Source organism: Bos mutus, chromosome 24 (genome assembly GCF_027580195.1).
Source record: "Bos mutus isolate GX-2022 chromosome 24, NWIPB_WYAK_1.1, whole genome shotgun sequence".
In the NCBI taxonomy this organism is placed as follows: domain Eukaryota; kingdom Metazoa; phylum Chordata; class Mammalia; order Artiodactyla; family Bovidae; genus Bos; species Bos mutus.
Window position 1 is genome coordinate 43,308,351 of NC_091640.1, and position 576,716 is coordinate 43,885,066.

General features: G+C 42.8%; 7 protein-coding genes and 1 long non-coding RNA gene across 33 annotated transcripts; 6 read left to right on the plus strand and 2 right to left on the minus strand.

Moving 5' to 3' along the window:
• Window positions 1-200: 200 nt before the first annotated feature.
• Window positions 201-20,167, plus strand: SEH1L (SEH1 like nucleoporin). Of its 2 annotated transcripts, none has more exons than XM_070361840.1 (9): window positions 201-438; window positions 3,188-3,238; window positions 6,187-6,333; window positions 8,395-8,606; window positions 12,440-12,538; window positions 14,394-14,534; window positions 15,240-15,397; window positions 16,659-16,809; window positions 19,379-20,167. In XM_070361840.1, exons 1-9 carry the CDS (start codon window positions 328-330, stop codon window positions 19,572-19,574), a joined length of 1,266 nt encoding a protein of 421 aa, XP_070217941.1. In that variant the 5' UTR covers window positions 201-327; the 3' UTR covers window positions 19,575-20,167. The 2 variants fall into 2 exon arrangements, with proteins under 2 accessions (XP_070217941.1, XP_005892433.2); XM_005892371.3 differs by having other exon boundaries at window positions 17,785-19,522.
• A 2,894-nt stretch (window positions 20,168-23,061) lies between these two features.
• Window positions 23,062-96,987, plus strand: CEP192 (centrosomal protein 192). Of its 4 annotated transcripts, none has more exons than XM_070361837.1 (44): window positions 23,062-23,149; window positions 23,423-23,593; window positions 27,603-27,770; window positions 28,857-28,982; window positions 31,002-31,177; window positions 33,132-33,181; window positions 33,977-34,097; window positions 35,536-35,684; window positions 38,660-39,020; window positions 39,449-39,592; window positions 40,705-40,769; window positions 41,340-41,549; window positions 43,419-43,545; window positions 44,669-44,787; window positions 47,344-48,175; window positions 48,277-48,403; window positions 53,651-53,822; window positions 54,630-55,545; window positions 56,168-56,316; window positions 57,905-58,135; window positions 62,540-62,665; window positions 62,857-63,000; window positions 63,101-63,164; window positions 63,583-63,722; window positions 63,820-63,912; window positions 64,359-64,477; window positions 65,109-65,285; window positions 66,545-66,635; window positions 66,783-66,959; window positions 69,368-69,628; window positions 69,860-69,975; window positions 71,505-71,614; window positions 74,352-74,502; window positions 76,791-76,966; window positions 77,491-77,614; window positions 78,972-79,077; window positions 79,482-79,686; window positions 80,650-80,729; window positions 81,561-81,656; window positions 86,647-86,766; window positions 87,139-87,260; window positions 88,681-88,810; window positions 89,253-89,311; window positions 96,537-96,987. In XM_070361837.1, exons 2-44 carry the CDS (start codon window positions 23,484-23,486, stop codon window positions 96,676-96,678), a joined length of 7,482 nt encoding a protein of 2,493 aa, XP_070217938.1. In that variant the 5' UTR covers window positions 23,062-23,149; window positions 23,423-23,483; the 3' UTR covers window positions 96,679-96,987. The 4 variants fall into 4 exon arrangements, with proteins under 4 accessions (XP_070217938.1, XP_005892432.2, XP_070217940.1 ...); XM_005892370.3 differs by having other exon boundaries at window positions 88,684-88,810; XM_070361839.1 differs by lacking the exon at window positions 27,603-27,770.
• A 15,815-nt stretch (window positions 96,988-112,802) lies between these two features.
• Window positions 112,803-282,886, plus strand: LDLRAD4 (low density lipoprotein receptor class A domain containing 4). Of its 18 annotated transcripts, XM_070361762.1 has the most exons (10): window positions 112,809-113,299; window positions 121,732-121,951; window positions 126,274-126,806; window positions 148,299-148,396; window positions 223,568-224,018; window positions 233,121-233,261; window positions 270,112-270,266; window positions 271,653-271,724; window positions 280,220-280,270; window positions 281,596-282,886. In XM_070361762.1, exons 5-10 carry the CDS (start codon window positions 223,979-223,981, stop codon window positions 282,130-282,132), a joined length of 996 nt encoding a protein of 331 aa, XP_070217863.1. In that variant the 5' UTR covers window positions 112,809-113,299; window positions 121,732-121,951; window positions 126,274-126,806; window positions 148,299-148,396; window positions 223,568-223,978; the 3' UTR covers window positions 282,133-282,886. The 18 variants fall into 18 exon arrangements, with proteins under 18 accessions (XP_070217870.1, XP_070217876.1, XP_070217873.1 ...); XM_070361760.1 differs by lacking the exon at window positions 126,274-126,806; XM_070361761.1 differs by lacking the exons at window positions 112,809-113,299; window positions 126,274-126,806 and adding an exon at window positions 113,491-113,827.
• Window positions 282,887-291,271: 8,385 nt separating this feature from the next.
• FAM210A (family with sequence similarity 210 member A) lies at window positions 291,272-304,820 on the minus strand. Of its 2 annotated transcripts, none has more exons than XM_070361776.1 (4): window positions 304,681-304,820; window positions 298,501-299,017; window positions 294,541-294,652; window positions 291,272-292,456 (listed from the first exon to the last, which is right to left on the minus strand). In XM_070361776.1, the coding sequence occupies exons 2-4, from the start codon at window positions 298,974-298,976 to the stop codon at window positions 292,223-292,225; spliced, it is 822 nt and encodes a 273-aa protein (XP_070217877.1). In that variant the 5' UTR covers window positions 298,977-299,017; window positions 304,681-304,820; the 3' UTR covers window positions 291,272-292,222. The 2 variants fall into 2 exon arrangements, with proteins under 2 accessions (XP_070217877.1, XP_005892421.1); XM_005892359.3 differs by lacking the exon at window positions 304,681-304,820 and adding an exon at window positions 304,041-304,319.
• Window positions 304,821-304,852: 32 nt separating this feature from the next.
• RNMT (RNA guanine-7 methyltransferase) lies at window positions 304,853-336,626 on the plus strand. 4 transcript variants are annotated; one of them, XM_070361756.1, is made up of 11 exons: window positions 304,853-304,981; window positions 310,432-310,889; window positions 313,011-313,146; window positions 315,942-316,067; window positions 319,358-319,473; window positions 320,528-320,709; window positions 321,189-321,353; window positions 324,224-324,341; window positions 325,351-325,452; window positions 326,545-326,578; window positions 329,655-336,626. In XM_070361756.1, exons 2-11 carry the CDS (start codon window positions 310,473-310,475, stop codon window positions 329,690-329,692), a joined length of 1,434 nt encoding a protein of 477 aa, XP_070217857.1. In that variant the 5' UTR covers window positions 304,853-304,981; window positions 310,432-310,472; the 3' UTR covers window positions 329,693-336,626. The 4 variants fall into 4 exon arrangements, with proteins under 4 accessions (XP_070217857.1, XP_005892419.1, XP_014332660.1 ...); XM_005892357.2 differs by having other exon boundaries at window positions 304,855-304,985; XM_014477174.2 differs by lacking the exon at window positions 304,853-304,981 and adding an exon at window positions 305,027-305,365.
• A 10,196-nt stretch (window positions 336,627-346,822) lies between these two features.
• MC5R (melanocortin 5 receptor) lies at window positions 346,823-347,800 on the plus strand. The gene has a single exon (XM_005892356.2). The coding sequence runs from the start codon at window positions 346,823-346,825 to the stop codon at window positions 347,798-347,800; it is 978 nt and encodes a 325-aa protein (XP_005892418.1).
• A 23,247-nt stretch (window positions 347,801-371,047) lies between these two features.
• On the minus strand, window positions 371,048-371,941 carry MC2R (melanocortin 2 receptor). The gene has a single exon (XM_070361630.1). It carries the CDS (start codon window positions 371,939-371,941, stop codon window positions 371,048-371,050), a length of 894 nt encoding a protein of 297 aa, XP_070217731.1.
• Window positions 371,942-434,472: 62,531 nt separating this feature from the next.
• LOC138985338 (uncharacterized) lies at window positions 434,473-443,997 on the plus strand. Its single transcript, XR_011462425.1, has 3 exons — window positions 434,473-434,786; window positions 435,583-435,712; window positions 440,597-443,997. It is a non-coding gene; the product is annotated as an uncharacterized lncRNA (long non-coding RNA).
• The last annotated feature ends 132,719 nt before the right edge of the window (window positions 443,998-576,716 follow it).

A 576,716-nucleotide genomic window follows, 5' to 3' on the forward strand; every position in this document is an offset into this window, starting at 1 on the left:
CTGCGCCGCAGCCAGGCGACAGAGTAACTACCGCGGCCTTTGCCGCGCCGTGTTTGACAGGCAGCCCGGCCTTGACAGGTATGGCGGACCGGGAGCGGAGCCTTACGGGGTTTGACGGGCAGGGGGCGGGGTCCCGCGGGGTATGACGGGCCGGGGGCGGGGCCCCGCGGGGTATGACGGGCCAGGGGGCGGGGCGAGCGCAGCCCGGGGCGCCCGAGCAGCACGCGGGAAGCACCGCCGTGCGCGCCCCGGCGCCGGGTCCCGGTGGGCTGCGGTCCGCGAGCCGCCGCGCCGCCGTGTCGGAGGCGGGAGGGGCCCGGCGCAGCCATGTTCGTGGCGCGCAGTATCGCGGCGGACCACAAGGATCTCATCCATGATGTGTCTTTCGACTTCCATGGGCGGCGGATGGCCACCTGCTCCAGCGACCAGAGCGTCAAGGTGCGGGCCGAGCCTGGAAGCAAGCGGGACCTTGCGCGGCCCGCTGTCCGAGCGAGGGGCGCGTGGAGAGGGGACTGCTCCGGACTTGAGGCGCCTTGCCGGGCACGAGGCCCGGCGGCCTGGCAGGCGGGCGCCCTCCTCCCCGGTATTGTGGGGTCACTGCCGCCCGGGCCTCTCAGCGGTTGTCTGCGTGCGTGCGTGCGTCACGGCGGCGGGCGCGCTCCCGCTGCGGGGGAAGCAGGGGGAGCCGGTCGGCCAGGCTTGCCCTGGGCTCCAGGCTGGGTCCGGAGCGCCTTTTGGGTAGGGGAGGTCTCGCTCGGCGGTGGTCGGCGGGACTCAGGACCGGGGGTGCTGGCCCTCCGAGCTCCGCGGGCGCCCGTCGGATTGGACTCTCTCCCTCCATGTTCTCACAGCCGGGCCGCGACGGCGCGGCCCTCGCTGACGGGTCTGTGGCGAGGCCCGGGTTTTCTCTCCGCCCTCCGCGGCCACGTGACCGTCGCGATAATTGGCGTCCGTTAACCGAGTAGGTTTCTTTATCCGCTTAGAGCTGTGTTCTAGAGGATTGTCCCGTGTGCGGAGTTTTTGTCTGTCGGAGTGTTGCAGTGAAAAGTCGTCGTTAATGCCGTTTTTTATGTTTTTGGAAGTTTTCCTTAGGCTCATTCCAGTAGAGAAATTAATGAGTATTTTAAAAGCTCTTGAGAGTACTTGGTAGATTGTCTTTTTGAAGATTGTACTGTTTTACAGCTGCCGTTGAAGAGTATCAGTGTGATAGTTGTCGGTGTCGGGCATTATCATTGCGGTTTTTTCTTTAGTGTTTTCGTTATTGCAGGGAACTACAGGTAACAAAATTTACCACCTTAACCGTTTTCATTAAGTATGTATTTTTGCATCGGTCACCGCCATCCTCACTTTGCCCTGTCCGCATTAAGCATGACTCACCGATCCCTGAAGCGTCCAACCCTGGTCCCCGCCCTTGTACTTTCTGTCTCTGAATTTGGCTACTCCCGTGGCCTCATACAAGTGGGATCGTACAGAATTTGTCGTTTTTGTTGACTGGCTGATTTCACTTAACTTAATGTTTTGAAGTTCATACGTGTTGTAGCATTTGTCATAATTTCCTTCCTGAGAAAGGAAGCGTTTAAATAATCTAAAAACTTTTAAAGAGGCTAAGTATATGTATCTGCATATACCACATTTTACATATCACTCATCTGTTGGTGGAGTTTGGTTCCTTCTACATTTTAGTTGTGAACAATGCTGCTGTGAATGTGGGTAAACAAGTATAGCTTTGAGACCCTGCATTCAACTGGGTGCAGACCCAGAAGTGGAATTGCTGAATCACATGGAAATTCTATTTTTATTTGAAAAAATTTTAATAATTTTTATCTATGTGTTGCTGTTCTTGGGCTTTCTCTAGTTTAGGAGAGCTGGGGCTACTCTTCCTTGCGGTGCTGGAGGCTTCTCATTAGCGGCGTTTCTCCTTGTGGAGGATGAGCTCTAGGTCACGCAGGCTTCAGTAGTTGTGGGTCATCAACTCTGTGGGCTTGGCGTTGGCAGGCAAATTCTATCCACCGGAGAAGTCCTGTTTGAAGGTTTTTGAGGAGCCACAATACTGTTTTATCATTACATTTTTAAAAATTGATTTATTTGGGGGACATATTACATTTAAAAAAACTGGTTAAAATGTCATGTTATTGTAATGTCTATTTTTTGTTGGTATGAAGGTTCAGTGTTTTGTCTTTGACTTATATATACAGTTAAGTATCGTTATTTGCAAGTTTTGTATTTGTGAATTTGCTTATTCTATAAAGTTTATTTGTAACCCCCAAAGCAACGCTCATGGTTATTTGTAGACATGACCAGGTGGCAGAAAAATTGGAGTTGTCCAGGTTGTGTTCCCAGCTGAGGTTGGACAGGTGACACTCTGCCTTTCATTCCGGCTTTCATAGTGTAAACAAGCGTCCTTCTGAGTGTTTGGTGCTACATTTTCCACATTTTCATTCTTTTTGTTGGTGAATTTCACTGGCTGAAGTGGTCCTCAAGTGTTGTGCTGCATGTCCCACAGCAAGAAGTCTGTGAGTGCCTTCCCAAAAATGTGTGTGTTAGGGGAGCTTCATTCAGATGTGAGTTACAGTGTTGGTGTGATTTCAGTTCAGTCACTCAGTTGCATCCGACTCTTTGTGACCTCATGGACTGCAGTGCGCCAGACTTCCCTGTCCTTCACCAACTCCTGGGGCTTGCTAAAACTCAGGTCCATTGAGTTGGTGATGCCATCCAACCATCTCGTCCCCTGTCCTCCCCTTCTCCTGCCTTCAGTCTTTTCCCACCATCAGGATCTTTTCAGTGTTCAGTGATAGTGAATCAATAATGTATACAAAATAAGGTGTTTGCAAACATACACAGGTGAAACAAGGTTATTGATAGGTTGGTTGATAAATACATTGTGACCAGAGGCTCCTGTGAATTGCACCTGTTTCCCCTGGGGGGAGTGGTCAATATTGGCCCAGTGACTTTCTAGGGCAGCAGCACCGGAAGTGCCCGACTTGAGTGGCACTCTTATCATCTCCATTAACTATTGGAGCGAAGGTTCCTTGACTGACATGTCCTCAGTCCTCAGTAAATATTTGGTTGAATGAATGAATGTTTACTTACTGATTTTATCTTTTGTGAATTTATGTTTCCCTCCTTTGTCCTCACTGATTCAATTAATTTTAGAAATTCTTGGTATAAAATATCTTTTTTCTTACAGGTCTGGGATAAAAGTGAAAGTGGGGAATGGCATTGCACTGCTAGCTGGAAGGTTAGTATTTATTTTTATGGTGATTTAAAAAAATTGAAACATTTACTGTAGGGTAGCATTAGTGACTTTGTGTTCAGTTTTGAGAATTATAAAATTTATACCTTTTACTTTTTTTCACTATTAAAGTAGCAAATGTGCTTCAGAAAATTTGAAAGTATGAGTTTGAAATTCTGTAGCATTTTAACCTAATTGTTTTTAGCATCTCAGTATGTCTTTCTTTTTCCTTTACATATTTTTTAATAGTTGTGATGTTTTGTATATAGCTTTATTTTTAGCTTTAAAAAATTGCTGTACTCAGGTAGAGTTTTACATATCTTAAGAATTGTCGATTTTAAATGTACAGTTCAATGAGTGTTAGTAAGTTTACACAGTTGGCAGCTCTGCCACAATCTAGTTTTAGAACACTTTTATCATCAACCCTGAAATTTCCCTTGTGGCAGCTTGGGAGTTAATCATCTTTCCCTTCTTATGCCCCAGGTAACCACTGAACTGTTTTCTGTTTATAAAGTTTTACTTTCTCTAGACATTTCATATAAATGGAATTCTACAGTATGTAGTTACTTGTTTCTACTTGCTTTCCTTAGCTTGTTTTTGAGGTTCGTCCATGTTGTGGTATGAATCAGTGGTTTGATCCTTTGTAAAGCTGAGTAGTAGTCCATTGTATAGATAAAGCCACATTTTACTTACTCATTGACTATTTGATGGACATTTGTTTGTTTTTAGTTTTTGACGATTATGAATGCTGTTATGAACATGCCAGACAAGTCTTTGTGTGGACATTTTTGATTCTTTTACATATCTAGGAGTAGAATTGCTGGACTGTGTAAGGTAAGGGAGTTAGAGAAGGCGAGGTTCAGAAAAAGAACGAGAGCGGCACTTCACAGGAACAGATCACCTTTAATAAGGCAAGAAGGGGCAGCAGTCAGATTAGCAAGCTGCTGCACTTAAGAGAGTAAGTATATATAGGCATTTTGGAGATTGGCCAGAGGCTGGACCAGCTGGGAGCTGGGCCTAATCAACCTTAAATTCCATTTTTTTCCTTTAGGTGAGAGAGTTCTTTGTTTTGCATAGAATGGTGGGGAGGACCTGGAGGGGAGTTTTTAACTCCAGGCTATTTTGAGCCACATAACTTTCCTTCAGACTGTGTATAGTTTTAACTTTTTTGAAAACTGCCAGACCATTTTCCAAAGTGCCTAAACCATTGTATGTTCCCAACAGCAATGTATGAGGGTTCCAGTCTGTCGTTTTGATGATGTTAGTAGCCATCTTGGTGGGTGTACAGTGTGTCTCATTGGATCTCGGTTTGTATGCCTTTAATAACTAACCTGGTGTTGATAGCATTTTCATGTGCGTGTTTGTCACTTATTTACCATCTATGATGAAGTGTCTATGGAAATCTTTTGTCCTCCCCTCCCATTTCTTAAATTGTGGTGAGAGTCAACACAAAGTTCACCATTTCAAGTAAACAAATAAATGTAAATGCATTTATTGCATTCACAATATTGTACAATTGCTTCCTGTATCTAGTTGTAAAACTTATTTTTATCACTTCAAAAGGAGGCTTGTATTTTTGCTTTATAATTAACAGGTTTCATTAGTAACTTAGGTATGTTTTAAAACATAAATACAGCAACAAAACAAATATGACAACAGATATACCCTATTTTGCTTACTAATTGATATTTGTTTGCTTTTTATTGTGATGAATCCTTTGTGCAGTCCTTCTTCTTTAGTTAGATCATGCTTTACCTGGAAGCTAATATTTAGCAGAATCTCACTGCGCTAGTACATCTTTGACTTAATAGCCTATATAAGTAAGAAAAGTGAAATAAAAAGGTTGGACAGAACAGAGGATAAAAATAAGGGTGCAGGGACTTCCCTGGCGGTCCAGTGGTTAAGACTCTGTTTCCACTGCAGGGGGCACAGTTTCAGTCCCTGGTCAGGGAATGAAAATCCCACATGCCAGCAGCCAAAAAAAAAGATGCAGAGTTTACCGTTGGATGATGACATTGTTACCATGTAGAAATTATTTAATTATGAAAGTGTTCTGAGATTGAGTGTACAAAAAGTGTTAGATACAGGGAAGCCTGAAACAGATTTTGTGAGCATCATGGGTGGACTGGTGCTTGTGGTCATATAGTATTTTTATTGGAAAGCACAGACAATTCTATTGATGTGAAATGCTTTAAGACTTTTCTGCCTTTTTTTTCCTTGGTCAACATAAAGAGTTGAATAATAGTAATTTGATGTTTTTTATATATAAAGATAGTGCTATTGAGCTTTAAATTATTCCCTCACAATATGGAGATTTAGGCTTCTCTGTATTTGTCCTCTCATTGCTTCTTTTCCTAGCCAGACATCAGAATCATTTTAAGCATTTTGTTGCTATGGTTTCTTATACTGTCAGGCTTTTGAAGCATATAATTTTGATTAATCTTACTTATTAGGTGGATGTTCCCTATAGAAGCAATTTGCAAGTGAAAAAAAATAATGGACTGATAGAATCTCTGTTTAAAAGCTTTGTTAGGTTAAACTCTGAACCAGGTCTCTGTTAGTAGCACTGGAAAAGGTCAACTTTATCCAGAAGGGTTTTTTTTTTTAATTCATAAAATGTTAGAAGAACTTGACTCCAGAAGAGCTGTAATCCTAAAGATGAAGTATCTTCTAAGTTAAAAGTTCTAGAATTTATCTTGTTTTATTTTGGCCATGCTGCATGCCATGCAGCGTCTTAGTTTCCCAACCAGAGATTGAACCCGTGCCCCCTGTGGTGGAGTGTGGCATTCTAATCACTGGACCACCAGGAAATTCCCTAGAAGTTAAATTTTTAAATGTTAAATTGAGCAGCTTTTTCCATTTGTTGAGGTAAAAATATCTGTATTCTATTTCTTCAAGTGACATATGTGTGAAAAATGAGTAAACTCGTCTTTTTTCTTTTTTTGATTCGTCAGACACACAGTGGATCTGTGTGGCGTGTGACATGGGCCCATCCTGAGTTTGGACAGGTTTTGGCTTCCTGTTCTTTTGACCGAACAGCTGCTGTCTGGGAAGAAATAGTAGGAGAATCAAATGATAAACTGCGCGGACAGAGCCACTGGGTGAGACATTTATTAGCTGTGGGTGGGCGGATGGAAGCCAGAGCATCGGAAGAGCAGTGATCTTTCTAAGGACACTTTGGGGAAGTGAGACTTTCAGTCCCACCCCTCTGACCTACAGGGTCGGGAGAGGGCTGTGGATTGACTGATCACCATTAGCCAGTGAGTTAGTCATTCATGCCTATGTAATGAGGCCTCCATAAAAACCCTAAAGGATGGGGTTTGGAGGCTCCTGGGCTGGTGGAGATCTGGGGACCTGGCGCTGGCAGGAGCGTGGGGGCTCTGTGCCTGTCCCTGACTGTACCCTTGGGTCTCTTCCATGTGACTGTTCCTGAGTTACAGCAGGCAATGAGAAGCACAGGTAACACCCGGGTTTTGGATTGGTACCTGAAGAATGACGGTCTTGTGGGACTGAACTCTGTGCTCCAAAATCTGATGCTATCTACAGGTAGTTAGTGTCAAAACTGAGTTAAATTCTCCTTGGACACCCTTCTGGTGTCAGAATTGTCTGTGGGTGTGAGGATTAGCCCCCAACCCCTCTCCAGAATTGAAATTGTTAGCAGAACCCTTTTACTTCTTTAGGGAAATGTCTAATCAAGTCCTTTGTCCATTTTTTGTTGTTGAGTTGTAGGTCGGAATTCTTTATGTACTTTATTTCCTTAACGGATATGTGATTTCCAAATCTACTTTCTCATTCTGTTAAGTTGCCTCTCCAGTCTCTTCATAGAGTGTGCAAGGGTTATGTGCAAGGATTTCATGAAGTAGAGTTTAGTTTTTCTTTTGTTTCCTTGTGTTTCTCGTATCATAAGTCATTGCCAAATCCATTGTCATGGAGACTCTGGCCAGAATTTTCTTTTAAGAGTTTTATAGTTCAGTGCTTATGTTTAGGCCTTTGACTCATAAAGTTAATGTTTGTATGTGACATAAGGCAGGTATCTATCGTAACTCTTTTGCACTTCAGTGTCCAGTTCTCTGAGCACCTTTCATTGAGAAGATTGTCTTTTCCCTATAGAATGGTCTTTGGCATCCTTGTCGAAAATCAAGTGACCGTATTTGGAGAGTGGTGGCAATATGAAGGATTTTTTTCTTCAAACTTAATGATTTGTATTTAGTGTTTCAGCATTTGTGTTATATTAATTATTTATATTATAATCCTGTAATTGCTACCATTCCTGAACCCAACTTATAGGAGTTGGGTCCCAAAACTATAGACAGTAAGCTGTTGATTTCTAAATTTTTGTTGACAGTTTCAGTCAAAAGTCAGCTCATGTAGGAGCCGGGCAGTAGCTGGTTGGTATCTGCCTTGCTGGGGTTCCCTAATTTCCAGAACACCAGCTTCCTACCATTCTCTTGGTCTCTGCTGCATGCCTTCTTTTAAAAGTGGATACTCTTGATCCGAGCAGGGTTAACCAGCACTTAGACTTGACAGGAGAAGTTGTACTCCCTCCTTTTTGCTGTTAAAGGATCTTAAGGCAGTTTGCAGCCTGCTTTGCATGGCAAAACTGCCCGTATGAAAATTCTAACATTTTCTGCTCTTCTCCTATCCGCCTAAGGGCTTCCCAGGGGGTGCTAGTAGTAAAGAACCCACCTGCCAATGCAGGAGACGTAAGAGACTTGGGTTCAGTCCAAAGTTGGGAAGATCCCTTGGAAGAGGACATGGCAAACCCATTCCAGTATCCTTGCCTAGAGAATCCCATGGACAGAGGAGTCTGGTGGGCTACAATTCATAGGATTGCAAAGAGTCAGACACAACTGATGTAGTGCACACACACTGCTTAAGAAGAAAGAATTTATCTAATTTAATAAAGTTAGGCTTCACAAGGTCTTCTTTCTTCTGCATTAAAGGAGCAGCTGATTATAGGTCACTGATTGTGAGCTTATGTTACATGGTGTTTTGACAAGTCCTTTGGAGGAAATCGAGGCCTCCCCAGGTTTTGAGTGTCTTTTCAAGGTTGTACAGTTTTCTGAGGAAGTAGCAATGGATCTCTGTGATTCAGAGCCTGTGTTCTTTCACTCTGACATCCTTTCTTTTTGTGTGTAATTTACATTTTTTTTTTTTTTCAGGTCAAGAGGACAACACTGGTGGACAGCAGAACGTCCGTTACCGATGTGAAATTTGCTCCTAAGCATATGGGTCTCATGTTAGCAACATGTTCAGCAGATGGGATAGTTAGAATCTACGAGGCTCCAGACGTCATGAATCTCAGCCAATGGTCTCTGCAGCATGAGATATCATGCAAACTCAGCTGTAGTTGTATTTCTTGGAACCCTTCAAGGTAGGTGATAGAAGCCTAGTAATCATTACACTTAGCATCAGATGCTTTATTTTTTTGAATATGCTTTTCTTAAGTGGTCTTGTTTATCTATTTTTAAAAATATATATTATGTAGAGTAATAATTCTCTTTTCTCCACCCTGTCATGTCTCTTATCCCTCTATTTCTACTCCATAGAAGAAGCTAGCCACTGTAAACATTCTGGTGCACTTTCTGAACTTTTCCCATGTATATACAAGTAAATATTTACTGCCTTTGTAAACACACAGATATATATACACAAACACACCCAGGTATATGCTATCCTGTACAAGTGGACCCAAAACACACAGACGTGTATAGGTCTAACATTTTGCTTTTTTGCAGTTTGCTTCTTAAACTTACAAATACATTGTGGGCTTTTAAAAAAAAATTCTAGTTTAAAATTCTTTTTGATTACGTCGGATCTTAGTTGCAGCACGAGAGAGCTTTCGTTGCAGTGCAGGGGCTTCTTTCTAGTTGTGACATGTAGGCTCCAGAGGACAGGGGCTCTGTAGTTGAGGTGTGTGGGCTCAGTACTTGTGGTACCCAGGCTTAGTTGCCACGTGGCTTGTGAGATCTTTGTTTCCCGACTGGGGATCAAACCCACGTCACCTGCTTTTGACGGTAGATTCTTAACCACTTGACCAGCAAGGAGGTCCCCCCATCGTGTGTGTTTTCCTTTGTCTTAGTGCATCTAGTCCTATCTTACTCCTTTCCTTGCTGCACAGAGTGTGATTCTAAGACTGTCACTATTTTAAGTGGTTTCCTTGTGTCTCTGATTCTTGCCATGTTATCTTTAAACAATTTATACTCCGTCTGTGAAAGATGACTTTAGCACATTAAGAAAGCTTTCTATTTGTGAAGATGTGACAAGATATTTTATTTGTTGTTCTTCAGTTGTATGTAATTGTCATAATTCGAATACTTCTCCACTTAGTGATTTATCAATTTTCAGACTGTATGTTGACTCACCTCTCTTTTAAAAAAGAGGAAATTAGCTCTTTTTTGCCTCTGTCACACACTCACTCTCTCATTTCCTAATGTTTTGTTACACTGCTTGTATAGTGACAAGATTTATAGTATTTGTCTTTATGTTTTGTAAACATTTAGTACACGTAAAAGTACTTTTATCTTTTTTCACACAATTTTAGCAGATACGTTGTTCCAACAACATCATTTTTGGTAAGACGGTCCCAGTCATATATTGTCAGTTTTATTTTTTACTTTTATCTTTTGATTATAAGTTGATTCAAAATACTAAGTAGCAACTGAATTTGTAAGACTAGATAGTATTCATTCTAGACACAGATTAATCTGTTTTCATAGCTGTAGTTCACAGAATAATGTGAGATTGACTTTGACAGGTGCTCTTTTCTCGTTATTGATTCCTTTACTTCGAGTTATATTTAGGTGTCACAGTTCTAATATCATGAGTTGTCTTTGGATTTTTTGTTTTCCTTTGGTCACGCAGCTCTTAAAGTAACTTTTTTTTTTTCCTCCATAGGGGTTGATGGCAAACTATAAACTCTAGAACACCTAAAAATGTCTTAGTTTTACTCCATGCTTAATTGTAGTTTGTCTAGCTCTAGAACTTTGGTTAAGTTCAAAATGTAAGAATTTCAGAGATTTTAAAGGATTCTTGAATCTTTTAAATTTTAGTTGGTGGGAAGTGTGTGGTCAGTCTGATACTGGATCTTTTGTAGGGAGCCTATTCTTTCTGGAAAGTTTTAGGATTTTATCTTACTACTACTTTGAGAAGCAAGTATATTCTGTGAGTTTGTGGTTTGTCCATTTTGACAATATAATGACTTTTGATTGCAGAAAGTTCTGAATTTTAATATGGCCACATTTAAGTCTTTTATGTTGTTGTGCTTTTATTTTTTTTTGAGAAATTCTTTTCCACCTTGATGTTATCAAGTGTAATCTGAAAGGTTTTTGGGTTTGCCTTCCCTTCTGGCTCAGCTGGTAAAGAATCTGCCTTGCAATGCAGGAGACCTGGGTTCGAGCCCTGGGTTGGAAATATCCCCTGGAGAAGGGAAAGGCTACCCACTCCAGTATTCTGGCCTGGAGAATTCCATGAACTGTATAGTCCATGAGGGTCGCAAAGAGTCGGACACAACTGAGCCCCTTATACTTTCACTCTTAAATCATTAAACCTCCTGGAATTGCTTTGTATGGTTTAAGATAATGGATTTCTAAAATTTAACCAGGATGTTTCCAGGTATTTTTTCTTTATTAGAAAAGATTTCAAATATAGTAATAATACAATAGACTCTTATATATCCATCACCCTGCTACAATAATACAGAGCCACTCTTGTTTTTGTTCATGAGTGCCCCATGACTCATTACAATTGGTTGGTTGGTTGATTGATTTGCTGTTTGTTTATTGATTAGAGGTTGTAGCTTCTAGAATTTCCTCTTTAGTGGTAGTGGTTGAGCTCTTTTTCCCTTAGCTTTTTTTTTGCTGTCTTATGTCCTTCTGCTTCCTGGAATTCCTCCAGATTTCTTGATTTCTGATGGCATATTCTGATTTCTGCACTCTTACGGTGTATTCTTTCATCTTTTCATGGAGGTATAGAAAGGAGTTGCAGATGATCAGTCTCCTGTATTCAGAGAATTGGATGGTTTTGCTCACTGTTTAGTTATGAGCCATGTTTGGAAGATGGTTTAAGTGTGATCTTTTTTTTTCTAAATATACAAATGAGATAATCCTCAATTCAGGTTGTTATCTGGATGTTTTAGAATTTATTTTTTAGAATATTTAACAAACGATTTATATTTTCAGTGATTTTAGAATATATTATTGTAAATGTACTTGTCCTTGCTCAGATATTTAACATTGTGAAAGAATAATCTGTGGAACACTGAAAGAAGAAAATCTTGTGAGAAACTACTGTAATTTACACCCCTTCAAATAGCCAAGAATTATAGTATATAACTTGTAATTTTATTTTGTCACTATAGCACTTTACAGTTTACTTGGTATTTTCCTTATATTAGGTGATTTGATCTGGTTATCAGAAGCTTTAGTAATAAAGACCTAAATTTTTTTTTAATTACATTTTGTTTTCAGCTTTATGAGACTGGCAGATCACAACGTCAAGACTAAACAATCTTTAAACATCAAGGTTAAATAGTACCTCTATGTCACTTTCATAGAGGTATTACTTAATCTGAATGTGGGAGGCAAGGGAAATCAATATCTAAGTAATTAGACATAGAAATGGGAAAAAAAAATTAACCTAGAGTTCACCTCAGAGTTCATTCTCTTATTGCTTATCTTTTGCCTTTTAAAAATGTAGTTGGCTACAAATGAGTGTGGAGACTTAAAGAATGATAGGCATGCCTTCCTAGGGATGGTCTTTTCTGCTTTCCTCCTCCATTGGGATGGGATTCTTTTTGTGCAAAGCATGTAAAAAATTTTTTTGCCATGAATTTGGTCACCATAAAGTTACTTTTCATGTAATAGTTAATGACCAGATATTTTTAGGAAGAAAAATTCTAAGATCTCTTAAGTGTTTTTTTTTTTTTTTTTTTAATCGAATGCTTGAAGCCTTTTCTTTGGGGAAAAGGAGTACTTTCTATCTCAGCCATAAGAAAATGTGGTAGAAATATGGTGAAAGGCTGGTGTCCTTGGTCCCCAGATGAGACCTCTGGGGTACCCTTCCTGGGAGTGCAGCACTGGGCATAGCAGGGGTCTAGTCCACAGCTGACCAGTGGGTTGCACAGCTGCTGGATGAGTTTTTAATTCTCTGAACTATATGTGTGTTGATGTTATAATTGAGAAAACACATTTTTTTATTCCTTTCCAGCTCTCGTGCTCATGCTCCCATGATTGCTGTAGGAAGTGATGACAGTAGTCCAAATGCAATGGCCAAGGTTCAGATTTTCGAATATAATGAAAACACCAGGTCAGTACTACTTTGGTTTAGTTATTGTTATGAATTGCATTTAATTTTTAAAAATGTTATTTCTTTATTCATTAATTCAGTTATGCATTATTTGTCATATTTACTGATTTCCTATGATATACTAAGTTCTCTGTTCTGGTAATAACTAAATTGAGTGATGTAGCTGCTGCTGCTAAGTCACTTCAGTCGTGTCCGAATCTGTGCGACCCCATAGATGGCAGCCCACCAGGCTCCTCTGTCCCTGGGATTCTCCAGGCAAAAATACTGGAGTGGGTTGCCATTTCTTTCTCCAAGGCAGGAAAATGAAAAGTGAAAGTGAAGTCGCTCAATCGTGTCCTACTCTTAGCGACCCCATGGACCGTAGCCTACCAGGCTCCTCCGCCCATGGGATTTTCCAGGCCAGAGTACTGGAGTGGGGTGCCATTTCCCTTTTCCAGAGTGATGTAGAGGAAAAGGTAAAATTGGTCTCCCAGTATGTACCATCATGCATGGAAAACAAAAAAATGCAAAATGGTGATGAATTTTATAAACTGGAAGATTGATTCAAGAAAGATGGTAGAATGAGTAGAAGTTGGCCAGACAGAGACAGTGCAACTTTCTAGGTGGAGAGAGTGAGCCAGTGTAATCTCACTGTGGTTGGAACATAATGGGTCAAAGGGAGACCATATGGTGGGAAACCCGCAGTGCTTATGTCTTCAAGACCTCCTGCTTGGTGTCCAGTCTTTATCTTAAGGGTATTCTGAAGCTGTTAAAAGACTTCCGAATTGAAGGGTAACAGGATCAGATGGTCGTTTAACTCTTCCTGAAATGTGGAAATAGACTTTGGTATAGCTTCCCTTTTTTCAGAGATTTTTTTTTCCTTAATTTTATTTATTTATTTATTGCTTTTGGTTGTGCTGGGTCTCTGTTGCTGCTCAAGCTTTTCTCTAGTTGCAACAAGTGGGGGGTACTGTCTAGTTGCAGTGGGTGGACTTCTCATTGCAGTAGCTTTTCTCTTTTTGCAGAGTCCCGAGCTGAAGGGTAAGCAGGCTTCTGTAGTTGCGGCTCTCAGGCTCTAGAGCACAGGCTCAGTAGTTGTGATGCATGGGCCTCAGTTGTTCCGTGGCATGTGAGACTTTTCCTGATCAGAGGTTCAACCCCTGTATCCTGCATTGGCATGCGGATTTTTTAAGACTTAGCCACCAGGGTAGCTCTGGTATAGTTTTCTTTATCATCACTTAAAAAAATTCAGTTCTTCCTGTTATTGGCTCAACTTTTTTCTTTACACTCAAATCTTAGGAAATTCAGGTATCCTTTATCTTAAAAAAGACATTAATAGCTAACAAAGCAAGATCTCATTCTAATTTTTCGTAAACTCTGTTTGAAGCTAAACTTAAGAAAATTGAAGGAAGAAACCTGGGAGGTTATATTACTTTCCTAGGGCTCCCGAAACAAATTACTACAAATTGGTGGCTTAAATCAGAAGTTTATTCTCATACTTCTGGAGGCTGGAAATCTGAGATCAAGGTATTGTCAAGGCTTGCTGCCTTCATACTCTTTCCTTGTCTCTTCCAGCTTTTGGAGGCTCCAGGAGTTCCTTGGCTGAGCAGCATAACTATAGTCTCTGCCTGGTCTTAACATGGCTTCTCCTCTAATGTCTGTTCTCTGTCACCCTGAGATCCTTAATCATATCTGCAAACGCCCCTTTCCTTAGGTCACAGTCTCAGTTCCTGGAGGTTGGTGCTGTGACATACTGCATACAGCAGAGGTGAATACTACTACATATGAGCAAGATGGAATAATGGAGATACCTAGACATGTGGCTTTTAAAAATTTTCATTTATGATAATTTTAAGGTGAATTGTTTTTTCATTAGGAAATATGCAAAAGCTGAAACTCTCCTGACTGTCACAGACCCTGTCCATGATATCGCTTTTGCTCCAAACTTGGGACGATCTTTCCACATTCTTGCCATAGCAACCAAAGATGTGAGAATTTTTACATTAAAGCCTGTGAGGTGAGTTTTTGAAACAACTACTTTGAAAATTCTCTTACCTTTTGCTTATATGCATTTGTGGAGGAAAGTGTAGACGCAAGAATGATCTGAATAATAGATTCTTAATGAACATTTTATCTATAAATATATGACTTTAGGGAATGGGGAATTGAGTAAAGAGAGAGATATGTTTTCTTAGTTGTGTTTTATTTAGGCAGATACTAAAAATGAATTAGATCCTCTGAATATAATTGGACGCTATACATGTTTGAAGGAATGAGAGGTGGCAGTCTACTTAGGGAAAATTAGCGCTGAGACATTCTTGTGAATAACCTATTTAGCTTTAATTTTGGAATTCTGAACCTCAGTTTTTTTTCTTTTTTTCCCTTCTTTCTTCCCTTTTCTTATTCTTCCTACTACTTTTCTTTCTAAAAAGTAATCATTTTCATCTCTCTTATTCTTCAGCATTTTGTGGGGAATAAAATCCTCTTTAGTCGCTGAGTATCTTTTATGCGGTAGGATCATGCCAGGTACTGGGGAGTCAAATGAAAGTGACTTGGCCCAGCTCTCAGTAAGCTGTTACAGAGGTCGGGGGTGGATATGGATATGACCTTCTGGTGGCATGTATGTGAGACCATTGTTATTATTTAGAACAATGAGAGTGTATGAGTGTATGTGTGTGTCCATACTCAGAATTCCTTAGGAATTTTTTTTTTTTATTAACAGGAAAGAACTTACTTCCTCTGGTGGGCCAACAAAATTTGAAATCCATATCGTGGCTCAGTTTGATAATCATAATTCTCAGGTCTGGCGAGTGAGTTGGAATATAACAGGAACAGTGCTGGCATCTTCAGGAGACGATGGCTGTGTGAGGTTGTGGAAAGGTAATAGTTCAGTGGAAGAATTGTTGCTGTATGTTGATACTTTAGAATTTTCCCTTAGAAATGTAAACTCTGAAATATTTTGAAAAAAATGTCTATGGTTACTTTTAAATTAATGTTTCATATTGTTTTGAATCTCTATCATTTTACCTAGTTCATAGCAGTGATTGACTAATTAAATTACATTTCCATGTGGAATAAAGTAGAACTAATTGTGACAGAATATACATTACCTCCAAAGATACCATTTGCTATGGGTATAACTTGTATGAGTTCTCTACAGACTCAGGATACAGTCACCTCTTGATTGAACAACTGCTTTAGCCAATTAGCACTTCGAAGAAAATTTAGGGTCTTCCTCACTTCTCTACAGCTCCCAAAAGTTAGAGAATCTTGAGGCCACTGATTCTAAAAGTTTTACAAATGCCAAGCAGAGAGAAGGCGCTGTGGACATTTGACACTGTGGGTGTTGTGGTCTGCTCTTCTCCATGGATATTTATCCACTGGGCAAGGGTGCCATGGTCTGTGCACCACTCTAGTTGGCAGCATCCCTTTCTGAGGATGTGATTACAGCCCAGTTCCCTTCCCCTGAGAAGTGGCCGTTCCCAAAATGCAGTTTGACTGAGTCTCCCGGGGTCAGCTTTTGGCTGTGGTAGAACCAGCCAGGCCTCAGGGTCTCTGTTGCCCTGTCTACCTCTGGACTTTAGTCAGGACAGCCCCACTCCACCCAGCAGGCTCCCTACTTGGATTTCCTGGGCTCGGTGTCTTTAGTGACCAGTTTTACATCCAAACCATTTGGCCAAGCTGGATAAGCCACTCAGACCCCAGAGGTTCTGTTACCTACATCCATGGGGACATTAGATACTCGCGTGACTTACACCTGCTTAACTGAGAATGTGACTTTGTTACCCACACATCATACCTGGAATTCATTGTAATGAAGACAGAATTTATTTTGGTGATAATGTAGTAGCTTACATCTGTCAATATGTATCTTGTAAGGAAAGGAGTGGTGAAAGTTTTGTTTTTTAAATTAGTAATTCTTTAAAAAACTTCAAAAAATAATAGTTAAAATTGAGATATTTTATTAAATATCTAATATTTAATGTTTCATTAAATATTTAATGTTTCATTTAAAAAATGTCTTTGCCATTAATCCTAAGAGATGCATAGCCCATAGGTCTCTCTTATTTCTTTAATTGTAGATTTGTGCACTGAAACATAGTTGTTAGTCATGTTGATGTGTTGACCACTTTCCTTCCAGCTAACTATATGGACAACTGGAAGTGTACTGGCATTCTGAAAGGTAATGGGAGCCCTGTCAATGGGAGTTCTCAGCAGGGAAACTCAAATCCGTCCGTAGGTTCAAATATCCCAAGTCTTCAGAATTCACTAAATGGATCTTCTGCTGGCAGGTAGGCTGTTTTGTGAGAAAACTAGCAATTATCTTCTTTTTAAATCATTCAGGTAGCTGTACTGAAGGTGTGTTATTTTGTGGGTTTTTAGATTGAATCAAGAAATTCGCACATAATTGTGACACTAGAAGAGAAAGCACTTTAGTATCTCTGTGTTTGGTTTATTACTTGGTCATAATATTTACAGGTAGGTTATGATATTGTGATCCTTAGTGGTCTACCAGGGACATCTGTAACTGGGAAGTAGCGAGATGAAGAGGAAGTGTGGGACAGCGCTGGGGCTTGTAATCCAGAGGAGTCAGTGTCATTAGTGCTGGGAGGGTAGCCTTTGAGTCAGGTTAAACTAAAATTGTATATAAAACACATAAACTAATGCTTTGTAGAAGAGTGAGTTAAGTGTTTTTTTGTGTGTGTGTTTAAAACTTTCATGTAGATTGTAAGAGGAAATGGTAAATTGAATTGATTTTTAGAATTTTTAGTATATTTTAGCTTCGCAAAGCATGTTTGATGTCATTAGAGTCATCCTTTGTTTTCATATTCAAATTTCAAATATGAATTTGTAAGGTAAAATTATTTTAACATGTCTTTGTGAATAATTTGGAATATTATTAAGGAAAATTTAAAGCACAGCCTTAACAAACTATACTGTAATGGTTCTTTTGTCAATTTAAGAGAATTGTATTTTAAATTTCCTATTTTATATTATTATATTTTTATAAAGAAGTCCTGCTTTTTGATTTTTAAGTATTTGTATAAAAACAACTTCAGGTACCAAAGATTATTTCATGAAGCAGAAGATACTAGTGTTAATTCTTTTTTTAAAAAAAAATCTAGTGTTTGGTTGCTGCCTGTACTGCATATTTTTTTTGTAAAGAGCTTTGAAGTTTTGATCTGTGTTCTTATTGTGCCAATAACCATGTGTGTTAGATCTGTGATGCATTTTCCCTTCTCCATTTGTATTATGTCCTTTAACAGAAAGCACAGCTGAGTACCAGCTAACTGGAGTAACTTTGCTGTTTTGCTGCTTGTTGCATGCACACAGGAATGGAAAGCGAGCTCCTTTTCCCCTTCCCCAGCGCCGTTTGACCTCTCCCAAGATACACCAGCAGCCTGCTTACTACTAAACGCAATCCAAAAGGCCTTTAAAAATACAGTGTATATCATTTTTTTTGTACTAGCCAGTTTATTGACACTTATTTAAAATTTTTGAAATATAAATGGAGAGGCTTTTTGTTGAGACACTGTCACCAAAACAATTTTTTGAAATGTTTCTGAAACTCACGGGTTTTAAAATTTAAGATTGTTACCATCCTCAGTAGTTGGGAGGAGGGAAAATATCACTATTCCATCTGGAGAATGTATATAGACTTCTGTCTTTTATTTTCTAAAACAGTAGGCTAAAATGAATTTTTATAATTTCAATTTGAGGATTGAATAAGTATTTTTCATAAAGATTGTTTTGAGTGCTAATTTGTTTACTTTTTGTAGAATTGGTTTATACATGATACTATTCAGTATAACTCTGTTATTTCTTTGAAATGTTTAAAGTATTATTAGTGAAAGAGTGAGAGAAGTAGTAGTGACAGTAACTTGACTGTACAGTTTGTAGCCAGACAACATTTGGTATTGCTTCATTTATATTTTGGTAGTAAAATGAAAACATTGTTGTAAGTTTTCAGTTTATATTCACTAAAGAGGTAAATATTTCTAATATGTGCTTGTATATTTTTATGGTGTGATTTCATGGCTTAAGGTTTCCTTCAAGTCAAAATTTGGAAATATATTATAAGAAGCAGATAAAGCTTTGCTGAAATTGTGCATGCATGTTAAACCTCCAGGTTCCATGTCCCAGGATTTTCTTAATTTTGTTGGCTGCTTCATTTAGTTCATATCCTCTGATGACAGAGCTATAAATCTTTTTTTGAGAAAATGCTAAAGTATTACGGGTAAGTTATAGTAGGCTAACAGTAGAACATATTTTTGAGCCCTTTTATTTATCAACATTTTGTACTAATCAAAGGTTTTTGCAGAAAAACATCTAAGTGTGTTCAAAGACTGTGTTTCTTGGAAAGTATGTTGCAGTAGCTGGGCATACCATGTGAACGTCTCCCTGAATTGGTCCTGAGAGTCATGTGTGCACTAAAACTGCTGTTGCTACAGGGGAAGCCTTGCTTAAAGAAAAGCTTATGTGATATGTAAATTTCAGGATAGCATCAGTTTGTTTCTGAGAGATTAGAAAATGTTTTAAATTATATAATCAATGTCTTCTTTTGTAACATTCATACGGAAGATTTTTTTTGAACATTTTAAGTTAAACAGATTCTGTTTCTTTTTTCAAGTTTCTATACTTGGCTTAAGCAAGCCTGATTTGAGTAAGGGTCTTGATTTTGCTGTTATGTTCTGTTAGTTTTGGCATGAATATACTAAAGCTTTTTTTTCTAGCATGTGTTTTCCCCTCTTTGGTTCTCTTTGTATTTACTACTTTTCTCTTTTTCTTCTGTTTTTTTTTTTTTTCTCTCTGTTGTTTTTGTTCTGTTTTGGTGTTTTGTTCCTGTCTTCATTGTTTCAGGTATTTCTTTCCCCCTCTGGATTCCCCACGGGCTGGATCGAGATGGTCCAGTTATGCCCAGCTCCTTCCTCCTCCTCCTCCTCCTCTGGTAGAGCACTCTTGCGATGCTGACACTGCCAGTCTCCAGTATCCTCACCCTCGCAGACGATCTCTCTCTCGGCCTCTTAATCCCTTACCTGAGAATGAAGGGGTTTAAAAAACACTGATATAACACTTAAAGGCCTTATTCAAGTGCTTGTAAATGCTTTCATTCCTGGCTTTTTGTTTTTCTTTCAGAAGATGTTTCTAATTTAGGGTGTGTCTTGCATGTATTACAACCAAAACATGGTGTTTGGAACCTAAATGTGTTTGTGCTTTTGCATCAAAGGAATATTTGTTTCATTGGTTGATAACCTTTGATGAAATAATGAGACGTGTACACACAACATTAACTGTGAGTTACACACAAATGGTTGACTTCAAAGTGCCTGTTCTGTACATTTTATTTTGAACTGTTATGGTGTTAAGTTTCTTATGGTTTGTCATACTGGTTAATGTGAAAGCATATCATAAAGTTCATCTTGCCTTTGAGACATATTAAAAACTGTTTTTGATTTTTTAGGCTAATGTTGCAACTGACTAGTTTGTAAAATAAATCATTCCTGTGTATAAAGCAGCAAAACATAATAAGACTGGTCTTTTTTTTCTTTTAAAGAAAACTGCCTTTCACTACTTGGAATTACTGTTTAAAGCTTTTGTAATTATTCTCCAAGTAGATTATTTAATAAAATATATTTTTAAATATATGAATCTGTTGCCTTATAAAAATAGAATGTATTCTATTTGATGGTTTGTAAAGCTTATATCTCCTAAAATATCACATTGCTAAAAAAAATCCCAACAATCAGAAACTGAGGGATGATCATGGCATTAATTTAGAAGGTAGAAAGTTAGTATGTAAACTAACATCTAGATCCAACAGATGTCTACTTAGACTATTTGAACAGCATTTCATGTGCCTGTCAGCTAATCACACATTGATGGTAGAGCTGTTATAAATGTATAACTTAAAATCTAATTTTCTAAGACACTTTCCTATCAATAGACACTCTCCTCTTAAACCCCAAGAGCTTTTTCACATGCAAGGATAAATAAGGTCCATTATGCTTTAATTTAAGGTGAAGTCTTCCTTCTGTTAAAGGACTTACTTTAGACTAATCGACTTACTTAGTTTCAAAGCAAGAGGTCTCACTTTAAGTCTGGATCTAACTCAGAATTAAGAATTCAAGTTAGATTTCAATCATTATAGAGGTATCTGGGGTGAAATATTAAAAGTGTTAGTCGCTCAGTCGTGTCCTACTCTTTGCGACCCATGGACTGGGCCTCCTAGGCTCCTCTCTCCAAGTGATTCTCTAGGCATGAATGCTGGAGTGGGTTGCCATTCCCTTCTCCAGGGGCTCTTCCTGACCCTGGGATTGAACCCAGGTTTCCTGCATTGAAGGTGGATTCTTTACCATCTGAGCCACCAGGGAAGCAGTCTGGGGTAATTTAGTGAATATCGGGCATCTTCTGTGTGCAAGACACTGTGCCAACACTTTGGGATATGTAAAAAAAGAGGTAGTCTGTACACATTCATTCTAGTGGGAGAAGGCATTTACAGAATTTACAAACTAATAAAGATTTAGCTTCACAGTAAAGGTTGAATGGTACAGGAGGCATTAAAGAAAGGGATTTATGTGAGTCAGCAGGATTTGGAAGGGATGTGGGATTTTGACAGGTTGGAATACTTAAAGTGGAGGAGGGTGGAGTCCAGGGTGATGGCCCAAATAGAAGAGGCAAGAGGATTAAGTGTTAATCCACTGAAAGAATAAGGTGCATTTGGGGAGCTAGTGGGAGATGAATCTGCACACATACCTTGTGTTCACACTCTAGAAGGTGCTGGATCTTGGTGTTGAGGTGCAGTTGGTAAAGGGGGTGTGAGACATCCACCTTAACTGAATCCCTGCCGTGGGGCTGCTTCAAGCTCTACCTGGAATTACAGCTTTGAAATTCAATGGGGGGTCTACTCTTCCCTTTCAGCTGGTCAGATAACAGCTAATGTTGCCTGAGTGCTTTCCATGTGCCAGTGCTCTTCTGGGTGCACGTTAAGTGACTTGATCCTCACAGCAGTCCTCTGAGGCAAGTGCACTGATGATCCCCATTTTACAGATGAGGCCACATGCAGGCTGCACAGCTAGGAAGTGAGAGCACTGAGATTTAGGCCGTTTGGCATCAGAGTCTGGGCTCTTTTCCTGTACATACTTTGAGTATAGTTCTTTGTTATGGTCAGGTTGCTCGGTGGCATGGGGGAGAGCTCTGGTCACTTAATCTTTATGATGGAAGGACAGTGAGTTGGGTCTGAGGGATTCAGGGTGGGTGACAGTCTGTCACATGGACACAGTCCAGCAGTTCACTGCTAGTGTGTGGTGTAGACAAAGGGTTGCTTTTTACTCTCAGGTAGCATCTTTTCAGCTCTTAGAGCTAAGTCTTTGGTTTATTTTTCCAAGATTGAGAAACTCTTGAGATTTTTCTCCATTTAAACTTTGTTCATTGTGGACACAGGTAGAATTAGGGGTAGTTGAATGCCGAGGATAGGTTTCAAGGAGATGGCAAGAGAACTGTGGAGACGTCGCTGAATTTGACAGGCCAGTCCTGATTAATTAAAACAAGTGTGCAAGTAGTGTTCAGGGCCAAGCCAGAAAACATGGGATGAGTGACAAATAAGGTGTGCAAGGAGGCAATTAAGTATAGGAGAGAGAGTGGTCTTTGTGTGATAAACAGAAGGAAGGGTGGGTGTTTTATTCTCTGCACAGAGAGATACAGCGTTTCCAAAGGTAGAGACAAAAAAGTGAAAAGGGCATCCATGGAGGGTCACTGAGCAGTACTTTAGAGGAGGTAGAAGGTCAAGTTGTAAGAGGATGTCTTTTTCCCACCAGGCTAAAATTAGGAGTAGAGCCTGTTAAAGTCCGAAGTGTGCTGTGCCTGTCAGCATTCAACAACCGTTGAATGGATAAAGTTAAGGAGTTAAATTTGTTAGAGGAACTGTATGCAATAAATCCTGGGATAAAGGAAAGTGAAAGGAGTGGTTTCTGTAAAATAGGGCCTTATGCTGAGCAGGCTTTGGTGATGGGATTCGTGACCTAAGGAGGACGGAGACGGAGGAAGGCAATTAAGGACCGACCGTCTCATCTTGTCCCTCTCCACCTGGGACCAACCTTACTGCCCCACACAGGAGACTCAGTGTAGCGCGCGCCCATGATAAGACTTCTAACGGGAGCGCTCTAGGTGTAAACGTGAGGCAAGTGGCCACACACGTCAGTGTCTGCTCCCGTAGGGACAATGCCAACACTTCCGACCCGAACTCGGGGGTGTGTCAGTTGTCCTGTCCACCCGAAGTAGGTCTTTGCGCACAGTGCCGCCTCTGGCTACAGGTAAAGCAGGCGCCGCGCCCTTGCGCCGGCCGCGGCTTCCCGCTTCAAATCCGGACGCTCACCCTCAGCGAATCAGCGGGCTCGCCCCTTCGCGCCACCCAATCCAAAGCCGGCTCGGAGTCCCCGCCCCTCGGCCCGTGCCGCGAACCGACGTAAATCGGAGGGGCGCGCGGTACGGCCGGGAAACCGTGAGGGGACGCGCGCACGCGCGCTGTCGGGACCCCCCCCCCCGCCCCCCGCCCCAACCCCACCACGGACGCCTGACCGGTTCCTCAGCGGACCTTCAGCCGGCTGGGCTGCAGCGTCTGGCGTCGCGCGCTTGGTGAGGGGTAGTTGGTCGGGGAGGGCGATTCGGGCTGCCGTAAGAGTGGGGCCTCCGGAACGAGGTTATCTTGTTCGGGGCCTGGTCCCGCCCCCTTCTCCCCACACGACGGCCCCCGCTCACTGGCCGGGCCAGGCGCGGGTGACGCGCTGCGGTCCAGCGGGTGAGGCCGTGTCCCAGTGGCTCCCGGCTTCGTGCGAGTCGTTTCACGGAAAAAACGGGAAGAGAGACAGTGTTTGAGGTAGCTCTACTTTTGTTTTCTCCCGACGGCAGACTTTGTTCCCCGAAGCATGAGGTCCCTTTCGAGGCAGTCGCCTGGAGGACAGCTCTTTTTATGACTGTGTTTTCACTCGCTGTTAGCATTTTGAGGTCACTTGACTGGAGCTTTTCCTGTTCCAAGATCAACTTTTTCTCCGGACTTCAGTTTTTAGGGCAAACTTTAAGGTAAGCTTTGAAAACTGCTATGCTAAAGTACCTATCTAATGATAAAGAGTATCTTAGAACTTTGGGGAAGTTTGACGTTGCTTTTTCCCCACAGCTGATATTTTTTTGCCCGTAGATTTCTGGTCCACAGCTGCAGGCCATGATATTGTATGTATCTAGGCTTGAAAGCAATTAAGTATTAGTAAACTCGAGCAAGAAGTTTTGAAGTTATTGCTTTAGGGAAATATCCAGAGAAATCTCCAAGGTGGCTGGTTAGTTCAAATGTAGTGAAAGGAAAGACAACATCCTACTGATTTGGTTTAAGGTGAGACGGAGGCTTGGTAATGCAGTACAGATGGAAATTAGGAGATCTTCTCTTCTAGGAAAGCTTTAGGATGGGTTAGAATAAGTGTAATCCTGTTCTGGAAAAGAGAGACTGGGCATTAGATTACATCTGGAGGAATCTTCCCTTGGATGGTGTTACTCTTGCACCTGCAGCAAAGCTCTTCTACACTTAACACTGTATCCGAGTGGATTGTTAGCTTCCTGAGGGCAACCACCTTATTTACTGTTGTTTTGCTTCATGCAGCCAAACAAAGTTGTCTTTCACGGTTTCTGTTTAATAGTGATTGTTGTATGAATGACCTTTGCTTAATATCTCAATTTTCTTGGATTTGTTTCCTTCTAAGCTGAGATCACTCTTAAAGAGTTAATGTATATTTTGAAGTGTTAAATATGTTTGTAAATGCGTAACTTAGTAGCTACAAGACTAGATTTGAGGAGCCTACCTGGATGACTTGGTCAGGATTTTAAAGTGTGATGGATGGATAGGTAAGGCTTCTGCTCTTAGTAGAAAGAAATCTTTTTAGTGGAAGAAGACATACAAATACAAAAAGGCAGTCATCAGTCTAGCAGAAAATAAAATGACTGTGATGGACTATGGGGCTAGGTTTCACTTAATGATAAGGGATCGCCTCTTTTATAAAGTGACATTTGAATTGAGGTGAATGTTGGGAAGGAGCTAGCTGTGCAGACATCTCAAGGAATATTCTAGGCTCCAGGGCAGGGATGTGCTTGGGTGTTACAGTAACAGGTGCAGGAGGCTGGGACATGTGGAAGATGAGGTGGTTCATTGAAGTTTTCAGGAAGGGTATGGTACCTGGCTTATGTTTGATGGTCCCTTTGATTGCCGTGCAGAAGATTAATTGTAGGGTGGTGAGAACTGAAGCGTTGAGACTGGTCAGGAGGCCTTTCTGTTGGGTAGAGTGGTTGTAGCAGAGTCAGAAAGATGGAGAGTGATTCTGGGTTTGTTTTAGACAAGCCCTGTGTTTTCCTCAAAAATAAGATTCACAAGTGTGTTTTGATTGCCTGTGGTGTTTTCACTGCATTTAAATTGGTTCAAGTGGAGTCTGGTTTCTAGTTGATCTCTGTTCTTAGAGGCCTGTCGTCTGACAGTGTGTGTCATTGAAGGCATTTGAGTTTGAGATTCGTCTGTATAAGGTGTGCACTGCATTATGTAGCTGAGGTCAGGGTCCTGGGTGTCCCTAACATGGAAGGAGAGGCTGTCAGATGAGATGTTTGGCTGTGTGTGGGGTGGGGTGGGGATGGGTAACGTGCAGAGGAAGGATGGGACAGGTTTTCCACTTCCTGCATCCTAATGTGGGAGAGTTTGAACGTCTTTATAGGAATCAAGAAGAGGAATTAGACCTGTCAAAGAGAGGAAAACACTGGGGCATGATCTGAGATGTGGTGGGTGCTTACGCGATAGGTGGTGATGAATTTGCTTGTATTAACTCAGTTTGAAAACCTTCCTTTCTTCAGCAGATTTATTGAGGGTCTACTTTGTAGGGGACTGCTTTAGATAGGAATTCACTGTGACACAGGCCCAGTCTCTGCCCTCATGGCGCTCACATTCTGGTGTGGGAGAGGGTAGTTAAACGGGTGAACTGTAAACAGAAGAGTAAGCAGTGCCAGGAAACAGGCATGCCGTGCCTGACTGTACTGGCTGGTGGGGACATGGGCCCTGAAGGTTTGGTCTGAGCAGTGGGAGAACGGAGTTGTCATTTTCTCTGTGGGGAGGATTGAAGAGCGGTTTTTCTTGAGGGGGTTGCCATGAAGTGGAGTCAAGGTTGAAGTTTCAGGTGCCTGTTGGATATCCATGTGAAAATGTCAGGTAGGTAGTTGAATATCTGAGGCTCAAGGGAGGGGCCCAGGCTGGTATATAAAACTTCCAAAGTGAGGGCAGTCATCTAGTGAGGCTGGATAGATAGGGGAACCTGGAGCCAGCCCTGGAGCCTTGCTGTGTGCAGGTCCAGGAGAGGAAGAGGGCCCCAGCAAGGAGGTGAAGCAGCCCCTGGTGAATGTGGGGGTCAGACAGAGGTGCTTTGGAAGCCAGGTGAAAAAAGTATTTCTGTGAGGAAGGAGCGTGAATTTCATTCTGTCAGTTCCAAGACTAGGACTGAAACTTGACCGTGGGATCATGGGGTAGGCAACAGAGAGGTTATTGGTGATGACAAGTGTTTGGTGAGGCCCTGGGATGAAAGCCAACTGGGAGTGGGCTCCAGTGACGACTGGAGCCGGGTGGACAATAGTGACTCCTGCTGGAGGTGTGAGAGGCAGAGGGAGCATGGACAGAGGTGGTGGTAGCTCCAGGGGATAGCTGGGCTGAGGTTGAGGAAGGCTTCTTTGTGTGGGGGCACTGCACCAAGAGATGGGACAGTGTTGAGGAGGAGGGACTGGTGTTGGAGTGGGAGGGGTGGGCTTCTGCCAGGAGTGTGGATAACTTCATCTATGCTCAGGTAAGTTTAGTAGGTTTCTACTGATCTTAAGACTTTTCCTACTTTGTTGAGTAATTGGATTAGTCTGTAATACCTAAACTCACAGATGAGTGATTTGTCACTGAACCTAGCACAGTCCTGCATTTTATCCATCTTACCAGTAGTGGCAGTGCTTAGAATATCCTTCCAGGCTCTAAGCCCTCTTTCTTCCTCTCCTTTCAGCTGATGGGATTAGGCCAGACTTCCTAATACACCATTTAAGACTTATGGAACCTGCTCCATGGTTTTGCTTACCTGTTGCCTGAATACAGTGGAGCATCTCTTATGGTCACCATACACTTAGTGTTTAGAACAGTTTGGAATTAGTCCTGGGCATGAATCTTACTAATTGCACAACCTTAGATAAATTTAGCTAGTTTAGTCTCTGAGTTTGTTTTTTTAGTAAATTGAGGATAAGTGAGTTAAGGTAGTGGGTATGCAATAAATCTTAAATCTCTCCCACCACTGCTTATGTTTGTCTTTTTTAAAAGCTCCCTTATTTCATACTTTGCCTATGAAAGTCCTTCTCATTCCTCAAAGTATAAGGCCAGTATCCTCTCATTTTGTTTTTCCTGATTTAATTATTTTCTTCACAACCCTTACATGAGAAGCACTCTGAAATATTTTTGAAATTAAGTGACATTTCCTGAGTACTGCGGTCAAGATCCATGGAGCCCGTGGCCAGCGTGCAGTGGAGGTTCTCCATCAGTACAGGGTGTGCCAGGGTTCCCCAGACCTAGCCTTTGTGTGCCACTTTTACCGTTTCTGTCTTGTCCATGTGCCAGATATACTTTATAAACTTGAACATTTTTCTTTGGAGAGACTCACTTTTTAAACCGTTTACTCATCCTTAATCTCTGAATTCAGGGGCTAGATTTTGCTAGTTCTGTTTTTTCTGTTCCGTGTTAGGATATGTATTCAACTGGTATACTTTTAAGTAATGTCCTGAAATCATCTGTATGTGCCATTGATGTCATGTCTTCTTTGATTCTTTATTAGTAAATTCAAAATTCAAGAGTAATTAAGCTGTTGTATCTCATTGTTTTGTTAATTGTAAGAACATAGTTTGAGGTTTATATTCTCAGCTATAGTATCCCCTTAGTGCTGTTCCAAAAAAAGAATTTTATCAGTTTTCTAAGATTTATGAGACTTCTTAATCATTTGAAAACTTTTATAGTAATATTTGATATATAAGAATACTTTTATTGTTGCAGTGAGATGGAAGATTTTCGAGGTATAGCCGAGGAGTCATTTCCAAGCTTTTTAACCAGTTCATTACTTGGTAATAGTGGGATTCTGGAAAATGTCACTCTTTCTTCAAATCTTGGCTTGCCTGTTGCTGTTTCCACACTTGCTAGAAATAGATCCAGCTCTGAAAACAGGTACGAATTGTTTTAACAGATGATTTTTTTTTACAGGTCCTTAAAGTCTTTGATATATTGATAGTTCTGTGAAATTTCTCAGCCAAGCTTGAGCTTTTGCTTTATCTGAGGGAGATGACCATTTATGTAAAGTCAACATAGAAGATAAAACCCTCTTTCCTGTTCCTTCACCTTATCAGTGGTGGATGGGTAGGTTTGGAATTGAGGACTGGTGACTGTTTGACCTACCGGTGGTTTTTCTGTTCATGGTGTTTTGGCTTTGTATTAGTTCAGCCCCTTGGTAGCTGGTGATTTGAGTTACATCCCCAAATGTGATGTGTATAGTTCACCCATTTTGTGTAATGTGTGACTTTGTCTGGGCTTAAAAATCTAACTTCTGGGTATTCCTGGTGGCTCAGTGATAAAGAATCTGCCTGCCAATGCAGGAGACACAGGTTCAATCCCTGATCTAGGAAGATCTGGCATGCCACGGAGTAGCTAAGCCTGTGTACCACAACTATTGAGCCTGTGCTCAGAGCCTGAGATCTGCAACTACTGAGTCCACACACTTCAGTTGCTGAAGCCTGCATGCCCTTAGAGCCTGTGCTCCACAAGAGAAGCCACCTCAGTGAGAAGCTGGTGCACCACAACGAGAGAGTAGTTCCTGCTTGCTGCAACTAGAGCAAAGCCCCTGTAGCAGCAAAGACCCAGTACAACTAAAATAAATATTTTTTTTTTTTAAAAAGGCTTTGCATGCTACAGAGAAATCTTTAATTAAAAAAAAAAACCTCTAGCCTCTTTCCCATCTTCTGCCCAACCTAAACATTCTGTATGGAGCATTATCTTTACCTTTGGAATGGAGGGGTTGGATTAACTCTCTAAAAACTTTTAGCTTTACGATTTCCATGAGTTTCTTGTTGAAAATATATGTTCTGCTGCTGCTACACAGGTTTTCAGTGCTTTTCAGGTATGGTGATGGTTTTCAACCCTGTGGGACCTGTTTTTACCCCTGGCGATTGATTTTATAGTCACACAGTCCTATGTCGTGTGAATTTTAAATATGTGTAATTTAATTATTAACAATTGCAACAAAATTTTTGTGTGCAGGTATTCTGATGTCCAGACCTCTTACTTAGTGGAAGGGAAGTTTTCAGTTCCATCGGAGACATCGCCCAGTAGCCAGAGTGAAGATGAGCCGAGAGAGAGGTTACGGCTTGTCTTCTCGGATGATGAGTGAGTTCTTACTTCATCTTGCTTTCACTGTGTTAAGAGCGAGTCTCACTCAGTCTGATGGAAGATGGTCATTGTGTCTCTAATCAATTCTAAGAATCTTTAGCCGTTTTCTTTATATGATATTAATAACATATTTAGTCTTTCAAAATTTTTTTCTAAGAGTAATACATGCTCATTGGGAAAAAATCATAAAATACAGGCAGTTGTAAGAAAGACAGCAAATACCTGTCAACCTACTAATTAGAAAATAGATGTTGATTATCTTTTTATTTAATCTGGACGATTTTCTATGCACATATACATGTACAAGGGGCTTTCCCGGTGACTCAGCGGCAAAGAATCCACCTGCAGTGCAGGAGCTGCAGGAGACATGGGTTCGATACCTGGGTCGAGAAGATCCCTTGGAGGAAAGGCGTGGCAACCCACTCCAGTATTCTTGCCTGGAGAATCCCCATGGACAGAGGAAGGAGCCTGGTGGGTTAAAGTCCATAGAGTCGCAGAGAGTTGGGCACAACTGAAATGACTTAGCACACATGCATAAATACTTTATAAAAATTGTTAACTCTGTATATTCATTCTAGATTTGCTTTATCAAAAGATTTCATTTTTATGGCCGAGTACTACACACAACTACATTTTCTTTGTCCATTTATCTGTCGATGGGCACTTAGGTTGCTTTCATATCTTGGATATTGTAAATAGTGCTGTAGTGAACATAGGGGTGCATGTATTTTTCCAGTTAGTGTTTTTATTTTCTGTGCATAAATACCCAAGAGTGAAATTTCTGGATCATATAGTAATTTTTTAAAATCGATTAATTTAAATTGAAGGATAATTACTTCACAATACCGTGATGGTTTTTGCCATACATCAACATGAATCAGCCACAGGTATACATGTGTTCCCCACCCATCCTAAACACCCTCCCACCTACCTCCCCTCCCTGGGTTGTCCAGGAGCACTGGCCTCGGGTGCCCGGCTTCATGCATTGAACTTGGACTGGTCATCTCTTTGAGGAGCCTTCATGCTGTTCTCCACAGTGGCTGTACCAGTTTACAGTCCCACAGCAGTGTAGGAGGGTTCTCTTTTCTCCACATTCTCTTCACTTGCTGTTTGTTGTCTTTTTTGAAGCTAGCTGTTCTGACACGTTTAAGGGCCTTACCACTTTGTGGTTTTGAGTTGCATTTCCCTGGTGATGATCATCAGTGTTGAGCATCTTTCATGTACCTGTTGGCCATCTGTATGTCTTTGGGACAATGTCTATTCAGTTCTTCTGCCCATTTTTTAATCAGGTTGTTTGTTTTTTGATTCAGCTATCTACTGCAGCTGTAATAAAAAGGTGGAGAAACTAGGATAGAGGGTTAGAACTTGGAGTTGATGAAAAAACTATTTTATTTTCATTCATCATGGCCTGGCCCTGGGTACCCATTTGTCACATGATGAATTTGTTATAGTAGCAACTTTTTCCTGAAGTTCCATTCCTCCCCTCCTTTTGCTGGTGAAATGGCCATGGGGAATGGTGAGAGAACCAGGAACTTTTTTAGTAGGTTGGGTGAAAATTGCCTTTAAGGAAGAACCTTTTCATCCGTATAGGAAACAACAGAGGCAGAAGGAAGACAGGGATAAGAACAGTGGCAGGGACAGAAGTATGACTTAAAAGCATTTGTAATTCAGAGAAGTAGCTATTTGGCAAATACCCCAATATCCTTTAAGTCTGTCTTGTTTTTTAAAAAGCTGAGCTTTCCTCTAGATGTGATAGATTCACAGATCTGGGAAAGAAGGAAAAAAAAAAAACAACCCCTCACTTTATCACTTGAGAGGCAGAGTAACAGTGTATTTGGTTTTGGTAGATGTGCATTATTGGGCCAAAATGATGGTGTAGTCCCTCAGACATGGCTGGGTCCAGAAATGTTTTTTTTCCACTGTGTCTACTTTTTGCGAAATAACTGATTAATGGGTATTATAGATATATGCAAGGTAACTAATATTTCATTATTATTTTGTTCCCTAATTTAAAAGTTCTCTCGCTAAGAAAAAGAACCAGACAGAAAATCAGTGTTTGTCAGATGCTGTCCTCAGAGAGTCCGCTTTTCCGAGTGATGGAGCAAGAGCAGAAGAGGAGCAGGCCAGAGCTGCAGAGCCCTTCCTGAATCAGGGTCCTTCCAACAGAGCCTCACCCCTGGGGCAAGAGCAAGGTATGCCACTGGGAGAAATTATTTCTTAATGTGTGTGTTTTAATTTCCTTTTTAAAAATATCTTTTTAAATTGAAATGTAGTTGATGTACAGTTACATAAGTTAGAGGTGTATAATATAGTGATCCATTATTTTTAAAGCTTATACTTCATTTATAATTATTATAAAATGTTGGCTATATTCCCCATGATGTACAGTATGTTTTTGTAGTTTATTTTAGACCTACTAATTTGTTCCTTTTAATCCCCTGCTCCTATAGTTCCCCTCCCCCTTCTCTCTCCTTACTGGTAACCACTAGATTATTTTCTGTTTCTGTGAATCTGCTTCTATTTTGTTATATTCATTGGTTTGTTGTATTTTTTTAGATTCCACATATAAGTGATATCACACAGTTTTAATTTCCTTTCTTGTTTTTCTGGCTTTGGACCAATATTTATCTTAAATTATGATACTATAAAAATGCTTTGATTTGGCATTTACTTATTAATGTAATACTTTTGTAAGAGAAGATCTCTTAATCAGTGTCTTCTTCATTGTCCTTTTTGATTAAGCTGAAGTCTCCTTTCTTGTGGAAACCACATTGCTCATTAGGAAGTAAAGTGGTGTGGCTGTGGAAGATAGTTTTGACAGTTCCTCAAAACATGAAACATAGCATCACCACACAACCCAGCGAGTCTAGTCCTAGACATACACCCAAAAGAAGTGACAGTGTGTATCTACAAAAAACTCATATACCTGAGTGTCCATAACTTGACTAGTCACTGTAGCTAAAAAGTGGAGACAATGCAGATAACCATCAGCTAATGTATGGATAAATAAGATGTAGTGTGTCTGTTCAGTAAAGTAGTATTCAGCTTTAAAACTGAGTGAAGTACTGGTATGTGCTATAATAGGAAGACCCTTGAAAGCATCTGAGTGAAAGAGAACAGACTCAGAAGGCCATATACTACAAGTCAGTTTATCTGTTGGTACAGATAGGCAGATCCACTAGACAGAGAAATTAGTGGTTGCTAGAGTCTGGGGGACAGGGAGAAGGAGGAGTGACTGTTAGTGGGCACAGCATTTCTTTCTGATGTGATGAAAACATTGTGCAGTTAGTGATAACGGTTGTGCAACTTTGTAAATGTGTTAAAAATCATTGAATTATATACTTTAAAAGGGTTAAAGTTTTATATCTTTAAAAAAAAAAAAAAAAAAAAAACCTCCCCATGTACCTCTCTCACAGTTTGATAGTATAAAGTTTTGTCACACTTGCTTCATCTTTTCTGTTTTTTATTACCTTTTCCTCTGATACTTAAGAAGTCCAGACATCATTTTATTCCTATGTATACTAGTTTGCGTCTCTAAAATATGAACATTTTCCTGGATAACCACCGTGCTATTATTGATGCATATGGTACCCTGGTCCATATTTTACTGATTATCTCGGTTGAGTTGCTTGAATTGGGGTCCGTGGAAGGGTCCATTGTGTTTTGCTTCATTTGCTGTGGTGTCTTTAGGCCTGTCCTCTTGGAGCTGTCCTACTGTTTGCTCACTCACGGTGTCATTCTCCTTGATTCTGTCTTTCCCACGTCCTCTGTAAAGCAGAAGTTAGCTTTAAAGACTTAATCAGATTCCTATTCAGGTGTTTTTGGTATGTGTATAATTTTTTAAGCTTTTCTAACATTTTTTTTAATTTAATTTTATTTAACTTTACAATATTGTATTGGTTTTGCCATATATCAAAATGAATCTGCCACAGGTGTACATGTGTTTCCCTTTTCTACCATTTTTAATATAACGTTTTAAAATTTAACTGCCAGTAATGGGCTTCTATACTATCATTTAAAAGTGCTCTATTCTATTTAAAGGGAAAAATTGTTTAGTTTGTTAATTTGCTATTAATATTTTTGAGAGTTGTTAGGTATTGATAAAATACCTTGGTATGTCAGTTTTTGTTTTTGTTTTCTTAACAGACTCACCTATTGATTTTTGTTCACAATCCTGGATGAATAAAGAGAATAAGGTAATCTTTTATATGCTACCAGTTTCTATTGTTAGGAGAGTAAAAGTTCCTGTTTCACAAGTATGAATGCTGAGTACCGTTAATATTAGGTAGAAGTCTTCTACTTGTGAACTGCTATAAATAACCAGGAAGTGGGGAATAGGGCTGGCCTGGGACTCCCTGAGTCTCCAGGGCTGTCTGCACCGCTGCTCTGCCTGGTTCCATGCCGGATCCTCTGGAGTACTGGCTCTATGGGGTGAGGGTTCTGCTTTGTTTGGTTTATTGCATTCTGAGTCCCCAGCACAGAGCTGGCACTCTATCATCTGTTGAATGGTAGGGAGGATGAATTTGTTTGTAGGCAACCTGAGTGTACACTTTTAACATTTCATGACCAAAAAGAAGAGCGTCATCTTTCTTTCAGTGTAGAGTTAAAAAACTAACAAAAAATCTCAGTTTTAATGAGCTCACTTGGGTCCGTCCTCCCCTCTGTAAATCACTGTACCAGGTGGTGGGTTGGGGTAAAACTTCATTCCGTGAGCCTCTGGACCTTACATCTGCTTCTTTGTGTGCATGCCTCTGGGCATCAGTGTGTGTATGTATACAGATATAGAGATGTGACTGAACCATATCACGTGCCCCCCTGAATTGAAAAGAGACCGACTCCTTGAAGGACAGATGCTTATAAATGTAAACAAAATACTTCAAAATCTTACAAAAAGGAAATGCAATTTTTATTTTACTTTTGTAAGAATTTTTTTAACATTATTTTTGTAAAATAATTGAATTTTATTTCTCACTTTGTTTTATTTCTTACAGATTGGTATTCCTGACGTGGGAAAACGTTTTGAAAAGAGGAATCCAAACAGTGACTTAAGCCTTACTAGTTTCCTAGAAAACGAGAAACTGATATCACTTGCCAGCTTGGAAGATTCTTCTGGTAGCGTCACGAAACTTGGCTCATCTTTTCCTCGTCCTGAGCTTGTCGCTCCGTTTGTTTCTGCCGCCTCGTTGCCGTAGTGATTGTGCAGCTGTTTCTCTGCCTTCTTTACCGCTTATCCACCAGCACTCAAATGGCCACTTCCATTAAGCGATGGGAGTTAACTTTTTTTTTCTTTATAGCACTCCTGATAGGCTTACTCTCTCATCTCTCTGTTGAGAATCATTACCGTATAAACAGATGAAGCACTATGCTAAGACATTGGGGTTCAATGAAATATTTTGCCCCTGCACTCTGAAGGTCCTGCCAAGTGGGCAAAGAGATGCATGGCTCCCCTCTGTGTGAAGTGTGTCTCAATGATACAAACTGTGTGGGGGTCATAGGAGGGTGACAAGTTAATTCTGACTGAGGAATGTGTCTGTGAGGCTTCAGTGAAAGGAAAGGTCATTTTTCCTCTTTGAGAAAGGAGGCCTCTGATAGGCCTTAACATAGACACTGGAATAAATGTACATTTAATAGGAAGGAACGGCTTTAGCAGAGACCCTAAGGTGGGGGCATAGAGACATTTGGAGAGTAGCCAGTGCTTTTGTGTGGCAGGTTTATAGCACCTATGTGAAGATGAACTTGGGAATAAACCCAGAAAGTAGGCAGAGACCAAATTATCCATGGCTTTGGAGGCCATGCTGGTGGGCTAAGTGGGATAAATTGAGACTGTAAAATCAAAATGGGTTTTGCTGCTAAAATTTTAAAAATACTTTTAGATTATGAAATTGTAGATGAGGAATTGTTGACCTGAATTTATACAGGTTCTTATTTTAGTATGCTAGATTCTCAGAGGCAGTAGGAAAATTACCCTCTTGAAAAGGCTCACAATACTGTTACAGGTGGTTGACAGTTGTAGTTTTATCCTGCCCTTGCCAGGCTGTGTGTAGAACATTGAGAAGCAGTGCCACTGTTGTTTTATTTGTCTGTTTGTAACTTTCTGGGTTTAATGGAAGTTAATTGTTTATCATATCAGTACTCAGCTTTGTTACATCTTTTTTTTGTTGTTCATTTTTAAGATCAGATACTGTTTGAGGTTTCATATTAGCATTAACCATTAATTCACTGGGATTTAGTTTTATTTCTCCTGTGGCAGGCTCATCTGTCCTTTGTTGATAGTTGCTCATTTGCCACACTGCTTTCTGAATAAACGGCGCTTTTCCCATGGCCACACTTGCCGTATCCTAACTTCCGATGTTTGGTGGTGGCTGCTTCTGTGTTGTCTTCTCAATGAAGGTTAAGTATTTAGTTTGGTTAAATATTAGAGTGCTTTTAGTGATTTATAGATGAAAACTATGGTTTTTTTCATGTCAGATGTTTAGACAGAATCACATGGACTGTTGATGTAAATGATTTATCAACCTTATTGATTACTTTTCCTCCATTTTACTGATAGATGATGATATTGATGATGAAGAGTTTTATGATGATCATTTGGAGGCTTATTTTGAGCAACTGGCGATTCCAGGAATGATGTATGAAGACCTAGAAGGACAGGAACCTCCAGAAAATTATTTTAAGTTACCTACAAGTGATCCTAGTCAGGTATTTTCCAGTCTTTATGGTTTTTCAGAAATTTGACATTAGAAAATTATTACTGGACTCATTAGAAAATTAACATAAAAATTCTGTTGGATTTCCTTGGGCTTTATTTTCCCAGATACAAACTGATGAGAAATGCCCTTCCTGTTCTTTCCTGCTGCTTCTTACCTTTCCCTCACCTGCAGAAAAATTAAAAGAGTGATGCACTGAATGTCTGTATACTCCTGTCCAGGTCAACCAGTTGTGAACATTTTTGCCATCTTTGTGTTTTCTTTGTCCTTCCAAAAAGTAGTTTTTTTACTGAGTCATTTGAAAGGTGCAGATATTTTACCCTAACACTTCAGTGTTTACTTCCTGTGAATGAGGACATTTTCCTACATAATCCCAATTTTTATTTGCCTAATGTAACTTTGATGTGATTTAAATGAATACATAGTCTATGTTCACATTTATCCACTGTCTACAGATGTCCTTTTATTTCTTTGGTTTTAGATCCAGGCTTTGATCGGGGGTCACACTTGTATTTGGTTGCCGTGACATGGATGTCTTTCATGTCATTAAACTTTTTGTAAAGTTTAGTTCTGTTGTTTTGTAAAATGATCCATATGCTAGATATATGTGACTGCTTTCCCCTCCTGATTAAACATACCCGCTGTGTGAACAATTGAAACATAGAGGGCAGTGCTGTGTACTTGGATTACATCCTCAGGAAAGGCCTGTCGTTCCATTTGTTTCCTGTTGGTGGTGCTCTTTGACCATCTTGATGAATGTGGTGTTCGATTCCTCCTCCTCCTTTGTTATCAGGAGGTGGTCTGTGGGATTTCGTGTTCTTTCTTTGCATCCTCCTGAAACCCTGTCTCCTGAGAGACCTTTGGATTGCTTTTATTTTTTTTCCTGTCTCACATTTCCTTACTCTCAAGTTTTCCTGGGTTACAGTGTCCAAGTACAGAGACCTCTGTTTTTGTGTTTAGGTGTACAAGCTGTCAGAGGAGCTGTAATGACCCCCTGCCTTTGTTGTTGTTTTTTTTTAACTAGTGACTTTCAGTTGCAATGAGGGGTTGCTCTGCTCCATTAGAAGCCCTGACCTGGAATGGGTTGCCAACCAGTGGCTTTGCTCCAGGTTTCCTCCCTGTGCCGTCCTGTCCTCCTCTGCATGCCACTGTCAGTCACAGTCCCATAGGTGGTAACTTTGCCCTGTTAGCCTGAAGAGCATTCTTTCTTCAGCATTGTTTTCAGGTGCTTTGTGGAGGAGACAGCTGGTTTCCTGCATTCTGGTTCTTTTTCATCTTTGCTAGTATTCTATATGAAAAATAGTTTTAAATGTCAGTTCTTTGTCTCCTTTGTCTCTCCGCCCTCCCCCCATTGGAATATTCATATTTTAACTTGCTTTTTTAAACTTCCTATGTTGAGATACTTTGATCATTGTGCACTTTTTTTTTTTTTTTTGACGTGAACAACAGATGCATATCTCCTCACAGTTCTGGAGGTGGGGAGTCCGGATCCAGGTGTGAGCAGGGTGGGCTCCTGTGGCTTCTCTCCTTGGAGATGGCAGCTTCTCCTATGACCTCACTGGGTCTCCCTTTCTTGGTCCTCTTGTATTTCAGGCTTTTGGTAGTTTTTCAGGTGTTTATGATAGTTTCCTAGGGCTGCCAGAACAGATTACCAAAGTTTTGTAACTTCAAACAACAGAAATTTACTTGCTCACAGTTCTAAAATGTTGACAGGGCCAAGTGCCCCCCAGTCTCCTTCCTGCCTCTTGCAGCCTCTGTGGGCCTGGTGTCCTTAGTTCATGGCCACATCGCTCCACTGCCTGCTCCATCTTCACATGGCCTGTCCCTGTCTTTCTGTTCCCTCTGAGGTCTCCTCCTCCTTTCTCTTGTAAGGACACCGCTTGTGGGGTTTAAGGCCCACCCCAAATTCAGGATGTTCTCGTCTCAAGATCTTCAGCTTAGTTGCATTTGCAAAGACCCTATTTCTGAATAAGGCCACAGTTTGCAGGTACCACCTGGGCATAAGACTTGGACACATCTTTTCAAAGAGACAGAGTTTAACCCACAAAAGTGTTCCACTAAGAAGTTATTATTCACTGAAGAATATAAAACTGTCTATCTGTATTTTCTCCTATTGCTTTTACATCTAAATCTTTAAGTCATTTGGAGTTTATTTTGAGATAAAGTGGAGATTGTTTATTTTTTGTATAAAAATTTGTTGGAAAATCACCAAGTTAATAAGTGATTTCACTAGAATTTAAATGTATGACCATATTTCAAAGTCAGTATCTTATCTTTTATATAGAACTATCTCTGTGTAGTATTCTGACTTTGAAAAGCCTTATCTGTGAAGCTGTTTTTATTGTTAAACATCTCATAGCAGAGAAGCCTATTAAAGGCTTCGCTGGCACTTGATAGTTAGCAGTGGCTGAATATCTGAGAAGAGTGTTGTGGGCACACAATTCCCTTTCAGCAGCTATTATTCTAGGAAAGAGTGTGGAGTGCCATTTGGGAAGGACTGTTGGAGAGTGTGTTTTCGAGGCCATGGCTTAATCTGCTGTGTCTAATGCAATTGTTCTTGGACTCCTGATGGTCATTTGTTGTTTTTGCTATTTTACTCCTATTAAATGTGATTCATTTATGTTTTCAATGTCTGTTAATCATATTAATTATTTGAGTCTAGCCACACTGATGGGCTTCCTATCCTTTTAGATAGGGTAGGAAGGTAGTTACAAGAGTTACACTTCTAAAAATCCTGAACTATAGTGAGCACCTTGGCCATACTTTTGGTATCCAAGTCTGTTGGTGTATATTTGCCATTGATTTGGTAAATTCTTTACGATTGGTTCACATACAGTCTAGAAGAATACTGTGTAGTCCGTTCCTTTCTAGAATAAATATTTCATGTCATCTGCGTGACTTTTTTTTTTTTTGAAAGAAGTTATGAAAAACAAAACTTATTTCTGGTCTATTATTTACTTTTTAAAGGAAAGTGGAAGAGCAGAAGTTCTGGTGAAGTCTCTTAGGACTCCTAATACAAAACTTAACCCCGTTGACTTTAATGACACAAATGCCAGTAAAGATGATTTTGATTTGATGGATTCTCTAAAGCTAGAGGAAGTGTCTCCTCATCAAAATAAGCATTTGACGTCAGACTCAGAAACTGTTTTGCCTGTGGATAGATTTTTAGACACTGAAACGCCTCAAGTGTCCATTCAAACAAATGTGGATGTAGCATCTTTGAAGCCTGTTAGTGACAATGCATTTAATTCCACTGATGCTCCGTGGTCACCCACCAGTGAAAGGCAAACCTGTGAATGTTACGAGTTGGTTGGAAAGACCAAGGACCGTGAGTGGGCCTTTGTTTCTTTTTTCTTTTTAAATAAAAATAAGAAATATATAAAATACTTATACACATTTTGAATATACTGTATTTCCAAGTGGAACTTGTGTAATCTTTCGTATTAAAGTATATACATGTTCTGTGGATTTAAAAATGGTGTACTTATTCACAGATCTGGTGGAACAGTGCCTTTGTCAGTGTTTGTCATCTTCTCCTTCCTCCCTCATCCTCTGTGATGGAGTTTACTGGGACTAAGGCTGGCGATTTCACCATCAGAGAGAGGCTTTCCTTTTGGGGAAATGGGTTTCCTAATTTTGGGCAGATTTCAATACCATTGATAACTAAGATAAGTCAGCTAAATGAAATTATATAAGAATATCATATCATTTTGCTTGTTGTGTGTCATTGGATGTGTTTGGAATTCTCTTTTCTAGAAGCGGACCCACCACAGAGTGTGGTCTATCAGGATGAGGAGGGCAGATGGGTCACTGATCTCGCCTATTACACACCTTTTGATAAAGAACAAGATTTCAATGTGTCTCTCAGTAATGAACTGAGTGAAGACTTCCGATCTGGCTGTAAGTGTTCTGATAGCCTCTGCTTTTAACTGTTTTCATTGTTTCTGACGGTCTTCTGAGGTTAGTCTGTCATCCTGGTGGGCCACATCAAATCCCTTTTGGAGGATGTGCTTAGCTCCTCGTTTGTTTCTTTAGGAACAGGGGCTCACGTCCATCATTGCTTATCACTGGGACTGAGCCAAGCCTTCCCTAATCGAGGACAGCAAGTCACTTTAGCACCTGTGCGTTGCAGTTAGTACACCTTAGGCTTTACTTTCTCACTTTATAAATTGTCTTGAACAAAAGAACTACTCTGATAGAAGTTACAAAAGCGAATCCATTTTAGAATAAAAGTTCATAATGTAGAAATGAGAGAAAAGTGACGAGAAAGATAAATGAGATCTCAGAGGATGAGAGCATTAGGAACCTCGGTCAGGTTTGTTAATTCTAATGCCTTAGGCAGGGTCATTTACTGTCCAGTCTGTCTGTCCCCTTCCCCATCGTGTTACACCTGGCCCTCTGCTCACTCACCTGGCCTTGTGGCCTTGGCCTAGAGATGGAGGGCTGTGTGCCCATTGGTTTCCTAAGGTGAATTGAGTTGCTCAGTTGAAACGTTGAGGAACAGACACTGGTCCCTGTTTGCCCAGGCTGTGGGGTTTACTGGGATGTGGGATTTTGCCTTTCAAAAACTGGGGCAATCCTGGGTGTTGGGACGAATAGGTAGTTCATACTGTGATGAATTTATAGAGGGGCTTTGCAGTCTGATGGTTCCAGATGAAATTCCATGCATATCACGGGCAGCTGCTATAAGTCTCGTGTGCCAGATCTGCAAGGCTGAAATTAATGTGAATCTTATAAAAAGCTTACATTGTAGAGCCCTGTTAGTAAGTTAGGGCAAGTTAGTACCTGATGAAATCAGTTGCAGTAGGGGGTTCATTACGAAAAGTTGCAGAACCATGTACTCTTAGGTGCTTAAGGCAGATGTGTCATCAGTTCATTGATGGAAGCTTTCACATACTTCTTTCAGTTTTATTTCTTTACTATTTCATTTTCCTAATTAGCTAAGTTTTATTTATATGCTAATATTTAATTGCACATTAGTATAATATAATTATGTAAACTTCTTTTTTAAGCTGATGCATTGGATTTGATTGCACAAGATGAAGAAGAATTTAATAAAGAGCATCAGTTTATGCAGGTTTGTATTTTATTGACATTAACAACAGTTCAGAATTTTTCTTGTATTTAAATGTAGGTAAAATGTTCATTTCTTTCTGAGAATACATAGTGAGAATACATAGATACATACTATAGAATTACATCTTGATATTCCTTATATTTAGATAGTTTCTGCCTTTTCCTTCATATACTTAATTATTAATTGAAAAATAAATGGCCTACTGAAATAATGGTTATTAATTCACTTAAAACTGCCTTAATAGGTTTCAAAGATAATTCCAGTTTTTAATCATGTTTTAAACTGAGGTAGTGCTATTTGTTTTTATTTGAAGATACATTCCTTTCTAAAGATTTGTATCAATGACAATCAGTATTTGATTAAGCAGTATATTAAAGCAATGTGTATTGTATGTTACTCAAGTATTAAAAATTTCTTCTGGACTTCATTACATTTCTTAGCTGCTTAAGCTTGAATTTGTCCAAACTTTTAAAAAATTTAAGTGCTTAAATTTCCTTAGTTAAATTAGTATTTTATGTGTTAGAAAAACAGAAGGCTTGCTGTAGAAATGAAATGATAACTTCTTCCTAGGAAGAAAATATAGATGCCCAGAACATGTCTGTTGCCCTTGGAGATACATCATGGGGAACTTCGGTCAACTGTGGTCTACTGAGGAGATCACTGAGTGCGTCAGATGTGGACAGAGATGATGCCAGTTACTTACGTCTGTCTTTAGGGGAGTTCTTTGCTCAAAGGTCTGAAGCTCTCGGTTGCCTTGGTGGTGGTTACAATGTGAAAAGAGTAAGTACCATGTATATTGGGAGTGGTAAATGCACCAGCCCTTATGTACTGAATGCAGTGACAGTGTAGCCAAATCATAGTGTCTTTAAAGCAGAGACAATAGGGGTGTGGTGGGATGGTGGGAAAAGGTTTCGATTTTTGGTGGTCGTACCCTTGCTCCAGTCCTACCTCTGTCTTTTAACTAGTTCTGTGTCATGGAACAATGTATGTAACTCCTCTGTGCCTTAATTTTCCGATTTCTGGGATGGAATACTGTCTTACAGGGTTTGTGGGTTACTGTGCTGGTGCACTACGGTGTTCAGCACAGCTTCACATGTGTCAAGTACTTGATGTTTGTTGCTGTTATGTCTTTGGTTGTGGGAAGAATTCAGAGATTCATTAATTTTTAAACCTCTGGTCTAAAAACATGTTTTGAAATATAGTAGTGTTTTGGTTTAGTAAGATGTATGTGTAAAAAGTTTTAAATGCCAGTGGTAGTGGTAAGTTGTATGAGGCAGGAGGGGAAGCTGTGTGCGTCTCTAGGGTCAGGGTGGTGTCTGAGGAGGGGCGCTGTGCTGGTGCCTGACAGTTTGGGGAGTAGGCGGTGTGTTCTCAGTGAAGGTCTGGAGGTGCCAAGTGGAGCTTGAGCGGCACATTTGAGGAGCAGAGAGCAGGCAAACAGCTCCTGTGAGTGGGGCAGCAGGCGGATGGCTGGTGGAAGTAGACAAGGGCCAGGTCATGAGGGGCCCTCGCAGGGGTTGGGGGCATCTCACGGGGACAGGGAGGCAGGGAGTAGTTTTCAGGCCCAGATGTGAGATGAGCTGGAGGCAGGAGTCTCCTAAGCCCCAGAGGAGGATCAGTGGGCAGAGACTGAGCCACATAGGAGGTGCCACGAAGGTCGGGGAATAGGATGGCAGTAGGAAACAGAAGAGTCTAGGGCGTGGGAGTGCCTCTGGAGAATTCCGTGTTGGGACTTGGTGCTGCCATAGTGAGTGTATGCTAAACCTGAGCTTCATTGAGAGTGTAACAGCGAGTTAGAACACTGCTGATTTACAGAAAAATTTGAACTATCTGTGCAGTGAATTAAAAAATGAGAGTAAATACTTAGGCAGATATTTCTTCCTGGATCGATTGGTTTTGACATTATGAGAGAAATTGAAGAGTAACTCAGTTCCTCTCTGAACAGCTGGACAAAACACCAGGTACTAGAAAGATGTAGCTATCACTTTGTGTTAGTTGTGAAATGTTGCTTGGTTCAAGTTGCTGGATCAAAGGAAGGTATCCCCAAGTGAAGATCAGTTGAAAATTGAGTGCCTTTAGTGAATTTGCATTTCAGGTCTGTTCTGTGAGAGCTCTGGAAAGAAGCTGGATGGGGAATTCCCTGCCCCTGAGCAAGGTCCTTGAACGCAGACCTTCTGAGTGCTCATCCAAGGCAGTAGGAACATGCCTAATCTTAATACAGGTTTTCAGGGACCTATTTATTGTGTAAAATAAAATACCCTTCTAAGTACTATAAGTTCCAGGAAGGCAGAAAATTTTATCTTTTTTCTTACTGATATGTCACTGATGATTACTAACAGTGCCTAACAGATAGTAGGTGCTCAATAATAATTGCCAAGGGAACAGTGTCGTTTCTGGGTTGTTTTCATTTGGATTTCTTAGTAAGGGCAAATTATTTGGCAGTATTCATTCTGATAATTACAGATAGCTAGCAGTAAGGAAATGTCCTGTCTAGACTTGTAATGTTCATTTCTAGCAACTTACATTTAAATGGAAAATCAGAATTACTTTGTTGAAATCCATTTAACTAGGTTACAAGTATTAGGATAAAATAGTCTAGGATTTCTCAGAGGAGTTGAACATAAAATAATTCACATATTTATTTTGTAGCCATCGTTTGGTTATTTTATTAGATCACCAGAGAAAAGAGAACCTATTGCCCTAATAAGAAAATCAGACCTATCAAGAAGTAATTTGGGAAAAGAAGTGGCTGATCTTAACCATGGTCTTTTTTCAGGTAATGGATTAAATGAAATTTTTAGTAAACTTTTCATTTAACCTGTAAATTATTGGTTGTGTGATCATGTTCTTATGAGGAAGAAAGTATTTGAATTTTTTGAGTATTAGTTACCGATTTGATTTTTATACAACTTCACATTGCCTTTTCAGTTTAAAGCTGAAACAACTCAGCCAAAATTCACCTAAATCCTTCTGTTAAAAACGAAAGTGAATGGAATATAATTTGTGCAGGTGATCGACTGGCTTAATTTTGGCATGTTAAACTACTGAGTTAATGAATTATAACTTACTATATGTATTATTTAGGTAGACTTTAAAAGAAGAGTTTTCAGATTTGGGCCGTCGTAGTATAAATATGATAAATATCTCTGAGAATTAAAAGCCAGACTTCCATGATTAATATACAATTATCATACAGCTGCTTTTTGCTAATATAATGCCTAGTGTATTATATTATGAAATGGTATAAAATGTGCTTTAGTCCTTAAAGAGCTTATATTCCAGAGGCTGGGGAGTGGGGTGGGGTGGTGGGATAAAGAGGCTGTATATAGTATTGACTTTCTGTTATTATAAAGAGTTACTCATTTTTAAATTCAACTTGCATATTCATGAAATGTTTCAAAGTGGAAAGTATTAAATGAAGTTGTCAGTATTTTGCAAGGAAGAGATTAAAATCCACAATCTTCTTCAAAATTTAGACTTTGAAGAATCCAGCTAAATGAACAATGATATGGTTCTTTGTCCTAGTGACTGTAGGACAAAGAAAATTTAAACAGTTTTTATGAGGCTGACTGATATTTGGTATATAAAGATTTCTTCCTTGTCAATTACATTTAGTGGTCATTACCCATGGATTGGGCTTCCCTTGTGGCTCAGCTGGTAAAGAATCTGCTTGCAATGTGGGAGACCTGGGTTCCATCTATTGGTTGGGAGGATCCCCTGGAGAAGGGAAAAGCAACCCACTCCAGTATTCTGGTCTGGAGAATTCCATGGACTGTATAGTCCACGGGGTTGCAAAGAGTCGGACATGACTGGGCGACTTTCACCTCACACTTCATTGCATGGATTGTCTCTGTGACATAGTTTATGGATGTAAATTGAGTATTATATATTTTCTACAGGAGATTTAAAGGCACAGCTAAGTGAAGGATCAGTTACACTTCAGGCTGAAGAACTGGAGAGTATTTCACAAGTGGATGAAAATGATGTGACATTAACTGCCAATAAAGGAAAAGCAGAGGTATTTTAAGCTTTTCATGAGGGAGAGCTAAAACCCATGTTCTCATAATTCTTTACAAGATCAAGATAAGGTCACATGTAAAAATGCATAACTTTTTTTTTTTACTCAATTTTATTACAAGTATCATTTAAAAATTATCAGTGTATAGTAAATGTACAAAAGAGTTTATAAAACATAAACTTAGTGAGTTATCAAAACTTATATACCCATGTACACCCAAGGTCAAGAAAGAGAACATTGTCAGCAGCCCAGGAGCCATGTTTTTGTCTCTTCTGAAGACTGCTTCCTCCTGTCTGACCTCTAACACTGTCACCTGTTCATCTCTTTTTGAACTTTATATGTAAGAAATCATGTATGTAGCATATATTTTTTCTTTTTTTTTTTCACTTACGTTTGTAAGATTCAACTATAATAAGTATAGTAGATAATTTTCATTGCTGTATAGTATTTTACCATGAATATTTTGCCATCGATATATCTACTCTACTGTTGATGGATATTTGAAATCTTTCTTATATCAGTATGACACTGTTAAATAGTGTAGTTTTATAATAAAAGTATGTTGGCTATTTTCTTATTGTTTTGTTCAAGTCACTAAGTCATGTCCAACTCTTTGTGACCCCATGGACTGTAGCACATGAGGCTTCCCTATCCACTGTCTCCCAGAGTTTGCTCAAATTCATGTCCATGTTGGGGTTTTTTGGTTTTCCCTATCTCTTCCTTAACATTAAAAGTATCATAAAACATTCAGTTTACTTTATTCCAGTCTTATAATTGCCTGTTGTTTATATTTATTTCTCTTTGTAAACCCCATAAGAGGTTATGATGATGTTGATGGTGATTACTATTATTACATACAACCAATGTGTATCTCTGACCTTCCATTTAAGATTAATTTTCTTTTGCCTGAAGAATACCCTTACAATTTTGTTTTGTGAGGGACTACTGGTAATGAATACTCTGTTTTGTCAGTCTGAAGATATCTTTACCTTTATGTTTGTTAACAAGTATGTTAAACTTTGAGTATTTTTTTCTTTTATATTTTTTCTGTTCTGTTGTGTTTTCTGTTACTTTCTCTTGCATTCTGAATTATTTTTTTCAGACTTCTCTTCCAAGTCTGATTCTTTTTTCAGTTGTGTCTAAGTTGTGAAACCTGTCCTTTGGGTTCTTGATTTGTTATTGTGTTTTTTAATTATAGAATTTACATTTAGTTCTTTCTTGATAATTTCTCGTCTTCTGTTGAGTTGTCAGTGTCATTGTTGTTTTTCTTAAATATGTATGTATGTATTTGGTTATGGCACATGGGATCTTTTTAGTTGCAGCACACAGGATCTAGTTCCCCAACCAGGGATCAAGCATGGGCCCCCTGCCCTGGGAATGTAGCCACTGGACCACAGGGAAGTCCCTTAATGTTACTTTTTATTTCCTTAAGTATGTTTTAGGTTTTGTTAGATTTGATGTTTTAGATGTGTTTTAGACTCAGAGTCCATTGTCTGCATTCTGCAGTTCTCTTTTTCTGGAATGTGGGACGCATTACCTTGGAGCACTGTGAGTAGATTTTTAAAGGAAAAGTTGGTGAAATATTTGAGTCCATGGGAGATACCTTCCAGACAGGATTTTTACTTGCTTCTGAGTGAGGAACCCCAGCAGTTTTAGGTTGCTTTAATTTGGTTCCTGGGATCGAGCTGTTCAGAGCTAAGCCACCTTTACTCCTCGAGTGTAGCCCTCTGTGGTCTTGTCCTAAAGTGTGGATGTTCACTGTGATCACCACCTCTCCCTTATCATTGTCAGACTCTGAACCTGATTTTTGTACTCTTACTCCCTTAAGAGCCACTTTTCTGAGCTTCTTTTTTAAAAATTATTTTCTTAGCTTCATAAGCTTCCTGACGTAGACCCCTCTTGAAGCAGCAGAGACCCTGAGTAATAGCATCCCCAGGACTGGGCTCACCCCTCTGGGATTCTCTCTTCTCTTGGATTTTGGCCCCATAATTTTTCATTCCATTTTTTTAGCTGTCTAGTACCTTCTCAGAATTGTTTTTGAACATGCTGTGTTGTTCTGATTACTCTCAGCCAGAGTTGGTTTGCATTACTATTCCTGGAGGCTGAAGTCTTAATTAGTATTTAAAAAAATATTAAATAGGTTTATATTGCTTTGTTGTTGGTTCCATTTCATTGTTTTACCCATGGCTTCTGTTTCTGTCTTGCTTATAAATAATTCCAATAGTTGACTGAAATTACCAAGAATATACTTGGAATCACTGTGACTCAATGGCTTCTCAGTTTCAGTAGTTTAATTTTTTTGGTTTACAGTTACTCTCTGATTCAGATTTAGCGTTTAACTCCAGAAGATGTTTTTTGAACAGCTGATGATCGGACCTTGTAAGTAAACTAGTACTCTGCAGTTAAAGTTGATAGCAGCTGTTTTTTTTCATTGGGAGATTCAACTGGTATACTATTAATTTCTTGCTGCTGTTAGATCTTATGTAGCACTTACAAATAAAGATTAAACTAATATGTGCATGTGCATGGAACTGATGTGAACTTTCTGATCTCTAGGACACTTTCCTTGTCAGCAGCAAACCTCAGAGACATACAGACGAGCTGCCCAGCGAGAGTGACTCTGTGCTGAGGATAAGCACCATTGCTTCTGCCATCGCGGAAGCGTCAGTGAGCGCTGACCCTCTCCAGCTTGCCACCATGATCAAAGCACTTTCAAATAAAACCCGAGAGAAGACTTGTCAGGAGGATGGTAAACAAAGGCACTATTCTGCTGTGTCTCATTTCTTACCTAATGATCTGGAAAAAAGTAATGGATCCAGCACATTTGATATGGAGAGATACCTTAAGAAAACAGACATTAGTCAGTATGAAGGTGGGCTGGACAACTTTTCAAGAGCTGGTGTGTCTGGTATTTGGGATTTATCTTTGTCCAAAGAGCGGACTACACACGACATCCATGTGGTGGACCTGGGTGCTACTAGCATAAGCGTAAGGGAGCCAGAGGTAGGCACTGCAGCCGGTTTTTATGGTGAAAGTGGAGACAGCGTGGATCAGGCATCGTTGAGAACAATTAGCTCTTCAAATTCAGTTCTTACAAATGTGGGCGAGAGAGAGGGTACAGCAGTTGATGTGAAGACACATTCCATTGACCATAAATCCCCAGATTCTGGTGATGGTGAAAAAGCTGCCTCCGTACCCATTCCAGCCCCTGATAGTTGCTCCGTCATTGGGAACCCCAGAGTAGCATCTCTCTGGCTGTCAGAAGAGTGTAAAGGCCTACAGGAGAGTAGAGACTACCAGAGGCAAAATGAGTGCATTGGTGAGACAAGTAACAGTGAAAAGCACGTGGCTTTTGAAAACCATTCAATAATCTCACCTAAACGTGTTGGTAAGTGTCACAGTAATTGGTCACACTCAAGAAATTGCATGGAATGTTTTGTTTTGTTTTTTTTTTCTGTGTCCTCATTGGAAAATACATCTTTCTGATAGATTTGAAAAGTCCCTCTCCTGAGCACGGTGGACAAGGCTCGGAGAACGGCGAGGACAGCTTCAGACCTTCCACTTCTCCACTGAGTCATTCTTCTCCTAGTGAAATTTCAGGAACTAGTTTATCAGGGTAGGTGCTTAATTTTTTTTTTTGTAATAAAAATACATGCTCAGTATAGGAAAATTGGAATGAAATGTAAAGAAAGCTAGTCACTGTAGGTTCATCATTCAGACCTAACAATTATATTTTGTGAGTTTCTTTCAAGCCATATTTCTTTGCAAATTTTCATACTCTGCTGTTTTCACTTACAATAATTTAAAAGAAAATTAATGTTATAAACTGCATAATGGATCTGTCATGGTTTATTTGGTGCTTTTGGTAGATATTGGGGATGCTGGATTTTTTTTTTTTTTGCCATTTTAATGATATTGAGATAACAACTTTCCTCATAAAATTTTTCTCTGTGTTGTAACTGATTTCCTCAGAAGTAAAATTACCAAGTCAGGAATAAGAGTATTTTCAGGCTTTCCAGATTGGCAACCTGTTTTCTAAAAGGATCTTACTGACTTGCTCTTATATCTGTGTGTGATGAAGGTATGCAATTCACTGTTTCTTATCAGCATTTTAAATAACTTAATTTTGGATTTATTTTTTTATCTTAACAGTGTTTGTGCTCTTAATACTAATGAGTTTGGTAGGTGCTTTTTCAAAGGTTAGGATAAGAATGCTAATATTTTACATGTTTGAACACAGTCTATAGATTAACTTAATCTTCAAGTTATAGACACTTTTTAATTTTTCAAAAATGATATAAGTCAACATTGCTTCAAAAGTTTACACATATATATGTATGTGTGTGTTTCCATGGAACTTTGAACAGTTTAAATATAGTGCTTTATCAGATGTGTCTATGTGTATTTATGTATAGGTGTGTAGGTAGATGTGTTACAGGATAAATTCTTAGAAATGATTGTTGGGACAAAGAGTATATTGGTTTATGTTCCTATTTAAATCAGTGCAACCCCTCCCTAGAGGTTGTGTTGGTTTAGTTTTCCACCAGCAATTTAGGGAAGAGCCTGCTTTTCTACAACCTCACCAACAGAACGCTTATTGAACTTTTTATTGTCAACAGTCTGATAGATGAAAAAAATACTATTTCAGTGTAACTTTAAATGATGAGCATTTTTTGTGTTTTATGTCAAATACTTATTTGTGTTTGTTGCCTTCATGGACTATTAGTCTTTCTTGTCTCCATTTCTTGGATCCCTGGATGTATTAAAGAGAGTGAATAGCCCTTTGTGACATGAATTGTACAGTTTCTAGTCTTTAGAAAGTTTTTCCTCTCTTGTACTTTTTGCTCTTGTGAATTCTTAGCTCCAGCTTACCCAGACTGTTTCCCAAGATATATAAAATCCAGGAACAGCTTGGGCAGCATTTAGTAGGTAAAACTTGGATATCAAATGTAATTTCAGTTTGTTTGAAAATACCAAATATTCATGATAATTTCACTGCTTAGGTAAAATTTCCAGCTTACTAAAATCTTTCCTTAAAGAAACATATAAAAGATCTTTTATAAAGCCATCAAAGAAAGAATTCTTACATTTAATAAAGTGAACTTTCTATATGGCAGTAGTTTTTGCCTCACAATTGACATGATTTTTTTGTAAGCTTTATGCTAAAGATGCTTTCGAGCCTAATGAGATCTTTTGAGTCTAGTAACTTCGTTGGGCTGTGTCTCTGTGTTGACTTCACAGCCACCTTGCAGCGCCTTGTCATGCAGTGCCCCTTTAGTATTTGGAGTCGAGCTTCCTTTTATCAGGAAGGTTTATTATTATTATTATTATTTTAGTTGTTAAAATATTGGTCCTGACCAAATTTTGCTCAACTTCTGCATTTATTTTCTCTTTAATCCTTTTTTTTTTTTTTTTTTCATTTTTTTCCCCCTTTTTTGAGGAACTTGTTAGAGCCAAAGGAAGTTGCAAAGCTAGTATAGAGAGAGCCTGTGTCCTTCCCCAGCTTCCCTAGTTCTTGCACGGAATCACCACCAGGAACTTGTACTGGGCATGATGTGTGGCTAGAATTGTGCCATTTTATCACAGGTGTGAATGTGTGTAACCACCTCCACAGTTCGAGACACAGAGCTTTTCCATCACAATAGTAACGCTTCTTTCTTAATTTCTTTTTCATTTTGTTTGCATTTCACATTTCTGCTTTCTAGATTCCTTTCAGTATTCTCTTTATTGTTTCTTAACTCCTGTGTATTTTCCAATATTATCTTATTTTCTATGGTTTTTATATTTTTAAATTGTATATACAGGCATTTAATAAAAACTAAGTGCCATATAAAGACTTATTATGATTTTTTTCCCTTCACCGTGCCCTTTACTGCATGATCAGAGACAAAATGCCGGGCTGGCTGCTCTTACACTTGGACCCACCTGTTTTTATCTTGTGTGCCTAAGAAAATACACTCATTCTTTAAGTGTAGGAAACATACCTTAGGGAGATGCTAAATTTTCTCATGAACTTGGCATGTGGTCAGATACTTTGACAACAGCATTGTTGCCCTTTCTAAAGTGGCCATGGGTTTGGTGAGCTTCCTCCTCTCTGAGGGTCAGCCACCTGCATCCCCACCGCTCATCCAGGGCCAGATGGCAGGCTTGGTGGGAAAGAAGGTGGTCACAGCAGGTTCTGAGGTTCATTCTGCTGTCACTTGTCCTCCTTGCTGCTGCCATGCTCTGCGGGTGGGCATGCCACGTCCTCCTGTCCTTTCTGCTGCAGGACAGCCCTTCCTGCCAAGGCCGAACTTCTGGCTCCAGTTTATCTGCCTGCTGTTGCGCCTGTGCTTTTCCTGTCATCAGTGTAAGTGTACATGTCTGTGTCTTGTAGTTGCTTTTCTTGGATGGTGCTCCCTGTGCATGGTGGTCTCTCCCTTTGTTCAGTTCAGTTCCATTGCTCAGTTGTTGTGTGACTCTTTGCGACCCCATGGACTGCCACATGCCAGGCTTCCCTGTCCATCATCAACTCCTGCAGCTTGCTCAAACTCATGTCCCATCGAGTCAGTGATACCATCCAACCATCTCATCCTCTGTCCCCTTCTCCTGCCCTCAATCTTTCCCAGCATCAGGGTCTTTTCCAGTGAGTCAGTTCTTCTCATCTGGTGGCCAAAGTATTGGAGCTTCAGCTTCAACATCAGTCCTTCCAATGAATATTCAGGATTGATTTCCTTTAGGATGGACTGATTTGATCTCCTTGCAGGCCAAGGGACTCTCAGGAATCTTCAACACCACGGTTCAAAAACATCAGTTCTTCGGCGCTCAGCTTTCTTTATGGACCAACTCTCACATCTATACATGACTGCTGGAAAAACTATAGTGACTAGGCAGAACTTTGTTGGCAAAGTAATGTCTCTGCTTTTTAATATGCTGTCTAGATTGGTCATAGCTTTTCTTCCAAGGAGCAGACGTCTTTTAATTTCATGGCTGCATTTACTCTTCTCCCCTGAGGAGAGTTCATTTCCTGTTTCCTGTGACCTGTTCCTCCTGAGATGCCCAGAGCTGGGACTGCCTTTCGGGGCATCCCCACCTGTTTCTTTCTCCTCATCTTCATATCTCTGCCTTCTCCTTGTATCATGGAGTAGCCTAGCCGTTCAAGTGTTTACTCAGCGTTACTGATTTTCTGCTGTACCAACTATGCTTTTCATGGCTGCCAGTATGAACATTCATTTTGTATTCATTTCTTTTTATTGAAATCCTGCTTGTACTTTTTTACTGTAAAATGGCTTTCGTGTTTTTAGTCTTTTTTTTCTTGTTCTTCCAACTCATATTCATTAAGTTTCTTAACATTCACGGTGAAATGTCGGTCAGAACATTGATCTGTTGAGCAGCCACATCTTTCTGGTGAGAGTGCGTTGTCTGCTGACCATGCTGCTTGCCAGCACTTCTGCTGCTGGTCTTTAGTGTCCACTCACCTTCTGGCAGGAACATTGCTGCCTTGAGTCTCTGTGTGGCTGGCACCAGTCTGGCATCCTGAATTGCTCTCCTTTTGTTTCTGTGTGTTCTTACAGTTCAGTTCTCATTGCTTGAGGTAATAAAAGCCTCAGTGCTTCTGTTCCTTTTGACCAGAGGAGCTAGATTCAGCATGCGCTACAGTACCCAGAACTCTTCTTCCTGCCACCCCATGTTGTCTGTGTGAGTATGACTGTGTGTGCGTTTGTGCACATGTGTGTGCATGTGCATATAGAACCCACGCAGGTGCGTGTGATTCAGTGCTAAAGTGGGCCTGAAGCAAGTTGATTAGTATTTTGTTTGCATTGGTTAGAGATTCACTAGTGTTGGGTCAGTACTGTCTTGATTTGGTCCTTGTAAAAATCCAGAATTCAAAATAGGGTTTTCTCTCTGTATCCATTGCCCACCTGAGTATTCAGACTTTGTGGGGGAAAAAGAAGAGGGGGGAGTAAAATTCAGTCCAATTAATTACGGACTTGAAGCTAAGTGGAGGAGTTTGCAGGGGTGCAGCAGCTGTTTGCAAAGATAGCTTTGATGGTGTTTCCCACCCAGTGTGTCTCCTACCCCTCCTCAAGAGGAAGCCTGGTCCCTCCTCTGTCAGGCTGGCCTGGCTCTGTGCTGGGGATTGATGGAATGTGGAACGTGTATGTGGGATCTTACTATTTATTGCTTACTTTTTTTTTTAAACTTAATATATCCTGAACATCTTTCTGAGCCAGTTGGTAGTATTCAGCTGCATGATTTTAAACAGTTGCCCAGTGTTTTATTGTATGTCTGTACCCTAACTGCCATAGCCTCCTTCTCCTATAAGATGCCCTGCTTTAGTAGTGATAGTGATGTTCCTCAGGACTCATCTCTTGATGTATAGCCCCTGAGTACAGGGGTTTGGTTGTGCCTGCTTGATGATCAGCCAGGAGCTGGGCCCTTTATCTCCCCACCATGGTGCAGCTCTGCCCATTTCTGTGTACTCATCCACGAGATTCTTGTTTTTGCTTTGCTCTTTGGGGCAGGAGTTGCCGAGTTCTCTGTTTATTGGTCTATATCAGGTCTTCATTAACTGTTGAATGAAAAGCTAACACTGTTAAGGGATTTTATATGGAATTTATTAATGAAACTGCCACGGCTTTTTTTTTTAGTAGCTTACCAGATACTTCATTCAATGGGACTATACTTCACAGATTTAGATAAGGGTAAGAAGGTGTAATCAAGGGTAAGAAGAATGAATCCAGGGTTGAGTTGTATATGGCAACTAGGACAGACGGAAGTGAAGGTTGATGGGGTTGTAGGCAAGCAGGAAGGGCTTTCTGCCATGTAGATGATGTTAAGTGAAGGGGTGGACAAGTCCAGACACAGGTATTCTCTCTCCCAGGTGTGCCCTGGAGTCTTTTGGTTCAGCAGCTCAGCCACAGAAGGGCCCCTGTGAGAGGGAGTTGTCCCAGCTGACGTGTCCAGAGGCCAGTGTCAGCAGGCTGACGTACGTTTCTGAGCAGGAGAGCATTAGTCCCTCCATGGCCTCACGTCGTGTCCTTGATGACCGCAAGGTAAGCACTTCTGTCACTTCTTTACTCACACTTACCTCTGAAGTCTTACTGCTATAAGACTCAGACTTGAATTCAGGGCTGACTAATTTTGGTTTCTCTTTTTCCTTTAAAGTAAGTGCGCGTGCGTGCATGCCCACATATTTTGCTCAGACAGCTACTTGTGCTGGGTTGGCACTGCAGGTACACATATTTAGTGTCTGCCCTCAAAAAGCTCTCAGTCTGGTGGAGCACACGAAGACACGCTGTGCAGTGAAGTGCAGTGTGGGAGCTTCAGGAGGTAACGGACAGCCTCAGCTGGTAGCGTGTCCAGCAGAGCTCGATGAGGCCTACCTGGAGTCAGGTGTGGGGAAGAGGGAATCACAGAACACACCTGCATTTGATTCATGGCCACACTGAATTGTATATGTGGTGAGAGGAAGGCAGGCCAGGCCACGATGTCGTAGATGTAAAATTTGGGCGTTTGAGACATTTAATTACTAAACAAAACTACTTGTTTCTGGTTCTGTAATTGGTAAAAACAGGGAATGTGGTGGTGGTGGTTTAGTAGACTGCCAGGCTCCTCTGTCCATGGGATTCTCCAGGCAAGAATACTGGAGCGGGTTGCCAAAAAACAATGAATGCAGATTTTCTAACTCTTAACCCTGCTTTTCACGGCTACAGAAACTACTACCCTTATAGCCTGTTGTTTTTTTTTTAAGAGTCGTGATGTCATGTAGATCTCTGCTCTTTGAGAGTATATCAGCATGGTTTGCATTTGTAATATTCATTTTATCTGTGGGTAATTTCTGAACATTTTCTGTCACGTAGAGTGATATCACCAGTGAGTTGAGCACCACAATTATCCGGGCCAGTCCAGTTCCAGCTCAGGAGCCAGCTGCGGATAAGTTAGGAGAAAAAAGTCCATTTCAAAGTAGAGGAAAAGGAGCATTATCGTATATTATCCAGAAGAACTTGGACACAGAAAAAGTGACTGAAACGACTTCTCTGAGCAGCAGACCTGAAGATGTAAAACTGGACTTTAGCTCCAGTAGACTGCCTTCCTCCAAGAGTGAAGATCGGTCACAGACCAGTGCGACGGGTTTGACCTCAGACCGTGGTGACCTGGAGCAGGTCAGCCTAGCTCTGCGGAGTGAATCCAGCCTCCACCCAGCCACACTGGCCATACCGTGCCTCCCCGTGTCCCGCCAGGCACCTGTGCTCGACGGTGGGCACGTGACTCCTAGAGACACATCAGCTACTGACAGTGAATTCAGTGGCCAGGGTCCTTACCGGACGTCTGTCCCTTCTGTCCCCAGCACCGAGGGCTGCGGCCCTGCACCCATGAGGCAGCACATGCCCCTCACAGGTCCTGCAGTCTCAGTGCACTATCCCCTCCCCGTGGCTCCGTGTGCCCAGCCGCACTCTGGGGCACTGCCTGCAGCCAGCAGTGCCACCCTGCCTCGCTGCCGGGCCTGTGGTGCCACCGCCTGTGGGCTTTCCTGTGGGCTCCCAGGAAGCTGTCACCCTGCCATTGTGGGAGAGCATGTCCAGCACTCAGTGACTGCAGGCCTCTGCCTGGGACAGGATATCGGCTCAGGGTTGATGGCCTCCTCTTCCCTTTGTAACCTGTACTCTGACACCCTCAGTCAGAACCTTCTGAATGCAGCCAAAGTGCTTCCTGTGCAGTCTCTCCATCCAGACTGTGGAATTGAGCCATGGGATTCAGCAGTGGTGTCAGGACTTGGTAAGACCCTTTTACTCTGATGCTGCTTATTGTTGGTTGCTGTTATTTAAAGGTTGAATTATTTTCTCAATTAGGACCTTGAAACTGATTTGTTTCAAGGAAGTAATGATTAGAGTGAATTTCATGTGAGCTTTTTTCTTTATCCTGAATTTGGAACACGACCATATTTCTGTGCAAGGGTCCCTGAGTAGCCCTGCTGCTGCTAAGTCGCTTCAGTCGTATCCGACTCTGTGGGACCCCATAGACGGCAGCCCACTAGGCTCCTCTGTCCCTGGGATTCTCCAGGCAAGATCACTGGAGTGGGTTGCCATTTCCTTCTCCAATGCGTGAAAGTGAAGTCGCTCAGTCGTGCCCGACTCTTAGCGACCGCATGGATGCAGCCTACCAGGCTCCTCCATCCATGGGATTTTCCAGGCAAGAGTACTGGAGTGGGGTGCGATTGCCTTCTCCTGAGTAGCCCTAGAAAAATGTAAAAACTCAGGTAAATCTACTGTCTTTGTCTCTCTGGTTCTGTCTCAGGCTCTGAGCTTGGAGTTCTTTTATTATTTTAATTAAGTTGGGTGTGGTTTTGACTCTGCTTTTTCTCTTTCCTGGGTTTTGACTCTGCTTTTTCTCTTTCCAGGGAGAGTAAGTGTGCCCGAGGAATTAAAGTTTCCTCATGCTTGCTGTGTTGGCATTGCTTCACAAACTTACCTCAGTGTCCTGAACCCCGCTGACCGCTGGCTGCAGGTCAGCATCGGGGTTCTCAGTGTCAGTGTTGACGGTGAAAAGGTGAGCTCCCTGTGTCTTTCTCCTGATTGAGTGGTCACCTTAAGGTTGATCTGGACTTCTTTCCCTACCTCTCCCTTGATGAAGGGAGCTTGTCCCCACCCTGCACTTGACACAGAGGTGTTGTAAGGTGTCTTTATCTTGGTTCTTTTGTTGTAGTACTTCTGATGAAAGTGAAACCTGAGTTTGTTTCTGATATTACCAGGTGTTCCTGTTTATTTATTAACCATGATACTTCATTGTCACTTGTTTATAAAATCATGTAAATGTGCTTTTTGTGCTATCCTTTAAATCCCTGACTGGAGCTCTGAGTTCTGGTCTCTGCTGGTTTTGTTCAATGTGATTGAATATAAATTGCTGCATTTATCCAAAAAACCAAAACAAAACCCCTAAAAGAAACAAGTTACTGTTGGGACCCTATACCTGCTTTTGTTAAGTGAATTTATCTGAATGTGTTCTTACATGATCTTCTTTTTTTTTTTTAATATCTGTTTATTTACTTGGCTGTGTCAGGTCTCCTAACTTGGAATCTTCATTGCATCATGTGGACTCAGTTTCAACACATGAGTTTAGTTGCTTTGAGGCATGTGGGAGCCTAGTTCCTTGACCAGGGATCAAACCCACATGCCTCATATTGCAAGGCAGGCACTCAACCAGTGAACCACCAGGGAGGTCCTTAACATGACCATTTGAAATGCCTGGAAACACAGTTTCAACATGAGAATAGGAGTCTCTCACATGATCCATCACAGCCACTGACTTCTAGACTCTAGACCCTGTGGGCTTCAGCAAGTGGGGAGGATGGGAAGCACTGTCAGCAGCTCCTCACAGACAGATGTTGGTGGGCGGGTTTACTCTTTCCTCTTAGCTCCTAGTGATGACCTTGATTTACCTAATTAATAAGACTGTACTCTCTCTCTTTTTTCCCCGACTCTTCCCCTCTGATCCTGAGGGCAGAGGAAAACAAGTGGCTGGAGAAAGGGTTGAGGGTGAGAGGTGGTGAGAATGGAGGAGCATGTAGGAGGGAATGTTGTCTCTGGAAGTGGGAGTAAAGAAGATTCTCATTTAGGGTGAGGAGGGAGGGGTTTGAATGAGTCAGAATCGTAAACTTGGAGGCCTGACAAGGAACCTTGGAAATGAGTCTGCACACAGCTGCAGAGACCAGGTACCAGGTAACGTCCAGGGTGAGAGGTGGGTCCTAGGGTGATGTCCAGGGCTGAAAGTGCTGCCATTTCCAGCACCCTTTCAAAGAAAGTGGAGGTAAAAATAACTTGAAGTCCTTATGGGAGTTCCCTGGCGGTCCTGTAGTTAGTATTTCGCATTTTCATTGCCTCAGCCTGGGTTTAGTCCTTGGTTGGAAAAGGTCCCACGAGCCATGTGACATAGCCAAAAAAAGAAAAAAAACGTCCTGATAAATTTGACTGGTTTTATTTTTCCAGATATCGAATTGTGAGACATAGGTGTTTTTGTAGAGCTAACGTGTAGATTTGGTAGTTTGACTCTGAAAACAGATCTTAAGCTCATTGTTTTTTCCTCCTGATTTTCAGTGTGAAGTTGTTTCTTAACAGACCACATGTCTCTTCTTTTTAAGGTGGATTTTTCAGCTTATCCTTGTTTAGTTTTCAAGAATAGAGTCATCATAAGACCTCATGCCACAGAAGAGATTAAAGTGCTCTTCATACCGTCTGATCCTGGGATCTTCCGATGTATATTCAGTGTTGCTTCTTGGCCATTCTCAGCCGACGCAGAGACCGTGGCACAGGCGGAAGCCCTGGCCAGCAGGGTTGTCCTCACTGCCATTGCTGAGACTCCCATGATCGAGGTGACTCTCTGTGAGCGGGTCTTTGTCACACCTGGGATTTTAATGAGGCTGTGTAAACTTTAGAAGTAATATTTGGGTAAAATGAATTTGTGGATGACTGCCAGAAAGTTACAATCAAGCTAAACATTGGCTCTTAATATCTTCTTATTCCAAAATTTAAAATTATTTCTGGGAATTCCCTGGTGGTCCAGTGGTCAGGACTCTGTGCTACCGCTGTCAAGGGCATGGGTTCAGTCCCTGGTCAGTGAACTCAGGTCCCACAAGCTGCAGAGCACTGCCAAAAACAAGACACTTGAAATTATTTCTGTTGTTTTATAGAAGCACAGGTATACTTGGTAAGAAGTGTGTAAACAAAGTACAACATTAAACCCAGTTTTCCGGCTGGTTTCCATTCTGTAGTTTGATGTGTGGAGATAAAGCACCACATTCAGATTCTTTCCTCCAGTTTTTTTTCCATACCTGAAAACGTTCCTATTCTACAATCTCCCCTTTTCTGGAAGTGAAAGAAATTAGGTCTAGCCCAGTTGGGACAATGAAGTGCCTTCTGGATAGGAGGCTCCTTAGAACAGTGGCTCTTTACCCTGGACATTGAAATAACTGGGGGTTTTAGGTGCACCCCAATACCTGGTCCCACCCACATCAGCTAATCAGAATCATGGGAGGGGGAGGACGTGGCCAAGTAGCAGTGATTTCTAAACCTCACCGGATGATTACAGACTGTAGCATTAGTTAACACGTGTGGCTGCACATGCAGTGTCTTATTGGTTGTGAGTAGAATCAGAACTAGCACCCTGAACACGATTTGGGAACCAGCGAGGGGGTGGGCTGGGTGCAGAGCAGGATGAGCAGAACATACTTCCCGGTGATAGAGACTGAAGGGCCTGCGGTGGAACCTGACGTGAGTTTAGCCACCCTCACTGGGTCTCTGAACTGCTCCCACTGCACCCATTTTATTCTTTGACTCAGAGAAGCTCTAACTGTGCTTCTGTTTCAAGGTGAGGTATGGGTGGGATTCCCCGAGGAGACTGATGAGGACCTTGTGGGCCTCCTTTCTTGCATGCACATGCTTTTCTTTGTCCTCCCTGGGGCTGTGCTTACTGCCTGGGCTTAGCAGTTTACTTGTCCATGGTGTGGAGAAGGAAGTAGAGTTTGTGGAAGTTCTGTTATTACAACTCTTAGTGATCTTTATATTATGCTTAAGTGGCATTGTATGAATTTTTCAATCAGCTGTGCCATGCTTGTTCCAGGGTAGGGACTCTCAGCTTTGGCACCATTGCCATGTCTGACTGGGTGGTGGTTATGTGGTGGAGGCTGTCATGTACAGTGTGGGGATCTTAGCAGAGCCCTGGTCTCTGCTCACTGGGTGTCAGTAGCATCTGCTTTCCCTCAGTTGTGATGACTTTACCAAATTACCCCTATTTGAGACAGTGTCATTGACTTTCTGTGTTTCAGTACATTCCACTGACCAGGCTTTTGAACCTGTCCTTAAACAGACTACATTTTTAAAAATTTTTATTTAAAAAACTTTATTTTTTATTGAAGGATAATTGCTTTACAGAATTTTGTTGTTTTCTATCGAATCTCAACATGAATCAGCCATAGGTATACATAAATCCCTTCCCTTTTGAACCTCCCTCCCATCTCCCTCCTCACCTCATCCCTCTAGGTTGATACAGAGCTCCTGTTTGAGTTTCCTGAGCCACAGCAAATTCCTGTTGGCTATCTATTTTACGTATGGTAATGTGAGTTTCCATGTTACTCTTTCCATACATCTTACCCTCTCGTCCCCTCTCCACATGTCCATAAGTCTGTTCTCCATCTGTTTCTCTATTGCTGCCCTGTAAATAAATTCTTCAGTACCGTTTTTCTAGATTCCATATATATGTGTTAGGATACGATATTTATCTTTCTTTTACTTACTTCACTCTGTATAATAGGTTCTAGTTTCATCCACCTCATCAGAACTGAGTCAAATGTGTTCCTTTTTATGGCTGAGTATTATTCCATTGTGTATATGTACCACTTCTTTATCCTTTCATCTGTCGATGGACATCTAGGTTGCTTCCATGTTCTAGCTATTATAAATAGTGCTGCAATGAACAATGATATACATGTGTCCTTTTAAGTTTTGGTTTCCTCAGGGTATATGCCTGGGAGTGGGATTGCTGAGTCATATGGTGGTTTTATTCCTAGCTTTTTAAGGAATCTTCATACCATCTTCCATTAGTGGCTGTATCAATTTACATTCCCACCAACAGTTCAAGAGCTTTTCTCCACACCCTCTCCAGCATTTAGTGTTGGTAGACGTTTTGATGATGGCCATTCTGACCAGTGTGAGGTGATATCTCACTGTAGTTTTGATTTGCATTTCTCTATTAATGAGTGATGTTGAGCATCTTTTCATGTGTTTGTTAGCCATCTGTATGTCTTCTTTGGAGAAATGCCCGTTTAGGTCTTTTTCCCACTTTTTGATTGGGTTGTTTGTTTTTCTGGTATTGAGTTGCATGAGTTGCTTGTATATTTTGGAAATTAATCCTTTGTCAGTTGTTTCATTTACTATTATTTTCTCGCATTCTGAGGGTTGTCTCTTCACCTTGATTAAAGTTTCCTTTGCTGTGCAAAAGCTTTTAAGTTTCATTAGGTCCCACTTGTTTACTTTTGTTTTTATTTCCATTACTCTAGGATGTGGGTCATAGAGGATCTTGCTTTGATTTATGTCACTGAGTGTTCTGCCTATGTTTTTATGTAAGAGTTTTAAATTCTGGTTTTACATTCAGGCTACATTTTTGTAGCAGAAACAAAAACTAAGTAGTATTTGAGGCTGTCATGTTTTGACAGGCTCGTGTAAGTCACACTTAGTGGCGTGGTCTGCTCCTTGGAGTCACATGACTCACTTGAAGAAACAGTGATGGCTGTGTCCCAGCCCTAGAGACTGCGATTTCACTGGTCTGGGGTGTCATTTGAGCTCTGAGTCCAGCGCACAGACAAGCCTGGGGACTTCAGTGTAAGGGGTGGTTCAGCCTTAGCCCAGTGGAGCAGAGCCTTCCAGGAGGAGTAGTTGGACCTGAAGGTGCAGGAGGATATGATGGGGGAGCAATGTCCCCACGAGAGATGGTTCAGGGACTTCACACAGAGGCTGCATCTGTGAGACTGCTCAGTAACCTTCCTGACTTGTTAGAGGCTGTCCCAGGTGGCTGTAGCGAACATGACATTTTATGTGTACGTGCTTTTATTCTGGCTCTTTGTGGCCGCTTGCTGACATGTGTTCCCTGAGGAAACATGTGAGTGCCTGTTGTTGCTGACGTGCTGTCATTAGATTGTGAACTGTTTGCTTCCTTCGTGGATGTAAAGTTCCAGTTTTGACTCCTGTTTGTGTTGACTGTGGTGTTGAGCGTCGTTTCTTATGTCTGTTAGCTGTCCTGGCCTCCTCTTCTCTGAACTGCCTATTCATATTTCTTGCCCATTTTTATTTATTTTTGAATGTCTTTATAAATTTTTGTAGATGTTCTTTGTATTCTGGAGTATAAATCCCTGCCAGTAGTTATGCTTTGTGATTATTTTCTCCCATTTCTTGGTTCTTCAACACTATGGACTTTATCCCCCGTTTCGTTGTGCTGAAATTTTCAGTATAACCTAGTTAGCCAAGAACCTATCTCCCACACATAAAACAAGGCTTGATTTTTGTTTCCCCCAGAAAAGTAACCCTTGGAAAATTGCTTCAAATTCACTTCTTGAGGGTCAGGGTTAGCTTTCCTGTGACCATGTGAATGGATGTCTGTGTGGAATGCTCAATAAAGTCACTTGATAGAACTAGTTTTTAAAAAAAGTGGGGGAGACTGAGAAATTGAAGCAGATCCAGGGATTATTCCTGGTGCTTTGTAAATGTTGGATGTTATATATTTACCTTTTAGATTCCACTCTTAAGAAGCAGTGTGGTTAAGTGGTCAGGTTAGAGGTCTGGAGTATCACATGCAGAATCAGCCAGGGCAGCCTCCTGTGTTCTGTGAAGGAGGACTTCTCTTGGAACCGTGTCCAGTGATGGCATCGCTCAGAGATTTGAGGAGTGCCGTGGGTTCAGTGTGGATGCACATGGAGACTTGGCTTTGTGGGCACGTGAAGGCAGCACTACATCCATGGTAGTGAAGAGCCTAAGGGCTTGACTAGCAGTCTTCTCAAAGCAGCCTCAGCTTACCTGTAACTTTGTTCTGTGTAGTATATTTGGGTACATGGACTACATTAAAAAAATTTTTTTTTTGGTAGAAAATAGCAATTGTAAAGTAGCCCTTGGAATTTCAGGTAAGCTTACTGTTAACACTGACTATTTGTGGCTAGAAGGGCAGTGATATAAACTGTCATATTTAGTAATATATTGTTTCTATAAATCCCTTTTCCCCCCATAATTAGGTAGAAACAGAAAAGAAAGGTGTTCTTGATTTTGGCGACTTGACTTACGGAAGCTGGAAAGCTCTACCTCTAAAACTGGTGAACAAGACACATGCCAACATCCCCATCAGACTCATTATCAGTGCTGTAAGTACGCTGCTCATGAGGGATCTTTCACAGAGTTTCGTGGACAAGTGTTGTAGGTACAGCTGGTAGCATCCTTGGCTGACTTCTGTCAAGAATGTCAGTGTTTTTGTTAAGGCTCTGTGAACAGATGTAGCCTCCCACCAGCACGACACCATTGGCTCTGCTGAAGTAGCCCCTCCCGTTTCTGACAGAATGCTGTGGCCTGGCGCTGCTTCACCTTTTCCAAGGAGCCCATCCACGCAGCTCTGAGAGCATTGCCTTATGCCCATGCAATCGCGCAGCTGGCTGCCCCATCAGTGATCAACCACATGATGCCTGCCAGTGACGACGGACAGGTAACTGGGAGGTGGAGGGACTGGTTTAGAATTAAGAAGGAAGTCAAGTTCCAAACTACTTTTCTTTCACTATATATGCAAAAGTTTTTTTATTTTACAGGATCCAGAATTTCTGGTAATTTGGGTTCTTTTCCATAGTCCAAAGAAACAGATCACTTCTTCAGGTATCATGTTTACGTTTTATGGTATTTGCTTTACTCTGTAGTTAAATAAACTAGCAAGTTGAGGCTTATTTCTTCCATCAGTGAATGTGTCAGATGTTCCCTGTAATTTGTCAGTATTTTATGATGTTTTAAAATTGGGCAGACAGCATGCTATTTTGGGTCAAACCCATCCAAATATGGGTAACCTAAGCATGTACCACTGAAGACCTTTTGGGATCTTTTCTCTTAACTGATGTTATCTCATCTGTCAGATATTTTCTTCCTTTTTCTCCTCCACTCATTTCCGTTTCTTTCTGAGTTCATTAAAAAGTCATTTCACTTAAGATTTTTTTGTACCCCCAAGGGCATAGTGTTGGACCATGTGTGGCATTTAGGATTAAATAACTGTTGTCTGAACTAAAAGAATGACCTTTTATAGAGATTCTAGACTCAGCAGAAGAATTTTTGGCAAGAGTCGATATAGAAGTTGATAGTCCAAACCCGACACCAGTCATTAAAAGCATCAGTCTTCGAGCAAGAACAGGAATTGCCCGCATCCATGCCCCAAAAGACCTCCAGGTACCCTGGGCTCCTCCCTTTGCTGTTATCATATGTCCACGTTGATTCCATGCTAAGTATGATATTTAAAAAATGCCTGCTTTATTCCGTCCCCTAGACTCTGCACTTGTTTGCCAGTGTGGCTTCCTCAGCAAGGCAGTACTTACCTCTGAAAAATGCTGGGAATATTGATGTCCACCTGGATATCAAGGTAAGAATTTGCATTGGAGATGGTAGCTTATTCTCTTGGACTGAGATGATCAGTGACCCCCTCGGGTTCTGAAGGTTGCTGTCTGCCAACCTTGTCTGGGGCTGGGGAGGTGGCGGGATCAGGAGGAAGAATCAGAGCTAGTGTTGCCCGAGCATAAGGCAGATGACAAAGAACTTCAGCTGGGGTGCTTCACATTGTACCACAAGAACTAAGCCCCAGATTAGTTCCCTGAAGACATGTTACGCTGTAGCTGGTGGGGTGGAGGACAGGATCCACGTGTGTAGATGTCACTTATGATATGTTTGGGTGTGTGAGGGGGTGTTCGCAGTCAGGAAGTAAGGATGGGCGGGGCTCTGGTGGACAAGGAGGAGGGAAGATGTATGGTCATCAGTGGGAGACAAGGGCATGGATGCGTGAAACCTGTGACTTATTACATCAACATTTAGATCCCAGATCAAGGAAGTCACTTTTCAGTGGACCCAGAGAAACTATTCCTTAAACCTGGAGAAGAGCATGAAGTTATAGTTTCATTTTCTCCAAAGGATCCCGTGGGCTGTGAGGAAAGGTAATGTAAAGCTGTTCACCATGGCGAGTTTGTGCTCTAGTCTGTGGCTAGGAGGACAGAGAACATGCTTCACTTCCTGTGGCAGACAGCATAGCTCTTTCCTTTTGCCACAGACCTTCTTTCTCTTCACTGAAAATCTTGTAAACCAACTGACTAGAAATCACTATTTTCAAATATATTTGAAAGTATTACCGTGTTTCTCACTAACCTCTCCTCTCCAAGGACACCATCCGTTGACCTTGTCAGTTGTTAGAGATATTTCCCCACTCCTCCTCCAAATCCTGAGTGAACATCACCATACACTGGTCAGAGCATCCTTGTCTCCGGCTTGTGAACTTGCCTGGTACATATAGCTTAGCCCAGCCCCCTCCTGCCTGGGTAGAATCTCCACCCAGAGGCTTTCCTCAGCCCTACCCGGATTCCTCGCCTGTGAACTCCTTTCCTCTGCACTCAGGCACGTGCCTGTCTCCTTCCCCACTGGCTTCCTCCTCTGGGACATCAGCTCTGAGGAAGGGCGTGCATTGTGTCCTCAGCATCCAGCTCAGGCTCTTGGATAAAGGAAGCGGGTAGGACAGTAGTTGCTGAAAGAATTGAGTTCTGAACACTGAACTTAGATGGTTTTCTTTGCTAGGATCTTGAAAATATTCGTGCAGCCATTTGGCCCTCAGTATGAAGTGATGTTAAAAGGTGAAATAGTTTCTTCGGGAAATAGGCCTCTGGCACCTGAATCTCTCACCTCAGATATTCCTTCGATTTTATCCAACAAGCAGTTTCTGGCCTGGGGAGGTGTCCCCCTCGGTAGAACACAGTGAGTATGCACAGCAGCTGTCATCACCGACTGCTATTCTTCGCTGTCTCCATGACGACCATGTTCACGTTCTTAGAACTGAAATAAAACTATCATATTCAGTATTCATCCTACCATGAATTCATATCATTTTTCATGTTCTTAAAATACAAGCCAAAAAAATTAGGTTTCAGTTTTCTTAAGCTCTTTGGTGAATTCTCTGCTGATGACCAAACTTAGGCAGCTACAAGTATCTTGGTTCCTTCTCTGGAAAGCACTGGGGGCCAGTGGGAAGAAGGAACAGCGACGTTGCCTCTTAGAGGCCTTTACGGTCCAGCTGGTGAAGGGTGGTTTTCCGTGGGCAGCTCTAGTGAAAGCACTCTCAGCTAGACTCCTGCATTGTCCTGCATGGCCCTGGGTTTTAGGACCGTCCTCCCCAGCGGCTCCTGTGCCCATGCAGCCAGTCCATCTCTGAACATTGCACTTGGTTTTAATTGGCTTTGTTTTCATGAAAAAAATTTTTTTCTGCAAGTCTTTTCCAGGCAGAGTACCTGTGGAAGGCTTTTCTTGGGTGTGCTAATAACCAAAGGTCTTTGATTTTACTCTGAGGTTAATTAAACTCAGCATTTCCTTTTTAATACAAGGTACACAAGGCATAGACCACAGCTTAGATAATTTAACTGTTAATTTTCAAAATTTGTGTAAAATAGAGGTTTATTCACATATTTTCTCTTCTCCAGTGAAGAGAGAATGCATGTATTTGCAGAGGCTGGAGGATTTTCATATTGCCAGCCAGCTGCAGTGCTACTTGCATTGTAAGTTTTTTAAAAGTTAGGTTAATTGCAGTATGCTGTTTAAAAGACTACTTTATGCAGATGAACCTTTTAAAGTAAAAAATCTGTACAACGTGCTTAGGACCCTTGTTTGCATGCAAGGTAGGTTTTGGAGCTAAGCATGGTCTTGACTAAATGAAATAGTTCATCTGTATTTTCTGATGACTATTGTGTAAAACAGATAATTCCTACACATAGAGTGTGGATAATAAGGACAGCTAAGGAGCTGTAACAGGAGAGATGAAACTGAAAGTCCTCTCCAATGTGGTGAGTCTTGAGTGCACATTCTCAGAAATGCGGAGTTCCAGGACTGTGGACCGCCACTCACGTGGCTTAGGCAGTCCGTCTGCCTCAATGCATTGCAGTCGGTTTTAACTGGTTTTGCTTTTATGATTGTAGCAGCATCCATGGAAGAAAACCACATTTTAAATGTGCCATTGTTTCTAGGCTTCAGAAACTAGCTTTAAGAAACAATTCTGCGTCTACAGCCCAGCATTTACGCCTGCTTGTCAGAGGACAAGACCAGGACTGCTTTCAGGTTTGTGGAGTACACGGCTCTGTTCTGTGTCACATCCTTTTATGTTCAGGCTGTCTTGCGTTGTTCGTCCTTGAAGAGTCTGTGTTACTGGCATGTTTTGTTTGTGCTGCTGCTCTGTCTTATGCAGAGGTTGTTTTTGAATTGTAGCTGCAGCACACTTTTGGCTCAGAAGAGCGATTGACCAGTAACTGTGAGGTCAGGATTCGTCCAAAAGAAGACATTTATATCTCCGTGTTATTTGCACCTACTCGCCTGTCTTGTATGTTGGCCAAACTCGAAATTAAACAACTTGGAGTTCGATCACAACCAGGTGTTAAGTTCACGGTAAGATAATTCTAACTGCTATTTTTTCTCCCATGGAGTTTATGATGTAACTATTGGTTAAATATTGGTAAATAATATGTACTCTTTTTTAAGTCAAAATATGTGATTGGTTACCTAGATTTACAGACAGATTAGAGAGTAATTATATACCTTGTAGAATTGTCCATTTTAAAAGCAGCCACCATAGTAATCCTGTAAAATAGGTCTTGTCTATTTCATTTCAATTTGAACTTCTCAGGAACCCATTGTTTGGTTAAGTCCAGATTGAACTATTTTAAGTTGTTGATTTTTCAAGTAACATTTCTTCTTTCAGTTCAGCAGGGTGTCTCCTGACATTACTTGTTAGACTCTGTTCTGTACACTAGGGATACACAGACAGGACTTTTCTGTGTTGTTTCTTCCCAGCATAATTTCAGAAGATTTCAAGTCATTTCTTTAGCTAGATTCAGGGCGTTAAGAGAGAAAAGTGATAAACCCTGGAGGGGAGGAAAGAGGAACAAGGGAGTCGGATGAAATCTAAGCTCTGTGAAAGCAGCTCAGAACTGAGCAGCTACTTGGCAGTGGAGCTGGGACTGCAAAGCTGGTCTTTGCCCTGGTGTCACAGAGGAAATGTGGAAAAGTCACAAGATTAACACCACCTAAAGGTTTTTTTTAAAAAGAATAGATACTTTTGGCAAATCTAACTATATTGGATGCTGGAGGTGGACACATGCTCTGTGGAGTTCTTCATGTGGCCTCATGAGCTGTGATGTGCTGAACAGCCTGCAGAGTGGTGGTTCTCAGCCACCAGGGCACACTTGGTGGTTTCTGGAGACATTTGTGGTTTTCACAGTTAGACTTTTGGTACCTGATGAGTGGAGGCCAGGGGTGTGGCCAGACACTCCCACAGTGCACAGGGCACCCCACATCAGATGGCCCAGCCCAGGGACCACTGTGCCAAGGTTGAGGAGTCTGCTCTAGTTGGGTTTTTAGTTTAGTTTAGTTTTGGCTGTGTAGGCTTGAGGGATCTTAGTTCCCTCAGTGATCGAACCCGGTCCCCCAGCAGTGGCAGCACAGAGTCCTAACCACGGGACCACCAGGGAAGTCCCTGAGAAGCCTGCTCTAGAGCAGATTTCTGGTTGAATCTTTGGGTCTGTGAGCATTACTCAGATTTCATTTTATTTAATCTTTCTTCATCTTTTAACCTTTTAGTCAATAGTCATTTGTGACTTCTTAGACTTTGAAAATACAGGAAGAATACTCATATTGAGTGTTTTCAAAAGCTGATTCTCCTTGTTGTTTTCTAGCTTCTTATGTAAGATTTACTGGCAAGTTTCTATGGGAAAAGAAAAATTAGAAATATTTTTGGCTCTTGGAACCAACAGAGCTCACCGTGGATGAGGTGGACTTTGCAGGAGTTCAGATCTGAAGCCCTTTAAATGCTGTTAATTTTTACTACAAGGCAGGCAATACTGAGTTTTCATCAGCCTGAGTTTAATTTTTCAAAATGTTATTGTATTTAATACATAACAACTTGAAATAAGCTACTGATGTTTTCAAGTTTGCAAAGGATTCTTTGGAATTTATTTTAATAATAAGGAATGAAAGAGCATATTTAATGGAGTGCATTTAAAGAGTTTGAAAAGTTTGTATCCTTGCAGGGTACCTGTTTCCTGCACTCCTCTTTATAGAGTCTGTTCTGTGACTCCTGTTTCCTGGTGGTGCTACACCCCTGGGAGCCCCATGGCTCAGAGTGCTTGGTCTACCCTGGAGCCTCCACTCTGCACCCCCATGGCCAGGCTGGTTGTCCCCTGAGGCCCATTTGAGTTCTGGCTTCTCTTTGGCACACTCCTGATTCTGCTGGACCAAAAGTTAATAAGAGTATATGCTCATAGATTTTTCTCCCCCCAAAACTTTTCATGTTGGAAATTTAAAATTACTGGAAATGTGAAAGAATTACTTGGCAAACATTCACATACACTTTCCCTTAGATTCTGCACTTAACATTGTGCTGTATTTCTTCTATCACATATTTAACCATCTTATCAATTTATCTTTTTTATGCATTTCAAGATAAATTTAAATATCAGTGTCTTTCATGCTGAACACTTCTTAAGCAAGCATATCAATACTAATCTTATTTTTCCTTTGTCATCTAAGCTTGGTTTCTGTAACAGTGAGAAATAATTATTCTTGGCATATGGGAAGGTAAATAATTTTGCACCTCTTTGGTTTGTTTTTCTCTTAAAGCAGAGTCTTTACTATAGATAAGGGCTTGATTGGCAGTGAGGTAACTATTAGCCAAAGTACACAAAGATGAATAATTTTAATTTCAGTAAATCCGTCTCATTGTCTTCTCTGACTATAATTTGATCTTCTGTTTTCTGCTTACATAAAAATAATTCTAGATGTTTGTATTCTGTTTTTAGATACCTTTGTCTGGATATGGAGGCACAAGTAACCTCATTTTGGAAGATGTTAAAAAATTATCTGACAGTTACATGGTAACAGTGAATGACTTAGTGCCTGGCCAGGAAAGTAGAATTGTTATTTCTGTCCGTAACACTGGCTCTCGAGCAGCTTTTGTTAAAGCTGTAGGTTTTAAGGATTCTCAGAAAAAAGTTTTGCTGGATCCTAAAGTATTAAGGATTTTTCCAGACAAATTTGTGCTGAAGGAAAGAACACAGGAAGTAAGTATGAAAGTATCTGCACTAAAAATACGAGCTCATTTTTAGGTTAAAGTAAAAATTATATATTTTATGGCTAAAGCTAACACCTTTTTGAAAGGAATATAGGATCTTATCTGATCTTGGAGGTGCTGTTTATGTGCATCAGTGTCTGCAGCCACTGTTTGTGTTCCTGTGACATTTATTCAGAGTGAAATATTTAATATTCACTCCTGATTTTTTTCTTGGCATCAGGATGTTACTATAATATATAATCCATCAGACAGAGAAAGCAGTTGTAAAACCACCACAGAACTGTCAACTATATACTTTTTTGGTGGAGATGAAATTTCACGTCAGCAGTATCGAAGGTGGGTTACTTACCTTACACCATGACGGGGAGCATTCATGGAAGTATTGAAGGCTTAACACTGGTTGGGATTTGTAATTTATGGAAGATGTTTTACTACTTATTAGTGAACTGGCAGATGAACAGTTTTGGTAAAATTTGTGTGACCGATAAGCTACCTGTAGGAGAGATACAGGTAGAAATAGCTCGTCTCCAGGTTTCCTTGCACTGAGTGTCCTTTTCTAAACATATATAGTGGCTTCTGCTCCTTTGTTCAGATAGGACCTTGGACTTCATCCTTGGACCATCTTGGTAATGATGGCAGATCAGTTTCTGAAAAGATTTAAAAACTACTGGAAGAAAGTATATTGTGTAAACACACCTGACGTGGAACATTTCTGAGAGTGTTGAGAATTATTTGAATGGATCAAGCTGTATTTTAGACATTGTAGGGTGTTTAATTACTTAAAACTTGTGCTTCTAAAAAAATTTAGTACACCAATTTAAATGTAGTTTTATATGCTGGCATGTTGTCAAATTTATATTTAGGTCTAAGTATGATTTAGACTTACTTATGAGTTGAAATCAGAGTTCTTATGTCACAAAATCTTTTTCCTTGCCTAAAGCTGAGTATGCGTTGAGTGGATGGAGGTCATGCCAATTCATGGTTCACGGGAAGTTACTGCCTCCCGGGAGGGTGGTGTGTGTGGGGGCCAGTCTCGCTTTCTTCCAGTGTGTTGTGTTGTGCTGTGTTTTCTGCTGATACACAGTTCAGGAAACTGTACTGTCAGTCTGTGGAGGACTATTAGAATGTTTAAACAAGCATTTAGTATTGAGTTAGTACGTAATAATAACACAGACCAAATGTGAAGGGTTCAACTTGGAATGTGGTTTTGTCTCTCAGTTGAGTATTTTAGATATAGAAACTGACATTTGGAGAAATTAGATCACAGTTTTTTTGTTTTTTCCCTTTCTCCCTATTGAAGTATAGAAATCAGTGTACTGCTCTATAAATCCTTTTTGCCATTAATTTATGGTAATGAGATTTCTTTTGTTTGTGAACTCAGTTTTGTAGAGAAATTCACTTTTCAGTTCTGTCACCTCAAAAGTCTCTAGAACAAGTCAGACAGACTGACAGAATTACATGGCAATTTAAATGTTTTCTTTTGATGCATTATTTGTATCATATTCTTGGTGTGTTTTTTCCTGAGACAAATTTCTAACTGACCAAATTATCACAAATATTATAAATGCATGACTTGAAAAGAATCTAATTTTTCTTCTTTCTGCTCTTCTGTCAGAGAGTTGTTGTTTTAATGTGTTTACCTGAAAATGATGATGTATATATGCCACCATGTATAGCTTTTAAGGGAATGTCCAAAACAAGTTTTCAGTTTAAAATTACGTATATTGTGAACTAAGGCATAATATCTATTTTTCTAATGCACCATGATGTCAGTGGGATTTGCCAGTCATTGCCAGATGCATGGATAAAATCTAATGAAGGTTTTTTGTCTGTAAAACGCCTTTGAATAAAATCTCTACTGACAGAGCTGTGCTGCACATGCCGGAGGTGAGAGAGCGGATCCTGCCCAGTCTGAGTGTGCTGCACAGCATCGACTTTGCAGAAGCATTTCAGGACGAGCTGCTTGTAACTGAAGGTGGGAATTTTCGTGTATTTTATTTTATTTTAAATTTATTTTCTTATTTGGCTATGTTGGGTCTTAGTTGCAGTGTGTATGATCTTTTGTTGCAGTGTACGGGTTCTCTAGTTATGGCTCCAGGGCATGCGGGCTTAGTTGCTCTACAGCATGTGGAATCTTCATTTCCTAACCAGGGATCGAACCTGCATCCCCTGCATTGCAAGGTGGATTCTTAACCATCAGACCATCGGGGGAGTCCCTCAATATATTTTAGATCTTCTGGGTCCAGTGATATGATATAAGGAAGAAGTGTGTTGGTTTAGGTGTGATGTCAGGCTGAATTAGTCACAGCTCTGCTGTATGACTTCGGACAGATTACATCACTGAAATTCAGTTTCCTTAGCTATAAAATGAGAGGAATAATATTTGTATTGTCTGCACAGAGTTCTTGTGAACTCTTGTGAGTTCAGATAAGAGAGCTTTGCCTTGTAAATGTTAGATATTAATATGTTATTGCACTTAGTGTTTGGGTGGACTTGTGGGCAGAGAATGGTCATGATTAAACTCAAGTTATTACTGCTTAAGGTTTCATGATTTCACACTTATGCTCATTTTGAGATTTCTCTGCTCTTGTGCTGGGTGTGCAGTTTTTGGAGGATGTGATTGTGGTTGAGTGACTCTAATCTAGATATTTAGACCTGTTTGAGCTGAACAGTTCAAGTGTTTAGTGGTATTTATTCCTCATACAAAATATAAGAAAGGAGACATGTAAATTATGTAAAAATACATGTACAGATTTTCATCACAGTGTTCATTATAGGAAGAAGTTAGAAGTAACCTAAATGTCCAAGAATAGAGGATTGTTTAATCTTGCAAAAGAATATTTTTAAGCCATTCTGACAATATGATTCTATATTAAGTGACATGAAAAGCTCCTCATTTATTAAGAAAAACGTTATTTTTAAATTTTGCATGTAAGATCTCCATATGGTAAAAATAATATTTTATTTATAGTTAAGTGGGTAAAATTGCAGGAGTATACACACCAAAATACTAAGAATGGTTATAATCTGGTGGTAGAATTTCAGGCAGTATTGTCTTTTCCCCCAACTTCTATTTTCTAGTTTTTTAATGATAACACTTTATCATACTCTTTCTGAAGTGGGAAATGATAAGGAAAAAGGGTATTTATTCCTGTGTAGAGGTGACAGAGAGTAGTGTATGACCTTTCGGGCAGATTGGGAGTCTAGATATCTGCTTCAAGGGTGGGTTAGTTACAAAGAGTGGAAAGATTGAAAACAGCTGGAAAGAGTCTCAGATTTGGAGCTGAACCTCACTTCATAGCCCCACCTCTGCCAAGTCGGCTCCTCCAAGCTTCACCTTGCGTGTCCCTCCTCAGAGGAAGGAAGAAGCCATGTGGCAGGGCTAATCTGACTGTGCCCTGGACGCCATGGTGTAGCAGTAGTGAGTCCCGATGAGAACAGGGTCACGTGTACAGCTCTCGGCTCAGCCACAGGACTGATTGGGTGGACTTGGTGGGTGGGGAGTACAGGGCATGGTTACAGGGGTGGAACATGCATGCAGCCTGGCCTCTGGGGTCTAAAAGACCAAGGAGGACAGGTGGAGAAGTGCGGCAGGAAAGTTCTAACAGACCCTTTGTAGGGCTCAGGGGCCTGAAGAAGGGTGCCCTGCTGAGAGAGCAGGGAGGGGTTGTGAGGAAGAGAGGATGTGCACCATGGTGCCTGGGGAGGTGTGTTCTGGCAGAGGGAGCTGGTGTGCAAGCATTTGGAAGGGGATGTGTTAAAGGTCATGCTGACAAGCCCAGCCAAGCGCTCAGGTAACCTGCTGAGCCCCCCTGCATTGGGGCTGAGTGGGGGCTTCAGGTGGGTGGGTTCTCAGGCACCAGGCTGTACCCCAGGGTGTACTGGCCTCCTGGAGGTGCTGTGCGCGCTGCCCAGGTGGAGGGGGAAGGCAGCCCAATTGGTTTTGTGTTAATTGGTATAGTGGATCCCCATGAGAATGTTGCAGTTGAACTTTTTACATGATTATTTTGAAAAACATTTGTTTGAGCATATTACTGTGACAAGCATTCATAGTGGTCTTTTGCAAAATGTGTAATGATTGTGGCAAATAATTTCACAATTAAGCTTTTATAGTCAAGATATCTTAATATAAATCTCAATTTATACTTCTGTGTTCTTTCTGAAGTTTCATTTTAAAAATATATAATTCTTAATATTTAATTTCTATGTAAAATTCAGGCATGTTCTCTGAAAATTTCTCATTATGTGTGCATTCATTCAGGCGGGTTTATCTCTAGATAAACTGTCTGATCAGTCTAAATACATGCAGTTACCGCCTGGTTTCTGGATTTGCTGAGGTTAAGTGTCTGTGAGGTGGTCTCTCAGATCCATGCTTCAGATGCTGCATTCTGGAGTTGAGGTGATGCTGCCTCTGAGCACTGCAGAAACCTAGCAGGGTAATTTATGTCAGGGGTCAGGACGCTTGTTGTTATGTTACAGTAGGGGAAGACTGCAGTTCAGGGTGGGAAAGGAAGTGACCACAGTTCACCGCTAAGCACTGGTGCCGCTGTCACTCAAGTCCAGGGCAGAACCTGGGCTGCAAGTCATTGATGCTGATCTGTAGGGTCAAAATCGGAATGTCACCTGACCCCAACTAAGAAAGTACAAGAATATATGTAAATGGTGTGATTGTGTGAAGATTCATGTATTTCACACATTATTTTCTGTTTCAGTGTATGACCTTCCCCAGCAGCCCAATGATGTCCAGCTCTTTTATGGAAACATGCGTAAAATCATACTTTCAGTAATTGGAGAATTTAGAGATTCCATTTCCAGCAGAGAATTTCTTCCACCTTCTGCCAAACCTAGCTTGGAATTCAAAAGGTAAAACTAACAAAACATCTTTCGCCAGATTTCAAGATTATTTAATTCATAGTAGAGCTGATCCTTTCCCTTATACTTTGTGCTTTTTGTCTTGAAATGTTTATTTCAGCTTTATTTTTAAATTGAAATAATTCCAAACTTACAGAAAAGTTTAAAAATAGTATAGAGAACTTCCATACGCTGTCTGTACAGAAATTCCTGGTTGATGACATTTTATTATTTTCCATTATGTATAAGTGGCTTTCTCTGAACAAGGTATTTAGGAGTGAGTAGCAGGCATGATGACCAGTCAGCCCTGAATTTGCTGCAAATTAACCCCCTCATAGCCATGGCAGACCTGTCAAGGTTAGGATACTGACGTGATCCAGGACCACCATCTGGTCCGTGGATTCCCCATGTACCTGCCAGTTCCCCAGTGGTGCCCTGTGTAGCTAAGGCAAACAACAGAAAGGACACTGCCTCTTTCCACTTCCTCTTTGGTCAAGAATCTGAGATTACATGTGTGTTTGGTTATCTTGTCCCTTTATTCCCTTTCAATAAAGAGAGTTCTTTGGTCTTCTTTTCACGCCTGAGAAAACACAGGGTTGTTTAGCAAGTAAGATCTACAGAGTCAAAGGCGTTATCCAGAGTGAATCTTTGGTGCTGACTTGGGATGAAACAAGGAGAACCTGGGACTGCCCACGGTCCCCTTGGCAGTATCAGCTCTCCCCTCTAGCTTAGGTTTAACACCACATCCATAAGTTCTGGATTGATATGTGACACAGGAGGGAACTATTTTGATCATGAAAAGTATCTCATACTTTGATAATTATGTAACCTGTGTGAAGCTTTTCAAACAGCTGTGCCACATAAATTAGTAAGTTTCATATTTCTTTACCACGGACAATGGGAGACAGACCAGGTGCTGCCTGTGTCAGGCCTATTGTAGGTAAGGACCTGAGTCCATTTGCTATGGGATCTGGCGTTTGCAAGATGACAGGTGATTTGACCAAGCCATCTTTCTTTATTTCTCCTGGGCTTTCCTGGTAAAAGGGGAAAAGTAGGCTATTGGCCAGGGACCTTGCTTTTCTTACAGAGTGCAGGCCAATTACTTAATGAAATAGTCTTTAATTTCAGTGTCAACTTCAGGACACGCAGAGTGATGCTATTTGTTTCTCAGCGTAGTGTCTCTGGTGCTGAGCAGTGCTGGTTGTCCCATTACTGGGAAGATTCTTGCCAAGTTTCTTTACTGTAAGGTTAGTTAATAAATATCTTGAAGGAGTGTTGGAGTAAGTGACTTAAAAATGGTAGATGATCTTGTACCTTGCCAGACTTAGTGTGCCCAGTGAGGATGGATGGCTTCCTGACCCATGTTATATTCCTATCTCGGCTGCTGACTGGCGATTTTCTGATCTCACCTTTCTTTCTCCATTCTGCAGTTATCTTTCCATTCTGAGGAAGGAGTGTCCTTTTCCCTCTTATTCACGTGCTTCAGGGTGGACTTAGATTCAGGACCAGTCCCCTTGTCACTATTTGGTTCCCTGAGCTGCTCCCTGGTCCTGTGCCCATAGCACCTGTGGGCACCTCCTTATCCACAGACTCATCCTTCACTTCCTCTACAACCTGGAAACCTGCGTTGTGCCTGGATGCGGGCAGCAATGTGCTCATAGTTGTTAGTATTATTAGCATTGTGAAGCCAGTTATCATTATTCACTTAAAGATACACGAAGAGTTTTGTTGTTTTTCTTAAATTCTTAATATTGGGCATTTTTGTAGTAAATCTTATAAGATACTTCAGATTGCATGCAGAAGTTAAAGCAGGGAAGAAATTGTTGTGTATTCTAATTAAAGATTAGTAATATTTAACCTGGCTTCCCTGGTGACTCAGTGGTAAAGAATCTGCCTGCCAATTCAGGAGACCCCAGAGATGGGGGTTTGATCCCTAGGTCTGGAAGATTCTCTGGAGAAGGAAAGAGCAGCCCACTCCAGTATTCTTGCCTGGGAAGTCCAACTGACAGAGGAGCCTGGTGGTCTACAGTTACAGTCCATGGCATTGCAAAAAGTTGGACATGACAGAGTGACTAAGCACTTACACACACGCAATATTTAACCTATACTGTACTTTATGTTTTATACATTACTTTAAGAATACCCAATGGTAAGGATTTTTATTTGCTGAAAAATATACAGTATATAATGCACTTGTAGTTTTATCTGTTTTCAGATTTATGGGTAATTAATACAAAAATATGACACAATCTGCTTTTTATCGTTTTTAATCTCCTCTCTCTCTCTCTCTCTCTCTCTAGTGAATCTGGCAGTTGTGGGGCACATGGTGGTAACATTTCTTTGGATGTTTTGCCAGTGAAGGGTCCTCAGGGTTCTCCCCTTCTTTCACAAGCTGTTCCCCCACCTCAGGATAACTCGGCCTCAGAGGAAGTGTGGGCTGTCCACCCTGAGCACCTGGTCTTGGTTGCTCCTTCATGTGAGTGTGTCCCCAACGCCAGGACAAAAATCTGTCTGGGGCCCTGGCTGTCCCTGCTCTGTGCACACAGCTCTTGTAGGGAAGACCAGAATATTGTCCTAACGTGAGGCCACGGATCCCAGGCCAAGCTCCCATGAACAGACTCTTCCTCCTGCCACCCCTCCCCCCCACCCTGAGAATTCAATTGACACTTGGCCTCTTACCCTTAGCATTGGTACCGTTGGTCCAGAGGAGGAAGAAGTTCTAGTACCTATGTCTGTGCCCAAGATAACACAAGGGTAACAATTTCCAGGTTTCGTTTTTTGTCTTTGCTCAGTATTGATCTTATTCAGTATCTTTGTAGTTCCCAAGATTGAATGAAGATCTTGCTTTACCAGGAATTTGAAATTTCTGTCAGGGGCAGTTGAGAAAGCAAAATAAGTTGGTATTATAGTATATTTATGTAGGATTTGTTTTTGCTATTTATTAATCTTGGTCTTTATTATTAATGCTAAATGTGAGTAATGTTTTATCTGCTGTCATAGGTGATATGGCAAAAACTGGACGTTTCCAGATTTTAAATAATTCTATTAGGTTGCTGAAATTTGAGCTGTACTGGCCAGCACACTGCCTTACAGTGACTCCACAACATGGGTTTATCGCACCTGAGTAAGTATGACCTTGTCCACTGGATGTTATTCACATGCTTCATAGGCCATTTAAACTTAGTAGGATTTTGCCGTGTGCTGACTCTACAGAGCACCATGCGTGGTTCTGTGGGAACACACTGAGTTCAAGACTTATACCTCTTAGCGGTGGGGCCTGTCCACAGCCAGTTATAGTATCAACCTAAGAGGGTCAAGAGCTGAGTGAGATGGGAGAGAATTCCTAGAGTGGAATCTCCTGACACAGCTATGCCTCCAGAGTTACAGCATGGGATACATCTGTGCCTGGGGTGAGGGTGGTGGTCCCCAAAGCCCAGTGGTCCTGGCTTGTCACCTTGGGCCTGGCACCTTACTCTGCTGGTTTTGTCTAAGGACATTTTACAGACATGGCTTCCTGACTTCTGCTGTGTCTGAGCTATAGTCTAGCTTACTGTTTTCCACAAAGGATTAAACAGAAGTCTTTGGGGGTCAAGTGGTGATGAGCAGCTGCCCTGTCTGTGCAGCATGGTTATTGGTGGGGTAAGCCTCAGCTCTCCACTTCCTGGGAACAGTCCCAACTGGCACAAAACACACACACCTGAAAGTTGCTTCACATTTGGCAATAGCAGCTTTGCATGAGAGCAACTTGGAATCTGTTTTCTTTGCTTTTGCAAAATGATGGCGTATGGACTTAAAGAGAGTTTATTTGACCAAGACTGGGTTGAGGTAAGGTTAGGGACACTCCAGAGAAAGCCTGGAACCAAATCAGTCAGTTAAATACTTACTTGTTAATGGGTGAAAAACTGGAGGTGACAGGGCAGGTTGTCCACAGCAACTTGTGCATGGCCCTTCGTGTCGTGCTATTAGCTCGGCTATATTGGATGTGGGTATAGATCTCTCTTGTAACTGGTAGTGTCTCTTAAGTGACAGATCTGGTCACACTCCACATTTCAGTCTTTGTCATCCCATAGCTCTTGAGCACAGTGAGCACAGAAACCTGACCCATGGCGGGAGCGAAGAAGCACTCTTCTCCCCACCCGCATTCCAGTTACTCTCTGTGACAGTGACAGCTCAGAGTATTCATGGTAGTGGTCTTTCTCTAAAAATATTTAGTTTGAATTACTGTATGGACGCATTTCTGTGGTGTGGTCCATTTTCACATGAGCTTTGCCCTCAGGTTCTTGGCTTTACACCACTCAGCTTTTTGTCAGTCACCAAGTTGGGACTGAGGTAAAATCAGATGCACATGGGAGCTCACCGCTGTTCTCTGCTCTTTCTGAACAGTGGGGAAACTCGTGGTGGTCATTGATGGTGCAGTGTTACTTTATTGCTGTTACGGTCTACACTATTCTTGGTTCTCAGTATTCAATTCTTCTTTTAAGGAGTAAGATGCAAATTCTTGTGAGTCCCAATTCCTCCTTATCCACAAAACATTCAATGTTCCCGTGGAGCGGCTTGATCTATATACACTGTGACAATGGACAGAAGGTACTTAAAAAAAAATTTTTTTTTAATCAATATTTTTTTTGCAGTTTAAATGTTATAATCCTGTTGATGGCACTTACATTTCAGAAATCAAATTGAGGTCCTTTCAGCCCAAACAGCTTATGTAACTAGAGCACTTAGTACAGATTTTTCCACCAGTGAGCTGAGTAAGTTTCCTGGTGCAGCAGTGGGGAGTAGGGCCTGGAAGCCACCATTAACTTGAAAGTTCTGCTTTGAAAAAGAGGGGAGTAGGGAAAAAAGATCAAGTCAATAGCTACTTTGGGATCTGAATAGACTTTACTTTCTAAATTCATCAGTGTTTCAGTTGTTTGGCATTACTTTTGTCTACCATGATTAAAAAATAGGAATTAAAAAAAAAACATTAACTTCACTTTGTCTCATTTCAGAAAATTGTGAAGGTTCAAATTCGAGAAGACTTGACCCAAGAAGAACTTTTCACTCATTTGACCTCCGGCCCACTTGGAATCCTTTCCCAAGAAACTGAGCATGTAGTTAATCTGGTAAAACCAGCAGCAAAACCACCTTCCACAAAAGTTGAGCTAAGAAACAAGACAGTTACTTTTCCTCCAACAGAACCTGGTGAGACCTCAGGTATTGTATCACAAGGTTACGTCTTCAAATGTTGATAGGTGGGATCTAACAGCTCCTAGTTAACCGTAGTTCGAGACAGTGTTAACTTCAGGAGAAAATCAGCAGTTCTCGGAAATTGCTTCAGTGACAAATTATTTCAGCTCAATTCAAGGAAGCTAAAACTAGGCCTTCAGTTCAGTTCAGTTCAGTTGCTCAGTCGTGTCCAACTCTTTGCAGCCCCATGAATCGCAGCATACCAGGCCTCCCTGTCCATCACCAACTCCCAGAGTTTACCCAAACTCACGTCCATTGAGTCGATGATGCCATCCAGCCATCTCATCCTCTGTCGTCCCCTTCTCCTCCTGCCCCCAATCCCTCCCAGGCCTTTAGTAACTCTGTCTGTTCCAGGAGGCTTAGACTGTTTGTCAGAGCCATCCTTTCCCAACTCTCACTAGATCTTTGACCAGAGCTGCTGCTAAGTTAGTGGCCAGAGAGGAGAGGAAGGTGATGGAGCCAGGCCTCATCCCTTAGGCTGTGACTGCAGGTTCTGGGCCTGTCCTGCCTGCTCCACCTCCACCCCAACCCGGCCCTCCATCCAGGGCCTGAGAATAGTGAAGTGCTATGTGAAGCTCCTCCAAGCTTCCTCAGGGGCCTGGAATGGTGCTCTGTGCTTCCTCAGTACCTGATGAAGAACATGCTTTAGACCCTCGGTAACTTTTCCCTTTGGTTAAATACAAGATAGGGCATCTGTCAAATAGGACTTAAAAAATAATGTCGAAATACAAGACAGAGCATCTGAACCTAGAAAGTTAGGTTCACCTAACAGAACGGTTAGAGAATAGTGTGCTTGTTGGACTCAAAGGGATCTGATTGTATTTCTTCTCTGTGGTAAGGTAATCACAGTATTTATCACATATTATCATAGGGATCTGCTTGTTTACTTACCCCTCAAACAGTTTGAGTTGTGAAATGTGTTCCTTATAGGAAATTACCTAGAACTGGAGAATCATGGTGACACGGAAGTGAGGTGGCACCTATCATCTTTAGCTCCACCTTATGTCAAGGTCAGTGATAATTACCTCGAATACTCATTTTAATGTTTATGTAGGATGTTTAAAAATCTGGATTAGGACCATAAATTGAGATTACTGGGTTTTTGTTAATCTGCTTCATTTACTTGATTATTTCTGTCAGTGGAACTAACCTGCCCAGTCTTGTTCACATGGTGGTTTTAAGAGTCAGGCTAGAGAATGTAATGTGAAAATATCTGCTTGCTCTGTTTAGTGCTGTCTCCTGCAGTGCAGTTTTTTATCTGAAATAATTTTATTCTGAAAAATATATACAGATTTTATCCCAGACGTTTCTTTCTCCTGGTTCTGAGTGCTGCTGTGTGTTGGAGGCAGGGCTGAACTTTACTTGCCAGGGAGTCTTAGCCTGTGTGCCCACATGTGGTGTCTGCCAGTGGGCACCGCACAAGCTGTGTGCATCGTCACATGTTGTCACATGTGATACGGCCTTTCTGCTCTCTTCTTGGTGTGACCATCAAGGTTCTGAGCCATAATGTTAACATGATGTGTGCAAAAGATAGTGCTGGGCCCTCTGACAGGAAATGAAGTGCTGATATTGCGTGGGGGTGTTGGAACGCACACTCAGCAAGGTTCTTAAGGAAGCAGCAGTCCTCCAACAAGGGAGCAGCCTCCTGTAGAGCACTGCGGCTGGGGGTGGGAGGAGGGTCTGTGTCCAGTGAGGCCTGGTGTTAGCGGAGCCTGGGTGCTCCCGGTCTCCAGGAAACGGGTTTGTCCTCGATGCCTGTGAAGGCAGTGGTGTCACTGTGGAACCTGATCTGTTGACTTTTTGTTTTTTTAAATTTGATTGTTTAAATGGTGTCTTTGTAGGGAGTTGATGAGAGTGGAGATGTTTTTAGAGCTACCTATGCAGCATTCAGATGTTCTCCTATTTCTGGTGTACTGGAAGGCCATAGTGTCCAAAAGGTGAGTTCTGACATCTTTTCACAGCTGTCTGGTGGGAACATAGTGTCAACTGGCCAGGAGTGCCTCATTTCCACCCAGAAGAGTTCACTCCACCTGGATGGTGCTGCTCATAGCCAGGCTCCTGCGAAAGTGGCAGCAGCACACTGTGCTCCTGCAGCAGGACGTCTTGCTAGGTAACAACACCATGGTTGGTGTGTGATTGGTGCTCACTCATTCTGGTGTGAGCTTGTCACCTGGCTAGCCTGTGCTGGGAACATACTTCCAGGGGACTGATCCAGACAGTGGTTTTGTCAACCAGCCAGTCAAAAAGCTCTACCAGTGCTGATCTTGCACTCTAAAATAACTTTTTTTTAAAGGATTTGTACTATTTTAACATTGTATTTCTATTTCTTTTATTTGGATTATGATATAATATTATGTAAGTTATAGGTGCGTAATATAATGCCTCTTGAGAAATTTGTATGCAGGTCAGGAAGCAACAGTTAGAACTGGACATGGAACAACAGACTGGTTCCAAATAGGAAAGGGAGTATGTCAAGGCTGTATATTGTCACCCTGTTTATTTAACTTATATGCAGAGTACATCATGAGAAACGCTGGGCTGGAAGAAATACAAGCTGGAATCAAGATTGCCGGGAGAAATATCAATAACCTCAGATATGCAGATGACACCACCCTTATGGCAGAAAGTGAAGAGGAACTCAAAAGCCTCTTGATGAAGGTGAAAGTGGAGAGTGAAAAAGTTGGCTTAAAGCTCAACATTCAGAAAACGAAGATCATGGCATCCGGTCCCATCACTTCATGGGAAATAGATGGGGAAACAGTGGAAACAGTGTCAGACTTTATTTTTCTGGGCTCCAAAATCACTGCAGATGGTGACTGCAGCCATGAAATTAAAAGACGCTTACTCCTTGGAAGGAAAGTTATGACCAATCTAGATAGCATCTTCAAAAGCAGAGACATTACTTTGCCAACAAAGGTCCGTCTAGTCAAGGCTATGGTTTTTCCTGTGGTCATGTATGGATGTGAGAGTTGGACTGTGAAGAAGGCTGAATGCCGAAGAATTGATGCTTTTGAACTGTGGTGTTGGAGAAGACTCTTGAGAGTCCCTTGGACTGCAAGGAGATCCAACCAGTCCATTCTGAAGGAGATCAGCCCTGGGATTTCTTTGGAAGGAATGATGCTAAAGCTGAAATTCCAGTACTTTGGCCACCTCATGTGAAGAGTTGACTCATTGGAAAAGACTCTGATGCTGGGAGGGATTGGGGGCAAGAGGAGAAGGGGACGACAGAGGATGAGATGGCTGGATGGCATCACTGACTCGATGGACATGAGTCTGAGTGAACTCCGGGAGTTGGTGATGGACAGGGATGCCTGGCATGCTGCGATTCATGGGGTCGAAAAGAGTCAGACATGACTGAGTGACTGATCTGATCTGATTTTTAAAGATAATAATCCATTTGTAATTTTTATACAGTATTGGCTATATTCCTCATGTTGTATAATACATCCTCTTATCAATACCTTATTTTATGCCTAAATAGTTAGTACCTCTTAATCCTCTACTCCTATATTGCCCCTCCTCCATCCCCACCAGTGACTGCTAGTTTGTTCCATACATCTGTGAGTCTGCTTATTTTTTACTTGTATTTCTTAGAGTCTGTATATATAAGTGATATCATATAGTATTTGTCTTTCTCTCTCTGACTTTTTTCACTGGGCACAGTGCCCCCCAAATCCACCCATGTTGCTGCAAATGGCATGGTTTTATTCTTTTTCCTAATATTATATTGTGTGTGTGTACATGTACACACATACCATACCTTCTTTATACATTCATTTGTTGATGGACACTTAGGTTGCTTTCATATCTGCTACTGCTGCTAAGTCACTTCAGTCGTGTCCGACTCTGTGTGACCCCATAGACAACAGCCCACTGAACCACCTGGGAAGCCCTGCTGGGTCATATAGTAGTTCAGTTTTGTTTTTTGAGAAACTTCTGCACTGTTTTCCACAGTGGCTGCCCCAACTTACATTCCCACCAACAGTGTACAAGGGTTCTGTTTTCTCCACATTCTCGCCAACATTTGTTATTTGTATTCTTCTTGGTGATGGCCATCCTGACAGTTGTGAGGTGATAGCTCTTTGTGGTTTTGATTTTCATTTCCCTGGTGGTTTGCAATGTTGTGCATGTTTTCACGTACCTGTTGGCCATTTGCATTTCCTCTTTGGACAAATGTGTATTTAGTTCTTCTCCTCATTTTTTAATTGGCCTGATTTTTTGTCTGTGAGCTATTTATATATGTTGGATATTAACTCCTTACTGGTCATATCATTTGCAAATATTTTCCTCTATTCAGCAGGTTGTCATTTCATTTTGTTGATTGTTTCCTTTGCTGTGTAAAAGCTTAGGAGTTTAGTTAGGTCCCATTTGTTTATTTTTGCTTTTATTTCCTTTACTTTAGGAGACAGATTAAAAAAAAAATACTGCTACAATCAATGTCAGAGAGTCTTCTGCCTGTGTCTAGGAGTTTTATGGTTTCTGGTCTTTAATCCATTTTGAGTTTGTTTTTTATATGATGTTAGAGAATGTCCCAATTGTATTCTTTTCCATGTATTAATAGCTGTCCAGTTTTCCCAGAACGACTTATTGAAGAGACTTTTTTCCTCCATTTTATATTCTTACCTCTCTTGTTGCAGAGTAATTGGCCATAAATGGGGGTTTATTTCTGGTCTCTTTGTCCTATTCCTGAATGTGAAAGAGGAGAGTGAAAAAGTTGGCTTAAAGCTCAACATTCAGAAAACTAAGATCATGGCATCCTGTCCCATCACTTCATGGCAGATAGATGGGGAAACAGTGGAAACAGTGGCAGACTTTATTTTTCTGGGCTCCAAAATCACTGCAGATGGTGAATGCAGCCATGAAATTAAAAGACGCTTCCTCCTTGGAAGGAAAGTTACTACCAACCTACACAGCATATTAAAAAGCACAGACATTACCTTGCCAACAAAGGTCCATCTCGTCAAGGCTATGGTTTTTCCAGTGGTCATGTATGGATGTGAGAGTTGGACTGTAAAGAAAGCTGAGCGCCGAAGAATTGATGCTTTTGAACTGTGGTGTTGGAGAAGACTCTTGAGAGTCCCTTGGACTGCAAGGAGATCCAACCAGTCCATTCTGAAGGAGATCAGCCCTGGGATTTCTTTGGAAGGAACGATGCTAAAGCTGAAACTCCAATACTTTGGCCACCTGAGGTGAAGAGCTGACTCATTTGAAAAGACCCTAATGCTGGGAAAGTTGAGGGCAGGAGGAGAAGGGGACGACAGAGGATGAGATAGTTGGATGGCATCATCGACCCGAAGGACGTGGGTTTGGGTGGACTCTGGGAGTCAGTGATGGACAGGGAGGCCTGGCGTGCTGCGGTTCATGGGGTCGCAAAGAGTCAGACATGACTGAGCAACTGAACTGAACTGTCCTGTTCCATTGATCTATGTATCTGTTTTGAAACCAGTACCATGCTATTTTGATTACTGTAGCTTTGTAGTATAGTGAATTCTACCAAACATTTAAAGAAGAGTTAGCACCTATCCTTATAAAACTGTTCCAAAATATACAGAGGAAGAAACACTTTCTAACTCATGCTATGAGGCCACCATCACTCTGTTACCAAACCAGGCAAAGATAATCACACACAAAAAGCAAAAATTACAGACCAGTATCTCTGAATGTAGGTGTAAAAACTGTCAAAAAAAAAAAACAAAAAACAAAACACTAGCAAACTGAATCCAACAATACATTGGAAGGATCAAACACCATCATCAAGTGGGATTTTTCCCAGGGATGCAAGGATTTTTCAATGACTGCAAATAATAATTTGTTGATGTGATGTACCACATTAACAAGTTGAAGAATAAAAGCCTTATGATTATCTCAATTGATGCAGAAAAAGCTTTTAACAAAATTCAACATCCATTTATAATTAACTCTTCAGAAAGTGGGCATAAAGGGAACATACCTCAACCTAATAAAGGTCACATATGACAAACTCACAGGTAACATCATACTCAACACTGAAAAGCTGAAAGCATTCTTTCTTAGGTCGGGAACAAGACAAGGATGACCACTCTCTACTTTTATTCAGCATAGTTTTGGAAGTCTTAGTGATGGGAATCAGCGAAGAAAAAGAAAGAAAAGAGATCCAAATTGGAAAAGAAGTAAAACTCACTGTTTCTGTTTGACAGGATATTGGGTTGGCCAAAAAGTTCGTTTGGGTTTCACTGGAATATCTTGCTATACATAAAAAATCCTAAAGACGCCACCAGAAAACCAGAGCTTACTAATGAATTTGGTAAAGTTGTAGAATACCAAATTAACATACAGAAATCTGTTGCATTTCTATACACTGAGAACAAACTATCAGAAAGGAAAACTGAGAAAATAATCCCATTTACCAATGAATCAAAAACAATAAAATACTTAGGAATAAACCTACTTAAGAGGCAAAAGACCTATTCTCTGAAAAGAATGAGATGCTGATGAAAGAAATTGAAGTGGATGCAAACAGAAAGACATACTGTGTTCTTGGATTGAAAGGATCAGTATTGTTAAAACAACTGTACTACCCAAGGCAATCTATAGATGAGGTGCAATCCCTGTCAAAATCTCAATGGCATTTTTCAGAAAACTAGAAAAAAATTTTTAAATTTGTATGGAAACACTTAAAGGCTCCAGATAGCCAAAGCAGTCTTGAGAAAGAAAGATAAGGCTGGAGGAATCTGGCTCCCTGACTTGAAAAATATACTTGGATCTGGTACAGGTACAGTAACAAACCCACTAAAAATGTTCAAATTCTTTTTCCATTAGTGCAAAATTAATCAATACAAAGACAGTTTTCCCCTTTAATTTCTTCATACCACACTTTGAATTGGTAACCTCAGTGCATGTGTGTAAGGTTCAGAGTCTAAATTTCTCTCCTGGATGTGTTGTTTGTAGGTCTCCATCATGTTTTTGCCCAGAGATAGAGGAGACTATGCCCAGTTTTGGGATGTTGAGTGTCACCCTCTTAAAGAGCCTCACCTGAAGCACACCTTAAGATTCCAGCTCTCTGGACATGTGAGTGTTTCCCTGAATTTAAGTACATTACTGGGTGTGTTTTGGAGATACCAGGTGAAACTGGCCTGAAAAAGCTAAGTATGTTCCTGGTTTTATTATAATCCCATTAATTCTACTGTAGCTGCTTATCATCTTAGTTTTCTTATGTGTCTTTATTTATTGGCTCTGTGAAATCTATGTTTGCCTTAATTAGGTAAGGTTTTTGTGTGTGTGTGAGACACAGAGAGAAACAGTACAAGATAAAGCATTTGTAATTAAAGGAATTTAAAAATCTGAAGTGTCCTTTTTAAGAATTAGGAAGTAGTAAAATTCAGTTAGGTAAATGTCCATGTATTTATTTCTCCTCCTCCACCCTGTGATTTTTTTCTACAGAGTGTCAGAGCAGAAAGTGAGCCTGGAATTTCACGCATTTCTGCAAATAGCCTCATTAAAATAGATAATTTACTTAAGCTTCGAAGACAGGCTGTATCTGAGGCTTCTGCCCTCATACCTGGGTATGTTATTTCTCTCATTCTCATGAGTTTTTCCCAGTACTTTATTGAGGTATAATCTCATTCGACAAAATGCCCAGTGGCTTACCTGTGATTGACATGTGTCACCCCACTGCAGTCAAGGTAGAGACTTGACTCCCAGTTCCTCTCATCTGGGAGTTCTCACGCGGCTTCTCCAGCCACCCCCACCCTCGCCTGGGGTTTATTCTGTTCTGTATGTTGCCTTAGTTCTGTGGATCTCATGTACACCTGCACTCAGGTTTTGCCTGGCTTCTTTCACTTAGGTGGTGATGTTGGGATCTTTGGTGTTGGTGAGTCCACCTGTGGTGGGTACCTTTGCATGTGGAATTCACATGACCCGTCACAGGGGCACGTCACCATTGTTTCTTTATCCTTTGGCATTTGGTGTCTTCCACCTTGGAGCCCTTGTGAATGAAGATGCAGTGAACATTGTTATATGTGTGTTTTTGTGGACATATTCTTTCATTTCTTTTGGGTAAAAATGTCTTAGAGTAGAATTACTGAGTCATGTGGTAGGAATTTTTTTAACCTTAACCTTAAATCGAAGAATGTTCCCAAAGTAGCCTTTCCATTTTACATTCCCAAAAAGAGTATATGAAAGTAGATTCTTAAAAACTTTATAAAATGTATGTTATATCAGTGGCTTGCAGAGCTTTAATGATAATATGTAAATGTTTAACCTAATGAAAAATTTTTTTTCAGGAATGTGCTTTTTTAATAACTTTTTATTGAAGTATAGTTGATGTATAGCATTGTGTTTATTTCTGCTGTACAGCAAAGCAATGTTACATACATTCTTATCCATATGGTTTACACAGGATATTGAATATAATTCTCTGTGCTATACAGTAGGACCTTGTTGTCTATCCATTCTATATATAAAAGCTTACATGTGCTAACCCCAACCTCCCAGTCCGTCTCTCCCCCAAACCCCTCCCCCTTGGCAACCACAAGTCTCTTCTCTGTGTCTGTGGGTCTGTTTCTTTTTCGTAGGTATGTTCATTTGTGTCATATTTTAGATTTCACGTATAAGTGATATTGTATAGTATTCATCTTTCTCTTTCTAACTTACATGAAAATGTTTCTTATAGTTCTTAGTTAACTCATACTTAGGTTTGACTTAGTTCTAGAGGAAGATGCTTTTAAGAAAAGCATGTTAAGTACCTCTCCAAGAGAGGAGGTTCTGCTGCCCATATCAGCTGCTGCCAGGCATGCCTGGATGCTTCCTGGCACCAGCAGTGTTAGTACTGATCAGACAGTCACCTTCACAAAACTACTTTAACTGAAATGTGGGAGAAAACACAAGTTAAAGCCATATACACAAGTTATATAATTTATTATATACAAATAGTTTAAGTTTCTGTAGATTGTAAATAGTTAATTTTCAACCCTGTCTCCATAGCAGGCAACTTGACTTGACCCACCGTGGAGTTTATGCCCCAGAAGACGTGTATCAATTTCTGCCAACGAAAGTTGGGGAGTCAAGGACATTGAAAGTCAATTTGCGAAATAATTCTTTTATTACACACTCAGTAAGTTGGAAATATTGCTGTGGGTTGTGGAAAAATAAATGTATTCTACTATTTGATAAACATTTTCCTAAGAATTAGAAGATTGTTTTATAGATGATATTTAAGGTAAAATAGTTAATTTTTAAAATATCTTAATACTGTGTTTGAAGAGAAACTCATGGGAAGTTTATGATCCTTTGTCTGAAAATTATCCAGTATTTTCATATTTTCATTTTTTAGTTTCTGCTCTTGTTTTCTTCTGTATGATCCTATGAGCATATTTCTGGATAACATTTACTCCAGTCAGAACTATAGTAAATTCATTAAAATTCCCTTCCATGAGCATTTATTGTCTTAACTTCATCTTGTGGGTATACATAAGCAAATGCACGGTGTGTTGATTTAAATATGCACAGATATCTAACTTGTGTAACTTCATAAAGTGTTTCATATTAAATTCCAGCTCAAGTTTTTAAGTCCCAGAGAGCCTTTCTACGTCAAACATTCAAAATATTCTTTGAGGTGAGTTTATCATAAATCAAAGTGTTCTCATCCTGGTGCAGCTCTTTGTGTTCAGGACCCTGAGATTGCTCTTGGGGGCTAGGACTGTGATGTCTCCCTCAGTTACAGCCCCTCATCTTCATCACTAACACCCAGAGCACTAAGTGCATGGTGAAGGGGATAAGGAGCCTGCAGGGGAAACAGTCTGACTGTGGGTTTACGTGGCGAGTATCAACTCAGATTTGCACAGTGTTTGGGCTTAGGGTGTGACTCCTGTTACCCAGTATTTTGACAGCCATATACTTAACTAGAACCTTTGTTGTCTTATGATTAACTTTAGAGTAATTTCTGTATCAGGTGTTACTTTCATCACACTGAGAATCAAGGATTTAAATTTTTACTAATTTGGACAAAAATCTTCCCAGATTAATTGGAAAAACTTTTATTATCCTGTTTTCCAGTGTAATTCTTGAAATAATCCTATATTGTTCTTTCATCAGGGCCTCATTTTCTTGCCATCCTTGCTTATTTTATTTTTTTAGTGTTTTTATTCATTTTTAAGGTATTTATATATATTCTTCCAGTTTTATTGATGTAATTGACACACAGCACTGTGTAAATTTGAGGTGTGTAGCATAATGATTTGACTTACATACATCATGAAATGATTATCACAGTAAATTTTGTGAACACTTTCATCTCATATATATACAAAATTAAACAGAATAAAATGTTTTTTTTTCCTGCAACATGAACTATTAGGATTTATTCTGTCAACAACTTTCATATATATAACACAACATGTTCAGTATATTTTCCATGTTGTATATCACATGGCCTGGTGCATATTTATCCTACAAGTGGAAGTTTTTGCTTTCTGACTTTTGATGTACTTTTTATCAGTCCCACCCACCACCTTCTCCAACCACAAATCTGATCTTTTCTATGCATTTTTTTTTTTTAATGTCTGAAAATATTTTTATCTTACCATCATTTTTTAAAAATCTTTATTGAATTTGTTACAATATTGCTTCTGTTTTATGTTTTGGCTTTTTGGCTACAAGGCATGTGGGATCTTAACTTCCTAACCAGGAATCTAACCTGCACCCCCTGTGTTAAAAGGTGAAGTCTTAATCACTGGACTGCCAGGGAAATCCCTTGCCTTCATTTCTGAGAGACAGTCTTGCTTAGCACATAATTCTGACAGTATTATCCCCTGTTCCCATCTTATAAATCTGCTACACTACTGTCTGGCTTACATTGTTTCTAACAAGAAGTCTACTGTCATCCTCCTGTTCATTCCTCTGCCTGATGTGTCTTTTTTTCTGGCTGCTTTTAATTTTTTTTTTTTACCTTTTTTTTTCTTTTTTTTTTTGAGGGGGAAGTGTAATTGACCTCCAACACTCTTAGTTACTGTATTTCTGTTTTTATTTCTGTACATTTCAAACTGATTTCACCACACTAAGTCTAGGATGGTACATTACCAACACAAAGACATTACATAGTTACTATGTTCCCTAGCTGTACATCTCATACCTGCTGTTCATTTATTTTGGAACTGGATGTTTGTGCCTTGTCACCTTCCTCACCTATTTCTTTCCTCCTGTACCCCCATCCCCTCTGGCGGCCACCTGTTAGTTCTTTTTCTCCATGACTCTTTCTGTTTTGTTATGTTTATTCATTTGTTTTCTAGATTCCACATGTAAGTGAGGTCATTTGATGTTTTGTCTCTCGGACTTATTTCAGTTTAGCATAATACTCCCTCAGTCCATTCATGTTATTGCAGATGGTAAGATTTCATTCTCTTTTATGGCTGGGTGTATCCCACTGTGTCTGTAGGTATCTTCATCTGTTCAGGCACTTGGGTTACTTCTGTGTAACATTGTTTCCAGTCGTCTCACTTTCAGGCTGTGTAAGTCTTTAGATCTAAAGTGAGTCTCCTGTAGCCAGCATATATGCTGGTTTTGTGTTTGTATCCATTGAGCCACTCTTTTGATTGGAGCATTTAATCCATTTACATGTAAAGTAATTATTGATAGGTATGTACTATCAATTTTGCTAATTGTTTTGGGGTCTTGCTAATTTTATTTTTCCATATGACACCTGTAAAGGCTGAAATTTCAAACTGGGTTGTCACTGATATTTACAATTTTAACATTAGGGTTGCATTGCACTTAATACTAAAAATAATTTTATCTTCATGTTTGAATCTTTAATTAAACTTTATTTATTATAAGCTCTTTCACTTTAGCATCAGGAAGCGGTCCTAGAAGCATGTTCTATTCTGTGAAAACTAGGCCCCTTGTAGGCAATCGAGGGCTGACTGAGTTACTAGCCCAGCAGCACTGACTCAGAAGCTTACGCTTCCTCTTGTTGTTGGAAGATAAGTCATTCCCTCTACCCCTCATACTTTCTTCCCCTTCTTGACCCCATTCACCCATCCTCTGTGGTTGGAAACCTACCTCTTAGGAGCCCAGGCCAAAGGTACAAGTTGTATGGAGTCAGCAGTGAATACACCTAGACCTCTCTCAGCCTCAGTGTCCTAATTTGTAAAGGTGCCGGCAGCCTGGACTTGTTACAGGATATGTGAGAGGCAGTCCTGGGGGTCCTGAAAAGCCCCAGCAGGACCCACAGGTGTTGACAGCATCACAGTTCTGTCAGCGCTTTCCCAGCCAGTCTCTTCATCGAGAACGTGGACGATGGCAGCCTTAAACACTCCCAGTCCAAACTTTCCCACTTCTCTGCCCTGAGCTCTCCTCTCCCATTGGTCTGTGGGTCCCTCCCCTGGGGCCTGAGACTGGTGACGTTCCAGGGTGCTTAGAGCAGGCTGGCTCTGCCGAGCTGAGGCTGACCTGCAGGAGCAGTTCGCTGTTCACAGATAGTCATTTGAATTCCCAGTTGGGGCCCTTTTTAGTGACTGAAGACAAATTGATCCTGAGTGAGTGATTAGTCCTGAACACTGCTGTTATCTGAATTTGAACCTTATCGTAATGGCCGTAGTAAATAACTCTGCTTCCTGTTTGCTGTCTGCTTGGTTTACGTCCCTGAGCTTGATCAGTGTTTCGCAGGCATTGTGTCTTTAAGCATGAAGCATAGGAGTCTGGGAACACTTTTGTGTAAACCAGCATACACCTGGGGCTTCAGATCTTTGTTTCAAGGAGCATTTATCTTTAAAAAAATAAACTTGTTTTTTAAAAAGTTAAGACACCTTCAGATTTTTAAAAAATTTGTTTGAAGAGCTAACAGCTTTTTAAGAAACAATATTTGCATTCACTTCATCTACAGTTTTGATAAAGACTCAGGAACAGTAACTTGTTAAATTGTTTGGCCGTATGTCAGTGTGTTAGTCGCTCAGTCGTGTCTGACTCTCTGCGATCCTGTGGGCTGTAGCTCACCAGGCTCCTCTGTCCATGGGATTCTCCAGGCAAGAACACTGGAGTGGGTTGCCATTTCTTTCTCCAGTGCATGAAAGTGAAAAGGGAAAGTGAAGTCGCTCAGTCGTGTCTGACCCTCAGTGATCCCATGGACTGCAGCCTTCCAAGCCCCTCTGTCCATGGGATTTTCCAGGCAAGAGTACTGGAGTGGGGTGCCATTGCCTTCTCTGAATACTGCAGAAGGTTGCTGTTTCCTTCTCCAGGGGATCTTCCTGACCCAGGGATTGAACATGGGTCTCCTGCATTGCAGGCAGATTCTTTACCAGCTGAGCTACCAGGGAAAAGGCCTTATGTCACTGTTGCCTGTTTTATGACTGAAGGATGATGCAGTCAACGTACCTGGAGATGAATGTTCCTTTTCCAACTTTCGTTCCTGAATACACTATAGTTTCACATTTTTCACTTAATTTGCTTTCACAGACTTTTTAAAAATTTAAACTATTATAGCTGAAATTTGTAAATCAGCTCCGTCTTGGTCCTTTGCAGAGAAAAGACCTGTTTCTGTTTGATACTAGTAGCATCACACGCAGCAGTCTCTGTTCCCAGCCAGGCTGTGAGAAGGTTAGCTGAAGGAGGTCCACGGGCAGTTTGTGGTTACCTGGGAGCTGGGAGGCCTTACAGGAGACCACACGACCTAAATGCAAATGTAGTTTTGGCAGTGAACAGGTCAAAAGTATTTTCACATTGCCACCGTCAGCTTCCTCATCTGACCCTGTGGCCAGCTGGTAGCATCCTTCTTCTGGTTGCCTGGCTGGCCGTCCTCCTATCCCTGAGGTCTTCCTCCTCCTCACACACAGCTGCCTGTAGTGCTGTAGATACGACGGGTGTGATGCTTAAAGCATTCTTAACATGGAACTTTTTATCAGTGAGATGGCATTTTGCTTAGTTTCAATTTGTCTAAAAAACAGTTTTAAAATCTAAGATGTGTTCATTCTTGCCATCTCAAAGTAGACATTTTTATACAGTTGAACATGATGACTTGCCATTCCAGTGCTAGAACATTTTTAGCTGTCCTAAATTAAATACTCACTGCTTTTCTGTGCTGGAGAAGGCAATGGCACCCCACTCCAGTACTCTTGCCTGGAAAATCCCATGGACCAAGGAGCCTGGTGGGCTGCAGTCCATGGGGTCGCTAAGAGTCGGACACGACTGAGTGACTTCACTTTCACTTTTCACTTTCATGCATTGGAGAAGAAAATGGCAACCCACTGCAGTGTTCTTGCCTGGAGAATCCCAGGGACGGAGGAGCCTGGTGGGCTGCCGTCTATGGGGTCGCACAGAGTCGGACACGACTGAAGTGACTTAGCAGCAGCAGCAGCTTTTCTGTGCAGCCTAGGTCATGTCACAGCATCTAAGAGAGTTTAGAAACATGAGAAAATATTTTTTAATGAAGCAAAATTTGGACAGTGTACATAAGGTAGCATTTCAAATTGCCTCATAAGATACTTATGTTTGCTTTATATTCTTAAACATGTTATTACTTTAAAATATCTTTAACTTTTTATACTTTGAAAAGAGATTTAAATAAGGTAATTTTATACTTTATTGGTGGCAGGTACTGAAGTTATTCTGATACATTTCATTATTCTGAACTTAGGATAAATATGTAATGTTACAAATTCCAGCATCAAAAAAACTTTAATAATTAGCAACTCAGTATAAACTTGGTGAAATATGAATAAGAAGACCATAAGTGCAAAGCAGTAACTCTGATCTGTTCAACCAGGTGAAGTAAACTCTACGTCGTAGAAAACTTCCCTCGTGACACGTGCATAGGCTTAGATCTTACATAGAGGAAGGCGGGAAGCTGGCCTCTTCATACGTAAGAATGGCTTCTTTCCACTTTGGAGAAGTAGAGCCTTGCTCCCTGAGAATCCTCTCAAACAGGGGTGGGGCTACTCCCCGTGTGAGCGTAGGGGCTTGTACTCCTCCTAGGGGTGAGGCCACTGAACGGTCTCGTGAGCTGTAGAGGCTGGTGCAGTGACAGTGCTGGACTCGGCAGGTGGACAGGCTGTGTGAGGCTCCAGGGGAGCCCCTCCCAGTCCCTGTTGGTCACCTTGTTTTTCTCAGGGGGCTGCCTGCCCTGGGGCTAGCAAGCCCCAGTCCTCGAGTGGGAGCTCTGCTCCATACCAGGAGGTTCACTGTCCTGGCAGTCCTGCAACAGGGCTGTTAGCTGACAGTAGGTTCTGGGGATTTGCCTGGGGCGAGGGCGTGTACTGGGCACATCCTGTTGCCCACAGAAGGTGGGTGATGGTGGAAGGTGATGGAAGAGGGGCACTGACGGGTGGGGTTTTGGTCAGGGTTCTGCTGTGGGCTCTAGGTGGTCCCCTCTCTCTCATGACTTTTTAAGAAGAATCTGTTGTGTTCCCACTTAGCCCCTAGAGCGTCCTCTGCTGACTGTTTATTCAAGTCTAGTCTGCTGAGACTTTGCAGATGATGCCCCGTCTGCCGGGCTCATACCCACATGCATTCTGCGAGCTGGCCTTGTGGCCGAGCAGCCAGAGGGACGCTTCTAAGTTACAGAGAAAGAAGGATTCGGATTGCTGACGTTTATAGGTTATGGCTGTGGGGGGCTGAGGTGTTTCGGGCACTCCGCCAGCCCTGCCTCTGCACCATCAGGCACTGGTTCTCATGCCTCTGCTGCAAAAGTTGTCCTCAGCTGAGGATTTCCACGTTGTGTCAGCATGCTTTCCTGTTACATGTTCCCGTGTGTGTTTGTGTGTATGTATGTATGGGTGTAAAGCCCCCTTGGTCACCACACTGCTGGGTGCTGGAGCTGTGTGGACCCTGGTTCTTCCTAGGTTGCATCCCAGTTTATTCAGTGTGTGAATCTAAAGCAGGTGATACATATTTGTCATAGTATGTTTTTCAAAATTCTTTCTCTGTTAAATATAGAGTTCTGCATTCCATGTTGAACTTTGCTAATAATGGAATCATCTAAAGATTTATTTTTGGATATTTTAATGTGTTTTAGTAATTCATAAGTTACGAAGCCTCTTAGGTTGGCAGATTGTACTACATTATTCTGAGGATTAAGATGCTAACATGAAAGAGAAAGTTGTCATTTGTCAGTGCCATCAATAGGTACCAGTTTCTTTAAAAGCAGCTTTGCTTTGATGTGGAAAAATGAGGTAAATGCATTGGTGAAAAATGACCCAGACTTTGAATATGTATATTTTGTTACCTCCAGGAAAAGGGCTTTGAAATACTTGGCCTGTTTTCTGAATTTCTAACCCACTGTGCTGGGTCAGGAAACATGCTGGAAACAGAAGCGCAGTCCGGTCCCTCTACTGAGCCCACACACGTGTGGCTGAGCTCAGAGGGATCTGCCCTCTGAGGAGAGTCTGAAAGCTGTGAGGTTTCACTTAAAAACCATTAAGACAGAAGGTCGGTGGCATCAAACGGGCTGTGGGAAGGGCCTGCATCTTGTTCCCCTCAGGAGTAAAGATGTATTTTTGAAGCTTTTGGAACCTCGTTTTGTGAGCAGAAACAAACCCGCCAACATAATACTTGTCTGTGCCTCAAGTAGAATACGATCATAAATTTTCAAGGAAACTCTTGGTAGGTTTCCTAAGAATTTTGGAGCAAACCTGCCAGCCCCAGTAAAGTTGGTTGCAGCCATGGGGTGGCTGCTGGCAAGTACGCCCTGAGCCTTCCTGGGCTTGGCTGCCTCCTGCTCCTGCAGACGCGGCACCAGGCTCCAAGCCTTGCAGCTCCTGTTTCCTTGACCAGGCTCACTCTCCACCAGGCGTCGTGTGACTGGGGGGCTCTGACTGCCCTGATGCCGTGTTGACACCCCTTTTTCTCTACAGAGCCCAGCACTACATCAACATGCCCGTGCAGTTCAAGCCCAAGTCCGTGGGCAAGTTTGAAGCTTTGCTCGTCGTTCAAACAGACGAAGGCAAGAGTGTCGCTGTCCGACTCATTGGGGAAGCTCTTGGAAACATCAGCTAGAATCCAGTGTGTGTAAAGTAAATGACCTAAGTTACATTTTGGTAATTTCATTTTTTCTACACTACAGTTATGCATTTGTGTATATTTTGTATGATAAATTGGATGTCTATAACTGTAGATTTGTTGCTTTGAGAAGCTAATACCTGACTAAAATAATCATGTATCTAGCCTACAGTCTTGTATTTAACTTTTACAGAGAAGAGAGTTCTATTTTTGCATTGATGATGATACTCTGAATAAATTTGACATATGTTTTAGTTGGTATATCCAGAAATAAACTTAATTTCCACTGAACTTGTCTTTTTTATATGATGTCATACAGAAATTAGAATATCACTTTATTCTGCTAATTATTTCCAAGCTCCTGCGTTTCTGTTCTGTGAATTTTCTTTTCCATCACAAAGTTTTGTTTGCCTTAAGCAATTCCTTCTTGGTTCCTTTGTCTTTTAGCTGCTGCTGCTGCTAAGTCGCTTCAGTCGTGTCCAACTCTGTGCGACCCCATAGACCGCAGCCTACCAGGCTCCTCCATCCATGGGATTTCCCAGTCAAGAGTACTGGAGTGGGGTGCCATTGCCTTCTCCAGTCTTTTAGCTAGTTGCCCAGAATAGAAAGGAAAGCTTCCTTCCAAAGAAGCTGTCTTTCTCCAGAATGGGGCAGTGTCCTTAAGTGTGCAGACACTTGGGAGAGGTTGATGGTGTATTTTAGGAGAGCGTTTATTGAAGTTAAAGGTGAACAGGATGACTTCAGAACCTGGTGTAGAAGGGCACAGCCATCAGGTACCACTGGGACCCAGGGGCGGGGACAGAGCCCCCGTGCTGTGACTTCCCTGGTTCCACTAGTTGTGGCCATTGCTGGTAGGTGTTGTGCAGCAGCGTGGGGGTCGTGGCTGATGTTGCCGACAGAGCAGGAGGATCATGGAACATGTGCAGAGCTGCCACTGGGAGGGCTCTGACCCCAACGTTTACACCTGAGACAGGGAAGTGCACTCCTTCCTGTGCGCAAGCTCAGGACATCTTACCTGCCAGCCATGTGGGTTGTCCACAGGTGAGAGCAGAGGTGGTCCAGCAACTGCCCATCCTCTTGGTTAAAACGTTCCCTTCAGTCTTAACAGAGATACTTCCTGGTTTTGTTTCTTCTTTAGGTTTTTAATTTCATCCCCAGGAAGTGGCCTGGGACCAAGGGAGCCTGTGAGTTTTCACCTGTGCTCTGAGCCCTTTGAGCAGTGGTGGACTCGGAGCAGCAGGGCTCTGACAGCAGGTGGAGGAGGAGCCGGCTGTGTCTCATAGACGTCCTGTCTTGTGTGTCTGGTGTTGCCCCCAGAATATGTCCATGGGCACGTGGAGGTGCTCGTGTGCCCATTCTGAGCAGGGTTGGCCCAGGCCTCCTCCTCAGTGCCCCTGCAGGTCAGCAGGCAGCCCCACGCCCCTCACTCAGGAAGTTCTCTCTGCACTTGGGTTGACCAAAGAAATCACTTTGAGGAGTTGACCTGGGGACAGGCCATGTTGTGGATTCAGCCGCATGTGAGACCTGCTTCCTGAGGCCTTGAATCCGGGCAGGGACTCCCATCATCTGAGCTGACTCACAGCACCACAGACCCGCCATGCCAAACCCCAGGGCTGCCACAGCTGTCCGAGTCACCCTGGTCCTTTGGGTCCTGGAGGCTGATTCTGCAGCAGCTTCCTAAACTCTCAGAGGCCCGCATGCATTGAGGCTAGGCCTGATCTCCCACACTTGTTCTTCCACAGGCTGTTCTTGGGGGTCGGGGCGGCGCTCCCAGGCCCTCCCCTCCCACAGGGAACCTTCTCTTTCTGCCTTCCAGGTGCTCGGGTGAGGTGGCCCATCTGACTGACAGGCACCTGTACTGAAGGCTGGTTCTTTGAAGCCTCAGTGCCTGAAGTGCAGGCGGGGAGAGGGGGAGAGGAGGGTTCGTGGTCTGAACAAATGGATGAGTGTCTGTATCTTATCTTTCCATAGACATATCAAGAGTCCATGGTAAATGTATACAATAATTACTTGCATCTCCAGTCAGAAGCAGGCCGTGCTAATGGAGAAGTGCTGGAAGGGCTGAGTCAGGAGCAGGCAGGGACCTTTAGCCCCCGTCTGTGCTAGGCATGACCCTGGCAGGTGGAGGGGGAGGAGATGAGACAGGACAGTGATGTAGTTGTCCACCTCAGATTCCAAGAAAGTTTCCTTTAAAAATCATAAAGCGAATTTGGTAATGTAACTGGATATACAACTGATACACAAAATCAGTAGTCTTTCTATATAAGAAAATAGTAATGGAAGAAAAGATCCATGAGGAATCCCCCAGGAATAAACATATGAAGAACTGTGTCTAATATTTACATGTAGCCTGCTAGGCTCCTCTGTCCATGGAATTTCCCAGGCAAGAATACTGGAGTGGGTTGCCATTCCAGGGGATCTTCCTGACCCAGGGATCAAACCTACATCTCCCACACTGGAGAAAGCATAACCAAAGTCCAAAGACAAAGGACAACCTGGAAGTTTCTTGTTGATGGACACGTTGGCCATTGCAGTCTTTTCCTACTACACCTATGTAGCTGTTAAGTTGGGTTGGGTAGAGCGTGGCAGCACGGTCAGTGGGGGGACGTTCCCAACTGCTGTCCTACCAGACTTCTGTGAACAGCGCCTGTTTCTTTACATTTTTGCCAAAACAATATCTGTGCACACACTTTTCCCACTCCACTAGGTGGGTCTGACAGGTACCCTGGCTCTGACTCAGGGAGCAGAGCACACCCAGGCAGGCACATCCTGGAGTCACTCCTTCCTCTCCCCGCTTCCTCCAGGTGCCTCCAGTGAGGAGGATGGACCTGCCTCAGGCGCTTCCCGCCTGGACCACTTGGGCGCTACTGTTGGGCAGTGGTACCTGTGAGGCCCCTCCTCTCCTTACGACCCTGTCCCAAGGTGGGGAGGGGGAGCTGCCTTTCAAGGGACTGTCTGAACTTTCTACCATTTTCAACTATTAACTATTTTTGTAATAAATGTTTTAAGGAGGTTAACATAACTTTCCTGGTGGTCCAGGGGTTGAGAATCTGCCTGCTAACGCAGGTGATGTGGGTTCGATTCTTGGTCAGGGAGGATCCCACATGCTGTGGGAGCAACTAAGCCCATATGCCACATCCACTGAACCCCCACATCTAGAGCCTGTGCTCTGTAACAGAAGTCACCACAAAGAGAAGCCCATGCTCACTGCAACTGGACAAAGCCCACTTGAGTGCAGCAACAAAGACCTAGCACAGCCAAAAATAAGTAAATAATTTTTTAAAAAGAAATTGTTTTAATAAGATAGAGATCTAAACATCACTTTTTCTGCCAATGCTAGTTAACTTAAGGGAATGTATCACTTATTAATGTAGGTATTGGGTAGCCAAATGCTGCCTGTTGACCGTCTTTCTCAGAAGGTTCTGAAATGATATCTTAGTAAAGTTCTAGATGGACTTCCCTTCTGGAGAAGCTCATGGGTGGCAGCATTTGAGATCCTCCCAGCAGATGCTCCTCCTTGACTTTTCTGTGAGGTGTGTTACAGTCTGTGTCCAGGAGGAGAAAGCAGGGCAGCCCCTGGAGAGGCTTTTTGGGGAGGATCCCTTGTGGGTGGGATCCCATCGGGGCTGAGGTTAGAAGGTTTCCCATCAGCCTTGCCTGTAGGGCTGCATCACACCTGCTTGCCTTGGAGGAGAAGGGTCAGCGAGCCCATTGCCTTCTGGGCAGTCGGTCACTTGTTTCCACTATGAATTTGCTTTCCCCTTTGTTATTTAATATTGATGTTAAAGCCACTAAGAAGGTTGCCTGTTTCTATCTGGACATGAAGACAGCCTATTTTTATATTTTACACAAAATATAGAACATAAATGTATGTTTCTGTATTGCATAGGTTTATTAAATATAATTTAAAATATTTATATATACACATAGGTATCAGAATAAAGCAAATAGATTGAGGCTGTTAGCAACCAGGGGTTTTCGTAGAAGACAAAAGTGATGATATCATTCAAAGATAATATGTCTACAATGCTTGATATTTCTAGCGCCCCAAATGCTGGAAATCCTATAAATTGGAAGGGGAAGATAATCCAATAGGAATGTGGATAAGAGAACATAAACTTCAACATTTCACAGAATGATAATTTTAGATGGCTAGTAGACAAGCAAAATGGCTGTCTGAGGAGGCTGTAAAATAGCATAGAAAAGAGACGCAAAAGGCGAAGGAGGAAAGGAAAGATACCTGTTGAATGCAGAGTTCCAAAAAATAGCAAGGAGAAATAAGAAACCTTCCTAAGTGAACAATGCAAAGAAATAGAGGAAAACAATAGAATGGGAGACTAGAGATCTCTAAGAAAATTAGAGATACCAAGGGAATATTTCATGCAAAGATGGGCACAATAAAGGACAGAAACAGTATGGACATAACAGAAGCAGAAGATATTAAGAAAAGGTGGCAAGTATACAAATAACTATACAAAAAAGATCTTCATGACCCAGATAACCACAATGATGTGACCACTCACCTAGAGCCAGACATCCTGGAGTCCAAGTCAAGTGGGCCTTAGGAAGCATCATTACGAACAAAGTTAGTGGAGATGATGGAATTCCAGGTGAGCTATTTCATATCCTAGAAGATGCTGTGAAAGTTTTGCACTCAATATGCCAGCAAATATGGGAAACTCAGCAGTGGCCACAGGACTGGAAAAGGTCAGTTTTCATTCCAGTCCCAAAGATGGGCAAGGCCAAAGAATGTTCAAACTACCGCACAATTGCATTCATTTCACACACTAGCAAAGTAATGCTCAAAATTCTCCAAGCTAGGCTTCAATAGTACATGAACTGAGAACTTCCAGATGTTCAAGCTGGATTTAGAAAAGGCAGAGGAACCAGAGATCAAATTGCCAACATCCGTTGGATCATAGAGAGAATTCCAGCAAAGAGAATTCCAGCAAGAGAATTCCAGAAAAGAGAAGCAAGAGAATTCCAGAAAACCATCTACTTCTGTTTCATTGACTATGCTAAAGCCTTTGACTGTGTGCATCGCAACAAACTGTGGAAAATTCTTAAAGAGACAAAAATACCCTACCACCTTACCTGCCTCCTCAGAAACCTGTGTGCAGGTCAAGAAGCAACAGTTAGAACCAGACATGGAACAATGGACTGGTTCCCAATTGGGAAAGGAGTACATTGTCACTCTGCTTGTTTAGCTTATATGCAGAGTACATCATGTAAAACGCCAGGCTGGATGACTCACAAACTGGAATCAAGGTTTCCAGGAGAATTATCAATAACCTCAGATATGGAGATGATACCACCCTTACAGCAGAAAGCAAAGAGGAACTAAAGAGCCTCTTGATGAAGGTTAAAGAGGAGAGTGAAAAAGCTGGCTTAAAATTCAACATTAAAAAAACAAAGATCATAGCATCTGGTCCCATCACTTCATGGCAAATAAGTGAGGAAAAACAGTGGAAACAGTGACAGACTTTATTTTCTTAGGCTCCAGAATCACTGCAGATCTGCAGCCATGAAATTAAAAGACGCTTGCTCCTTGGAAGAAAAGCTATGACAAACTTAGCATATTAAAAATCAGAGACATTACTTTGCTGACAAAGGTCCGTCTAGTCAAAGCTATGGTTTTTCCAGTAGTCATGTACAGATGTGAGAGTTGGACCATAAAGATGGCTGAATGTTGAAGAATTGATGCTTTTGAACTGTGGTGTTGGAGAAGACTTTTGAGAGTCCCTGGGGCTGCAAGATCAAGGCAGTCAATTCTAAATGAAATCAATCCTGAATATTCATTGGAAGGACTGACTCTGAAGCTGAAGCTCCAATACTATGGCCACCTGATGGGAAGAGCCGACTCATTGGAAAAGATGCTGGGAAAGATTGAAGGCAGGAAGAGAAGGTGATGACAGAGAACTAGATGGTTGGATGCCATCACTGACTCAATGGACATGAATTTGAGCAAGCTCCTGGAGATGGTGGACAGGGAAGCTTGATGCGCTGTAGTCCATGGGGTTGCAAAGAGCTGGACACAACTGAGTGACTGAACAACAACAAAGTAGATATCTGAAAATTGGTTGAGAAAATGCAAATGAAAGCAAGAATGAAATACTGTTTTTTTAACCCATGAGATTGAAAATTAAAATGCATCCCTACATCACTGGTGAGTGTGAATTGCTGGAAATTGGTGTGAGAAATGCAAATTGTAGCAATAGAAGGATACTTTTTTAAATTAAAGCTCATCAAATTGACAAAAGGGAAATGAGAAATGTCCTTACTTTGCTGGTAGGAGTGCAACTGCTTAAACGTTGTGGGGATGTAAAATAATGGCTAAAAATTAAAGTACTTTGACCCAGAAATCAAACTTTGTGAGTCTATTTTTAATCTTATTTGGGAGTCTAAAAAAGAAAACACCATTTTGTATAGCTATATGTATGTATAAATATACATGTATGTATGTATGTTAATACCATGTAAGAGATGCAAATACAGTATCCTGAAAACATCATACTGTGAGATGCTCTGGAGGTTAAGAGCTGTGTTGGGAGAGGCTGCAGAGCGTGTGGGGCCAGCCGGCGAGCAGGAAACCTCCATACAACTGGGTCATCCTGGCTGAGCGCTCCCCAGAGTCCTGGCCCATGCTAATGTGCACAAAACAGTGTTTTAGGTCCTTTGTTATACAGTAATGTTGGTTTCTATAGGGAAAAAAGCCTCATTCCACTATTCCCTCACATCATTGAGTTCCTTTGTATAGAACACATTAAGGTACTTTACTTTTAGGGTGTTTTTTTAACCAAAAATCTATCTACTAATGGAGTCAAGCAATTTATATGGATACAAAGGGAAAAGGTATTACTTTTTATGTAAAAAGTATTATAGTATTGATATTTGTTTGGGGGGAAAAACTCATAACTGAAGCAACAATCTTCTTTTTGCAAAATAGAGCTACATTGTGTAGAATTTGGTAGGCAGTGCATTGTAATTGCTTGGTTTTTAATGTCCTTTTGTATGTTTTAAAACTTTGACAGCAAAGCTTTACTAATAGTGCTGAAGAGACCTTTTTCCTGCTTACTTGGCAACGTTTGTCTCTGAATAAAAAAAATGGCAAAAGTTGCAGTTGCATTTGTTCTCCTCTCTCCTCTGATCCTCACTCTGTTTCCTATTTCCTCCTTCCCTCTCTTCATGCCCAAGAACGAGGATGTCTCGGGCACCCTTGTCCCCCTGCAGGTATTCGGGTATTGCACATCTTCAAGTTCTCCAGGCACTCACAGGGCTTGTGGATTCTGGACTACACACTCAAGAACTATGCCTCTGAGTTGCGCTTTATCCTCTTTTCCCTTACCATGGCCATCATCATCTTTGCCACTGTTAGGTTTTATGCCAAGAAGGGCACAAACAAGACCAACTTTACTAGCATCCCTGCAGCCTTCTGGTATACCATTGTCACCATGACCACACTTGAGTGAGTGCAGACCCTGTGTGGGGAGCTGGCCAGTCAGTCAATTACACTCATCTTTTCTGTAAAATTAAAAAACGTTAGATCAATGATCTTTCTCTATTTGAGCTCCAGTCTGTCATCTATGGGCTTCCCTGGTGGCTCAGATGGTAAAGAATTTGCCTGCAATGCAGCAGACCTGGGTTCAATCCCTGGGTCAGGAAGATTCCCTGGAGGAGGGAATGGCAACCCACTTTAGTATTCTTGCCTAGAGAATCCCATGGACAGAGGAGCCTGGTGGACTACAGTCCATGGGGTCACAAAGAGTCGTACACGACTGATTAACACTTTCACACTTCCTCTGTCATCTGTAAAAAGTGAGGGAGGTGGATTAATCTCCAAATCCCTTCCACCTCTGACAATGCCTTGATTTTCCCTGTCAGGATACTTGGGTTCCAGGATGGTCTTAGCTGCACTGTTTCTGTTGAAATTTTTTCGCTCTGGGCCAGTTTTTCCCTCTGCAAAATGAGAAATGATGACCCCTTCAGCATGCAGATGGGCTTCCCTGGTGGCTCAGTTGGTAAAGCGTCTGCCTGCAACACAGGAGACCTGGGTTCGATCCCTGGGTCAGGAAGATCCCCTGGAGAAGGAAATGGAAACCCACTCCAGTATTCTTGCCTGGAAAATCCCATGGACAGAGGAGCCTAGTGGGCTATAGTCCATGGGGTCGCAAAGAGTCGGACATGACTGAACGACTTCACTTTCTTTCTTTCTTTTCTCCACTTCCTTATAATCCATCAACCAGCATTCTTATCTGCCAGCAGCAGGACTTGAAGCCCCCCGCTCAGCGTGAGGGGATTTTTCCACATGTTCTCAGTGGCAGAGAAAGAAATAGGCTTGGACACAGATGGGGGGCCAACAGACATGCCCCTTCTGTGGACTGGACGTCCAGTTGTGTCCACATCCTTCAACTCACACATAAGCCCTGTGGGAGTAAGTGTCGCCCCTTTGGTGAGTGGGGTGGGAGGGGAAGGTCTTCAGCAAGCAGGCATGATGAAAGATTGTCTAAAGAGCAGATGAGGTTGCCAGTAGCAGGGCACACAGACAGCCACTAAAAATCCAATTCCATCAAGTTTCTGCTTAGAAAAGAAGCAACCTAAAATTGAAGATGAACAAACCTTAAGATCCAGCAGTCCCATTCTAAGTGTGTGTACTGAGCATCTAAACACTGAGAAAAAGTCTTACACCTCTGTACAGAGATGTAACAAGGATGGTCATGTTGCAATGGAGCAAGAGTGGGGAAGATGGGAACTCTACATGTCCTCAAGAAGAGAAGGAGATCTAGTCACATAGTGCAACACTATTACCAGTTAAATGAACTAAAACTACATGTCAACTTGAATAAATTTTGACTGTGTAATGAGTGAAAAGGTCAAATGTACCATATAATAGCATTTATATAAAGTTTAGAAACACACAGAGCGGTATAAGTAGGTATATGGTCTCAGAATATGTTTATATGCAGCATAGATATAAAAACCCAGGAGGAATGTTCTCATGTGCAGAGACAATTCTCTGTTTACACATCAGTCGTCTTGCAAGAGAGGCCCTGCCTGCCTTATGCTCTGCTCTGTCTTTAGAAGAATGTTCCTGCAGGCCAGGCTTGGGAGATGATCAAGACTAAGTGTACATAGGTGGCTTCAGCAGCAATTCAGTTATTTTATTGGTTTTAACTGCTTTTTCATCTAGTAACATGATGCTACGTGTGTGTGTGAGGAGAAAGTGATGCCCCTGTGTTAGAGAAGCCAGCATGGGCGGCCACTGTGAGCAGCTGATGTTTAGCCATGGCATGGCAGGAGGACCTGCTTTGGGCCCCCAAACATGCTGGTTGTGTGGTTTGACACACTACATATATGTGAGACTGAGGTTTGCTTTTAAGGATGAAATTAGTATTACCATGTAACTTCTGGTAGGGGTGTCTCTGTGGTCAGTAGCTGGCAGCCCACACAGAATTATTTTAACATAATTGACCTATTTCTTCCTCTTGTACATCAGAGACTTTCACCAGAATTCCCAACTTCTACTTTGGTTTCCCACTGATAACTTGGATATCCTATAAATAATATGTCATCAGCCACTGAAATGTCAGCCTTAGCCTACCAGTCACTCTGTCCTGGGTGCTCACAGGACTGAGGCCTCATAAGGGCAGCTGCTCACACTCAGTGATGACCAGAACACAGGGAAGTTAGCGCAAGAATCTTTCAAAGCAGTTTACTGATGCCTGAGAGGTCAGAAGGAGGGCTTAGCTTAGTTAAACTTGTTTCCCATTAATTTCTCTCCTTGGATTAAACTTTGCAGTCATTTAAAACCTTTCATTATGGCTTTAATATACATTTCCCTAAGGAGCAGAGACATCACTTTGCCACCAAAGGTCTGTACGGTCAAAGCTATGGTTTTTCCAGTAGTCATGTACAGATGTGAGAGTTGGACCATAAAGAAGGCTGAGCACCAAATAATTGATGCTTTTGAATTGTGGTGCTGGAGAAGATGGTTGAAAGTCCCTTGGACAGCAAGGAGATCAAACCAATCAAACCTAAAGGAAATCAATTGTGACTATTCATTGGAAGGACTGATGCTAAAGCTGAAGCTCCAATACTTTGGGCACCTGATGGGAAGAGGTGACTCATTGGAAAAGACCCTGATGCTGGAAAATATTGAAGGCTGGAGAAGGTGGTGACAGAGGATGAGATGGTTGGATGGCATCACTGACTCAATGGACATGAATCTGAGCTCTGGAAGCTAGTGAAGAACAGGGAATCTTGGTGTGCTACAGTCCATGGAGTCACAGAGTCAGACACTACTGAGAGACAACAACAATAATGAGGGAGTACCTTTTCATGTGTTTGCTGGCTATTTCGTATCTTCTTTTGTAAAGGACCTTTTCAAGCAGTTTGATTGTTTTGGGGGAACAGCTTTCCTAACAAAGAAGCTAGATTGGGAGGGTATTGTTCTCCAAAAACAGTTGATCTCTGGCTGGGGGGCAGAGATACCCTGGCCCATGGCTCTGTTATCAGGGTTGGATCACAAAAGCAGAACCTTAGAAAGGGATATGGAGTTGAGATTTACTACAGGCAGTAGTGAGCAGCGTACTGAATGGCACTGATGTGGGTCCAGGCAGTATGACTGGATGTGAAGGGGTGGGTGGGGGGCAGACTGGTACTCACAGGCCCCCTGGGCCCACAGAGCAAACAAACCCTGTTTATCTTTTGTCCCTTCAGCCTAAACGACCCAGGTGACCGGCAGAAGATGCTGGCATCCTTCTCCATGGGGCTGTGCATGCACCCCCGACCCAAGACAAGGGGACAGGATGAGGGGAGAGCAGGTCAGGGGTATGAAGCTGCTCTGTACCTGGACCCCACATCCTCGGGAAGTCCCGCCACTTAAGCAGAGGCGTTAAGCACGCCTCCTTCCACGTCACCCACAACTCTCTCTCTGGCATTTCTAACTTGCGTCTGAGAAAGACTAAAGAAAACAATTCAGGTGATAAACATGTCTCATGAAGCGGACCTTTCAAACTGCAAAGTAGGGCAGAAGGCAAGAAGCTTTCTCAGGATAAAGAGTAGAGAACGAAGATGAGACAGAGATGAAGATGAGACAGAGAGGAAGCATGCGAGGGCCTGGGCCCAGGTAGCCTGCTTATAGAGCGAGAAGGCCCAGAGCTGGCTATGGTCTGAGGACTGCTGGCTGGATGCCCTGCGTTTCTGGTCAAACGAGTGCTGACAGGACATGAGAGTCATCTATGTTTCGGTGTGCTGATGGGAACCCCACGAGCAGCTCTATCTTGGGGCCAGAAAGTTATTTCAACACCTGGAACCCGAGGAAGGGAATTCTAGGGAGCCCAGACCCCACCCACTATGGCTAAGCTGACCCAGTACAAAGTCACCAGAGAACCTGTCCCTGCGGGCAAGGATGAGAAAGGGTGAAGGAAGCTGACATTTACTGAGGATATTTTGGGCCAGGTTCTGTTTTGAACACAACTTACTAACCGTTTGTACACAGCTGACTGACCATGTGTTGGAAAGCAGTGGGTGAGGGTGGGGCTGCAGTGGCCACTTTTAACCCAGCTGCTGGTCACTGCAGCAGAGAGCAGGCCCCAAACTGGGGGGAGTCATCCTGTCCTGAGGGGCTCTGCTGGGCGTGGGGAAGTTGGTGGGGGCCACTTGGGCACCAAAGGAGGCAGAGATGTGAAGAGCTCTGGTCTCAACAGACAGACGAGACTGAACTTTACCATTGGCAGGAGTTGCATCCTTTTGATAACTGATGTACAGAAACCATACACCTAAGTGTGTCTGGATGGACAGTCTTTGAGGTGACCATTTACATCTTTTTCTTGCCACATTTTTCTTTTTCTTCTCCCCGCTTCCCTTCAAGGTGAGAGAGCAGATGTTTTTCATTTGGCCCAAGAAAGTATTGCACAAGGCTAGAAACAGAGGTTGCCTGCAGAATATTTTCCTTCCTGTCTTTGGTGATTTTGAATCTGTACCCCTAGAGCAAGGAGTGAAGTTTGCAGGTCCTGGAACAGTGAGGGGCAGCCAGATCCCAGAGGAGCTGTTAGTATGGAGGTGGTATTGTGTGGCCAACCCACCACAGATCACATGAGGTGGGAATTGTCTCCATTTTACAGACCAGACACAGACAGTTTGATGGTGCAGATGGCACAATGAAGCGTGCCTATGACACTGCCAAGACACACGGGGCAGAGGCCTCCCTCCTGGCACTGAGTTCATCCTTGTCCTGTCCGTGTAACCTGTCCGAATGGGGGTGCTTAGTTCCCAGCAGAGCTGCCCTCCATCACACTTCTCTTGCTCCTTTTCCATTTGGGGTGGATCTTTTTGGATGGCTTAAGTTTCATTCAAATATTATAAATGACAGCTAAATAACTGAATTGTTTCACATTCAGCTTGTGGTTCGTTCGGGCCCTCAGAATCGTTTTTTTTTTTTTTTTAATCATTTGTTCATGTTTATACTTCTGTCTTTGTCTCCTCAGATGACTGACCTTCTTCTGTGGACTAAGTATGGTTGAGATTTAATGGACACCAGGTAAACTGCAGTGGATTTATACTGAGAAAGACTGTTTCCTACATGCAATTCCTCGAAATCATTTTCAGTTGATTTCTACCCAGTTTAGTGATGTTTTACCTCTATATTATTTACTCGTCCGTCATGAGACTCCATTCTTTCCTTCGATCTCTCCGGAGCCCTTTGTGAGTGTCAGGTAGACTTACACGCTCCACTGTTTGGAACAGAATGAAGTCCTGCTCTCTTGGCCTCTGCCTGGGCCCTCCAAATGAAGGTGAGGGGTCACTGACTGCCAGGTGAGCTGATGGATGGTCTGCTCATGCTAGGTTTACAGAAAACAAACATATGTCTGATGCCTCTAGTTCTGCCCTTGCTGTGCCCTTGCTGCCCTTGTATGTGTGTGCAGGGCTGTGGGAGGAAGCAGCTAAAATGCAGAACAAGTACAAGGACAGAGCTCCTCCCCTAGCTACTCTTTAGAAACAGAAATAGAGATCTGCAGTTTCTAGTGATAACTGAGGGAAGACAGCAAGAAAAGGGAAAGCAAGATGAGCTAAGATTCTCATAAAAGGTAAAGCTGAGGGCAAGATTTAAAATTCAGGTCTCAAGAGGGTGAAATCATATACATGGAAATGATCCACAAGTGAAATATTGCACAATAGGAGAACAAACTGTTTCCTGTTCTTGGAAAAAACATTTTCCTCACTGCCATGGGCAGTGTCAGGTTTAGAAGGAAAATGCCATTCTTCTGTTGACCTCAGAAGGGCAAGACCAGTTTCTCCAACCCCACAGCTGTTGTTAGCATGGAACATTAAATAACAAGCTAGCAAATAAATGCTTGTCAAATTCAGATTACCTCTATTAAGCACTTCTCAGCTCAATGGCATTTAAAGAGGTTTCCCCCGGCAACCAGAGTCTAAACTGTCCCACAGGTGTAGAGGTCCTCCATCGGGACTTGCTGGGAGCTGGGCTGAGGGATGTCAGCCCGCCAGCAGGTGGCAGTGTGGTTCAGCTCCTGAACTGTGCCTACCAGGATTTTCACTCACCTTTTTGCAGTCTCATCCTCTACTGGCAGAGGATGTGATGGTTGGATGGCATCACTGATTCAATGGACATGAACTTGGGTGAACTCCAGGGGATGGTGAGGGACAGGGAGGCTGGTATGCTGCAGTCCATGGGGTCGCAAAGTGTTGGACACAACTCGTAACAACTTTGAACAACTTTGTGGTCTGGAGACGTTAATCATTTATAGCTTCAACTTTCTTATCTGTAAAATGGGGATGTTCAAGCTGCCACAGTTACCCTGAAGATTAAATTAGATAATCTATGTGAAGTTCCTAGTACAGAGCTTGGCACATGGCTTCCAATAACTGACAGTTAATATTAAATGGTATCACCTATGAACACCGATCAGCTTCTACCCGGAAGTTACCATCTTGGTTGAGGACTGCTGAGGACTTTTTAAAGCAAGTTGAATTAAGCTAACATTTCACTAACTATAAAGTTACTGGTCAATTATTGTAGATTTCAAAAGATTCCTTTCTCTGATATTATGAAAGTAGAGCTGGTCAACTTTTGGCAAGGGGTGGAGACATTGAAAATGAGCTGTTCTAATTGGCTACCCCAGGTTGGCATATTTTGCTATGTCCACAGGGGGTTAACTTTGGCAGTTGTTGTTCAGTCACTAAGTCATGTCTAACTTTTTGTGACACCATGGACTGCAGCATGCCAGGATTCTTTATCCTTCACTGTCTCCACGGAGTTTGCTCAGACTCATGTCCCTTGAGTCAGTGATGCCATCCAACCATCTCATCCTCTGTTGGTCCCCTTCTCCTTCTGCCCTCAGTCTTTCCCAGCATCAGGTCTTTTCCAATGAGTCAGTCCTTTGTATCAGGTGGCCAAAAGACTGGAGCTTCAGCTTCAGCATCAGTCCTTCCAATGAATATTCAGGGTTGATTTCTTTAAGGATCGACTAGTTTGATCTCCTTGCTGTCCAAGGGATTCTCAAGCGTTTTCTGTAGTACAGTTCGAAAGCCTCAATTCTTCAGGGCTCAGCCTTCTTTAAGGTCCAACTCTCACATCTGTACATGACTACCGGAAAAACCATAGCTTTGACTACATGGACCTTTGTTGGTAAAGTGATGTCTCTGCTTTTTAATATGCTGTCTAGGTTTGTCACAGCTTTTCTTCCAAGGAGCACGCATCTTTTAATTTTATGGTTGCAGTCACCATACACAGTGATTTTGTAACCCAAGAAAATAAATTCTGCCATAGTTTCCATTGTTTCCCCATCTATCTGCCATTAAGTGATGGAACCAGATGCCATGATCTTAGTTTTCTGAATGTTGAGTTTTAAGCCAGCTTTTTCACTCTCCTCTTTAACCTTCATCAAGAGGCTCTTTAGTTCCTCTTTGCTTTCTGCCATAAGGGTGATATCATCTGCGCATCTGAAGTTATTGGTAATTCTCCTGGCAATCTTGATTCCAGCTTGTGTTTCATCCAGCCCGGCATTTCGCATGATGTACTCTGCATAGAAGTTAAATAAGCAGAGTGACAATATACAGCCTTGACGTACTCCTTTCCCAATTTGGAACCAGTCTGTTGTTCCATGTCCAGTTCTAACTGTTGCTTCTTGACCTGCACACAGGTTTCTGAGGAGGCAGGTAAGGTGGTTTGGTATTCCTATCCCTTTAAGAACTGTCCACAGTTTGTTGTGATCCACACAGTCAAAGGCTTTCGTGTAGGTCAATGAAGCAGAAGTAGATGTTTTTCTGGAATTCCCTTGCTTTTACTATGATCCAGCGGATGTTGGCAATTTGATCTCTGGTTTCTCTGCCTTTTCTAAATCTAGCTTGAACATCTGAAAGTTCTTACTTCATGTACTGTTGAAGCCTAACTTGGACAATTTTGAGCATTACTTTGCTAGCATGTGAAATGAATGCAATTGTGCGGTAGTTTGAACATTCTTTGGCATTACCCATCTTTGGGACTGGAATGAAAACTGACCTTTTCCAGTCCTGTGGCCACTGTTGAGTTTTCTAAATTTGCCAGTATATTGATTGCGGCTCTTTCACAGCATCATCTTTTAGGATTTGAAACAGCTCAGCTGGAATTCCATCACCTCCACTAGTTTAGTTCCTAATACTGTTTCCTAAGGCCCACTTGACTTCACCGTCCAGAATGTCTGACTCTAGGTGAGTGGCTAATTTTCGTGGCTGTAATAAAGCTGGGTTAAAATGCCTAAGTGCTGTGGCAATAACCAAATCTCGGTCAAACACGGGTCAGGTTAGTGGGTGTGAAAGCTCATACTTCTGAAAACAACACCTATGCTGTCCACACTCAGGTGGAGTTCAAGTTCCAAAGGGCTTCAGAGGAGGAGAAATGTAGGCCCTCCAAGGAGAAAGGGATGCCGTGGGAAGAATCCATCTGACCTTCCTGTCTGCGAAGGGGTTGACCGGGCGAATAGGAGGATTTATCAGCCCTACTAAGGGTCCTGCAGCCCTACTGTGCGCCTGGGCCTGTGTGGGAAGACAGGTTACCAGGGGCGTGCGCGGCTCCCGCCGCCGTCTCCCGTTCCGGGATGGAGTTCCCAGTCCGGCCGGCGGTGGGCGCGCGCCCCGCCTGGCCGAGCCGAGCCTTGTGCGCAGCCGGGGGTCCCGCGGCCTGGCCGCGGGCTCTCCCTGCTCTGTGGCTGCAGTCCGCGGAGGTCGGCGCTGCCCGCTCGGGGTCCGGACGGCCCACCCCTCTCCCGCCCCGCCCGGCCGCCGCCGGTCCCGCTAGGAGGGGGATGGGGAGGGTGGAGAGGCCGGCGGACCGCGAGGCAGACGAGGCCGCGGCGAGCGGGCCGGCGGGAGACAGACGGCGCGGAGGCGGAGACGGTACTGTCTCCCGCTTCCCCGCCCGGCGCTGCGGACCCGCCAGCGAGGCCGGGGATCCCCTGCGGGCCGGGGAGGAGCCGCCGCCGCCAGGCCGACTGCGCGTCCCGGGAGCGTGGAAGGGGGCGGGGAGCGCGGGGAGCCCGGGCCGATCCGGGCCCTTAAAGCATCCCGCCCTACCCCGCCGACCCCGGGCGCCCGCCGCCTCAGTCCAGAGCCGCGGCCGCAGGTAAAGGCTGACCCGGTGCTGCGGCGTCCGGCGAAGTTCGGGGCGGAGGCGCGGGCGGGAGGACGGGACTCTGGAACGGGATGTCCTCGATCCCCGCCGTCGGCGCCCTCTCCAGGGTCGCGCTGGGCACGGCGGCCCCCACCGAGCCGTCGGCTTCCTGGTGCCCCGAGCGGTTGTGCGCCGCCGCGGCGGGGTGGGGGAGGCGGGGTCCGCGGGCAGGTTGTGCGGGACCTGCCCGAGTTTGCGGGGCGGGAGGACCCTGGACCCTGCGCTTCCGGGTGTTGAGCGCGCTGCGCTGGGCGCGGGCTGCAGGGGCTCCCGCTGGTCCGGGCGCCGCTGGCCCTTAGGCTGTGCCCCGAGCCCGCAGGAAGCGGGCGTGGGCAGGATTTCTGTGACCCTCGCGGCGGAATAAACAGGAAGCGACGAGCACCCAGCCCGGCCGTCCCGCTTTGTCGTGCGGTCTGCGGGGCACAGCGCGCGGGACGCTTCCCGGGACCTCGCCCGCTGCCCGGGGGCTGGGCGCGCCGGGTAAGCTGGGTGCTGGGCCGCTCGCCGTGCTGACCCCCAGAGCATCAGCTTGGTTTTAAACTTTTTTCCTAATTGGAAAAGGAAGAGGCTTCCGATGAGGCGGGGGGCGAGGGGTTTAGGAAGACAACGAGGACCGCGACAGGTGGGGGGCACCTGGAGAAGGTAGGGGTTCGGGGCCCCTTGCCGAGTGAACCCAGGCGGGTTTTTGCACAGGAAACTCAACCAGGCGCAGGAGTGTCCGTGAATGCGGTGGATTCAGTAGCTTAAGTTTTGTTTTCCCCGTAGATTCTTTTAATTAGCTGAAGTTGGATATTTTTGATTTGCTTATTTCTCTTTCTCTGTGTCCCATCTATTTTCTTCTCTTTTTCTCTTATTACTTTGGTAGCTTCACATCTCTGGACCCCTGGCTTGTAGTTCGGTGCTGCGTTCTAAATGTGGGTTATGACTGTGATGAGTATTTTTGGATGCCCTACTGTGTGTGGGCGTTGTGGGATGAGGGAAGTGAGCTGCACAGAGTTGGTCCTGGAGCTGGTGTTAGTAGGCTTCTTGCAGTGGAGGTGGCTGCCCTCAAGATTGGTGCATCTCTTCCTTTAAAAGGAAGATTCCTTTGAAAATGGCCCTTTTGCCTGTTGGGCTGACCCTAAGGGTGATCTCCAGTCCGGGTCCCCTGGAGTGGCCCGGGTCACCAGAACCCTGCACAGAGAAACTGCCAGGGTGTCCAGTCAGGTCTGCATCTTCATAGGAGGGTTTAGTCTTTCCAGGGCTTATACTGTGTGTGCTGTGTCCTCTGCACATGATGCCCTTGGAGTCTGCACAGTAATCTTGGAACATGTTCTTTATGTTCAGTGAAGGGTCGTAATGTCAAATTTGAGTCATTCCATGAACTCAGGAGTGGATCTTATCCATGTACATGTACTGAATTATAATATTTGGTTTCCTGTCAACCCTTGGATGGGTGCCCTTTAATGGTCCTTGCAAAGAAGTGCTTTTTGAAACACGGGGTATATTCCTCATGATCTTTTAGAGCTTAATTCTTTTAAGAGCTTCCCTTTGCTATTGACATTGAACACATTGTTAGGAAATAGGGCTGAGACTGTAAATGCCAGTGAGGGATTTGCTGCTGCAGACATGGAGCTGCCTTCTTCCCTTGTTTTAAAAGCCACCCCCCACCACTGCCCCCAATATCTTCATATTTTGCTGTTACCCGGAAAGAGTCTTGGCTGTTGGTGGAGTCTTCTAGTTGGTGGAGGCTTGTATTTACGATGGAGAAAACTGTCCCCAGCAGGCTTTTAGGGCTTTTAGGGCTGTCCTCTCTGGGGCTGTTTGCATGACCACAGTCTTGCAGAGGAACCTGGCCTGGGGCACCTGCTTACTAAAGGATTTTGTGCCAATTTGGTGGCCTATCATTTGAAAGTCAGAGTCTCCGCCCCCACTTGCCAGAGTATATACATACACAGACAAATTTTGTTACCCTCCCCAACTCCCCCGGACTGCTGACAGTGCTCTAAGAATAGTTTTCTTGCCTGGCACTGAGAGCAGTATCCACCCGCCTGCAGAGGTGTTTACAGTCCTGGGCTGCAGTCATGGTTGACTTAGTGGCCTGGCAGAGTGACCAGTGGCTCGTGGGATGAGATCGACTGTTCCTTGGGGCTGCTGGAGGGGTACCTCCCAGCCAGACAGGGGAGCCTAGGGAAATGACAGTGAGTTAGCATCTTGGGCACTGTGGTTCCTGGCCTGTGGTCCAGCAGAGACCCCTGAGCTTGTCTGGATCCCTGTGCAGTCACCCTCATGGTCTGGGCAGGAGGTACTCAGGGCGTGGGCATTGTCAGTGGCACCCATGACTGGTTGAGTCTTCCTGGTGGCCCTTGCAAGTTTATTTTCATCTTTCTTCTGAGTCTGGGCTTATGATGTTTCTGTGAGGTATCTGTTCTTTGAGGTGAGAGTTAATACAGAAGAAAGAAATGAAATGATCTTTCCATGTTAACCTGCAAAATTTTTAGAAACATTTGATGTACTTCATATGGATTATGGTGAGCAGTGCAGAATGGTGTGGAGTGCCCCCCAGTGGCCCTCTCTTCTTGCTTCCACTCCCTACTTTTAGGGGTCTCAGGACATTCTCCGGAAAGCCAGTCTTCTGATGTCAGAGTGACTTTCTGCCTTCATGGTATGTGTTAGTCTGGAGTTATACCGTGACCTTGTACCCTGGGTGTGAAGGAAGGTGAAGCTTCAGTTTTTAATAGCAATGTATAGCTTCTGCCTCCGTCTGAAACTTTAGGCCACGAGACTTGTCACATCTTAGGGAAATTTTGGTGACATTATTAGTTTCATTTTTAGGCAAGTAGGGGACACAAGTGAGCACCTGTATTAATTGCTGTAGAAATAATTGGGTTTGTAATTCAAAGTAATACTGTTTTTCTCGCTACCATAGGAGGATGTGAAAATAATGCTTGTGTTGTGTCCTATCCATGTGATTTGAGTATGGATTGCTTTCCTTTGAATTTCCACTAAAAATGGTACTTTGGCCTTTTAAGCTGTTTTTGTAAGGACTTTTCTTTCCCCCAAGCTTGTTTTCCAGATAAGTCTTGGAAATTACGAAGAACACAGCTATAATTTCTCCCTTGATTGGCAGCAGAGAGCTTTCCCGGACAAAAATAAGGCTGTTTTGTGCCAAGTGGTTGACTTTTCTAGAATAAAAACTCTAAAGGGTTTGCAAAGAGTCCTCTGGTTAATATATTGGCATTCCCAGAACCCACTAAAACCCGGCAGCCTGCCAGATACCACTTAATGAGGACGCGGAGTGTCTGGCTCAGATCCCCAAGAGCAGAAGCGGGTGGGGGCTGCTGTCCACACCCTTTATTCATTTTTAATGACCGTACTTTTGTTTTGCAGATTTTGTTCTGCACCCGTCAAGACCCACAGCCGTGGTGCCGCCCCTCCCCTATTCATTTATCTACTCATTCACTTGGCATTGGAAAAGTGTGGAGACTTTCAAGGTTAAGGATCCTGGTGAGGGATCCTTTCTGTTTGCGGGAGTTCTTTTGTGGTTGGCTTTCTGTTTTCTCATTCTTCTTCCTACCCGCAAAACCCAGCCTTTATTTTGGAAGAGGAAGAGAGAAAAGGAACAGAAAAGGAGATGACAACTTTTTTTTTAAAATGATGCTTTATTGTCTCCTGGAAAAGCGAAGCGTTTATGAAACTTAAAGTTTGTCAGACAGTTTATATGACAGTGCAAGTTGGTGCTTGCCAAGCTCCAGACAGATTGCTAACGTTACATGACAGGGAAAAAGAAATTACCGCTGTCTGCGAGCGGTGGGTGGGGCCGGGCACCCGGCAGCCTGCAGGCTGTGCAGTGCGTGGGGTGCGTGGGGGTGCGTGAACAGCCTCCGCCCGCTGCCTGGAATTCTTCGACTCGCTTTGGAAGCAAGAAGGGTGTGTCTCTTGATTTTATTTTCGGCAGGGCTGCAGGGCGACAGGATCCAGGGAGCAGCTCTGTATTTTTTCTGACACGGTGACGCTTTGCCTCGCGGGCGCCTCCGGCCCGCACGACTCTCCTTCGCATCAGGGGACATGGTTCCTCATCTTCCTCCCGGGGTCCAGCTTTTGATGGCACTGAACTGTGTTCTTAGCCCCTCAGGTCCTCAGGTGTCTCGAAGCCAAGTTTACGGCTGCGTTGTTTCTGAAGCTGCAGACGTTGAGAATCGGTTGCCTGAGATAAGGGTGCCAGCTGCCCCGGGGAGGGGGCTGGTGGCACTCCTTGGGCACAGTGTACTTTCATCCCTGGCATGTGGAGAGTCAGCTGGCAGCGTGACAGGTGTAATGAACTTAATGGACTTGCTCTAGTTGTTGGTGGGGACACTGCTCATATTACAAAGTTAGCTCCTAAGTGGGGGCTCTGCCAGAGGACTTGCAGGACCTCTGTGCAGACAGGATCCAAGGCCTGGCCTGGCCGAGAACTGGGTGTGTGTGAGCCACACGGTCCCTAAGTGGACCCAGACTTTCTCTTCAAAGGAAGGCTGCTCTGTCTAATCTCCCCACCCATATCCTTCCATCCATATGGTGGGGTGTGGCCCTGCCCCTGGGATTGCAGAGTGCAGGCTCCCAGTGCTGCTTCCTTGGTTCCCCAGCAGTGGCTGGACCCCTGGTGGCCAGTCAGTGGCCTTGGGGCCAGCAGCCTCCGCACAGAGTTGAGAGGGAATTTCCAGAGTGAAATCCCCTGTTCTGAAGGTGGGAGGCCAGGCTGTGCTTGGAAGGGCTCCTGTGGCCAGGGGTCAAAGTGGTGGGGGAGGTAGCAGCGCCTTGGTGCCAGGCCATCCTTAGTGTTCTGAGAGCTCTTGTTAGCTGATTTCATCCCTTAGCAGCCCTAGGATGTGGGCACTGCCACCCGTCAACTCCCCCACAGGCACACAGACAGCAAGAAGCCTGAGATGCTGGCATGAAGAAATGCTGTGCCTTCTTTGGGGACCGCTCTCAGCAGTCGGAATGGAGCAGGACCAAATCTCTCTGTGGCCCAGCGCAGGGCCCAGCGCTCCTCCTTCCTGCCTGCCTTCCTCCATGGATCCAACTCACGCCTCTCCTCCCGGCCTCACTCTTCTTTCTTTTTTTAAAAAATATTTATTTATTTGGCTGCACCAGGTCTTAGTTGCGGCAGGTGGGATCTGGTTCCCTGATCGATTGCATTGGAGTGTGGAGTCCTAGCTACTGGACCAATGGGGAAGTCCCTCCCCACCCCTCATTTGTAACCCCAGCTCCTGTGCCTGTCCTGCCTGTGGTCACAGCCTCAGCTTTGAGAGTTGGGATTGGGCGGGGCTCCATGGGACTGCCTCGCTGATGTTATCTGGCTGGGTTTGTTGGGGGCCGGTCCTATTTTCCTGGCCCCCAAAGCCTTTGGGCTGGGCTGAGGTGGCCCAGGCCCTACCTGTGCAGCAGAACTCAGCTAGTCCCCAAACGTGGGGTGAAGCGAAAAGATAATCACAGCTCTCAGATTCTCTGTCGTGCCTTGTGCGGGGTTGGGTTAATCAACCACATGTGTCTGCATGCAGTTCTTGTGTCCATCCTGGATAGACCAAAGTGTTTGAGCTTATGGGGCCTGAAGTGAGGCCCCAGGAGGTGCGGATGTCCGGAGCCTGCAGGATGACCCCCAGCCCTTGGTAGACTTCCGAGGCTGCAGGCAGGACTAGACCTTTCTAGACCTTTCATACCCCCTAGTGGCTGGGTGGTATTGTTCCCCACGAAGGTACTGTGGTGCCCACAGCAGGCTGTGGGCACTGTTGGGCCTCAGTCTAGTGAGGTCCCTGCAATGGGGGTGGATGGGCATCCATTTGTGGTGGAGGCCACGCCTATCTGGAGGAGTTCCTGTCTATTCCTCCTGTCAGGTGGTGGGGGCTCAAGGGCCCTAGACCAGACTCCACACTCTGTTTGAACCTGACTTTTTATTCCAGAGATTCTTTCAGGCCCGACTGAAATCAGCATCACAGACCTAGTCTCTGAAATCCTTTTTTTTTCCCCCCTGATTTAAAAAAACAAGAAGAAAATAAAAATGACTAAAATTACCTATAATTCCACTTTAGAGATGACCTCTATTAACAGTTTTGTAGATTCTTTCCAGGCTTATTTATTGATTATAAAATCATGCTTCGAACTTACATACTTTTTATAAACTTTAACATTCCATCTTGAATATATTTTCATGTAATTTAAATATTCTCCAAAAATACCACTGCTGATGAGTATTAAATTCCACCCTGTGGTTATATTGTTATTTTCTTAAGCCTGTTCTGGGACACTGAGTCTGCTGGCAGTTTTCCCTATTATAAATAATTCTGCACCAGACATTCCGTTTACATTCCGGTTACATCCTCTGGACAGATTCCTCAAGGAGGAGTTGGTGGGTGTGAGAACTTTCAGAGGGGCCCCCAGAAAGGATGGTGCACTACACACAGACATGGGTGACTGCAGTCTTGCCAGTGCTGAATATTATAAAAAAAAATCTTTGCAAGTTTGGCAATGAAATTGTATGTTTAAATTCTCCATCCCTCCTTCAGTGTAGCATCCGGTGACCCACAGGTGAAGAGAGTTTGCTGTCACCAGGGCTTTGCTGTGGGCAGATGCAGTGATGTTAGTGGGTGCTCCCCACGAGGGGGATAAGACTTTTGTACTATTTTAAATTTGAATTAAACTTAGGCAGACAGGTTAAGGGCAGTAAACAGTCTAATAATACATTTTAAAGAGAAAATTAGGGATTTTATGGCCAAAGACTGTGTCTAATCTTTCCCTGCTCCTCTCACCCTAACTGGGGCAGGGAGGGCAGTGTGGACTCCGGGGTGGAGCGAGGAGGCCAGGGCAGTTCCATTAGCAGGTGCCTGAGGACCTGAGTGACACCCCCCTCAGTCATCCTATTCACTCTCAGCCCTCGCTTTCTTAGATCAGACTCTTCCTTGGCCTCTCCCCCAAGGATGCCAACATGAAACTCTCATCTTCTTACTGTTGCACTTGATGGCTGATGCTAGATCTCTGGCCTGGTGGTCCTCTGTGGGGTTGGGGGCTTTGCCGTGGCCCCTTTTGCTACACTTCTGCAGATTTCTGCTTCCAGTCAAGGCTGGAGCCCATCCTGAGTGCAGACTCCAGAGGGTGTTTGTGCCGGCTGCTCTGGAAGCCCCAGACAAGGGAAACCATCTCAGTACATAGCAGTTAACTGAAGTCTGTTTTGTTTTCCTCAAAAGGCAGCCTGACTGGTTGAAACGTGGGGACCAGCTGGAGGGAGCAAGACATGACACCTGCGTCTTGGGGTAATTGGGCCCCAACGAGCTTGTTTTGGTCACAGGCACCTTCGTGCAGTGGTGTGGGGCAGGTGTGGATGCTTGGGAGCGCTGGCAGGTGAACCCAGTGAGCAGAAAGCAAAGGCCATGGGCCCCTTCGGCGCTGATGCTCGAGTGGGTGACCGCGGCACTCTGGGCGCAGCCTGTGGGAGCCCCCTTGGCTGTTGTCTTGCCTGCTTGGCACCCCCCACCCCCACCCTGCTGGCCACGCAGGCAGCCACACCCCACTTTCCAGGTGCAAACGCACCCTGGACAAGGCCTGGGGAAGGGGGCAGACGGGGCCTTGGAGATGTAGTGAGCCAGAGGACCCCAGGAACTGAGAGGGCTAGCTGGTGGCCACCCAGCTCTCTGACCGTGGGGGGCGGGGGTGGCTGGGGGAGCAGCCATATGGGGTCTTGAGGAGTTAGTATCAGTGGTTCGCGGACCAGGCTGCTGGTCCCTGTGTGCGGGGCTGGCCGCTCCTCAGTCAGAAAGGAGGGCTTTCTGGATAGAATTCAGCATGATTTCAAGGTGGCTAAGGTTATAGTTGGGTGGCTTGGTTGGACGATTGTATTTCTGTGACTTGGGCTCTTAAGATAAACACTGACGCCTTCGGAACTTAGCTTCCATCCTACTGGTATTTAAATATGAGCGCCGGTCTTTTACTTCCAAACCAGAGGTCCTGGAATTTATTTATTTATTTTCATCTGAAGAGTAATGTAAAAATAGTGTATACACACAGTCTTCACTGTGTAAGTTAGGTAGTAAATTTAGTCCAGAGAAATGATAGCCTTTGTAGAAACAAAGTTGGCCCCTCTGTGGCTTGGAGCTTTTGTTATTTGATGGATTCCCTTGTGCTGAGCGCGCAGCTTGAAAGTTCACCCTTTTCCTGTTTTGACTTGGCTCACTTTCTGGAGTTTAGGAATCGGGACTCACTTATGTGCCTGAGGCACCGGCTTCCGCGGAGGCCCCAGGGCTCCAGTGTGGGCCGGAGCCGCTCGGGTGGACGCATCACCGCATAGTATGGAGGGAAGTTTTGCGGTGAGGAGGTTGCTTTTCTCTGCTGACGGCCGCGCCCTTCCCTAAAACAGCCATCTGCCTGCTTCTTAGGTTCGAAGAGGATCAGACGAGGTATAAATATAAAGCTCACGCAGACCAGCTGGGAGAGTCCAGCCTCGATGAGCCTCGATGAAGTGCGGCTGCTTCCAGTGAACCGAGTATTTGGGGCGTGCGCACACATGTGCGGTGAGGACCCGGCTCCTGCCCCGGGACTGGAGACCCAGAAGCCTGAGTGTGGGCACCAGAAGCGGCCGCTGTGACCACGCTCCAGGTCTGAGCCGTTAGTCTGGGAGAAGCGTGTACCGGGGGCGCGGGGGCGAGGCTGCTGGCTTGCAGCTATGAGCGCTGGCCACCGCACGCGGCCTCCCTCCTCCTCTGCTCCGTGGGCCCCGTGACGTCCGAGCGCTTGGTCTGCTACGGACAACCGGGGGGAGACTTCAGGGAGAGGCTGGCTTTGGGCTGAGAGGTGGCCGGACAGTGGTTTGCAGGGCGAATGGCAGGGAGAGGGGTCTCTGTCCTGGGCCCCCGGAACCCTGTGCGCTGAGTCCGGACGGCGCAGACCTGAGCGTGACCTTCGTGCGCTGTGAGCACGGGCTCCGCTCGCATGGTCATGTGTGTGGATTATAGGTCACTTCGTTTGTGCAGTGTGTGTGCTGCCCACTCTTGCTCACAGCGGGATCTGTGTGAACAGTCGGGGGCCACTGTTTGCCGTGGGACCACGTGTCCGGGCAGCTGTGGCAGGAGGGCGGGTCCACAGTGACTGCATGGCTCCTGCGTTTCCGGCTCTACCGCGCCTGGCGGGGAAGGGCACAGGGAAACACTAGCAGAGCAAGCCTGGGTCGGGTCCTGCTAGCGCAGAGTGTGCCTGGTGGTCGCGCTTCAAGGGTCAGATCCCGTCTGTGCACGTGGCTGGTGGTGGATGGCGTTGCTGGGGAGGGGACACAGGTGCTGGGAGGAAGTGGGAGTTGATCCCTGACTGTGACCTGCATGGTAGAGGGAGGAGGGGGGCTCAGGGGACAAGTATGAGTGGAGGTGGGACTCGGAGGCGGGAGGCATGGTCCTTGTTGGAGGTGGAGAGTTCGGTGGTTCTAACTTCGTGGTGCTGGTTGGAGGTCTGCAGACTGAGTCTCTTATGGAGCTTCTGCCCATCTTTGCTGAAAACCGAATCAGCCAGCAGTGATAGTAAAACGGGGCTGTGGGGACACCTGCCTTCCACCTGTTTTCACAGCTGGTTCTTTGCCCTGGAGGCTCTGTCCCCAGCTCAGGGCCGTACGACTTGGAACTTGTTCACATTTCACAAAATGCTTAAACGTTCGTCCTCTAAAGAGCTCATACCAGGGAGTTAGGCTTGTCACTTTCACATGGTGACAATAGTGGCTTCTGTTTGCAAAACACTTGAACTTTTCCAGGCTCTTCAAAGACAGTGTTTAATCTCATGATCCTTGGCTTTAAGGAACAATTAATGAGATGTATGTGGAAATGTAATTAATTTCTAATGCGGCTGTTAGCTGAATATGGGATTCAGATCACAGTTTATTTTAACGTACAAAACCTGATGGAGAGAGGTGCCCTGCAGTCATCCAGGCCTCACGGTGGGTGGTTTTCTGAAGGAACCCAGGCTTTGCAGCTTGCTGGCTGGACAGGCATAATTTTGGGACGTTAGGGCAAATGCTAGTCAAATTTAGAAGTACAAGGCAACTTGAGGGCTTGAATAGTCATTTCCCCGTGGTTGTCAGAAAGAGACGTGGGTGCGGTGAGGTACGTGGGACAGTGCTCTCACCTCCCTTGTTAGAGGATGCTGTGCTGGCGGCCCTTTGTGGCACTTAAATCACAGCAGGTCCTGGCACACCTGGAGTGTCACCTGGTGGTCACGATGGAGCCGATGTCCCCCTGTTTGTCCTGTGTCCTTCAGACCAGCTGGTTTTCCCCTTGTGGCTTGGATGCTGTCTTGGTGTCTGTCTGTTCAGCTGTGGGTGTGGGTTACTGCTGGTCTGCCTCCCCTTTTAACAGAGGAGTGTTTGAGCCATGACATCAGGCTGCCCCAGCCCTTGCGGTGCCTGGCCACCCCTGCGCCTCGACCTCGGCAGCTTTCCTCCTCGGGTTCTCCTCTTCTGTGGCCACCATGTGTCTGTCCCTTCACCTTCTTGGACTGCAAGCAGAGTCAGGCTTGCTCTGCGGCTTCCTGCTCTCTCCTTTGCAGGCCCCAGAGGTGCTGTTTCTCCCCGAGTCCAGGTGCGTCCTGAGCTGGTGATGGGGGCAGAGGCCAAAGGGTCCCTGCCTGGACATCCACTAAACCGCCAGTGTGGGCCAGGTGTCCCTTGGAGCTTTTGGTGCAAAGGAAGTGCTTTCTGCCCTCTTGGGCTGTGGATCAGTAACTGTCTTGGAGGGTCAGTGGCATTTGGGGGTGGCCCGACCCTGAAGGACAGTGTGGGGAAATGGCCCCTCCTTGCTGAGCAGAATTCTTGTCTTCTGTGTTGCTGGGATGTTCTCTGCTGTTGGTGGAGTGGGGACTGTGGCGAGGAGGGGCAGGTGGTCAGTGAGCAGAGCCTGGCGAGCTGGTGGGGTTACTGAGCGCCCCTTAGCTGAGCTTCCTTCCTGTGGTTCTTTGTCACTGATTCTGGTGAGGTTTTATTGACAACCTCTTCATGATGAGATGTGGTTGGGTGCTTGGTGACATGGCCTGGGGATCTGGCCATGTCTGAGGGGTCTGACCTTCAGTCAGTGGGGAAAGTTTCTGACTACTGAGCCTCCCACCCATGCCTGGAAAGCATAGAATTCCGTTGCGTGGATTGAAATGGGCTCTGTATTTACGTGGAGGCCTTTGCCCCTGGCTCGGCACTCAGGCCTGACTGACCAGTGGTCCTTCCCAAGCCTGTGACTAGAGCCGTGTCCTTATCCCCTCTCTCCCCACAGTGATTCAGACGCACAACCAGGAGCCCTCCTGGACTCCCCCTCCCCACGCAGGGGCTTGTTCTGCCTTCAAAATCTGCCCTAAATCTGGTCACTTGTCTCTGTCACCAGTAGCTCAGTATGTGTCCCTCCCCTGGGCTCATGCAGGGCTCTCTGACCAGCTACTCACCTCCCTTCCACATAGTCTGGTTTCAGCCCAGTGGCTGAGTGAACCGGGCCTGGTGATTGGGCTGCTGTGCCCGGCCTGGGGGCATGACTGCTGTCCCCTGGGGCTCCCCACTGTCCAGCTCCACCCCCAGGGCTTTGTGGTTGCTACTGAGACCCCTCTCCCCAGGGCTGTGCGTCCATCACTCACTTCACTCAGGCCTCGTTTGGGTGTCCTGCCTGTCCAGATTTCCTCCACGGCCCAGGACAGCGAGCATAGGACCCAGGGAGCACAGGCCAGAGCCAGGACACAGCAGGACAGCCAGTCCTGGGGTGGGGGAGGGGTGGGCACTGGGGGTCCACCATAGTCACCAGGGGTCAGGCCAGGCCTCTACTACCTATCAGAAAGGCTGAAGCACAGCCCATGCTGGGGGCCGAGCGGGCCCCGGCACAGCTCAACTCTACACCGCCCCCCCACCCCCAGGTGTTTCCTCATCTACATTAACTTTCATTTGACTGTTTTCCCCAAAATGACCTGCTCTCACCCTCCCTCCCCCTCTCCCAGTTTAACCCACTTGCCAAATAAACTGCTGGTGAATGAAAAATTCTCTGTTTCAAACAAATGAATCAAACTGTGGAAGATCATCAGATTTGTTAGTGTTCTTGAATCATCATAGGCAGAGATTTTTCCCTTTCGACCAAGTGTCTGTCATAACCTCGGTTCTTCTCAGCTGTTTTCTTCTGTCCTTGGGATCAGGAAAAGTTCAAAGTAGAGAAAGTTACAATCTGTGAGTCATTTTCTCATCTTGTCAAAGAAGCCTAAACCCTGAACAGGTCCCTGGGAGCTTGACTCATCCTCCAGACACCTGACTGTGCTTTTATTCTGGTGTTAGATTCATCTTCTTGAGTTGTGTGGTCTCCCAGGCGGCACTAGCAGTAAAGAACCCACCTGTCAACGCAGGAGACACAAGAGACCCTGGTTTGATCTCTGAGTTGGGAAGATCCCCTGGAGGAGGGCATGGCAACCCACTCCAGTATACTTGCCTGGAGAATCCCATGGACAGAGGAGTGTGGTGGGTTATAGTCCATGGGATCACAAAGAGACACATCTGAAGTGACTTAGCACACACAGCAAACCTTAGATTTCAAATTCACGAGGATATGAAAATTATTTAGGTGGAACAAGTTAAAAACCTGGATAAGACAAATTCCAGTTAATGGCAAGTTATACAGCGATTCATTTCCAGTGATGGATTTCAGCCCGTGTGATGTGTCAAAGACACTAGGGGTGCTTGCCGGTAAGGTGGGAGTCTCCCCACGTCCGGGGGACACATCTGTGGTCCTGCCCCCTCTAGCGGTGGCGGGCTGTCTCAGGGCCGAGTTCCACTGTGCCTCCATCAGGAGTCTGTTGGAACGAGGCAGGCACTGCACTTCCCTGAAGAACACCTGCAGGGGATGGGCCAGGACCTTAAGAATGGACGCATCGCCCAAGGATGATTTTGAAATCTTGTCTTTTTACCCTTTCCTTGTTTGCTACAGTGATCACTTTTATAACAAGAAAATCACCAGTGAACTTGATTTCTTCAGGCCATGGAACAAAAAGTCAGTTTCTGAAAAACTGTGGAAAACAACATGATGTCTGTCTTTTTTAAGCATCGTGGAAGCAGGAACGAGTTGCTATGGTGAGGTTCACTCTACATGGAGAGCGGTGTCCGGAGCGCCCATGTACACAGACTTTCTCAGATGTGGAAACAGTCACACGCAGGATCACGGTTCCATCTTTTCCCCTCAAATCGCCATTTGGCTTTGATCTAAAAGCATGAACAATCCTGCATGCTCTCTGCAGCCTCTGCCTCTCAGCCTGAGGTCACCTGAGGTCATCTGGGGTTGCCTGTGAGCCCACCTTGCATGTCGTCTGAGGCTACATCCTTGCCCACTGAGAGCAGACTGTTCAGAAAGCTGGCCCAGGGACCTTCAATTTCCACATCCATGTGTTTCTGCAGCCTTGTACTGGAACACATGTGGGTTCTCCGACGCCCTCCTCTGAACCACTTGCAGAAATCCATGGCCACGTAAGGTTTTTCCTTCAGTCTGTCCATAGTGCAGAACACAGACACTGCAGCCCCTCTGTGTGACTGGCTGCTGTTGACCCGCTGGTGTAGGTACAGGAGTGGGCGCGGTTCTGTGAAGAAACGTGGCCCATCTAGATGGAATCCCTGTTTCTGTTGGCGTCTCTGGAGCTGGGCTGGAGGGCCACCGTGCTGGGGGCCGTCCTCTCCCAGTGTGGCGTTAGGCTAGTTTGTTTGGAGGCGCTGGTACTCTGCACCTCTGACATCCTGTTAGTCACACTTGGAAATGAGAACATTTCCACTTAACCTTGGGGCTTCCCAGGTGGCACGAGTAGTAAAGAACCTGCTTGCCAATGCAGGAGATATAAGAGATGTGGGTTCAATCCCTGGGTCAGGAAGATCCCCTGGAGAAAGTGGCAACCCACTCCCATATTCTTGCCTGGAGAATCCTGTGGACAGAGGAACCTAGCAGGCTACAGTCCATGGGGTTGAAAAGAGTCAGACGTGACTGAAGCGACTTAGCACACATGCACTTAGCCTTAGGGTTGAACATTCCTGCAGGTAGGTCACAAATGATGTCAAGATTTTAAAAGTTAGGTTACCTTTGTTCCTGAAAGTCTACAATGTCTTTTTATCTACAGGCTCTTAATGATTTTTCCTAACAGCAAGTGCTTATTCATTGATGGTAAACCAAGGAAGAGGAAGACCCAGGCAAACCCCAGGTCTCCAAACATTGTAACTAGAAACACATCCATTCTCACCACACAGACTTTCAGGTTCCAACCTGGGCAGCTTTTTAGTTGCCAGGAGGTAGTGAGAATTATGGGTTGTTTTCAGGGTGTCTGCAGGGTTTTAAAATCCACATCCCCGCTCCTTTCTACCATTATGCCTCAGCTTTTTTAAACAAACTTTCTATTAGTGACATTGCAGTGACTGTGTTTACACAGAGTCCTCCTGCCCTTCACCCAGCTTCCCTGACTTTGGTGCCTGATGCCGCATCAGCTCACGGTGACTTGCATCACAGGCGCAATGCACACAGAATGCTTGGTCTCATCACTGCTCCTACTAAACCCTCTGTTACCAGCGCTTAGTCATTCAGTCGTGTCCCACTCTTTGTGACGCCATGGACTGTAGCCCGCCAGGGTCCTCTGTCCATGGGATTTCTCCAGGCAAGAATACTGGAGTGGGTTGCGATTTCCTCCTCCAGAGGATCTTCCCAACCCAGAGGTCTAACCAGGGTCTCCTGCATTGCAGCCAGATTCTTTACCATCTGAGTCACCAGGGAAGCCTAGACCGAATGCCATATTTGTGTTGTGTTCAGCCACTGCTATGTTTATTCCTCCAGCTTATCTTCATCCTCTTAGTACGGTAAAATTTCAAACGATGAATGTAGAGAAGAGCAGAGCGTCTGAACTGGTTACCCCTCTCGACTGTGACCAGCCTGTGGCTCATTCACTTTTGTCCCCTCCGGAACTCATGTTCTGCTCGATGAACTGACCTTGAGCAGTGCCTGCAGCCTCAGTAGTGCCCTTCCCATGTGTGCCTGGGGGCCCTGTGAGGTCACTAAGGACCTGGTGCTCTGCAGTTGCTCCTGTAACACCCTGAAGTGAGAACCGGGTTGGGTCCTTTCCTGCCTTCTTCCAGTTTCCAGGAAAAGTGGGAAGTCAAGCAGAAGGGTTTACAGGCAGATGCCCTCACTCCAGAGCCCTTGCCACACTCATCAAAATGCCAGTTCACGTTTCTTATTCAGCCTGAGCTCCTCCAGCTCCGCCTGACCTCTGCACAGAGCCTGACTTCTGTGACCACCTTCTCCAGATGCTCAGATGCCCCTGATCTGACATGTTCCTCTCCCCACAAGAGCTGTCTGTGGGTGCTTTTCCCCAGTCATGGCTGGTACCTAACACAGACATCCCCCCAGGGCGTTATCTGGTACTTGTTAGTTGAGTGAATGAATGAACCACCAGCCTATGCTAGTAAGCTGCTTCGCCCCCAGGTGGGGATAGCTAGAGAGGTCTCAGTGTTGGTCCCTTGGGGTTATTACATTATAAGATGTTACAGTTGCTTCACTGAGTTGTGGAGTTTCAGGCTGTGGAGGAGGTGGGGTGCTTTTCTTACTAGTCTTCAAGTTAAGTTAGTGTTTGTATGAAAACTTAACCCTGGTGACCAAAGAAGGGAAATCGAAAAGAATGCTTCCTTTGGGCTTCCCTGGAAATGGCACCGTCTGAGGGAACGTGGGTCTTGCAGCGGGAACTGTGTGTGTGGATGGAGTAAGTCTGCTCCCCGTGAATGAAGCTTGACGAAACCTGATATGATTGCTGAAGCTCAGCTGCAGATGTGCGTTCGTCTCCCTGTGGACGTTTACTGTGCTGGGGACCCTGGCAGCACCCCAGCCCTGCGCTGGCCAGAGGACTGGCCTCGGGAGGCCTTTGGTGCCCACCTTGCACTTATGCAGACCCTGGTGGTGTTGCAGCCATGGGTCCCAGTGATGAGGCCTGGCCTTTTCCCTCAGTCATCTGAAGCATCAGGAGTTCCTCATGGTGGATGTGGAACCTGTGTGTGCGCTCCTGTCACACTGTCCTCAGGGGACTCAGTCCACACCCCACAGGGCAGAGCCTGGGGTGATGGTGAGGCATGTGGCAACCACTGAGTCATGTGGAAACAGAAGCTGCGATGCAGGGGCTGGTGTGTGAATCAGCCTGGGGGTGCTCTGGAGGGAAGGGTCTGCGGGGGGCCGTCCTTGCTCCTTGCACCCTCTCCGTGCAGTTGCATCAGGCTCTTCTGTTGATTTTGTGTCTTGGCATTTTGCTCACTTTCTAAACTGCTTCCTGGGCTGTCAGAACTTGCCCCTTAATGGGGTCCTGGGGATGGAGGGACCAGCCGGCATCTCCCTGGCAGCCCTGAACTTGAACCCTTGGACAGCAGGAAGTCTGTGGGGCTGCTGTGAGCAAGGTCCCACCTGCCTCAAGCATCTCCGGTGGCCTGGCACCTGCAGGTACCTCTCTAGGGAGCTGGGTGAGCTGGGGTGTGCCCTGGCACACAGCAGGGAGGCTCTCTTCTCTATGGAAAGGGTCAGGAGAGGGGCTGCCTCGGTGGGGAGCCGGGTGTCACGCCTGTGGCGCAGTGCACCTGCCAGGGTGAGGAAGTCGCTGAGACACACAGCTGTTTGCCATGTGCACTTACTTGGAAACATCGCCCATAGATCTCAGAGCTGTTTGTTGTTTTCCTTAAACATTTCTCTTGTCAGAATGATGAGAAAATTGCCTGTGTGGGAACTCAGAAGTGCAAATTTGTTAATACCTCCTTTGACAACGGAGGTCAAACTGCTGCTTTGTGTTCAGAGCAGTTTATGAGCTGTCACAAGTCACTTCCCGTTACAAGTGCTGCCGCCAAGTGGAGGGGGTGGGGGTGGTGGGGGGACCTGCTGAGCAGGCCCAGAAGCCCAGTGGGCACACGCTGCTAAGGGTCTTCAGCCGGTGAGTTAAATGGTAAAAGGTGAGGTGGCTGGGTTCCTGTGGAAAAGCTGTTTGGAAAGTCTTTTCCCTTTTAGCAATCCCCAGAGGCTTGGTGCGAAGGTGCTAGCTGACGTAGCCCTTCTTTTGATGGCCAGAGAGGGTCCCTCGCCGGCCTTTGCTCCTTTATGGCCCCCTTCGTCAGCCTGGCCTCCTGGTGGTGGACTTGCCCTGACCCACCCACCCAACTGTTCATGGCAGGCAACTGCAGGATGGTGTTCTGGGGTCCAGAGTGTAGCCCGGGCCCTCTATTTGTGAGAAACCAGCCACTGCATGGGGTGTTTTCCAGCACGGGTTCTCCATGGAGGTGCTCTTCCCCGCAGGGCACACTGACGGTGTGGGGAAGACATCTTTGGTTGTCATAACTGGGAGGCAGGGGTGGGGCTGGCGTTGGGTGGGTAGAGACCAGGGAGCCTGCAGCTGTCCTCCAGGGCGGGGACGGTCACCCAGCCCCAGGTGTCAGCACTGCCGAGGCCAGGAGCCCTGTCGCAGATGACAGGTGACAACAGTGGGTCACGGCTAGCGCACACATGCCGGCCGGGCAGCAGCTGGCAAGACTGAAAGCTTGCTGGCAAGAGGGAAAGCTCCAGCGTCTGCTGTTACTCCTTGTTGTTCACTTAATATCCAGAAAAGAGACTCCATTGTCCCAAACCATCTTTTGTTTTTATTTTAAAATGTCTTATGTAATTTTTAAAGGGTACACTCCATTTATAGTTATTATAAAATACTGGCTACGTTCCTTGTGCTATAAATACATCCTTGTAGCCAGTAGTTTTTACCCCCCACCCCCACCCCTATGTTGCCCCTGATAACAGACCACTAGTTTGTTTTCTGTATTGGTGATCCTGCTTTTTTTTCTGTTATATTCACTCGTTTGTTGTATTTTTTAGATTTCACATGTAAGTGAGGTCATATAGTGTTTGTCTTCCTCTGTCTGACTTCAAACTGACGTTTAAACATGGAGCGGGATGTTGAGGATATGGACTCATCCGTTGTGCCCTGAAGGTTAAATTCTTTCTCACGGTTGCCTTTCCTTTCTTTCACTAGGTCTCTAAAAAGCATTTGTGATCTAATTACACCTTGTAGAAGTCTGCAGTTGATACATTAGTTGTTCATTAATTCAGTGTTTAGGTCAATCGTCTTTCCTTCTGGACTTTTTCTGAGGCCCAGATTTGGTCTCTCGAGAGAAGTATTCCTCTTTTCTTAGCTGGCTGGGCACAGTGGTGTTCCAAGGCGGGCAGAGAAAGGACTGGGCCAGAACAGTGGCTTTTTGACCTCTGTAACACAAGGTCCCAGAAAATGCCCTCTGAAGGAGACTCATAATTTGTGCAGAAAGGGCAGGTCTGTGGTGTTCACCCCCAGACAGACCCACGACCCCGGAGGGGCAGCAGTTCCTCATTTTATCCTCAGATCAGGATGACCACGTGTTCCTGAAACTTGCTGTTGTTTTCCTGGAGTGCTGGTGTTACACAATCCCATAACATCTCCTTCAACGAAAGAGTTTGCATAGTCTATGGCAACTTCCTAATTTCTGACTGTTGGGTAAAATGAAGTTTAGTTGTGAATGTCCCACGGTTGTAGCTCTGAGTCAGGGCCTTGGTAAAAGGAGCTGCAAGCCTTAGTGTGTTCTGTGTCCTGCGTTGTTACATGCTTTTCATTCATTTTTTCCCCAGTGTTTCTTGTTTACTGACTTTATATCCACATCATCTTTATTCTCTATTTATATCAACCTTCTGTCTATCTATCAATCATCTCTGTCATCTTTATCTGTCATTTATTTCTGTCCACATATCCTGCCTGTGTGCCGCTCACACAACTCAAGGGGTGTTCATTCTGTCTTCCCCTCTAAGAGAAAAGGCTGTACTTTATTTTCAGATACCTTCTAAGAGCACACGCTGATTTTGATCAAAGGTCCCTGGTTGGCTGTTGAGTGGCCCCTGCACCACAGCTAGTAAATCTGCCCTCTGCTGCCTCAGCTTCTTTCAAGCCCAACAGCAGACAGGTCCTCCTAGCTGGCGGCCCCTGATACCTTGATACAGGCATGTTCTCAGCTCTTCTTTGCTCAGGCCTCTGGCTGGGTCATAAAGTTTTACATCAACTTGACCACATTTGTTCACAGCTGGGGTGTAGGGGTGCATGACAGTAGCGGCAGATGCGAGGTTCTCCGTGTAGCATCTTGGACTCAGCTGAGTATTTGCTGCTGCTGTTCTTTCTCCCATGATTTCCTTCCCTCTGCAAAGATGTCTTTCTCTCCAGGACTTGCTCTGTTTTTTTTTTTGACCTTCTTTCTCAGTGGACAGGAGTGGTCACCTGCCCATTGGCGTGAAGTCCCTCTGTCTTGTCCCTTGACTGAGGAGAGCCCTTCATCCATGGATGGAATCTCCCTGGGGACCAGGAGCTCATCACCTTGATAGCAGCCCCTTCAAAGCCCATGTGGATGGGGTGAAACGTGCCTGTGATTCCGAGCAGGCTGGCCTTCCTTCCACGTGGGCCGTTTGCAGGTACCACTGAGGCCACAATGGGCCTCCTCTTCCAGGCCAGACAGCTGGTCCTCCCCAGAGCTGTGAGGGAAGGACCCAGGCTGAAGACTGGACAGCTTCCTCACTCCCTGGAGCCCCATCCTCAGAGTGAGCCTTGCTGCTCTTTAAAGAGAGAATATGCAGAACATGAGACACACATGAATTTAATGAGTATAAAAACATTCTGTAAAGACAGAAATGAATACGTATTTGTCATTGTTCAATTATACAATGTCTTTCATGAGTGTAGTTAATTAAGAATGGACCTTTCCGTACATATCCTGAATTTCCCAAGTTATTGAAACTTGGGAAAATGACATTCTTAGGCAGAGAAGCCTTTAACATGTATTTTGTATTAGACCCTGTACTGTTTCCTTTCTATTCAGAATTGGGGTGAGCATTAAGCATTGTTTCATACTTTTCTCTGCAGATGGCTACATTTGGATTGTGTCGAGTAATTTCTTTCTAGCCTTTCTCTTCTTCCAAGACTGAATCTGGATTGATTCCTGTTTATAAAGCTTCCCAAGATCCTTGCTGGAGACTGTAGCTGGAGAAGGCACCGGAGTGCCTTTCACACCTGGGCTGTTGTAGAAAAGCATTTAAAGTAAAATCTTTCCGAATCAGGAGCATCTCAAGGTAGCTTCTAACAGAATTTGAGGCAGACGTTGGCAGAGTTGTCTGTACAGTGATGTAGAAGCTCTCTCTTCCTAACCTAAAGCTGGGTCCCGAAGCCAGAAACCCAGACTTCTCCTGGCTCTGCCTCCTTCTCCCTGGTCATCTGATCCATCTTGGGGCCATCAAGTCCTGTGGTTGTAGTTCAGAGTATTCCCTCCTAGCCATTTCCATTCTTACTCGTAGGTAATACTTTGGCCACCTAATGCGAAGAGCTGACTCACTTGAAAAGACCCTGATGCTGGGAAAGATTGAGGGCAGGAGGAGAAGGGGACAACAGAGGATGAGATGGTTGGATGACATCACTGACTCAATGGACATGGGTTTGGGTGGACTGCAGCAGTTGGTGATGGACAGGGAGGCCTGGCATGCTGCGGTTCATGGGGTCGCAAAGAGTCGGATACGACTGAGTGACTGAACTGAACTGCGTTTGATTCCGGTGTTTCTTGCTTGGATTCTGCAGCGGCGTGGGGACAGACTGCTGTGCCTTTGACCTTTGGTTTTTCCTCCCCTCCCCATGTGTCTTTTATGTGCTTTAGAGAGAGGATCTCAGACTTCAGTGTGTAAGAGTCACTGGGAGGGCTCCTTAAAATGCAGTTTACGAGCTGTCAGATGTTCTCATGTTCCCTGGTCTGGGACCCCAGAACAACTTGCAGCTGGTCACGCGATCCCAGTGACCTGGCCTGAGACTCTGTCTCCTGGCTCCCTCCCACTGCTCCCCGTGGTACCCTGTTTCTCTGGCACCATCCAACAGACCTCGCCCTCCCTGGCCCCTCTGCCTGGAGGCTGCCCTCGTCGTCTGCTACACGGCTGGGTGTCTCCTGGAGAGGAAGGTGCTCCCCTGGGCACATCTTCAGCTGCTGGAAGGTGTGGCAGGAATGAGCTTCTTGGGAAATGACACACTTGGGGCAGGGCAGGCCTCTGCTCTCCTTCTTCAGAGCAGTTGCATCTTCGGGAAAGGTAAGAGGGCCTCCATCAGTCTTTTGGGGGATGGCGTGTGTCCCTGCTCAGTTGTGGGTTCTGTGACAGCCCCCAGGGCAGGGTGGCCTGGTGTCAGCCTCACTCAGCTGCCCCAGGGCCCCCATCTCCTCCAGCTTCTGACCTCCAGGCTGCCTGCCTCCCTCCTTCACATAGGTCAGTTTCATTTGGGTTTTAATTTTGGTTTCCAAATGTTGGTAATGTTTAAGAATTACTTAGGGGGCTTGTTGAAATGCAGATTTCTAGATCCCACCCCCAGATGGTCTGACCTGGGGAGCTGAGACCTGCCTGGTGCCGAGGAGGCCAGATCTAGGCCCGAGCGAGTGGCCCTTGCACAGACCTGCCCTTTTCTCCCTTAGGATCCAGAAGCACAAAAGGCTGGTTTACTACAAAGAGACTGGAGAGGCTCTCTGAGGGCAGGACGTTTGTTCCATTCTTCTGCTCAGATAGTCTTGGGGACAAGTGCCTGCCGCAAACTGAGAAGGGAATCTGGTTTTCGCCTTTGTTGTGTCCAGAGGCCGAGAGAGGTGAGGTGGAGTCACCTCATCTTCCATGTCCCTGCCAAGGTCTTGATGAGAATCTGCAGGGTGTCCATGGTAAGGGGGAGGCAAATAGCAGCTCCTCAGGCTGCAGTTCTCAGTCACAGAAGTGGCTTCTGGAGTGGCAGTCTTCAGTTATACCTGTACTTGCAGAAAGCCCCAACAATTAAATGTGTTTGAAACATTTTCTGCGTGTGATTATGTAGAGTCATGCACTTTCATTAATTTGATTTTTTTTTTTGCTGAGGTGTGTCTTTGTTGCTGCTCATTAGCTTTTTCTAGTTGGTGAGTGGGGGCTACTCTCTAGTTGCTGTGGGTGGGCTTCTCAGCACAGTGGCTTTTCTTGTTGCAGAGCACGAGCTCTGGGTGCATGAGCTTCAGTAGTTGTACATGGGCTTAGTTGTCCCATGGTATGTGGGATCTTCCCAAACCAGGGATCAAACCCATGTCCCCTGTATTGGCAGGTGGATTCTTATACAGTGAACCACCAGGGAAGTCCATGCACTTTTAAATCATCAAGGAATGCTTGTTACTTTTGAAAACTGTACTTGCAGCCCCGGGAAGCATATATATGTGTGTGCATGTGCGCACACGTGGCCTTGTTGCACGGCTGTCACCAAGAGGTGCTCTGTCTCTCTTGTTTGCAGGCAGCAGCACTGGGTCTCCTCCATCACACAGGATGGGGTTTGAGAGGAACAAGGACAGTTTTCTCAGGATCGTAAGAGTTTCCAAGGGCGGCCTACGCATGATAATTCACTTTCTAAAAACAACCTGTGCAGCTCGCGTGCCTCTGATGCTGCCTCTCTGCTCAGACCTGGCTCCTGCTGTCTGCAGCTCGAGAAGAGCACCCTCCCTTCACACTCGGTGCCCCTCAGCCTCAGCCCCTTCTTCCTTGGGGTCGGCTCTGGGGAGGTTGGGGTCGGGTGCCCCCAACCCCTTGTGAGTGGCAGTGTCCTGCGGCTGTGCTGGGGCCCTGGGAGCGGCTTGCCTTGGACTGTGAGTCACTCTCCCTTTTAAAGTGTTAAAGTATAGTCGATTTACAATATTGTGTTAGTTTCAGATGTACAGCATAGTCTTTTGGTTTTTTTGTTTGTTTTTGCAGATTCTATTCCGTTATAGGTTCTTACAAGACTGTGTCTTTAATTCCCCTTGCTATACAGTAAATCCTCGTTGCCTACCTATTTTTTGTATAGTATGTAACAAATTTACGGTTATCAAAGGGAAAGGGGAAGTGCAGAAGGAACAGATTAGGAGTATGGGATATAAACTAACTGTCCTTTCTGAGCTTGGGTTTAGGTCACCTGCAGATCAGGGCATTCTTTCCTCAGACTTTGTATTCTTGTACTTTTCAGGCTGAGTCCACTGCCACAGTGATTTCTGTTATTTTCTTTGTCAATTGCGGGTGTTCTGTGGCTTTGTGAACGGACTGCAGACGGGGATGTCTCCCCACCCTTCCACTCAGTCTGTTCTCCCTGTGCCCCAGTCTCCTCCAGGTGGGGGCATCTGGTCCCTTCCTCTGGCTTTCAGCTCTTGGCTTGACTCTTCCCTTCCTCTCCCCTCTCCCTTCTGGTCCTGGCAGCCACTGGAACCGGGAAGGTGGCTGATTGTTTTTTGTATTATGTCTTTTGGTTGTAATAATTTTCCTTCTCACAAAAATTTCAGTTATTTGAATTTCCCAACTGTTCGGGCTCTGGCTAAGTGGGGCTTAATTTCACCTGAGGATCTGAAAACTTGGTGCTTATTGACTATACTGTTGAAGATGCTGAGGAAGGGAGATATTTTGATAAGTCAGTAGATGCAAAATGTTATGCTTTCCAAATGACTCTTCCTTCTGGTCCTTGGGGGCTGAAGCATCCCTCCCACATTGCATTCTGCCCTGGGCTTCATTGTCTGTGACTAGCCTTGTGGGCTGAAGTCACTTCCTGATCTGTCTCCCCCTCTCCTTATCTGTATCATTCATCTTAGCTTTTACTGCTTTGTTAAAGGCAAAAGTAATGCACAGAGTGTAACTCTAAAATGTTTGGAAGCTATGCAGTATTATATTGTAAACCTGTATAAATTCTTAACAAAGTTAGTGGTTTGGAAGGATTTTCAGGAGAACTCTGTCTAAAAGGTAGTAAATTCCTTAAAATAACTGAACTTTGGCTTAAAACAAGGTCATTGTTTGGCAGCATTCATGTTTTTAAAGCTTTCCAGAACTCAGAGGAGGAAATGATTCTGAGACAGTGTAGTGATTAAAAAATAAAACTATAAATTAACATTTTCATTGTTTGCCAATGATCGATTTTCTTTCTTCCAACGTTTTACCCCACATTCTGAATAAATTAAACCATGTGAAGAACTAGAAGATTAGCTTTACTTTTTTTTCTGGTTGAAATTGGTTTTGCAGAAGTGGAAATTTGGCAGCAAGTATGGAAACTAGCAAATCAGTTTACAGTGTTCTTTGCTTTCTTTAATGAAACCTGAAAGACTGAGGAAAGACTCCATGGCATCAAACAAGAGAAGACTAAATTGTGTATGTTTTCTGAAATTTTATTTTTACCCTTAATTATTCAGTAGCATGTAGAACAATATGTCCAGATTCTAGTTGGCTAGTAGTTGCCTCTAAGTGGGTAGAATTTCAACTTCAGTAGTTATTTTTTGCTGATTTCATGGAGATGTTGGGAAATATTTTCTAAGAATAGTCTGAAATGACAAGGAATGTGGTAATTTAAGAAAAAACTGTGACCAAATGGAATATAAGCAGTTGGCTGAAAACCAACCACGTTGACCTCTAATGAACTTGACCTCTAATGAGGTGGTGGAACCATGGATGTATTTTCAGTTAAAATGATTAATTAACATGGGATTGTTGAGAGCATCTGTATTTCTTTCACATGAAATGGGGTAGATGGATGTTTCTTTGAACAATGGTTTCCTCATCAATATACGTTTTCCAGCCTGCTGCAGCTCTCGTGAGCGCGTCTCATGGAACGTGGCTTTCGTATAGTGTATCTGAGTTGCAGTGTCAGATAAACAACATGTTTGATTGACTTCTAAATAAAATGTCTCTCTTCATCCTTGGGCAGTTGATAGGTTTCTACACTGGGCCTGGCCCTGCCTTCGAGTTGATCTCCCTGTATTCTTTCACTTCCTCACTTGGGTGCTGACTTTCACTTTGCCCAGGTGGCCCTTCCATTACGCCAGCGGTGGCTCCTGTCACCTGAAGCCAACGTGAACATGCTGCAGTGTCACCTGAATACCTGCTGTCAAGCAGGTGCTCTCTGCTGAGGAGTCTGCTGATAGACTTAAATGTTGAGAATTACATGAGGCATTGTCAAGACTCAAATGATCTTGAATTTAGTTTGCTTCTTCATGCTGGTTTGGACAACTTTAGGACTTCCTGTTGGAGAAGGAAATGGCAACCAACTCCAGTATTCTTGCCTGGGGAATCCCATGGACAGAGGATCCTAGTGGGCTACAGTCCACGGGGTTGCGAAGAGTCGGACACGACTGAGCGACTTCACTTTTCAGGACTTCTGTATCTCTAGTTGCTATGGCAGAGGCTCAGCATCTGTGTGAATAAAGGTGGAGAGAAGCCCGCAAGACGATGGCTCCCAGGCCCCCACTACTTAGTCTACTGATGGAGACTGTGGCCACCACTGAGGGTGGAAGAGTCTGGTTTTGCCTATTTCCATGGCTTCAGCATTTGGCACAGGGCCCGGGTGTTGGAGCCTAGAAGCCCATGTGGAATGAAGGCTCTTCCTTCTGCTTGAGTCAAAGCCAGTCACTATGAATGTGCAGGAGCCCTGGGCCCACCACCCCTCTGACCTTGTCTCTGGGTCCCTTGTCCATGTTCACTGTCTAGCACCTGTCCTTGTTCGGGAACCTACCCCCAAGAAACTTGTGTCAAATCCTGGCCTACTTCCAGCCTCAGGGGGATGCGCCGGCTCATCCTGTCTGCTGGCACAGGCACCTCCATGGCACCTGCGGGCTGGATGCTGGTCCAAGGGTTAGGAATTTGGGTGGGCTTGGCTGCTCTTGGGTTGCTGCTGCCTCCTGCCTCCAGTCTCTTCCCAGTGTTGAATGTTCACTTCCTCTCAGGACCAGGCGCTTGGCTAGTAGGAACAGCTCTCTACCAAGAACTGGGTCTCTATTGGATGTTAACTATTAATATAGGTTGGTAAAAAACTGAGGACATTTTCATCTTTGGCTTCTGAAAACAGGTCTTGACATTGACATTGATGGGCTTGCTCATGTCTGTCCTGTTTCCCTTGTTACATTTTGGGTTTTCAGGGAACTAACAACCTAGGTCCTCCTCATTTTCTGAGAGTACATGGCAGGAAGTTTGGGATGTTATAACGGGTCTTCTAAATGCCACTGCTTCTCCAGCCTGCGTTGAACCTGCTGTGCGCTTGCCCGCCCTCCCCCAGCCTTCGAGGGTCCGGACTTTGGCACCTACACGGCCCATAGCATCTGCATTTGGATGTGAGTGAGGCTGCTGCACGGAGGACACTGGATGAGAGGCCCTTCCAGGAGGCACTGCAGGCCGACAGGGAGGCTCCAAGGCAGAGAAGGGCCTGATATTCTGCAGTCCTCATTACGCTTGGTGATCTTTTCTGGAAGCATTGGGCTTTGCCTTTTTTTCTTCCCTTGAGTTTGGAAATCAAGCTGCTGGCTGGGATGACAACTACCCCCAGAACAAGGGGACTGATGGGTGAAGGGCCAAAGGCAGGAAGATGAACAGTTTTGGTGGAAACAGGACTCAGACCCTTCTCTTTTCAATTTCTTATGCTGTGACCTCTACTCCAGCACACTTTGTGACCTTAAAGATATGTAAAGTGAAAGTTGGAAAAAGTCTGCATTCTGAGGGGGTCTGCTGCTCAGTCATGTTCAAGGGTCAGGTCAGTTGTAGCAGTAAACTCCCCATCTTGGACCAGAACATCATTTAAAGGAAGCCCGTGTCTTTTTTGATGTTTCCTTAAGGTGCTTTTACTAGTTTTGCCGAAAACTCGTGTTCTCCTCAGTTCAGTTGCTCAGTTGTGTCTGACTCTATGCGACCCAATGGACTGTAGTATGCCAGGCTTCCCTGTCCATCACCAGTTCCTGGAGCTTGCTCAAACTCAAGTCCATCGAGTCGGTGATGCCATCCAACCATCTCATCCTCTGTCCCTGTCTCCTCCTGCCTTCAATTTTTCCCAGCATCAGGGTCTTTTCTAATGAGTCGGCTCTTTGCATGAGGAGGCCAAAGTATTGGAGTTTCAGCTTCAGCTTCAGTCCTTCCAATGAATATTCAGGACTGATTTCCTTTAGAATTGACTGGTTTGATCCTGCAGTCCAAGGGACTCTGAGAGTCTTCTCCAGCACCATAGTTCAAAAGTATCCATTCTTCTGCGCTTAACTTTCTTTATAGTCCAACTCTCACGTCCATACATGACTATTGGGAAAACCATAGCTTTAACTATACGGACCTTTGTCAGTAATGTCTCTGCTTTTTAATAGACTGTCTAGGTTTCTGTTCTCCTAAGGCAATGGCACCCCACTCCAGTACTCTTGCCTGGAAAATCCCATGGACAGAGGAGCCTGGTAGGCTGCAGTCCATGGGGTCGCTAAGAGTCGGACATGACAGAACGACTTCACTTTCACTTTTCACTTTCATGCATTGGAGAAGGAAATGGCAACCCACTCCAGTATTCTTGCCTGGAGAATCCCAGGGATGGGAGAGCCCGGTGGGCTGCCATCTCTGGGGTCACACAGAGTCGGACATGACTGAGGCGACTTAGCAGTAGCAGCAGCAACTGGCTTTGAAACATTACATCTCTGTCTAGGCCCCGCAAGCTTCCATCTTAATGGCCTTTAAGCCTTGGCTGCACGTAAGCAAATAAGTGAGCACCTACATGTGCGTCATATGCGTGCGCGCGCCCTTGTGCGTGCGTGCCTCCTTGAGTCCCTGCGTACTGTGTGCGTCCCCTGTGTGCACGTCTCAGAAGCTCCGCCTGGCCGCCACTTTGGCTGTTCCGCGACTTCGCAGTACAGCGTTGCCCAGGTGGCTCTTTGGCCTGGTTCCCTCACAGGTAGTTCTGGCCTGTGTGAAGTTGAGCGATGGGGCTTTTGAATGTTGCGGCCTGAGGCAGTCGGGCCAGAACAGAGCAGAAAACTGTCCGGTTTCCTGTCAGGCCGTAGGCCGTTCTCTCGGAGAGGCCCGACCTTCCTCAGGAGTTGGCGTTGGCTGTGGGCCCGGCCTGTGCACGGGCCACCTTGGCTGGACTTGGTGGTGGTGGTGGCGGTGGGCAGTGAGTGGCACCATCCCGGGCCGTTTGCACTGGAACAGCTCAGCCCCGGGGAGAAGGCGAACATGACGGGGGTCCGGGGACCAGAAACCTGGTCCTGCGTCCGTTCGTCCAGCTGCCCATGGGCTCCTCTAGGGCCCGAGCAGTTGGGAAAGGAGTGGTCTTCTGCTTTCCTAGTCACTCAGTAACTGGAGCCTGCAGCTACTGCTGATGTCTGAGACCCTGACCACGAACGGGGGTCGTCCTGTACTCAGGGGCCCCTGTTCCAGAGGACCCACTGCCAGGCCTCATACCAGCCTCAGTCTTCCACTACGTTAAAGAGAATTCACCGAGGTTGTGCAAGTTAAGAATGGCTGTGGCTCTGCGTTCGCCGGTGGCCCAGTGGTTAAAAATCCACCTTCAACGCAGAGGATGCCTGTTCAATCCCTGATGGGGGGCTGGTACGAGGATCCCATGTGCGGGAGGTCAGCTAATCCCGTGTGCCGCAATGAATGGTAGCCGCACAGAGCAGTGAAGATCCCATGTGCTGCAACTAACGCCTGACCCAGTGAAAGTGAAAAGTGAAGTCGCTCAGTCGTGTCCAGCTCTTTGTGACCCCGTGGACTGTAGCCCACCAGGCTTCTCCGTCCATGGGATTCTCCAGGCAAGAATACTGGAGTGGGTTGCCATTTCGACCCAGCCAAACAGATATTAAAAAGGACGTGGCCCGTTCCTTGGTTTCTCCCGTCACTTGAACCTTGTACCCTTCTGTGCCCCCTTCATGTACGAGGGGCCTGGCGGCCTGCTCCTCTGCAGGGGTGCCTAGGCCCTGCTTTGCACCGGCTCTTCAGCGCCGCCCCGCCCCCAGCCGCAGCCTCTGCTTGCTGAGGTGGACCCATCCTCAGGTGCTCAAGCATCGGGGGTGGTTCAGGAGGACCGCTGCCAGACCTTGTGTGAGCACCTGTGCTTATTAATTCTCTTAAGTGAACCGCCCTCGCGAGGCTGTTTCATGGGCGGGGGCATGTTATTCATTCTCAGCCTTCTTTCTCTGAAGCATTGAGCTTTGTGTGGAGCTGTGCTTTGTGGGAAGAAGGAAAAGACCTGCACTAACTAGAGTTCAGGGTGCAGGGAGCTGGGTGTGTTCTGTCCTCTGGGCCTAGTACTTCTGCCTAAGCGGGGAGGATGGCTCCGTAACCCCTCGAGTTCCCTGCTGTGGGTCACTGGCTATTTTTACGTGTAGAGATAGGCCCAAGAGAGTTAGTTATGCTGAGAAGTGATGAGTTTATTGAAATTCTCTGCCTTGTTTGTCATGGAATTGGTGTTTTGAGTTTTTCTTGGCTTTAGTGTGCTCATTCTGCTGCCTAAGGGGTTGAGCACCAGGGATTAATCTTGGAAATAATGTTCAGATTTATTGAGTGATTTATGAGGGAGTAAGAATATATAATAAGATCCTGAATATAGATTTCGAAAGAGTATGGTGTGTTTCTGTGATGAAAGAAGTTTTAATTTTGTACTTTCTTTAGTAATTTAATGGACTTGAATGTTTTAAAATCTCCCGTTTTTTTTTTTTTTTTTTTTGCACTTTTTAAAATTTATTGGAAGGGCACGGGAAAATCTATACATATATGGGTTATTCACACTGATCTTCATTGCATTATTATTTATAAAGTTAAAAATAATTAACAGAACTGAGTGAGTGAAGTCGCTCAGTCGTGTCCGACTCTTTGCGACCCCATGGACTGTATAGCCCACCAGGTTCCTCCATCCTTGGAATTTTCTAGGCAAGAGTACTGGAGTGGGTTGTCATTTCCTTCTCCAAAATCGCCCGTTTTTATACTAGTCCTTTCAACATTTAAAATAGATACAACTTGAGTAACAATATTCTTTGTAATAAAAAAACTAATTTTAATCTCAAGGATAGCAAAAACTGGATGATTTATGCATTCAACTTTTAAACAGCTTAATGTCTTGCTTAAAAAAATTACAGATCATCAGTTAAAACGATGATCTTAAAATCAGTTAAAAAACGATCTTAAAGAACCTTTGAAATAGGCTGTCATGAAGTTGACAGTAGCGTTTTGTTTCAGATTTAGAGTCAGGGCATTTGACCTACACAGGTTTTTCCATTTTGGTTGGGAATGAATACATATACAAATGGAAAATTAAGAATGATTCTGACTGGAAATTTTCTTAGGGATTTTTTTTTTTTTCATTTAACATTCAGCTAATAGCTACATGCCCAAGAATTGGGAGGGATATCTGGCAAAAGTGGTAACTATGGAGCAGAACTACTAAGTAGTGACTCAGGTTCACAAGTAGAATGACATAACCAGTCCCAAAGAAACTGTCTATTCATGGTTTGGAGATAAGACATGATGCTCAGTGTCTTCCACCTATTTTGAAATTAATTTTGAGGCTCTGAGTTCTGCTTTGAAGGATTGCACAAACTCTATTGCTTTAGCCTTATTGTAGTAACCAGAGATGAACAAATCATAACTCTTTTAATTTGGCTTTCAGTTCTGTTCAGTCGCTCAGTCGTGTCTGACTCTTTGCAACCCCATGAATCACAGCACACCAGGCTTCCCTGTCCATCACCAACTCCCGGAGTTCACTGAAACTCATGTCCATCGAGTTGGTGATGCCATCCAGCCATCTCATCCTCTGTTGTCCCCTTCTCCTCCTGCCTCCAATCCCTCCTAGCATCAGAGTCTTTTCCACTGAGTCAACTCTTCGCGTGAGGTGGCCAAAATATTGGAGTTTCAGCTTTAGCATCGTTCCTTTCAAAGAACACCCAGGACTCATCTCCTTTAGAATGGACTGGTTGGATCTCCTTGCAGTCCAAGGGACTCTCAAGAGTCTTCTCCAACACCACAGTTCAAAAGCATCAATTCTTCGGTGCTCAGCTTTCTTCACAGTCCAACTCTCACATCCATACATGACCACTGGAAAAACCATAGCCTTGACTAGATGGACCTTTGTTGGCAAAGTAATGTCTCTGCTTTTGAATACGCTATCTATTGGTCATAACTTTCCTTCCAAGGAGTAAGCGTCTTTTAATTTCATGGCTGCACTCACCATCTGCAGTGATTTTGGAGCCCCCCAAAATAAAGTCTGACATTGTTTCTACTGTTTCCCCATCTATTTCCCATGAAGTGATGGGACCAGATGCCATGATCTTTATTTTCTGAATATTGAGCTTTAAGCCATTTTCACTCTTATCAAGAGGCTTTTTAGTTCCTCTTCACTGTCTGCCATAAGGGTGGTGTCATCTGCATATCTGAGGTTATTGATATTTCTCCTGGCAGTCTTGATTCCAGCTTGTGCTTCTTCCAGCCCAGCGTTTCTCATGATGTACTCTGCATATAAGTTAAATAAGCAGGGTGATAATATACACCCTTGGTGTACTCTTTTTCCTATTTGGAACCAGTCTGTTCTATGTCTAGTTCTAACTGTTGCTTCCTGACCTGCATATAGGTTTCTCAAGAGGCAGGTCAGGTGGTCTGGTATTCCCATCTCTTTCAGAACTTTCCACAGTTTATTGTGATCCACACAGTCAAAGGCTTTGGCATAGTCAATAAAGCAGAAATAGATGTTTTTCTGGAACTCTCTTGCTTTTTCCATGATCTAGTGGATGTTGGCAATTTGATCTCTGGTTCTTCTGCCTTTTCTAAAACCAGCTTGAACATCTGGAAGTTCACGGTTCACGTATTGCTGAAGCCTGGCTTGGAAAATTTTGAGCATTACTTTACTAGTGTGTGAGTATGGTTTCAGTGTGTCTGCCCTCTGATGCCCTCTTGCGACGCCTACCGTCTTACTTGGGGATGAGTGCAATTGTGCAGTAGTTTGAGCATTCTTTGACATTGCCTTTCTTTGGGATTGAAATGAAAACTGACCTTTTCCAGTCCTGTGGCCACTGCTGAGTTTTCCAAATTTTCTGGCATATTGAGTGCAGCACTTTCACAGCATCATCTTCCCTTATATAAAAATGAGTTTCATTCTGAGAGCATTCTCGTAAGTCCCATTTGTTTGTAAGTGCAGTGAAGTTAGCTTAGGTACCCACCAATTAGCTATGTAGAACTGTACTGTAATAGGTTTACAATACTTTTCACACAAGTAATATACAAAAAACAAGCACAAAAACAAAACATTTTTAATCTTACAGTACAGTACCTTGAAGAGTACAGTAGTACAATACAATAGCTAGCATACAGAGGCTGGTATCGAGTAAAAGGGCAACAGGAGTTACTGGTTGGAGGAGGTGGGAGATGGTAGAGCTGAAGGATCAGTGGCAATGGGAGATGGAGGGCAACCTGCAGTTTCACACCTGACGTTGCTGGAATGCATGTTTGCGTCTTTGAAAGTTCACACCTTGAAGGTTTTTATGTAGGGACTTAACTCTGTTTTAAAAAAATGTTAAAGACCTCCCATGTGCCACATATTCTTCACAAGCATGATGATACCAGGGTGATGGTGATTTGCATTCTTGCCCGCAAAAAGCTCATACTCAAATAGGAGAAATGAGTTTTTGCTTATGGACAGATGAGGCAGGTATGGAGAGCTGTTTTGATTTGGTAGTTGTATGTGCATTTAACATATGCATATATTATAAACTCCTATGTTTAATTAGTAAATATATTTACTGTTGCTATAAAACAAATGACTGTAAACTTAATAACTTAAACTGACACCCGCATGTTATTTCATGATTTCCATGGGTTGGGAGTCTGGGAATGTCTTAGCTGGTTTTCTACTCAGGATCTCAGAGATTGCCAACAAGCTTCAGCCCAGCTGTGTTCTCTTCTGGAGGCGTGAGTGGGGCAAGAATCCACTTCTAAGCTCATTTAAGTGAGCAGGTTAAATTGTAGCTGTAGGTCCTTGTAGCTGTAGATCTGATGTCCCTGTTTCTTTGCTGGTTGTCAGCTGGCGACCATCCTCAGTGCCTAGAGGCCCCTGTGGTTCCTTGCTGTGTGGCCCCTCACAGGCCCTTCAGAGATGATTGCGCATTTCTTGCGAGCTGCAAAGGGAGTCCTTCACTTTCTATTAATAGTAGGCTGACATGGAGTCTTAAATAGTGAAACCAGATCAAGGGAATGACATCTCATTGCTTTTGTCATGTTCTGACAAAAGCAAGTCACGGATTCTGCCAACACTTATGAGGAGGGAATTATGCAAAGGTGTGTCCCCAGTGGCAGTCACCTTAGAATTCTATCCACCACATACATTTCTGGTTATTCCACTGACTTCTGTTCCCAGGAAATCAGCATTTGAATCCCAGGAAGACTGACAGGAGCAGTCTCAGTTGAGGAATAAAACCATCATCAAAGTCAGAAGTGGGTTGTTTTCTTCTCTCAGTGAGTAGAAGGCAGGAGAGAGTGTAGGTTCACAGTATTGGTAGGAAGGAGTTACATAAAAATAGAGGGGTATTTGGCTTGTGTGTTCAGGGTGAATGTCCACAGGAATCTCACAGGGTACTTTGGCTGGATACAGTCATTTTTTATTTGAATGTCTTAGTCTTGACTGATCACTCAGGAGTGACATATGGCAGGAACATGCTTCAGGCAGCAGGTTTCCTGCTGCGGCACACAAGCTAGACAGATGGTGGCTTATTCACCCTTGGACAGGAATGTAATCCCACACGTTGGCAGGCTGGGTGCTGAGAGGTGCCTGTGCCATTTGAGACAGAGCTGACTGAGTTGACCTGGAACTGCTTTGTCAGGCATTAGGTGGTCACCTGATGTGACCTGGAGTGATGTGAAGGACAGTGTGCTCATCAAACTGGGAGGAGGATGCTGGTGACAGATCGTGTGAACTGGAACTAGACAGTCGGGAGTCTGTCCTGCCAGCAGGGTGGAGGGCAGAGGTGAAGACAGCCTTGAAGACACAAATCTTGGAAGTGAGCACTTCAGCAAGGTCTAAGCATAGGTCATTGTTGCTTCCACAAAATTAGACGTGTTTCAGCGGAGGAAAAAGGTGTGGTCTGTTTCCTTTATAATTAAGGATCAGTGATCCATGTGGTTGACAGATACTTTGGGTTCATAAACTACAGCCATATTTAGGATCTCTGTAGTTAAAACCTAGTCCAATAAAGATGTTGTCCAGTATATATGTTTGCGACCCGTCATTGAAGAAAAGGCCTGTGACTTTGAAGAAACAAGTCTGTGTCCTTTGATTGGAGACTGAGAACCTGATGGTCCTGTGGCTGCTGAAGAGCTGTTTGGGGGAGTTTATCCCCAGTTCATGCCATGTACCCCAGACTGTGTGCTGAGGGCTTCTCTCTTCCTTCTCTCTATTATTTGATGCTTGTTTTATTCATTTTGGTGTTTGTACCTTTTATTGTGACAGTCCTCTAGTATTTAAAAAATTTTTTTTCATTTACTTCTAGCTGAGCTGGGTCTTTGTTGCTGTGCAGGCTTTTGTCTAGTTTCAGCGAGCAAGGGCTGTTCTCTAGTTGCCTTGTGCGGGCTTCTCATCCAGGGGGGTTTCTCTTGTTGTGGATCACAGGCTCTAGGGCGCACGGGCTTCAGTAGTTGTGGCATGCGGGCCAGTAGTTGTGGCTCCCAGGCTTTAGAGCACGGGCTCAATAGTTGTGGCGGGTGCATGGCCTTAGTTGGTCCATGGTATGTGGGATCTTCCTGGGTCAGGGATTGAACCCATGTCTCCTGCATTGGCGGGCGGATTCTTTACCAGTTAGTCACCAGGGAAGCCCCTAAATGGGCATCTTTTAAAAAAAAATTTATTTGACTGCCTTGAGTCTCAGGTGCGGCACGTGGGATCTTGGTTGCAGTGTGTAGACTCTAGCTGTGGCAGGCAGGCTCCAGAGTATGGGAGCTCAGTAGTTGCATTGTGCAGGCTTAGTTGCCCTGCAGCATGTGGGATCTTAGTTCCCCGACCAGAGATTGAGCCCGTGGCTGCTTAACCACTGGACCACCAAGGAAGTCCTTTCCAGTATTTTTTGGAATTTGGGGAAGGGGATGGTTCACTAAGGGAAGCCAAGAAATGATTCACTGAAATTCTTTATTTTTCCTTTCAGCAATTCAAGCTCCACGTTGGTAACATCAAAGTGCTCTCTCCTCATTGGACCGTTTTCAGGAACTGACATCAGTTTTCATATAGCTTAAGCTTAAAAAGGTGAGTAGAGCTTGAGACTCTTCTCTTTGATAATGTTTGTGAAGCAGAGCTTGTCACACCACTGACTGTTACGAGATGGTGTCTCTCTCAAGAATGTGGTCCCAACTCCGAGGTGCAAAAACTATTAATATCTTCCCAGTGTAACTGGGATTGAAGGAAAGTTGCATGGTATCAGATTAAATGGGACTTTTTCTTTTTTGTTTAATACCCAAGTATTACCAAATATTATTCACAGTGGGCTGTTAATGTATATAAAATATTTCTAGATTTACTAGAATATCTGAAGAAAAATAATAATCTTGCTATTCAATTTGTCTTTATTGCTGTGCTTGAGCATTTAATACCCAGATGTTTAAACACCTTTAAGATTGGTGAGAAGTGGGATTCTTTCTTTCTCATTCTAAATTTTTTGTTTTGCTTGGTTTCCAACTTTGTAAAATGGAAATAATACTGGAGTTGCCGTGGGACGTGAGGAGCCACCGTGCTTCCTACAGTACCTGGCGGGTAGTGCACTCAAAACGGCTACTGTAGCAGCCAGTGGGCAGGTTTTCCTTTCTCTGTGTTGGCGTGATCTGTACTGTAAGGGGATGTTGACCTCCTAATCTGCTGTGTTTGTTCCTGTGTTACTTCTTAAGGGCGGGGTATGAGTGGCCTGACCTTGGTGTATCTGGAAGTAGGAGCTTAGGTGACACATGTGTTTTGATCACCTCTGGACCTCCTCAGACCCAAAGCTCAATTCAGAGCCAACCCCCATGGGGGACAGTCAGTGAAGGTGCCTGGAAGAGGGGACTGTGGTGCCAGGAGCAGCCTACCTGCCTCAGTCTGCCTCTTCACCTTTGTGTGCCTCTGTTTCATCGACTCTTAAGTATTTTAATGATTCGTCTTCTCCCTAGTTCTCAAGCTGTGGAGAACTTCAAATGAAGATATGAGACTCTTTAGGAAAGTAAAAAAATTCTATAAAACATAAGATTCTTTTCCCCCTAAATTTTTATGTGCCAGGCATGACTCATTGTTTATGCCATATTCCTTGCTAGAATGTAAGCTTTATAAGGGCAAGAATCTCCCTCCCTCCCACTTGTTTTTTCCTCTAGGACTGGAAGTGGTGCCTGCTAGCTTGGAGTAGTTCAGTGAGCCTTTTGTTAGATGGAATGATTGATGGAGAGTCTCTCAGAGCTTATGCAAACCTTCTTATTCATAGTGGTTGTTGGAAACAGATGAGGCAGTTGGAGAATCAGGAAGGATTTAATGTGCTTCCTTACTGAGGCACACAGACCCTTGGATTTACATGGACTTTTCACAAGTTGGAAGCTTCCCGAAACTGAAGGTGCTCAGAAGCATGCTGTACTTAACAGACACTCTGAGTCAGTGTGGCTTGCAGTTCCTATGTAGTTCTTTGCTGAGTGGATTTCACCATCAGGGATCTGCAAACATGGAGCCCATTTGGTAGTCTCCCAGGGCGGGGTACGCTTGCATAGGTGCACTCAGGCCGAGGGCCTTGTGGGTGGTCAGTGACCGATGGAGTACTTCTTGTTCTCGAAGTTCTCATTACCTGCCAGGCAGTGTGATGTTGGCAAATCCCTTACCTTCCCTGACATGGGGAGAGTTGCTGAGGTGCACTGTTTTTCTTCTACAATTTGGCACACTGACCACCAGCTTGAGGTGGAACGTAGCTCGTTTCCAGCAGAGCTGTAGAGAGTGTGGGCACAGTGTGGTTTCTCATTGTCATCTCAGATGTAGACCTCTTTGACTTCACCCACCAAAACCTGGAACAGTTTTTAAGTAGAATTTTGCTGGGTAACCAAACACACCACTGGACTAATTCCCTGTGGAGTGTGATTCTGTGATTGATTTACAGAATTTTGACAGAAGTAGAAATTCTTGCAAACTACATAAGTACCCAGTTTTCTCCCATATATGGAGTTACCTCATTCTGTCAGCTATTTTAAGCAACTTTCAGAATTGGTAATGGAAAACTTTTTCTTGACTACATTACTATATATGGATTTTAATTAAAAGTAAAGCTGTATTGCTCCTTCTGACTACGACAGGAGTTAAGAGCAAATTCCCATCTGCAGAACTGCATGTTGCCTGGTGCAGTGTGGCAGCAGGTCGGTGCAGTACAGGTCATTTCTAGGCACATACTTGGATTCTGAGGTGTTGTAAGAGCTTTTATCTCTAAGATAGGTTCTCACAGCTGACTGTCCTGGAGTTTATTCTTGATCTGTCACTTGTAAAATTGTGTCCCTTGAAGCTCACAGCTGGACTGGGACACATTCCTGCATGCTGATGGAATGGACTGGTGGCATTACCACAGTGCTCTATCTGCTGGGCTGGGACAGCCCAGGGAGGTCTGGGCTTTTCATTAACTACAAAATGTGCTTGTTTTACTGTACAGTGCAATTTTTTGGACTTGGTTTTAAAATCAGGTCGAGTCCCCATGTCTGGGTTGTTATTAAACGTGTTTTAAAATTTAGACCTCCTTAATAAATCTGAACACAGGTGCCTCTTTGCCATATCACGTCTATAAGGTATAGCTGGAAACACGACCTTTGGCCCAAATTCTGTGCTTGCTGCTTTCACTCACTTTATTTTTTATACTCTCCTCCGCACCCCCCACCTTTAGGAAACCCTAACCCCTCTGAGACTAAGGTCTTCTTTTCTTAATGTAGGATAATAATTGTTTTGTGGAATTACTGTGAAGATTCTTAATTTAGCATTCAGTGCATGGTCAGAGCTTGATGAAATGTCAGCTGTTGTTTTTCATCCAAATGCTAGCTTTTACCCAAGGACCGTGGCTGTCTGGGTCAGAGAAAGAGAGCGGAGGTGGATCTTCCCATCCGATTTCAGGAGTAAGAGGTGTGCTGAAGAGTTCCATGAGGTGTCTTTCTGGAGCCAGGAGGGTGAAGTGCTGGAGCCCTGGCTGAGCACAGAGCTGCTGGGATGGGGGTGAACAGGTCATGAATTGCAGTTTCTTGTACCTTCTCCTGTCCTCTTCATGAGACGTAGACATGGTCAGCTTTCAGCACTGAGAAGAAAGGTTCAGACGGGGACGTCCCACTTCTTATTTTGGTTTCCTTCAAGGTCCCTAAGGTATGTGAAGTGGATGATGAGGACCAGGGAGCCAAGTGGAAGTTCCAGTGTGAGACGTGTGGTTGCAGTGGGGACGTGCTCTAGTAGTCAAAACATGACTGTAGATATGGATGATGCAGCCTGACCTGAGCTTCTGTCTTTGTGTTACATTTAAACTTTCAGGCTACATCAGAGAAGATCAGTAGTGTTGGGAGAAGCATCACCTCCGAGTACAGGTTTCTGCTGTTCACACTGTCTGAAGGAATGCTTACTTTCTCCAGATGTGTTTTTGCCAATGTCCAGTAAAACATATTAAACTGTGGAAGGTTTATGCTGGGGGTTCCCTAACTTGAAGGAGGATTTAAACTCTGCCTCACAGTTAGGTTGGGGTCATTCAGAAGCTGCACCAAGACATCCTGGCTCTGTGAGGAGCCAGGCAATCTTGGCTGTTAGGTTGGGGTCATTTGGTGCCTCTCTGGCCTTTGAGGTTGTCATCAGGGGAGGTGACACCAAGATTCCCAGTCGGGGGCGGGTGTCCTAGGACAGATCCTAGGTAGACTAGGTCCAGGGTCCCTCTTGGCTTGTGAGAGTTTCTGGGTTCTCCAGGTCTCATTCAGGCTCTCCCACCTTCCGTGTTCTTCCTTCCTTCCCTCCCTGCCCTCTCCCCGCCGAGCCGTGTGTGCAGCATCAGGGGACTCGGGACTCAGGTTTGAGTCCCATCTCACTGCTTTCCCCTCATTCTTCCACTTGAAGGTGAAGAGTGGCGTGGAGGAAAACTACTAGAGTTCAGCAAGGGCACCAGGGATGCTTTATGGTAAGAGGAAGACCCAGCAAGGCAGAGGGGAAGGCCAGCAGGCAGACACCACTTCTAGAAGCTGGGAGGAGAGTCCTGTTGCCTTGGCCATCTCTGCCTGTGGCCTGGGAAATTGAGCATTTGCTCTGCCTGGGCAGTGGGTGCTGTCCTTGTGTTGTTAAGACTAGACTATTTTCTCATCAAGTAGACATTCAGAAAAACACCTTTATGTTTTGTGTTAAACCAAAACACACAACAACTTCGTCAGTTGATGCCTAGCACAGTGTCAAACTGCTAAAAAGCTAGCAAATGTTACACCTAAAATTTTTCTGGGGAGGTAAAGGTGGGGGGTGTGGAGGAGAGTATAAAAATAAATCTTTTAGAGAATCTGGGTTGCTTAGTGGTGTGTGTATTTTTCCATGGTGGAGGAGGTTAGAAATAGCATTACTTTTTATGGGTTTCTCAGCAGCAGCTCAAAGATTTGGCTTTGTGGGCTTGGTCTGTGTGTGTGGGTGAGGCGGCTCCGGCAGCCTGCGGGGTAGAGGCAGTGCCTGTCTGTCTGCACCCCTCTGCCTGCCCGCCCGCCCCCCCCACCCCCACCCCCGCAGCTATCACCCAGATGAACAGTGCTCATGTGTGAATGTGATCTCCAAGGTTAGGCTACTGTGGGGACCTGTCTGTGGCAGCAGATGCTGCTGGAGCAGATGGAGCCTCAGCGGTCCCACAGAGTCACATGGGTGCATGTGTGAGGGCAGGTGCCAGGCGTGGGTGCTGTGATCTGGGAGACATCCTCTGGGGGTGCTGTGTGTCTGCTGGCTGGACCTCCTAGTCCCTGTGAGCTGGCCTCTCCTTTGAGCCTTAATCTCAGCACGGTGCGCAGGCCACTCCTTCAGAAGGGGCCCTCAGGGATTCTTGAAATTTGTTAGAGTTACGTAATTCTTACAGATGGAGGTGGGTCTCCCAGTGTTTCTCAGATTCAAAGCAGGAAGGAAATGGAAGGAGGTAGCCACTGGGACCGAGATTTTTAACCCCCAGGGGACCCAGGAATATGTGAATTCTTTGAAATTGTGCCTGTTACTGTAGAGACGGCCAGGGCTTTGATGGGATTCTCAGTAAGATTTTGATCTCCGTAAAGGTGAGGTAAAGTTCAGTTAACTTGGAAAAGTCATTTTGGAAACGTAGTGAGTGTGGGGAGAGGAGGTGTTGGCAGGATGTCCGCTTATACGTTGTGTGGCAACACAAGAGGGGACCCCCATCTGCTGGGGTTTTTCTTTGTGGGCATTTTTCTTGAATTTTCCATAACATTGTACTGGGAGTGGTTCCTGCCAAAGTCCAGTTGCCAGTGCTTGGTTACCTTTGCAAGCTTGGCGCTTGGGAGGGAGCCTGGCTACTTGCTCATCATTTGGGGTCTCTGTGGATTCATCCTGACATTAAAAAAAAAGGCAAAAAACTTTTACTAATTTTTTTTTTTTTCCTTTCTTGGCTGTGCTGGGTCTTTGTTGCTTCCCGTGGGCTTTCTCTAGCTGCAGTGAGCAGGGACTACTCTCTAGTTGCAGTGTGTAGGCTTTTCATTGTGCTGGCTTCTCTTGTTGTGGAGCACATGCAGGCTTCAGTAGGTGTGCCTCCGGGGCTCTGGAGCATGGGCTCAGTAGTTGTGGCACACAGGCTTAGTTGCCCCTTGGTATCTGGGATCTTCCAGGACCAGGGATTGAACCTGTGTTCCCTGCATTGCAAGGTGGATTCTTAACCACTGGACCACCAGGGAAGCCCCTTGGTCCGATGTTTAATCAGCAGTTTTCCCCTCTTTCGCTGGGTCTGTAGTACCATGTTCTCTACAGTTTTTCTGGAGACTCTCGGGGGTGATTATGATAGGCCAGCAGCTGTCAGCGGACATGGAGGAAACCTTAGATGACAAGTACTTCACCTGTACTTCCACAGGTTGCTGTAGCTTTGGCACTGCTCAGTGGTGCCTGCTTCTGCACGTTCTGTCTGAGTGGCCGGTCACCTTGAGGGGACAGGATCAATGGGGAAGCATGCCGATGACTTGCAAACACAAAGTGTTACAGCCGCCCCAGGACTATGTGGGCGAGAGTGCCTCAGCCAGGATGGGAGTGGTACCCATGTTGACTGGGCCGCACGGTCCACTGGGAGCAAAAGTGTTTGTGTGGAGTCTGTGAGTGGAGCTGGAGAAGTCAGGAACATTACTCGGGCACCTCTCTTCCGGAGCAGAATGTCGGGGTGCCCTGGAACCAGGGCGAATTAGAGCAGGCAGGACTTGTCCCGAACATGACCTGCGTCTGTGCTTGCTTTTTAAAAGTTCCACAGCTGCTACCTGAGATGGAAGTTCTGTTCTGTTGTAATATTTTACCTGAGCAGTTACATTCTGAGAATAATAATGCTGTGGGCTCTCTTGAGTTGTCTGCTTGAGTCGATTCCCGATTGCCCAGGGCAGTGATTGGGCGGGCATTTCTGCTTGCTGGGTGCCAGTCAGGCAGCTGCCATGTCCTGTCACCTCATTCTTCATCTCTGTGTATCCCTGTGGACTTTGTAAAGATAAGAGAATCTGCTCAGGTTCTTAAGTCATTTGAGAAAAGTTTTACGGGTCCAGGTGGGTCTGGGAAGTATTTTTTAGTGCTTTGCAAGATATGAGAGTGCTTTCCAGTTGTCATTAAGAACTTGTTGTCACTAATGAGTCTGAGTGAACTCCGGGAGTTGGTGATGGACAGGGAGGCCTGGCGTGCTGCAATTCATGGGGTCGCAAAGAGTCGGACATGACTGAGCAACTGAATTGAACTGAACCACTTAGTATTGTGGTATTTAAGTCAGTTACCTAATTTTTAATCTTTAACTGGTTCTCAAACATTCTGCTGCTCCCTTTTTTCAAAAAATGTGGTAGAAAATATGTAACAATTTGAAACACTGTGCACTGCTAGTGGTAATGAAAAATGGTCATGCTGCTGGGGAAAACAGTATGTTTTAACCATTTTATTTATTTATATTTTTTTGTTTTAACCATTTTAAAGTGTACAGTTGAGTGGTATTAACACATTCACATTGATGTGCAGTTCCATCCCCAGAATTGGCTTCATCTTGAAAGCCTCAAGCTCTGTTTCCATCAACCACTGACTGCTATCCCCACCCCAGCCCCTAGCATCCAGTGTTCTGCCCTTTGGCTCTTGGAACTTGATTGCTGTAGACCTGGCACTGGTGCGATCATGGAGTATTTGTCATTTGGTGACTGGCTCACTTCACTTAGCATAGTGTTCTCAAGGCTCATGTTATTGCAAGTGTCGGAATTTCATTCCTTTTTAAACTGAATAATATTCCATGGTCTGTATAGAGCACATTTTGTTTATCCATTTGTTTGTCGATGGACACTTGGGTAGCTTCCATCTTTTGGCTGTTGGAAATAGTGCTTCTGTGAACATAAACACCTCTTCAAATCCTTGCTTTCAGTTCTTTGGATATCCTCACTTAAAAATAAAGTCTTAAAATTTATTTATTTTTTCCAAAATATATTTTTAAAAGCACACTGTCAATTAGACGCTATTGTTATGGAGTTGCTAAGTTGTGTCAGACTTTGCGATCCCATGGACTGCAGCACTCCAGGCTTCCCTGTCCTTCACTGTCTCCTGGAGTTTACTCAAACTCATGTCCATTGAGTCAGTGATGCTGTCCAACCATCTCATCCTCTGTCACCTCCTCTCTTCCTGCCCTGAATCTTTCCCAGCATCTTTTCCCAGATCCAAAGAATCAGCTCTTTGCAGCACGTGGCCAAAGTATTAGAGCTTTGACTTCAGCATCAGTCCTTCCATTGAATATTCGGGGTTGATTTCCTTTAGGATTGACTGGTTTGATCTCTTTGCTGTCCAAGGGACTCTCAGGTGTCTTCTCCAGCACATAGTTTGAAGGGAATGGCAAACCACTCTAGTATTCTTGCCTCAAGAATCCCATGAACAGTATGAAAAGGCAAAAAAGACACCATTAGGAATCCAAAAGAAAGATATACTTAAGTATGGAGGTGATCTGCTTACAGTCAGCTTCCCAGGTGGCACTAGTGGTAAAGAACTCATCTGCCATTGCAGGAGACATAATAGACTCAGGTTTGGCCCCTGGGTTGAAAAGATCCCTTAGAGGAGGGCACAGCAACCCACTCCAGCATTCTTGCCTGGAGAATCCCATGGCTAGAGAAGCCTGGCAGGCCACAGTCCATAGGTTGCACAGAGTTGGATGTGACTGAAGTGACTTAACACGCACAAACAGAGTTGGGAGCTATCCTTTGTTATCCTATAATATTTTACAGGTAATATCATTTAATAATGATAATTATACCAACAAATCTCTTGTAAATGTTCTGCTGCTGCTAAGTCGCTCAGTCGTGTCCAACTCTTTGCAACCCCATAGATGGCAGCCCACCAGGCTCCCCGGTCCCTGGGATTCTCCAGGCAAGAACACTGGAGTGGGTTACCTTGAGTGAAGCATTATTCTTTAGACAAAACTCCAGGTAGGGCCATCTTCCAGGAAAAACCCACCTGGCCTACAAGTTGCTCTTGTGTTGTCAGGGCTGCTGCTAAGGGAAACTGACAAAAAATATGAAAAAAAAAAAATGGAAAAATTGCAGAATTTCTGGTCTGACTCTCTGTTTTTCCTGAAGATTGGAAACGTAAAATTGTGGACTTTTGTGGATAATAGTGCATTAAGAATTCCACAAACTCTTTACCATAATGATTTACAGTGATCTTGTGCAGTAGGAAGGCTTTCGTGTGGCAGTAGCAGCTCCCGCCCTCAGGAGCCTGTCTTCAGGGCAGGGGACACCTGGGCAGATCAAAGGTGATGTTCGTGGTGAAGTACAGGGAGTTGTCTCAGTCTTGGCAGACCTGGGCTTCACAAGGGTGTGAAGATGCTCTGTCACCAAGACAGAAAGCTGCTGTTGGAAGAGGAGCAGGGGGACATGAGCAGGGTCACGACCAGCTGTTGGTGATAAAGTTCATCTTGTGCCCACCTCAGAGCTCCAGCTGTGTGTTGGGCCCTCTGAGGGGCTTGGGCTCAGAGATGGCTGGGAAACAGGCCCTGCAGCACAGGGGGTCTGATGGAAGAGACCTGCAATCATGTCCCTGGTTGCAGTCCACGTTGCTGTGTGCTCAGCATGTGCTGCCGAGGGGACCCAGGCACAGAAGCCTGTGTACACCCCTCATGGAGATCGTGACACGTGAAGTGGGGCCTACAGCACGCTGTGTGTCTGCAGGTGGACACGTGCAAGGAGAGAGCGTTCTGGGCAAAGGCGGAGGCTCAGCGAGAGGCACAGCCATGAGAAGGTGAATATGGCTGGGGCTGAGGTGGCTTGGGAAGGAAGGTGAGAAACAGAAGGCTGGGCAAGAAAGTGGGGGCCAGACCCCAAGTATCTAAATGTGTGTAGGTTGTTATGTGGTAGGGGAGACCTTTTGGGGAAGAAGGTGTCATTAGTTAAGGAAGTTGGGTCTGGGAGCTGTGGGAGGGGTGAGTGGAGGGAGAGGCAGAGGCTGAGAAGAGCAGCCCAGAGAAGGGCGAGGAAGCTTCTTAAGGCAGAGGTGAGACGGCCTGAGCAGGCTGTGGTGACAGGAGAAGGCCTTGTGGCAAGAGGCCATGAGTGTCCAGTGAGAGACACAGAATGACTTCGAGGCTTGGGTAAGTGGGAGACAAGTGAGCAGAGACAGATGGGCTAGGAGGTGGGGATGGCTCAGCATGAGACCCCTCACTGACAGGCGGTGCGAGAGGCTGGAGGTCAGTCAGGCCACAGGCTGAGGCTGGGTTGGAAGAGGGATCCGGGGTTGTCAGCATGAGACACACTCACCCCAGAGACACCAGACAAATCCAAGGATAGGCCTCCTGGAACGGGTATAAAGACAACAGATACGTAACTTGCTTTGTATTGTTACAGTGATGAAGGTCGATTCTGTTGTCAGGTTTTTGTCTGTTTCTCATGAACTGTCAGAAAACAGACATCGAGCTTTAACATTTAGTGCTGTGTATTATTTTAGCTAGTCATAGTCACACAGCCTTAGAGACTGTCCCCTTGGCATTCCCATTATTCCTAGTATTTCCTGTCTATACCTGGATGCCTTAGGCCTGTTCCAACTCACAGTTACTCTTGTATACATCATCTCAGAAATCACCCGAGACAGTGCACAGTATCATCAGCCTTCAATTTGGATGATTTTGGCCAGTGAACTCCTAATTTCAAAATCCCCTAAAACTACTCAGAAGTACTTTTAAGAATTTCACCCCATTTGTCAATGAGAACTCAGTAAAGCTGGAGGAAGAAGAAACTCACCTCATCTCTAAATGTAATTGGAAAGACTTCACTGATGATGTTCTAACATTAGAAATTGAGAATACTCAGAAACTTTGCAGTAACTCTTCTTTCACAAATGCGTTTTAACGAACATACTTTATTAACGTGCTACCAAAGGTAAGGATAAAATGGGGCTTGTGTTCTGTATCTCCTGGGTTGGCTCTGATAAACAAAGATGTGAGAAAGGAACCCTTGCTTATCTTTGGAAGGTGGGTGAGGGAGTGGGGATGTCTTTTGAATAAAGAAGAATGCTTGTTACTTGCTTGTCTCATGTCCCGGCTATGAAGACTTGACTTTATTGAGTGAGCTCTTAAATTTTCTGCACCATCTGCCATCACACTGTGGAAGGGGCACCCAAATTCTTATTACTGTTTTCATTTTGATCTCATGTGAAACTGAGAAATGTGTATTATGAGGAGTGGACTTAACTCCGGGTTAAAATCAGATGATTGAATATTTATTTCAGAGAAAATGCTAGTAATTAATATAAACCTCTTGCAGTTAAGAAAAATTCAAAGAAGATCAATTAAGTAATACCGATGTCATTGATTCAATGCAGAGAAAATGGTAAAAACCTGTATCAAAGGAGGCAGAGAGATTAAGAAAAAATGTACCTGTATAGCTAATATCAGTTTAATCAGTTGAGTTTTTAGAAAATCTAATACAGACCAAGAAACCATCAGATAAATGACTAGTTACTATCACTGTAATCTCCAAAATGTTTACTCTGTTCCATGAAGGGAGTAGAAAGGGAATAATGATCAGTTTATATTTCTCTCACATTTTGAAGTGAAGATTTACTTCTGTAGCAATTCGAATTTTTTATAGATGAAACATACTGAGTTTTACAATTCCTCAATTGTATGTAAGTAGAATATAGCGCAGAATAAAATGGACAAGTACCCTGACCTCAATTTCCGATGACTAAAAAGATTTTTTTTAAACCATCTCTGTCATTAGCCGAAATCACATCAATAAAGGTCTACTCCATATCTGTTTAAAGGACAAGGGTTTGTTGAAATGGAAAGATTTATGTGGCCATCCATATTAGCATTGTTTACACTAAAACTGTCTTGAGTTTACAGCAGAGGAAAGTTTAATTGATGCTAGTAGGATCCATTATACAACTTTGTCTATTTCACACTAAAATATTGCAGAAATAGTAACAGTTTTAATAATCTAAAAAAAGGATCCATAAAGGAATCAGTCAGTACTGTGACTGCACATGAAAAATGCTTTAGAAACCATTGCTACAAGGTGAATTGAAGGTCATAATAACACTTCTGGCAACCATGGTGACAGTAACAAAGCACTAAGACTCACTGACATAACTGTCCTGCTTAGAAGCATTTAAGACACCAGCTAGGAAAAAGTGAACAAGTATGGAGATTTGGCAGAAGAACTGAAACGCTGGAAAACAGCAGCCACCACTTCGGCATTTTGGCAGGTGGGGGCTTCTAGAAACACAATCAGCCCTCATGAGGAACTTGGACTCTGTTCTGCTTTGCGACAGTTCAGGATGCTGTGCTGCCTGGTATTTTCTGCATTATGGTGAGGGTCCCATCACCTGAACTGTTTAGCAGTTCCTTTAAATATACTCTGAGCTTGCACTATAATATATATTGTATATATAAAGAAAGTCCATTCCAGAGTGCATATTGATAACTTCTCATAGGGACTTAAATTATATCCTGTTGGGACTTCCCTGGAAGCAGGGGATACAGTTGGATCCCTGGTTGGGGAACTAAGATCCCCATACTGAGGGGCAATTGGAGAGCCCACTCACCACAATGAAGACACAGCACAGCCACAAAAAATCACATTCTGTTCACTTTCTCCTTTGTCCCTGTCATATGATGGGTAAACTGAGGATGGGAGAGGACCTGAGATGTGCCCTGGTGTCTGTGAGGACTCTTACAGTGTTAGAGGGATCATAGGTTGCAGCACATCGAACTGTTCAAGGATTCATAAATGTGTAAGTGTATGTAAGACTTAGTTCTGTTATTTGTCTAGTTCCCTAATCACTTACTTCAAACCCTCTTCAGGAATGTTATCTTTGATTTACAGTTGAATGAAAAACATTGACTCCGTCTTTTGGGAACTTGAGTTGTCAGTGGAGAAAGCATAAGTAGACCAGGATTGAGAGTTGTTAGTCGTCCACTGTAACACTTTGCAAAGGGAAAGACAGATGAGGTGAAACCATCTGGGCTCCATCTGTCTCTGTCCTGGAGAGTGCTGTTCACCTGCAGACCTACCCAGTCCTGAGCCACTGGAATGGCTGCAGAGATAGTTACAGAAAGAACGGATGGCTTTCAACCACAAGATGAAAACTCTTCCTTATGAAGTTGGGTGCTTGAGCTTCTCAGGGTGAAGAATCGTGCTCAAGAACAGGCTTCATGTCACCTCAGGAAGAAACACCCTCTGTCTAACCTTTTATGAGAGTGTTGGGGTCATGGTGGAGGTCCAGCCTCTTCTGGGCGAGCCACTGCGACATTCTGTGTGTTCAGTTTAGGACCACAAGATTGGCTTTTGGCCCTGTGTGTGTCCAGTCGTGTGGTTCTTATGCACTGGTGGACGTGATGGGCTCATGCACTGGGTGGGACTGTGCCCCAGGGGAGTCCTCGTCACTGCGTGTGGCTGTAGGAGTGAGTGAGGTCCTGACAGTTAGGATGGAGGCGTCCATTTCTTCCACCGATCATCAAACCGCATGAGTTTGTTTCCTCATGATTCTCAGCAGCCTTAGTCCCATGATCCTCACAGTTAGAGGAGCTGGGGTCCTTTCTTCTTCTTTTATGGAGAACTCCATAGAAAAGTGTTAATACTTGAAGTGCTTAACGTGTTTAGCTTGTAGTCAGTGTGACTGGGCCAAGGGGTGCCCACGTTAAATATTTCTGGATGTGTCTGTGAGAGTGTTTCCAGATGAGTCAGACTTAGTAGATGGCCTCCCTGCTGTGGGTGGATGTCGTCCAGTCCATTGAAGGCCTGCAGAGAGCAGAAGGGAGAAGAAGGGGGAATCTTGCCCCTTTGCTTCCTGCCTGCCTGCTTCAGGTGTGATATCCTGCTCTGGGCTGGTGTTGACATTAATGGTTCTCAGGTCTTCGACTCTGCCTCTTCTCAAGCCTTTGACAATCCTAGCTTCCCTGGGTCTGCAGTTTGCAGACGGCAGATCGAGGGACTTCTTCATAATTGTGGAACCAGTTCCTCATAATAAATCTTTCTCCTTTCTCTGTGTGTGTCCTATGGGTCCCGTTTCCCTAGAGAATTTATAGCAGCAACCTCTTCATTAACCTGATTGTGTTTATAGTCTGTGTTCTCCTATCTCAGCATCTGCTTATTCATGGGCAGCAGCAAAACACTTAGTGAGATAGAAAACGAAGTTGAAGTCAAATGGTGTATATATTTTAAGAAGTTACAAAAAAAAAAAAAAAAGAAGTTACAGTAGACCACAAAAATCAAATGATCTGCATAAGGACTGTCACTGCCAGCACCAGTGGGCACATCAGAGGCCTTGCTTGTACCTCGGCCCCTGAGAGTCCATCCACACAGGGATTTTAGTTTCCTGAGGCTAACTAAACTCTGAGGTATTTTCTCAGTTTCTAGGCAGTGGACTGTGTATCAAGCCTGGATGGACTTTGGATTCCTCCAGAGAGTGTGTGTGAGCAGTGGCGTGAGCACTCGTTCTCCTCCTCCTCCCCCAGCCAGTTTGTGTTCACAGGTGTCCTCACACCTCTCGACTCAGGCTCAGTCTCACGTGCTCCAGGAAACAGAACGATGAACAGTACTGTCAGCAGCAAAGCACCTCTGCCACCAGGAGGGGCATTCAAAAGCAAAATTAGTTGTTGGTTTTTTCATTTTTTTAATTCGTTCACTCGTTCATTCACTCAACAAATATTCCTGAGAACTTGATTAGTCATGGCAAAGGCCTTTACAGATGGAGCAAAGTGGTTGGATAGGCTGTGACTCGGGCAGGTGTGGACTTGCTTGGGCGCGTGAGTGGAGGGAGCTGTAGGGACCTGGCTCATATCTGTGGGGCCTTGGCACCTGTCACCTCACCTTAGGTCCAGCCTTTGTTCTCCCAGGGCAGACCTGGCAGACTGGCCTAGTCTCAGTCACAGCTGCTCTGTTCCAGACCTCAGTAGCTCATATCTTAGGATTCCTGGGAGCAGTGAGCACCACGTTCAGTGTAAATGTGGTTTAAGAATCCTGAATTTTAACAAAGCAGTGTTTCTGAGGAATAAAAATGTGTCATCTCATGACCAATGTAATTTTCTCTTCCATTCTTTTTTTAAAAAGTTTATTTTGATTATCTGGCCATGCCATGTCTTAATGGTGGCATGTGGGATCTTTGATCTTCATTGCAGTGCACAAAATCTTCAGCTGTGGCGTGTGGGATCTAGTTCCCTGACCAGGGATGGAACCTGGCCCAGTGCATTGGGAGGACAGACTCTTAGCCCTTGTACCACCAGGGAAGTCCCTCTCTTGCATCCTTAAGTTTACAGTTTTATTTTTGAACACTGTGTTTGTTAGGCTTGAGGTGGACGCGGTGTCCCAAGGAGAGGCAATGTCATAGGGTATTTCCTGTTTACCAGGGAAATATTGCCCCAAAGTCTGTTGGCCTAACTGATTAGGGTACTTAGCCAGTGAGATAAAATTTTGGAAAATGTTCAGTAAAACAAAATTTTCCCTTCTAGGCTACCACAAAAGAAGTGCTCGACGTTGGGTGTTTTAGTTCCGACAGTCCTCATGTATTTGTTGTGTTCCATTAAGGGCTCAACTAGAGACAAGGAAGTGCGGTGAAGTTCAGAAGTTTCCTGGCCTCAGGGCACTGGATGATGGAGTGGATGGAGAGAATAATAAGGCATTTCTGAAGCCTAATGTTTTGCTTGGCTTGCGTCTTAGGCATTTCACAAGATATGGCAAACGGTAACAGCAATGTTGGGTGTGAACAAAGTGACCTGGGGGTTGACTGCTGACATTATCCCTGGATGTGTTCTCTGTGTGTATGAGATTCTGTGACGCATAGTCTTTTCCTGTTGCTTTTGCCAACCCCTCAGGGGATCATATGGCTTGAGATGAGTATAGATGATGGAAACTTGAGTTATAAAACATGTTTAGCATCTAGAAATGTCTAGGTTGCTGCTGGGAGGCTCTTGCCACGTGGACAAACCGTAGCTGATCCTGTGTGTTGGTGCGTGTGCGTATTATGTCTCAATCAGCAGTAGTTTGAGTGTGGTGGTCTATGGCTTATGTTTCCTCTCCTCCATCTCCGAAGAGATATAGAAATTAAATACATTTAGATATGTGAAGAGAACTACTCATGCAGAAGTTGTGCAAATGCTCAGCATGATTGGAATACTGTTTCACACCAGTCCCTCATTGTGTTACAGAAGAAGAAATGGGAGTACAATTATCTTTTGGTTCACTTTCAGATTAAATCATAACTTTAGGATATTTCTTCTTTTAAAAAGTGACTGCTTCACTAAGAAGTTTTAGATGAATGTCACCTTCCTTCTTCATTTTTTTCACATTGCAAGTGAATTTTCAGGTGTCAGTATTACCTCATTCAGTTCAGTCAATCAGTCGTGACTGACTTTTTTTGACCCCATGAACTGCAGCACGCCAGGCCTCCCTGTCCATCGCCAACTCCTGGAGTTTACTCAAACTCATGTCCATTGAGTCAGTGATGCTGTCCAACCATCTCATCCTCTGTCATCCCCTTCTCCTCCTGCCTTCATTCTTTCCCAGCATCATGGTCTTTTCCAATGAGTCAGCTCTTTGCATCAGGTGGCCAAAGTATTGGAGTTTCAGCTTCAATATCAGTCCTTCCAATGAATATTCAGGACTGATTTCCTTTAGGATGGACTGGTTGGATTTCCTTGCAGTCCAAGGGACTCTCAAGAGTCTTCTCCAACACCACAGTTCAAAAGCATCAATTCTTCAGCACTCAGCTTTCTTTATGGTCCAACTCTCACATCCATACATGACTACTGAAAAAACCATAGCTTTGACTAGATGGACCTTTACTTTGTCAGCAAAGTAATGTCTCTGCTTTTTAATATGCTGTCTAGATTGGTCATAGCTTGCCTTCCAAGAAGAAAGCATCTTTTAATTTCATGGCTGCAGTCACCATTTGCAGAGGTTTTGGAGCCCAAGAAAATCAAGTCTGTCACTGTTTCCATTGCTTCTCCATCTGTTTGCCATGAAGTAATGGGATTGAATGCCATGATCTCAGTTTTTTGAATGTTGAGCTTTAAGCCAGCTTTTTCACTCTCCTCTTTTACCTTCATCAAGAGGCTCTTTAGTTCCTCTTCACTTTCTTCCATAAGGGTGGTGTCATCTGCTTATCTGAGGTTATTGATATTTCTCTCAGCAATCTTGATTCCAGCTGTGCTTCATAATCCCCCACCCCAGCGTTTCTCATGATGTACTCTACATATAAGTAATACTCTGTATAATAAGCAAGATGACAATGTACAGCCTTGACGTACTCCTTTTCCTATTTGGAAGCAGTCTGTTGTTCCATGTCCAGTTCTAACTGTTGCTTCCTGACCTGCAAACAGATTTCTCAAGAGGCAGGTCAGGTGGTCTGGTATTCCCATCTCTTTCAGAATTTTCCACAGTTTGTTGTGGTTCACACAGTCAAAGGCTTTGGCATAGTCAATAAAGCAGAAGTAGATATTTTATTGGTCATTGTCATTTGTCCTGATCACCCTTTGAAGCCATTTTTAAAATTTGCTTTTAAACTTTTTAAAAATATTGCATTTTACCTTGCTTTCAGTCCCGGAAAATCATATGTAAATGGCACTGTTTGAAGCTTGTTCCATCCTCCTTAGGGATCTTGGAGGAGTCAGGCCCACAGACTGGGGGCTGGCAGAGTCCTTTAGTACAAGTTCAGTGCTAGCTCTTTCTCAGTTCATGCTGAATTATTTCTGAGGTTTTAATGACAGATTTGTCCTAGTGGCTCTCCTTTTAACCTCTGGCTATTTCATTTTGTATAGTAAGCTGAGGAATATACATGTTAAACGCTAGTTTCGGCCCATCCTGAAAGGGCTGATGTTGGTCAAGGTGACTGTCATTTTGAGGCTGTCAGCTGGGAGCACATCAGGACTGGACCAGAAATGGCTTAAATAGGAAATAATTATGACAAATGGTCTCCTCTTAAAAAAATAATCACTCAATCTGAATACTTAGCAAGAGATTTTTGTCATCAGAAGGATGTCTGTGGTAGTGTTATTAACTCGAGAGGAAGTTAAGTCTTTTTCTTTAGAAATGAGTGACCACAGCAATTGCATATATTCAAAAACTTCCATTACAAATAAGGAAATGGAAGTCAGAGACCTTAGTGACTTGCCTAAGGTCAGAACCTTATGAAGTGGTGGAGTGAACTGGAAACGAGCGCCGTCACTGCAGCCTGTGCCCTTGCAGACCTTGTCCGGCACTGGAAGATGTGGATGAAGCGTGTTACTGGGCCAGGTGAAAATGCTATTTTCAATGACTGCTAGGAAAATTCTGGTTGCACACTTTTTACCATAATTGATATAAGAACAGCCTGCCTTCTTATTTGCCTGCCAGCCCGTTGTTCAGTAAAAATATGTGTAATCTTTTTAGTTTGGTCTTATGAAATAGCCGTGAGATAGTCAGTACTCTCAACAGGGTATAGAAGTGAATTCTGGGGCTTTCCTCGTGGCTCAGTGGTAAAGAATCTGCCTTCCGATTCAGGAGACATGGGTTTGATCCCTGATCTGGGAAGATCCCACATGCCTTGGAGCAGCTGAGCTTGTGTGCCACAGCTGCTGAGCCTGCTTTCTAGAGCCTGGGAGCTGCAACTACCGTAGCCGGGCACCCTAGAGCCCATGTTCAGAAACGGGAGAAGCCGCCACGGTGAGAAGCCCACGTACCACAATTGGAGAGTAGCCGCCACTCACCGCAACTAGAGGAAAGCCTACGGAGCAATGAAGACCCAGCACAACCAAATAAATTAATTTTTTAAAAAAAGTGAATTCTGTCAGATTTGTTGATTAGTTAGTAGAAAATGCTTAAGAACAAAGAGCATTTTGGTAACTAGAGGGTCAGATTTTAGGGACGTGCATAAAAACACTATATATTGTAGTAATCAAGCACAGTAAAAATCAAGCATTTGACTCATAGGTGAACCCTTTTTCCCTTAAATGAGCTGTGCCATCTTGGTCTGCAACTGACGAATCCAACACCAGCGCTTTTTAGGGGAATGGCTCTAGCAGACACATCAGGAGTAGTAAAGCCCCCTGGCATCTGGACTGTGTAGGAGCTCAACACGTTTACTCTCCCTGCCCTCAGGACACATGACCTTGTGTGGTATGCCCAACATCCTGGAAAGCTGTGGTGGACCTGGTGGCTGGGGAAATCTGGAGTTTGACCCTCTGTAGACTCATCTCCACCAAGGTGCCCAAGCCCGACCCAGGAAAACCAGCCCCTCCTGTGAATCCCGGGTGTGGGTACAGGGCCGCCTGTAACTGGATTTTACTTAACCTGAAACACAGCTTCCCCTGTCCAGATGGCCTGTATGTGAGCTTATACCTGTAGACGTAGAATGAATTTAAAGGATCAGCTGGCACCTGGAAGGGGTTGGCCCTGTCTGCTTAGTGCATTGGGAGCGGGCTGTGCTGACTTCCAGGTGTGTTAAGAGTCTTTGTGTTGTGTTTCAGGTGATACCTGTTCTTGAATATCGGAAACAAAGGGCATAGCCACTGTTGTTGTTTTTTTTTGTTTTTGTTTTCTAATATGTGAATTTCTATGAGGCTGAAAGATGTACCCAGTAGGAGTGAACTCTAATATATACTTTGGTATGTGTGCTTCTCATGATTGTACAGAAAGAGTTTAATTTATGTTTGTGTGAAAGACTGAGCACTACACACACTGACAAAGGCAGAAATAATAAAGTCAGTTTTAGAACTTCAAGTAACTGTGAAGGCCACTGATTTCACTTTTTACATTGTATAAAGAAGAAAACCTGAATCCTAGAGAGGCTGAGTGACTGCAGGGTCTTGTAGCCACCAGTCTTGAGGGAGGAGCAGACACAGCTCTCTCCTTCCAGTCCAGGGCTCCTGGTGTCCCTGAGGGGCTGTCCCCCCCCCCACACCGCACTGCACCTTGCCAACCCTGCGATTCAGCTCACAGTGGGGGGAGCGGGAGGAGGGGCGTTGTGCTGTGGTGAAGGTGGCCTGCCCCAGTTCATTATGGCAGTAATAGGATGCAGTCAGTTACTTTCACTTAGCAGGATGGTCTCAAAACGAAACTTTGGAATTCTTAAAGCTCAGCTTGCATGAAACAGGGAGTGGGAGCTCTGGAAAGTCTTGTCCCAGCAAGTCCAGGCTCTGGTCCAGAAGTGACCTGTAAGCATAGAGGCTAGAGTTTTTGCCTCCATGTGTCTGTCTGGGAGTGGCGCTGACTAGTGACAGGTCCTGCTTTGTTTTCTTAGGAAATCATAATATAATTAATGGAAAATACCCTTTCACTCATAAACACATAGTTTTTATTTGTAAACAGCATTTTATCTTTTTAACATTTAAAATAATAAAAGCAAGAAAATTTAGATACAAAGGAAAGGGCGGATTTCATTATTGGGCCATTATTCATATAAGGGCCATTATTTCATTATTGTCACATAACCACTATTTTCATTTTTGCACATTTCAGTTTTTTAATATTTCAGAGTCTATAATACATGCTTTCTACAAGGTCATAATCATGGCCTTGAGAAGAGTTCATGGTCTTTGGAGGCAGAAGTATCTGGGTTGGATTATGTGGCCTGTCAGTTCCTAGTTCCGTGACCTTGGGCAGGTCCCTTCATTTTGCATTTCAGTTTCTCCATCTGCAGAATGAGGCAAACCTTGAACTCACAGAGGATTCTTGTAAAGTGGAGAGGAGTTGTACAGGAAGTGCCTGGCCTTTGTGGCCTGTCAGGGTGTGCCTTTCACTGCTTAATGTCCTCCCTTTGCATGTGTTTTTTGCTGCCTGATGAGAAAGGAAATGACCACCTTCTTTATGAGTCCCTACTTCCTGTGGCTGGCCATAGAGAATGTTCACACAGGGAGTTGGGACTGAGTGACTTGGGGCCCTGAGGATCTCTGCATTTTGGAGGGGCCTTTGCTTTGCTGACCTGTGTTGAGGAGCAGGGGGTGCTATGTCCTTTGGTGTTTTATAGCCTGTGGAAGTCATCCAGCTTTTTCTCTAGCATCCTGTGGAGGACTGAGATGAGTCAGCCCCGGTAAACACGGAGGCCAGATTGAAAGGAAGTACGTGTTCTAGTTACTGACACGTAGTTTCCTGAGCTCCTGAGCCACATGTTGGTGCCTGAACTTCAAGTCTGGTGTCAGGTCTTTACCAGGCCTGTCTGCTGTGTCCAAAGTGATGGACAAGCTTTTCCTTGATTGCTCAGATAAGAAGATGTATGGTGTGGGGTCAGGATTTGGAACCTGGAACTAGAGTGGGACCTATCCTATTTATAGATGCTGACCAGGAGGGCTCCCTGGAGCAGGCATGCAATGGGCCGCACAGGGCACTGTGGTGCCAGAGGCCTGGCATAGCCATGGGGAGCCTGGTCACTGTGGAGGGGCACCTCCTGCTCCTGTTTGGGAGGAGGGGCCTCTGGTCCCCGGATGAGGTAGTGCAGGAGTGGCTTAGCTTTTACAGACAAGACTTGCAGTATTTGTTAACAGGAAGCTGGCATCATGTAAACTCTGGGAGAAGTTCTGGGGAGCTTAGACAAAACCGTGTGATGTTCAGAGCAGTGCCAGTCCCCTCCTGGGGACTCGCTGCTGAGCTGTGGGTCCCTCTTGCTGCTGCCAAACACTGTGTTGAGGCCTGGCTGGGGCACACGCTGGCCAGTCACATGTGATGTGAACATGTGTTGTCCCAAATTACACTGTTCTTGAAATTCTGGGGGGAATTTCCTTCTCAAATTCTAGGATGGAATGCTTAGAGTGATGATTTTATATAGCATGTTGGCATTTTAAGTGGTTTGTAGCTTAAAAAAAGGTGGAGCCTGATTTCCTTAGAAAAGTGAAATTAGTTTTCCAAACCCACTGCAGTGAGTGTGAGAACATCCAAGTCGCCCTCATCACGTACTGTACTCCTGCCGTGGGTGTGGAGGGGTGTGTGTGTGGCTGTGGGAGAGGAATGCTGGGCCAGATCCTCTTGCTGGAAGTTAAACACATTTCAGTAGAAGTTGTGGAGCTTTCATGATTAGGGTGTGCCTGTTTGATATCTTAAGGCAAAAACATTAAAATTTTTTTCTTCAGAATTTTGGTTTTAGAACACCTGTTTCTTTCATCATCAAGTTAAGTGGCAGCTGTCCCTCAAAACCTCCATGCTTCAGAGGAAGAGAAAGGCCCCATAACTGACTTCATGGTCCGAGGTGTGTAGGACAGGGACTAGAGCACTCTTGTATCAGACCTGGATTTGAGACTAAAGCCCTCTGTGGTACCACTTTCAGTTTTTACTCCAGAGGCCAGGCTGATGTGATAATTACAAGTGAATTCCAATGAGACATTACAACTTACGGACTCCGGTGGATGCTGTCGGTGATGTCTCTATGTTTTAGGGTCCCAGTGAATGGTGTAGAAACAAAGGAAAGTCCGGTGCCTCTGGGTCCTAGGGGGTGGTGTTCCCCTGGGAGGGGTGGGTTGAAAGACTGCCTGCCTATGTTCACCTGGTGCCTCCATGCTCAAGTGGCTGGCTATGTCTGGAGAGAGGCGCCCGCCTTGCCGGAGTGCATGGAAACAGGAACAGCTGGTGGCAGCCTGTCTGGCTGCTCTGGAGGAATTCTGCCCTCCCAAGGCCTGGCTTCAGGCCCTGGCTTGTCTCACGAGAGCCAGCAGGTGCCTTCTTCCGGGTGGGGCTTTTTGGGGTGTAGAAGGCAGACTGGTGCTTCTCTTGCCATGCTGGCACCCTTCCTTGCCTGCCCAGCTTTTCGAGGTGGGGCTCGTGGTTTTGGTGGGGACCTGGGAGCCAGAGGGGCAGCTCTGCTCCGATGGCTTTTTGTCCTGAGGACTTGTCTCTGGAGTCAGCCACTAGCACCATCTAGAGACAGGGCCGTGATGCAGGGGCCGGGCCCTGTCCTGGGTGGCTGCTGCCTGCTGTGGTCAGCTCCCTCCAGACCTGTCCCAGTGAAGGTGCCTAGGACCATCTCTGCTTAGTTTTGGTGCACGTATTTGAGAACTGGCCAGGAGGTGAAAGCTCAAGTGATAGCAGGTTTGAATTTGGTACCATGATTTAATCTTTTTGTTATCAACCACTGTACCCTAGGATTCTCTTGTCGTAGTGACGCTAAGCAGGGTTGTTCAAATAAGTGAAGCAGATGCCGTGTGTCCTGTTTTAACGGAGGATCTTGGCTGCTGGAGTCTCTCTGGAGAACTCCATCTGATCACACCACAGCTGAACACCTCTTCCAGTCAGAGCTGGGTGTGCATGGGTGTGGTGAACTAGGAGCTGGCCGCTAGTTGGAGCTCGGAGACCATCCAGTAATTAGCCGCATGGCTTTGAGCAGCTCACTCCCCAGAGTCTCACAGCGAGCACCTGGAGGCCTCCATATCTTCTCCATTTTTGTGTCCTCAGCAGCCAGACTGTGTGCCTGACTGGAGTGGGTACTCAGCCAGACGTTTGCCAGACAGTAGAGAAGGTGGCAGAGCCCAGAGTGTGGCACTCAGAGGAGTCTGGTCTCAGGAGGGGGCAGGAGAAAAGATTTCTAGTCCATCAGATTTGTAAGTGTTGCCTGTCAAACCCCCTTCTTGGAGATTCTTAATGTACCTTTAGCATACTAGAAACTCTGAGAAGTTTGGCAGCCGAGAAAACAGTAGTGTTGTTTAACCCAGAATCTCCTTAAACGCGTTTGACCCAAGAACTGTCTCCATTCAACTCCGCTAAGCCTGGGGGAGCTTTTGCTAGACCAGGTGACCTTGAGGGAGACTTCCTTCTGGAACATTCTGGAATTTGAGAGCAGGGGTGGGAGGATGGGACGTATTTAGAGGGGTAATGAGGTGGCAGAAGGTTTGGGGCATGGGTAGGGGGTGGTGGGTTAGTCTCTACACAGGGCTCAGACCCCAAATTCTGCAGTTAAACCTGGTAGGCTCTGCATCCACAGCACAAACGGGGATCTGGGGTGAGGTGTGTATCCCTGGAGCTGAACTCGTGTTGGGGAGGTGTGTGTTTTGTCCTTAGTGAACCAAAGGGCGGTGGACAGAATGACCATGTTTCTGTTGTACTCGTGCCCTTTCTCCTCTTTTCAACAGATTGTGAGTTTCTTGAAGGAAGGAGTCTAAACTCTAAAACTTGCCAGGCACAGTTGCTGCTTATCCACCTGCCGTGGAGTAAATGGTGAAGGTGCTGAGATGCTGTGTGGAAACTTGGCCTCCCTGGCCCCTCCTTTATCCACTAGAGGGCAAATGGGAGGGTCCCCCTCCATCAGCCACACTGGCAGTGGGCTTGGTGATCCCCCACCGCTGTCTCTGGGGATCCATGCCCCCAGATCCCAAGGTTTGTCTCCACCTACTCCCCCTTTCAGATAAGAACATATAAATGTGATTATGTTGAGAAGCTGAAGCATTTGACTAAATCAGATGCTTTTGCCCAGCCCTAGAATAAAGGCTGTAGTTATTTTAACAACAACAGCAAAAATCCTGCAGTCTTCAGCTATTTCTGGAAGTAACTGGTAATTAGCATGCCATTTGTAATTCATTGCCGTCTCCGGCTGTTTGTTTCCTTGTTCCAAAGCAGCCCAGTTTGGGAGACTGGGTTTATTTCATTTGGAAATATGATTTTGTGGCGATCTCCAGAATGGCATCGCGAAATTAATGGTTTTCTGGAGCTGTAGTTTGCCAAACCTGGGGACTCATTTCCAGCAGCCCTGTGGAGGGAAGTGACGGCTTGCTGGGGTGGTGTTGACTTTCCAAGAAAAGCGCTAGAAGCAACTGCTTCAGGATGGTTTGATGCTACCTGATTTTCCAGGAGGAGAACAGGTAATTGGGGGCAGATTTAAGAGGCTTCATCATTGAACTTGTTGCAGATTATTCTCTTGTGAAAGGAATGCACATGTATTGTTCTGTGCATCTCTTAATAAAAGGGTTTAGTTATATGGGCGCTGGACTCTAATAGTAAAAGAATTAAAATGGTCCTAGTTCTGTAAGATACGGTGGTAAGAAGAGCTAACTTAGATTGTACAGAGGCCAGGTAGTTGTGCAAAAACTATGGCCTGAACGTGTTGTCAGCAGTAAGAGTTGTTTCTGGGTTTTTAGGTGAAGGTGAACAGTTGAAAGGGTTTGGGTGCAGTTCTGTACTATGGGAGTGGAAATGTAGGCACCTGTATCCAGATGCTCATTGTGGACCGCAATGCAGAGGTTCTCCCACCAGGGCTGTGGGCAGCTTCCACAGCACCTGGTCTGAGATATCCCGGAGGTCTGGCACAGTGCAGGCTGTGGGCTGGAGCACTAGGGAGAGTGATGGGGAGGGGTTGGGAAGTGGGTGTCTCCCAGAGCCCCTTGGTATAAGGAGGTCAGTAACCCAAGAGGGTTCCGCCCTTTCAGGTTTGCCTGGTGCACACTTAGGAAAAAGTATTCCGTCTTAGTTTCAAAGTATGATATCCAAGAATAATTTATGTTTTCTGAAACTTCTTGTCATGGAAACAGACTTGAGGGTAGAGGACTGGCAAACCAACTGTGAGGGGATATTAAGGGTCCCCTGAAGAAGAGGGGTGTAAACGATGTGGGAGACAGGGTCGTCTAAGCTGCAGCTGATACGGAGGTTAAAAACTATTATTATTATTATAGTTTTCATTAGACAGTATCATCCCATGGTTCAAAAATAAAATGAGGTATCAAAAAGTATTGACTCAGAAGCCTACCCTGTCCACTCTGTGCCTGTCCCGTCTTAAAATCACGGTCATTAATTTATTGTGTGTCTTTCTAGAATCATTTCATTCACTTGAAGGACTTGAAAATGTGTTAACCACCACCACCTCTGTGTGTCTAGAAGGTGTCACCCCCATTTTCTGCTTTTTATATTTGACGTGGTTTGGAGATCCTTCACATGAGCACACAAAAACCTCCTTCTCTCCCCTCCTCTCCTGTTTACAGCTGTCTCGTGTCCCATTTAATAGGTGCTCTGTCATTTATTGATTCATTTCTCTATTGATGAACATGTGGCTTAATTTCATTGTATTGAATTGCGTGCAAAGTGTGCCTTCAGGATAAGTCCCCAGAACTGGAGTTGTCAAGTCAAAGAGCACGTGCATTTGTGGTTTTGGCTGACACTGCCTGTCGCCCTCCGTGGGGGTGGCACCAGCCCTAGGTTAGGGTGCCTGTTCCCCACATCCTCAGGAATAGACCGTGTCGCCACGCGGTTTTGGAGCTTACCAAGCTGGTAGGTGGAAAATGGTATCTAAATGTAGTTTTAATTTATATTTCTATTGTTATGAGTGAGATTGTGTATCTTTCATATGAGTTTTAGTGCTCTCTGTGTATGTAGACTGTTGCACTTTTTTTTTTCTCTCTTGAATTTCTAGGAGCATTTTACATGTTTGAGAAGTAGATTTTGTGATAAAGCTTGTACCTACTGTTTCCAAATTTTTGTCATTTGTCTTTAAACTTTGATTTTTACCAGGCTGAAGGTTTTAATGTTTATGTGATTATATTATCAGTCTTTTCTTTTGTGGCTTCTGGATTTTGTGTTCTTGTTTGGAAGGAATTGACACCACGGCTGTAGAACCACTCTATTGTTTAGAATTAACTGGTTTTAGAGAGTCTATTAGTTTCCCCCAAGTAACACAGGTTATTCGAGTTGTATTTGCCTTTTGTTTCCTGTATACTTTGCTTTTGTCCGCTCTGCTTCACTTTATTTAATATAATAAGAGATCCTTACTGCATTTTTCCACCTCCCATAATTGGAAAGATACTATAGTTGCCACCCTTGTGGTGTACTGACCTGGAGCCCTCTGAGTGACTGGCCTTGCCCTGCCATGTGTCCTGGTGTGCACGGGCCATATCAATGGGCAGACACCGAGCTCTGCTGGGAAGTGGGCTCTGAATGTGGCTCCAGGGCCTCAGAATGCTGGGAGAGGCTGCCTTGTCCATGATAATCCAATTCCTAGTAGGTTATTATATGTGCATTCTGGTTTCAGTTTTCTTGCCCTTAATTTTTAGATGTGCCAAGTCTTTTGTATTTGTTACTTATAATTTTATTTTTCTCTGTGTGAGTTTACTGAGGACTTGGAAGCTGGTTTGTGGGGATGAGGCCCATAGGACATAGCACCCCATCTCCAGCAGGCTCTCAGCACTCTTACTTTGATGATGTTGTTGTTATTGTTCAGTTGCTAAGTTGTGTCTGACTCTCTGTGACCCCATGGACTGTAGCGTGCCAGGCTCCTATGTCCTCCACTATCTCCTGGAGTTTGCTCAAACTCATGTCCATTGAGTGGGTGATGCTGTCTAACCATCTCATTCTCTATCGTCCCCTTCTCCTTTTGCCCTCAGTCTTTCCTACCATCAGGGTCTTTTCCAGTGAGTCAGCTCTTCTCATCAGGTGGCCAAAGTATTGCAGCTACAGCTTCAGCAACAGTCCTTCCAATGAATATTCAGGACTGATTTCCTTTAGGATTGACTGGTTGGATCTCTTTGCAATCCAAGGGACTCTCAAGAGTCTTCTCTAGTAGCACAATTCAAAAGCATCAGTTCTTCAGCACTCAGACTTATTTATGGTCCAGCTCTCACATCCATACATGAGTGCTGAAAAAACTATGACTTTGACTATATGGACCTTTGTTGGCAAAGTGATGCCTCTGCTTTTTAATACGTTGTCTAGGTTTGTCACAGCTTTTCTTCCAAGGAGCAAGTGTCTTTTAATTTCCTGGCTGTCATCATCGTTCTCAGTGATTTTGGAGCCCAAGGAAATAAAGTCTGTCTCTGTTTCCATTTTTTCCCCATCTGTTTGCCCTGAAGTGATGGGACCGGATGCTTAGTTTTTGAATGTTGAGTTTTAAGTGAGCTTTTTCACTCTCCTGTTTCACCTTCATCAAGAGGCTCTTTAGTTCCTCTTCACTTTCTGTCATTAGTGGTCTCATCTGCATATTTGAGGTATTTGGTGTTTCTCCCTGCAATCTTGATTCCAGCCTGTGAGTAATTCAGCCCAGCATTTCACATAATATACTCTGCATAGAAGTTAAACAAGCAGGGTGAGAGTATATAGCTTTGACGTACTGCTTTCCTAATTTTGAACCAGGCCGTTGTTTAGGGTCCAATTCTAACTATTGCTTCTTCACCCACGTACAGGTTTTTCAGGAGACAGGTAAGGTGGTCTGGTACTCCCATCTCTTTAAGAATTTTCCACAATTTGTTGTGATCCAAGAGCTTCCTTGGTGGCTCTGATGGTAAAGAATCTGCCTGCAGTGCATGATACCTGGGTTTGATCCCTGGGTTGGGAAGATCACCTGGAGAAGGAAATGGCAACCCATTCCAGTATTCTCGCCTGAAGAATCCTTGGCGGGATACAGTCCATGGGATTATGAAGAGCCAGACATGACTGAGCGACCAACACACAGTTGAAAGCTTTAGCTTAGGCAATGAATCAGAAGTAGATATTTTTCTGGAATTCCCTTGCTTTCTCCATGATTCAACAAATATTGGCAGTTTTGATCTTTAGTTTACCTCTGCCTTTTCTAAACCCAACTTGTACATCTAGAAGTTCTCAGTTCACATACTACTGAAGACTAGCTTGAAGGATTTTGAGCATGACCTTGCAAACATGTGAAATGAGGCCAATTGTACTGTAGTTTGAACATTTTTTTGACACTGCTCTTCTTGGGGATTGGAATGAAAACTGACCTTTTCCAGTCCTTTGGCCACTGCTGAGTTTTCCAAATTTGCTGGCATATTGAGTGCAGTACTTTCACAGCATCATCTTTTAGGATTTGAAATAGCTCAGCTGGAATTCTGTCACCTCTCCTAGCTTTGTTTGTAGTAATGCCTCACAAGGCCCACTTGACTTCATACTCCGGGATGTCTGGCTCTCGTTGAGTGACTACACTATGGTTGTCATCCGGGTCATTAAGACCTTTTTTAATTTAGTTCTGTGTATTATTGACATGTTTTCTTAATCTCTTCTGCTTCTGTTAGGTCCTTACTATTTCTCTTCTTTATTGTGTCCATCCTTGCATGAAATGTTCCCTCGATATCTTCAATTTTCTTGAAGAGATCTCTAGTCTTTCCCACTCTATTGTTTTCCTCTGTTTCTTTGGTCTGTTCTTTTTGGGAAGGCCTTCTTATCTCTCCTTGCGATTCCCTGGAACCCTGTGTTCATTTGGGTATATTTTTTCCAGTCTTCCTCGTCTTTCACTTCTCTTCTTTCCTTAGCTATAGGGTCAGTCAGAAAACTGTTTAGATCTTGACCAGTTATACGGTCTTATGTGGGATCCGTCTTTGTGGAGTAAGCATTTTCTGGGACTTGGAAGATGGGATGAGAGTAGGTCTGAGGGACTCAGGGAGTGATGTGGGAGAGGTGGATTTTGAGATGATTATATTTTAAGAGTGACAAACACCGGTTGGTCTGGTGCCCGCCTTTCTGAAGAATGATCTGTTGAGGACTCAGCCTATACTCCTGGCTTCCTGCCGGCCTGTCCTGGACGCTGTCGTGTCAGTTGTAGTGAGGCTCTTGTTGTAGTTGTCTGTTAGCCTGCAGCTGTTTTAACTGGGTATCATTTAAGCAGATACAGTGATAAAGGTTGTTTCTCATTGTTGGGCCCTGAATTCTACCATAGGACAGTCAAAAGGAAATCTGTACACGGTTGAATGTGTGGTGCAGTTATCGGGGTGTAGCGAGTGAACCCATGGTCCATCTTCTCCTGCTTCCTCCTCCTTGCACTCCCTTCTTCCCTCTCTCCAGGTAGCATTTCTCCAGTGGAAGAAGAGGTGCTGGTGAGGGTGTCAGAGCCGTGGATGGTCAGAGGGAGATGGGACATGGAGGGCCGGGCAGTGGTATTAGCACATAACATACTTTCTGAGAGGGCACATGGTGGGGACCTGATGAGACTTGTCCTGTTTGGAACTTAGGAGGGTGCTGAGAGCTTTGCCAGAGCACTTCCAGAAGCCTGGCTGTGGGTTGCAGGCAAAGTTCCTGCCTCACAGACACTGTTGGAAGGAAAGGCTGACCTGTGGAGGCTGTTCTTGGAAGAGTGCCCGTGCTTTGAACTGCTCTATAAATGCTCACAGAGCTGTCCTTGGACCTTCTGGTGAGATGTACAATTCCCATGTGACCCACCTCCAACTGACTGCCAAACATCGAGTTTAAAAAAAATAGTTTCTACTTGAGATTAATGAGGACACCCAGGAGTAAATTTGAGGGGATCATTGCCCTTTGTCGTGGCCTTCACTCCAAGGGTACACCTACTTCAAAGCATCCCATTACCAAACTTCAGACAATCATTGGAGGGACGAAAGGATCACCAAATAATGCGTCAGCACTCGTCACTGGATGAATGGCCAAGATGCCTGGCCTTGTGGTTTGCGTTGCTGGCCTTACCTATTTCTTTTCTGTCAGAACCAAGAGGAGTTGCTGGCATGTCTGCTTGGGCTTGCAGGCAGAGCAGAGGGAGGCACAGGACTGTGTTTGCTCCCAATAACCCCAGAGAAGCATAACGCTTTCTGTTACCAAGGAGCACCTCAGTTCTTTCTTGCTTTTACTTTATTCAGTTTGCTTACAGAGTTCACTATTTGTTTATTTACTTGCTAATTCTAATCCAGCTGTTTTTGAACCTTTATGGTATGTACAGTGCGGTGATAGATCTGGTCAGAAAAAATATATAAGTAGAAGACACAGTTCCTTCAGAGAGGCCCTGGCATGACATGGAACAGTGGTAAACCCTTCCTTGGGGGGAGGGCTGTGTGCTTTTCCTCCTCACCCGCCAACACCTCCTCTTCATTCACCTGGACCTGAGCCCTTCCTCAGGGGGCCAGAGTTTCGGGGCTTCAGTCACTGTTTGAATCCATTTAGTTTTGTCTTTTGACGTTTTTTGGTTTGTATTATTTATAGTGGACAGTATGAGAAATATTTTTAAATTCTGAACTTAGCATATTTACTTTTGCTTATTCTTTTGATTTACTTGGGAAGCTTTAGAGAGGCAAACTTTTATTAAGAAGATGATTTGGTATGTTGGAAAGGTTTTGGAACTAGAAATACATAAATTCACATTTGTGCTCTACTGGTAGCATTACTGAGGCCTTAGATAATTTATTTAACTCACTAAATCTGGGTCCCTGCTCCACAAAATGTGGAGAACAGTGCCTACTGGAGGGCTGTTGTAAAGATGAGAACAGATGAAAAGCTAGGACTATATTTTTGGGGTAAGCCAGGGGTCCACATGACCTTTTCTATTTACATTTCAGAATCTTTCCTTCATCTGTTCAGTTTACTGTTGAGTCAGTTTATGAGGTGCCTCCTCTATGCCAGGACCTGTGATGGGTGGGATTCAGACACAGATAAGATTCTGTCCCCCTGACAAGGGGCTGCCCAGGGGCCCACTCCAGTCTTGTCAGCGTGGGGCAGTGGGTGATAACTTGGCCTGCAGAGGCATCCTTCATGGGAGAGGTGCCTGTGTGTCCTGGTGGCAGCGCTGGGCAGAGTGGCGGTGGTGGCAGGACCATCTGATGTCCCTCAGATCTTGTTGCTCTTCCTGGTTATAGGGGCACCCCTTGCTTTGGCCAGCAGAGGCGACTTTGACTCCAGTGTCATCCTCAAAAATGCAAACCATGCTGAACGGAATGCTGTTTTCAGTTGGTAATTACAGTTTTCTCAGGGAGGATTTCAAAATCACCTTTCTGGAGGTCAAAAGCTGACCCTGTTGGCACAGTGACCACTTGGCAGTGCCTCTGGTTTCCTTGTCACCCTCTTAGGGAAGGTGGTGGGTTAACCTGGTGGTGAAGGAAGTGCTCCAGGCCTGCCCAGAGGGAGTCATTCAGGCTACCCTGGCTGACCTGAAGATAAAAGTCCATAGGAATAGCTGTGTACCTAGAGGAACTGTAGGACAGCATTGTTAAGAAAGTGATTTCAAGGTTAAAATAACACTGGATAATTTTCCTCTTATGTTTATACGAATGACAGATCTCAAATAATCATAATCATAAAACCACTGGCGAAACGCTTAAGCCTCCATTGCTTTGTGTGTGTCTTAAAAGACCTGTTTTAGACTATTTAATCCTGGAGCTTGAAAAACATGGTAATAATATAACACAAAATTCTGTTTGTGTGTTTTTAGTTCTTTGTCTGTGATCTTTTTACTAACTTGGTTAAGAATAGGAGGGAGGTGGTCTGCTTTGCATTCAGCTGTGGGACTTGATCTACATATGGAAGGAGTTTTGAGGACCGAGGGCTAAAGAGGGCTGCATGCTTTATAGAATTTTGGGGCTACTGGAAGGGATCTGTTATTTGGTTCATTTCACACTACCTCTGGTCTTTGGAAGGACAAGCTTACAAAACTTTGTGTGTCCTTATTTGCACAGAGGCCCATGTGAGTCAGTGAGTGAGATCTGGCCAGTCTGTTGGGGTTAGGATGCTCTGCTAGCCTGGCAGCAGACGCTGGAGTCAGTTATTCCTGATTCTGACTGTGCCACAAAGAGCCAGCTAGCAGACAGCATGCTGATTTCCCCGGGCCTCAGCTGAGCAGTGAAAAGGGGATGGACGTGGGCTGCCAGGACCACTCAGACTTGACCTTGAGCTGTTTTTTTCCTGTGTCAAGAGTGCAAGTTTGGGGTGTTTGCATAGCTGAGTGACACCGATTTCCCTGAGGTAAATAGCTGTTTAAAGGACTGCCTTCCAAAAAAAAAAAATAAAGGACTGCCTTCCTCCCTGTTGGGGAACATGACGTTAGTCTCCTTGGCACTCCTGTGTACATTTCATTTGAACAGGAACATTTTGCACCTGTTGATGTGCTGCTTTTTAATTGTTCACAGTTGTTTTCTTTGAAATGTTTCCTCTTGTAAACCACAAGGATGTTGAGGACAGTGACAGTTTGTGACGGTTTCATGCCAGTCTGCATGGCCGTGTTCTCAACCCAGCTGCATGCTGGGGTGGCGTGCTCTTCTCCTTCCTCCATATTTGAGTGTGTTGGTTCAGGAGAGTTTTTTTTCCCCCAGTTTTTATATCGTAGAAATCAGAAAGCATGAGAAATCATTGTTTTATTATGAACTAAATGCAACAAAAAATGTCTTTCCATTGATCTCCACCTATACCTTAGCACCTGACCTGCCTCTTGAGAAATCTGTATGCAGGTCAGGAAGCAACAGTTAGAACTGGACATGGAACAACAGACTGGTTCCAAATAGGAAAAGGAGTATGTCAAGGCTGTATATTGTCACTCTGCTTATTTAACTTCTATGCAGAGTACGTCATGAGAAACGCTGGACTGGAAGAAACACAAGCTGGAATCAAGATTGTCGGGAGAAATATCAGTAACCTCAGATATGCAGATGACACCACCCTTATGGCAGAGAGTGAAGAGGAACTAAAAAGCCTCTTGATGAAAGTGAAAGTGGAGAGTGAAAAAGTTGGCTTAAAGCTCAACATTCAGAAAACGAAGATCATGGCATCCGGTCCCATCACTTCATGGGAAATAGATGGGGAAACAGTGGAAACAGTGGCAGACTCTATTTTTGGGGGCTCCAAAATCACTGCAGATGGTGACTGCAGCCATGAAATTAAAAGATGCTTACTCCTTGGAAGGAAAGTTATGACCAACCTAGATAGCATATTCAAAAGCAGAGACATTAGTTTGCCAACAAAGGTTCATCTAGTCAAGGCTATGGTTTTTCCTGTGGTCATGTATGGATGTGAGAGTTGGACTGTGAAGAAGGCTGAGTGCCGAAGAATTGATGCTTTTGAACTGTGGTGTTGGAGAAGACTCTTGAGAGTCCCTTGGACTGCAAGGAGATCCAACCAGTCCATTCTGAAGGAGATCAGCCCTGGGATTTCTTTGGAAGGAATGATGCTAAAGCTGAAACTCCAGTACTTTGGCCACCTTATGCGAAGAGTTGACTGATTGGAAAAGACTCTGATGCTGGGAGGGACTGGGGGCAGGAGGAGAAGGGGACGACAGAGGATGAGATGGCTGGATGACATCACTGACTTGATGGACGTGAGTCTGGGTGAACTCTGGGAGTTGGTGATGGACAGGGAGGCCTGGCGTGCTGCGATTCATGGGGTTGCAAAGAGTCAGACACGACTGAGCGACTGAACTGAACTGAACTAAACTGATATCTTAGTAATGTGGCCAGAAGAAATTCAGCCCAAAGTCAGTGTTTAGACGTCTGTTTTCAGGTGAAGAAGCAATACCTTCTTGTCTTCTTGGTAATGAGTTTGAGAGGTGGGGCTGGAGGGAAAATGTCTTGGTATGATTTATGGTGGTTTTGTTGCATTTTCCAATGGCTTGGGATTTCTCCATTGCCAAGTGATTTGTCTAAAGAGACATTTTAAAGGAGACTGTTTTGACCTGAGTCAGTGAAATGTTCTAGGAGAAGGCAATGGCAACCCACTCCAGTATTCTTGCCTGGAAAATCCCATAGATGGAGGAGCCTGGTAGGCTTCAGTCCATGGGGTTGCTAAGAGTCGGACATGACTGGGCGACTTCACTTTCACTTTTCACTTTCATGCATTGGAGGAGGAAATGGCAACCCACTCCAGTGTTCTTGCCTGGAGAATCCCAGGGACAGTGAGGCCTGGTGGGCTGCCGTCTGTGGGGTTGCACAGAGTCGGACACGACTGAAATGACTTAGCAGTAGCAGCAGCAGTGAAATGTTCTATGTATTAGAGTTAGCAAGGGACTGTGAGTTGTGTTTTTGTAAGTTTTAAGTAGTTGTTTTTATAGTTATATCATGCCGAATAATTTAGTTTAAAACTTTAACAGTTTGGTGATATGGCTGTTAACCTTAGAATAATATGCATGTGTGTATGAGAAATAAAAATGACTTAACTGTTTTTTAAAAATTAACATGAAAAGTCACACATTTGTTGGGAAGGTGTCATCAGCTAGAGTTCTCTAGTAGTCCTGTAGGCTCAGCGCACCTCAGAACTGCCTGGGCTGTAGCTCAGTATGTTGGCTGCATGTTACGGGGATGACCGTGAAACCAGCTGTTTGACTTCCTGTCAGAAGCCTGTGACTCTGCATCCAGTCAGCAGACCTCTGCCAGGTCGGGCACAGATTGGCTCTGTGTGACCCGCAGAGCTGATCCCTTTGCTAGATGCGCTTCATGGCGTCTTGGGTCACTGGCTTGAGAAAGCACGCTCCACTGACTTTTCTTTGTGTATTTCCATCAGGCCATAAGAGATAGTAATGAGTCAACAAGCCTTCAGAACACCAGATTGCTGACTGCCCAGGTCCCTTGGAACTCCCCTTTTTTTTTTATGTGTAAGGCAGGCTTTGCAGCCAGTGGTGTGTGCTAGCGTATGTAGTACAGTGGGTTTACTAGCAGAAAACATGGTGATTGGAGCAGTGAATCATGGGCATGTGTGCCATGGAGTCTGTGGGGAAGAAGAGACCTGCTTAAGGGACGTAAGTAGGTAGCTGCCACCACCCCCACCCCCCACCCTGGCCAAGAATAAATTCACTGAACCCATTCCTGAGGCTTCAGAGGTGGGTAGCCAGAGTCTGGAGTGGCAAGGAGGCCCTTGGGGTGGCTGTGGACCCTGGAGTCCCCAAGCTCTGAGATATTTCTCTTGCTGGAAGCTTTCTTACCTAGACAGAATGGACTTGGATTTGTATTCAGTTTTCGTTCGTCCCCGTCTTATTCCACCTGTGAGTGTGGACCAGGAAATGCATTAAATAATTCTCACCATTGTCTTGTGTCTCACCACTCCCCCACATCTTTCCTTGGAATTCCGTCTCTTTCACTTTTTGAGCAACTTCAGAACTAGGCATATCGAGCTGGTGGTTAAACTTTGATTTGGGATTGATGTAGCTTTAATGATACGGCTGTCAGGAGGTTCTGAATGATGTTCAGATGGTGTTTTGCTGTTTGTCCAGCCAGCTTGGCCTTCAGCCATCTGGACCTTCAAATAATCCACTGGCTTTCATCTTCCAGATCCCCTGCATTTTGACCCTCTCAATGGGTAATGTTCATTTTCTTTTGGAATTATCTTGGTACATACATCTTTTAAGTGGGGGGTATTGATTCACCTACCACATAAATGGTGACTTGGGTACCATAGGTGTCAGGGCAGCAGTTGTGTGTACTGATTTATAGAAAGTAAACACTGTCAAAGCCTTAAGCAGAGTGTCCTCAGGAACAGTTCATAGATGAATAGACAGCGATGTGCTCAAAGTGATAAGAACAGTGATAACTGCTGAGCACACCTTGGTAATCAGAAAGATCTCTACTGGAGTCAGAATTCAGAGGAGGTTCTTATCTCTGACTAAATCTTTTCAGCCTGTAGCTGACCAACCAGTGCCATTGTGTTGGGAGGTGAAGTAGGACGTGTCTTAGTGCATTGTCTGTCATGAGCCTTGTTAAATTTGAATTATGGTCTTTGGAGAAATAGGAAAGTGTTTTATTTTACCCAAACCTCAATTCACAGGACCTGGTAAAATAATGATATACTGTGATTCCATTTTTAAAGGTGTTTACACTGACTGCAGAGCTAAGTCAACCACAAACAAATCACTCATCTTGTAATAGGGTCACCTTGTTCATGTTATGCAATGAGTACCTTTGAGTATATGCACCTTACTGCAAGGGATTTCTATGCACCCAGAAGGAACCTTTGTGTGTCAGACTAAGATGCAGATTGTGAGTGAGGGGTACACTCTCTTTTGCCTGTGGCCATCTGCATTTTTAGGCATGGAGCTTTGATTCATGGTGGATCTTAAGTGTGTCCTCAAAAATTAGAATAAGTGTCCATCAATAAGACTAAAAGTTCTTGTTTTTCCTTCATCTGTCTGTTAAATGGGCCTGGATGACAATGGGAAGCTTCATGCAACTTTTAATATGGTATTAGGTGTTGGAGCAGTTACAAACCAGTGTGTTGGTGTGGTGCCACAAAGGCCACAGACCCACGGAGGATGCCGGAGCTGTTGATGGAGTTGTGTCCCTTGGGCTTGTGGGTGAATGTGTACATTGCATATACACCAGGTTAGAAAAGCCCTCTTGCTTTAGACTAAATCGTGTCTCCTTCCCATCAAGGATAGCCGTCCCCTCTTTTCTCTTGACTCAGTGTCCACTTTTTTTTTCTGAGGGGCCTCAGAATCTTGTTTTTCCTGGTTCTGGTTACTGGCTAGGGGCACAGCTCTCCTGCAGTTACATCTCTTGGGGCAGTTCCTACTGTCTTCTGTGAAGCTCACTTTTCATGGAGATAGGATGGCTGCAGGCACATCACTTCATTTGCAAATTGACGACTTCATTGATTCCCTAGCTTGGCCCTGCTCTGGCCCTAATACGCACTCATCTTGGCTTGGAAGTGGAGGAGGACTTGACTATTGCAGAAACAACTCAGGGTTTAAATGAGGAAAGCCCAGAGCTAAAAGGGAGAAATCAGTGCTAGCAGGAATTGTTGGTGAACTCAGGTCCCATTGCATCTGTAATGCATCCAGCTGGTTAGTATGTGAGGTCATTCACTGAATTTTTAGAAATGCTCTTATTCTTCATAAAGTCCTTTGTATTGGTTTAATACTTTACATGTATCGATTAATTTACTGCAGTTCCTCTCGGGCTTCCCTGGTGGCTCAGCTGGTAAAGAATCCGTCTGCAATGCGGGAGACCAGGGTTTGATCCCTGGGTTGGGAACGTCACCTGGAGAAGGAAACGGCTACCTACTCCAGTATTCTGACCTGGAGAATTCCATGAACTGTATAGTCCATGGGGTTGCAAAGAGTCAGACATGACTGAGTGACTTTCACTTCACTTCCTCTCTGTAGTACCACATTTTTTGGTGTGGGCTTAACAGTCTATAAAAGCATGAATTGATCCTCATAGTGAACAGTCCTGTGAAGTAGCCACAGAAGGTGGTGTTAGTCCCAGTTCACTGGCAAGAATCAGGTGCGTGGAGGAAGAGTGGCCTGCCCAGGGCCCTGCGGCTTCTGAGAAGGAGTTGAGGGAGTGCTGAGTTTTCTTGCTTTGACCTGGTGGTACTTTGTGGCTACACCTCTGGACGTCTGGTAGATTGAGGGAGCTGGAGTTTCAGAGGCTGATGGCAGCAAGAATCGAACGCTCTCCCTGCAGAGAAGCCAAGTGCATTGTTCATTTGAGACACTTGTTAATAGTTTAAATGTTTCTTCCTAAAAGTTATTATTGGATTATTTTTTTTCATTGTTATCTCTCTTTTTAGGTTTGCTTTTAATTTGATTGGTATACTAGAATTCTACTTATGTACAGATAAACATCTCCTTTTTTTTTTGGTACTGTAGTCAAGATCTTTAACAGAAACTAAATGAGGGAAATGTCTCCCCATTCGTACCGTGCCCTCCCTGGGTTTAGTGGTTGGTGAGGCTTGTTTTGAGCAATCATCACGTCACGCATAAACCCAGAGGTCACTGCTTCTCTGCTTCTGGCACGGGAAGCTCTTGGGGTTTGGCTGGAAGAGCTTTCCTTCCTGTGTGGGCTCAAAGCTGTACTTCTTCAGGAGCTCAGCATCAGAAGTCCTCTGCTTGATGTCCTTCTCAGAGCAGATGCAGTTGCTTTTGAAAGATGTTCAGCCTTCATGGTTGCATCTGTGCTTACTGGGGCAGTAATTCACACAGAGCTTGATCCTGAAACCAAACAGCTAGGGCACCTCTAGCTCTGGGACCAACTCTCCTTTTACATAATCTTATTTTCAGCCTCAAAGCAATCAGATTGATAGTAACTAGTACAGTTGGTCTGTAACTATTGTTAGAAACAGAAAAAAAGGGCACCCAAGTGACTGAAATGTTTGGAACTCTGAATGAAATGATCTCTAAATATGTGTATTTCAAGACATGGTTGACTTCTGGTTCTAAAACTGATTGATTTGATGCTCAGATCAGGAGACATTAGGATCACTATGTTGAATTGTTTTTAATAATGCTTTTACAAATAAAAGAATTCTTGACTTATATTCCCAAATGAAAGAAGGGATGAAGAAGAAAATAAGACCAAAACAACCTGTTTATGGCTAGTTCACAGGCCATAATTAGGCTGTGCTGTGTCGTTTGCAGGATCTTAGTTCCCTGACCAAGGATTGAACTCATGCCCTCAGCAGTAGAAGTGCAGAGTCCTAGCTATTGGACCACTAGCTAAGTCTTGAAATATTTTTGTTTTGACTCAGAACAGTGTTGTCCACATTGTTCAGAATCAGAGTTACTTCTTATGCTCTTCGGGGATTTCCTGTCAGTGACCCGTAATTCTTAACTAAAGTCCTTAGTTTACATTGTGGTCCACTCTTGGTTTTTTTGCATTCTGTGGGCTTTGATAAATATATCCACCATATAGTACCTCACAGAACAGTTTTACTTCCCTAAAAGTGCTCTGTGCTCTGCCTGTTCATTCATTCCTCCCTTAACCCTTGGTAACCACTCTCACTGTCACCATAATTTTGTCTTTTCCAGAAAGTCATAAAATTAGAATCATACAGTATTTTTTTTTTTAGAATCATACAGTATTGATGTTTAGTTGTTCCAGCACCATTTATTGAAAAGAGTATTTTTTCCCCCCTTATTGTATTGCATTTGCTCCATTGTCAAAGATCAGCTAACCGTGTTTTTGTGGATCTTTCTGGGCTCTTTATTCTGTCCTGTTTGTCTGTCCTTCCATCAGTATCATACTGTCTTGAATACTGTAGCTTTATAATAAATCTTGAAGTCAGGTAGTGTCTAATTCTCTTTGTTTTTCTCCTTTAGTATTGTGTTGATTAGGAACTTTTACTTCTGTACTTTGGGTTTTTTTTAAAAATTTATTTATTTTTTAATTGAAGGATAACTGCTTTGCAGAATTTTGTTGTTTTCTGTCAAACATCAACCTGAATCATCCATAGGTGTCCATATGTCCCCTCCCTCTTGAATCTCCCTTCCATCTCCTTCCCCATCCCACCCCTCTAGGTTTGATACAGAGCCCTATTTGAGTTCCCTGAGACATTAGGATTTAATTGAATCCATAAATTGAGTTGGAAAGAACTGACATCTTGACAATATTGAGTCTTTCTTTCCAGGAATATGGACTTCTCTCCTGTCTTCAATCTTTCCCAGCATCAGGGTCTTTTCCAGTGAATCAGTTCTTCCCATTAGGTGGCCAGAGTGTTGGAACTTAAGCTGCAGCATTAGTCCTTCCAATGAATATTCAGAGTTGATTTCCCTTAGGATGGACTCGTTGGATCTCCTTACAGTCCAAGGGACTCTCAAGAGTCTTCTCCAACACCACAGTTCAAAAGCATCAATTCTTTGGTGCTCAGCTTTCTTTATGGTCCAACTCTCACATCCATACATGACTACTGGAAAAACCATAGCTTTGACTAGATGGACCATTACTTTGTCAGCAAAGTAATGTCTCTGCTTTTTAAGGTGCTGTCTAGCTTGGTCATAGCTTTTCTTCCAAGGAGCAAGTATCTTTTAATTTCATGGCTGCAGTCACCATTTGCAGAGATTTTGGAGCCCAAGAAAATCAAGTCTGTCACTGTTTCCCCATCTGTTTGCCATGAAGTGATGGGATTGAATGCCATGATCTCAGTTTTCTGAATGTTGAGTGTTAAGCCAGCTTTTTCACTCTCCTCTTTTACCTTCATCAAGAGGCTCTTTAGTTCCTCTTCACTTTCTTCCATAAGGGTGGTGTCATCTGCTTATCTGAGGTTATTGATATTTCTCTCGGCAATCTTGATTCCAGTTTGTGCTTCATCCACCCCAGCTTTTCTCATGATGTACTCTGCATATAAGTTAAATAAGCAAGGTGACAATATACAGCCTTGATGTACTCTAAAGATATTGATAATGATATTGTTAATCTAAATGATATTGTTTTTAATTTCAAATTCTACTTGCTTATTGCTGGTACTGGGAAAGTGACTGACTTTTTTTATTAACCTTATGTCCTGCCACCTTGCTGTAATCGCTTGTTTCAAGAGTTTTTCGTTTTTCTTAAAATTTTCTACATAGACAATGTCCTCTGCAAAGACAGTTTTATTTCTTCTGTCCCAGTCTGTTTACCTTCCCCGGCCCCCTTTTTTTGGGTCTTGCTAAATTAGCTAGAACTTCCAGTACAGTTTTAGAAGGGAGCGTTGAGAGAAGACACCCTTGCCTTGTTTCTGATGTTAGCAGGAAAGGCAGTTTATCACCATTAAGTATGATGTTAGCTGCAGATTTCCTGTAGGTGTTCTGTATTAAATTGAGGAAGTTCCCCTCTATACCTAGTATGGTGACAATGAGTTGAATTTTGCTTCATGGCCTCATCTGAAAATATTATAAATTGGTGAATTAAGTTTACTTAACTTTGTATTTAAGTTCATTATTGATTTGATAGATATATTTTGTCTAAATCTGTTCTGTTATATGTTTTTATGTTTTCTTTAAGTCTTTTTCATTATATGACATGTTTATTTATGCTCATATGTTTGGCCTAAGTTCTGTCATGCTGTTTTATGTTTTCTGTTAAAAAATTTTAAGACTCTTATTATGGGGTCTTTTAAAAAATTGGATTGTTTTTTTGATACTCTGAATTGTACCTTTTTTGATACAGTTGATCTTTTGATTCTCAGCCACTAGGCAGTAGCATTACCCTGTCCCCTGCCATCTTTTTCTGCTCTCCTGCATAGTCGTCATTTTTGTCAGTTGTATCATTTTTACATTATCACACATGATAAAATTTACATTTGGCTTATCACTTTCATCTTTATATTTGTTGTAATCTTAGTTCTACAGTGAAATTAATTCAGTTGCCAGTTCTTTTGGCTTTGCTTCTCCAGTTGTCTTTTGGATTCAAGGGAACCATAGTTTCTGAGTCCCAATGTGTTCAGAACTATTAGTCTGTGGTCATTATACTTGAAGGAATGCCAGACTGGATATGAAATCCTTTACTCACACTTTGCTTAAATATTGTAAGAATTTTGAAGTTCTATTCCACTGATATATGGCTTTGCATATTACTGTGAAGAAATACGAGGCCAGATTAATGCTTTTACCTCTGATATGTGACTTGATTTCTTTCTTTTTGTCCAGCTCAAGGAGTTGTTTATTATTTTGAAAGTCCAAACTTAGTAAGTCCAATTTTACTAGATTTTAGTGCATGCTGAGCATTCTGGATCAGTTTCCTTGTATGGGGTGCCCTGTGTGGCCTTTCATTACATAGATTTAAGTCTCCTCGTTCCATTGAAAATGGAGTTTGAAATTCCATACAACTTGTTTTCATTGTCTTTTTGATATCCAGATGAGATAGGAAGTCATTCTGTTGTTTATTTGATTCTGGATAAGGAAAGTAGTTTCCCAGAGGTTAAGTAACTTCATCCTTGTCAGCCAGCAAAATGCAGAGTGAGGATTCAAAACTGAGTTTAAAAGCTTATGTTCTGTTACTTATACATACCGTGGTGTTTCTTCAGGGCTGGGAGTACAGTCACAGGAGAGCGTAGTTGTATGATCAAAGGAACCTTGGTCTCACTGGATATTTGTCACAGAGGTGGGTACATCTTAAGCAGCAAGTGATGTCCTGAAACATTTTTCAAATTCCGCTTGATGGACCACTAGGAACTTCATGATCTTTTACAGCTTCCAAGTTTCCTCACTTCTTACTGCCCCCAACCCTCTTCTTTCATTTTTTCCTTTCTTCTGTGTGATCCAAAATGGAGACTGTAGGTAGATAAAGTTTCTATTCTCATTTTTTATTTTCTTTTGATTTTTCCTTTTTAGAACTGGACTCATTAATGTAATATGTGTTCTCCTTTTGTTTTGTTAAAGGGGACCTCTAGTCAGATTTTCTGTGAAGCTGAGGGTTAAGTGGGTAAAATCAAGTTTCTTTTCTTATCTGTTTTCACAAGTTTAGAGTGATTGAGTTTCCTGAAACAGAAAGATCTAAAACCAGTAATTGCTGCTGTTGACTCTGACAGCCTCCTCAGCCCTGAACATTGCTGTGCCCTTCTTGAATACAGTGTTGGTGGATTTGTTTGTGAATGTTTCTGAGAGTGTAAAGGTTACTCTCACACATATGTTTACTCTGTGAAGATAAGATTCTGGTGAAAATAGAATTGAACTGTGCCATGTTCTCCATCTTAGTATTTCTGTGTAGACCAGTCTAGTTTTCAGAGATTGTTGGTAGTTGTTACTCTATTAAAAAAAAAAAAAAAGAAGGCTTGATTGCTAACAGTTAAGGTTCTTGTGGGTCAGATTTAGTTGCTTATACATACAGGTCTTGTATATAAATTCTGACTTGTGTGTTTTTCTGGTTTTACCTGGGAAGATTTGTGAGAGACTCAGGGTGGAGAGTAGACAGGGAAAATGATGGTGCTTCAAAATGATGTATCCCATTGACTATTTCCTCTGAAGAGGACAACGGTGAGTCTAAGGGATTATTATTAGTATTATTTTTGTGAATATGTGTTTGGGATTGGACGAGGGAGAAGACACATTTTTTAAAAGAATTCATAAGATAATTTAAATTTTTGTTTATGCTTAATTTATAATACCTGTGGCATAGGTGTGACATAGCTCCGTGTATCCGTAGGCAAGAGGGAGGCATTTGAAATTTTTATTTCCCATGTTTCAGGGACTATTTTCTATTGCAAGTGAGAATAGCATTCACTGATCAAAATGATGGCTTTTAAAAAATTAATGGCATTATATAGTGAACATTCCATCTCTTTGAATCTGATTTCCTTTTATGTATCTATTTCTTAAGTTTTGTGCCCTTTTCATATGTAAAGGTAAAAAGTTAGCATTAAAAACACAAGTAAAACTATATATGGCTAGAATAGAGTGCCAAAGTGTAATGCTGATACTCTCTTTTGAAAAGTAATGAAACAAGAAGGTTTTTTATTACTAAGGTGATAGTAAAAGTTTATGAAAACACTTTGAAAATAAAGTTTTAAAAAGGAAATAAAGATCACTCAATCTTAATGTGTTTTAAATTGTTAATTTTTAACATTATGATTACATATACATAACAGAATTTACCATTTTAACTAATTTTGATTGTATAACTTCATTACATTAAGTACATCCACAGAGTTGTGCAACTGTCCCTCTGCAGAACTTTTCTTCTTCCCATGAGACACAGTTTCCATTCAACATTAAGTCCTCCTTCCCTCCTCCACTAACCTCTTGGCAACCACCATTCTGCTTTTGTTTTTTGAATTTGACTACTCATCTGAGTGGAATCATAGTATTTGTCGTGTGTTTGGTTTGTTTTACTTAGTGTAATGTCTTCAAGGTTTATCCGTGTTGTACCAAATGTTAGAATTTCCTTCTTTTTTTAGGCTGAATAATACTCTGTTGTGTGTGTATCCTGTTTTGTTTATCCATTCATCCTTTGAGGGGCACTTGAGTTGTTTCTACCTTTTGGTTACTGTGAATAATGCTGCTGTGAACATTGCTGTAAATATATTTGTTCAAGTTACTGCTTATACCCAGAAGTCAAATTGCTGGAGGATATGATAATTCTGTTTAATTTTTTGAAGAAAAAAAATCTGTTTTCCAAAGCAGCTATACCATTATTTATTCCTACCAGCCTATTTCTACATGTCCTTGCTAACACTTGTTACTTCCTATTTCATTGTTTTCTTTTTGATGATAACCAGTGCATGGATGGTGCATTAGTGTCTCCTCGTGGTTTTGATTTGCATTTTCTGAATGATTTGTGACATTGAACATCTTTTTATGTGCTTATTTGCCCCCTCCTTTGAAGAAATGTCCTTCAAGTGCTTTGTTCATATTTTAATCAGGTTGTTTGCTTTTTAAATTTTTGAGTTGTAGGTGTTCTTTTTAAATATATATTTTGAATATTGTTAAAAAAGAAACAACAGGGCTAAAGTGGAGTCACTTGTGCTAAGTTCACATCACCAAACCAAGACCTAATACCTAACTTTATTACAGTTTCAGCCTCTCCCACCTGTGGAGTCTAGTCAGTTCGGAATTACTTGAGGTAATCTGACCAATAGACCCCTGCACCCCTAAAGGAAGGTAACCTTGTCACAGACAATCCACTCTGCTGTAGCTTCCTTGCTCCATCCCATTCTGCATGTAAATGTCTTTCATGCTGTGTAGCTTGTCTGAGCTCCTTTCTGTCTTCTTAGATGGGGTGTTTCCCAATTCATGAGTTCTTGAATAGAGCCTGTAAGACATTTTAAAGTTTACTCTGTTGAATTTTGTTCTTACTATAAATCTCTTATCAGATACATTATTTGCAGTGTTTTTGCCCCTTCTGTGGGGTGCCTTTTCATTTGTTTGATAAGTGTATTTTGATGCACTCTTTCGTCATTGAGTGTGATAGTATCTGTTTTTCATAAATGGCCTTTATAATGTGATATTTTCCTTCTATTCCTAGGTTTGTTGATTGTTTTTTTTTTTAATCATAGATGAGTGTTGGATTTTGTTAAATTCTTTTTCCTGCATTTAGTTGAAATGATCATGTGTTTTTTTTTCCCCTTCATTTCGTTAATCTGTTATATCACATTGATTTTTTTAATCAACTATGTGAATAGTCGTTACATTCAGGGAATAATCCTACTTTGTCATGTTGTACAGTTTTTTAAATATGCTGTTGAATTTGTGTTTGCTAGTATTTTGCAAAGGCACCCCACTCCAGTATTCTTGCCTGGAAAATCCCATGGATGGAGGAGCCTGGTGCAGTCTGTGGGGTCGCTGAGGTTCAGACATGACTGAGCGACTTCACTTTCACTTTTCACTTTTATGCATTGAAGAAGGAAATGGCAACCCACTCCAGTGTTCTTGCCTGGAGAATCCCAGGGACGGGGGAGCCTGGTGGGCTGCCGTCTATGGGGTCACACAGTCGGACACGACTGAAGTGACTTAGCAGCAGCAGTATTTTGTTGAGGATTTTTGCATCAATGTTCATAATGGATATTAGTCTGTAGTTTCCTCCCCCTCCCTTTATAGTGTCTTTATCTGGCTTTGGTATCAGTAATTCTGGTATCGCAGAATGAGTTAAGAAAATATTCTTTCATCTTCAATATTTTAGAAGGATTTGAGAGAGGCTGGTATTAATTCTTTAAATGTTTGGTAGAACTCACCAGTGTAGCCATCTAATTTGGGGCTTTTATTAATGGAAGTTTTTTTGGATTGCTGATTCAGTTGCCTTACTGGTTAAATGTCTATTTAGATTCTTCATTTCTTCCATGATTCAGTCTTGGTAGGTTGTGTGTTTCTAGGAGTTTGTGCATTTCTTCTTTGTATCCAATATGTGGCATTTAATTGTTCATAGGTGGTGCTAGTGGTAGAGAGCCCGCCTGCCAATGCAGGAGACATAGGAGACACTGGTTCAATCCTGGGTTGGGAAGATCCCCTGGAGGAGGGCATGGCAACCCACTCCAGTATTCTTGCCTGAAGAATCTCACGGACAGAGGAGCCTGGAGGGCTATAGTCCATACGGTTGCAAAGAGTTGAACATGACTGAAGGGACTTAGCATGCACACACGCACTCTCCTATGATCCTTATTTTTACTTTACTTTCAGTTCAGTTCAGTTCAGTCGCTCAGTCACGTCTGACTCTTTGCGACCCCATGAATCGCAGCACTCCAGGCCTCCCTGTCCATCACCAACTCCCGGAGTTCACCCAAACTCACGTCCATCGAGTCGGTGATGCCATCCAGCCATCTCATCCTCTGTCGTCCCCTTTTCCTCCTGCCCCCAACCCCTCCCAGCATCAGAGTCTTTTCCAATGAGTCAACTCTTCACATGAGATGGCCAAAGTACTGGAGTTTCAGCTTTAGCATCATTCCTCCCAAAGAACACCCAGGACTGATCTCCTTTAGAATAGACTGGTTGGATCTCCTTGCAGTCCATGGGACTCTCAAGAGTCTTCTCCAAGACCACATGTCAAAAGCATCAATTCTTCGGCGCTCAGCTTTCTTCACAGTCCAAATCTCACATCCATACATGACCACTGGAAAAACCATAGCCTTGACTAGATGGACCTTTGTTGGCAAAGTAATGTCTCTGCTTTTGAATATGCTATCTAGGTTGGTCATAACTTTCCTTCCAAGGAGTAAGCGTCTTTTAATTTCATGGCTGCAATCACCATCTGCAGTGATTTTGTAGCCCAAAAACATAAAGTCTGCCACTGTTTCCACTGTTTCCCCATCTATTTCCCATGAAGTGATAGGACCAGATGCCATGATCTTCGTTTTCTGAATGTTGAGCTTTAAGCCAACTTTTTCACTCTCCTCTTTCACTTTCATCAAGAGGCTTTTTAGTTCCTCTTCACTTTCTGCCATAAGGGTGGCGTCGTCTGCATATCTGAGGTTATTGATATTTCTCCCGACAATCTTGATTCCAGCTTGTGCCTCTTCCAGCCCAGCATTTCTCATGATGTTCTCTGCGTATAAGTTAAATAAGCAAGGTGACAATATACAGCCTTGATGTACTCTGTACTGTGAGTACGTACTGAGGTACTGTGAAAAGAAGAAAAGCACAGAGCAAAGGAGAAAAGGAAAGATACAAACATCTGAATGCAGAGTTCCAAAGGATAGCAAGGAGAGATAAGAAAGCCTTCTTCAGCGATCAATGCAAAGAAATAGAGGAAAACAACAGAATGGGAAAGACTAGAGGTCTCTTCAAGAAAATTAGAGATACCAAGGGAACATTTCATGCAAAGATGGGCTCGATAAAGGACAGAAATGGTATGGACCTAACAGAAGCAGGAGATACTAAGAAGAGGTGGCAAGAATGCACAGAACTGTACAAAAAAGATCTTCATGACAGATAATCACGATGGTGTGATCACGCACCTTACTTTACTTTACTTATCCTTTATCCTACTTATCTTTACTTATCCTTTATTTTACTAAAATTGGTGGTAATGTTTCCACTTTCACTTTTTAGTTTATTATTTTGAATCTTTTTTTTCTTGGGTAGTCTAGCTAAAGGTTCGACAATCTTCTTGATCTTTTTAAAGAACCCAGTTTCACTGAATTTTTTTTTCCTGTTTTTCTATTCTCTATTTCATTTATCTCTACTTTAATGTTTGTTTGTAGATTTCTCTTTTAGCACTGCTTTGCTGCATTTCACAAGTTTTGATATGTTGCTTTTTTATTGTCATTTGTCTCAAGTTGTTTTCTAATTCCCCTATGATTTCTTCTTTGACCCATTGGTTGTCTAATAGCATGCTATTTAGATTTCTTAGGTTTGTGAATTTTTCACTTCTGCTATTGATTTCTAGTGTTTTCCCATTGTGATCAGAAAAATAACTTGCATGATTTCAATCTTTTAAAATTCATTACCTTGTTTTGTGGCCCAACAAATATTCTGTCCTGAAGAATATTCCATGTGCATTTGGAAAGATGTGTATTATGCTGTTGTTGGGTGGCGTGTTTGTTCTGTATGTGTTTGCTAGGGTACAGTTGGTGTGTAGGGTTGTTTAAATCCTCTATTTCCTTATTGACTTCCTTGTAGCCATTATTGAAAGTGGGGTATTGAAGTCTTCTATTATTGATAGAGCTAATTCTTTAATTCTGTCAATATAGATACATATTTTAAACCTCTGAGTGGTCCATATATGTTTATAATTGTTACATCTTCTTAGCTTATCAACCTTTTTATCATATGTAATATTCTTTGTCTCTTGTAATTGTTTTTGACTTAATGTCTATTTTGTCTGATATAGCCACTTCTGTTCTCTTTTCATTTGTATTTGTGTGGAATGTCTTTTTCTGTAGTTTCATTTTCAACCTGTGTGTGTCCTTATATTTGAAGTAAGTCTCCTATAGAAAGAATATAGTTGGATTTTATTATTATTATTTTTTTACATTCCAAACTCTGCTAATCTATGTCTTTTTACTGGGGATTTTAATCCATTTGCAGTAAGGAAGGACTATTTTTTTTGTTTGTTTGTTTTCTTTATGTCTTATAGCATTTTTGTCCATTATTTCCCTTTGTATAAATATTCTATGAATTTTTTTTTCAGTATGGAGATTATAGAAGATATCCTACAGTTATAGTGATTCATTTTAAATTGATACTAATTTAACATCAATTTCATATAAATACTATTGTTCCCCACTTAGTTGTGTTTATTTTTTTATATTTATTTATTTAGTTGGCTGCACTGGGTCTTAGTTGTGGCATGTGGAATCTAGTTCCCTCACCAGAGATTGAACCTGGGCCCCCTGCAGTGAGAGCATGAAGTCTTAGCTACTGGACCACACCTTTTATGTTGTATCCATTCACATAGAATTAGAAGTATTTTTTATGCGTTTATTTTTTAAGAACCTGGGTGTCCTGTGTTGCAGACAGATTCTTTACTGTCTGAGCCACCAGGGGCCCTTTAAAATCCTGTAGAAATATTAAAGGTGGAATTAAAAACCAAAATTAGAGTGTTACTGATATTTATATTTGTTCATGTATTTGCCTATTTGCCTTTCCTGGAAGACTTCCTGTTTTTCAGCAGCTTTGTGTTGTCTAGTGTCCTTTCTTTCATTTCTACTTTAAGTACTCCCTTTAGCATTTCTTGTATGGTGGGTCTAGTGATAATAAACTCCCTTAGCTGTTTATCAAGGAATGTCTTAATTTTCCCTCCCTTAAAAACAAGGCTGTTTTGCCTGATACAGTTTCTTAGTTCACACTTTTTCTCTCCTTTCAGCATTTTCAGTTTATCTTTGTACTCTTGGCCTTCTAGGTTTCTGTTGACAAATTCACGCACACACTGATTGAGTATCTGTTGCATGTGATAGGATGCTTTTCCCTTGCTCCTTTCACAGTTCTCTTTGTCTTTCAGCAGTTTGATTATAATGTGTCTTGGTGTGGGTCTCTGTGTTTATCCTGCTTGTAGTTTGTTGAACTGCTTGGAGTTGTAGATCTATGTCTTTCCTCAGATTTGGGGATTTTTTTGGCTTTTATTTCTTCAAGTAGTATCTGTCCTTTATCTCTTCATCTTCTCGGACTCCTGTGTGTATACATTGGTCCATTTGATGGTACACCATAAGTTCTTCTCAGATTCCATAATTTCAGATAACCTATCATCAGGTTCTCTGATTTATTTTTCTACCTGTTGTAGTCTACTGTTAAGCCACTCTAGTGAGCTTTTCATTTCAGTTAATGTGTTTTTCTGCTCTAGAATTTATTTTTAAAATGTCTTTTTATAGTTGCCATTTTACAATGTCTATCTCTCTGTTTGATATTCTCATTTTGTTGCTTTTTAATTTTTCTGATTACCTTTGTGAGTGAAAGTTGCTCAGTCCTGTCCAACTCTTTGCAACCCCAAGGACTGTATAGTACCTGGAATTCTCCAGGCCAGAATACTGGAGTGGGTAGCCTTTCCCTTCTCCAGGGGATCTTGCCAACCCAGGGGTCGAACCCAGGTCTCCCGTATCGCAGGCGGATTCTTTACCAGCTGAGCCACAAGGGAAACCCAAGAATTTTGGAGTGGGTAGCCTATCCCTTCTCCAGCTGATCTTCCCGACCCAGGAATTGAACCGGCGTCTCCTGCATCGCAGGCAGATTCTTTACCAACTGAGCTATGAGGATTACCTTTAGGTCTTTTTTTAGTGTTTTTCTTTAGCTGTTTGAGCATATTTAAGACAATTTATGTTAAATTCTTTGTCTAGTATGTCTTATACCTTTGTTTCTTTGGCAAGTCTGCCATTTTTTTTCTTTCCTTGAATGAACCATGTTTTCCTGGGGTTTTTTGTTGTTTGCTTGTAGTTTTATTGTGTTATTATTGACATACATCACTGTAGGCTCTGTTTTTTTTGTATGCCTTATTTTTTTTGTTGAAAATGATGCATTTGGAAAAAACATAGTCACTCTCCCTTTCTTTTCAGAGCTGCTACTTCGTAGGGAAGACCCTCATGTGTTGTGGGATCAGCCATTTGTGAAGGCTTAGTGAAATGGCAACCCACTCCAGTATTCTTGCCTGGAGAATCCCACAGACAAAGGAGTCTGGTGGGCTACAGTCCATGGGGTCACAAAGAGTTGAACACGACTAGGCGACTATCACACAATGTCTTCTTAGGCCTTTTCTGGATGTGTGTCTTCTGGCCATGTGTATGTGTTCTTTTGATGTCCCCGTGTCTTGCTGGCCGTGTGTATGTGTTCTTTTGATGTCCCCTTATACATGGCTGCTTATACATGTCTTAATTCCCTAAGAGTGTCACATTGATTTTTTTCTCTGGGCCTCACATAGTCTGTTGTATTCCTCTCTCTTGTAATCTCTTGCCACAGGCATCTGGGGGTCTTGTAGTTTCCCTGCAGCTTTTACTGTTCTTCCTGTTTGCTTGGGCTTGTCCTCACGTTAGCTTTGAGCTGTGTTGCTCTTTTGCTGTGTGAGCTCTCAGTTAGGTGACACTGAGACCAGTCCCTCAGGCAGCCCTGAAGATTGCTCTACTCCCTCTGGTTCAAGGGAAGGAACTGGGAACTGGGTTCCCATTTCTTCCAGGTCAGGGCTGTACTTGGCTGGGAATGGCTTGGCAAGGGTGAATTTAAAAAACCAGGAAATTCCTGCTGTTCTCAATGTGGTTTCTTGATTGGACATTTGCTTGGTTTTTGTAGACCCTTGTTTCCATAGTGCCTGTGAAGTTCATGTAGCCAATATGAACTTGCTTTTTAAATGTTTCTGTGGCCGAACGAGGGCCTGGAGCCTCTTGGTCTGCTGTACTGCTGACATTGCTTCTCCAGACAATATTCGTTTTTGCTCAATTAATATATGAGTGATGAAGAAAGATCAGATCAGATCAGATCAGTCGCTCAGTCATGTCTGACTCTTTGCAACCCCATGAATCGAAGCACGCCAGGCCTCCCTGTCCATCATCAACTCCTGGAGTTCACTCAGACTCACATCCATCGAGTCAGTGATGCCATCCAGCCATCTCATCCTCTGTCGTCCCCTTCTCCTCCTGCCCCCAATCCCTCCCAGCATCAGAGTCTTTTCCAATGAGTCAACTCTTTGCATGAGGTGGCCAAAGTACTGGAGTTTCAGCTTTAGCATCATTCCCTCCAAAGAAATCCCAGGGCTGATCTCCTTCAGAATGGACTGGTTGGATCTCCTTGCAGTCCAAGGGACTCTCAAGAGTCTTCTCCAACACCACAGTTCAAAAGCATCAATTCTTCGGCACTCAGCCTTCTTCACAGTCCAACTCTCACATCCATACATGACCACAGGAAAAACCATAGCCTTGACTAGACGAACCTTTGTTGGCAAAGTAATGTCTCTGCTTTTGAAGATGCTATCTAGGTTGGTCATAACCTTGCTTCCAAGGAGTAAGCGTCTTTTAATTTCATGGCTGCAGTCACCATCTGTAGTGATTTTGGAGCCCAGAAAAATAAAGTCTGCCACTGTTCCCACTGTTTCCCCATCTATTTCCCATGTAGTGGTGGGACTGGATGCCATGATCTTCGTTTTCTGAATGTTGAGCTTTAAGCCAACTTTTTCACTCTCCACTTTCACTTTCATCAAGAGGCTTTTGAGTTCCTCTTCACTTTCTGCCATAAGGGTGGTGTCATCTGCATATCTGAGGTGATTGATATTTCTCCCGGCAGTCTTGATTCCAGCTTGTGTTTCTTCCAGCCCAGCGTTTCTCATGATGTACTCTGCATAGAAGTTAAATAAGCAGGGTGACAACATACAGCCTCGACGTACTCCTTTTCCTATTTGGAACCAGTCTGTTGTTCCATGTCCAGTTCTAACTGTTGCTTCCTGACCTGCATACAAATTTCTCAAGAGGCAGATCAGGTGGTCTGGTATTCCCATCTCTTTCAGAATTTTCCACAGTTTATTGTGATCCACACAGTCAAAGGCTTTGGCATAGTCAATAAAGCAGAAATAGATGTTTTTCTGGAACTCTCTTGCTTTTTCGATGATCCAGCGGATGTTGGCAATTTGATCTCTGGTTCCTCTGCCTTTTCTAAAACCAGCTTGAACATCAGGAAGTTCATGGTTCACGTATTGCTGAAGCCTGGCTTGGAGAATTTTGAGCATTACTTTACTAGCGTGTGAGATGAGTGCAATTGTGCGGTAGGTAGTTTGAGCGTTCTTTGGCATTGCCTTTCTTTGGGATTGGAATGAAAACTGACCTTTTCCAGTCCTGTGGCCACTGCTGAGTTTTCCAAATTTGCTGGCATATTGAGTGTAGCACTTTCACAGCATCATCTTTCAGGATTTGGAATAGCTCAACTGGAATTCCATCACCTCCACTAGCTTTGTTCGTAGTGATGCTTTCTAAGGCCCACTTGACTTCACATTCCAGGATGTCTGGCTCTAGGTCAGTGATCACACATCGTGATTATCTGGGTCATGAAGATCTTTTTTGTACAGTTCTTCTGTGTATTCTTGCCATCTCTTCTTAATATCTTCTGCTTCTGTTAGGTCCATACCATTTCTGTCCTTTATCGAGATCATCTTTGCATGAAATGTTCCCTTGGTATCTCTGATTTTCTTGAAGAGATCCCTAGTCTTTCCCATTCTGTTGTTTTCCTCTATTTCTTTGCATTGATCGCTGAAGAAGGCTTTCTTATCTCTTCTTGCTATTCTTTGGAACTCTGTATTCAGATGTTTATATCTTTCCTTTTCTCCTTTGCTTTTCGCTTCTCTTCTTTTCACAACAATTTTAAGGCCTCCCCAGACAGCCATTTTGCTTTTTTGCATTTCTTTTCTATAGGAATGGTCTTGATCCCTGTCTCTTGTACAATGTCACGAACCTCATTCCATAGTTCATCAGGCACTCTATCTATCATATCTAGGCCCTTAAATCTATTTCTCACTTCCACTATATAATCATAAGGGATTTGATTTAGGTCATACCTGAATGGGCTAGTGGTTTTCCCTACTTTCTTCAGTTTAAGTCTGAATTTGGCAATAAGGAGTTCATTGTCTGAGCCACAGTCAGCTCCTGGTCTTGTTTTTGCTGACTGTATAGAGCTTCTCCATGTTTGGCTGCAAAGAATATAATCAATCTGATTTCGGTGTTGACCATCTGGTGATGTCCATGTATAGTCTTCTCTTGTGTTGTTGGAAGAGTGATGAAGAAAGCTGAGTGCCAAAGAATTGATGCTTTTGAACTGTGGTGTAGGAGAAGACTCTTGAGAGTCCCTTGGCCTGCAAGGAGATCCAACCAGTCCATTCTGAAGGAGATTAGCCCTGGGATTCCTTTGGAAGGAATGGTGCTAAAGCTGAAACTGCAGTACTTTGGCCACCTCATGCAAAGAGTTGACTCATTGGAAAAGACTGATGCTGGGAGGGATTGGGGGCAAGAGGAGAAGGGGACGACAGAGGATGAGATGGCTGGATGGCATCACTGACTCGATGGATGTGAGTCTGGGTGAACTCCGGGAGTTGATGATGGACAGGGAGGCCTGGCGTGCTGCGATTCATGGGGTCGCAAAGAGTCGGAGACGACTGAGAGACTGAACTGAACTGACTAAACTCAAAGGACTAAAAGCATTTAAAGTTAGATTTACTCAACTATCAATACTTTGGGAAATGCAGTATGAAGTTGTCAGTTTTTTACACTAAAATTTCTCATACTGAAATCTTCATTCTGCTGATTTAGCTGCAACATTTCTTTTTATTCAAGAAAAGGGAATTGTTCTTAGAAGTGGTATGAATTTCTGTCTGATTTGGGGGACAAACAGCATGGAATGGACGTAAGTCAGGACTATTCTTTCACTGCTGTTGGATGCTATGATTTAGGACTTACATTTTTTTGTGTTATGGAAGATGAGGAGAACTTAGGGTAGTCCAAACTACTTTGTGGCTCCAGTAAATCAAGGTGCAGGCAGAACTGGGTGCTGACTTCATACTGTCTTGGAGGAAGGGGAATGTGGAAATAACCATTGAAGTCTCTGGTTGTGTGATTCAGAGATTATTCAGCTGGTGTTCTGAACCCAGAATCTGTTAATGGATTTAATGGATCTAAAGCAGACTTTCTTGTAAAATAGATTCCGTAGTCCTTTTGTGGAGGGTTTGCTAAAGTCTTCCTCAGTGTGCATCTCGTCAGTGTTGAGAGATAGGGAATTATCATGTGGTTAGAGAATGATCGTTTAAAATTAAAAATAAGTTCTCTTCTAATGAAAAAAATTGCCTTTTTATTATAAAATAAACAGGTAGACATGTAAAACAAGCAAATAATTAATAAAATGTTCTCTGGTGAATATGCCTGTGACCACCTCTGAAGTCAGTGGTAGAGCTTTGCCCTCTCCCCAAGAGTTCCCATCACATCCCATTCCTCCCTTTTTCCTTCAGAAAGCAGCCGCTAGTGACTTTAATAAGTGTAATCTTCCCTGATTAAAAAAAGCCTCTGATGTCTTTTAAATTTCTTTTAGTATACAGGTCCTCTATCCTTTTGTTTTCCTTGAAGATTATTTGTTAAAAATCTGGGGCCTGTTCACCCATAGTTTCCTTCACTCAGAGTTGTCCCTGCATGTTTGTCCTTTCTGTAATTCCTGTAAGTTGCAGCTGTGTCCAGAAGCTTGATCAGAACTTGGCTCTCTTTGGCAAGATTAGAAGCTATGCTGTGATAGGATCTCATTGCAGCCGTGTTGAATTAAGTGTATATTTTTATGAGGAAAGATTTGTTATAGGATTCCTTAAGACAGCAGGAATTTCTATACAGGCATACCTTGGAGATATTGCAAGTTTGGTTCTCAGTTCATTTCAGTTCAGTCGCTCAGTCGTGTTCAACTCTTTGCGACTCCGTGAATCACAGCACGCCAGGCCTCCCTGTCCATCATCAACTCCTGGAGTTCACCCAAACTCACGTCCATCGAGTCAGTGATGCCTTCCTGCCATCTCATCCTCTGTCGTCCCCTTCTCTTCCTGCCCCCAGTCCCTCTCAGCATCAGAGTCTTTTCCAATGAGTCAACTGTTCGCATCAGGTGGCCAAAGTATTGGAGTTTGAGCTTTAGCATCAGTCCTTCCAAAGAACACCCAGGACTGATCTCCTTCAGAATGGACTGGTTGGATCTCCTTGCAGTCCAAGGGACTCTCAAGAGTCTTCTCCAACACCACAGTTCAAAAGCATCAATTCTTCGGCGCTCAGCTTTCTTCACAGTCCAACTCTCACATCCATACATGACCACTGGAAAAACCATAGCCTTGACTAGACGGACCTTTGTTGGCGAAGTAATGTCTGTGCTTTTAATATGCTGTTTAGGTTGGTCATAACTTTCCTTCCAAGGAGTAAGCGTCTTTTAATTTCATGGCTACAAACACCATCTGCAATGATTTTGGAGCCCCCCAAAATAAAGTCAGCCACTGTTTCCACTGTTTCCCCATCTATTTCCCATGAAGTGATGGGACTAGGCCACCATAATAAAGCAAATATCATAATAAAGTAAGTTGCATGAATATTTTGGTTTCACATATAAAAGTTATGTTTATACTAAACTGTAGTCTATTAGTATGCAATAGCATTATGTCTAAAGGAAAAAGTTATATAACTTAATTTAAAAATACTTTATTCCTAAAAAATGCTAACCATTATCTGAGCCTTCAGTGAGTCCCAATTTTTTTGCTGGTGGAGGGTCTTATCTCAGTGTTACTGGATGCTGACTGATAAGGGCAGTGGTGGTTGGAGAGTTGGGTGACTCCGGTAGATTCTTAAAACAAGACAGTGAGGATTGTTGCATTGATTGACTCTTCCTTTCAGGAATTACTTTTCTGTAGCATGCAATGCTGTTTGACAGTGTTTCCAGTTCAGTTCAGTTCAGTTCAGTCACTCAGTCGTGTCCGACTCTTTGCGACCCCATGCAGAGGAACCAGAGATCAAATTGCCAGCATCTGCTGGATCATGGAAAAAGCAAGAGAGTTCCAGAAGAACATCTATTTCTGCTTTATTGCCTATGCCAAAGCCTTTGACTGTGTGGATCACAATAAACTGTGGAAAATTCTGAAAGAGATGGGAATACCAGACCATCTGACCTGCCTCTTGAGAAACCTGTATGCATGTCAGGAGGCAACAGTTAGAACTGGACATGGAATAACAGACTGGTTCCAAATAGGAAAAGGAGTACGTCAAGGCTGTATATTGTTACCCTGCTTATTTAACTTATGTGCAGAGTACATCATGAGAAACACTGGGCTGGAGGAAGCACAAGCTGGAATCAAGATTGCCAGGAGAAATATCAATAACCTCAGAGATACAGATGACAGTGTTTTACCCACAGTCAAGTTTCTTTCAGAATTGGAGTCAGTTGTCTCAAACCCTGCTTCTCCTGTATCAACTTATGGAATATTCTAAATGCTGTGTTGTCATGGCAACAGTCTTCATAGCATCTTCACCAGGAGTAGAGTCTATTTTAAGAAACCACTTTCTTTGCTTATCCATAAGAAGGAACTCCTCATCTGTTCAAGTTTTATCATGAGATTGAAGCAATTCAGTCACATTTGTCAGGCTACCCTTCTACTATTTTGATCTTTCTACCACATCTATAGTTACTTCCTCCACCAAAGTTTTGAACCCCTCAAAGTAGTCTGCAAGGGTTGGAATCCACTTCTTCCAAACTCTTGTTACTGTTGGTATTTGGATCTCTTCCCATGAGTCATGTGTGTTCTTAATGGCTTCTAGAAGGATGGATCCTTTCCAGAAGACTCAGTTGACTGTGATCAGATTAATCAGAGGAGTTACTGTCAGTGGCAGTGTTGGCTTATGAAAGTGGATATGATTGCTTGACCCATAGGCTGCAGAGTGCATGTTGTGTGTGGGCTTGGAGACATGAATCCCATTGTCCATCTCCCCCAGAGCTCTCAGGTGACTAGGTTCATTGTTGATGAGCAGTCATATTTTGAAAGGAACCTTTTTTTCAACGGAGGGCTTAAAACTAGGTAAATCATGTTGTAAACAGATTCGCTGTCATCCTGGCTGGCAGACTTAGCATCCTTCTTAGGGGCCTAGGATTTTCAGGTGGCGAATAAACACTAGCTTCACCTTAGTCACCAGCTGTATTGCCTGCTAATGAGAGAGTCAACACTGGCCCTTTGAAGCCAGTGACTTTTCCTCTCTAGTTGTGAAAGATCTATCTTCTTCCAGTAGAGGCCTGTTTCATCTGCACTGAAAATCTATTGTTTAATGTAGCATCTTCATTAATGATCTGAGGTGGATCTTCTGAATAACTTATGATGGCTTCTCCATCAGCACTTACTGCTTCTCTCCTTGCACTTACATGTCATGGAGACAGTTTCTTTCCTTCCACCTCATGGACCAGCCTCCGCTAACTTCACATTTATCTTCTGCAGCGTGCTCACCTATCAGCCTTCACAGGATTGAAGAGAGTTAGGATCTTACTCTGGAATATGTTTGGCCGAAGGGAATATATGGCTGGTTTGGTCTTTTATCTAGACCTCTAACACTTTCTCTGTATCAGCAGTAAGGCTGTTTTGCTTTCTTATCATTCCTGTGTTCTCTGGAGCAGCACTTTCAATTTCCTTCAAGAGCTTTACTTTGCATTCACAACATGGCTGGCTGTTTGGTGCAGGAGGCCTAGCTTTTGGGCTGTCTTGGCTTTCTCACTGAGCTTAATCATGTCGAGCTTTTGATTTAAAGTGAGAGATGTGTGACTCTTCCTTTTACTTGAATGCTTCATGGCCATTGCAGGGTTTCTCATCAACCTAATTCTAATCCTGTTGTGTCTCAGGAATTAGACCAGACTGAGGAGGGGGGTGGGGGAGCAGTCAGAACACATCCAGCATTTACCAGTTAAGCTTGGCGTCTTACATGGCTATGGTTCATGGCACCCCAAAATTATTGTAGTAATAATATAAAAGGTCACAGAAACAAACATAATAGCAATGAGAAAATTGAAATGTTTCAAGAATTATCAAAATGTAACACAGAGACACAAAATAAGCAGTTGCTGTTGGAAAAATGGTGCTGATAGACTTACCAGAAGCAGAATTGCCACAAACCTTCGATTTATTTAAAAAATATATATAGTATCTGCAAAATCTCAGTACAGCAGCATACCATAAAATGAGATATGCCTGTGTCGTGCCTAAAAGGGCGTTGGATTTAGCCCATTTTATACTCTGTTCTCGGCCCAGCTCGGTATGACTTGTGATAACTGAGCCGTCATTTCTACTTACTGGGGAGGATGAGTTGAAATGGATGATAGCTTGGAGCATTTCCTGTTCCCAAACCCCACATTAGTTCACCAGGCAGTTCCTCATCTGTGGGCGTGTTGTTGAGCTCAAGGTGTTTTCCATGAGCAGGAGCCTTGCCATTGTCCTCTCTGCTGCAGGTATGTGGGGTCACAGTCAAAGGCGGTGGTTTTCTGTTTAGCCACATTTTTACCTGCCTTTTGAGAAGGATGGAGAATTTCACTTCTGCTGTGTCTTGCTGAACACTGTTAAATTCAGAGGGAAAAGGCAAGTAAAATGGTCTTGTCCTTGGAACTGTTAGAATTTGTGAAGGAGATGTGGTGAATGGAGCACAGGACACAGCAGACTGTCGAAGGTTTGTCAGTAGTGGCTGCTCAGGGCTGGGGTGCAGGTGCCGGGAAGCACCAGGTCACTGGGTTCCTGAGAGCCCAGGGCTCCTGGGGCTATAGGACCAGATCTGGGATAGATCCAGCGGCCTGCCCACCCTCCCCATCCCTGAAGCTGTGGGGAGAGGCTGAGTGAGACACTCTTCTAGGCTTGTGGTGCTAAGTCAGGGCTCGGAGGCCACTGTCATCTGTGTGAAGTGAAGTCCTTGTGACATGTCATGCTTGGCCATGTGGTCTGTACTGTGAGGACAGCGTGGGGCATGGGGACAGAACTTCAGGCTCCGCGGAGCCACCTGCCATCCAGCCCTTCACAGGAAGAATTGCTTCTTCATGTCAACCCGGAGTGGACCCATGGACACAGTGAACAACCCCCTGTGGACCCTCCAGCAGGACCGCAGACCCTGGGTTCTTGTTGCTACTTGTGTGCCGACTAATCACAGAGCGGATTTCTTTCCCTTTTTTGTGTTTAGAATTAGAAGATTATCTTTCAAATAAGCTACAGCATAATTCGGTGATTTATAGTTGGATTCTCTGTTCATATTTTAATTTTCAAAGATTGATATATGTTAGGCTTTTTTTAAGAGAGATGTAAAGTATATGTAATGAAAGACTGAAATAGCTCCCTTTTTATACATAAGCAAAATGGAGGTTTCTTAAAATAGAAGATCAGTAACTTGCTTTTGAGTAACACACTGGCATTTTACGTGTTTTAAACTATTTTGCGGGTTCAATATTGAAATAAATAGCTTTTAGCTGAAATGTGAAGGCTGTCTTATTTACTCTGAGTTTTTTTTATTTTTATTTTTTTTTAAGAACAGGGATTTTAAGGCTAGCTGAGCTACTTCCATACAATAATTGTAGAGTTTTTCAAAAATTTTATATCTTTTACAATGATACATGAACAGTTCAATTCTTCTTTAATAATACATCTGTATTAATAAATATTCTGGATAGATCAACTAAACAGAAAATTAACAAGGAAACACAAACTTTAAATGATACAATAGACCAGTTAGACCTAATTGATATCTATAGAACATTTCATCCCAAAACAATGAATTTCACCTTTTTCTCAAGCGCACATGGAACCTTCTCCAGGATAGATCACATCCTGGGCCATAAAGCTAGCCTTGGTAAATTCAAAAAAATAGAAATCATTCCAAGCATCTTTTCTGACCACAATGCAGTAAGATTAGATCTCAACTACAGGAGAAAAACTGTGAAAAATTCCAACATATGGAGGCTGAACAACACACTGCTGAATAACCAACAAATCACAGAAGAAATCAAGAAAGAAATCAAAATTTGCATAGAAACCAATGAAAATGAAAACACAACAACCCAAAACCTGTGGGACACGGTAAAAGCAGTCCTAAGGGGAAAGTTCATAGCAATACAGGCACACCCCAAGAAACAAGAAAAAAGTCAAATAAATAACCTAACTCTATACCTAAAGCAACTAGAAAAGGAAGAAATGAAGAACCCCAGGGTTAGTAGAAGGAAAGAAATCTTAAAAATTAGAGCAGAAATAAATGCAAAAGAAACAAAAGAGACCATAGCAAAAATCAACAAAACCAAAAGCTGGTTCTTTGAAAGGATAAATAAAATTGACAAACCATTAGCCAGACTCATCAAGAAACAAAGGGAGAAAAATCAAATCAATAAAATTAGAAACGAAAATGGAGAGATCACAACAGACAACACAGAAATACAAAGGATCATAAGAGACTACTATCAACAATTAGATGCCAATAAAATGGACAACGTGGAAGAAATGGACAAATTCTTAGAAAAGTACAACTTTCCAAAACTCGACCAGGAAGAAATAGAAAATCTTAACAGACCCATCACAAGCACGGAAATTGAAACTGTAATCAAAAATCTTCCAGCAAACAAAAGCCCAGGTCCAGACGGCTTCACAGCTGAATTCTACCAAAAATTTAGAGAAGAGCTAACACCTATCCTGCTCAAACTCTTCCAGAAAATTGCAGAGGAAGGTAAACTTCCAAACTCATTCTATGAGGCCACCATCGCCCCTAATACCAAAACCTGACAAAGATCCCACAAAAAAAGAAAACTACAGGCCAATTATCACTGATGAACATAGATGCAAAAATCCTTAACAAAATTCTAGCAATCAGAATCCAACAACACATTAAAAAGATCATACACCATGACCAAGTGGGCTTTATCCCAGGGATGCAAGGATTCTTCAATATCCGCAAATCAATCAATGTAATACACCACATTAACAAATTGAAAAATAAAAACCATATGATTATCTCAATAGATGCAGAGAAAGCCTTTGACAAAATTCAACACCCATTTATGATAAAAACTCTCCAGAAAGCAGGAATAGAAGGAACATACCTCAACATAATAAAAGCTATATATGACAAATCCACAGCAAACATTATCCTCAATGGTGAAAAATTGAAAGCATTTCCTCTAAAGTCAGGAACAAGACAAGGGTGCCCACTTTCACCATTACTATTCAACATAGTTTTGGAACTTTTGGCCACAGCAATCAGAGCAGAAAAAGAAATAAAAGGAATCCAAATTGGAAAAGAAAAAGTAAAACTCTCACTATTTGCAGATGACATGATCCTCTACATAGAAAACCCTAAAGACTCCACTAGAAAATTACTAGAACTAATCAATGACTATAGTAAAGTTGCAGGATATAAAATCAACACACAGAAATCCCTTGCATTCCTATACACTAATAATGAGAAAACAGAGAAATTAAGGAAACAATTCCATTCACCATTGCAACGGAAAGAATAAAATACTTAGGAATATATCTACCTAAAGAAACTAAAGACCTATATATAGAAAACTATAAAACACTGGTGAAAGAACTCAAAGAGGACACTAATAGATGGAGAAATATACCATGTTCATGGATTGGAAGAATCAATATAGTGAAAATGAGTATACTACCCAAAGCAATTTATAGATTCAATGCAATCCCTATCAAGCTACCAACAGTATTCTTCACAGAGCTAGAACAAATAATTTCACAATTTGTATGGAAATACAAAAAACCTCGAATAGCCAAAGTGATCTTGAGAAAGAAGAATGGAACTGGAGGAATCAACCTACCTGACTTCAGGCTCTACTACAAAGCCACAGTTATCAAGACAGTATGGTACTGGCACAAAGACAGAAATATAGATCAATGGAACAAAATAGAAAGCCCAGAGATAAATCCACGCACCTCTGGACACCTTATCTTTGACAAAGGAGGCAAGAATATACAATGGATTATAGACAATCTCTTTAACAAGTGGTGCTGGGAAATCTGGTCAACCACTTGTAAAAGAATGAAACTAGACCACTTTCTAATACCATACACAAAAATAAACTCAAAATGGATTAAAGATATAAACGTAAGACCAGAAACTATAAAACTCCTAGAGGAGAACATAGGCAAAACACTCTCTGACATACATCACAGCAGGATCCTCTATGACCCACCTCCCAGAATATTGGAAATAAAAGCAAAAATAAACAAATGGGACCTAATTAACCTTAAAAGCTTCTGCACATCAAAGGAAACTATTAGCAAGGTGAAAAGACAGCCTTCAGAATGGGAGAAAATAATAGCAAATGAAGCAACTGACAAACAACTAATCTCAAAAATATACAAGCAACTCCTCCAGCTCAACTCCAGAAAAATAAATGACCCAATCAAAAAATGGGCCAAAGATCTAAATAGACATTTCTCCAAAGAAGACATACAGATGGCTAACAAACACATGAAAAGATGCTCAACATCACTCATTATCAGAGAAATGCAAATCAAAACCACTATGAGGTACCATTTTACACCAGTCAGAATGACTGCGATCCAAAGTCTACAAGTAGTAAATGCTGGAGAGGGTGTGGAGAAAAGGGAACCCTCTTCCACTGTTGGTGGGAATGCAAACTAGTACAGCCACTATGGAGAACAGTGTGGAGATTCCTTAAAAAACTGGAAATAGAACTGCCTTATGATCCAGCAATCCCACTGCTGGGCATACACACTGAGGAAACCAGAATTGAAAGAGACACGTGTACCCCAGTGTTCATCGCAGCACTGTTTATAATAGCCAGGACATGGAAGCAACCTAGATGTCCATCAGCAGATGAATGGATAAGAAAGCTGTGGTACATATACACAATGGAGTATTACTCAGCCATTAAAAAGAAAACATTTGAATCAGTTCTAATGAGGTGGATGAAACTGGAGCCTATTATACAGAGTGAAGTAAGCCAGAAGGAAAAACACCAATACAGTATACTAACGCATATATATGGAATTTAGAAAGATGGTAACCATAACCCTGTGTACGAGACAGCAAAAGAGACACTGATGTATAGAACAGTCTTATGGACTCTATGGGAGAAGGAGAGGGTGGGAAGATTTGGGAGAATGGCATTGAAACATGTAAAATATAATGTATGAAATGAGATGCCAGTCCAGGTTCGATGCATGATACTGGATGCTTGGGGCTAGTGCACTGGGACGACCCAGAGGGATGGTATGGGGAGGGAGGAGGGTTCAGGATGGGGAACACATGTATACCTGTGGCGGATTCATTTTGATATTTGGCAAAACTAATACAATTATGTAAAGTTTAAAAATAAAATTAAAAAAAATAAATAAAGAAATATTCTAACTTTCTAAACATTTCCACCACTAGTTTAATGCTCAACTATGCAGAATTTACTTTTATTTTTCTTAGAGTAATCAGAATTGGAAGAGGCAGTCATGTTTTCCCTGATGATTATATGTAGAATCCGACTATCCATTAACCTTATCCAGACAGGATTGTCTCCAGAGGCTGAGAAAACAGGCCAAGGGGGTAATGTGAACCATGACTCCAGCCTCTGCAGGCATTGACCCCAGAGCCTTTGTGACCCACCCTGGAGTGGACTGCTGGCTGAAGATGGAGTAGGCTGCCCCGTGGGATGGTTAGAGTCTCTGGGTGTCTGGAAAGGTTCTAGGGCCAAACTCATTGGAGTCTGCTGCTGCTACTGCTAAGTCGCTTCAGTCGTGTCCGACTCTGTGCGACCCCATAGAAGGCAGCCCACCAGGCTCCCCCGTCCCTGGGATTCTCCAGGCAAGAACACTGGAGTGGGTTGCCATTTCCTTCTCCAATGCATGAAAGTGAAAAGTGAAAGTGAAGTCGCTCAGTCGTGCCAGACTCTTAGCGACCCCGTGGACTGCAGCCCACCAGGCTTCTCCATTCATGGGATTTTCCAGGCAAGAGTACTGGAGTGGGGTGCCATTGCCTTCTCCACATTGGAGTCTAGATCTTAGTATTCACATGTGGTCCAGGGACCATCAGCAACAGTATGGTCTGGGAGCTGGTTAGAAATGCAGGGTTTCAGGCCTCCCAGACCTGCTAGTCTAAAACCTGTGTCCCACTAGGCTCCTCAGGGTGCACAAGCACCTTCAACTTCAGAGAGTTCAGGTCCAGGTCATTGGTTTCCCAGATGGCTGAGCATCACAGTCATCTGTGGAGCTCGTTAAAACCGTAGAATCCTGACCCAGTTTCCTGACAGACCGATGACTAGATCTGGGGTTACCTGGCCAGATGTGTAACTGCTGGTCTGAAGTGAGTCACCCCTGGCTTGTGGGGCCTTTTAGAGAGGGGATGTCACCTGCCGAATGTGTTGAGAGGACCTACGTCTAGCCTTCTGTGAATATCCTTGTCTCTGGGCCTCCATCCCTGAGTGGACGTGGCACTCCTGAGGAGGCCTACAGACCACTGGCCCAGGGTGCCAGCCTGTCTGGGGCTCCAGCTGACGGAGATGCACGTCTCAGGCAGTCCCGCTGCCAGCCTCCATCCCTTCTCTTCTAGTTCCCATGGAAACAGATTGCAGGGAAACTGGGCACGGTGCTGTCTTTACTCTGTTCTGGGATCTGAGGTCTCTGTTACCATGGGAACCGGGAGGAAAACGGATGGTAGTGGAGCAGCTAGACTGCTTTCCAGTCTCAGTGGCACCCCCATCCTCACACCCAACCCTCTTCTGCCCAGTGTACCTCTGAGCTCAGGATGCAAGCCGCTGAGTGTGGCTGGGACTCGTCCTGGAGACAGTGTGTGTGGCAGGGAGAAAGTGGGGCTCCTAGAGCACCCTTGAAGGTGCCAGTCACTGCCTTTTCCCCCAGGCCACTGTTTCTGGGTATTGGTTTAAGTTATTGAGATGTCACCCTTTGTTATTATTTCTTTTATGATTTTGTTGAATGTAATAACATTTTTATTCATAGGAGGTGAAGATATGAATCATTTTAATAGGAGTGATTCTCTGATATAGGGATTACCTATGGCTGGCGGGTGAGCTGTGAGCCTGGCTCATGTGTTGGGATGGACAAGGGCCTTGTGGGGTGAACAGCAGGGCTGAGGGGTGGTGCCAAGTCAGGTGGACATTTGGCCTGTGGTAAGGAAAAAGAAGTGTACCTGATGGTGACCCATTTAAGTAATTGTTTGAAGATGAGAATATTAAATTCCAGTCTAGGAGGCCCTGGATTGGAACTGAGTGTTTATTCATCCACACAGTGATGTTCAGTGAACCCCACCCACTCACAGCCCAGTCGACTTACCACACCATCCTCATTGCACCCAAGGATCTATTGTCTGTGCCCTTTTTCCCTACTCCCCATTCCTGCCTTGGCTGTGTTTTGAGGGCCTCTTGGGTGTTCTGAGGCTAAATGCATGCCATCATATATATTCTCAGCAATGCTGCCTTACGGTTACATTAACGGCCCCCTTAATAGATGAGGAAACTGAGGCTCAGAGAGATTGTGTGGCCTGACGTGTGGAGTGGTGGATGTTCAGCAGAATGCTTATTCTGAGCCCCGTCTGGTTGACCCCAGAGCCATGCTTACTCCTCTGAACACAGCACCTCCATGCGTGAGTGGCTGTGTCAAAGCCAAAGCCAGGTGAACTCCACCTTCATCCTCTGTCGTGGCCTCTGACCCTGACCCAAATGAACAGGCAGCTCCTTGCTCTTTGACATTAGTCTTGCATATTTACTTACAGTTATTTTCGTATTTCCAGTGTATTTATCGGTATATTCAATTTTTCAGTCAAAACAGACAAAATTTAGTTTTAATGATTTCATGCTTCCTCTTGGGATATTTGGGGGAACACCAGCCTAGAAGCTGTTTGGGTAAAAAGCAGTAGACTTGCCCTCCTGTGAGGAACGCGATCAAGCCGCCTCCTTTTCGCTGCCAGAGCACGCGGAGTGGGTGGGGGGATGACGATGCTGCTGTGACCCTCCTGTCCCCTCAGGAGGGCTGCCATCTGGAGGAAGAGGCTCTGGAGAAGAAGGGAATAGAAAAGGGCTGGTTTTAGAGGGAAAGAAGACACTTTTTTCAGTGTGGAGAAGGTCGCCCTTCAGTGTCAGTGCAATGGGGGGCCCTCAGTCCTGGGGGCCTGAGTGGCCCGCTGTGGCAAGTGGTGGGAGCAGGGGCAGTGACGTCAGGCTCCAGACTCAGTGCTTACAGTTTCCTCCTGCTGCCAGAGCCCTGTGGTTTTCTTGGTTGGATTCCTAGAATTCTCTTGTCCAGATCTGACGGGGGCCACATAAGACAGGCAGCTTCACTCAGTGCCGTGAGCACCGAAGCGGGCTGAGTGCACTGTTGTGGACGCAGTGGTTTCTGTGGTGTGGTGCATGCTCTGAAGCCGTGGAAACTCAGCAACGGTAGGCACACCGGTCCAGCTGCTGCAGGACAGCACTGCCCACCGCTGGGTGGTGGGAAGGCTGGTACTGTGTTACAAGAGGTCTGTCTCCCCTGCTGGGGACGCTTGAAGGGATTCACTGTACCTGCAGTGGTGCGTCCCTTGTGGATAACACTCATTTGCTTCTGGTGTGATGGCACACACGCTGGCCTTTGTTACCAAGGCAGGGGAAACTGGGTCTGATGAGCCCTGTTTGCTTGGCCAGAGGCCTCTAGGTGCACGACAATGGGTTGTGTAGTCCCATTAGTCAGATACCACGCAGCCTTTCCCTGAATTCTCTGCCCCTTCAGCAGCTGCTCTTCAGGACAGGTGCACTGTCCCATCCAGCCTTCCAGGGAGCCAGGAAACTCTCTCAGTGTTTCCGTAATGGCTGGCTCTGCCTTTTAAAGGCAAGTTTCCTTTTTGTCATTAAAAAAAAAAAGTCTTTGGCTGTCCAGGTCTTAGTTTTGGCACCTGGGATCTTTGTTCTTTGTTGTGGCGTGCGAGATCTTTTAGTTGCAGCCTGTGGGATCTGGTTCCCTGACCAGGGATCGAACCTGGGCCCCCTGTGTTGGGAGCATGGAGTCAAAGGCACTGGGCCACCAGAGAAGTCCTGCGCTGTTTCTTTAGCATTGACTGGTGGTGTGTTTTATACGTGGCTTCTTATTAAATAAGAAATCAGCAGTTCTCTGAGGGTGGTGCCATCTACTGGACAGATGAGGAAGCTGAGGCTCAGGGTTAAGTAACGGCAGAGCTACAGGAGGCCTAGACCGGGGTAAATCCCGGGCCGGCTGCCTCAGAGCCTGGCCTTTTGACCTCTGGCCTGTCTGTAGGGACAGCTCTCCTTCCAGCATGTTTTGAGTGGAGGTTGGCCCTGCCTGTGCTCCAGATGTCCAGACTGACCCTCCACAGGGAGCACCCTCTTGGTGTGCATACCACAAGGCCAGAGCCTCCTTGGGTCCTAGGCTCTTGGCGCTTTGTGCAGCTGAGGCAGGGCAGAGGGATTAGAGTGACAAGTGGGTGACTGACCGAAGACCCAATGTGATCAGTGCAGTAGAACCAGCATTTATTGGGTACCTGCTATATGCTAGTCCACATAGTCAGTGCTGTGACTACAAAGATTAGCAAGAAAAGTTTCCATTAGAAACACCTCCACAGAGATAGGTACAGGTGCCATGGGGACAGGAACTGGGTTTCTTTTGCTCACTGCTGTCTCCCCTGCACCTAAAACAATGCCGTGCAAGTCAGGACCCTACAAGTTACTGAACGAGAAGATGCAGCCTGTGAGGTGTTCTGTAGGCCAGAGTGTGAGGAGGTCATGGGGGAGGCACGGGCGTGCAGGCGTTGGCCCAGTGGCTGTGACGGGTGACAGGGGTGTGGGAGTATGTGTGGGGGGTGGGCTCCGTGACCCATTGTTCTCTTCTGCTCCCAGCTGCCTTCCCTTGCGTCTCATACTTGTTACTCCTGCGGGGCCCCCTTTTCGTGGCCTACCATGCCCATTGTAAGCTGATTGTATCTGTGGAAAAGGAGTGAGGGAGAGTGCTAGCTGAGGAGCTGGCCTGCCCCTTCACTCCAGGCTGGGAGAGGTGACTTTGGCTGGCATCTACTCTTGAGGTGACCTGACATGCTCAGCCTAGATCAGGGGCCCTTCGGTCAGAGTATGTGCACCTAAGGACTCTGGCTCTGCACCAAGGCCCTGGCCCTTCTGCACCTTCCCCTTTGGGCATGTTGGTGTCGTGGGCATGGCCTGAGCTGGGCCTGGGACAGTGGCGATTGTCTCAGGATCCCTTGACCCCCCAGGCGGGAAGTTCATGTGTGCACTGTGCCCCTCCTCAACCTCTTCCTTTGGCTGGTTTGTGTCTATGGGAGAACTTGGAGCTCAAGTTGAGACTGACACCCAGTTCTGGTCTGGCTTTGTCCTCATCCCGCATCCCCTGAGTATGTGCTGTCCTCCTGGGCCTCCTTGTCCTCCTCCCTGGAATGAAGGGAAGATGGAAACATGGGCCCCCCCCGCTCCCCGCTCTAAGATGATATGAGCAGATGGTGATATCTGTGCTGACTTATTAAGGACAGTTTTCCTGCTTAAGTATCTGGGAAGTGTTCTCCAGCTTGGTTTGTGTAGAGCTCAGGCTGTAGGTCCTTTCAGTTCAGCTGCTCAGCCGTGTCCGACTCTTTGCGACCTCATGAACTGCAGCACACCAGGCTGCCCTGTCCATCACCAACTGCTGGAGTCTACCCAAACCCATATCCATTGAGTTGGTGATGCCATCCAGCCATCTCATCCTCTGTCGTCCCCTTCTCCTCATGCCTTCAATCTTTCTCAGCATCAGGGTCTTTTCCGATGAGTCAGGTCTTCACATCAGGTGGCCAAAGTATTGGAGTTTCAGTTTCAACATCAGTCCTTCCAATGAACACCCAGGATTGATCTCCTTTAGAATGGACTGGTTGGATCTCCTTGCAGTCCAAGGGACTCTCAAGAATCTTCTCCAGCACCACAGTTCAAAAGCATCAATTCTTCAGTGCTCAGCTTTCTTCACAGTCCAACTCTCACATTCATACATGACCACTGGAAAAACCATAGCCTTGACTAGACGGACCTTTGTTGGCAAAGTAATGTCTGTGCTTTTTAATATGTCGTCTAGGTTGGTCATAACTTTCCTTCCAAGGAGTAAGCGTCTTTTAATTGCATGGCTGCAATCACCATCTGCAGTAATTTTAGAGTCCAAAAAAATAAAGTCAGCCACTGTTTCCACTGTTTCCCCATCTATTTGCCATGAAGTGATGGGACCAGATGCCATGATCTTCGTTTTCTGAATGTTGAGCTTTAAGCCAACTTTTTCACTCTCCACTTTCACTTTCATCAAGAGGCTTTTGAGTTCCTCTTCACTTTCTGCCATAAGAGTGGTGTCATCTGCATATCTGAGGTTATTGATATTTCTCCCGGCAGTCTTGATTCCAGCTTGTGCTTCTTCCAGCCCAGCGTTTCTCATGATGTACTCTGCATAGAAGTTAAATAAGCAGAGTGACAATATACAGCCTCGACGTACTCCTTTTCCTATTTGGAACCAGTCTGTTGTTCCATGTCCAGTTCTAACTGTTGCTTCCTGACCTGCATACAGGTTTCTCAAGAGGCAGGTCAGGTGGTCTGGTATTCCCATCTCTTTCAGAATTTTCCACAGTTTATTGTGATCCACACAGTCAAAGGCTTTGGCATAGTCAGTAAAGCAGAAATAGATGTTTTTCTGGAACTCTTTTGCTTTTTTGATGATCCAGCAGATGTTGGCAATTTGATCTCTGGCTCCTCTGCCTTTTCTAAAACCAACATGAACATCTGGAAGTTCACGGTTCATGTATTGTTGAAGCCTGGCTTGGAGAATTTTGAGCATTACTTTACTAGCGTGTGAGATGAGTGCAATTGTGCAGTAGTTTGAGCATTCTTTGGCATTGCCTTTCTTTGGGATTGGAATGAAAACTGACCTTTTCCAGTCCTGTGGCCACTGCTGAGTTTTCCAAATTTGCTGGCATATTGAGTGTAGCACTTGCACAGCATCATTTTTCAGGATTTGGAATAGCTCAACTGGAATTCCATCACCTCCACTAGCTTTGTTTGTAGTGATGCTTTCTAAGGCCTCCTTGACTTCACATTCCAGGATGTCTGGCTCTAGGTCAGTGACCACACCATCGTGATTATCTGGGTCGTGAAGATCTTTTTTGTACAGTTCTTCTGTGTATTCTTGCCACGTCTTCTTAATATCTTGGGCTTCTGTTAGGTCCATACCATTTCTGTCCTTTATCGAGCCCATCTTTGCATGAAATGTTCCCTTGGTAGCTCTAATTTTCTTGAAGAGATCCCTAGTCTTTCCCATTCTGTTGTTTTCCTCTATTTCTTTGCATTGATCACTGAGGAAGGCTTTCTTATCTCTCCTTGCTATTCTTTGGAACTCTGCATTCAGATGCTTATATCTTTCCTTTTCTCCTTTGCTTTTCATTTCTCTTCTTTTCACAGCTATTTGTAAGGCCTCCCCAGACAGCCATTTTGCTTTTTTACATTTCTTTTTCTTGGGGATGGTCTTGATTCCTGTGTCCTATACAATGTCATGAACCTCGGTCCATAGTTCATCAGGCACTCTGTGTCTATCAGATCTAGTCCCTTAAATCTATTTCTCACTTCCACTGTATAGTCATAAGGGATTTGATTGAGGTCATACCTGAATGGTCTAGTGGTTTTCCCCACTTTCTTCAATTTAAGTCTGAATTTGGCAATAAGGAGGTCCTTTAGGTTTTATCAAGTGTTTGGATTTGCTGAGGTGACATTTTAAAGGATGGTCTAATGGAATTGCCTCCTTCCCTGTTTGCATCTTGTGTACATATTTGAAGCGTGTTTTACCTCTGATTACCTGGAGCCCATTGAGCTGCCCAGAGCTCGACGGCTTTGAGGTTGTGTTATAACAGCTGCAGATTGTCGTACACTCAAATTCCAGAGATGAAGAACAGTGAGAAAGAGCTGTACTGTCATGCAGACAGCCCTTTGTCTCAGACTTGGTTTCCATGCAGATTTTCTGGGCCCGTTTGCTGTGTCCTTTTTGTGCACATATGTCCTATCTCCCTTGACCAGAGACATGGCTGCTGGGGCCTGCTTGGATTAGAAGGGACCTTTAGCTCTGCCGCTTCCGGTGTGCAAGGATGCTGTAGCCTGGCTGAGCCTGACCCAGGGCAGGATGGTGGCTCCTGTGAGCAAGTCCTAGATGGACCGGCACTGCCCAGGTCTGCATGTCTGTCCATGGGGTGGAGGGCTTTAGGCTTGGGCCAGAAGCAGACACTCAGGTTTCTTGTCCCTCTTTTTCTCACCTCTGTCTCGCTCAGAGTCCTTTGCCATTTTGACCTTCGATGAACAAGCCAGTGAGTGAAGTGAAAGTTGCGTCCGACTTTGCAACCCTTTGCAGAGAGCCCTTTGTCTCAGACTTGGTTTCTGTGCAGATTTTCTGGGCCTGTTTGCTGTGTCCTTTTTGTGTACATCTGTCCTATCTCCCTTGACCAGAGACATGGCCGCAACTCTTTGCAACTGTACGGTCCATGGAATTCTCCAGGCCAAAATACTGGAGTGGGTAGCCTTTCCCTTCTCCAGGGCATCTTCCCAACCCAGGGATCGATCCCAGGTCTCCTGCATTGCAGGTGCATTTTTTATCAGCTGAGCCAGTAGGGAAGCCCAACCAGTCGGTAGTTGAGTTTTTTTTCCCTCTGGTAAGCAGTGTGGCGCACTGCTACAGTGCTTTACTTTGTCAAGGGTGGGACCATCCCTTCACCCCTTGGTGCTCCTTACTGTGAGGGTCAAGCAGTGTGGGGCCTCAGGCGGGGCCTCTTCGACCCAGAGCCTGGGGCTGGTCTGTCTGGTCTGTCTGGCCGTCACCCAGGTAACCGGCACGCCAAAGAGGCCAGCAGTCCATGGTGTGTGGAAATCAGAAACGAAACTGAGGTGCTGATCCTTGATGCACTGTGCTTGCACTTGTGTTGCTAGGTTTTTAGAAAAGGAGATTTGACTTCTCTATTGACTTTGGCCTCTGTGCCCAGTGTGTGACCTTGTGTTGCCTAAACCTCGTGTCTCTGCAATTGAGCTTTCATGATAGGGTTTGTCTGTGGAATGCAGTTCTTTTCTCTCCTCAGTGATTCTAGGGACACTACATTTCATATGAATTTTTGTGAACAAGTGGTAAACATATTCTGCAGCTTAGTTAGGTTTTGTGGGTGTTCACGTTTTAAAAAATGTCTCTTCCTGTGGGAGTGTTTTTCCATCTTGCATGCTCTATTTCCTTAGTAACTGTTGCTCTGTTATGGGAGGGACTTAACCATATATTTCAAGTGTAATGTTGAATTGATTTATTTCCTGGTTAGTCCTGCCCATGTTCTTGGTGTAAACAGCACATGTGTATGTGTGTCCATGACAGGGTGATGGTATTGTGCTTGTGTAGAGGGGGCTCTTGAATGAGTCCAGGTTACTCTGTGACCTTGCATCCTGGGTAAGTTGCCTCTTTCTCTCTTTATTCTTCCTCTTCCCTCCAGGTTTTCCTGATTTGAGTGTTACCAGGGTGTTGGAGTGACCTGAGACTCAGAAGTAATATGGGAAAAACAGTGGTTGGAAGGGTCAGAGACCAGGTTCTGATCCCAACTCCTGAGCACTCATTTCCGGGCAGAGTCTGTGGCCTCTGTGGGGTTAGAGTCGTCCCCGCGGTTCAAGAAGTTTCAGAGCAGTGAGCTCCATGGGCCTGTGTGGGTGCTTTGCTGTGTAGTGACCGTGGGGTGGTCACACAGGCCCTGCCCCTTCAGAGATCAGAGCCAGAGGAGAACAGCCTCTCAGCCTGGATGCTGTCAGCTCCGCTCGGGGCGGCAGACTGGTTTGTAGGGTCAGCCGAGCCTCTCTACTCCTCCTCCCAGCACCAGTAGCCTTGGTCCACTCACCCATCCAGTAGACCAGCGGCCTTGGCCCGCTCCTCCGTTGTTAATAGGCTCATCCTACTGATGCCTGGCAGGCAGCGCCTTAGGTGCCCAAGGGAAACACCCCTATGCAGCTTGCTGCCCCACGGAGGGATGGCTGAACTGTGAGCACCCTGCAGCTCTTCTAGGGCCCTGAGCCAGATCACCTGGCTCTGTCTGCATGTAGCCCCAGGGGTGGGCGAGGGGCCACCTCTGAGACCAGAAAGTAAGTAGGGCCTGTAATGGTGGGAGGCAGGCAGGACTGAGACGTGTTTGGCTTCTGCAGCTTTTTCCTGATTTTTGACTGGTTACTGAATTGTGAAAATGAACATGTGGTGCCTCTGCTGACTCTGGGTCCCAGTCACCCCCGCCTTGTTTCTCAGCCCAGTGGAGACCCACCCCTCTTTCTGTGTGTTTTTAGAAAGGGCATCTTTTCTGTGTTGTTAGTGGTTAGGAAGAAAACTGTTATGGCACTTAACAGTTCAATTTTTGCTTGAAAATGCTTGTAAGGAGACTTCAAATGTATGTAGGAATATGCTTGTCATCAGTCAGTCAAGATAATCGAAATAAATGCTGTCCCTTCAGCCTGTGTTGGGAATCACACATGTCATTCCCTAAACATCCAGGCCAAGACCATCTATGCCCAAGACCTCAGGGAGTTGTACACACCTGTCTCCATCTCTCTTTTCTGAAGAAGCAAAGTTAAGCATTAGTGATTGTGACAGACAGGAAGAGAAAAGAAAGGAAGAGTGTGTTGTTTCTTCTGTTTCAGTCCACACCAGCCTCAGTCTTTCCTATAGCCAAAAAAACCTTTGGTTGTTGTTGTGTTGTTTTTTTTTTTAATTGAGGTAGCATGCCTTTTGTAACAAAACAAGATAATTAAACAAAACTCCTCAATAAAACAGCAAAAGCCTTACTGCACTTGTGTTTCTCTTTGAGATCAGGGAAAGAGAACAAATACAGTCTGGTATTCCTGTGCATTGAAAGCATCCTAGACCAGAGAAAAGGTTATCAGGGTTGTAGGGCAGGTGGACTTTTCTGTTTATCTGGCAGTTCTGTTCCCTGAGGTGGATGGCTCCAGGGCACATGGCACTTCAGATGCTGGTGTTGGCCTGCGGGATGCTGATAACTGTGGGTATTAGTCATTCGGTATGGAATGTTTAAATTCAGAGAAAGAACATTTTCTCACATTTTTCAAGCACTTCAGACCCACCAATTACATAAATGATTTTGAATTAAATTTTTTACCTATTCATTAAATTTAAGGACTCCTACTGGGCTGCACTTCATTAACTGAGATTATTACTGCAAGTACATGAGGGCAATGCAGTTGAATTTCTTTTGTAATATAATTAAGGTGCTTCGTTAATACATAAGGCCTTCCTTCGGTTCGTCTGTATGTTTATTACCTTATGTTTATAGCAGGAGGGTTTTAACAGAGGGCTTCTTTCTGTTATGTGCTGTTTTCTTAAATATTTTCTTTTCTCTAGTTTGAAAAAGAGGAATAAAGTGATATTTTCTAAAAATTGACTATAAATTGATTAGCATGAAGTGATAATAATGGAAAAAAAGATTCCTTTTCTCCAATACCAGAGATTCATATTTGGGATTCTGTTTTAAAAGTCTGATCCTTTGGGCTTCTAACATTCTTGTTGTTGTTGTTGCTTCTTATATAGTTTAACAGCATTAAAATAGCTGATAAGTACCTATAAAGTACTTTTATTATCATGTTCTATGTAATATATATGAAACAGTTTATAGGTTAAATTTGCTTTTCCTTCATATTCTTTCAAGAAATTTATCACTGGCCTTTGTTCCCCCCCAACCCCCGCCCTTCGGGGGTCACTTTTTGAAGCAGCTCAAGCCCCGTCCCTCCTGGTGTGCCGGCAGCATGGGTGTGGACCTCAGATCCACTTCCAAGACCTCGGGAAGCTGCTGAGGACATGGCTTTCTTCTCCAGGTGTCTGTGTTGGATGCATGTGACCTTTGTCACTGTTCTTGGAGCTGCTCGGAGCCTCTGGCAGCGTCTTGTTCCAGGGACAGGACACCCTCATCCGGCCCCTCACAGAGCAGCAGGAGAGGTTGCCCCACCGTCCCAACAGTGTGGTTTCAGGCATAGCTCTGGGGGTGTCTTCGTTTTCTTTCTTGGCCTCTGTGGTCTACTGAATTCAGGCTTTACAGATCATCAGGAAGGTGATCTCTTTCTTTTTAATTTCAGCAAGGGGAGAGGCAAAGCACAGAGAGCTGCAGATCAGACCTTCCTGACCCTCCCTGCCTGGAGCAGCTGAGACCTCTGGAGAATGCTGGCTGTCAGGCCCTTCCTCTGAGGTGGGAAGGCTGTTGTCCATGGGACAGCTTCCTGGCTCCTGGGTCCACCATGGCCTCCATTCTTTGACTGGACAGCTGACGTGACCAGTGCCCCCAGCGTGTGTGCTGCTGGACTGGGTGCCGTGTCAGGTACCACCTGCTCTCGGGCTGGGGGCCAGGCTGGTCAGCGTCAGATGCTCCCAGAAGCCAGACAGCAGCAGATGGCCTCAAGCAAGCTGAGATGGAGGTGACCTGAGGCCTCCTGGACGTTCCTGGGGACAGGACAGCTGAGGAGCTGGAGCCAGGCCTGCTGGGGAGCAGTATGCAGGAAGCTGGCTCTCAGGCCACGAATGCTTTCACAGGTGAGAATCCTCCATGCTGAGCTGAGCATGTTATTTCACTCTTAGTAGGTAACGAGACGCTGAGCAGTTCTAGGAGCTGAATGTGTGTCTGCATTTAGGAGCTGAAGCCCTACAGTGTCTTGGGGCTCAGGCTGCCACGGGAAATAATTTTGGCAAAACTATGGTGTTTTATCCTTTTCTGTAGCAAGGAATTTGAAACAGCATCAGACATTTTGTGATTCTGCTTTGTTGAGTCATAGGGCACACAGTGTCCCACGAGCCACTGCCCCTGAAAAAAATCCATCCCTTGCGGTGCATATGTCAGGGGGTCTGTCTGCCCAGAGCTGGGGGACTCGGAGGGAACAATCACGGCCGATGTGTACGTTCTCCCTCTGAGCCTCACCCGCATGCAGGCGGTAGTGGGTGGCAACTGTGAACGCTGACCCGTTCCTGTAAGGACTTTTGGACGTGCCCCTCTCTGCCCCGTCTGGTCTGCACCCCTTGAAGGGAACCGCTCTGTCTGGATGGTACACAGAGCCAGGGCATGATCAGGGGCTTTTGAGTTGGGTCTTGGTTCTTTGTCTGAATCACTTAACATCCCAGGAAGCCACTAATTCTTATGGGCCTTTGACTCCTCATTTATAAAATGGGGAACTTGAAGCTGAAGAACGTCATGGAATCCAGGGAAAACAGTTTTACATAAAAGAGGTTTTTTCCTATTAAGGGAGGGATGGTGGGAAAATTATAAGAAATGACTGTGTTTCTCACTCTGAGAGCCCCACGAGTTTGTTGGTTTCCCGGTTGTGTATAGCAGGCAGGTTGGGGTGTCAGGTGCCTGGAGAGAGCTTGAGGCTCGGCCCCCGCTGCCCGCCCTGCTTGTGGACGCTCACCAGGGCCAGCCCTGCTCCCTTTGCTGGTTTGACAGCCAACAAGGCCACGTGCAGCTCTCACAGAAGCACGGCTGGAGCAGCTGAGCATGTGAAACACAGGAGCCCCCTCCTGGAGGCCCAGGTTGGGGAGGGCCCCTGGCTGATCAGGGTCCAGGAAGACGAGTGTGGTGGCTGCTTCAGAGGAGCATGTGGAGCTCAGCTCGCCAGAACCCTCCTCAGCCGCCAAGCCTGGCACGGAAACCCGTCCTCCAATTGATCGCTGGGTAGTCAGAAGCACAGGTGACCACCTGGACTTGGGACTTGTGTCTGAAGGGGCAGTGTCGCGGGTCCAGGCCACTCCAGGCAGACAAGGTCAGAACCGACAAGCTACTGCCCTGGTTCCAGGACTTGCTGCTGTGGCATGAATTCATGCTTTCATGTGAACATCTGTTTCCAGAAGCTCATGGCTTGGCAGTGGAAGTTGCCCAGTAGCTAAATCTTGAATTAAAAGATTTTTATCTCTAGTGACTTAAACAATTTTAACCATTTCAATGTGTTTCCCTAACAGTTTCTGGCATTGCAGGGATTTTTTTTCTAATTAAAAAGAAATTTATGAAATATTTTAAAGTCTTTTTGATTTTTAAGTGAAAAACACAATTTTTGGAATGCCAAATCTAGGTACTTTTTTGTGAACAGGAGTCATAAAAGTTCTCATTTATGTAAGTATTCCTAACTCTTTGCAGACATTTTTATAGCTCTTTGTCAGTGCTGCTTATAATACGTTTAGTATATATAGTGAATGAAGGAAACACTGAATATTTGTCATGACTGGAAGACTCTTGAATAACTAAAGTTTCTATTTGGTGATCCCAAAGCATGTCAATGAATGAATAGCATCAGCCAGGTAGGGACTCTAATGGCTATGTCCCCAGGCTTTCTTGTCAAGCACTTGGGGAAAAGTGATTAAAAAAACATGCTTATCAAATTTGCAGATGACTGGAGACTAAAGGGAATTGCTGACCCTGGTGGCAGAATTTAAGTTTAGAAATAAAGCAATATTAAAATATGAGGAGGAAGTCTCTGGCAGTTCCAGTGGTTAGGACTCCATGATGTCACTGCCAAAGGCCTGGGTTCAATCACTGGTTGGGGAGATAATATCTCACAAGCCTTGTGGCATGGCAAAAAGAAGAAAAAAGATAGAGTAAACCAGTCCCAGAATAACACATGGTTAAGTAACTATGATATATCATTGTGATGAAATTCCCCATAGCTACTACAAAGGATGTTTTAGTGTTTCACGTTCTGGAGAAATGCTTATATTTTTAACTGAAAAAAGTAGGTCATAAAGCAATAGGAAGAAGGCGATCCTTTAATTTTTATACTCAAAGAACAAAGACAGTATAGGTGGATGTGCACCAAAATGTTACTGGTGGCTACCTCCGGGTGATAGCAATACATAATGAGGTTTCCTTTCTTAGATTTACTTATCCATATCTTACAATTTTTCTTTTTTTTTAAGTAAAAACGAAAATATCAAGATAATGAACCCAAAATAACTGTTCCTTTGTGATAAAAAGGAATAATTATTTGTATGTGTCCAGTATAGTTTAATTTTACTGCTTTATAATATTAAAAGAGTGCATCTGAGAACAGATACTAAACCCCTGGCCATTTGCTTTGATACCAGAGGTCGATGAGGGGGTATGTTACTATTTCTTTCCTCATTTAGTTGTGTGACCTTGGGTGAGTTTCCTAACTTCTCTGGGCCTCAGTTTCTATGTGAAGTCAGGAATTAATATGATGGTCACCTGTGTGATTTGATGACTCTGTACCTCTGGGTCCCAAAGTTCAGTAGTTGTCTTTGGCTGGAGGGTGTCTTTGTAGAAATCTCATGGTTATGTCTTTGTAGGACCTGAAGTGTAAACAACAGACTTCAGACTGGTCCTCACAGGTTTCATTTCTACAAGAAAGGCATGGGAAGTCTGTGGCCTTAAGATGGGTTTTTCCTGTTGTGTATAGGTCCCAGGATGAAGGGAGAATGGCAGGGGCTGGGAGAAGGACTGGGACCATCTTGGTGAAAGAGACTGGCCAGCTTCAGAGCCACATGCAGGCTACGTGCCAGGGTTTTTGTTAGTAAAGCAAAAAACTCTTCTGTGTCTACACACAGCACTCACAGTGCTGGCCACCAGCCATGTGGGTGTTTCCTGCACCAGGCAACTGCGACAGCTTGATGTCCTACAGCTTTGTCGGGTTTGACCCTTTCTGCCGGAAGTGGCCCAGACCCGGAGGCACTGCCCTCTTCAGACACGAGTCCCAAGTCCAGGTGGTCACCCCTGTGCTTCTGACCAACTGGCTGATCAATTGGAGGTTCTTGTGGTCCCTCCTGAGATTTGGTAGACTTGCTGGAGCGGCTCACAGAACTCAGGAAGGCAGTTGAATAATAATGTTACTGGTCAAGAAAGGCCAGGGCACAGTGGTGTAAGGAAAGGGTGTGGAGCCTGACATCCTCTCAGGCACCACCTTCCCCAGACCTCCCATGATTACCAGCCTGGAAGCCCTCTGACTCTGTACTCTGGGGTGTTATGGAGGTCTCATCATCCTGGCAGGAGTGGTGAGCTCACTGGCCATTGGGATGGGCTCAGTCTCCAGCCCTTCTCCTCCAACAGAGGCCTGAGGGTGGGGCTGAAAGTGCCAGCCTTCTGATCCTGTGGGTGGTTCCCCTGGCAACCAGTCCTATCCTTAGGGGCTTCCCAAAGTCACCTCATTAACCAGGGCCTTGGCACGAATAACAAAAGACACCTTCATGGCTCTTACCATTTAGGAAATTCCAAGGGTTTTAGGAGCCCTGAATCAGAGCTTTTGTGATTTGTGATTTATGACTGAGACCAAATATATATTTCTTATGATAAATCTCAATGTCATGGTCCCAGCCCCCACCCCCATGGTTAGTGTGGCCTGGGAAATGACTTTTACTTCCTCTTTTAAGTATATTTTACTAAAAAGCCAGAGATTTCAGATTCTGTTATTTCTTGATCAATATGCTGTAGGGCCAAGACACGCTTTGGAAACTAGAATCCTTTCTTGAACATTTCAGATGTGTGATTTTGCACTGTGAACTTGACCCTTCTTGTCAGAGGTGCATGCTGTGTCTCAAGCAGCTTTGCTGTCAGTTTACATCTGTGCCATTTGCTGTGCTCCTAATGCTGTGTCTAGAAGTCTGAGGGCATGGGGTGCAGTGACCTGTGACCTCGGATCTGGGCTCAGCCTTGGAACCCTCTCTGGCCTGGACTGCTCACCTCGAGCGTCCACTGTGCCAGGTGTGGAGATGTTCACAGTGTGAGTCAGCTGTCAGAGCATGGTCCACAGGAACTATTGCTCTATAAAACTTTCTTCCCCAAAACTATGTTTAGTTGTTATTTTAAATTTGCATTTAGATTTTTTAAAAGTAATTATACAAATTCAGGCCTGGAGAAGGGCATGACAACCCACTCTAGTATTCTTGCCTGGGAATCCCATGGACAGAGGAGCCTGGCAGGCTACAGTCCATTGGGTTGCAAAGAGTTGGACTTGACTGTAGCGACTAAGCCTGCATGTATACAAATTCAGGAACTGTTTTAATGTGCATTTCAATTGTAATATTTTAGAAATGCATGCAAAGAATGGAAATCATTAATATGTGGGTTATAAAAGTAATGAAAGAAAAATATAGTTTTGAGAGAAACCTGGTGAAGACATACTTTTGTTTGATATAAAAGTAGCTGTGACATGGCACCCTCATTTATGAGGGACAGACGTGCCAGTCCTGATGCAGAGGGGCCCCTGCGGAGATCATGTGGACATTATAACTGTGGCTCCCAGTCTGTCTGTTTTTTTGTGATTGTTACCTGTTACCTATTTAGCTTTGGAAAAGTTTTAAAGTTCACATCTGCTCTGGTCAAATCCAGAAGTTACTTCCATGATCCCCAGTCTGTTTTTTGAGGTGCTGATAATGATTATAATATCAGATATGTTGTTAGCTTCCATTTGTTTGTACGTGTGCCACGAGTCAGACACTGTATTGAGCACTGCATGTACGGCATCTGTTGAGTCTTCACAGCAGGTATTTTATATGTGAAGAAACTGAGCCTGAAGGAGACTGTGCAGTGCAGCTGGTTGACAGCAGAGCTGGAGTTTGTGACCAGGCCGGTAGCCTTGGTGAGAATGTGCGATCTGAGAATGGAGGCCGTGAGCTCACAAGAGGGTATCACCACTTCTCTGAAGACAGCGCTGGCATGATAACTCAATCTCAGCCACAAGTCTTGTTCTCCATCTCATACGTCAGTACCACAGGCATGGAGGTTATGTCGAGTGAGAGGGTGTCGGTATGCAGGTGTGTGGGTGTCTCACTGGGGACCTTTTGGCCTTGGCCCACCTGGTAGGGTGAGTGTGAGGACCCTGTGCTCCTGGACCCTGTACCACTGACACCCCTGTCCTCTGTAGTGGATGGTTCGCTTAGTGTGAGAGACGGCTCCTCCCTTATTAATCCTTTCCCCTGGACGGAGTGAAGTTTTGTGATGATCTTTATATAGCTTTCAAGACACCAATTTTCTGTTTCTTTATGGCAGCTGGTAAAGTTGTGTCTGGTTGTGCAGCATGTTTCATGCTGTGGTGTGATTGGGACTCAGACCGCCCACCTGACTGCTGACACCTGTTGAGTCCCCAGCCCTCAGGTGACCTTGAGACCCCAGTTGATGAGGATCAGGTGTCTTGACTGGGAAGTGGTGCTGAGGTCTTGTGGCTTTCTGAGATGATGGTGGCCTGTAAACCATCTTGATTAAGTGGTGACATGAGTGATGTGACCAATCCCAGCGAGGCATTTTCTCTGTCTTGGAGACGACGGAGGCTCTGGCATCTGTAGGACCCAGACAGGACAGGATGTTGAGGGACTAGTCTGTTGTCTGTCCCAGCCATGCCAGGGAGCCTGCCCTCGGTAGTGCTGGACTGGCCCATTCTAGAGTCCCAGCGTATTCGGCCTTCCTGCCTGCCCTTGACTGGGAGCCTGGTATGGGCTGGGGCAGAGCGTAACCCTAACTCTCCCCAGCGCTCAGACCCGCCCCTGCTCACTGTGGGACCTCAGTGTGTGGCCCCCTGGTGCACTGGTAGGGGACATGCAGGGTGGCTCACAGGGTGAAGTGCGTGTACTCCAGGCGGACGGTCCATGAGGTGAGTTATGATGATGACAGTGCTCAGATTAGTGTGTGATGATTGAAGGCGGATTTGAGTCCTTGACCTTTGGAGCCCAGACACTGATTCAGCAATAAAAGACAATGACTGTTTGTTAATGGCAGTTTTAGGCCAGGACTGTTGGCCTCTTCTCTTTCATGTGTCCCATAAATTTAATGTGGTCTGATGTACTACGGAGGATAATAAAGCACATGGTGCTGGGGATTTTAAGACTTTTCTCTGGGAGTTTGCCTTCAGTTTTCCCTCTGAAGAGTGTTTGGGAGAGAGCTCTGTGGACAGCACCCGGATTTGTTTCAGATGCATGTGCTACTGTGCATCAATGCTTACCATGGAGGCGACCTGAGTGTGCTTCTATGGCTGCTGCACTTCCACATTTATCAGAAGCATACATGCAGTCTTGTTCAGTCACTGTGTCTCATCTGACTCTGTGACCCTGTGGACGAGACACAGCCTAGGTGCTGCCCTGGAGTTGACATGGAGGGCGTCCATGGCCTGGAGTGCAGTGATGGGGCCAAAGCCTGACCAGATTTGCTGAGAAGAAACAGGCCTGAGCCCTGGGAGTGGAAACATGCGAGTGCGGCCCAGAGCATTGTATTTTAAAGACGCGGAGGTTACAGCATGTTTGTGATGCTGCTTCGAAGGATCCCATGGAGGTGGTATTGATGATCAGTGTGTCCAGAATGATCAATGTGTCCAGTCAGTGTATTGATCACTGTGTCCACTGGTGATCAGTGTGATCCCTGTCCAGAGTTCAGCACCTGTCATTAGGATAATCATTAGAATAATGAAGAGTGAGCACCGGAAGTACCAAAGGGCTCAAGTAGAGTGTCATTCTTTAACATTTCTTTTTTAAAACTGTTGAATTGTGGTTTCTAAGAATTGAAAGGACTTTTAGAATGTAAGGCAATAGGTAGCTTTCAGATTTTTCAGCTGGAGGATGCTGTCTTACAGAGGAATCTCCAGGGAGTCTACCTGCGCACAGACTTAGCAATCCTGTGGGGACACTCACTGACCCCAAACCCCATATCCTCTGGGCCCTAGGCTATCAGAGGAGGATGCAGAGTCACTGCTTTAATCCCAACACCACGTTGACCAGGAAGCAGTTGAGAGGCTAAGAGTCTTGTTCTTGCCTGAGGAAAACAAAGTGTTTAGTTTAAGAGCTGAAGGAGAAACTCTTAGACGGAACTGTCTGTTTCATCCTTGGCACCTGTGGCCATGCTCCTTGCCAGAGTAGTGAGGACTCTTGAATGAATGACTGAAAGAGTGGCTTGAGGGAAAGAGTCCTGAGGCTCAGTGGTCACAATACCTGAGGGTCACCGCTGTACTTTCACCCCTGTTTCCCCTGTTGGGGCCCAGGTTTATGCCGTGAATGCCTATGTAGCCATCTAGTGGGTCCTGCAGGTTGGGTGTGGTCCTCAGGGACGTGCGCACATGTCAGTGGGCAGTTCAGAACTCTTATTGCTCCTCTGTGGAGCTGTTGTGAGTGGGGTGTGCAGGGTTAGTCTTGATGGATGTGCGTTAAATGCTCAGGGCTGTGCAGTTAGATCCTTTTTAGAGGCCCTAGACTGAGCGACTTCACTTTCACCTTTCACTTTCATGCACTGGAGAAGGAAATGGCAACCCACTCTGGTGTTCTTGCCTGGAGAATCCCAGGGATGGCTGAGCCTGGTGGGCTGCCATCTGTGGGGTCACACGGAGTCGGACACGACTGAAGCGACTTAGCAGAGGCCCTAGATCCCTGGGTCGGGAAGATCCCCTGGAGAAGGAAAAGGCAACCCACTCCAGTATCCTTGCCTGGAAAATCTCATGGACGGAGGAGCCTGGTGGGCTGCAGTCCATGGGGTCGCAAAGAGTTGGGCACGACTGAGTGACTAACACTTACTTATTAAAGCCTGTAGATACAGTACCAGCCTGGTCATCAGCACACCGTCTGGCCCTCAACATTACTCGCACTGCAGGCCGTGGCTCTGCGGGATCTGCGCTCCTCTCCACCCCAGCGCTCTGCAGCGGGTCCTCAGGCAGGAACTGCCAGCTGGTGTCTGTGCTTTTACTGCTGCTCTTCCTGGGGGTGCCCCCGTGAGCTCCGTGCCTCAGAGTGTGACTGAGACGGTGGGGCTGGAACCGTGTGTCTGGATTTCTGTTGGTATGATGTTATAGGTACTTCATTATTGTGGGTTTAGAATTCTATGAACATTTGGTTTCAGAGATTTTTCTCACTTTAAAATAGGCTTTATATTTTTCTGATTATAAAATGGTACACACAAGTCAGAAGGAACTACAGATTACCAATGATCCCAGCACCCAGAAGTGTCACTGTTTGTGTTTTGGCGAGCATCCTTTCAGACTGCTTCCCATGTATTTGATACCTTGCATGTACTGATGTGCCTTTTGTTTGCAGAGAATGTTAAGGCATTCTTACCTGCTTCCATGGGTGCTTCTATGATAGTTCTAAGAAGCTAATGAGAACACTTCTGCACATTCTGTACACAGGAAAACACAGAAAAGCATTCATACATTCTTTCATTCAGTGCTTTTGAACGTAGAAGAGAAATAGTGCTATTTGCCAGTTCCAGTTCTGAAGGACTTTTAAAATACCCGATGGTGTTCTGATGACGGCTGGGTAATTTTTTCAGGCTGCTCTGAAGGGTACTTGGACTGGAAGTCTGAGGCAGAGTACCTTGGACTGTTCAGAGCACATTTTTCACTGCTGCTGCACTGGCTCCTTCTTCCTTGGTGGCAGTGAAGACTGACAAGGATTTTTTTCAAGCAAAGAGCTCCATAACTGTGACTCTTGCTGGGCATGTTGTGTAAAGAAAGCACCTGTGCTATTATTATGTGGGTCCGAGGTAGGGGGTGAGTGAGGTCCGGCAGGCTTGAGTGCTCCTGGGCCCTGTCTGAGCTCGGTTCTCTGGGTTCTCTAGGTAGATGGGTTCCCAGACCGTCACAGCATACAGACGGGGGAGGAGAAGTGGCAGCTGAGGAGCCTCAGGCTGGCATTGACAACTCCATGCTTTGTGTTGTGCTTTTTCAGAGTGCAAATTCACCTGCACCAGCGGGCAGTGCTTGTATCTGGGTTCCCTGGTCTGTAACCAGCAGAACGACTGTGGGGACAACAGTGACGAAGAAAACTGCCTCCTGGTGACAGAGCACCCCCCTCCGGGCATCTTCAGCTGTAAGTCCTTCCTGCCCACCTCGCGCCATTCAGCTGTGGTGTGTTTGCAAACGGTAGGCGGCCCTGACCCTGGGATGTGGGAAAGATGTTGTTTTTGGTTAAGAGAAGAGGTTTGTGTTGTCACAAAGGCAATGTTTTCTTTTAGGATAGAAAGAGGGTATGTCTGAGAGTCAGAAGTTCCTTCCACTTTGAGCAGCCTGTGTTTTGTTTGGGAGAGGCTTTCTGCTGCATATCTGAGAAGCACTGACTGATCCCAAGAAATAATTATTGACTTAGTATTCTTCATACTGGTTTTAGAGAATTTTTGGAAGTAATTTTAAGCCACTATTTTAAAATAATTTTAAATAAAGAAGGATATATAGAGTCTGTGTTCAAGCATGTAATTAAAACAAGAAAATAGAAAAAAAAAGTTTGTTGGGGGTTTAAAAAGGTTGTAATTGTGTATTTTTTCTATTTGGTACTGGAGTGGGTTGTTTCTCAGGTAAAGTCCCAGGTTGAGGCTGTGAGCATTTCTTGAGCTGGAAGAAGGTGAAGTCCAAGTACGAAGTTCATTGACTGATCTGGTGGCTTTTGTGAAGAGGAAGGAGAGAGAAGGCACCTGGAGACATGGCTGGGCGACTCTGAGAGTGGCTTGTTGCGTCCTGTGTTTCGTTGTGTCCTGTTTCCTGGGCCTAAGGAAGTGTGTCGAGGTCAAGGATGCTTCACAGCACTGACCCTCGCTAGGGGTCTTTTTCCCTGCCTCAGGTCCCTTCCTCCCTGCCTCTCTTCCTTTCTCCTCAGTATTTCCTGGTGTTTAAAGCCAATTTCCAAATATCTTTTCATTTTAAAAATGTGAACTCTTTAGTTTTGTTTAGAAGCCAAGTGAAGCTTCTCCATCTATAAATGGCTCAGCATTGCCCAAAGACCTCTGAGAGTCTGTCCTAAGAGAAGAATCTCTTTTTTAAATTGAAGTATAGTTGGAAGTATAGATGAAGTATAAATTGAAGTATAGATGGCATCATGGACGTGAGTCTGCGTGAACTCCGGGAGTTGGTGATGGACAGGGAGGCCTGGCGTGCTGCGATTCATGAGGTTGCAAAGAGTCGGACATGACTGAGCAACTGAACTGAACCTGATAGTTGATTTACAGTGTTGTCTTAATTTCTGCTGTACAATAGTGATTCAGTTATGTATATATTTTTTTCCTCCTCTTCTCCATGTTGGTTTATCACAGGATATTGAATACAGGTCTCTATGTTCTATAGGAGGACCTTGTTGTCTGTCTTACATATGCTGTAGTAGTTTGTATCCTAACAGAGGAACCTTAAGATCCTGTTGGCAAACTGTTGGTCCCTACTGTTCAGGTGTAACTAGGCTTGTTCCCTTGTAGCCAAAATGTGAGGTTGTTGACAACATGCTGTCTTTTAAGAAGATGGGAGAGTCTGGAGACAGAACGACAAAGGGCAGGATGAGGGCTCTGGCTTCACGTGAACCTGGGTTCAAGCTCTTGCTTAAGAAAGGCGGCTGAACTCCTTAAGGCTTAGTGTCTCTGTCCATGAAATGGGAATGATTCCTGCCGTGTACAGCTGCTCTGGGGGTTCACATGAAGAGTGCGGTCTGCATCATCATCTTGCTGCTTGCTGTGTGCCTACTGCTGTCTGCACGGCCGGACCTCCTTCACATGAAGCATGGGCTCAGGTGTCCAAAGGCGAGTTTATCCTCAGAGGTGCTGGGTGTTTCCCGCCTCCTCTGTCCCCTGGGGAAGGGCTGAAGGGGGCTTGCTGGGCCTGGCCTCTCTGCCAGCTCACAGGCAGCTGGCCTGCTTGTCACATTTGGGTTTGCCATGGCTGGTCTGTTCTTTGTGGTACTGAGGGTGATCTGGTATCAGATCAGTGCACTTTCCTCCCCTTGGTCTGTAGCCAAGAGCAGAGAGTGTCTGCTTCCACCCTCAGCTGCACAGTGAGGCTTGGGGGAGTCTGCAGGCCCCACCAGCCTGCGTCTGCAGCAGGTGGACAGCGTCTCTAGGGGGATTGCTTGTGGGGGTGCCACTTCCTCTCTGCCTTCAGAACTTGGAATGTCACAGGACTTCTTGTCTCTAAGTCAGTGTAGTGCAGGAGAACAAAGCACGCTTTCTCCTTACTCCTGCATAGGAGTCAACTTACTCAGTCTGCTCTGTGTCTACATAGAGGAAACTCCCTGTGTTGTACTCTTTGATTGCACTTAGGGTCAAGCACAGTGGAATCGGTTTTTTGCCTGTGTTGTTGGCTGTGGGCATGCTCCCTGACTCAGGTGTCTTGATTATCTCTCTCATTTTGTATTTGCTAAAATTTAGCATGAATTAAGGTTAGAAAGAAAATGTCACTGTCATTTGTGAGGCAGCAGTGCTAATGATAGTAGAAACCCTTACAGTAACAGCTCTAAGAAACTTTTCCTTCTGAAAACAATTTTGGAACCTAGACTGTGTGTCTCACCTGCTCCTCTGCCTCGTTGAGGCACATCCCTGGGTCTGAGCCCCACGCTCTGCAAATGTGAGTGTGGGCTGTTGTGAGTATCTTGCAGGGAGAGTGGTTGGTGTATCTTTTCAAGGAAGAGGGCTATACTGTCAGCCTCACTGTCAGCTTTTCCATGTCTTCCTCTATCAAAACATTGTATTCCTGAGCACTGAAAATACAAATCAGATAAAATTATTATTTATAAAAATAAGATTTTACAATACAAATTATTATATTTACAGGTATATGTATTAAGTGCCTTCTTTGGTCATTGTACCCAGCGTTCTAGGGAATGAAGGACAACAGATTTCATTATCAAGGTGCCGACAGGCAGATTGGGGAACTAAAACACACTTGTGCAAAGATGACTCAGCATGGACACAGGGTACTGGGCCGAGCGGTCCCAGGGACTGTGGTTCCGGAGTCTACAGAGAACCATTTTGCCAGGACGTGGTCATGGTGGCTTCACGGAGGAGGCAAGTGGGGTGTCAGGGTCAAGGATGGCAGGGTGACTGAGGGGGAAGGCAAGCTGGTCATGCCACTTTCCTTCTGTCCTTGTTGCTGAAGAGATGGCCCGCGGGTCCCCAGCTGCACGGCCTGCCTATTGCCCTCAATGCTGGCCCTGTGCACTGGGCTCTGGCTCCGTGAACCTGCCCTTTGAAGCCCCTGTACTCCACAGCTCTGGCTTCTGAGAAACAGGATTTGAGGAGCGTGGAAAGAGCTGTGTGCTTTGACGGCGTTGGCGAAGGCAGGCCTTCCTCAGTCCCCCACAGACCTCAGAGTGGGGGACTGAGGGTCCCTGCGACAGCTTTGCCTCTAGTGAGTGATGGGGTCCTGATTAAGGGCGTGGCACTTCTGCCCATACTGGGGTCTTGACTGGTGGCCTCGGAAATCTCAAAGTGAAATGAGCCGAAGTTGATTAGGTTCCTGGATTCAGCCAGGATGTTAAGCCAGGACTTTTCAGAAGGAAACATTTTTTTGAGCCCAGTGTCATTTAGGGTAATAACAAACAAATGAGATAAATTCAGCACATTAAATTCTGAGCTAGATGTCTTTCTTTCCACCTTTCTCAGTTTTTTTCCAAAGGGACTAGCTCCCTCCCTGTCACCAGGCTGTGCCCCCCTGTGCCCTTGTCTGGGAGACAAGTCCTGTGGGGCTCAGGAAGGGCTGACTCCTGCGGGCCCCAGAGGAAACATGACTAAATGAAGCAGACGCGCTGCCTGTCACATCAGTGACCTGGTCAGTCTCCCAGCACAGGTTCCACCTCCTACCAGAGTGTCCCTGGCACCACCTTCATACTGTTGCTGGCTTCTGGGGACAACCCGCAGTTTGTTCCAACTATAGAGTCCAGGGTGAGGTCTTGAGTTGGCAGGCTTCAGTCTCCCCTCACTAGCTGTGGCTTTTGGCAAGTTGCTCATCCTCTTCATGCCTTGATTTTCTCCTCTGAAATGAAGACAGTGCTAGTTTTGGCATCTGCCTCAGAGGATTGCTCTGAGGATTTACTAAAATAGTTCAGGTAAAGCAGTTAGAATAATGCCTGGCACATAGGAAGTTGCACCCACCACGTCTCTTTACCTGACAGTACTTCAATGTGTATTTCCTAAGAAAAAGACATTCTGATCCATAACCATAGTATAGTTACCAGGGACCAGAAAACGTAATGTAGATACAGCCCTACTTTCTGACAGGCGGCCCCCTTAAACTCTTGCTGGTGGCCCGTCTTGTCTTTCCAAGTAGTTGTTCGTGTTTTCAGCAGAGGGCCTAGGATGAGTAGCGGAACAGGGCTGCGGAGGGCATGGTGCTGGGAGAGCCCTCCTTCCACTCTCTCCTCTTCTTAAATGTTGATGGCCGGGGTGGAGCCTTCCCTCACTGCTGCTTCCCCTGAGTCTCATCCTCGCTTACCAGAGGCGACGCAGCTCCATTTCTCTGGCGATTAGTCTTTCGAGTTTATCTGAAGGCCTGTGTCCAGGCTTCCTTAGGCTGGGGATGAGGTGGGCAGAGAACTGCCATTTGCTGAGTGTTGGCTGTTTACATGCATCTTGTCATTTATCTCAAAACCTGCAAGTCTAGAAAGGTTGCCTAGGAAACATTGCTCAGATAGGTTAAATAATTTTTTCAGGGTCACATAGCTCTTGCATATTGGATCAAGGAACTGAACTCAGGCTGTGGGTTTTTTGGTTTTAGCTTCTAGGTGTTTGTTTTTTTCATGATTTTTTTTAATAAGTTAAGAATTTACACTTCAGTTTTTAAAGGTTTGTAGGGTGAAGATCAAACAATGCATTATTATGAAAGACCATATAAATGAGTGCCCCACAATCGTTAGTTTGTGTGTGTGTATGTGTGTGTGTTAGTTGCTCAATTGCGTCCGACTCTTTGCAAACCTATGGACAGTAGCCCTCCAGGCGCCTCTGTCCATGGGATTCTCTAGGCAAGAATACTGGAGTGGATTCCCATTCCCTTCTCCAGGGGCTCTTTGCCACCCACTGAATAAACCCTATCTCCCACATTGCAGGTGAATTCTTAACTGTCTGAGTCACCAGGGAAGACAGTTGTTTATATGGCAGTTTTTGATCGATACATAGACAATGGTATTCTTGGATTAATCCTGGATTTTCAAATAGATTCTGAAACGTGAACCCAGGAGCCCTCAGATATCAAGTGTCATTGGTTTTGTTGAGATGGAGTGCTGAATCTGTCCTTCAGTTCTGCCCGGCTGTGTCCTGTTTATGTGTCCTGCAGGAAGTCCATTCCCCTTTCCGCTCTCCTTTCCTGCCAAGAGGTGAGAATGTGAACACCCACCTGGTGGGATCCAGTGAGCAGAGCGTGTGCATTTCTGCCACCGTTCACCCCTCTTGGCTGCGTGCACAGGGCCCCTTAGTCGGACGTGGGCTGTTAGCTCTCGTCCCCTGAGGCCCCTCCAGATGCCCTGTGATCAGACTGGTGCGGCCTCCATGGGGAGGGTGGGAGGTCTCCCAGAGTGCTGTGTTGCCCCAGGCAGGGAGGCTGGGGTGGTCTTGCCTCAGTCAAGGCCAGTAGGAGAAGCCTCTGGCCTTGAGCCATGCTGTCCTCGCAGCACTGTGTGTTCTTTTCACAGGGCTGCCCACCCCAGTGTCAAGTTAAAAAAAGGAAAAAGAATCCATGGCAAAACCCTTACCTGGATTGTGTAAATGACCCAAGATGGCATTTAAAGAAGATTGGGTCGGGAAGGGCAGGCTTATCCCCCTTCCCAGCCAAGAGGGCCCCTTCACCTGCCCCTTTGGTTTGTGCCTCTGTTTCTCCAGATGGATTTCTGATCAATTAAAATCTTGTAAAGTCTTGAAAGGCAGCTCAGCGTTTACAAGTAAACAAAGGCAGAGAGCAAAGGAAGGGGTTTCAGTAAACCCAGGCACCCTTTCTTCCTGCTGTGACACTAAATTTACTGGATGAAAACAACCTCTTAAGATTCACGTTTTGATTCTGTTACTGCTTTCCTGTGTGCGGGCTGTCCCACTTCAGATAAGATTTATCCACTTCTTTAAATATTTAGTAGTCTAGCGTGGATGTTAATGACAGTCTGGCAGTGCTATTTTGAGAACTGCAACAATGATAGTAATTTTCAGTGTCAGATTCCTGCTTTGCAAGGGGAGAGCAGGCAGGGGAGGGGCGGAGGCGGAGACGCGGCTGCAGTCCTAATGGAGTTGCCGGCCAGCCGCAGGCCTGCCAGACAGATGGGTCATGAATACTGTCTAGACGCCCTGCCTGCGGAGCCTGGTCTCTGAGGACACGCACTGAGACGCCGGCTCGACTAACGGGAAAGTCAGGGCAGGCTCTATGTAATCAGACAGAAATCAGTGCGCGCCGGCTTCCTGCGGGAGGGGGATGCCGGCGTTCGGTGGGGGAGAAAAAATGCCCTCTTTTTCAGGTCAGTTTTGTGCAAACTCGGCTAGTATGGGCGTTAGGGGTGCGAGCTGGGAGAGGTGCAGAGGATGGTGCTGTGGACTTGGGCCGTCCTCTACTGCCGGTTGCGAGGTGACCGCCCCAAGACAGACCCAGTCCTGGACAGCAGGCCGCAGGTGCGGGACCAGTGAGTCGTGTGTATTGCTGAGCCCCATGCTGCTCCAGTTGACACTGTCTGCCCTGACTATTGGTTTCTAGAGTTTAGTCTCTTAATTATAGAAGGTTTTAGAGACTCACCTGGCTGGCTTTCTTTTCTGCTGAATCTCTGAGCACCTTTCAGAGCTAGATTTTGTCAGGGCAGCTCTAGCTAGTGGTACTAGAGGCAGGGAGCCCGCTTGGCCTCGCAGGGACGTGGGCACCTTCTGAGGGTCACTTTACACATGTGTGGGGCTTACAGGATGGAAGTAGTGCATTTCTACCCATTGAGTGTGGTTGAATGGGGCAGGACATCCACAGCGGGAGCCCACTCTGCTCCACTGGGAGAGAGAGGCCTGGTTGCTGGACTTTAAGTCTATAGTCATGCATTAATATTTACCTCAAAAAAATTACCCAGAAGGGTCTACCGTAAACCTTGGAAGGGGCCCTCTTTGAGGAGTTGCAGAAATTCAGTCATCATAGCATGTGTCCTGTCCTGCAGAGGTGCAGTGACCGCATGGGCCTGACCCCAGAGTCAGCCACCTGGGCTCTTTCATTAATAGTTACGTCTCAGTGCAGACACCCGGGAAGGCTTTTAATTTGGAAAAAATCTTCCAGCAACCTAAATTTAGCAATAATTGTTTTTTCGCTCCTTCATCCATTCTTCTTGTGTCCTGAGAGTGAACAACAAAGGGGGAACTAGATGGTTTTTGCATCTTCCTGCCTGGAAAGGAAAAGATCAGAGATTAAAACATCTTGTAGCACAGGATCCCTGGAGAAGGAGGAATCAGAGCTCCAGGCAGTGAGCGGGCCGGCCTCCCAGGGCTGCTCTCAGATCTTTCCAGGCATCCCCAAGGCACAGCTGTCTTTCAGAAAGTCTTGTCTTTCCCTGAACTTCTTGCCTGCATCCTGTCAGCTCCATAGAGAGTGTGAATCTCCTCACTTTGGACAAGCTGAAGGGAGCAATGCCAGCTGACCACAGCCTGGGCGTCTGGAGGGTGAACCCCAACACACTGGTTCTGTCCACATCAGCAGACGTGGTGTACCTGAGTCAGCTCTCCTGGGCTTTCCTGGGGGAATGGGCTGGGACGGGGGTGTGGCCCCCTTCCTGGGGAGAGGCCCTGCCTCAGGTAGGCAGCACCTGTTCTGAAGGGGTGCCAGGGCATTTTGCTTCCTTTCTTCATCTCTCCATCTTCACTGTAGTTTCTGTGCTTCCTTTACTAACTTATTCTAAAAATGGGAGAAAAAGGAACTTGAACTAAACCTCTGACCCTTTTCTCCTTAGATCCCAAAGCGGGGAGGCACACGTTGCGGGGAGGTGGGGGAGACACAGGTACTGTTCCTGGGAAGGCGCCCAGACTGGCAGGCTCTCCCGCCGTCTGGGCTGGAAGCAAGCGGCTCTCCATGTGGCCGGAGGCGGGTGTGGCTGAGCGAGGCAGAGACAGTGATGTCCCTTCTTGAATTTGACATAGTTTCCACAGGACAACCAAGAAAATGCAACCCCTTCCTGTTACATGTGCTTGGGAGATAGAAATGCCAAGTCTGCTCCTTGGGGAGGCGACTGACCTGGATCTAAGTTCTTAAAAGCCGGTCTGACCTTAGAAGATGTCCTGGGGCATCTTCAACCCCATGAGGCTGCAGAAGCCATGGTGGCTGCCTCCTTAGGCTCTTGTGGTTTGGTGTTTGCTCTCATGTCAGGACCTTTAAGCTGGAGTGCAGGGACCGTGGACAGTGCAGGTAGCATCTCCCAGAAAAACCAGGTGCCAGAAATGATTCATGTTCAGATTGTTGAAAAGAACAGGACAGGGAGCTGGAGAGTGCTCTAGAGAAAATGTGTTTGGGTGGTTACCTGTAGAAAATGGTGTCCAGCACATCCTTTGGGACTGTCTTGTGGAGAGTGTTTCTGTGAGTGTTGGGTTTGTGAGGAGTATAGGGTGCAGGGTATGCAGGGAAGGTGGTGTGGGTGCAGGCATGCTGTATGGTCTCCATCTAATGCTAACCCACTGGCCTTGAGAAGATCCTCAAGGTTTTGGCAGTTTCTCCAGTGCTGGGTGTGGGACAGCACTGGTGGGTGGTGCCCAGGCAGACCCTGTTGTTGGGGTTGGGGTGTCTTGTAGAACTGTCTTTCCCAAGCAGCCTGACAGGTGGGGGAATTGGGAATTGGTCACGAAAAGCCAGCTTACTTGGAGATAAAGGCTGAGTTTAAGGAGCATTACTGGAGAGGTAAATTGGAGTCAGATTCTAGAAAATCAGGATATGAGGCTAAGCAGTTTTTATTCTCTTTTCTGAAGGAACTCATTGAAGATTTAAAAAAAAGATTTATTTATTAATTTGATTTTTGGCTGCACCAGGTCTTCTTTGCGGCAAGGTCTTTCTCTAGTTGTGATGCGTGGGCTTCTTGCTGCAGTGGCTTCTCTTGTTGTGGAGCACGGGCTCAGTAGTTGTGGCTCCCAGGCTCTCGAGTGCAGGTTCAGTAATTGAGGAACATGGTCTTAGTTGCCCAAAGACGTGTGGAATCTTCCCAGACCAGGGATCGAACTGGTGTCCCCTGCACTGGCAGGCAGACTCTTAACCACCGGCCCACCAGGAAGCCCTGTTGAAGATTTTTGAGGAGGCAAGTGAGGCTGTGAGACGAGGCAGTTAACGTGGGCAAGTGCTAAGGAGCACCAGCTCTGAGCCCGTTTTACAGGCAGGGGAACATTACGGAGGGAGAGCCCCTGGAAGGACTAGCCTTGCCCATGGAGCAGGTTGGCTTTAGGTGAACTTGCAGTTGCCTAAGGAGACATAGCAGTGGAGGGGAGGGATTGGCTTTTCAACAGATTTTGAAAAGAGTCTTATTGCTGTGATGATTATCACAATAAAATTTTGAAAGGAATGTGTGAAAGCACATCAGAAGATGGGTAGATGGGTAGTGAGAGCTGCCCCAGCTGGGGGGAGCCCCCTGCCTGCCCACCCCCGGCAGTGTACAAGGCTTCCACATACTGCAGCTACCAAGGCAGCATGAAGTGGGCTTCATGGTTCCTTCCTGTTCTTGCTGAGAGGGGCATGGAGGAAACCCCAGCAGTTTACAGATTTACAGCCACCAGGACAGGCTGATGGAGGAAGGTCTGTGTGTGACCTGGGGTGTGTGAAGGGATGCAGGAGGCCAGTGCTGCCGCCCTCATGGGTCAGGGAGACTGGGGATGGGGAGCAGGATGAGAGATGGGCTCTTTTTCTCCCAAACCTGGTAACATGGTTTCAGCGAAACCCTGATTTTCCCATCTCCAGCCTTAACCAGGTATGATGGACTAAGTGTAAATATTAATGAGCACAACAACAATACAACTGGCAGCAGCGCGAATGAATGTGGTCTCCTGCAGTAGAAATATTTACCCGATATGTCCTGCCAGTGAGAGAGATTTTGGCATTAAACCTAGACATTACCTCACTCTCCTGGGCAGACAGCCGACTTCAGTGCTAAGCAAGTCTGCAGAGTGAAGAGCTGCGTGTACCTGCCTGATTGGCTGCACAGCCCAGACTCTGGTGGGAAGTGATTTCTTTGAGTGTATCTGTCTGTCTGTCTGTCTGGGTCTTGCCCTTAGTTCCTTTCTTTGTTTCTCTAGCCCTCCATAGGGTTGTCATTGTCTATTTTCAGATTGCTGGGTTTTGTGTTTGTTTTTGTTAATCTTGAAGGGCACATTGTGAAAAGGTCTGCCAGCCAGGTGGGCAGGTATTAATACACACGGAAACCTGAAAGGTCAGAATTATCAGGAGGAAAAGTGAGGTACCTGTGTGTGTGTGTGTGCATGTGTGTGTGCAAATGTCCCCATACACAGGCACGCATGCCCTTCTTACTTATTAAGAGCCAGGAACTGGTAAATGAAACAGGGTTCTTGTTTTGTTGTGGTTTGTTTTAATTCATGATTAGTACAAGGGGATGTTCCGCAGTAGAGGATGTTTTAGTTCAAGATTAATGGCAACTAAAATAATATTTTGAAACATTTGAAGTTATACTAAAAATGTGGTTTTTGATGCTTCTAAGAAAACATACTTGAAACCATCTATTCCACTGGCCTCAGATCTCTTTGAAATTAGTACTACATATAGTATAGAAGTTCTGGGTCAGCACAGGAGACAGATCTGGGCTGGAAAGTAAAGTCTTTGAGTTGAAAGTACTGGGAAGGCTTTGAGTTGTCACTAAAGTACCAAATATTCTTCCATAAGTTTCCATACAGGTTGTAGAGAACCACGCTGTCCGTCTACTGCTGAGACCAAGTCACCCTTTATTTTCCTTAAATCTTGACTCTCAGTTTCATGTCGTTTAGGTTTTGTGCTGTTACTACTGAGTGACTTAGTTTTATCAGTTGGCTTAAAGTAGAAGTGCTTCCGTTTTCCTGTCTAATCTGTTCTTGAGCACTGGCTGTACCAGGCTAGTCCTTGCTCCCAGGATCAGCTTATTTGGTAACCTTGCTGTGATGCAGAATAAATGGGCCTCTGGTGCCACCACCAGGCAGCCCCTCAAGATGGATTATCCACAAAAGGTAGAAAGTCTCAACACCAGACCAGTTTCATACTGTGTAAATGATACTGTGCTTAGCAGCATGTCTGCACTTGATGGCCCTGAGGACTGAATTCCACCTAAGAAATCACCGTGTGTGTGAAGTGGTACTGGGGGCTGGGCACCAGCTAGAAGTCCTTGCCCGTCCTTGTCGACATCATTCAGGGGAGGCTTACCCACAGTGGAAAGGGGTGGTGATGTGACGTCAGCCCAAAGCCATAGCCAGCTTCTTTATCGGGGGCAAAGATAACTTTACTTCTTTGAATGAGCCCAAGTTCATAAAAACCCAGCATTGAATCCTAGGGTGCTTTTGGTTTTAGTTTTGGAGTTTCAGTAATTTCAGGGTCCCCAGGAAAACATATTCCCATAAACTTCACTGGTCATAGAGAAACGTTACCAATGCCACTGAATGTTAACGTTCAGGGCTGAAGAAGTGTGAAGGAGGCAGGTGGATGGGAGTGGAATAAGGACATTTGTTCAAGGAGTGCAGTGGTCAAGCAGCCAGATGACCTTGTAAACTGGGCTGATCTCACCCCAGATTTTGATGCTTATCACTTGGAGAGTGGTTTTATATTCATGGAGAAGACTTGGCTGCTGGCAGGCTTGGCAGAAGCAGGGCAGAGGCGTGTTCATCAGTGTAACAACTTTAATAGCAGGAGTGCTTGTGAACATCCTGGCTTCCTAGTCACTCAGTGAAGCCCTCTTTGCTCCTGAGTTCTTACCAGGCAGGGCGCGCTTGGCCCCAGGCCAGGGCCAGTGGATCCCATCCAGTGTGGGGACAGCAGAAGGAGCCCTTGATCAGGAGCTCTGAGACCCCCTGTCAAGTCTGTTGGCTGGAAGGCAGAACAGTGAAATAGAAGTGAGCTTCACTTTGCCAAATTAGTGTGCATCATGTTTGTCTTGGTTTTGGTCAATAACAGCTACTAATTCATCCATCATATTTTCTGAGCACCTGCTATGTGTTGGGGGTTCAGGGATAAACTGGTGAACAGGTCCTCTCTGACACTCTGTTCTAGTTACAGGCTTAAGTTTGGTGTCAGCCTGAAGAGCCTCTGACTGAATTGTGTACATTAATCAGAGAGGGATATTTTTCTTAGCAGAGTTGATATTTCAGACTGATAATCCATCAGTCCACTTGGATATATTTTTGGTCTCCAACTATTGTCAAACATTTGATTGCTTAACTTTCCATGATTTCTTTGAAAGAGTAAGAAGGGAGGATAAAACAACATTGAAACTAGTAGATTGGGGATTGCAGAACATCTCAAGGAGAAAGGCGTAATGGGAAAGAAAGTAGAAAGAATTAAGGATTTACATTTAGCTTATCTTAATTTTTCATGTTTTTTTTTTTGGCGGGGAGCGGCATGGGGCACACACTGACTGAAACCACCCACCCTGGCCAGGCACCACAGTAACTATTTGCATGAGTTACTTTCTGACAGGAGGTCCTGGTAAGGAACTTGGAACTAATAAACCACCACCAACCAGAAGAGTTCGGGAAATGTCAAAAGGAGACACCACATGTCTGACCACCCCTCAGAATCCTTCTCACCGGCATCCATCTTGGCTGAGCAGTGTGTGCGCCACCAGGAAGGACCCTGAGTCAGAACGATTGGCCAAAGACAACCTGGAAACTAATCCCATCACCACAAAATCCAAGAGTGCAAGCCACATGGCAGAGCAGTCCTCCTGGATTTCCTTACCCTACTGCTCTCCTCCTGGTTGCCCCTTCCCAATAAAATCTCTTGCTTTGTCAGCACATGTCTCCTTGGACAGTTCATTTCCAATGTTAGACAAGAGCCCACTTTCAGGCCCTGGAAGGGGTTCCCCTTCCTGCAACAAAACCAGAGCATTTTCCCTTTATGCCTAGCAAGGTTTTACGAATCTGGGTTTAGTTCAAATATTGATTTTATTTATGAGTGGTACCCCAGTTGCCTGGGACTGTTGATGATTTGTTATTGTGCTATAATCCTTACCATGAAGTAGCATTCAATATGTCTGAATTTATGTGATAAAGGCTTGAAGGTGTCTGTCTATAGCTGGAAGGAAGGAGAAAGAAGTGGGCTTTTTTTTGAATTGAGTTTAATGACTAACCTCAGTAGGTGAGTGAGGTTCCACATTGGGAATTAAAAGGACTTCTCCATTTTTCTCTTGAACATCTTGTGTCTTTCCCTGAAGTGAGGGAGGCCCAAGGAAATGTGCTCATCTCTCTTAACTTGACTCTTAAGAGGCAAAGTACAATGATGCTGTGAAAACTATGAAACAGTTATTTAAAATGCAAGATTATTTAAAATTCATTTGATTTGAATGGTGCATGGGGTTGCTGCATCCTGTTTGTGTTTAGTTCACTGGAAGAGCTTCAGGTGCACCTCCTGACTCTCCTGTGGCCGGCCTTCCTTGCTTCCTGTGGGTTGTCAGAACTAGTCATTTCCTTCTGGTTTCTGCCACTGAAACACCTCATGGTTTTACACTTTGCTGCCTTCTTCACATTTTACGGATGCTTATTTCAAGGCAGTTCTTACCTGCGCTTTCCTATAACTCTCTTCCTAATGTAGCGTCCGCATGAATATATCAGTGCTTTTTAAAATCAAAGGGTGATTGCCTCACTGCAGGTCTGGGGATGTTTGGTAATTGGGCTTCCTGATGATGCTCCACATGTGTCAAACTTATTTTCAGAAAGCTGGTTAAATTTTTAATGCAGCCCATAGTTAAATCATCCTGTAAACAGAAATTTTATCTTTTTTTTATAAAGAAGAATGTTATTTACTTTTTTAATCTAAATAAATGAGAAGGTTTGCTTATTTTCCCTTGTAGTTTGGAGGAAAATACCTTGAAATAAGGAGGACTTGAAGAAAGAGGCCTAGAGGTTTTATAATCTTTCTTGAAGAAGAGCAGAAATGCTCTAGCTGCACCTCCAATGGTGGAGGCTGGAGTCAGATCCCTTCCCACGGGTCTGTCGAGCCACACTGCTCACACTGTCCATGGAGGGGTCCGGCATCTGGGTCCTCATCCTTTTTAGTTACATGTCACTTGGCTCCTTTAAAGGGAGGAACGGTAGGCAGAGAGACAAACATAGAAGTCTCTCTGATGAGTGTTGAGAAGCCACCCTGTCCACTGAACACTCTGGAGACTTCTCCAGAAGATTACTGCCTTTGCCCTTGACCATGGAGACTGTCACTGAGCAAATGAGTTTTAACCCTAACCTTGGCCCAGGAACAAGGAAATAAAATGAAACGACCAGTTGCCAGTGGAGGTTATGTAAAACAGGGTTGGTTTTTGGTTTGGTTTGACTTTTTTGAGTTTTTGCACCAGATCTTTTTGATTGATTTGTATTTGCTTTTGGTTTTTTGTGTGTTTTTTTGTAAAAGATGTAAGTTCAAGAAAAACTGGTAAGAGACCTGGGCCAAGAAGCTGAGGATTCTGTAATTCTTTGTTTAGTTTGTGACCCCCACAGACTGCCAGGCTCCTCTGTCCATGGAATTTTCCAGGCAAGAAATATTGGAGTGGGTTGCCGTTCTTCTCCGGGGTTCGTCCCAATCTAGGGATCAAACCCTTGTCTCTTGTATCTCCTGCATTGGCAGGCGGATTCTTTGCCACTTGCAGCACCTAGGAAGCAAAGTGAATCTGTATATAAAATTGAGTCGATGTTAAGTAAACTCAGGCTTCCCTGGTAGCTCAGTTGGTAAAGAATCTGCCTGTTAATGCAGGAGACATAGGTTCAGTCATTGGATTGGTAAAATCCCCTGGAGAATGAAATGGCAGTCCACTCCAGAATTCTTGCCTGGAGATTTCCATGGACAGAGGAGCCTGTCATGCTACAAACCAAGGAATCCTCCAGGCCAGAATACTAGAGTGGGTAGTCTTTTCCTTCTCTAGGGGATCTTCCCAACCTAGGGACTGAACCCAGGTCTCCCGCATTGCGAGCGGATTCCTTACCAGCTAATCTACAAGGGTTAGATTAAAGCGACTAAACAACAAATTGGCGTCTGGAGCAAAAATGCTAACCCTCTATGCCACCGGTAGGGGGCGTGTGTGCGCTGTGGGTACAGGACTGGCCTGGTCTGCTGCTGTCGAGGGCTGGCCCAACCCACTACTCATTTGACCTGCAGAGGTGCAGAGGGGGTGCAGGGCTGCGTGCTGGTGGGTCCCTGGATTAGAAACCCCAGGAAAGGAGCATTGAAGGAGCTGGGACTCCATTTCTCTTGACGCGGGCATCCCCTTCTCTTGAATTTACGCCACTTTGAATGGTTTCATTTGAAATTCTGGTTGGTGAGTATAGCTGTGCACTCTTGTGACTGTTTTTGTTATCTTGAAATGTGCTGGTGCTGGTAAGATTGCAAGATGATGACAGCACGCACAGACGTCTCTCAGCTACTGTGTCTCCCTTGATTAATCTCCTTTCTGTACTGACTTAGCTTCAGTTAAATCGTCCTCTGAGGTAAAAGGAAGGAAGCGTGTAGGATTTTATTTACTTGACTGACATCCATTTAAAACACAGTGTGCTTTATACCTTAAAGTTGGAATTGCAGATTCTGGTCTTCTTTGAAAACTAGAACTGTTTGAAAAATTAACTTCCTGCACAAGCTGCTTGAGTGTAAGAGCAGGGTCTTAGGCTTGTTGGAAAACCCATCACTGTCCAGCAGTGGGTCCATGCTGAGTCCTGGGTGGCATCCTGGACAGAATACTGAGTGCTGCCTCTGCTGCAGTCAACCCCGCCCCCCCCCACCCCCGCCCCCCCCACCCCCGCCCCCCCCCACCCACCACAACCCCTCAACCCCCCCGCCCCGCCCCCAACTAGAGCAACTTCCTGCATTTCCCCAGAGCAGGCAGCCACCTAGTTGAATTTGACTGTCATTGTAATGGGCTCCTGAGGCCGTCACCTTTGGGAGATGCCTGGTTGGGACAGCACAGTGGTGCCTCAGAAAAGCCGAGTTGAGAGGGAAAACGTTTGCCTTGAGGTGTAAAGGGAGGCACCATGCAAGCATTTAAAGACTAAGTTCCCTGCTGGCAGTTTTTAATGACCTGCTGATTTTATTAAACATTATAATAAGTTGGAGTTTTGGGCACTGAAGGGCAGGAGGTTTTGTGAGTAAGATTCAGAAAGACCAATATTTCTGTTAAATTTATTTTAGTCACAGAGGTATTTGCGTTGAATAGCAAATATTGGTACCTAATTGTGTTTTTATGTGTCTGAGCAAAGAAAACTGAATTGCTGATGGGTCCATGGCGTGTGGGATCTCAGTTCCCCATTCAGGCATCGAACTCATGTCCCCTGCATTGCAAGGCAGATTCTTAATCACTGGACCATCGTGAAAGTCTTTTTTTTATTTACTTTATCATGTGGGTCAGTTAGGACTTACCCCATTTTAAAAATATTCTTAGGACAGGATGGAAAAATGATAAAAGGTTAGTATTTTGTTATTACGTATTTTTAGTAAATGTGCTGTTCTAGTTGAGTCTAAATATTTGTAGACCTGAAACAGTGTTAAAATTGTTTATGAATGGGAAACAGATGGAAGTAAAGATTCATAGTTGGTGATTTGTTCAGTATCACTTAGCAGCATCAATATTTTTGTCCACAAATTAAGGTTTCCTGTGTTGTGCACATTGAAAATATTTGTCCACTGAAGCGTTTATGACCTTGTGTAAACACAAAGGCACTAGAACGTTTTGGTCGTTGCCAGGTTTGCAGTCCTTAATTTGGGGGTCTGGTGACAGAAAAGCGTCTGAAGATGTGAGAAAAAGTGAATGTCGCTCAGTTGTGTCCAACTCTGCAACCCTATGGGCTATATCCAGGCCAGAACACTGAAGTGGGTAGCCTTTCCCTTCTCTAGTGGATCTTCCCGACCTAGGAATCAAACTGGGGTCTCCTGCATTGCAGGTGGCTTCTTCACCAACTGAGCTATCAGGGAAGCCCTGAAGATGTGAGACAAGAATTTAAAGGTCAGATCATGCAAATAATTACTTTCTAAGAAAGAACTCCTTTTAAGATCTAACTCAGTAGTTTATTTCTGTGTTAAGAGGCAGTTTGCAGACATACTTGAAGAGTATCATTCTTTAAAGTCTTTGAAGATGTGAGACAAGACTTGCTTCTCTGGCAGTAGGGAGCCCTGCAAAGAGCACTCCTGATACGTGACAGACATGATGCTGGGCCTTTGTGGTCTTCCTCCCCGAGACCCAGACCTGCAGTCTCATCACATGGGGGAAAATCAGACAAATCTCAGTCAAGAGGAATTCAACAAAATGCCTGACCATCACTCCGCAAGACCGCCAAGGTCATGAAAAACAAGGAAGTCTGAGAAACTCTCACAGCAGGGAACCTAAGGAGATGCGTGACTGCATGTAATGTGGTGTCCTGGGTGGGGTCCTAGAGCAGAAAGAGGACATTATGTAAGAAAGCAAATACAAATACACTGTGGACTGCAGGGGATTTTTCTTTGAGTTACAATCCATAAGAGGAAGGTTGACATCAGTCTTGCTGCCTTTCTGAGCTCATCATAGCATCCAGAGCAGCTGTGATGGGATCCACTGTGACCCACCACCTCCGCCTCATCTCCTCCTCCTCCTCACCTCCTCTTCTCCTTCTCCTCCATATCATCTTCATGTCCTCCTCTTCATCTCCTCTTCCTCATCTCTTCTACTCCTCTTCTGTGTTTTTAAACTGTTCTGCTAGATTACTTGTGATAAAATGTCTTGGTCTTTTCTTACCTGTGAGATGAAATATTAGATAAATAGATGATTTGGGGATTGCTATTTTCATTTGAAGTGGGCTGGAAGATAGCAGCCTTTAAGTATCTAAACTTTGTTGTATGTCTCAGGTGAATAGCAGTTGTTACCTTAGGACACAAAGAAATGTAAATAAGTTGTATTTGAGTTGAAAAATTACTTGGTCTGTCCTAATAAGCAAGCCAGGCATGCCTCAGAAAAACTAACTGTTTTCATACAAAGACACAGAATTACAAGTTGAGAGAGAAGCTTATAGGGTGTATATATATAGGGTGTGTGTGTGTGTGTGTGTGTATATATATATATGTGTATATATATATAATCTTACTTTATAGATGGAGTGAATCAAGACTTAGATGATGACTCAGAGCTCGTTTGACAGTTGTATTGTTTACTAAGAAGGTGGGTAAGTAGTTTTTTGTGTGTGGATTAGTCTCTTCCATTTTAGTAGCTTCATCAGTGTCTTCCTCGTGACTTTGTAATTTTAGAGAGAACGTAAGTCTGTGTTGAGCATTAGATTTATTACTCATCTGGCCTGAGGCTGATGGTCATTTTGGAAAGCATTCCTGCCCTACCTGGCCAGTCGCTGAGAGTGACAACTTGCATAAATTACCACAAATTGGGTAAAAACACCTGTTTTCTTTAGCATTAATGGATGTTGTTTTTCATCATTCATCATGTCCAGAAACTTGATTTAAGTATGAGTTATTTATTGTCACTTTGAATTTCTGAGACTACTGGCTATCATTTCTGGGCAGTCGGGGAACATTTTTAGTGAGCAGCATTTTCCTTCTTATGATGGGTCCTCATTCTTTTTACATGTTCCAAGAGGCCACAGGGCCTCACTGGAGTGAGTGTGTCTGAATTGGCAGAAATGAGATAAGTATAAACTCTGCTCTCAAGAACTTTGCTGTCCAGATAAGTATGTGGTTACTTGTACTGTATATCTCTTGAATTGTGTGAAATACAGAGGACAGGGGTAACGAGGATGCTCTGGGAGAGTTGGGCATGGTGCTTGGCTTTGCCTGAACAGATGGGCTTTTCACAAGAGGAGTTACAGGCCCAGATCAGATGGCCACGTAGGGTCTTGTAGCTGAGAGCAAGGATGGCTCCATGGAGCAGGTGGCCTAGAGGCTGGGTCTTCAGTGTCTGGAGGTTTCCAGAGGTGTGAGATGCCTTTGTGGAGAAAGGAATTTCAGCTGTTAAAGAAAGACATGCCAGTAGGAAAAGTTGAAATATATTTGGAAAATTCCATGATGGGGGATTGATTGTTGCTGAATCCTAGTCTTTGTAATAGATGAAGGGTGATACTGTTGATGTGATTTATGACTGTTATGGGGCCCTCACCCTGGCTGAGGTCGTGTATGTCAGTCAGCTCTCTTCACTGTAAAGTTACTCTCTTCCCGTTATTCAAAGAGAGCCACCCTTTAAGGGGTGACTGATGCTGTATAAAACATAGGTATTATTAACATATTGTGATAAAAACCAATCCATGAAAATCATGGATATTCCAGACCAGTTATCAGGCCTAGGAAAATGGCAAACAAATGCTAGACTTTACCTGCATTTTGAAAAAGATCCTCGTCTAAAGTTCACCTTCTCCGAAACTGGTACCTAAAGGTGGTTTCCTTTAGATGAGGTTTTAATAGGGAGACAAGAAGTAGTTAAGAGAGTTAAGAGGTTAACACTTGTCTTAGTGTCTGGTGTGAAGTCCTCACTCTGTAAATGTCAGGCAACACTTCCATCGTCACCATCTTCCTTGTCCTTGAATCACTGAAGATCCTGTACACTGGACACCAGTGCATCCAGATTCTTAACAACCAGTCTCATTATTTCCATGTTGAATTTGAATTTCTAAAAAAGTTTTAAGACAAAAAATTTAATCATTTTTCAAGGTATAACAAATTTCATTATTGAAATATAATGAATGGTTTTTGCGAACTTTGATTGTCTCTTTAAGAGGTGTTGGTGTGGGCTGCTCTGGGAGATCGCCTCTTGATTGCACTGTTGTCAGTTCCTAAGCAACCACTGCCAAATTTGTCTGCACGTCACACAATTTGTTTGTTATCCAAGCTGTTTGGAATTCTTACCCTTGTACCAAAATAGACCAGGGAGGATGGAGCAGGACTGTACCGTGGCAGTGGGGTGCATTCAAGCATCCCTTCCGGAGGCGTCTCTCTGGCAGGAGAAAACAAGAAGCAGTGAGTCCTCACGAGGAGGAAGACTCCTGAAAGACCACCCAGGATGGGGCCTATCTGTGGCCCTGCTTCTCCGTTCTCCCTGGCTGCTCTGGCCAGCAGGGCAGGCAGTTGAAGCAGGTCAGAGGTGCTACTGCTGGAGAATGTGATCACCTCCATGGTTGCCAAGGCCACTGAGGGTTATTACTGTGGATGAAAGGAACACTTGAGTCCTGATGGTGATCCCCAGTCATTAATGACTGTAAAGGTCTCTTGAAAGAAAGAGAGAATCCCTACTTTGAATTTTCCTCAATAAATAATTGTTGACTAATTAATAACAAACTGTTTCTCCAGCCCAATTAGAACAACATCTGCTTTGTAACAGGACTCTGAAGCATTGCCGCTTGCTTCTGGGACTCACCTCCTGACCTGTGAAGGAATGAAGGAACAGCAGGGACCTGGGAATGGCACTTGCCTTGAAACAGCATTCATGGAGAATGTCTGGATGCTCCAGCCGAGTAATTTTTATGAACTGTTAATTACATGTGCGGCCCAGTCCATTAAAACTGCAATGAGCATGTTAGCCTCTTTAGAATTTCTAAATATATGTGTGTGCATATCATGTTTGTGTGTAAATATACACATATGTATAAACACATCTATGTATATATGTGCATATATGTATATATGTACAAAGTCTGGATTTCTTCAGAGTCTGGATTATTTCTTCAAAGTCTGGATACCAAGGTCACACTACTTGAGAGTGGGGAAGCTGAGTTCTCGTAGAAGCTACACAAATTACTTCTTCAGTGACCTTGGCCAAATCATGCCTTTTCCTGGCTTCAAATTCCTTGTCTCAGGAGCTGGTTAGTTAGGCCTCTTCGAGCTCCAAGATATCACGTGGTTTTTGAGATTACTGCTGCATCTGGTCAGAGCCCTAGCGCCCTCTAACCAGGGCAGGGCATCAGCTTCTGCCTGTGAAATGCCCAGTCTGTCATTTAGAATAGACTGGGTTGGGTGTTAGAACCAAGGATCCCCTTGATTGGTCTCTCCATCTGCTTGGATTTTAAATTAAGTGTTAGCAGAAAGAATGAAAGTGTTGTGTTAGTTGCTCAGTCATGTCCGACTCTTTGTGACCCCATGGACTGTAGTCCGACAGGCTCCTTCGTTCATGGGATTCTCCAGACAACAATACTGGAGTGGGTTGCCATTTCCTTTTCCAGATGATCTTCCAGACCCAGGGATCAAACCCCGGTCTCCCACGTTGCAGACAGACCCTTTACCATCTGAGCTACCAGGGAAGCAGAAAGAGTAGAACTCCTCAGTTCCTGGTTTGCTTTTATTTTTTCTTTCCAAAATTATGTTGTTGAAATAGAGGAGTCAGGGAATGATTTTCAAGGATTTGAAGCCCTCAGTGGGTGAGGTGATGGCAAGAGTGCCCTTTTGCTTCATAGGCAAGGCAACTGTAGGAAGAACTCAGATCACTGGCTTTCCCTCTGTGGCTTCTGCGCAGGTGTTTGGAGTGATAGGTAACTCGGCACCATCTCAGACCCAAAAGAGTCAGGCTCTTGCTTCCTGGGCCAGGACTCTGCTTCGCTAGCCCCAACAGGCTGGCAGGAAGACATGGAGCTCACTCCTTTTCCAGGGACCCCTGAGAAGGCGCATTTCACATGACCCAGCAGTCTGAGTAGGTCACTGAAGTGACAGGATTTTGAAAACAGAAAAATTTTCTCCTCGTCCATGAGTTTTGAATTTAATCTTTTTTCCACAAGACGAGAAATCAGACAGTTTATCTTAGTTTGTCTGTGAAAGGGTCTTCATGCGATCAAGCCTCCTTTTTCATTCTTGACCTTTTATCTTGAGAATAATTTTTAAAAACTCCAATCTCAGCATCAGTGTTCAGGATGCAGCAGCTCCTATTTATGTGGTTGATGAGACGTAGGACCTGGAATGCAGAGCTGGAGTCGAAATTACCACCAAGAGTGTGCAGGTGAGCTGTGAGCTGTTTGGTGCTGTGACTGGCTGTTTTGTCAGATCATTCAAGTATGTGTGGAATAAAGGAAAACCATGATCCTAGTCCTTTGTTTCCACATTACTACTGTGACTTTAGGAGAATGTCTGTGATTCTGTTTTTGCACTTGTAAACTGGCCTTGATTGTGTCCCTGGGCCACTGGCCTTGATTGTGTCAGGGGTGTGTAAAACCTCCCAGTTTGCAGATCTTACATCTCAGGGGACAACCCAATTTGGTAGTAGAGGCCCTATCCTGTAGCTGTTCTTCAGGTTCTGTGTTTGAAAAGCTGAAAGATTTGGGGGCTTTTAACTGGACATGAACTGTTACAGTTATTTGGGTGACAGGATGCAGATAATGAGTCTTGTTGGTCCTTTCGAAATGGACCTCGGTCAGTGTAGCTGTTGCAGTTTACCCTTTCTTTAGGGCACCACCCACTTATATTTCCTCAGGTCATAGAATTTGGAATTTTGAAAATTTCTCAGTGAGAAATAGATGCACACTTTACAGCTCCTTAAGATCTTGTTGCTGCTGCTGCTAAGTCACTTCAGTTGTGTCCGACTCTGTGCGACCCCATAGATGGCAGCTCAACAGGCTCCCCCATCCCTGGGATTCTCCAGTCAAGAACACTGGAGTGGGTTGCCATTTCCTTCTCCAATGCATGAAAGTGAAAAGTGAAAGTGAAGTCACTCAGTTGTATCCGACTCTTAGCGACCCCATGGACCGCAACCTACCAGGCTCCTCCATCCATGGGATTTTCCAGGCAAGAATACTGGAGTGGGGTGCCATTGCTTGTAGTTAAATTGTTGAGCACTATTTCTGAGTAAATGAGATAATTAAGATTTTTAAAGAAATACATGAGAGGATAAACCATTTCTGCCAGTGATTAAACACCGCAGCTGAGGAACCTGATGAGTGGAGGAGGTGTTTGTGGGAGTGCTCTTCATGGTCCCAAGGACTGTCCTGACTGCAGTGCAGGAAGACTATCCAGAGGCACGTAGCGTGGTGACACTCATTCAGAGCTCATGCACTGAACCTTACCTGTTGCTGTTTCTACCACATCTGCAGTTAACTTCCTCCATTGAAATCTTGAACCTGTCAAAAGTCATCCATGAAGGCTGGAATCAACTTCTTTCAAACTCCTATTAATGTTGGTCTTTTGAGCTCTTTTCATGATTCATGAGTATTCTTAATGGCATCTGGAGTGTGAATCTCTTCAAGAAGGCTTTCAGTTTTCTGTGGCTAGATCCATCAGAGGAATCACTATGGTAGCTATCATCTTATGAAATGTATTTCTTAAATGTTGAGACTTGAAATCAAAACTTATTCCTTGACCCATGGGCTGCAGAATGTATGCTGTGTTAGCAGGCATGAAAGCAATACTGCAGAGCTGAGCGGTCACCTCTGAGTGAGGCCAGTGAGACTCAACAGCACTCGGTATTGTCTGCCACTTACTATGCACGCGTGGCTTTGTTGGACCTTTGACACTCTTAGGGCATCAGGGGGTGATGAGGAAGAAGGTGGTGTGACTGATGCAAGTCAGACCTTCATCAGTGTGTTTCTAGTATGTTCCCATGACGATGGAGCTTTGGGGAAGAAGATGACTTACCTTGTTTAATTGGGAAAAATGAAATACTTGAATAGTCAGTTACTTTTTCAGTGGGTGTCTTTCTGACTTTTTAAACTCTGACCTAGAGGGAGAAATACATCTCTTATCCCAGCCCAGTACAAACACAGACCCTTACGTGCAGAGCCCAAGCATACCTTCACTATTGCACTGCCTGCCTTGTGGATTGTGAGTTGGCTTAAAATCACTGTTTAGTTTCCTTTCTCTCTGAAGGCCAGACGGGTAACCCCACGGTTAGGGAAGGTAATGAGCTGTCTTCCACAGTCACGTGGAGATGTGCCGTGGGCCGAAGCATGAGTAGTGTTTGGTAGAGTGGATAAGACATATTGTCACTTGTGTGCTTGATGGGCTTGGCACTGGGTAGTCAGCCTGGCTTTTAACCCTTTTAAGAAAATTCTTACACAGTAAAGAGTGTAGGTATGATTTTTCCATGGTGGGGTGATTAGTGGTGTGCTCCCTTCAGTTTTTAATGTTGTATTTCACTCTTGGAATTCCGAGATGAGAAACAAGGCCATGAAAAAGAAAATTTGTCATCTACGAATAGTTTAACAGGAAGTCATGGTTCCCAGTTGGAGTATAGAAGGAAACCAGTACTTGGTGAAGTGGTCCAAGTTCGAGGTGTTTCTTAGGAGTTTATTATCTGAGTTGCATAGGTAAAACTTGGTTTTATGAATCAGCATTTACATGTAGAGGTGTTTTTAAACTTATGAAGTGCTATTTGCCGAATACTTTCATTTCATAGTTCTTTTTATTATATCGCTATTATTGAGATATTTCACATATGCAGTATAATTCCCCTATTTAAAGTATAGAATTCAGTAGTTTTTAGTATATTCACAGAATTGCAAAACCATCACCGTGATCTAAATTTAGAACATTTCTGTCAGTCTGAACAGAAACTTGAAGCCCATTACTAGCCACCCACCTTTTCTCCCAAGCTCCCAGCTTTAGCCCCACTCATCTCCTACTAGTCTCTGAATCTGCCTGCTTGGGATATTTCATATCAGTGTCTTTTGTGACAGCCTTCTTTCACGTAGCATGATATCTTCAAGGTTTTCTCATGTGGTAGCATGTATTAGTGCTTCATTTTGATCTAGTTTCAAAGCCAGCTTTTCACCACAAGTATGATAATTAGCTGTGAGCTTTGGTTGATGCCCTTCTGTTCCTGGTTTGTTGAGTGTTTTTATGATAAAAAGGTGTTGCATTTTTGCCAAATACTTTCTCCATTTTTTTTTTTCCTAAGCTTTAAGCCAGCTTTTTTTCATTTGTTTACTTATAATAATATATCACTTTAAATGATTTTTAGATGTTAAGCTAACCTTTCAGTCCTGGAAAAAATCCCAATTGGTCATGATAGATTATTGTTGTTCAGTTGCTAAGTCATGTCTGACTCTTTGTGACCCCATGGACTGCAGCTCGGCAGCCTGTCCTTCATTATCTCCTGGGGTTTGCTCAGACTCATGTCCATTGAGGTATCAATAGCCTCAGATATGCAGATGACACCACCCATCTGGCAGAAAGCAAAGAGGAACTAAAGAGCCTCTTGATGAAGGTAAGAGAGTGAAAAAGCTGGCTTAAAACTCAACATTCAAAAAACTGAGATCATGGCATCCGGTCCCATTCATGGCAAATAGATGGGGAAACAATGGAAACAGTGACAGACTTTATTTTCTTGGGCTCCAAAATCACTGCAGATGGTGACTGCAGCCATGAAATTAAAAGACGCTTGCTCCTTGGAAGAAAAGCTCTGACCAACCTAGCTGCTGCTGCTAAGTCGCTTCAGTCATGTCTGACCCTGTGCGACCCATAGACGGCAGCCCACCAGGCTCCCCCGTCCCTGGGATTCTCAAGGCAGGAACACTGGAGTGGGTTGCCATTTCCTTCTCCAATGCATGAAAGGGAAAAGTGAAAGTGAAGTCGCTCAGTCGTGTCCAACCGACCCCTTGGACTGCAGCCTACCAGGCTCCTGCATCCATGGGATTTTCCAGGCAAGAGTACTGGAGTGGGGTGCCATTGCCTTCTCTGGACCCACCTAGACAGCATATTAAAAAGCAGAGACATTACTGGCAAAGGTCCATCTAGTCAAAGCTATGGTTTTTCCAGTAGTCATGTATGGATGTGAGAGTTGGACCATAAAGAAAGCTGAGCACCGAAGAATTGATGCTTTTGAACTGTGGTGTTAGAGAAGACTCTTGAGAGTCCCTTGGACTGCAAGGAGATCCAACCAGTCAGTCCTAAGGGAAGTCAACCCTGAATATTCATTAGAAGGACTGATGCTGAAACGGAAGCTTCAATACTTTGGCCACCTAATACGAAGAGCCAGTTCATTAGAAAAGCCCCTGATGTTGGGAAAGATGGAAGTCAGGAGGAGAAGTGGATGACAGAGGATAAGATGGTTGGATGGCATCACCGACTCAATGGACATGAGTTTTAGCAAGCTCTAGGAGATGGTGAAGGACAGGGAAGCCTGGTATGCTGCAGTCCATGGGGTCTCAAAGAGTCAGAGATGACTGAACGACTGAAAAAGCAACATGTCCATTGAGTTAGTGATGCCATCCAGCCATCTCATTCTCTGTCTCCCCCTTCTCCTCCTGCCCCCAATCTTTCCCAGCCTCAGAGTCTTTTGTGATGAGTCAGCTTTTCGCATCAGTTGGCCAAAGTTATTGGAGCTTCAGCAACAGTCCTCCCAGTGAATATTCAGGGTTGATTTCTTTACAATTGACTGGTTTGATTTCCATGCTTTCTATGGGATTCTCAAGAGTCTTTTCCAGCACCACAATTTGAAAGCATCAGTTCTTTGGTGCTCAGCCTTCTTTATGGTCCAACTCTTAGTTCATTCATGAGTACTGGAAAAACCATAGCTTTGAATATATGGCCTTTGTCAGCAAAGTCATGTTTCTCCTTTTTAATATGCTGTCTAGGTTAGTCATAGCTTTCCTTCCAAGGAGTAAGTATATTTTAATTTCATGGCTGCAGTCACCATCCACAGTGATTTTGGAGCCCACGAAAATAAAATCTGTCACTGCTTCCACTTTTCCCCTTTCTATTTGCCATGAAGTGTTGGGACCAGCTGCTTTGATCTTAGTTTTTTTTTTTTTTTTTAATTTATTTTTAAAAGAAAATCCATCCTGAACCCTCCTCCCTCCTCCCTCCCCATACCATCCCTCTGGGTCGTCCCAGTGCACCAGTCCCAACCATCCAGCATCGTGCATTGAACCTGGACTGGCATCTCGTTTCATACATGACATTTCACATGTTTCAATGCCATTCTCCCAAATCTTGCCACCCTCTCCCTCTCCCACAGAGTCCATAAGCCTGTTCTATACATCAGTGTCTCTTTTGCTGTCTCGTATACAGGGTTATGGTTACCATCTTTCTAAATTCCATATATATGCGTTAGTATACTGTATTGGTGTTTGTCCTTCCGGCTTACTTCACTCTGTATAATAGGCTCCAGTTTCATCCACCTCATTAGAACTGATTCAAATGTATTCTTTTTAATGGCTGAGTAATACTCCATTGTGTATATGTACCACAGCTTTCTTATCCATTCATCTGCTGACGGACATCTAGGTTGCTTCCATGTCCTGGCTATTATAAACAGTGCTGTGATGAACATTGGGGTACACGTGTCTCTTTCCCTTCTGGTTTCCTCAGTGTGTATGCCCAGCAGTGGGATTGCTGGATCATAAGGCAGTTCTATTTCCAGTTTTTAAGGAATCTCCACACTGTTCTCCATAGTGGCTGTACTAGTTTGCATTCCCACCAACAGTGGAAGAGGGTTCCCTTTTCTCCACACCCTCTCCAGCATTTATTACTTGTAGACTTTTGGATCGCAGCCATTCTGACTGGTGTGAAATGGTATCTCATAGTGGTTTTGATTTGCATTTCTCTGATAATGAGTGATGTTGAGCATCTTTTCATGTGTTTGTTAGCCATCTGTATGTCTTCTTTGGAGAAATGTCTATTTAGATCTTTGGCCCATTTTTTGATTGGGTCATTTATTTTTCTGGAGTTGAGCTGGAGGAGTTGCTTGTATATTTTTGAGATTAGTTGTTTGTCGGTTGCTTCATTTGCTATTATTTTCTCCCATTCTGAAGGCTGTCTTTTCACCTTGCTAATAGTTTCCTTTGATGTGCAGAAGCTTTTAAGTTTAATTAGGTCCCATTTGTTTATTTTTGCTTTTATTTCCAATATTCTTGGAGGTGGGTCATAGAGGATCCTGCTGTGATGTATGTCAGAGAGTGTTTTGCCTATGTTCTCCTCTAGGAGTTTTATAGTTTCTGGTCTTACGTTGAGATCTTTAATCCATTTTGAGTTTATTTTTGTATATGGTGTTAGGAAGTGTTCTAGTTTCATTCTTTTACAAGTGGTTGACCAGATTTCCCAGCACCACTTGTTAAAGAGATTGTCTTTAATCCACTGTATATTCTTGCCTCCTTTGTCAAAGATAAGGTGTCCATATGTGCATGGATTTATCTCTGGGCTTTCTATTTTGTTCCATTGATCTATATTTCTGTCTTTGTGCCAGTACCATACTGTCTTGATAACTGTGGCTTTGTAGTAGAGCCTGAAGTCAGGTAGGTTGATTCCTCCAGTTCCATTTTTCTTTCTCAAGATCGCTTTGGCTATTCGAGGTTTTTTGTATTTCCATACAAATTGTGAAATTATTTGTTCTAGCTCTGTGAAGAATACTGTTGGTAGCTTGATAGGGATTGCATTGAATCTGTACATTGCTTTGGGTAGTATACTCATTTTCACTATATTGATTCTTCCAATCCATGAACATGGTATATTTCTCCATCTATTAGTGTCCTCTTTGATTTCTTTCACCAGTGTTTTATAGTTTTCTATATATAGGTCTTTAGTTTCTTTAGGTAGATATATTCCTAAGTATTTTATTCTTTTCGTTGCAATGGTGAATGGAATTGTTTCCTTAATTTCTCTTTCTGTTTTCTCATTATTAGTGTATAGGAATGCAAGGGATTTCTGTGTGTTGATTTTATATCCTGCAACTTTACTATAATCATTGATTAATTCTAGTAATTTTCTGGTGGAGTCTTTAGGGTTTTCTATGTAGAGGATCATGTCATCTGCAAATAGTGAGAGTTTTAGTTTTTCTTTTCCAATTTGGATTCCTTTTATTTCTTTTTCTGCTCTGATTGCTGTGGCCAAAACTTCCAAAACTATGTACTGGAAAAACCATAGCTTTGAATATATGGCCTTTGTCAGCAAAGTCATGTTTCTCCTTTTTAATATGCTGTCTAGGTTAGTCATAGCTTTCCTTCCAAGGAGTAAGTATATTTTAATTTCATGGCTGCAGTCACCATCCACAGTGATTTTGGAGCCCACGAAAATAAAATCTGTCACTGCTTCCACTTTTCCCCTTTCTATTTGCCATGAAGTGTTGGGACCAGCTGCTTTGATCTTAGTTTTTTGAATGCTGGGTTTTAGCCAGCTTTTTCATTCTCCTCTTTCACCCTCATCAAGAGACTCTTTAGTTCCTCGTCAGTTTCTGCCATTAGAGTGGTGTCATCTGCGTACCTGAGGTTGTTGATTTTTCTCCCGACAATCTTGATTCCAGCTTATGATTGATCTAACCTGGTATTTTGCGTGATGTACTCTGCATATAAGTTAAATAAGCAGGGTGACAGTATACAGCTTTGATGTACTCCTTTCCCAATTTCAGGGCTTCCCTCATAGCTCAGTTGGTAAAAAAATCTGCCTGTGATGCAGGAGATCCCAGTTCGATTTCTGGGTCGGGAAGATCCCCTGGAGAAGGGAAAGTCTACCCACTCCAGTATTCTGGCCTGGAGAACTCCAGGCCATAGGATTACACTCCATGGGGTCGCAAAGAGTTGGACGTGACTGAGGGACTTTCACTTTCACTTTCCTAATTTCTAACCAGTCAGTGGTTCCATGTCCAACTCTAAATGTTGCTTCTTGACCCACATGCAGGTTTCTTAGGAGAAGGTAAGGTAGTCTGGTTCCCATCTCTTTAAGAATTTTCCACAGTGTATTGTGATCCACACTGTCATAAGTTTTAGTGTAGTAAATGAAGGCAAAGTAGATATTTTTCTGGAATTCCCTTGCTTTCTCTGTGATCCAGTGGCTGCTGGCAATTTGATCTCTGGTTCCTCTGCTTTTTCTAAATCCATCTTGTACATTTGGAAATTCTCGGTTCATATACTGCCAAAGCCTAGCTTGAAGGATTTTGAGCATAACTTGCTAGCATGTGAAATGAGTACAATTTTACGGAAGTTTGAACATTCTTTGGCATTGCTCTTCTTTAGGATTGAAAACTGACCTTTTGCAGTCCTGAACACACTGCTGAGTTTTCCAAATTTGCTGATATATTGAGTACAGCATCATCTTTTAGGATTTGAAATAGCTCAGCTAGAATTCCATCACCTCTGCTAGCTTTTGTTGATAGTAATGCTTCCTAAGGCCCACTTGATCTCATACTCCAGGATATCAAGCTCTAGGTACATGATCACACTATCATGGTTATGCAAGTCATTAAGACCTTTTTTTTTGTATGGTTCTCCTGTGTATTCTTGTCACCTCTTTAATCTCTTATGCTTCTGTTAGGTCCTTATTGATTCTGTCTTTTATTGTGCCCATTCTTTCATAAAATGTTCCCTTGATACTTGAAATCTTAAGAGAGCTCCACTCTTGAAAGTCGTGTTGAGTAGCAGTCATGGGCCCTGGTTCCACCTTGTTTCTTCTGTATGGCGCACAGGTCACAGGTTTTCTGAACTCCAGTTTGCTTGTTTAATCCAGATGAGGACTCTGGATTAGTCCAAAGTTTCAGAAGCCACCTAGGGGTTTGTTAAAATGCAGGCTCTGGTTGAGCCAGTGTGGGATGGCACCCAATTTCCTGTGTTTCTAACCATCACTCTGGACCACACTTTGAGTACACAGTTTCAAGGGGTTATTTTATTTCATGCTCCCACTGGCTATACAGTGGAGGACTCGGCTTTATTTTACACATGAGAAAACAGCTTTTGCAGCTGATGGAGTCAGATGGCAGGACTGGAACCAGACTGGGGTCTAACTGGCCCTGAATTTATCCATGTGAAGTATAAACTTCATACTGCTTTCCATTTTCTCCTGGGTTTGCAAGAGTAACTGTGGTTCTCTAAGTAAAAGCCACTTAGTAGGGAGAAGCTTAACTGTTGTGAAAATAAATATTGAGACAAACACAGAATAATAATAATTCTTTTTTTCAATAGAGGGAAAAAGTATTGTCATGGTATCAATAGTGTGCAGGTCAACTCCATAGTGCATTAATACAGGGACTTCATTGCTGTTTTGCAGCTATTTTAGGGTTATTTAACTTAGACTGATTTATTTAAGAAATGTTTAATCTGCTGTCAGCTTGGTAGCTGAGTCAAACCATGTAACATTTTTACAAAATGATGGGGCGTGAGGCACTGTGGTTGGAACACATGTAGGGCATTGAACATTTCTAGATAAATAGCTCTCTGTGTTAGTTTTTTTTTTTTAATTTTAATAATATATTTAACCCAGTGTATCCAAAATATTTTTTCAACCAACAAACAATCGACAAAAACATTACTGAGATTTCTTCATTCTTTTTCTTTTTTTCCATTCTAAGTCTTCAAAAATGGCACAGCCATTTTATACTCTCTCCAGTTTGGGAATCCCTTGCTGTCCTTTGGGAATCCCTTGCTGTACTAAACTTCTATATCTCCTTTTAAGAGCTCTTTGTCTTATAAGGTTAAACATAATTGTCTAATCAGACATTACTGCCAAAATATCTGAAACAAGCCAAAAGCTTGTTAGAAATGTGAACTTTCATCTCTTCTTAGCCTTTTGGCTAAGATCAAGTGAATTAAGAGCTTTCATTTACTACTATTATGCTGCAGTGCATCCCCAGTAGCTAATGTGCCTTTAAGTAGTGATGGTATGGAACTATTGTGATGAGCAAGGTATTTAAAATTGTTTTCTTTTTTTATATTATTCTTTAAAAATCTCTATTTTTATATATGAATTATAAACTGCTGCTGCTGCTAAGTCACTTCAGTCGTGTCCGACTCTGTGCGACCCCATAGACGGCAGCCCACCAGGCTCCTCTGTCCATGGGATTCTCCAGGCAAGAACACTGGAGTGGGTTGCCATTTCCTCCTCCATGTGTTACAGTTTTTAAACACTAAAAATACATTAGTGAATTATTCTTTGCTATAGGCTGATGTCCACAAATGTCAAATAAACTACTACTGTGTTTTGAGTCTGTAGGAATGTAAAGTTCGTGTTCTTTTAAAATCCTCATCCATGACTTTAAGTGTAGCAAACTTACTAAAATGTACTATTTTGTGTTTTAAAGGCCAAATTCCAGGGTGTAAGTTTTATGTGGAAAATTTCATCTCAGGGCAGAATTTTATAGCATAGTCATAAACCTCAAAGAATGGGAATCTGTAATGGACAGAGCCATCACCTCTGACCAGAGTCGCCCTAACAGGCACACAAGACACATAAATGTCTCCCAGGGCCTCTGGCTCATGTAGAGACACAGAATCTTTACAGATTTTGAGAGTTAGTGCCTCAGTGGAATGTACATAGGTCCCCCGGAAACCACTGACCTGCTTTGATTAGTTTCAGGGCCCTTTGTCTGCAGACAGAACCCAGGATGAATCCCACCCAACTGTGAATGCTTGCAGGTCAGTCATGCTCAAGGTCTGTGCGTTTTCTCCAGGACTGTGTGTGTCACACAGGTCAGTGAATGGAGGGCCTTCACAGAGGGAATCTTGGGGCTGGAGGTGGGGCCTCAGCCCTGGTGGCCGCCACAGCCCCCGTGAAAGGACAAGCAGACAAGAACCACTCATCTGTCATGGTTAGCCACACATCCTGTGGGTGCAGGTGAAGCCGTTGGGTGGCATGTAGGGGTAGAGATGTGCATGGTGTTAAGTGACATGGTACCGGGAAGTTATTTTGTTACTTGTATTAACATGTGGTGAGTTTATTTTTAATTAAAAAATATTTAACATCTTCAGTTTTAATTTCAAATATGGTAAATGCTGGTAGATGTCATCCACATAGAGCTCTTTGGGGTAATGAGTCATGTTTAAGGGTACAGCGGGACCATGCCCCTGGAGGGCCGCCGGCCTCAGCAGTGCAGGAGGGAGGGCCCGGGAGGGTCCCAGGAGGATCCCGGGAGGGAGCACACTGACCAGAGAGCTGGCTCAGCACAGCCTGAGAGCAGGTGTTGTTTAAATAGTTCTTTCCCTCTGAAAGAAAGGCGAAGGCTTCTGTGCAGTCCCCATAGCTGAAGACTATCTCCCCTTGCTTGTACTGAACTTTTTAGTGTGATATTAGGTCAGATGAGTCATGTTTGTCAGATAAAACATAAGGTTCTAGGTGCTGTTGTCCTGTTCAGACCAAAAGAAATAAAGATCCAGAGCAAATAAAAAACAAGCTATAAAAATCTTAGAAGAAAAATATGTATAGAGTATTGGAGAGAAGACCTTCCTAATCAATGAGAAGCTTTGAAGCCATAAAGGAAAAAGATTATAACAATATATGATGGCATAAAAATTTATATTATCTCTAAACCCACGGAAAAGTTTCAAGAAGTGACAGACCAGGAGAAAATATTTGTAACACGTGTTGCAGATAAGATGTATAGCCATAATATGTAAAGACTGCTTACAAATGAGAAAGCTACAAATAAAGTAATATGAACTAATATGAAGAAAAATACAAATTACCACTAATCATAGGGAAAGATCACAATCACTAGTAACCAGGGAAATACAAATGACAACAAGATACATGTTTTTGCCCTCCGCCCCCACGCCCCATGCAAATTAGTATAAATGGAAAGGGCCCAGCGTCTGGAGCCACGAGGCAGGAGATTCCCTTCCCTCTCTCTGACAAGAGCAAGTGTAGAAGGTCGTGTCAGTGTGTGGAATCTCTGCTTAGGGATGCTCACAAGTGTGGGTCCCACACAAATCTTTTTGATCATGGTAGAAAAAAGAAATCTAGCGGCATAAAGAGCAGTTGCTTAGAGAATGCAAGGTCCAGTGTTTCGTGTTTAGGAACTGGGGAATGAGATCTTGTTTAAAGATGTTTGTGAAGTATTGAGTGGAAAAAAAGAACAATATATTTGTACAGCAATTCCATTCATTGAAAAGAAGAAAGCCCTTATTCAAGACGTGAAAGACAGATACACAGAATGGCTGAGTTGTGCCCTGGATGACATGGGCATCACGGTGAGAGCTGCTGGCTCGTGCGGGAAACTTGTATATTGTACACTATTTCCATGTATGTTCTTTACATTTTAAAGGCATCTTCATTATTTTTTTATAATAAAAATACTTTTCAAGTGAAACAAATATATATCCACAAATGTCCATAGAAGTATGACAATGTAATTTGATTGATTTGCTGCAAATGGTCATCTGCATAGCCTTCCATATTCAGAACAAGATGACATGGGCTGACAGCTTCCAAGTGAAGCCTTAACGCGTGTAGAGGCGTGTAAGGCCCCTCACTGAAGTCATCATCCAAAAAGCAGTACAGTTTTCTTGAGAAGAGAAAACATTTATCAATTCCAGGGCACAAGGCAGCCTGAAAGGCAAGTTTTGAATACTCTGCTGTGCCGGGGTCCAGCCCCGGTGGAGTCAGGGGTTTCAAAGAGGAGACGGCATCGGCGATCAGGAAACAACAGCTTATTTAAACGTTAATTAAGGATATAAAGAGTAATAGAATAAGGATAGCTCAGTGAGGAAATTCAGTGGAGAAAATAGGCTGAAATAAGGATAGCTCAGTGAGGAAATTCAGTGGAGAAAAGAGGCTGAATAATTCAGCCAGAAGGTGAGAGAAAGAACGACATGGGGAGACCAAGTTTCGGTGAACAAGGCCTGCACTTTATTTTCCAAAGTAGTTTTTATACCTTAAGTTATGCATAGAGAATAATGGGGGAAGGGGTAGAGTCATGCAGTAAGCCAGGCTTTCTTCCTGAAAACTTATCATACGCAAAAGTTTAGGTGATTTGCATCATCTTCTGGCCCAGAGGCCTGTTAACATTTTAAGACTCTTTCTTCAGAAAGTTTATTTTTCTCTAAAGGTGATTGGTCAGGAGCCACCCTCCAAAAGCATTAGATAAAGTTGCATTCCTATAGGGCAAAGGTGTGGTGGGCTATAACAAGTAAAAGAATTAACTCAAGGGTCCAAGGTTACAAACACTGCCAGGGACACAGCAGGTAAGGGATATGGAGACTTAGCAGCAAACATTGGCCCAACAAGTGAAAAACCCTTCACCAATACAATTTCTAATCAATCTTTTAACTGCTCAGAGGAATCTGTATTTAGACAGTTTAGAACATCTCATGCCTCTCACAAATGGGGGGCTCTGAGCAATCACATGTGGCCGGAAAAACCTATTCAGGCAGGCTAGAGGACTTCCAAAGGAGATTTTAGGTTGAAACACTATCAGACCCAGGAACTTTATTAACTGGAGCTGTAAGTTAACTCTTTTTCAGAGAGAGGTAGTGGGGGACAGCCCCCTGTAAAGTCAGAGGTGTAGATGAGAGCACAAAGCAGTAAAGTAGGCAGACTCTGGTTTTGGGGGTAGGTGCTCGAGAATTTCCAGGGGGACTCCTGAGGCTCGATCCCGCCTTTGCGTATGCCGAGCCTCCTTCCTCATGACCTTTGCCACGGGCTGAGTTCCTCACGCTGGCTCACGGCAGTGATAGAATTCCAGTTGAGCTATTCCAGATCCTGAAAGATTATGCTGTGAAAGTGCTGCACTCAATATGCAATATGCTGGGAGATGGCTCCCGGCACTGCTGTTCATTCACAAAATAGAAATAAAAGTCGGTAAAACAAGGCATTTTCTTAGGTTCAGTCTCGGTGCCACATTGGCAGCCCTTGATTCCATGCTTCCTGTCTGCTTGTTCCCAGAACTGTGGTCCCCTCCTAAGATGCCCACCTTGTGCTTGGCGGCCAGGGTGGGCCTCAATCTGCCTGCAGGAGTGATCCTCCAGGTGGGCACCTATGCAGTGGGTGCCCCAGAACCCAGCTTGGGCTCTGGAGTCTGTCCTCAGTCCACCACTTTGCCTGCCGTCAGGAGCACAAGATGATGGAGGTGGGCTCCTCATTGCTCATGCAGCCTCATCTGTGTCCTCGGGGATGGGCTTTGGGGTCCAGTCACACAGGCACCACTGAGTCCTAGACACAGACAGTTGTGTGCAGGCAGAGCGTTGTGAAGAAGTGTTTCTGCCTCACACGTGTGTCATGCCCACAGCGTGTGAGGATAGACGAGGTCACACTGGTGTCTGCAGCCCAGCTGCAGAGTCTCAGCCCTGGCCCTCAGACAGGCAGTGATTTCAGTTTCCCGGAGGTGCTGCCATTTTGATCCTGGTAGTGCTTTGTAGCTTCTGGGGGCTTCCTCCCCGAGGATGTACAAGTGCAGGCAAGCCCCTGCCCACCAGCCACGAGGCCTTGGGTGTCCAGAGCACAACAGAGCAGAGCGGACAGCTACCGTAGGGAGCCCAGTCATGGGCCAGGGGTGCATCCAGCCCACCCACCTGGGCCCTGCCGCCGCCCCATCCCCTGCCTGGCCTGGCAGGCCCATTTGTCAGTCTCTGTCCCTCAGGTGTGAAGCAGGGGCCAAGGTTGGGGTGGAGGATGGTGCCACAGGATGGGATTCATGGGTTCAGGAAGACCCTCCTTCTAACCCCACAGGATGATGCAGGGCTGGCCCTGGGCTCCGCTTCCCACAGAAGCACTGGCACCCACGCCCCCACACACTGCTGGTGAATGCATGGGTGGGGAGTGTGTGGTTTAGACAGACTTCTGTAATGGTGCAGTGGGAACCCAGTGGAGACGTGTCCTGTCCTTTCTCTGGGTGGTGCCTCTTCCCTCCAGGGTGCTGCGCGGCCATGGGGAGATGCTTTGGGAATCATAGTTTCAACATCTAGGGGCGGGAGGTCTGCCAGGGACCGGGCCCTGAGCCTCTCGTGTCGCGGGAGATGGAACCCAGGAGCTGCCTGCCCTGGGAAAGGTGCCTGAGTGGTGGCTGCCTGTCCCGTGTGACATGGGTCCGTCTCAGGACAGAACCTGTCTAAGCAGCTGGGGCCTTCCTCCCTCACCTGTTAGCCACACGGCGATACCCTCAGGCAGCAGGCCTGGAGAAGTTTCTGTCCCTGGAGGGTCTGGGAGGGGGTGACCCCATGCCTGGCTGACGACTCTCCTCTTCGTCGCAGCGGAGCTGGAGTTCGCTCAGGTGGTTGTGGTGGTGGTGGTGGTCACAGTGATGGTCGTGGTCATCTTCTGCCTGCTGAACCACTACAGAGTATCCACCCGGTCCTTCATCCACCGCCCGGGGCAGGGCCAGAGGCAGGAGGACAGGCCGCAGCTGGTAAGTGTGGGCTGGGTCTGGGTCTCCCCGGGGGTGAGGCTGGGGCTGGGACCACGGGCACAGGATGGCACTGGGCTCAGCTCATAAATCCACCGCACGGAATGCCCAGGTCAGGGTGCGATGGTCACCGATGCATCCTGCGTCCCTGCCTACACCATGAGACGGTGGCTCAGCAGGGCAGGGCTGTGAGGGTGCCAGCCGTCGGGGCATGAGGGCTGGCGGGTTGTGTGGGCTTCAGATCTGTTGTCCCCGTGAGTGGAGCTGAGGTTTCTCCAGTGTCCTGTGTCCCTGGCAGCCAGAGTCTGGGAAAGAGTGGGACTGCTGGGTGCTGCCCCCAGACCTACAGGGACAGTGTCTGTGCCTCCAGACCCACAGGGACAGGGGCCTGCAGGTCAGCCCTGAGGGACTCCTCCTCCGCCTTCCCTCGCCCTCTACATCCCCTTCCTGCCGCATTTCCTCCCTGAGTCCCTGTGCCGGGCAGGTGCATCCCAGGGCTTGGATTTTTCTTCTGATAAAACCAGGGAGGTGTGAATACCACTCCCAGAGGTTTCACAAACTCATGATGCACGTTTACACAGTGACCAGAAACCATTCAGTCCAGGCCAGGGCTCTGTTTCATGTCTAGTTGGGACACGACACAGATGGGATCCTGGAGTGCTGGGGGTCGCTGCCCAGGAACGTGTCCCCCAACTGGCAGCACTTCTTCCCCCTAATTACTGCCTCTTCCCTTAGGGCTCCTGAGAGGTACCACCGCCTTTCATGTGGCTCTGGGAGAACAGTGTGACCCGCTCACAGTCAGGGTCCCACCGGGGACCATCTGTGGCTGTCACGGTGCAGGGACGCTGCTGTAGTGATGCTCTGAGCCTGAGCGCACCCCCTCCACTCCGCCCCATCCTCCCTAGGGGCCCTTCGGTAGTCGCACTGATGCTGCTGCACACGTGGGTCTCGTGGCTGCCTCGGGGACGACAGCAGTGACGAGAGCCTTTGCCCGCAGTTCCCCAAGCTAGGCGTGTCCACAGGGAACCTGCCTCATCAGAGGGTCTTGGTGTGGGCTCTGCCTGCCTTCGTTCCCTGGGTCATTGAGTGGACGTGGGCCTGGTACCCACCAGTCGAAGAAACGTCACAGCGAACCCCAGCCTCCCCCCATCAGCAGTGCTGTGGCTATTTTTGGTGGTATTTTCTGTCTTGGGGGAGGCTGGGGGTCTCCAGAGGCCATTTGTGTGTGGGGAGGGTTGCAGAGCAGGAGGCTGAAAACTGTAGGAGGGTGTGGGGTAAGGCAGCTTCAAGGTGCCCTTCTGGATGCCCCAACATGCAGCCAGCCTCCCCACAAGGGGCCTAGAGGGTCCGGGCTACCCATGGCCTCATGTGGTTTGTGCTTCTTTGGAGGTGGCCAGGGTTTGGAGGTGCGGTGTCTGCTGTCTGCATCCCAGAAGCCACCGTGCCTGCTGTTGGCAGCTGGTAGGTGTGGCGCGCCCCCTGCCGGCCTCCCCGTGTGTGAGCATCCAGGGGTCTGAGCCAGTGCATTGCTGGGACTCCCGCACTTCTGTGGGCCTTTTGGCCCATTTGTTCTGGAACCGTGTGAGGTCTCCACAACCATGTTAGTAAAGAGTGTGTTTATTTTAAAGGGGTGTGAGAAGGGCTGGGCATATAATTTATCATCTTCTATAAAGTTTGGTTTAACACTATTGGTTAATGTTATTTTTATATATTTCTTGGGGGAAGAGCTGATAGTCAAGGTGGAACAATGAAGCCCAATAGTCCGCTTTTGTTTTTGAGGAGAGGCTGAACATGTAGATGTTCTGATGTGGTTGAGGAAACTTGACTCCTTTTCTGCACTAATGGGCTTTCCCTTTATCCAGAAGGGAAAGACAAGCTGGGGCCTCAGTAGCCGTGACAGCCCGGGTTCTCACAGAGAGCCCTCTGGGAAAAGGTGGGTTGGATCAGTGGCCCCTTTGGGCCCAGCTTGCTCAGTTTTAGAGGATTTGCTTTGTGCAGTCATAGCCCTTTCCTCATGTGGCCCCTTGCTGCCCCCAAGACCTGTGGAAGGACACACTTCTTTGCCAAGAGAGGGACAGATGGAGGCTGTTTTGGCAAGGCTAGTGAGCCTGCATCACCACAGTGTCCCTGAAATGCCTTTCCAGGGGGCCAGGGCAGTAGGAGGGACCAGCGCTAAATTTGGTGGAAGCAGCCATTTCTGGATGAAAATGAAAAAGAGCTATCAGTCAATTGGCTGCAGTTAAGTTACAAGAAAAGGAAATGCTTCAGTAGTGGTAGCAGCAGTTAAGTGGGTTTGTGATAAAAAGCTTTGTGTTCTTTCTGAGGGAGTCTGCTCTTAGTTTGTAGAACCATTTTTTTTAAACTTAGTTATTTTGGCTGTGACACTGGGTCTTCGTTGCTGTGCAGTGGGCTTTCTCTAGTCGTGGTGCGTGGCTTCCTCACTGCAGCGGCTCCTCCTGTTGTGAAGCACTGGCTTTATTTGCTCCAGCTTCAGCAGTTGCAGCTTGTGGGCTCTAGAGAGGCTGAATAGCTGTGGCACGTGGCTTAGTTGCTTCATGGCATGTGGAATTTTCCTGGACCAGGGATCGAACCCATGTCCCCTGCTTTGGCAGGCAGATTATTATCCACTGCTCCATCAGGGAATCCCTATAGAGCCTGGTTTATGTGAGTTTGGAATTTTCTTATTTGTTCTCTGAGGATAGATTTGATTTTTGGTACCCGCCAAAATCCATTTAGAGTTAAATCTCAAGAGTTGATGATGCAGTTGATGCAGTTGATCAAGTTACTGATATGATTTTGGTATAAAGTCAAGTGTGACCAATAGTAAGCCTGATGTTGTTCGGGCTACAAACTAATGCTGCAGAGGAAGGCCAGGAAGGACCCAGGAGGGGGTGGTGGACAGAAGCTTGGTCTCCGTTGTTAAGGCTCTTGTGATAAGGCTATGTTCATGTGTTACTTCTGTTCATCTGCTGGTAAAGTTTGCTTTTACTTAGTCCTTAAAAATTGATGTGGTTTGTTCTGGGGGGAAAAAAGTGTCCTCTGAATTATCTTGATTCTGAGTGGTCCCTGTTGGGGAGGCTGACCTGGGCATCTAAGGGAGGTGGCTAGGATGGCTCTGCTCCTCCCCCACCAGCTCCACGGCGAGAAGGCACGTGGCCTGAAAGGAGGCTCACAGTGTTTGGCCCTGAGCTCTCTGGTTCCCAGGCTACTTCCTCTGGAAGCCTGACTGCTCACTGGCCCTGCCCCCAGCCCAGGAGGCATCACAGTCCTCCTCTTGGATTTGGTTCTGGGCCTGTAGGCTTTCTCTAGCTGTTGATTGTTCTGGACAGTAAAGGAGTCCCTTTGTTTTCCTCCCAGGAGAACTTCCTTCATGGTTTGTCTTTCCCTTAGGGGATGTGGTCTACACTGAATCAAGTTGGGAGGGAAGAAGTCTTGAGAAGTCTGATGATGGCTGCCCAAGGTGGACAGTCACCAGCGCCTAAGCTGTTAGTGTCGCCTGGGTGGAAAAGTCAGTACGACTGAGGAATCTGTCTGGGAATAGGGAAGAAACAAGAGAAAATGGACTTTTGTTGTTGTTTGGTCGCTAAGTTGTGTCTGACTCTTTGCAACCCCATGAATGGCATGCCATGCCTCTCTGTTCATCTCCCTGAGTTTGCTCAAACTCATGTCCGTTGAGTCAGTGATGCCATCCAACCATCTCATCCTCTGTCGTCCTTCTTCTCCTGCCCTCTTTCTCAGCATCAGAGTCTTTTTCAATGAGTCAGCTCTTTGCATCAGATGGCCAAAGTATTGGAGCTTCAGCTTCAGCATCAATCCTTCCAATATAATATTCAGGGTTGATTTCCTTTACGTTTGACTGGTTTGATCTCCTTGCTGTCCAAGGGACTCTCAAGAGTCTTCTCCAGCACCACAGTTCGAAAGCATCAGTTCTTTGGCACTCAGCCTTCTTTATCAGATGGCAAAGTTGTTGCTAAATACCCAAACATCAGTTTTAGCTATGCTTTTCATCCTGGAACAGGGAGTAAAATAAAATTTCAAATATTTGAGGCCATATGATAATGTTCATTTGCTGTGAGGAACACTTGGGTAGAAACTGAAATATCCAGCAGTGATCTTGCTTTATACAAACTGGCTGTGTCACCTCCAGCGAGTCATGTACCCTCCTTGGGCCTCAGTTTCCTCCCATCCAAAATGAGTGAGAATTGGCTCAGATTAGAGACCTTCAGATTGTCTGACCACTTTAACCAAATGTGTAGGAAAGACATAGCACTTAAATTGATACCACTTAGCTCTCGAAGAGGCTGCAGTTCACAGTATGGAAAACTCTGTACTGGGTGTTTCCAGTGCCCAAATCTGATGATCCCTGTGGTCCTCTGTGTATTGAAAGGAGAGTTTAGTTGAGAGCTACACCAAGAACTTTGGGGGCATGGGGTGGTCTCATGTGGTCACAGTGCCCATGGTCCTACGGCAGCAAGTGGGCTTCAGCTGCAGCTCACAGCACCAGCCAGTGAATCCTGGTCACAGATGACTCTCTTTCAGTGCTATAAGGATGGTATCCTTTGGATGGGAAAAAAATCTAAGAGATACAGACAAAAAAAAGAGTATTAGTACTCTGAGCACTTATATATCAACACATTGAATAAAAATAATAACCCAGATGAAATGGACAGATTCCTAGAAACTCCCTCCTAAGACTGAGTCCTGAAGAAAGAGAAAATATGAATTGATCTATAACTAGTAAGGAGATTGAATCAATAATCAAAGACCTTCCAACAAAGAAATTTCCTAGACTAAATGGCTTAACTGGTGAATTCTACAAAACATTCAAAGAATTGACACCAGTCCTCAGACTCCTCCCCCAAAATTGAAAAGGATGGAACACTTTTGAACTCATTTTATAGGCCAGCATTGCCCCAGTACCAAAACCAGACCAAGACACAACAGGAAAAGAAACCAATGGCCAACATCCCAGATAAACATTGATGCAAGAATCCTCAATGGCACTAACAAATGAGAATTCAGCAGCATAATAAAAGGATTATATCACCATGACCAAGTGGGGTTTATTTCTGGAATGCATGGAGGGTTCCACATTATGAAATCAATCTATGTAATTCACCTAACAGAGTGAAAGGAAAAAAAACTACATGATCGTCTCATTGATACAAAAAAGGTATCTAACATAATTCAACACCCTTTCATAATAAAAACATTCAACAAACTAAGATACAGGGAAGCTGCCTCAGCATAGTGAAGTCATCTGTGAAAAGCCCACAGTGAACATGATACACAGCAGTGAATGACTGAGAGCTTCCCTGCCAGACCTGGACAAGGAAGGAGGATGCGTGCTTTCACCACTTCTGTCCAACACAGCTGGAGCAGCAAGGCAAGAAAGAAATGTATCTGAGTACGAAAGGGAGAAGTAAACTTACCTCTCTTTGTAGATGACATGATATGTAAGAAAACCCTAAGCGTTCCAATTAACTAATAAACAAAAACTCCACTAGAACTAATAAGTTCAGCAAAGTTGCAGGACACACAATCAGCCCCCTCCCCCCCGCCAAAATCAGTTGTGTTTGTTTACACTAACAACGAACAATCCAAAAAGAAATTAAAACAGTTCAGTTTACAATAACATCAAACAGAATAAAATACTTAGGAGTAAACTTAACCATGAATATGAATGGTTTGTAGTGTTGCTGAAAGAAAATCATCCTCAAGTAAATGGAAAGGTATCTTGGGTTCATGGACAGAAAGACTTGATACTGTTAAGATGTGGGAACTACCGAGAGCAATCCACAGAGCCAGTAAAAGCCCTGTCAAAATCACAGCAATGTTTTTCTGCAGAAATCGAAAAGCCCATCCTGAAATTCATGGGACTCCACTCCGCCTATAGCCAAAATAATGTTGAAAAAGAATAACGAAGTTGGAAATTACATACTTCTTGATTTCAAAAATTACCAGAATGCAATAAAGACAAACATTTAGACCGATAGGATAGAATAGAGAGCCTGGAAATAAACTCCCCCATGTATGGTCAGAGGGGCTTCCCTTGTAGCTCAGTCAGTAAAAGAATCTGCCGGTAATGCAGGAATCCACCTGCAATGCAGGAGACCTGGGTTCGATTCCTGGGTCCGGAAGATCCCCTGGAGAAGGAAATTGCAACCCGCTCCAGTATTCTTGCCTGGAAAATTCCATGAACAGAGGAACCTGGTGGGCTACAGTCCATGGAGTCGCAGATTTGTCAGACATTACTTAGCGACTCAACTACCATATATGGTCAGGTGATTTCCAACAGGGGTTCCAAAGACCATTCAAGGAGAAAGGACACTCTTAAAAAATGTGTTGGGAAAACTGGGTGTTCATTGCAAAATAACGACATTGAACCCTTATCTACTAGCATATACAAAAAGTTAATTCAAAACGTATCAAAACCTAAATGTACAAGTTAAAACTATTAAACTCTTAAAACAATAGGGAAAAAGCTTCATGACATTGGATTTGGCAATGGTATCTTGGATCTGACACCAAAAGCACAGGCAACCAAAGAAATTGGTAAAGTGGACTTCAAAAATTAAAATCTTAACCTTATCACAGGACACTATTAAGAGATTGAAAGGCAACTCACAGAATGGGAGAAAATATTTGCAAATCACATATCGATATTCAAAAAGTATAAAGAACTTTTATAACAACAAAGTAAGTCAACATAATTTTAATTTAGGCAGATTTGAAATAGGCAAAGAACCTGAGTAGATACTTCTCCAAGGAAGATTATACAAATAGCCAACAAGCACATGAGAAGAGCTCAGGATCACTAATTGTGATGGTTAATTTTATGTGTCAGCCTGACTGAGCTAAACAATGCCTGGATAAAGCATTACTTTTGGGTGTGTCTGTCAGAGTCATTCCAGAAGAGATAGCCATTCAACTCAGTGGACGGAGTGAAGAAAATCTGCCTTCACCAGTGTGGGTGAGCATCATCCAATCCCTGAGGGCCTGGGTAAAACAAGAAGGTGGAGGATGGACATGTTCTTTCTTCCTCTCTTTTCTTGGGCTGGGATGTTGATTTTCTCCTGCCCTTGGGCATCAGAGCTCCTGGTGTGGGGGCCTTGGAAATCCACAACATATATCAGTGGCCTCCCCGGTTCTCAGTTCTTCATTATTTGGACTGAATTATACCACTGGCTTTCCTGGTTTTCCATCTTACACATTGCAAATATGGGACCTCTCTGCCTCCATGAACACGTGGTCGATGCCTATAATCAATCTGTCTCCTGTTTCTCTGGAGAACCCTGACTTAACATACTAACCATACACAGGCCAAAACCAGAGTGAGATGCCACATCACACCCACTTGGACTGGTTATCAAGAAACTAGAAGATCAGGATTGGCAAGAAATTGGAACCCTGTGCTCATTGGTGAGAATGTGAAATGGTACCACCACTATGGGAAACAGTAGTGGTTCCCACCACCCCTCCACATTAAACATGGAGTTACCACATGACCCAAAAGTTCTCCTCCATGAAAAGCAGAGATTCAGAGAGAGATTTGTACACCCCCGTTTACAGTAGCATTATTCATGATGGCCAAAAGGTGGACCCAACCAAGATACCTATGAGTAACAAAATACAGTATGTCCCTGCAGTGGATTATTACTCATCCTTAAAAAGGAAGGAAATGCTGACACTGGCTGCACCATGGATAAGCCATAAAGTCATTATGCTCAGTGAAGTAAGGACAGTATTGTATGATTCCACTTGGATGAGGTCCTTAGAACAGTCAGATTCATAGAGACAGAGGGTAGAGTGCTGGTCACCAGGGCCTTGGGTGGAAGGAATACAGAGTTGGTGTTTAGTAGGTGTGGTGTCTCAGTTTGGGAAGAAGACAAATTCTGGAGATGGATGCGGCGATCAGTGCATGGCAAGTGGATGGATTTAATGCCACAGAACCATATGCTTTCAAATGATTAAAATAGTAAATGTTACATATAACTTACCACAACTTTAAAAAAGACAATTTTGATTTTCCACTCATCATCCAGCCCGAAAAAAGTGCCAGATTTAAAAGGAAAAAATGCAGTCATTGTGTTCTGGGTCTGCAGCCGGCATATCTGGATCATTGGGATGGTAAAGACAATCACTTGGAAGAGCACATGATTTTTTAATCTTTAATACAGATGTTTTAGTGTCAGGTTCAACTTAGGGGAAAGTTTCCTGCCAGTGTGGCTGGAGGAGTAAAATACAAAGCAGATTCCTCGAGGATAAAGGAGTCTGAAAACATGCATCTTCAGCCTGTGAGATCCAGAGCTGTCCTGTTCCTTCTCCACAACATGCAGATTCCCTGGAGCCCCTCGTGGTGGCCCAAGGCCATTGTGGGCCTGGGTCCTGGTGGCCCTGCTCCCCGCGGCACCCATGGGGGCATCTTTAGGTCACCAAGAGGTGCTCTGTGGACACAGCTTGAGTGAACAGTTCTCACAAGCACACAGCTAGGAGAGATGCAGTGCATATGGGCCTGGGTAGTGGTGCTGGCTTGATTTCATTCCTGTTGCTGTAAATTCTATAAACTGCTAACTTATTTCTCAGCTTACTCTGCCATGGTCAGAGGACCTGGCTCCCCGGGGCATTTGCTGTGGTCGCTGTGGCGGTGGTGATGTAGACGTGTCCCCAGGGGGAACAGGCTGAGTGGCCAGAGAAGCAGGGGGAGGGGAGGTCTGGAGGGGTGGGGTTGACAGGAGGGACTGTGAGAAGCAGGGCTGGGAAGCATGTGGATTTAGAAACAGAGAGGTTGATGTGAATTTGGTGAAATACAGGACTGAGTGTGTACAGGACTTGGTGTGAATCTTTTCCAGGCATTTTTTCAGTTTTGCTAATTTCTAGGGAAATAAAACCATTGAGAATGGTTACTGCCATTTTCAGAAAATGCGCCACCCTTCTGGGTCCTTCCTCACCTGCTTCATCTGGCGTTGTGAGTTCTGGCCATCAGGCTGTTCCCTGTGCTTTAATCTTCTGCTGTTGTCACCAAGAGTAGAATTCTGAGTCCTGGAAACAGTGGAGGGTGTTCTGTGCTGTTCTCAACGCTTGGGGCTTGGACACCTGGTTAGTCACTCTGTGGCCTATTGCCGTTACATGGTTGTATAGTCAGACCTAAGGATGCCACCTGCTTGCAGTGAGGGGGGCTGTGCTGGACGCTGGCCTGCAGGGAGCAGGGAAGGTCACCTTTGCCTCTGAAGGTCACCTTCGCCTCCTAGGTCTGCCTCTGGTCACTTTCAGGTCACAGGAGGCTACGATGGCAGATCATGTGTACTTATTCTTTTGGAATCCAAAAATGTGGGCACTACCCTCACTCTGATGCAGTTCTTATCAATCACAACAGCCCAGCAGACCCTGCTGTAGTCAACAATGAGTTCAGAAGGGATACCACATGGAAATACTCGGTTGACAGGTTCATGGTCTTAGAAGTGATCCTTAGTCATGCCTACTGTTTGCTTGTCAGCCTGGCCAAACATTTGTGAAACAAGATACTACAACTCAATCTCAGGTTCCACTTACCTTGTGAATGTTTGTACTGAAGAATCAGTTCATTGGAAGATGCCCAGAAGGCTCTTAGGTTTGGGAAACTCAGTTTTCAGTTTGAAAGCCCACTGGTGTAGATGGGCAGTGCTTTCCTTCTGCTGCTGTTAACGGGCAGCCCCAGCTCGGAAGGCTTGATACCAGAGTTGCACACACACATGTGTAGATTGAGAGATTCCAGACCTTTCTCAATGCTACTGTGGGGAGATTTGTTGTACTTGTGGCCACAGGTTTCCTCGAGGTGCAGATTAAGGGCTGGGCTTTGTGGTCCTGGGTGTTAAACAGTCTGTGTTCAGCAGAGTGTGTGTGATGCCTTGGTTTTGGGTGCTGCTACGTGAAACTAATTATCTTCCTGTGATGTCCACTCCCTGCTCCCCACCCAGGAAGGGTGCCTGTGGCCTTCAGACGGCTCTGAACCTCGGCCCACCTCAGAGGTAAGGGATTGGAGACTGGCGAGGTGTGGGTGGCAGGAAATGAACAAAATTGGTGGAAGGGTTGAATGTGTCAGCACAAAGACTAGGATGTGTGCTAATAACCTGGTTTAAGAGGTGGGGGAGGAACTTCCCTGGTGGTCCAGTGGTATTAAGACTTCACCTTCCAATGCAAGGGGTTCAGTCCCTGGCCAGGGAGCTAGGATCCCACATACCTGGAGGCCAATATAACCAAAACATAAAAGTGTTGTAACAGATTCAATAAAGACTTAGTATGATCGGGAAGGGGCTTTCTAGGTGGTGCAGTGGTAAAGAATCTGCCTGCCAATGCAGGTTCGTTCTCTGGGTGGGGAAGATCCCCTAGAGTAGGAAATGCCAACCCACTCCAGTATTCCTCCCTGAAAAATTCCATGGACAGAGGATCCTGGTGGACCACAGTCCATGAGGTTGCAAAGAGTTGGACACGACTGAGCATGCACACACATACAATTGGGAAAATAAGTTTTTTGCTTTTAAGTTAAAAATATGGTATGAGAGAAGTTGATGGATGAATATATATCTTTATATATGTATGTCTTTCCTCTAGAAGAAAGTTGAATGGTGAATAAGTTATGTTAAATAAAATGTCTGGATTCTTTTGGGGGAAAAAAATCTATAATCATCTTTACTTTGGAATATAAAACATTTTTCATGTTGTTTGCTAAAAATTACAGGAAATTTTATCCAAAATAACTGGATAAGTCTAGAAGCCAGAAAGAAAAAGTCACTTGTTTCATATTTTAAAGTAACTGATAGGGCAACAGGTTCCTATAAATAAGTCATAAGTTGTCCCAGCCTTGTATCTGCTCCAAGTACAGGCCCGTGAAGTTGCAACTTGCAATTACAAAGGAAATTCTGTCCCTTTCCCCACTCCTCTGAATCACAGGTCTAAGAGCTGGAAGGGGCTTGAGAAAGCAGAGGGGCTGTCCTTACTTTCTATAAAAAAGAGCATGTCATGTGGGGGGCTGGCCTGGGGGTGGGGGCTCCTGTATTCTTCTTAACCCAGTGGGAAATGTACACATAGCACATACAATAACTCCATTAAACCTACATTTTCAGGTAACTGCAATTATCCGTTGCTGAACCATCCTGGGTTTGGCAAGGTGAGTGATGTAAGTCATTAGGAATGAGAAAACTTTTTTTCCTGGAATAGTCTTTACTTGTTTTTTTGGTGGGGGAAGTTGTCAGATGGGTGAGAACAGACCAGGCGTGAATTTCCCTGCGGCCGTCACGTCCGTGGTCATCACTGTGCTGAGAACATCTCGCAGCCGTTCCTCTCTTCCCTGCAGACCATGTATGCCCCGCGGTGCAGGGATGGGGTGACTGCCCCACCTTTTCTCCAGAGGGATCGGTTCAGCCGCTTCCAGCCCACCTACCCCTACGTGCAGCACGAGATTGACCTTCCCCCCACCATCTCCCTGTCGGACGGGGAGGAGCCGCCTCCTTACCAGGGGCCCTGCACCCTGCAGCTCCGGGACCCTGAACAGCAGATGGAACTCAACCGAGAGTCGGTGCGGGCACCGCCCAACCGAACTGTATTTGACAGCGACTTGATAGGCGTATCCGTGTACAGTGGGGGCCCATGCCCACCCAGCAGCAATTCAGGCATCAGTGCCAGCACCTGCAGTAGTACTGGGAGGATGGCGGGGCCGCCCCCGGCCTACAGTGAGGCGATGGGCCACTACCCGGCCGCCACTCCCTCCCACCCCCAGCACAGCAGCGCACACAGGGGGAGCAGACTGCTGCTCCAGCGGGAAGGCCCTGGAGCACGGAGCTGCCCGACCAGGGCACGGACAGGAAGCCCAGGGAGTGCGTCTGACCTGTGAGCACACCTGATGTGAGAAAAGAAATGGGGGCGTCGCAGCACAGCAGAACTCAGTAAAACAGAACAGTTCTTTTCAGGGGAACCACACGCAGAAAGGAATAGCGTAAACCTCCAGTCTGGCCACAACAGTATTCACCTGCGGCAGAGACGGGACAGGGCTGGTTTTGGCGAAGTGTGGGCATGAGAACACAAAAGGGTGCTTTGAAGACACCATGAAATAAAACCCACGAGGTATTTGACTTTAATGTGAAAGCAGAGGCCAGAATGCCTGTTTTACAATTAACCGAATACAGAGGAAAATGTTATACATTATGGGGAAGATTCGCTAGTTTGCTTTCCCCCCGAACTGTGGAACTTTTGTTTTAAAAAAATATGATTTGAAGTTTCTGCTTTGTGTGCCAAGGTATAAAGTGAAGTCAGATGAATGCAAGGAGTTAAATCTGTGTTGTGATGCTGTGTTTTTAAAAATTGCACTATCTTCATTGTTTAACATGAGGAAGCTTTATGTGAAGTCCTGTATGTTGTTTTCTCACCTATGCATCATTAGGCCCCATAATAATGTTCCCCCCATAATTGTGCAGGAAAGGGTGTTTGGGGAGGTAGCCTAACATACTGCTAACTTACACTTGTGAAGAGAGTCATCACAGGGCATGCATCACCAAGGCACCTGCAGACTGGATGGAGCAGAGGAAACTCCCACATCCCTGGTGGGTTGAGTCCCTCCAGCCTCAGGCTGTGTGTTTTACGCCTTCATTCACACATCACACAGTGCTGCCCTAGTGCTCCAGCAGGGCACTTTCTGCAGTAATTGATTTTTTTTTCACTGTAGCATGAAATATACTCAGATAATATACTATTTTATGCAATAAATTGTTTAAAATGCAAGGTGGTTATTTTTATACTGTTGAAATATGTGATTTCAGTGTTTCCTGTGGTCTGTTTTTCCCTGGATAGTTGAGTTCAGGCCTGGATGGCTGATCAGTGAGACTCAGCAGTGGCTCCGATGTGCTTGCTGCCCTTGTGTTGCCCGACACTGGCTGGGGGTTCTGTGTGTGTAGAAACTCCTGAGTTGAGGAAGGGAACCAGCCCCATATGGGAACCAGCGCCTGGGAGAGACGCAGGGCTCAGAACCAGCCATGCTGCTGGGCCACTCAGCCTCTCCTGGAGAGCAGAGCTGGGCAGGGAGTGACTCAGAGCCTTGGGTGAAAATGAAAAGCACAACCTGCAGCTAAACTCGGCCAGAAGACTTCAATCTTGTAACGTCCATTCTCCCCTAACAGTAACTTCCTTCTGCAGAGTATCTGCCTTTCCTTCACCCAGGTGGGGGCTTCTGTGCAGTCCCTACCTGGTCTTGCAGGGTCTCTGACCTGCAGGTCCAAGTGTCCACTCAGTTCTTAGTGTTGTCGTCTTGGGTGTGGTTGTCTGGTGAGGTGCCCTTGTGCTGCTGGCAGAGCACTGTCAACCTCAGGTCCTGTCTGCTGCCCTTTCTGAGGCCCTTCTTGGCCGGTAAGTCCCGGGTTTTGTCTGGAGGATTGGAATCTTCATCCATTTCACAGTGACATCCACACAAGTAGTTGGTCTACCTTAGGAGAAAATGGTCAGCGGTTGTCACTCATGCTTCAGATCCTGTTGGGCAGTGTGCCTCCTGAGGGCCACAGTGGGAGCCCTAGGACAGGCAGAGCTCCGGGGGACCTGACCAGAGGACCCCTTCATCCCCCAACGAGGTCAGACGGCCTTGACCACGAGCCTATGGTTGCTTGATGGAGGCTTCACCTTGAGTTGGTGGTGAATATGGGGAAGTGCCTGTCCTCATCTGCGGCAGATTCAGTCAGGCATCCTCCCAGGTGCAGGACGAGGTTGGCTGATGGTGTCGTCATTCCAAACTTCGCCAGCACTTTTGGGAGAGTGGGTGAGCCCAGTCTATGGTTCTAGCCCACAATGGTGAGTTATGCTCCGAAAGTGGTAAATTTCTGCAAGTACCTGAACATCTGGCCTCTGTCCATGGTACTGGCAAAACAATAATTCAAATAACTTTAATTGTCCTTTAAAACAGAGGTTGCTCCCTTTCAGCCACCCTATTAGATAACTGCCTCTAATGTAAATAGTTAAAGATGTCCGCATCTCTAACTATTCAAAGCATGACTTGGATGGTCTCTGAGGCTGGGCCTCTGTAATGAATTAGTTTAAAAGCTGAGGTCCTAAATTCAATTAGGTCAGTCTCCCTTCCATACAGGGATAAGGTGATTTAGGTCTCTACTCTCTCGAAAGTTGTGTGGCCTGGCATGGAAAGGAGACATGGCTCTGAAGCTGCAGCCTAGTCAGTGGCATCCAGGTTAGATGCCAGAGTCAGGTGACCAGGGAGCAGTGGGTGGAAGCTGGGCTCCACAGTCTCACCAACACCCTGGGTGTGAGCCTTGAGCAGGCCCACCTACAGGAAGATTCATGCATCTGTTGACTTTTTCAGGAAGCCTGTTGTTCCTCACTGAGGTTGTCCTTTCCTACAAAAGAGATTTTGCTAAACAAGCCACGCATTTAGAGTTCTTCTGTGACCAAAATTCAGTGTTTAAAAAGCTTGACAGCCCTACTCTCTGTCCTCCACACCACAAATACACTTGGATACACAGCCCAATCAGCACAGGGAAACATGCAAAACACAGGCAGGTTTGTCCTGAGAATGACACTTAAATCCACTAACTGCAGCTGGGAGAGGAGGACAGGGGCTAGTAGGAAGGGGCCAGCAGGAAACTGCAGGCCTTTCACCCCAGCACAGGGATCTGTGCTTAGATAAGCATGTCTCTAACTTCGAGTTACTGCTCTTTACGTGTATTTTGTCATCTTAAGAAGGGCTCAAAGGCCAGCACTTTGCAGAAGTGCTCAGACCTGGCAGAATCCATTCCAGTCTCTGCCTTCCTCAGAGCCAGAGGCTGCATCCTGACAGGTAGTCCCGGGCCTTACATCCGCCTGCTCTCTGGAGGGGGTGTCCCTGCAGACACTGGCTGGGGCCATATGCCCCTCCAAAGCAGCTTCCATCCGCTGCTGGCCACATGGCTTATGTGTGGGTCAGCCTGGCTGAGACATGGCAGCTGGGGGCTGCTCCCCAAGCATTGTGTTTGTGGTGCTGAGGCTGCTGCTTGAGGTCTGCTGTTTCCAATGACAACACGTTGGTGTACCCTGCATTTTTCTTAAAATTTCCAAAGCTCAGCAGTGTCTATGAGGAAAAAACTGGGAAGGATACTGGTGCTGGGTGTGTGGCCTCGCAGTGACAGACACCTGCTCCCCACTTCTTGGTGGAAGACCAGGGACCAGGCTCCCCCTTTGCATGGTCGCCTTGGTTACCATGGCTTTGGTGAAGTGGAGATGCACTGGCAAGTCCCCCCAGTGTGAGGACACTGTGTCTAAAGGGGCCCAACAAAGGCAGATGAAACACCTACTCTCACCCCAACCATGAAAGGGTCCTAGCGGCTCACCTGCCTTGTGTGGATTCCCTAGAAATCAGGATCTCAGCTTAGGTTATTTTACTCCCCAAGTGCTGCATCTTGGGTCTGTATTCACAGCCAGGGTTAGACGGTCATTTGCTGCTACTGCCTTCAGGTTGGCTCAGGAAGGGAGGCCTTGTGAGCGGTGCTGTCCTCAGTGTGCACGGTGCTGGGTGAGAACTGTCCAGAGATGCAGGTGATGAGGATCCACATCCTTCCACAGAGCTCAGAGTGCAGCAGTTTCAGAGTGACTGAAGTGCCACATGTTCTAACTTCAGCTGACGAGGTCATGCCTCACTCGTGGCGGTGCTTTCAGTGTCTGTCACATATTCATTTTGTAAGGTGCTGTATATATAACTTGACTAGATTATGCACATATCCTACCCAATGGGGGGAACAAAAATGGTACTGCAATATAATGTATTGGAACCAGATTTAACAGAAATGGCATAGAATTTGTGAATGCCTATGTGTTTTGTCCTCTTTTGTAAGGAAATCTGAGTGAATGCATACAGATAAAGTCTATGTCATTTATTTTCTTATTAAATATCAATATTATAACACAAGGGAAATAAGTGTGAACAAGCAAGCGCAGCCTATATACAGCAATCAGAGTTGCATCTTTGCTGTGAAAACACTTTTTAAGAAATAAGTTTTTAAAATTCTGTAGCCTTCTGGGGCCACCAGATGCTTATTTTTAATCCCTTCAAGTTCAGCTGGACCAGTATTAGAGTCAGGAAAAATGCTGGTTTTTTCAACTTGCTTTATGAAAACATATTCTATCTTACGTTGTAGAATGAAGAGGGCAGACCCAGTGAAGAATGCACTTTTCATTAAAACTGTAAAACTTTGCAGAACTTAGGTCAGAGTGAGCACAGTGGCCTGCAGCAAGGATTGTGCAGTCTAGATGCATTTATGACCATCTGTCTCTCTGTGCCTTTCTGACAAATGGAAGCTGTGAACCATTGAATGAGCAGTAGTGTTTGGAGAAAAATAACTCTGAACAAACCAGTCCACTTGAGAAGACCCCATTCTCAGAAAAATGTCTGTTACGGGTTATAATGAACAGACTGGCAGTCAGCTAGCCGAGTGAAGGCTTAATCCCTTCCCTTTGATATATCCTGGTGAAAACTACCCCAGAACCAAACTAGGCTTTGCCATTGACCAGGGATCACGCCATTCCCCGACAAAGCATCTACTTCCAGCTCTCGCGATTCTGATAGTGACCTTTGTGTTTATCTTCAAATATTCTAATAGTCAAAAAAGAAAGAAGTGACAACATTCACTAAAACCACTGATGAAACAAACTCTGGGTGTGGGCCTCCTTCCAAGTTCTGTCCATGGAGGTCATTGGTGAAATACTGCCCAGCTGATCCATACTTCCAGTTTATTCTGTCATCAGAGGATGTTAATTCTAGTTAATTGTTTTTTATTTGTTCTGCAGTATGTGTTCTGATTTGAAAATCACGACAGAATTACTCTCATCCACAAAATAAGTACTGCAAGTGCCTCTGCAGCTCTTGATGCTAACAGACCAGAGGTCAGTCCTCCAGCTGTGCTTTTCAGGGGCCACAAGATGATTAGGGTCTGTGTTTTGCACTCAGAGCCCCTGCTGTCTGCTCTCTGCTAGCAGCAGGGTCCTGGTGGCTCAAGTCAAGGGTGGAGGCTCCTCCCTGTCAGAACCCCTCCCCTGCACAGGACGCTGAGCAGGTTGTTGTCTGAAGCACTAAAGCTGGTACACAGCATGGCTGCCTTTCTACAGGACTAATAGAGGCTTAAACTTTACTGTTACTGATGCAGGTTCATTTTAATGTGCTTGCCTCCTGTATTACTATTCTTCATTTCATAGCTTTCAAAAATCACATTTTCTGATATAAAAGCTATTTTTAAATATGCGTAATACTATTAATAGCATTTAGTTCACTTTCACTAGGCTGCTTTATAATGACACATACAGCTGTATCTGAACTTTTCAATAGTCATTAGGTTCAGTATCACAGGTTCACATGACCTATGATAATCCAAAGTCATGGTCTTTTTTTAAACCGCCATTTGTGCTTACTGTTCAATGTAATTCCCAGTTATACACAGAGAAGGATTTCCAGCTGTTTTGTACCTGCCTGTCTGAGTGATGATACAGTTCCTAGACCCAAGGTCTGTAATCGCAATCCTTAAAGGACGATGATGCTCTAGTGCTGTGTATTATGAAATCAGCCCTTCCTGACTGTTTTTAATGCTGTGGTTGAACTGCAGCTTAAAATCATTAAAAATAATCAGTGATACATGTGTCTCTTGTTTTTTTTTTTTTTTAACAAAAAATCTTTTCACAATATATATTGGCTGGGGGTGGTGGGGACTGTAAGTACTTAAAAAATCGTCTCAGAAATGTTTCTGATGCTTATTTGGTTCTTATTCTGACTTTTCAGAAATCGCTATATTCTGCTATAAACAACACTGGTAGATCACATCATACAGTTCTGGTTTCTACACAGGACATTCAGGGATTGTCACCTGACAGGTGTCACTTCAGGCTTCTGGACGCTGTCACAAACTGGAGTCAACTCAGAAGAAAACGTGAATGAAACTAATAGGAACTGTTCAGCAGGTGCCCTCAGAGGCTGAGGTCGTTTGTATCAGTTTTCAGTTTGTGATGGTGGAGCAAAAGGAATTCAAGATTCCTTCACTGAGAGATGAGCTCCAAATAAGTACATAGATTCACAGATTACATGATTGAGAATGTACAAAACCTCATACAGTCCACCAAAAGTGAAGTGTAAATGTTAGTTGTTCAGTCGTGTCCAACTTTTTCCAATACGTGGACTGTGGCCCACCAGACTCCTCTGTCCATAGACTTCTCCAAGCAAGAATACTGAAATGCGTATAACTGAGTTTAGCTTGATTGCAGGAAAAAAATTAATATAAAAAATTAATGTATTTTTGCATTTCTATACATTAGTAAATGAACTTTGGAAACTGAAATCTTAAAGTACCATTTAAATAAATGCCTGGGCCTAAAACTCTAGTTATAAACCCATTTTTGTTTTGGTCACACCACGTGGGTCGCAGGATCTTCGTTTCCTGAGCAGGGCTTAAAACGGCCACGGCAGTGAAAGCACGGAGTCTTAATCACTAGACTGCCAAGGAGCTCCTATAACACTCATTTCAGATTCTGAATTATTTTTTAGATTATTTTGGAAAGGGGATTAGAAAACTGTAAGGAGGAAATTAGCTGTAAGAAAAGGATTTCTTTCTCTTAAAATAGCAGTCACTGACAAACCACATTATGCTATTGAATACATTTTATAATTTCTTACTCAGCAGTTAAGAAAATTTAAAGACTTTTCCCCAAACTTATATCCCTCAGTCAAGTAAGACCAGTATATAAACTTTCCTCACAGTTGGGCTTGATTCTTACTGGACTGGGTTCAGTAAACCCATTTCTATGTGTGGTTGCCTGGGTCTAAGGTCCGGGTGCAGGGAGGTTACCTTGAGCTGCTCCGGGGGTGGCAGGAGACAGTCAGTGTGGGTCCCTGGTGTCCATTTAGGCAGCAGGGCTCTGTGTAGCCCTGAGGAACAAGAGGCTGTGCTGGAGGGCAGCAGGCGGGACTGCTGATCTCCATCGTCAGGGGCCTGTGGGACCTTTCCTGCAGCCCTGGCTGGCTATGCATTGCAAGACCCTGAAGATGACAGAAGCCCCAGGCCTAAAGCAGACAAGAGGCTGGGAAGCTGCTGGGGTCCAGGAGCTGTCTGTCGGGCTGGAGCTGAAGCACTGGAGGCCAAGGAACCCCACGTGGGTTCTCCAAAGCCCAGGTACTGCTTGCTGCCCGGCCAGGGACAGAAATGCCAAGGTCTGGACCTGCCATTTTCCACTTGGGCTACACTCGGCACAAGATGTGACAGAGCCCAACACCTCCCTCCTTGGTGGGGAATGGGCTCCTTCCCCGCCCTCGCCCCCACATGTGGGAGCTCCCACTGCACTTTGGGGGCAGCACTGGACCCCAGACCCACCCCCACTCCCCAGTCTCTGGCTTTCTTGGACTGACTTCTGTGCATTGGATCGTTTGTGAAACAGCAGAGCTGCCAACTGCTAAGCAAATGGACTAGCAATTCAGGCAGCCCTCTCACTGAACCTTTGGGAGACATCTTTGAAAAAGAACCTTCAGCGATCCACTCACAGTGGCCTTGGAACAGATACTTTATCACTGAAATGAGACAGCCAATAGCTCCATATCTTACTGGAGCATAAAGGACTACAGTAACATCTTCTGTCCGTAAATAAATAGAAGGTAGATTCTAAAACAAACTAAAGACTGTATTTGAAGGCATAGTCATTATTTTCACTAGTGGCAGGAAGGTGACCTTAATACATGTACTCTTTTCCCTTTGTTGGGAGCTGCAAACAGCACCCTGCTACATGCAGAATGTTGATTCAGTAAAAAAAAAAAAAAAAAAAAAAACTGTTTTGATACTTTAAAAGGTTGTTTCACTATTTTCCTTGAATGGTCTCTCTCTCTTTTTAACCTAATCTGTTTTTCATTTCAATTGTTAATTTTTTGAGCACTTTTTTCCATTTTGTAGATGTTAAGTCTCAGCTATGACTCCCTCTTTACCTTGTTAGCAATCCTATTTAAAAACAGATGCACACACCAGACACAGCAAGTTTAAGGCTTATTGTAAATGAAATGGGTCGTGATACTTACCACACATACACACTCTGGATAATTTAACTCAGTGCCCACTATGTGCTACTGGCCTGCTACAAACACTCCACATAGACACTCCAGGGGTCCCCCTTTAGGCTCTCTGTAGCTTTCCTTAAGGACTAGGTTGGCAAGATGAGAGCAGCAGTGTTTGACAAGATCAAGTATTCCTGATACCAAATATGATAAAAGAACTTCTTACACCTTCAGAGAACATTTTACTAGAGAATTTCAAAGCATTCCCCAGTGTCTCACTTTCTGCAATTGAATAAACACAACAGAGTTATGAGACTGGATGGCAGCAGATCTCCACTGGACTGAACCAAAGGTGGAAATGCAGCTTCTTAGACCCACGATTTATCCTCATTGGAAAACATGCCCTATGCAACGTGAAAAGTAAAAAAAAAGTTTCATTTAACACATGATTTTAAACCAGGCAGTCTCAGTGACTAAAAATAAACAAGAAATTTGTTAATATCTATCTCAGCATTTAACATTCAGAAGATGTGAATTATTTAATAAGTTAAAACAGGTTCACTGTGTCTGGATTTGAAAAAGGGCTGTCAATTTGGAATCACACATTTGATCTGCATTAGCAGATAAACCATCCTGCCTGATGAACCCTGCATATGGCAGAGTGAGTTCTGCCCCTTCATACTCTGCCCTCCCCCACCAAGAAGAGTCACCACAGCATATCCAACACAAGAGACATATCAAATGTAAACATTTTTTCCCTTCAAAATATTCTCTAAATTTGGCCACTCTGGCACACGAAGTGACGGTGATGCCTGTGGGACTATTTCTGGCAATCCCTCTGGCATCCTCTCACTGAATCAGATCACTCACAACAGACAAGCTAGAAAGAGGCCGTTCCCACTTTCAATTCTAAGGTTAGAACTGGAGTAAAGGCAGTCAGAGCAAAAGGAATCACACTCACTCTGTCACATCTGACCATGACTGAATTTCATTTCAAGCTGGTTTTAATGATAGCTTTGCTATTTAAAAAAAATTAATTAAAATATTCAAGTAAGAATGTTTCAATGCAAGGAGCAAACAGCATTTATAATCTTAAATGGTACTCCATGATGGAATCAAGCCCGACTCTGGCAGGTGGAGACCAGATGGCAGGGACATGAAGGCCCCACCCTCCCAGAACTGCACTGCTAAGAACACAAGCTCCAGGCACTGCTGTGGGAATTTGATCCCCACTATAAACTTCAGGTATAATGATTCCTCTTTTCCTCTGAGAGATCGGCTGGAGAGGACATGATGTAGGAATAACAAGAGTTTTATGTGCTGGGTGACAAAGTGCTATGGCCACACAGATTTGCTTAAAAATTTGATTATGACAAGCTTCAGGTAAAAGTCATTTTTAAAGGGTCGATTTTTCATTTACATGTAACCATACATCTTATTTACATATATATGACTCAACTTTCATTCAGTTTTCTTCATTTGAAGTCTACATTTTAACTGGTATGTAACCATTATATAGTCTTCACAGAAGGACTACATATCCTCTTATTCACAGGCAGTTCTGATGATAATCCTTTGTCTCCACATTGAGAACTGAACACAGTTAAAGCCTCAGTGAATAATAAAGATGAAGATCCAGTGTTAAATCTGCTTACAGCCACACACCAGCTATTCAAGGAGTCAGCAGCTGCAACTAAGTCCAAAGCAAGGATGACTGAAGACATGGACCACTGCTTAATGCTGCTACTGCCATGAAATTCTTATACTGGGTTCATTTTTTCTCTAGTAATGTTTAAAGTTATCTCAGTTCTTTAACTCAAGAGAACTGCTATATTTAGGCTGCTAACAAAAAAAAAAAAAATCAAGAGCATGTACCTTTGTCCATAGTCTCCAAAGGTTCAAGTGCAAGAACTGTCTAAAACCTGGTATATAAGGCACCCTATTCCACTTTTTTCTTAAGAGAAACCTTTCCTTTGGTTTCTTGCAGTTTTTCAGTGAGTCTGTCCTTTGTCTCTTCCATCTTCTCTGTGAGGAGCTCCTTTGTTTCCTCCATCTTGTCTTGCAGGTACTCCTTCACGGGGGGTGGTGTCGACATATAGCCCCGGCTACGCAGATACTTCACAGTGAAGGAGGTCCCCCCCAGAGTTACAGTGTACCGCGCAGGCGTTGCAATCTGCAGGAAAACGAGACAGTTTAGTACTGATTATAACTACCATCTTAAGCAAAAACTGGCTGGCTCAGTGGTAAAGACTCCGCCTGCAATGCAGGTGACGCCGGTTCCACATCTCTGTGTCAGGAAGATCCCCTGGAGGAGGAAATGGCAACCCACTCCAGTATTCTTGCTGAGACAATCCCATGGACAGAGGTGCCTGGCAGGCCACACAGTCCATGGGGTCGCAAAGAGTCGGACACTACTGAGCACACATAAGCAAAAATAGTGTAAAATTAAAACTCTTGGTAATAACTATCAATTACTTTATTGCTTCACAAGGGTAAAACAGTTACATGCTATATGGTTTTCCCTCCTAACATTCCATAAGTATCTGTCACCTAGACACTGACCTAGGATCAGAGAACATACACAGTAGCAGCACCACAGTTTGTACCCCACATGCTAATGAACCTGGGGGCAGAAGCCCGGAAATCAGTGAGAGCTCAGGACCCTCCGACAACAAAGGCATATGCATTTCCGTTCTCAGAAACCCTATCAACCTGCACATACTATACCAAACTGAGGGGCAAACACGAGCCAAATGTTTGTTCTTCATGGAGTTTAGTTTCACTTGTAAATCTCTTTTCTTTAACTTCTCCAGGCTTTATGATACTTTATCATTACAGTCCACACTGAGTCTGGAATCCCAACCAGGAACTTTGTGAGGCAAACAAATGGTAAAATGGCACACATGCAGGAGACAAGTACAGGTCAACTGACCAGAGGTTAGTCCCGAACTAACTAGTAGACTAATTGGTTCAAAGGGAGAACTGTAACAGCAGAGGCTGCATCACATTCTGAGGCAAGGATCCTCCCTATCTGCTGTTCTACCTGAGAAGTCAGGTTACAGGAAACCCCAAGTGGACAATTCACACCTCCCTCCTCCCAGAGGAACGTTGAGTAGAGCCACTGCTGACATCAGCCCACCTGCGTGCCAGCCTCGTGTTTCAATTCTAAGCAGACCAGCAGGCACTGAGCACTGATGCTCCTTCAGAGCACAGCACCAGCACGGGAAACGCAGCACAAGAAGACAGAACTCTGAACCCCTAGGCACTCATGAGCAAAGACAACAGACATTCAGAAAAGAAGACACACACAGACTGTGATATGAGAGTATGGGATAAGAAACAGTTATAATTAGGGACATGGTTTAAACCATCAGGACAGCTAGATTTATTAAGGTTAAACTACACAAACTGCAAATTCATAAATTGATAATTTATGAATTCAATAAGTTTTAATGTTGAAAAACTCAGCAATTAAGCTTTAGGCCTATAGTCAAAATTATCATATAAGAAATCCAGTATTTCAGAGGACTTTAATGAGGATTAAAGTACTACTATAAACCTATAATTCTATGTATTTTTATAACAAAGATAAATTAACATCTAGTTTCCCAATGTTTTCTACCTGGTTTCTTAGAATAAAGCTACAAAGAACCTCATAATTTTTTGTCAGTTGAGAAAAACTACATTAATATAGCTAAACTCCACAATTTACAATGAGTCTTCCAAAATAACCACAAGTATAAAAACTATTTACAAAGATGTCATTGTCTGAATCTAGACAACAGTTGTAAAAACAATGAACAAATGAAATATATGTAACATCAACAACTAAGTCTAAGGTTTATCACAGAAATCAGTTTGATTTAAACTTTACTATTTTACTTTCTAGGAAGATGAACTATTATAAACAGTAAAATAAATGCTAAATTTCACTAATATGTCAGATGGCATATGGATCTCTGATTAAGGAAAATTAATGTACTATCAGTAGGAGAAATGTCAGAGATGACCTGCTTGCTAGGAATTCATTAGTCTCACATGTGTCTCAGCACAGAAGGCTGTGAACAACCTACGTATTCTTAGGGCTCTTCTTCCTTAGCCATCATTTTATTTACCCTTAAAAAATGTATATTTTACTTTTAGTCAATAGACATATAAGAGATGAAATACACTAAGTTATAAAGGTAAGCCTGGGAACAGGCAGGTAGTGTTATGAAGGTTCAGTGTGAGGCGCCATCCACCCACAGCAGTACCTACCTTAAACAGGGCATATGCTGTTAGTGCATTTCCACTCTGGGAATTTTTCAGAATGTTCACTATACTGTCAGGTAACCCAATAAGTTCTAGAAAAGGAACGACATTCACTCCTCTAAGAAAGAAACAGAAAGTAATTTATATGTATATAAACTTTTGGGGGTAATTATTTTCAAAAGATTACCTGAAAACATCAAAACCAAATTTTTGTTTAAAAGTCAGTTCTGCATCACCAAGCACACTCTAACTTCACTCTAAAGGAACAACGTGCATGAACACCAGCATCCCACTGTTCACAGCTCCTGCTCATGGACATCCCTCATTAGCACACTGAAAAAATAGAATCATTTATCAGAGCAAAATTAATAGCACTAGGTAACCTGAGAAAAAAGGATCAGAATCATTCACCTGATCTTGGAATCTTTAGTTACTTAGAATGATCCAACTCAAACTTTTAAGACCTAATTTTCATCTCTAAAATTACATGTCAAACTACACTATTACCATAAAAGCAAGGGATATTAATAACATCACTTACTGTGTTATTATGCAAAGAATAAATGATTCTATGGGTTTGATAAAACTTCAATGATTCTAAAAAGATGCTTCTACTATCAGGCTCAGAAGGCACCTGAAGAAGCAATTACCATAAACTACAAGAAATTTTTGAAGGGAGGGAGAGAAGGCAGATATAGTTTCTAATCTAGCTGCAGCTGCTGCTGCTGCTAAGTCGCTTCAGTCGTGTCCAACTCTGTGCGACCCCATAGACGGCAGCCCACCAGGCTCCCCCGTCCCTGGGATTCTCCAGGCAAGAACACTGGAGTGGGTTGCCATGTCCTTCTCCAATGCATGAAAGTGAAAAGTGAAAGTGAAGTTGCTCAGTCGTGTCTGACTCTTAGTGACCCCGTGGACTGCAGCCCACCAGGCTCCTCCGTCCAAGGGATTTTCCAGGCAAGAGTACTGGAGTGGGGTATCATTGCCTTCTCTGCTAATCTAGCTGGTAAACCCTAATTGCTTTTTAGTTTCCCTGAGTGTTGAGTTTGCCACGCTGACATATTTGTGCTCTCCTGCTCTCTCCCTCATTATCCGTACTGGGTTAGCCAAATGTTTCCAAAACATTGCAGAAAACCCAAACTTTCTGATCAACCCAGTAGTTTTGCAGCTGTTCTGCTTTCACCCTTAAATGACAAGGTTCTCATTCTGTGCTTCTCCTTCATAAGCACAATCATCACAGGAAACTTAACATATAGGATAGTATATAGTTAATACAACAGTACATTATTTAATGTTAAAATTCCCTGTATTGTCCCATGTCCCTTATCACTATCTTCTCCGTGTTTTCCAGTTTTTCTCCAGAAGTGCTACCCAGCATATTCTGTTGAGGAGGAAGGCAGGGTGTCTTTTTTTGACGCTGAGACTTTTGAAGCTCCTGGGCCATTCATGTGGTAGAACAGCCCCCCAACTTGAATTTGTCTGATTGTTTGCTCATGATTAGATTTGGGGTAAATGTTTCCTGACAAGAAAGCTGCAGAGCTGATTCTGTGCCGTCAGAGCATCAAAGCAGGAGCCCCAGGATCAGTCAGTCCCATCCCTGATGTGAGTCTGACTTGTGGTTAAGGTCTGGTCTACAGGTTACTCCTCTGTACAAGTATTCTTGCTCTTTATAATAAAGAAAGGGAACAGCCTGGATTCATTATTATTATACTGGTTGTAATCTCCTAGTTTATTTTTAACATTAAAAATTAATTTGTTTAACTGGGAAAAGTTGTCCCTCTCTGATCTCACAATATAATACTAGGAGATCAGAGAACTTTTTGATCAGCTAAAATCAAATCAGATAAACCCAGCATCTAGTTGGCTGAATCGAAAACCTGTATTTAACACAACTCCAACATTACAATAAAATCATCTCAAAGATTACACAGTTAAGATTTACTGCCATTCAAACATACACTAATATTTTCTAAGTATGACTTCCCTTAGAACAAACTGACTTAATTTCTCAAGTGTTAAGGATCTAACAAAAACATTAAGGGCTGTTCTGGAAAGCAACACATCCTACCTAATGTAACTGAGCTATGTGATGCTGTAACAGAACTGGACCAGCAGTCATGGCTGGGCAATAGAGCTGGGTCTGGCAAACAAATTTCCATGCTGACAGAAAGCCAAAGGTAGGTGGTGGTGGATGAGGGATAGGACTTTAAAGCCTAATAAATTAACATCACTAGATTATTTCAGGGTCTAATTTTTTGGTTATAGAACTTCTTTACTGAAAGCAAGGAAAAATAAATGGGAAAAAAGTACTCTTAATAGTCCAAATAAGAATCTCATATTCAATTAATTAAATTTCTCCCCCTCAGGTCAGGAGGCTGAATGCTTATTAAAAGCAACGTAGGGAAGGCAAAAGAAACAAGGAAGAAACTCATCATCAGTCACAAAACCAAATCAGAAAAATTCTCAATGGCTCCAAAAAGAAAATTTGGTATGTAGAAAGCCATTCATTAAATAGAAGAAATGAATGCCTATGAAATTTTTATGTAAAATGGTACACAATTTTAGGCTCCATTAAAAAACTACATGCAGTTCTGAAGATTTCTATATTACACATGTCCAGAAAATGTCATTAATAAACAAAAAGGTAACTCCATAAAATGCACATACAAAATCTCTGCAAAGAAAGGAACAACTGTTAAAGAAAATGATACACAATGAAGAAGGAAGTAACTGAGTAACAAGAACAGAAACGCACAGAAAGATACTAAAAGAAACAAAATAGCATCACACAGATTAAAAATAATCCTTTTTAGAACACTGGCAAAGAAACATTTCTAGACTTGTGTTTCCTAAGAAGAGTCTCCATTCCATCATCTTTTAATTTAGTAAAGGATAAGCTCTTTCCAACAAGTGAGCTTTATAATACTTAATACCTATCAAACATTAAATATAACCCCAAACTGAAAATCAGCAGTCTTTTGGAAAGTATAGAATAATTCTAAACCCACTAGGGGAGTTCCCGAAAACATCAAAATGGTCTTCACTGTGCATCTCGTCGCCTGCAGATGATGAGCACGCTGCCCGCTTGGTCACACCCAGGCCACAGCAAGAAAAGCCACACAGCACTCAGGGAACAGGCACACGCTGGCACACCCAGTTCTGCTGGTGGCAGAAACAAACTGGAAATCATAGGGAATCTGGCTTGTACATGAAACTCCTGCTCCTAAAACAATGTGAATAACACAACTCACTTTAAAAGAAAGTAACAATATTTATCAAGAAAGGTATATTTAGAAATTCTATGTTTTAAGTGCACAACAAATCAACTTCCGATCAGAACAAAAGACTTTACCTTGACATTCATCAGATGTAACATTAAGGTATAAGTCTATAACTTGTTCATTTTTGTGTCTACAACAGATACAAGTCAGGCTTTGTAAAAATCTTACTAATTTCCAACCAAAATCATACATGTGGCAAAATAAGTTCTTTTCACAGTGATTAGCACTTTTAGCAATATCTTATTTAAATACAAAGCTAACTTATGGTGCTGTCAAATTTTTGGAATCGGTTATTTTATTTCTGTGCTATCCTAGATGCTGATGGGACACGAGCACAGTGATTAAGATTTGAAATCAGACTGAGTTATTCTGGGGAAAAACTAAGTTATTTTGACTTATTCTTGTTTAATCTGCTCTCTACTTAATAAGATGTGTATAATTACATTACCTATTTCATATGGTTGCTCTGAGAATTAAATAAGATGATACAGTTAACAAAAATTTTAGTATAATATCTGCTGTACATAGTAAGCAAATGTTAGCTATTGTTATTAAAATGTGGAAAACAGCTATGAAAAAGTCATCCTCTATCAGTTAAAGACATTAAAGCATTTAAAAAACTATTTAAAGGCTTTCATTAGTATAATTAACATTCTGATAAAACAGGCTCAATCAAGCAGAAACTTACTTCATGGCTGCATAGTAAAATGTTCCAAACCAAACAGCAGAAGTTATTAGATGCACTGGAATCAAAACTTTTCCATACTGTCTAAATGTTTTCTTAAACCGTTGATAAAGACTAATAGATCTGTCTTGTAACGGATCAGGGTCTTCTTTTTTTTCGGAGGGAGGTCCTGAGGACGTGGCACTGGATGACAGAACTCTCTTGGATAAGATATCCTGCTCCCACTGTTTATGGTGAAAGACCCCTGGTTGGGATTGAACAGCAGTGAATGGCTTCCTTTCCTTTGCAACACACTGGGCAGTGGGTAAGTGCAGCCACCGTTTCTGAGGGCCTTGTACCACAACCACTCTGGATTCCAAGGTATACAAAAGTAATGGTCCCTTCATGTTTTGACAGTGTCCCAAAAGACCGGCTTTATGTGGTTCCATGCACGTCCTATGTGCCAGTCGGAATACAGTCTTTGGTACATTCCATTGCATTTTGAAGAATGGAGATTGATGGACCTCAGCTTCTATAGACACTAGATTAAAAAAAAAAAATTAGATTGTACATAGATTTCCATTGTAAACCAATCCACTTAAACACAAATTGTTAACTATTAGGAAGTTAAAAGACAGACACTGTTACCAAATCCACAGAAATTAATGTTAAGGTATATAGTTCTAATATACCACAATTTTAAAATTTCATTAAAACACATCATTTAAATATGATACAGTAAACCACGGCAGCAGACATCATGAAGGGTAAGGTTTCAGGGCTGTTTTATTGCTACAAAAGGGATACCTGCAGGGCTTCTCTCATTCTACAAACAAGTAGTGTAATATAACAGGAAAATCAGATCTGGAAGTAAAAGAGTTGGGCTGTAATGTTTTGGGGTCATAATTCTGTGCAATTATCTCTTAGACTGGACTTGAGATGGGAATTTCAAGACCTGAATTCATCACTCTCCACATCCCCCTTCTCTGAAAACAGAATAACCAATCAGTCTCATTATACTTGTTTATTTGGCAAAAATGCTTTAAATCTTCTAATACATGGTCATCCAGAACCTGGTCTTTTGTTAAGTATCTGAGTAGTGGTATCCAGTGGTGATATCTTGCATATCTCTATTGTCACATCACATCATGGGCTACAGTGCCTTCTTTACCACTGAAAATAGTGAAGAGTGCTTTTAAGTCTATAATCAGATTAGAGCACCAATTCCAGGAACACCATAACCAATTCAGAAAATTCATCCTTACAATTCTGTTCCTTTAGAATCACTCTTAGTACCAAAATATGAATCAGAAGGGTTCTCCAGAGATATTGAAACAACAGGAAAAAACAGATGTTTATCTACCTATCTCTATAGGGCTTCCCAGGTGGCGCTAGTGGTAAAGAACCTGCCTGCCAATGCAGGAGACACAGAGATGCAGGTTCGATTCCTGGGTTGGGAAGGTCCCCTAAAGGAGGAAATGGCAACCCAGTCCAATATTCTTGCCTGGAGAATCCCATGGGCAGAGAAACCTGGTAGGCTACAGTCCATAGGGTCACACAGAGTCAGACATGACTGAAGCGACTTAACAGGCACGCACCTATTTTTTGGCTTATCTCTATCTAGATAGATATTTCTATCTATTGGGTATCTATTATAAGGTTGTTTAAATAGATACATGTTTATGTTAAGGAACTAGCTCACACAACTGTGGGGGCTACACATTTGATATGTGTAGGGTAGATTTGCAGGCTGGAAACTCAGACAAGAACTGATGCCACAGTCTTGAGAATTTTTTTTTCTTCTTGAGATGCCTCAGTTTGAAATTTAGACTGAACTGTGAGTCCCTTGGACTGCAAGGAGATCCAACCAGTCCATCCTAAAGGAAATCAGTCCTGAATATTCATTGGAAGGACTGATGCTGAAGCTGAAACTCCAATACTCTGGACACCTGATGCAAAGAACTGACTCATTGGAAAAGACCCTGATGCTGGGAAAGATTGAAGGCAGGAGAAGGGGATGACAGAGGATGAGATGGCTGGATGGCATTACTGACTCTATGGACATGAGTCTGAGTAAGCTCCAGGAGTAGGTAATGGACAGGGAGGCCTGGTGTGCTGCTGTCCGTGGAGTTGCAAAGAGTCGGACACGACTGAGTGACTGAACTGAACTGATAGCCAGATCTCTTGTTAAGTTGCTCAGTCTTGTCCAACTCTCTGCGACCACCAGGCTTCTCTGTTCACGGGATTTTTCCCGGCAAGAATATTGGCTTGCCATTTTCTTCTCCAGGGGATCTTCTGACCCAGGGATCAAAGCCACGTCTACCTGCCTTAGCAGGCAGATTCTTTATTAATGAACTACCAGGGAAGCCATCCATAGCCAGGTTTAGTTGACGAAGCTACTCACCACACATACAAGCTTATAGATTTCTCAACCAAATCTTTACTTTCTACTACAGTAAAAACCTTTTAAACAATGATATCTTATGTGCTCAAAAAAAGGCAATACAATTTCAATAGGGACACTTTGGTTGAGTGAACTGGAGGAATGAACAGTTCTTCCAAAACTGTTTAGAGAAACATACCTTCTACAACCACCTCTTTTTCCTACCTCCAAGAATAGTATCTATCATTCCAGGGAAACTGTAACATTGTATCTACATTTTAAAAACAATTTTTATGTTTCAAAAAATGTGATATTCAACCCTACAATAGAAATGACACCTTAAAATTACACACCTCTGAGTGCTCTCACTTTAAGGGATTGTATCTATGGAATTTGTTGCTTGCCTTTGACCAGAAAGATTACAAGTTACCACTTCATTTTTCTCTCAAAGGACGAAAGTCTAATACAAAACAGGAGAATTCCAAACCAGTCTGGGTGAGTGGACCAAATAATCAAAACAGCATATAAAGAAATCTTATAAATGGGTTGAAATAAATCCTGTATGTCCTTTCAAAAAAAATGAGATTTTGAAAAATCTTTCTAGGTGATTCATTCATCCATAACCATCCCACTATGTTCAAGGCACCTGGGTTAAATCACTGAACAAAATGATGATCACTGTCTTGCTAGAGTTCACATGCTAGCAAGACATTTATCCAGCTGTTTTCTCTCTGAACATAATAACCCAAGCAGTAAGAAATATCAAAACATTTTCTGAAAATCTACTATGTGCCAGGTAACTTCCAGTTCTCAGTCTGGCCTTAAATAGGCACTGTTTCATTAGCACAGTACAGTCTCTGGGCTTTCCACGTGGCTCAGTGATAAAAGAATCTGCCTGCTAAGGCAGGAGTTGCAAGAGACCCTGGTTCCATCCCTGTGTCTGGAAGATCCCCTGGAGAAGGAAAGGGCAATCCACTCCAGTATTCTTGCCTGGAAAATCCCATGAACAGAGGAGCCTGTCGGGTTTCAGTCCATAGGGTCGCAAAGAGTGGAACATGACTGAGCATGCACAAACCATGGTCTTTGGAGTCAGGCTGCTTGGATCCAAAACCTAGCCCACTACTACTTCCCAGCTGCATGACCTTGGGCAAGTTACTTACCACTCATCTATAAAACAAAATAATAACAACAATCCCACTGTATCATGTACAAGTTAAAAATGAATTCGAATATATAAAGGTAGTAAAAGGTACTACTAGACTATTAGCTATTACTCTTTTAACTCAATTTCCAGAAAAGCAGTTATTACTCAGGCAATAGTGGGGAAAAATAACATCAATGGTTTTATTTAGCTCATTTACTCCCTCCCTGGAGTAGGAAATTGCAGCCCATTCCAGTATTCTTGCCTGGGAAATCCCATGGATAGAGAAGCCTGGTGGGCTGCAATCCACGGGGTCACAAGAGTCAGACATGACTTAGTGACTAAACAATAATTTACTCCCTCCATCTCTACTATCCTCGAGTTCTTCCTGTTCTTGAAACCAATGAGTAATCGTTAAATTCATTTCACCTATATCCTGCCTTACACCACTTTCCAGTCACCTTTCTCTACACTCCTCCTGCCATCTCAGAGTGCCCTACTTCTTTATTCTTTATCCCATAAATACCCAGAGCCCTTCACCTTAGGGTGAAACGTGAGTCGCTCAGTTGTGTTTGACTTTGTGACCCCATGAACTGTATCCTGCCAGGCTCCTCTGTCCATGGAATTCTCCAGGCAGGAATACTAGAGTGGGTAGCCATTGCATTCTCCACGGGGATCTTCCCAACCCAGGAATTTAACCCAGGTCTCCTGCATTGCAGGCAGATTCTCTGTCATCTGAGCCACCAGGTAGGCCCCTATATATCTTATGCACAACAATTCATGGTGGAGTCTGGATAATATAGTTGCTGCTGCTGCTAAGTCGCTTCAGTCGTGTCCAACTCCGTGCGGCCCCACAGAGGGCAGCCCACCAGGCTTCCCCATCCCTGGGATTCTCCAGGCAAGAACACTGGAGTGGGTTGCCATTTCCTTCTCCAATGCATGAAAGGGAAAAGTGAAAGTGAAGTTGCTGAGTCGTGTCCAACTCTTAGCAACCCCATGGACTGCAGCCCACTAGGCTCCTCTGTCCATGGGATTTTCCAGGCAAGAGTACTGGAGTGGGGTGCCATTGCCTTCTCCAGGATAATACAGTTAGGAGGCTTTTAATCTTATGAGAAAATTTCTTAAGTCAAAATTAGACTCATTTTCTGTAAAATTACAGTAGCAACTCTCTTAAGAAACTTAAGCATCAGAACCAGCAAATATGGATACATAATTACCCAGTTCTAAATGCATGAATATGTAGATAGCACAATCTCCAGCACTATACCTTTGCTTTACCTGGAGAGCAAATGAACTTTAGGTGGAGGGCAAAAAATCTACTATAAAATAAGGATCAAAATAAGAATATGCCATGTGGAAAAACCTATTTCCCCAATGTGTTGTGCAAAGTAACAAGTACTTTTAAATCACAGTTTAAGTGAAAAAGTGAAAGTGTTAGTTGCTCAGTCGTGTCAGATTCTTTGTGACTCCTTTGAGTGTAGGCCAGGCTCCTCTGTCCATGGAGTTCTCCAGGCAAGAAAAGACACATTTTGTTTGTCATAGTGATTTTTTACAGATGTCAGCGGTGGCAGGCCACTAATTTATGTGTAGAAAAATAAACAAGATGTTTAGTTGAATTTTTAGGTTTGATGCTTAAACTTTCTTGGAAGGATCACTGTCTATTTTTTATGCATGGAGTATTTTCAAACATACTCAAAGTAACCTTGTGATATGAGGATAGTAATGATCTAAAAGATGCATGCATCAGTACAATAATAAAAACAACTTCGAAAAAAAATGAACTGAAGTTAATTCTCAACTTAGCTCACTGCATATAATAAAATACAGTCATCTGAAATTGATGGCTCATCCTCATTTGTTAAAAACAGGCTTCGTTCTTGGGCCAAAGTTTATAGTCAACAACCTCAGAAAGGTTAAAGCCCACAGTTTAGAAGTGACTGGATTCTAAAGTACATGCTGCAGACACTGCTTGCTTTCCCCCAAGCGAAGTCTACCGGCTGCTGTAACTGCGCCTACTGACAGGTATGCAGGCCAGCACACCTGTTTCCACAGCTGCTTTTAAAGGGCTCAAGTTTGGTAACGAAGAATCGAAGACATATTTCTGATCACGTCTTTACACCATCTCGGTGGGAAGTGCTGAGGCGCAACGCGTCAACCATCTTAGTCCACAGGCACAGTTTTGACCCTAGCGTAGAGGGTGGAAAGCAGGAACGAGAGACACGGGTGGAAATCGGGGGGGAGAAGGATGAACCAAATGAGTTGACTCCCCAACCACCCCATACCAAAGTCCAGCCAACAGACACTATCACTGAAGCGTTTCTCAAAAACATGTATGGGCTGTCGCGCTCCTCCAGAGGCTGACCGAGCACAGCCCTCTCGAGGGAGGTCTGGCCGAACTTCCAAGTGCGGCGGAATGGAGCGACCCGCGAGGCAGCGAGAAGCAGGACGCCGCGCGCTTCCGAGGCAAGTCCGAGCTCGGGGGCTCCCGGCCCCTCCCGACCGGCGTCCTAGGAAGGGCAAGCCAAAGGCTGGAAAACCGCCCCACGGACAGGGTTAGCAGGACACCGGCCCACTGCGAAGGGCGGGGTGACCTCTGTCCGCCCAGGGGCGCTCGCGCCGCGCACCACGCTAAGGAGGCCCCGCCGACCGCCCCTCCCCCAGAGGCCTCGACCCCTGTTACCTCAGGACCTGAGCCCGGAGGAGCCGCTCGGAGACACCTCCGCGTCACTCCTCAGAGCGACCAGCAGAACGTGAGTCTGGCCGCCGGAAGCCGTGGGCTCAGGCGACCAGCCTTCCACCCGCCCGCCACGCCGTCCCTCCAACCAGGCTCTTGCGTCCCTTCGAGCCGTCGCCCTCCGCACGCCGCGCGCGGCACGCCGGGACTCGGGATTCCGGGCCAAGCGACCCGCGCTCTCCGGAAGTGGCGTCATAGCGCGCGCGTGGCGTGGCGCCGCTTCCGCAAACAGAGTCGCGGATGGCTGGTAGGTAAGTGTGGGGTCGCAGCGCTGGGCTACGTCTTTGTGTGTAGCGGTGGCCGCCGGGGTGGAAGGGGCATTCCAACCACTGGCTGTGCCACTTCGGCGGCTGCTGACGCCCCTCAGCTTGGACCCAGCCCGGGTTCGAGAGGTCCGAGAGCCGTTTCAGGCCCGGCCGTCTGCCGGAGCGGCCGGCCGCCTGCCCTGCGTGGTGGGCCGGAACCTGAGCCGTGCGGTGCTGGGGCGGCTCGGTGCGTCCTCGAGTCCGAGGAATCCATCGGCCCACCTGTCGGTCCGGCGTAGCGCTCACCTGCTTGAGCTCCAGCCCTCAACCCGGTGGAGGGCTCACACCTGAACCTCGGGTGTGACTGCTGCGCAGATCACCGAGAGGCAAGTTTGGTCGTTTATGCGCCTTCTTGTACCTGTCGACTCGGTCCTTCCCTGAGGGTTCCCGAGAGGCAAACCTTTTGTGTCGGGACCTAACTCATTACTCAGCTTGGACTCTCACAGTCTTACCCATCTGTTGGGTCGTTTGGAAATCTGTGTCGCTTATTCTGATTGAATTGTCTGTGGAACGTTTCGTTGGTGGAAATGTCACAGATAAATATAAATTAACTTTTATTCTCAATAGTGAGTTTAGATACTACATTTCCAGAGAGAATTAATTATAGCCAGGGAGAAGTTACATCGTTTTATTTGAAATTAAAGCCAGTTTTATTTCCTTATTAGGAAAATGATTACTAGATAATCATTTTAAACAGTTATTTAGAAAATTACGTTTCTGGGTAATTTTTTTCCTCTTTGATTCAATTCTTGTTTTGTCACTTACTAATATCTTGTTACCTCAAACCTTGGACAATGAAAGTTAATAGCCCTTGAAACCCTTCCTGATTTAGAGTCTCTTGTTTTTACCCATTCCATTAAACAAATTTATTTCTTATTCTGTTGGAACACTTCGTAACTTTCAGGTTCTGAATTTGCGGAATCTCACTAATTTTCCGACTTTTGCTTTTTCTTCTCTGGTTTGAATAATACAGCCCAACATTTTAAGTCGTGTATCAGTTGTAAACTTCTTGAAGACTGGCCTTCCCTGGTGGCTCAGTGGTAAAGAATTCGCTTGCCAACGCAGGAGACATGAGTTCCATCCCTGATCTGGGAATATCCATCATGCCATGAAGTGGCTAAGCTCTTGTGCCACAACTTTTGAGACTGTACTCTGGAGCCAGGGAACCATAACTACTGAGCCCATGTGCCTCAGCTACTGAAGCCTGGGCACCCTGAAGCCTATGCTCCACAACAAGAGAAGCCACTGCAATGAGAAGCGGGTATACCACAACTAGAGAGTAGCCCCCACTCCCTGCGGAAAAAAAAAAGAAGCCTGGGGTGGGGGGGAATCAACTTCTTGAGGACTAATTCACACAGTCCCTTATTGAGCTTCTCTGTAGTACTTCACTGAACTTGTTGAGTGGCTTAATAAATTCTTGTCCATTTATTTTTTTACCCTCCCATTTCATCTGAAGCCTGAGAACATTTGAAAGAGACTAAACAGAGGCCTTACAAATAGCTGAAAAAAGAAGAGAAGCGAAAAGCAAAGGAGAAAAGGAAAGATGTACTTAACTGAATACAGTGTCCAAACAATACTAAGGAGAGATAAGAAAACCTTCGTAAGTGAACAAAGAAATAGAGGAAGACAATAGAATAGGAAAGACTAGAGATCTCTTCAAGGAAATTAGAGATTCCAAGGGAACACTTCATGGAAAGATGGGCGCAATAAAGGACAGAAACAGTAAGGACCTAGGAGAGGCACCTAATTAAAAAGAAGTGGCAAGAATACACAGAACTGTACAAAAAAGGTTAATGACTCAGATAATCACAATAATATGGTTACTAACCTAGAGCCAGACATCCTGGAACATGAAGTCAAGTGGGCCTCAGGGAAGCATTACTAGGGGCAAAGCTAGTGGAGGTAATGGAATTCCAGCTGAGCTCTTTAAAATCCTAAAAGCTGATGTTGTTAAAGTGTTGCACTCAATATGTCAGCAAATTTGGAACACTCAGCAGTGGCCACAGGACTGAAAAAGGTCAGTTTTCATTCCAGTCCCAAAGAATGGCAATGTGAAAGAATGTTCAAAGTACTGCTCAGTTGCTACTCACATGCTAGCAAAGTAATACTCAAAATCCTTCAAGCTAGGCTTCAACAGTATGTGAACCGAGAACTTCCAGATGTACAAGCTGAATTGAAAAGGCAAAGGACCCAGAGATGAAATTGCCAGCATCCGTTGGATCATAGAAAAAAGCAAGAGAATTCCGGAAAAATACCTACTACTGCTTTATTGACTAGGCTGAAGCCTTTGACTGTGAGGATCAAAACAAACTGTGAGAAATTCTTAAAGAGATGGGAATACCAGGCCACCTTACCTGCCTTCTGAGAAACCTGTGTGCAGGTCAAGAAGCAACAATTAGAACCAGATATGAACAATGGACTGGTTCAAAATTGGAAAATTAGTATGTCAAGGCTGTATATCGTCACCCTAATTTAACTTCTGTGCAGTGTACATAAGGCAAAATGCCAGACTAGATGACTCACAAGCTGGAATCAAGATTGCCAGGAGAAATATCAACAACCTCAGATATGCAGATGATACCCTGCTAATGGCAGAAAGGAAAGAGGAGCTAAAGAGCCTCTTGATGAAGGTGAAAGAGGAGAATGAAAAGCTGGCTTAAAACTCAACATTAAGAAAACCAAGATCATGGCATCTGGTCCCGTCACTTCATGGCAAATGAGGAAAAAATGGAAACAGTGACACACTTTATTTTCTTGGGCCCCCAAATCATTGCAGATGGTGTCTGCAGCTATGAAATTAAAAGACACTTGCTCCTTGGAAGAAAAGCTATAACAAACCTAGACAGAATATTAAAAAGCAGAGACATCACTCTGCTGACAAAGGTCCGTCTAGTCAAAGCTATGGTTTTTCCAGTAGTCATGTATAGATGTGAGAGCTGGACCATAAAGAAGGCTGAGTGGCGAAGAATTGATGCTTTCGAACTGTGGTGCTGCAGAAGACCCTGTAGAGTTCCTTGGACAGCAAGGAGATCAAACCAGTCAATCCTAAAGGAAATCAACCCTGAATATTCATTAAAAGGACTGACGCTAAAGCTCTGATACTTTGACCACCTAATGTGAAGAGCCCACTCATTGGAAAAGACCCTGATGCTGGGAAAGATGCAGGAGGAGAAGGGAATGACAGAGAATGAGATGGTTGGATGGCATCATCTACTCAATGAACATGAATTTGAACTCTGGAAGATGGTGAAGGATAGGGAAGCCTGTCCATGGGGTCGCAGAGTTGGACATGACTTAGTGACTCAACAACAACAATGGTCATTAAGTAGCAGGCTGGGTCTTGAAACATCTTTCTACTTTCTTCACTCTGTACCTGATTCTGACATCCGTTGCAAACTAAGGATTTTACTAGTCCCATGCTGTTCCTGCTCTTGGTTTTCAGTGTCCCTAGGCCAAAAGAAATACCTAACAGTTTCCCTAAGTGGTTTAGTCCAAACAATTTAAGTGTGTCCTAACAACTTTATTTTAAAAAATAAATACACAGATTGAAAGGAATAGTTTCTAGTTCTTAAGTTCAGTTCAGTCGCTCAGTCGTGTCCCAACTCTTTGCGACCCCATGAATTGCAGCATGCCAGGCCTCCCTGTCCATCACCAGCTCCCAGAGATCACTCAGACTCACGTCCATCAAGTCGGTGATGCCATCCAGCCATCTCATCCTCTGTCGTCCCCGTCGCCTCCTGCCCTCAATCCCTCCCAGCATCAGAGTCTTTTCCAACGAGTCAACTCTTCGCATGAGGTGGCCAAAGTATTGGAGTTTCAGCTTTAGCATCATTCCTTCCAAAGAGCACCCAGGACTGATCTCCTTTAAAATGGACTGGTTGGATCTCCTTGCAGTCCAAGGTGCTCTCAAGAGTCTTCTCCAACACCACAGTTCAAAAGCATCAATTCTTCGACGCTCAGCCTTCTTCACAGTCCAACTGTCACATCCATACATGACCACTGGAAAAACCATAGCCTTGACTAGACAGACCTTTGTTGGCAAAGTAATGTCTCTGCTTTTGAATATGCTATCTAGGTTGGTCATAACTTTCCTTCCAGGGAGTAAGCGTCTTTTAATTTCATGACTGCAGTCACCATCTGCAGTGATTTTGGAGCCCAAAAAAATAAAGTCTGCCACTGTTTCCACTGTTGCCCCATCTATTTGCCATGAAGTGATGGGACCAGATGCCATGATCTTAGTTTTCTGGATGTTGAGCTTTAAGCCAACTTTTTCACTCTCCACTTTCACTTTCATCAAGAGACTTTAGTTCCTCTTCACTTTCTGCCATAAGGGTGGTGTCATCTGCATGTCTGAGGTTATTGATATTTCTCCCAGCAGTCTTGATTCCAGCTTGTGCTTCTTCCAGCCCAGCATTTCTCATAATGTACTCTGCATGTAAGTTAAATAAGCAGGGTGACAATATACAGCCCTGACGTACTCCTTTTCCTATTTGGAACCAGTCTGTTGTTCCATGTCCAGTTCTAACTGTTGCTTCCTGACCTGCATACAGGTTTCTCAAGAGGCAGATCAGGTGGTCTGGTATTCCTGTCTCTTTCAGAATTTTCCACAGTTTATTGTGATCCACACAGTCAAAGGCTTTGGCATAGTCAGTAAAGCAGAAATAGATGTTTTTCTGGAACTCTTGTTTTTCTCATGATCCAGTGGATATTGGTAATTTGATCTCTGGTTCTTCTGTCTTTTAGTTCTTAGTTGCCACAAGTGCATAGTAATGGAATGTTACTATGCACAACAACATCTGTTGAGTACTAGACTTCTCAAGCCTTGAGATGAGATCTGACACCAACTGCACTTCTTGTTTTACATTTATTTTCTGTGGTACCACCAAAGTCTTAGCTTCACAAGGTTCTGTTGTCAATTAAAGAAAAATATAATGCAAGCTACTCAGTTAAAACTGAGCTCTACTTGATGGTGTATCTGTGATATCTTCCAGGTGTCAGATATCAATAAGTTTTCATTAAACTTTAAAATACCCTGCTGTGCACATATGCATTTGTTACAGTGTCCAGCACACATTTTGGGAGCCAAGGCTGTAGAGTAAGGGTCAGGACAGAAATGGAACTAACTTCATTTACTGTGACGACTTTTGTCAGTTTTAATGTCAGTGGTGACTTTTATGGATTAGATTGTGGAAGTATATGGGGATTATAATTAGTACTTCATTAGCATTTTTAGAAATTCATGTGCAATATGTATCAGTATTGTTTTCAGTATTCTCTAATAAGTTTTAAAAAATTCTTGATCACTGAAATTAAATGGCCAACTTCTGATTTAAATTGCTTTTAAAGTCTCAGCATTATGTTTACAAGTAATATCAAATTTTTACCATTTCAGTATCAGTTCATGAAGTTTGACCATCATTTAAGTAATCAAAAATGGAAAATTCTGCAAAAGCAGAAGAACATGAAAAAATCTTTCATAAAGAAGTGAAAACATCATTAGATTCAGAAACAGAGTCATCATTCATTATTAATGAAAATACAGCCTTTCCTGAGACTGGTCTTTCTGCAGAGGCTCCTACTTGTGGGCAAGTAAACACACCAAAAAAGAGAAAAATGGAGTTTGAGGATGATCTTGTAAAGGAAAGTTCTAGTTGTGGGGAAGACACTCCACCCAAAAAAAGAAAACTTGATGCTGAAATTGCCCCAGAGGAAAAAGGTTCTGGTGATGATGAAGGCATTTCAAGGAGAAGAAGAATAGAAACTGATGGTTTTCCAAAAGATGAACCTGCTGGAGATGGCACTCAGAAAAGGAGAAAAATAGAACTTGAAGATGTTGCTGAAAAGCAAAAGGTATTTTGAATACATTTTTTAAAATGCATAATGGAATATGTCAGATTGAAATGTGGAGCAGTTATGAAATACCTTTTTTTAAAAACATAATTTTAATAACTTAAGGGTTCTGTTTTTTTAACTTAATTTTTATTTTATATTGAAGTATTATTGATTTGCAATATTGTGTTAGTTTCAGGTATACAACAGCATGATTTAGTTATACATATATCCATTCTTTTGCAGATACTTTTCCCATATAGGTTATTGCAGAATATTGAGTGGAGTTCCCTGTATAGCAGGGAACTTGCAAAGTCCTTGTTGATTGACTATTTTATATATAGTAGTGTGTATATGTTAATCCCAAAGTCCTAATTTACCACTTTCCCCTGCTTTTCCCCTTTGGTAACCATAAGTTTGTTTTCAAAGTCTATGAGTTTGTGTCTGTGTTGTAAATGAGTTCAGTTGTATCATTTTTTTAGATTCCACCTGTAAGTGATGTTATATGTTTGTCTTTCTCTGATTTCTCTTAGTATAATAATCTCTAGCTCCATCCACATTACTGCAGATGGCATTATTTCAGTCTTTTTGTGGCTGCATAATATTCCATTGTGTACATCTTCTTTATCCATTCATTTGTCAGTAGACATTTAGGTTGCTTCCCCATCTTTACTATTGTAAAGAGTGCTGCAGTGAACAATGGAGATCATGTATCTTTTCAAATTCTGGTTTTCTTCTCATACATGCCCAGGAGTGGAATTGCTGGATCATATACGAGTTCTATTTTTAGTTTTTTAAGGAACCTCCATACTGTTCTCCATAGGGGTTGTACCAGTTTACATTCCCACCAGCAGTGTACAGGGTTCCCTTTTCTCCACACCCTCTCAGGCATTTATATTTGTAGACTTTTTGATAATGGCCATTTTGACCTGTGTGAGGTGATACCTCATTGTAGTTTTGATTTTCATTTCTCTTGTGTTTAGATAAAACTTCTGCTAATGAGATAATTTTAATCTTACTTGGAAATCTTGACTAAACACTTGAAAAGGAGTTTTTATAGTTTGCTTTTTTCTTAGTGTTTTTAAAAAGACATCAGTGTAAGTTTCAAGTGATTTACCTTTTTTCCTTTTTAATTAGGTGTTTATCTCTTTTTTGTGTTTGAAGTGTTTGAGATTATCTCTTAAAATGATAAATTTCTAGATGATACCCACTTTTACATTTCTTTCTTAATGTAATTCCTTAAACTATGTTATTTTCGCTTCTTATGTGAGGGTAGTTACTTGAAGCCTGATATCTAACAAGAGTATTGTAAAGCAAGGGATAGCAAATCATTTTCATCTGGGAATACTATTTTGTGATGGGACCTGAAGTGGAGTCTGCATTATGCAATGAATGAGTAAAATTCTGTTATCACTCCTCAGGAAGAAAGTGGCAGATAAGCCAGGTGTTTGTCATTGGTGAATTGCAAACCTTTTTAATAGAGAGAAGCTTGTATTGTAAACATAGTTTTCAAATTTTTACTAGCAGTGGAACCCTTTTTTCAAGGGAAAATCTTCAACCTTTTACCTATTTTACATACCAGTTGAAACACTTTGGTTGAGCAGAAAGTGGGGGAATCTGAGGCCCTTTACTTATCTGGCATTTTTGTAGAATGCTTAAGGTCTTAGAGAGTACAAATTGAAATTTGAGTTAGGTTAGTAGCAAATAATAGAAATCATTGACACCAAACGTAGACTGTTGTGTTCTCATCTTTTCGTGAATATTAGCTCATGTAATGCCCACAATAATTTTATAATAATATAGTTAGTATATTATTTCCATTTTATTTTCTTGTAGGAACTTCATTCACTACTGACATTTACTGAACTGAATAAATCAGAACTCTGGAAATATACTGGTTTTATTAACACATTTACACCAAAATTCTATAGATGAAAATTTCTTAGGAGATGTTTTTAAAAATAGGGAGCAGGGGAAAATCTTTCATGTGATTATAATTAGTGGGATTTCTGAGATTCTACTACAGCTTCGTGAAGTATACCAATCTCAGTAGTATTTTATCCATATATAGGCCAGATGCTCTTTTAGACTTGTTTATTTCATGTTCAGCTTCTTAATTTTGTGCCATTCTTCTGTTTTCAGAACTTGGAAGAAGGACACAGCTCAGCAGTGGCCGCTCACTACAATGAACTCCAGGAAGTTGGTTTGGAGAAGCGTAGCCAAAGCAGAATTTTTTACCTAAGAAATTTTAATAATTGGATGAAAAGTGTCCTCATTGGTATGTTTGTTTTTTGATTTACAGTTTTGAATTTTTAATTTCAGCTTATGTTTCCTTTTTTTCTCCCTAAGTGGTTAATCATATACAAAGTGACTAGGTCTTTAGTTACTGTTCATTTAATCATCAAACCTTGGCTTTATAAAACTGGAGCCAAAACTGAAATTAGGCCTTTGAGATAAATTCTTTTCTTTTTTTTTTTTTTTGGTTAATTATTTTCATATTTACTAATGGCTGACTGCATAGATATTAATATGGAGTTATTTAGGTTTTCAGAAGGCAGTGTGCTTTTATATTTAGAATTAAGGTTACCTAGTGCATTGGAGAAGGAAATGGCAACCCAGTCCAGTGTTTTTGCCTGGAGAATCCCAGGGACAGGGGAGCCTGGTGGGCTGCCGTCCATGGGGTCGCACAGAGTCGGACACGACTAAAGCGACTTAGCAGCAGCAGTGCTATTAAATAATCTGTTTTACTCTAGTAGTTTTGGAGCAATCTTATATTATTGAATGAAACATTTGGGTTCCATTAAGTTAAGAAAATGGGCAGTGGCATGATTTTTTTATCTCTGGGCCTTTAATGAGTTGGTAAAGGTCATCATTTGTATTGATTGTCCATTGAACTTGTTCTTTTCTTCTGGGGAAAAATAAAGTTTACTTTGAGGATTGATGGAGAAATTCAGCTTTTTGAACATCATTTTTGTCTATGAAAACTCATTTTTGAATTTAAAATGGAAGTCAGTGGAGGAAATTTAATTCTGAAAATATTTATTGCTTTCTTTATCAAATATATTAGTCAGCCACTTACCTGAGATTAGAGAATTTATAAAAGCCAGTAAATGTTGAAGTTTTTCACAAAAAGTTTATTTAGTTTTGGTTTCTGTTTTGTTTTTTTAAAAAGCCAGCCTCAGAAAAAGTGAGAATGCTTTCATAGTTAAACTAAAAAAAGTAATGTGCCATTTATGACTACTTTCTATCGTTTTGACAATATTTTAGTAATTTTATAAAAAATAAATTATCCATCCTGAAAAGTGTTAGTAATGGGAACTAGACTCATTTCAGATACATTTTAATATTTTTCTTTCTCACTTTTGTTTTTAATATTTATGTTTTATTACAAAAACAAGGCTTATTTGATTCTGCTACTTGTCATCTAGGATAAATGAATAAACTTTAAAAAAAGGGTTTTTTAGGGTTACTATTATGGCATTTTAAAATCTATACTCATAAAATAATCTTTGGACCCTATTGCTAATTTCTCAATTTTTTTCTTCCTTTCTTCATCATCCTTAGTAATGTAGATGACTTATCATTGAATATTTTTCCTTAGTCACTTATTCATGTATTTATTCATTGAATAAATATTTTTAAGTTCAGTCGTATTTTTCACATTGTTAATTGTATTATTTTTATAAACAGGAAAATAGGTAGTTTTTATTATAAAAACACTATGTCAGGCAAAAATGTCAGGCAAAAACGTATCTCTCAGCATATTCCTGATGGTGGTTTCTCCTTCAGCTGTTCCAGCAGCTCTCTTAACGGGTGCTTTGCTGTCTGCACCTGTCTTTCCTGTCTTGCTGTAATCGATGTGCTCTGTGCCAGATTCCTTTGCTGTCTTTTTTTGTGTGTGTCTTCTCAACACCCATTCTTTGCCATTCATTTTCTCTTCCTTGCTGTTTATAGCTAGTGATAGTTGAGTGTGATGCTTGAATGTGATAAAGGTAACTTGAATAATGTTTCATGAAGATTTCCCCTCTCATTAATCTTATTTTGTGGAAATAAAGAGGTTTTATCACTCATGCTGCTTTTTACTCTTTGCATATTACACTGTTTTTTAAAGATTTATAGCAGAAAGTTAAATATTGAACCCTTGTACATCTGTTGAAATCAGTTAAAAATCCTATGAACGGTGAAAGCAGAAGTATTTATACTGAATATTCTAGCAGTCAAAATATTACATAGGAAATAAAAAGCATTAAGCTCAGAATGATAAAGGTAGAATAGATCTAGGATTCAGTATTTTATCCAGTGTTAGAATTGCTGAATATTTCATTGTCTAAGAATATTAATATGCCTTTAACTGATATTTGAACCATTTGGCTATTGATGTAGGGAGCCTACTAATACCATCCATTAATTATTAATGTGATTTGGTAGATTGAGATAAAAGATTCCATTTTTACTTCAGAGTTTTAAGAATTCTGATGACAGTAAAGAGGTTTATATAGTTTTTTGACTAGTTCTTGTGTTTCTTTTGGAGGTAAGCCTTGAATCTTTTATCAAAACCAAGCTCTTATGATCCCATAATTATTTTCATCTTATTAAGTGTATAAAAAGCCAAACACGTAGCTTTGGAAAGAGAACTACAACAAATTATGAATTAATTTTTCTCTTATCAGGAACAAGTGTTGAGTATTCTTGTATTAATTAGAATTTAAAATGTTTGCTATTGACCTGCCAAGATCGTGCAGCTTTTCTATACTGTTAAACTTCTGTTTAATCAAATAAGAGAAAATGTTTGCTATATAATGTTGAATCAAATTCTGAAAATAACCTTCAAAAACCTGTCTTAGTTTCTGAAATACCAGAGACATACTCTTTCTTTTTTAATGCTGAAGAAGAGTCAAGTTAATTAACTCTTAGTCAAATTTGAAATATTTCCCAAAAGTTATGAATTAATTACATAAATGAATATGTTTATATTACACGTCATGCAGAAGTTACTAGATTATTAAGGATAACAGTTTATGCTTTAGTAAAAATGGAGAAGAGCATTTATTATAACTTATTTCTCTCTTTTAGGGGAATTTTTAGAAAAGGTGAGACAGAAAAAGAAACGTAATATCACTGTTTTGGACCTAGGATGTGGTAAAGGTGGAGATTTGCTCAAGTGGAAAAAAGGAAGAATTGACAAGCTAGTTTGTACTGGTAAGAGAGATAATGACATGGGAAGGAATGCTTTGTGGTCAGCCAGGTAAATGGAAATAAGAAGGATATATTATGGGCATAATACTGAAATACTGTACCACAAGATGTCTGGGAGCTGCTCATGAGACAGGTGTTTTTTAAATGAGGATTGAGAATTCACTGATGGTGTTAAGACCACAAATTATAGAAGTCATGTCAGACTCCATGTTTGAAGCACAAACTTGGAAAGGCTTTCACTGGTCCCAGATAGGACAGCTTCATGAATTAAAAAAAACAGTAATTATAGTGGATTGAAACACATGAAATAAGGGGAAAATCTCATTGTTCAGACTTGGAGGGAGCAAGGAAACTTACTCATTACTCTGTAATGTATAAACAAAGGTAGAGGGTATTTATCTTTTCTAACCCTATATGAACCATATTTCAGCATAACCAAGTGGTATTGAAAAATCACAATGAATAAATTTTTCCACCCTTGATGAAATAATGGCTCTAGTTGCAGTCATTAAAAGATGCTGAAGCTATTAGGAGAAAAGTTGAAAGGAACTTAACTGGATTAATTAAGCACCTGAACCTCCCAGTCATTCTTAACCCAGAAGAGGGGCAGGCAGACAACATGTTCCTTCCTGTCTGAGGAGTCATGGAAGCGCACAGCACTGCCTGTGGAGTCATGTTGCCTAAATCGGCACTTCTCACAGTTTCTGGTTTATGACCTCAGTTCAGTTCAGTTCAGTTCAGTTCAGCTCAGTCGTGTCCGACTCTATGCAGATGACAGCACCCTTATGTCAGAAAGTGAAGAGGAACTAAAAAGCCTCTTGATGAAAGTAAAAGAGGAGAGTGAAAAAGTTGGCTTAAAGCTCAACATTCAGAAAACGAAGATCATGGCATCTGGTCCCATCACTTCATGGCAAATAGATGGGGAAACAGTGGAAACAATGGCAGACTTTATTTTTGGGGGCTCCAAAATCACTGCAGATGGTAAGTGCAGCCATGAAATTAAGAGATGGTTACTCCTTGGAAGGAAAGTTATGACCAACCTAGACAGCATATTCAAAAGCAGAGACATTACTTTGCCAACAAAGGTCTGTCTAGTCAAGGCTATGGTTTTTCCAGTGGTCATGTATGGATGTGAAAGTTGGACTGTGAAGAAAGCTGAGCACTGAAGAATTGATGCTTTTGAACTGTGGTGTTAGAGAAGACTCTTGAGAAGAGTCCTTTGGACTGCAAGGAGATCCAACCAGTCCATTCTAAAGGAGATCAGTCCTGGATTTTCTTTGGAAGGACTGATGCTAAAGCTGAAACTCCAATACTTTGGCCACCTGATGCAAAGAGTTGACTCATTGGAAAAGACTCTGATGCTGGGAGGGATTGAGGGCAGGAGAAGGGAACGACAGAGGATGAGAGGCTGGATGGCATCACTGACTCGATGGACATAAATTTGGGTGAACTCCAGGAGTTGGTGTGCTGCAATTCATGGGGTCAGTACACTCTTAAAAATGATTAAGGACCCCGGGAAGCTTTTGTGTATGTAGTTACATCTATTGATTATGGAAATTAAAACTGACAATTTTAAAAATAGCTTTAATTTATTACAAGTAAAATTTAGTGAGAAGACTAGCATTTTAAAAGTATTTTTGCAGATTCTTAAGTCTGTAATAATAAAAGACAGCTGAATTTGCACCCCTGTTTCTGCATCAGTATGTTGTGATGTGTTATTTGATGAGCAGTGAAATGGAATTATTTGTTGTGAAACTCCATTAAATCTATCTTGCACTTTGCCCTGTGAGATTTTGTTCACTAAAATTATGCAAATCTTCTAAACGTTGGCATCAAGAAATCACATTGGTTTAATATCATCATAATCAGAAAAGTCTTTAGTATTGGGACAATGCCCAGCCCATCGTGATAGAAACAGTTTTTTCGGAGTTGTAGTTTTCACTTGAAAGCTCAGGTTTATCATTGGTAACAAATACCATCTGTAGTTTTCACCTTTTTCATTTTGAAGAAAAGGTCTGCCAGATTACCAGGTCTGAATAACCAGTTTGTCTGTCTGTTGTTCTTCAAGTGAAAACAATTTTTGTATAAAAAATTGGCCAGTACAGCTCACAGACAGTCACACCAGTCCTATTCAGATAGACTTCATTATATAACAGAAATGTTTTGAAGATTTTATAAAATTAATGTTTACTGCTTTATCAAGGACATTCCTAAATGAAATTGGCTTCCCTCCTTCCCCTTTTTTTCTTTCTGAGCTGGTTTATAGCAGTGAAAAATATATCAAGAATTACCAGTATCATTGGTGCTCCTACCTGATATTCATGACACAGTATCAACTGTTATTTCTTTGTGTTAGTCACTCAGTCATGTCTGACTCTGCAACTCCATGGATTGTAGCCCATCAGGCCCCTCTGTTCATGGAATTCTCCAGACAAGAATATGGGAGTGGGTAGCTCTTCTCTTCTCCAGGGGATCTTCCTGACCCAGGGATTGAATCTGGGTCTCCTGCATTGCCGCCAGATTCTTTACCACTGAGCCACCAGGCAAGTCCTTAGACTGCAAGGAGATCAAACCAGTGAATCCTAAAGGAAATCAACCCTGAATATTCATTGGAAGGACTGATGCTGAAGCTGAAGCTCCAACACTTTGGCCCCTGATTCAAAGAACTGACTCATTGGAAAGACCCTGATGCTGGGAAAGATTGAGGGCAAGAGGAGAAGGGGGCGACAGAGGATGAGATGGTTGGGTGGCATCATCAACTTGATGGACGTGAGTTTGAATAAACTCCGGGAGTTGGTGATGGACAGGGAAGCCTGGTGTGCTGCAGTCCATGTGGTCGCAAAAAGTCAGACACGACTGAGGCACTGAACAACAACATCCACTGGTGCTTCTGTACCTGCAGTGCAAGTCTCAACACTGGGAAAAAACAAATAACATTTTATTAAGAAAATATAAAAGCTGAGTGTACAGAGTTAGGTTTTATAATTCAAATTGGAATCTAAACTTTCTGCTTTAAACTTTGAATAAGCATTTAAAAATCATGATAGAATTTCTCTGTTGTCAGTACTTATTGAGAAAGTGTTTAATTCATTCTGAAAAATACGGGTCATTTGCATTGGTACAGAAGACTTTATTCTCCCTTGTTTTGAAGGAAATAGAACCTTTTTGCTTTTCTAAGGCTAGATTCCTTGCTAGAGTTTAACAGTTGAGATGAAATCTAGATTGTGCCATTTTTGTGTTTCTGATGTAATGTGGGCCTCTGCTGACATCACTGATGCCCTTTCCCCCTCCAGATATCGCTGATGTTTCTGTCAGACAGTGTCAGCAGCGGTATGAGGACATGAAAAACCGTTGTCGTGATAATGAGTATATTTTCAGTGCTGAGTTTATAACTGCTGATTGTTCAAAGGTATGTGTTTTTTTAGAAGTATGTCTTTATATTTTTAGTTTGAATAAGTGATTTGTTTTAAAAATCAGCTCATTTTTAAAAAATGTGCTTTGAAACATTAAAAATCTTAAGATATGGCATTTTTAATTTCAGCTAGAAATTCCATTAATGATACATTTCCTTAAATGACCCACCAAATACTTCTGGTAATTTTTAGCTTTTAATACTTTTACTTTGGAAATCGTTTGTTGCTTTTCTGTTTGGACACTTTTTTCTATTATTTTGGAATAGATCTGCACTTAGGTTTTGTTTACTTTGTAATTTCTTTGACCGGCTTCCCAACATATCACAGTCTGGTGACACCTGTTTCCGAATCTCTTTGACAGCTGAAGTTCAAGACTATAGAGGCATTTGAAATGCTGAAAATCTCCCCCTTAACCTTTATCTCTCTTTTCTGACTTGTTAGCTCGTTAAATTATTATAGATACCTTTAACTACATGTTTTGTTTGCAGTTGTGAAGGTGGAAAGGAGTGGTAGTATACTGCTAGAAAGTTAGAAACCTTTAAAAAACATTTTGCATTTTTCAAAATTTCCCAGGGACTCTCTGGCAGTCTGGTGATTAGTATTTGGCACTTTCACTGCTGTAGCCCAGGTTCAATCCCTGATTGGGGAATTAAGAGCCTGTTAGCTGCATAGCACAGCCTAAAAAATAAAAAATGTCTCAAAGGCTGGCTTTGTGTTTTTCATAAACCCAAGTATATAGGTCAACATCATTTTACTTTTTTTTCCAGTAAAACCAATTAAAGAATCAGTTCCTTTAAATGTCATATGTTTGTTTGATGTATTTTTAGTATGATTCCAGAATCTCTAGTTTTTAATATTACTATGAAAGTGGGAATCAAATTATATTGAACCAGAAAGAACATTTTTATTATGATCCTTAAGATGCATAATGATAGAGGATAGGTTGGTTGGAGGGCATGTCAACTTTTATTTTCAGGATCCTAATATTAGAAATTCACTAATTATGTTGCAGCCAATTTCAAAATCTTGACCCATTATAATTTGTTTCAGGAACTCCTGACTGATAAGTTTCATGACCGAGAAATGTGCTTTGACATCTGCAGTTGTCAGTTTGTCTGCCATTACTCATTCGAGTCCTATGAGCAAGCTGACATCATGCTCAGAAATGCGTGTGAGAGACTGAGCCCTGGAGGCTATTTTATTGGTACCACTCCCAATAGCTTTGAATTGATGTAAGTACTTTCATATATTGTGGTTTATAAAATATTGAAAATTAAGCTTATCTTAGAGCAGCAGATATTTATCAGAAATAGAGTTTATAGAAGGGCTGAGTGCTTTGATAATGTATTTGTATAGATAATCTGGCTTTAAGTTAAAAAGTCAGATTTACAGATGAACCTTTAAAACATCTTTGTGTGTTAGTTGGGGACTGATGTTGCATTGAGCCAAAAAGCCAGAGGTGGTATTGCTAGATAAACTCCAGATCAGATGACACTTAACCAGCTGTCATGATAATGAAGCCTATTTCTAGCATAATTTTGTTAGTGAGATTGTTAATGATATTTTAGCATATTGCTTCTTAAAAGTAGCTCAGACCCACTTCACAGCTATCAATTGCATCATGTGTGTTCCCCCCCATATTAAAATCTGATCAAAATAAATTTGACCTAATAATAGATTTGATTTTTTTGGGGGGGCGTGTAACTTACAGAAGACGCCTTGAAGCTTCAGAAACAGAATCATTTGGAAATGAAATATATACTGTGAAATTTCAGAAGAAAGGAGATTATCCTTTATTTGGCTGCAAATATGACTTCAACTTGGAAGGTGTTGTGGATGTCCCTGAATTCTTGGTCTACTTTCCATTGTTAAATGAGTAAGAATGTCATTAATCTGTTACAATTCTCTTTTGGGGGCTTCCCAGGTGGGTCTAGTGGTAAAGAACTCACCTGCCAGTGCAGGAGACATTAAAGATGAGGGTTTGATCGCTGGGTCAGGAAGATACCCTGGAGGAGGGCATGGTAACCCACTCCAGTGTTCTTGCTTGGAGAATCCCATGGACAGAGGAGCCTGGCAGACTACAGTCCATAGAGTCACAAAGAGTCAAGACACGACTGAAGAGACTTAGCACATAGCACATTGTCTTTTTGCATAAGAATGAAGGTAAAGGGGGGAAAATCAGTATTTCTATTGGTCTCTTATTTTAAGTGGGATCTTAAGAAGTATAGCCTGAATAATGACAAAACTAAGACTCAACGGTTGGTGCCATAGGTCACTTACAGCCTTACTCATTTAGTTTCTTTTATTCCTGAAACTATTTTATCCTGTAAGCAAGAAAAGGGAGCCTGTTGCCTACAACTTGTGGCATGAAATAACTGACAACTAGAAATAGCAAAGATTTGTTTTTAAGTAACTACTGGTACTTGGGTAACTAAAATTAGTCCTCCCAAAGTAGGGATCCTCCTTTTGACGGGAATAGGTATATTAAAAGTTGTTTTATATTTCACTATAGCTTATGAAATTGTGACTCATGGCAGTGGTGATAGTAAAATCCTGATTCAGGAATGTATTCATGAACCTGAATTCTTAGGAGTCTTGGCAAACCATAACCTCAGGGAAAGCTGAGGTTTCAAGCTTTATCAGGTAGGGCTCCAAGGCCTAATGAGATACCTTGGTCTTGGGGGTTTCCCTGAGAGGAAGTGTGGAAGAGTCCAGTTAAATGTGGGCCATGTCACAGCTGACCAAAGTGTATTTCCTTCTTTTTATTTTTTCTTCTTTTTAAAACAAAGCCTTTATTAACTGAGGAAAAGGTTGAGCTTTATTTTTTTACTTATTTTTAGATGGTGATTATTTATTTGAATTGTGTCTCAGCTTGTAAATTTATGGATGTAGGATTTTCAGGAGTTCTACAGTGTATATAACTTTTATATAAAATAAAAATAAAGAAAATAAGAAAATGAAGTAGCATGTGATTAAACATGGAAAATACTATACACAATTTATAAATCTGAAAGTTAAAAAATTTATATCAGATTTTCCTTATAATTAGCGAACTTTGGGTAAATGTTATGCTTGAAGAAATTAAATGTTTTTAGTATGTTATTTTATATGTTTGTTATGTTAGCTTGGTGCTTTTGGTTGACGGTGATTTGAGTATACCCCAAAAGATAAAGAATGAAACGAAAGTTTTTTTTTTTTAATGGCTAAGCACACATCAGCAATTTTTTCTGCTTGTATTGCTAATGATGATAAACATATCAAGTAATAAATTGTCACTTTAATTTTCAAATTTTTATAAATTGTTTATCGAGATAGGTATTGTTCGGAGAGACAATCTGAAAATGCATAGGGATCCAAGCCACCTTTGCTGTCTTGTTAATTAGCTTTCATATGCAGACCTATTCAAATCGGTCAGATTGAGTCTCTGTTCTTTGTAATTATGATATTTGTAGATGTAAAACTCAGTTTCCCTCGTAAAGGCTTATTTTGGGTATTTTTTGATAGAAAATGAACTGCCTGGAATAGAAGAGGCTTTATATTGACCTGTGTTGTCTTCCCAAGGGGCCTGATGCAAGTGGCAGGGACTCCTGCCATCCACGCGGCTCTTACCTGCAAAGCTGAGTGGCCCTCCGATGTTCCCTTCGCTCTGTCCCCTCATCTGTCACATCAAGGGTCCCCTTTCAGGGTTTGTCCTGTTCCTCCTCTCATCTTTTATCTGTTGCCTGAAATCGTCCTCAGGTTCCCTTTTGTTGTCTACAGATGCGCAGTAATCTGCTTCGGCAGTTGCACTGGGAAAGATATTACACAGAGCAAAGGGAGACTTAATGTAATTAGGACTTGAGGAAGCCACCTGGGAGAAAGTGACATCTAAGTCAATATCTAAAGGGTGTCTAGTTGGCCAGTTTTGCCTTAAGTGTGCTTGGGAGCCAACGAGGGTTTTAAAAGGACATGACCTGTGCACTTTTGAAGCTTCATCTGACTGCATTTGGAATATTGGTTGAGGGAGGGTAAGAATAAAAGCAGGGAAACAAGCAAACGAAGTGGTGCCACATTGAATGGTGATGGTGATAGAGCAGCCTGGTGGCCAGTGTCGGGATTGGAAGTGGGCTTGTTCCAAGTATGTTTTGCAGGTTAATGGAGAGGATGCAGTGGCGTGCTGAACACTGGGCACAGGGATGGGTGGCAAGGAGAATTAGATGGTTTACTGAAATAGCAAAGACTGGCAGGAGAACAGGCTGGTGGGATTCAGCCCTGCAGGCCTGGGATCGTCCTGGTGGAGATTTCTAGGGAACATGGAGTGAATGTGACAAAAGCCAGTACTGAGCTGCCACCACTGCTGGCAAGCTGTGTACATCGGGGAGTGACATCGAGCAAGGATCTGGGCCACTTTCTTCAGAACCATGACATCTGGAACTTGGGAAAAGAGACCTGTAAAAACCTGTGAAGACGCAGTTCAAGACGTAGGATAAAAACTAATAGTTTGTCTTGCCAGGGAATCCAGAAGATGAAAGGGAATATTTTTGTTTCACTTCCTGGCCTGTTTGTTAGGTTACTGGAGTTCCCTGTGACCCAGGGAGATCTAACTGCATGTTTTTTTCAGGTCACTAGGGTGTTGCCCTTCACTTATTTTGCATGGTCCTCTTGTGAATTTGTAAGGTTTTTAGTTAAGCCCAGAAGATGTTACTGTTGTGTAAAGAATTATAAATATTTTGGAAGCCTTTTCATGAAAGAATCTTTTTTGGACAGAATGGCGAAGAAGTACAATATGAAATTAGTCTACAAAAAAACATTTCTGGAATTCTATGAGGAAAAGATTAAGAACAATGAAAATAAAATGCTGTTAAAACGAATGCAGGCCCTGGAGGTGAGTATTTAGAAATTGTGTAAAAATCCCAGTTGTTGCAGACTTGTTTGGTTGTTTCTGAGATTCCTTTCAAGGCCATGGACACACTCAGTATTTATATAAATTGCACAGATAACTGGTGCCAATGCTAGACTGTTCAGCACCTAGGACAGAGCTTTAACATGGGCTGTCAGGACTGTCGGCATTTGGGGCTGCTCTGTATCTGAAGCATGAATTTTTACACTACAGGAATAAGCAAATTTATTTCTCATTGGCAAAAATGTGTTGATTTTAATGGTTCCAGAATGGTTTTTTGATTAATAATGATGTGTTTGAGCCTAGTTATAATGATTTAAAATTCACGGTCTGAAACTGCAATTATGTTTGCACCAACCTAATACTTAAAATGGATTAAAAATAATGCTTGAATTAATTTGAATATCAGATATTTGGTCACCATATCTTTAAAAACACAGCATTTTTTTGAGGCCCTTCTTCATATTCTGTGTAATTGTGGAGACGATCTGTATTGGAGGCTGGATGTTTTCCTTCTCTTCCGAAACTCCCGAGGTTCTTTTGACTGAATTTTATTTGTATTATTTCCAGTTGCTGTTTGTACTTCGTGGCGGTTAAGTCACTGTAACATTCAGATGAATGTTTAACTCTTGTGTTGATAACTTCCTTCAGGTTTGAGTTGTGGCAGAAAAAACCTTTGCCCAGGAGTCACGGAGATACAGCAGGTGTTTGCTGCCAAGTGGTCTTGGCGGCAATTCAGCACACTGTTCAGTCCCTCTGTGACACTCTGTAATTGTAGATACTCCAGCCATGCTCATTGTTAACCACAGCAGCTTCTTTGTTCAGAGAGGATTCCCTTCACTCCTTTTTTTTAATATTTCAAAAGTATGTGTAGTTTTTATTTCTGAAGTAATACTTAAAGATTATTGTCTCATTTCAGTGATTTAGGGTATTTCATTCTGCATTGTAAATTTCAATGTAACGACTCAACTAGGAATTTCCCTTGATTCCTTAGCCATATCCTGCAAACGAGAATTCCAGACTTGCCTCTGAGAAGGTGGGTGACTATGAACATGCAGCGAAGTACATGAAGAACAGTCAAGTGAAGCTACCTTTGGTAAGGTTTCATTCTTTAACAAGTCTTACAGGAAAATGGAAACTTAAATTATTTCACTGGTTTACAATACTTGGGTTCACTGACTTATAAATCAGGTACACTTTAGCCTATTTCTCCTAAGTTATGACTTTTTATAATTGTAGAATACAGAATAAAATGCACTTTAATGCTGAGAAATGTAGTGCTGTATTTGAGAAAGTAGGATGGGAGGAATGTTCTTGGCCTGGCTTGAGAGTTTTCTTGCTGTATCATTGTATCTTAGCCTGGACACTACTGACTAGCAGTGTTCCGTAGATATAATTCAGGGGCTTATGAACTTAGATGAGGGAAGATGACATCTTCACAGACTTCTGTGTGGAAGTTCACATTTTCCTTAATTATGAATGCTCCACAACCATAGTGGTATTACTAGTTGTAGCTGTGACTTTGTTATCAATAGAACTTATAGATATTTGTGTAACACATTTTTGCTGACATCTTATAGTATTGATGTTTATTTATCACTTCTTCAACATTTATCACTTCTTATTTCCTTAGTTATCAGGCTTGTCACTGTATCTTATTACTTAGTGTCTTTGCAAAATAGCAAGTATGTTACTAAATGCAGTTTAGTTCCTTTGTATGATAGATATTTTGTGATTTCCTTTGTAAAAACACAAAAGTCTTATTCCCTCCTGCAGTATTATTTGATGTTTCAAGATAGGCCTTTTTTCTGCCAAGTTAAAAATGTAAGCTCAGTACTTTTTCCAGTTACAAATGAATACACTTTTATGCAGATTCACCCTTTGATTGAGAATCAGTGGTTTAGAGAATTGGCAGGAGCACAAAAGTGATGAGAAGATGGCATTAAAAGTTAATCTCATTGATTTATTTTATATTCAGATCACGGTAATATTAACAGTGAATTGTATGTATATTTATAGTGAAGTTAGGGTTTTGGAGCACCAAAACTAATACAATATTGTAAAGTTTAAAAATAAAATAAAATTTAAAAAATAAATAAATAAAAAAAAAAAGAAAAAAAAAAAAATAAGTATACGTGTGCTTCTATATTCAATCTGAAATTTTCTTTCTTATTTTTTTTAATTTTAGGGGACCTTAAGTAAATCAGAATGGGAAGCTACAAGTGAGTATATCGTCAGTGTAGATTTACTGACATTTGCAAAGATTGCTTCAAACTGATTGTTAAAATTGGAAGACTTTAGAAATTCTTCTGACACAGATTGTGAGGGGATGATTGTGTTCACACAAAATTCCTATAAATGTCTAGTTCCCCTTGTCTTACAAGGCTGTTCAGTGCCAAAAGAAAGCATATGCAGGGTGTTCCTTAACGTAAACTTTGAGCGTTCTTAAATATTTCCCTTGTCTGCTCGTTACTACAAAGCCATCTGTATTTTACATCTTTACCTCACATTTCTGTTGGAAATTTTGGATTATGGACCACTTCCTTGTGTTTCACTTGGTTGTGGCCTCTCTGATGTTAACAGTGAAGGTTTAGTAAATGCTAAAATGTTCAGTTAGGCAGCACTGAGCAGGATGTCTTGGAGGATGTGTGGTTGGGAACGGCCATGATGTGGAGGCGTTCTGAAGTGAGGCATGCATGTCTGGCTGAGCAGTCAGAGGCCTGGCCAGTTCTCAAGGTCCCAGAGCCTCCCTGCCAGGGTGATGGTGGTGCCCCATATGGTCACCCTGAGGACTTACAAGGTAGTTCCCATTCTTCGCTTAAATATTTGTTGATTATATTGAAGAGAAAATCAGAGGTATTCAGAGATGAACACTTTGAATATTGAGTTACATAAAGATTTATGAAAGGGCTTTGGGGGATACAAAAAATAAATACTACCTCTCTGCCTCGCAGTGGAAGAAACATAAATAAGTGACTTCTAGGCAAATTGTTCTACACGTTGAAGTTCCTGTAATGGGGAAAACAGATGAAGGAGCACTCAGTGAAAACTAGAGAAATTGGAAAATAATAACAGATGGTGTTATGGAATGTTTAGCCTGGGCCTGGTCGCTGTTGGAAGCTTTCATGTGTTATGCCTCATTCTGTCCTCACAGCTTCATGAGCAGACTACTGTTAATCATGCCTCTTTTTCACAGATAAGAAATCAGGCAGATAGCTTGGCTAAGGTCAGAGAGCTAACCCAGGTGCTTCACACTCGCAGCCTTCGCCTCACAGAAGCCCACGTGAAAGGAGGAGGAGTCTTAGGACTAGCTGAATGGAAAGAGAGGAAAAGGGAAGACAAGGGCTAACACTTTGAGCTTGTTTGTCTCAGAATATTGTTTCCTTTAGTAGAAATGGGATTGGAAGATATTAGAGACGTCATCTGTGATGAATGTGGGAATGTGTGCAGAAACCGACACATTTCTTTGGCTTCCTTGGAGTGCAGATACACAGCTGCCTTAGCTGTCCTGTCAGTGCCAAAGGGCGGTACAGCAGGATAACCTTGGGCAGAGGTCATGGTGGTGGTGCTGGCTGCAGATCAGGACAGTTTTTTTATACTAAATGTGGACTTTAGTGATACTGTGCAGGTGAATTAGATGCCTCCAGACACTTGAAGAAGGGGGTTAGAGATGAGAAGAGCAATAGGAAAGGATCAGTGGCCACAGGGCAGCCAGGATCATCGTGTCAGGGCCGTCTGCTCTGTGACGAGTTAACACTTTTATAATCTAGAGGGCTTTGTGGGTTGTGCCACAGTCTGAGAAGCTGTATTTTAAACTCCTACTGGTCTAATCATGAGCTTGTATTTCCAGAGCTTGCTGCTCCTCTAGAAGATTCTTTAAATGTGTTGCTGACAAATCAGAAGTGGTTCAAGTTTTGTTTGTTTAAATCCTAATTGAAATGCTGGCACAGAAGGCATTTTATATATAATTAGTGAGACTTCCAGAATTTTTGAGTTAGAAAAGAGAGAAGGTTACTCATTGCTGATCTGAAATCGAGCATTAGTTTTCAGTGACCCTACATCAGAGCAGCTCAGGATAGCCAGGTTACCTGCAGTAGGTGCAGAAGTATTTGGGGTGGGTTTGGCAGGGTTGGTTGTAGACAGAGTACTTGGAATGCAGGGCAAGCTCTGATGCCGAACTGTCCTGAGCCTTAGTACTTGCTCATGAGAGCTTTAGGTTGCTCCACTATCTGACCCTCAAGAGGAATTTACAGTGTTGATGATCATTCTGCCTGTTTTCTGCCCGTCTGTCTGCTCTGCTGCCATCCATCTTTCATTACTCCTAAAAGACTTAGGAGGTAGTAGATGAGGAGTAAAGAACAGCATGATCAGAGAGGTGTTGGGGAGACTGCCTTCATGCTTCTGTGCAGATTGGATTGAGGGACAGAGAGCTGGAGGATTGGGAGGCCCTTACATGATCTACCATCCTTCGTCTGTCCCCTGTCCCACAGTTGACCCAAGGGGCAAGGCTTCCTTGTCACATGGCTTCTTATCTTGACTTGCTGCTTGAATGTCCTAGTGAACATCCTGAACATGCTTGTGATATCGAGACTTTGTCATCTCTGTTGTTTTCATAACTATAACGTCTGTCAATATCTCAAAAGAAGATACGTTTGCACCTCAGTGATTCAGGATGAGGAGCTGCGGGTGCATTTGGATGTTTGAGTGAACACACGTGGAGCAGGAGGCCCAGTTTCAGGGAGCATGCCTTTGAGGCTGGGTGTGTCTCTGCTGGGGTTGTGAGTCCTCAGGTAGCCTTGGCCCACTTTTCTTATCATGCCCTTAGCATTACAGCTGGATAATTGGATGAACTTCAACATGCACGTTGTATTCCTTTACAGTTTTTTTAGGGTTCACCCACCCACAAGTAGCAAACTTAAGAGTACCCTGCACTCACAGTAGTGTAGTTATTCCAGTTAAAATAATTAAATCATAAAGTTTCCAGTTTTCATTTTCTTTGCTTCTATGCTTTTTTCCCCTCAACCTGTCAGTAGAGATTTTAGAGCTGTTGAGTTGGATTGCTCCATGGCTATGATGTCAGAGTATTACAGTAGGTGGATATTTGTTTTCAAGTAAATAGATACGATCCCATATCTACCTAAGTATGACTCACAATTATTGAAGAACTCTTAGAAATAAATAATGGAACTTTTCTTTCAAAAGCTGCTTGAGAATTTTCACCAAATTATGAATAAGACCAAGACTGTTGCCCTGAGGATATAAGAAACCAACCTCTAATTTTATTTGTTTTCTTTTTAGGTATTTACTTGGTTTTTGCATTTGAGAAGCAGCAGTGAGCACGTCACACGTGCAGTGGCACCAGAGCAACTGTGTTCTGTCTTATACAGATTTGAACGGTCCACCTTCCTGAGATCTGACGCCCTTGTTAAATGTAACTATTCTCAGCGGGCTGGATGCTGCTGGAAACGTCAGTGTATAAATGGAACTTTTGCTGTCTGTGACAGATGAACTTTGTGTGTGTATATAAGAATGAGATGGGACCTTTGTCTTTAAAAATCTATTTTTAAGTAATGTTCTAAGAATTCCATTTGCCTCCACTCTGGTAGCTCATAAAAATTATGAAATGACGTGTTAAAGCCTGAGTTCTTTCACCAGTGCTCTGCTTCGTCCAGTGTTTATTTACAGTATTAAACGTATTGCAGTTGTAGAATTGGTGGGAGTGTACTAATTCACAGGGATGTGTGCTCATTTCCGAAGTTTTGTTAGGTGTTTTTCAGGGTTAAAATAATTGCTCTCTGTACAACTGAATGTCAGTGTTCAATATAAGTTTAAAACTAAAATTTACATGGTGATAAAAGTTAATTAACTTTTAACTTAGCATTCTAGCCAGTTATTAAATTTCATTTTAGATAGCAACTAGTTCATTTGCTAACATGATTGAGTTCTAGAACTGGACAAAACATTTCAGATTCCAGCATAAAATTGTTTTGCATTTGGGGGTCTTTCTCATAGGAGTTCCTGATGATAGCAGTTAATGTTTCTAGTTATCAAGGATGTAATTCATTTCTTTACTGAACCAAAATGCTGTGGGTATTTTTCTCAAGATTTAGTGGCCATCTCCCATGTGAACCTGTTTGGACATTTCCCTCAGATTTATATAAGGTGGGGGATGGGGGGCAGGGGCAAGGATCTACTGGGATGGAGGCGTGGGGCTGGGCCAGTGGGCAGTGTGTGGCTGTGAAGGGAGCTGACAGAGAGGCTTGAGGGATCCTTCTGATGGAGGTCTGGGCCACGGCGCGGTGTGCTGTTGATCCGTTCCCCTCTTTGGCCCAGAAAGAACCAGTACGTGTTCCTCCATCATAGCATTATGCTTGGCACAATAGGATCTGGTGTCTCATCCCCACTTGAAGTTTGCGTTTGCCATTTCAGAACCCTTAAGAGTTGTCAGCCCTGGCTTCTTGCATGACTCTTGCGAAACTGACACCAAAGTGAACTGTTGTCCTTGATTTATCACCACTTAGAAAACTTACCAGTTTTGATATATAGCAAAAAATTTAAAAAGCAAAGCAGAGAATTTATACATACTCTTTTAAAAATCATTTCTTTCATGCATGGTTTTAAAAGACATTTCCTTCTGTGATTATCCAGAGTACTTGTTAAAAAACTGTTGTCTCTTAGTTTGTTTACATGTGTTGATTGTTCATCGTGTTAGAATAGCAGACATTTCAGCTATTAGGTAACACAGGTTACCTCATTTCTGTTCTTTCCACAATCTGTCCATCTCCAGCTGTTACCAGTTTACAAAAATGTGGTGGTCCACCGTAAGTTATTGGAGGAAATAAATAACAGCACTTCTGACTGGTGGCTGCCATTGGCCAGCTGAGGTTTGGTGACGGTGCTGGGAGGTGGGCTTGTGAGCTCTTTAGTATTACGTCAGTTCTGGGGGAAAGTGCCAGAAAGTACTGTGATAGTTTGGTATAGAATGAAAAGCTTCTCTGTTATCATTGTCCTCATGTAGTGATCTCAGTGTATTCCAAGCAAGTAATAAGACATATTTTTAGCTGCCTCCTGCTCTCTCCATTCCATGGAAAATTTGGGTGGAATAATTTGTGGTGGCAAAGCCAAGTGGAAAAGAAGGATAAAAAGGAGCAGAGAGAGCTGGGTGGGCTCTAGAGTCTGAGCGAGCTGGTGTGTGCTCGGAGGTGCTCGGAGCCTCCCCGGAAGGTGTGGCAACCTGGCCATTGCACTTTGTGCGTTTATGACATTGCCTTCCCTGCTCTTCCTCCCTGACATCTCCTGCTGCAGCTAGTGGTGGGCAGTGACTGAAGAAGAACTCCCATCACCAGGGTAAAAGCTGATGGGACTTCCTACACACATTTGCAGTCTAAATATTTGGTGATTTTCCATCCAAGACATGAGGAAACTGTTAGGAGAGGGGGCTTTTCATTATCAGTCCAGTGATGTCAGGCGCTCATGGGAGTGACTGAAGGGTACTTTCAGACCTGCTATTAGGTTTGTCCTCTGAGAATGGAAGTAGAAATGAGGATCAGATACAGCCTCTGTGAAAAGAAGTAGAAATGAGGATCAGATACAGCCTCTGTGGAAAGAAGTTGGGAAGAATGGACTGGGAACCTGGCTGGTTGTGTGTAACTAAGAGCAATCAAATGGAATTCTTTGGGCCTGGAATCTAGTAAAGCAAGGGCACCACATGGCCAGTGTGAAGGGGGAGAAACTGGCCATTTCCCACTGCACCAAAAGGGGAGTGTCCTGACCTGCGGCTGCAGCAGCCTACCAGGTGGCAACCATGCCCTGAGGCCACCAGGCCTCCACTCCAGTGTAATTCCCCAGAGAAATGTGCGTCCAGGGAGAGAAGAATTGATTAGAGGCTGTGATGACTCTTGAGAGCTAGATTATCAGTGCAGGGTTTCCTACTCACCCCTCCCCAAACTTGGAATTCTGAGAAGTATGATTGCTGTCTACGTTCATGTTAATGGTATTTCTAGAGCATCAGAGCAAAGAGGTACAAGTGAGATGGGCTTGGAGGCAGGGTGTGATACGGGTCAGCACAGGAGAGACCGCAGAAGCGTTGTTGGCTGTCCAGCTCTGCACTCCCTTTAGCTCTTTTGGGAACTGATTCAGCCTGTCTTAGCTCATTGTCATTGTGTTGTTTGGTAAGTCTTCAAGTATCCTTCTAATGAGAATTTGGCTTCCTGTGCAAATCTTTGTACGGGGAAGAACTGCCAGTGTAAATATTCAAGCTACTGAGCATGACTTTTATGAACTGACTTTGTGTTGTCTACCTCTGCCTGAGGCCAGACCCGGGGAACGTGGCCCTGTAATCACAGTTATACCATAATGCCTGTGATACCTACTGTCCCTTTAGTCAAACAGGAAGCATGGGTGTATAATCACTACCTCCCTGGTCGACATCAAATGCTGCACATCTGATAGGAAGCTTCTTTGTTTGCCGCCCTCTGGCAACATTATTCCTGATTCTTTGAAGGTAGTTGATACAGTGGCTGCTACACTCATTTATTTAGTGATAGACTTATTTCAGCAGATATACACGGGACTAGAGTTGGTTAACAGCCAGCTCTTCACCTCACATCCTTCTCTGTTCCCTTTAGCCTGGGCATGTATGCCTACTTCTCAGTTCAGTTCAGTCACTCAGTCGTGTCCGACTCTTTGCGACCCCATGAATCGCAGCACGCCAGGCCTCCCTGTCCATCACCAACTCCCGGAGTTCACTCAGACTCACGTCCATCCAGTCAGTGATGCCATCCAGCCATCTCATCCTCTGTCATCCCCTTCTCTTGCCCCCAATCCCTCCAGCATCAGAGTCTTTTCCAATGAGTCAACTCTTCGCATGAGGTGGCCAGAGTACTGGAGTTTCAGCTTTAGCATCATTCCTTCCAAAGAAATCCCAGGACTGATCTCCTTCAGAATGGACTGGTTGGATCTCCTTGCAGTCCAAGAGACTCTCAAGAATCTTCTCCAACACCACAGTTCAAAAGCATCAATTCTTCGGTGCTCAGCTTTCTTCACAGTCCAACCCTCACATCCATACGTGACCACTGGAAAAACCATAGCCTTGACTAGACAGACCTTTGTTGGCAAAGTAATGTCTCTGCTTTTGAATATGCTATCTAGGTTGGTCATAATGTTCCTTCCAAGACATAAGTGTCTCTTAATTTCATGGCTGCACTCACCATCTGCAGTGATTTTGGAGCCCTCCAAAATAAAGTCAGCCACTATTTCCACTGTTTCCCCATCTATTTCTCATGAAGCGATGGGACCAGATGCCATGATCTTAGTTTTCTGAATGTTGAGCTTTAAGCCAACTTTTTCACTCTCCTCTTTCACTTTCATCAAGAGGCTTTTTAGTTCCTCTTCACTTTCTGCCATAAGGGTGGTGTCATCTGCATATCTGAGATTATTGATATCTCTCCTGGCAATCTTGATTCCAGCTTGTGCTTCTTCCAGCCCAGCGTTTCTCATGATGTACTCTGCCTAAAAGTTAAATAAGCAGGGTGACAATATACAGCCTTGACGTACTCCTTTTCCTATTTGGAACCAGTCTGTTGTTCCATGTCCAGTTCTAACTGTTGCTTCCTGACCTGCATTTAGGTTTCTGCATTTAGGTATTTAGGAGTACCAATCTCTTTCAGAATTTTCCACAGTTTATTGTGATCCACACAGTCAAAGGCTTTGGCATAGTCAATAAAGCAGAAATAGATGTTTTTCTGGAACTCTCTTGCTTTTTCCATGATCCAGCAGATGTTGGCAATTTGATCTCTGGTTCCTCTGCCTTTCTAAATCCAGCTTGAATTCTGGAAGTTGACGGTTCACATATTGCTGAAGCCTGGCTTGGAGAATTTTGAGCATTACTAGTGTGTGAGATGAGTGCAATTGTGCGGTAGTTTGAGCATTCTTTGGTATTGCCTTTCTTTGGGATTGGAATGAAAACTGACCTTTTGCAGTCCTGTGGCCACTGCTGAGTTTTCCAGATTTGCTAGCATATTGAGTGCAGCACATTCACAGCATCATCTTTCAGGATTTGAAATAGCTCAACTGGAATTCCACCTCCACTAGCTTTGTTCGTAGTGATGCTTTCTAAGGCCCACTTGACTTCACATTCCAGGATGTCTTGCTCTAGGTGAGTGATCATACCATCGTGATTATCTTGGTTGTGAAGATCTTTTTTGTACAGTTCTTCTGTGTATTCTTGCCACCTCTTCTTAATATCTTCTGCTTCTGTTAGGTCCATACCATTTCTGTCCGTTATTGTGCCCATCTTTGCATGAAATGTTCCCTTGGTATCTCTAATTTTGTTGAAGAGATCTCTAGTCTCTCCCATTCTGTTGTTTTCCTCTATTTATTTGCATTGATTGCTGAGGAAGGCTTTCTTATCTCTTCTTGATATTCTTTGAAACTCTGCATTCAGATACTTATATCTTTCCTTTTCTCCTTTGTTTTTTGCTTCTCATTGCACTACTAAACAGGTATGGGGCACTCAGCAATACTCTCCCAGGCTGGCCTGGCAAGCCACAAATGGAAAACATGCATACAGTCAGCACCTATATCAAACAATGTTCCCAGCACCGTGGAAGTTCCTTTCTCCCTTTTAGTTGCTGCCTCCCATGGGTAACCACTGTCTGGACTTCCAAGAGCATGGGACAGTTTTGTCTGTTTGGGGACATTTTATGAATAGAATCAAACAATATATTTTCCTTTGTATTGGCTTATTTGCTCAACACTATGTAGATTTCTGTTGCATGTATTTGTACATGGTTGGTTTTCATGACTGTATAGTATTCCGTCACATGAATAAACCACATGTTATTTATCTAATGGATGTTTGGTTCATTCCCAGTTTGGAAATACTATTAACTCATTATTGACTGGGGGATTTTTGCAGAAACTAATAATGCCTGTGGCTGGCCAAAAATTAATTCTGTTATTTGACTAACACTTTATGGGTTATTACATTCAATATTTAAGCCTGACATACCTGTAAAGCCTTCTCCAGTATGGTGAGTTTTTTTTTTTTTTTTCTCCCCACTTTCTGTATCAGAGTCAATCACTAAAGTTTTTTGTCTTTTTGTTGGTATAATGATCACATCATGTAAGTCAGAACTATATTCTGAAGAACTGTTATCTTCTGAGACACCAGTATATATGTCTCTTGAATAATCAAGCAAAGTATCTGCATAAAATTCACCAAAAAATTCTTCACTGAAAATTTAGCCACATGTCATTTTTGAAAATTTTCCAGGTAATAAACTTGCATTTATAGTACAAGGTTGAAACAAAAAACTGATGGAGCAAAATGTGAATGATAACGACAATCATAAGTTGTATGATGAACCCCTGATCAATTTTGAGCCCTGAAACGTTGCACGGTGATGTTAATTGTATCACTGTCTTAAAAACTTACTGATAAGTTCTGGGTCAATAACGTTTGGGTAACAAAAGACGTATTAATAAGTCTCTGGTCATTAACGTGTTAATAGTATTGCTTCAGGTGTTCTAGTCTGTGAACTTTGGGGCATGGGTACTCTTTGCCTCGGAGTGGAATTGCGGGGTCACTGTGCAGACACTGTGCTCAGCTTTGTTGGACTTGCCCCGTGGGTTTTCTAAGTTCCACTTGTCCCACTTTTTCCCCAACACTCAGTAGTGTCAGTCTTTTCATTTTTTTCTGGCAGGCACATAGCGGTGTGTCACTGGCTTTAGGTTTCACTTTAATGCTTCTTAATGAGATTGTGTATGGTTTCATTACATATTCTAATGTATTGTCTGTAGATCATAAGATAAAGTCAAGCATGTATCTGCTGATACTTTCTTAAGTTGACCTGTCTTTATACTTAAAAATGTCTGTTTTAATAAGCTTCCCTGGTGGCTCAGATGGTGAAGAATCTGCCTGCAATACAGGAGACCCGTGTTTGATCCCTGGGTTGGGAAGATCCTCTGGTGAAGGAAATGGCAACCCACTTCAATATTCTTGGCTGGAAAACTTTATGGACAGAGGAGCTTGGCAAGCTACAGTCCATGGAGTCACAAAGAATTGGACACAACTGAGCGACTATCATGCAAACCGCACACTCAATGAGACTGGGCACTTTTCATATGCTTGTTGGCCTTTGTCCTCTTGTGAAATGTCTGTTCAAGTTTTGCCCATTTTTCTATTGGGTGGACTGTCTTTTTTGTATATTCTGGATACAAGTCATTTGTTGAATATATTGTGAGAATATATTTGGCAAAAAGCTCTTCTTTTTTGTTTTTGAATTGTGATATATGCCTTTATATTGAACACCACTTTCAGAGCTCATGTAGTATTTCATTTTATTCATCCATTTCATAATTGTTCATTTTTTAAGTCTGTTTTATGTATATTCATTCACTATCCAGGTTACGGGCAAGGGGCTGGAGATGCAGCACAGATTAAGGTAGACATCACTGCTTGCATGGAGTGTACACTCAGGCCAGCTTCACAGTCCCCATGACATTCCTTGATCTCACCTGTGGATGCTGCTTCCACTTCTGCTGGTGCCTCCCCCTGACCAAAGTAACCAGCAGTCCAAGTGCACAAGGGCCCATCAATGTGATTCGCACGTGTCCACCTCCTGATACAGCAGCTGGCAGGGGCTGAATGGATCTGCCCGTGTTGGAGGGTCTCATGTAGGGGTGTGAATCATCAATGGCTCAACATGGGGACAGTGCCACTGGCAGAAGCAGTCCTGGGAGATACCCCTTGGAAAGTGAGCCCTGGAGGTCGCCATTAACCCCGTCACAGAGCCTGTATATTCCAAGTGAAAAGCTCTGAGTTTTAATATACAATTTACTGATATTCTTTATAGTTGGCATTTTTTGTTTAAGAAATCTTTGTCTACTCCAAGATCGTGAGGGTGTCCTGTGTTTTCATCTAGTCTTTTTTGTTTTACCTTTCACTTTTAAATCAGAAATCTTACTGAGTTGATTTTTGCTAATAGTGTAAATTAGGATTTAGGGTATAAATTTTCTCTCAGATTTCTGGCTGACCCGGCATCATTGATTGAGAAAAACCATCCTTATGACACCAGTTTTCCACCTTTGTTATGTAATAGGTGATCATATATGTGTGTTTGTTTTTGGACTCTTCTGTTTCACTGATCAGTTTATATCTTTATAATGGTCTTAATAACAGGATAGGAGTTTCCTGGTGGCACAGTGGATAAGAATCTGCCTGCTGATGCAGGGTACACGGGCCAGGAAGATTCCACATGCCACCGAGCAACTTAGCCCATGAGCCACAGCTTCTGAGCTCATGAGCTGCAACTAAGCATTGGCGCCACATTTCCAGGCTGACCCTGGTGCTCAGAGGAGTTGGCTAGCCCCTGAGTTGCCTCAAGGGCACCTCCCCTAGCATGCTTGTATTAAGTCACTTCAGTTGTAACCAACTTTTAGTGACCCCATGAACTGTACCCAGCCCACTCCTCTGTCCATGGGATTCTCCAGGCATGAATACTGGAGTGGGTTGCCATTTTCTTCTCCAGGGGATCTTCCTGACCCAGGGACCAAACCCAGATCTGCATTGTAGGCAGATTCTTTACCATCTGAGCTACCAGGAAAGCCCTAACCCTAACCCCTTGTCTCCCCAGCCTCCAGCCCAGACTCCTGCAGCCTCCACCCTGCAATGGTGCCTCCTGTGGGGCCCAGGGTCTGCAGTGTGCAACACAGAAGAATCCCACTGGGCCTGATTCACACTCCCAGGGGACGTGGTGGGGCTTCCTCAGCCCTGGGCCCCTCCTACAACCCAGCACCAGGCTGTGGGCAGGACTCCCATTTGCCGAGAAAGGGCAGATCTTGAAATAGAGGATAAGACATAGATGTCTGTATTTTTATAGATCACCCATGAGACGGATACTCCACTCCGAGGATGCAGAGATTTTAATGTGAGGGGACGTTTGCTAAATATTACGCTTTTCTTCTTTCTTCCACTTCATCTCTATTTTCTGAAAATAGAAATTCATGTCAAGATGCTTCCTTGTTTAATTGTTTATCTCAAGGTCATTTACTCCACTAAAGGCTCAGTCACTTCATTTCAGTGGAGAAGGGCTGTCATTTTAAATCCCATTCACATGAATTAGAAGCTATTCATACACAGAGGTCGCTGCTGCTGTTTCTTAGAAACACAAAATTCTTTGAAAACAAACTGTTCAGAATAGCATAAAACATTTGAAGGAGAAAAGGAAGATCTCAATTCATCCCATTTACCTTTTCTTTATTAGAACCGAGTTTCTTCCATAAGTAGTTTTGGAGTTAGACTTCGAGAACTCTAGTGCCACCACCTCCTATTTGTGTGACCTTGGCCTATGAGTGGATAATACTGAACCTCAGCTTCCACACCTGTAAAATGGGGTAACACCTGTCTTATAGATATTACACATAAGGACACACACATTGTGTGCCTGGCAAATAACATGCATTCAATGCAGTTATCCCCAAATTTGACTGAGCCTAAGGCTAGAAGCTGGAGAAGGCAATGGCACCCCACTCCAGTACTCTTGTCTGGAAAATCCCATGGATGGAGGAGCCTGGAAGGCTGCAGTCCATGGGGTCCCTGAGGGTCGGACACGACTGAGCGACTTCACTTTCACTTTTCACTTTCATACATTGGAGAAGGAAGTGGCAACCCACTCCAGTATTCTTGCCTATAGAATCCCAGGGACGGGGGAGCCTGGTGGGCTGCCGTCTCTGGGGTCACACAGAGTCAGACACGACTGAAGCGACTTAGCAGCAGCAGCAGCAAAGCTAGAAGCTAATTAAAACCACAAAATCCTCCCAGAAGTTCTGATTGAGGTGCCTGCAACCTGTCCATAAGAAGCTCCACAGTAAATCTGATGCTGATGGTTCATAGACCGCTCTTTAGAAATGCTGTTGTAGATCCTAAGTTCCTTGAATGATAAGTCTTCAACTCCTCCACTTGATTAGACTCCCTACCCTGTGACCTCATCATATCCTATTTCTAAGGACTGTTTGTTTATATATAAAATTTTTTCATTTCCCTCCCTACATCCTAAACTAAATTTTTTCAGGTTTAGAAAGGGGATAAGGAAGAAATGTCAGCATAGTGTCTTCAGCATCCAGATTATAAACAGGAGAATTTTTTGTTATTTGGCAGCTGATGTCAGACCTCATTTTCTGAAATGACTTTTCTGAGAAGGAACTTACACAATGGCAGAGATTACTATGAAACATTTAAAGAATGCATTTCTTAGTGATTGAGCAGGATTCTGAAGTACTCACGGCCTAGAGGGGAGACCTGCACCAGGCAGTTCACAGTCAACCAGGAAGGTGTCAGACAGATGTCACACAGGTCAGAGGGCACAGCACCTGGTCCCAGAGGTTCCCAGCAAGAGGTGCTGGCCTGGATCTAAAAGGATGGATAGGAGTTCAGTGGCCACAGGAGGAGAGAAGGGAGGAATTTGGGGTAGCTGCTGCTTAGTCACTTCAGTAATGTCTGACTGTGTGACCCTATGGACTGTAGCCTACCAGGCTCCTCTGTCAATGGAATTCTCCAGGAACAGTACTGGAGTGGGTTGCCATGCCCTCCTACTTCAATACTATGCCTGGATCTAAACGAATGAATAAGAGTTCAGTGGCCACAGGAGGAGAAAAAGAAGGAATGTGGGGTAGAGGGAACCCCAAATTTCGTTTTATGAAACAGCAGTCCTATTGTGAAGCCTGAAGTAGCAGGCAGTGAAGAAGCCCTTCCTGAACAAAGCTGGTGAGGCAACTACATGAACAGGAAGGCAAGACTGAAAACCTGCAGATACCTCCTCCTAGAGCTTGTGGCTAATGTCCCAACAATCATCCAAGTGCCAGGCCGAGAATCTTGGAGAGATGTAACTAACGCCCTCTGACAGGAACACAGTGAGTTCAACCTGCTTATTAGGCTTTATACACTTCTAGAAGGAAAGGACTGTCTACTTGAGATTTCTGCTAAGATTCTTAGCTTTATACTGAATCAAAGGATGATTACTGAGTCCTTTTCAAAGGAAAAGTGCATAGGATTTGAAAAATAAGCTTCCCAAGAACTAACAGAACCTTGACTCACGCACTGAATGTGAGAACCCACAGACCCTCTCCTGGCAGCCCAAACAAACTTGACAAATAAAATTACCGCCGCCCCCCCCCCGCCCAGCCCCACGTTGAATCCCTGAACCCCAAGCTGTCCCTTTCTTGCCTGTGGACACACAGGGGTGGGTGTGGCATTTTAAGTGTCTGGGCTCTGTAAGCTGTTGGCTCAGGGCTGCCTTGGTTTTGAGGCTTGATATTCAGGGGAGCATGGTCTGAGCATGAATTAACTAGATCGCAGGATCCTGGGTGATAAATTCCACCCAGGGATCTAAACGTCTCACCATGATTCACTGCTGTCGACTCAGCTCTCTCCCCTCCTGATCCTGTTTCACTCCTCACTGCGGCTGCTTCCATCTGCTGCTTGAAACCCTGTAGGCCTTCCTTCTGCTCTTAGAACGAGGCCCAAAACTTCCAGCCAACCACAGGACATGTCGTGACTGGCCCTCCCTCCCCCATGCTGGCCCTGGGGCTGGGAATCACCCCTCAAGTAGCAGCTAGCACCCCAACCAAGGGCCCCCCTCTGGCCCCATGGCTGGGCCCTGCCCCCTGCCCTCAGTGCCTTCCTCCGCCCCTTGGCTTCATGTTCTCCCTGCTGCTCTCCCATGGCCTCTTCAGTCCTGTCCCACCCGAGTTTCTACCTGCGGCATGTGACTGAGTCACAAGAAGACACCAGACTCTGTATGAAGCACAGATGTGGTGAAAAGCCTGGATTCAGGTCCTGCTTTCATCAATAGCTGTGTCACAGTCTCCTTTGAGCCTCGGTTTTCTTGTATGGAAGACAGTGCTAAAGATTTTTACTTCACATGTTGCTGGAGGATTTGTTGAGATTCTAGACCTGTGGACCAGTCACAGGCATTGTAGGCTCTCAACAAATGTTCATAGGAGATTTGGTGCTTGCTTCCTTAGGAGAAGAAATGGCAACCCACTCCAGTATCCTTGCTTGGAGAATCCCATGGACGGAGGAGCCTGGTAGGCTACGGTCCACGGGGTCACAAAGAGTTGGACACGACTGAGCTACTTTTTACTTTACTTTTTTACTTACTTTACTAGAACTCCACTGTCTAGTGCTCATACCTAGTGTACAGGGCTTGTGTGTATTTATAAACCTGGACTTTGGAGCAAGATCTGGGCTTAACAGCTGGTGGCATCATTTCTCAGCCCAGCAGTGCCAGAAAATCCACTCAGCTTTTCAGAGCCTCCGAGTCCACATCTGCAGAGAAGGTGACACAGAAACTGTTTCCCAGGGCTGCTGGGAGGGTCAGATGAGTTGATATATGAAAATGTTTTACACACCTTGGAGTTAAAAAAAAAATCTGTAACCCAACTTCTGTGAATACATGATGCTCTCTCCTGTGTCTCACCCAGGTAAGCTTTGCCTCTGTGGTTGGACTCACAATGGCGTCTAGGGAGCCTCAGCACAGAGATGGCATGTAGAAGAGTTTGCTGAAAATCAAACCCGCAATGAGCTATCCCTTCACACCTGTTAGGATGACTGTCATCAAAAAGACAGGAGATAAATGCTGGCAAGAGTGTGGAGAAAAGGAACCCTTTGTTCACGCTTGGTGGGAATATAAATTGATGTAGCCACTGGGGAAAACAATGGAGATTCCTCAAAATATTAAAAAATAGAGCTACCATACAATCCAGCTTTCAAACTGTGGTGCTGGAGAAGCCTCCTGACAGTCCATTGGACTGCAAGGATATCAAATCAGTCAATCCTAAAGGAAATCAACCCTGAATATTCACTGGAAGGACTGTTGCTGAAGCTGAAGCTCCAATACTTTGGCCACCTGATGCCAAGAGCCAACTCATTGGAAAAGACCCTCATGCTGGGAAAGATTGAAGGCATGAGGAGAAGGGGGCAACAGAGGATGAGATGGTTGGATGGCATCATTAGATGGATGGACAGGAATCTGAGCAAACTTAGAGACAATGAAGAACAGGAAGCCTGACATGCTGCAGTCCATGCAGTCATAAAGAATCAGACACAACTTAGCAATTGAACAACAGCTCCTGGATATTTATCCAAAAGAGATGAAATCAGTGTCACATAGAGACATCTGCACCCCCATGTTCAGTGCAGCATCACCCACAATAGCAAAGACATGGAAACAACCTGTGTTCATTGACAGATAAATGGAGAAAGAAAAATATTCCTCACACAGCGGAATAATATTCAGCCGTAATAATGAGATTTTGCCTTTTGTGACAACATGGATGGACTTGGAGGGTATTATACTAAATAAAATAAGTCAGAGAAAGAAAAATGCTACATGATCTCACTGATAAGGGGACGCTAACAAAGCCAAAGTCATAGAAGTAGCATCAGTTGGTGGTTTCCAAGAGAAGGGGGTGGGGGAAATAGGGATGCTGATCAGAGTACAAACCTCTAGATGTAAGAAGAATAAGTTCTGGTGACTGTCGTTAACAACACTGTACTGTATACTTGAAAGTTGTTAAGAGAGTAAGATCTTCAGTGTTATCAAAAGGTAATTAAACAACTTGATGGATATGTTAATACTTTACTATGGTCATCATTTTGCAATATCTACATGTATCAAATCATCACCTTGTATGCTTTAAGTTTACATAAGTCATGTGACAATAATATTTCAGTAAAGCTGGGGAAGCAGACTGATGCTGTGAGCCATGAACATGGACGCGTGCTGCCCAGACCCCTTCAAGGGAGGCCATGCCACCCAGCTGCAGGGGTGGTCAACAGCCTGTGCCGTGTCATTCCCTCCGTTGTGCCTGCCAGACCTCACACCTCTCCAGGGCTGGGGAAGGCTTCTGGTGACCCCTCCAGGCAGAGCAGAGAGGCTGTCTCACTCACCTCTCAGAGCTCTGAGTAGGGTTGACTGAGCTGTGGGCCCGCTCTGTAGCCCAGCTGCCCCACCGCTCCCCTCCCATCCCCCCAGGTTCTGAGCCCAGGTGCTTCCTGATGGACCCTGTGGAGTAAACCCCCCAAGTCGGCATCTGGGAACCAGCTGTGCTGCAGGGCATCCAGCAGGTCCCACCCTTGGGCCTCATGGACTGCCCAAGTGTCTCCCCTGTGCCTTTGAATCGATGGTTGTCGCACTGTCCCTGCTTGGGCAATAAAACAGAAGGACACAGGATGCTTCACAGAGGAGGGGCCCCCCAGTGCAGTTGGTGCTCTCGGGGTGCCCTGTGTGTGGTGTGTATGCTGTTATGAGGGAGGAGCCAGGAGGCAAGAGCTTAGTCTACATTCTCTCAGCCCTGTTGGCATTGATGGGATCTCTCTCCTGCAAGAAAATGATAAATCCCACCTCATTCAAACTGGCTCAGAATAGGAAATAATTGAAATCTGTCCCCAGTTTACTTAACCAAGCCAGGGTAACCTGAATACCGAAACCTGATAAAGACAGAACAAAACAAGAATGCTGCACACCAAATTTAGCAGTACCAAAACAGTAGGAAACCAGTGACCACCGGGGCTGGTGTGGAGTGAGCCCCATGACTACAAGGGCCCCTCTGGTGGCATTTTTGTGCCGTCAATTTGAGCCCCAACTGTGCTTCTTTCCAGCACTGGGACCTTGGGTTTGCTGCTTTGTGAAATGGGGTGATGGGAGGACCCACTTCCTAAAGCTCCTGTTATGATGAAGGTAACTCATGTATATGTGTTATTCGCTCAGTTGTGTCTGACACATTGTGACCCCATGGACTGTAGCCCTCCAGGCTCCTCTGTCCATGGGATTTTCTAGCCAAGAATACTGGAGTGGGTTGTCATTTCCTTCTCCAGGGCATCTTCCCAACCCAGGGATCAAACCCACATCTCCTGTGTCTCCTGCATTGCCGGCAGATTCTTTACCCCCTGAGACATGGGGGAAGCCAATTCATGTACAGCACACACAAAGTCACCAGCACGCAAGCTGGGAGGGCTGCATCTATGGCAGCTGTGCTGTGTCATCTGGATGGTTAATGATCTTTAACAGAAGTCTCCACTTTTACCACTTTACTGGGAAGCCAAAATCTTCTGTAGAGCCCAAGCGATGGAGCATGAGAAACAAGTAAGGGAGGCTTGAATCATCCATTTTCTGTCAATCGTCCCTTTGTGTGTACACGGCTCCACTCTTACCATTCCATCCTGCAACCCTTGGCACAGCCGCAGGACACCAGTGTGTTGGTTCCAACGACTTGGTTGGAAAGGCCGTCTGGTCATATCTCTGACAGCAAAGCAGCCCCGGGTATTTCTACCAGGCCTGGTCCAGCAGGACTGCAGGTCAGTGTTCTAAGTCCCAGAGAAATTGGAGATCCAGAAGTTCTTGCCCAAGTCCAGGATGTTTGGCAAAAGGAAAGTCACTTTTCCCTTTTTACTTGAGTATCAAAGAGGATGAGATGGTTGGATGGCGTCACTAATGCAATGGACATGAACTTGGGCAAACTTCAGGATATGGAGAAGGCAATGGCACCCCACTCCAGTACTCTTGCCTGGGAAATCTCATGGACGGAGGAGCCTGGTAGGCTGCAGTCCATGGGTCTCGAAGAGTCGGACACGACTGAGCGACTTCATTTACACTTTACACTTTCGTGCACTGGAGAAGGAAATGGCAACCCACTCCAGTGTTCTTGCCTGGAGAATCCCAGGGACGGGGGAGCCTGGTGGGCTGCCGTCTATGGGGTCGCACAGAGTTGGACACGACTGAAGTGACTTAGCAGCAGCAGCAGCAGCAGCAGCAGCAGCAGCAGCAGCAGGATATGGTGAGGAATAGGGAAGCCTGGTGTGCTGCAGTCCATGGGGTCGTGAAGAGTCAGACACAACTTGGTGACTGAACAACAACAAAATTACATTTGTTGTCTTGGACCTGACCTGTCAGAGTCCTCGCAGGAGGGCTAATCTTGGTCCCACAAGGGGTGGATCAGGCTCACAGCTGAGGGTCGCCACGGTCAGTTCCAGAGAACAGCCATCAGGGGACCAGTGACTTGTGTCCTAGGCTGTCACAGGATCCCATAGTATTTCCATAGTTCAAAGAGGAAGAGACAAGCAGAGTCAAAAAGAACAACCTGCTGGAGAATACATTTGAACACACTTTGGGGGAAGGATTTTCCACAAACAGAAGGTGCAGGTGTCGGCCAGGAGAGGAAGGGCCCTGCTCTGACCACTAGGTGGTACCTCAGGCCGTGACTGGAGAGCAGGGACAGAAGGGGCGGCGGCGAGCAGGAGGCGGTCCTGCGAAGCTGCATAAAGGATGAGCCGCAGGGAGGCTGCAGTGCCTCTGCCACCCAGACCTCATCCTGCGGGGATGGCACTTCCCCCTGGTGCCCAGGCCGAGCCCTGGTCCCGAGTGCAGCCTCACGGCTGCTGTGCAAGAGGAGCCGTGCCAGGGAGACAAGGGAAACGGGTAAATAGCTGCGCTTTCTATTCGCTTCAAGTTGGCTTGAATGGATGCAAACCGTGCCTTACCTGTGTGTGGAAAAGAGCTGGCTGGGGACTCAAACGTCAGTGTGGTGGCTGTTATCCCTGAAACCAAACTAGACAAATAACACATAGTGACTCTTGACAATGGAGGTGATGACAGAAATTGTGACTCTCTCCCTAGATATGCTCTGAGTTTGAGGGCAAAGAGAGTTTTGAATATAAATCACGGGAGAGGAATCGGGCAACAGAGGAGGAAAGTATCTTGCTCTAGTTCTTGGTAAATCTAAATGCCTCATTTCTTTGTACTTCGTTTCTGTGGAACTTATACAACTGTCTGTTAATCTGACTCCATGGACTTTCAAACACAGAAGTTAGGGAGATTTTAATTCAGGGCTTCAATTTTAGTGTGTGTATGAAACCTAAACTTATGAACTGAAGACGGTAACTTTTATTTGTGATTATATTCAAGTTAATTGATCACCTTGGTTACAACCTTAGTGACAACTGTAGGGAAGAATCCTCGGGGCTTAAGGATGAACAGGAGTTACCTGTCTGACTCTCTTGAGACCTGCAGGTCCTTCTGGACTCAGAGTCCACTCAGGAAATGTGGGGCAGTCACCGTGTGTGTGGAACCAGGAGACTGGAGAGGTTCTGCAAGTTGTGAGCTGTGGCACTTTTGAGAGTAAGCATGGGCACCAAGATGACAAGAACGAGACTCAAAGTGTCTTGTGCATGCTAAGGTGTCTGATGACTCTGCTAGGAGGGCTGTGGAAGGAGGAGAGAAGGGCAGAGGGGACCTCACATTAGAGGGATGCTATTCCAGGATCCGGGATCCAGGACGCAGGCACACAGGGCACGTTGCTCATGGTGAGGTTGCTCTCCACATGCATGTACTTCTATAGACTGTTAACCCCTCTGGATCACGAATTAAAACCTGTTTTACAGTGATCTGCTGCTCAGAAGAGGAGCGATGAACTCCTCATTCCACCTGCACTTCTTGGATCTTGGGCTGAACACCACGGATGGCAACCTCTCAGGACTGAGTGTCCAGAATGCATCCTCACTATGTGAGGACATGGGCATTGCGGTGGAGGTGTTCCTGGCCCTGGGCCTCATCAGCCTGCTGGAGAATATCCTAGTCATCGGGGCCATCGTGAGGAACCGGAACCTGCACACCCCCATGTACTTCTTCATGGGCAGTTTGGCAGTGGCCGACATGTTGGTGAGCTTGTCCAACTCCTGGGAGACCATCACCATCTACCTGCTCACCAACAAGCACCTGGTGATGGCCGATGCCTCCGTGCGGCACCTGGACAACGTGTTCGACTCCATGATCTGCATCTCCGTGGTGGCCTCCATGTGCAGCCTGCTGGCCATCGCTGTGGACCGCTATGTCACCATCTTCTGCGCCCTGCGCTACCAGCGCATCATGACGGGCCGGCGCTCGGGGGCCATCATCGGTGGCATCTGGGCCTTCTGCGCCAGCTGCGGCACGGTCTTCATTGTGTACTATGAGTCCACATATGTGGTCATCTGCCTCATCGCCATGTTCCTCACCATGCTGCTCCTCATGGCGTCTCTGTACACCCACATGTTCCTCCTGGCTCGAACCCACATCCGGCGCATCGCCACCCTGCCTGGGCACAGTTCCGTGCGGCAGAGGACTGGCGTGAAGGGCGCCATTACCCTGGCCATGCTGCTGGGCGTCTTCATCGTGTGCTGGGCCCCCTTCTTCCTCCACCTCATCCTGATGATTTCGTGTCCTCACAACCTCTACTGCTCTTGCTTCATGTCTCACTTCAACATGTACCTCATCCTCATCATGTGTAACTCTGTGATTGACCCTCTGATATATGCCTTCCGCAGCCAAGAGATGCGGAAGACCTTTAAGGAGATTGTTTGTTTTCAGAGCTTCAGAACACCCTGTAGGTTTCCGAGCAGGTACTGAACTAAAAGTCCTTCTCTCTGCAGCTCTTCTCTCCTTCATCGCCCTTATGCCAAGGTGGGTTAGGAACAGTCGGAACTGGAAATTATACCATGCGTTCCCTTCATCTTTTCTCCACCTCAAATCTGTGTCTAAGAGGCAGCTTTTCCCTGATCAGCAGTCGTTGGGTCAAAGGTGCACGTGCCACTTCTCTGCCTTGAGAATGCCCGTGACAGTTTCTTACAGCCTGCTTTCCTCCTGCACTTTCTGCCGTTCCCACCCACTTCTGGGGTCCCCGGCACCCTCCATCTTCTGAGTGTGTCCTCAGGGAAGGTGACACTCCATGAGCAAGTCTAAGAATGATGAGCATGGCTGGACCTGGGAGAAAAGCTGTGAACACACTACGGTCCGTGATCACTTTCTGTCCCAGAAGCAGTTCCCTAACTTTTTGTGATGCCTCTGGGAGTTCGGCATGCTTTTTGGGGCAGAGTAGAGCGATTAGATTCTTTCCATTTGAAATTTTCTGTCTAATTGCTGTGGGAATTTTCCATAGCTCTCCTTTCCTGAACTCCTGGTTTCGTGGCTTGTGTCCATGATTGTACAGGGATGACATTTCTTTAATTATATTTCTGTCAATCATGTTTTTGCACTAATCCAGACAGAAAACCTCTTGCCACAAACTTTCCCTTACATGGCATGAACATCTTTGTGACTCTTCCTTACTGTTTTATTCTGACTCGGTCCAGAGTTTCCAAATGAGTGTTTTGGGGGCATGCGGGGCCCCGAGGTACCTGCCATGAACACACCCCACAGTCAAGCTATCTTTGACCTTCTCTGACGGGGTCTGTCTTGGAGTCTGAAGCCCTGTCCCTGTACAGTCTGCAGTTTGCAGCCTGACTCCAGAAGTCCAGGTGCCCAGCGCTAGCCCCGCTAAGTCAAATCTTTTCCAGTGCAGAATGGACTAGGAAAGTGGAGTTCAGTCCTAACTCTGCCCCTAATGGGCTGCTGCTGCTGCTGCTAAGTCGCTTCAGTTGTGTCTGACTCTGTGCGACCCCATAGACGGCAGCCCACCAGGCTCCTCTGTCCATGGGATTCTCCAGGCAAGAACACTGGAGTGGGTTGTCATTTCCTCCTCCAATGCATGAAACTGAAAAGTGAAAGTGAAGTTGCTCAGTGTGTCCGACTCTTCACGACCCCATGGACTGCAGCCTACCGGGCTTCTCCGTCCATGGGATTTTCCAGGCAAGAGTACTGGAGTGGGGTGCCATTAATGGGCAGTGTCACCTTAATCATCTCATTTCAGGTCGCATCTGTGCTGACCCCACAGGGCAGGCATGAAAAAGCGTGAGAACACTTGAAACTCGGAAAGCACCCTGCTGCTGCTAAGTCACTTCAGTCGTGTCCGACTCTGTGCGACCCCATAGACGGCAGCCCACTAGGCTCCTCCGTCCCTGGGATTCTCCAGGCAAGAATACTGGAGTGGGTTGCTATTTCCTTCTCCAGGAAAGCACCCTAGAGATTGTCTATTTATTTTAAAGGAAGGTTGCAGATGGGTGGTGCTAGGAGAGGATGCAGAGGGCTGTCAAAGCAGTGGTCTGGAAGCCAGGAGGCCTGCCTGGCCACGGAGCAGATGTGGGCCTTGGTCATGGCTCTAACCTCTGTGTCCCAGGGCTCTCATCTGAATGGCTGGGTTCTTATGGCTCTGAATTCCATTCTCTTGTCTTTGATGTTAATAGCTTCTCTTTTGTTGTGGATATTCACGTCTAGACTACCCCCAGTGAAGGAATATATGTAAACAAGCAGTGGCCCACTAGGGTCACAGAGTGGTGAGTGTGAGGGTCTCTTGACCAGGAGACCTCCCTGGGCGCCACGCACAAGCACAACCTATAGACATGACCCCCACTCAGCAGCTCAGAGTCCTGGTACCAGCTCAAGTAGGAAAGTGCATAAAACCTATGAATCTTCTAGAAAGGGCAAATTAGCAGGCTGTTGACAGTTGATGTTTGAGGAGGCAACTAACCCTTCAAATGCATCCTGTCCTTTTAGCTGACATTCCTATGTATACACAGGGGCATGAGTGAGCTCCATATGACTTGCTGGGAACCACGGGTCTGAGTTATGTGGGTCATATCAGGATCCCCGGCTCCAGGAACACGGGGTTCTCGCTGCCCAACTTGCCTCGGGGGCCCTGTTGCCACAGCGGTTTCGGTGCTCGGCTGTTGTGTCGTTGTTGCTAACCAAATGTGTACTTAGCCTGCTGCCCGCCAGCACTCTCAGAGTGCTAACTGAGGTCACCACGGCCACGATCCCATAGGCAGATCACACTTTAGCCTTCGTGGTTTGCCCTGTGGCTCTGCTGAGGACTCACTCTCATCAGGCTGACTCGCTGCTCTGGGTGGATACTGGCTGCAGACAAGGTCTGACCTTCTCTACAAAGGTCCTTGAGGGAATGCTCAAAGGTCTTGTAATCTCGATATAGTAGTACAGAAATAGCCAAGTGTTCTGACGAGTCTTCACTTGGAAGAAGTATCGGGAATGCAGAGACTCAGTAAATATCTAAATGAGCCTGGAATCCCAGCCCACAGCCCCCAGACCAAAAAAAATCCACAGAACTGTTGTACATTATTGTATATTAACTATTTCTGCTTTTGTAGCAACTTTATTTGATGTAAAAACATGTGTTCAAAAAAAGGTTAATAAAACGGAAGACCAGACCACCCATTTTAACTGGCCATTCTGACCTCTGATAATCAGAGGGTCTTGGGTCTTCTATTTGTCAGCAGCTGCTGCAAAATGAGGAGGGACGTTCACTGGTGAGGTGTGATGGTGTTTTCTTGACGGTATTTATCGCCTATAGGATGGTCATTTATCAGTTCAAAATTGTTTAACTCCTGGTAATAAAATAAAATTGTACATGTGACATTATATCCTGTCCAGAATTCTGTCTTTCAGGAAGTATTTTGGTGTTATTATCTGTTCTCAGTAGGGAGGTAGAGAAAGTGCCATTCAGGGATCTCTGCCATTACAGTTTGGGGGCCATGAATTATTTCAAGGCTTGTAGAAGCATTGTCCAAAGTCCAAGGTGCTACCTACAACTAAACATGAATTCAGGAGGCACGGATTGTGTGTGCTGTGGAACGAGGGCTGTGGCTGAGTTCTCACAGGTGGGTGGCAGGTGTATGTGGAGATTTCCAGGGAGGGAATAACTCTAAAATGGTAGGTAGTCTCTACATCGGGCCCAGATGTGGCTCCTCTTGATCTGGAGACCAATAAATTGAAAGGCCACCTTATCCGATATTTTTCCTAGTGTAACGATGGTGGGAGAGGGGCCACACAGACATGAACCCCTCCCAGGAGCAGTGAGTAGGAGACTCGGCCTCACCCGCCCAGGGCTCAGTGGCAGCCTGTGGCCAGTGCAGCCCCATTGTTCAGGGCCCACCTTGGCCTGTTTATTTCCCAGGCTTGCTGTACATCTCTCCTTTTTGCCCCCAAGACTTGTTCTTGCTCTCATCTTAAATATGTATGCTTGAGTCTATCCAACTCAGAGGGAGTCATGCTTTTAGTTTCTTTTTCCTGAGCCATTTTGCCGTGCTGAAATACTTACTGGATCTTTCTGATAAACTCTGAGGACTTTACGCTGATAGCTTCCTTGGAGCCACTCAGAGGATTTGTGATGGTGGTGAAAGCCACCCCCTTGATTTAATCCTGTGCCACATCTGAGATTTAATTGATCTACTTATTCAACTTGCTTACTTTTACTTATTGAATCCAAAAAGCTGTATCTCCCCACTCTCAAGCCCCTGACTTCGGATTCTCCTGAAAAAAATTTTTTTAAAGATGGTTTTAGATGCATCATTGATGAATCATATTTGTTTATTTATACACATGTGGTAAATACACATGACATAAAACCTATCATCTTAACTATTTTCAGGCCAGCAGCTACAGGGTGTTAGGCGCATTCTCATTGTTGTGCTCTCATCTTGAGTCCCTTTCACTCCTGCTGGTATTCAGGTCACTGTCTCCATAGCTCATCTCCTTGGAGGATCTCATCAAATACAGCCAACTGTAGCCAGTGCACATGACCCCTATTCCCACCTGTCCTTGTATGACTGTGTAGATTATCCAAGGGCCACGCTCTCTGCCCCCACATAACAGGCACTGTCCTCCATACTCTCTGAACACCCATTTTTGGTTTTGATTCAGCCACTTTGAAGTAACAATTTCCATACTTATCTGGTGGGTCTGGGGCAGGAACTGAGATTTCACCTTTTGAATAACCTCTTAGATGCTGTTGGTCAAAGACTCCCACTTAGAGAACCAAGGTTATTCTGTAGAAGAAACAACTCCCAAGTCTCAGCATCTTAACAAAGGTTTAGTTTTCATCATGTTATGTATTGAGCACACATTAGCAAGGAGTCTCCTAGTTACTTGGGACATAGGACGATAGAAGCCCCATCCTGACACACAGATGTGAGTTCCTATTTCTGCTCACATGTTCACCATCTGTGACCCAACATCAAAGTGAGCTGGAGAAATCAACCCTACTATGGCACTGGAAGGGGTGAGCTGAACGGGGGTAAGCAGTACCTCTCACAAGGCCAGGAGTGTGGCTGGTCAGTGTCTTGCCCTCGAGAAGCTGACAGGCCAAGAACCACTCTAACAGGCCCTTGCAAGGGCAAGTGCACTCCGTGTAACTACAAATGAACTTGTGTAGCACAAAATTATACTGTGATGTATAACAGGAAATATGTATCTGTTTTTTTTTTTGTCACCATTACTGGCACAGGGCTCTTGGAACCCTCGGAATTTACTAAGCCTTGAGTCTTTTGTTATGTTGATGAGGGGTGTGCTGCGATTCATGGGGTCGCAAAGAGTGGGACACGACTGAGCGACTGAAATGAACTGAACTGAAGGAGCTGGAATCATCTAAGAGGAATCAGTCACAGGTCAAAGGTCAGGACTTTCAGTCCCACCCCCTCTCCCACCATCAGGGAGGGGAAAGCAGCTGGAGATGGAGTTCAGCTGCCGAGGGCCACGGTTTAAATCAATCACTCCTGTGTCGGGAAGCCTCCATCACCCCCTAATGGACAGGGTTCTGAGAGCCTCTGGGATGCAGAACACCTGGAGACCTGGCGGCACCTGGAGGGCGTGGGAGCTCCACACCCCTCCCACACACCTTGCCCTCCTTGTCTCTTTGAGCTGCTGCCCTTGAGTCATAAGGGCACACTCTAGTAAGTAAAATGTGTCTGAGTTCTGTGTGACTTTCTAGAAAGGACAGCTGGAGTTCCCGCTGGTGTGTGACATGGGAGGGGCGCCGTCTCGGCTCAGAGGCTGCCCCCAGGCCCGTTGTGTCAGAAGTGGGCTGGTGCCCAGGACCCATAGGGTGCTGTGTGGAAACACATCTGTCTGTGGGGCCGGGCTGTGCATTCCCCTCAGCAGGACTGACTCCCACAGGTGGGTGTGGGGCCCTTGGGCGCGCGAGGGCCACGGCTGGAAGAGCCCCTGAGGGTTAGCGTCCTTTCACCTTCTGTTGTGTAAAAATTGAGGGAGGGAACACGAGAGCTAGTAAAGTCACGGGAGGTGATCTGTGCGCAGGCATGTTCCGTAAGGCCTTGCAGGATGGGGCGGGTCTGTACCGCTGTGGAGAAGAGGGGCCAAGGGATGGGGAGCTACTTGGGTTTATGGTGAAACAGCCTGACTAGATCTAGCCGAAGAGCTTCCCTGGTGGCTCAGGTGGTAAAGAGTCTGCCTGCAATGTGGGACACCCGGGTTTGGGAAGATCCCATGGAGAAGGAAATGGCAACCCACTCCAGTATTCTTGCCTGGGAAATCCTATGGGCAGAGGAGCCTGGCGGCTTACAATCCATGATCGAAAAGAGTTGGACACAACTGAGTGACTAACAAGAAGAAAAAAGAGCTGAGGGAATAAATTGGGATAGAAGAGGAAAGGCACTCAAGTGTGCTGGAAGTTATACAGGGGGGATTATGTGGGCCTTGAGGGCCAAGAAGTATCTATTTTACACTGTTTTACACTTGTCTCCCTAGGGAGACACTGAAAGTTTTTCTTTATCTTCTCTCTTTAAAAATACAGGGCTTGTCAATGAGTTTGAGGGCAAATTCAAGTGACTGCCAGGGGCAGTGGGGAGGGGAGGAGGCTGTCACAGTTGGGTGGGTGCGGCCCGAGGGCCTGGACTAGGTGTGAGCAGGAAGTCAGGCTGAAGGAGGGGTCTCTCTGTCTGATACCCAACTAACTACCAAGCTTTACATAGAAGGACTTGAATTCCAGTTTGCCATTATTGTTCCTATTACCTACCATAGGTTCCTTGAGATTTTGGCAAGGTTTATGGCCTCTGGGTTTCCCTGGTGGCTCAGACAGTAAAGAATCTGCCTGCAGTGTAGATCTGAGTTTGATCCCTAGGTTGGGAAGATCTCCTGGAGAAGGGAACAGCTACCCACTCCAGTGTTCTGGCCTGGAGAATTCCATGGACTGTATAGCCCATGGGGTTACAAAGAGTTGGAGACGACTGAGCGACTTTCACTTTCTGGCCTCTGATTGGGAGTGACTCTTAACTGTCCTTTCCCAGAGACCTTTCAGATCCCAACATCCTGCATCTGTCCCATCCCTTCTTATTCACCCTCCCCTCCTTTTTTCCTTGAATCACTGGGCTCACTTGGAGAACAAATGAACTTTCTAGTTCTAAGGAAAAGACAACTGTGTTTCCCACATGTGGGCTTTGTCCTTGGTAGTCACGTGTGCATTGGAGTGGAGGGTGTGATTCATGGAGGGAGCCTCATCCACAAGGGGCTTCTTGCTTCACTCTACAGCAGCCCTGACCACATGGGCAGAGCTGGACACAAATCACTGGGAATGACAGAGTAGAAAGCAGGCCTTACAGAAACATCCTCTCCCAACCTGTTCTCAGTACTTTTGTGAATTTCTTCCCGTTTATACTTTTTGGCGGTCATTTCCATGGATTTTCAGGAAGAAATGGAGATAGATACTTGAATGAGAAATCGATTTGAGCTGCATTTGTGGCTAGCAGGACTAGCTTCCTGTGCAAAGCAGAAAGGCAGGACACTGCCTAACTGTGGTTCTAGCACAAGCGCATGGCCATTCCCTGGATGAGAGTTTTGCCACCATGATGTGGGACAGGAACCTTGCCTCATCCTGGCCCCTTAATCATGCTTCTGTTGGCCTCTTTCTTGTCTTGACTCCTGACTAGAGTGAGCAAAGCCATGGTCAGTTCAAAGACCATAATCCAGGGCAGAGGAGAGGGCAGGGTCCCTGAGGTGTCCCCTCCCCCAACAGTTCAGGGGTTAGTGGCCCTTCTAAAGTCAGCAGATGGCAGTGAACATGTCTCAGAATTGAAAGAAAGTGAAAAGGTGAAGTCTCTCAGTCGTGTTAGAGTATTTGCGACCCTGTGTTCTGTAGCCTACCAGGCTCCTCCGTCCATGGGATTGTCCAGGCAAGAATACTAGAGTGGGTTGCCATTTCCTTCTCCAGGGGATCTTCCCGATCCAGGGATTGAACCCAGGTTCCCCGCATCACCGGCAGACGCTTTAACCTCTGAGCCACCAGGGAAGCCCACAGTTCCACTTTTCATCCCACCCTCTGACCAGCAGGTCAAGGAGCTAAAGTAAACCCCAGGGGAGTTCTTCAGAAGCCTCAGTGCTCCAAAGTTGCTCAAAAATACTTTGAGTGCAAATGGCAGTGCTCTTTGTCTTTTAAAGAGTTGTCTTTTTTTTTTTTTTAATCCCCAATCACCTTAAATAAGAGTTAAACATTACCATTCTTACCCAAGAGGGGGCAGAAGCCCGGAGAGAGAGATACAAGCTGAAGCAGGAGTGGGATGGGTGGCGGCCAAGGGCAGAGCCAGGTGGCAGGTATGCTGGGAAGGGGGAAGGCTGCCCTGGGACCCTGGGTTCGAAGCTGATGAAGGAGCTCCTGGTCTCCTCTCACAAACATTTGCCCTGTTCTCTTGCACTTCTGTCTCTTCTCTTTCTTCCTTAGTGCTTGAGGCTGAATGTGGGAGAGGGAGTCGGTGGTGAGGGTGCTGGTTTCCCTTGGGGAAACTTGGGGTGGGGGGTGCTTCAGAAAATTCACAGCCACTCACCAACTGGACCCAGGGGACTGGCTGGCTGCAGCGGGGAATCAGGCTGCAGCCTCGTGTTTGCAGAGATAGTGGTTCAGGATATGCTTCCACTCCTTGTTCACACCCACTGGTAACAAACTGGCTCCGGCATTTCTTGCTTTCCCACCTCCAAACGGCTCACCCCACAGCAGCATACCAGCAGGTCCCAGAAACCTCCCTACACATCTCAGAAATCCTCACTGGATTCCGTGACAGCTCATGGTGCCGCCTCTCCACCCTCGGTCGTGTCCCTCTGTCCTTGAGCTTTGGTCTCTTGCTCCTGGGCTGGAATTGTGTTTTCTGTCTCTGGCCTCCAGGGTTTTGCTTCCTTGGGACATCCACGTTCCACCCTCCCCACCTGGTGGAGACCTGTACATCCTCAGTGTGTTTCGTAGGATTATTTTCTGTTAAACTAATCTTGTGCTTGAATGCTCAGTCGTGTCCGACTCTTCATGACCCCATGGGCTGTAGCCCATGGGGTTTTCCAGGCAAAAATCCTGGAGTGGTTTGCCATTTCCTTCTCCAGGGGATTTTCCAGACTCAGGGATCGAACCCACCTCTCCTGCATCTCCTGCATTGGCACGCAAGTTCTTTACCACTGAAGATTGGGAAGCCCCAATCTTCTTGCTGACCTCATAAATTCTGAGTCAGGTCGATTAAGTCTGTGACCAGGAGGACCTCACCAACATTAGTGCCACCATTGTGATACCTGGGTTGGGCAGGCCAGGTAGGGGGAACCTTAGGCCTTGAACAAGTAGAGTCTTCTGTTTCCTGGTGGCTCAAGCGGTAAAGAATCTGCCTGCAATGCTGGAGACCCAGGTTCAATCCCTGGGTTGGGAAGATCCCCTGAAGGAAGGGAACAGCTACCCATTCCATTTGCCTGGAGAATCCCATGGACAGAGAGCCTGGTGGGCTATAGTCCATGGGGTTGCAAAGAGCCAGAGGGGACTAAGAGACTAGTATTTTCACTGTCCTATTTAAGAGAGAGACTCTGTACATGTTTTCACTACATGTTATTACAGTATTTGCTTTCTGAAGCATTTAATGACTTAGAAAAACACTCATTTTAGATTAAAAGGAATGAAGACTATGAATCATTTTTTATGGAAAGAATCTATCTTATGCACCCCCATAAGCATATTCATGCCTGCACCTACATTGTTCCCACACTACACAGGCATGTCCCAGCCATCTGGCCTGTGCCACACCTACATCCACATCCCTTCCTGCACCCCCATCTACACTCACATCAGCACCCACACTGATGTCCACTTCTCTTTGTAGAACTTGTAGATGCTGCCTAAGCTGCCCCCATTCCCTGCTGGACACACTTTTCTAGCTTCCTCTGCAGGTGGAAGCAGCCATGTGTCCTGTATAGCCAGTGACATGTGGGCAGGTTACCTACAAGCTTACTTCTCAGAACCTCTTTCTTCGCTTCTCAGATGCCAAACACTGAGGAACCAGGGAAGGACTCCAAGTCACAGGGTGTGATGGAGCCACTGGATAGGAAGGCTGGGTTCTAGAATGACCTGCCTGGGTGCGGCAGGTGAGTTGAGGGGGGTGTGCGCGTGTCTGCTCCCCATGTGGCTCTGGCGTAAAGTTCTGAGGCTCCTCTGTGTAGAAAACCGCCCCCGAGTTGCTCCACGGACGAAGGATGGTGGAGGCATTAAGGGCCGGAGATTCTGCTAACGCGGCTGGTGTCTGTCTTTCTGCGGCCTCCCACTCCACCTTCCTCGCTGGTGCTGGTGCCACAGGGAAAGGAGGCAGCAGACGGGCCCACCAGAGCCACGCGCCCTGTTCCTGGGACCTGGGCCCAGCGCAGACACCCTGGTTGGGGCAGCGGACCCGCGCGCCTGGACCGCGCGAAGCGGCGCAGGTGAGCGGGCGCCAGCGCCTGGCCCGGCCCCACGAGGCGCCTCCCACTCAGAGCCCGTAGATACTCAGAGAACTACTATTTTCTGTTTTTTCATGTTGACTTAAAGACTTCTGGGTTGGTTTCATCTGGAAACATGCTTGATATGTTTGGACACCTGAAGCTTAGATGAGGCGGCTGGGAACTTTCTACCAGTGCGGATGAATTAAGTTGTTTTCAACGCTGTGACTCACCAGCTATGTACTGAGCACTTGCTTCTCTGCTCCCCTTCTTTCTTGCTTTCTGTGTTCTTTGCTGGAGCTGAAAATGGAGAACGCGAGAGGGGTGCCAAAGCACTGATTTTTAGGCAACTCTTTGTTATTATTATTGTTTCACTTTCAGACTTTTAGCTTATAGTGGGTAAAGAATCTGCCTACAATGCAGGAGAACAGGGTTCGATTCTGGGGTGGGGAAGATGCCCTGGAGGAGGAAATGACAAACCACTTCCGTATTTTTGCCTGGAGAATCCCTTGGGCAGAGGACCCTGGCAGGCTACGATCTGTGGGGTCGCAAGAGTCAGAAACGACTTAGACTAAACTACTCCTCTTCCTCCTCAGACTTTGAAATTAGAGATGTAGAAAATATTGATTAAGAAAATCCAGAATCACCTGTTTTCTTTCACGCCTACTATCCCTGCCTTTCCCCGCCTCCTCCCTTAAAGTGGTAGAAACCTTTCACAGAAAATACGTGAGAAGTCAGTACACCAGACAGAACAGTAGTATTCCTGCCTGTCCCCCTCCCCCATGCCAAGTTCCTGGGTGAGGAGAACAGTTTTTTAAAATGTGACAAAGAAGGTCAAAGAAGGTCAAAGATTGAATATACTCCCTTGAATTGGTAGGAAAAAAAGAAAATAGCAAAAAAGCAATCCAGAGAAAGCTGGTCTCCCTGGAGTCCGAATGCCGCTGAGAGGAGACCCAGGCTGAACCGGACGACTGTACTCCACACCTGTCGCCCACCAATCCTAAGCCCTCCTGTGCTCAGCAACGGTTCCCTGAGCTTCAATATTCTCATCTGTAAGGTAAATGCAGTTTCTTACACTGTAAAATAGTTCTCCTCTGTGAGTGTAGTTGCGTAAATATAGTAAAACCTGAGAGAATTTGATACATAGAAAGCTGTGAAGTGATGGATATTATAGCAAGGATTCCAGACACAGCTGTTCATCATCAAATGATCTGGTGAGGTCCAGTTAGCCCAGGTTTGGCATTCAGGGAGCAGGAAGGCAGGGACAGACAGACAATGTGTGTCCCAGGGAAAGCCAGAGGCTTTCTTCCCAGTTCCGAGCAGTCCACCGGTTTTAAGCAGACGTTTCTCCTCATGGGTCCAGTGTAGTGAGTGGGTGGGATGAACTGGTGATTGTGACAGGCGGCTTTCCCTGCAGAGCAGAGCAAGCAGCCTGGGGAGGGAAGAGCGTCTGCAGTGGGCCTCACACAGGGGCCAGATAAGGGATAATTGCAGCTGGTGTTTAGGTGAGTCATCCAAGGGGCAAAGCCAAGAAGACAAGGTACGGAAGACAGCCTGCTTACTGGATAACCTTTGCTGTAAATGTCAGCCAGAAAATTCTGTCAGATCAATAGTGGTGGTAATAATGGCTTTTGAAAGGAATGCGAAGGGATTTCATTGCCAGAAGTGGCTTGCCTGTCTTGTTTGAATGGGAAGCCTTGAGACCCAAAGGCTGACGAAGGGGTGTTGTGGCTTCGATGTGGGCCTGGGGGCCTGTCCTCTGGCCTCACAGGTGGCGAGGGAGGGGGGGCACCATCACAGCTTCCCCATGGAGGCGGGATCCCAAGCCCCTTTGAGTCATTCTGCTGGGGCTTCTGGGAAATGATGTCTGATTCTCAGTGAGAGTGAAGTGGGCTGCCCGGAGCTGAGCAGGGAACAGAATCAGACGCAGGTGTCCTGCAGGGACTGACAACTGAAGTTGTGGGCAAGCCACAGGGACACAGACCAGAGGGCGCAGGATGTCAGTCGGCTCTAGCTAAGCGCGGTGGGCAAATGCCTGCCTCCATGATTCCCTGAAACCTACTGGGAGGAGGCAGGGCCCAGGCATGAACCCAGAGAGTCTGATGGTGCAATAATGGATAAAGCAGTGAATTGAAACAAATCTGTCTGCAAAGAACCAGATTAAATGGTTACACTGGGTATATTAGACAGTAAGCATGGTAACCATGCAATTAGACATTAAAGTTAGTTAAAAAGAAATAAAATTATAATTTCGACATCAGAGTATTGTGAAATATAACTGTGAAATACTGGATCCGTGAGGCAGAAAACTCTAGAGGAGAAGGAAAATCTATTGTCTATATCCCTATTTTTACTCCTTCCATTTTTCTTCCTTCTAGCTTTCCAGGATACCCTATTTTATCATTTCCTTCTGTTTAGAGAATTTCAGCCATTATTCCAGATTTACTGGTGACAAATTGTCTTAGTTTTCCTTAAATGGAGACTGTTGATTTTGCCTTCTAAAGGATATTTTTGCTGGATGTAGGGTTCTGAGCTGAAAGTTTCTCCCCCCACCAAAAGTTAAAAAATATTGTGCTGTTCCTTTTGACCTCTAACTTTTTCTGATTAGTAATTCTTATCACTCAAATTTTTTTTTTTTCTAATAGGTGAAATATTTCTCCCTTGCTGCTTTCAAGACCTTCCTCCTTTTCTTTTCTCCTTCCTTCCTTCCGTCTCCTTCCCTCCTCCCTCCCTCCCTCCCTTTCTTCCGTCTTTAGTTTTATAGACGATTGACTGTAATTTGTCTTGGTGTGGGTTTCTTTAGGTTTATCTTGTTTGAGATTTGCTCTACTTCTTGAATCTGTTGGCTTATGTGTTTTGTTACATAGGAAGTTTTCATCCATTATTTTTCAAGCACTTCTCAGCCCCCTTTTTTTCTCCTTTTCCAGTTCTTTGACATGAATTTTAGATCTTTAACTATGGCCCCACAAATCTCTGAGGCTCTGTTCACTTATTTTCAGTCTATTTTTCTCTCTTGTTCAGATTGGGTAATTTCTATTTTCTATATTAAAGTTATCAGGTTGTTTCTCCTATCTCTTACAGTCTACTGTTGGGTTCATCGTGTTGAGCTTTTAAAAAATTTGGTTATTTTACTTTTCAGTTCTAAAAATTTCATATGGTTCTTTATGTCTTTTTTTGTGGAATTTTTTTTTCATTCGTTTCAAATGTATTTGCAATTCATTATTTAAGTATTTTTATGATGACTGCTTTAATATATTTTAAAAACAATTCTAACAACTCTTAATATCTGTTGATTATCTTTTTTTCACTCAAATTGAGGTTTCATGGTTCTTGGGATGATGAGTGATTGGAATTGAAACCTGGATATTTTGGGTATTATTTTATGTGATTTTTAAAATTTTATGTAAACCTTCTGGCATAAATAAGTATTGAGCCTGACTACTGGTTTTCTCTAATGCTGCCAGCAAGGAAGGAGGGGGGGCCCTGCCTCCAGGTGATGGTAGAATTCCAGATTCTTCACTAAGCTTCCCCTGACCTAGGGAGAGCCTTCTATTTATTCTGGGTGTGGGTAAGAGTTTTGATTCTGATGATGCCACCCTGACATGTATGTGTAGAGTGTCTCATTAGTGCCCCTTATGTGGTATCTGAGAATACCAGGTTATGGGGGAGGTTGCCTCATTACTGATGGGCAGTGGTGAATGTCTACAGTAGGCCTACTCTGATGCCACTTTCTTGATGCTTGGTGAGGAGTAGTCCAGGATGCCTGTGTGATCTCCACAGGGGAGAGGATGGAGGCTCTTTATTGCCTGGTAGGGATAAAATCTCTGGCTCATAAGTTTTTTTCTGTTTTTTTTTTTTTTGCTTGAGTAGACCAGATATTCGGAGGAGGCAATGGCAACCCACTCCAGTACTCTTGCCTGGAAAATCCCATGGATGGAGGAGCCTGGTGGGCTGCAGTCCATGGGGTTGCTAGGAGTTGGACACGACTGAGCGACTTCACTTTGACTTTTCACTTTCATGCATTGGAGAAGGAAATGGCAACCTACTCCAGTGTTCTTGCCTGGAGAATCCCATGGAGGGGGGAGCCTGGTGGGCTGCCGTCTATGGGGTCGCACAGAGTTGGACACGACTGAAGCGACTTAGCAGCAGCAGCAGCAGACCAAATATTACCTAAATTTTTCCTTCTTGCTCGCCTGTCCTCTTCCTTGTCCTTTGACTAGAGAGATCAGGCCTTTGTGGATATGTATGTGTGTGCTGGTCCTATGACCACTGGAACTTTCAAGCTGCTAGCTTCAGCTCACATCTGGGAATTTCAGGGCAGAGAGAAATATAAATAACAAAAACAACCATCATTGTTTACAACAACTATCATTGTGCTGTTCATTGGACCCCAACAATATCTAGTTGATTTGTTTTCTCACCACCTTTCAGAATTGTATGTTTGTATTATGCCTCACTTCTAGTGGTTTTAGTTGCAGTTAGCAGAAGGAACGAGGAAAAGTACCTCTACTCTATCTTCCCAGAATGAGAACTCTACAGCATGCTCATTTCTATGGCATCTCACTTTTTATCTTGTAATATTTTTTCTTATGGTTTGTTTTTCTAGTTTGATTGCTCTTTTCTATGCTTATTCTTTACATGGTATGTTTCTATCCATCTTCTTTTAACATACATGTATTTGTAAATTCAAGAGATTCTCTTCTTATCAGACTATAATTGTGTTTTACTTTTTATATGTTCTGATCACCTCTGCCTTTTAATTGATATGGCTAGTTCTTAATATTAAATATAAGTACTGATATGTTTTTAATCAGTATTACCATTTAAAGATTTTATGTTCATTCTTTTTTCTTCTACTGCTCTTCCTTTTGCATCTTCTTTTGGATTATTGAGTATTTTTAAATGAATTTCATTTTAGTTTCTTTATTCACTTTTTAGCTCTCTTTGCATTATTTTTTCAGTAGTTGACTTAGGGATTAAATATACATCTTTAGCTTCTAACAATATATTTAGAGCTAATGTAGTATCATTTTAGAGAAATGTAGCAGCCTTGCAACTATAGAAGTCCATCTACCACCCCAATCCTTTATGTCATAGCTATCCTGTGTATTCTATTCATATATAAGTCTGGCAAGAAAATGTTATATAAGTTTTCCTCTAAACAGTCATGTATATATTAAGTAAACTAAGAGAAAGTTGTTATATATATATATACTCACACATTTACAATTGCAAATGTTCTTTGTTCCTTCTTGAAGCAATGCACTCCCTCTGATATAATTTCCCTGTACTCTGAAGAATTTCTTTTGGCAATTCTTATAGTGCATTTCTGTTGTTGAAAAATTCTCTAAAGTTTGTTTTACTTGAAAATGTCTGTGTTTTTCCTTCATTTTTAAAAGAAATTATTTATTTTTCTTTTAATTTTTGGCTGTGCTGGATCTTTGGTGGTGTGTGCGGCATTTCTCTGGTTGCGGTGATGGGGAGCTACTCTTGGATGTGGTGCACGGGCTTCTTATTGCGGTGGCTTCTCTTGTTGTCAGGCATGGGTTTAGTTGCTCCTTGGCATCTGGAATCTTCCTGGACCAATCCCTGGGCCCATGTCCCGTGCATTGACAGATAGATTCTTTTTTTTAAGTTTTTGAACTTTAATTGGAGGATAATTGCTTTATAGTGTTGTGTTGGTTTCTGCCATTCATCAACATGAGTCAGCCATAGGTATATATATATGCTCCCTTCCTCTTGAACCTCCCTCCCATCTCCCATCCCATCTCTAGGTTGTCACAGAACACTGGGTTGAGCTCCCCACATCACACAGTAAATTTCCTCTGGCTATCCAACTTTACATATGGTAATGTATATGTCTCTACGATACTCCCTCAATCTGTCCCACCCTCTCCTTCCCCCACTGTGTGCACAAGTCTGGCAGGCCAAGTCTTATCCACTGTACCACGAGGGAAGTCCGCTTCATTCTTTTTTTTTTTTCACTTCATTCTTAAAGAATATTTTTACTGGATATGCACTTCTGCATTGGCAGGTTTTTCTTTTGGCAAACTTATAGGACGTTGTGCAACTGTCTTCCTGTTCTCATTGTTCCTGATGGTGAGTGTATTGTTATTTGACTCATTGTTTCTGTCTGTGTAATGCGTTCTTTTACTCTGTCTCCTTTGAAGAGTTGTCTCTTTACTTTTCAACAGGTGACTAGGATGTAGCTAGATATGGTTTTCTTAATATTTCTTGTTTGGGTGTGCTGAGCCTCTTGGACATTTAAATTGATGCCTTTCTCTAACTTTGAAAAGTTTTTGGCTAGTGTTTTTTTTTTGTCTGCCCAGTTCTCTTTCCTCTTCTTGTGGTATTTGAATTACCTATGCTAGACCTTTGAACGTTGTGTAACAGGTTCCTAACGCTCTATTCATGGTTTTACAAACATAGTTTTTTTCTTTCTCTTTCTAAATTGGATGATTTCTACTGACACAGTTGTTTTGTCCTGAAGTAATTGATGACTGTGCCGGGTCTTTGTTGCTGTGCATGTGCTATCACTATTTGCTGTACGAGTTGGGGTACTCTATCACACTTGCGGCGCGTGGGCTTCTTACTGTGGTGGCTTCTCTTGTTTCGGAGCAAGGCTCTAGAGTGAGCGTGCAGGCTTCAGTGGTTGTAGCATGTGGACTCAGTAGTCGTGACTCATGGGCTCTAGAACGTAGGCTCAGTAGTTGTGGCACATGGGTTTAGTTGCCCCAAGGCATGTGGAATCTTCCCGGATCAGGGATCAAACCCATGTCCCCTGCATTGGCAAGTGGATTCTTAACTGCTGGACCACCAGGGAAGTCCTGACATAGTTTCAAGTTTATAAACTCTTCTGCTGTCATCTCCACTCTACTACTGAGCCCATCCAGTGAATGTTTCATTTTAGATTTTGTATGTTTTATTTCTGAAACTTCATTTTTATTTTTAAAATTGCTATTTCTCTAATGATATTTTCTACCTTTTTGTTCATTCATTGTGCATATACTTTCCCTTACGCCATTGAACATTGTTTCAGTAGCAGTTATAATGTTTTTGTTGATATTGACAACATCTGAGTCATCAGGGTTTGCTTCTGTTGGTTGAATTTTTCCTTGAGTGAGGATAAACTTTCCTAGTTTATATATTGATTAATTTTGAATTCGATTCTAGAAATTGTAAGTATTATGTTGTAGAAACTCTGATTTTTTTATATGCCTCTAGGAATTTTGATGGTTTTATGTAGTATGCAATTGTCTTGTAAACCCTTTATCACCTATAATGCCTAGAGTTCAAATGCCAATTTAGTTCTTAAACCTTAATGCAAACTGTGTTGAGTCTGCCGTCTACATGCTTGGTTCAGGAGTCAGCCAGAAACTTGGGCAATGTTTGTCCACAAGATTAAGGCCTCCTTTTTTCTGGCTTATCCTCTCCGAGACACCTCCCTTCATTTTCTGGCAGCTTTGGTGGCCTTGTACCTCAGGCAAGAAAGATGGTGGACTTTATAAGAGAATTTTAATCACCTTGCACTGCACTGAGGCTCTCACCTTTCAGCTCAAAACTAAAAAAGTAGAGACTCACCTATGTCTGTCCCTTCATTCAAGATGTAACTCTTCTCTAAAACTTCCCTGCTTTTGTTCACTTTTTAGAGCCCTGTGTCCAGAATTTAAAATTGTGTCCAGAATTTATACTGCTAAAGGGTTGGTTTCTAGGAGCCTGCTCCAGCATACCTGTGGAAGTCAAGGCTTTATTTTAAATATGTCTTAGGATGTTTGAAATATTTTTGTTTTTATAAATAAATAAAAATAACAATAAATATTTTAAATTTATTTATTGCAGAGATAGAAATATTTATCTCTGCAATAAATTTGGTCACAACCTAAGATTAAGAATTGGTAGCTTAAACTCTCAGATCCTTGTTTAATTATCTGAATATTAGAAATAATTAAAAAAAGCATGCTGTCATTTAACTATCTATTCACCAACTAATGTGTTATGTATGGTAAGTGCTTTAAATGCATTATCTCATCAAGTCCTCACTAGATCACTGTATAGGCTTGGGACGTGAGTCTGAGTGAACTCCGGGAGTTGGTGATGGACAGGGAGGCCTGGTGTGCTGTGATTCACGGGGTCGCAAAGAGTCGGACACGACTGAGCGACTAAACTGAACTGAACCCTTACAGAGGTAGAGTCATAGCCCAGTTTATAGATGAGAGAAAGGGCTTTGAAGACCTTCAGTATTTTCCCTAGGCATGAATCCAGCTCTTTCCGACTCCAGAAACTGAACTTTTAAGCACTAATCAATGTGCCTGCTAGGATAATTTTTAGGAGTAGAAACTAGTGAAAGCCATACAAAATAATTTGTAAATATATAGCTGTAGTGACAATGTATCATGGAAATACTTAGAAGGATGCAAATAGTTATCAGGAAAGCACTCAGGATTCCTAGAACTAGACATTTTCCTTTGCCATGGTTATGTAGATGCTGAAAGCATGATTTTTAGATCTAAATTCTTGCTAATTGTTATGAGGAGTTCAGAGATGGCCTTTTTGATTATATTTAAGTATTTGGAATTAGAGATTAAGAGAACAGGGGATGTGGGCAGGCCCTTTATAGTGAGAGAATCAGAAGAGGAAGCATTAAGTTGTGCTGTGCTTACTCAGTTGTGTCCGACTCTTTGTGACCCCATGGACTGTAGCCCACCAGGCTCCTCTGTCCATGGGATTCTCCAGGAAAGAATACTGGAGTGGGTTGCCATGCCCTGTTCCAGGGGATCTTCCCAACCTAGGGATCGAAGCTAGGTCTCTGCATTGTGGATGGATGCTTTACTGTCTGAGCCACCAGGGAAGCCCAAGAATACTGGAGTGGGTAGCGTATCCCTTTGCCAGGGGAACTTCCCAACCCAGGAATTGAACCAGGGTCTTCTGCATTGCAGGTGGATTCTTTACCAGCTGAGCAACCTGGGAAGCCCAAGCACTAAGTTAAGCAACAGCATTTCTACACTGTGGTCAGAAGGCTCTGCCCATTTGTCTGACACTGGAGTAATAACAACAGTGTGTGTATGTTCAGTCACTTAGTTGTGTCTGACTCTTTGGGTCCCCATGGACTGTAGCCCTTCAGGTTCCTCTGTCCATGGGGTTTTCCATGGCAAGAATACTGGAGTGGATTGCCATTTCCTCCTCCAGGGGATCTTCCCGACCCAGGGATCGAATTCGTGTCTCCTGCATTTCAGGCAGATACTTTACCAAGGCCCATGATAATAATAATAATAGCAATGACAATGACAGTAGACACTAACTTTTATCAAGCATTTAGCATGCTCCAAGCATAGTACTAAACTTGTATTTTAAAATTTATTTCTCACAGAATTCTCTGTGACAGGCAGTACTGTGGTCCCTGTATAGCTGGTGGAATGATGAAACCTTACTGAAGTTAAATATCTTGTTCAAGGTTATATAAATAGTACATATGGAGCTGGGATTAGGACTCAGTGATGTGGATTTTGAATCACTCTCACCTCTCCTAACAGTGTTTTTCTATCTGTAAAAGGAAGTTCTTGCCACTTCTAGACATATTCTATGAATTTATTTGATCAGTGTTTTAGCTTTGTTAGTATTGGGACAATTTTCAGTGATCCTAACACTCCTGGGTTGGATATCATCAAAAAGGCAAGAGGAAGGGAGCACAAGAGGAGTTTTAGCACTCTTCAGCAAGTGCTGCAAGACATCCTGCTTAAAGTCTATATGACGTCATAGTCTTTTCCAACAAACTCCAGACTGCTAAAACCTGCAGAAAACAGTAAAGGACTAACTGCTGCTGCTGCTAAGTCGCTTCAGTCGTGTCCGACTCTGTGCGACCCCAGAGACGGCAGCCCACCAGGCTCCCCCGTCCTTTGGATTCTCCAGGCAAGAACACTGGAGTAGGTTGCCATTTCCTTCTCCAATGCATGAAAGTGAAAAGTGAAAGTGAAGTCACTCAGTCGTGTCTAACTCCTAGCGACCCCATGGACTGCAGCCTACCAGGCTCCTCCATCCATGGGGTTTTCCAGGCAAGAGTAGTGGACAGATAAAATGAAGACTTTTAACAGATTTAAAGCTCATGGGATTTGTTACCTCAGATATCATATAGCTTCTACTAACATAAAACTTTCTTAAGGAATTAAATTAGGTACATTTATTAATATCCTAATGGAAGCAAGAGACACTGTTCTGGAGTCTACTTAATTTTTGTAGGTCCTCCTGCCCTCTGCCTTCCTTATTTTCACAGAGTTCTGGGGAACTTGGTCAGTCTGACCTAAGACATTAGGGGATGTGAAGAACGATGTACTTTTACTGCATGGGAAGAAAGATGTACTTTTACTGAATGAGAATATACATGTGTTTAGAGTCTCTTAACAGCAGCAGCAGCAACATACTGTCAGAACTTTTAATTATAGTACAAACTGTACTTATATGGATAAAGAAGCATACATGTAGATTTGCAAAGAGGAATAACTGGATTAGTTTCTCAGCAATACTTTGCAAATAACAGATCTTAAATATACATGTCAGTAAAATAAATAACAGTTGTTTGCTGTTTCTTTAATGATCATGTTGTAATATCAGTGGGATATTGTCATCCCGATTGTGAGAATTGCTAGCTACAAACTGTTGCATGTGTAGTAATATGGATCTGCACAAAATAAGTTTTAAAAATCACTAAATATACATAGAGGAGTAGCCAACTAAATAGCCCATGTATAATTTCTTTTCCTTTATTTTAAAAAGAATATTTATGGGATGCACATACCTTTTGTTGTTGTTGCACCATGCAGCTTGAATGATCTTAATTCCCAGACCAGGGGTTGAACCGGGGCCCCAGCAGTAAAAGTACCCAGTCCTAACCCCTGGACTGACAGGGAATTCCCTGGAAAGCATGTGCCTTGAGTTTTTATTTTTTGGTACTGTTCTCATTTCTCATAAAATTCACTAAAGGTCATTCATGAAATATAAATTAAATTATACCTTTAAGGTAATTTCAAGTATGTAAAAATATAAATCAAAATAAATCTTTTCTAAAACAACATATTTTAGTTTTGTAAATATGTCCATGGTTGCTATAATACATATTGATCTTCATTTGAAGTTTGGAAAGATAGCCCAGTTATTAAAAATTTATTAATCTGATGTACATTAATAAATTAAAGGAGGAAAAAATGATCATCTGAAAAAGCATTAAATAAAATTCAATATTGATCAACGATAAAAATACTGTTAGGAAAGTGGCAGGAAAAGAATATTTTTAATTTGATAAAAGTTAGCTTTCAAAAGTAAGCATATTGGTGAAGTTTTTAAAGCTTATCTATTAAAGTGAAGAAAAGTATAAGGAATTCCTCAGTCTTTGCTTCTTTTCACCTTTGTCCTGGATGTTCTCTCAAGAGAAATAAGAGGAGAAAGGGGTATTGTCATTTATTTGGTGAGGGGGAAGGATCAAAGAAGGATTACTGGAGGATGGAGGTGCGGAAGACACTGGGTTTCGGCTTCAAGTAATTATTGACCTTTTGGATACCTACCCCAGCAGCCTCCCCATTAATTCTTGTGTTTCCCTTCTGCTTCTTAAGCTCCTGCCCTCCCCACACCGAATACTCTACCCATCACCTGACCAGCAGTCCTGTTTATGGCTGGCTTCTCCTCTCAGCAGCTCAGGGAAACTCTGGGGGCCAAGAAGTGCCTCTTCCCAAGATACCATCCCTCTTGCTGGCTCCTGAGCCGCTCAGCACTGTGTACCTGCAGATCTGGCCTCTGTCCCTTCCATCGCTCATCCCTGTAAATTAATCTGTGACTCAGCAAAGACTTAGGATCAGAATCTGCTTCTTCTTTAAGCTTTGTCTTTAAAAACAGATGAACCTACAATTTATGTTTCTTTTATCCTGCTGGGGATGCCACTTGCTAGTATCTGGCATCTTTCCTGTGGCTCTAGTAGGAGGAAATTCTTCAGTGATGCTGTCTGCCTCAGATTCATCTAGGGAATGAGGTTAAATGTTTTTCACCAGTCTCTGGCTTGAGTCTCCATAACAGCTCTGTCTTGAAATGTTGTTTTGGTCTTGGTTTCCCTCATAATCCAAAAACCTGGTGAACACACACATTCTCTACTTAAAATGCATTTTGGGACATGTCGACTTTTTTCGTTTACCTCTATGTTTGGACAGGTATGGGCTTCCTATGTGGTGCAGTGGTAGAGAATCTGCTTGCCGATACAGGAGACACAAGAGATGCAGGTTCTATCGCTGGGTTGGGAAGATCCCCTGGAGGAGGAAATGGCAACCCCCTCCAGTATTCTTGCCTGGGAAATCCTACAGACAGAGGAGCCTGGCGGTCTGCAGTCCATGGGGTCTCAAAGAGTTGGAAACGACTGAGTGACTGAGCACACGCACACTGGACAGATTCACAAGGGTTGGGTATACCTTCTTCGTTTTGCCGCAGTCTTCCTCTGGCCTTTATTTATTCCTACATAAGAACCAAATGGATTATATATTTATTTCCTCCTTTGAAATTTATGCTTCTAAAGCATAAGGAGTTTTAACCAGGAAAATACTTTAAAGCCAGTGGGATGCTGAGTTAGCCAAGAAGACTAATGGAGAAGCTTCCTTTATTATTGGAAACTCAAAGCTGGTTATTTGACTATAAGATGCATCCTGCCTGCTTGTAGAAAGACTGGAGATGGTACACAACAAAGCAGGTGGGCAGAAAGGAGAGCAGGCGGTAGGCAGCAACTTATTGGCACCTTTGGCTTACAAAAACCCTGTAGTCCATACCCTGAGTGCTTGTCCTAGCACTTAGGAGAGGCCACCCTGTGATGCTGCTGCTGCTAAGTCGCTTCAGTCATGTCCGACTCTGTGCGACCCCATAGATGGCAGCCCACCAGGCTCCCCCATCCCTGGGATTCTCTAGGCAAGAATACTGGAGTGGGTTGCCATTTCCTTTGCCAAGTTATCTATAGAAGAGCAAACTTTTCCTTAGCTCAGAGTTCTCACATGTGTATTGCTGTATGTGCTTTGTATTCTGGCCTTTTTGGTAATTATTTTGCCTCTCTAAGCTATAGAAGTTGTACCCTAGAGCAAGGCTGTTCACGTGGAATTGAGCTATTACAACAAGAGTTAGTGGAATTATCCTCGTGCTCTAGGGAAGGGGAGGACAGTTGGAGTCCTAGTGTTGTTGGTCTGTCACGCTACTCTGTCCCTGACAGTATATCCCTGTGGCTCCTAAAATCAGGGACCAATCATTCTACTGGTAACAGTTGCAGATAACCATCTTTTTGAATGCGACCCTGAGCTCTGGGCTCCGAAAGGCATATATGAAGGGGTCGATGATGGCATTACACATGATCAACACACCATTCACCTGGAAGAGGGACATGTAGCAGGCACAGTAGGGGTCAGCTGGGCAGAATGTCATCAAGAGGACATGAAGGACAAAGGGTGCCCAACAGAAAATGAAGACCCCGAGCAGGACAGTCAGTGTGACGGCCCCTCTCACGTTGGCTTTGGGAAGGGAGGGGGTCCTCCTGGTGTGGGAGCGGGCCAGCAGGAACATGTGCACGTAGAGGCACAGGATGAAGGCCAGCATCAGCGGGAACAGCGCTGTGAAGGCGATCACTGTGGGGACGTGATGGGAGAAGGTCACGATGGTGATGCCACTGCCTGTGCAGCCTGCCCAGAGGACCGTCAGGATGACGAGGGCACGGTGTGGGGTCATGATGCGGTGGTACTGCAGAGCGTGGAAGATTGTGATGTAGCGGTCAGCGGCGATCACAGACAGGCTGCAGATGGAGCCAAGAAGGGAGAGGATGAACAGGGAGTCCACCACATCATCTGCTGTGCTTTCAAAACTGCCTCGAGGCTCGAGGTAACCCATGTTTCTGAACATGATCAGAACGTTTTCCAAAATCTTGTACAGGCTCCCCAGCATATCGGAAATAGCCAAGCTGCAGATGAAAAAGTACATGGGCGACTGAAGACTCTTATTCTTGGCCACAGCCAGAAGGACCATCAGGTTCTCCAAAACCCCGACAATGGATACTGTGAAAAATATCTCTTCTGGCAAAATCACAGCAGGACAGTCTGAGTTATTTCTTGCTGTACTGTTGATGTTTTCATACAGATTGAGAATGTGTTTCATCTTTCCTGTGTGCAGTTAAGACAAAAACGTTACTGGAACTTGACAGGAAACTTGATTGATTCTCCAGAATCTTTTCTTCTTTGTAGTTCTTGCTGAAGATCTGAGGTAAAAAAGTATAGGTAGGAATATTAGTTAGAAAATAGATCACAAAATAAAAACAAGCCATGATACCTTTGAGGAAGCTCTGTTGCCTCTGCAAAATACAATGGTGGAATATTTAAATAAAATAATTTATTGGACCCTCATCTTTTAAAAAATCCTTCCTAAATATATATTTTTAAAATTGAAGTATAGTTGACTTAGAATGTTGTGTCAGTTTCAGGTATACAGCAAAATGATTCAGTTATACATATGTGTGTATACATGTATTTTTTCAGATTCTTGAATGTAGTTCCCTGTGCTATACAGTAGATCTTTATTGTTTATTTTATGCATAGTAACATATAGCTGTTAATCCCAAACTCCTTTTATCCTTTCCTTTCTTTCCTCTTTGGTCACCATAAATTTGTTTTCTATGTCTGTGAGCCTGTTTCTGTTTTGTAAATAAGTTCTTGTGTTTCATTTTTTTTTTTTTAAGATTCCACATGTAAGTGATATATTTCTCTTTCTAACTTAGTTCACTTAGTATGACAGTCTCTATGTCCATCCATGTTGCTGCAAATGACATTATTTCATTCTTTTTAATGGCTGCATAATATTCTTTCTTTCTGTGTGTGTGTGTGTGTGTGTGTGTGTGTGTGTGTGTGTGTGTATAACACATATTTTGTATCCATTCATTCATCTATCGATGGACACTTAGGTTGCTTCCATGTCTTAGCAGTTGTAAATAGTCCTGCTATGAAGATTAGGGTGCATAGTTCTTTTTAAATGAGAGTTTTCATCTTTTCCAGATATATGCCCAGGAGTGGGACTGCTGGATCATATAGCAACTCTATTTTTAGTTTTCTAAGGAACCCCCAATTCCCACCAACAGTGTAGCAAATGATTGTGGCTGTAACAACAGTCACATGGGGTAACTGGCAGATGCCCTTTGCAAAAGAAAAGGGAACGTGGGCGACTGTAAAATGAGGTTTTTTTATACTGATTATTGTCTTTGGCCAGAAAATGTGAAGTCTAATTTTCATATTTTTGCAGGGCTCTGAGAGAAAGGAGAAGGCTTTTTCACTTGTGAAATTCCTGTTACGTGCCAACCAGCACTATGCCATGTGCTATGCGTGGCATCTCATTTTAATCCTCTTGTCAACAATACAGGTGGTCCTGTTGCCCCCAGTTTGCACCTAAGGAATTGGGGTGGAAAGGCCAAGATACTGAGAGTTAGGATTTAAATCAAGGTCTCTTTGGCTCCAAAGATGAATATCTGCTAAAATAAATCACTTATCTTAGTGCTTCTGTAAGTATTCACCTGATAAAGAAATTTTATTGGCTTTAGTAGAAATGAAAATAAAATAAGTTAAAAACCTGTGTATCTGACCAAGTCAGATATAACTGACCAAGTTGTTTTCCCAGATCTCTCTAGAAGATTATATTAAAGAAATTCAGAGGAGAGTGTGGCCCCACAATCCCCTCCTTTAGTTCAGGAGGGAGGCAGATGGCATGAGGCCTTGAGTAAAAGCGCTGCAGGCGTCCTGGAGACAGTCAGCAGCCCGCATCATACTCTCTGTGCTTTGGGGTTGTTGTATGGCTTCTGGGGAGAATGGCCGGGGAGGAGGGTAACAAGGCTTATTTTTCTGTTGAGTGAATGAGTGGTTTGTATCATGTGGCTTTTCCAGTTGATGGAGTTTTAAAATCCAGACTTCAGAAAGAGCCAGTGCGGAACTGAGGTCTGGGTTCCCAAATGACCCCCTCCTCTTGAGATTTTAGGAGTGGCTTCCCAAAAGTCACATCATTAACATAACAAGAGACAACTTGGTTGTTCTTCTCACTTAGAGAATTCCAGCGATCTTGTGAACTCTGTGCCAGACAAGAGGAGGCAGACCGCATATGTGCCTTCTTATAAATCATAATGCCACAGTGCCACAGGGCTCCTGCCTGCATCCCAGCTCAGTGAGGCCCTCTCCCCCCGTTTTCACTAGATGCATGTAACGTTTTGACTTCATTTTTGAATAGGTACTACTGTCATATATATTTATATGTGTGTATTTGTGTGTATGTAGAGATACACGGAAATATTAAAGAGTCTCCCTCCCATCCCGTCATCTTGTGTGTCCCGTTACTACTCCTCAAAGAAGTGGCCAGTATTCTTCTGGAGTTTCTTTATGCCCATAAAACAATAGGAGTGTGTACATCTTCTCCCAGTTGTTAGGGTTAAAGGGAGAGGCAGCAAGAGCAGCAAGGAAGTCTTCAGGCTGTGAGGCAGGCCCGACTACTGGGGCAAAGAAGAGGAAGAAAGGGGGACTGAGTAGGCAGTCTCTCACCACAGCACAGCTCTGGCAAGTTTTGAGCTGGTCAGTGGAGAGTCCTTGAGTCAGCTGCCAATTAGAGGAGTCCTAGCTCCTGCAGAAGTAGACTGAGCCCAGTCATGGACTGGGGGCAGCTGGTAGGAAAGATGCTGGGGATCCAGACACGGAGCACTGTGTTGCAGGGAGAAAGCCAATTCTGGCTTATGTTGGAAACTGTTTCTTTGACTTGCTTTTCATCGCTTTTATTATAATCATACTCAGTGGCTTGCCTGGAGGGCCCTGCCCCTCTGCTGGACTGTAAACTACATTGCCTTTGTTCAGTTTGTGGAGAGATAGTTTGTCCCTGCCCACCTGTGAAAAGAAGAGATTAACACATCCCTTCTAAAGACTGGCCACTCCCTTGGAGATGTTTTGCCAGACTGAAGACCCTTTCACTTTACTTCCCCATTGCATCTCCTTCTCTATTCTGCCTTTTGACTTTAGTTCCTCACTGCTTCTGATGTATCAAAGAACCTGACATCCAGACCCCAGTAAGATGCTTACTTTGAGGCACTAGCCTGTCATCTTCTCGGTCTGCCAGCTCCTCGATTAAATCTCTCCCTTGCCTCAACCCCTCGTCTCTCACATTCATTGGTCTATGGTGTGGCAAGCAGAGTGGGCTTGATCTCAGTAACACTGGGCACCAGTCAGCCCATTTCTGGCCAGCAGGATACCCCCTGCCCTGTGTGTTCAGTGGTTGGTATATTATACCTAGTGTTTTGTACCTTATTTCATCTTGGACACTTCGCACAAAGTAGATGGATCATTTTCTCATTCTTTCTGCTCCTCATTTTTCCATTTTTAAAAAAGCTGCCGCTAAGTCACTTCAGTCATGTCCGACTCTGTGCGACCCCATAGACGGCAGCCCACCAGGCTCCCATCCCTGGGATTCTCCAGGCAAGAATACTGGAGTGGGTTGCCATTTCCTTTTCCAATTTAAAAAAGCTACTACAAGGTATTCCATTGGATGGATATGTCCTGAGTTATTTCATCTGTGTTTTGATAGTCACTTGGGTTGTTTCAAACATTTTGCTGTATAAAGAATGCTGTAATGAATAATCATGTAAGATTTCATGTGCCTAGTGAGTTAGATAAGTTCACAGAAAAGGAATTGTTGAGTGAAAGTATATATGCATGTGAAAGTGTATATGCATCAGTATATGCACAGATACGGAGAATGCGATGGCACCCCACTCCAGTACTCTTGCCTGGAAAATCCCATGGACGGAGGAGCCTGGTAGGCTGCAGTCCATGGGGTCACGAAGAGTCGGACACGACTGCGCGACTTCACTTTCACTTTTCACTTTCATGCATTGGAGAAGGAAATGGCAACCCACTCCAGTGTTCGTACCTGGAGAATCCCAGGGATGGGGGAGCCTGGTGGGCTGCTGTCTATGGGGTCGCACAGAGTTGGACACGACTGAAGCAACTTAGCAGCAGCAGCAGCATGCACAGATAAGGTCAAACTGCCTTCCTGGAGGGTTGTACCAGTTTACATCCTTACCAGTGGTGCGCTGCCCCACCTAGCCTCCTTAATGAAGGAGGCTTATTGCCAGTGGAACAGCTGGTAGGTTTTGGCTTGGGCAGGCTCCCTACCGTTCCTGTGCTCTCAGGATGCTTGGGCCTTCTGGTCTTAGCTTCCTACTTCTGTCCCGGTGCCCACAAACACACCAGACGTACCTTCTCCTGATAATGTGGCTGAGAGAGACACCCACCATTTCCTCCTTGGGTACAGTTCAGTTCAGTAGCTGAGTCCTGTCTGATTCTTTGTGACCCTATGGACTGCAACACGCCAGGCCTCCCTGTCCATCACCAACTCCCAGAGCTTGCTCAAACTCATGTCCATTGAATTGGTGATGTCACCCAACCATCTCATCCTCTGTTGTCCCCTTCTCCTCCTGCCTTCAATCTTTCCCAGCCTCAGGGTCTTTTCCAATGAGTCAGTTGTTTCCATCAGGTGGCCAAAGTATTGGAGCTTTAGCTTCAGCATCGGTCCTTCCAATGAATATTCAGGACTGATTTCCTTTAGGATGGACTGCTTGGATCTCCTTGCAGTCCAAGGGACTCTCAAGAACACCACAGTTCAAACACTCAATTCTTCTTGGGTACAAACTGTCCTTATTTGTATTTCTATTTCTTGGTCTTAAAGTCAATAAGAAAAAGAGTAGAAAAACTGAGTAGTAAGACAAGCTAAAGATGACCCAGTAAAAAAAGAAGAGATAAAAAATTGGAAACAACAGTAAAATCTTAAAAACCAACATGTAGGCTAGGTTTTACATAAATTACAAGTAGCCAAAATGAGGGTGTGGTGTGGGAATGGGGCAGGGCGGAGGATGTAGGTTGGTCTGGGAGCTTCTGTCTCCCCAGGGGAAAGCTCAACAACCTTCCCTTCAGCCTGCACCCAACTCCGCTGAGCACTAGCAGTTCCTGGCAGAAGTCCGGGTAGCAGTCAGTAGGAGTATGTGTAACCAATCAGCTATCTTGCCATGGCAGTTCCCCAGTCACCTTGAGGAGCTGAGTGCCTGCCAGTTCATACCTTCAATCCCAGAAGTTTGACTTGAATAGGGCAGAGCACTTTGAAGGACTTCTTATAAAATTGAACAAGTGAACAAATTGAAAAGATCTGCTTATTGTGAGGGACTATGTAAGTGATGGAACTGTGCAGTCTGTGTGGCTGGGATCCCACTCCCCAGTGTCTCCCCCTGTATACACACGTCCACCATGGGCCCTTAGCTGGTGCTTTTAAGACACAAGGACTGTTAATTGCTGTGGACTGGTTTGTGAAGGGTTTGCCTGCTTTCTTATTTGCAACCTTCTGGAATTAATGTATTTGTATGATTGACAGATGGCTTGAAGGATGCATGTTGGGCTGTGGTGTGTGGGGTGGTGAGGAGTCTGAAGAGTGCTGAGATTGATACTAAAATCAGAGAAGCTTTCTCTCCCACTGTGCCATTGCTTCTTGTAGAATCACCTGAAGCACAGAGAACTTTCGATTTGAAATTGCTAGCTCTAGAACAACAGACTGGTTCCGCATTGGGAAAGGAGTACATCAAGGCTGTATATTGTCACCTTGCTTATTTAACTTATATGCAGAGTGCTGCTGCTGCTGCTAAGTCGCTTCAGTTGTGTCCGACTCTGTGCGACCCCATAGACGGCAGCCCACCAGGCTCCCCCGTCCCTGGGATTCTCCAGGCAAGAACACTGGAGTGGGTTGCCATTTCCTTTTCCAATGCATGAAAGTGAAAAGTGAAAGTGAAGTTGTTCAGTCGTGTCTGACTTCTAGCGGCCCCATGGACTGCAGCCCACCAGGCTCCTCCATCTATGGGATTTTCTAGGCAAGAGTACTGTAGTGGGTTGCCATTGCCTTTCATGTGAAATGCTGGGCTGGATGTAGCACAAGCTGGATCAAGATTGCAGGGAGATATAGCAAAAACCTCAGATATGCAGATGACACTATTCTTACAGCAGAAAGCGAAGATTAACCAAAGACCCTGTTGATGAAAGTGAAAGAGGAGAGTGAAAAAGCTGGCTTAAAACTCAACACTCAAAAAATGAAGATCATGGCATCTGGTCTCATCACTTCATGGCAAATAGATGTGGAAACAATGGAAAAAGTGAGACTTTATTTTCTTGGCTCCAAAATCACTGCAGATGGTGACTGCAGCTATTAAATTAAAAGACAAGTGGCCTGCGCCTTGGAAGAAAAGCTATGACCAACAGACAGTATATTAAAAAGCAGAGACATTATTTTGCCAACAAAGGTCTGTCTAGTCAAAGCTATGGTTTTTCCAGTAGTCATGTATGGATGTGAAAGTTGGACCATAAATAAAGCTGAGTGCCGAAGAATTGATGCTTTTGAACTGCGGTGTTGAAAAAGACTCTTGAGAATCCCATGGACTGCAAGGAGATCCAACCAGTCAATCCTAAAAGGAAATCAGTCCTGAATAATCACTGGAAGGACTGATGCTGAAGCTGAAGCTCTAATACTTTGGTCACCTGTTGTGAAGAGCTGACTCATTAGAAAAGACCCTGATGCTGGGAAAGATTGAAGGCAGGAGGAGAAGGGGATGACAGAGGATGAGATGGTTGGATGGCATCACCGACACAACGGACATGAGTTTGAGCAAGCTCTGGGAGTTGGTGATGGACAGGGAAGCCTGGTGTGCTGCAGTCCATGGGGTTGTAAAGAGTTGGACATGAACTGAACTTAACTGAACTCTGGAGCCTGATCAGTATTTAAAGGGAGCAGCAGAACTGAGTTGCTGAGGCAGAAGGGCCTTGGAGACACCTAAGCTTGTTAGGTGTGCTGCTGAGAATGTTTTCACTGAGTTTTTTTTTTTTTTTGGGGGGGTTGTTTTCCCCATCAATTGGTAAAAAAGGTTTTTGTATTATTTATCATAGCTTTTGCTTCCCCTTTCCCCTTTGAGGTAGCAATAATCTCACGTAGTCTCAACTGTCATTTGGCTGTCCTTACCATTTTTATTTACTTTGGAGTTTGATATAAACATGCTGTCTCACTGGCCAGGGGAAACTCAAATTACTAACAAAGTAGGAGATTTTGAGTTTTATATATACAGCTAAATGAGTATTGATTTTTTTCTCAAATTATATAATACAATGCAAATAAAGATTAAAAGACACAGTCACTGAAGTGGAAAGGCTGAACCTGTAGGATATTTAAGTCTGGTGCCTTGTTTAACTATATTCCACAGAAGTGGTTCACTTTTCTGGTGAGAGAGCTGGATATGTTCATAAGAGTACAGTTGACGATGCTCACTAGAAGGATTGCCTAGAAAGTGTTAAATCTGATCGTGACCAGGTGCTTCACCTCTGGAGGAGTTCAGGGTTTCGGTGATGATATATCTTTGTGTATTTATCTTTCTCTTTAAAACAATTTCTAATGTTCTTTGAAAATTTCCAATATTCTTGGAAGGGAAATCTGAGAAATAGTGGTGTGTGTGTGGGAGTGGCAGGGGGGACAAATGATATATTAAGATCAGACTAAGGTTTGATTTTAATTAGAGACAAATGACCTCCTTGGTTCTACTATAGAGTCCTATATCTGGTTTATCCTAAAAATATAAACATTTTGTGAAAGTTAATTTTGTTTTAGTCTAAGAGAAATAATCATCAAAGTCAAGAAAAAGCATCAAAGATATAGATGTCCTTAAACCTTATCCTCGGAGAAGGCAATGGCACCCCACTCCAGTACTCTTGCCTGGAAAATCCCATGGACGAAGGAGCCTAGTGGGCTGCAGTCCATGGGGTCGTGAAGAGTCGGACACGACTGAGCTTTCACTTTCACTTTACACTTTCATGCATTGGAGAAGGAAATGGCAGCCCACTCCAGTGTTCTTGCCTGGAGAATCCCAGGGACAGGGGAGCCTGGTAGGCTGCTGTCTCTGGGGTCGCACAGAGTCAGACACGACTGAAGCAACTTAGCAGCAGCAGCAGCAGCAGCAGCAAACCTTATCCTATTCAGTTCCTACACATGCACATGGGAACAAGACTCCTTAGTTCAGAGTTCCTGCATTAGGTTTGGGTCATACATGACATTATGTGCAAATAACCCAACCCAGAGCCATCATGCAGTGTGGGCTCCATCAAGGAGTTCTCATTGTCTACAGGATAAAATCCCATTATTAAGTCACTTGGCATGTCAGGCTATCTACACTGTGTTCCAGGCTAATGTTTTCTTGCCATATTCCCCAGTATTCTACATAGAATCCATATTCCAGCCAGCCCAGGTTTCCTATTGTCTCCAGGAAGTTTAGCACATTTTTGCCTTCCACATTTTTACTACTGTTTTCCTGCTAGAATTCCCCAATCTCTCCTCTGTCTAAATCCTGCTTTTGTTTTAGCCCCAAGTCAAGACCAAACATCTTGCGTGTCTCCATGCCATTGACCCATATGACCGCTCTGCTCTCATGTCCTGAAGCGTGGTTTGTTCTTGCATTTAGCGTGCGGTGCCCTCTGCCTGTGTGAAAGATCAGCTTCCGGTGTTTGTGTTATGTCTGCTGAGCAGCAGGTAACCCCTTGGCGGGGCTGGCAGGTTCTCCTTCCTCCTCTCTGATCCGCTCTAGTGACTCACTGAGATGTCCAGGAACTATTTTTGATGTGTTTGTTAGAATGTGAATGTCATCAATCGAATAATTAACCGTTTGTATTTCTGGAAAGATATGTTTGGGAGAGATATATAAAATGTGCAAGGAACAAGAGTTAGTGGTTTTATTTTTTCATTGGCAGACAAAATTTCAGTTAGAATTTGTGGGAAAATGAGCACTTCTGCTAAAGATTAATTTCTTGGTGTCTTTTTATTTGAAGTAGTGCCTGTAAAATGAGCAGCCTCGCTCTCTTAGAAAGGGCAAGGGATCCGCTTCCCTGGAGTCCAGGAACACGGCTTTATCTGCAGGAGCATGTGAAGGGCCAGAGTTCTCCTGGGCAGTAAAAGCAGGAAATAATGAGACCTTTGGTGCAGGACAGAAAGGAAGAGGCTTTTTCTTAGAAGGAGAAAGTGAGTAGCCTTTGTCAGTAGAAAGGAGTTGAAATCAGACCTCTTATTTGAATGTCAGGAAGGAAGAATTGCCTAACCTCTGAGAATGTCTGCTCTCAGTAAGGGAAAGAGACTCTGGACAGTCCTCTTGAAAGAGAGAAGTGAACATCAAATCCAGTTTTGTCCCAGAACTCCAAGGTGGCTAGTACCCTGGGGTGGCTGTGATGGGATTAAAAGTGCTGAGGACCATAGGTCATGGTCTGGCAGTCCCTTGAGGCAGGCTCTGCCCTGGTTGTGCCAGGAGCTATGCCCATCTGGGCCAGCTCCCCTGTGAACAGTGGAGCAGTTCCCAATGTCGGCACCAGGTGGCAGTGAGGAGTCCAGACAGCACTAGATGGACGCATGCCAGACTCCTGGCTCAGTTCTCGAGTCCGTAAACCCTGGGATTACAGAACATCCAGAGTAGGAGACAGCCCAGAGGAAGACACTGGCCTTTTCCCCCTACATAGCAGGTTTATGCTTGAATATATAATCCGAATATTAAGACATGTGACCGTTTCTACCATTACTTTGTTGCACAACCCATACTGGTTATATGAGGTTCATTTTAAGACATGACTTCTATGAGATACTCAGGATAAAAAGCACTGATCATTCTATTGAGTAAAACTTAGGAAATACACCCTGATCAAAAAGTGTAAGCCCCTCCCCCCAAAGGGAAAGTGAAGTCGCTCAGTCGTGTCCAACTCTTTGCGACCCCATGGATTGCAGCCTACCAGGCTCCTCCATAGGATTTTCCAGGCAAGAATACTGGAGTGGGGTGCCATCGCCTTCTCCCCCCAAAACAAACGAACAAACAAACAGAAATAGAGAGAAAAAGACAAAAAAAGTGTAAGCCCATTGTTATCATTGTAATTTCAGATCCCCTGGTTTCCATTTGGTGCAAATCAAAAGGTGGTCTGGTGAGGTGAGAAAGGCTTCTCCTGGAAACAGGTCAGTCCGTTTTCACTTGAGTACTTGGTACTCCTTTTCATACAGGAGAAGATACTGATATTGGGTTGGGGTGAAAGTTGGAGGGGAAAAAGAAATACATGGTTAAAGCAAACAGTTTTCTATTAACATTGGAGCCTAACTGACTAATGATACTTGAGACAAGTGAAAAGATGAAAAAAATAGTTAGAAATGAAGGTGTTTGGGGAGGCAGGTGGGAGGGGGGTTCAGGATGGGGGACATATGTAAACCCATGGCTGATTCATGTTAATGTATGACAAAAACCACTATAGTATTTTAAAGTAATTAGCCTCTAATTAAAATAAATAAATTAATAAAAAAAGAAATGAAGGTGTTGTGAAAAATCATAATCACAGCTGATTTATTTGTTTAAATAAATATAAGGTGTTCAAAATCTAGGTACTGACCCTTAATTAGAAAGTGTGTTATCACGAAAAAATCTAAGGATCCTAGTCACACACCCTAACCCAATAGAAGGTGACTGATAGAGTTCCACTGTGACACTCTGCCTTTAGGATCTGGCAACCTGACCAATCTGACTCAATGACTCTGAACATATTGTCAATGATAGGAACAAAGATGTACATACAATGATGCTCACAGTATATACACATTTTTCAGTGGAAAACTGAAAAACCATGTAAATAACTGGTGACCTTATAAATAATTATAAACCAATTATAACCATATAAATAATGGGTTAAATAAATTCTGGCAGGCCCATAAGGTAGACCCCTCTTCTATGGTAAAAATCATGGTTCAGTGTTGCAGAGTGTATATATATACGTATGTATGTATATATATACACACACACTGATGCAAAAGCATCGAAAAAATCGAAAAATCCCTGAAAAATGTTTCAGACTTTATTTGGGTGATGGAGCTTGGATATTCTTAAAAAAATAAGCCTTTTATTTTAGAACAATTTTGTATTCATGGAAAAGTTACAAAGATAGTATAGAGAGTTCCCATACACAGCGAACTCATTTTCCCATGTGAGGCCCCACATCAGACTTCCCAACCTGGGGATCCGGCAAAGGGACCAGGAATCCCCAGGGAATCTGACTCTGAAGGCCAGTGGGGTTTGATTACGGAACTTCCACAGGATTGGGGGAAACAGAGACTCCTGGAGGACACACACAAAACTTCATGTGCACCACAACCCGGGGGAAAAAAGCTCTGACCTCAGCGGACACTGAGCCAGACCTGCCTGGGAGTGTCTGAGGATCTTCTGTGGAATGTGTGCCAGCAGTGGCCTGATGTGAGGACAGGGGCACTGGCAACAGCAGTCCTGGGAGTCGTGTGTTGGCATAAGTCCTCTGGGAGGTCACCAGTAGCCCTACCATAGAGCCCTTAGACTTCAGGACTGGGTTGCCACAGGCCAAACTACTAACAGAGAAGGAGCACAGCCCTACCCATCAGCAGACAATTGGATTAAAAATTTACCCACCAGAGCAAGACCCAGTTTTCTCCACAGCCAGTCCCTCCCATTAGGGAGCTTGCACAAGCCTCTTATCCTCATCCTTCAGAGGGCAGACAGAAGAAGCAAGAACTACCATCCCACAGCCTCCAGACCAAAAAATCACAATCACAGAAAAACTAACCAAAATGATCACATGGATCACAGCCTTGTATAACTCAGTGAAGCTATGAGCCATACCACGCAGGGCCACCCAAGATGGGCTGGTCATCCATGGATACATGGATACTTATATTTTAGGTTATAATCTAGTATTATTTTACTTATTTTGTTGCTGATATCGTTCCTATTTCTTGCAGTTGGCACATGTCCTTTGAACATGCCCTCACCACTGTGATTTTTTGGAACAATTATTTATCTTTTGCACTACACAGAGTTCCCAGCTCACTTTTGTTATTTTGTGCCATCATCATGAAATGAGCCATTGTTCTGAGAGGATCACTGACTCCTTTTATTGGAAAATGGTGTTAAAAACCGAGATCTGAAGGGTAAAGTGTGTGTTGTTTCTTGCAGCCTGCTGCTTCTAAGCCCTTCCTACTCAGAGCAAGGAGACGTGTGTGTACACTATCCATATGTGCACACACCTCTGCAAATACTTCTCTCTCCACCCATGTCTATATGAAGATAAGCATGAGCTCACCCTGAAGTTTCCAGCTCCAGTCTGTTGCCATGTGGCTCCTTCCGGCCTCCTCTCCTTACTTATGTGTAACCTCCTGTTCCAATAGCGAAGAACCAGCTCCTGCCGTGTGCAGGGCATCTTTTAATTGTTGGGTCCAGGTGCACACTTGCAGGTGCACCACAGAAACACTTGCAGTGGTTTTCAGAATCAATAGCCCACATCCTTGTGGTGAACTGTGTCATCTAGAGAGCAGATTGTCTGTATCTTACCATTTTCACTCATTTTCAAGGTCACTTACATCAGCACCTTCCCCACACCCCATGCATTGAGATTTTTTCATGTATTTATGATGGTACAGTCAGATTCTTTGCTTACGTTGCATTCTGAGATGGTCTAACTTCCAAAATGATTTTTCAAAAAAATTTTGAAAACATAAGATTCATAATTTATGCCATAAATTTCTATAGGTTTTGACAAATGCATGGTGTCATATATTCACTATCATAGTATCTTACGGAATAGTTTTACTGTTCTGTGGTACAAAAATCCTCTTGTACTACATCTATTCACAGCCCTCAGTCCCTCTCCAAACCACTGGTAACATCTTATCTATTTACTGTCTTGTTTTCCTTTTCCTAGAACATCATATAATCAGAATCATACAGCAGCTGGCCTTTTCAGACTGGCTATGTCACTTAGTAATATGCATTTAAGTTTCACCCCTGTCTTTTTTAGGCTTGATAGCTAAAAGATAGTTCAAGGACTTCTTGGTTGTTTCCAGATTTTGGCAATTATGAATGAAGCTGCTATAAATATCCATGTGCAGGTATTTGGGATGAACGTGAGTTTTCAGCTCATTTGGGTAAATACCAAGGAGCCCAACTGTTGGATCATATGGAAAGAGTCTGTTTAGTTTTGTATCATACCAGCACAGTGTCTTCCAAAGTGATTGTACCATTTTGCATTCCCACTAGTGAGGAATGAGATGCTCCACAGCTTCACCACCTTTGGTATTGTCAGCATTTTGGATTTCAGCCATTTAATAAGTGTCTAATCTCATTGTCATTTTAGTTTTCATTTCTCTAATGATAAATAGTGATGAGTATTATTTTCTATGTTTATTTACCATATGTAGATTTCCTTTGGTGAGACATCTGTTCTTATCTTTTGTTCATTTTAAAATTCTTTGTTTTCTCACTGCTGAGTTTACTATTTCCTTGAAGATTTTGGGGAAAATAGTCATTTCCAATATGTATTTTGCAAGTATTTCTCCCAGCACCACCTGTTGTAAGATCTATCCTTTTCCCTTGGGTTGCCCCCACACTTTTGTTGGAATGAGTTGGTTTCGTTTGTGTGGGCCTGTTTATGGGCTCTCTATTTGTTTCAACTGATCTTTGTCTATTCTTTTGTCTTGATTTCTGTTGCCTTACAGCTTTACCTAGCTGTAAGGGATTTGTTGTCTACTGTTTGGAGAAGGCAATGGCAACCCACTCCAGTACTCTTGCCTGGAAAATCCCATGGACGGAGGAGCCTGGTAGGCTGCAGTCCATGGGGTCGCTAAGAGTCGGGCACGACTGAGCGACTTCACTTTCACTTTTCACTTTCATGCATTGGAGAAGGAAATGGCAACCCACTCCAGTGTTCTTGCCTGGAGAATCCCAGGGATGGGGGAGCCTGGTGGGCTGCTGTCTCTGGGGTCGCACAGAGTCGGACACGACTGAAGTGACTTAGTAGCAGCAGCAGTGTGGAGCTCAAAACATGTGATTAGCATTTTGAATTAATATTCTAACGTATAAAAGAGCAAACTCCCCAGTACATCAGCACTTCCTTAAAATTTGTACTTTAAAAGCAGTTTGATTTCGCCCAGCTTCTCTCACAATTGTCTCTATGATAAAGGTCAGAGAGAATGCAGGGTGAGAGAGGTTCTCCTTCAATGCTTCAGTTAAGTATGAGGGCAGGTTCTACTCCTGTGCCCTGCTCCAGGACCCATTTCATAGATAAGAAAACTGAGGTTCAGAGATGAACTTGCTCAAGGTCTTCCAGCCACTAAATCTTGCTCCAGGGCTCCACATGCATTGCTGGCACATTGGCAAGTGCATGTGGAGCCATGAGTGTAAACTGTCTTCTGAATTTTAGTATCATTTTAACATCAGCCACACTTTTTGAGATGACACTCATGCCCTTTACACACCTTATCTCTCAGCTGCCGGGGCCCCAGGGCCATCTGCCCCCACCCAACAGAGCCTCCTGGAAACCCTGCTCCTGAGCTGCCTTATCTGTGCTCCCACCGCCTGTTCTTACTCCCTGGCCTCAGACCCCAGCACAGACCTGCCCATGTTTGTACAATGTGGCCTTTAAGTGTGTAGGTGGGAAACATGCCTGGAAAACTAGTGAGATGAAGGTAGATTGGCTTTTTTCTTTACACTGAGCTGCCTGGGGTTGCCCAGAGGGGTGAGAGGGCGATGGTGTTGAAAGGGAACACCCCTACCCTCACACCAATCCCCAAAACCCAGGACACTGAAAAAGTCAGGGTGCTCCAAGATGTCCCCTCCACTCGCTGGAGGTGTCCTGCCCTCTCTGCTGGGGCCCCCCTTCTCTGTGTTCCCACAGAGAATAGCCCCAAGAGGGCTCTTCTTGAGGACTGAGTGTGACCTGCTGTCCCAGCCACAGTGGGCTAGTGGCCGCAGACTGGCTCCTCGGTGTGAGCAGCCCTTTCCAGTCAGTGCGTGAGGCTCATGACCAGTCCTCTGCCCATCCTGATCCTGGTCAAGGCCCAGCTCTCAGCGTCACCTCGCATCACTCTTTTGGTTTTTCCCCCCTTGGCTTTGCATGTGTGCCTATGTGTGTACAGGAATATGTGTGTGTATACATGTGTGTGTGTGCATGTACATGTGTGCGTAAGTGTGTGTGTTTAGGAGGAGGATGAATAGTAGGATTATCTCAAGGCAGTTTACGGAAATAAAAATAGGACGACTCGCTGTTTTTATAAAAAGACTGGGCCATCCTTTCTGGAGAATTCTTTTCCCCCGTGACGGAGCCAACTGAGCAAAGAGTCTCAAGTCTGTAGTGGGTGCATGGCTCTCCAAGTGATTAGGGCTTTGGAGGAGAATGGGATCAGGAATGTGCTTTTAACTCTCGTTTATCCTACACCCTATATTTTTGCCAAGGAAGGCAGAGGACCATTGAACTAACAGATGGGAAAGGCAGAGTGTTAATTGCCCCCGATCACAAAAAGTCCACATGTGAATGTCGATGGCAGAGATGCTTAGGTGCTAGTGCCAGAGTGAAAACAGAAGGTTAATCAGGTAAAAGGGTGACTCTCCAGGGGTAGAAGAAGCATGACTTTTCCCACTCATAATCCCATTAGGAAAACCTGCCTGTCGTCCTTGACTAGAGCTCGATGATGATTTAAAACTAAGACTTTAGAATAAATTCATCAGGAGGGAAATTGGATTTAGTTTGATACACACATTTGTTGTTACAGTTTAATTAGAAAATAATGTACTCCACATGAGGATGAAAGACCATAATTCGAAAGATGAGCTACTAGGAATTCTGAATATAATCTTTTCTCAAGGTTTTTCCCTAACTGCTCTATTTATGAGTCCAAAGCACTCAAGAACCTGAGAAATTAGTAAAAAATGTACTTACCTTCTGCTCTGAAGCAGGAACTTTCTGGCCGAGATGACTGAGACTAAATGAGATTTGAAAGAAAAGCGAGAGCAGGGCCTTGGGCTGGGAGGTGCGGAACAAATGCATCACTGGAGGGACAGTTGTTTGTTATCATAACCTTGGATAAATGTCATTCGAAAGGCACTGCATACTTCTGGTAATGTGAAGTTGGGAGAAATGGAAAGAAACGGTTAGATTTAGACACAATTTCCATGGGCTTAGCTGGATAAGGGTGCTTCCAATGTTCACGACAAGGTTTATGGCAGACTGCAGAACTGTGACCTTGCTCATTTTTAACGTCATTTTTGGTTAGTTTTCAACCAAGGAATTCAGTAAAGTTGGATTTTGAGGAAATGGTTTTGGAAGAATTTGTTTTAAAATCTTCATCAAACTACTCAAGACATCTTGCAAATACTTACCTTGTTAATCTCATTAAGAAGAGGGGAAGTAACCCATCATCTGAGTTTCACAAGATTGAACAGTGAGCCGGGCTGTGTGCCCAAGGCCCGCGGAGCATGGGCCACCACAAGAAGAAAACCTCGTGTGCTGCCAATTCTGTCATTAAGCTTCACAGAAGCCACAGTCCAGAGCCCATTATTCTCAGCAAAACTGTTTAATTTTAGATACAATGTTGTTGGCTTTCTGTTTGCCAGTGCCTCCAAGGGAAGACTACTGTTGCTCCCAGGGGCTGTGGACCTGAGTGTTTAAATGCAGCGTGGGTGGGGCCAAGTCTGGGTGGACCTGGGGCTTTGGGGCTGAGTCCAAATTAGTGGCCGTTTCTGAAAATATCAGCTCTAGCTTCAAGCTGAACAGTGTCCCCACATGGGTGGTCTGGGGAAGACTGAGGACAGAGGACCGAGTTTGATTTCCCAACTGGGGAAACATTTTTATAAACTGCCTTTCCTCTTCTGTCCCTGAGGCGAAGCATGTTCTCCTGAGTGCTGCCAGCACCAGGGTCACTCCAGTCCAGTCTAGGCGTGTTTATGGACAGTCGTGGGCCCCACGATAGACCCTGGGGCCCACAGGAGGCTGTTCTGAGGGCCTCTTTCCCACCAGAGCCACACAGTTGAACAGTATGTAAAAGCAGGGCAGCGTGTCCAAAACCATCTAAGAAGAGACACCTGTCCTCAACCCTCAGACCTGCAGTTTCACGGAAAGATCTGATGAGCTAGTTGGGAAAGCTGGGGGCCTGCCAGCTGTCTCCCCACCTTCTCTTCTGCAAGGAGCCCTCCACTCTCCCACCCCTCACGCTCCTCTCCTGAACTCTTCTGGCATTCCCACATCCCTCCCAGATTCCGGAACTTCCCTGAGACAGGGAGACACCCAGGGTCTTGGAAGGGAATCTCTGTCAAATGAGCTGAGTGAAAGGACCGTTTACAGTGTGTGTAGTAAACCGTGGGGAAGCACAGGGCCTGGCAACAGGCACGCCTGCTGCAGCCCCAGGTCTGAGGGCTGAGCAGAGGGCGAGGTGACCCCACCCCCAGAAGGTGACCCCACGGGAGGAGCTGGGAGCGCACCCGTCCTCCACCTTCCTCCCTGATCTGCTCCGTGGGAAACGAGCAGGGCGGTTTGCAGAGGGGTCAGATGTGTGCCTTCGGCCAGACAGGCTGGCCTCCCAGCACTGCTGCTGCATCTCAGCCCGGTCTGGGGGCTCACTTGTCTTTTTCGGTGCCACTTTCACTCAGTGTGTCTGCCTCTCTCGCTTTCATCACACAGCAGGAGGCGGTTCTGTAGCAAGAATGCACTGCAGTCCTATAGCTTAACATCACAGAGGTCACCTGAGAGGTCTGCAGCTGGGGCCAGGGCGCTTTCTGCTCCTGAAGGACGTTTGGGGAGTGTTCATGCTTGAGCCACACAGCCTCCCAGGGTGCTCCCTTTGCACGTGTCTGAAATGCTTCTCTTAGTGCTACCTGTATTTGCCTGAGAGAAACAATTCCTACCAGAAAACACAGCCTACCTGTGCTATTCTTTACACTGAAGAACAATACGGTTTCCCAAACTTAAGGACACAGGGAACTACTAGGGAAAGCCTGGCTCTGGCGTGGGCATCTGTTAGTTGCTTTCAGTTTTGGCTTTTACCCCAAAAAGGGAAATGTAGGTTTTGGCTTTGCTTAACCCCATGGACGGAGGAGGCTGGTGGGCTGCAGTCCATGGTGTCTCTAAGAGTCAGACACGACTGAGCCACTTCACTTTCACTTTTCACTTTCATGCATTGGAGAAGAAAATGGCAACCCACTCCAGTGTTCTTGCCTGGAGAATCCCGGGGATGGCGGAGCCTGGTGGGCTGCCCCATGGGGTCGCACAGAGTTGGGCACGACTGAAGCAACTTAGCAGCAGCAGCAGAGCAAGTCCATGTGCTCAGGGCCAGTCACTATGGCTTTTAATAAAAAACCTCCCACAGATCCCAGGCCTCAGAGCTGGAAGGGGACCCAGAGGCCCTTTAGTTTAGAAAGGTTGATTTGCAGATAAGGAAACCAAGGCCAGGGGGAGGTGAAATGCTCTTCCAGAGTCCTTTGGTTAGGCCTCTGTCTTTCGTACCTAACACGTGTTTGATCAGAGGCCCAAATGTAAAATATCAAATAATATCAACTACTAAAAGTAAACTATACAGCTACCATTCCGCAATGCTGTTTGGAGGTCTGGCTCCTTCCAGACCCAGTTCCTGCTGGGGTTTTGTAACCCCTGTTCCCAGGGCTGCTGCCAGCCTCCGAGGGCTCCGAGCTGCTGCCCCCGGCATCTCACCTTTGCCTCAGCCTGTCGGTCAGGCCTGAGCCAAACTCTCCTGCTCTGCCAGGAGCAGAAGGCGCACAGAGAGGCCTCACCCCACCAGCACAAGGCTCCTGTTTCAGGACACAAAGCTTGGGAAGAGCAGAATGAAAGCAGGAAAGCTCAGTTCATCAGCCAAGCTGCACTGTTTACTTACTCGTTTGTTGAGAGCCTCCTATATGTACCTGGCAGTGTTGCTGGTGCCGGCAGTTCACGATGAATACACACAGTGGCCCCCTTCGTGGAGTTTCTGCTCCAGGGCTGGTTGTCTTTACCCGGAAGACTCCGCTGTCTCTCCCTCCTGCCTGACACCACTTGGGGTGGGAGTGGCCCTCAGGGTATACTCCTTTATGTTACACTCTCTGCAGCTGGACCCGTGGCCTCCTACGTTTCTTTTATTTTCGGTGAGTCAGAGAAAAATAGACAATCTCCTTGAACAACTAATAAAAATCTGCCTAAGAAAACCCCTCTGCTTGGTTCTGTCAAGCATGACCTGGAAATGTGTCCAGGATTCGGGGATCTGGCCACCTGAGTCTCCCAATCCCTCTAGTTGGTCCTGAAGCTTCAAGAACCTCAGCTGTAGAGCTGCTTAATCCCACCTGTCTCCTCCATGTGCCCCTCCCAGGCCTGGGCTTCTCATTAAGTAACCAAGGGAACCACTGAAGTGCTTCCCAGAGAAGAAAAATTACTCTCAGCAAGTGCAAGGGAGAAAAAAGAAAGAAATTGTAAAATTTCTTACTTTTAGAAACATGCTGTTCGTGTATTTTTGAAAATGGCTATCAAGGTAGATATCAAATTGCATAGTATTTAGACATTCCTGAATATAAGTGATGGGGCTTCCCAGGTGGCACTAGTGGTAAAGAATCCACCTGCTAATGCAGGATATGCAAGAGACATGGGTTCAGCCCCTGGGTTGGGAAGATCCCACGGCAGAGGGCATGGCAACCCACTCTAGTATTCTTGCCTAGAGAATCCCATAAGTAATATAATCATTTTTAAATGACAAAGGAGCCTGGCGGGCTATAGTCCATAGGATTACGAAGAATTGGACACAACTGAAGCGACTTATCATGCACGCATACATGTTCCTTACATATGTGTGCAGTTACTGGACAACCTAGGATCTCTGAGGTAATGAGATGGTGTCTTAGATCAGTGGCATATTTCTTCCAAGGCGTGATGAGTGTGGTGGCACACCCCATGGGAGTGTTTGCAGTTTGCTGTCATTACTCGTGTCCTGAGAGAAGTGAACATCAGGGGACACAGTATGATTTTCACAGGAGGTGACTGGGAAGGAGGCTGAACGGGTGTGGAGAGAAGGATCTGAAAGAAGGGCCACCAGCAAGGAGCAGCCAGCAGCAGTACATATGGTTTGCTTATGTTTGTACTCAAGACACACATCTGAGTGTGCATAGTACACACACGGGGTGTGGTGAAAGATATGACAGGCAGAAAGAGGGGTGCACTGAAATACTGGGGGGTGTTGCAGAGGATGGAAAGGGCCACCAGGGAGAGGAAGTGTTAGGGGAAGCACACTGATTGAAACCGCCCACCCTGGCCAGGCACCATAGTAACCATTTGCATGAGTTGTTTTAGGACAGAAGGTCCTGGTAAGGAACAGGGAACTAATAAGCCTCCACCAACCAGAAGAGTTCGGGAAAGGTCAAAAGGAGACACCACCTGTCCAATCACCTCCCAGAATCCTCCTCTCTGGCATCCATCTTGGCTGAGTGATGCGTGCGCCACCAGGAAAGACTCTGAATTAGAATGATTGGTCAAAGACCACCCGGAAACTAATCCCATCACCATAAAACCCGAGACTTCGAGCCACACGGCAGAGCTGTTCTCCTGGGTTCCCTTACCCTACTGCTCTCCACTCGGGTGCCCTTTCCCAATAAAATCTCTTGCTTTGTCAGCACATGTGTCTCCTCAGACAATTCATTTCTGAGTGTTAGACAAGAGCCCAGTTTCGGGCCCTGGAAGGGGTCCCCCTTCCTGCAACAGAAGGAGCAGGGACAGAACACAGCCCTGGATCACACGGAGAGCCCAGTGGCCCTGAACTGCACACCTTGGGCCAAGGGTTGAGGCTGGAAAGAGTTTGGATGGCAAAAGTGGTCACTGAAACACTTGATGAGAGAGTGTGGTGATTCTTCTTGCATTTTAAAACAAAAACATAGCTAGCACCATTCCTGTCTTGTCACCCTACTTCACTGTAGTTTTCCTTGGTAACAGTGCGGTATAATACAGAGACTGGACCACAAAAACAAAAGTTGGCCTAACAGATCATCATATGAAAATGTTAAGTCTTCCTTAGTTTATGGCAGTGACAAAATTTCAAGAAGTGCAGCTTTCTACACACATTTCAGCACATCTGACATTTTGTGTTTCTCATCTGCGGGTCAAGATGGCTTTTTTCTCAAGGATCACCACACTTTGAAAGTGAAAACCAGAAACAAACTGGTTACTACTGTGAACACTTTTTGTACATAGTAGTTCAGGAAACATTTTGAAACCTTGACGTAGACCCAGATCTTCTTGGTTTTAAAAGTGCGGTGTCGTACTTTGGTACTGCAGCACCTGGCTGAGCTGAACTGTGTTCTGTTTATTGTGTGTTGCAGTTCAGAGTTTTTTCTAACAGAGAAAGCTACATGGAACTGAATGGGCAGAAGCAGGCAGGGCTGTCATGTTCTGAAGGTCATCTTGGCTCGTCTCTTCCACGTGGGGTCAGGTCCTCTTCCTGGTTGCTGGTCTTGCTCTCCTCCAGTGACCCAGGCACACAGTCAGGCTAGCTGTAGAAGCCAAGCTGGCCTCCCTGCCTGCTCCCTTTGGTGACCTGCCCTGGCAGCCTTCAGGAGGGCTGCTTGCGACTTCACTCCAATTTTTGACTCTCCTTCAGATGCCTACTTCTGCAGTTTTTTTCCTGCATTCTATAGTCTCTTTTTACAATGCATCTCTTATTTCATAATACTCCATGATACTCATAATGTCTTTTCATCTCTGATTTAAGAATTTGGTAGCTGAAAATGAGTGCTCACGTAACAGAAGCCTTAAAAAGGTAGCTTTGGGTCTGAGTGGTGGACAGAGAAAGTTTTCAAAGAGACTATTAAGGACAGGGAGGAAATTTTTATAAGAAAAATGGGAAAAGAAGACCCATGCTCTATGATGGTGGATCATTGGCTGAAACTGTGCATGTGTGCTAAGTCACTTCAGTCATGCCCCATTCTTTGTGACCCTATGGACTGTAGCCTTCCAGGCTCCTCTGCCCATGGGATTCTCCAGACAAGAATACTGGAGTGGGTTGCCATGCCCTTCTCTAGGGGATCTTCTTGACCCAGGAATCCAGCCTGGATCTCCTGCTGTGCCAGCGGATTTTTTACCACTAGCACCACCTGAAACTGTGAGCCTCAGCAGCAAGGAAGTTAGAGTAGATGGTGAATGAACTCATGGATGTGACTAAGGAGGAGTTTGAAAATGCTCATCAGCATTTTCCTTTCATCCAGCTCCTTTCAGGTGTTTGTTATAAAGTACGGGGACAGCTGGATGTGCAGAGGCAACTATTTAATTTTCAAGCAGAGTTTAGAGGAGCCAGGGTTTACTGTATTGGAAATAAAACAGTTTCTCGTGCTCAGATAGACAGGGAAGCCTGGTGTGCTGCAGTCCATGGGGTCGCAAAGAGTCGGACATGACTGCGCAACTGAACTGATACAAATTTAAAAAGAGGTTTCTTTTAAAATTCTGTGTTGCCATGATGATCCCTGGTTCCATCTGAAGTTAACTTTATTCAAACCTTGAGCTAACCAATGCATTTTTCTTATAGAAATGTTTGTCTTAAGCTATGTTAATGAACTATGTATTTACCCTAGACTCTGGCTTCAAGTAGGTTCTCGCTAAGACTCAGAATCGACTTGACAAACCAGTATGTTTTACTCATGCAAATGTTCTCATAAGCTATGTTAATAAGACTGTATTTGCTTGGAAACCTGCCTTTCTTTAAGATTCGTGTCTATCACTGTATGGCCTTGGACAACTCACCTGGTGCCAGTGTTACCTCAAAATGCATGTTGTGGGTGAGGGGCCTGGTGCCAGTCTCTGAGTTTTGAAACATTTTCTTTCTTTCTTTAGCAGACTGCTAGTAGCTATATCGGAGAAGGCAATGGCACCCCACTCCAGCACTCTTGCATGGAAAATCCCATGGACGGAGGAGCCTGGTGGGCCGCAGTCCATGGGGTCGCTAAGAGTCAGATATGACTGAGCGACTTCACTTTCACTTTTCACTTTCTTGCATTGGAGAAGGAAATGGCAACCCACTCCAGTGTTCTTGCCTGGAGAATCCCAGGGACAGGGGAGCCTGGTGGGCTGCAGTCTATGGGGTCGCACAGAGTCGGACATGACTGATGTGACTTAGCAGCAGCAGCAACAGCAGCTATATAACATCCGGCTAAAGACTAGCAGGGGGGTACTCTTTCTGCCCTCTTCTGATGTCTATGTCAGAAGCTTTCTCTGTCTCTTTTATACTTTAATAAAACTTGATTACACAAAAACTCTGAGCGATCAAGCCTCATCACTGGCCCTGGATCCGGAGGCCAAGAATCCCGGCATCTTTTGTGGTTTAGCAACAGTGTCTCATCATGTACCCTAAAGCTTGTAGTTATGAAATTTTCAATTATTTTTTTAATAGTAAAAGAAGGAATGAGGAGTAAATATGGGAACTAGCATAAATATTAATTGTCAATTGCGACCAAATGCAGGGACCATTCACCAAAAGTGTGGGGGAACTCTGGCCTTGGCAGCAGGCTGGCGACAGTGACAATGATGAACATTTGGTAAATTCTTTCATAGATGGAAAAGTTCCCAGGCTAGCTGCAGGTCTAGAGACCCTGGAGACTGGGGATAATAAGGGTGCTGCAGGAGGTGTAGTTATGCACAGTCTCCCTGTTTTCAGGTGCAGATGTGGTTAAAGAATCACTCACCAAACCAGCGCTCACTGGGATCTGTGTACCAGAGATTGTGCTTGGTGTCAGGGTGCAATTGTTCTCTGCCCTCAAGGGTTCACTGTCCAATGAGCTATAAATATATCAGTTTTTTCTATGCAGTAAGAATGATATTTAAATGTATATAAATATTTGATAAAACAAACGCCATGAACAGAAAATACTGATTGCTACCTGAATATTGTTTTTAGAGCTTGAGGATTGATTATCCTATTGTCATTAATCATCTTTTCTTACTCTATCTCCCTCCAGCCATGTAAGAGACTTTCTACTGAAATTTTCCTTTTTTCTTGTTTATTCTTCTTGTGTATTAAAATAATGGACAATTAATGCCCCAAGGTACTCCTTGTGTGTTTATGGGATGGCTTGAAGGAGGCAGTATGGAGTGTGGGGGCACGCATGATGGTGAATTTTGGGGTTTGGAGTGATGCTAATTGGTTTAAAAATATATTTGTGCAACTAAATATTCGTGAGAACTCGGACAGACTACTTCCTTCTCTAAGCCTCAGTGTTCTCACCTATAACATGGAAATGATAGTAATAGTCTTATTATTAAACAATAATAATAGATCTCCTAGGGATGTTGTGAGGAGTGAAGAAAATAGGTCATGTGATGGGTTTGCAATGGTGTCTGTTGTAAGCAACCCATGGGTGTTCACCCTTTTAAGTATATGAGCTGCCAAAGCGAGCACAGATGTTCACCCTTTTATATGTGCAAGAAAAATATAGGAGGCAACAAAGAGAACTTTGGTAAAATAGGGAAGTTTGGTGGAAAATTAAAATATTTTAAAAAGACAATTTACGATAAAAGATATAGTTTTAGAAACTATAGCATATTAAATCATGAAGTCTCTAGAAAAGTTCAACCATTTCATTTATAAGCTTCAAAGAACTTAGAGTGAGAAGCCCTCAGTCTTAGAGGTGGTGAGGGCAGAGCTAGAACTTAAGTGGTGCCCAGGTTCTAGATGACCGTCATTATCTCCCACCTGGTCTGTACTGCCAATTCTAAAGGGATGCAACACGGGACCATGAGATGAGAGGTTCCACTGCTGTGTACGGGCCTCCATGGTTCAGTACTGGGTGCTGTGGCTTGTTATTCTCTGCTTTACCATGGCTACTTTCTGATGGTTGGCCTGGAGAAGGAGAAGGCTCTGGAATGTGAGCTCTAGAACTGTAACATGTTACTTAGAAGGCAACTGAAATGTTGACAGATTTTCAGGAAGCATGTTTAGAGTAAGTTGTATCCATAGGTGATTATGTTTTCTGGAGACCCTCCATTCTAGTAATAGATAAATACTGTGCTAATGTGACCAGCCCTAAAAATCATGTCTCAGAGGCCTAGAGGTTTAGGGGAATGCGATATATTAAGATTATAATTATGTAGATACAATAAGTAACAGAAAGGTACCATATACTATAATCCTATGGCAATTTTAGGGAATTAGAATTCAATAAAAGTTAGGCTTCCCTGGTAGGTCAACTGGTAAAGAATCCACCTTCAATGCAGGAGACCTGGGTTCATTGGGTTGGGAAGACCCCCTGGAGAAGGATAGGCTACCCACTCCAGTATTCTTGCTTGGAGAATCCCCATGGACAGAGGAGCTTGGTGGGCTACAGTCCACGGGGACACAAAGAGTCAGACAGGACTGAGTGACTTAGCACAGTCTGTGTATCAATTATCTACTGATGCATAACAAACCACCCCCAAACTCAGTGCCTTAAAGCAATAAATATGTGTTGTGGAGGGGGCTTCCCAGGTGACACTAGTGGTGAAGAACCCGCCTGTCAATGCAGGAGACATAAGAGATGCAGGTTCTATCCCTGGGCTGGGAGGATTCCCTGGACGAGGGCTCGGCAAAAACCACTCCACTGTCCTTGCCTGGAGAATCCCATGGACAGAGGAGCCTGGCTGGCTACAGTTCATAGGGTCACGAAGAGTTGGACACGACTGAAACGACTTAGCTTACACGCATATGTCTATTCAATACCACATGTAATACACATTTATTTAATAATAAACTCTTAAATTGAAGAAAGTAGGGGAAACCACTAGATCATTCAGGTATGACCTAAATCAAATCCCTTATGATTATACAGTGGAAGTGAGAAATAGATTTAAGGGACTAGATCTGATAGAGTGCCTGATGAACTATGGAATGAGGTTCATGACACTGTACAGGAGACAGGGATCAAGATCATCCCCATGGAAAAGAAATGCAAAAAAGCAAAATGGCTGTCTGGGGAGGCCTTACAAATAGCTGTGAAAAGAAGAGAAGTGAAAAGCAAAGGAGAAAAGGAAAGATATAAGCATCTGAATGCAGAGTTCCAAAGAATAGCAAGAAGAGATAAGAAAGCCTTCTTCAGCAATCAATGCAAAGAAATAGAGGAAAACAACAAAATGGGAAAGACTATAGATCTCTTCAAGAAAATTAGAGATACTAAGGGAACATTTCATGCAAAGATGGGCTCGATAAAGGACAGAAATGGTATGGACCTAATAGAAGCAGAAGATATTAAGAAGAGATGGCAAGAATACACAGATGAACTGTACAAAAAGATCTTCATGACCCAGATAATCACGATGGTGTGACCACTGACCTAGAGCCAGACATCCTGGAATGTGAAGTCAAGTGGGCCTTAGAAAGCATCACTACGAACAAAGGTAGTGGAGGTGATGGAATTCCAGTTGAGCTATTCAAATCCTGGAAGATGATGCTGTGAAAGTGCTGCACTCAATATGCCAGCAAATTTGGAAAACTCAGCAGTGGCCACAGGACTGGAAAAGGACAGTTTTCATTCCAATCCCAAAGAAAGGCAATGCCAAAGAATGCTCAAACTACCACACAATTGCACTCATCTCACACGCTAGTAAAGTAATGCTCAAAATTCTCCAAGCCAGGCTTCAGCAATATGTGAACTGTGAACTTCCTGATGTTCAAGCTGGTTTTAGAAAAGGCAGAGGAACCAGAGATCAAATTGCCAACATCTGCTGGATCATGGAAAAAGCAAGAGAGTTCCAGAAAAACATCTATTTCTGCTTTATTGACTATGCCAAAGCCTTTGACTGTGTGGATCACAATAAACTGTGGAAAATTCTGAAAGAGATGGGAATACCAGACCACCTGATCTGCCTCTTGAGAAATTTGTATGCAGGTCAGGAAGCAACAGTTAGAACTGGACATGGAACAACAGATTGGTTCCAAATAGGAAAAAGAGTACGTCAAGGCTGTATATTGTCACCCTGCTTATTTAACTTCTGTGCAGAGTACCTCATGAGAAACACTGGGCTGAAAGAAGCACAAGCTGGAATCAAGATTGCCAGGAGAAATATCAATAACCTCAGATATGCAGATGACACTACCCTTATGGCAGAAAGTGAAGAGGAACTAAAAAACCTCTTGATGAAAGTGAAAGTGGAGAGTGAAAAAGTTGGCTTACAGCTCAACATTCAGAAAACGAAGATCATGGCATCTGGTCCCATCACTTCATGGGAAATAGATGGGGAAACAGTGGAAACAGTGTCAGACTTTATTTTTTTGGGCTCCAAAATCACTGCAGATGGTGACTGCAGCCATGAACTTAAAAGACGCTTAGTCCTTAGAAGGAAAGTTATGACCAACCTAGATAGCATATTCAAAAGCAGAGACATTACCTTGCCAACAAAGGTTAGTCTAGTCAAGGCTATGGTTTTTCCTGTGGTCACGTATGGATGTGAGAGTTGGACTGTGAAGAAGGCTGAGCGCCAAAGAATTGATGCTTTTGAACTGTGGTGTTGGAGAAGACTCTGGAGAGTCCCTTGGACTGCAAGGAGATCCAACCAGTCCATTCTGAAGGAGATCAGCCCTGGGATTTCTTGGAAGGAATGATGCTGAAGCTGAAACTCCAGTACTTTGGCCACCTCATGCGAAGAGTTGACTCCTTGGAAAAGACTCTGATGCTGGGAGGGATTGGGGACAGGAGGAGAAGGGGACAACAGAGGATGAGATGGCTGGATGGCATCACTGACTCAATGGATGTGAGTCTGGGTGAACTCTGGGAGTTAGTGATAGCCAGGGAGGCCTGGCATGCTGCGATTCATGGGATCACAAAGAGTCGGACACGACCTAGCGACTGAACTGAACTGAACTGAACTGAATGCACACTGCTGCTGCTGCTGCTAAGTCGATTCAGTCGTGTCCGACTCTGTGTGACCCCATAGACGGCAGCCCACCAGGCTCCCCTGTCCCTGGGATTCTCCAGGCAAGAACACTGGAGTAGGTTGCCATTTCCTTCTCCAGTGCGTGAAAGTGAAAAGTGAAAGTGAAGTCGCTCAGTCGTGTCCAACTCTTAGCAACCCCATGGACTGCAGCCCACCAGGCTCCTCCGTCCATGGGATTTTCCAGGCAAGAGTGCTGGAGTGGGGTGCCATTGCCTTCTCCAGAACTGAATGCACACAGAAGGTACTTAAAACACTTGTTGATTGAAAAATGAGTAATTCTTGTATCCTGAGATGGAGGGGAAGGCAATTTTCCCATTTTTAGGACTGCCTAGGTTGTACCTCCTAGAGGGGTATCCCTGAGGCCACTGTCCATGTCTAAGAGCCTTCTAGGACTGTTCTGTGGGGCTGTTCTGCTCCTGTGGTCTCCACGGTTTCTCCCCCATGATGCTTCCTCCGCTTTCTCAGGGACACTTTGGATGTGCGTAGCTGGAACACCTTACCTGTCTCCCAGCCTGACCCAAGTTTTTCCCTCTTCATTGTGTCTCCTTTGGAGGAACCATGTGAAATCTGGGACTTGAACTTGCAGCTGCTCTCCATCTGAGGAGGATGGGGTGGCCCTCTTGGCGGGCTGTCACACTGCAGGACAGCTCCAGCCTCCCTGTTTTGTCTTTGTTTTCCTTTCTTATTTTCCTCGCCTGTGATACCATCCCTTTTATTCCTAGTTTGCCTGGGAATGGATGTTAAATTTTGTCACAGGCTTTTTCTGTGTCAATTGAGTTGATCATATAGTTTTCCTTTTTAAGTTTATTAATATGGTGGATTATATCGATTGATTTTCAAACATAGGAGCAGCCTTGCCTTCCTGGAATAAACCTGAGTTGGTTATCTATCAAACCCGAATTGGGTAAATTGTGTTATCCTTTATGTACATTGTTGGACTCAGTTTTCTAATACTTTGATGAGGATTTTTGTGTCTGTGTTTATTTTGTTATGCTTTTCCTTATAATATTGCTCCCTGGTTTTGGTGTTAAAGTCATGTGAAAGTCACTCAGTCGTGTCCCACTTTTTGCGACCCCATGGACTATACAGTCCATGAAATTCTCCAAGCCAGAATACTGGAGTGGGTAGCCTTTGCCTTCTCCAGGGATCTTCCCAACTCAGGAATCAAATCAAGGTCTCCCACACTGCATACAGAGTCTTTACCAACTGAGCCACAAGGGAAACCCAAGAATACTGGAGGGGGTAGCTATATCATAAAATGAGTTATGAAGTATTTCTTCCTTTTTTATGTTCTGGAAAAGATTTGTGGAATTAATACTATTTCTACTTTCAGTGCTTTGCAGAATTCACAAACAGTATTTCTTTTGTTGGAAGATTCTCAACTATGAATTTAATTATTTAATAGACATAAGACTATTCAATTTACTCTTTCCTTGATTTTTTATTTATGTCTTTCAAAGAATTGATCCACATCATGCAAGTTTTTCAGTATATAGTCATTTGTATATTCCTTTATAACCCTTTTAATATCTGAGAAGATTGTAGTAATGGCCTTCTACCTTCCTGATATTGGTGATTTGAGTTTTGTATTTTTTCTGTCTGGCTAGAAGTTTATCAACTTTATTGATTGTTTTCTTTAAAAGAAACTGCTTTACTTTTTAGTGAAATTCTCTATTATTATTGTTTTCAATTTCACTGGTTTCTAATTTCATCTTTATTGTATTCTTCCTTATTTTGTATCCAGTCTTTCTTCTCTGGTTTCTTAAGGTAAAACCTTAGATTTCTGATTTTGAGAACTTTAATATTTTAAAATAAGCATTTAAAGTAATAGATTTTGCTTATCAGTTCAGTTCAGTTGCTCAGTCCTGTCCGACTCTTTGCGACCCCATGAATCGCAGCACGCCAGGCCTCCCTGTCCATCACCATCTCCTGGAGTTCACTCAAACTCATGTCCATTGAGTCAGTGATGCCATCCAGCCATCTCATCCTCTGTCGTCCCCTTCTCCTCCTGTCCCCAATCCCTCCCAGCATCAGAGTCTTTTCCAGAGAGTCAACTCTTCACATCAGGTGGCCAAAGTACTAGAGTTTGGCTTTAGCATCATTCCTTCCAAAGAACACCCAGGAATGATCTCCTTTAGAATGGACTGGTTGGATCTCCTTGCAGTCCAAGGGACTCTCAAGACTCTTCTCCAACACCACAGTTCAAGAGCATCAATTCTTTGGCGCTCAGCCTTCTTCACAGTCCAACTCTCGCATCCATACATGACCACTGGAAAAACCATAGCCTTGACTAGATGGACCTTTGTTGGCAAAGTAATGTCTTTCCTTTTCAATATGCTATCTAGGTAGTCATAACTTTTCTTCCAAGGAGTAAGCGTCTTTTAATTCCATGGCTGCAGTCACCATTTGCAGTGATTTTGGAGCCCCCAAAAATAAAGTCTGACACTGTTTCCACTGTTTCCCCATCTATTTCCCATGAAGTGATGGGACCATATGCCATGGTCTTTGTTTCCTGAATGTTGAGCTTTAAGCCAACTTTTTCACTCTCCTCTTTCACTCTCATCAAGAGGCTTTTTAGTTCCTCTTCACTTTCTGCCATAAGGGTGGTGTCATCTGCATATCTGAGGTGATTGATATTTCTCCCAGCAATCTTGATTTCAGCTGGTGCTTCTTCCAGCCCAGCGTTTCTCATGATGTACTCTGCACAGAAGTTAAATAAGCAGGGTGACAATATACAGCCTTGACGTCCTCCTTTTCCTATTTGGAACCAGTCTGTTGTTCCATGTCCAGTTCTAACTGTTGCTTCCTGATCTGAATAGCTTTAGGTACTGCTTTAACTGCATCCCATTCTTCACTTCAAGATATTTTCTATTTCCTGTTGAACTTTCCACCTACACTCTAAATGTATTTAGTAAATACATGTATTTAATACATTTACTACAATGTATTATTGTTACATAATTATATAATACAATGTATGTATTATTTACAAGTGTGTTATAAATAATTTCCAAGTGTTTGGGGGAGTATGTCAGCTTTCTGTTACTGATTTCTAGTTTAATATCATTATGCTAAGAAAACTTACTTTATATGAATTCTAGTTTTTAAAACTTCTTAAGATGTTTATTTTAGCCTCAAATATGGTCTACTTTGATAAATGTTCCTTGTCCTTACTTGCTTCTAATTGTTATTTCCATTGTGGAGAAAGGAGTGTTAAAATCTAAAATCATCATTTTGTTTATTTCTCCTTTCTACTTCTTCAGATTGTTTCATGCACTTTGAATTGTTGTTAGGTGTGTGTGTGTTTACATATATACGTATATATATATATTTTTTTTTTTTTTTTGACTGTGCTGGGTCTTCGTTGCTGTGCGGGTTTTTCTCCAGTTGGGGCAAGCAGGGGCTGCTCTCTAGTTGCAGTGTGCAGGCTGCTCACTGCGGTGGCTCCTCTTGTTGCGGAGCGTAGGCTCTGGGGCACACAGGCTTCAGGAGCTGTGGTACGTGTGTCCGGTTGTTGTGGCTCCCGGGCTGTATAGCACAGGCCCAATAGTCGTGGCACATGGGCTGAGTTGCCCCTTGGCAGGTGGGATCTTCCCGAATCAGGGATTGAACTGGTGTCTCTTGCATGGGCCGGTGGATTCTTTACCACTGAACCACCAGGGAAGTCCAAGTATTTAGGATTGTTTGTATATTTATAAATTTAGGATTTATATTTAATATATTTAGGATTGTTATGTATTTATAAATTTAGGATTTATATTTAATATATTTAGGATTGTTATATATTTATTTATATATTTAAATATTTAGGATTGTTATATCTTCCTGAAGAAGTAATTTCTTTATGTAATATCCCTCTATATTCCTCATAATAATCCTTTTTCTGTACTTACTTTGACATTAATAAAACTACTTGAACTGACTTTTGGTTAATATTTGCATAGTAGACCTTTTCCATCCTTTACTTTTAACTTATCAATGTTCTTATTTTAAAGGTGGATCTCTTGTAGAAAGTAAGTAGTTTTGTTGTTGTTGTTGTTGTTATTAAGTCAAATTGTCTTTTAATGTCTGTGATTATTTATATGGTTGTTTTAGTATCTGCTGTGTTTATTTATGTGAATGTGATTATTTATATGGTTGTTTTAATATCTGCTGTATGTTATCTCAGAGAAGGCAATGGCACCCCACTCCAGTACTCTTGCCTGGAAAATCCCATGGATGGAGGAGCCTGGCAGGCTGCAGTCCATGGGGTCGCTAAGAGTCGGGCACGACTGAGCGACTTCACTTTCACTTTTCACTTTCATGCATTGGAGAAGGAAATGGCAACCCACTCCAGTGTTCTTGCCTAGAGAATCCCAGGGACGGGGGAGCCTGGTGGGCTGCCGTCTCGGGGGTCACACAGAGTCGGACATGAGTGAGGCGACTTAGCAGCAGCAGTATGTCATCTATGCTCCATATCAAATTACCACAAATTTAGCAACTTAAAATAATACCCATTTATTAGCCAGAGTTATGTAGGTCAGAAGTCTTGGCTGAAATCAAGGTGTTGACTGGGCTACATTCTCACCCAAATTCTTTAGTGAAGAATCTCTTTCCAAGATCATTTAGGTTGTTGGCAGAATTTCATTCCTTGCAACTGTGGGACTAAAGTCACTCTTTCCTTATTGGCTCTCGGCTGAGGGTTGCTCTCTGCATTGAGAGGCTGCCTCAGTCCCTTCTGACAAAGTTCCTTTCATCATTACAGCCGCCAGTGGAGACTCCCTCCAGTGGAGAATCCCTCACGTAAATATCTTCAACTAGGAAGAGCCGCATCCCTTTAGAGAGTTCATCACATTAGGTCTGGCTCATGGACGATAGGCTCCCTAACTTGGACATAACTGATTAAAGATACTGAAACATCAACAAAATCCCTTCAAGCGGCACCTAGATTACTGTTTGATTGAATAACTGGGAGTAGGTATATATATTATAGGAAACAGCAATCTTGAAGGGGGTTATCAGAATCCCATCTGCCACACTTAGCATCTTATAGCTCTTTTCTCTTTGTTACATATGTCCTTCTCTTTCTGATCTTTTTCTACCTTCTCTTGGGTTGTTTTTTAAATTCTACTTTATTTTCATTATTGGATTATTGTTTGTATCTCTTTAAACATTTTTAGTGCTAAACCCTGGAGTTTACAGTATACATATTTTATTCAGTAAACCCACCTTCCAATAATATTATACCATTTTTGATATACTATAAGAATCTTACAGGGGTACTTTTCTGTTTTCTGTCTCTCAAGCTTTGTTATTATTGTCACAGCTTTTACTTCTGTGCATCATATAAACACACAATGCATTACTACTATTTTTTGTTTTAGACAATTGTCTTTTAAAACAAAAATAAGATAAAAATAATTTTATTTTACCTCTATTTATCTCATTTCTAGTGCACTTCATCCTTTTGTAGAGATCTAAATTTTCCTCTGAAGTAATTTGTCTTCAATCTGAAGAACTTTTAACATTTCCTGTAAAGTAAAACAACTGGCAATAAATTCCCACAATTATTGTTTGTTTGAGGAGATGGTCCCTATTTCTCTTTCATTTTTGAAAGTTTTTTTTTGGGGGGGGGATATAGAATTCTGGGTTAACAGCTTTTTTCTTTTCAGTACTTAAAATATGTAATTCCATTGTCTTTAAAGTTGCATGGTTTCTAAAAAGAAGCCTTAAATTCTTATCTTTGTTCCTCTCTGTGTAATATGTCACTTTCTTTGCTTATTTCCAAAGTTTCCTGTCCTTTAATTTTTAGAAATTTGAATAAAATATGCCTGCTATTTATCTCTTGGGTTTATTATTCTGTTTGTGCCACTAGCTATTTTCTGAGGTTCTTGTGTCTTTGGTTTGACATCTATTATTAACTTTGAAAAATTTGTAGCCAGTATTTGTTCCAGTATTTTTCCTGATCCATTTTGTCTTTCTCTTCTTCAGGATTCCATACTTGTATGTTTTACTGAATTGCAGCTGAGGAACCCTGAGCCTAGGGAATTAATCACTTTGTGGTGAGAAGTAAGCAAGATCGTTCTTTGTCTTAAAGGGAGACGTTACCTTATCTCTTAAGGTTTTTTGGCTATAGTCCCAGGTCTTTGGAGAAGGAAATGGTAACCCACTCTAGTGTTCGTGCCTGGAGAATCCCATGGACAGAGGAACCTGTCAGGCTACAGTCTTTGGGGTTGCAAGAGTTGGATATGACTTAGCGACTAAACCACCGCCTGCCACAGCAAATGGCCTGGGTAAAGAGTGAGCGAGACCTTGCGTTCTTGGCACTGTAGAACAGGTGAAAGCACAAGAGACCAGTGAAGACTGGGGCTGTCTGTCATCCTCCCTTTGATCCTATAGCACCTTGGCTTCTGTCCATCAGAATTGATTGTTAAATTTGGTTTGGATAATCATGACACTAATTTGGTTAAATCACATGGGCAGTGCAGCTTTGACCATTGCACCTGACACAACTCTAAGGCCACTTGAGAATTAGGATAAACATATGAACTTGTATCAGTCATGTTGAAACAAGGTTAGGCTGTTCCATATATTTGTACATATATGAGAGGGATCTTCATTTGAAAGCTGCCACTGATAGCAGATGCAATACTGCCTTCTCCTTGCCTCTTAGAGGCTTCTGAAGCAACATTCCTTAGGAAAATAAAAAATTCTCTGTGAAGTCCTAGAGCTCCCAGTTTAGTGTGCTTGTAAGCATGCTGCAAACTTCAGGGTGAGTCTGTAGGTGCGTGTGTACTCAGTCGTGTCTAACTCCTTGCAACCCCATAGACTGTAGCCCGCCAGGCTCCCCTGTCTATGGAATTTTCCAGGCAGGAATATTGGAGTGGGTTGCCATTTCCTTATCTAGAGGATCTTCCTGACCCAAAAATCAAACCTGCGTCTCTTGCATTTCATTGGCAGGCAGATTCTTTACCACCGTGCCACCTGGGAAGCCCAGGTTGAAGTCTAGAGTTGGCATTTTTGGAAAAATGTAAGGGCATTAAAACTACAGTGTGTTTTTCTTTCTTTCCTTCTTTTTTTTTTTTTTACACTTCTTTGGCACTAATTGAATACAAGTTATATTCTCTCATGCCTGTTGGTTTAAATATTTGCTGGTTATTCAGAATTAATATTCTCTCCAGGGAGCTGTAAAAAATTACTGGCATTGAGGCAATTGTGGTGGGGTTTGCTGGCAAATTTATCTCTGTATTGCATTTATTATCGGTGAGTATCTCTATCTTGGTCTATCATCCATTATGTTTGTCTATCGATCATCTGTCTGTCTATAATACTATCTCTTGGCCTTTCAATGACTTGCTTTCTTAGTATTCCTTCTTTCTTTTCTGCCGAGAATGCTAAAGTGTACAAAATTTTTTCCTTTGGAGACTTGAAATAGAAACCTTATTCAGTTATTTGTTTTCTGTGCTTGACCAATCCTGAGGGGGAGGGTGTGCAGGGTTGGGGAGGGAGTGTGTGCTTGAGTCCTGGTCCTGGAGTCCTTGCCTCTGAGCCTTAGTGCCCTCATCCAGAGAATGTGGAGAGTCCATACACTCAACTTTTAGCCTTGTGACATGGATTGAATATAATCCATGTAAGTACAATTTTTGGAAGATAGTTAATACTTAGTAAATATAATCTTTTATAATCATTATCTTACTGTCATTATATTTAAGTCATGGATAAAAGAACAGTGAACAACTATTTGTTGTAGGATGAGAGAAAAATGATATGACCATTGGTCAAATGGATTATCAGTTCAGTTCAGATGCTCAGTTGTGTCCAACTGTTTGTGACCCCATGGATTGCAGCACACCAGGCTTCCCTGTCCATCACTAACTCCTCGAGCTTACTCAAACTCAGGTCCATCAAGTCGGTGACGCCATCCAACCATCTCATCCTCTGTTGTCCCCTTCTCCTCCTGCCCTCAATCTTTCCCAGCATCAGGGTCTTTTCCAATGAGTTAGCTCTCCGCATCAGGTGGCCAAAGTGTTGGAGTTTCAGCTTCAGCATCGGTCCTTCCAATGAATATTCAGGACTGATTTCTTTTAGGATGGACTGGTTGGATCTCCTTGGTGTCTAAGGGACTCTCAAGAGTCTTCTCCAACACCAAAGTTCAAAAGCATCAATTCTTTGGTGCTCAGCTTTCCTTGTAGTCCAACTATCCCATCCATACATGACTACTGGAAAAACCATAGCTTTGACTAGATGGACTTTTCTTGGCAAAGTAATGTCTCTGCTTTTTAATATGTTGTCTACGTTGGTCATAGGTTTTCTTTCAAGGAGCAAGCATCTTTTAATTTCATGGCTGCAGTCACCATCTGCAGTGATTTTGGAGCCCAAGAAAATAAAGTCTCTCAATGTTTCCATTATTTCCTCATCTATTTGCCATGAAGTGGTGGGACTGGATGCCATGATCTTAGTTTTATGAATGTTGAGCTTTAAGCCAACTTTGTCACTCTTCTCTTTCACTTTCATCAAGGGACTTTTTAGTTCTTCTTAACTTTCTGCCATAAGGGTGTTGTCATCTGCATATCTGAGGTTATTGATATTTCTCCTGGCAGTCTTGATTCTAGCTTGTGCTTCATCCAGCCTGGCATTTCACATGATATACTCTGCACATAAGTTAAATAAGAAGGGTGACAATATACAGCCTTGACATACTCCTTTCCCAATTTGGAACTGGTCTGTTGTTCCATGTCCAGTTCTAACCGTAAATGCTTCTTGACCTGCATACAGATTTCTCAGGAGGCAGGTTAGGTGGTCTGGTATACCCATCTCTTAAAGAATTTTCCTCAGTTTGTTGTGATCCACACAGTCAGACTTTTATTTAGTCAATAAATAAAGCAGAAATAGATGTTTTTCTGGAATTCTTGTGCTTTTCTGATGATCCAGCGGATGTTGGCAGTTTGATCTCTGGTTTCTCTGCCTTTTCTAAATCCAACTTGAACATCTGGAAGTTCATGTTTCATGTACTGTTGAAGCCTGGCTTGGAGAATTTTGAGCATTACTTTGCTAGTGTGTGAGATGAGTGCAATTGTGCAGTAGTTTGAACCTTCTTTGGCATTGCCTTTCTGTGGGATTGGAATGAAAACTGACCTTTTCCAGTCCTGTGGTCACTGATGAGTTTTCCAAATTTGTTGGCATATTGAGTGCAGCACTTTCACAGCATCATCTTTTAGGGTTTGAAATAGCTCAACTGGAATTCCATCACCTCCACTAGCTTTGTAGTGACGCTTCCTAAGGCCCACTTGACTTTGCATTCCAGGATGCATGGCTCTATGTGAGTGATCACACCACCTTGGTTATCTTGATCTTGAAGATCTTTTTTGTATAATTCTTCTGTGTATTCTTGCCAGCTCTTCTTAATATCTTCTGCTTCTGTTAGGTCCATACCGTCTCTGTCCTTTATTGTGCCCATCTATGCATGAAATGTTCCCATGGTATCTCTAATTTTCTTAAAGAGATCTCTAGTCTTTCCCATCCTATTGTTTTCCTCTATTTCTTTGCACTGATCACTGAGGAAGGCTTTCTTATCTCTCCTTGCTATTCTTTGAAACTCTGATTTCAAATGGGTATATATTCCCTTTTCTCCTTTGCCTTTCAGTTCAATTCAGTCACTCAGTCATGTCCAACTCTTTGTGACCCCATGGACCACAGCATGCCAGTCCTCCCTGTCCATCATCAACTCCCGGAGTTTACTCAAACTCATCTCCATTGAGTCGGTGATGCCATCCAACCATCTTATCCTCTGTCATCCCCTTCTCCTCCTGCCTTCAATCTTTCCCAGCATCAGGGTCTTTTCCAGTGAGTCAGCTCTTCACATCAGGTGGCCAAAGTATTGGAGTTTCAGCTTCAACATCAGTTCTTCCAGTGAACACTCAGGACTGATTTCCTTTAGCATAGACTGGTTGGATCTCCTTGGTGTCCAAGGGACTCTCAAGAGTCTTCTCCAACACCACAGTTCAAAAGCATCAATTCTTCGATGCTTGGCTTTCTTTATAGTCCAACTCTCACATCCATACATGACTACTGAAAAAACCATAGCCTTGATGAGACGGACCTTTGTTGGCAAAGTAATGTCTCTGCTTTTTAATATACTGTCTAGGTTAGCTTCTCTTCTTTTCTCAGCTATCTGTAAGACCTCCTGAGACAACCATTTTTCCTTTTTGCATTTCTTTTTGTTGGGGATGGTCTTTATCACTGCCTCCTATACAATGTCATGAACCTCCATCCATAGTTCATCAGGCACTCTGTCTATCAGATCTAATCCCTTGAATCTATTTGTCACTTCCACTGTATAATCGTAAGAGATTTGATTTAGGTCATACATGAATGGTCTAGTGGTTTTCCCTACTTTCTTCAATTTCAATCTGAATTTGGCAATAAGGAGTTCATGATCTGAGCCACAGTCAGCTCCCTGTATTTTTTGGTGACTGTATACAGCTTCTCCATCTCTGGATGCAAAGAATATAATCAATCTGATTTCGGTATTGACCATCTGGTGGTGGCCATGTATAGTGTGTTCTCTTGTGTGTTGGAAGAGGGTGTTTGCTATGACCAGTATGTTCTCTTGTCAAAGCTCTCTTAGCCTTTGACTTACTTCATTCTTTACTCCAAGGCCAAATTTGCCTGTTACTCCAGGAATCTCTTAACTTGTTACTTTTGCATTCCAATCCCCTTTAATGAAAAGGATATCTTTTTGGGGTGTTAGTTCTAGAAGGTCTTGTAGGTCTTCATAGAACTGTTCAACTTCAGATTCTTCAGCATTACTGGTCAGGGCATAGACTTGGATTACTGTCATATTGAATGGTTTGCCTTGGAAACAAACAGAGATTATTCTGTCATTTTTGAGACTGCATTCCAATACTGCATTTTTAACTATTTTGTTGACTATGAGGGCTACTCCATTTCTTCTAAGGGATTTTTGCCCACAGTAGTAGATATAATGGTCATCTGAATTAAATTGATCCATTCCAGTCCGTTTTAGTTCACTGATTCCTAAAATGTTGATGTTCACTCTTTCCATCGCTTGTTTGACCACTTCCAATTTGCCTTGATTCATGGACCTAACATTCCAGGTTCCTATGCAGTATTGTTCTTTACAGCATTGGACTTTACTTCCATCACTAGTCACATCCACAACTGGGTGTGTTTTTTTTGTTTGTTTTTTGCTTTGGCTCTGTCTCTTCATTCTTTCTGGAGTTATTTCTCCCCTGATCTCCAGTAGCATATTGGGCTGGGGAGTTCATACTGACCTGGGGAGTTCATCATTCACTGTTCATTTTGCTGTTCATTCACTGTTCATTCACATCATTCATTTTGCCTCTTCATACTGTTCATGGGGTTCTCAAGGCAAGAATACTGAAGTGGTTTGCCTTTCCCTTCTCCAGTGGACCACATTCTGTCAGACCTCTCTACCATGACCCATGTGTCTTGGGTGGCCCTACGTAGCATGGCTCCTAGTTTCATTGAGTTAGACAAGGCTGTGGTCCATGTGATCAGTTTGATTAGTTTTCTGTGATTCTGTTGGCCCTCTGATGAATAAGGATAAGAAGCTTATCGAATCTTCCTGATGGGAGACACTGACGGAGGGGGAAACTGAGTCTTGTTCTTATGGGTGGGGCCATGCTCAGTAAATCTTTAGTCCAATTTTCTGTTGATGGGCGGGGCTGTGTTCCCTCCCTTTTGTTTGACCTGAGGCCAAACTATGGTGGAGGTAATGAAGATAATGGAGATAATGGTGACTTCCTTCAAAAGGTCCCATGCATGCACTGCTGCACTGAGTGCCCCCCGCCCTGTAGCAGGCCTCTGCATGCCTGCAGCTGACCCACGCCTCTGCTGGAGACTCCTGGACACTTACTGGCAAGTCTGGGTCAGTCTGGGTCGGTCTGTTTTGGGGTCACTTGGTTCTGGTGCGCACAAGGTTTTGTTTGTGCCCTCCAAGAGTCTGTTTCCTCAGTCCTGTGTAAGTTCTGTTGGCTCTATGGTGGGATTAATGGCAACCTCCTCCAAGAGAGCTTATGCCATATCCAGGTCTGCTGTACCCAAAGCCCCTGCCCCTGCAGCAGCCCACTGCTGACCCGCTCCTCCATAGGAGACACTCAAACACAGTTCTGTCTCAGTCTCTGTGGGGTCTCTGGGTCCTGGTGCGCACAAAGTTTGTTTGAGCCCTCTGAGTGTCTCTGGCGGGTATGGGGCTTGATTCTAAACACAATTTCATCCCTCCTACCATCTTGCTGGGTTGTTTGTTTCTTTTGCCCTTAGACGTGGGGTATCTTTTTTTGGTGGGATCCAACATTTTCCTGTTGATGGTTGTTCAGCAGAGAGTTGTAATTTTGGAGTTCTCACAGGAGTAGATGAGCGCATGTCCTTCTACTCCACCATCTTCCTCTGCCACTCTACGGACTATAAGAAGTTTTATAAATGGGGATATGCAAGGTGGATGGACAAGCTTGTGCTGACAGAGTTGCAAGGAGCTTGTACCTCCAGAAATAGTCCTTGGCCACTAGTAGTAATACCAAAGGGCTATGGCTCCTCCTGGTGGTTATTTCAAGGATGACATGCGTCGCTGTCCGACTCTCTGTCATGACTCTTAAGTCATGTCTGACTCTTTGCGACCCCATGGACTGCAGTACTCCAGGCTTCCCTGTCCTTCACTATCTCCTGGAGTTTGCTCAAACTCATGTCCTTTTTAGGATGAATCCCCCGATTATTTATTTATTAAATAACTTATGTAATTATTTATTCAGTGAAAAATAAGAATATTTTCAAGAGAAAAGAGAGAAGTATAATATTTATTATATAAAATATCATGAGACTTCCCTGGTGGTTCAGTGGTTAAGAATCTACCTGCCAATGCAGGGGATCCAGGTTTGGTCCCTGGTTGGGTGGGGAAGATCCCACATGCTGAGGGGCAACTAAGCCCTTGGGACACAACTACTGAGCCTGTAGAGCCCGTGTGCTGCAGCCACTGAACCCACATGCCACAACTGTTGAAGTTCACATACCCTGGAGTCTGTGCCCTACAACTAGAGAGTTGCCCCTGCTTGCTGCAACCAGAGAAAGCCCTTGTGCAGCACTAAAGACCCAGCACAGCCATAAATAAGTAAGGAATAATTTTTAAGTGATTTTTTAATTGGAAAAGTTGAAATGATTATTACTACAACTTAAAAAAAAATCATTTCTTATTAACTTCCATGACGTATTTGGACAATTCCTTATTTATATTTTAAAGGGAAATTTCAAGTATTGTGGAATTTTCTGTGACTCAATTTACTGATCCAGTGTTCCACAGCAGAATCATCAATGAGGCAATCCGTGAAGATTCCTTAAGAGCAGATTTTCCTGCTGTCTTTGGAATCCAGCACTGCATGTGTAATGGAACCAGTGGAATTCCCAGTCCTGTACAACAAGGCAATTTCCTCATAGAATGTCACATGGCTGTCAAGACAGAGTGGCAAAATCTTCTAGGGTGGGTCAATGGTTTTCTGAATTTTTTGTGTCTGTTGGTATACAAGATCAGGAGCCAAGGAGGAACTTTGCCTCTTTTCTTTGTAGCAAAGAGCAGCTTTGATTGGTTATTAAGCTGGAATGATCAACTAAGGGTTGCCATTAGAGAAAAGATCCCCCTGCTGAATTATAGCATCATAGGAGAAGGCAATGGCACCCCACTCCAGTACTTTTGCCTGGAAAATCTCATGGATGGAGGAGCCTGGTAGGCTGCAGTCCATGGGGTTGCGAAGAGTCAGACACGACTGAGCGACTTCACTTTCACTTTTCACTTTCACGCACTGGAGAAGGAAATGGCAACCCACTCCAGTGTTCTTGCCTGGAGAATCCCAGGGACAGGGGAGCCTGGTGAGCTGCTGTCTATGGGGTCGCACAGAGTCGGACACGACTGAAGTGACTTAGCAGCAGCAGCAGCCTGGCATGAAAAGCAATGTGTTGTTTTCCTGGGGACAGAAATGTTTGAAATGCTGAGTTTCTTTTGAAAAGAAGAGCAAAGTTCAGTTGAAAAAGCTGACAGCCATATTTCTGAGAAGAAACCCTAAGGGTGTTCAAGGAAAAATATTACAGTGATGCAATCTCTCTCTAGATGCAATCTAGAAAACTGGCCTGACATATAGAAAGGAAGTCTCTAGAAAAGAACAACATGCATTGATGACATTGACTACAGGATGAATCCACATTTTTAGACCCCAAATATTTCAACAACCTCAGATATACAGATGACACCACCCTTATGGCAGAAAGTGAAGAGGAACTAAAAGAGCCTCTTGATGAAGGTGAAATAGGAGAGTGAAAAAGCTGGCTTGAAACTCAACATTCAGAAAACTAAGATCATGGCATCTGGTCCCATCACTTCATGGCAAATAGATGGGGAAAAGTGGAAGCAGTGACAGATTTTATTTTCTTGGGCTCCCAAATCACTGCAGATGGTGCCTGCAGTCATGAAATTAGAAGACACTTGCTCCTTGGAAAGAAAGCTATGACACACCTGGACAGCATATTAAAAAGCAGAGACATCACTTTGCTGACAGAAGACCACATAGTCAAAGTTTTTGGTTTTTCCAGTAGTTATGTACTACAAATGTACATAATGTACATAAGAGCTGGACCAGAAAAAGGTTGAGTGCAGAAGAATTGATGCTTTTGAATTGTGGTGCTGGAAAAGACTCTAGAGAGTCCCTTGGACAGCAAGGAGATCCAACCAGTCAATCCTAAAGGAAATCAACCCTGAATATTCATTGGAAGGACTGATGCTGAAGCTGAAGCTCCAATATTTTGGCCACCTGATGCAAAGAGCCAAGTAATTGGAAAAGACCCTAATGATGGGAAAGATTGAGGGCAGGAGGAGAAGGGGATGAAAGAGGATGAGATGGTTAGATAGCATCACTAATTCAATGGACATGAATTTGAGCAAGCTCTGGGAGATAATGGAGGAAGAGGAGTCCATGGGGTCGCAAAGACTTGGACACAACTTAGTGACTGAACGATAACAACTTTGCGTGTGTGTATTAGTTGCTCAGTCGTGTCCAACTTTTTGGGACCCCATGGACTGTAGCCTGTCAGGCTCCTCTGTCCATGGACTTCTCCAGGCAAGAATACTGGAGTGGGTTGCCATTCCCTTCTCCAGGAGGTCTTCCCAACCCAGGGATTGACCTCGGATCTCCCACATTGCAGGCAGATTCTTTACCATCTGAGCTACCAGGGAAGCCCATAACAACTTAAACATACCCAAATCTATCCAGTTGAATATTAAGGGATATTTGAGCTGTTTCCAGCTTTGCTATTATGAAAACGGATGGAACGCAAATTGTTTAAAAAATAACCATTTTTTCAAAAAGTCAGCTCCCTCCCGATGAATCTCTCCCTGAGACATGGCATGTTTCTTGTGAAGTGGGTCTGTCCTGGCCTCTTTGTTCTGCTCCATGGTCTCTACTTCTTGTTCCCTGTACAATCCCACATCACCTTTAACATTATAGCTTGGGAATAAACTTTCTTTATCTTTTTTTCTTCTTTTTTAATCATTGAAAGAAAGTCTCTAATTTTCTATTTTTTTGTGGCACGAGCCTCATGGTATAAGTTAGGGAGTCTCTGCTGGAATTTACCCCTAAAGCAGTATGTAAAGTTTTAGATTTCCATATCCTCAGATGTAAGACAGCATATGAAGGGGTGGACCGAAGTTTCAGGGGGGCAGTATTTTAAAATGTCTGCTTGAGGATGCATTTTCTAGCCCCTTGGAAGTAGGAATATGTCAGAGATAAGTTGCAGAGACAAGGGGCAGGATGGGTGCCGTCTCTTGCTGAGATAATCCCTGTGTTCTATAAGCTTGGAGAAGGAAATGGCAGCCCACTCCAGTATCCTTGCCTGGGAAATCCCATATTCGATCCCTGGGTTGGGAAGATCCCCTGGAGAAGGAAGTGGTGACCCACTCCAGTGTTCTTGCCTGGAGAGTTCCACAGACAGAGGAGCCTGGCGGGCTACAGTCCATGGGGCCGCAGAGTCAGACATGACTGAGCGATTTTCACTTCACTTCACTTCTGTAAGCTTTGGGCAGGCTCTCCATCTCTATGACTGAGTTGTTTCACTCTGAACCTCAGCATGCACACTTGGCCCGGGTCAGTGTGGACCTGTCCAGGGCTCTTCTAGGTGGTCCTCTGAGGGGCGAGGCTGTGACCCGGCCCCCCAAGATGATGTGCACAAGCTGTGTGTATTAGATCTCACAAAAAATGTGGGAAACCTTTCATGTTTTTCTCCCATTGCTGAGTTTCATGGGTTATCATCAGACTTTCCAGAAAGAGAGCCTATGTAATGATGTTTAATCTCAGATATTTTGCACTTGGAAAATAAAAATTTCCAGATGTTTTTCATTAAATCTAAAGCTACTGCCAATTAGTGTGCTTAAAAAAGATAAATATCCTTTGTTCTTGTTTTAATTTATTGTGAAACATTTTATTACAAAATCACCTTTGGATTTGATTTTAAAAAATAAAGAACAAGGAGAAAATTAGGAAGTCAAGTTGGTTAGAAAAGCTTTTGAGCTTTCTAAGTGATATTTCTCAGTATGTATATAACCTGATGAGGGAGAGAAAAAAACATCCACAGAGATGTGTAGCAAAGGTGCTTAATTACAAGAGGATGCAGACCATGGAGGCTGGGTCATGTGACATGGTAAGGGTGGGAGCCTAGGATGAATGGAATCCAAGTTGGGAAGGAAAGTGTCCATATAAAACCCACAGAGACAGGGGACTGTGCTGCAGGCAAGAACACAGCGTGCCCACCGTTTCCCCTGGTTCACGTCCCAGGCAAAGAAAGCATCCAGTTTTCTTAGAAAATAACTAGATACTTTCCCTATTTGACAACAACATCACCACACAGAACCTCTTCACAAGTTTTTAAAAGAACAAATAATAGATATGCACTACAGTGGAAAAGGTTTAAATGAGACAGCAGCAGGAAATGCCACACTAACCCTGCTTCCAGCTGCAGCAGGTCTGGCTGTTCTGCTAAAACAGTTATAGCCCAAATGCTGAGTTTGGCAGATCTTAAGAAGATACCACTCATCACAAGGTAGGATGAAAAGCTTTGCAAAACCCAGTGAGCCAGCACTTGAATCAGATGGTGTTCTTTGTTTCATTTTTGAGCAGGTATTGTGAAGAAGTGTCCCACCAGGGAGGGTGTCCCTCCTCCTTGATGCGTGGGGAACACTGAAGGGCAGGTGCTGTTCTTTTCCAGCACTGGGTTGTCGGCTTGGTTCCGAATTTCATTCTTGGTTTCCAGCAAGTTCATCTTCTACTTTTTACTAGGTCTCATTAGCAGTATAATCACTCATTTACTGAGCCTCCATCCTTATTTCTGCCTAATGAGCTTTTCTACCTGTTCTAATTTCTGCCTTTTTTTTTCTTTCAGTTTTGTTTGTTTTGTCTACTTTGTGTATTTTGACTCCCCTCTGAAGCTGGTGTATTATTCCTGGAATTGAAATGCAGATAAAGATAAGTATACTCGGAGGCGCAGCGCGGGCTGCATCGCTTAGAGTAAGAATCTGGCCTGAATACCCTGAGCACTATCTGAGCGAAATAATTTGGGCTAACAAACCAGACTGTGGGATATCTACTACGCGAAAAGCCAGCCCCAACCTAAGACCGCCAGGCCCGTGCACGGAACAAAGAATTGAACAGAGATAGCCGGCTGCAGACCTTCCCCCTCCGGTGATAGGCAGCCAGAGCCGGAAGGGGGCAATCGCAGCCCCAGAGAGACATTATCTATAAAACTGTAAGCAGGCTTCTTTGCTAACTAAAACTTCTTGGGGGTCTGGACGGTTAACATCTGCCTAAGAAGGTGCGCCGGTTTTGCGCCCAGATAACCAAGTGGCGGGGAGGCGATAAGTCGCAGCATTGGCGCTCGCCAAACACCTCATCACTTGAGCTGCTCGGACCTGGGAAGAGCACAATACTCAGGCCCAACTGAGTCTGCGCCTCTGAGGACTATCCGAGTGCCTGAACCTGAGCGGCTTGGACCTGGGAGGTACATGCAACCCAGGGCCAGCCTTGGATTGTTCCCGGCGGAACAACCTAGAGCCCGAGCAGAGTGGGCAGGGAGGCTACACGCGCAGTGAGCGGGGGCAGACCCAGGGTGGCTGAGGCACTGCGAGCGCACGCCAGTGTTATTTGCTTGCAGCATCCCTCCCTCCCTCCCCACAGCGCGACTGAACAAAGAGAAGAAATACAGTTCCACCCATCAGAACACTGACACAAGCTTCCCTAACCAGGAAACCTTGACAAGCCACCTGTACAAACCCACACACAGTGAGGAATAGCCACAATAAAGAGAACTCCACAAACTGCCAGAATACAGAAAGGACACCCCATACTCAGCAATTTAAACAAGATGAAGAGACAGAGGAATAGCCAGCAGATAAAGGAACAGGATAAATGCCCACCAAACCAAACAAAAAGAGGAAGAGATAGGAATCTACCTGATAAAGAATTCGAATAATGATAGTGAAATGGATCCAAAATCTAGAAATTAAAATGGAATCACAGATAAATAGCTTGGAGACAAGGATTGAGAAGATGCAAGAAAGGTTTAACAAGGACCTAGAAGAAATAAAAAGAGTCAATATACAATGAATAATGCAATAAATGAAATTAAAAACACTCTGGAGGCAACAAATAGTAGAATAACAGAGGCAGAAGATAGGATTAGTGAATTAGAAGATAGAATGGTAGAAATAAATGAATCAGAGAGAATAAAAGAAAAACGAATTAAAAGAAATGAGGACAATCTCAGAGACCTCCAGGACAATATTAAACGCTACAACATTTGAATCATAGGGGTTCCAGAAGAAGAAGACAAAAAGAAAGACCATGAGAAAATACTTGAGGAGATAATAGTTGAAAACTTCCCTAAACTGGGGAAGGAAATAATCACCCAAGTCCAAGAAACCCAGAGAATCCCAAACAGGATAAACCCAAGGCGAAACACCCCAAGACACATATTACTCAAATTAACAAAGATCAAAGAACAAATATTAAAAGCAGCAAGGGAAAAACAACAAATAACACACAAGGGAATTCCCATAAGGATAACAGCTGATCTTTCAATAGAAACTCTTCAAGCCAGGAGGGAATGGCAAGACATACTTAAAATGATGAAAGAAAATAACCTACAGCCCAGATTATTGTACCCAGCAAGGATTTCATTCAAGTATGAAGGAGAAATCAAAAGCTTCTCAGATAAGCAAAAGCTGAGAGAATTCTGCACCACCAAACCAGCTCTACAACAAATACTAAAGGATATTCTCTAGACAGGAAACACAAAAATGGTGTATAAATTCGGAACCCCAAACAATAAAGTAAATGGCAACGGGATCATACTTATCAGTAATTACCTTAAACGTAAATGGGTTGAATGCCCCAACCAAAAGACAAAGACTGGCTGAATGGATACAAAAACAAGACCCCTACATATGTTGTCTACAGGAGACCCACCTCAAAACAGGGGACACATACAGACTGAAAGTGAAGGGCTGGAAAAAGATTTTCCATGCAAATAGGGACCAAAAGAAAGCAGGAGTAGTAATACTCATATCAGATAAAATAGACTTTAAAACAAAGGCTGTGAAAAGAGACAAAGAAGGTCACTACATAATGATCAAAGGATCAATCCAAGAAGAAGATATAACAATTATAAATATATATGCACCCAACACGGAGCACCGCAGTATGTAAGACAAATGCTAACAAGTATGAAAGGAGAAATTAACAATAACACAATAATAGTGGGAGACTTTAATACCCCACTCACACCTATGGATAGATCAACTAAACAGAAAATTAATAAGGAAACACAAACTTTAAACAATACAATAGACCAGTTAGACCTAATTGATATCTATAGGACATTTCATCCCAAAACAATGAATTTCACCTTTTTCTCAAGCGCACATGGAACCTTCTCCAGGATAGATCACATCCTGGGCCATAAAGCTAGCCTTGGTAAATTCAAAAAATAGAAATCATTCCAAGCATCTTTTCTGACCACAATGCAGTAAGATTAGATCTCAATTACAGGAGAAAAACTATTAAAAATTCCAACATATGGAGGCTGAACAACACGCTGCTGAATAACCAACAAATCACAGAAGAAATCAAAAAAGAAATCAAAATTTGCATAGAAACGAATGAAAATGAAAACACAACAACCCAAAACCTGTGGGACACAGTAAAAGCAGTCCTAAGGGGAAAGTTCATAGCAATACAGGCACACCTCAAGAAACAAGAAAAAGTCAAATAAATAACCTAACTCTACACCTCAAACAACTAGAAAAGGAAGAAATGAAGAACCCCAGGGTTAGTAGAAGGAAAGAAATCTTAAAAATTAGAGCAGAAATAAATGCAAAAGAAACAAAAGAGACCATAGCAAAAATCAACAAAGCCAAAAGCTGGTTCTTTGAAAGGATAAATAAAATTGACAAACCATTAGCCAGACTCATCAAGAAACAAAGGAGAAAAATCAAATCAATAAAATTAGAAATGACACTGAGAGATCACAACAGACAACATAGAAATACAAAGGATCATAAGAGACTATTATCAACAATTATATGCCAATAAAATGGACAACGAGGAAGAAATGGACAAATTCTTAGAAAAGTACAACTTTCCAAAACTCGACCAGGAAGAAATAGAAAACCTTAACAGACCCATCACAAGCATGGAAATTGAAACTGTAATCAAAAATCTTCCAGCAAACAAAAGCCCAGGACCAGACGGCTTCACAGCTGAATTCTACCAAAAATTTAGAGAAGAGCTAACACCTATCCTGCTCAAACTCTTCCAGAAAATTGCAGAGGAAGGTAAACTTCCAAACTCATTCTATGAGGCCACCATCACCCTAATACCAAAACCTGACAAAGATGCCACAAAAAAAAAGAAAACTATAGGCCAATATCACTGATGAACATAGATGCAAAAATCCTAAACAAAATTCTAGCAATCAGAATCCAACAACACATTAAAAGATCATACACCATGACCAAGTGGGCTTTATCCCAGGGATGCAAGGATTCTTCAATATCCACAAATCAATCAATGTAATACACCACATTAACAAATTGAAAACAAAAACCATATGATTATCTCAACAGATGCAGAGAAAGCCTTTGACAAAATTCAACACCCATTTATGATAAAAACTCTCCAGAAAGCAGGAATAGAAGGAACATACCTCAACATAATAAAAGCTATATATGACAAACCCACAGCAAACATTATCCTCAATGGTGAAAAATTGAAAGCATTTCCTCTAAAGTCAGGAACAAAACAAGGGTGCCCACTTTCACCATTACTATTCAACATAGTTTTGGAAGTTTTGGCTACAGCAATCAGAGCAGAAAAAGAAATAAAAGGAATCCAAATTGGAAAAGAAAAAGTAAAACTCTCACTATTTGCAGATGACATGATCTCTACATAGAAAACCCTAAAGACTCCACCAGAAAATTACTAGAACTAATCAATGATTATAGTAAAGTTGCAGGATATAAAATCAACACACAGAAATCCCTTGCATTCCTATACACTAATAATGAGAAAAAAGAAAGAGAAATTAAGGAAACAATTCCATTCACCATTGCAACGAAGAGAATAAAATACTTAGGAATATATCTACCTAAAGAAACTAAAGACCTATATATAGAAAACTATAAAACACTGGTGAAAGAAATCAAAGAGGACACTAATAGATGGAGAAATATACCATGTTCATGGATTGGAAGAATCAATATAGTGAAAATGAGTATACTACCCAAAGCAATTTATAGATTCAATGCAATCCCTATCAAGCTACCAACAGTATTCTTCACAGAGCTAGAACAAATAATTTCACAATTTGTATGGAAATACAAAAAACCTCGAATAGCCAAAGCGATCTTGAGAAAGAAAAATGGAACTGGAGGAATCAACCTACCTGACTTCAGGCTCTACTACAAAGCCACAGTTATCAAGACAGTATGGTACTGGCACAAAGACAGAAATATAGATCAATGGAACAAAATAGAAAGCCCAGAGATAAATCCACGCACATATGGACACCTTATCTTTGACAAAGGAGGCAAGAATATACAGTGGATTAAAGACAATCTCTTTAACAAGTGGTGCTGGGAAATCTGGTCAACCACTTGTAAAAGAATGAAACTAGAACACTTTCTAACACCATATACAAAAATAAACTCAAAATGGATTAAAGATCTCAACATAAGACCAGAAACTATAAAACTCCTAGAGGAGAACATAGGCAAAACACTCTCTGACATACATCACAGCAGGATCCTCTATGACCCACCTCCCAGAATATTGGAAATAAAAGCAAAAATAAACAAATGGGACCTAATTAAACTTAAAAGCTTCTGCACATCAAAGGAAACTATTAGCAAGGTGAAAAGACAGCCTTCAGAATGGGAGAAAATAATAGCAAATGAAGCAACCGACAAACAACTAATCTCAAAAATATACAAGCAACTCCTACAGCTCAACTCCAGAAAAATAAATGACCCAATCAAAAAATGGGCCAAAGATCTAAATAGACATTTCTCCAAAGAAGACATACAGATGGCTAACAAACACTTGAAAAGATGTTCAACATCACTCTTTATCAGAGAAATGCAAATCAAAACCACTATGAGGTACCATTTCACACCAGTCAGAATGGCTGCGATCCAAAAGTCTACAAATAATAAATGCTGGAGAGGGTGTGGAGAAAAGGGAACCTCTTACACTGTTGGTGGGAATGCAAATTAGTACAGCCACTATGGAGAACAGTGTGGAGATTCCTAAAAAACTGGAAATAGAACTGCCTTATGATCCAGCAATCCCACTGCTGGGCATACACACTGAGGAAACCAGAAGGGAAAGAGACACGTGTACCCCAATGTTCATCGCAGCACTGTTTATAATAGCCAGGACATGGAAGCAACCTAGATGTCCATCAGCAGATGAATGGATAAGAAAGCTGTGGTACATATACACAATGGAGTATTACTCAGCCATTAAAAAGAATACGTTTGAATCAGTTCTAATGAGGTGGATGAAACTGGAGACTATTATACAGAGTGAAGTAAGCCAGAAGGAAAAACATAAATACAGTATACTAACGCATGTATATGGAATTTAGAAAGATGGTAACGATAACCCTGTGTACGAGACAGCAAAAGAGACACTGATGTATAGAACAGTCTTATGGACTCTGTGGGAGAGGGTGGGAAGATTTGGGAGAATGTCATTGAAACATGTGAAATGTCATGTATGAAACGAGATGCCAGTCCAGGTTCAGTGCACGATGCTGGATGCTTGGGGCTGGTGCGCTGGGAAGGCCCAGCGGGATGGTATGGGGAGGTTGGGAGGGAGGAGGGTTCAGGATGGGGAGCATGTGATTAATAAAAAAAAAAAAAAAAAAAAAAGATAAGTATACTCATAATGGAAGAAGTCACAGTTGAGCTAAAAGTTCATATTTTAATATTCTTGTCACAGAAACAAAGCTTGGTCACAGTTAGAGAAAACAGTTTCATATTATTTATGGTAAAGCTGCAGGAATATGGGCATCAGTGAGATTTGCTATCAGAAATCACCTCTTTCCTCTCTCTCATCACCCCTCTCTCTCATCTTCCTCTCTTGGTTCCTTCTTTCTTTCCTTCTTTCAATACAGTGGGATGTGGTTTGATTGCTAGATTTCCACTTTGGTCTTGTCATAATGATCAAGTCATGAGAAGATTGAACAAATCTGCCTAGTTTATTAAAGATTAATTCTGTTGAAGATTTTTCACAAAATTAAAGCCACATAACCAAACAAAATGCAAAATAAAACCATAGCTCTGGCACCACTGCTCTGTTTATATCTATACTTAAAAAAAAATCTTGTGACTAGAACTCCTTTTGCAGCACACACCATCATCTATCTGTATATGTTGTTGCCATGTTAATGGGCTGTTGTGACGTTTATATAATAAGGGGCACAGTTGGTGGATGGTTTTCTTAAACACAGGGAGAAATCTCCAAGTATTTTCCATCTGTTCCTGGAAATGTCTAATCTTCCTTGGTGACTGCTTTTATGTATCAGTTGTATGGATTTATTAATGTCAGCCTTCTACCAATAAAGGATCCTTTTTCATTTGTGGCCTGTCAAATTAGGTTAAGTGTGGAGGACCAGTTAACCCCATGACCAATTCCCAAAGGAAATGGATGCCATGCTATAAGTTACTTGTTGGTTGAGAGTATTCTTCTGTAACATGGAAAATAACATACAATTGGAATGGTCGTCCTTAGAAACCAACACTGTAATTGGAGAAAATTTCAGAACACCCTCAGACATTGTGATAATTGGAAGGTTGATTGTGGTTAGCTCCATAACACTTAGAGCATAGAAATTGGGTCAAGCATCATGTGAGCTAAAAAGTGCTCCTAGCTGACAGAGGTGAGCAAAATTTATTCATTGCTTATTCCTGAATTACTCTCAACATAGTTCAAAAGCACTAATAGTTCAGAAGCATTAATTTTTTGGTGCTCAGCCTTCTTTATGGTCCAACTTTCACATCTATACATGACTACTGGAAAAATAAGCTTTGACTATATGGACCTTTGTCAGCAAAGTGATATCTCTACTTTTTAAAACACTGTCTATGTTTGTCATAGCTTTTCTTCCAAGGAGCAAGTGTCTTTTAATTCATGGCTTCAGTCACCATCTGCAGTGATTTTGGAACCCAGAAAAATAAAGTCTCTCACTGTTTTCATTGTTTCCCCATTTTTTTTGCCATGAAGTGATGGGACTGGATGTCATGATCTTAGTTTTTTGAATGCTGAGTTTTAAGTCAGCTTTTCCATTCTCCTGTTTCACCTTCATCAAGAGGCTGTTTAGTTTCTCTTCACTTTCTGCCGTTAGGGTGGTATCATCTGCATATCTGAGGTTATTGATTTTTCTCTCAGCAATCTTTTTTTTTTTCTTCCAGCTTATGATTCATCCAGCCTGGCATTTTGCATGATGTACTCTGCATAGAAGTTAAATAAGCAGGGTGACAATATACAGCCTTGATGTACTCTTTTCCCAATTTTGAACCAGTCTGATGTTCCATGTCTGGTTCTAACTGTTGCTTCTTGACCTGCATACTGGTGTTTCAGGAGACATGTAAGGTGATCTGGTATCCCCATCTCTTTCAGAATTTTCCACAGTTTATTGTGATCCACATAGTCAAAGGCTTTAGCATAGTCAATGAAGCAGAAGTAGATGTTTTTCTGAAATCTTGCTTTTTCTATGATCCAACAGATACTGGCAATTTGATCTCTGGTTCCTCTGCCTTTTTGAAATCCAGCTTGTACATCTGGAAGTTCTCAGTTCATGTACTATTGAAGCCTAGCTTGAAGGATTTTGAGATATTTAAAATCCTAAAAGATGGTGCTATTAAAATGCTGCATTCAATATGCCAGCAAATTTGGAAAACTCAGCAGTGGCCACAGGACTGGAAAAGGTCAGTTTTCATTCCAGTCCCAAGAATGGCAATGCCAAAGAATGCTTGAACTACCGCACAATTGTGCTCATTTCACATGCTAGCAAGATAATGCTCAAAATTCAAGACTAGACTTTTAAAAATGATACAGTCTAATAAAGAGGTGGATCATTCCCTTGTGGGTTTATCTTGCTTTCTTACTGATTCATCTCATGTTGGAGATGTTTTTCCATTTATTTTGCTTTTATAAAGGACCTAACACAAGCAGCAAACCTTTCTTCTCTATTACTCTTCTCTGAGTAACCCAGCTCTCTAGCTCCTCCTATGAATTGTCTAAGTAACCTTATAGTGGATTTGGGGGGTGGTATGAACCCCTGTTTCCTGCGTAGTCCAGATTTCCTAAACTTGTAAGAGCTATCTTTGCCCCTTCTGCCTTCCTCAAACACGAATTCTTTCTAGATGCCCAGAACCTGCTCATTGCTGGGGATAAAGTGGCCTATGGACACACGTGTTTATAAGTAACTGTGGTCTCCCGCGTTGTAGGCAGACGCTTTACCATCTGAGCCGCCAGGAAAGTCCATAAGTAACTGTAGGATTATGATATTGTGATTTTATATTAATGAATGTATATTGGTCTTTCTCCACCTCCTGACGCAGGGCTCCTGAAATCCTTTTAATTTCCTGAGAGGAGCTGCTTTTGTTCTAATGAGATGACTCTGGGTAGGCTCCTGGATAACTCCAGGGTGAGGGCTGCTCACCAGAAAGCCTGACCTGGGATTAGAAGCTTGGGGTTTTCAGCCCCACCTCCACCCTCCAGGAAGTGGGAGAGGCTGGAGACTGGGTGAATGTCATGCCCACCTGAGGAAGCCTCCCCAACAGTCCCAACAGGAGGGGAGGGATGGGAGAGCTTCCTTGCTGTGGACACTTCCACGTGCTAGGAGGGGGACACCAGCTTCATGGGGACAGAGCTGCTGTCTTAGGACCCTCCCAGACCTTGCCCTGGGGACAGTGCTTCACCTGGACACTATATGCATCCTTTATCACATCCTGTAACAGATCAGTAAACATTAAGTTGGCATTTCCTGAATTCTGTGAGCTGTTCTAGCAAATAACTGAGTCCAAGGGGCAGGAGGGCATGGGAACTTCTGGTCTGCAGTCAAGTGGGGCAGAGTGTGGGTTACCTGGGGACCTCACAGTGATTGCCACCTGAAGCGCGCTGTCTCATGGACCTGAGCCCTTACCCTGGAGGACACGGGCTCTCCAGAAGAGTGTCAAAACCGAGTTAAATGGTGGGATGCCGAGCTGGCATCACACGTCTGGTGTCGGGGGTGGTGGGGGGTGAGTGTGTTCACAGAGCAAAGGAGACTCAGGAGGGGGAAAAAACTGAGGATTTTTCTTTTTACAAGGATAGTGTGAAAAAATGCTTTTAAAAAGCTGTGAGAGCCACAAGAGCACGTGGCAACAGTTTCTCCAATGGGTTTGTTAATGTCAGTGTTAAAAATACGGACATTTGGAAATTAGCTCTGAGGTACTTAATTTTACTCAATAGAGAAACTGGCTAAAATAGTCTAGCTTTAGTTAGCCTTTCAGACTTTTTCAACAAGATCACTTTAGCCCTCGTTTGTTGGTTGGAAAATCCCACACTTTATAGGAAACTCAAAACAGAAAGCAGAATTTTCTCGCAGTAACATCCCTGTTGCATTTTGCAGAGAAACACTGGTGTGAATGTGCCTAAAGCCCAGTGAGTCCGAGATGGGAATGGCCGGCCCAGGTCCTCGTCCCACTCGTCCCTTCAGCCCCACGCAGGCCCATGTTGGACCACTCATCTCACCTCCCAAGGGCTGACTCAGTGTCACCGAAAAGGAAGTTTTGTGAGTATTCAGAATAGCAACAGAAAACCCATCTCCTCAGCCAGTGTGTTTTTTATTAACAACATGTCCTATAACAAATCACATTTTTAATGTTTTCTGCCTAAATCGTATATCATGATAGTATTTTGATAATATTTTGCCCTTTTCAGGAAGTGATAAAAGTTCACAATAATAAAAATAGTAGAGATACATCAAGTATTTTTCTTATGTGTCATACAAATTTAGAAAAGTGGAAGAAACGAAAACAAGAAAACCCAATCATTTATCACTCGCAGATAAACCCAAGGCTATCTTTCCATTTATCCTGTTTATGTAAGACTGTATCTACATTTTTGTTAAAATAAAAATGGACAACATGTACTGTCTTAAAATACATGTTTAATATTTAGGATACTGGGTTCATCTTTCCATACCATCCCCAATCCTTCTGTAGAACCGTTCTAGGCTGCCTCCCGTGCCCTTTGTCACCATTTATTAACTGAGCCTCTTACTGTTAACATGCTTTGTTTCTCATTATTCATTATTAGAAACAGTGATTCAGTTGCAAAAGAAACTTTTGTACTCTTGTGGCTTTTGAATTTGTAAAAGAAAATTAAGAAACTGACTAAAAAAACAGTTTCATAGCATCAAAGCAGTAGACTCATTTGTAGTTGGATTGAATAAAACAAAAATTTCAGTAGTTCATCAGAGCTCTGGTGAGAGTAAATAACATGAGGTATTAATTTTGTTCCAAAAGCCTGGAATATTATTACAGTTTACTTGTAGTTAAGAAAAGTAATTTAGAATAATAGTAGCATTATATCACAATAGCACATATAGTGCGAATCACATATCTAATGTACATAATACTAGTGTAACTGGTATTTATGAATATCCTGGAAATTTGCTATAATGCCTTTTCATATTGTCAGTCTTTAGGTTCAACAGCATCTAAATTCTCTCAGATTCAGTCTTGAAAAGAGATACAAAAGAGAGCAGTATGGTGCCTCTTTTCATGTGCCTGTTGTCTTCCTGTATATCTTCTTTGGAGAAACATTGGGTTGCTGTCTTTTGTTGTGGTGTTTATTGAGTTGTAGGAGCCGTTGTTGGTCACATCATTTGCAAATATCTTCTCTCAAACAGAAGATATTTTTGTGCTGGGACCACTGAATACCCACATGCAAAAGAATGAAGTGGGACTCTTACCTCACCCCATATTCAAGGTTAGCTTAAAATGGGCCCAAGGCCTATATATAAAAATCAACATTATAAAACTCGAGAAGAAAACATGAGAGTAGATCTTCATAACCTTGGATTTGGCCATGATTTCTTAGACCTGATGCCAAAAGCACCAGCAACAAAAGACAAAATAGGTAAATTGGACTTCCTCAGAACAAAAAATTGATGCTTTTGAACTGTGGTGTTGGAGAAGACTCTTGAGAATCCCTTGGACTACAAGGAGATCCAACCAGTCAATTCTGAAGGAAATCAGTCCTGAATATTTTTTGGAAGGACTGATGCTGAAGCTGAAACTTGAATACTTTGGTCACCTGATGTAAAGAACTGACGCATTGGAAAAGACCCTGAAAGATTGAAGGCAGGAGGAGAAGGGGGCGACAGAGGATGAGATGGCTGGATGGTATCACCGACTCGATAGACATGAGTTTGAGCAGGCTCTGGGAGTTGGTGATGGACAGGGAAGCCTGGGGTACTGCAGTTCATGGGTCCTAAAGGGTCAGACATGACTGAGCAACTGAACTGAACTGAACTGATAAAAGGAGAAAGGAAAAAGATAATCTACCATCCAAAGTGGCACAGGCTGTTGCAAATCATATCTCTGACACAGGTCTATAGCCACCCAGCCCATGCCCCTGCTGGTGCAGTGGGGTGCCTGTGTGGCCCCTCCTGTCCCAGGTGATGAAGGGACTGCAGGTCCCACAGCACCCGAGGGATGGTCATCCTCCTCTGCACCCTTGGGGAGTGACTGCTGGATTGCTTTGAGCCCAGATTCCTTCTCATCACTGCCCTCAAAGGCTGAGCACTTCAGTATGCCTCCAGAAGAACACAGAGTATTTATAGGTCTTTGAAAATAGTCTTCACTTTTCTTCATGATCTTACCATACGATCCAGTCCTTGAATTCCTTGGTATCAATGCTCAAATGAGTCAAATGCTTATATCTGCACATAAAGCTGCTCCTGGACACGTAGGGCAAATTTGTCCATCACCGGCAGAACTTGGAAGCAACCAAGATGTTTTTCAGAAGGTGGATGGGCATAGAGATTGGGCTCTATCCATTCAACAGAATGGTGCTGAAAGGCATGGAGTCTTGGCAAGACAAGTGGGGCACCTTAACATATTACTCATAGAAAGAGGCCAGTCTGGGAAAGGGGCAAAGCTTGGTTACCAATTACATATGACATTTGGGAAAAGGCAAACCATGGATAGGGTGCAAAATCAGTGCATAGCCAGGAGTTTGTGGCAGGGGTGAGGGGTTGGGGGTAGTAAATGGGTCAAGCATAGAGGAATTTTATGGCAGGGAACTGTAGGGTATGATACATTCATGGTGAGATACATTTGTCAAAACCCATAGAATGTATGACACTAGGAGTGATGTGTAAATGCTGGACTCTAGTGATCATGATGTATCCATGTGGATTCATGGATACATGAATGTTGGAGGATAGTTGGGATGGTTGAGCTCCTGTGTGGAGGGGGTGGGGTGGCAGGGTGGGAGAAGCAACAGCAGCGCTGGGGGCACACAGCCCCTTTCTGTTCTCTGTCCAGTTTCACTGTGAACGCAAAACTTCTTTAAAAAAGAAAAAAAGCCTATTTAAACCAAAAAAAGTCCCAGTAGTATTCCATGGCTGCTCCTCTTCAAGTCCTCAATTTGGCTGGGCCACTTGAGAGTTAAACTTCAGCAGATATTGTCATTTAAACCTGCACCCTTTCCAAGTTTCATCTGACATCTACTTTTTAATCTCACTACACACTTTTCTGTTTTTTAAGATAGTACTTTTTCTTCTTTTTAAAATTTATTTTAAAAGTTCATTATTTTTTGGCTATACTACACATCTTGCAGGATCTTAATTCCTCAACCAAGGATTGAACTTAGTCCCTAGCAGTGAAAGCACCGAGTCCTAACTGCTGACTCACCAGGAGATTCCCTTTCTCTCCCCCTACCATTAAAAAAAAACTGCTTTATAATTGATGGGCAATATTATATTAATTTTCTGGTACACAACATAGTGCTTCTATGTTTTTATGCCTTATAAAGTGATCACCAAGATAAATCTAGTTACCATTTGTCACCAAACAATGTTATTACGGGGTCATGGACTCTACTCCTGAGTCTGTACATTACATCCCTGTGACATTTGTTTTATAACTGGAGTTTGGTATCCCTTAACCTTTCTCACCCTTTGCACTCATGCCCCTATCCTTCTATCTTCTGTCAGCCACCAGCGTGTTCTTGGGATGAGTCCATTTCTGTTGTGTTTGTTCACTTGTTATATTTTGTAGTTTCTGTGTACAAGTGACATCATAAGGTTTCTCTTTCTCTGTCTGCTGTATCTCACTTAGCACGATACCCTCTAGGTCCATTCATGTTGTTGTGGTATCATTATTTTTTTGGTGACTGAGTCATAAACCATTGTGTATGTATACGAGTACACACATACACATATATATGTGTATATATATATATGAAAACTTCTTTATCCATTTGTCAGTCGATGGACATTTTGGTGGCTTCCATGCCTTGGCTATTGTCAGTAAAGCTGCCATGAACATAGTGGTGTGTATATCTTTTTGAATTTGTGTTTTTGTTTCCCTCAGAAAGATACCCCAAGTGTGATTCCTGCATCATATGGTAGTTTTAGTCTTAATTTCTTGAGGAACCTCTGTACTGTTTTCCATAGTGGCTGTATCAGTGAACATTCCCAACAAAATGCACGAGGGGCCTCCAAATCCTTGCTACTACTTGTTATTTGTTGTGTTTTGGATGGTAGCTGTTTTTTAAGGTGTGAGGTGATAATCTCATTGTTCTTTTGCTGAGCATTTCCCTAATGATAAGTGATATTGATGATAGTTTCATGTGTCTCTTGGCCAGCTGTTCATATTCTGGAAAAATGTTCAGTTCCAACTTTTAACTGGATTTTTGGTTTTTGGAGGCTCAGTTGCGTGAGTTCTTCATCTATTTTGGATATGAACCCCTTTTCAGATATATTGTTTGCAAATGTTTTGTCACGTTCAGTATGCTGCCTTTTCATTTTGTGGATGCTTTCCTTTGCCATTGAAAAGCTTTTCAATTGAATGGAGTCCCATTGGTTTATTCTTCTTTTGTTCCCCTTGCTTTGGGGGACAGAGCCAGAAAATATTGCTAAGACTGATGTCAGAGTGTACTGCCTATGTTTTCTTCTAGGAGTTTCATGGCTTCAGGCCTTACATTGAAGCGTTTGATTCATTTGAGGTTGCTTTTGTAGATGGTACGAGAAAGGATTCCAGGTTGATTCTTGTGTATGCAGCTGTTGGTTTTCCCAATACCGTTCATTGAAGAGGCTATCTTCCCCCCATTGTATAGTCTTACCTCCTTTGTCATAGATGAATATATGCATGTGTTTATTTATGGGCTTTCAATTACGTCCCATGAACCTAGACAATACTTTTGTCCCAATAGCATACTGTCATTATTATTCTAGATTTGTAGTACAGTTTGCCATCAGGGAGCATGATATGTCCAAGTTTGTGCTGCTTTTTGTATTGACCATTCAGGTTCTTTTGTGTTTTCTGTCACATTTTAGAATTGTTTGTTCTAGTTCTCCATAAAATTCTATTGATATTTTGACAGGAATGGCACCAAATCTCTAGATTGCTATGGGGTGTGGAATCATTTTAACAATACGAATTTTTTCTAATCCAGGAACACATTATATCTGTCCATTTGTTTGTGTTATTTCCAATTTCTTTCTTCAGTATCTTCCAGTTTTCCAAGTATATGTCTTTTACCTACTGGTTTAGATGTGTTCCTAGGTATTTAATTTTGTTAATGTCATTGTCAATAGGATTGTTTGTCTTAATTTCTCATTCTGATTGTTTGTTGCCAACGTATAGCCACGTAATCGATAAAAGCAGAGACATCACTTTTCCAACAAAGGTCCATATAGTCAAAGCTATGGTTTTTTCAGTAGTCATGTATGGATGTGAGAGTTGGACCATAAAGAAGTCTGAGTGCCAAAAAACTGATACTTTCAAATTGTGGTGCTGCAGAAGACTCTTGAGAGTCCCTTGGACAGCAAGGAGATCAAACCAGGCAATCCTAAAGGAAATCAGTCCTGAATATTCATTGGAAGGACTGATGTTGAAGCTGAAGCTCCAATACTTTGACCACCTGATGTGAAGAGCCGACTCATTGAAAAAGACCCTGATGCTGGGAAAGATTAAAGCAGGAGGAGAAGGGGGCAACAGAAGATGAGATGATTGGATGGCATCATTTCAATGGACATGAATTTGAGCAAACTCCAGGAGATAGTAAAGGACAGGGAATCCTGATGTGCTACAGTCCATGGGGTTACAAAGAGTAAGATACGACTTAGTGACTGAACAATAACTACTTTGTGTCTTGCAACTTAACTGAATTTTCCAATGAGTTGTATTTGCTTTGGGGAGTCTTCCTAAGGATTTTCTATATAAAGCATCTACAAACGGTGAGAGTTTTACTTTTTCCTTTGCCATTGGATTCTTTTTCTTATTTAGTTACTATGTCTAGGACTTCCTACATCATGTTGAATGAAAGTGGTGAGAATGGTCAGTCAGTGTTAGAGTTGGGTTTAAGCATAACTGGCCCTCTTTTTCTTCCTCCCTTTCCATCTCTCTGAGGCTTCCAGGAAGGACAGGACTGGTCCAGAGTCACACATGACTCAGCAAGGTGAACTGTACCATTATTTCTGTGCCCCCACCCCCCAGGCTTGGGCATAGTTTTGTGTATCATGTATCTTCTTTGACCAGGTATCCACTTAGAGCTTTCCTATTTTTTTCTCTTTCTTTTTTATTTAAACATTTTTTAAAGTGTGATAATACATTTATAGGAGACTTGGAAAATACGAAACAAAGTTACATATAGTTCAACTATATATTACAATTATTTTTTAAGTAGATAAATTCAGATTTTTAGTTGGAGTTTCAATATCAAACTCTCAAAAATTAATAGCATGAATATACAGAAAAGTAGAAGGGTATAGTAGACCTGAAAAGCACTATGAACCAATTCAACATAATTAAGATTTATAAAAATTTCACACAACAGCAGGGTACAAATTCTATTTAAGTTCCCATAGACTATAAACCAGGAGACATTGGAACATATCCAGGGCCACAAAACAAGGTACAAAAATTTCATGATTTTGTATTGAAATCATACAGAGTCTATCTCTTATCATTGTGGAATTATGTTAAAATCATTATCAAAAGATATTTGAAAATAACCACATATTTTCAAGTACAGTGTTACAGTTACCAAGAGAGATCTTTGACTTAGCCACACTTCAGTCGTGTCCGACTCTGTGAGACACCATGGACAGCAGCCCACCAGGCTTCTCTGTCCACGGGATTCCCTAGGCAAGAATACTGGAGTAGCCATTGAATAGAGCTTTCCTATTTTTAATGGGGTTGCTTGTGTTAGAGTTCTTTGTATATTTTGAGATATTTGTTTGCAAATATTATTTGATATTTTGTTTGCAAATATTTTTTCCCAGTTATATTGTGCTTTTGATTTTTTGAACAAGGTCTTTCATACAGTAGCAATCTTTAATTTTAGTAAAGCCACAGAATCCCTTGTTTTACTTTCTGATTGCTTTTTTTGTGTTGTGTTTTAAAACTACAGAGCTTGTGATGTACATGACCAAACCCAAACTCATGTCAATTTTCTTTTATATTTTCTTCTAGAATTTTGAATAGTTTTGCATTTAAAATTTGTCTGTGAATGATTTGGGGCTTCCCTGGTGGCTTGGTGGTAGAGAATCTGCCTGTCAGTGCAGGAGACGTGGGTTTGATTCCTGGGTTGGGAACATCCCCTGGAGGAGGAAATGGCAACTCACTCCAGAATTCTTGCCTGGAGAATCCCATGGACAGAGGGGCCTGGGGGCTGTAGTCTATGGGGTCACAAAAGAGTCAGTCATGTGTAAGTGACTAAACAACAACAACATGAATACTTTTGAGTGCATTTGGTGTAAGTTGTAAAGTTTGTACCTACATTTATTTCATCCCATATGGTTTCCAATTCATTGCTTTTAAGTTTTAGAAAAGTTTTGGGTTATTGTCTCCATTTCAGTTCGAATTTCCACAGTTTAAGGGATTCAGCAGTTCTACCTGCAGGAGTGCTGTCTCCCATGAAGTGTGAGGGAGGCATGGCCTGCACCTCCCACACTGACCACGGGGCGGCGCTGACCCACAGCGCTTCTGCTTTCCGGTGGATTTGGCTCCCAGCGCAGCTGAGAGGCGGAGAAGGCAATGGTAACCAGCTCCAATGATCTTGCCTGGAGAATCCCAGGGACAGGGGAACCTGGTGGGCTGCCGTCTATGGGGTCTCACAGAGTCGGACACGACTGAAGCGACTTAGCAGCAGCAGCAGCAGCTGAGAGGAGCTGTGTCTTCTGAGGCACCGCAGGGCTTCCATCTGGAACTCCCGGGTCAGCTTCTCTGCCGACAGGAGCTCAGTTCCCTTAGGACTCCCTGGGGTTTTGGCCTCAGGGAGGCCAACACGGGGCTGCGTCCACGCCGGGTCGTTTGTTGACGACCCAGGCAACCCGGGGAGGAAAAGGTGAGGAAAACGGAGAAGTTTGGAGAGACGTCTTTGTGTGAATGACTGCTGTTCTCAGTCGATCCAGAGGGACTTGGTGTGGAAAGCTGGGTTTTTCGTCAGTTTTGTGTGCAGCGTAGATGATGTCTAAGTTCTTTCTTTGGTATGTGGTGTCCAGTTTTCCCAGCACTGTTTATCCTTCCCCTTGGTGAGTCATTGGCCTCGTTGTCATAGATTAACAGACCCATCGTGTGGGCTGAATTCTGGGCTGTCTGTCCTGTTCCTCTGGGCGGTGTGCCTCTTGTGCCAGCTGCTCACAATTTTGGTGACTGTAGCTTCACCAAATGCAGTGTGAAGTCTGGGAGGGAGATACCTCCTGCCTATTCTCCTTTCTCAGGGTCCCCTTAGCTCTTTGGGATCCGTTGTGATTCCACACAAATTTTAGGAGGATTTGCTCTTTTTCTGTGAAAAATTTCATTGGAATTTTAGGAGGGCTTGCCTTCACTGTATACATTGGGTAGAATGGACATTTTAACAATACTAATTCTTGCATTTCATGAGCAGGGGTATCTTTCCAGTGATTTGTGTCTTCTTCAATTTATTCATCATTGTAAAATTTTCAGTATGCAGGTATCTAACATCCTTTGTTAAATTTATTCCTTGGTATTTTGTTCTTTTTGATGCAGTTGTAAATAGTTTTGGTTTTCTCTTTTTGATGGCTCAATGTTAGTGTTTAGAAATGCAGTTGATTTGTATATATTGATTTTGCATCTTTACTGAATTCATTTCTAATTTTTTTGGTGGAATGGTGTGGAAGATTGGAATTCCAAAACTCCACTGTTTCTACCACATCCAGGTCATCCACAACACAGAGAACAGCGGCTCCTAATATGATTTTCCCACAGTGCCTCTAAATTCCATGTGGACTTCGGGTGAACTGGATCTGGGTATGTCTTGGCCTCTATCTGGAGGTTTGATGCTGTTTTTCTGGAATGGTTTTGACATGGTGTTTTGAAAAGTAATTTACTAGTAATTTCAAATGTACAGACAACTTTACAAACATAAAAGCAAATTTTGTACTTGATTAAATATATTCCTAAATATATATGTTGACATTATTTAAAGTGGAATTGCTTTCATAAATTCTTTTTCAGATTATTTATTACTATGTACATGTATAAGATAAATGTTTATGAATTGATATTTTTTCCTGTAACTTTGCTGAATTAGTTGATTAGTCAAATAATTTTTTGTTGTTTTAGGAAGTTTTATCTGTAAGATGGTGTGATCTGTATTCTGTGAATTGATATAGTTTTAATTTCTCCATTCACACATTGAAAATTTTGTTTCTTTCCTTAAAACTCTAGGTTGAACTTCCAGTACCCTATTGAATAACAGTGGTGAAGGTCAGCTTCCTGGCCTTGTTCTGATTTCAGGAGTAAATCTTTCAGTTTTTAACACTGAGCATGAAGTTTGCTACAGCTTTGTATATTATTCTTTTTAATATTGCACAAGTATTCTTTTATTCCTACTTTCTTGAGTGTTTGTGTCATGAGATAGCATTAGGGTTTGATTATAGTTTCTTCTGCAATAATTGATATGATAGTCTGTTTTTACATTGTGCCCTTACAGTGGTTCACTGCATTGCTTAGTTTTAATATGTGAAACAACCTGACATTTGTGGTGTCGAGATACTTGATTATGGCATCATCCATGCAATGTTCTGTTGGTTTCATGTTGCTCCAGTTTTGTGGAGGATTTTTGTGTTCATCAAGTATGCTGGTGTGGTTTTAGTTTTCTGAAGTATTTGTGTGATTTGATTAGATTTTTCTTGGTGTTGGTTTGGAGGGCTGACATCAGGGCTGGGAGTGGCGTGAGAGCTGGGTTATGGGTTATGGTTGCCGTTATGTGACCCTGCACATAGCCACCCAGGCTGCCTTCCTGTGACATACCTGTCCTGTCAGCTCCTGCCCAGCCCTCTAGAGACTCCTCACTCCCCAGAGGGCAAGGGTGACCACCCCCATTGGCATGCCTCTTGCCTCTGCCTGTCCATCCATCCTCCCTGAGTCAGGACACCACTTCCTCCATGAGGCTCCTGGATTCCGGCCTTGGAGCATCCTTCCCTCCCCCACATGTCCCCACAAGCTGTGTTGACCCCCAGGGTTTGTCGCCTCAAGAGGCCCCAGGATCACGGACTCCCCTGGGTTGAGATGAGGTCACTGACCTGTGTGTGAGGAGGGAGCAGAACTCACGGAGGAGAAGGCAAGATGAGAGCAAGAGACAGAGACGGGCAGGTCTGATTGACCACAGAACCTTCAAGAGGAGCTGGTGCCCAACACCTGGATCTCGGGCTCCAGACCTGAGAACAAGCATCCCTTGTTCCAATACCCACTTCCCCCAGGGTCTGGTATGTGTCATGGGGGCTCAAGAAACAGATATCTGGCCTGTGGGGGAGGGACGCTGTGCTTGTTGAAACCCAGGACGGTCACTGGCTGCTTCCCCTCTAGACATAACCCGCACTCTTCCTGGGGGAGGAACCCAGGGTCCAAGAACCTCCTACTCATCCCTGTTATGGCTACCTCTCCCCCAACCCCTGCCGCCGGGCATCTCAGGCCTCAGCAAGGAGCCACAGCATTGCGGTGACTGCAGCAGTTGGCTGCAGGCCACCCCATCCCACCTCCTGACCTGAGTGTGGCCATCTGAGTCGCTCCCTGCGACCCAGGTGCCTAGTTTCACAGGACAGGTCCTTTCCTGGAGGGGGGCATCCAGTGGGCAGTGGTGACTGAAGCCTGTGAATCTGGCCAGAGAGGTCCTCCCCAAGAGCCCAGGCGCAGCTGGGCCCGAACAGATCCATCCCTCCCCTTCTGTACCCCTCGGAGTGAGGATAAGGCCCTAGTGACCCCCAAGAAGAGACATGACACCCAGAGGACTCGACCATCCACAGACCAGGGACTGAGTGTCCACCTCACTCCCTCAGAGAGAGCGGTGTCTTCACGAGGGCTGCCAGACTGGCCCGTGTCCCCACAAACATCCAGCTTCAGGGAACCAGGCAGCCAGAAAACCGCCTTGGGCAGGGGGCGGGGGTAGGATGGGCTGTGTTCATAGATCCCGCCTTCGGGAAGGAGGGCCGGCCTCAGGGAGGACGGACGGGCTCCCTTGCCGAGCACTCACTGACCGTCCCACTGGCGTCACCCTGACCCTCTCCCGCTCCCTGTGACCTCACCGCCTCTTTTGGAATGCCTCCTCTGTAGGCTCCAAGTGCCCACACTTACCACCTCAACCCCATCTCTCTCCATCTGCCCTTTTCCCGCACCAGGTGAAGAGGAGTGGGAACGCCTACACTGTTGGGTTCAGCAGTGTGGACGGGCTTCCCTTCTCTTCCTGGCTCGCGTCTAGCTGGACTCCGCGTGGTTCCCAGGGGTGCGGGGCTGGGTGCCTCCCAGCAGGGAGCAGCCCTGGCACTTGTGCCTGCAGCGCCACCTGCTGGTGTCTCCATCCTCCCGTTGGGCACAGTCTTCCCCCTCCCTCTCTACCTGGGATTATCTATCTCCTCGCCGTCGAGGGATCAGTTTCTTGCCCCCACCCCCTTCACCTCCAGCTCCACACCCCTCGTCCAGAATCAGGGATGACCCAGGACCCTCCCTGGGCTCCCCTTCCTGCCCACCCTTGGTCGTGTCCTCAGTCACCTGTGCTTAAGGGTGAGGGTTCCCTCCAGATGCTCCTAAACGCTTCACCCCAGCATCCTCCCGGGGATTGGCCCCGGGTCCTGTAGGGTCGGTCCACCCTCACCAGGCTCCGACTGCATGAGGAGGGCAGGCATCAGTCCTGCTGCGTGCACTGCTGTGCCTCCCGCTGTATACGCAGTCATGACCCTGCCGCAGGACATGGGAAAGGCAGCCCTCCCCTTTGTGGGGAGATGTGACTGACCACAGGGTGGATGTCAGCTCTCGGCTCAGGGCAAGGGCAGCCGGATGCTCGCTCCTGGGACCCTTTCCAACCCAACCTGACCCTGAGCAGGCTTTGTTCCCTTCCTGTTGTCCCTCTGTTGGCCTCGCTCTGTGAGCAGAGCAGGGCAATGTGGTCAGGGGTCACAGGCTGAGGCACATGGACTCTGGCTGACCCATGTGCTCCCCTGCTGGCCACATGGATTGGGCGCTGCACTGGGGCCTGTTTGGTGTGGGGTCATCTGCCTGCAGAGAGGCCATGCCTCTGCTCTTGGCTCCAGAGTTCACCTTGAGTCTGACAGGCGTGTCCCTGGCTCCCTGGGCCTTGCTCCAGGCTGCTCTGTGCTGATGGCGTGGTGCATGGTGGGGCTTCCTGAGTCTCCCGTGGGGGTTGGAGGCCAAGGTTGGGCATGTCGTGGCCCCACGTTGCTGTGACAGACCCCAATAAATCCCACACCTCAGGACTCAGGTGATCTTCCTGAGCTGCCACAGCCAAGGAGGATGGACCCTGCTCCACACCTCTGTCCTCACTGAGTTTAACCTGCATCCTTCATCATAACTAACCCCAAGTATAACAGCTTCAGAGACTTTTGGGAGCCTCTAAGAAAAGCAGCTGGGAGGGGGTCTCTGGGACCTTGACTCTGCAACTGGGGTCAGAAGTGGGGGGTCTTGGGTCCCTGGAATCTGAAGAGCCCCTCTACCAGGGGAGGGCCAGGAGACCCCAGGTGGTAGTTAGCTGAGTCCAAGGCCCTCCTGGGTATGAGGCATCCTAGCCCCTTGCATCACCAAGAGGCTGGCTCCCTTCTCCCCCCAGCCCACAGGCCTGGTCCTTGCTTCTGAGAAATTTCCTAGGGTGGGGTCCTGGTGCTGCAGGTGCCCCCATGCTGTGGCCTCCTGAGTCTCCAGGGAGGATAAGGAGTGAGAGAAGACTTGTCCACAGAAAGGGAGCTTCTGTCAGAACAGAGCCTGGGGCTGCCGCACCCCCACCTCCAGCAGCCCCGGGTGCATGGGGCAGGACCATGAGAGTGAGGCTCCTTCCCCTCCTGAGACATGCAGGGACACATGGGACGCTGTTCACTGGACTCAGGGTTAAAACCTCCCGTGCAGGCCTGTTGGGTGAGAGACACCATTTAAAGACTATTAATGGGGTGGAGTGGGCTGGGGGGTGAAGCTGGGGTGGGGCAAGTTGGAAAGTCACCCGAGGACACGCTGTCCCTGCAGCGACCCCCCAGGTAAGCCCAGGTGGAGGTGGACCCTTCTAGTCAGAGACCTCACAGGTCTGGGCCCTTGGGGGACAAGTATCCAAGCATCCCCAGTTCTTGTCTACACCTGCTGCAGTCAGGGCCAGCTCTGTCTTCATCTTCTTTTTTATTAATATTTTATTTGCATTTTTGGAGAAGATTTAGTGTTGTAAGAAACAGTGATTTTTTTTTTTTTTCCCACACAAAAGTTTTAAAAATAGAGAATCTATTATCTTGGAAGAATAGAAGAAGTCTCTTTGGCAAGCAAGGAGCAATTCAGATTGGAGGAACTAGTGAGGCAAGTTGTATGCAGGAAGTTCTGATTAATCCAGTTGTAGGAATAAGATGAATGTCTTCTTGTCTAGTTGTGTAAAGCTCCTAAAGGGCTGTTTCAGCTCGACACTGGTAACACAACCAAGCCCCTAGGGTCCCATGTGTTGTGGACACAGGGCTGGCTCACTCTTCAGAAGGCTGCGTCTGTTCACAGAAGCCACAAGCAGCTCCCAGGCGCCCCAGTCCTGTCGTGACTCTTGAGGGCACAGACCTCTGCTCTCTGTCTGCTTCTGTTCCTGCTGGGCGGACCTCTGCTTGGTCTTCTCCACTCTGCTGACCGGCTCCTTAACTCTGGGTTTTTGTTTATGTGCAGGTGGATCCACAGCTTGGCTTCTGTAGACTTCTTAGCGCTGACCTGGATGGGACAGAAGACGGTTGATCTCCAGGCCTGGAGTCCGAGCCCGCCACTGCCCTGTCTTCTTCATGGCCAAATTCTCACCCCTCCCTCTTGGGGGCCAATGGGATGGGGTGTCCACGGCAGGAGCAGGAGTCCATGACTAGATGTGGGTGCCCACACCAGGACTGGAGGGTCTGTCGGGAGCTGGAGGCCCTGGGGCAGGCAGGAGGGCTCCCACCGATCTTGTGGGTCCACACATCACAGATGTAGGCCCGCACACGGAGCACCAGGCTATTGATGGGACCAGTCCAGCCTGTGCAGGTGCCTGACCACCAAGTGGTCAGTACAGAATGTGCACAGGGCGCTCTGGCAAAGCTCCCACACTCCCGGGAGGACACTCAGTATGGTCCCTGGAATCACTGGGAGGTCAGCCTACAGGGTCCCCACCCAGCCTAAGTTACAGTAAGAAACAAAAGACGCCTCTGTGCAGGAAGACAGAATGTCAACAGACTGAACACTGTCCTGAGGAAGGCAGGCTGGTGTCTGGGAACTGGGTGCTATAGTGGGGGTGAATGGGGGGGCTCCCAAATGCTATGTCCATGACATGACCCCAGAATCTGTGAATGGAACCTTATTTGGAAGTAGATCTTTGCAGGTATAATTGATTATAGATGTGGAAATGAGGTCATCCTGGATGGGGGTGGCCCTAAATCAAAGAGGGCATCCTTCTAACATGTAGACACAGAGGAGACACCAGGTGAAGATGGAGCCAGAGATGGGAGGGAGGTGGTCACAAGCCCAGGGACGCCTGGAGCCCAAAAAACTGGAAGAGGCAGGAAACACCCTTCCCTGGAGCCTCTGGAGGGAGCGCAGCACTGGGGTACCCTGACCTCAGACGTCTGGTCTCCAAGACTGAGAGAGGACAGGCTTCTTTTGTTCTGAGCCTCTGTGTGTGCTCATTTGTCACAGCTGCCCCAGGAAGCTCATGGAGCTGGTGAGAAGTGCCCTGCCCTGATCTAAAGCCTCCTTCCCATTAGGGGCAGCCCTCTGCACCTATGCTGTTTGCACTAAACACGAGGTTCACAATTCACACTGAGCCTCAGCTCTGCTTCTGGGCACTGGCATTTGGAGGGTGAGGGCAGACACCACCACGTGATGAGCCCCCGGCTGGGTGCCAAGTCTCTAGTGAGCTTCCCTGGGGGACAGGGGTCGGGGGTGACTGTCAGGGTTCTGCCCTTCATCACTGGGGGAAGAGATACCCTAGACACCCTCGAGGGAGGAGGGGCATGAAGGGTGGTGAGTGACTGGCTCAGGGCCCCTCCCAGCCATGCATCCCCACTGTGCCCTGAGGCCTGTCTCAGCTGTGAGCACACCAGCCTGGAGCCTCCCAGCAAGTCCCCGAGGTGAGGTAGCCCAGCAGACCCACCCCCTTCCTCCATGTCTAGCAGGAGGGACATCCCTTCTCCTTGCCACTCCAGGAGCCAATCTGCGAGTGGTTCTCGGGTTTGCAGGCTGAGCCCCTGTTGCTGTGCTCCCCACATGAGCACCCAGAGCAAACTGTCTGTCCTGCTGCCTGAATGCCCCCCTCCCTCCACTCAGTATTGTCAGGAATGGATCAGGTGTTCTGTAGCAGCGTCTGAACCCTCCTATATTAGGGGTGTCCTTGTTCACAACCTGTCTCATTGTAAGTTGATTTTACTGTATTATTGATGTAGGAGATAGATGGGCTCCAGATTAGACATTTATAACTGGCCTCCTGTTTGCATGTCACGGCACACAAAGAAGTGGGCTTCAGGGTGAATACTTAACAACTGTTAGCTTTTCTGAGAGGAGAGAGGTGGGCTTCAGTCTAGGTATTTACAATCAGCCTCCTGGTTGCCCTCCGAAATGGAAGTAACAACAGAGAGTAAATAGCCATTGTTTGTCTCTTGTAAACACCTTACGGTAATAGTCAAGGTAAGGACAGAGAGGGGACAAAATCCTGTATGTGTAAAGGATTCAGGGATCTCTGCCCCTCACTCTTTTGGGACAAGGGAGACACTACACACGCACAGAAAGGCTTCTTGTGGCTCAAAACTCAAGAGATAATGCCAGGCCATGAGGAGTCTTGCTCCTCCCAGAAATCTTCACTTCAAGATCCATCTTAGCTGAGGGGTGAGTGTGCACCCAGGGTAGGTCCCAGGGTAGGTCAGGTGTGGGAAAAGAAACCAGGTAGTTGGCCTGAAGGAAGACAAAGACCCGGAAGAAGTTCCTGCTCACTAGGGGGTTTGCCCACACCCTTTCTCTGCTGTGCTTCTCTCTTAACAAACCATTTCTCTATGTGCTGTCCCACTTGTTGTTTTTCTACGTCTCTAATAATTTTATACCTGCATTTACAGTTTCTGCCTCTGTGATAAATATATTTTTCACTGGGGGCAAAGATCCAGGGAAAAGTAGCTTCTAGCCTTTAGCCCTTGTTGGTCTGGTGGCTAGGATTCCTGGTTCCCATCCAGGCTTTCCAGGTTCAATTCCTGGGCAGGGAATTTAAGATCTCACTTCATATCACCGCTTGCTGCTAACTCAGTCATTAAGAGACACACCTCCTGGTGGCCATGACCCAACATGAAAAAAAGTGAAAGTGGAGTCGCTCAGTCACGTCCGACTCTTTGTAACCCCATGGACTAGCCTGTACCAGGCTTGTCCGTCCATGGGATTTTCCAGGCAAGAGTACCAGAGTGGGTTGCCATTTCCTTCTCCAGGGGATTTTCCTGAACCAGCAATCCTGCCTTGCAGGCAGACGCTTTACCCTCTGAGCCACCAGGGAAGCTTCATAATCCAACATGAAGAACCAAAAAAGGTAAAAAGGAGGTGGCACCCCACTAACTTGGAAAAACCCTGCCCTTCCCTCAGACGTACCTGCCTCCTCAGCATTAGTCTCACTCCTCTTCCCTTTGTCTTTGCTGTTTAAAATCAAACCACTTTCTCCAGGTGGGCAAGAAGTTAAGCTGGGAACGTAGTTCCTGCTTCTCTGTTCTTTGGCCACTGAATAAAGCCTGTGCTGTGTTTGTCTCAGCCTTGATTTCATAATCACCTACTTGAGCCTGAATGGAAAAAGGAAACCCTCCCTGTTGAGACAGAGACCCCCTAGCCAGGGTAGGGCCTGAGCAGGGTCCCTAGGACTTAACTTGGTGACAGCCTGTGAGGGGACGGTGGTATCTGCCTGGGGTGAGTGGAGGGTACCCACAGCTGCAGCACTGGCTCCATTTACAGTCTGACTTGGTGACACTGGCTGCGCGTGTCCAGTCAGGAGGGACCCAGAAGCAGCACTTGGAGCCAGATCAGACATGCCTTTTCACAGGCTGTGGACGTACTGGGTTTTAAGACTCTGTATCTAGAAAATAAACTGAGCTGCTAGAAGCTGATGTGTGTTCTGGACTTGAAATCCACGTGCAGGGCAAAAGTTCCCACTGGATCTTGACTTGGAAGCTTCTGCACAGGTGATGTCTGCATCAGTGCTTCCTTGCCAAGTCCTCCAGGCCTCCTTGGTGGGCACAGTGGGACCCACACTCCATGGGATCCCCAACCCAGAGCCTGAAGGGCCAGTGCTGGCAGGGCCTGGGGACGAGAGTGGTCACTCCACCAACACTGCTCAATTCCTCCTCCCCGGGGACCCAGGAGAGGCAAGGCCGATAGCACAGGCCAAGCTTGATGCACTTCTCCAAGGGGGCCCCCAGGCCCTGCTCTGCTTACTCAGGCCCACTGTCTGCCCCTCCTGGAGCCCAAGTCCCACAGATTCACATTCCTCGTGTGGACATCCAAGTATACATACAGGTTGCCCCATGTCCCCTTCCCACACGGGACAACCCCCCTGCTCCCCCCGGCCCCGCTTCTCCCTAATGACGGCCTTCTCCTCGCTTGTTCTGGGTGGGAAGAGGGCCGAGGGGGAGGCTGATTTGTCCTGACTGCTTCCTAGGGGCCCAGAAACAGGACTCGGGGAACACGAGGGGCTGCTGGGCCTTGAGGTCTGGATGCTTCTGGGTGTGGGATGAACCACCACTGGCCCCTGGAGCCTGCTCCCTCTCAAATTCAGGAAACAGGAGGACCCACCAAACTGACCCTATCCCGGGCTCTGCTGCAAGTCTGCTCACATTTGCTCTCTGGATCCTGAAGACAGACCTGTGAGAAAAGGCCTGTGAGTCCCATACTGATGGTGTTCTGTGGAATTTCCACGAGACCTTTTTCTGCCCTGTTCTGAGCAAATTACTCATCAATCCATGCTACCATCAGCCCACAAGCAGACTGGGAGGCTGAGGCTCTGAGAAGCCAAGTAACCCACCCAGGACAGACTGAGGCCACAGAGTGGGGTCTGTGCCCATTGCCCACCCAGGTGACTGTCCATTCACAGCACATTCACATTTCTCACTTCTGGGGGCCAGCTCTCTGAGCCTCCTTTAGGGGGATTCACTTACTTCCTTTTACCAGGGCTTGTCTCACATCCTGTCTCTGGGATCATCCATGAGGCTTGTCACTCTGAAGCAGGGTTGAGTGCTGGCCCGAGGTCACAGGTGGGAGGCCTTACACCAAGGCCATGGAAAAGGATCCCAGAACCAAGGTCACCTCTGAAGCTGGCTGAGCCCCTTTGTAACTGTTGGCAAAAGCCCCTGATCATCACTAAGAAGCTTCCTGACTTCCAACTAGGCAGATGTCCACTCCAGTAAACAGCCTATAGTGCCCCAGCCAATCACCTAACGCCAACCTTCCAGCAAGAATTTTCTTTGTCTTGAGACTATGAAAATTGGATACTAACCCACAAAAATTGTCAGCTTTCCCTGGTCTGTCAGGTCAGCCCGCTGCGCTCTTAGTGCCCGCTTTATCTCTGCTCTCTGTTCTTAATAAAAACTTACTCCCTTCTGAAATGCTCTATGTCTGGAAATTCTTTTCCAACTCACCCTCAGACTGCTTCAACAAGTCTTACGTCACCAGGGCCACTTTCCTGGATCATACTCAGCACCTGTTTGTCCACTCCCAGTTCAGGCCAGAAAGGTCCGCTTGGGCCCTGAGCCCCCGGCTCTGCCTGGAGCCCTCTCCCCTCTGGTCTGGCCCTTCCCAATCATGTCCCCTGCAGGGTCACCAGGAGCTCCCAACCACCCCTGGGCAGGCTGTCTGCTGTGTCCTGGAGAGGCCTCTCTGGTGTCAGGTGGAAGGAACAAGAGGTACCCATGAGGCCACCCACACCAGCACAGGAACCAGCACGCACCTACTGACTTCTTCACTCTGGATGGGCCCACGTGGAGTTCAGGGGCACCCCAGCATGTCCTTGCTCTCATCCCAGTGCTGCCCATGGGGGAGTCGCTAAGCTAACTCTGTGCTGGGTACACAGAGGGGATGCTCATTCACACACTCTTCCCAGGAGCACGGGGTTCTCATGGGCAGACTCCTCTAAGGATATGGGGCTTACCTGGGCAGGTACCCCTGCAGGGCTCAGCACCCAGGAACCATGCACAGAGCCCTCATTGCAGAGCACCCCCAGCTTACCTGTTGGACAGATCTGATCTTGAGCCCCTCAGAGCAGGACCTGAGGTAACAAAGAGCGGCTTCTGGACAGGTCTGTGACCCCGGGCTTCACTGTGTGCGGCCTCCTTCCAGCGGGTCTTCCAGAGGCTTCCATAGCACCTGGGCACTGGGCCTCTATCTCCACCCACCACCCCTCCACTCCCTGACCCCTAGGTTCCTCTCATTAAGAGACGGTCTTCTTGAAATTCTCTCCCACTTGTGGGCCAGATAAAATGATTAGAAAACAGGCCAGAGCTGTGTCCCTGTGTCCATCTTGACCCATAGGACCCACACCTGTTCCTGGAAACTTGGCCGGCACACAGAGGCCCATTTTCTGAAACCACGAGCCTGGATGGGCAATGATTGGCTTACCTGGCCAGCCCGCCCTTTACACATGTGCCTGAGTTGAGGTTTATATATACCCCCTCGAGGCAGCAAGAGTGCCTGCAGCTGTACTTGACGCCATCTTCTCTGCCATCAGAAGCTGCGGGGCTGGCCTGGCGAGAGAGAGAGTAAGAGGCTATGACGTTTCGGGGGGTCCTGTCTGTGTAGGGCTCTGCTGGACCTTCCACAGGAGCTGCTAGGCTGCCACTTGCTAAGGAAGAGGATGTGTCGCCTGTACCTGCTGTTGGAAGTCTTCCCAGGCAGAGGTGAGGAAGCAAGAAAACAGGAGGGGTAACTCAGGTAGAAAAATGGAAAGCTTCCAGAAGAGCATCCAGGCCAGGACTGTCCTGCCTGGCCTGCAGGAGCCAACTCGGCAAGGGTGCTGTCGCTGGGGCAGCTCAAGCCCTTTCCTCCAGCCTTTGAGGTCTTTGCACATATTCGAGTGTTTTACCTGGGAAGGGTGGAGGAGGTTCAGAAGCAGCTAGCCTGGGGGTCAGCCAGCATTTACTTAGAGATGCCTTTGTGGGGTCTCCCAGCTTCCCACTGAGGACATTCCTTGGGAGTGGGGAGGGTGAAGCGGGGGTGGGAGGGTGAAGGAGGGGGTGGGGAGGGGCTGGCTGCTCATGAGTAAGTCCCCATCCCTGACCCTCTTCAAAATTTTTATCTGTGTAGCAAGCGTCCTAACTGGGTTTTCACCTGTGTAACTGGTGGGTTCTTATTGAGCAATGTGAACAGTGACATTAAATGTCCTCAGTCAGGACTGAGATATTACACCACATGCACGGGTGTAAGAACCTGGGGAGGCGTGTGCAGCCAATGCCCCTAGGGACAGGCTTCAGACTTGACTGCTCAACATTCTGGTGTCCAGCCACTGCTTTAGGATTTTGGTGGGAGCCCCGTGCTGACTCCAGGTGTGCTGTATTCTGGCCTCCTCCTGCTTTTAGTGAGACCCACACTTCTAGGATCCTACAGAGCAGGGTCTGTGTGACTGCTCTGTGGCTTCTCTAACAAATGACCACAGTCTTGGTGATTTGAAACGGTAGGAGTTCATCCTCCCTGAGTCCTGGACACCAGACGTCTGAGATCATGGTGGTGCAGGGTTGAGGTCCCTCCACAGGCTCCAGGATAGAATCCTTTCCACCTTTTCCAGCTTCTGGGGCTCCAGGAGTCTCTGGGCTTGTGGCCCCCTCCCTCCCATCTCTGCCTCCATCTTCACGAGGCCTCTCCTCTGTGTCCTCTTTTGTTGCTTATAAGGACTCTTTTAATTGGATTAAAGGTCACCCTAACCCTAGATGACCTTAACTTGAGATCCTTAACTACATCTCCAAAGACCCTTTTCCCAGATAAGGCCCTGTTCACGTGTTCTGGACGGGGGCACACCTTTTGGGGCCACCATTCACCCCATTCTCTGTGTATAAAATAATGCTCATTTTGGGAGACCACCAGAGTCCCATATAGACTGGCACAGACAGTTGGGAAGATCCCCTGGAGAAGGGAAGGGCTACCCACTCCAGTATTCTGGCCTGGAGAGTTTCACAGACTCTCTAGTCCATGGGTCTCAAAGAGTCAGACATGACTGAGTGACTTTCACTTTCACTGAAGAGAATGAGGACCTTGGAATCACCTGGAACAGATCAAGGCCTGGCTTATCAGGGGAGGGGAATCACAGGGAGGAGAGGGTCATGGTCTTGTTTAGGCTTCAAAAAGACCATGTTGGGGTGGGATGTGAGATGCATCGGGGCAGGGACCTTTGTCAGGGCCTGATGGAGGGATTAGGCTTGGGCCAGGTCTTTGCATGTAGAGGGGAACTGGTGTGGAGGTTGGCCATATGCTCTGGAGGAGGAGCTGACAGTCACTGGGGCACAAGGAACTGGGAGCCTGGGAGGCCTCCATGTTACTGAACCAAACTTGAGTCTACATGCCTCAGTGCAGTAAAGCCAGTCTCCTGACACAAGTTGGGGTGAAGGAAAGTGCAGCATTAATTGTAAAGGCACCAATACGTGGAGGACAGATGGCTCATGCTCTAAACCCTGAACTCTCCCAAAGGTTTCAGCAAAGCAGTTGTACAGGCCATATGAGGGAGGTGATTACAGAGTATGTGATCTGCTGGTGCACAGTTCTCTGGTTGGTCAGGTAACAGGTGGCTAAAGTCAAAAATTCTCAGGCACTGGAAGCTCTGGGGACTACATGTTCGTGCTCATCAAGTAGTTAACTTCTTACGTTTGGTGGGGGTTTTAGCATCTATAAAACAACTCAGGGAGTGTGCATCAGATACTGTTACCTCTGTACTTCAGAGAGGAGCTGCAGCAGAGGATACGGAATGGGGTCTGTCCTGGGAGGGCTCCACAGGCTCCTGCTCGGTTATACCAGGTGTCTGGGCTCAGCAGATGGGGAAGGTGGGGATGCCTCCTGAGTGTGGGGTGCAGCAGGATCACAGTCCTCTGAGGGGCCTGTTAGCCCCCATGGTGAGATGGGGAGGCAGTGGATGGACAGGTGCATCTGGCCTGGGGGAGGGATCCAGGCTGGAAATGTCACTGGAATCGTCGCAGGGAGGAAGAGGAAAGGCCAGGAGGGGGCAGGTGGGTTATAGCACTGATGTGCAGGTGATGGTGGTCCTGTTGGAAGCAACTCAGAGCCAGAAAGAGTGGCGGTCAGGGGCTCAGCTCCATTCCCTTGTTTTTTTGCTTATCTGTAACTTCCCAGTCCTACATGAGGAGCCTGGCCCCCACCATCTGCTGTTTGTCAGTTCATTTCTCCTCTTCAGATTGCATGTACAGTGGTCTCAGAAATGCTAGCTACCACACTCTGGAAAGAACTCCATAAAATGAAGCCCACTGTTTATGTGCAGGCCATTTTGTCTTTTGTGTATAGATTGCATTCATTTCCAAAGTCAGCACATTTTGCCCCATCTCCTACAGTGAGATTTTTTTCTGAGCGTTTCTAATACAGTTGGGTTCTGTTGCATAGTGTATTCCATCCTGTGACACGCCTACACTTTAAATAACTAAACTTGAATAGATTATGACTGATTCCTTGGGCTATACAAATCGATGAGCATAGATAAAGGCATAGTGACAGGTGTCCATCCTAAAGCATCACAGCGAGTACTTCAACCCCCTTCAGCAGATGATCTTATCATCTATGTAGCTTAGCTTTTCCTAGAATGTCATAAATGGGGTCATACTGTGTGCTGTCTCTTCAGACTGGATTCTTTCACTAAGCAATATGCATGTGAGATTTAACCATGTCTTTCAAGGGTTAGCATATTAGCATATTCAAGGGTTGGTGATTCATTCCTTTCTACTGCTGAGTAATACTTCACTGCATGTGTATGGGAGGAAAAACAATTTTCATTCTGCTCTTCCATAATAAAAGGGCTGGGTATCTGTTCAGATCTTTGCTCATTTTCTATGGGATTTTTCAAGAGGTCTTTGTCTATTTTGAGTCCAAATCCTTTATCGTATATAAATTTTGCAAATACTTCTCTACCAGTTTGTAGCTTGTCTTTTGATTTTCTGAATGAGGTCTTTTAGGATTGACATCTTTAATTTTATAAAGTCTACAATATTTTTCTTCTATGGACTAAAGCTCATGTGTTAAAACTCAAAGCTTACGATATACAGGTCAAACCCATGATCATGTAGGTTTTCTGTTTATGTCTACAATTTTGATAGTTTTGAATTTTAAATGTCTATTAATAAATCTGAGTGATATTTATAGGGCATTTCATCCCAAAACAATGAATTTCACCTTTTTCTCAAGAGCACACAGAACCTTCTCCAGGATAGATCACATCCTGGGCCATAAATCTAGCCTTGGTAAATTAAAAAAAAATTGAAATCATTCCAAGCATCTTTTCTGACCACAATGCAGTAAGATTAGATCTTAATTACAGGAGAAAAACTATTAAAAATTCCAACATATGGAGCCTGAACAACACGCTGCTGAATAACCAATAAATCACAGAAGAAATCAAAAAAGAAATCAAAATTTGCATAGAAATGAATGAAAATGAAAACACAACCACCCACAACCTGTAGGACACTGTAAAAGCAGTCCTAAGGGGAAAGTTCATAGCAATACAGGCATACCTCAAGAAACAAGAAAAAAGTCAAATAAATAACCTAACTCTACACCTAAAGCAACTAGAAAAGGAAGAAATGAAGAACCCCAGGGTTAGTAGAAGGAAAGAAATTTAAAAAATTAGGGCAGAAATAAATGCAAAAGAAACAAAAGATACCATGGCAAAAATCAACAAAGCCAAAAGCTGGTTCTTTGAAAGGATAAACAAAATTGACAAACCATTAGCCAGACTTATCAAGAAACAAAGGGAGAAAAATCAAATCAATAAAATTAGAAATGGAGAGATCACAACAGACAACACAGAAATACAAAGGATCATAAGAGACTACTATCAACAATTAGATGCCAATAAAATGGACAACGTGGAAGAAATGGACAAATTCTTAGAAAAGTACAACTTTCCAAAACTCGACCAGGAAGAAATAGAAAATCTTAACAGACCCATCACAAGCACGGAAATTGAAACTGTAATCAAAAATCTTCCAGCAAACAAAAGTCCAGGTCCAGACAGCTTCACAGCTGAATTCTACCAAAAATTTAGAGAAGAGCTAACACCTATCCTGCTCAAACTCTTCCAGAAAATTGCAGAGGAAGGTACACTTCCAAACTCGTTCTATGAGGCCACCATCACCCTAATACCAAAACCTGACAAAGATCCCACAAAAAAAGAAAACTACAGGCCAATATCACTGATGAACATAGATGCAAAAATCCTTAACAAAATTCTAGCAATCAGAATCCAACAACACATTGAAAAGATCATACACTATGAGCAAGTGGGCTTTATTCCAGGGATGCAAGGATTCTTCAATATCCACAAATCAATCAATGTAATATACCACATTAACAAATTGAAAAATAAAAACCATATGATTATCTCAACAGATGCAGAGAAAGCCTTTGACAAAATTCAACATCCATTTATGATTAAAAAAAACTCTCCAGAAAGCAGGAATAGAAGGAACATACCTCAACATAATAAAAGCTATATATGACAAACCCACAGCAAACATTATCCTCAATGGTGAAAAATTGAAAGCATTTCCTCTAAAGTCAGGAACAAGACAAGGGTGCCCACTTTCACCATTACTATTCAACATAGTTTTGGAAGTTTTGGCCACAGCAATCAGAGCAGAAAAAGAAATAAAAGGAATCCAAATTAGAAAAGAAGAAGTAAAACTCTCACTGTTTGCAGATGACATGATCCTCTACATAGAAAACCCTAAAGACTCCACCAGAAAATTACTAGAACTAATCAATGATTATAGTAAAGTTGCAGGATATAAAATCAACACACAGAAATCCCTTGCATTCCTATACACTAATAATGAGAAAACAGAAATTAAGGAAACAATTCCATTCACCATTGCAACGGAAAGAATAAAATACTTAGGAATATATCTACCTAAAGAAACTAAAGACCTATATATAGAAAACTATAAAACACTGGTGAAAGAACTCAAAGAGGACACTAATAGATGGAGAAATATACCATGTTCATGGATTGGAAGAATCAATATAGTGAAAATGAGTATACTACCCAAAGCAATTTATAGATTCAATGCAATCCCTATCAAGCTACCAACAGTATTCTTCACAGAGCTAGAACAAATAATTTCACAATTTGTATGGAAATACAAAAAACCTCGAATAGCCAAAGCGATCTTGAGAAAGAAGAATGGAACTGGAGGAATCAACCTACCTGACTTCAGGCTCTACTACAAAGCCACAGTCATCAAGACAGTATGGTACTGGCACAAAGACAGAAATATAGATCAATGGAACAAAATAGAAAGCCCAGAGATAAATCCACGCACCTCTGGACACCTTATCTTTGACAAAGGAGGCAAGAATATACAATGGATTAAAGACAATCTCTTTAACAAGTGGTGCTGGGAAAACTGGTCAACCACTTGTAAAAGAATGAAACTAGAACACTTTCTAACACCATACATAAAAATAAACTCAAAATGGATTAAAGATCTAAATGTAAGACCAGAAACTATAAAACTCCTAGAGGAGAACATAGGCAAAACATTCTCCGACATACATCACAGCAGGATCCTCTATGACCCACCTCTCAGAATACTGGAAATAAAAGCAAAAATAAACAAATGGGACCTAATTAAACTTAAAAGCTTCTGCAAAACAAAGGAAACTATAAGCAAGGTGAAAAGATAGCCTTCAGAATGGGAGAAAATAATAGCAAATGAAGCAACTGACAAACAACTAATCTCAAAAATATACAAGCAACTCCTGCAGCTCAATTCCAGAAAAATGAATGACCCAATCAAAAAATGGGCCAAAGAACTAAATAGACATTTCTCCAAAGAAGACATACAGATGGCTAACCAACACATGGAAAGATGCTCAACATCACTCATTATCAGAGAAATTCAAATCAAAACCACTATGAGGTACCATTTCACGCCAACCAGAATGGCTGCGATCCAAAAGTCTACAAGCAATAAATGCTGGAGAGGGTGTGGAGAAAAGGGAACCCTCTTACACTGTTGGTGGGAATGCAAACTAGTACAGCCACTATGGAGAACAGTGTGGAGATTCCTTAAAAAACTGGAAAGAGAACTTCCTTATGATCCAGCAATCCCACTGCTGGGCACACACACTGAGGAAACCAGAAGGGAAAGAGACACGTGTACCCCAATGTTCATCACAGCACTGTTTATAATAGCCAGGACATGGAAGCAACCTAGATGTCCATCAGCAGATGAATGGATAAGAAAGCTGTGGTACATATACACAATGGAGTATTACTCAGCCATTAAAAAGAATACATTTGAATCAGTTCTAATGAGGTGGATTAAACTGGAGCCTATCATACAGAGTGAAGTAAGCCAGAAAGAAAAACACCAATACAGTATACTAATGCATATATATGGAATTTAGAAAGATGGTAACAATAACCCTGTGTACGAGACAGCAAAAGAGACACATATGTATAGAACAGTCTTTTGGTTCTGTGGGAGAGGGAGAGGGTGGGATGATTTGGGAGAATGGCATGAAACACATATAATATCATATATGAAACGAGTTGCCAGTCCAGGTTCGATGCATGATACTGGATGCTTGGGGCTGGTGTACTGGGATGACCCAGAGGGATGGTATGGGGAGCGAGGAGGATTCAGGATGGGGAACACATGTATACCTGTGGTGGATTCATTTCGATATTTGGCAAAACCAATACAATATTGTAACGTTTAAAAATAAAATTTTAAAAAGAAAAAAAAAAGAAAAAAAAATAAATCTGAGTTTGGTGTCTACATTTCATTCTCTGTTTCAAGTTAATTGTTCCTTAACATTCATTCTCTACTGTTTCAAGTTAATTGTCTCCACTAAGCTGTGCATGCCTGAGTGAGGGAGGCTTGATCTCCAGTTCTCATTGGCTGGCAGGGAACAGGAGCCCGCCTCCCTGACCTTCCCCGACTCCAATGGGAATTCCCTCTCTGACAGAGCACCTGGCTGGGTGTGGCCACTGACAGGACTATGGTCTCCTCAGGACCCACTGGGGTTTCATCTTTGGGACATTGTGGGGTTCAGTTCAGGCTGACAGGAGTCTGGTTTCCTCAGGACTTACTGGGATTTCAGCTTTGTGGAATTTGTGGGGTTCAGTTCAGGCTGACAGGAGCCTGGTTTCCTCAGGACCTGCTGGAGATTCAGCTTTGGGATATTGTGGGGATCGTTTCAGGCTGATGGAGTCTGGTCTCCTCAGGACCTGCAGGGAGATGGTGCCCTTGAAGGAAAAGGTGAGTAAAATTGGGGAGGAGGTTTCTGTGTGTGTCTGTTGTGGAGTGTGTCTGTCTTCAGAGGACCCAGGACTGTCAGGGCTTTATGTGGAAAGTCATGGGCTTAGTCAGTTTTTGTGATATACGACAGTGTCCAGTGTTGTTCTTTGGTGTGTGGTGTCCATTTTCCCCAGCATGGCTTATTGAGGGGACTGTCCTTTTCCTTCAATAAAAGGGAGTGTATGTACTTGGCTCCTTTCTTGTGAATTAACTGACCATGTGCCTGTAGGTTTATTTCTGGGCTCTCTTATCTCTGTGCCTATTTCTGTGCCAATTCTACACATCTTGTGGTGCCTTTAAGTGCGTAATGTAGATTGAAGTCAAGGAAGGAGATGACACTAGCTTGTTCTCCTTTCTCAGGGTCACTTTGGCTCTTCTGGGTCCTCTGTGGCTATACACAGATGTTAAGGTTGTTTCTGTTTCTGTGAAAAATGTCGTTGAAATGTTGGTAGTGATTGCATGAATGTGTATGTTGTTTGGTTAGAATGGATATTTTAATGGTATTTTCACCCACAAGCATGGGAGATGTTTTTGTGTCTGTTCAGTTTAATACATAAATGTCTTGTAGTTTTTAGCTTCAGGTCTTTCAAATCCTTGGTTTAATTCCCAGTTTTGCGGGGAGATGTAGTTGTAAGTGGGATTATTTTCTTGATTTTTCTGAATAAGACCTTTCAGAATAGATCTCTTTACTTTTATAAAGTCCACAATATTTTTCTCTTGTGGACTGACAGCTTGTGTGTTAAAACTCAAAATTCATGATATATAGACCAAACCCAAGGTCATGATATTTTCCGTGTTTATGTCTACAATTTGACAGTTTTGAATTTTAAATGCTTGTTAATAAATCTGAGTGATTTTGGTGTCTACATTTCATTCTCTAATGTTTCAAGTTGATTGTTAAGTATTTGGGAGAAGTTTTCAATACTTAGCTCTATTTCAGTTTGAATTTCCATAGTTTAACGGAGCTAGCAGAACTGCCCTCAGGGGGCGGACTCCACTAGGCTGTGAGGGAGACTTGCTATCCATGTTCTCATTGGCTGGCAGAAGAAGAGGAGCCTGCCTCCCTGACCCTACCCTGACCCGCAGGGGAAATTCCCGCTCTGACCAAGCTCCTGGCTCTGGGTGGCTGCTATCAGGAGTCTGGTCTCTTCAGGACCCATTAGGGCGTCAGCTTTGGGACATTGTGGGGTTCATGCTAATGAGAGTCTGGTCTCCTCAGGACTTGCAGGGAGGTGGTGCAGCTGAAGGAAAAGGTGAGTAAAATTGGGGAGAAGATTCCTGTGGGTGGCTGATGATGAGGGTGTCTGTCTTCAGAGGACCGAGGACTGTTAGGGCTTGATATTGAAACTTGCGGCTTTTAGTCTGTTTTTATCTGTGGTAAAGGATGGTGTCCAAGTTGTTCCTTGGTGTGTGGTGTCCATTTTTCTTAGCACGGTTTATTGAGGGGATGTGCTTTCCTGGGTGTATGTTCTTTGCTCCTTTCTTATGAATTAACTGACCATGCTCCTATAGGTTTACTTCTGGGCTCTCTATCTCTATGCCTGTTTTTGGGCCAATTCCACACTTTGTGGTGCTTTTAGCTGTGTTATGTAGATTGAAGTGAGGGAGGAAGATGTGTCCAGGCTTTCTCCTTTCTCTTGGTCACTTGTGGCTCCACACAGATATTGACTGTTTTTGTTTCTGTGAAAAATGTCATTGAAACGTTGGTAGTGATTGCATGAATGTGTCTGTTGTTTTGGTTAGAATGGACATTTTAATGGCATTTTTACCCATGAGCCTAGGATATCTTTTTGTGTCTGTTCACTTTAATTGATGAAGTCTTGCAGTTTTTAGCTTGTGGGTCTTTCAAGTCCTTGCTTAAATTCCTTGTTTTGCAGGTGATGCAATTGTAAGTGGGATTATTTTCTTAATTTCTCTTTCTGATAGTTCATTATTAATATAGAGAATCACAAATGATCTTGCAATTTTACTGATTTTTTTTTTTTTTTTTGGCCATGTGACTTGACTATGGGATCTTAGTGCCCTGACCAAGGATCAAACCCATATCCTCTGCAGTGGAAATCCAATCTTAACCACTGGACTTCCAGGGACTCCCTGAATTCATGTTTTAGTTCTGACAGTTGTTTTGGTAGTTTTATGTGGAAAACTAGAATTCAGAAATCTCATGATTTTGGCTCTATCAGGGTCACCCATAGCACCCAAGACTTGGTGGCTACTAATATACCCTTCCTATGGTGACTTAAGGAAATGGCAATCCACTCCAGTATTCTTGCCTGGAAAATCCCATGGACAGAGGAGCCTGGTGGGCTACAGTCCATGGGGTCGCAAAGAGTCGGACACGACTTAGTGACTAAACCACCATGGTGACTTATAATACCATGTGGACTCCTACAAGGCAATTAGCATCACCACTTCAGTTGAATTTGGTCTGGTTAAGTCTTGGCCTCTATTGCAATGTTTGATGTCATCTCTGATTTTCTGACATGTGACTTACATGGTTTATTGAAAGGTAATTTACTTTTTAGCAAATTTCAAATGTTTCAGCTTTAAATAGCAGTACAAATTTTCTGCATTCACACTAAAACTGCAGTGTTTTACCCAAAACAAGGGTCACTTTCCCAGGTAACCAACATGTAACCCCTAAATGGGAGATAATTATGGTTTCCACATTACAATCCTAACCACAGGACCACTTCAACTTTCACCAGCTGCCTAAGCTTTGTGCAAATATCTTTCTCTATTCTAATGCAGTTTTCTTTTTCTGGAACCATCGCTGGGGCTTTCCCACATGTTAAAAATCTTCATGGATTTAAAGTGTGATCTGGGTGGCTTTTTCTGTATGGTTTCTTTCACTGAGGATGTTTTCAGTGCTTTTCCATGTTGTAACATGTATCATTTTTGTTGTGATTAAAAACATAGACCATTTATCATTTGAATAATTTTATGTATGCACCTCTGTAGCATTAACTGCATTCACATTGTTGTAAAAAATGTCCTCACCATTCATCTCCAGAATCTTTTCATTTTCCCCAAGTGACTCTGTAACCGTTAAACACTAACTAATAACACAATGGGTATTATGCTAGCTGAGGTGAAATGTGGGTTGAGGATTATCAGGGTTGCCATAATAAATAAGGATAGTTTTCCTTCTAAGCATAATAGTGAAGTGAACCCGCTCAGTCGTGTCCGACTCTTTGCGACCCTGTGGACTGTAGCCCGCCAGGCTCCTCTATCCATGGGATTCTCCAGGCAAGAATACTGGAGTGGGTTGCCATTTCCTTCTCCAGGGGATCTTCCCAAACCAGGGATCAAACCCTTGGATCAAACCCGAGTCTCCCGCATGGCAGGCCGATGCTTTATCCTCTGAGCTGGGATTGGTATATTAGTAATCCTAATACCTTTATTAGGATTGTAAATTCTATGATAATATTTATGTAGACTAAAGACACTTGGGCATTATGAATTTAATCATATAATGAGTCAAAATCATTTTGTTTTAAACTAAACATCATTCAGTTCATTCTAACCCTTTTTGGGTTCATTCATAGGCTAGGCTTACTGCTAATAATAGAATTAGGAAGAGGGCTATGATAAGTATGGTGTTTATATTATTTGTGATGGCCAAGGACGAGGTAAAAGAAGTGCAATTTCTAGATAGAAGAGGAGGAATGTGATGGCTAGGAAACTTTTATGGAGAAGGGAAGATGGGCTGATCCTATGGGGTCAAATCCACATTCATAGTGGCTTGTTTTTTTCTGAGTAAACAGTTGGGGGAGTCAAAATGCAATAATAACAATTAATGTGGCTACAGTTAGGTATGTCAATAGTGTTAATATTAAATTAATTATTTTGTTTTTGGTTGTACCAAAACTAACTGACTGGAAGTCAAAGGTATTGTTTAATCCTAAAAGAATATGAGCCTCAAAAACAGATAGATACATAAAGGAATAATCATACCACATTTATGAAATAACAGTATCAGCAGCTTCAAAGTCAAAATGGTTAGATGTAAAGTGAAATTTTAATTGGCATAAGCAAATGACAAAGGTTGATCCAATAAATACATGTAATCCATGAAATCATGTGGCTATGAAGAAAGTCAAGCCATATACTCCATCTGAAATGGTAAATGATGTTTTGTAGTACTCTGAGGCTTGCAGAGGTGTGAGATAAATGTCAGGATGATTGTGATAAAAAAAAAAAAAGCTTGAAGTATATGCTTTTCATTTCCTTCTGTGAGGCTGTCATGGACTCAGATGATTGATACCCCAGAGGCTAATATTACAGAGGTATTCAAAAGTGGGACTTCTAAGAGATTGAGAGGGCAAATTCCTGTAGGTGGTCAACACCTGCCTAGTTCAGGTGTTGAAGTGAGGCTTGAGTGATAAAAAGCCCAAAAGAAGCCTGTAAAAATTCGACTTCTGAAATAATGAAAAGAACTATTCCATATCAAAGTCCTTTTTGAATAATTGGTGTGTGATGACCTTGAAAAGTACTTTCTTGAATGATATCTCATCATCAATAATATATTGTAAGAATATTAGTTAATAGGTCAAGTAGGAGTAATGTTGTTGAGTTAAAATGAAATCATATTAGACCCGATGTTATTAGAAGGGCTGAGAAGTCCTTGTAAGTGGTCAAGGGCTAGGGTTTACTATGTGATAGGCATAGGTTTGGTGGATCATGATGTGTTATCAAGTAAATAAAGGCTTACTAACAGCATAAACACATAGGCTTGAATTATAGCAACAGCAAATTCAAGAATGGTGAATAAAGCAAGGATAATAAATGAAATGAGGGTGGTGCTGATGCTTATTAGTGTCAGAGTAGTTCCTCCAATTAGGTGAATTAGCAAGTGTCCTGGTATAATGTTGGCTGTTAGTCAAACAGCTAAGGATACTTATTGGATAAATAGGCTAATTGTTTTGATACTAACTAGTATAGGGATTAAGGAGATTGGAGTCCCTTGAGGTAAAAAGTGGGCTAATGATGCTTTAGTTTTATTGCAAAATCTCATGACTGCAGTTCCTGCTCGTATGTCTAGATTTATTGATAATTTTGTAGTTGGTGTAAATGAGTGTGGTAACAATCCTAGTAAATTTATTGACCCAGTAAATGCGATTAATATTAGTGCTCAAGTTTGTTCTTTATGATTATGAATGTTTATTATTTGCTTTGATGTAAGTTGGACTAACCACTGTTGAAAAGATATCAGATGATTATTAATTTGTTGGTTAGATGTTTGGAAAAACATGCTCAGAAATATAATGATTAGGATGACAATAGGGAGTCCTATAATTGTTGGGGTAATGAAAGAGGTAAATAAATTTTCATTCATTTTACTTCTCGAGGGGTGTTTTGTTTTTGTGTTTTTGTAGATGTAACTTCTGGGTTTGAGTAATTGTATTTTGAAAATTTTAATTGAAGTATAATAAATAGGATGAGGAACATTGATAAAATAGTAATAAATCATGTTGATGTATCTAACTATATGGCATACCATTAAGGGGACTATTATTTCTCAATCTCCAACCTAAAAGGTTAGTGCTAGCTTAGCTTCTTAATGAATCTATAGTATTGTTGCAGATCATTTTTTGAAGTGTTTTAGCAGTACCAATTCGAGGAAAATTGGTATAAAACTATGATTTGACCCACAATTTTCTGAACATTGTCCATAATACAGGCCTGATCGGGTTAAGAGTTGCTTGATTTAGATGCCCTGGGATTGCATCTGTTTTTACTCCTAGAGAAGGCACATCTCATGAGTATAGCACATCTTCTGAGAAAATTAACATTCGGGTAGCTATCTCTTTAGATAAAATGACTACTTCTGATAGTCGCAATTCTCCTGGCTTTAACTCTGATATTGGAATTATATTGGAGTCGAAATTCAAGTCTTCATAATCTGTATATGCGTAGCTTCAGTATCATTGGTGACTTATAGTTTTTACTGTAAGGGATGGATTGTTAATTTTGTCTATTACGTATAAACTTTGTAAGGATAGTAGAGCAATTAAGATTAAGATAATAGCTTGTAAGATTGTTCAGATAGTCTCTAATTCTTGTGTGTCTATTGTGCTAGTGTGTGTGAGTTTTGTTGTCAGCAAAAGTGAGATAATATAAAGTACTAATGAACTGGTTAAGAAAACAATTACTAATACGTTTTCATGAAAGTGTAACAATTCTTCTATGGTGGCTGGTGTTGCATACATCCTTTATAAAAATTAACTTAAAATGGACCTAGGCCTAAGTGTAAAATACAGAGCCAGAAAACTCTTAGAAGGTAACATAGGAGAAAATCTAGAAGACCTGGGGTTTGGCAATGACTCTTTAGGTACAGCGCCAAAAGCACAATCCAAGAAATATATACTATATAGGTTGAGCTTCATTCAAATTAAAACACTTTGTTCTGTAGAAGACACTTTTGAGAGATGAGATGACGAGTCACAGACTGGGAGAAAGTATTTGCAAAAACATATCTGACAAGGACTATATCCTGAATATCTTTGCCCGTTTGCTGTTGTCAGTATTCTAGAGTTTGACTTTCTAATAGGTGTGGAGTGGTATCTCATTATGTAAATTTACACATTTCTGATGATATATAACTTTGAGTTTCCTTTCATATGCATATTTTTCATCTGTATGTAGCCTTTGGTGTGGTGTTTGTTCAGATCTTTTGTCCATTCTAAAAACTAGATTGTTTCATTATTTTGGGGATCTAAGAGTTCTTAGTTTTTAGAATAGACAAAAGATCTGAATAAACACCTCACCAAAGGCTACATACAGATGAAAAAGATGCATATGAAAGGAAACTCAAAGTTATATATCATCAGAAATGTGTAAATTTACATAATGAGATACCATGCCACGCCTATTAGAAAGTAAAAATCTAGAATACTGACAACAGCAGACTGGCAAAGATGTGGAGCAACAGAAACTCTCATTTTTCGCTGTCCTATTTTTCCTGAGAACAAGAAACATGCTTCTCTTTCTTTCTTCTTATTGTAAAGAGGTAGTCCCTGATGGCTCAGATGGTAAAGAATCTGCCTACAATGCAGGAGACCCAGGCATGATCCCTGGGTAGGGAAGATCCCCTGAAGATGGGAATGGCTACCCACTCTAGTATTCTTGCCTGGAGAATTCCATGGACAGAGGAGCCTGGCAAGCTACAGTCCACGGGCTCACAAATAGTAGAACCCCATGGTTGTTCGACTATTTGAGTGACTAACATTTTCACACTAAAATATAGTATAGTGCTTAAACAAAAGAACTTGGGGGTCAAATTACATAGATTTGAATGCCAACTTGAGCACTCCTTAACTGCATTATGTTTGGCAAGTCATTTAACTTTTCTCCTCATCTGACAGATGAGGACAATAAAATCTAAAGCAGAAAGTTGTTGAGAAAAGTAAGAGTTATAATAAATACCTTAGCTTTATTATTGCATCCCTGCAGTTGGCCAGTGTTACCCTCCCCAGGAAGACTTAGAAAGTAATTTTTCTTTCTTGGAAAAGGAAAGGTCTTGTCTTCTGATTAAAAAAAGATTACACACATGTGATAAGAAGCATTTGTAGGGTAAAATGTTGTCTTGTAGCCTTGAAGTCATATTAGAGTGAAGAATTTTGCTATCTTCTTTTCTAACTCTGAAACTTTGCTCTCTCCTGAAGATTTGAAAACATTAAAGTCCTCATAATCTAGTGTGTTCTTCCCAACCCCAAAATTGTTCAAATTTTTTCTTAATGATCTGCTCTTGCAGAGAAAAAAATCACATGTTTAGATTTCATCGAGTGGATAGATATGGTTGTTCTTAGCTATGACTGATAGAAGTAAGAAAATAGTGGATTATGAAAGGAAACTTTGAAGTCATAAACAAATGGAGGTATTTTATAAAAAACCATGTACTTCCTGTTTCCAAACTCCAGGACACTAATTTAGATCTCAGGTGGCTGTGGGCAGATATGATAGGGAGAAATATGATCCTAGAGATAGAACTTAGCAGAAAGGACCAGGACAAGGAATGAGGAGTCTCAGACACCAGTGTAGCTTATGCTGTGCATTAATCAAGTGGTCTCAAGCAACTCATGTCAGTTCTCTGAATCAGAGATACATTAAGGCTGGATTTCTGGGAGGATTAAATCATAATGTAATGCACATAGACATGACTTGAAAACTGTACAGAAAAAATTTAAGGCAATATTATTTTTTCTTTAAGAACCTATTTCTTCCTATCTAAAAAATGGGCAGAGGTAATTTTTTTTTTTTAACAGAATATGCCTTCTCTGTGTGAGACTAAACTACTATTACTACTATTATAACAGTTATAATTCTTGTTTTCTAACTTTCAGATTCCTTTTCTATATGTTCACTCATTCTGCACATGTCCTACATGCTTTCTGGCCCCCTAGCCATCACACATATAGCAGGAAGTTAGTTATCTGTTTAGTTATCTGGCTTCCCTGGTGGCTCAGAGGTTAAAATGTCTGCCTGCAATGCAGGAGACCTGGGTTTGATCCATGGGTCGGGAAGATCCCCTGGAGAAGGAGATGGCAACCCACTCCAGTATTCTTGCCTGGAAAATCCCATGGATGGAGGATCCTGGTGGGCTATAGTCCATGGGGTCACAAAGAGTCAGACACGCCTGAGTGACTTCAATTAGTTATATCATCTAATTATGTTTAGAACATCTTCAAAGGGAAGATTTACATAGAACCACTAACTTTTAATCTACTCCAATCTCTTTGCATCATTACCCTCCAAATCCTGAAAGATGATGCTGTGAAAGTGCTGCACTCAATATGCCAGCACATTTGGAAAACTCAGCAGTGGCCACAGGACTGGAAAAGGTCAGTTTTCATTCCAATCCCAAAGAAAGGCAATGCCAAAGAATGCTCAAACTACCACACAATTGCACTCATCTCACACGCTAGTAAAGTAATGCTCAAAATTCTCCAAGCCAGGCTTCAGCAATATGTGAACCGTGAACTTCCACATGTTCAAGCTGGTTTTAGAAAAGGCAGAGGAACCAGAGATCAAATTGCCAACATCCGCTGGATCATGGAAAAAGCAAGAGAGCTCCAGAAAAACATCTATTTCTGCTTTATTGACTATGCCAAAGCCTTTGACTGTGTGGATCACAATAAACTGTGGCAAGTTCTGAAAGAGATGGGAATACCAGACCACCTGATCTGCCTCTTGAGAAATTTGTATGCAAGTCAGGAAGCAACAGTTAGAACTGGACATGGAACAACAGACTGGTTCCAAATAGGAAAAGGAATTCGTCAAGGCTGTATATTGTCACCCTGCTTATTTAACTTATATGCAGAGTACATCATGAGAAACGCTGAGCTGGAAGAAACACAAGCTGGAATCAAGACTGCGGGGAGAAATATCAATAACCTCAGATATGTGGATGACACCACCCTTATGGCAGAAAGTGAAGAGGAACTCAAAAGCCTCTTGATGAAAGTGGAAGTGTAGAGTGAAAAAGTTGGCTTAAAGCTCAACATTCAGAAAACGAAGATCATGGCATTCGGTCCCACCACTTCATGGGAAATAGATGGGGAAACAGTGGAAACAGTGTCAGACTTTATTTTTCTGGGCTCGAAAATCACTGCAGATGGTGATTGCAGCCATGAAATTAAAAGCCGCTTACTCCTTGGAAGGAAAGTTATGACCAACCTAGGTAGCATATTCAAAAGCAGAGACATTACTTTGCCAACAAAGGTTCGTCTAGTCAAGGCTATGGTTTCTCCAGTGTCATGTATGGATGTGAGAGTTGGACTGTGAAGAAGGCTGAGCGCCGAAGAATTGATGCTTTTGAACTGTAGTGTTGGAGAAGACTCTTGAGAGTCCCTTGGACTACAAGGAGATCCAACCAGTCCATTCTGAAGGAGATCAGCCCTGGGATTTCTTTGGAGGGAATGATGCTAAAGCTGAAACTCCAGTACTTTGGCCACCTCATGTGAAGAGTTGACTCATTGGAAAAGACTCTGATGCTGGGAGGGATTGGGGGCAGGAGGAGAAGGGGACGACAGAGGATGAGATGGCTGGATGGCATCACTGACTCGATGGACGTGAGTCTGGGTGAACTCCGGGAGTTGGTGATGGACAGGGAGGCCTGGCATGCTGCGATTCATGGGGTCGCAAAGAGTCGGACACAACTGAGTGACTGATCTGATCTGATATTCCCCTAGTCTCAGTATTAAGCTTCCCTTGTGGCTCAGCTGGTAAAGAATTTGCTTGCAATATGGAAGACCTGGGTTCGATCCCTGGGTTGAGAAGATATGCTGGAGAAGGGAAAGGCTACTAGAGAATTCCATGAGCTGTATAGTCCGTGGGTTCCCAAAGAGTTGGACATGACTGAGTGACTTTCACTTTGGAGAATCCCAGGGATGGCGGAGCCTGGTGGGCTGCCATCTATGGGTTTGCACAGAGTCGGACATGACTGAAGCCACTTAGCAGCAGCAGCAGCAGTAGTAGCAGCTCAGACAGTAAAGCACCTGCCTGCAATGCAGGAGACCTGGCTTTGATCCCTGGGTCAGAAAGATCCCCTGGAGAAGGAAATGGCAACCCACTCCAGTATTCTTGCCTGGAGAATTCCAAGGACAGAGGAGCCTGGCAGACTATAGTCCATGGGGTTGCAAAGAGTTGGACACGACTGAGCGACTAACACACAAACACACAATCTCAGTCTGCTGCCTGGAGACAACTTGGAGACATCTAACCAATGATTTTGCCTGTCAAAAAAATATTTGTGTAGCTGGATTGGTTGCTAACTCTGGATGCTTCTAATGTTCTAATATTCTGGGTGCCAGAATTGTGTCAGGCCTGAAAAGTCGCACCAGAAGAAGCCTGCTCCCCCAATGCTGTGCAAGATTTCTTTGCTTAAGTCCCCAAACAGCTCTTCTTCTGCCTGAATCTCACAGATTTTATCTTGAACAGATCCCACTATCCTTCTCTCCACTGTCTTTTATGGAAAACAAAGCTAAAAAACTGATAGAGAATAGACATTTTATTTCCTCTTAGTTTTGCTTTTTCTTTACCCTTCTATACTCTGCCAATTTTTTAAACATAACATACCCCACGCATATTAAGGAAAACAGACACTTGAGAACAGAACTGCTTTGGGAGAAAAGTATATTGTTACACTAATAGTAGAAAAGCCCAAAATATTTTGTTATAAACATGTATATCATAGATACAAATATACATACACAATTATACTCAAGAAAGGTGATTTTATTATTATTTTTTTCTTTAACTGGTGTAATCTCCCTCACAAGCCCCTTCCTTCAATCCTCACTCCACTTAACCAGTCTTCAAGTCAGCTTGAATTTGTTCATTAATGATATTCAAATTAACCCTGGATTAAATGATTTATTTGTTAAAATATTCAATGAATTCAGAATTCCTTTCTTGCTCATAGCTTGTTTATTGTTTAATATTGTTTCTTTTTGTTTGATCAGTGCTCAACCTTTTGGATTCTTCTGCTTTCTCTATTTTTCAAGATGGCAACTGGATATATGAGAAAGTCAGGTACCGTTCCCGCCCCCCGCCCCCACCATCCCCCAGGCAAGATGAAACCACAGGTCTGGGTGTTTCCTGAATCATTTATGATATTTGTGTTGCACCTGGTCTAGTCCTGTTCCTATTGAGATGACAAGGTACAATTAATTGTTTTGGTCTTTAGAGGTGTTATACTCAGTTCAGCAAACACAACCATTCAGTGGTAATCATTTATCAATTTCTTTGTTAAGGATGTTTTCTCTGAATATAGAATTCTGATTGACAGGTTTTGGCATTTAAAATTATTTCAGATATTATTTCATTGTCTTTCTTTCATTTATTTTATTCTTCCTTTTTTTCTCTCCTTTATTTCCTCTCTTTTTCTTTCTGCCTATACCACCTTGCCCAAGATATCTTTATATTTTTATAAAGATCACCATGCTGCTGCTGCTGCTAAGTTGCTTCAGTTGAGTCTGACTCTGTGCAACCCCACAGACGGCAGCCCACCAGGCTCCCCTGTCCCTGGGATTCTCCAGGCAAGAACACTGGAGTGGGTTGCCATTTCCTTCTCCAATGCATGAAAGTGAAAAGTGAAAGTGAAGTTGCTTAGTCGTGTCTGACTCCTAGCGACACCATGGACTGCAGCCTACCAGGCTCCTCCGTCCATGGGATTTGCCAGGCAAGCGTACTGGAGTGCCATTGCCTTCTCCAAAAGATCCCCATATTATCTTGGAAATGCAAAGTCAGCACTGGGAAGTATGTTTGGAGAAAAAAAGAACAGAAGAAAAATTGAAAAGATCAATTTTTCACTGGAGAAAATAGTTCAAATGGAAATAGTTGGTTTGGTATAGGTAGCAAGAGTAAACTTAAGGTGGGATTTTCATTTTGCACCAATTCCATTAGAGTTTATGAATTGCAATTCAACCTTAATTCCAAAATGTGAACTCATTTGCCTCCAATAGACTTCTGAATATCATGGTTATTGGATGAAAAATGAGGAGGCCAAGAATATTCTGACTACAGTCTTGTTTTATTTTTACTCCCCACACTTCAGAATTTTGATTCTTTAGTCTCTTTGCAATAATCATTTTCCAATATGGAATTTCTTATGAAAAGTCAATGGACATAAATTGCATAATGCATCACTTTTTTCTGGCTGTTTTCAAGATTTTATTTTCTTATTTTTGGATCCCAATAACTTGATTATGTTATATCAAGGTGTGATGTTCTATATGCTTATCCTGGTTTAATTTGATGAGCTTCTCAAATCTATATATTTATGTCAATGCAAAAATCTGGGAAATTTTTGGTCCTTATTTCATCAGGTATTTTTCTGTCTCCTCCTCTCTATTTTATTCTGAAAAAGTGGAAGTGTTAGTTGCTCAGTTGTGTCTGACTCTTGGCGACCCCATGGACTGTAGCCTGCCAGGCTCCTCTGTCCATGGAATTCTCTAGGCAAGAATACTACAGTGGGTAGCCATTCCCTTCTCCAGGGAATCTTTCTAACCCAGGAATAGAACTTGAGTGTTCTGCACTGCAGCAGGATTCTTTACCATCTGAGCCACAAGGGAAGCCCATCAATGCAGAAGACCTGGGTTCCATCTCCTGGGTTGGGAAGATGGCCTGAATCTGACATAACTGAATGATTAATACATGTTATTCTGAAGTGCCTCTGAATACATGCATTTTAAATCTTTTTATATTATTTCATGAGCTCTTGAAAAGATTTTTCTTTTTTTGAACAGTTTTTTCTCTGTTCCCTATACTAAGATATTTGAGTTCATTCATCATCAGATTAAAAAACTCAGGAAGGAAATCTTTTTCCTTCTTCCCTTCTGAGTTCTTTGGCTGATCTAGTAATTAAATTGACATAAAATAGATTAGTAGGAGAAAAAAAATTTAATTTTGTGTTTATGAAATTCTGATGGATATGAAATCAAAGAGGTGGCCAAGGCAGGTAGACTTCATACCTTTTAGACAGAGAAACATTTATTTATGAAGATTTAACAGAACAAAGGAGTTTGGGGTTGCAAACTAATAAAGAAGTAACAAAATTTCTTTATATGGCCTTCTTGACCTTGAAATCCCTCTCTGGTGATAAGAATGCTTTCTACTTTCCAGGTATAGGGAGGATGCTATCACATGTGAAATTTATTTCTTCCTTTCAAGGGACAAAAAAGGGTCAGAGTATCCTTGCCAGTTGTTTCTTAAGTAATTCTGATTCAAAATAATCAGTGTGCCAAATTGGTAGCCTTTCAAGTGGGCTATGCTGCTCTCCTTCAGTGTCCATGTCATTCATGTAAGTGTCAGACGTCAGCAAGAGATCTGGAAAAAATGTACACAAAATTTGGAGATTGCGCTCTCTGGTTATCCCCTTTCCTGGATTTCCAACAGCAATTTCTGTTGACTGTTGCTACCTTTTATTTTATTCTTTGTGTTACACACCAGAACAACTGTATTTTCTGAGTTTTCTTTACTTCATATGGTGCAAACTGAGCCTACTCTCACTGTAAAAACTATGAAACTATAAAATTTATCCAGTGTGTAGCCCTCATGCATTATTTGGCTGTTTTTGGTAACTCTTTCGTGTTTCAAGTAGGTTTTGTTTTATGTGTGTGTATTTCTTCCAGATTTTACAGTTGTCAACAAGACATTTGGACCTATAAAAGCCATTTATTTATATTGGGAAAAATATACTAACTTAGTATTTCAACTATTCCTTATCATCTTATAATGTCCTCTAATGCTGTTGTTTTTTTATTATTTTTCCTGTGGTTATTCTTTCAGTTTAATTAAAATACATATTCTGTATTTAATTTTACACATTACATATTCTGTATTTAAAATACATAACTGTGTTTAATTAAAATACAGTTTAAATAAAATGCGTGTGTAAAATACGTATTTATCTCATCTAGTGGTCTTTGAAAGTTTGGATTCAGATTCTTTGACTTGAGTTTTTGCACTGACCTTTTTTTTTTTTTGTTCTATTAACATGATATGTGCTTTTATTTAATTCTCATATTCATTTTTTTCCCCTAAAACATTTGGATAGTTGCCATGCTCTTGCTTTATTTTTTCAAAATTTGTTTGGGTAATCCAAGATAATATCCTTAACTTTAGGAAATCTTTGTATTATGTCCCAAGCTTTAAATTGAGGACTGGAATAATTTTGTTCACTCTAAACTTTTAAACCTGAGAATGAAAAAAAAAATGAGAGGTACATTCCACTAGGGCAGTGTGCAGCCTTTGTCATAGAGCCTGGCGTGTGCTCTCTCTCTCTTTTTTTGGGGGGTTCTCTTCTCAAGTTTGTCAATGTTTTTACTGGGATTCATCCAATGAGGTGTAGAGTAAGAAGAATATCATCTAATGGGATGGGACAATCCGATCTTGTAGATTATTCCACAACTTTACTGTAAAACACTGAAAAATGGAGAGTCCTAAAAGATTTTACTGCTTCTGATAAGATCACAGGAAGTATAAGTGAAACAATTCTACTCATTCCACTGACTGTGTAAACACATCCATTCTACTTAATTTCAATTTGGGAATTATTCATGAGCGGTCTCAGGATTTTCTTGATTTCTTCAGTACTTTTTCATGGGGATAGAGTAGGTATAAGATGCATAGTTGTCTAAGCTGCACCTGAATTTTCTCTCTATTTCCTAGGCTGACACTTTAAAAAGTGAGTTGTATGAGGTATGATGTTATTTGGTTATGTAGGGAAATATAACTTGCCACCGCAGAGTGAGTCTTTTTGGCTTGAGAAATATTTTGGATTGATTGTTTCTAAGAAATAGCACACTCGGGAGGTCTTTCTATTACCTCCTCCTTAACTGCCTTAAATAATTTAGATATAGGATCTGTTCCAGGAAGAGCACTATGGGATAAGGGTAGTAGGGGGAACTCAGCAGGGCCTGGAGACCAAAGTGCATCCTGTACCCCACTGTCTCTGCATGGCATAGTAAACATTTGTTTACCAAACATTTGTTTTTCATCTCCATGTAAATTTCCTTTCTCTTCTTTGAAGTCTCAAACCCCTACCTCCTCTCCTCTAAGGTAGCACATAGCCTCAATTGCCAAACTTGTCCTTGGGATTCATATTCTTGTGGAGCTCTCATACATATGTAACTAATTTTTTTTTTTTTCCCAGTTAATCTGACTCATGTCAGTCTAACCTAGAAAGGATAGAGGGAAGGTTTTTTTCTACTCCCACAGTTGCTTTTGACAATTTTTTTCCTGATTTAAATTTTTGTTATTTTGGTTGTCAATCTGATAAGATATTGAAGGTAAGGGAAGAGGAAATTGTGGGTTTTCTATCTGCTTTCTTATCCATAAACATTTTACTGTGATATATTAACTTGACTTTCTATCTTGAGATTTTTTCTCTCCTTGAGTAAAATCCTCCAATGTTTTATCTAAGGGATTCTAATCAGTTCAGTTCAGTCGCTCAGTCGTGTCCAACTCTTTGCGACCCCATGAATCGCAGCACGCCAGGCCTCCCTGTCCATCACCAACTCCCGGAGTTCACTCAAACTCATGTCCATCGAGTAGGTGATACCATCCAGCCATCTCATCCTCTGTCGTCCCCTTCTCCTCCTGCCTCCAGTCCCTCCCAGCATCAGAGTCTTTTCCAATGAGTCAACTCTTCGCATGAGGTGGCCAAAGTACTGGAGTTTCAGCTTTAGCACCAGTCAGTCCTTCCAAAGAACACCCAGGGCTGATCTCCTTTAGAATGGACTGGTTGGATCTCCTTGCAGTCCAAGGGACTCTCAAGAGTCTTCTCCAACACCACAGTTCAAAAGCATCAATCCTTCGGTGCTTAGCTTTCTTCACAGTCCAACACTCACATTCATACATGACTACTGGAAAAACCATAGCCTTGACTAGACAGACCTTTGCTGGTAAAATAATGTCTCTGCTTTTGAATATGCTACCTAGGTTGGTCATAACTTTCCTTCTAAGGAGTAAGCGTCTTTTAATTTCATGGCTGCAATCACCATCTGCAGTGATTTTGGAGCCCCCCCAAATAAAGTCTGACACTCTTTCCACTGTTTCCCCATCTATTTGCCGTGAAGTGATAGGACCAGATGCCAGGATTTTCGTTTTCTGGATGTTGAGCTTTAAGCCAACTTTTTCACTCTCCTCTTTCACTTTCACCAAGAGGCTTTCTGCCACAAGGGTGGTGTCATCTGCATATCTGAGGTTATTGATATTTCTCCCGGCAATCTTGATTCCAGCTTGTGCTCTTCCAGCCCCGCGTTTCTTATGATGTACTCTGCATATAAGTTAAATAAGCAGGGTGACGGTGTACAGCCTTGACGTACTCCTTTTCCTATTTGGAACCAGTCTGTAGTTCCATGTCCAGTTCTAACTGTTGCTTCCTGACCTGCATATAGGTTTCTCAAGAGGCAGGTCAGGTGGTCTGGTATTCCCATCTCTTTCAGAATTTTCCACAGTTTATTGTGATCCACACAGTCAAAGGCTTTGTCATAGTCAATAAAGCAGAAATAGATGTTTTTCTGGAGCTCTCTTGCTTTTTCCATAATCCAGCAGATGTTGGCAATTTGATCTCTGGTTCCTCTGCCTTTTCTAAAACCAGCTTCATGGATTCTACTATGCATGTTTAATTTTATCACTGTGTGTTCTCAGTTGCTTAGTCGTGTCCCACTCTTTGCCAACCCATGGACTGTAGCCAGCCAGGCTCCTTTGTCCTTGGAATTTTCCAGGCAAGAATACTGGAATGAGTTGCCATTTCCTTCTCCAGGAGATCTTTCTGACCCAGGGATCAAACATGTTATTTGCATGAGTATTGTTGATTCACAACTACTATTAAGTGACACCTAATGAAAGATGGCCAATTAAATATCATAAATAAAACTTTTAAAGAAAGTGTCATTCTTTCCATGTATTAATAGAAACCTAGACTATGTGCACTAAACCAACTAACAGCCATGTTTATTGACATATATTAAAAACAAAAACACGGGATATACTGAAGATACAGATACAAAGAAAGAATTCTGAAAAGATTTGGGTCTCTGAATGGGAGCATCCTATAAAACCAGCTGGCCCTGTTAGGTTGTCATTTGGTTCCATGAGTTAATAAATGAGCTCTGCACATAAGCTATTTATATTCAAGTTTCCTTTATTTGCAACCAGAGTGACTACCTTTGACTACTTCTCTGATGATATACTTACAAACTTCCAATGTTATTGCACTATATTATCATTCTGTTTGTCATAGTTTGATAATGAATCTATTAAGAATATGTCCTCCTTTTCCAATTTGTATTCCTTTTATTTCTATTTTTTCTCTGATTGCTGTGACTAGGACTTTCAGAACTACACTGAGTAAAAGTAACAAGAGTGGGCATTCTTATGTTGTTCCTGATCTTAGAAGAAATGCATTTGATTTTTCACCATTGAGCATGATGTTAGCTGTGGGTTTGTCATATATGGCCTTTTTATTATGTTGATGTATATTCGCTCTATGCCCACTTTCTAAAAAGTTTATTTTTTTTATCATAAATATGTGTTGAATTTTATTGAAAGCTTTTTCAGTATCTATTGAGATGATCACATGGTTTTTACCCTTCAATTTGTAAATGTGGTGTATCACATTGATTGATTTGTGGATATTGCAAATGATGCTACTGGCAAGGAACTAATTTCCAAAATAACAAACGGTTCATACAACTTAATATTGAAAAACAAACAACCCAACCAAAAAATAGGCAGAACACCTAAGTAGACATTTCTCCAAAAGAAGATATACAGATGGCCATCAGGCACATGAAAAGATGCACAATATTGTGAATTACTAGAAAAATGCACATCAAAACTAAAATAGAGTATCACCTCACACCATTTTTTAATGGTCACCATTAAAAACTCTATAAATAATAAATACTAGAGAACTTGTATAGAAAAGGGAAGCCTCCTGCACTGGGTTGGTGGTAATGTGAATTGATCTAGCCATTATGGAAAAAGAATATGGAGATTTCTTCCTTTAAACAATTAAAAATAGAGCCTCCATATGATCCAGCAGTTTGACTCCTGGACATATATCTGGAGAAAAACATGGTTCAAAAGGATGTAAGATGGAATATTTTTCAGTCATAAAAGAATGAATAATTGTTTTGCAGCAACATAGATGGACCTAGAGATTATTAAGTGAAGCAAATCAGACAAAGGCAAGTATCATATGATATTACATGTATATGGAAACTAAAAAAATGACAGAAACTTATTTACAAAACAGAAATAGACTCACACACATAGAAAACAAACATATAGCTACCAAAGCAAAAAGGGGATGGGGGAGAAATAAACTAGGATTTGGGAATTAGCATATACATGGTACTATATAAAAAAGAGATAAATAAACAGGACCTATTGTGTAGACAGGAATATGTATTCAGTATCTTATAATCTACAATGAAAATCTGAAAAAGAATCTGAATCACCTTGCTGCACACCTGAAATTAATACATTGTTAATTAACTGTACATCAAAAAGAGTTAATTAACTATACATCAAAATAAAAATCTAAGACAAAAGCAAAATGAAACAACAATAAACAACAGGTCTTTGCTTCATTCATCTTAATTTCTCCAGAATTTAACACATTAAATTGAATTTCCAAAATAGTCTCTTGCCTTTAAAATTGTTACTGTTTTTCTCAGCTGGTAAACTGTATTCATGCAGTTTAGTTCAGTTCAAAATATATTTTTATTATATATGTGCTTAGTCTGCCATATGGGTGGTGTCATCTACATATCTGAGGTTATTGATATTTCTCTCACCAATCTTGATTCCAGTTTGTGCTTCATCCAGCCTGGCATTTTGAATGATGTACTCTGCATGTAAGTTAAATAAACTGGATGACAATATACAACCTTGACGTACTCCTTTCCCAATTTGGAACTAGTCTGTTGTTCCATGTCTGGTTCTAACTGTTGCTTCTTGACCTGAGTACAGTTCTCTCAGGAGGAAGGTAAGTGGTCTGGTATTCCCCATCACTTTTAAGAATCTTCCAGAGTTTGTTGTGACCCACACATTCAAAGGTTTAGCATAGTCAATGAAGCAGAAGTAGATGTTTTTCTGGAATTCTTTTGCTTTTTCTATGATCCAACAGATGTTGGCAATTTGATCTCTGGTTCCTCTGCCTTTTCTAAATCCAGCTTGTACATCTGGTGATCTATAATAAGACAGTGAAGTTATCTTGTTAGTTCATCATATGGATTTTTTCAACTAAGGGAGAATGAAGCAGGAAAAAGAAACTAGCTCTCTGAGATGAAAAGCAGCATGAGAATTAGACATAATTGTATTAAAGGTAAATTTCCTTACGTTCAGAGTTTCCCCTTAGAAAGTATTATGTCAACAGTGATATTTTCTGTCAAAAGGCCTTAGAAGAGCACATTCCAGCACATTGGAAGCTCACCACCCAATAATAATAGCTGCTATTTGGTGAGTGCACAGAGTGTGCCTGTCTTTGTTATTCATCCAAGGACAGACTTGCAGTTAATGAGAGATAACTCTCATTAACTCTATAAGGAAGGCATTATTATTACCCTCATCTCTTTGATGATGAAGCTGAGTCACAAAAGTGTTAGATAACTTAACTCAGGTTTATATACCCGGAAGAATACGGAGCTGGAATTTGAGTTTAGAAAGTCAAAGACTGTTAAGAAATTCTCTAATTTAGTTAATCTTAGTAATTCTCGCAAATACATTCATACAATCACCATCCAAAGGGGGAAAAACTTAGCTAAGTTAAATACTTATGAATGAAGAGAAAGGGTTTTCATACAGTAAGATATTTAAAACTGGAACATATTGAAGACATACTCAGGTATGAATGGACTTCAGAAAAGATGAATTTTTGAATGAGGCCTGAAAATGAAAGTAAGTCATTAGATATGAAGGGATCAAGAACACAAAGTACAGTTCCATTCATTTGAACCTCTAATCTTCCACTTGAGATGTTTTCTCACCATCTCTCTATTTTTCAAAATTTGGTTCATTTGTCAAGGTCCAATTTGAGAATGTGGCTACAAACCCCACAATCAGTTTGCTGGTGATGTTAACCAAGTCAAAGAACATAGGTGTTCCCAGTTACAGAAGGATTTGTGGTTAGGAGTAGAGGAGCAGACACTCTCAACTGATGAACCAACATCACTGCTTCCTGGCAAATAGAGTCCCACTTTTGTCCAGGGATATAAGATACACAGTACTAGCGGAGACAACTTACTTTCCCAGATGCCTTAGTGTTAAGGATGGTCATGTGGCAAAGTTATAGCCAATAAGATATAAGAAAGCATCTACTGCTTGTTCTGGATATATTTTTTGCTTTTTTATTGTGGCAGAGAGAAAAAGACACTTGGACCTGACATTACTATTTTCCCCTTTTCTTGTCCTCAAGACAGTTGCTATACCAGAGATGCAGCATGCATATTTTGACAGTTAGGCAAGAAAAAGTTCCCAATATATTAACAATTGCAAAAGTAAAACAAAAATCTTGCATTGTTGATGGAACTGTTGAACATTTGAATTAATTCCAGCAATTTTCCCGGCTTATTTGTAATGGAGACATACTACTACCCTTGTACAGCTTTTTAGGCCTTGTTTAATATTAGTATTAACTGAAGCATTTCCAGCTTTATTTTCAGAGGTCTTAAAATTAGACTGAGGAAAAGTCTGGGGCTGCAGAAAGTTGTACCAAGAATGCTATGAGGGATAGGTGAAGTGTACAATTGTGGGGCACTGAGAATCGTAACTAAAGAGCCTCTTGATCAAAGTGAAAGAGGAGAGTGAAAAAGTTGGCTTAAAGCTCAACATTTAGAAAACGAAGATGATGGCATCTGGTCCCATCACTTCATGGGAAATAGATGGGGAAACTGGAAAGAGTGGCTGACTTTATTTTCCTGGGCTCCAAAATCACTGCAGATGGTGATTGTAGCCATGAAATTAAGACACTTACTCCTTAGAAGGAAAGTTATGACCAACGTAGACAGCACATTAAAAAGCAGAGACATTACCTTGTCAACAAAGGTCCATCTAGTCAAGGCTATGGTTTTTCCAGTGGTCATGTATGGATGTGAGATTTGGACTATAAAGAAAGCTGAGCGCTGAAGAATTGATGCTTTTGAACTGTGGTGTTGGAGAAGACTCTTGAGAGTCCCTTGAACTGCAAGGAGATCAGTCTTGAGTGTTCATTGGAAGGACTGATGTTGAAGCTGAAACTCCAATACTTTGGCCACCTGATGCAAAGAGCTGACAAATTGGAAAAGACCCTGATGCTGGGAAAGATTGAGGGCAGGAGGAGAAGGGGACAACAGAGGATGAGATGATTGGATGGCATCATCGACTCAATGGAGAAGAGTTTGAGTAAACTCCAGGAGTTGGTGATGGATAGAGGGGCCTGGCTGGAGAAGGCAATGGCAACCCACTCCAGTACTCTTGCCTGGAAAATCCCATGGACAGAGGAGCCTGGTAGGCTGCAGTCCATGGGGTCGCTAGGAATCAGATATGACTGATCGACTTCACTTTCACTTTTCACTTTCATGCATTGGAGAAGGATATGGCAACCCACTCCAGTATTCTTGCCTGGAGAATCCCAGGGATGGGGGAGCCTGGTGGGCTGCCATCTCTGGGGTCGCACAGAGTCGGACACGACTGAAGCGACTTAGCAGCAGAAGCAGCAGCAGCAGCAGGGAGGCCTGGCATGCTGCGGTTCATGGGGTTGCAAAGAGTTGGACATGACTGAACGACTGAACTGAGAATCATACTGTTTACCCTAACTTCATCCATTTGTAACAGTTACATGTTAAGTTTCTAATTATGAGTTTAAAGACAAATTTCACATAGTAGAAAAAATTTAAAAGCTTTTATCTGGTTGATTTCTAACTTCCCTTTCAGTTTTAAAATACCAATTTCTGAATTCTTTCCTGAAAATTTCCCTAATAACTCAAAATGATACTTATTTTTGACAAGTCAGGGTACTTATTTTCTATATTATCTTTTGACAGCTTACTCGGGCAACTTACAATTTACATTAAACATAATGCCTAGGAAACTTTTATTTGTTTCAGTTTTGTCTGTAGGTATTATCAGCTATAGAGTTTGAAATACCTCTAAGAATGTGGTAGAAGTCCTGTACATATACATGCATAGCAGGGGTCTGATACATGTGCATTCAGTTGGATTATATGCCATCAGACAATCTCTGATTCTTGTTACCTCCACCTCAGAGATTTCAGGTTACACTATTCATCACATTCAAAGTACAGTGAATGAAAATGTCAAACATTTGAGGGGTACATTTTCCATCATAAAGACCTTATCATAAAGTTAGAAGGGGCTTCTTTTTGAAGAAAAGCACTTCTTTACATTCATCTTCATCTAAGCTTCTCTCTACCATTAGTCTAATCTTGCATTTATTTCTGAAATGAAGTTGAAGCATGTAGTTGCTAGGATTATTCCAGCCTACTGTTTTTTTTTTTTTTTCAGATTGCAGAATTAGTATGTCATTTTTCTTCATAGCTTCTGATTTAATTTCTGTTAATGTTGCTGATCATTGGTTTCACAATGAAATTCATTTCAGTGAGTTAGTGGGTTTCCACCTTTACACTGATAGCACAGAGTATCTGCAAGAAGCAAATAAGCAAAGAAATTGATATGCTATGTAAATAGCTTTCACACAGCATTTTATTTTTTATTACTGAGTTGATACAAGCACAACTTTGTGTGGGTCAACCTGTTCATGCTCAGTTGCTCAGTTACTCAGTCACGTCCAACTCAGCAACCCATGGACTGTAGCCTGCCAGGCTCCTCCATCCATGGGATTTCCTAGGCAAGAATATTGGAGTGGGTTGCCATTTCCTTCCAGGGATCAAACCCATGTCTCCTGCAGCTCCTCCATTGGCATGAGGATTCACAGTAGAGATAATCAATGATACAATTTTGCAAAAGATGCCCAACCAGTAGCAGGAGAGGCTTCTGATTTTAGAATTCAAGCTTTCACTCATTTGTGTATTTGAAGATTGTTTATGGAAAAAAGAAAAACTTTGCATGGCGCAGAGAAGATAGAGGTTTACAAGATAGTTCCTGACCTCCAGAAACATACAAAGAAAAAGAAAAATAATAAAAGTAATCTGTGTTTAGCACAGTTATGACCCAAGGGGGAGGTTCAATAAAGATGAGCTAAAATGGTTATTAGGGGCAAGAAGAGGTACCCTTCCACCCAGCCACTGAAATCCACAGATGCACTCAAGCCTTCTTTCCAAGTACTTGTATGTGTGTGTTAAGTTGCTTCAGTTGTGTCCAACTCTTTGCAACCCTATGGACTGTAGCCCACCAGGCTCCTCTGGGATTCTCCAGGCAAGAAGACTGGAGTGGGTTGCCATGCTCTCTTCCGGGGATCTCCTGACCCAGGGACTGAACCTGTGTCTCTTATGTCTCCTGCATTGGCAAAGTGGGTTCTTTACCACTAAAACCACCTGGGAAGCCCCTTTCAAAATATAAGTGCTCATTATTTCAAAAGCAGCTCTGACAAGTATGTAACTTGTTTCTTATATTTTTAGAAAATTAGAAGAGGCTAATTAAACAGAAGCAGAGACATTACTTTGCCAACAAAGGTCCGTCTAGTCAAGGCTATGGTTTTTCCAGTGGTCATGTATGAATGTGAGAGTTGGACTGTGAAGAAAGCTGAGTGCCGAAGAATTGATGCTTTTGAACTGTGGTGTTGGAGAAGACTCTTGAGAGTCCCTTGGACTGCAAGGAGATCCAACCAGTCCATTCTAAAGGAGATTAGCCCTGGGATTTCTTTGGAAGGAATGATGCTGAAGCTGAAACTCCAGTACTTTGGCCACCTCATGCGAAGAGTTGACTCATTGGAAAAGACTCTGATGCTGGTAGGGATTGGGGGCAGGAGGAGAAGGGGATGACAGAGGATGAGATGGCTGGATGGCATCACTGACTCGATGGACCTGAGTCTGAGTGAACTCCGAGAGTTGGTAATGGACAGGGAGGCCTGGCGTGCTGTGATTCATGGGGTCGCAAAGAGTCGGACATGACTGAGCAACTGAACTGAATTAAACAGAAAGGGGAGGGTGAACAAGCACACAGAAAAATAAGAAAGGGGAAAAAAATGAAAGACTGACAGAAACTGTCAAAAATTATAAAAGTGCACATACAATAATGATGGACATATACAAAACCCCATATTATTCAGAAGTTTCTTAGTGTGAAGCATGAAGAATGCATAGCTTAGGAGCCTGCACAGTAGAATGTAAGAGGCATACAGAATAGACAAGAGTCAAGTAGCATTTGAGCACTAGGTTTTCTTCACATGTTTATGTCACTCACTCTTTACAAAGACCCTGCTGAAGTAGCTTGTTCTCGTTAACAAATGAAGAGAGAAAGGATTCAAGTAATCAGGAAGCATATTCAACATAAATCATGTATCTGAAGTTCAAGATGTTAATTTAAATATGTAATTTTGATTACATCTTTGAGTTTTAGAGCTGGTTTGGAACGAATTCATTGAGGGTATATATGCTTGTAAATCTGTAAATAGAATTTAAAAGTATCCTAATGCTCTAATCTTCAGGTCAGTTCAGTAATTCAGATGTGTCTGACTCTTTGCAACTCCATGAACCGCAGCACGCCAGGCCTCCCTGTCCATCACCAACTCCCGGAGTCCATCCAAACCCATGTCCATTGAGATGGTGATGCCATCCAACTATCTCATCCTCTCTCATCCCCTTCTCCTCCTGCCCTCAATCTTTCTCAGCATCAGGGTCTTTTCCAATGAGTCAGCTCTTTGCATCAGGTGGCCAAAGTATTGGAGTTTTAGCTTCAACATCAATCCTTCCAATGAACACCCAGGACTGATCTCCTTTAGGATGGACTGGTTGGATCTCCTTGCCGTCCAAGGGACTCTCAAGAGTCTTCTCCAACACCACAGTTCAAAAGCATCAATTATTCAGTGCTCAGCTTTCTTTATAGTCCAAATCTCACATCCATACATGACCACTGGAAAAACCATAGCCTTGACTAGATGGACCTTTGTTGGCAAAGTAATGTCTTTGCTTTTTAATGTGCTGTCTAGGTTGGTCATAACTTTCCTTCCAAGGAGTAAGCATCTTTTAAGTTCGTGGCTACAATCACCATCTGCAGTGATTTTGGAGCCCAGAAAATAAAGTCAGCCACTGTTTCCCCATCTATTTGCCATGAAGTGATGGGACCAGATGCCATGATCTTAGTTTTCTGAATGTTGAGCTTTAAGCCAACTTTTTCACTCTCCTCTTTCACTTTCATCAAGAGGCTTTCTGCCATAAGGGTGGTGTCATCTGCGTATCTGAGGTTATTGATATTTCTCCCGGCAATCTTGATTCCAGCTTATGCTTCCTCTAGCCCAGCGTTTCTCATGATGTACTCTGCATATAAGTTAAATAAGCAGGGTGACAATATACAGCCTTGATGTTCTCCTTTTCCTATTTGGAACCAGTCTGTTGTTCCATGTCCAGTTCTAACTGTTGCTTCTTGACCTGCATATAGGCTTCTCAAGAGGCAGGTCAGGTGGTCTGGTATTCCCATCTCTTTCACAATTGTCCACAGTTTATTGTGATCCACACAGTCAAAGGCTTTGGCTTAGTCAATAAAGCAGAAATAGATGTTTTTCTGGAACTCTCTTGCTTTTTTGATGATCCAGCAGATGTTGGCAATTTGATCTCTGGTTCCTCTGCCTTTTCTAAAACCAGCTTGAACATCTGAAAGTTCACGGTTCATGTATTGCTGAAGTCTGGCTTGGAGAATTTTGAGCATTACTTTACTAGCATGTAAGATGAGTGCAATTGTGTGGTAGTTTGAGCATTGTTTGGCATTGCCTTTCTTTGGGGTTGGAATGAAAACTGCCCTTTTCCAGTCCTGTGACCACTGCTGAGTTTTCCAAATTTGCTGGCATATACTTCTAATCTTACTAGAGGTAAATAGTCCTAGAGAACAATTATTATGGCCACATTTAAATACCTAAATGTGTATTTAAATTCAATATATTTGTTTAAATACATAAAGAAACCAAAACTTTTCTTCAAGGATAGTATGTCAAATGTGCTACTGATGATTCAAGAATAGGAAATCCTGCTAATTTCATTCCTAGATCCGTAAGACTCAGTAGAATTCCAAATAACAGCTTAATATTCAATAAGCATGATTTAGAAATGGTTGATTTTACATTCTTTTTTTTTCTTTGGTTTGTTTGTTGCCATACCCACTTGTTAAGGTAATGAAAAGTGATCTCAGTAGATTCTTTCTCTCTGTTCTGCTCAACTACTTCTTCTTCTCTTTTCTCCTCAGACAGATCATTATAATATTCTTTCTCCATGTCCTATTCATCAGTTTGGTCATAAACAAACACTTTCTGTTCCAATGACTTTTCTGTATCAGAATTCCTCAATATGATGAAATTAGAGTCAAGACATCCTCCACAGTTCTGATATGCATGGTAAATAATATAACCCTTAGTTATTCTCTTTGTACCCATTCCTTTGATAAAGTTTACCCAAAATAATTTATCTCAGTGTTTTTAGCATGATGTAACAAAATGGCTCTTTTTACATAATATGCTTTTAATGGTCCAATTTTATTAGACATTGAAATTCAAGGTTACTGTGTTTTGATGTCCTTTATTTTCATATTTTATCTAATTTATTTCTGAGTATCTTGCAGTGGTATTTGGACTGCTTGTACTTCATATATACATCTTAAAAGCCCCTAGAAGGAGTCAGGGACACCCTATCTTCATGTATTTGTTGTTACAGTATTTTAATATGTATTTACAGCATGTGTTATGGTCATTAAGGTAAGCTGTACTATTTATAAATTTAATACCTTGGACAATTTCCTTGGCATTTCCAAGTCTCAGAATTTTCATTTATGGAAAGGGAATAATAATACTTACCTCATGGCTGGTCATAAGATTACATGGCATAAGTTATTTAAAACAGATACTGAACTCTCAATAAAAGAGTATAGTAAGTACCCTACATGCAAACAAGCTCCATTCCTAGAGAGCATTTGTAAGTCCAATTTATTCTGTAAGTTCAACAAAATTAGCCTAGGCACCCAGCTAACACAATTGGCTATATTGTAATAGGTTTATAATACTTTTCACACAAATAATACATAAAAAAAAAACAAAAAAATAAAACATTTAAAAATCTTAGAGTACAGTACCCTGAAAAGTACAGTAGTACAGTTCATCAGCTGGTATACAGGAGCTGGCATTGAGTGAATAGGCAAGAAGAGTTACTGATTGGAAGAGGGACAGGAGGAGGGAGAAGTAGAGCTGAAGAGTCATCAGCAATAGGAGATGGGGAGAGCAAGCTACAATTTTATTCACACCTGACATTGATGGAATGTGGGCTCACATCTTTGAAAGTTTGCAACTTGAAGGTTCATATTAGGGGACTTACTGAAAACATTAATTTTGTAACAGTTTTTGTTATGTTTGAAAGGTTGTTGTTGAATCATGGAAAGACGCTGGGATTCTTGGCCTCCGGAGGAGAAGAATTCAATCCGGGGCCAGAGACGAGGCTTGATCGCTCAGAGTTTTTGTGTAATAAAGTTTTATGAAAGTATTAAAGGAGATAGAGAAGCTTCTGACATAGACATCAAAAGGGGGTAGAAAAAGTACCCACTTGCTACTGTTAGCAATGGAGTTATATACTCTCCAATGAATCCAAAGAGTGTCTGGAGGTTATAAAGACCTCACTAGACCTACTCCCATAATTTACATTTTAAGATAACAGAATTAGCCAGAATGTTTAGTCCAGAGACTGCCTTCAGGCAGGATACATTATTGTTAGTTCAGTTCAGTCGCTCAGTCATGTCCGACTCTTCGCGACCCCATGAATTGCAGCATGCCAGGCCTCCCTGTCCATCACCATCTTCTGGAGTTCACTCAAACTCATGTCCATCGAGTCTGTGATGCCATCCAGCCATCTCATCCTCTGTTGTCCCTGTCTCCTCCTGCCCCCAATCCCTCCCAGCATCAGAGTCTTTTCCAGTGAGTCAACTCTTCGCATGAGGTGGCCAAAGTATTGGAGTTTCAGCTTTAACATCGTTCCTTCCAAAGAACACCCAGGACTGATCTCCTTTAGAATGGACAGGTTGGATCTCCTTGCAGTCCAAGGGACTCTCAAGAGTCTTCTCCAACACCACAGTTCAAAAGCATCAATTCTTCGGCGCTCAGCTTTCTTCACAGTCCAACTCTCACATCCATACATGACCACTGGAAAAACCATAGCCTTGACTAGATGGACCTTTGTTGGCAAAGTAATGTCTCTGCTTTTCAATACGCTGTCTAGGTTGGTCATAACTTTCCTTCTAAGGAGTAAGCGTCTTTTAATTTCATGGCTGCACTCACCATCTGCAGTGATTTTGGAGCCCCCCCAAATAAAGTCTGACACTCTTTCCACTGTTTCCCCATCTATTTCCCATGAAGTGATGGGACCATATGCCATGATCTTAGTTTTCTGAATGCTGAGCTTTAAGCCAACTTTTTCACTCTCCTCTTTCACTTTCATCAAGAGGCTTTTTAGTTCCTCTTCACTTTCTGCCATAAGGGTGGTGTCATCTGCATATCTGAGATTATTGATATTTCTCCTGGCAATCTTGATTCCAGCTTGTGCTTCTTCCAGCCCAGCATTTCTCATGATGTACTCTGCATAGAAGTTAAATAAACAGGGTGACAATATACAGCCTTGACGTACTCCGTTTCCTATTTAGAACCAATCTGTTCTAACTGTTGCTTCCTGACCTGCATACAGGTTTCTCAAGAGGCAGGTCAGGTGGTCTGGTATTCCCATCTCTTTCAGAATTTTCCACAGTTTATTGTGATCCACACAGTCAAAGGCTTTGGCACAGTCAATAAAGCAGAAATAGATGTTTTTCTGGAACTCTCTTGCTTTTTCCATGATCCAGCAGATGTTGGCAATTTGATCTCTGGTTCCTCTGACTTTTCTAAAACCAGCTTGAACATCAGGAAGTTCACGGTTCACATATTGCTGAAGTCTGGCTTGGAGAATTTTGAGCATTACTTTACTAGCATGTAAGATGAGTGCAATTGTGTGGTAGTTTGAGCATTGTTTGGCATTGCCTTTCTTTGGGATCAGAATGAAAACTGACCTTTTCCAGTGGCCACTGCTGAGTTTTCCAAATGTGCTGGCATATTGAGTGCAGCACTTTCACAGCATCATCTTTCAGGATTTGAATAGCTCAACTGGAATGCCATCACCTCCACTAGCTTTTTTCATAGTGATGCTTTCTAAGGCCCACTTGACTTCACATTCCAGGATGTCTGGCTCTAGGTCAGTGATCACATCATCGTGATTATCTGGGTCGTGAAGATCTTTTTTAATAGTTCTTCTGTGTATTCTTGCCGCCTCTTCTTAATATCTTCTGCTTCTGTTAGGTCCGTACCATTTCTGTCCTCTATCAAGCCCATATTTGCATGAAATGTTCCCTTGGTATCTTTAATTTTCTTGAAGAGATCTCTAGTCTTTCCCATTCTGTTGTTTTCCTCTATTTCTTTGCATTGATCACTGAGGAAGGCTTTCTTATCTCTCTTGCTATTCTTTGGAACTCTGCATTTAGATGCGTACATCTTTCCTTTTCTCCTTTGCTTTTTGCTTCTCTTCTTTTTGCAGCTATTTGTAAGGCCTCCTCAGACAGCCATTTTGCTTTTTTGCATTTCTTTTCCATGGGGATGGTCTTGATCCCTTTCTCCTGTACAATGTCATGAACCTCCGTCCACAGTTCATCAGGCACTCTGTCTATCAGATCTAGTCCCTTAAATCTATTTCTCACTTCCACTGTATAATCATAAGGGATTTGATTTAGGTCATACCTGAATGGTCTAGTGGTTTTCCCTACTTTCTTCAATTTAAGTCTGAATTTGCTAATAAGGAGTTCATGATCTGAGCCACAGTCAGCTCCTGGTCTTGTTTTTGTTGACTGTATAGAGCTTCTCCATCTTTGGCTGCAAAGAATATAATCAATCTGATTTCGGTGTTGACCATCTGGTAATGTCCATGTGTGGAGTCTTCTCTTGTGTTGTTGGAAGAGGGTGTTTGTTATGACCAGTGCATTTTCTTGGCAAAACTCTATTAGTCTTTGCCCTGCTTCATTCCGTATTCCAAGGCCAAATTTGCCTGTTACTCCCGGTGTTTCTTGACTTCCTACTTTTGCATTCCAGTCCCCTATAATGAAAAGGACATCTTTTTTGGGTGTTAGTTCTAAAAGGTCTTGTAGGTCTTCATAGAACCATTCAACTTCAGCTTCTTCAGCGTTACTGGTTGGGGCATAGCCTTGGGTTACTGTGATATTGAATGGTTTACCTTGGAAACGAACAGAGATCATTCTGTCATTCTTGAGATTGCATCCAAGTACTGAATTTCAAACTCTTTTGTTGACCATGATGGTTACTCCATTTCTTCTAAGGGATTTCTGCCCTTAGAAGAAATAACATGAATAGCCAGGTTTAATCCAGAGACTGTCCTCAGGCAGGATTCATAATCCTAAGGAATGTAGAGGAGAAAAAAGTTTGTCCTTTCTTCCTCCTTGAGAATTCCAGACCCCTCTGTCCTTGAGGACCCCTAGACTTCTTATCACCTACCTAGGAAATGACTCTCTCAGTCTTGCCTGGAGAATTCCATGGACAGAGGAGCCTGGCAGGCCATATTCCATGGGGTCGCAAAGAGTCGGACATGACTGAGCAACTAACACACTGGAACACAGCACCTGGGCTTCCCTCATGGCTTAGGAGGTAAAGAATCCATCTGTAATGCAGGAGACCCAGGTTTGATCCCTGGGTTGGGAAGATCCCCTGGAGAAGGGAGTGACTACCCACTCCAGTATTCTTGCCTGGAGAATTCCACAGGCTGCAGCCCATGGGGCCGCAGAGTTGCACATGACTGAGTGACTAACACACACACACACCACAATACCTAAAATAAAATTCTCAAAGATCTTTTGATGATGACAAAGTCGTAAGAAAGATTAAAAATTCCAATCCTTGTTCCTTTCTGTATTAATTAGTAATACAGTTTCAATTCCCCAGAAAACTCCACATTTGTTTTTGAATTTTGTGTGATCCAGTTGGCTCACCAAAAACAGTGGTGACGTAATTCAGTTCATTTTTCCTCATTTCACACTCCAGTCTCCTGCCTCTTCTAACTCCTCAACCCCAGTTGTTCCATAACACCCTGAAATTAAGGTAACTTCCAAGAAACCCCAAGGAAGTACTCCTTCTCATACATCAAGCATAAAAAAGGTGGTAGGTTTATCATCAAAAAACATCCGCTTGGTTTTCAGCTCTACCATAAGTCAGCTCTGGAACTTTAGATAAGACTGGTAGCCTCTCTGCACCATAGTTTATGTAATGGCAAAATGGGGTAAAAATTCCCAATTTTCTCACAAGAAATTTGTAAAGATTGAATGCAATAAACATTTTATTTTTGTTTATGAATACACTTGACATCTATGATGATGCCTAAATGTTAGGCATTCTATTATATTTAATGCTCCAGATTATGTCTTTGTGAATATTTATCTTTTGAAATGACTCACTTCTGTGTGCATTTCTTCTGTCTTTGGTTTAATTATTTTTATCATATAGCTATCTAATGGTGTTATTAGTGTTGATTGGTACTTAATTACTTAATGATTGATAATGCAACCTAGGTGGAATATTTGGATTTTAATGGAAGGCTTCAAGGTACAAATGTGCCTATCAGGATGGGATCTAGTGAAAATAAGAGTTGTCTCTGAACTCATATCAGAAAATTCTGGGAAATATATTTGACACAATAAAGGTTGGCCTTTTGTGTCATAACATAGTTTATTGTCAGCTTTCTTTAGGCAGGGATGACTCCTGACTTAGCATAAAAATTAAACCATTCTTCCTTACATTAAACTTGCATCTATAAACTGGGAAAAGAAGCAGTTTTGATTTCATGGTTTTATATATATGTTAGATGGATTAAAAGGCACACTGCATCATGAAACAGTGAGGAGAGGTTGAATTCAAGTCAGATTTAGATGTGAAATTAAGAAAAAAAATAGGTTAGCAGTTTGGTACATGGCACCTTATGCGCACACATACACACCTTATGAATGTGTTAATAGAAGTGTGTCTATTAGCCTCCTTAACCACTAGGGGTCAGAATTACACAGGACACTCACAGAAAATGGTGCACCTGAACGGAGCGACCAGAAATCACCATTTGGAAGTGGTTTTGAGCATTGTGGACAGAGAACACTGAGAGAGCATTTACCATATGCCTGCCAGGTCTAATTATATGTTAAAGGGTAAGAATATGCAACTGGCACATTGACTTGCTCAGTCTATTTTTCCAGTCTTAATTTTCTCTATTCCCTCATAAGATACTGCTTGGAACTTGAAAGAAATTTTCCCCAACTTCAGAGGTCAGATTTCTGACTGCCACCATGGCAGGACAATTAGACATTGATGAACTTAAAATCTTCTGTGAGGAATACAGTTAAGAGAATAAATGTGTATGGTTAACCTGTGGAAAACCATTATAAATATCAGGTACCTTCCCAGAAGCAAAATAATATAACAGTATAGAAAAAAAAAAAAAAAAGGAAAATGTCAATGCTTTTTTACACAAATAATAGTAGACAGAACTATACATTTCTATTATTTCTTGGCTCATTAGAAGTTTTTCATGATTGCTCTATAGTGTTAAAGAGGTCAATATAAATGTTTTTTAATTGTTGCAAATAGATAAGACATGAAGACATGAGGCATATTTGTCTGCCTGATCCTTAGTATCTTTTAGTATTGGAGAGCAGGCCCTTCTTGTTCCTCGAATTCCACTATGTGCCCTAATACCAGCCCTTCCGGGTTTCCTCTGTCACCTTTCTGCATTGTTTCAGCTCTTAAATAACCAGTCACAGAGAGTTCTTGTAGGATCTGAATTTGTTCCCCTCATATTCCTTTTCCTTTTTAAAGCTTTTTGGTAAAAATCAAAATTTTTGACATTTGCTTTATCTCCTTTTTCTATTAGCAACCAACAATTTCCTTTTAATCTAACTGTACTCAAATGAATCAGATTTTGTGTATATAGTATACAGATTTTGTGTATACAGAACAGTATTCACAGTTGCCAGAAAGTTGTTCAAATATAAATTCACATAAGCAATTTGTAGAATTTGTGTTTGGTAGTGAATATATAATCCTTGGAGGAGGAAATGGCATCCCACTCCAGTATTCTTGCCTGGAGAATCCCATGGACATAGAAGCTTGGCTAGCTATAATCTATAGGGTCGTGACACAACTGAAGTGACTTAGCACACACACAATGAATATATAATAAATATACTTTATTTTACAAGTGCATATTTATAAAGTTCATTATATAAATGGCTGAGGAATTGGTTAAAGGCATTTACATCTCTTTGGATAAACATAGGACATTACAGAAATAATTAACACAAAAGGGACTTCATTTGTACAGATATAGAGGCAATGAGGTAGTATGAAATATGCACAGATGGTAGCAGAGCAAATACATAGTTTGTGTTTAAAAATCCATAATAAAGAATCTCTGAAAATCGCTGACAAAGAAAATGATTAAAAAAGAAAGGTAGCCCAATAGGAAAAAGGACAATGAATGTAAAGGCAATTTATAAGACAAAAAATGCTAAGGTTAATGTTGGGCAAATTCATTGGTAATTGAGAGATGAAAATTAGAAAAGCAATTAAATATAATGTTTTTGTATGACTTCAATTAAAAGCAAATACTTATCAAAAAAAATTGTATCTTGTACTTCTTCCCCCAAGGTAACTACTTTTTCAAGTATGGAATTTATTCTTCTGGATATTTATCTATGAACAAATAGATAATACTGAGATCCTTGGATTTGTGGTGATGGTAGCTAGTTTTATTTTTCTAAGGAGAAAGGCTCTATTAGTCTTTTTCTTGTACAGGTTATAGGAGTCTTTTCCTAGGGGTCTTTTTATGTAAGTCAATTATATTTTCTAAAATTATAAACATAAATGTATTTATAATTTCATTAACCATTCCTTTATTGATGGGTTTCCATGGTAGCTCAGACAGTAAAGAATCTGCCTGCAATGCAGGAGACCAGTGTTCGACCCCTGGGTCTGGAAGATCTCCAGGGGAAGGGAATGGCTGCCTGCTCCAGTATTCTTGCCTGGAGAATTCCAAGGACATTAAGCATCTCTATAACTTAAAAAAAATTATTTAATTGGAGGATACTTTCTTTACAACGTTGTGGTGGTTTTTGCCATACATTGACGTGAATCACTCATGGGTGCACATGTATCTCCTCATCCTTAACCCTCCTCCCACCTCCCTCCCCACTCCATCCCTCTGGGTTGTCCCAGAGCGCACTGGCTTTGAGTTCCTGCTTCATGCGTTGAACTTGCACTGGTCATCTATTTTACATGTGGTAGTATACATATTTCAGTGCTATTCTCTCAAATCATCCCACCCTTACCTTCTCCCACATAGTCTGAAAGTCTGTTCTTTACATCTGTGTCTCTCGCTTCTTTGCATATAGGATCATCATTACCATCTTTCTAAATTACATATGTATACATTAATATACAGTATTGGTGTTTCTCTTTCTGGCTTCACTCTGTATAATAGGCTCCAGTTTCATCCACCTCATTAGAACTGACTCAAATGTGTTCTTTTTTTATAGCTGAGTAATATTCCATTGTGTATATGTACCACAACCTCCATTATCCATTTGTCTGCTGATGGACATCTAAGTTGCTTACATGTCCTAGCTATTGTAAACAGTGCTGCAATGAACATTGGGGTGCATGTATCCCTTCCAATTTTGGTTTCCTCGCTGAGTATGCCCAGCAGTTCTATTTCCAGTTTTTAAAGAATCTCCACACTGTTCTCCATAGTGGCTGTACCAGTTTGAATTCCCACCGGCAGTGTAGGAAGATTCCCTTTTCTCCATACTCTCTCCAGCATTTATTGTTTGTAGACATTTTGATGGTGGCCATTCTGACCAGCATGAGATGATACCTCATTGTGGTTTTTATTTGCATATAATGTTTTATTATAACACAACATTGAAACAATTTTTAATGCATTGTCATCTTAGATAAATTTTTCACCCTTTTAATATTGCCAATAAATGTAAATAATTGATGATGTCTGGGATGATATGAACATAGGCAAACAAATATCTTCTTACACAATTGTGTGCATGTGTGCTAAGTTGCTTCAGGTGTGTCTGACTCTTTGTGACCCTATGGACTGTAGCCTACCAGGCTCCTCTGTCCATGGGATTTTCCATGCAGGAATACTGGAATGTGTTGCCATGCCCTTCTCTAGGGGATCTTTCTGACCCTGGAGAAGGGATCAAACCCACGTATTCTGAGGCTCCTGCATTGCAGGGGGATTCTTTTATCACTGAACCACTGGGGAAGCCCCTTACACAGTTATGGGAGAATAATTAGTAAGAACTTCTTTTGATGGTAATTTGGCAATATCTAGAAAATAACAAAATCTTGACAGGAAGCACACAAAACTTTTAACTAAGTTTTTTTTTTTTTTCCTGGGAAGAGGAGTTAGCTTACAGAAGATGGAATAATTTAGAAAGAATTTAATATTTTACTCCATATAATGCCATATTATTTGAATGTTTACAACAATTATGTATCCCTCTACAAATAAAATAAGAACTAGGAGAATTCCATGATCAAATACCCTTTCATCTCATATACTATTTTTCCCTCTTAGACATTTAAAATGCTCATTAGCACATTTAAGCGCTGTTAAGTCTAAAGTTAGTGAAATTTATCCAAATTGTTCAGTCACCAAGTCCTGTCTGATTCTGTGCAACCCAACAGATTGCAGCACACCAGGCCTCCCTGAGTTTGTCAAAGTTCATGTCCATTGAATTGGTGATGCTAGCCAAACATCTCCTTGTCTGCTGCTGTCTTCTCCTTTTGCCTCCAATCTTTCCCAGCATCAGAGTCTCTTCCAATGAGTTGGCTGTTCCCATCAGGTGGCCAAAGTATTGGAACTTCAGCGTCAGTCCTTCCAGTGAGTATTCAGGGTTGATTTCCCTTAGGATTGACTGATTTGATCTCCTTGCTGTCCAAGGGACTCTCAAGAGTCTTTTCCAGCACCACAGTTCGAAAGCATCAGTTCTTCAGTGCTCAACCTTCTTTATGATCCAACTCTCACATCCGTGCATGACTACTAGAAAGACCATGGCTTTGACTATTTGGGCCTTTGTTGGCAAAATGGCATCTGCTTTTTAATGTACTGTCTAGGTTTGTCATAATATTCATTCCAAGAATTGAATATCTTCTAATTTCATAACTGCAGTCATTATCTGCAGTGATTTTGAAGCCCAAGAAGAGAAAATTTGTCACTGTTTCCACTTTTTCCCTTCTCTTTGCCATGAAATGAGGGGACCCAAAGCCATGATCTTAGATTTTTTAATGTTGAATTTTAAACCAACTTTTTCACTCTCCTCCTTTACCCTTATCAAGAGACTCTTTAGTTCCTCTTCACTTCCTGCCATTTAGAGTGGTATCATCTGCCTATCTGGAGGTTATTGATATTTCTCCAGGCAATCTTGATTACAGCTTATAACTCATCCAGCCCAGCATTTCACATGATGTACTCGGCATATGATAAGTTAAATAAACAGAGTTGACAATACAGAGCCTTGTTGTACTCCTTTCTCAATTTTGAACCAGTCAGCTGTTTCATGTAAGGTTCTAACAGTTTTCTTCTTGACCTGCATACTGGCTTCTGAGGAGACAGGTAAGATGGTTTGGGATTCCCATCTCTTTAAGAGCTTTCCACAGTTTGTTGTAATCTACACAATCAAAGGCTTTTGCACAGTCAATGAAACGGAAGTAGATGTTTTTGTCTGGAATTCCTTTGCTTTCTCTATGATCCAATGGATGTTGGCAATTTGATCTCTGGTTCCTTTGCCTTTTCTATACCAAGGTTGTACATCTGGAAGTTCTTGATTTATGTACTGCTGAAGCCAACTTGAAGGATTTTGAGCATAACTTTACTAGCATGGGAAGTGAGCACAATTGTCCTGTAGTTTGAGCATTCTTTAGCACTGAACTTCTTTGGAATTGGGATGAAAACTGACCTTTTCTGGTCCTGTGGTTACTGCTTGGTTTTCCAAATTTGCTGATATATTGAATGCAACACTTTAACAGAATTGTCGTTCAGTATTTGAAATAGCTCAGCTGGAATTCCATCACCTCCATTAGCTTTATTCGTTGTAATGATTCCTAAGACCCTCTTGACTTCACTCTCCAGGATGTCTAGCTCTAAGTAAGTGATCACAACATTGTTATCCAGGTCATCAAGACCTTTTTGTAAATTTTTTCTGTGTATTCTTGCCACTTCTTAATCTCTTCTGCCTCTGTTAGGTCTTTAAATTTTCTGTCCTTGATCATGCCCATCCTTCCATTAAATATTTCTTTGATATCTCCAGTTTTCTTGAAGAGATCTCTAGTCTTTCCCATTCTATTGTTTTCCTCTATTTCTTTTCATTGTTCATGGAAGGCCCTCTTATCTTTCTTTGCTATTCTCTGGAACTCTGCATTCAGGTGGGCATATCTTTCCCTTTCTCCCTGGCTTTTCACTTCTCTTCTTTCCTCAGCTATTTGTAAAAGGCTCCTCAGACAACCACTTTGCTTTCTTGCATTTCTTTTTCTGTGGGAAGGTTTTTGTCTACTGCCTCCTGTACAATATTATGAACCTCTGTCCATAGTTCTTCAGGTACTCTATCTACCAGATCTAATCCCTTGATCTATTTTTAACCTTCACTGTATAATCGTAATGGATTTGATTTAGGTCATACATGAATGGCCTAGTGATTTTCCTCACTTTTTTAGTTTAAGCCTGAATTTTGCTATAAGGAGCTGATGACTGAGTCACAGTCAGCCCCAGGTCTTGTTTTTTGTTGACTGTATAGATCTTTTTGCCTTTTCATACTGTAAAAAGGTGTTGCAAAAGGCAGAGGAACCAGAGATCAATTTGCCAACATCTGTTGAATCATAGAAAAAGCAAAAGAATTCCAGAAAAACATCTACTTCTGCTTCATTGACTCTGCTAAAGACTTTAACTGTGTAGAAACTGTGGAAAATTCTTAAAGTGATGGGAATACCAGACTACTTTATCTGCCTCCTGAGAAACCTGTATGCAGGTCAGGAAGCAACAGTTAGAACTAGACATGGAACCACGGACTGGTTCAAAATCTAAAAAGGAGTATAAGGCTGTATTTTGTCACCCTGCTTATTTAACTTGCGTGCAGAGAACATCATTCAAAATGCCAGGTTGGATGAAGCACAAGCTGGATGGAATCAAGATTGCCAGGAGAAATATCAATAACTTCAGATATGCATATGGTACCACCCTTATGGCAGAAAGTGAAGTGGAATTAAAGAGGCTCTTGATGAAGGTGAAAAAGAAGAGTGAAAAAGCTGGCTTGAAGCTCAACATTCATAAAATGAAGATCATGGCATCTGGTCCTATCACTTCATGGCAGAGAGATGGGGAAACAATGGACACAGTGACAGATTTTATTTTCTTGGACTCCAAAATCACTGTGGAAGGTGACTGCAGCCATGAAATTAAAAGATTCTTGCTCCTTGGAAGAAAAGCTATGACAAACCTAGACAGCATATTAAAAAGCAGAGACATTACTTTGGCTACAAAGGTCCATATAGTCAAAGCTATGGTTTTTCCAGTAGTCATGTATGGATGTTAGAGTCGGACAATAAAAAAAGGCTGAGCACCAAAAAATTGATGCCTTCAAACTGTGGGGCTGGAGAATACTCTTGAGAGTTCCTTGGACAGCAGGAAGCTCAAACTAGTCAATCCTAAAAGAAATCAGTCCTGAATATTCATTGGAAGGAATGATGCTGAAGCTGAAGCTCCAATAATTTGGCCACCTGATGAAAAAAGCTGGCTCATTGGAAAAGACCCTGATGCTGAGAAAAATTGAAGGCAGGAGGAGAAGGGGTTGATAGAGGATGAGGTGGTTGGATGGCATCACCAACTCAATGGACATGAGTTTGAGCAAACTCTGGGAGTTGGTGAAGGGAAGGGAAGCCTGTGTGCTGCAGTCCATGGAGTCGCAAAGAGTCAGACATGAAGGAGTGACAGAGCAACAACAACAATAGATCTCCATCTTCAACTTCAAAGAATATAATCAATCTGATTTCAGTATTGATCATTTGGTGATGTCCATTTGTAGTGTCATCTCTTGTGTTTTTGGAAAAGTGTATTTGTTATGACCAGTGTGCTGCTCCTGCTGCTAAGTCGTTTCAGTCGTGTCTGACTCTGTGCGACCCCATAGATGGCAGCCCACCAGGCTCCTGTGTCCTTGGGATTCTCCAGGCAAGAATACTGGAGTGGGTTGCCATTTCCTTCTCCAATGCATGAAAGTGAAAAGTGAAAGTGAAGTTGCTCAGTCATGCCCGACTCTTAGTGACCCCATGGACTGGAGCCTACCAGGCTCCTCTGTCCGTGGGATTTTCCAGGCAAGAGTACTGGAGTGGGGTGCCATTGCCTTCTCCGTATCCTCTTGGAAAAACTCTGTTGGCCTTCACCCTACTTCATTTTGTACTCCAAGGCCAAAACTGCCTGTTATTTCAGGTATATTTTGACTTCCTACTTTTGCATTCCAATCCCCTGTGATGAAAAGGACATCTTTTTTTGTGTGTTAGTTCTCGAGTCTTGTAGGTTGTTCTATATCTGGTCAGCTTCAGCTTCTTTGGCATAAGTTGTTGGGGCATACGTAGACTTGGATTACTGTGATATTGAATGGTTTGCCTTGAACTGAGATCTCTCATTTATGAGTTGCACCCAAGTACTGCATTTTGGACTCTTGTTGATTATGAGGGCTATTCCATTTCTTCTATGGGAATCTTGCCCACGGTAGTAGATATAATGGTCATCTAAATTAAATTAAACCATTCCCATTCATTTTAGTTCACTGATTCCTAAGATACTGATGTTTACTCTTGCCATCTTCTGCTTGACCACGTCCAATTTACCTTGATTCATGGACCTAACCTGGAGAAGGGAAAGGTTACCCACTCCAGTATTCTGGCCTGGAGAATTCCAAGGACTGTATTCCCCACTTTTTGATTGAGTTGTTTGTTTTTCTGGCATTGAGTTATATGAGCTGCTTGTATATTTTGGAAATTAATCCTTTGTCAGTTGTTTCATTTGCTATTATTTTCCCCCATTCTGAGCACTGTCTTTTCACTTTGCTTATAGCCTCCTTTGCTACGTAAAAGCTTTTAAATTTAATCAGGTCCCACTTGTTTACTTTTGTTTTTATTTCCATTACTCTAGGAGGTGGGTAATAGAGGATCTTGCTTTATGTCATTGAATATTCTGCCTATGTTTTCCTCTAAGAGTTTTATAGTTTCTGGTCTTACATTTAGGTCTTTAATCCAGTTTGAGTTTATCTTTGTGCATAGTGTTAGGAAGTATTCTAATTTTATTCTTCTACATGTAGTTGTCCAGTTTTCCCAGCACCATTTATTGAAGAGCTGTCTTTGCCCTATTGTATATTCTTGCCTCCTTTGTAAAAAATAAAGTACCCATAGATGCATGGGTTTATTTCTGAGCTTTCTTTCTATCTTATTCCATTGGTCTCTATTTCTGTTTTTGTTCCAGTACCATAGTGTCTTAATAACTGTAACTTCGTAGTATAATCTGAAGTCAGGAAAGTTGATTCCTCCAGCTCCATTCTTTCATTAGTGTCTTAAATTTTCTATGTACAGTTCTTTCGTCTCCTTAGGTAGGTTTATTCCTAGATACTTAATTCTTTTTGTTGCAGTGGTGAGTGGGATTGATTCTTTAATTGCTCTTTCTGATTTTTCATTGTTAGTGTATAGAAATGCAAGTGATTTCTGTGTATTGATTTTATATCCTACAACTTTGCTAAATTCACTGATTAGCTCTAGTAATTTTCTAATACTATCTTTAGGGTTTTCTATGTACAATATCATGTCATCTGCAAACAGTGAGAACTTTACTTCTTTTCCAATCTGGATTCCTTTTATTTCATTTTCTTCCCCTATGGCTGTAGCTAGGACTTCCAGAACTATGTTGAATAATAGTGGTGAAAGTGGACACCCTTGTCTTGTTCCTGATCTTAGGGGGAATGCTTTCAGTTTTTCACCATGGAGAATAATGTTTGCTGTAGGCTTACGATATATGGCCTTTACTATGTTGAGGTAGGTTTAAGGAACCTACCTTATGCCCATTTTTTGAAGAGTTTTAATCATAAAGAGGTACTGAATTTTGTTAAAGGCTTTTTCTGCATCTATTGAGATGATTATATGGTTTTTATCTTTCAATTTGTTAATATGGTGTATCACATTGATTGATTTGCATTTATTGAAGAATCCTTGCATTCCTGGAATAAACCCAAATTAATCATGGTGTATGAGCTTTTTGATGTGTTGTTGAATACTGTTTGCTAAAATTTTGTTGATTATTTTTGCATCTATGTTCATCAGTGATATTGGCTTGTAGTTTTCTTTTTTTGTGTTGTCTTTGCTGGTTTTAGTATCAGGGTGATGGTGGCCTCGTTCAATGAGCTTGGAAATTTCTTTCCCCTGCAATTTTTTGAAAGAGTTTTAGAAGGATAGACATTAGCTCTTCTTTAAATGTTTGATAGAAGTCTCCTGTGAAGCCATCTGGTCCTGGGCTTTTGTTTTTGGGGAGATTTTTGATCATAGCTTTCATTTCAGTGCTTGTAATTGGATTCATAATTTCTATTTCTTCCTGGTTCAGTTTTGGAAGATTGAACTTTTATAAGAATCTGTCCATTTCTTCCAGGTTATCCATTTTGTTGCCATATAGTTGTTCATAACAGTCTCTTATAATCCTTTGTATTTCTTCATTGTCTGTTGTAACCTCTCCTTTTTCATTTCTAATTTTGTTGATTTGATTCTTCTCTCTTTTTTTCTTAATGAGTCTGGCCAAATGTTTGTCAATTTTGTTTATCTTCTCAAAGAAACATTTTTTAGTTTTATTAATCATTACTACCGCCTCTTTCATTTCTTTTTCATTTATTTCTGCTTGAATCTTTATGATTTATTTCCTTCCACTAATCTTGGTGTGTTTTTTTCTTCTTTTTCCAGTTGTTTTGGATGTATAGTTTGGTTGTCTAATCAACGTTTTCTTATTTCTTGATGTAGGATTTTATTGCTATAAACTTCCCTCTTAGAACTGCTTTTGCTGCATCCTGTAGGTTTTGAGTTGTTGTGTTTTCATTGTCATTTGTTTCTAGAAATTTTTTGATTTTCCTTTTTATTTCTTCAGTAACCTGTTGGTTATTTAGAAATGTGTTGTTTAATCTCCATGTATTTGTGTTTCTTACAGTTTTTTTCTTGTAATTGAAATCTAGTCTTATGGAGTTGTGGTCAGAGAAGATGCTTGATATGATTTAAGTTTTCTTAAATTTACTGAGGTTTGATTTGTGACCCACGATATTGTCTATCCTGGAGAATGTTCCATGTACACTTCAGAAGAAGGTATATTCTTCTGCATTTGGATGGAATGTCTGTATGCTTTCTTTTGAAAAGTGTCTAAGTTTTCAGCCCATATTTAATTGGATTGCTTACTTTCTTGATGTTGTGTTGCGTGAGCTCTTTGTGTATTTTGGATATTAACCTCATCATTCACATCATTTGCAAAGATTTTCTCTCATTTCATAGGTTGTCTTTTTATTTTGTTGATGGTTTCCTTTTCTGTGCAAAAGCTTTTAAATTTGATTAGGTCCCATTTGTTTATTTTTGCTTCTATGTCTGTTGCCTTAGGAGACTGGTCCAGGGAAATATTTCTACTATTCATATCAGAGACTGTTCTGCATATGTTTTCTTCTATGATTTATGGTTTCTGGTCTTATATATATATATTTTGGAGAAGGCAATGGCGCCCCACTCCAGTACTCTTGCCTGGAAAATCCCGTGGATGGAGGAGCCTGGTAGGCTGCAGTCCATGGGGTTGCTAGGAGTTGGACACAACTGAGTGACTTCACTTTCACTTTTCACTTTCATGCATTGGAGAAGGAAATGGCAAACCACTCCAGTGTTCTTGCCTGGAGTATCCCAGGGGCGGGGGAGCCTGGTGAGTTGCCGTCTATGGGGTTGCACAGAGTCGGACACGACTGAAGTGACTTAGCAGCAGCAGCAGCAGGTCTTATATTTATGCCTTTAAATCATTTTGAATTTATTTTTGTTCACGGTGTGAAAGAATGTTCTAATCTTCTGTTTTATATGCGGTTGTCCAAATTTTCCAGCAAAACTCGTTGAAGAGGCTGTCTTTTCTCCATTGTATATTCTTGCCTTTTTTGTCATGGATTAATTGACTGTGTATTTATGGGTTTATCTAAGCTCTCTATTGTATTACACAACCAGTCTCTTAACTTTCAATGGAATGGGCTCTTTCTATGTAGATATTCCAGACTCTGCTCACTTCCCACTGATTCTGAATAGTTTCATACACTTACCTCTGTAAAAAAGAAGCAATAGCAACAACAAAAAAGAAGCAACAAACTACCAAGCAACTAAGGCTTTAGGTCAATCTGATACTTTATAGGTTATGCTAATCAAGCACCCTGAGTCTTTGTTCATAAAATATCCCTCATTGTATCTTAAGCTACTCAAGCTAAACCCAGTTGTCGCCTTTCTAAGATTCATCCATGACTTCTATTTTTGTATGTATTAAATTCTCAGATACCAAATGATAATGACAAATATTTTTTCATAATATAAAAAAACTATGTAATCATTCTTTTTAAAAAATAATTTATTTTAATTGGAGGATAATTACAATATTGTACATGGCTTTTGCTATATACCAACATGAATCAGCCACAGATGCACATGTGTCTCCCCCATCCTGAACCTCCCTCCCACCTCCCTCCCCACCCCATCACTCTGGGTTGTCCCAGAGCACCAGCTTTGAGTGCCCTGCTTCATGCATCGAATTTTTACATATGGTAATATATATGTTTCAATGCTATTTTTTCCAATCATCCCACCCTTGCCTTCTCCCACATAGTTCAAAAGTCTGTTCTTTACATCTGTGTCTCTTTTGCTGCCTTGCATATAGGATCATTGTTACCGTCTTTCTAAATTCCATATATATGTGTTAATATACTGTATTGGTGTTTCTCTTTCTGACTTGACTGAGAGGCCAACTAAAACCTGTTGGAAATGTTTGCACAGAGCTGTATTTTTAAAGTTTTTTTTTAAAAAATAAGAATTATATGAGGCAATATTCAAAACACAATATTCAAAGAGTTTTATGACTCTTTGAATTTTTATGAGGCAAGATTCAAAGAGTTTTATGACTGATTACTAAAGTATGCCCTGAGCTCTTGAGGGCTAGATTTTGGCACTCATGTCATATATATGCTATATGTGTGTGTGTTAGTCACTCAGTTAGTCCAGTTGTGCTCCATGGACTGTAGCCCGCCAGGCTCCTCTGTCCATAGGATTTTCCAGGCAAGAATACTGGAGTGGGTAGCCATTCCCTTCTCCAGGGAATTTCCCCTTCCCATGGATTGAACTCAGATCTCTTGCATTGCATTAGGATCCTTTACCATCTGAGCCACCCTTTTCCTGAATTTTATGAGAAATCCTGTATGACACAGACACAGTATTAAATTACTGCCTTCCCTGATTAAGTACAACAAATTCCCTGAACTTTCACATTGGCTGCTGACTCTACATTAGTTTTCTTGTAGGTTCTGTCTTTCTCACTCTCTGTTGTACTCCATTCTCCCTCCTTCATAACTTTCAGTCCATCTACTGATTTTTTTCCTTTCATTTTTGGTAGCTTTAGGTACTTGATCTATTTCTGACTAAATGTCTAGTCTCTAGGACATGGTATTCAACTCTTTTGTGCATTTCAATAATATGTAAACATTTTCCAAGATACACATTACCAAAGACTCTGACACATTAGGTTTATGATGTGGCCAAAGATTTTATACTTTGATAAAGGTGCCTGTTGCTGCTGCTGCTAAGTCACTTCAGTCATGTCTGACTCTGTGTAACATCATAGACAGCAGCCACCAGGCTCCCCCATCCCTGGGATTCTCCAGGCAAGAACACTGGAGTGGGTTGCCATTTCCTTCTCCAATGCATGAAAGTGAAAAGTGAAAGTGAAGTCGCTCAGTAGTGTCTGACTCCCAGCAACCCCATGGATTGCAGCCTACCAGGCTCCTCCATCCATGGGATTTTCCAGGCAAAGTTCTGGAGTGGGGTGACATTGCCTTCTCCAATAAAGGTGCCTAGGTAAAGTTAATAACATAAAAAAACCCCAAATTGTTATATTTCTATTAACAATTTTCTCAGATTCAAGTATTTTTAAATTTTTTGGCTCCCACTGAAATTTTGAACAATTTTGAAACTAGAAAATGTGGATGTATAGATGTAAGCTCAACATTCTTTATAAAAAAAGATAAAAATATAACCAAAATTTGCCTATGATAATCAACTGGAAAAAAAGTTGTGGAACTCTATATCATCTGAAATTTGTTCAGATGAAAAATAATATTTGTTCTAAATAAATTTCAAATGAAGCTTGTTCTAGATTCAATCACCTTGGAAAACTTTGAAGGTACACACATATATATTACTTTCATGATATACGCAGAATAATTTGAAAGAACTATTAAGATCCATTAGGGTATTAGATCTTCAATAAATATAGTTTTAAATAAAAACATTAGATTTTTACCTAGTGGTGGTCAGACTGAGCCTAGTTTGATAAATAAGCAAGAATAATTACAGTTGAAATAGTTCTAGGAAAATAAAGTTCTTAGAAAATACACTAGTTTTCCCAAATTCCATATAAAACCAGAAAGAGTAATGAAATAGCAAAACAATAACAGCACCAAAAAGGTAAGACTTATGACAGAATGGGGTAATATGATATCCTTGTAGATCTAAAATACAAGCAGATAGAAGCAAATTGTGAAATGTGAAAAAGTCTGCATTCTCTAAACATCTGCACAGAAGAGAAAGGAATGAGGTGTCTAATGTATATGAGGTCATAATAAGCCCCAAACACTGTCAACACGTATTCACTGAAAAGCATGGAAAGATGAGAGAATAGCAATTGAAAATGGAAGGATTATTGTACACAGCAATAATAGGTCAAAACAGAGCCTGCAGTCTGGTCCCATGCAATCTTTAAACTGTATGCCCTCCTTTGGGGGCACGTGACATGACATTAAAGAGTAATTGAGCATAACAGAAATAGTAGATAAGAAAAATGAAGATCTAAATAAAAGTCAGATGGGAAATAGGATCTTAAAAAACTCAAAAAATAAAAACTTATATTTTAAATGATGTTCAAGCAATAGAGGGAGCTCATTTTGATTAGAAAGGCAATTTTGAAGTGTGCTTCTTTTCTAAAGTTTTAAGAAAACTGATTTGATATAACAGACACCAGAAAGATATCAAGGTAAATTTCATAAAAGTTACTTAAAGAAAAAAAAGAGAATAAGGAATAGAAAAATATTCTTAAAAAATCAGGTAAAAAAAGACATACTGCAATGTAGTGTTATATTTTAATTTTTATTGAGATATAGTTGATATATATATAGTGTATCTTTAGGTGCTGCAATGAACCATTAAAATGTAGGATTATAATTGCAATGTGCAATTTCAAAATTAGTTTTAAAATTATATAAAATTAGAATAAATCATAATTTTAATAACTTAGACATGAGTTAATAGAATTCAGGAAACAGAAACAAAAATTAAGACTCACTTTTGAAGACTACACTGAAAGATAAAGCACAAAAGAATGAATAAATCCATCAAATAATACATTGAAATAAATGGAAGGTGAAAAGAAAATAAAAAAAATAATAAAGAGATAAAAAGTATTTGAGAAAAAGTGACAAATATTGAAGAGAGACAATGAAGATCCAACATACAAACAATAGGAGCTCTTGAAGGAGAAAAAAATCCAAAATGAACAAACCCCCCAAATATGGAAACAATAAATCAAGAAAATCCACAATAAAAACGAAACCACTTATAGAAATAGCATACAGTGTATTTGAAAATATTAACCCAGAATGACCATAAAAATGGTACAAGAATGGGGAAGATCTGAGTAGAAAATCAACAACAACAAAAAGTGTTAAAACATTTTAAGAATCATTATTAATAGTGGTAATATTAGAATTATTCAGTCTACTGTGTGTGAAAAGTTAAATGCCTTTGAGTGAAATAAATTGCCCTTGAGATTCTTTGTGTAGTAGAAAGAAAATGTAAACTAGAAGAAGTTAAGTTCAAAATTCCATGGTTCTGAACTTGAATTAAAAATATCAATCTGGCTTCCTTTGTGGCTCAGCTGGTAAAGAATCCACCTGCAATGCAGGGACCTGGGTTTGATCCCTGGGTTGGGAAGATCCCCTGGAGAAGGGAAAGGCTACCCATTCCAGGATTCTGGCCTGGAGAATTCCAAAGACTGTATAGGCTATGGGGTCACAAAGAGTTGGGCACAACTGAGTGACTTTCACTTTCACTTTCAAACTGAATTCAAAATATGAATATAAATAGCTTGACTCTAACCACTCAAAAGGCCTAGTAACAATAACCAACCCAGTAGCAATGAGCATCCCTATGGTCTTGAAGGAGAAGGCAATGGCACCCTTGTCCCAGGGATGGGGGAGCCTGATGGGCTGCCGTCTATGGGGTCGCACAGAGTCGGACACGACTGAAGTGACTTAGCAGCAGCATGGTCTTAAAAATGAATAGAAGGTGGAAAAGATGGAAGGAATGAAGAAAGAAAGAAAAGAAGGCAGGAAGAAGAGGAAGGAAGGAAGGAGGGAAGGGAGACAGGGAGGGAGAGAGAGAGGGGAAGGAGAGAGTAAGGGGGTGGGGAAGGGAGACTGGATGAAGGAAGGGAAAAGAAGGAGGGAAGCAGAGCTTTGTGGAGAAATTTTAATTTTGGTTTCTAGAACATTTTTACTTCAATAACAATAAGCACTACAGTGTATTGAAACTCTTCAAATATATTTACATCCATTAATTCCTAATGACAAATTTTAAAATCTCACGTTTTAAGAAAAGAGAATTGAGTAAATTAAAAAAAAGATAAAACAGAATACATTTGAATCAGTTCTAATGAGGTGGATGAAACTGGAGCCTACTATACAGAGTGAAGTAAGCCAGAAAGAAAAACACCAATACAGTATAGTAACGCATATATATGGAATTTAGAAAGATGGTAACAATAACCCTGTATACGAGACAGCAAAAGAGACACTGATGTATAGAACAGTCTTTTGGACTCTGTGGGAGAGGGAGAGGGTGAGATGATTTGGGAGAATGGCATTGAAATATGTATAATATCATATATGAAACGAGTCGCCAGTCCAGGTTCGATGCACAATACTGGATGCTTGGGGCTGGTGCACTGGGATGACCCAGAGGGATGGTATGGGGAGGGAGGAGGGAGGGGGTTTCAGGATGGGGAACACATGTATGCCTGTGGTGGATTCATTTTGATATATGGCAGAACCAATACAATATTGTAAAGTTTAAAAATAAAAAAACCCAGTTATTCTAACTTTTCTACTTTTCTATGTGCATTGTAGTAGCAGGTGATCAAATAGTAGAGACAGGAGATGAGGGAAGCATTTTCTTATAAAGTTAATATAACCTGTAAGGGTAAATAAAATGATATAATTAAAATGTCATCATCTTACAATCCTGGCAATGGATGTAGACATTGCTTGTCAACTTTTCCTAACATCACTGAAAGAGACAAAATCAGGTGTTATGTTTTGCCTATAGTCTTGCAATACAGTATTTATGGTTTTACCAAAGAAATTACACATAAGAACAATTCAGTTTTTGTCCTCTTGTATTTGTTCAAAATTATGCTAATAAATCTTTTTAACACATAGATATCAAAGAAAGAAATTAGGAGCTACAAAACAAATTTCTAGTTTTAGCTCCATAAGTTTTGGCTTATGAAATGAAGCATTTGAACTAAGTGTTATCTCTCTGTGTGTATTTTCATATATGTGTGTTTCTCATTTCTAAACATTCTAGAATTTTACTATCTTGTCAGTTTTATTAAATACCAGGTAAAAAATAAAATTTCCAAGTATAACCATTTTTAAAAATCACATTTTATACTTTCAAACTATTTTACATATATTATCCCATTTAATCCTTAAATCAATGCTTAGAGACAGGTCAGAGCCAGAATGTGCAACAGAAACATGGGATTTAAGCACTATGGGGAGTAAACTGGTGCAGTAAGTCTTGAAAATATAGTTTTTGTTACTCATTTAGCAAAATATACAAACAAAAAATAAAGCACTTTCTTTTCTGTTGTATTTAGAGGAAATAAAACGTATGACCCCTCTTTAAAAAGGAATTGCTGACCTTTAAGTTTCTAGTATGGCAAAGGCTAATAGAGTTTTGCCAAGAGAATGCACTGGTCATAGCAAACACCCTCTTCCAACAACACAAGAGAAGACTCTACACATGGACATCACCAGATGGTCAACACCGAAATCAGATTGATTATATTCTTTGCAGCCAAAGATGGAGAAGCTCTATACAGTCAGCAAAAACAAGACCAGGAGCTGACTGTGGCTCAGATCAGGAACTCCTTATTGCCAAATTCAGACATAAATTGAAGAAAGTGGGGAAAACCACTAGACCATTCAGGTATGACCTAAATCAAATCCCATATGATTATACAGTGGACGTGAGAAATAGATTTAAGAGACTAGATCAGATAGACAGAGTGCCTGATGAACTATGGACGGAGGTTCGTGGCATTGTACAGGAGGCAGGGATCAAGACCATCCCCATGGAAAAGAAATGAAAAAAAGCAAAATGGCTGTCTGGGGAGGCCTTACAAATAGCTGTGAAAAGAGAAGTGAAAAGCAAAGGAGAAAAGGAAAGATATAAGCATCTGAATGCAAAGTTCCAAAGAATAGCAAGGAGAAATAAGAAAACCTTCCTCAGCGATCAATGCAAAGAAATAGAGGAAAACAAAAGAATTGGAAAGACTAGAGATCTCTTCAAGAAAGAGATACCAAGGGAACATTTCATGCAAAGATGGTCTCAATAAAGGACAGAAATGGTATGGACCTAACAGAAGCAGAAGATATTAAGAAGAGGTGGCAAGAAAACACAGAAGAACTGTACAAAAAGATATTCTTGACCCAGATAATCACGATGGTGTGATCACTCACCTAGAGCCAAACATCCTGGATTGTGAAGTCAAGTGGGCTTTAGAAAGCATCACTATGAACAAAGCTAGTGGAGGTGATGGAATTCCAGTTGAGCTATTTCAAACCCTAAAAGATGATGCTGTGAAAGTGCTGCACTCAATATGCCAGCAAATTTGGAAAACTCAGCAGTGGCCACAGGACTGGAAAAGGTCAGTTTTTATTCCAATCCCAAAGAAAGGCAATGCCAAGAATGCTCAAACCACCGCACAATTGCACTCATCTCACATGCTAGTAAAGTAATGCTCAAAATTCTCCAAGCCAGGCTTCAGCAGTACATGAACCGTGAACTTCCAGATGTTCAAGCTGGTTTTAGAAAGGCAGAGGAACCAGAGATCAAATTGCCAACATCCACTGGATCATGGAAAAAGCAAGAGAGTCCCAGAAAAACATCTATTTCTGCTTTATTGACTATGCCAAAGACTTTGTGTGGATCACAATAAACTGTGGAAAATTCTGAAAGAGATGGGAATACCAGACCACCTGACCTGCCTCTTGAGAAACCTATATTCAGGTCAGGAAGCAGCAGTTAGAACTGGTTAGATGTGGAACAACAGACTGGTTCCAAATAGGAAAAGGTGTAGGTCAAGGCTGTATATTGTCATCCTGCTTATTTAACTTATATGCAGAGTACATAATGAGAAATGCTGGGCTGGAAGAAGCACAAGCTGGAATCAAGATTGCCAGGAGAAATATCAATAACCTCACATATGCAGATGACACCACCCTTATGGCAGAAAATGAAGAGGAACTAAAAAGCCTCTTGATGAAAGTGAAAGAGGAGAGTGAAAAAGACCTTGTTGGCTTAAAGCTCAACATTCAGAAAACTAAGATCATGGCATCTGGTCCCATCACTTCATGGGAAATAGATGGGGAAACAGTGGAAACAGTGTCAGACACTATTTTTTGGGGCTCTAAAATCACTACAGATGGTGACTGCAGCCATGAAATTAAAAGACGCTTACTCCTTAGAAGGAAAGTTACGACCAACCTAGATAGCATATTCAAAAGCAGAGACATTACTTTGCCAACAAAGGTCCATCTAGTCAAGGCTATGGTTTTTCCAGTGGTCATGTATGGTTGTGAGAGTTGGACTGTGAAGAAGGCTGAACGCCGAAGAATCAATGCTTTTGAACTATGTGTTGGAGAAGACTCTTGAGAGTCCCTTGGACTGGAAGGAATCCAACCAGTTCATTCTAAAGGAGATCAGTCCTGGGTGTTCTTTGGAAGGACTGATGCTAAAGCTGAAAGTCCAATCCTTTGGCCACCTCATGCGAAGAGCTGACTCATTGGAAAAGACTGTGATGCTGGGAGGGATTGGGGGCAGGAGGAGAAGGGGACGACAGAGGATGAGATGGCTGGATGGCATCACTGACTCGTTGGCCATGAGTTTGGGTGAACTCCAGGAGTTGGTGATGGACAGGGAGGCCTGGTGTGCTGCAATTCATGGGATTGCAAAGAGTTGGACACGACTGAACAACTGAACTGAACTGAAGTTTCTAGTAACCATAATTATCATTGAAAGAAAAGTGAAAGTGTAAGTTGTGCAGTTGTGTTCGACTTCTTGTGACCCCATGGACTAATCCGTGGAATTCTCCAGGCCAGAATACTGGAGTGGGTTGCCTTTCCCTTCTCTAGGGGATCTTCCCAACCCAGGGATCGGACTCAGGTCTCCCATGTTGCAGGCGGAATTTTTACCACCTGAACCACAAGGGAAGCCCATAATTATCATTGAGGAAGGGCAAATAATTTTTATTTAGTATTTATATTTTTAAAGGACATTGGGCTTAGGTGCTATTTAGTTGAATTGAAGCTCAGAATGACAGAGAAACAGGAGAAATAAGATTTGACAGGAAAGCAATTCTGAGGGAAAGAATTAAGGTTATAAGATACTGATTGGTCCAGGGCATTGGGTGTCTGGATCCCATCCCTGAAAGTTGCCTTGTAGTTCATCTTTGGCCTTAGAAGTGTAAGAGCTAGGACAGTCAAGCTAGGATCCTTGGGAAAAGTGCTATTTCAGTGCCCAGAAATCACATTGGATCAGAGAAAAATCTCACATTTCTTAGCCCAAATTCTTCCAACTCAAGCAGTCTGCAATTCAGTGAGTTGGGAATTCACACTGCCTATGCTTAAAGGTTTAAATTACTGAAGGTATAGTTTTTGAGTGGAAACACTAAAGTCCTTGAATTAAATCATGTGGCTGTTCAATGAGAAATCTGCTCTGCCACATACTACACACTCAGAAACTTAAAAACTTTCAGGTTTAATCAAAAAGGTGAGTGTGGGAAAGGAGTACCATTTTTTGGGTAAGAATGGGCAGCTAAACTGAAAATAAGCTGAAAAAAGGGCTAAGCTGAAAATAAGCTGAAAAAGGGGCTTCCCTGGTGACTCAGATGGTAAAGTGTCTGCCTGCAATGTGAGAGACCCGGGTTCAATCCCTGGGTCAGGAAGATCCCCTGGAGAAGGAAGTGGCAACCCACACCAATACTCTTGTCTGGAAAATCCCATGGACAGAGGATCCTGGTAGGCTACAGTCCACAGTGTCGAAAAGAGTAAGACACAACTGAGTGATGTCACTTTCACTTTCACAAGCTGACAGTGGAGGATGGTACATACCCCTACAGCAGAGGGGATGGGCAGTGCTGGGACAGGAATTGGTCAGGGTGAGCTAACTGGATGATGTCATGTTCTTAAGGTGAATACCATCATTTCAGCTACTCTGAGGGGCTTGGGCAAGATCCAGGAGGTTTCATTAACAAAAGATGTAGTTATTTAGTTACCTGCAGGGAAACTAAGATCTTTAAGTATGATTAGGTGGGTGATATTATCTGTTTTCAGAGTTACAAGACAAAAAACCTTTTGTTATTTTTTTTTAAAGGACTCAAGATAGTGTCTGGGTTGTGAAATTTGGGCAGCCTTGGGTTTATTTAAGACAATTGCATGGAGTTCTGTGCTGGGAAGGATCAGCAGTTAGTTTAATGCTCTTTTGTGACCATCCTTTTTTGTTTGTTTGTTTGTTTTTAGTTGCTCAGTTGTGCCCAACTCTTTGCAACCCTATGGATTGTAGCCCACCAGGCTTCTGTATCCATGGGACTCTCCAGGCCAGGATATTGGAGTGGGTTGCTATTCTCTTCTCCAGGGGATTTTCCTGACCCAGGGATTGAACCTGAGTCTCCTGCAGTGACTGTTTTTAGTTTGTTAATAATTTCACAACAACATCCATGTTTTTATTTTTCAGTGAGCCTCACTAATTATGTAGTTCCAATTCTTAGAGAAAGTAACATAGTTAATGCTAATTTTCAAGACTTTATGTCATGGGCTAGAGTTTTGGGCAGTAATTTTGTCCTAGTAGGTAAATATAGTGCAACACAGGCTAAAAGAGAAAACTAATATTGTAAACTTGGCTGACACAATTGAGACTAAAAAGCAGAATATGTTTAGTGGGCTGAGGACATGACGGGACTCGCTTAAGACTCCCTAGGTAGAGGACTAAAGGCTATAAAGATGAGTAGCAGATATAGGGTTTTAGATACACTACCTAACCTGTCATGGTTAGGCTGTTTCAGAGATGAAATGAGGCTCATATTGCAGATGATAATTGTAAACTTTTCCCAAATTTTGGCTGCAGTATGCCAGGCTTCCCTGTCCTTCAATATCTCCCAGAATTTGCTCAAATTCATATCCATTGAGTCGGTGATGCCATCCAACCATCTCATTCTCTGTTGCCCCCTTCTCCTGCCCTCAATCTTTCCCAGCATAAGGGTCTTTTTCTATGAGTCAGCTCTTCAAATCAGGTGGCCAAAGTATTGGAGCTTCAGCATCAGTCCTTCCAATGAATATTCAGAGTTGATTTCTTTTAGAGTTGGCTTTTTTGATCTCCTTGATGTCTGAGGAACTCTCAGAAGTCTTTAGGACCACAGTGTGCAACCATCAATTCTTCAGTGCTCAGCCTTCTTTATGGTCCAACTCACATCTGTGCATGACTACAGGGAAAACCATAGCTTTGACTATATGGACATTTGTTGACAAAGTGATACACTGTCTAGGTTTGTCATAGCTATTCTTCCAAGGAACAAGCATCTTTTACTTTCACGACTGCAGTCACTGTCTGCAGTGATTTTGGAGCCCAAGAAAATAAAGTTTCTCACTGTTTCCATTTTTTCCCCATCTATTTGCCATGAAGTGATCAGACCAGATGCCATGATCTTAGTTTCTTGGATGTTACATTTTAAGCCAGCTTTTTCACTCCCCTCTTTCTCCTTCATAAAGAGGTCTTTAGTTCTTCTTCACTTTCTGCCATAAGGGGGGTATCATCTGCATATCTGAGGCTGTTGATATTTCTCCTGGCAATCATGATTCCAGTTTGTGATTCATCTAGCTCAACATTTCACATGATGTTTTCAATTGATGGTTTCAAACTTCACAGAAGTTAAATAAGCAGGGTGACAATATACAGCCTTGACATAGTCCTTTCCTGATTTTGAACCAGCCTGTTGTTCCATGTGAGGTTCTAACTTTTGCTTCTTGACCTGCATACAGATTTCTCAGGAGGCAGGTAAGGTGGTCATCACTTTAAGAATTTTCCACAGTTTGTTGTGATCCACACAAAGGTTTTAGCGTAGTCAATGAAGCAGAAGTAGACGTTTTTCTGAAATTTCCTTGCTTTTCCTATGATCCAACAGATTTGTTGGCAATTTGATCTCTGTTTCCTCTGCCTTTTCTAAATCCAGCTTGTACATCTGGAAGTTCTCAGTTCATGTACTGTTGAAGCCTGCCTTGAAGGATTTTGAGCATTACTTTGCTAGCATGTGAAATGAGCACAGTTGTTTGGTACTTTAAATGTATCCAGTTTGCCCCTAGTATAATAGGCCAGGCAAAACAAGGACACTAAAACTGAACTCTTCCCTGCTTCTACTTTTTCTCTCCCACCCAGCTGTTTTCAACCTGCCTTTGCTATAATTCTCTTACCACCACAACTCAAGGAGCTTTATATCCTCCATAAAGACCAGGATTCCAGCCTCTGCCCTTGCAAGACTTGTTGCTTCTTCTCTTACTAGTATTTGACTTGATTTTCCCATTTGGACTTTGCTGTAGTTCCATTCAGTGTCACACATTGTCTCTGAAGATATTTTCTTTCCCTTATGTTTACCAGCAGAGAAACCTATTCCTGACCTTTGCCACATAATCAACATTTAACTGAGTCCCTTGGGGAAATTGTACCTGTTCAGTCCAAAATCAAGGCACTCTTTACAGGATCAACAAAACTAATGAAAGAGGCTTTCCTAAGATGTCTCTTAGTAAAGAAAATTTAGAATCTCCTCTGACTTCCTTGAATGAAGAAAACAGCTAAATTGACAATGGCCACTTAAACTTATCCTTGAGGTTTCTTTCTTAGAAAGGCCAAGAAAGATGGCCACATTAAGAAACTCCTGAAGCAATATGCTCATTCCACCATAAGTAAAACAAAACAAAACAAAAAAACAAACCAAGGCTGTTAGTTACAGGACATCCAAGAGATTAATTATCATAGGCCAGTGTAAAATAAGAGGTAGTATATACTAGAGACAGAAGAGATTTATCCCTATGCTGGCTCTCTGAACAGTAGTAGCCAATAATTCATTATAGACATTCCAAATTAAGATACCCCTTGGAGGTATTTGTGAAACTCTTGTCAAACTTAATGATGCCTAATGTGTTTGGTTAGTTTAAGTTGCTGAAAATAATACTCAGAGCTTAATGGTCATAAATAGTCTTCCAGATGAACCTATCTGTGTAGTGCCTCAAGATGTGCCCGGGAATATGGGTCACTGGTCTCAAGACCTTTCCTCAGATAGAATAGAAAGACAATGCAAAGTAGAAGATCCTTGGCCAAGTGGAATTTAATTTATAATATGGCTCTCCACTAGAACAGGAATATAAACCAGGAAGGGAGGCCAAAAGTCCAGTACAATTAATTACAGATCAAATCAGGTAACTCAATCTTATAATATCCTCAGATGCTCAGTCGTGTCGGACTCTTTGTGACCCCAGGGACTCTAGCTTGCCAGGCTCCTCTGTCCATGAGATTCTCCTAGCAAGAATACCGGAGTGGGGTGCCATTTCCTCTTCAGGGGATCTTCCTGACCCAGGGATCAAACCCACGTCTCTTACATCTCCTGCTTTGGCAGGTGGATTCTTTACCACTAGCACCACCTGTGAAGCCCAATGTCCTCAGTGCCTTAACATTATCTCAGTTTGCATAGGGCACAGCACACAACAAAGGTGTCTCAGTGACACCTATTGAGAGATTGAAATCACGTTGTTCATCATAAAGTTTTGGCTTGTCTCTTTCTTGCCACATTTATAAGATTTTGGCTGCCCTATGTAAATATAAGCAGATTTATTTGGACAGGCATAGAAGTGAAAGTGCTAATATTTAGTTATGTACATAATGTGGTAGACACTTCTAGGTACTTTACTGATATATCACTTAAGGAGAGAACCTCTGTGCAGTTATTATTTCCATATTACACAAGAATATACTGAGGAAGAGAAATCAAGCAATTTTCCAAACTCAAATGAGTTTTAACTGCAAGGGTCAGCATTTAATTACAGAAATTAAATGACATAGGAAAATCTCTTGTAGTGAGTAAAAAACATAAAATCTAAAGGCATTGGTCACTGAATGGCTTTTCATGTAACATTCATTTGATATTGTAATGCTTGAATTAGGTCTTTCTCCCAAGAGCAGCAACACAGATCAGATAAATACTTTAGCTAGAAAGATCCAACCTAAGGGAAAAGTACACACCACACACACACACACACACACACACACACACACACACACACAATGTTTAACACTAAGAAACACTGCTTAAAACAGGATGGAAATGGAGGCTAGAGAGGTGCAAAACAACTAATGAGTAACTGTCATCTACAATTTCCAGTAAATAGAGAAGGCCAGAATATTACCCCAGAACTGATTCTAGTCTCTACTGCATTGGTGATGAATTCAATTTAATTATATTTTAAGCTTCGACTTTTGTAAGGCAGTACACTAGGCATTGATGATATTCCATAGAAATTCAAGTAAATCTTGGTCCTGTTCTCATTATGCTGCTGCTGCCAAGTCGCTTCAGTTGTGTCCGACTCTGTGTGACCCCATAGACGGCAGCCCACCAGGCTCCCCCGTCCCTGGGATTCTCCAGGCAAGAACACTGGAATGGGTTGCCATTTCCTTCTCCAGTTCTCATTATAGTTTCAATATAATATAGAAGGAAAGATTTTTTTTTAAAAAAGGAGAAGAGATATGGCAAAAAGTATTATAAATATGCTTAGATATTTGCCAACATCTTTGAAGATCTGAAGAAGAGATGATATTAGTTCAGAAGGCTGAGAAAATTAAAATTTCATCAATGATTAATTAAATAACAAATAGTACACATTTGAATGAATAATTAAGGTAAATTCACTTTGGTAAGTGAAATGGAGAGTGGAGAGAATGTCATATAAAAGAATATATATTAAGTCACAAAGATAGAAAATCATAATATATGTTAAACTAATTTATCCGATTAGGCTAAAACTCTGTATGTACAGGAATGCTATGTATTTTAGTTCATTTTGGGTGCTATAAAAAAAGTAATAGAAACAACATACATTTGTTGCTTACAGTTCTGGATACTAGGAGTTCAAGATCAGTACACCAGCATGGTCAAGTGAGGGCCTGCTCCAAGTTGCAGACTTTTTGCTAGAGTCTCACATGGTGGAAGGGGCAAACAAATTCCTTGAGGTCTATTTTATGAGCCTTAATCCCATTCATGAGGGCCCTACCCTCATGACCTAATCATTTCCTAATGGCTCAACCTCTTAATATCATTGCCTTGAAGATTAGGATTTCAACATATGAATTTTGGTGAGTTGGGGGGCACAGGGGAAACATTAGACTGTTGCCATTGGGGTTAAGACTGAAAAAATAGGTTTAAGTGTTAGTTGCTCAGTCTTGTTTGACTCTCTGCGACCCCATGGAATTCTCCAGGCAAGAATATTGGAGTGGGTTGCCATTTCCATCTTCAGGGGATCTTTCTGACCCAGAGATTGAACCCATGTCTCCTGCTTTGCAGGCAGATTCATTACCATCTGAGCCACCAGGGAAGCCTCTGTTGATCAAGCCCACAAGCTCCTTTCCTCTTGCTGTTCTTTCTGTTTGGAACTCTTTAACAGTTGAACTTTTCTTGGTTCATTTCAAATGAATTCAGCCATTCAGGTGGATTTCTTATGCATCATTACCTCCTCAGAGATTCCTTCCTTGACTACTGTTCCTAAAGTAAGTATCTCTATTATTATTCGCAACCTGTTCTGCTTTATTTTTTTTATAATAATCTGAATTGTTTTCAAGTTATCATAGTTTATTTGTTTGTATCTCCTCTCTCACTAGAATGTAAGATTCTTAAAAATAGATATTTTGTTTGTTGCTCACTCTATATATTTCCAAGATCAATGCTAGACATATATCAGTATCTATATAGCAGTAGCTTAACAAATATTTATTGAATGTATGAGAATATATTTATGATTTGAGGTAGGGAAGAATTATTTAGGATAGAAGAAGCACACACTATGAGATCATAACATTGATACATTTCATTACATTAAAATTTAAGATGTTTGTGCCAAAAAGCATCTTAAAAATTAAAGCTATGATATTGAAGAAGACTTTTTTACCCATATAGCTAATCTATATCTATGTCTATGCCTATATCTATATTGAGATCCCAGAAAATAAAAATGAAAATAAAAATTAATTTATGAACAGATCATTCATAAGAGGAAATAAGAACATCTGTAAATATGTTACTTGTTCAACTTCATTAGTATTCAGGGAATGTAAATTTAAAATTGTATCCCCATTAAATTAGTAAAGTATATATCCATATATGCAATAGATAAAGTAGTGTTGATAAGAATATGGGAAGACAAATTCTAATAGACACATACAAAAAAGTGTAATTGGTACAACTACCTGTGTATCCTTGAGAAACTCCTGCGCAGTGGCACAAAATAGTGAACATAAGGGTATATACTGCAGCGTCTGTCACTATTATACAATGTTAGAACAGTTTAAATGTCCTCCTAAAAGCAAATGAGCATATAAATTGTAACATGTTCATGTGATGGAATACAAACAAATGTCAAGCTAAAAAAAAAAACAAAAACAACTAGTAGCTAAGTGATAAGTTTAAATAGAATAGTATTTCTGTAATATTTAAAAATCTAGTAAATATTCTATTTATAGAGTAAGTCTGTTACATACACATGAATTCTGTTCTGAGAGTGTGTTCATAAGTTAATTTGTAAGTGCAACAAAGTTAGCCTAGGTACCCAACTAACACAGTTGACTATATACTACTGTATAGCCACTTACTTCCAGACATCCTGGGCTTGAAATAAAGATACTGTACTACTCTCCTCCATACAGTACTGTATAGTAAAGTACACAAGAACACAGCCACTTGTAGAGGATACACACACATGACAAGGTACACCAGACATGTGAACTGATATGTGAATGCATGTTTGCATCTTTGAAAGTTTTCCACTTGAAGGTTCATATGTAGGGGACTTACTGTACATAAATATAAGAATATTCTAGCAAAAAATAAAAACTTACAGTGGTTATCTCTGCATGCATGCATGCTCAGCTGCTTCAGTTGTGTCCGACTCTTTGCAACCCCATGGACGATAGCCCACCAAGCTACTCTATCCATGGGATTTTCCAGGCAAGAATACTGGAGTGGGTTGCTATTTCTTTCTCCAGGGGATCTTCCCAGCCCAGGAATCGAACTGACATCTCTTATGTCTCCTGCATTGGCAGGCTGGTTCTTTACTACCGTCACCACCTGGCAAGCCCTGGTTATCTCTGGGAAAAGGGAATTAAATGAGATCATGAAGACATGCATATTTGGATGAATTCTTTAGAAAAAAATTGAGACAAATAATTTGTGAACTTGCTATACCTTTTAAACAATTTTATTAAAATTGTATGTGTTCTGTGTATTATGAATGCTGCCTATCTACACAAATCATAGATATTATTAATATATAATTGACATAATGGACTACTTCTAATCTAAACCCACTTACTTTCTTGCAGTTATCTGATAGCCTGAAATCTTGTGTGTGGCTGGTACTTTCAAAGACTGCTTCTATTCACATATATGTGCAGGGCCATATCTCTAAATATGTGTATTGAAGTTTCTAAAGCCTTCAACTCTGGGTGATGATTAATGCCATCTACTTTAGTGGACTTTACAAAGAGTTAAGTAGTCAGTTATATAAAATTGTGGTTTGTAAAGAGATGATAATGCCTCTTTGTCCCCACAAAATCTTCTTCTTCAGCTTGAAATATAAGTACTACTCAATTCCTTTAAGGTAAATATCATTCTCTTCATTATTCTTCACTGAATTGCAAATTTTTGTGGGGTACAATTTTCATTTCAATTAAGTCCTTAGTGCTTCCGAGTTAATGAGTTTATGTGACACTTTCTTCTTGACAGAAAGGTATAAGGCTAAATAAAAGATCTTTTGATTATTTGGGGAAGTGTGGAACATACATGTATTACTAAAAAAGATGAGAAAAAGCACAGATTAGGGACTGCTGAAAGCTATGCAAAAGATTTTCTCCATAGACTTCACAATCCCACACAATGCTGAAAGGATTCATCGCTTTCTTTTGCTTCCCTGCATTTTAGTCTCTTCTCAATCATGCCTAGAACAACCTAAATATGTTTCTGGCCAAATAAACTTACCAACAAAATATAGTCGTGTGCTTTTTATGACCTTAATAATGCCTCTCTTTTCATACTGTTCATGAGGTTCTCATGGCAAGAATACTGGACTGATTTGCCATTTCCATTCCCTTAATGACTAGAATAACCATGAAGGTGTGGTCACTCACCTAGAGCCAGACATCCTGGAGTGTGAAGTCAAGTGGGCCTTAGGAAGCATTACTATGAACAAAACTACTGAAGGTGAGGGAATTCCAGTTGAGCTATTTCAAATCCTATAAGATGATGCTGTTAAAGCGCTGCACTCAGTGTGTCAGCAAATTTGGATAACTCTGCAGTGGCCACAAGACTGGAAAAGGTCAGTTTTCATTCCAATCCCAAAGAAGGGCAATGTTAAAGAATGTTCAAATGACCATACAGTTGCCTTCATTTCACATGCTAGTAAGGTTATGCTCAAAATACTTCAAGCAAAGCTTCAACAGAATGTGAATGGAGAATTTCCAGATGTACAAACTGGATTTAGAAAAGGCAGAGAAACCAGAGATCAAATTGCCAACAAATACCTTGGTTCATAGAGAAAGCAAGGGAATTTCAGAAAAACATCTACTTCTGCTTCATTGACTTTGTGAAAGGTTTTGTCTGTGTGGATCACAATAACTGCAAAAAATTCTTAAAGAGATGGGAATTCCAGACCATTTTACCTGTCTCCTGAGAAACCTATATGCAGGTCAAGAAGCGAAAGTTAGAATCTCACATAGAACAATGGACTGGTTCAAAATGGGAAAATATGACAAGGCTGTATATTGTCACCATGCTTATTTAAGTTCTATGAAGAGTATATCATGCAAAATGTGAGGCCAGGTGAATCACAAGCTGGAATCAAGATTTCCAGGAGAAATATCAACAACCTCAGATATATAGATGATACCACTCTAAAGACAGAAAGTGAAGAGGAACTAAAGAGCCTCTTGATGAAGGTGAAAGAGGTGAATGAAAAAACTGGCTTCAAGCTCAACATTCAAAAAACTAAGATCATGGCATCTGGTCACATCACTTCCTTGCAAATAGATGGGGAAAAAGTGGAAACAATGACAGACTTTATTTTCTTGGGCTCCAAAATCACTGTGGATGGTGACTGTAGCCATGAAATTAAAAGACAATTGTTTCTTGGAAGAAAAACTATGATGAACCTCTTAGACAACACATTAAACAGCAGAGACATCACTTGGCTGACAAAAATCCTTATAGTCAAAGCTATGGTTTTTCCAGTAGTCATGTACGTATATGAGAGTTTGACCATAAGGAAGACTGAGAGCTGAAGAATTGATGCTTTTGAATTGTGGTGCTGGAGAAAACTTCTGAGAGTCCCTTGGACTGTAGCCAATCAATCCTAAAGGAAATCAACTCTAAATTTTCATTGGAGTGACTGATGCTGAAGCTGAACTTTTGGCTGCCTGATGCAAAGAACTGACTCACTGGAAAAGACCCTGATGCTGGGAAAGACTGAAGGCAAAAGGAGAAGAGGGTGGCAGAGGATGAGATGGTTGGATAGGATCACTGACTCAAAGAATTTGAGCAAACTCTGGGGTGAATGGATATGAATTTGAGCAAACTCTGGGAGATAGTGAAAGACAGGGAAGCCTGACATGCTGCTTCCATAGGGTTGCAGAGTCGGACATGACTTAGCAACTGAGCAACAACAACAAATCCCCCTCTACTCAATTTAGCAACTTCTATAGAAAGAATGATATTGTTTCTATAGAACAATATATCTATAGAAATATCAATAACCTCAGATATGCAGATGACACCATCCTTATTGCAGAAAGCAAAGAGGAATTAAAGAGCTTCTTGCTGAAGGTGAAAGAGGAGAGTGAAAAAGCTGGCTTTAAAAGTCAACATTCAAAAGACGAAGATTGTGGCATCTGGTCCCATTGCTTCATGGCAAATAGATGGGGAAACAATGGAAACAGTGACAGACTTTATTTTCTTGGGCTCCAAAATCACTGTGGACAGTGACTGCAGCCATGAAATTAAAAGATGCTTGCTCCTTGGAAGAAAAGCAATGACAAACCTAGAAAAGATCCTGATGCTGGGAAAGATTGAAGGCTGGAGGAGAAGGGGACAACAGAGGATGAACTGGTTGGATGGCATTACCGACTCAATGGACATGAGTTTGAGCAAACTCTGGGAGATGGTGAAGGACAGGGAAGCCTGAAGTGCTGTAGTCCATGGGGTCGCAAAGAGTGGACATGACTGAGTGACTGAACAGCAACAATATACAAAGAACATTGTGATGAGTTTCCAAAATCCTGAGCTAAAATCTTAAGCAAGCTTCTTATTTTAATAAAATCTAACCTCCTTGAACTTCCAAATTCTTTTCTGTAAAATAAGGATAATAGTATCTGTGCATTTAGCTCACAGATTGCAATATAGGAGCAAGATAAATAAAACCTATAAATACAACATAAAATATAAAATGATACACTTATGTATGATAATTAAATGTTTGTCATTGCAGGTAATAATAAACACATCAAACTTATTTAAACAAAAGAGGTAGATATTTGCTCATATTTGATAGAAAGTTGAGAATTTTTAAGTTCAGGGTTAATTGTCTCAGGGTTTTGACTTCATTTCTCTGTTGTTTGCTCACTGCCTCTGGCATCTTTGGAATGTCAGCTTCATCCTCAATTTGGTAGCCTCAGGTCACAAAGCAGTCACCAGTAGCAAATTGATTCATTTCTCTTCTCAATAATTTCATGATATGTGGTGAGAGTAGGTCAAGTTTCATGATCATCAAATGTGTCTCTGGGTGTCATGCTCATTGTCTACTGTTGAAGCTCACTGCCCATCTCTGTGGCCAGAGAAGGCGCATACACTGATGAGCATAGTCCTCACTGTCACCACCATAAAGTGATGAGATTGTCTAAACTAGTTTAGGTCAACCACAATTGGCCTTTGATGATAGATCTGTTTTTTTTTTTTTTTAATATAAATTTATTTATTTGAATTGGAGGCTAATTACTTTACAATATTATAGTGGTTTTGCCATACACTGACATAAATCCACCATGGGTGTACATGTGTTCCCCATACTGAGCCCCCCTCCCACTTCCCTCCCCATCCCATCCCTCTGGGTCATCCCAGTGCACCAGCCCTGAGCACCCTCTCTCATGCATTGAACCTGGACTAGCGATCCATTTCACTTATGATAATACACATGTTTCAATGCCATTCTCACAAATCATCCCACCCTTGCCCTCTCCCACAGAGTCCAAAAGACTGTTCTATACATCTGTGTCTCTTTTCAGTTCAGTTCAATTGCTCAGTCATTTTGCTGTCTCTCATATAGGGTTATTGTTACCATCTTTCTATATTCCATATATATGCGTTAGTATACTGTATTGGTGTTTTTCTTTCTGGCTTACTTCACTCTGTATAATAGGCTCCAGTTTCATCCACCTCATTAGAACTGATTCAAATGTATTCTTTTTAATGGCTGAGTAATATTCCATTGTGTATATGTACCACAGCTTTTTTATCCATTCATCTGCTGATGGACATCTAGGCTTCCATGTCCTGGCTATTATAAACAGTGCTGCGATGAACATTGGGGTACACGTGTCTCTTTCAATTCTGGTTTCCTTAGTGTGTATGTCCAGCAGTGGGATTGTTGGGTCATATGGCAGTTCTATTTCCAGTTTTTTAAGGAATCTCCACACTGTTCTCCATAGTGGCTGTACTAGTTTGCATTCCCACTAAAAGTGTAAGAGGGTTCCCTTTTATCCACACTCTCTCCAGCATTTATTGCTTGTGGACTTTTGGATCGCAGCCATTCTGACTGACGTGAAATGGTACCTCATTGTGGTTTTGATTTACATTTCTCTGATAATGAGTGATGTTGAGCATCTTTTCATGTGTTTGTTAGCCCTCTGTATGTCTTCTTTGGAGAAATGTCTGTTTAATTCTGTGGCCCATTTTTTGATTGGGTCATTTATTTTTCTGGAATTGAGCTGCAGGAGTTGCTTGTATATTTTTGTGATTAATTCTTTGTCAGTTGCTTCATTTGCTATTATTTTCTCCCATTCTGAAGCCTGACTTTTCACCTTGCTTATAGTTTCCTTTGCTGTGCAAAAGCTTTTAAGTTTAATTAGGTCCCATTTGTTTATTTTTGCTTTTATTTCCAATACTCTGGGAGGTGGGTCATAGAGGATCCTGCTGTGATTTATGTCTGAGAGTGTTTTCCTCTAGGAGTTTTATAGTTTCTGGTCTTACATTTAGATCTTTAATCCATTTTGAGTTTATTTTTATGTATGGTGTTAGAAAGTGTTTTAGTTTCATTCTTTTACAAGTGGTTGGCCAGTTTTCCCAGCACCACTTGTTAAAGAGATTGATAGATCTGTTTTTATTGATCACTTTTCTTGATAAAATAAAAAAAATCAATAGAGTAAAATTTCTGGAGGGTGATTCAAAAAGACTTCTGACTGTAAATTTGTAAATAGGAAGTATGGGACAACTGTATGAAAGGTATTCCAAATTACTGTAATGTTTCTACTTCTTTTTATTTTTAGAGAGGGCATATTAAACTATTCTGACACTGTCTAGTGTCTTGTGCTTTTAACCTGATCAACTGTATTCAATTCTATAATTATACCAATTAAATAGATACTTGTTTTTATTAAACATGCAAAGATACAGAAACTGTAGTCTCTTCTATGCTGGAGTCTGAAATATATTTAGTATTAACAGGATATGTGCTTTAAAATCATTAATATAGTAAAATTATTAGATTCCTATTTAACTATAAAAGACTGTAGATATCAAAACTTCTTGAAGATAAGAGATATTACTGAGGGCTGAAACTGTCACAGCCTTTGTGAAAGTCACAGAGCTTCAGGTAACTCTCACCAAATAGGAAATACTACAATAAGAAAATAAGAGAATAGAGGATATTTTAGGTACCGTAGTATTATATGCAAAAGTACAGAGTTAACAATGTCCAAGTTGTGTTTAGAAGACTTTGAATAGATTAGTTTTATCAAGAAGAAATTTTGTATAAATAAATAGCAGAAAAAAAGGCTGGTGAGCAGTTCGAAGAATTAGGTTTAAACTTTGAATATTGATATTAATATATACATTCAGAAAACACAAATAAGGTGCTAAAAACCATAGGCAAATAAATTTGGAGGATTTAATCTTGATAGCAGCCCTATGACATAAAGAAAATAAACTTATAATTTATTCTAAATCAAGGAGCTAAGTCTTCAAGTAAGAATTATTCCATTTACCATTCTGGAGTCTGCAAATGGTAGTGACTTATTCTTGAATTAGAGAAGATGAAATATGTCACCAGCTTAAAAAACAAAAAACTAATCTAAAACTAATACATGTATATTCTTTTGAATTGGAAAGAGTCTGAATATGAAAGGCATTACACAACCCAAGTAATTTATAAACAAGTGATGAAGGAACAAGTAGAATTACAGAATTATGTAATATGGAGAAGAAAAAAGAATCAAGTTTGAAAAGTATCATGATGGAAGTATTAGTAGAGTTCGGAGACTGAAAATACATGAAAGACTAGAAGTAAAGGAAAAGAGTCAATAATGACTTGAAGGCAATGGGAATGTGATACTGTCATGTACAGACAAAAAGAAATTAAATGAGAATGCTAATTTTAATATAAAACTGAAGATAATAGGTTTTTTTTTTAAGATAACAGTTTTTAACTAGGGTGATTTTAAGATGACAAAGGATTTCAAGTTATTCAAAGAATTTAAATTATTCTAGCAAGTAGAAATTCTAAAAGAGATTTTACAATAATATATATTCAGTTCAGTTCAGTTGCTCAGTCGTGTCCAACTCTGCGACCCCATGAATTGCAGCACGCCAGGCTTCCCTGTACATCACCAACTCCAGGAGTTCACCCAAAAACATGTGCATTGAGTCGGTGATGCCATGCAACCATCTCATCCTTTGTAGTCCCTTTCTCCTCCTGCCCCCAATCCCTCCCAGCATCAGGGTTTTTTTCCAATGAGTCAGCTCTTTGCATGAGGTGGCCAAAGTATTGGAGTTTCAGCTTCAACATAGTCCTTCCAATGAACACCCAGGACTGATCTCCTTTAGGATGGACTGGTTGGATCTCCTTGCAGTCCAAGGGACTCTCAAGAGTCTTCTCCAACACCACAGTTCAAAAGTATCAATTCTTCGGCGTTCAGCTTTCCCTATAGTCCAAATCTCACATCCATACATGACCGCTGGAAAAACCATAGCCTTGACTAGATGGACCTTTGTTGGCAAAGTAATATCTCTGCTTTTGAATATGCTATCTAGGTTGGTCATAACTTGCCTTTCAAGGAGTAAGCCTCTTTTAATTTCATGGCTGCATTCACCATCTGCAGTGATTTTGAAGCCTAAAAAAGTAAAGTCTGACACTGTTTCCACTGTTTCCCCATCTATTTCCAATGAAGTGATGGGACCAGATGCCATGATCTTAGTTTTCTGAATGTTGAGCTTTAAGCCAACTTTTTCACTCTCCTCTTTCACTTTCATCAAGAGGCTCTTTAGTTCTTCTTCACTTTCTGCCATAAGGGTGGTGTCATCTGCATATCTGAGGTTATTGATATTTCTCCTGGCAATCTTGATTCCAGCTTGTGCTTCTTCCAGCCCAGCGTTTCTCATGATGTACTCTGCATAGAAGTTAAATAAGCAGGATGACAATATACAACCTCGATGTACTCCTTTTCCTATTTGGAACCAGTCTGTTGTTCCATGTCCAGTTCTAACTGTTGCTTCCTAACCGGCATATAGGTTTTCTCAAGAGGAAGGTCAGGTGGTCTGGTATTCCCATCTCTTTCAGAATTTTCCACAGTTTATTGTGATCTACACAGTCAAAGGCTTTGGCTTAGTCAATAAAGCAGAAATAGATGTTTTTCTGGAACTCTCTTGCTTTTTCAATGATCCAGCTGATGTTGGCAATTTGATGTCTGGTTCCTCTGCCTTTTCTAAAACCAGCTTGAACATCTGGAAGTTCACGGTTCATGTATTGCTGAAGCCTGGCTTGGAGAATTTTGAGCATTATTTTACTAGCGTGTGAGATGAGTGCAGTTGTGCAGTAGTTTGAGCATTGTTTGGCATTGCCTTTCTTTGGGATTGGAATGAAAACTGACCTTTTCCAGTCCTGTGGCCACTGCTGAGTTTTCCAAATTTCAGTTCAGTCGCTCAGTCGTGTCCAACTCTTTGCAACCCCAAATTTAGGGACTCACTAATTTTAAAAGTTGTAACTGACACCAATTTTTTTGTGTGTGACCATTTTTTCTTCTACAATCACCGCTTTTATGAGGACTGCCTACTAACACAGAAGGCTTTACAGGAGTAGTCATATTTGTAAAATATGAGATTAACCTCACAGTGTTTCAAGAGTGGGAGACTGTCAAAAGTTTGTTCAATCAATATTTTTGTCCAGAAATTTGGAATTGCATTTAGCAGTTCCAGTATAAATCTCCAAAAAAATGAGATTGAAATAGTAATGTCTACTTTCCATGACCACCATTGGTAAGTAAAGACAATTTGCCTGGAGCAAAAGCCAAGAATAAAGCAGACAGATAAAGAGAAACAGAGATGGGAGACAGAGCATTCTGTGCCCTCAATCACTATTTTAGTCTATTTCTGAGGTCAAGCTGCAACTCTGCCCTTTGAGTTCCTGGAGAGTTCCAGAAAAACATCTATTTCTGCTTTATTGACTATGCCAAAGCCTTTGACTGTGTAGATCACAATAAACTGTGGAAAATTCTGAAAGAGATGGGAATACCAGACCACCTGACCTGCCTCTTGAGAAACCTGTGTGCAGGAAACAACAGTTAGAACTGGACATGGAACAAAAGACTGGTTCCAAATAGGAAAAGGAGTACATCGAGGCTGTATATTGTCATCCTGCTTATTTAACTTCTATGCAGAGTACATCATGAGAAACGCTGGGCTGGAAGAAGCACAAGCTGGAATCAAGACTGCCTGCAGAAATATCAGTAACCTCAGATATGCAGAAGACACCACCCTTATGGCAGAAAGTGAAGAAGAACTAAAGAACCTCTTGATGAAAGTGAAAGAGGAGAGTGAAAAAGTTGGCTTAAAGCTCAACATTCAGAAAACTAAGATCATGGCATCTGGTCCTACCACTTCATGGCAAATAGATGGGGAAACAGTGGAAACAGTGGCTTACTTTACTTTTCTGGGTTCCAAAATCACTGCGGATGGTGATTGCAGCCACGAAATTAAAAGACTCTCGCTCCTTGGAAGGAAAGTTCTGACCAACCTAGATAGCATATTCAAAAGCAGAGACATTACTTTGCTAACAAAGGTCCGTCTAGTCAAGGCTATGGTTTTATTAGTGGTCATGTATGGATGTGAGAGTTGGACTGTAAAAAAAAGCTGAGCGCTGAAGAATTGGTGCTTTTGAACTGTGGTGTTGGAGAAGACTCTTGAGAGTCCTTTGGACTGCAAGGAGATCCAACCAGTCCATCTTAAAGGAGATCAATCCTGGGTATTCATTGGAAGGACTATGTTGAAGCTGAAACTCCAATACTTTGGCCAACTGATGCAAAGAGCTGACTCACTGGAAAAGACCCTGATGCTGGGAAAGATTAAGGGCAGGAGGAGAAGGGGACGACAGAGGATGAGATGGTTGGATGACATCACCGACTCAATGGACATGGGTTTGGGTGGACTCTGGGAGTTGGTGATGGACAGGGAGGCCTGGCGTGCTGTGGTTCATGTGGTTGCAAAGAGGCGGACATGACTGAGCGACTGAACTGAACTGAGACACATATATCCTAAAAATGCTTTCTTTACATAAATAGGTTTATTGGATTTGACAATATGTAGAATTCCTAATTACATGTGAAGTTCATATAAACAATAAATACATTTATTTCCGTATGTCTCATGTAATATTTGTGGCATACTATACTTGAAAATTATCTCTACTAGTTAATCTTTGTGAAATGAAAATATTTCCTGCCATATTAATAAACAAGAAATGTCACAGGCATCAGTGATTTCTGGCCTCCAAATGTGAATGAGGGTTCCCCAAATTGCGATCTAGTGGATGCTGCCACCCCACACGGTGACTGGTGAGGAGCTGGGGGAAAGTAGGAAGCAAGGTGAACCAGGAAACGGGATTGGCCCCAGGTAGCTAACATGCATCTGAAAGGAATGATTGCAGTGAGCCCAAGGCTTGTGTATTCCCATACAAAGAATGCTAAATTCCTTGGCCTAATACCTGATCTTTGATGTTCAGGCTGCTTGCTCCCTTTGTTGCAAACCTGTATATAGCCTGACTTCCCCTCCTGTCTCCTTGGAGCAGTTTTCTCAGTTACTGAGATGCTGTCTCCTGGGCTCAGAGTCCTAAATAGTCCCACCAAATAAAATAACTCTACTTTCAGGTTCTGACTGTATTATTTAGTCAACATCTTATTAAAAGAAACACTGAGACATTAAAAGTTTCAGGAGTTTATTTGAGCAAAAATTCCTTTTAATCAGGCAGCATACCATCTAGCAGATAGATTAGCATTCTGAGGACTTTTATAGGCAGAAGGAAGCAGAGTTATAACAAGGGCTATGAAAAAACAAATGCAAAAGGCAAAATGATTGTCTGAGGAGGCCTTACAAATAGCTGAGAAAGGAAGAGAAACTAAAGGCAAAGAAGAAAAGGAAAGATATACCCATTTGAATGCAGAGTTCCAAAAAATAGCAAGGAGAGATAAAGCCTTCTTTAATGATAAATGCAAAGAAATAGAGGAAAACAATAGAATGGGAAAGACTAGAGATCTCTTCATGAAAATTAGAGATACCAAGGGAACATTTCATGCAAAGATGGGAACAATAAAAGACCGAAATGGTACGGATCTAACAGAAGCAGAAGATATTAAGAAGAGATGGCAAGAATACACAGAAGAACTATACAAAAAGACCTTCATGACCCAGATAACCACGATGGTGTGATCACTCATCTAGAGCCAGACATCCTGCAATGTGAAGTCAACCCTGGAATGTGGGCCTTAGGAAACGTCTCTACGAACAAAGCTAGTGGAGTGATGGAATTCCAGTTGAGCTATTTCAAATCCTAAAAGCTGATGCTGTGAAAGTGCTGCACTCAATATGCCAGCGAATTTAGAAAACTCAGCAGTGGCCACAGGACTGGAAAAGGTCAGTTTTCATTCCAATCCCAAAGGTCAATGCCAAAGAATGTTCAAACTACTGCACAGTTACACTCATCTCACACGTTAGCAAAGTAATTCCCAAAATTCTCCAAGCCAGGCTTCAACAGTACGTGAACCATGAACTTCCAGATATTCAAGCTGGATTTAGAAAAGGCAGTGGAACAAGAGATCAAATTGCCAACATCAGTTGGATCATCAAAAAAGCAAGAGATTTCCAGAAAAACATCTACCTCTGCTTCATTGACTACACTAAAGCCTTTGACTGTGTAGGTCATGACGAACTGTGGAAAATTCTTAAAGAGATGCGAATACCAGACCACCTTACTTGCCTCCTGAGAAATCTGTATGCAGGTCAAGAAGCAACAGTTAGAACTGGACATGGAACAACAGACTGGTTCTAAATTGGGAAAGGAGTACTTCAAGGATGTATATTGTCACCCTGCTTATTTAACTTATATGCAGAGTACATCATGAGAAACGCTGGACTGGAGGAAGCACAAGCTGAAATCAAGATTTCTGGGAGAAATATCAGTAACTTCAGATATGCAGATGACACCACCCTTATGGCAGAAAGTGAAGAAGAACTAAAGAATCTCTTGATGAAAGTGAAAGAAGAGAGTGAAAAAGTTGGCTTAAAGCTCAACATTCAGAAAACTAAGATCATGGCATCTGGTTCCATCACTTCATGGCAAATAGATGGGGAAACAATGGAAACAGTGACAGACTTTATTTTTGGGGGCTCCAAAACCACTGCAGATGGTGACTGCAGCCACGAAATTAAAAGACACTTGCTCCTTGGGAAAAAACCTATTACCAACCTAGATAGCATATTAAAAACCAGAGACATTACTTTGTCGACAAAGGTCTGTCTGTCAAAGCTATGGTTTTTCCAGTAGTCATGTATGAATGTGAGAGTTGGTGTATAAAGAAAGCTGAGTGCTGAAGAATTGATGCTTTTGAACTGTGGTGTTGGAGAAGACTCTTGAGAGTCCCTTGGACTGCAAGGAGATCAAGCCAGTCTATCCTAAAGGAAATCAGTCCTGAATATTCACTGGAAGGACTGATGCTGAAGCTGAAACTCCAGTCCTTTGGCCACCTGATGTGGAGAACTGACTCATTGGAAAAGACCCTGCTGCTGGGAAAGATTGAAGGCAGGAGGAGAAGGGGACAACAGAGGATGAGATGGTTGGATGGCATCACTCACTCAATCGACATAAGTTTAAGCAGGCTCTGGCAGTTGGTGATGGACAGGGAGGTCTGGCATGCTGCAGTCCATGGGGTCTCAAAGAGTTGGACTCCATTGAATGACTGAACTGAACTGATGAAGAAAGTGAAAGTGTTAAATTGCTTAGTCATGTCTGATTCTTTGCAACACTGTGGACTGTAGCCTGGCCAGGCTCCTCTGTTCATGGAATTCTCCAGGCAAGAATACTGGTGTGGGTAGCCATTCCTTTCTGCAGGGGATCTTCCCAAACTAGGGATCAAACCTAGGTCTTCTGCATTGCAGGTAGATTCTTTACTATCTGAGCCACAAGTGAAGGCCATAATAAGAGCTATTGAGACCAAAAAAAAAAAAAAAAAAAGGAAAGAAAAAAAAGCGTGTTGGTTATTGTAAGCTTACTGTCTTTAGGGGATGGCAGGAATCTATCAGACAAATTATATAACTAGTGCTGATCGGGTGATTCTTCTGATGGTTTAAGATTCCATTTCTGGGAGATCTGAAATGGTAAATAATTTTGCATTTTTTGATGAGACTTAGCATATACAACCCCATTTGGGGCCTACTGTCTTGTTTATGAACAGTCTGAATTTCATATTTAACTGGGTAGCCCATATTTTATATAACTCTTGCAGCAGAGAGAAATGTCACATTCCGGGACATGCTCTAGTCCCTAAGACAAGTTGTCAAGTGAGAGACCTTGGCTTCAAACAGGAAAAAAATTCAAGAGCAACCAAGGTAAAGTGAAAGCAAATTTATTTAGGGAGATATACATTCCATAAGCAGAATGTGGTTGTTTCAGAAAGGGAGAGTGGCCACAGGGTGTGGGAGTGGTTAGTTTTTATGGTTGGGTATTTGGGAGGAATGGAGTATTTCAGTGAAGGGGTGGGGATTTCTAGGAATTGGGCTCCTGCCCACTTTTTGGTCTTTTATGGTAATCTTTGGAACTGTCATAGCGTGAGTGGTGGTGACTTTTAGTGTTATAGTGATGTTTTGCCAAAGTTTCACTTTTGTCTCAAGTTCAAAGGATTTGTTAACAAAATAAGCCACTCATTCTATACAAATAAATAGAGAATTATCTAACTTACTTTCAATATACTAACATTAAAAGTAAAGAGAAATAGAAACAGCAAAAGATACATCACCTTGTATCTAAGCAACATCCAGACTCAAACAGCACTGGGAAGTCCCTTGACATAGCACATCTGGAGCTGCAATTGGGAAAAGGTCCCAGGCAGTGCATCTGCTTCATGGGTAAGACTTCAGAAACTGCAGTTCCCACCTAGGATGCAAATGATATCATTGTCAATCTATGAGCAAACTGTAGCTCTGGTTTCATGTTAATGAAGTTTATTTTATCTTGTAAAGCTTGGAATGTTGTTAAGCCTGGAGCTTGGTTGGCCAGACCCTCTCCAGGGCCTCAACAATTTCAAGTTTTGTCCGTATCTTATCTATGGTATTGCAAGACTTGCACTCACAGCAGATGTCCAGGGCAGTGTCCAGGCCGGTTAGAAGCAAGGTCAGAGGCCTGCTCTGCTTTGTCTCTGAAGCCTAAATAAGACTATTTAATTTCCCTAACAAATGAAGATATAATGAGCTAATGACCAAGCCATCCTTGATGCCATCTTGATTTTAGCTGATTCCAATTGGTTTTTGTTACATCCTGATTATTTTATAAGAGCTGTATCCCCTACTCATTATTTTAATGGTTGTGCCTCCTTCCTTCCTGTCTCCTAGCAACCTTATATGTAGCCATTCAGAGTTAGTTGGTTACTGTTTTTTTGCAATCAAAATACTCCTAAAATGGAATCATTGCAGTTATGAGAAGTGATGGCATTTCTGAGGAAGGAAATAAGACAAGTATGAGAATTAAGTCTCAGGAGAGACTCATAATCAATTCTGTAATCTAATTTACTGACCTCCCAAAGTATTAGAATGTCTATTCTTGGTCAATAATTACCTCTTCAGTTAAAAAAAAAAAACCTGCTTATTTTCATATAATTTATATATTTTGACATCATTCATCAAAACCGAAGACTTTGATAGCAAAGACCATGTCATTTGTGTGTGTATTTCCCATGACCCTGGAGGCTCAGATAGTAAAGAATCTGCCTGCAATGCAGAAGACCTGGGTTCGATCCCTGGGTTGGGAAGATCCCCTGGAGAAGGCAATCCACTCCAGTATTATTGCCTGGAGAACTCTATGGACAAAGGAGCCTGATGGGCTGCAGTCCATGGGGTCTCAAAAGAGTTGGACATGACTAAGCAACTCACACTTTCTTTCACTTTCCCACAGCACCTCAGACCTTGCCACACAATCAACACTAAATAAATATTAGTGAGATTGAAATTTTCAGTATATAGATTACAGGCATAATTAGTTCTCTCTTTTTTTCCCCACATTGGATTTTGCTCCTTATACCCTACATTACAGTTAGGATTCTTTGAAAGTTGAGAAGGCTTAGAGAACCTCACAATTTTATATTAGCTTTAACATGAAGAGGAAGAATAAGGCTGGGGAATGGTGGGAAATAAAATCCCAAAGAAAAACCTGAAAGAAAGCTCAAAATTTCCACTAAACATTTCAAGCTCTCCCACTTCAGCCTCTGCAGGCATCAATTACATTCCAAAGGAAAATGTTTTATAATTGTAATTACACATAATAGAAGGAATGTATTTTTCCTTCATTCTACTCCCATGGCAAGTCAATTTAATTTTTAAATACAAGAGACATAATTGATTTTAGCCCTGGATTAGCACTGCAAATGATCTATATGTGTTCTCACTAATGGAACAAGAGAGTTGGTCCTCCTTGGAGACATTTACCCAAACCTGTTCAAGCAACAATTACTAGAGTCTGACAGGTTGGTGTGCAAGGAGAAGGATGCATGAGTGAAACAATCTACTGATTAACAACTGAGCAAAATAATGAATATTATACTCTCCCCAGTTAATTATGGATTCAGCACAAATATATGATCTTTATAGAGGCCAAAAAGCGATAAGCCTGCCTGGAGGAACCTTGTCATGTTCACTAGAAAATGAGTTTCTCTGAGGGTTTTAGGGTAAAGCTATTTCTAAATAGGGCTCTCTTGAAAGGGAATGGAGGGGAGGTGTACTCATTTTCTCCAGACTTATCTGTTGTCTGGCAATTGGTTTTCCTTTGGCTCCTCTACTAGACTACCACATAGTTTTGTGGAATAGCAATAGCTCAAGGCAAAGTTATGAAATAAGTAGTTTATACTCTGCCATTTTGAAACAGGAGGCAGGGAGGCAGGGTGCAACCTTTAAAAAATAACATAGGCATAGTGTGATATAACAAAAACTGATTAGAACCAACTAGGTCCAAGATGTCAGTGGACCTTGAACCTCATTATATGCTTATTGTAATACATTAGCATGTATTTAGCAAGAGGAATTAAAGAGCCTCTTGATGAAAGTGAAAGAGGAAAGTGAAAAACCTGGCTTAAAACTCAACATTCAGAAAACTAAGATGATGGCATCCGGTCCCAACACTTCATGGCAAATAGATGGGGAAACAATGGAAACAGTGACAGACTTTATTTTCTTGGGCTCCAAAATCATGACAGATATTGACTGCAGCCATGAAATTAAAGGATGCTTGTTCCTTGGAGGAAAAGCTGTGACCAACCTAGACAGCATATTAAAAAGCAGAGACATTACTTTGCCAACAAAGGTCCGTCTAGTCAAAGCTATGGTTCTTCCAGTAGTCATGTATGGATGTGAGAGTTGGACCATAAAGAAAGCTGAAAGTGAAAGTCGCTCAGTCATGTCTGACTCTGTGACCTCATGGACTGTGTAGTCCATGGAATTCTCCAGGCCAGAATATTAGAGTGGGTAGCTATTCCCTTCTCCAGGGGATCTTCCCAATCCAGGGAATCTTCCCAATCCAGGGATCAAACCCAGGTCTCCCGCTTTGCAGACTGATTCTTTACCACTGAGTCACCAGGGAAGCCCAAAGAAAGCTAAGTGCCAAAGAATCGATGCTTTTGAACTGTGGTGTTGGAGATGACTCTTAAGAGTCCCTTGGACTGCAAGGAGATCCAACCAGTCAATCCTAAAGGAAATCAGTCCTGAATATTCATTGGAAGGGCTGATGCTGAAGTTGAAGCTCCAATGCTTTGGCCACCTGATGCGAAGAACCTGACCCTGATGCTGGGAAAGATTGAAGGCAGGACGACAAGGGGACAACAGAGGACGGGAGTGTTAGATGGCATCACTGACTCGATGGACATAAGTTTGAGCAAGCTCCAGGAGTTGGTGATGGACAGGGAAGCGTGGTGTGCTGCAGTCCATGGGGTCGCAAAGAGTAGGACACGACTGAATAACTGAACTGAACTGACCAGCACAGTGACTGTTCTGAGGCTAACCATAAAAGACCAAATAGTGGGCGGTGGCCCAATTCCTTGAAATCCCTGTCTCTTCCCTGAAATTATTGAAATAATCCTCCACTAATTGGCCTTTGAAATCATCCAGTCCTTAAAAACTAACCATTTTGAGGCCTGTCACTTTCTGAAATGGCCCACATCTGTCTGTGGATTATGTTCCTCTCTAAATAAATCTACGTCTTACCTATCACTTCATATCTTACCAAATTCTTTCTGCAATGAGACATAAAGAACTTGAGCTTCATTAGCTCCTGAGACCAGGTGTGTGATCTCAGTTAAAAGACCATGGGTTCAAGTCCCCAATCTGGGTTCCTGCCAGGTTTGAGTCCTGAGTTGCACAGTTTCAATTTCACCATCAAAATCTGCCTTTAAGCACAAAATCACAGTCCAATTATCAACTAATCCCCCTGAACCAGGTTTAGTAACTTGGATATTAGCTTCTAAGACCATAGTTCTCAAGTGTATTTTCATTTTCACCAAGGATTCTAGAGAGGCAGACTTGGCACAGATCTATGACTGGAAGGTCAGCGTAGAGACATAGGTTCTTGTCCATATCCTTCCATTTACCAGCTAGGCAATTTCCAATCTGTAAAATAGGATTATATCTACCTAGGAAATTATTGTAGTAAGTAAATTATATCATATATTATGAAATTCACCAGCATGGTGCTCAACACATTTGATTGTGTTTCAAAGTTGTCCAGGTGTGGGAGGTCCATCAAATCACCAAATCATGCATCTACCAGGATGCTGTGTGACCCTGGAAAAGTTACTTCACTTCTTAGGGATTTAGTTGCATTGTTTTTAAAAGAAGAATGCTTATCTCTATGATATCTAAGATCCTTCTCCTTTATAAAGTTTTAAGATCTCATTTTTGCAAAGTAATAGAACTGTCCTTCAGTTCAGTTCAGTTCAGTCACTCAATTGTATCCGATTCTTTGAGACCCCATGAATCACAGCATACCAGCCACCTTGTCCATCACCAACTCCCAGAGTTTACCCAAACTCATGTCCATCGAGTCAGTGATGCCTCCCAGCCATCTCATCCTCTGTCATCCCCTTTTCCTCCTGTGCCCAATCCCTCCCAGCATCAGGGACTTTTCCGGTGAGTCAACTCTTCACACGAGGTGGCCAAAGTATTGGAGTTTCAGCTTCAGCATCAGTCCTTCCAATGAACACCCAGGACTGATCTCCTTTAGGATGGACTGGTTGGATCTCCTTGCAGTCCAAGGGACTCTCAAGAGTCTTCTCCAACACCACAACACAAACAAATGAGGACATGCAAGTGTAAAGAGCCAGCCCTTCAGTCATGAATGTAGTCAGCCTTTCAAAGCATTTATCCAAATATGACTAGCTCTGGAATACAGGCTGTGTCAGGGTTCAGGGGATCAGAGATAGTGTAAGAAATAGTGTAAGAAATAGTGTAAGTTGGTATGTTTTCCTGTGGGAAAATGGAGCAAGGACTGAAGCAGCAATAAACTCTCAAATCCAGTTGGCTAGAAAACTATTTAAGTCTGCCTCTATTGTAATGTTCAATAGCCCTAGCCCCTGATAGATTGGAATATATAGTAAAAGCTCACAACCAGTTGAATTTTCATCTGTGGTGTCTCACATACCCCAGTGATTTTACGTCACTCAAAGCATGTCATTCTGAGAAACAGAAAGACTGTGTGTGTACATGTGTACATTTGTCTTATGTTTGTGTGCATGGCCGTGTGTCTGTATCTGCATGTGTGTGTGTCTATTGTATCTATTTGTATTTCATGATAGACTATTCTCTGGTAAATGTAGAAATCATGTAGTTTGTCTTTAATAATATTGGAAGTGCAATATATAGAAAATTATTTTCCTAAGAAACTGCTGGAGCATATATTTCATTGACTCACTAAATTGCTTATGAGTGTTTTGACATACCTTTAATGCTCAAACTCAAGCATCCAGGAACAAGAGATACAGATGGCAGTGAGGCAGGCCCATGGAACTTACTGCAGCCACTAGGGCAATTGAGATGCCATGTAAAAAACTATTGTCATTCCAAAAAACCAGATATTGAAGGACCAGATCCTTCAATATCAACTAACTAGTATAAAATCCATTACTTATGTGTCTTTTTTATGAGGGTGTGTATGCCTATGGGGATACATATTTTATTCATACATACATATTTTACTCTTTTATAATATGTACAAATATTTCTATATGTAATCAGTTCATATATCCATTTCTACCTTTTCTTTTTCATTGACATATTGATGATGTACAATATTGTGTTAGTTTCAGATGTACTACATAGTGTTTTGACATTTGTTTATGAAATGACCACTACCACATGTCGAGTAACTATCTGACCCCATATGAAGTTATTATACTATTAACTATATTCTTTATACTATACATTACATCCCTGAAAATTATTTCTTATTTAACTAGAGATTTGAACCTCTTAACTCCTTCCCCTATGTTGCCTACCATCTCCATCAAGACCTTCCCTCTGGCAACCACCAATTTGTTCTCTGTATCTATGAGTCTGTATTTCGCTTTGTTGGGATTTCTTTGTTTTTTAGATCCTACATGTAAGTGAGGTCATGGGTATTTGTCTTTCTCTGACTGAATTATTTCACTTGGCCTGATATACTCTAGATGTACCCATGTGATCAAATGGCAAGATTTCATATCCTTACGTAGCATTCCATTATATATATATATAAAATATGTATATATATTTATATCATCTTCTTTATCCACTCATCTATTAAAGAAACATAAGATGCTTCTATATGTGGCCTATTGTAAATAATGCAATAATGAATATTTTTGTGCATCTATCTTCTTGAATTAGTGTTTTTGTTTTCTTTGGATAAATAACAAGAAGTGAAATTGTAAGTTCATTTATTAGTTGCTCAGTCATGTCCGACTCTTTGCGACTCCATGGACTGTAGCCTTCCAGGCTCCTCTGCCCATGGGATTCTCCAGGCAAGAATACTGGAGTGGGTAGCTATTCCCTTCTCCAAGGTATCTTCCTGACCCAGGGATTGAACCCAGGTCTTGTACACTGCAGGCAGATTCTTTACTTCCTGAGCCACTAGGCAAGCCCTATTAGTTCACACGGCAGTTCTATTTTTAATTTTTTTTTTTTCTTTTCAACTTTCGTGGGGAACATTTTTTTTTTCTAATTTTATTTTATTTTTAAACTTTACATAATTGTATTAGTTTTGCCAAATATCAAAATGAATCCGCCACAGGTATACATGTGTTCCCCATCCCGAACCCTCCTCCCTCCTCCCTCCCCATACCATCCCTCTGGGCCATCCCAGTGCACCAGCCCCAAGCATCCAGCATCGTGTGCATCGAACCTGGACTGGCAACTCGTTTCCTACATGATATTTTACATTTTTCAATGCCACTCTCCCAAATCTTCCCCACCCTCTCCCTCTCCCACAGAGTCCATAAGACTGTTCTATACATCAGTGTCTCTTTTGCTGTCTCGTACACCGGGTTATTGTTACCCTCTTTCTAAATTCCATATATATGCGTTAGTATACTGTATTTATGTTTTTCCTTCTGGCTTACTTCACTCTGTATAATAGGCTCCAGTTTCATCCACCTCATTAGAACTGATTCAAATGTATTCTTTTTAATGGCTGAGTAATACTCCATTGTGTATATGTACCACAGCTTTCTTATCCATTCATCTGCTGATGGACATCTAGGTTGCTTCCATGTCCTGGCTATTACAAACAGTGCTGCGATGAACATTGGGGTACATGTGTCTCTTTCCCTTCTGGTTTCCTCAGTGTGTATGCCCAGCAGTGGGATTGCTGGATCATAAGGCAGTTCTATTTCCAGTTTTTTAAGGAATCTCCACACTGTTCTCCATAGTGGCTGTACTAGTTTGCATTCCCACCAACAGTGTAAGAGGGTTCCCTTTTCTCCACACCCTCTCCAGCATTTATTATTTGTAGACTTTTGGATCGCAGCTGTTCTGACTGGTGTGAAATGGTACCTCATAGTGGTTTTGATTTGCATTTCTCTGATAATGAGTGATTTTTAATTTTTTGATGAAACTTCTTGATGTTTTTTATAGTGGCTGACCAATCTACAATCCTAACAGTGTACAGGGGTTGCCTTTTCCCCCCACATTCTCTCTGACACTTGTTATCTCTTGTCTTTTTGATGATAGCCATTCTGACAGGTATGAGGTGGTATCTCATGCTTTTGATTTGCATGATCTTAAGGAATAGTGCTGTTAAACATATTTCCATGTGCTTGTGGACCATAATTGTGCCTTCTTTGGAAAAAAAATGTCTATTCAATTCTCATTTTTTAATCAGGTTTTTTGATTTTTTCATGTTGTGATGTATGAGTTCTTTTTATATTTTGAGTATTAACCACTTATCAGATAGCTCATTTGCAAATATCATCTTCCTTTTTGTTTTGTTGATAGTTTCCTTTGTTGTGCAAAAGATATTTAGTTTGATGCAGTCCCATTTGTTTACATCTGCTTCTGTTTCCCTTGTTTGAGGAGAGTTTTATAATTTCAGGTCCTACTTTTCGGTTTTAAGTTTTAGGTCCTACTTTTACTTTAATCCATGTTGAGTTTATTTTGTGTATTTTTTTTTTTTTGGAATCAAAATGTATGCATAGAGATGTTCTATGCAATGTTATTTAATTAAATAGAAAAAGTGGAAACCAACTCAAATGACCCACATTCAGTTCAGTTCAGTCGCTCAGTCATGTCCGACTCTTTGCGACCCCGTGAACCACAGCACATCAGGACTCCCTGTCCATCACCGGCCCCCGGAGTCCACCTAAACCCATGTCCATTGTGTCAGTGATACCATCCAACCATCTCATCCTCTGTTGTCCCCTTCATCTTCTGCCCTCAATCTTTCCCAGCATCAGCATCTTTTCAAATGAGTCAGCTCTTTGCATCAGGTGGCCAAAGTATTGGAGTTTCAGCTTCAACATCAGGCCCTCCAATGAACACCCAGGACTGATCTCCTTTAGGATGGACTGGTTGGATCTCCGTGCAGTCCAAGGGACCCTCAAGAGTCTCCTCCAACACCACAGTTTCAAAACCATCCATTCTTCAGCACTCAGCTTTTTTTATAGTCCAACTGTCACATCCATACATGACTACTGGAAAAACCATAGCCTTGACTAGACAGACTTTTGTTGGCAAAGTAATGTCTCTGCTTTTTAATATGATGTCTAGGTTGGTCATATCTTTCCTTCCAAGGAGCAAGCGTCTTTTAATTTCATGGCTGCAATCACCATCTGCAGTGATTTCGGAGCCCAGAAAAATAAAGTCAGCCACTGTTTCCCCATCTATTTGCCATGAAGTGATGGGACCGGATGCCATGATCTTAGTTTTCTGAATGTTGAACTTTAAGCCAACTTTTTCACTCTCCTCTTTCACCTTCATCAAGAGGCTCTTTAGTTCTTCTTCACTTTCTGCCACAAGGGTGGTGTCATCTGCATATATGAGGTTATTGATATTTCTCCTGGCAATCTTGATTCCAGCTTGTGCTTCCTCCAGCCCAGCATTTCTCATGATATGCTCTGCATATAAGTTAAACAAGCAGGATGACAATATACAGCCTTGAGGTACCCCTTTTCCTATTTGGAACCAGTCTGTTGTTCCATGTCCAGTTCTAACTGTTACTTCCTGACTTGCATATAGGTTTCTCAAGAGGCAGGTCAGGTGGTCTGGTATTCCCATCTCTTTCAGAATTTTCCACAGTTTATTGTGATCCACACAGTCAAAGGCTTTGGCATAGTCAATAAAGCAGAAATAGATGTTTTTCTGGAACTCTCTTGCTTTTTTGATGATCCAGAGGATGCTGGCAATTTGATCTCTGGTTCCTCTGCCTTTTCTAAAACCAGCTTGAACATCAGGAAGTTCACGGTTCATATATTACTGAAGCCTGGCTTGGAGAATTTTGAGCATTACTTTACTGGCGTGTAAGTGAGTGCAATTGTGCATAGAACAGAGATGTTCTACGCAATGCTATTTAATTAAATTATTTTGTGTATATTTTGAAAAAGTAGTGCAGTCTGATTATTTTGCATGTAGCTGTCCAGTTTTTCCAAAAGCATCTATTGAAGAGGCTGTCTTTTCCTCATTGTGTATTTTTGCAAACTTTGTCATAGATGACCATATATATGTGGGTTTCGGAGAAGGCGATGGCACCCCACTCCAGTACTCTTGCCTGGAAAATCCCATGGATGGAGGAGCCTGGTAGGCTGCAGTCCATGGGGTCGCTGAGAGTTGGACACGACTGAGCGACTTGACTTTCACTTTTCACTTTCATGCATTGGAGAAGGAAATGGCAACCCACTCCAGTGTTCTTGCCTGGAGAATCCCAGGGATGGGGAGCCTAGTGGCTGCCGTCTATGGGGTCGCACAGAGTTGGACACGACTGAAGTGACTTAGCAGTAGTGTGGGTTTATTTCTGGGCTCTGTATGTATGTGTTGGTCACTCAGTCATGTCTGACTCTTTGCAACCCCCATAGACTGGGGCCCATCAGGCTCCTCTGTCCACGGAATTCTCCAGGCAAGAATACTGGAATGGGTAGCCACTCCCTTCTCCATGGATCTTTCTGACCCAGAGATTGAACCCAGGTCTCTTTCATTGCAGATAGACTCCTGCTTCCCAGGTGGCACTAGTGGAAAAGAATCTGCCTGCCAATGCAGGAGATGTAACCGATGCTGGTTTAATCCCTGGGTCAGGAATATCCCCTGGAGGAGGACATGGTAACCCACTCCAGTATTCTTGCTTGGGGAATACCATAGACAGAGGAGCCTGGTAGGCTACTGTCCATAGGGTCGCAAAGAGTCAGACACAGCTGAAACAACTTAGCACACACACATTTCTGGGCTCTATTCTGATGCATTAATTTATGTGTCTACTTTGTGCCAGGATCATACTCTGATGATGATGATAGCATTTATTATAGTTTGAAAAAAGGGAGTGTGATACCTGTACATTTTTTCTTCTTTATCAAAATTTTTTTGATTATTAGAGTCTTTTGTGTTTCCACATAAATTTTATTTATTTTTTATTAATTAATTTATTTTAACTGGAGGCTAATTACAATATTGTAGTGTTTTTTTTGCCATACATTGACATGAATCAGCCATGAGTGTACATGCCACACAAATTATAGAATAATTTCTTCTGTTTCTGTAAAAAATGTCATTGGTGCTTGAATAAAGATTGCATTTTAAAATCTGTAGATTATGCTGGGAAGTATGATCATTTAAAAAGTGTTAATATTATAAAAAAAGTGTTAATATCTTTCAATCATTGAGCATGTTATATCTTTCATTTCACCTGTGTCATCTTCAATTTCTTTCATCAGTTATATCATTTTCTGAGAGTAAGAATTTTACCTCAAAGCTTAGATTTATTTCTAGATATTATATTCTTCTTGATGCAATTGTAAATGGGATTATTTTCTTAATTTCTGGTTATGATAGTTCATTGTTTTTATGTAGAAACACAACAGATTTCTATATATTAATTTTGAATTCTGCAACTTTACTGAATTCATTTATTAGTTCTAATAGTTTTTTTGATTTATTAAGATTTTCTATATATGATGTCATATCATCTACAATGACAGTTTTACTATTTCCCTTCCAATAGGATTCCCTTTATTTCCTTTTCTTCTCTGATTACCTTGGCTAGAACATCCAGTACTGTGTTGAAATAAAGTTTAAGAGTGGGCATTGTAGTCTTGTTGTTGATTTCAGAGGAAATGCTTTTACTTTTTCACCATTGAGTATAATTTTGGCTATAAGTTTGTCACATAATGGCTTCTATTATACATACACGTTTTATTGAGAGTGTTGGTTTTCTTTTTATAAAGGGATGTTGAATATCATTGAAATCTTTGCACCAATTTGTTTATGTGGTGTATCACACTGATTTATAGATTCAAGCATACTTGAATCCCTGGGATAAATCCTACCTAATCAAGGTGTATGACCCTTTTAAACTACTGTTGAATTCAATTAGCTAATTTTAAAAACATATTAGTTTTATTTATTCATTTTTGGCTCCACTGGGTCTTCATTGCTGTGCATAGGCTTTCTCTGCTGGCTGAGACTACAGGCTATTTCCTAGTTGTGGTGTGTGGACTTTGCATTACGGTGGCTTCTCTTATGGAGCACAGGTCTAGGCCTTGTGGGCTTCAGTAGTTTCTGCATGTGGGATCAGTAGTTGAGGCTCACAGGCTCCAGAGCCAGGTTCAGTAGTTCTGGTGTATGGGCTTAGTTGCCCAGCAGTATGTGGGAAATGTGATATTAGGGTTCAGTCTCAAAAATGAAGGAATGATCTCGGTTCATTTCCAATGCAAACAATTCAAAATCAGAGTAATTCAGTTCTGTGCCTCAGTCACTAATGCCGAATAAGCTGAAGTAGAATGGTCCTTATGACGACCTACAAGATCTTCTAGAACTAACAAAAAACCCCCGTCATTTTCATCATAGGGGACTTGAATGCAAAAATAGGGAGTCAAGAGATACATGGTGTAACACGCAAGTTGGCCTTGGAGTGTAAAATGAAGCAGGGAGAAAGCTAACAGAGTTTTGCCAAGAGAATGCACTGGTCATAGCAAATACCCTCTTCCAACAACACAAGAGACAACTCTACACAAGGACATCACCAGATGGTCATTACTGAAATCAGATTGATTATATTCTTTGCAGCTGAAGATGGAGATGCTCTTTACAGTCAGCAAAAATAAGACCTGGAATTGACTGGAGCTCAGATCATGAACTCCTATTACCAAATTCAGACTTAGATTGAAGAAAGTAGGGAAAACCACTAACCCATTCAGGTATGACCTAAATAAAATCCCTTATGATTATACAGTGGAAGTGGCAAATAGATTCAAGGGACTAGATTTGCTAGAGTGCTTGAAGAACTATGGATGGAGGTTTGTAAAACTGTACAGGAGGCAGTGACTAAAACCATCCCCAAGAAAAAGAAATGCAAGAAGGAAAAATGGTTGTCTGAGGAGGGCATATAAATATTGTAGAAAAGAGACGTGAAAGGCAAAGGAGAAAGGAAAAGATATACCCATCTGAATTCAGAGTTCCAAAGAATAGCAAGGAGAGATAAGAAAGCCTTCCAAAGTACACAATGCAAAGAAATAGAGGGAAACAATAAAATGGGAAAGGCTAGAGATCTCTTCAAGAAAATTAGAGATACCAAGGAATATTTCATGCAAAGATGGGCACAATAAAGGACAGAAAAGGGAAGGACATGAGAGAAGCAGAAGAGATTAAGAAGACATGGCAAGAATACAAAGAAAAACTGTACAAAAAAACTGACCTGGTTAACCACAGTGGTGTGGTTCTCACTCACTTAGAGCCAGACTTCTGGGAGTGTGCAGTCAAACGGGCCTTAGGAAGCAGTACTATGAACAAAGCTAGTGGAGGTGTTGGAATTCCAGCTGAGCTATTTAAAATCCTAAAAGCTGATGCTGTTAAAGTGCTGCACTCAATATGTTAGCAAACTTGAAAAAAACAGCAGTGACCACAAGAGTGGAAAAGTTCAGTTTTCTTTCCAATCCCAAAGAAAGTAAAGCCAAAGAGTATTTAAACTACTGTGCCACTGTGCTCATTGCACATGCCAGCCAAGTAATGCTCAAAACCCTTCAAGCTAGGCATCAACAGTATGTGAACCCAGTACTTCCAGTTGTAGAAGTTGGATTTAGAAAAGGCAGAGGAACCAGCAATCAAATTGTCAACATTCGTTGGATCTAAAAAGAGAAAGAGAATTCCAGAAAAACATCTATTTCTGCTTAATTGACTACACTAAAGCCTTTGACTGTGTGGATGTCAACGAAGTGTGGAAAATTTTAAACAGGCGGGAATACTAGACCACCTTACCTACCTCCTGAGAAACCTGTATGCATGTCAAGAAGCAACAGTTAGAACTGGACATGGAACAACAGACTGGGTCTATATTGGGAAAGAAGTATGTCAAGACTGTATATTGTCACCCTACTTATTTAACTTCTGTGCAGAGTACATCATGCGAAATGCTGGGCTGGATGAATCACAAGCTGGAATCATGATTGCTGGGAGAAATATCAACAACCTCAGATATGCAGATGACATCACCCTAATGCAGAATGTGAGAAGGAATTAAAGATCTTGATGAAGGTGAAAGTGGAGAGTGAAAAGCTGGCTTATAACTCAACATTCAAAAAACTAAGATCATGGCATCTGGTCCCATCACTTCATGACAAATAGATTGGAGAAAATGGAAATGATAACAGACTTTATTTTCTTGGGCTCTAAAATCACTGTGGATGGTGACTGCAGCCATGAGATTAAAAGACATTTGCTCGTTGGAAGAAAAGTTATCACAAACCTAGACAGCATATTAAAACATAGATTCATCACTTCACTGATTAAAGTCTGTATAGTCAAAGCTATGGTTTTTCCAGTAGTCATGTATGAATGTGAGAGTCGGACCATAAAGAAGGGTGAGCGGCAAAGAATTGATGCATTTGAACTGTGGTGCTGGAGAAGACTCTTGGGAGTCCCTTGGACTGCAAGGAGATCAAGCCCTTCAAACCTAAAGAAATCAACCCTGAATATTGTTTAGAAAGACTAATGCTGAAGCTGAAGCTGCAATACTTTGGCCACCTAATGTGATGAGCCAATTCACTGGAAAAGACCCTGATTCTGGGAAGATTGAGGGCAGGAGGAGAAGCAGGGGACAGAGGATGAGATGGTTGAATGGCTAAATGGTCATGAGTTTGAGCAAAATCTTGGAGATGTGAAGGACAGGGAAGCTTGGTGTGCTGCAGTCCATGGAGTTGCAAAGTGTCGGATATAACTGAACAACTGAATAACAACATGGGGAAATTTCCCAGAGCAGGGATCTACCCTATGTCCCTTGCATTGCACCATTGATTTTTAGCCCCTGGGCCAGCAGAGAAGCCCTAATGTGCTAATATTCTTTGAGGATTTTTGCATATATATTCATTAGTGATATTTATTTGTAATTTTCTTTTACTGTGGTATTTTTTTCTGATTTTTGCACCAGAGTTGATAAGTACAGAAGCATTCCTTCCTCTGCTATTTTTTAAAATAATTTGTGAAGGATAGTTGTTTAATCTTCTTTAAACATTTAGTAGAATTAACCTATGAAATCATCAGGTCCTCAACCTTTGCTTTTGCTTTTTTTTTAATTACTGACTGAATTTCATTACAAGCAATTGATCTATTCATATTTCGTATTTCTTCCTTATTCAGTCTTTGAGAGTGTACGTTTCTAGGAATTTGTCTCATCTATGTTTACTTCCCATTTGAGGCATATAATTGCTTATAATCTCTTATGATTCATGGTATTCCTATAGTGTCATTTGTAACTTCTCTAATTTTATTTATTTGGGTCCTCTTTTTTTCTTGATGAGATTGGCAAAAATTTTATCAGTTGTATTTATATTTTCAAAGTACAAGCTATTAGTTCTAATCGATCTTTTCCACTTTTTTTTGTCTTGACTTGTTTGTGTTCTGATCTTTATTATTTTTTTTTGTTTTACTGATATGCAGCTTTGGTTATTTCCCTGTTTAAGTGTAAGTTTAAATTGTTTATTTGAGATTTTTCTGTTTTCCCACAATAGGTTTTGTCACTATAAATTTCCCTTTTCTAACTGCTTCTGCTATGTCGCATTGATTTTGAATTGATATGCTTACATTTCCATTTGTCTCAGGTATTTTTTGGTTTTCTGTTTGATTTCTTCAGTGACCTATTGGCACTAACACCATATTGTTTATCATCCATGTTTTTGCAGGTTTTTTTCTAAAGTAGCTTTCAAATCTCTTAGTATTGTTATTATAAAAGTTGCCTTATATTATTTCAATATTCTTAAATTTATTGAAACTTTTTTGGTGGCATAGCATCTGATATAAACTGGTGAATGTCAATGGGTTCTTGAATAGAACTTGTATTCTGCTGTTTTGGGATGACATATTTATTTATATACACACATATATGCCATATATACATATGCAATACATACACATATGCCCTATATATGTGTATATATATGCGTGTGTGTGTCTATATATATATATAGACACACACAGACACATATTCCGGTATGTTTTAATGTGTCTTTAAAGGTCAGTGTTGTCTTGTTGCTATTCTTTCTGGATAATTTGCTCATGGATGTAATTGGTGTGTTAAAATTCCTTACTATTACTGTGTTACTGTCAACTTCTCCATTTATGTCTTTTAGTACTTTCTCTGTATTTAGGTGTTTATAGGTTTGGCCCAAATATATTTGCAATAGTTAAAGCTTCTTCTTGGGTTGGTTCCTTTTTATTATGTAATGTGTTTCTTTGTCACTTCTTACAGTTCTCTTTTAAAGTCTATGCTGTCTTATGTAGGTATTGCTACCCCAGGTTTCTTTTCATTTCAATTTGCATGAATACTTTACTTTATTCCCTCACTTCCAGTATTTGTGTGTCTTTAGATTTGAAGTGAGTATCTAGTAAGCAGCAAATATATAGGTTTCTTTTTTAAAAAATTCTTCAGCCACTTTATTTTTCATAATTAGAGCACTTAGTTCAATGACATTTAAAGTAATTATTGATAGATCAGATCAGATCAGATCAGTCGCTCAGTCATGTCTGACTCTTTGTGACCCCATGAATCGCAGCACGCCAGGCCTTCCTGTCCATCACCAACTCCCGGAGTTCACTCAGACTCACATCCATCGAGTCAGCGATGCCATCCAGCCATCTCATCCTCTGTTGTCCCCTTCTCCTCCTGCCCCTAATCCCTCCCAGCATCAGAGTCTTTTCCAATGAGTCAACTCTTTGCATGATGTGGCCAAAGTACTGGAGTTTCAGCTTTAGCATCATTCTTTTCAAAGAAATCCCAGGGCTGATCTCCTTCAGAATGGACTGGTTGGATCTCCTTGCAGTCCAAGGGACTCTCAAGAGTCTTCTCCAGCACACAGTTCAAAAGCATCAATTCTTCGGCACTCAGTATATACTATTGCCTTTTGTTTATTGTTTTGGGGTTTCTTTTACAGTTCTCTTTTGGTCCTTTCTTATTATGCTCTCTTCCCCTTTGGTAACTATCTCTAGTGTTATAGTTTTTTTCCCCCTTTTTTGTGTATATCTGTTATAGTTTTATTTTCACTTGTGGTTTCCATGAAGTTCACATACAAGTATGTATATGTGATTATTTTTTAATTGATAATTTCTTAAGATCAAAATCATTCTAACAGTTCTGAATTTTAACTCTCACCACCCATTTTTAAAGTTTTTGACATTTTATCTTACATCATTTCTTTTTGTGAATCCCTTAACTACTTATTATGGGTGTAGATGATTTTAATTCTTTGTCTTTAAGCATTTGTAGAAGCTTTTTGCCTACCAATGGTACTTTCCCTTTTGTAGTTTTTGTATTTCTGACCTGTGGCCTTTTCTGCATAGAGATGTACCTTTAACACTTCTTGTAAGGCCAGTAGAGTGGTGCTGAACTCTTTTAGCTTTTTGTTATCTATAATACTGCTTATTTCTACTTAAAATCTGATTTGTAGATTATTCTTGGTTGATGAGTAGAATATTCTTCATTGATAAGTAGAATATTCTTGGTTGTAGGTGTTTTCCTTTCATCACTTGGAATATATCATGGCACTCCCTTCTGATTTGCAAAGTTTCTTATTTTAAAACATTTATTTATTTATTGACTGCTCTGGGTCTTCGTTGCTACTCATGGACTTTGTCTAGTTGCAGTGCATAGGCTTCTCATTGCAATGACTTCTCTAGTTCAGAGCATGGGCTCTAGGGAGCATGGACTTCAGTAGTTGCAACATGTGGGCTCAGGAGTTGTGGCTTATGAGCTCTAGAGCATGGGCTCAGTAGTTGTGATGCATGTGTTTGCCCTGTGGAAGTTGGAATCTTCCTGGGTCAGGGATTGAACCTGTGTCCCCTGCATTGGCAGGCAGATTTTTTACCACTGGATCACTAGGGAAATCCTGGGTTTGCAGAGTTTTTGGTGAAAAATTAGTTCATTTTTTTATGGGAGTCCCTTGTATGTAATTGCTTGTTTTTATCTAGCTTCTTTTAAAATTTCTCTTTATCTTTAGCCTTTACAATTAAACTTTGTCCGTCATATACTGTGTTGTCTAATTTACAGAACTAGAACAGAAAATTTTAGAATTTGTTTGGAAACACAAAAGACCCTGAATGGCCAAAGTAATCTTGAGAAAGAAAAATGGAGCTAGTGGAATCAGAGTCCCTGACTTCAGACTACACTACAAACCTACAGTCATCAAGACATTATGATACTGGCACAAAAACAGAAATTTAAACCATAGACTAGGATGAAATGCCCAGAGATATATCCACATACATATGGTCACCTATGCTATGGCAAAGGAAGCAAGACTATACAATGGAGGGCAGACAGCCTCTTCAATAAGTGGTTCTGGAAAAGTCGGATAGCTACATGTAAAAGAATGAAATCAAAACACTCCCTAAACCATACACAAAGATAAAATGGATTAAAGATCTAAATGTAAGGCCAGACACTATAAAACTCTTAGAGGAAAATGTTGGCAGAGAAATATTTGACATAAATCGCAGCAGGATCTTTTTTTGACCTACCTCTTGGAGTAATGAAAATAAAAACAAAATAAACAAATGGGACGTAATTAAAAGCTTTTGTAGAGCAAACGAAACCATAAACAAGATGAAAAGACTATGCTCAGAATGGGAGAAAATTTTTGCCAAGGAAGCAATCAACAAGAGATCAATCTCCAAAATATAGAAACAACTCATGCAGTTCAATGTCAAAAATACAAATAATCCAATCAAAAATGGGAAGAAGACCTAAATAGGCATTTCTCCAAAGAAATCAGAGGAATTTCTTTTAATTTATTTTTTCATTGAAGGACAATTGCTTTACAGAATTTTGTTGTTTTCTGTCAAACCTCAACATGAATCAGTCATAGATATACATATTTCCCCTCCCTCTTGAACCTCCCTCGCATCTCCTTCCCCATCGCACCCCTGTAGGTTGATACAGAGCCCCCGTTTGAGTTTCCTGAGCCTTACAGAGGAATTTCTGATTTCTCCAAAGAAGACATAGAGATGGCCAACAAACACATCAAAAGATGCTCAACTTCACCAATTATTAGAGAAATGCAAATCAAAATTACATTGAGGTATCACCTCACACCCATCGGAATGGCCATAATTAAAAAAAATTAACAATAAATGCTGAGGACGGTGTTGAGAAAAAAGGAATTCTCTTGTACTGCTGGTGTGAATCTAAGTTGATACAGACACTATGGATTACAGTATGGAGGTTCCTTAAAAAATGAAAATTAGAACTACCATATAACCCAAAAATCCACTCCTGTGCACATGCCCAGAGAAAAGCATAACTCGAAAAGACATATGTACTCCTATATTCATTGCAGTACTCTTTACAGTAGCCAGGACATGAAAGCAATCTAAATGTCCAACAATGGAGGAATGGATAAAGAAGATACAGTACAAATATATTAATACAATGGAATATTACTCAGCCATAAAAACAGATCTGTGACATTTGTAGACATGTGGATGAGCCTAGAGACTGTCATACAGAGTGAACCAAATCAGAAAGAGAAAACAAATGCTGTATATAAACATATATATGGGCTGAAATGGGTGAATTTAACTCAGATGACCATTATATCTACTACTGTGGGCAGGAATCACATAGAAGAAATGGAGTAGCCATCACAGTCAACAAAAGAGTCCGAAATGCAGTACTTGGATGCAATCTCAAAAATGACAGAATGATCTCTGTTCGTTTCCAAGGCAAACCATTCAATATTACGGTAATCCAAGTCTATGCCCCTACCAGTAATGCTGAAGAAGCTGAAGTTGAACGGTTCAATGAAGACCTACAAGACCTTCTAGAACTAACATCCAAAAAAGACATCCTTTTCATTAGAGGGGACTGGAATGCAAAAGTAGGAAGTCAAGAAACACCTGGAGTAACAGGCAAATTTGGCCTTGGAGTACAGAATGAAGCAGGGCAAAGGCTAACAGAGTTCTGCCAAGAGAACGCATTGGTCATAGCAAACACCCTCTTCCAACAACACAAGAGAAGACTCTACACATGGACATCACCAGATGGCCAACACCAAAATCAGATTGATTATATCCTTTGCAGCCAAAGATGGAGAAGCTCTATACAGTCAGCAAAAACAAGACCAGGAGCTGACTGTGGCTCAGATCATGAACTCCTTATTGCCAAATTCAGACTTAAATTGAAGAAAGTGGGGAAAACCACTAGACCATTCAGGTATGACCTAAATCAAATCCCTTATGACTATACAGTGGAAGTGAGAAATAGATTTAAGAGACTAGATCTGATAGACAGAGTGCCTGATGAACTGTGGACGGAGGTTCGTGACATTGTACAGAAGACAGGGATCAAGATATCCCCAAGAAAAAGAAATGCAAAAAAGCAAAATGGCTGTCTGAGGAGGCCTTACAAATAGCTGTGAAAAGAAGAGAAGTGAAAAGCAAAGGAGAAAAGGAAAGATATAAGCATCTGAATGCAGAGTTCCAAAGAATAGCAAGGAGAGATAAGAAAGCCTTCCTCAGCGACCAATGCAAAGAAATAGAGGAAAACAGCAGAATGGGAAAGACTAGAGATCTCTTCAAGAAAATTAGAGATACCAAGGGAATATTTCATGCAAAGATGAGCTCAATAAAGGACAGAAATGGTATGGACCTAACAGAAGCAGAAGATATTAAGAAGAGGTAGCAAGAATACACAAGAGAACTATAGAAAAAAGATCTTCAAGACCCAGATAATCATGATGGTGTGATCACTCACCTAGAGCCAGACATCCTGGAATGTGAAGTCAGGTGGGCCTTATGAAGCATCACTATGAACAAAGCTAGTGGAGGTGATGGAATTCCAGTTGAGCTATTTCAAACCCTAAAAGATGATGCTGTGAAAGTGCTGCACTCAATATGTCAGCAAATTTGGAAAACTCAGCAGTGGCCACAGGACTGGAAAAGGACAGTTTTCATTCCAATCCCAAAGAAAGGCAATGCCAAAGAATGCTCAAACTACCGCACAATTGCACTCATCTCACACGCTAGTAAAGTAATGCTCACAATTCTCCAAGCCAGGCTTCAGCAATATGTGAACCGTGAACTTCCATATGTTCAAGCTGGTTTTAGAAAAGGCAGAAGAACCAGAGATCAAATTGCCAACATCCGCTGGATCATGGAAAATGCAAGAGAGTTCCAGAAAAACATCTATTTCTGCTTAATGACTATGCCAAAGCCTTTGACTGTGTGGATCACAATAAACTGTGGAAAATTCTGAAAGAGATGGGAATACCAGACCACCCTGACCTGCCTCTTGAGAAACCTGTATGCAGGTCAGGAAGCAACAGTTAGAACTGGACATGGAACAACAGACTGGTTCCAAATAGGAAAAGGAGTACGTCGAGGCCGTATATTGTCACCCTGCTTATTTAACTTCTATGCAGAGTACATCATGAGAAACGCTGGGCTGGAAGAAGCACAAGCTGGAATCAAGATTGCCAGGAGAAATATCAATAACCTCACATATGCAGATGACACCACCCTTATGGCAGAAAGTGAAGAAGAACTAAACAGCCTCTTGATGAAAGTGAAAGAGGAGAGTGAAAAAGCTGGCTTAAAGCTCAACATTCAGAAAACTAAGATCATGGCATCCGGTCCCATCACTTCATGGCAAATAGATGGGGAAACAGTGGAAACAGTGGCCAACTTTACTTTTCTGGGCTCCAAAATCACTGCAGATGGTGATTGCAGCCATGAAATTAAAAGACGCTTGATGCTTGGAAGGAAAGTTCTGACCAACCTAGACAGCATATGAAAAAGCAGAGATGTTACTTTGCCAACAAAGGTCTTTCTAGTCAAGGCTATGGTTTCTCCAGTAGCCATATATGGATGTGAGAGTTGGACTATAAAGAAAGCTGAGCACTGAAGAATTGATGCTTTTGAACTGTGGTGTTGGAGAAGACTCTTGAGAGTCCCTTGGACTGCAAGGAGATCCAACCAGTCCATCCTAAAGGAGATCAGTCCTGGGTGTTCATTGGAGGGATTCATGTTGAAGCTGAAACCCAATACTTTGGCCACCTGATGCAGAGAGCTGACTCATTGGAAAAGACCCTGATGCTGGGAAAGATTGAGGGCCGAAGAAGGGGATGACAGAGGATGAGATGGTTGGATGGCATCACTGACACAATGGACATGAGTTTGGGTGGACTCCGGGAGTTGGTGATGGACAGGGAGTCCCGGCATGCTGCAGTTCATGGGGTCGCAAAGAGTCGGACACAACTGAGTGACTGAACTGAAGTGACACCCTGTTTAGGTAATCCACAAGTCACAGGATGATGACAATTGTAAAGAAAGAAGCAGAGAACATATTTGATGCAATAATAGCTGAAAACTTCCCTAATCAGGGTAAGGAAACAGTCAAGTTCAAGAAGCACAGAGATATCTCAAACAAAATGAAATCAAATACTTCCATAAGAAGACAAGTATATTTTTTTGTTTTCAGTGGTTTTTTCATTAAAAAATTTTTTTAATTTTAATAATTTTTATTAGAGTGTAGTTACCTTACATTTTGTTTCTACTGTAGAGCAAACTGAATCAACTATATGTATGTTTGTATCCCATCTTTTTTAGATTTCCTTCACATTTATGTCACCACAGAAAACTAAGTTCCCTGAGCTATACAGTAAGTTTTCATTAGTTATCTATTTTATACATACTATCAATAGTGTATATATGCCAATCCTCAATCCCCAATTTATCCCAGCTTCCCTTACCCTCTTGCTGTCCATACATTTGTTCTCTACATCTGTGTCTCTATTTCTGTTTTGCAAATAAAACCATCTATACCACTTTTCTAGATTTCACATATATATCAGTTCAGTCTCAGTCGTGTCCAACTTTTTGTGACCCCATGAACTGCAGCATGCCGGGACTCCCTGTCCATCACCAACTCCCGGAGTCCACCCAAACTCATGTCCATTGTGTCAGTGATGCCATCCAACCATCTCATCCTCTGTCACCCCTTCTCCTCCGGCCCTCAATCTTTCCCAGCATCAGGGTCTTTTCCAATGAGTCAGCTCTCTGCATCAAGTGGCCAAAGTATTGGGTTTCAGCTTCAACATCAGTCCTTCCAAAGAACACCCAGGACTGATCTCCTTTAGGATGGACTGGTTGGATCTCCTTGCAGTCCAAGGGACTCTCAAGAGTCTTCTCCAACACCACAGTTCAAAAGCATCAATTCTTCAGTGCTCAGCTTTCTTTATAGTCCAACTCTCACATCCATATATGGCTACTGGAGAAACCATAGCCTTGACTAGAAAGACCTTTGTTGGCAAAGTAACATCTCTGCTTTTTCATATGCTGTCTAGGTTGGTCAGAACTTTCCTTCCAAGCATCAAGCGTCTTTTAATTTCATGGCTGCAATCACCATCTGCAGTGATTTTGGAGCCCAGAAAAGTAAAGTCGGCCACTGTTTCCACTGTTTCCCCATCTATTTGCCATGAAGTGATGGGACCGGATGCCATGATCTTAGTTTTCTGAATGTTGAGCTTTAAGCCAGCTTTTTCACTCTCCTCTTTCACTTTCATCAAGAGGCTATTTAGTTCTTCTTCACTTTCTGCCATAAGGGTGATGTCATTTGCATATGTGAGGTTATTGATATTTCTCCTGGCAATCTTGATTCCAGCTTGTGCTTCTTCCAGCCCAGCGTTTCTCATGATGTACTCTGCATAGAAGTTAAATAAGCAGGGTGACAATATGAACTCCTTTCCTATTTGGAACCAGTCTGTTGTTCCATGTCCAGTTCTAACTGTTGCTTCCTGACCTGCATACAGGTTTCTCAAGAGGCAGGTCAGGTGGTCTGGTATTCCCATCTCTTTCAGAATTTTCCACAGTTTATTGTGATCCACACAGTCAAAGGCTTTGGCATAGTCATTAAGCAGAAATAGATGTTTTTCTGGAACTCTCTTGCATTTTCCATGATCCAGCGGATGTTGGCAATTTGATCTCTGGTTCTTCTGCCTTTTCTAAAACCAGCTTGAACATATGGAAGTTCACGGTTCACATATTGCTGAAGCCTGGCTTGGAGAATTGTGAGCATTACTTTACTAGCGTGTGAGATGAGTGCAATTGTGCGGTAGTTTGAGCATTCTTTGGCATTGCCTTTCTTTGGGATTGGAATGAAAACTGTCCTTTTCCAGTCCTGTGGCCACTGCTGAGTTTTCCAAATTTGCTGGCAATTGAGTGCAGCACTTTCACAGCATCATCTTTTAGGGTTTGAAATAGCTCAACTGGAATTCCATCACCTCCACTAGCTTTGTTCATAGTGATGCTTCATAAGGCCCACCTGACTTCACATTCCAGGATGTCTGGCTCTAGGTGAGTGATCACACCATCATGATTATCTGGGTCTTGAAGATCTTTTTTCTATAGTTCTCTTGTGTATTCTTGCTACCTCTTCTTAATATCTTCTGCTTCTGTTAGGTCCATACCATTTCTGTCCTTTAAGCTCATCTTTGCATGAAATATTCCTTGGTATCTCTAATTTTCTTGAAGAGATCTCTAGTCTTTCCCATTCTGCTGTTTTCCTCTATTTCTTTGCATTGTCGCTGAGGAAGGCTTTCTTATCTCTCCTTGCTATTCTTTGGAACTCTGCATTCAGATGCTTATATCTTTCCTTTTCTCCTTTGCTTTTCACTTCTCTTCTTTTCACAGCTATTTGTAAGGCCTCCTCAGACAGCCATTTTGCTTTTTGCATTTCTTTTTCTTGGGGATATCTTGATCCCTGTCTTCTGTACAATGTCACGAACCTCCGTCCACAGTTCATCAGGCACTCTGTCTATCAGATCTAGTCTCTTAAATCTATTTCTCACTTCCACTGTATAGTCATAAGGATTTGATTTAGGTCATACCTGAATGGTCTAGTGGTTTTCCCCACTTTCTTCAATTTAAGTCTGAATTTGGCAATAAGGAGTTCATGATCTGAGCCACAGTCAGCTCCTGGTCTTGTTTTTGCTGACTGTATAGAGCTTCTCCATCTTTGGCTGCAAAGGATATAATCAATCTGATTTTGGTGTTGGCCATCTGGTGATGTCCATGTGTAGAGTCTTCTCTTGTGTTGTTGGAAGAGGGTGTTTGCTATGACCAATGCGTTCTCTTGGCAGAACTCTGTTAGCCTTTGCCCTGCTTCATTCTGTACTCCAAGGCCAAATTTGCCTGTTACTCCAGGTGTTTCTTGACTTCCTACTTTTGCATTCCAGTCCCCTCTAATGAAAAGGATGTCTTTTTTGGATGTTAGTTCTAGAAGGTCTTGTAGGTCTTCATAGAACTGTTCAACTTGTCCAGGTTACTGGTCGGGGTGTCTTGACTCTACCATGTCTCTGTCCCTTCTGCCATCTCACTGTGGTTTCCTGTTTATGTATAGTTTTGGAAAATCTTTTCTGCTAGGCTTTAGGTCATTCTCATTGACAGTTGCCTTATAAATAGATGTAATTTTAGTGTGTCCATGTTAAGAATTGAGCTCAAGAATTTCCTACTCTGCCTTCTTGGAATACAAATAAATGGATTCCTAAGAAATTTAGAAAATTCCAAGGGTTGAAAATTTCTAAGAATAGCAATTATATATATTCTGTCAAACCACTTAAACAGGCAGAAACAGTGTACACTTATGTAGCATAGTAGGATATTAGAAGCAATTTTCTCCTTTAAGAACTTGAATTTCACATCTTTCTTACCTGATTAAAAAATAAGTTTAAAGAATATAAATGAATCTTTAAGTGCTTAGTATTGAACTTGGATATAAACAGGAATTTTTTGTGAAAAATCAACATTTTCACATTTTGCTGAAGGAAAAAAAAAAAGAGGTCTCGAATAAATCAATTAAATGCTTCCTTGCCAGGAGTGTACCATTGATCCTTATAACCATGAACTCTTATTGTAGAAAATCCTGTGGATATCAAAACAATGATAATAGGGTAAATGTTTTCAATTTACATTTGAAGGAAAGTCTGGGATCCCTTAGTAGGTAGAGTAGAATTAAACCTTGTATCATCTATATCAAATTAATTTAAATAGGTTTGCTTTAAATTTTTAATTTGGATGGCAAGTTTAGTTTGCATAAAAGGATTACTAAATTGAATTGAGAATGGGGGGATCTATTTACATGTCCACACCTGGTACCTCTTAAACTCCACCACCATCTGCCTGCATTCCCATGCAGGGAAGCCAAGTAGTGATTGCCTGTTTGTACAATGAGTCCAGGTCTTTCTCTGACTCAGGGAAACAGAAGCACTATTTCCTTAAGATGTATCCAAAGATTTGTAATATTTTTTTGATTTCTAATGGTGTCTAGAGTACAATGGTGGTTTTGGACAGACTTCTTAGAAAACTGATGAAGAAATGTAAATATTGTATAACCTTTTGGCCTCATTTCACCATTATTCCTCTTATTCTGTGAGATTTCCTCCCTGATTCTTCATGATCCATAAATCTTCTAGTTTTTGTGACAAAACCTATTTTCAAAATAGTCCGTTTATGTATTGGTCATGTACACACTAGTATTAGTTTGATTGATTTGTTGTATTTATTTATCAGTTATTTAATGTTTTGTATGCTAAAAACTTTAAAAGAGTCAAAAAATATGAAAATGAAAACTAATACATTAGACATTGGTGGGTTACTAAAAATTTGGAAGATTCCTGAATGTTTGAAATGTTTTGTATGCTAAAAACTTTAAAAGAGTCAAAAAATATGGAAAACTAATACATTAGACATTGGTGGGTTACTAAAAATTTGGAAGATTCCTGAATGTTTGAATTCCCTACACAGTTTGCTATCTGCATAAATAGATATCACTTTGTTTGCATTAGGATAACTTTATTAATCCAGAAGACCCTTTCCAGAAAGATAAAAATATCAAATAACTTGTTTATCCCCAGTCTCTGGAAAGATTCATCAACTGTTCAATAGGAAACATGAACTGATAATTTATACACCTTTAACACTTTGTTGCAAATTTCCTCCAGTCTTAATCAATTATATCATGATCCTTGTTGTTGTTCAGTTGCTAAGGACTGTAGCATGCCAGGCTCCTCTGTCCTCCACTGTCTCCGGGAGTTTGCTCAAATTCATGTCCATTGAGTCAGTGATGCTATCTTAACTATCTCATTCTCTGCCATCCGTTCCTCCTTTTGCCTTCAATCATTCCCAGCATCAGGGGCTTTTCCACTGAGTTGGCTCTTCATATCAGATGGCCAAAGTATTGGAGCTTCCGCCTCAGCATCAGTACTTCCAATGAATATTCAGGGGTTGATTTCCTTTAGGATTGACTGGTTTGATCTCCTTGCAGTCCAAGAAACTGTCAAGAGTCTTCTCCAGCACGACAATTCGAAAGCATCAATTGTGATCCCTACTCAATCCTAAATTTTCTGCACTTAAAACAGACTGCTTAGTGTCAATAAATATAGTAACTTTGCATTTTTTCCTTTTTGAGGTCAAGGTCATCCTTACCTTGGTAAGCAATAAACTCAGCTTTCTCTTAACAATGAATTGCTTTGGTGATTTTAAAAAAGTGAGTGCTTGATGATTACATCAGATCCTATTCTGGATAACTATATTATTAAAGAATTCAGGAACCTATTACTTTGTCTTTCTTAGAGTGACCTAGATTCTTGGAAACTTACCCTTTCATTTGCATTAAATAGTCTGGGATTTTCTGCTCAATCCATTTTGGTAAATGAGTGTCTGACTCTCTTGCTTATGTTTCAAGTCTAATAATTATATAACCATGTGTTAGATTTTTATCCCCTCAAGCTATTGAGATTGATTACAGATGGACACAAATACCAGCTTCTCACATGTCATAATGGTTTTGTTTGTGAAAATAGAAACAAATGAATCCTGAGCCAGCTTTCTAGTCAAGTGTGTGTAAAGAGATCATAGACTACAAGAAGCTCTGTCTTTCCTGTTTTAAATGTTTAAACATCATCCACCCCTCCCCTTGGCCGTAGGAGTAAACTATGCCTGTCACAAATAAATTTTAATTCCCTAATATTAAGGATTGTTTTCCTATAAAAGGCACACAGCAATATCAACTTCTGTCATATACAAATTGATGTGAGTCAGTTTGTTAGTGATTTGCCATGTGACCGGAACAGTAGACTAGACATGGAAAAAGAGAGCTAGAATAAATAGGAGGAAGAAGAATCTGAAGCTTCAGAGCTGAGGATAGTGAGAGTATCCTCACTATCGGAGATGGGAAAGACTGATGTAGTTTTGTGTATACTAGCACCATCACAATTTTGTCAAGATTACTGTGTAAACTTTTTGACATCCTCCGTGTTTTGTCCATTTATGGTAAATTTGATTTTGGGAAATAATAAAACATTTCTATGTCAGAGTTAAATGAAGGACTCCAATAGGTGATGTAATTTTGCATCCACAAGTGAGGATGGAGAGTATTAATCACATTATTTTTAATGTTGTTGTTCTTACTATTTATTGCCTGTTAACTGCTTTGAAGGAAATTGCCACAGTCATAAGTGTGAGCCTCCAAAGATGACTAGTATTAAAGATACACTGTAGGATATAAATTTCTTTTCACTTGTTTCAAATTAGTTTGAATTCTGCAATTCAGTTCCATACAAATAGGAAATTTATTCAGGTGGAGCTTTTCTTTTTTTTTTTTTTTTATTTATTTATTTTTAAATATAAATTTATTTATTTTAATTGGAGGTTAATTACTTTACAATATTGTATTGGCTTTGCCATACATCAACATGAATCTGCCACAGGTAAACATGTGTTCCCCATCTTGAACCCCCCTCCCCGTACCATCCCTCTGGGTCGTCCCAGTGCACCAACCCCAAGCAACCAGTATCATGCCTCAAACCTGGACTGGCGATTCATTTCATATATGATATTATACATGTTTATTCTCATCTAATAGAAGGATCTCATGATAGATGGATTCATATTTTTATTTAGGAAATCATATTCTCTCAATGATATTGTTATTAATGCTTATATAAGATTTCTAGGGATTTCCCTTGTGGTCCAGTGGTTAAGACTTTGGCTTCCAATGAAGGGCATGTGGGTTTGATCCCTCATCAGGGGTATAAGACACCATGTAGCTCAAGGCCAAAAAATGTAAACAGAAGTAGTATTTTAACTAATTCAATGAAGACTTTCAAAACAGTCTATATAAAAAAAAATCTCGAAAAAAACAAATTTCTAGTTGTTTACTTATCTTTATATATGGTTTGGGGACATTATCTGGGATTTAGTTGTCTTCTTGTTAGACTATGTGTGTGCTGAGTTGCTTCAGTTGTGTTCGACTCTTTGCTACCCTATGGATTGTAGCCCACAAGACTTCTCTGTTGATGGAATTCTCCAGGCAAGAATACTGGAGTGGGTTGCCATGCCCATCTCCAGGGGATCTTCCTGACCCAGAGTTTGAACCCGTGTCTCTTATGTCTCCTGCATTGGCAAGCAGGTTCTTTACCACTAGTGCCACCAATACTTCTCCACAAGAGTTTTCACAGAAAAGTCAATTTATTTGAAGCCTATAAAGCCTGAGATTTTTCACAAATGAGGTCTTGTATAAGGCTTTGAAGAACTTAAAATACTTTTATTAAACCTTCAAATTTAAATAAAAGTTTAGCTGGATAGATATAATCTTCTGCATATAAGTTATTGTTTTTCTCTTAACATTTTGAATATGTTACTTTATCTTATTTTTATTTTTTGTGTTGTTAAAAGATTATCATCAAAATGACACTTGTTTCTTATAGACTATTTACTCATTTATTCCAGAAACTTAAAATTCTGTTTATATTTGATACTATTAAATTTCAGTCAAATATTTCTAAGTTAATGTTTTTTCTTATAGCTCCTGTTTGATAATGTTGAACACTTTTAGTCTAGACTTAATCTTTAATTCTTAAAAATTATTGGTAATATTTTCTCAAATAACTTTCCCTGCATCAAATGAATTTTTATCTTTGTGTGAAATATATTTTGCAATCACTGATATTCCCATTTCTGTCACCTATATTCTTTTTTTCTTTATTTTAAATTTTTATGCCTTCTTTATATCTTAAAGTTTGTTTTGATCTGATGTTTAAGTTTATTATTTTATTCTCTAGCTTTATACATTCTTCTACTCAAACTGAATTATTTTCATACACATTTTTTATGCCAAATGGTGCCTTGAATTCATTAAGAACATTTGTCATGCTAGTTCAAAATGGTTACTTATTCTTCATTTGGAAGAATGGTCAGTTTTCATTCCAATCCCAAAGAAAGGCAATGCCAAAGAATGCTCAAACTATCACACAATTTCACATGCTAGCAAAGTAATGGCCAACATTCTCCAAGCCAGGCTTCAACAGTACAAGAACCATGAACTTCTAGATGTACAAGCTTGATTTAGAAAGGGCAGAGGAACCAGAGATCAAATTGCCAACATCCGTTGGATCATTGAAAAATGAGAGAGTTCCAGAAAAACATCTACTTCTGCTTTATTGACTATGCCAAAGCCTTTGACTGTGTGGATCACAACAAACTGTGGAAAATTCTGAAAGAGATGGGAATACCAGACCACCTTACCTGCCTCCTGAGAAATCTGTTTGCAGGTCAAGAAGCAACAGTTAGAACTGGACATGGAACAACAGACTGGTTCCAAATCGGGAAAGGAGTATGTCAAGGCTGTATATTGTCACCCTGTTTATTTAACTTCTATGCAGAGTACATCATGTGAAATGCCGGGCTGGATGAAGCACAAGCTGGAATCAAGATTGCCGGGAGAAATATCAGTAACCTCAGATATGCAGATGACACCACCCTTATGGCAGAGGGCGAAGAAGAACTAAAGAACCTCTTGATGAAAGTGAAAGAGGAGAATGAAAAAGTTGGCTTAAAGCTCAACATTCAGAAAACTAAGATCATGGCATCTGGACCCATCACTTCATGGGAAATAGATGGAGAAACAATGGAAACAGTGACAGACTTTATCTTTTTGGGCTCCAAAATCATGTCAGATAGTGACTGCAGTCATGAAATTACAAGACACTTGCTTCTTGAAGAAAAGCTATGACCAACCTAGATAGCATATTTAAAAGCAGAGACATTACTTTGCCAACAAAGGTCCATCTAGTCAATGCTATGGTGTTTCATGTATGGATGTGAGAATTAGACCATAAAGAAAGCTGAGTGCTGAAGAATTGATACTTTTTAATTGAAAGCTGAATGCCGAAGAATTGATACTTTTGAACTGTGGTGTTGGAGAAGACTCTTGAGAATCCTTGGACTGCAAGGAGATCAAACCAGTCAATCCTAAAGGAAATCAGTCCTGAATATTCATTGGAAGGACTGATGCTGAAGCTGAAGCTCCAATACTTTGGGCACCTGATGTGAAGAACTGACTCACTGGAAAAGACCCTGATGCTGGGAAAGATTGCAGGTGGGAGGAGAAGTGGATGATAGAGGATGAGATGGTTGGATGGCGTCACTGACTCTATGGACATGAGTTTGAGCAAGCTCCAGGAGTTGGTGATGGACAGGGAAGCCTGGTGTGCTGTAGTCCATGGGGTTGCAGAGTGGGGTCGCAAAGAGTCGGGCACGACTGAGCGACTGAACTGAACTGATTCTTCGTTTGGTATAAGTTGTTTCACTTCATGACATTTTACATTTTGTAACAGTGGTGCTACTTATGTATCTCTTTGGTTTGTTGTTTGCTTTTCCGTTAACTTATATTCCTCTGCAATATCTGGGGCTTTGCTAATATGCATGAGGAAAGATACATCCAGGGTACATCTTGGAATTCCTTAGTTGGCTTCTATGGATGTATGTATACATGCTTGGTTGTGTCTGACTCTTTGCAACCCCATGGACTATAGCCTTCCATGCTCCTCTATCCATGGAATTTTTCAGGCAAGAATACTGGAGAGGGTTGCCATTTCCTCTTCCAGGGAATCTTCCTGACCCAGTGATCAAACCCATATCTCCTGTATCTCCTGCATTGGTGGGCAGATTCTTTACCACTGTACCATCTGGAAAGCCCTTTAGTTGGCCCAGGGAAGATGAGAATGAAGCATATTGTGCCTCACAGTGAAGACTGGGTGTCAGAGCTCAACTAAATCTCATTTATATATGTTTTCCCACAGGTGATTGCCTTTCAGAGAACTTGTTACCTTCTGCTGCAGGAGCTAAGATTTTTCACATGTGACTTCTTTATAGTTATCCATTGCTTAGGAGTAAGTGGGTAGTGGTAGATATATACAGAGATTTGTGGATTTTCTTGTACATATTGTATGTTTGTAGTCCCAGATGGAGGCTACTTGTCTACCAACATCACACCCATCATCCCTCTCTGGCACTGAGAAGTGCTGTCTCTGCTTCAGAGTGACTCAAGAGCAGGTATTGGAACTCCCAGGCAATGTAGAAGAAAGAAAAACACAAGATTAAGTTTTCCTCGAGCAAGCCCCCACTGTAACATGTCTTCATTCATTTGAAGCTACTGTGCCCCTGAAACCAGAATGCAGCAATCTTCATTTTTCAGGGGATTCTATGATTTTATTTTCATAAAATAAGCTCTGACTACAACAACAAGGTAGACTATTGACCCAATAACTTGGTAAGCTGGTGGGGAAAGGGAAAATATGGTGTATATTCCAGTATTATTTTCTATTATTTTTAAAAAAATTATTTATTTATTTTTGGCTGTGTTGGCTTTGTTGCTGCATGGGCTTTTCTCTAGTTGTGGTAAGTGAGGGCTACTTTTCATTGCAGTCTATGAGTTTCTCATTCTTATTGTGGTGGCTTCTCTTGTTGCAGAGCAAGGGCTCTAGACGTACGGGCTTCAGTAGTTGCAGCACGTGGACCCAGTAGTTGCGGTTCCCGGGCTCTAGAGCACAGGCTTAGTAGTTGTGGACATGAGCTTAGTTGCTCTGCGGCATGTGGGATCTTCCTGGATCAGGAAGATCTGCATTGGCAGGCAGATTCTTTACCACTTATCCCCAGGGAAGTCTTGTTTTTCGAGTCTTTTGATATCATTCCAGCTTACACTGACCTTTCTGACAAACCACAGATCAATGAGTGCTTATCAGGTTAGAGCCATATGTTGTCTTTGTCTAATATTAATGACTTTCAATGTACTTGGGTATCCAAGAAACACATTGCTAATGGTTAGATGGCATATAAATAAGCACAAGACTGAGCTCAGTGGAATCTTACAGAGAGAGAGAGTGGTAGTTTCTGTAAACTGGATAATAAAGAAAAGCAAAATAATTTAAGAATAATATTTACAACAAATAAACATAGCAAGATATTATAATCTTTATGAGAGTCCATTGACATGGGTACTAATATTCCTTAGTTATAGATGATAAACTGAGTTCTAGAAAACATGACAATTTGTTGAGATCGCATAGGTAGCAAGTGCCAGAGATGGGGTTCAGACAACTTTCTGTGTGTCTGCCTATGCTCAGTCACTAAGTTGTATACAGATCAGTAAAACTAACACCTGCAAACATACACACAGTCACTTTGTGTTACGTCAAGTCAAATAGACACGTATATTGAAAGGAGAGGAGCCCTACTACCACAGTGATAACCACTAACTGTTTCATGTGCTGGTTGATCGTTCCTCCACATTATAGACTATCCCATGTAGCAATATTAACAATAGAACAATGCAGTAGTGGTCCTTCCAAAGAACTAACGTTACTTTAATTGCAAATACATAGAACATTTCAGAACTTAGTTTACAAAGATCAAAGAGTTTTAGATAAAATAATAGACTCAGGAAGAGAAATGTAGCTCTGAGTTTTATTTTCAGTACTATCAGGGAATTCCAGTATTACAAATTTCATGAGCAATGTTAACAGGAATGTAGGAAGTCTTGTCTGCTTGTCTGATTGTAGCAAGCACCCTGCTGTGGATGCGGAATGAGGAAGCCTGAATCTCTAGCAGAGGAGCTCATAATGATGCATACAGTTAAGGCTTCACATGGAAAGTAATATATGGTGCAAAACATAACAAAGAAGAGAACAATACAATCTGCTCTCATTCCAGGGTTTATAGCCAATCAAGTGGAGTATTAAAATCTGAGCACACTTAATTAAATGTCTCATTTTGAGTAGTGTGATGAATAAGGGTCATGAAACTGTTGGTGCTGAGAACTGAAAGTCAAATGCCCTCAATTCTATTTCAAACACCATCTTTAATTAACAGTTGGTATTGAAAAAGCAGGAATTCAAGCTTTGACTTAGAATCTTGCCTTGTGTTCTGCAACATAAACTCTGGGTTACTACTGTATCTTGTTAAACTCTACAGGCAACTGGGAACTGCTATTCAATTATGAAGAGAAACCAAATCACTCAATTCATCAAGAAATGTAGAATGCCCTGTTTTTAAAATTTTATCTACTTTTAATAGGAGTTTCTAAATATATATGTTATTGTTCAGTCACTAAGTCATGTCCAACTATTTACGACCCCATAGACTGCAGCACGCCAGGCTTCTCTGTCCTTCACTTTCTCTAGGAGTTTGCTCAAATTCATGTCCATTGAGTCAATGATGCCATCTAACCATCTCATCCTCTGCCTCCCTCTTCTCCTTTTGCTTCAGTCTTTCTCAGCATCAGGGTCTTTCCCAAAGAGTTGGCTCTTTCCATCAAGTGGCCAAAGTATTGGAGGTTCAGCGTCAGCATCAGTTCTTCCAAAGAATATTCAGGGTTGCTTTTCTTTAGGATTGACTGGTTTGATCTCCTTGTAGTCCAATGGATTCTCAAGAGTCTCCTCCAGCACCACAGTTCAAAAGTACCAGTTCTTTGGTGCACAGCCTTCTTTTTGGTTCAGGTTCAACTCTTACAATCATACATAACTATTGGAAAAACCATAGCTTTACCTATATGGACCTTTGTCAGCAAAGTGATGTCTCTGCTTTTTAATACACGGTCTAGGTTTGTCATAGCTTTCCTTCCAAGGAGTAAGCATCTTTTAATTTCATGGCTACAGTCACCATTGACAGTGATTTTGGAGCCCAAGAAAATAAAATCTGTCACTGTTTTATTTTTTTCCCTTCTATTTGCTGTGAGGTGATGGGATTGGATGCCATGATCTTAGTTTTTGAATGTTGAGTTTTAAGTCAGCTTTTTCACTTTCCTTTTTCATCAAGAGGCTTTTTAGTTCACCTTCAGTTTCTGCCATTAGAGTGGTATCATCTTCACTTCTGAGATTGTTGACATTTTTCCTGGCAGTCATGATTCCAGCTTGTGATTCAATCAACCCAGCATTTCACCTGATGTATTCTGCACGTAAGTTAAACAGGGTGACAATATACAACCTTGTCATACTCCTTTCCTAATTTTGAACCAGTCAGTTGTTCCATGTAAGGTTCTAAGTGTTGCTTCTTGACCTACATGCTGGTTTCTCAGGAGACAGGTAAGGTGATCTGTTATTCCCATCTCTTTAAGAATTTTCATATTTTTTTTTTGTGATCCACACAGTCAAAGTCTTTAGTGTAGTAAGTGAAGCAGAAGAGATGTTTTTCTGGAAATCCCTTGCTTTCTCTATGATCTAAGAGATGTTGACAATTTGATCTTTGGTTTCTCTGACTTTTTGAAATCCTCCTTGTACATCTGGAAGTTTTCAGATCATGTACTGTTGAAGCCTAGCTTGAAGGATTTTGAGCATAGCCTACTAGCATGAAAAATGAGCACAATTGTATGGTAGTTTGTACATTGTTTGGCATTGCCCTTCTTTGGGATTGGAATGAAAACTGACCTTTTACAGTCCTGTGGCCATTGCCTAGTTTTCTACATGTGCTGACATATTGAGTACAGCACTGTAACAACATCATCTTTTAGGATTTGAAATAACTCAGCTGGGATTCCATCACATCCTGAGTTTTGTTTGTAGTAATTCTTCCTAAGGTCCACATGACTTCATACTCCAGGATGTCTGGTTTGAGGTGAGTGACAATACCATCGTGGTCATCTGGGTCGTTAAGAGCTTTTTTCTATAGTTCTTTTCTGTATTCTTGCCACGTATCTTTAATCTCTTCTACTTCTTTTAGACCTTAACATTGGTGTCCTTTATCATGTCCGTCCTTGCATGAAATGTTCCCTTGGTATCTCTAATTTTCTTGAAGAGAGCTCTAGTCTTTTCCAGTCTATTGTTTTCCTGTGTTTCTTTTCACTGTTCATTTAAGAAGGCCTTCTTATCTCTCCTTGCTATTCTATGGAACTCTGCATTCACTTGGATATATCCTTCCCTTTCTCCCTTGTTTTTGCTTCTCTTCTTTCCACAGCTATATATAACAGTTCCTCAAACAAACACTTTTCTTTCTTGCATTTCTTTTTCTTGGGGATGGTTTTGGTCACTGCTTCTTGTACAGTGTTATGAACCACCGTCCATAGTTCTTCAGGCATTCTGTCTACTAGATCTAATCCCTTGAATCTGTTCACCAGCTCCACTGTATAATCATAAGGAATTTCATTTAGGTCAGACCTGAATGGCCAAGTGGTTTTCCCTATTTTCTTCAACTTAAACCTGAATTTTGCAATAAGGTGATCTGAGCCACAGTCAGCTCCAGGTCTTGTTTTTGCTGGATGTATAGAGCTTCTCTGTCTTTGGCTGCCAAGAATATATTCAATCTGATTTCAATATTAACCATCTAGTGATGTTCATGTGTAGAGTAGTCTCTTGGGTTGTTGGAAGAGGGTGTTTGCTATGACCAATGTGTTCTCTTGAGAAAACTCTGTTAGCCTTTTCCCTGCTTCACTTTTTACCCCAAGGCCAAACTTACCTGTTACTCCAGGTATCTCCTAACTTCCTACTTTTGGATTCTAGTCCTCTAGGATGAAAAGGACTTTTTTTTTTTTTGAGGTTTGTTATAAATATATGCCACCCTCAAGAGGCAAATTTTGAGATATTTTGAGAGATTGTTTGTTATGGGAATACAAAATCACTCTTGATAACTTTAGTTTTGTCTCTAAAGAATTATGGGGAATGTAGGAATTCACCTTTTAGAGGGTCATCAATAAGGTTCTTTTTAAGGATTCTGCAAATGCAGCTAGTGTGTTTTGAGTATTTATTTTAATTCATTTGTAAGGTTTTTCAGAAAGTTAAGCAAACACACAGTCCTCCTTTAGTCTCATCTAGGTGTTAGAAAACTCATTTATTAAACCTGCAATTTTAAGTCTGCTATTTAATAAAATTTGTGCTGGAGTCTGGGTCAGGAAGATCCCCTGGAGAAGGAAATGGCAACCCACTCCAGTATTCTTGCCAGGGAAATTCCATGGACAGAGGAACCTGATGGACTATATAGTCCATGGGGTTGCAAATAGACACAACTAGAGATACACACACACACTTACTCAGTATTTTTGCTTTATATATAACTGGATTCCTACATTCTTCAAGAGTTCCTGATGCAGGAGGCAGATTTGGTCATTCTCTATTGACCACAATTCCAAGATAAGAAGAGCTACTAAGGCAGGAGGCTGGACTCTGCACAGACCACATATTTCTCATTCTGGAAGTCAAGTTACCTTCCTCAAACATGCACAGAAAAGGATCCTTAGAGTCCAAAGAGGAATCATGTCAAGGGATATTCTACCCAGATGTCTTTTGGTAGGATCCATCTTGGCTAAGGGATGCATCTGCACACATGGAAGGATCCTGAGAAAACCAAATATGGAATTGAACCCAGCCAACTTTCACTTTTCACTTTCATGTATCGGAGAAGAAAATGGAAACCCACTCCAGTGTTCTTGCCTGGAGAATCCCAGGGATGGCAGAGCCTGGTGGGCTGCCATCTATGGGGTCGCACAGAGTTGGACACGACTGAAGCGACATAGCAGCAGCAGCAGCAGCAGCAGCAAGAGTCCCTTGGACTGCAAGGAGATCCAACCAGTCCATTCTGAAGGACGTCAGCCCTGGGATTTCTTTGGAGAGAATGATTCTGAAGCTGAAACTCCAGTACTTTGGCCACCTCATGCGAAGAGTTGACTCATTGGAAAAGACTCTGATGCTGGGAGGGATTGGGGGCAGGAGGAGAAGGGGACAACAGAGGATGAGATGGCTGGATGGCATCACTGATGCGATGGACGTGAATCTGAGTGAACTCCGGGAGTTGGTGATGGACAGGGAGGCCTGGTGTGCTGCAATTCATGGGGTCGAGAAGAGTCGGACACAACTGAGCGACTGAATTGAACTGAACTGAACTGAATCATAATGATTGGGCAAAGGAAAACTAGAAGAAATGCCCCATGTAAGTGGTTTAAACTGCCACATGGGCACAACTCAGGGATTTTCTCTGAGTCTGCCCATGTGTCTGTCCACATGTACTGTACTCCTTTTCTTCCTAATAAACACTTTACTCGCTTCACTACTTTCCCTCTTTGTAGAAATTCTTTTCTGCAAAGCTGAAGGCCAGGGCCCTTGTCACTGACCACTGGGTCTAGCGGCTAGGATCTGGTGCTTTCATTGCCATGCCTAGCCTCAATCTCCAGCTGGGAACCCAAGCCCCACTCCAAGCCACTGAAGGTCGAGGCCACTGGAGATCAGTTCCACAAAGTTTAGAAGTTAACATATTCACATAAAGAGATTCTTAAAACTATAAGAATCTAGGAAAAAAGTATCTCATAAGTAAGGCATTCAGTAGTCAAACATGGAATCAAAACTATGTAATGAAAAATTACTCAGTACTCACTTCAGGCAGGACAGTGAAGGAGCTGTGGATGATGTAAATGAACTTGGAAGTGCAAGTCTAGGTTTTCCTTGTTTTTCACTGACATAAGTGTACTGTCTTAGCTATTATGTAAGCATTCAAGTTGTTCTAAGTGCTATTAAAAATGAAACATTTGTTTCTATAAAGGCAAAGAACAAACCCTTCCTCTTGTAAAACACTTGGCAATTTTCAAAGCACTTTTATATTTATGATCTCACTTCATATTCACAATAGACCTACAAAATAAGTGGGGCAGGGCTGTATACATATACATCATAAATTTTACACCTTAGAAGCTGAGGTTGCTGCTTTCCCATAGACACAGTTAATAAGTAATGGAAAGGAGATTAAAACAAAAATATTCAAAATTCTAACATGGTGTTCTTTTTATAACAATATATAAAAGAGGCAATGTTATTTGACAAGAAGTGGAGAAAAACTATGAGAGAAGAAAAGAGAAGAGAAGGTTTGGAGGCACTTATCAGACAAGACAGGGTTCAGCTAGACTTCAACAGTATATGAACTGAGAAGTTCCACATGTACAAGCTGTATTTAGAAAAGGCAGATGAACTGGAGATCAAATTGCCAACATCCACTGGATCATAGAAAAAGCAAAAGAAGTCCAGAAATATATCTACTTCTGCTTCATTGACTATGCAAAAGCATTTGGCTCTATGGATCACAACAACCTTGGAAAATTCTTAAAGAGTTGGGAATACCAGATCACCTTACCTGCCACCTGAGAAACCTGTATGCAGGTCATGAAGCAACAGTTAGAACTGGATATGGAACAACAGAGGGCTTCCCTGGTGGCTCAGTCAGTAAAAAATCTGTCTGTGATACGGGAGACCCAGGTTTGAACCCTGGGTTGGGAAGAGCCCCTGGAGAAGGGAATCCACTTCAGTATTCTTGCCTGGAGACTTCCATGGACAGAGAAACCTGGTGGGCCACAGTCCATGGTGTTCCAACACGTATTGCCGACATGACTGAGCAACCAACACACACACACACACACACACATACACACACACATACACACAAACACACACACACACACACGGAACAACAGACTGGTTCAAAATTGGTCAAGGCTGTATATTGTCACCCTGCTTATTTAACTTATATGCAGAGTACATTATGTGAAATGCCAGGCTGGATGAAGCACAAGCTGGAATCAAGTTTGCTGGGAGAAATATCAGTAACCTCAGATATGCAGATGACACCATCCTTATGGCAGAAAGCAAAGAGGAACTAAAGAGGCTCTTGATGAAGGTGAAAGAGGAGAGTGAAAAAGCTGGTTTAAAACTCAACATTCAAAAGCTAACATGATGGCATCTGGTCCCATCACTTCATGGCAAATAGATGGGGAAACAATGACAGACTAGTTTTTTGGGTTCCAGTATCACTGTGGGTGGTGTCTGTAGCCATGCAATTAAAAGATGCTTGCTCCTTGAAGAAAAGCCATGACAAACCTAGAAGCATATTAAAAACAGAGACATCACTTTGCTGAGCAAGATCTGTCTAGTCAAAGCTATGGTTTTTCCTGTAGTCATGTACAGATGGGAGAGTTGGATCATAAAGAAGACTGAGAGATGAAGAATTGATGCTTTTGAACTTTGGTGTTGGAGAAGACTCTAGAAAGTCCTTTGGACTGTACAGAGATCAAACCAATCAATCCTAAAGGAAATAAGTCCTGAATATTCATTGGAAGGGCTGATGATGAAGGTGAAGCTCCAATACTTTGGCTACCTGATATGAAGAGCTGACTCACTGGAAAAAACCCTGATGATGGGAAATATTGAAGGCCAGAAGAGAAGGGGATAACAGAGGATGAGATGGTTGGATGGAATCACTGACTCAGTGGGCATAAGTTTGAGCAAACTCTGGGAGATGGTGAAGGACAGGGAAGCCTGGCATGTTGCAGTCCATGGGGTTGCAGAATTGGAAACGCTGAGCTACACTGTCAAATATATTAGCCAGTAACAGTTTGTGGATATTTAAACAAAAATTTAAAACATTTCTTGAGGCATAATTGATACAGCTTGTGCATAATTAAGATGTACAGTTTAATAACTTTTGCCATATGTGTACAGGCTTCCTAGGTGTTGCTAGTGGTAGAGAAAATGTCTGCTAATGCAGGAGACATAAGAGGCACAGGTTTGATCTCTGGGTTGGGAAGATCCCCTGGAGGAGGGAATGGCAACCTGCTCCAGTATTCTTGCCTGGAGACCCCCATGGACAAAGGAGCCTGGAGGGCTACAGTACAAAGGGTTGCAGAGAGTCAAACATGATTGAAGTAACTTAGCACACACATGCACACCATATGTGTACACCTGTAAAATCTTCACCCTTATGCCCTATGTAACCCATCTCCCTCCCCTTCAACCTTTCAAGTATCTGGTGCAGTGTGTCCTCTCTGTCAACATCCCTAAACAGGAAGGTGGCTGATTCTGGCCTATGGGGCCCTCAGACTTCCATTCTGCCAGCTGCTCTTCAGGAGTACCCTGACAGTTCTAAGACCAGCATACGGCCTATGTGTGTGAGAATCAAGTTTGCGCAAATGGCTATCAGTGAGCCTTGTAACTTAAAAACAAAGAAAATTTGCTACACCAGTGACTTCCTCATTGCCTCTGGGCTGGGTCAGAAGATGGACCTTTTCAACTTGCCAGAGAATCAGGCCCTGCTGTGCCTGAACTTATGGCCATCCCTAGGCATGCTATCACCGGTAACCTCTAACATCTTCATTGCCCATGGAGTGGGCCCTAGAATAAACTTAATAGTGTTAATGGTAAAGAATAAAAGAAAGAATAATCTCTTTATCTAATCACCTCTAGGTGGATTATTGGGTTGTGTACTGTTTTTGAGTTCATTACAAATGAAGCTGCTGTGAACATTCTTGCACAAGTCTTTGTATGGCTCTTTGCTTTTTTCTTTCCTTTTTAAAAATTTTATTGGAGTATAATTGATATACTTTTATTGGACTATTCTTTGCAGCCAAAGATGGAGAAACTATACAGTCAGCAAAAACAAGACTGGGAGCTGACTGTAGCTCAGATCATGAACTCCTTATTGCCAAGTTCAGACTTAAATTGAAGAAAGTGGGGAAAACCACTTGACCATTCAGGTATGACCTGAATCAAACCCCTTATGATTATACAGTGGAAGTGAGAAATTGATTCAAGGGATTAGATCTGATAGAGTGCCCGAAGAACTATGGATGGAGGTCATGACATTGTACATGTAGGAGATGGGGATCAAGACTATCCTCAAGAAAAGAAATGCAAAAGGGCAAAATGGTTGTCTGAGGAGGCCTTACAATAGCTGTGAAAAGAAGAGAAGCGAAAGGCAAAGGAGAAAAGGAAAGATATACACATATGAATGCAGAGTTCCAAAGAATAGCAAGGAGAGATAAGAAAGCCTTCCTTGGTGATCAATGCAAAGGAATAGAGGAAAACAACAGAATGGGAAAGACTAGAGATCTCTTCAAGAAAATTAGATATACCAAGGGAACATTTCATGCAAAGATGGGCACAATAAAGGACAGAAATGGTATGGACCTAACAGAAGCAGAAGATATTAAGAAGAGGTGGCAAGAATACACAGAAGAACTATCCAAAAAAGATCTTCAAGACCCAGATAACCATGATGGTGTGATCACTCACCTAGAGCCAGACATCCTGGAATGCCAAGTCAAGTGGGCTTTAGGAAGCATCACTACAAACAAAGCTAGTGGAGGTGATGGAATTCCAGTTGAGCTGTTTCAAATCCTAAAAGCTGATGCTGTGAAAGTGCTGCACTCAATATGTCAGCAAATTTGGAAAACTCAGCAGTGGCCACAGGACTGGAAAAGGTCAGGTCAATTTTCATTCCAATCCCAAAGAAAGGCAATGCCAAAGAATGCTCAAACTGCCTCACAACTGCACTCATCTCACATGCTAGCATGCAGAAGGTAATGGCAACCCACTCCAGTACTCTTGCTTGGAAACTCCCATGGACAGAGGAACCTGGTAGGCTGCAGTCCATGGGGTCGTGAAGAGTCAGACACGACTGAGCGACTTCACTTTCACTTTTCACTTTCACTCATTGGAGAAGGAAATGGCAACTCACTCCAGTGTTCTTGCCTGGAGAATCCCAAGGACAGAGGAGTCTGGTAGGCTGCCATCTAAGGGGTCTCACAGAGTCGGACATGATTGAAGCGACTTAGCAGCAGCAGCAGCACACGCGAGAAAAGTAGTGCCCCAAATTCTCCAAGCCAGGCTTCAACAGTATAAGAACCATGAACTTCCAGATGTTCAAGCTGGATTTCAAAAAGGCAGAGTAACCAGAGAGCAAATTGCCCACATCCGCTGGATCATCGAAAAAGCAAGAGAGTTCCAGAAAAACATCTACTTCTGCTTTATTGACTATGCCAAAGCCTTTGACTGTGTGGATCAGAATAAACTGGAAAATTCTTCAAGAGATGGGAATACCAGGCCACCTTACTTGCCTCCTGAGAAATCTGTATGCAGATCAAGAAGCAACAGTTAGAACTGGACATGAACTACAGACTGGTTCTAAATCGGGAAAGGAGTATGTCAAGGCTGTATATTGTCATCCTGCTTACTTAACTTACATGCAGAGTACATCATGAGAAATGGTGGGCTGGATGAAGCACTAGCTGGAATCAAGATTGCCGGGAGAAATATCAGTAACCTCAGATATGCAGATGACACCACCCTTATGACAGAGGGCGAAGAAGAACTAAAGAACCCCTTGATGAAAGTGAAAGAGAATGAAAAAGCTGGCTTAAAACCCAACAATCAGAAAACTAAGATCATAGCATCTGGTTCCATCACTTCATAGCAAATAGATGGGGAAACAATGGAATCAGTGACAGACTTTATTTTTTTGGGCTCCCAAATCACTGCAGATATTGATTGCACGTGAAATTAAAAGATGCTTACTCCTTGGAAGAAAAGCTGTGACAGCCTAGATAGCATATTAAAAAGCAGAGACATTACTTTGCCAACAATGGTCCATCTAGTCAAAGCTATGGTTTTTCCAGTAGTCACATATGGATGTGAGAGTTGGATATAAAGAAAGCTGAGCACCAAAGAATTGATGCTTCTGAACTGTGGTGTTGAGGAAGACTCTTGAGATTGCCTTGGATAGCAAGGAGATTCAACCAGTCCATCCTAAAGGAAATCAGTCCTGAATATTCATTGGAAGGACTGATGCTGAAGCTGAAACTCCAATAGTTTGGCCACCTGATTGAAGAACTCACTCTTTTGAAAAAACCCTGATGCTGGGAAAGATTGAAAGCCTGAGGAGAAGGGGATGACAGGGGATAAGATGGTTGGATGGCATCACTGACACAATGGACATGGGTTTGAGTAAACTCTGGGAGTTGGTGATGGACAGGGAGGGCTGGAGTGCTGTAGTCCATGGGGTCGCAAAGAGTCGGACACGACTGAGCAACTGAGCTGAACTGATAATTGATAATGTGGTGGTTTCAAGTGTACAAGTATAGTGATTCAGTTATACATATACATATATTCATTCTTTTTTGATTATTTCCCATATGGTTATTGCAGAATATTGAGTCGAGTTCCCTGTACTATATAGTAGGCATATGTTGGCTAACTATTTTATATACAGTAGTGTATGTATGTTAATCCCATGTTCCTAATTTACTGCTTCCCTCCACATTTCCCCATTGATTGTCTTAAGTTTGTTTTGGAAATCTGTGATTCCATCTCTATTTTGTAAATACGACCCTTCATATAATTTTTAAAAATTAGATTCCACATATGAATGATGTTACATGGTCTTTCTAATTCTCTTTCAGACTTCATACTGTCTAGACCCATCTATGTTGCTGAAAATGGCATTATTTCATTCTTTTTTAAGACTGAGTAATATTCTATTATATGTATGAATCACATTTTCTTTATACATCTTTCTCTTGATGGATTTTTAGGTCACTTCTGTGTCTTGTCTATTTCAAATAATACTGCAGTGAAAATTGAGGTGTATGTATCTTTTTGAATTATGCTTGCTCCACATACACATCCAGGAGTGGGATTGCAAGGTCATACGGTAGTTCTATTTTTAGTATTTTAAGAAACCTTCATACTATTCTTCATAATGGTTGTACCAATTTATAATCTCACCAACAGTGTAGGAGGGTTCCCTTTTATCTACCATCTCTCCAGCATTTATTGTTTGTAGACATTTTGATGATGCCTCTTCTGACCAGTGTAAGGTGACACTTCATTGTAGATTTCATTTGCATTTCTCTGATCATTAGTTATGTTAAGCAACTTTTCATGTGTCTATCAGTCATCTATATGCTTCCTTTGGAAAAATGTAGATTTGGGTCATCTTTCCTTTTTTTGATTAGCTTGTGTGTTTTGATCTTGACATAGAGCTGCATTAGCTGTTTGAACATTTGAAAGATTATTTCCTTGTTGACTGCTTCATTGGCAATTATTTTATCCCATTCTGTGGGTAGTCTTTTTATTTTGTTGATGGCTTCCAGTGCCATGCAAAAGCTTTTAAGTTTAATTATATCACATTTGTTTATTTTTGGTTTTGTTTTCATTACTGTAGGAGGTGGAGCCAATAAGATCTTGCTGTGATTTATGTCAAAGAGTTCTATGTTTTTCTTAGGTCTTTCATTTTTTATACGTAGTTATCTAGGTTTCTTAACACTGCTTATGTGGATTTATTTCTGGGCTTTCTATCCCATTCCATTGATCCACATTTCTGTTTTTGTGCCGGTACCATACTGTTTTGATTACTGTAGCTTTGCAATATAGTTGGAAGCCAGGGAACTGGATTTATTCAGTCATTTTTCTTTCTAAGAATTGTTTTGGCTATTTAGGGTCCTTTGTATTGTCATACAAATTTTATATTATTTTTTGTTCTAGCTCTGCGAAAAATGCTACTGGTAATTTGATAACAGTTGCACTGAATCCATAGATTCCTTGCGTAGTGATAGTCATTTGGACAAGGGCTTCCTTGCTGGCTCAGGTGATAAAGAATCCTCCTGCAGTGAAAGAGACCCAGGTTCAATCCCTGGGTCAGGAAGATCCCCTGAAGAAAGAAATAGCAGCCCACTCCAGTATTCTTGCCTGGGAAATCCCATATTCAGCTATGATTCTTCCAATCAAGGAACATGGTATATCTTTCATTCTGTTTGTATCATCTTTGATTTCTTTCACAAATATCTTAGTTTTCAGAGTATAGGTCTTTTGCCACCTTAGGTAGGTTTATTTCTAGGTTTTTAAAAATTATTTTTGATGCAATCAAAACATGATTATTTCCTTAATTTCTCTTTTTGATATTTTATTGTTAATGTAAGAAATGCAGATGATTTTTGTGTATTAATTTTTAATCATGCAAATTTACAAAATTCACTGATGAGCTCTAGTAGTTTTCTGGTACATCTTTAGTATTTTCTATATGTATTATCATGTTGTCTGCATGTGACAATTTTACTTCTTATTTTCCAATTTGGATTCCCCTTCTTTTTCTTCTCTGATTGCTATAGCAGCTGGCACCACTCCTGGGGTGGGCCTGTATCCTTGCAGAGGAACCTTGGGGAGCAACATCCACCAGCCTGTGGGCCCAGACCCCTGTAGCTGTGGCCCCAAGCACCTGCTGGAGAGCCCAAGGGTCTCCAGAGCTTCCTCTGGAGCTGGCACAGGCTTCTTGCCTCTTGGAGCCTCTGTTTTCTCTGTAAAATGGGGCTAGAATAGGCCTGAGACTTGGGAGGCAGTGTGACTCTGCCAGCCCTTCCAGTAGACTGCCAGCCTGGCCCTGGATTTGCAGCAGACCAGGTGGGTGTTCTGGCAGGGGGTCTGACCCCAGCCCTGTGGGATGAAGGGCAACAGGCAAGTTCCCTCTGGCCCACCCCAGCCCGGGTTCCACTGTGGACCCTTTGGAATGGCATTCAGGGCCAAGGGAAGTAGCTGTCAACTGTCAACTCTTTACAGTTGTCCCTGACTACATTACAGGGCAAAAACCAGAGCCCTAGATTTCTGTCCATTCTTTTGAAATGAGAGGGGAAAAGCCCTCTTTAAAAGCAACATGTTATTTTTTAAACACAAAGGGCAGTAAAGAACCCACCTGCAATGCAGGAAACTTGGCAAGAATGTGGGTTTGATTCCTGGGTCAGGAAACTATCCTGGAGAAAGAAATGGCAACCCACTCCAGTATTCTTGCCTGGAAAATCCCATGGACAGCCCATGGGGTTGGAAAAGTCAGGCATGACTTAGTGACTAAACAACAAACAAGGACTTCCAAAACTATGTTGAATAAAAGTGACCAGAGTAGACATCTTTGTTCTATTCCTGACCTTAGAGGAAATACTTTCAGTTTTGCACATTTAGGAATCATATGGCCTTTATTATGTTGAGGCAAGTTCCCTCTATGCCCACTCTCTGGAGAATATTTTTTTTTTTATCATAAATGGTGTTGAATTTGTTGAATTTCTGCATGTATGGAGATGATCATATGGCTTTTACTCTTCAGTTTTTCAGTGGGGTGTATTATACTGATTGATTTGCAGATACTGAAGAATCCTTGCATTCCTAGATAAATACCACTTGATCATGGTCTATGAGCTTTTTCTTTTTATTTATTTATTTTTAAAATTTTATTTTTAAACTTTACAACATTGTATTAGTTTTGCCAAATATCGAAATGAATCTGCCACAGATATACCTGTGTTCCCCATCCTGAACCCTCCTCCCTCCTCCCTCCCCATACCCTCCCTCTGGGTCGTCCCAGTGCACCAGCCCCAAGCATCCAGTATCGTGCATCGAACCTGGACTGGCGACTCGTTTCATACATGATATTATACATGTTTCAATGCCATTCTCCCAAATCTCCCCACCCTCTCCCTCTCCCACAGAGTCCATAAGACTGATCTATACATCAGTGTCTCTTTTGCTGTCTCATACACAGGGTTATTGTTACCATCTTTCTAAATTCCATATATATGCGTCAGTATACTCTATTGGTGTTTTTCTTTCTGGCTTACTTCACTCTGTATAATAGGCTCCAGTTTCATCCACCTCATTAGAACTGATTCAAATGTTTTCTTTTTAATGGCTGAATAATACTCCATTGTGTATATGTACCACAGCTTTCTTATCCACTCATCTGCTGATGGACATCTAGGTTGCTTCCATGTCCTGGCTATTATAAACAGTGCTGTGATGAACATTGGGGTACACGTGTCTCTTTCCCTTCTGGTTTCCTAAGTGTGTATGCCCAGCAGTGGGATTGCTGGATCATAAGGCAGTTCTATTTCCAGTTTTTTAAGGAATCTCCACACTGTTCTATCCATAGTGGCTGTACTAGTTTGCATTCCCATCAACAGTGTAAGAGGGTTCCCTTTTCACCACACCCTCTCCAGCATTTATTGCTTGTAGACTTTTGGATCGCAGCCGTTCTGACTGGCGTGAAATGGTACCTCATAGTGGTTTTGATTTGAATTTCTCTGATAATGAGTGATGTTGAGCATCTTTTCATGTGTTTGTTAGCCATCTGTATGTCTTCTTTGGAGAAATGTCTGTTTAGTTCTTTGGCCCATTTTTTGATTGGGTCATTCATTTTTCTGGAGTTGAGCTGTAGGAGTTGCTTGTATATTTTTGAGATTAGTTGTTTGTCAGTTGCTTCACTTGCTATTATTTTCTCCCATTCTGAAGGCTATCTTTTCACCTTGCTAATAGTTTCCTTTGTTGTGCAGAAGCTTTTAAGTTTAATTAGGTCCCATTTGTTTATTTTTGCTTTTATTTCCAATATTCTGGGAGGTGGGTCATAGAGGATCCTGCTGTGATGTATGTCAGAGAGTGTTTTGCCTATGTTTTCCTCTAGGAGTTTTATAGTTTCTGGTCTTACATTTAGATCTTTAATCCATTTTGAGTTTATTTTTGTGTATGGTGTTAGAAAGTGTTCTAGTTTCATTCT

Bases quoted from the DNA above. Each gene is read 5' to 3' on its own strand.
- SEH1L (XM_070361840.1), top strand. From the start codon at position 328: ATGTTCGTGGCGCGCAGTATCGCGGCGGACCACAAGGATCTCATCCAT. The intron at 439-3,187 runs GTGCGGGCCGAG...TTTTTCTTACAG, and splicing joins CCAGCGACCAGAGCGTCAAG to GTCTGGGATAAAAGTGAAAG. The intron at 14,535-15,239 runs GTGAGTTTTTGA...TTTTATTAACAG, and splicing joins TTTACATTAAAGCCTGTGAG to GAAAGAACTTACTTCCTCTG.
- CEP192 (XM_070361837.1), top strand. From the start codon at position 23,484: ATGACTGTGTTTTCACTCGCTGTTAGCATTTTGAGGTCACTTGACTGG. The intron at 39,593-40,704 runs GTAAGTGTTCTG...TTCTTTTTTAAG, and splicing joins TGAAGACTTCCGATCTGGCT to CTGATGCATTGGATTTGATT. The intron at 74,503-76,790 runs GTAAAACTAACA...CTCTCTCTCTAG, and splicing joins CCTAGCTTGGAATTCAAAAG to TGAATCTGGCAGTTGTGGGG.
- LDLRAD4 (XM_070361762.1), top strand. From the start codon at position 223,979: ATGCAGGAAGCTGGCTCTCAGGCCACGAATGCTTTCACAG. The intron at 233,262-270,111 runs GTAAGTCCTTCC...TCTTCGTCGCAG, and splicing joins CCCTCCGGGCATCTTCAGCT to CGGAGCTGGAGTTCGCTCAG. The intron at 270,267-271,652 runs GTAAGTGTGGGC...GCTTCTTTGGAG, and splicing joins AGGAGGACAGGCCGCAGCTG to GTGGCCAGGGTTTGGAGGTG.
- FAM210A (XM_070361776.1), bottom strand. From the start codon at position 298,976: ATGCAATGGAATGTACCAAAGACTGTATTCCGACTGGCACATAGGACG. The intron at 294,653-298,500 runs GTAAGTTTCTGC...TTTCTTTCTTAG, and splicing joins TTTTACTATGCAGCCATGAA to AGGAGTGAATGTCGTTCCTT. The intron at 292,457-294,540 runs GTAGGTACTGCT...GTTTTCCTGCAG, and splicing joins CAGCATATGCCCTGTTTAAG to ATTGCAACGCCTGCGCGGTA.
- RNMT (XM_070361756.1), top strand. From the start codon at position 310,473: ATGGAAAATTCTGCAAAAGCAGAAGAACATGAAAAAATCTTTCATAAA. The intron at 316,068-319,357 runs GTAAGAGAGATA...TTCCCCCTCCAG, and splicing joins TGACAAGCTAGTTTGTACTG to ATATCGCTGATGTTTCTGTC. The intron at 326,579-329,654 runs GTGAGTATATCG...TTTTCTTTTTAG, and splicing joins ATCAGAATGGGAAGCTACAA to GTATTTACTTGGTTTTTGCA.
- MC5R (XM_005892356.2), top strand. From the start codon at position 346,823: ATGAACTCCTCATTCCACCTGCACTTCTTGGATCTTGGGCTGAACACC.
- MC2R (XM_070361630.1), bottom strand. From the start codon at position 371,941: ATGAAACACATTCTCAATCTGTATGAAAACATCAACAGTACAGCAAGA.